The sequence below is a fragment of the Atractosteus spatula genome, chromosome 7 (genome assembly GCF_055471065.1).
Source record: "Atractosteus spatula isolate fAtrSpa1 chromosome 7, fAtrSpa1.hap1, whole genome shotgun sequence".
NCBI classification, from domain to species: Eukaryota; Metazoa; Chordata; class Actinopteri; order Semionotiformes; family Lepisosteidae; genus Atractosteus; species Atractosteus spatula.
The window spans coordinates 45820347-46388812 of record NC_142712.1 but is presented as its reverse complement, the minus strand read 5'-3'; the positions used below and the strand labels follow the sequence as shown (position 1 = coordinate 46388812).

The 568466-nt window shown below is 41.3% G+C and overlaps 28 protein-coding genes and 1 long non-coding RNA gene across 59 annotated transcripts; 18 read left to right on the top strand and 11 right to left on the bottom strand.

Annotated features, from left to right (window-relative positions):
- Window positions 1-11736: 11736 nt before the first annotated feature.
- On the top strand, window positions 11737-18896 carry afg2b (AAA ATPase AFG2B). 3 transcript variants are annotated; one of them, XM_088919865.1, is made up of 9 exons: window positions 11737-11806; window positions 12184-13277; window positions 13602-13787; window positions 14183-14341; window positions 14982-15191; window positions 16045-16278; window positions 16946-17080; window positions 17511-17636; window positions 18195-18896. In XM_088919865.1, exons 1-9 carry the CDS (start codon window positions 11737-11739, stop codon window positions 18333-18335), a joined length of 2355 nt encoding a protein of 784 aa, XP_088775991.1. In that variant the 3' UTR covers window positions 18336-18896. The 3 variants fall into 3 exon arrangements, with proteins under 3 accessions (XP_088775991.1, XP_088775990.1, XP_088775988.1); XM_088919864.1 differs by lacking the exon at window positions 11737-11806 and having other exon boundaries at window positions 11990-13277; XM_088919862.1 differs by lacking the exons at window positions 11737-11806; window positions 18195-18896 and having other exon boundaries at window positions 11990-13277; window positions 17511-17977.
- Window positions 18897-23491: 4595 nt separating this feature from the next.
- On the top strand, window positions 23492-26633 carry coxfa4l3 (cytochrome c oxidase associated subunit FA4L3). Its single transcript, XM_088921174.1, has 5 exons — window positions 23492-23576; window positions 23784-23841; window positions 24129-24217; window positions 25226-25286; window positions 26209-26633. The coding sequence occupies exons 2-5, from the start codon at window positions 23803-23805 to the stop codon at window positions 26275-26277; spliced, it is 258 nt and encodes an 85-aa protein (XP_088777300.1). The 5' UTR covers window positions 23492-23576; window positions 23784-23802; the 3' UTR covers window positions 26278-26633.
- Window positions 26634-40871: 14238 nt separating this feature from the next.
- Window positions 40872-50274, bottom strand: slc30a4 (solute carrier family 30 member 4). The gene is made up of 8 exons (XM_088921170.1): window positions 50184-50274; window positions 49181-49724; window positions 48009-48155; window positions 46738-46891; window positions 45527-45722; window positions 45190-45295; window positions 44867-45001; window positions 40872-43514 (listed from the first exon to the last, which is right to left on the bottom strand). The coding sequence occupies exons 2-8, from the start codon at window positions 49569-49571 to the stop codon at window positions 43360-43362; spliced, it is 1284 nt and encodes a 427-aa protein (XP_088777296.1). The 5' UTR covers window positions 49572-49724; window positions 50184-50274; the 3' UTR covers window positions 40872-43359.
- Window positions 50275-52008: 1734 nt separating this feature from the next.
- Window positions 52009-57129, top strand: bloc1s6 (biogenesis of lysosomal organelles complex 1 subunit 6). Of its 2 annotated transcripts, none has more exons than XM_088921171.1 (6): window positions 52009-52119; window positions 52895-53004; window positions 53491-53635; window positions 54158-54245; window positions 54792-54878; window positions 55881-57129. In XM_088921171.1, the coding sequence occupies exons 2-6, from the start codon at window positions 52947-52949 to the stop codon at window positions 55998-56000; spliced, it is 498 nt and encodes a 165-aa protein (XP_088777297.1). In that variant the 5' UTR covers window positions 52009-52119; window positions 52895-52946; the 3' UTR covers window positions 56001-57129. The 2 variants fall into 2 exon arrangements, with proteins under 2 accessions (XP_088777297.1, XP_088777298.1); XM_088921172.1 differs by having other exon boundaries at window positions 52031-52137.
- A 1987-nt stretch (window positions 57130-59116) lies between these two features.
- On the top strand, window positions 59117-77487 carry sqor (sulfide quinone oxidoreductase). 5 transcript variants are annotated; one of them, XR_016091329.1, is made up of 13 exons: window positions 59482-59612; window positions 60166-60288; window positions 61561-61658; window positions 62608-62845; window positions 63603-63773; window positions 64785-64838; window positions 68431-68625; window positions 70084-70293; window positions 72801-72984; window positions 74494-74561; window positions 74693-74808; window positions 74947-75125; window positions 75719-77487. XR_016091329.1 is itself a non-coding variant. In XM_088921167.1 (12 exons), the coding sequence occupies exons 3-12, from the start codon at window positions 61630-61632 to the stop codon at window positions 75774-75776; spliced, it is 1386 nt and encodes a 461-aa protein (XP_088777293.1). In that variant the 5' UTR covers window positions 59482-59612; window positions 60166-60288; window positions 61561-61629; the 3' UTR covers window positions 75777-77487. The 5 variants fall into 5 exon arrangements, 3 of the variants coding, with proteins under 3 accessions (XP_088777294.1, XP_088777293.1, XP_088777295.1); XR_016091328.1 differs by lacking the exon at window positions 74693-74808 and having other exon boundaries at window positions 75719-75863; window positions 76802-76853; XM_088921167.1 differs by lacking the exon at window positions 74693-74808.
- Window positions 77488-79566: 2079 nt separating this feature from the next.
- Window positions 79567-82891, bottom strand: mibp2 (muscle-specific beta 1 integrin binding protein 2). 2 transcript variants are annotated; one of them, XM_088921164.1, is made up of 8 exons: window positions 82599-82891; window positions 81836-81926; window positions 81338-81386; window positions 80948-81134; window positions 80769-80840; window positions 80502-80608; window positions 80297-80391; window positions 79567-79848 (listed from the first exon to the last, which is right to left on the bottom strand). In XM_088921164.1, the coding sequence occupies exons 1-7, from the start codon at window positions 82622-82624 to the stop codon at window positions 80306-80308; spliced, it is 618 nt and encodes a 205-aa protein (XP_088777290.1). In that variant the 5' UTR covers window positions 82625-82891; the 3' UTR covers window positions 79567-79848; window positions 80297-80305. The 2 variants fall into 2 exon arrangements, with proteins under 2 accessions (XP_088777290.1, XP_088777292.1); XM_088921166.1 differs by lacking the exon at window positions 81338-81386 and having other exon boundaries at window positions 82599-82890.
- Window positions 82892-89499: 6608 nt separating this feature from the next.
- On the top strand, window positions 89500-99905 carry LOC148831159 (CDC42 small effector protein 2). Of its 4 annotated transcripts, none has more exons than XM_088921586.1 (5): window positions 89500-89781; window positions 95370-95657; window positions 96679-96780; window positions 97501-97612; window positions 99240-99905. In XM_088921586.1, exons 2-4 carry the CDS (start codon window positions 95604-95606, stop codon window positions 97570-97572), a joined length of 228 nt encoding a protein of 75 aa, XP_088777712.1. In that variant the 5' UTR covers window positions 89500-89781; window positions 95370-95603; the 3' UTR covers window positions 97573-97612; window positions 99240-99905. The 4 variants fall into 4 exon arrangements, with proteins under 4 accessions (XP_088777712.1, XP_088777713.1, XP_088777711.1 ...); XM_088921587.1 differs by lacking the exon at window positions 89500-89781 and adding an exon at window positions 89901-90146; XM_088921585.1 differs by lacking the exon at window positions 89500-89781 and adding an exon at window positions 91564-92172.
- Window positions 99906-102511: 2606 nt separating this feature from the next.
- On the top strand, window positions 102512-120767 carry sppl2a (signal peptide peptidase like 2A). Of its 4 annotated transcripts, XM_088921160.1 has the most exons (17): window positions 102512-102732; window positions 103118-103237; window positions 106028-106210; window positions 107024-107113; window positions 107271-107404; window positions 108511-108662; window positions 109014-109110; window positions 109770-109871; window positions 110734-110815; window positions 111480-111554; window positions 112210-112266; window positions 112407-112460; window positions 113203-113302; window positions 113412-113492; window positions 114441-114601; window positions 115670-115703; window positions 117784-120767. In XM_088921160.1, exons 1-17 carry the CDS (start codon window positions 102679-102681, stop codon window positions 117822-117824), a joined length of 1617 nt encoding a protein of 538 aa, XP_088777286.1. In that variant the 5' UTR covers window positions 102512-102678; the 3' UTR covers window positions 117825-120767. The 4 variants fall into 4 exon arrangements, with proteins under 4 accessions (XP_088777286.1, XP_088777288.1, XP_088777287.1 ...); XM_088921162.1 differs by lacking the exon at window positions 112407-112460; XM_088921161.1 differs by lacking the exon at window positions 115670-115703.
- A 3977-nt stretch (window positions 120768-124744) lies between these two features.
- On the top strand, window positions 124745-176023 carry trpm7 (transient receptor potential cation channel, subfamily M, member 7). Of its 2 annotated transcripts, none has more exons than XM_088921158.1 (40): window positions 124745-124893; window positions 138968-139047; window positions 141421-141459; window positions 142579-142777; window positions 143071-143284; window positions 143755-143879; window positions 144038-144209; window positions 145591-145765; window positions 147563-147686; window positions 147955-148027; window positions 149308-149408; window positions 150561-150695; window positions 151051-151104; window positions 151500-151640; window positions 152071-152208; window positions 152557-152834; window positions 154385-154613; window positions 155621-155776; window positions 156430-156573; window positions 157572-157700; window positions 158248-158499; window positions 159051-159225; window positions 161082-161208; window positions 161819-162003; window positions 162216-162348; window positions 162536-163248; window positions 164522-164613; window positions 165058-165148; window positions 165546-165631; window positions 165977-166014; window positions 167106-167131; window positions 167785-167838; window positions 168231-168281; window positions 168395-168460; window positions 168555-168838; window positions 170926-171008; window positions 172401-172606; window positions 173020-173071; window positions 173449-173555; window positions 174075-176023. In XM_088921158.1, the coding sequence occupies exons 1-40, from the start codon at window positions 124891-124893 to the stop codon at window positions 174197-174199; spliced, it is 5655 nt and encodes a 1884-aa protein (XP_088777284.1). In that variant the 5' UTR covers window positions 124745-124890; the 3' UTR covers window positions 174200-176023. The 2 variants fall into 2 exon arrangements, with proteins under 2 accessions (XP_088777284.1, XP_088777283.1); XM_088921157.1 differs by having other exon boundaries at window positions 162536-163671.
- A 1452-nt stretch (window positions 176024-177475) lies between these two features.
- LOC148831156 (uncharacterized) lies at window positions 177476-179596 on the top strand. Its single transcript, XR_016091327.1, has 4 exons — window positions 177476-177606; window positions 178078-178175; window positions 178344-178420; window positions 178626-179596. It is a non-coding gene; the product is annotated as an uncharacterized LOC148831156 (long non-coding RNA).
- Window positions 179597-182766: 3170 nt separating this feature from the next.
- On the top strand, window positions 182767-192479 carry LOC148831155 (uncharacterized). The gene is made up of 9 exons (XM_088920012.1): window positions 182767-184046; window positions 184549-184755; window positions 185567-185762; window positions 186482-186700; window positions 188815-188957; window positions 189821-189953; window positions 190593-190773; window positions 191573-191697; window positions 192456-192479. Exons 1-9 carry the CDS (start codon window positions 182767-182769, stop codon window positions 192477-192479), a joined length of 2508 nt encoding a protein of 835 aa, XP_088776138.1.
- usp8 (ubiquitin specific peptidase 8) lies at window positions 192145-207922 on the bottom strand. 2 transcript variants are annotated; one of them, XM_088921087.1, is made up of 20 exons: window positions 207827-207922; window positions 206841-207028; window positions 206253-206397; window positions 205653-205738; window positions 205368-205509; window positions 204045-204087; window positions 203504-203675; window positions 202666-202828; window positions 201896-202040; window positions 200539-200786; window positions 199990-200433; window positions 199556-199648; window positions 199139-199213; window positions 198341-198603; window positions 197813-198034; window positions 197011-197221; window positions 195522-195758; window positions 194472-194614; window positions 194177-194309; window positions 192145-193597 (listed from the first exon to the last, which is right to left on the bottom strand). In XM_088921087.1, the coding sequence occupies exons 2-20, from the start codon at window positions 206942-206944 to the stop codon at window positions 193439-193441; spliced, it is 3228 nt and encodes a 1075-aa protein (XP_088777213.1). In that variant the 5' UTR covers window positions 206945-207028; window positions 207827-207922; the 3' UTR covers window positions 192145-193438. The 2 variants fall into 2 exon arrangements, with proteins under 2 accessions (XP_088777213.1, XP_088777214.1); XM_088921088.1 differs by lacking the exon at window positions 199556-199648.
- Window positions 207923-209815: 1893 nt separating this feature from the next.
- On the top strand, window positions 209816-223172 carry gabpb1 (GA binding protein transcription factor subunit beta 1). 5 transcript variants are annotated; one of them, XM_088921811.1, is made up of 9 exons: window positions 209816-209939; window positions 211367-211474; window positions 212209-212376; window positions 214191-214385; window positions 216383-216530; window positions 217037-217150; window positions 218852-219031; window positions 219517-219632; window positions 221840-223172. In XM_088921811.1, exons 2-9 carry the CDS (start codon window positions 211367-211369, stop codon window positions 221990-221992), a joined length of 1182 nt encoding a protein of 393 aa, XP_088777937.1. In that variant the 5' UTR covers window positions 209816-209939; the 3' UTR covers window positions 221993-223172. The 5 variants fall into 5 exon arrangements, with proteins under 5 accessions (XP_088777937.1, XP_088777940.1, XP_088777938.1 ...); XM_088921814.1 differs by lacking the exon at window positions 221840-223172 and adding an exon at window positions 219998-220315; XM_088921812.1 differs by having other exon boundaries at window positions 209822-209944.
- Window positions 223173-225742: 2570 nt separating this feature from the next.
- hdc (histidine decarboxylase) lies at window positions 225743-235694 on the top strand. The gene is made up of 13 exons (XM_088921545.1): window positions 225743-225770; window positions 226155-226327; window positions 228636-228749; window positions 229227-229349; window positions 229491-229625; window positions 230418-230561; window positions 231370-231436; window positions 232490-232652; window positions 232740-232830; window positions 233290-233388; window positions 233489-233590; window positions 233874-233915; window positions 234231-235694. Exons 1-13 carry the CDS (start codon window positions 225743-225745, stop codon window positions 235044-235046), a joined length of 2097 nt encoding a protein of 698 aa, XP_088777671.1. The 3' UTR covers window positions 235047-235694.
- Window positions 235695-240223: 4529 nt separating this feature from the next.
- Window positions 240224-253165, bottom strand: LOC148831151 (long-chain fatty acid transport protein 2-like). Its single transcript, XM_088922224.1, has 10 exons — window positions 252332-253165; window positions 250850-251059; window positions 249193-249351; window positions 246763-246887; window positions 245991-246185; window positions 244749-244839; window positions 244109-244307; window positions 242342-242439; window positions 241449-241579; window positions 240224-241041 (listed from the first exon to the last, which is right to left on the bottom strand). The coding sequence occupies exons 1-10, from the start codon at window positions 252804-252806 to the stop codon at window positions 240865-240867; spliced, it is 1860 nt and encodes a 619-aa protein (XP_088778350.1). The 5' UTR covers window positions 252807-253165; the 3' UTR covers window positions 240224-240864.
- A 1701-nt stretch (window positions 253166-254866) lies between these two features.
- LOC148831150 (long-chain fatty acid transport protein 2-like) lies at window positions 254867-267479 on the bottom strand. 2 transcript variants are annotated; one of them, XM_088922225.1, is made up of 10 exons: window positions 266872-267479; window positions 265210-265419; window positions 264411-264569; window positions 263535-263659; window positions 261326-261520; window positions 261125-261215; window positions 260069-260267; window positions 259347-259444; window positions 256866-256996; window positions 254885-256488 (listed from the first exon to the last, which is right to left on the bottom strand). In XM_088922225.1, exons 1-10 carry the CDS (start codon window positions 267344-267346, stop codon window positions 256312-256314), a joined length of 1860 nt encoding a protein of 619 aa, XP_088778351.1. In that variant the 5' UTR covers window positions 267347-267479; the 3' UTR covers window positions 254885-256311. The 2 variants fall into 2 exon arrangements, with proteins under 2 accessions (XP_088778352.1, XP_088778351.1); XM_088922226.1 differs by lacking the exon at window positions 256866-256996 and having other exon boundaries at window positions 254867-256488.
- Window positions 267480-272324: 4845 nt separating this feature from the next.
- Window positions 272325-283327, top strand: gatm (glycine amidinotransferase (L-arginine:glycine amidinotransferase)). Its single transcript, XM_088921230.1, has 9 exons — window positions 272325-272469; window positions 273275-273502; window positions 273927-274122; window positions 276711-276901; window positions 277216-277353; window positions 277941-278105; window positions 279635-279698; window positions 280382-280498; window positions 281922-283327. Exons 1-9 carry the CDS (start codon window positions 272401-272403, stop codon window positions 282032-282034), a joined length of 1281 nt encoding a protein of 426 aa, XP_088777356.1. The 5' UTR covers window positions 272325-272400; the 3' UTR covers window positions 282035-283327.
- A 1160-nt stretch (window positions 283328-284487) lies between these two features.
- Window positions 284488-360284, top strand: pde8a (phosphodiesterase 8A). Of its 2 annotated transcripts, none has more exons than XM_088921679.1 (22): window positions 284488-284983; window positions 329782-329838; window positions 335074-335264; window positions 338157-338213; window positions 338446-338500; window positions 340392-340480; window positions 341071-341149; window positions 341550-341690; window positions 343399-343487; window positions 343627-343678; window positions 343765-343807; window positions 344157-344234; window positions 344915-344985; window positions 345483-345647; window positions 350454-350502; window positions 351522-351657; window positions 352472-352670; window positions 353384-353601; window positions 354844-354976; window positions 355887-356051; window positions 356282-356411; window positions 358188-360284. In XM_088921679.1, the coding sequence occupies exons 1-22, from the start codon at window positions 284894-284896 to the stop codon at window positions 358292-358294; spliced, it is 2394 nt and encodes a 797-aa protein (XP_088777805.1). In that variant the 5' UTR covers window positions 284488-284893; the 3' UTR covers window positions 358295-360284. The 2 variants fall into 2 exon arrangements, with proteins under 2 accessions (XP_088777805.1, XP_088777804.1); XM_088921678.1 differs by lacking the exon at window positions 284488-284983 and adding an exon at window positions 297802-298143.
- Window positions 360285-370555: 10271 nt separating this feature from the next.
- LOC148831147 (KH homology domain-containing protein 4-like) lies at window positions 370556-379606 on the top strand. The gene is made up of 14 exons (XM_088920813.1): window positions 370556-370716; window positions 371405-371759; window positions 372158-372277; window positions 372381-372460; window positions 372551-372603; window positions 372704-372912; window positions 373560-373768; window positions 374006-374066; window positions 374516-374573; window positions 374786-375024; window positions 376422-376526; window positions 376616-376719; window positions 377562-377662; window positions 378036-379606. The coding sequence occupies exons 1-14, from the start codon at window positions 370688-370690 to the stop codon at window positions 378161-378163; spliced, it is 1851 nt and encodes a 616-aa protein (XP_088776939.1). The 5' UTR covers window positions 370556-370687; the 3' UTR covers window positions 378164-379606.
- A 99-nt stretch (window positions 379607-379705) lies between these two features.
- On the bottom strand, window positions 379706-393813 carry fsd2 (fibronectin type III and SPRY domain containing 2). 2 transcript variants are annotated; one of them, XM_088922319.1, is made up of 13 exons: window positions 393705-393813; window positions 391861-392825; window positions 390450-390545; window positions 389888-390121; window positions 389682-389704; window positions 388693-388814; window positions 386108-386272; window positions 384809-384943; window positions 384074-384227; window positions 383006-383139; window positions 381458-381590; window positions 380896-381072; window positions 379706-380421 (listed from the first exon to the last, which is right to left on the bottom strand). In XM_088922319.1, exons 2-13 carry the CDS (start codon window positions 392722-392724, stop codon window positions 380169-380171), a joined length of 2490 nt encoding a protein of 829 aa, XP_088778445.1. In that variant the 5' UTR covers window positions 392725-392825; window positions 393705-393813; the 3' UTR covers window positions 379706-380168. The 2 variants fall into 2 exon arrangements, with proteins under 2 accessions (XP_088778445.1, XP_088778446.1); XM_088922320.1 differs by lacking the exon at window positions 389888-390121.
- A 1025-nt stretch (window positions 393814-394838) lies between these two features.
- On the top strand, window positions 394839-409342 carry whamm (WASP homolog associated with actin, golgi membranes and microtubules). The gene is made up of 10 exons (XM_088921551.1): window positions 394839-395518; window positions 397750-397923; window positions 398794-398944; window positions 399792-399961; window positions 401437-401602; window positions 402185-402375; window positions 404624-404710; window positions 404796-404891; window positions 405201-405624; window positions 406970-409342. The coding sequence occupies exons 1-10, from the start codon at window positions 394940-394942 to the stop codon at window positions 407269-407271; spliced, it is 2340 nt and encodes a 779-aa protein (XP_088777677.1). The 5' UTR covers window positions 394839-394939; the 3' UTR covers window positions 407272-409342.
- Window positions 409343-411480: 2138 nt separating this feature from the next.
- On the bottom strand, window positions 411481-455970 carry homer2 (homer scaffold protein 2). Of its 5 annotated transcripts, XM_088922401.1 has the most exons (11): window positions 455454-455855; window positions 447352-447453; window positions 438322-438478; window positions 431005-431267; window positions 423736-423867; window positions 423083-423175; window positions 420894-421033; window positions 419609-419765; window positions 418875-418985; window positions 415768-415848; window positions 411481-413896 (listed from the first exon to the last, which is right to left on the bottom strand). In XM_088922401.1, the coding sequence occupies exons 5-11, from the start codon at window positions 423835-423837 to the stop codon at window positions 413708-413710; spliced, it is 873 nt and encodes a 290-aa protein (XP_088778527.1). In that variant the 5' UTR covers window positions 423838-423867; window positions 431005-431267; window positions 438322-438478; window positions 447352-447453; window positions 455454-455855; the 3' UTR covers window positions 411481-413707. The 5 variants fall into 5 exon arrangements, with proteins under 5 accessions (XP_088778527.1, XP_088778524.1, XP_088778525.1 ...); XM_088922398.1 differs by lacking the exon at window positions 431005-431267 and having other exon boundaries at window positions 455454-455917; XM_088922399.1 differs by lacking the exon at window positions 431005-431267 and having other exon boundaries at window positions 447352-447450; window positions 455454-455917.
- Window positions 455971-459097: 3127 nt separating this feature from the next.
- Window positions 459098-460778, top strand: LOC148831143 (RNA guanine-N7 methyltransferase-activating subunit-like protein). Its single transcript, XM_088920011.1, has 3 exons — window positions 459098-459198; window positions 459654-459824; window positions 460586-460778. The coding sequence occupies exons 1-3, from the start codon at window positions 459098-459100 to the stop codon at window positions 460776-460778; spliced, it is 465 nt and encodes a 154-aa protein (XP_088776137.1).
- Window positions 460779-477265: 16487 nt separating this feature from the next.
- On the bottom strand, window positions 477266-483015 carry c7h15orf40 (chromosome 7 C15orf40 homolog). The gene is made up of 4 exons (XM_088922477.1): window positions 482656-483015; window positions 482078-482195; window positions 481843-481970; window positions 477266-480090 (listed from the first exon to the last, which is right to left on the bottom strand). Exons 1-4 carry the CDS (start codon window positions 482875-482877, stop codon window positions 479995-479997), a joined length of 564 nt encoding a protein of 187 aa, XP_088778603.1. The 5' UTR covers window positions 482878-483015; the 3' UTR covers window positions 477266-479994.
- Window positions 483016-485034: 2019 nt separating this feature from the next.
- Window positions 485035-502052, top strand: glsl (glutaminase like). Its single transcript, XM_088922395.1, has 21 exons — window positions 485035-485193; window positions 486215-486315; window positions 487644-487711; window positions 489327-489420; window positions 491284-491416; window positions 492227-492293; window positions 492518-492630; window positions 494043-494172; window positions 494463-494533; window positions 495072-495235; window positions 495537-495595; window positions 495722-495766; window positions 496376-496434; window positions 496508-496574; window positions 496848-496898; window positions 497921-498097; window positions 498508-498639; window positions 499425-499517; window positions 500006-500067; window positions 500465-500605; window positions 501019-502052. Exons 1-21 carry the CDS (start codon window positions 485144-485146, stop codon window positions 501113-501115), a joined length of 1974 nt encoding a protein of 657 aa, XP_088778521.1. The 5' UTR covers window positions 485035-485143; the 3' UTR covers window positions 501116-502052.
- On the bottom strand, window positions 501475-507472 carry LOC148831140 (BTB/POZ domain-containing protein 1-like). 2 transcript variants are annotated; one of them, XM_088922393.1, is made up of 8 exons: window positions 506902-507461; window positions 505759-505915; window positions 505423-505528; window positions 505019-505216; window positions 504547-504676; window positions 503335-503422; window positions 503002-503148; window positions 501475-502582 (listed from the first exon to the last, which is right to left on the bottom strand). In XM_088922393.1, exons 1-8 carry the CDS (start codon window positions 507297-507299, stop codon window positions 502424-502426), a joined length of 1383 nt encoding a protein of 460 aa, XP_088778519.1. In that variant the 5' UTR covers window positions 507300-507461; the 3' UTR covers window positions 501475-502423. The 2 variants fall into 2 exon arrangements, with proteins under 2 accessions (XP_088778519.1, XP_088778518.1); XM_088922392.1 differs by having other exon boundaries at window positions 501776-502582; window positions 504547-504739; window positions 506902-507472.
- A 1771-nt stretch (window positions 507473-509243) lies between these two features.
- On the top strand, window positions 509244-521489 carry LOC148831139 (transmembrane 6 superfamily member 1-like). Its single transcript, XM_088922394.1, has 10 exons — window positions 509244-510247; window positions 510595-510698; window positions 511947-512044; window positions 513575-513678; window positions 514180-514262; window positions 515356-515474; window positions 517925-518029; window positions 518690-518782; window positions 519170-519289; window positions 520778-521489. The coding sequence occupies exons 1-10, from the start codon at window positions 510156-510158 to the stop codon at window positions 520967-520969; spliced, it is 1110 nt and encodes a 369-aa protein (XP_088778520.1). The 5' UTR covers window positions 509244-510155; the 3' UTR covers window positions 520970-521489.
- Window positions 521490-522036: 547 nt separating this feature from the next.
- hdgfl3 (HDGF like 3) lies at window positions 522037-541074 on the bottom strand. 3 transcript variants are annotated; one of them, XM_088920971.1, is made up of 6 exons: window positions 540597-541074; window positions 532618-532694; window positions 531224-531362; window positions 530708-530869; window positions 526131-526311; window positions 522037-523222 (listed from the first exon to the last, which is right to left on the bottom strand). In XM_088920971.1, the coding sequence occupies exons 1-5, from the start codon at window positions 540678-540680 to the stop codon at window positions 526144-526146; spliced, it is 630 nt and encodes a 209-aa protein (XP_088777097.1). In that variant the 5' UTR covers window positions 540681-541074; the 3' UTR covers window positions 522037-523222; window positions 526131-526143. The 3 variants fall into 3 exon arrangements, with proteins under 3 accessions (XP_088777097.1, XP_088777099.1, XP_088777098.1); XM_088920973.1 differs by having other exon boundaries at window positions 526165-526311; window positions 540597-541073; XM_088920972.1 differs by having other exon boundaries at window positions 526131-526308; window positions 540597-541073.
- An 8557-nt stretch (window positions 541075-549631) lies between these two features.
- Window positions 549632-566741, bottom strand: bnc1 (basonuclin zinc finger protein 1). The gene is made up of 5 exons (XM_088920010.1): window positions 566529-566741; window positions 556119-556221; window positions 555786-556021; window positions 552880-554834; window positions 549632-552692 (listed from the first exon to the last, which is right to left on the bottom strand). Exons 1-5 carry the CDS (start codon window positions 566739-566741, stop codon window positions 552008-552010), a joined length of 3192 nt encoding a protein of 1063 aa, XP_088776136.1. The 3' UTR covers window positions 549632-552007.
- Between the last annotated feature and the right edge of the window lie 1725 nt (window positions 566742-568466).

Sequence of the window (568466 nt, the reverse complement as noted above, 5' to 3'; positions counted from 1 at the left end):
AAATATAATTAAATTTTTCCCACCGACAAGTCTGTACTTTTGCCAACAGCAGTTGTGTGAGTGTGGTGTTCTATTTTGTTAAAAGCAATTGACTATTTTTATGAGTGAATGCATCATTCCTCACTATAATGCGTCTCCCATGCTGGTGATCCCTATTTATTAAATGGAAAAGGACACAACAAGTTGGAAAGAAACTAGGTTTTATGAATAACCCCCTAACTGAGATCTTACTAGTGCATTGTCAAATTCTGAAAAAAAAGTTGGAAACAATGTGTCGAAAACACCTAAGTCTTTGTGATAGCTTCTTTACGCTCAATGTTTTCCATCTTCCATCTGCGGTTTCAGTTTCTGGTACTTGCATGTAACACTGAGCCTTCCTGCATTAAATGTCATCTGTCAGGTGTTTGTCTAGTGTTGAATTTTGTCTAAATATATTTGAATGCAGGAGAAACTTGTTCTGCGGATGTTACAAGCTTTTCAAGCCCTTAAACATGCAATAAGGTTAAAAAACCAAGAACACTAAATTAAACTGGTGTCCTAAAACCTAAAAATCACCATGATGCTAGATATCTGTTAAATCATTCATTTAAGAAAAACTGTAGTCAATGGAATAAGAGCTCGGCTATGTCCTCCTCTCACCTATAAAGATCTTAAACCGTGTGTTTTATCTAACTGTTGTAAAATGACCTAAGCGAGGTGAGATGAAAGTTATTATCAGTCTTCAGCACTACAGACTGCTTCCAGCACAGCCACACTAATTAAAACCCCAAGGACCCTGGAGCACAGCTCCGCCACTGGGGAATTCTACCGGGCCGGCAGATGTCAGCAAGCAGTAAACATCCCCACAAAATGAAACCCTTGGCAGAAGGCATAGTCTTTGCCATGTTCGAAATAACACACTTTCTTTTCCTCTGTTTTTGCAATAGTAGTTGCTTTAAGTGTGGCTACCTTTATCACACACACTGAAGTGAAGTACTGCCACAATTCTAGACCTTATGCTGAAATCCAAACTACAAACAACACAGAAAATGATTGTGATGGCAAAATTAAATTCCAGCTTTTACAAAATCTTCCAATTCTGCTGTATCTTCTCTGTTTTGACAACTGTGCTCCTGCATTTCCTGCCTCTGTCATATATAAAAGCATCTGTTTCATAATCTTGTATATTAGACTAGACAAATCTACACTGGCTAAAGGAATGTGATATCAAGATGGTAAAAGATTAAACTTACCTAGTGAATACTTGACCACTGACCAATGAACCTGTAATTATAATAAACACACCTTGCACTCAAATCTTTCTTATGGTTCACTAATTCAGGAAACGGATGCAGTGCTCACCTTTAACAGATAACTGTGCAAAGCCTCAAACTCAATGTATCTCTGAACTATGCACTTTTGACTTGGACATATGTATTTTTCTCTATTATGTATTGTTCTGGCTGTTACTATTTATTAGGTGCCATTTGGTAACGTACTGTCTATATTATGTGGTGTTGTCTGTTGTACTGTGTCGTCAGCTGTGCTGTGCATGATCTGAGAGATCGGCACAAATAAGAGTTCCAAAGAACATGTACATATGGCAATAAACTCCTCTACTCTACTTTAATTACAGAAACATAAGAAATATTACAAACAAGAGGGAGCATTTTGGCCATTTACAGTTATTATTACAGTTAAGTAGGCTACCTATATTGCTATCCAAAATTGAAATTGCTAGAAGAGAGAGTGACAGTTATCATAGTTACATTTGGTAGTAACTAGTTGATCCAAAGAGTTCATCCAGATGTTTTGTGTAATTGTAGATCCCCTCACAGTTTTTTTTTTGTCCAAGTATATAAAAGGTTTGGTCCCTTCAGCCTATCATTCTCGAGACTTAAGTTCCATAATACTGTACATCTGGTTGCTCTTCTCTGGACTAATTACAGAGCTGCTTCTACATATCTCTTCTATGCTTTGGTGATCAAAAATTGTATAAAATATTCGAGATGAGGCCTTACTAGTGTGTTTTACAATTTTAAAACAATATCCCTTAATTTTTAATTCCTTGTTTATAACTATATATCCTTGCATTTGGTTGCCTTTTAAATTTCTTTACCAAAGAGTCTAGAACATGTACTGTAAATGATGTCAACACGAACTAAGTCAACTACATTTGTTTTCATTCATTCAGTTGTTTTTCTAGCTCAGCATTTCCAATTTAAAATGTATGTTTTTAGCCCCTATGTGCAAAACCCTGCACTTGTCTACATTATACATCATCTGCCAGGTGTTTGCTCACTTTAGAATTTTATCTAAATCTTTTCAAATTTAATTTTCTGCTTCTACAATGTTTGCTGATTTTCCTAATTTGATATTATCTGTAAACTTGACTAGTCTAGATTCCAGAATCTAGATCACTGATATAAATTAAGAAGAGGTCCTACTACAGATCCCCGTGGTACTCCACTAATTACATCACCCTAATTTGAGTGTGCATCCCTTATGTGTATATATGTCTATTTAATAACCAATTCTCAATCCAGACACTCATGTTCTCTGAATGCCTGCCGCAAACTGCAGTACACTTACTGTACATTCATGGACTACTACCTTACACAACAATTAAAAACAATATCAAGATGCAACAATTTCATAACTTCATCCCTAAATATACTTTTAGAATTTGTGTTTAACATTGTTTTTTATGAGAAAGCATTGTAACCAAGTTACTTAAATAAGTTACCTTATTACACGTCAAGTATTCCCCTTACATGATATGACAAGCTTAAGTTTTCACAGAGCCCAACAAAGACATCCTGAGAGCTGTCTGGATAAGAGAAGCAGTGACGATCATGATCCAGATTCCAGACGGCATGACAGACAACCCCCCTTCTGCTGCCCCCACTCCTTAAGACCGCTTTAGATCACCTGTTGCATCATACAGCAAGATGAAAAGATTGGATCTGGCCTAATTAGATTTTTCTCCTCTTTGTTATCCAGGTTAATACTGTCTTCAAGGGAAATTCTGTTCTCAAACTGAGTAGTGGAATGGAAATTAGCAAAGAAACAAGACCCTGCTATGTGCAGGGGGTAGGTACCCAATGTGACACATTTTTGTTTTCTGTTTCTGTAGAGAAATGATCTCATCAGAAGCATATGCTGAAGGGTGGAGATGGCACTGTGGGTCAAATTAAAGACAGAGGCACTGTTTTTCTTTCCTCTTCACTGACCATGTAGATCATTAAGAGAATTTTTTAAGCAGCATAATTGGCATTACTGTCAATTCCCTGCATTATAAATGCATTGAGCTACCAATATTTTAATGTAGTGTTGCATTTTCTCCTGTGAAAATGTAAAAATAATTATTGCTGCCTGTTGGTTTAAGATGTAAGATGTTCGATGTAACATGAAAATAAAAAGGTTTATGAACAAAACTGGTGGTGCATTCATTTTCTTCTATTCTAATTCCAGCTGCAGCTCAATTCAATCTGATCCCACCCATAAATATTCATTTCCAATGCCTGAATTGTATTGAAAGGAACCGAGCAATTCCAATTCCATTTGTAACTATTGATGAAACATTTCATAACATCTTGGAAAGAGTATGTAATATTATGGGAAAATATCACTCTAACAAAAAAAAACATTTGCTTTTAACTTGCTCAAAAATCTGAGGGTCAGTTTCAAAACTATAATAGCTTGTCATGTTAACTTAGAATTTTCTTTCATATAACTTGCATAAGTTCACTTAGGATTACAAAAGACTGATGTGCAAGCCAATTTACATTATGCACAGTTCTTAATAGTGTCTGTTGGTTTAAGATTTTCACTTTCAGCCCAACTATTTCACAATTTGGTTCCTAATTTTGCTCTGCTTTCCAAATCTATTGATTAATTCCCTGATGGAATAAGCAAAACCATTAAAAAACATGGAGGTAGTGAAATGTGGTGCTTCTGCACTTATTGTATGATAGAACAGAAAAAAAAGTATCCTAAATAGCAGGCATTTTTGAAGAATGGTTTTCTCCTCTCAAAATGCATACATTGAAATATTTTATTAATTTACTTCCACAGTGGTGCACTGATGCACAAGTTGGCATTGCTACTTCTCTAAGAAGCTGTTAGAAAATGGACAGATGGACTGTCACATTTTCAGATTCCCGCAAAATACAATTTCATAAATAATTAAACTGTTGAACAGTAAAATGTCATCGCCTTGGATGAACATTGTCACAACGCTGTTTCTTAGAGTTATTTACCAAACACATTTATAAGCATCTGCAAATAATGTTAAAAATGCATGTGCACTGACAAACATTGTCCAGTAGTTTCTGAAATTATTTTATAGAGGGTTTTCTAGCTGATGATGAGGATCTAACACTTGATTTCTAAGCATGTTTGTGCATAATCAAGATCACAAAAGGGCATCTATTGTGTGCCTTACATAACTTATCCATATCATATTTATAAACTCATGAAAGTGTTTCCCATGAAAGCGTGGTGGAATCAAAAGGAAGAACTTAAAATATTCATTCGCTGGACAAAAAGATGTGGAGCCAAAGTTGCAGGCTGGATACAAGCTATTGTTACCATATACCATGACATTTGTTTACCTTCTATTAAGCTAACAAAGGGAAAAAGAACCTGGCCCCAGCTCCCCCAGGGTACGTCACACTCTGCACTAACACGCTCTCCTTGTAAAGCTGCAAGAGCCCCAGCTGCTGAATCTAATGAATCTTTAAAGTACCTTTCAAAGAATTAAAAAAATAACAATTCTTAAAGAATTAGTTTTAAGGGGGCACAACTGCCACCTTCTCAGTTGGTTTTAAATCGCTGTAAACAAAAAAAAAACTGAGCATTGCATCAACACAAAGACCAGAATTCTAGAATATCAGACAAACTGCTGTCGTGCTGACATTTGGATGATGACCCTATCCCTTGTCAGTATATTGGTTATGTAACAGCAGCAAATGCAACTGTAATGTGATGTGTACAAGAAGCTGAGGGTGTTACAGAAGAGGAACTGTTGCAAATCAGCCTAGTCAAGGCAGGAGATCCAGATTAACTGGCAATGATGGAAAAAAAAACACAAAGGTAGTTTCACTTCAAGGAAATGTAGAACATTAAATACAAACTTTTCTATAGCACCCTTGAACGGGAGTCCTCCCAGAACACAAAACATACCAGCAAAGTACACTTAATGCATGTGACTGGTTACACACCTGCATGACTTATGAATTTAAATAAATATTTTCAGGATCCCTAATTCTGTCTGGAGTTTGAGAAGCAGGGAGGGCAAAGATTCAAGACCCAACTGAGCGAAGGCCGGGTCGTGGAACTGCCAATGTATCTGTGTTAGGTGACTGCGGGGAATGAATTTCCAGAATAAACAGCAGGTTCCACTAGAGTCCCACTGGAGAACTGAAATAAAGGAGCTGAGGATCCAAACTGTTGACTTGGAATTGGACTTGGACTGAAAACACCAACACACATCAGAGTAAAAAAAATACGGAGACACTCAGAATCCGCCTTAATGTTCTCTTTGGGGCCTATCCAAGACACGTTCATAAAACAGCTTCTCAAAACGACAAGAATGCAGCCGGTTTTTTCTTTCTACCGATGCTCTGTTGAATATCTAGCTCAGTGGTGAGAACGAAAGCAATATCCGCATTACTGTAGTTAAATCGAGCAAGTACAGTAGATTTCGCCAAACATCGTATGACGAAAAGTATAGAGAAGTCCGTTTTCTTACCTGAAATCTTGTGGTTTCTTTGGAAAGATGTCATGCCAGTTCCGTCATCTTTCACAGGCCGTGCTGAATAGATCCATGGAGGAATGAATCTTTAAAAGAAACATTTTTCTTACTTTTAAACAGCAGTAACAAACGTCAGCCGTTCACAAATTTGAACATGTCAATCGACAAATAACAATGAGTTTCTATAAAAAATGTGGTTGTGCTGATGTAAAAGTTTTTTGTTTGTTTGAAAACTTAAGAAAAACATTCAGCACAAGACGTATTCTTGTCACTTTATACACAAATATATTTGCGTGAAGAAGCTACACTCCTCACCCAGACGTTTAAAAGGCAGTTTCAAATAGTATACTTCCTACATATTGTATGTGCATATAACACTTTAATAAGCCAAAGAATGAATATTTCTGGAAAAGAAATATTGGACTGCTACATTAACAAAACAAGGATATAGTGTTATCGCCAAACAGTACCATCAAAAAGTTTTCTCGGAACTTGCGGTTGAACTTGGAAATCGTTAAAAAAAACACACACATCGCATTGGCAAGCGGCAGTGATTTGCTCATCAAAACACTCTCCAGTCTGAGAGCTGCCCTTTCCCTGGCAGACTTCGCCCGCGCTTAGGGTTGAACGGGCCGGTCAAAATTCCCAGTGACAGGCAATCTTCGGACAGCTACCGACGAGAACCACGCAGCTAGAAACGCCAGCTACTGTAAAGCATAAGCGCACGCTTAGCACCTTTCAGCGATAAAATACAAAAGCCACATGGAAAAAGCAACGTGAGACACCTTTATTTTTCAAATGCCCAGGATATTTTCTTTCAAACAGATTAAACCTTGTAAAAAAAAAGTTCAAAAGTCTCTTACCTGATCGCTTAGGTAAGTGATCTATGCATGTTTTTACGCATAATCAATGCAACTGAAGAAGGCACTTCTTCCACGTACTGTGTGTATTACAATGCTATGCCGCAAAGGCAAACTTACTCGCGTCTCCTATTTATCTTTTAGTAACCAGCATCCATTGGTATTTGATAATATGTAGCAGTTGGCAGCGTTCAACCACGCATCTTCTTAGGGAAGAATTGTCCACCAGCTACAGTAAAGGCTGGTTGCGATATGACCAAACCTACAATGCAGTATAAGAGGTACAGCTGCGAAAATTGCACGTTTCTGAGTAGCAAACACTGAACGTTGCTGCTAAACATATAAGATATGTTTACACAGTTACGTTTAATGAATTACATCACCCGTACACGAAAAAAGACTTCACGAACAACCAGCCCGTTATGCGAGGTACTCCAGCCTACAGCGCTCAATCTGGGTGGAGCTGTGAGCTTGTCACACAATGGGAAGTGCAATAACACACAATCTTCCCCAACGCTGGTCTCTCACAGGCGTCTCGATCCTCGATGGTGCAATTCGCTTCTCAACGTCCGTCGCCGTCATTAAAGAAAAATGAATTCCTAGGTGTAATCTGATGATTCTGTACAGTTGTGGAAAAATTGGAGGAAAGACGGTCCTCTTTCGTTTTTGTGCGCAGGTTGCTTACGAAAGAAGTATAAGGCTGGTTACAAAGTCATGCAATCTGGAGAGATCACCTCTGTAACCGTTCATATAACTCTGGATTGTGTTTCCAGCTATTCACATAGCAAGTACCAGTATGCCACTCGAGGGTTATTTTGAGGCTTTAAAATAATATAAAATCACTACTTATTCTCACAATAATTAACAACCTTTCGTTACAATTTATGCAATTACTGTATAGATAGATAATACTTTATTAATCCCGTAGGGAAATTGATGATATACCACAGTCTGTATAGAAAGTTGTGTTTCCAGTCAAAATTAAGAACAAGCAAATTATATGGGACATTATGGATTGGCTTTACAGACTGCTGCGTTATTAGCCGTGCAACTCTTCTGGAACCGTATGCATGTATGAATTAAACGATATTGTCTAACTGTTAGGTGGCGTTTCTACGTAACTGCATTCTGATCAATTCTACCTCGGCGATCTGCTTCAGCGCTATAAAATCAAATTAGTTTGAGTCATCCACGACACTGTTATCTCTTGGAAACCGACGAAGATAATGCACAGTTTTTAACAGCACACCGTTAAAATATATATTTTTTTTAACTTTGCGGGGAGAGCTACATAACTTAATGGAAACATTCAAACCCACTCAGCAGTTTGTAATCTCTCCTCAAAGAAAAAAATATCTTGCTCTCCTCCCAGGCTGCAGCCGACACGCTGTCACTTTGGAGTCGCTTCCAACATGAAAGATTTCCATGGATCTTCCCCCAGCTGCCTCACCTGCTCCAATACCTTCTGTTCTCTCACAGCTTCAGTTCTCCTGTCACTGGGCTCATAATTAAGTCTTCAAATCACCTGGCGCCTGTTTATTCTCCACTTCTTCCCTCTAATTAGCTTTAGTCTTGTGTGTTTCTCTGCTGCTTTCTAACCAAAACAAATTTGCAGGAAGACAGGCTTCTGAAGGTTTTTTTCCACACTGCACTGTCTTGGTCGAAAACCTTCAGACAGCTCTTTCAGCCGGTTCGCACCAGAACAATTATTGGCCCTGGCTGTGGACAGGTAACTGTCTGGAGCATGTGCAGAACACAATGTTTACAACAGTGCCACTCACCTGTAAGGTCAAGACACATAGCCTATCAATGCAAACATCCAGCCTGTTGTTTACAGAGCATTTTGCCTTGGAACACTGCACTGAACGCATGTAGCAATCGTGAGGTGGAAACGGCCGTGGTTTCCATGGTAACCACCGCCAGTACTTTTGGCCTTGTTTGATGAACCTTGAAACATATCAAAGGATTGAGTCTTAACCATGCATAGCCCCAGCATCAACAAGGCATTTCATTGTTAAATGCATATTACAATACAACTGCAATATGCCCCTTGTGAAGAAGGCTTCATTGATGGATACTGACCATCACAAGAATGCCCATTTTAGGTCCACATGTCCACAGGTCCACAGCTGTAGAGAGTTATCTCTGGTCTGCTTATTCAGAATGAAAACAAAAAACCTTTGCTGTGAGTCAAATGATCATCAAATTGTAAAAGCTTTAGTGTCAGGATCAAAGGAAAATACCTCTCAATTTATAGTATTACTTTCTGTGACACACTAAAATATTTAACCCAAAGGCAAATAACAGGATTAAAACAAAGGAGGACTTTAGGCAGTACATTTGTGGGGATGTAAGGATTTACCAGTCAACATGGAAATTAACTTTTCAATGGCTGTTGTTCTCAACCTACATTGCAATGTTTCAGTAGGTGTTTGATCACCAATCATTACTTGAGGAGGTTGATTTACCTGAAGTATACTGCAGTGAAAAAAATGTCTCTTTTACAAACAGAATGCAATCTGAATAAAATTAATCAAATGGCATGGAGCACAATTACAATCAAGAAAAGAATCATTCAAGCTGATGGAGCTCATCAGACAAGCTAAAACACAGCAACACAGTTCTTGAGAGTGTAAATATAGGCCTATTCATCAGCAGAAGAAACAGGGTCTTGGTAATCAAGGACCAAGCCTAATACATTGCTGCATAATGTTCGTGTTTGGCAGTAATGTAAGCCTGGCCTTAGCTTAAAATTTTGTCAGAAGCAAAGCAGACAAATCATCTTTACTGACTGCAAATTTAAACAAATGTTTTTTCTGTTTTTTTGCACGGTGGTTCTAAAACAGTCTGGAAAGCATGAACTGCTCTGTATCACAGCAGATACTTAGCAGCCTGTAATTAAAGACACTATAAGCTCTTTTGTTATTACACATCCATGCACACCATGGCATTGTAATGTCAACTAAGAAAGGCAGCTCCTAGAGTTTCAATCAGGCTTGCTGTCAGTTCTAATTAAAATAACCATGACAGATCCATTCTTAGCTGGACAGTTCCTCCATTAGAATCATATGTCATCTCATAAAAGAGCTGCAGTCTAGTATGACTGTTCTCTTCCTTTGCGACATTTAGTTTTCAGTCACCATGTAAGCTGACACAAATGTACATAATCACAGGCTTCTTCATATGTTGATGCCATTTATTTTAAATGTCTAAAAGAAACATTTTACTTTTTCTTTTGATTTCATTTTTCAGACACACTTTGTTATGAGTTTATGCAGCTCTTGAATTTGTAATTGTACCCTAGTAGGGTACAACGTTATTCCTCTGATAACATTTTCCAATGTGGCTGTAAAAGGGTTTTGACAGTATTGTATCATTTTGGTGGACATTTTTCTTAGTCCTAGTTTTCTCATTATCCTTCTCAGTAGCCTTTTGTACTGGCATAATTGCTCTAAATGGTCCAGATAAAGTCAGTGTAGGATTTCTCAGTGCCTTGGTTTTTCTTTGAACTAAAACCCAGTTCTTGGAGGGCCTCTTGGTTTTTGGTCTGGTTCTCAGTTACATAGCTGGTCTAATTATTTAATTAATGCATAATTGTTAATACTGATGATCAGGCATGAAGGCGGTTTATAGATAACTACTTTTACTGAAGTGCATTTTTCATTGTAAATTGTAAAAGACCTAAAGAGGAATGTTTTAGGCCTATATGTCTATTTAAGAAAATCTATTCAGCCATCTTATACTTGCTTTATCCTATCATGGCAAGCAATGGGCACAAGGCAGGGACATCCTGGACGGGATGACAGTCACTTACAGGGCACACACAGACACAAACATACACAAACTCAAATTTTTCCAGAAGCCAATTAACCCAGTAGCATGTGTTTGGACTGTGGGAGGAAACCACAGCACCCAGAGGAAACTTATGTGAATATGGGAGGAACATATATATACCACAAAGTCTAGAATTGAATCCAGGGCCCTAACACTACAAGCACTACAGCAATACTAAACACTACACCACTATGCTGTCCTAATTTAAAAAAAAAAAAGGTTAATTCGTGGCTATTCAGGTTGGACCAAAAAACATCGAGATACTAAGCTCCAGGAATACAAAAGCAAAGTGGATGTTACATAGCGAGAACTGAGAAGCAATGGATATATAGTGGAACCTCATACTCATTCTATTTTTCAGTTGTTTGTCCTATTGCTAGAATATGGTGAAAAGTGTTGATTCACTTCTGAATTTTGCTCACTCACTCGACTATTAAGAGCGAGATTTTTTGTGAATCTGTATTTATTAAATCTTTTTAAAATAGCGGGCAACAAGCTGTTACTGTATCAAAGAGATGCAGCAAACATTGAAGCTTGGAAACAAAAGGCATTTTTTTATAAACCACATAACACCTTTAAATTTAAAGGTGTTCCAGTTATCCAGGTATCAGAGTATGTTTTAACTGCTTGTGGAGTTCATTGTAAGCAGTAAAGTTTCGAAAAAGAGTATAAAACTTAAATATCAAAAGGGCCAGATAAGAAATAATTGTCCCATGAAGGAAAAGCGCATTGCAGGCACAAGATGGCGCCAGTGGTCTTTGAAATATATGGTCACAAATTATAATTTGAGAAACCCTGATAAAAATAGTATAAGTAAAATTTGTGTTGGAAATACGAGATGCTGCCTTTTATATTTTTTGTTAATTCTTCTAGTTTAAACCAAAAAAATACTTTTTAAATAAACAAAACTTACCTGAATTTCAACGCATCCAGCTTTAAGAGCACGCTGATTTATTGGAAATGGTGTCAAAAACAAATTGATTTTAGGAGGTATTTACATTTTCTTTTGTCATAAACTACAACTACTTTAAATATTAAACTGAAAACGTCGAATAAAGTTGGCTCTGGTTGTCATGACATTTCTGTTGGCCAACCATAAAAAACACGGAATTCGTGTATGAAATTGTGTCACCCACACACAAAACACTTTACGTATGAAAACGTTCATTTTTATTCAGAATCAGAAAATATGACCTTCAAAATAAGTATAATGTAGGTAAATGTGTGAAGTTGTACCGAGAATGGTTTTTAAATAAGAATTGCAATGTGTAAACCATGAGAAATCCCACAATTGGCCAATCTGTGATGCCGACCACATGCTTCTGTTTGTTTGGGTCATTGAGTAGTCGGGTATCATGTGCTGAGCTTCATTTGGGTAGGAAATGTGTACAAATTTAATTTTTAAGATACTTCTATGTATTTATATAGCATTTTATTTTCTGGTGTTCTAAAAGTAAAGAACGTAAATACGTTGTTAGTCCTTTTTGTGTAGAAAAGTTGCAAGTCTATTAGCAAGTCTGTGCTGTCAAAATGTTAACTGATGTTAACTAATTCGTTTCCTGTTAATAAAAACGTGTTTTTTTAGGTTATCCTTTCAAACTGCAAATTTATTCAACTCGTGGATACATTTATGTTTTAAACGGATTAGGAGTCACGTCGCAATAAAATAATTTATGGTAACTTCATTTGGCTTTAATAATTTAGGTCTAGGAAAAAATGGCAATGTTTCCACAAGTCTTTATGATCTCCCAGGTCTCCCGGTTGGTAAAGGCATGGAAAACATGAGTCTACAGGTGCTGCCTCTGGACCCTGTCGATCAAGGGACACAGAGGTGCAGACTTGGCCCCCGTTTAATGGAGTCTCTGGGACTGAACATCGGGACGCCAGTACACATTTCTGTCCTTGATGGTGGCTGCTTGTGCACAGCATGGCCTCGGAGCGACCTGGCTGAAGGGTTCTTGCAGTTTGATACCAAATGCACCACGGGGGATCTCATTGGTGGGATTCCCAGGCCCCTGGCTGTAAGTCCCAGCCAGATCAAGAAAATCGTTTGCCCCAAACTGAAGGGCATCAGAGTCGACGTCATTGTCCGTCACATGGAATTCAAGAAATGCTCGCCCCCTTCTCTGCTTCCTGAGCTGGTGAAAGACCTGCTCCGTGGCTTGTATGTTTCCCCCGATCATGTGGTTCCAGTAGCTTCCCTGGAAACTCCGGTTGAGCTCATTGAAGTTCGGCACATACACCCCTGCGGCAGTGAAGCGGGCCTCATCACCGCCAAAACCAGCATAGAGGTCAGCCAAGTCAAGACACTCAGCCAGCACAAGACCCAGCTGCAGCATTCCTCCAAGATCCCCTTGGGAGGGATGGACGCTGTCTGCGCTTCCCTGACAGAGATCCTGAAGTTGCCCCTTCTTTACCCAAGGTCACTGCAAAGACTTGGTCTTTCCTGCCCCAGAGGAGTGCTGCTCATCGGGCCCCCTGGGGTCGGGAAGACCTTGCTTGTGAGGAGCGTAGCCGCGGCAGTGGGAGCCTCTTTGGTTACCGTCAATGGCCCAGTGATACTCGGCTCAAGGCCAGGGGAGAGCGAGGAGAATTTACGGAAGATGTTCCGTCGGGCAAAGGACATGTCGGAGGAGGGGCCCTGCGTCCTGTTCGTCGACGAAATCGATTCCCTGTGTCCGAAGCGAGCCGGGTCCTCCAGCGCGCCGGAGAACCGCGTGGTCGCTCAGCTCCTAACGCTGATGGACGGCATCGGCAGCGAAGGACGCTTCGTCGTCGTGGGGGCAACTAACCAGCCGGACACCTTAGACCCTGCTCTGAGGAGACCGGGGCGATTTGACAGAGAGGTGGAGTAACCGGTCACAGTCAAGTATAATCAAGTCCCATTCCTTCTTCTGCTGCTACACCAGTGAAGGAGGTTTAAGCATCAGTAGGTTCTCAAATCGAGGTGTTTTTATTAGACAGTTTTAGCATTTATACATAATAATATTTGTTTGCTGCGTTGTAATAGATCTTCTTACATATTCTCTTTAATGATGACATATATTCTGATGTATTAATAGTGTATATTGTATCTATAAAAATAACAGTAACCCTGTAGTTTATTTCTTATATTTATTTTATTTCTCAGAATTATATGAGTAACTGAATCCCTTCTTTATTCCCCACAGATTGTGATTGGTGTTCCAACACTTCTTCAAAGAAAATCCATTTTAGACACGTTGAGTTCAAAAATGTCTCTGTCCAGTGACGTGGACATGAATGCTTTGGCAGAAATGACGACGGGCTGCGTGGGTGCTGACCTGACTGCACTCTGCAGGGAAGCTGCTTTACAAGCCATTCTCCACAGCTCCCAGGTACTGCTTCCCTGACTCCTGTGAATTGTAACGCAACGGGGGCTCCGGCGGGCGCCCTTGCCGCATTAGGTCGGCCCCACACTGTCCGGGGCTCGAACCCGGGACTTCCGCGTCTCTCTGCAGCGACCTAGCCCCGTGAGCTAAAGAGAGATCTCTCTTCAGCCCAGTAGCTGTAGTCCTGCTATCACAGGGAAGGGCGGTGACGTCACCTGCTCTGGTATGCCGGCTCTTACACAGTGCCTGTCGGCCGTAAGCGTTACAGAATAAAGCACACTGTTTTGCAAGGCTGGAGTCAGAATTACCTGGGATGTGCCAGAGTGTAGCCTGAGTTTAACTGTGTGTTTAAAGTGCAAACTCCGTTATGAGGGAGACTTAATTACTTCTGCTTTTGGAAGGACTCTGGGTGTCACGTGATTAGCATGGAGAACTTCCTGCAAGCCCTGAAGAAAATTCAGCCCTCGTGCCTCAGAAGCAGCATTGGACTAACTGACTTTAAACACATCACCTGGGACCAGATTGGAGGCCTAGAGGAAGTCAAACTGAAACTGAAACAGGTACAGGATTTTGTTTTTCGCTAACAACATAGTATGAACATCCTGACAAAAAGAAGCTGTTTACTGAAAGCATGTCTTTTAAAAAAAATCTGAATCATCAATTAATTTTTATAAGCACCCGATTTGCAGTAGCCAGTTGTGTGCGTTTCAGCTCTCGGCTCACAGCTACACACTCAGTGACGCCACCCTTGGGGGGAATGAGGAAGAGCAGGCAGAGTCCTTCAGCTTGCCTGCCTTCAAGTCATCTGACCTTTAACACGTCACAGCAGCACAGCCCCCTTCTGGAGGTGCCTTACCGATAGAAGGAGAGGCGTGCCCTTTACTGCCAGCCCACACTCGGAGCCCAGAGAGCCTCGTCTAATCCTTTCCCCCATGCAGGGTATCCTGGTCACAGCCGGCTAGTGACACCTGTGGTCATAGAGCACATCATAGTGCTCTGGCCTTTAGTGGACTACTCGGCATGTCTAATACTACAGGGACAAGGCGGGAAAAAACATAAATACCGCCTAGTGCACACTGTCGGATTGCAGTTCATTTTTTTAATCGAACCTGAAATAACATGTAAATACAAAGCAAGTTTAATAATATATCTTTATTTTTTATGAAAACAAGACATTCCTTTAGTAATTCATATTCACAGAGCATTGAGTGGCCTTTGAAGTTTCCGGAGGCATTCCTCAGGCTGGGACTGACTCGTCCGAAAGGGGTGCTGCTGTACGGACCGCCCGGCTGTGCCAAGACCTCTCTCGTGAGGGCAGCGGCTGCCAGCTCACACTGCTCCTTCCTGTCCGTCAGCGGCGCAGACCTCTTCTCGCCATACGTCGGGGACTCTGAGAAGGCCCTGGCCCAGGTCTGACCTGAGAGCAGCGCCATTGTCACCTCCTGGCACTTGGCGCTCTTTTACTCTTCACGACCTGACTAGATGTTGTTAAACAGTTGAACTTTCCTCTTGACCCATGTTCTAAGATGATTGAACCGTATTATTTGAATTTCTTTTCCTTCCTTGATCGACTTCTTTATGTAGTGCTCTGAGATCTATACAGATTCTATTATGATTACCACCACCGGCTTTGAAACCAAAAAAAAATCGTCACATGGTGTTGTGAAACAGTATTTCTTAATCCCACTTCTTTTAATTTTTTTTAGAAATGTAACAAAAAAATGCAGCTTTTAGTTTCTCCTGTGCTGTGCTTCAGTGCAGAAATGAGTAACTGAAGCTAGGAGCTGTCGGCTAAGGCTTTGCTGTGTGGGTGGCTCGGGAGAGATAAGAAACCAGGCCTTGTGTTCCCTTTTCTCTGTGTTAGATCACAGTGTGACCTAAATAAAAGACAGGAGACAGTCAGCACAGGGCGAGAGGCAGTAAACTGACCTTTGACGTGCATAAATCACTAGTTCATGCTGCACCCTGTGGGAGTGAGAAGAACGTGTTTCTTCTGACTAACAGTGGATATCTGTATGGGTCCAGGAAGAGTGTAGCATTGGTATCTGTCTTCTGTGTGTTATTTGAAAACCGTGTTGTGCTTTTCCATACTTTTGTCTGGTGTTTTTTACATTTATGTTTTTGTTCTTTTTCTGTTGACTTAGTCTACTGCCCACATGCTCCATACTCCCAGCCATGTCTTGGGAATGCTGCTTTTCCCTTTTCCAGACAAAAGTAGACAAAAGAAGTCAACAAGCCATGATTTTCCCATGTTTCCCTGCAGGTCTTCCGCCAGGCCAGGGCCTGTGCCCCCTCCATCCTGTTTCTGGATGAGATCGATTCAGTCCTGGGAACCCGGGCAGACGGCCGGGCCCCCCACAGTGTGCACTCCAGGGTGCTGTCCATAATTCTGAACGAGCTGGACGGCGTGGGCCTCCGGGTGGTGGAGAGGAGAGGGGTGGGGAGGAAGGTCTGCCAGCCTGAGGGCTTCCCGGAGGAGCACGAGGAAGACCGTCAGGTGAGAGACCCCGTGTGCTGGCCACTGCCTCTCCCTTCTGTTCTTCACTGGTCACATCCGTCCACTTACTGCAGAGCCGCCAGAGACTGCAAAGCTTGTCCTTTGCTTTTAATCGTGGGTGTGAGGGCTGCTCTGGAAGTTGCAATGTTCAAAACTGTACAGTTGGTTAAATACTGCAGTTTCACATATGGATTGATTTAGTCCCCGTATGTGCTGTACAATTGCCATGATCTTTTTGAAATACCTGACTTCACAGTTTGAGATATAAGTCATTGTGAGGATTATGTTCTCCTGCTGCCCTAATCATTGAGTCAGCAAATTTGATTACAGGCGTATGCAGGCATTTTTATTTTTAAATGACCACATGAAACTTCAGAGCAATAATGATGGATTTCAGACATTCTCAGAATGTTGTCCCTTTAATGCGATGAAGCCCTTAATCCTATACAGTTGTCACTGACTGTGAGTGATACTTGCACTGATGAGCACTGGGGAGTGCCGTGCTTCAGAGGTGGATGATGTGAGTCCCCTCCAATGTGGAAGGCGGCTGGCCATCCTGGCGCTGCCTGAATGCAGGGACTTACTATTAGTCACTACTTCACTGTTAGAAGTGGTCTTTGAAGTGAGATGGTTTGGGCCTCGAGCTGTGAACCGCTGTCTGCTCCAGCTGAAGTATCAGGAGGTGTGTAACAAGGACGTGATGGTGGTGGCTGCTACAAACAGACCTGACACTCTGGACGACGCGCTGCTCCGACCGGGCAGGCTGGATAAGATCATCTACGTTCCACCCCCGGACCTAGAGGTACACCGTCACAGTGATTCTGATGTGTCCATGTTGAAAGTTAGTCTGATCTAGGTGTGTGTCATCTATAGGTGCAGAGAACATGAAATCAAAGGTTTCACAAATCTTTAAATATTTCACATGAATTTCTGATTAAATATGTAGGTGGTTTCACATTCTTTTTGTAACAAATATATATCTCCACACAGTCTGATCAGCACGCAGTTGAGACTGTCTGACAGGTCTGCTGTTAGAACTGTTTCTCGTTGGTATCGAATTTAACCTAAGCCACTGTGGGATTTGCTAGATTGCAATTAAAATATTTCCACAAAAGCAAATTGTTTGTAAGGAATTCACTAGGTAATAGACAAATTGTTTGTAGTGTTAACACAAAAAGGTGTTGGAACATCCTCTGTTATTTTGTTCAAACCAGTTGTGTCCTTTCCATTAGGCAAGGCTCGCTATACTGAAGATCTGTACGGAGAAAATGCCTTTGGCAACAGATGTTTCATTGAATGAGCTGGCAGAAAGGACTCACTTATTTTCTGGAGCTGATCTGGAAAATCTTTGCAAAGAGGTAGGTGCTTTTAAAAATCATCTTACTTATGAAGAATTGTCTCGGAGGCCTATTCTTTTTTTAAGGTTGTGCTGCTCTAAAACTGATGTGCTTCTGCAAGCCAAATACCCCTCTGATTATTTTATGAGGGATTTGTTTTTACACATTTTTCTCACTGTGAAAAATGACCCAGGCATCATAACTGATATGTGTGGAAGTCTAATACTGTGGTTTCAAAAAGAGGGTTAATAGGCTGATAAGGCCAGTTATACTTCAAGCTACAACACAGCTGAACAAAAAAATAAAATTCCTTTCTCAAAGGTTTTGATAGGGTAATAATTTGGGTAAAAGGTAGAAACCAGGTGTGAAGGAAGACTAGATAATTATAATTAAAGATGAGGTGGCCGTCATTCAGGAAATGCATCTCATTTCAAAGTGATGTTGAGGGAGTTCACATTATATTCAGAATGCCAGGACCCATATGAATGCTTCTGTACAGAAACAGAGGAAGAATGTATGTAGAATTAATCTAAAAAAAATAAAGTTTGCCTGGTAATTTTTTTCTGTTGCAATTATTAGGCAGCCCTGCTCACACTGCAAGAGGAAAGTATGGATGCCTCCAGCATAAAGCGAGAATACTTTCTGAAATCACTGCAATCTGTAACACCCTCCCTTAGCCCCGAGCAGGTAGAGTTTTATGAAAATCTGTTAAAAAGGTAAAGACCTTCTTATTAATCGTCTGAGCTTTCTTGATGTTTGGAAACAGTATCTTTAGCAGTTACTCTCGAAATCCGGTTTCTTTGAAGTTCTGTTAAGGACTGTAACATCAGAATTAGAAGCCTTTAAATTATGTTGAAAGAACTGTATTGACTAGCACTCTTCTACCGAAACAATATTTTAATATGAGTTTTTAAATGTAAAAGGTACAGTAGATGTTTTTCTGTACCTATGAATACAGAGGGCAGAGAGAGTCAGTATGAACTGGCTACTGTTTCAGAATTGTAAAAATAATGAAAAGGCCTCCCTGAGACGATGTGGGCGATTTCGCCCCCAGAATTGCTCCCATGGATGATTGGTCCTGGCTTCCAGTATCTATACACAAACTCTGCGTTTGCAATTCCCATGTGTACTGTGGATGATCGCTTACAAACTCCTCAAGGGTGTGATTTTAGCTGAGTCACCCTGTATCTGCACATTTTCTATGAAGTATGTAAAGTGTACAGTATGTCCTATGTTCAATCATAAGCTGTTGTGAATAAAAGTACTTTTTTACTGTTGTCTGAACTTGTCTAGTTTTGGCTGAAGGATGCAGCTCAGACTACATCTATACATTAAAATGGAGTGTGAAAGGGTCACACGTTGACAGCACTATAACCTTAGTTCTGTCCAACACATTTCTCTTATCATCATTTCTTATACATATTCTACTCAGCTATCCAAATAAAATTAAAAATCATCTCATTATTTATTTTAATATCTTAATTATTTTTATAACTTACTTTGAATTATGGTAGATTTGGGTGTCACTTTGTTATCTGTGCTGCGAACAAGGAATAAGTATGGTTTAATTCTGTGCTGGAAAATGAAAATGCATAATATTTAAATTTTAGCATGTTTTTCCACACACTTAAAGGAGTTTCTCAAGCCAAAAGGTTCTTTGTAATTTTGCCTCTGCTTTTCTTTTCAGTGTGGAATTAACCTCTGCTTGTTCCACTAATACTCAGTTATAGCCAACTTCCCTGCTCCTGCTGGGTGTTCCCTTCTGAGCCCTTCCTTGTGTTTGTCCATTGATCCGTGGTGGAGAGGTGTGTGTGGGAGGACATCCTTTCACACCATCGGTGACACTGGGGAGGCAGTCACTTCTCAGCAGGAAATGCACCAACTCGTTCATGGCATGTTTTTCAAACCCATTGTGAGGAGCAGATATGTGTGCAGAGGAATGTGTGATCACAGTTGAAAAGGGAGTTTATTTTTATCTTAGACAATGTTACATATTAATAATTATTATACAGATCTATATATGCACAGTATACTGTATATTGAAATTTGGATAATTATTGATTTGGCTACACTTATATTTAAAAATTAAGTTAAGATCCAACATCGTCTATACATGGTGTTGCAGCACAGACATCTTTAAAAAAAATCTTTGTTTCTAATTTTACATTGCTGAATTCCACAGATACTTTTAAGTCATCACTGTCCTACAACTGGCTGCTCTTTTGAATCCTAAAGTCTGCAAGCGTGACCAGCTTTGTCTGTGAAGGAGTGACCTTAAGTCTGAAGATTTACCTCTATATCATATATCAAGTCCATGCTTGTAGTACTATAGCAATCTCCAGGTTACAAAATACTTCCTTTAGATAGGAATGAATCCTTAAGTTATGAATTCCATCATGTGATAAAAATGCACTGTGGCTTTACAAAAAGACACCTTCATGCCTGATCTTGTTGGATCTTAGGGCTGTGCCTGGTCAGTACTGAAGAAGATATCCAAGGAAATCCTGGTGTTGGTAAACCAGCAGGTGGCACTCTTCCGTCTGGACCAGAATTTCCAATCCCATACCCAGATATGGAGACAGGGGACATTGTTTTGTAAGAAGTGCCTCCCCTGAATGAGATATTAAACCATCATTAAAGATCCTGTGGCACTATGGCACTGCTTATAAGAGTAGAGGTAAATCCAGGCTAAATTCTGTTCTGGGGTTGAACGGCCACTCTACACTTGAATAAAGAGAGAAATTGGGTGGTACGGTGGTTGGCATTGCCACCTTGCAGAGCTGGGGCCCTGGAATTAATTCCTGAGGTACTGTTTATGTGGGTTTCCTTTCGGTACTCTGGTTTTCTCCCACTGTCCCCTGTTATACTGGTGAGTTCATTTTCTTCTGGGAAAATTTGTCCTGGTGTGGGTGTGCGCATATCTGTGTGTGCCCTGCAATGGACTGGCTTCCCATCCAGGGTGTATCCCTCCTTGCTCTTGTTGCTTGCTGGGGTTGGCTCCAGCTTGCGCATGACCCTATACTGGATAAAGTAGTTAGAAAATAGGTGGATAGATGGATGAAGGGACAAATGATTTCTCACTTCTATCTGCCTGGTAGTGAGGCTGCTGGCACATAATTACTGTCAGGCATCATCCAGTTTAGTGTAGCGTAGGGTGAAGTGGGTCCCCTACTATACTTGAAGAGCTTTAGGATCCTAATTCATCTGTTAAGTCCAATTTTAGGAAAATATGACCTAGATTGCCTGATGGAGAAATTAAGAAACAAAATAGAAACAGCATGTTCTACAGACACATTCTACTCGTAATAGAGCCCAAGATTTAAAGACAGTAAAAAGAGCTACAAGCAACATGTGTAAGACTGGTGTGTCAGACCTGCCAAGAGGAAGGATGAAAAGAATATTGCAGCAGTAAAACAACTTAATTAAATTAAAGTAAATAGTTTATGTAATAGAAGTACATTAATAATAGAAGATAAAGAATTCTTTTTTTAGCTAAATAGACAACACACACATCCTCTGCAAAAAAACATTGAATATAAAACATCTACTGCTGCTGGTTATTGTTTCAACACTGTGAGATTTGTCTGCTTCTTTGATTAAGAATACTCCATTAAAATGTCCCACATACCAATTTCAAAAAAGGCTTTTGCACTACAGACACCATAATACTTTAGCTTTAAATAAACTACTACAATTTGGGAATTCCAAATAGCAAAAAAAACATGGCAAGCAACGTTTTGTCTTCCTTGGATCTCATAAATCCCCCATGGCCCCAGTCAATCACAGTGTGCCTCAGGGTTCAGTCTTGGGCCCTTTACGTTTTATTTTTATGCTACCTCGTAGCTAAATCCAACACAAACATGGCCCTCTGTTTCACTGTCATGCAGATGATCCTCAGATTTATGTTAAAACTTCTCCCTCTGGTCTCCCTCCCTCTGTCACTTATCTCTTGTTTGTGACATCAAAATCCAGTTGACATCAAATCCCCTGAAGCTAAACAGTGACAAAACAGGAATTTTACTGGCAGGTAGGAAATATCAGCTGGATAAACCTGAGGGTTTCACAGTAATGGTGGATGGCTTCGACGTTCACGTGTCAGCCAGAATCTGGGAGTCACACTTGATCCTCTCCTGTCTTTTGAGCCACATGTGAGAAATTTGACTTCTATCATTGTCTGATGCTGAGAGTCTGATTCATGCATTGATCATATCAAAACTTGATTTCTCCAACTCTTTACGTTATGGGCTCCCTAACTCTCCTCTCAACAAGTTGCAGTATGTCCAAAACTGCAGCTAGACTACTTACTCACACCAGACCCTGGCAGCATATCACTCCTACACTTAAGTCTCTACACTGGTTGCCTATGAAGTCACATATTCAATACAAGATCTTGTTACTGACTTTTAAGGCTCTAAACAATCTGGCTCCATCATACATCTCTGAACTCCTCCATGTTTACACTCCCTCCCGTGGGCTCCGTTTAGTTGAGGCTGGTCCTCTGCTCACTGTCCCCAGGACTAAATCACAGACTTGTGGTGACTGTACCTTCTCTGTCTCTGATCCAGTGTTGTGTAATGACCTTCCTCAGACTTCAAAACTAAACTTAAAACTTACCTTTTTACAAAGGTCTATGTTTGATTGCCTACATCTGTAAAACCCTGTATGCTCTTGGTTTTTTTCTCCATTTACTTTTATTTTACCTTTTTGTCCCTTTCTTTATTCAGGATGTACAGTCCTTGGCTTTGGAAAGGCGCTTCGTAAATTCAAGTTGGTGTTGTTGTTGGCCATAAGCTATATCACCCTGCAGCTCCCAACTGGCTAAGCAGCATTGAGCCTGGTCATTACCTGGATGGGAGACCTCCTGGGAAGCTAAGGTTGCTGCTGGAAGTGGTGTTAGTGGGACCAGGCTTCGATATAGTGGCGGGACACTGAGACGTTAAAACGAGGTCCTGACTCTCAGTGGTCATTAACGGTCCCCGGGCATTTCTCGAGAAGAGTAGGGAGTTATCTGGTATTAAGCGATTTGGCAAATGACATTATTATTATTATTATTATTATTATTATTCAGAATAAGTTCGAGGGGGTCACTTTTTCATTCCTACATCCCCTGACGCTGTTGCTCCGTGTTTCTGGAGAGAGGCCAAGGCCAGCAGAAACGCCGCAGGCCTCGCTGTCTGGAGACGCGAGCGCGACACTCGAGTCGGGTTCATTTCCACCTTGGTTCCTGAGATCAATAACACGTCTGCTATCCACAGCATTTAAACAGATAGATCACAGGGCGGAACACAGAAAACGTGAATTCTGTAACAAAAACGACTCTGCGTATTTTTCCTTCATCCTTTATTACGTGCGTTTTGCATATCAGTATATGAAATTCACATTTCAATTTTCTAAAATACATAATTAAAAGTTTGTCTGAACATTAATAAGCTAAAAACATAAATCACTATTTTGCATATCAAGACATACCCCATTGTATATATAAGTCGTATTATACTGTACATTCCACTGTTGAAGATGGTATAGTTGAAACTGAATTGCTGGAAAGGCTCGTTTTGTTTGTAGCACTGTGAGATAAAACGTGCCTGAAGCTCTAGCTTTCGTTACTCTGGTGAAGGACGATGTTCCAGGAAACCGGCTTGTTTTCTCTTCAGCTGAAGCAACAGCCAACCCGAAGCTCGTCTGGGTGGCGGCGCACCTGCTGCGTCGAAGTGAAGGCAGCTCTTATTTTGTCCAGCAGGGGGCACGCTTACACCTTTCAAACGACACCAGTTAAACCATAAGTGTGTTGCACCAAGCCACTACCTTATATTAGTTGGCTTTGGTGGTTTGTCGATATATGTGTGCGTATGACTGTCTACGTGACTTGGACCTCGTCTCAATTTCCGAAAACGATATAAGGGGGGAGTGGCTGCGCAGGCAATCAGAGGTCTGCCAGACAACTTTCGCAGCGGGTTGAAGGTAAGCGCATCTCCGTACTGATGCACCGTGTCGGAATCCGCCTGAGAAAGCATCGGTCTCGAAGTTTCCATGTCGCGTTACTTGTATTTTTAATTACTGCTATCTGTGAAAATATTAAGTCATCTTAAGCACCAGAACATCGTTGAACAGGCAATGTATTATATAATGAAAAAGGATTGATTGGTTTTTATTCTTTATTATATTCAGGCACCAGCAGGAAATAAAAATGTCTGCGTTTTTCCAAATGTTGAGGAAAAAGAAAGAAGTAAGTTCTATCCACCATTTGCCCCGTTTTATCTTAAACGCCAGGAAACAGAGTGTGGAAAGCTCTTGAGGTGGAGCGGGTCTAACCTGTCATTTCCTCCGAACATTTTACGCACAGAAGCGCAACACATTTTTGTTTTGTTTTTTACAGCAGAGGATTTTTTTTAATGACAACCGCCGTCAAAACTCTTTTAATTGTTTATTACTCACAACAGGACTTTTAGTACATTAAGTGTGTGAACAACTGAAAACGAAGATTGTAATTTTTTTTTCATTTATTTTTTCCAGCTTATTCCGTTAATTGGTATTATGACCTTTGCAGCAACTGGTGCCACTACCGCCTGCCTTTACTTCTTGTTCACTAAATCAGACGTCATGTAAGGAACTTCATTCTTTCTCTCAGTCACTGTCGTGCGTTTTAAAATTAAATCGTCTGAAATACGACGATTTCAGGATAAAGTGTCTTTGGTTTAAAGGTTTTAAAGCTTTGGTTTAAAGCTCCCGGCGAGCTGTCATTTGTGTCATTGAAAGAAACCTACTTATATCTGAGCCTCGGCTCTTCCTGCACCGCGGATCAGCGAAGAGAATATTGATCGTGCAGGTGGGCAACAGGCGGAAAGAGCTGCGCGCGGAGGATGGCACACTGCCGCTCGCGCAGCGCACACAGGGCGATGACGCCTGCACACTGGCTCAATGGCTTCGCTCTCTAAAAAGTTTCGTGTATATGATATTTGACTTCTATCAAATACAGAGTAAATTCAAAATCTTTCAGAATATTTTATTTTTAGTTATATTTCATTTTTAACGGTCACAATTTGAAGTAGTTATGTAAGTAGCCGCGTCAGCTTGCGTAGGCTGCAAAGGAACACGTAAAGGTTTATTCCGTCCTTCTTCAGGTGTGAAGGAGAACGCTCCACAGCTGAAACGTTGTGTCTCTATTCTTTGCCTTTCAGCATGTAATAAATCATTTGAAGCAACCCGATTACTGAGCGTAAATTTTAAAAAAAACATTTGTATGTTCACCACATAAAAATCCGTGAAATATCTATGATATATTTTACTTTGTTTCATTGAGAACAAACTGTGTTGCTTCTTATTCGTTTAAAAGTGTTAGCTGTGAGGGGTTTCTATGGAGAGCTCTAAGCTCTCATCCAACATACAGTACAGTAGCAGTATGTTGAAGTTGAAGAGATATGTTCACTTCAGTATGTGTCTATTCTGCTTGGTATAGCACTAAGGGTTTACTTCTTTTCTTCTGTAGTGATGGCTTTATTTAGAACTGCTTGTAGAGTGAAGCTGTGTCAAAAATATTTTATGGTATTTTCGTGCATGTGGGTTTAATACCTGCAGGGTCAGTAAAAGTAATGGCAGCTGTTTTTTTGCAGCATTAACAAGACAGCGAATCCCGAACCGTGGGAGAACCTAGATCCAAGAAAACCCCAGAAGGTATTTTCTGCCTTTATATTCTTTGGTTCGTGGTCTCACTTCATTGAGCCATGTCTTTAGACCCCAGTCTATGTGTGAACATATCCAATTAAGGTCAGAAGAGAATACTCTTCTGCAGAAATTGACTCTAGTTAGAAGTACTCTTCCTTGCTGTCCTCCAAGCATATTGAGTTTCAGGTAACTTAAAGGACGAAAGAGGCTGATCCTTGAAGGATTGGTGTCAGGCTCTAGAATCTGGCCTGGCCTCAGTGGTAACAAAGTACTGGTTTCCTTCATGAAGTCTGCAGCTCGCTGCCATAGAAAATGCAAGCTCACAGAGCAGATCAGACCATGCTGTTACCAGCGGACCTGCTGTCTTTCAGGGTTAGGTCTGTAGGCCTTGGTCTACAAGTGAACATGAGGTTGTGTGATTAGCAATAATTACACTCTGCGAAAGTATTGCTCTCTGCCTGGGTCAGGGTATAATCCAGATCGCACAGGTCGCTCTGCATTAAAATCTCAGCCTCCAGCCCATGAATGAATTACAGCTCGGAGGCATACAGGAATAGGTTTCCGGTTCTCAATTCTTTCCACGCCTTCCACATTCTGTCCTACAGGCAACACACTGTATCTCTGACCCAGACTGTAGTTGTCCAATTCCAAGACCATTCTTGACTTTCTTTACATTACATTTACCTTAGCAGACACAGAAGTAACGGAACTATGTAAGTGCCAAGATCATAAAAAAGGACATTTTAAAGCAATATTGCCTGTGATATGTGAATGAAATGGCAGTTAATGTAGGCCTCACTGAACACTAGACATCCACGGGAACACGGGAGAAACATTGCTTCCCTTATCTTACAAGAGGTAACGTGAGACTTGATTTCTACAAGGGGATGCTGGGCACAATATAGTCTGTTTTTTTTTCTTTGTCTTGCAGCTCCTTACAATAAACCAGCAGTGGAAGCCCGTGGAGGAGCTGCAGATGGTGAAGAGCATAACCAAGTAGAGATGACCCTGCCTGCTCTAAAGTCTCTGTGTCCACCAGCCTGCCTGCACCCTATCAATCTAACGGAATCATTTCTGCACAGACTAGACTCTGAGAACCAGTGTGCGGAAATGCTTCTGCTACATTGGTAGGGTCTGACCACCAACAGGTCTGTGGGACTGTAGTAGGTCCTTCAGCTGGAATTCAATAAAGCAAGCGCCGCACAGCTAGGAAAACAGAGGACTGAACATTCTGGCAGCTCGTCCTCATTAAACCATGTGATTGTATTATAGCAAAATGTGACTGATTACCCTTATTCACTATACTGATGAACATAGTGTACATAACGGCCTATAAAATAAAGAATGTAGTTCAAAGATCATGGCTTTATTTTTGATTTTTCTGGAAAGCCAGTTCATCTAATACTGAAGGATGAACATTGGTATTTTGCATCGTAGTCAGGTTTATTTCAGAAAATTAATGAGTGATTCATTTTCTAGCATAGCTTTAAAGGTGAGGCCTTTCAAAATGAGGCCTTTTCTGAAGAAAAGTCTTTGATTGCTGAGGTGAGGCTGACAGTTTAAATTAGGGTCTGGTAACTTTCATTTGAGGGGAAACGTATTTTTTTAATCGGCCACCAAGTTAATTGTATGTTGGACAAATAGGGAAAGATAACAACCGTGAGCTTTGGGGTTGAAACTGGTACCCTTTAAAACTTTCTGTAATGAATTTCATTGAACTGTAAAACTACCCATAGGGTTTCCATGGAAACAACCTTGATTGTGTTCAATAACTAGATCAGCATGACGTGAATCTCCAGTCTACACACTGACACTATAGTGCCCTTCCCTCACAATTTAGGGTAAGTGTGAATCACAATGTTGTGAATGTTATGAGAGATTAATAAATATAGACATATACTACTGAATTTCCTAGCTACGTTTATAACAGTAAGATATGTACTATTTCTTTTTTAAATGAAAGGTGAATTGTAATGGTGGGAATGAGCAAAAAATTGAGGTTTAAGGACTATAGAATAATATTCAAGTGTTTTTTCATTTTTTCTCATGGATTTTTAGATTACATCTAATATAGCCTTCTTTGCATTTGTCTTCATGTGTTAAGCCAAAGGCTAATGCAATTCATACATGTAATGGGGAATAATAACTACAGAGACTGATACATACTGTATTAAACTATTACACAGTTTTTTTGTCTCACTGTGGTTCACCTAATTTATTTGAGCTTTTCCCTGATCTATCTAATTAGATTATGTAAACTGAAGACCTTGGAGCTGAGGTGAAGTAGGTTTATGAAGGATGTCCAGTAAAAGTGTAAACATGCAGGTTTCAAATGTGCCAAACACAGTGATAGCAGTGAGCACGGTTTGTGGATCTACTAAGGGGATTGGATGAGCTCAGTCCTGGTGCCAGAAGCCAACTCCATTCCGGGTCTTCACACTCACAGGCCGGACTCATGCTCATGCTGGGACGGCCTCAAGGTAAGATCAGAAGAAGCAGTTGGCTAAGATTCATGTTAACAACTCTGCTGAAAGTGTCTGCTTGAGTCTCAGAAATATTGTGCTGTGTTTCTCAAGTTTAGATAAATGCAGTGGTTCTCTTCGGCCTTCGATCACTATTTTTCTTTATTTACCTCACAGAGTCAAAGCGAACTCGCTATGTAAACTCTTCGACCTAGCAGAGGTAAGAGCTAGCCGGATGCCTTTGTGTATTTTAGGTCAAGTTCTTTAGATGCTGAGCAGCAACCACAGCTCTCAGGCTCCTCCCTTTAACAGCATTAATGCAGAGATGAGCCTGAGGCCAATTGGCTTCCTGGGCTCAGTCAGACAGAATGACCTGCCTGGCATTCCTGCGATGGGTTTTCAGATTAATGCAGGCTTCTTCTCAATTGCAGTTCTAATGGCTTTAATATGGAACAACAGTCTGGCAGCCGGGCTGCTCAATTTCAGCCTTAATAAATAAGCAGTGGGCAGCAATCGCATTACGAAAATTGCAGTGAAATGGTATTCTGTCAGACATTATATTTCTTTTGCTTCTGTTTTGAGGCTATATATATATATTTACATATTGTATGCAGTTTGGTATTATAAGATAGTTAACCAACTAATATGACCCCAAATAAAAAAACAAAAATCTTTAATGAAGGCAATTTTCATTCATTTTATTTTGAACATTGAACACAAAAATGACCAAACTTCATTAAGACACTGAAGAAGATTTTTTTTTGGGGGGGGGCTAGTCTTCAGGGCATCCTATGAAATTCCATGGATGGGTATTTGCAATTTATAACCTCTGTTTCCTTGATAGTTCACACACCCTCCCCCACATTCCCCGGTGGATTTCCCTGACAGACTCGGCGCTATGACACAGCTCACATAATGATAAGCAAGTCTCTGGTTCCAGCTTTGAAATCGCACCACTCCGGTGAGCACTCAGAAAGAATACTGCTTCTGCCGTATATCATGTAGATATGGGAATCTGACTTATGGGCGCAGAAAGAACAATGAAATATGGCCCTCGCTAGCTCAGTGAGGAGAATAAACATGAGCCATATACTGTACATTCTGTTATGGCTACAGTGCAGTGATGTGTCTGAGCCTTGTGTGCCTCTTGCTGGGCTTGCTGATTTATTCATACCGACCACAGAGATTTGGGGTCGTGCGTTATTGGTGCCAAATGAGCTCACTCTGGCACAATTCTGAAACTGTGTAAAGCTGCTGAAAGCACACAGTGGCTTCATAGCGCTCACTTCCTCCTGGGACGGAATCTGCTCTTTCGTGGTTCAGAGGAAGGGGGAGGGCTTTTCGAGTAAAAGAAGTCTATCTGTTAACCATTACCAGAAATCTTATTCCCAAAGCCTGATCTGACAATAATCTGGGAAATTATCTATAGCTGTTCTACAATTAATTTTGCCAATGTTGCAGCATTCACAGATTGTTTCAGCCTTATTACATCCACTGGTTTTATGATATTTAATATTTTAATGTTACAGAGGTAAGGACTGATACAACTCTGATACTTATTTTGATGATTGTTTTATTCTACAGACACTGGTATTTCATATTTTAATATTAATATACCATATTGCACGCATGTGCAGACATACTGTATAATTTGCAGCTCCATGGGGGAGACTGCAGTACAGTGTATAGGAATCATTATCTGATTCCAGACTGTTATCCTTCTGTGTAGAGTCTGCATGTTCTCCCCAGGTCTGTGTGAGTGGGAGTTCTCTGAGTGCTCTGGTTTCATGCTGCCACTAGGAGACACACTGGAAGGAATTAACTCTATAATGTCCCGGTTAGCTCGTCTGCATGCGATTATCTTGTGTTTCCAGAGTAACCTCCACAATCCTCACCAGGAATATGCAGCTTTCTAATAAAAGATGGATGGATCATCCCGTTTCAAAAGAAACACGTGAAATGCTGATGGTCTTGATATCTGTGTGTGAAGGCTGCAGAACCGCATGACTAAGTGAAAAATACCTTTGAGTATTCTGCTGAGGGTGAATTTTCGGTCTTCATTTTACAAAAAAGGGAATCCAAAAGATCCGACAAGAGTCCACTTCATTCAGAACACACTGTCCATGTGCATATTCTTCCCCCGAGTAAGACTCCAAAGGGAAGATTGGCGCTTTTGCTTCAGTGCCACAATAGTTCATACCTCCACGTTTCACTATGATATCTGCGTTCTGATCCAGCTCTTTCATTGAGGTTTGGGGGGGGGCTCAGTCCATGAACAACTCCACAGAAACCTGCTTCTTATTTTAAAAAACACAGATTAATTAAAGGAGTGTCTCCTTTTATCAGAAAAATAAACCTGCAGGACAGTAAACCTATCCTCATGCCAGGTTTCCAGGAGTTTTGAAGAAGCGAGTGTAGGTTGTTTTTTTTGCATTTTTAGTTCTGGACGTTCCCTCAGAAGCCTCAAAACTAGGTTGGAGATAAAGCTCAGCAAATATATAAATAAGATGAACAAGCTACCTGCAATTTCGACACTTAATATTGCGTCTTTGAAGAACTGTGGAAAACACTCCCGAACTTTAAAAGGTAATAGGAAAAAAACACGGTCCCGTATCCCTTGGTCTCTACAATTGCGGCAAGGAGAGTCCATACCTCCATATAGGCCAAAACGAAACGAATGATTATATCCGCAGAACTACAGAACAGTGCAACGAACAGGCTGCAGGCAATTAATGTTTTTTGCATGTAACATCGCCTGTCGCTTCTTCGCAAATTAAAGTGATGATTCTAAATACATCTAGCCGGGTAGATTTCAAAATAAATCCCACCAAAGGAAACGGATAAAACTGCCATCATAAAGAACATTCTCTTTAAGTTAATAAATCATCAATAGTTTTTTTGTAAATAGCGAATTCATATTTGCTGTCATATTTGCTGTTTTAAATATGAAGTATGGAACAAACTGCCCAGTCGTGTTGTTCAAGCCGATAACCTGGCTCTCTTCAAGAATCAGCTCGGTGGATCCTCAGATCATGTAACTACTAACCACCAAACGGGATACATGAGCCGAATGGCCTCCTTTTGGTGATGTTTTGCAACCTTTCTTGTGTTGTTAATACATCATGGCATTGGCTAAACTCCAGGTATTTCATTAACTACTTCATTCATAAAGGATAAACAGTAAGACCTGGAACTCTGTTAAAACTAACTGTATCCCACAAATACTACTTACATACGGGCACAACACCCAAAATTAAAGTCTGGTCATGTACAGAGGACTGACATTCACATTCCTTATTAATGTCAGGCACAGAGATCCGATGTGCAGTTTGTTGGCCTGCAGTCATTCATCAATTTACTTTACTTTTACTGTAATTCTAGGGAGAGGGATTCTGAACAGCTATAATTGTAAACCACATTTCTGTGCCGTAGTGCGATTACCAGCCTGGCTCACAAAACTGGAATGGCAGCTGTAGATCGGCTAGTCTGATCTCAAAGGGCCGTACCGATGGGATTTCTGATTATGCCTACTGACATTAAAATATATATATACTGCATTTCTTTTTTTTTCTTAGCGTTTGGGAGCAACATTTGTGCTACTGTATCTCCAGCTATAAAATATTTTAATTAGGCTCTTCTAAAAAGTATTTTCACTTAATACACAGGAAAAAAGCAACTTCGTATTTTGACGCAAGGCAACCACAAATTGCGACTGTTTATTCTTAATAAATCTTTAGAAATAGTCATTTCTCAAACCAAGAATAACTATTCTAGAATCGTTTACCTGAAATTACATTGCACCTGGTACAAGACTGATGCTAACGGTTAGTGTTTCATGTATATCTTTTATTTTCCCCTTTTTCAAAAGAATAAGTCTACCTTGGAGAAAGCGTTAGACCACTGTGATTTACTTGCAGTGTTCATCGCAAATACAAGCATCTGTTCATTTCCGTGGTTCTATTCACTATGAGTGTCTAGTGTCTGACCTTCAGAGGAGACCTAGTTATTGCCTCAGACAGTTCTCGGAAATAGCCGTCTGTAAATCCGTTGGCACAGATCCTTGGATATGCAAATATTAATTCTTGTCACAAACGCAGAAGCTGTAGTAGAGCTGTCACTAAGTCAGACAAAACAGGGCCCAATCAGAAAAAAATCTATATATACATGTTACATATATGCCAATCAGACCACATAATTGGAACTAATTATGAGGAGATTTAAATATATATTCCGAAGTCTTTTCTATTTCGCACAGTTGGCTCTGATGTATTAATTGTTGTTAAGAAAAGGAGGAAGCGTGTCTTTTCCTGACCCTCACCGCGGCTCTAGCTATCCGAGTTATTTGCGGAATGGCAGCTCGGTGAATCTCTGTCGGTCTGGAGTAATGCTATTTATGCTTGTGCAATACTGGAGTTTTTTTTTTAAACGAAGCCATGGGATACAGAAATTCTCCGTCTACGTGACCGACTCAAGAGAACAGGGGGAAATATTTTCAGTTTCACTCATCTTGTGATCAACAGCCACAGCCTCCCCATGTGACCAGGAAGCAAAGATCGGTGAAGTGCAATCCACCCACCTTCTGATTGCTGAAGCCAACTGAAAAAAAAAAACAGGTGTAGTCGAAAACAAAACTGCACTAGCACTGTGATTCAGCAATTCTCTGAGTTGGGGCTACGGCTATGCGTGATATCACCGCGCCCAATATCATGTTCCACGAGTGGGGAGCCCACTGAAGGGGCATTGCGGTGGTTATTGATGAGAGAGCACGCTTGCAGGTGTTAGCTACAGTACATGTCAACCCTCCTTAGACACTGTTTAAAACGATGCTTGATAATAGCTCTCCAGTTGCCGTATTACATTGTTTAGCTTTTGTTTCAGTATCATCCTGTGGTGTTTGGAGTCCCGATGAAAATTAAAAAAAACTTGCCATCATGCGCGGTCTGAGAAACGAGTAGACGTGGTAGTTCGATCTGATTGTCTGCTTTCGTTACCGGAGCATTCGGCACATTAAATTGCCCGTCACGTTATCGCCTTCAAGTTCGGTAATGAAAAGGAGGAAGGACAGAGGGCCAGCAGGATGTTTGTGTCCATGAAATACCGTGCCATTATTGCGAGGTCAGACCACCAGGTCGGTTTTTTTATCTCAGGCGCTAGAGCATGAAAATATATATTTTTTAAAACTTCACCGCAAAGGAAACTGAAACAGACCCCCTTTCGAAGTGCTGTCCTGGAGCTAGACTCAGTCCTTAAATGTAGTTGTTGGTAAGCTGGGTCCAAAAATGGTCTCGATGTTTCATTTTGCTTCAAAAATACTTTATATTAATAAATAAATTATCATCCAATGTAAACTTATTATCCAAGTGTAAAAGCTAAAAACAAACTGTGTACATCTATATATTTTTTAATCTATACGTGACACATTTGAAGAAGGCTCCACAGACCAAAGTTTGTCCTACTCCTTTTTACTTTCCAATGTGGAAGAATTCTATGTCATTTTGCAGATCACAATACACTTGCATGTTCTCAAGTCCATATTAAAGTGATTTTTATTGTTAATATAAAACGTTTCTGTTTATTTCTCTTCCTTCCGGAAAAAAACTGGCTTTAGAAAAGAAGGATGTTCTTTGTATTCAAGGAAAACTGGAACATGCTATGCTACCCTTTGTGGTATTTTGCCAGTGGTGAATGAAACAGAATAGGTGTGGCATTGTTTTTGCAAATAGAATGTTGTTGCAATGTGGAAAGAAGCTGCCAGGTGTTTTGCAATAAAAAGGAGGATCAAATGCGAAATGTGAATTATGTAGTGTCTGGAAAGTTACTGCAAGCCATTCATTGCTCAGAAGCTACAAACAAAAGTGCATAAGTTCATACACACATGTCCTGCATGGCTCAATCTTAGCTCCTGGTAGGCAAATAGGGAAAACATACAGTACATTAGAAACCGTATAGAATCTAATCAGGTAATACAAAGTACAGGACAGGTGAGAGGAATTACTTGTGTGTTGTAGAGTAAAGCAGTAAATGTTGTCGATTTACCCTCAAAAAGTACAAAACTGAAGCAGAACTGTTTTGTGATGTGGTGTATTTTGTGCACAAGTGAGAAAGCTTTCTGATTGTAAGTGATTAATTTGTATGTCAGAGAAGAATTGCCAGACATATTCTCAAGGAACGTCCTGTTGTGGCAGGCTAAAAGAATGGAATCTTTTTAGTAATGACCAGAAGACTCAGGTAACCTGTCTCAAGTATTCAGGATCCTCTTAGGCCTCAACAATGTCAAGCCAATATACTTTTTCAGGGCCAACAGTAAACTATGGACCAGAGATTGCAAATGGAAACAGTGGGGAAGTGTATTTGAAATTGAGAGACACCTCTTTACACAGAGGGTTGTAGGAGTGTGGAGCAAACTACTCAGCCATGCTTCTGTAGCCAGTACATTGGCTTCTTTACAGAAATGGCTGGATGAGATCCTTGGATCAAATAGCTACTAAATACTAAATCATTAATCTGGGACAAACAACGTCTTCTTGTTTGTCAGCTCTCTTATATTATTATTCACATACGAAAACTGACAAATATAACTCTGCTACTCCACTTTTTCAAGTATTGCAGCTTTTCAAACCCTCTTTGTGCCACAGATGTATGTCTAATGACAACAGTAACTGTTGCTTCCCTCGGGTGCGAAACCTTTCTGCTTTCTGTTTGTCAGCTGTTCATTGTTTACAGTGCCAAAAGTATTCAGGTCCTTCTTATAGTGTCCCTGAACACTGAAGACTTCTAAGATAAAGATGATTAAAATCTTTGATGAAAACATTACAAGGGTTAGAGTGCCTAAAGTACAGGGTACTTTATCTTGGACTCTTTGAGTATTTAAATTCATGGCTAAATCCTTTGTTCTGCATTATTAAAACCCATGGTCAGAGCTCGTTCCCTTGTCCAACATGAAGGATACCATGACGATGCCATACAGAGCACTGCTCCCCTGCTGAGAAGCCACATAGATGACAAGAACGGGATGCGTATCGTGATTCATCGCGCAGCTCAAGACTAATTGCATTTGTTAGTTTTTCACTGTTAGACCGTCTCTATCTAGAATCAGCAGTACATATAAATGGCAATTTGTTTATTTCTAAACTTCCACATTTTCTGCACTGGAAGTGACAAAAAAGAGGTAGAATTTCTACTTCTGTGGTAGACTGTTACATTGTTCCCTTATATAATGTGTTTTTATTCTTATTATACTTGATATTAGCCAAAAGGCCGAGAAGTGTTATTATATTTTTTAATAATAATAACATCACTTTATTAACCCTTTGCAATGTCTTGCATTACGAATTCTTTTTTTGCATACCCCAGCTTGCTCACCATGAGACACACAGATAGGGAGAGAGCCTAGGGTCAGAGCGCAGGGTCAAGCCATTGTACGGCGCCCCTGGAGCAGTTGGGGTTAAGGGCCTTATTATTATTACTACTACTACTACTAGTACCCTGGGTTAATTGACTTTTGGGAAAAAGTGCCCTGCTGGGATCTGTTTGTGCCTGTTTATCCGATCCAGGGTGTACCCTGATTCCGTTGGTTGCCGTGAGAGGCTCCTGCTCCCCTGAATTGGATAAAGTGGTAGAATATGGAAGGAGGGATTTTTAGTATTGCTGACGTTTTTTGCAAGTGCTGTGAAAATGAAGGTGTCAGAAAATTAGGTTTAGGTATCTCAGTTGGTCTTCTAAATTAAACAAACAGTTTTCTGTAACACAGAGCAATTAGCATCAGACAATCCCCTTACTGTAACTCAAACACCAGCCCATTTATCTTTGTTTCTGTTGGTAGGCAACAAGGTGAGTTATCAATGAAGCGGTTGTGCAGAAAACACATGGAGCTGAGTGTAACTGTCTCTGTGTTTATTTCATTCTCACCACACAGTAGTGCCGACCTGGGAGCTGCAGTGGCTTTTCAGCCTGGGATGACAAATTTTATTTCCAACACTTAAGCTTTTAGATGTAATTTATGACTTGTTTGTTTTTTAAAGTTATTACAGTTTCCAAGAAGTCACGATCTAAACTCTGTTCAGTATGGTGTGCCATAACCCGGTGTGTATATACACATAATATATTTTACACTTCAGTCCATTATCTCCTAGCAGTAAAAAAAACGACTTGAGTACTAAAGGTTGTATCTGCTTCGTGGTTACCTGTCCCAGCACACGGAGTTATGGTTTCAGGATTAGTGCTGTAGCTAAGTGAATGCTTTTATTGTTAGCTTTTAATGCCTCCGTGGTTGTAACTTTGAGTTTTTCTTTTTGCTGCCTGTGTCCTCACTCAGGTGGGTGGGACTTTTTATACTTGGTCAACACCCTTTACATTTTCCGCGCTTACTGGAAGTATTTTTAAGTCTACAGATCTGTACGACTCCTGTTTATGTAGATCTCAGAGCTGTTTCTATTTATACAGATCCCAGAGCCGCTGCCTCTTTCCTTAGTTCTCTCCACCCACTGAGTCTCACAATAAAGGTGTACACTACTGTAAAATAATAATAATAATATTGCTTACATTTATATAGCTTTTTTCTCCACTCAAAGCTCTTTACAGGTTATGGGGACTCCCCTCCACCACCACTGTGTAGCCCCACCTGGATGATGCACCAAAACCTCTCAGTGTAGAGAAGAGCAGAGTAATTAAGCCAATTCACAGATGGGAATTATTAGGAGGCCATGATTGGTAAAGGCCAATGGGAAATTTGGCCAGGATAACACCCCTATACTTTTTGAGAAACACCCTGGGATTTTTAATGACCACAGAGAGTCAGGACCTCGGTTTTACATCTCATATATTAGTATATTGTTCCTGTCACTAAACTGGGGCATTAGGACCCACACAGACTGCAGGGTGAGCGCCCCCTACTGGCCCCCACTAACAACTCTTCCCGCAGCAACCTTAGTTTTTCCCAGGAGGTCTCCCATCCAGGTACTGACCAGGCTCACACCTGCTTAGCTTCAGCAGGCTGCCAGTTGTGAGTTGCAGGGTGATGTGGCTGCATGCAAAGGATGCTAACAGATGATAAGAACGTCTGCATGGCCTGACTGTTTTAAGGTATCTCACATGCAAAGCTATCCCTGAATGTGTATGAGTAATATTTAAAAAGGCACCTAGCAAGGACTTCCACTGACACTTAACACTGGGGTCCCTCTTGACACAATTAGAATTTTAATCTGGCTTTTGGCAAGGGCCCTGATGATGGCCTGCTTTTCTGAGCTGATTTGTGACCAGCTGTTTCCAAGGTGCGAGGACTGAAAGGGTGTTGTTTTCGTCAGTTTTTGCTGGCTGCAATTATGTTTGATGCACACTTGCTATTCCTCAGTATAATGTTGACCCACTTTTTGTTTTGCGAGTTCAAAAGTGTGGCAATTATAGACACTGACACTTTTTTAAAATATACTGCTTTATAAAAGACAAAAACACATTCTGTACAGTATATCCAGTGTTATTCCTTGTCCAGGTCCTTGGTCCGGTTTTCATTCCCTCTCAGACCTTAATAACATAATTGAACCCGACGGTATGTTTTTCAGGTCTTAACCAGTCGCTTACAAAAACCCGTAAAAACCTGGTACTGGTTGATTATAGTCTAGCTCCGCAATAACACTATTTTATGACAAGGACTTTGGAAACATAAAGCCAATTACAGTGAACCAATCTGAATTATTTTACTATGCGACGCATTTAGAATCTGATTCACTTTATCTGCCAAGAACGTTACGTGTACAAAGAATTTGATCTGGTGTTTTGGGCAAAAACATAGAACAATCAATAATGCATAGACACATTCATATAAACAACATGCAATATACCCCGTTTCCACGTGTTCTGGTTGAGCAGGGCGACCGCGATGGGGTAGAAGCTGTTCAGATGCCGGGCATTCTTATTGAATGATAACATTGTTATTGGAAAAAAAACTATAGTGAGGGTTTTTGTTTTTTGTCTGTTGCTGCAACTACACCTCTTAAATATGAAGAAACTAAAACGACATTTTGCATAAACAGATCAGAATACATACATTACTATGACCCTGTCACGAGGTTAGAAAGAGTCTGCCGTTTTACTATATTTAATCAGGTAGCGTTGTTATTAGTGTGAGGGGAAAACCCATTCCATTTTTTTTCCTTGTAAATACTGCTGGAGATGGTGTTGCTGACACGTTTTTTTTTATTATTTATACTGCTCGCCAGCCGTTGAGGAAGTCGGACTAGTTCCTGAAACAAGAGACAGAGAGACGCGCGTCCCCGCGCTGAGACAGCGCCCTCCCCGACTGCTCGTCTCTTGCTCTGCCGCTGCGCAGTGATGTCGAGCTCAAATTAGAGTCCGTCACTCGGGACCAGTTGTTCAGATATTCGCTCGGCAACCGGTCTGCCTGCTGCCTGCCGTCCTTTGAGAGGCTGAGCAGACCTGAAACATGCCGCCAGAGAAGGTCATGATGTATTGATGAGGTTCCTGCCAGGTGAAAAAAGGGCAACGCTGTCGTGTCATGACCAGCAATTACAGCTGCAATAATGTAATGTGCAGTATTTGATTCAAGGTACAGAATTCTGTATAAAATACTAATGAATTTCGCCCATGCTGTGACCTGGACCCAGTCAAGCCAGTTCGAAATAAATGTCACTCAAAAAAAATCAGCGTTATTTTTTCAATATTTCCTTCACTCAGGACAACACCACCTATTTAACACAGAGATAAGAAGCAATAATGCTTACTGAAGTCTTAAGTTTTTCCTCCTTTGGGAGTAATGGTCTGTTTTCTCTGGCTTTCAAAAATCTTTTGATTTGAGATCAAGGTCAAAGATAAAAGAAGGATGAGAAGGATGAAGAAAACTCTTGTCTCGTGGCTGGAAGGCAGGCGCTGTTGTTGATCACATTACGAGCTGTGGGAATCTCAGGGCAAGCTGTTCCGTTATTGTCATAATGTACTTTTCAATCTAGTTAACGTATTGACTGATGCAGTTTGTGTGGAAAAACAATGTATCGTTCTGTTAAAATGCAAATATTTTTTACTATATGCCTCATTACGAGCACATCAGTTTACAATTGTTGTACAGGACTTGGATTGTTTATGCGGTGAGACTTTGGCGGCTGTTTCAGTTATCATTCTCTCTCTCTCATACACACACGCAGGTTTTTCCGTGAGAAACTCCCGAGCCTTCTTTTATAAACTTTGGACTCTGAAGTGAAAGTGAAACCATTTATTCTCATACATTGCCACATCTAAAAACGGCAAAAGTCACTTGTGCTCTGTCAGACTTTTTGTGTCCTTATTTCCTTATGAGAGGTATTCCTGTTTTTCGCCTTGTGCACATGGGTGGGTAGGAATGATTAACTATGAACCTTAACACACAAGGGTTAGAAGCTATCCAGCTTACAGGTCTTTGCCTTCTTACCGAAAGCCCAATCAGGGTCCATCACAGTGCACGCACACGCACACCAGGGCCCGCTTTGCTAGAAACCACTTAATCTACCTTTATGGCTTTAGAGAGTGGAAACCCAAACACACCCCATACAGATGGGACCCCAGGTCTGGAATTGAACCCAGTGCTGTAAGGCAGCGATGCTAAGCACTGAGCTACCATACCACCCCCTCTCTTTTAATATGTCAGCTCATTATCATTGCACTTCCTCTTGCAATACTCTTACAGATTAATTTGTTTCCGTCACCTCGTGTTACAGTACAGTGCATTCTACCCAGAAGTCTTTGTGAGTCTTGGGAATTTTACGTCACTCTCACGGTTGACAGGTCAGTTCTGGTAGCAAGCACGGACAGACGTCTGTCCTTTTGAGACAAACGGACAGACTTCCTTTATATAAATAGCTTTTTTGTTGTTGTTTTTCCCGTTTTACACTTCACTTCACACTGAAGAAATGTCGCAGTTGACGCGTGCCGGGTGTTATGTCGTCCTTCCGGGGAGAATGACGTCAAGAAGGTCTCAGCGGTCCGCTGTCCGTGTCCCCCACTCCTCTCTCACCAGCACTCGGGCCTCTTGTGCACCTGAGTCGCGGGGTTGAATGAGCTGGAAACCCCGTGGAGGAAACTGATCCCAGCTCTCAATTCACACTCTAGGGAGTAGAGCTCATGAAGCCATTTCCTGTTTGTGGAGTACAGAAGCCGAACGCCCCTTATTAGCTCTGCTTTTCCCGTCATGAGATATATAGGCAGTGTCCATCCAGTCAAATCACCTGACAGCGCTGCATTTCCACGGCAACGACAGGAAAGCGTATTTAATGGTTGTTCAAAGTAACATGCACCTTTCTCTCCATGTAAAACTCACAAATGTTAGTAAAAACTCAAAAACAAACACTGATGCTGTTTTTAAGTAGCTGAATTTTCTTTTGAAAAACAAATCATCATGGGAAATTCTTAATTAGGTTTCTTTTTTCTTAGCCTTCGTCATTTTTGTACGCTAGTGAATTACATCAATAAGCAAGGAAATTAAGGAAAATATTTTACCTAGCACGCTAAACAAGTCATCAATTGTAGTCATTCAGCGCCACCTAGCGTCCACTTTTTACTGCTGGGGAAATTACGGCTATTCCACGATTCTTGTTTTGAACCTGACTGTTGAAAAAAGCACAACCCTCTGGCACCAATATAGACAGTATTGCTCTCCATGTTCGGAAATTGCTCTGTTGACATGTAGCTCTATTATACAGTCATTCCTGGAATGACTGTCCTTTTTTAACCTGATGGACTATGAAGTACTGTATATAAACTATACTGTAAATAAAAATAAGACAGTCATATGGCAGGTCACATGGAGTTCGTGACAAAAGTTCAGAAGCAAGACATGGCACCTACTTGCAGTAATCACTCATCAACAGAGCAGTATAAATACAAGCCTGGCTTTCTTCCCCTGCAATCTTACTGAGGGCCCTTCCACACAGTCAGCATCACCTTCCAGACATAAGACACTACAGTATAAACACATTCATGGAGTTCAGCGCTCCCCTGGATCTACAAACAACAATCTGAGACCGTTTTCATGCTCTCACGGCGGATACGAAACCTCTCTGCGCACAGAACAGGAAGCCCGATACCCAGTACGGCCCTAGCTTACGCGTACACTCCAGGACAATAGAAACGGAAACAAGCACACCTAAAAGACGGTTTTCAAAAGCCGTTTATTTCTGCATGCAAGTCTCTCTTCACATTTTCAGTGACAAGGAAGAATGCAGTTGAACACCAGGCTACATACGAACTAATACTGGATTAGTCTTCTGCCTTTGACATGCCATGAGTTTATTACACAGTAATCAGAGGTTCTCCGCAAGGAAGGCTTTCACTCAAAACCACCGGTTTCCCGATCTAATGCTGTGAGCAGCTTTGGCAAATATCTGAGACGGCTTGCTGTCATTGTCAAACGTGCAATAAGTCTGCAAAAATTCAAGTGATTTGCTAAACAATGCAATACAATAAAGGTACCTTTCTTTCTCAGTAAAACTCAAACACACAAATGACACGCAAGGCATAAGTGAGAAACAAGGAATATGGTTCAAAGAAGACACCGATTCATAATCGGTTTATCTTCACCACCAGAGGGAGACATAGCCAGCAATTCACAAGATGAAGATTCTCCCCCACACACACAGCCACTTCGTTGCATAACAATTGGTGTGAATTTGCAAGTACTAATTAAAACACCATACCATAAAAGCCAGAGCCACCTGACATCTCCTTTCACTCGCACTGTGCCGGAATTCATGCTTTCTAAACACTGCTGTGGAGAGATGTAGCTGTGTTTTGGGAGTCTACTCTTCACCTTAAGAACTGATAAGTTAACTGTTCCTAAAGGCTACAGCAACCCCCCTTAATTGTTGTAACAGTTTTAATATTTGTCTTGCAAGCATGCCTCAGCCAAAATATATCTTAACTTGTAAAGAAGATATGTAAGGAAAATAAAGTATTGCAGTGTAGCATGCTTACATAATTCTAACCATGAAATAAAACAATGAATTAAACAAGTGCTTTTATCCAGTTGTTGACTAGATGGAAAGGTGCTATAGGATTACAAAAACACTTATGGATGTGTGGCTTCAAAGACTTCAGAGACAGAGGACATGCCGCAGTCCAAACATGTGATCAAGTGAATTTAGTCTACTGCCTCCACTGGATCTCCATGCCATCTACTGAGTAAACATATCAACTTAACCACCATGCAAACCCTGCTATCTGTGCTTATACCCCCATTTACATAGTACCTTTTATCAACTTGCAACACAGCCTCTGGAAGAGGTGAATAAAAACACAAATTCAAATCAAGATGTGTATTCAAATGAAACCGCACAACGAGAAAATGGACTGCAATTAAGAAATAAAGCAAATACGTTACAATGCATAAAATTAATACTGCAACTTACATACAATGTCAGAATGTCATCCATAAATTCAAAACTTGCACTATTAATTTTCCAACTATATAGATCAACATGCACTGCCATTAAACTGCAACACCAACCTGTTTTCACTGATATGTACTGCACATGGAGCTGGTAGACACCAGTGCTACGCTCAAGTTGTTACAGGTCTTTAAAATACTTGTTTCAGGGGAGCAGTATTAACAGAAGCACACTGGAATTGCGTATTATAGAAGCATGCTGAAGTCCGCTTCCAATTATTAATATTGTCAGTATTATTTTTTTTTAAATTAACAAAAAACGTAAACTTCTTAAAAATCAGACTTGTGTTGTACTATTCTGTCAGGATATGAATTCATTAGAGTACTACAGTACATTACAAAGACCACACAGCCATATTCAAGTGTTCTCTGAAGAGAATACCTGAAAACAAAGTCAGAAATTCTGAAAGAAAAAAACAATAGATGCTAGGATGTTGTCAGATCTGAAGTAAACACCACTAGTGTTAATTTTTAACTTGTGGGTTATAAAACAGAACACTAATATAGAGCCTGTTTCTTTTATCAAACCATAAAACTCCAGAAGCACAGTCCAGAGTCCTTCCAGAGTCTTTCAAAATATATAAAACATCTGAGCTCCTTCAGAGGCATAGCTAATCAACACTGCATTCTGTGCACTGAGGCAGATAAAGACACCCTGGATTGAAGGTGCTCGGAGAGAGGTGTACCAAGGAAAAACAACAGAGAAAACTCTGAAAGGATAAATCAGCTAACAACACCTAGCAAACGCACAATCCTCCGTTTCCTGGTTCCACAGTGATCACAGATCACTGATTTATTCTATTAGTGTGGAGCAAAATGGAATGAAAGTGAACTGACGTGCAAAACTTAAACGACAGGAGGAATGACACAGAGTCTTTAGCAGCATCCCAGTGCATGTCAGCAAAATGCTTTTGAAAAAGGTTTTTTTTTAAAAAGACAGCGATCAATCCAAAGGTTAAAATACCACAAGGAATGAAATGATGTCACTTTAGCATGTGCACTCCATGTGGAAATATCACTGAAAGGTGCTTCAATACACCTCTTATGGAGTTGCTGCTTGCTGTTGCAATTGTAGCTCTCTGCCATAGTAACCGTCTTAAAAAATGTGCTCCGGCTCTTCAGCTCCAGTGTTAACCAAAAAAATTGCTTTAGAGAAAGAAAAAAACACCCAAAAAGAAAGAAGAGGCTACAGTCTTCAGGAACGTGCAACCTGGCACTTTGTGCAACTTTTCAGAGGCCTCTGTCTGAAGGACTGCAGCTGGACAGTGCAGTGGTACACTCCATATGTGTTTAATAGTAAAAGTCTGGCCTTTGACTGGACTTCCTCCCACTTTGTTGCGCTGGACGGAACTGAAAAAAAAAACAGAATACAGAAATGAGCAAAGAATTGTAAACACTTTGTAAACTGAACAGGAACAAATACACAGTTTTCCCAGCATGCACTCAGAGCCAATAAACCATCCTAGGTAGCAGAGGAGGCCCTTGGCGTGACCTGTTGTAGCTTTTCACATTGTATAGAAAACCCCAGAAGAGTCTAGAGTTAGAGCAACCTCCATGAGACTGTCATTACATATACCGAGTATCAGAAGAAACCACCTAAAAATTCACAAAGTTTATATTAGGAATACTTTTTGTAGCAGATGCACAAACAATTTATTCAACCAAAATGATGTTTGTAAATTCATTATGCTGATTAATGCCTGTCATTAAGAAAGCTGGTGTAGAGGGGTTCTGCTGTGAAAGTCACAGGTTAGCAGCTCATGTAGTCAAGCGCTCATATGGTACATCTGCAAGGCCTGCTTTATATCAGGTTTCAGCCATGGGCTGTGGGATTCTGTCCCATTCCTCTCACAGAGCCTGGGCAAGCATGTGCCAGTTTGCTGGGCTCTGAGCTCTAGATGCCACACATTGTCCCAGCTCCTCACACAGACGTACACTGTTAGGAGAGCAGTAGAGGATGTGGATTTTGAAGCCCCAGGAAGGGCAGAAGATGAGCTCCCAGGCCTTGATCAGTGTAGCACTGTGGAATCAGAGTGTCAATCTGGCCCTCCCCACTGATTGGTCTGTTGTACAGTGTGTCATTCTGCAGCTGAGCGCCACACATCCTCCCAGGCGATCGACACAAAGCCTTGATTCATCGCTAAAGAGGACATGGCTCCACCTGATGTGACCTAGTCCAGCTTCCTGTATTCTGATGGCATGACAGCCTTCTTCTGCATTCGTGCAGAAACAGAGTGATACATTTCTTTCAATGGTCAAGATATGAAGCCTGTAGATTCAGGACAGCTGACCCTTAACAGAAACATAACAGCACAGACTTCAAACAGAACACCTCAATTCTAAAATGTATACTAGAGATGCACAGCTTTGCTCTTGTATCATTAACAAGACATGATAACAGACTCCACTGAGTTTAAGGATAAGCTAAAGGGTCCTTTAACAAAAACACTGTCACAAGCAGTTCATTCCGAAAAATATAGCTGAATTAGATATTTTATATATTGATGTATAAACACCTTAGAGTCCTACTACACTGCTTGCCTGTTAAAGCTTTTTAATCACACTTTTACTTTTCATGCAAAAAAACTCATGTTCAGGCATGCTGGTGACGTGGGTTAGCTGTGTTTCGGTTTTCACTTCTTGTTTTCTCTGTCAATGAGGCGAAAGAGACATTTCAAGAGAAAATGGGCTCTGTCACTCACGGAGCTGAAGATGCACCACTGCAGCAGTTTTGTCTGTAGTTAACGCCCAGACATTGAGATCCTCTACTGAGTGCACATCTTCAAGCTTCAGCAGGTCCTCTTTGATACGGGCCACATCCAGATGTCTGGGAACCCCTGCCGTGAAGAAAAAAATATTGCTTTCCATTGGTGTTTAAGCACAAGAAGAAAAAAACACAGGGTATGGTCCTTCTTTCTGAGTTTCTCACATGCTATGTAGACTTTAAAAGTATTTGAAAGTACACACACCAAGAGAATTATATGAACCGTGCATTTTGCAGCACGAATCCAGTGAGATGCCTTACCTTCAAGCACAATAATCCCCGCGTCCCATATAATTCGGACTGTTGTGAACAGGACAAGGACTGAGAATATATAGGTGCAGATCGGGTCGGCAATCTTGTATTCAGGCTGCAAAAGCAAGACGCAAAGAGATGAATTCACCTTTTTTCTCACTTTTTGGCGACTACCAATTCGTGAAGATTTTTGCTTAAAAGAAATTGCAACATGCAGAAGAAGAATGTTTTCAGACTGCTGTCAGTGACTCACAGAAGTTATGCTCCAACTTCTTAGCAAAGAATCTAAGTTATGGGTTAACGTCATTGCCTGAAGAAACAGTAAGGTGACAGAGGCGCAGAATACCTTGAAGCGGACGATATAAGCAGCCACCAGGACCCCGATGCTCTGCAGCAGGTCTCCCAGGGCGTGGATGAAGGCAGCCCTCACTGCCAGGCTGCTGTGGCTTTGCCCTGAGCTGTGGGCAGCCGGGGAGGGCCCGTGAGAGTGGGAGTGGGAGTGGGAGTGGAGGTGTCCTGACTGATTCAGAAGGAATCCCATTCTGTACAAGAAGGCAAGAGGTGGCAAGATCTTGTCAAAGGTTTCACAAACCAACAACAGGGCAGCACTAGAGCTCATGCAGAAGCAGGGTCGCCAACCCCTGGCCCTGGTGAGCCCCAATCCAGCAGGTCTGACTTGGAATGCATGCGAGTTTTAAACAACTTTGTACTGTAAATTATATGAACCAAAGTCAAAAATGGACAACTAAGGTCCTGGAAAGCTACATGATGTCATATATTTTCATATCAGATGACCTCTGGATGACATCATTGAACAAATCACCAACTGCAGTGGTCAAAATATAATTGTTCCAAGTCTTTAGGAATTGATGAAGGGTGACTTATAAGACCTGCTGGACTGTGGCTCTGCAGGATCAGGAATGGTTTTCCCTGGATTATACAGATGCGCTGCAGAACAGGAAATGAAAGAATGGTAAAATGATTGGTGAGAGAGTCAAGAACCACAAAAGACATGATTAACATTCTGGTGCTGGTAAAAGCCATTAGGAAGATTAGAGTCTGGATTACAGCAAATCCTTCAATCTGACTGCCAACATAAAATTCAGACCCAGCATTTAAGGGTATCTTTTTTAGAGACAAGGCAGCTTCCACCCAATAGAAAAAGTAATCATCAAATACTAATACAACTTTTCTGTTCTGATGTGATCCTGGTTGAGTGTATTAAAGATTTAATGTCTCTCTGTTTTACCCAAAACAAGGTTAAAACAGGAAGTACAAAAAAGCCAAAAATAAAACACTTTTGTGTCTTCATCTAAAACTGTATGCTTCTTAATAAACTATTAGCTCCTTATTTTTCTTTAATACTTTAATTGCGACGTTGGAGCTTTGAAAAGATTATAATCTTCAAGAAGACAAAGTCTCCTTCACAAGTAGGCCTTTTTATAGATCTCTTTAGTCAAACATTAGCGGGTCCGTGAGATACCCTGATGGTATTCAGAGAAACATCTATGTCTTCTGTGCCAAAACATTAAGATTTCAACAGAAACATGTGCTTACAGTACATTGACAGCCACTCCAACGGCAGCAGTGATGAGCATGACATCGCCGTTGATGTCGAAGTCCTGGTGGAGAGTTCGCTGCACAGCCTCGTACAGAAGAGCCCCAGTCAGAATGTATATCAGCAGAACGCTGATGGCAGCTGAGACGACCTCTGCAGCCGAGAGACAGAACAGTTACATGACGGATCCGCTCTCCACACAAACAAACTGTGATCTGTACCGCTAAGTCACAGTTTTTCCCTTTTCTAAAGGGGAAGTCTAGAGGAAAACTTCCCTCTTCTGTTGGGTAGGATAAAAGCTCAGAATTAAAGTTATTCTTTGTGCAAGAATGTAATACTAAGAACGTAGGATACATCAAAACTGATCTCTTGCCACAGGATTATAATACAGTTCAAGTTTACGGGAAATTAAACTCATGAAATGGTGGGCCATCAAGAGAGATTTCACAAATTTAGATAAGGCTTATAGAATCATATTTGTTCGAGATGTAACCAAATATACCATTTACGGCACAGAGAACGATAGAATGTTTATAGACAAACTTGAAATATATCAAACTAAGCAACTAAAACTGCTTCGATAATTTGACACACATCTCAAGAGTATGAAAGCCAGTTGCACCAATCACCATTTCACACTAAACAGCCCGACAACATGGATTTTAAAGGCAGAAAACATTTTTGGGTGCTTCAGACTTCTTTGAAAACTATGTAATCCATTTAATTGTATAAATCACATAAATCATTCCAGCAACAATTCTAGGCCTGACAGGTGAACAGTAGCCTGGAATTCAACCACAAGCTTATCCTGTCCTGCAGACCTGGACTGACTGCCTATCCATTGGACCTGAAAGGTTAAAATTGAGGAACTGCTACTTGTGAACACGCATGTTCTTAATCCAGTTTCACCATGTTCTGTTTTTGTAACAAAAAAACCCTGCATGACTCAGTTTGGAAATGAAATGAGGGCATTGTGTTTTGATTATTGCCCACATGGTGTAATGTCACTTCTGTGACAAAACACTAACATAATCAAAATCATTCATCTTCCTCACAGTCTTTAGCAGAAGTCAGCTGGGGTCTGGATTCATCTGCTTATAATGAGTAAGAGGGAACTACAGACAAAAGTCCCCTTATAAACCACCTGCATGAGATTTTTAATAATTTTCCCATCTTGTCCATCAAATAGTTTTATAAATCAAAGCAGGGATGACACCAAACAACAAAGACAAACAAGCAACTGACCGGGCCACAGATCCATATCACTTACCTAGACGATGAAGTCCGAAGGTGAATCTTTTTGTAGGAGGTTTTGCAGACAGCCACAGTGCAAGCAAGGACACAACAATACCGATGAGATCCGTTATCATGTGAAGCGCATCGGTCATAATCGCTAGGCTATTGGAGACATAACCACCTTACGGCGAATTTTTAAAATGAGTTAAAGTTGATTAGGTGCAGTTGAGAAAGAGCAAACAAGTGAGATTTGGGGAATGCAACAGATCTCAAACATTTGCAAAGTACTGTAAGAACCAATTAATCAAACAGAAAGATCAAATAACTCTAGTAGGCTTAATGGATACACAGCTGCCTCAGGTGCTTTCAGGAAACACCTGCTGCATCATGAGGACTCCACAGACTTCATAGCTGAAGTAAGATGATAATCTGGGTTGGGAACTGACAGGTCTGACTCGGTCTACTTCCTTCCCAAAGCAATGCGTACAACTTAGAGCTTTGGTGAGAAAGACCACTCTGCTGAGTACTACAGTAGTGCAGGACACTTTACTACTGACCACCAGCCCATCAAGAGCACATTCACGTCATTACGATCGAACAAAATGACAGTAGGGTATAGGCTGGTCATTGTAAAATCTTACATTTGTACTCACAAAGTAAAATATTTACCAATTTGTATGAACTTCACGTGTAAACAAGTTCCCACGTACAGGTTTACTGGTGGTTAAATTAAAAATCTTTTATCCAACAATGCACTCTTAGGGACACTGTTTTTGAAGCCCAGAAACTTCATCCACTCAGGAATGTTAAGCTATTAAGCAGGAGGTTTTAACAAAAAAGGCAAAACCAAAATAATCTTCCTGTGATTCAAGTCCTGAATGTTGTGAACTAGTGTTTCTTGGTGTTGCATATTACAAAAGCACACAGAACTAATACCTGGCATAAACGGGATTACTGATGGCCCAAGGTAAAGCTTTTCAGAGTCATTCATTATAAAAATATGGTAGGGTAGATATACTTTAATAGTGTTGATTATGTACCAAAGTGCACTGTGTGGCACGGATGTTTAAACCCCGCACTGCATCATCTCAACTTCATACAGGACCCCTAAAAACAGAGAGGTGTGCGATTTCTCATTCCCTGTGGACATGTTTATAATGCACTCCGGAACGCCGCTTCAGTGAATCATTCTGAACGTCTGCTCACCTACGAGTTCACCTATCATGAAGAGGAGATACAGCAGGGCAGCGAAACCTAACTTCTTCATCGCCCTGCTCTGCTTCAGCCGGTGGGTTTTTTTAGTGCAGCCCTCGCAGGGGTCCGGGGCAATGCCGGGGCTCTGTAGGCTCGACGAAGAGCCCAGCAGCGAGTCGTCATCGTCCGTCTCCGCGCTTACCGCCGTCCCGTTAGCGCTGGCGCCGGCCGGGAAGTCCCCCGGCTCGCCCGACACCACGACCCGCAGCTTGTTAAAGCCGGGGGTCTCCTCGTCCGCCAGGTCATCCGAGAAGTCAAAGGCAGCCGTGTCGCTGAGGTCCCACTCCGGCGGTTTGCCCTGGAAGACTCTCCGCAGCCTCTGAAGCACACCGGCCCCCGACATGGTGCCGACCGGCGACAGTGAACAGTCCCGAGTGCAACCCCACAGTCAATCTCCCAGGAACAGGCAGATGTCTCCCTGGGCTCGGTTTTAAATAACAGAAGTAGCAACCGATGCCTTCCGAATATCCCAAGGATGACTTACGGGTAGGAACATCTATGACAAAACAATAAAAGTTATGGTGTTAGCATCAGACACGGTACGCTCAGCGACCAGCCCCTGTCTTTACCGAAACTTGCCGGCGCTGACAGCCGCACATTTCTCGTTAAACTGATCGGCTCTCTCGTGTCGCCGAGTTCATGTTTGCAAGCGGCACTGGACATCAAATTACCTCCAGTAAACGCGTTTATGGCGATTTGAAATGGCTGTTCCGGCGTAGGGCTCTGTTGGGGGATGTGTTATCTTTAAAGGTAGATACGAGTTGACGTTTGAAAATATTTCTCACGAAATATTGACAATGACAAAACGCTTTTCTTTCTTTCAGAAAATAAGAACAAACCAGCGATAAACACGGCGTGCCCATTTAGTGAATTCAAGCAGAAATGTAGCTGTTGTATACCCAGAAAGACCTAACCGTGTTTTCTCTAAAAAGAGCAGAAAGTCAGTTTCACTTACGCTGTCATTTCGAGGCTGTTGTGGCTGGAAGGTATCGGCTGTTTTTCTCAACCGAACGGCTCCGACAGGAAGGGGTGGGCTGAGCCAGGCAGCTTGTCAGAGACCCGTCAGACACGGTCCCGCCCGGGACTCGCCCTCGCCGCCCCGCCGGGGTGACAGCACCGCTACCGGGCGAGGTGAGGGTGAGGGTGCCGCCGGCCCACTCTTCCTCCCATGGAAACTGGGAACTGGGAGCCAACGTCTCCTCGAAGGGCTCACCGCAACCGCCGCCACCCGCTGAGCAGAGCCTGCTGCGGTTATAATCGCCCCGGGAACTACTGCTTGTAAATCGCAGGAGGGACCAATATTTGAGTGCGTAGGATAGCGCTGCGGGTGTCAGTAAAGATTAACGAAGCAGCCCAGATCACCTTTGGACTGACTTCCCGATCGGAGCCGCGCTTACCTTTTGATTTTTACAGTTCATTGATTAAGCAATCATTTATATTTTTAACGCACATCCATTTCAGTTTGAGATGTAGTTGCTCCTCAACCCACATTGCCAGATAGTCTAATGCAGACTTGCAACCTGCATTAATTTTCTTTTGCACGGGAAATTTCTCTCTTTAATTTGCAGAGTTGTGCACATGAGAGACTGTGTATCTAATAATGTTACGCCACTCCCATTCCCCGTTATGGGATTTGGTGGACGAACGTCATTCAGCGCAAATATTTAGGGTAATATTTAAATCATTCACTAGCACCAATGTAAGTGGGATCGTTTGCAATCTCATAAAGAAAACCATGCCTTTTAAACAAGTGTACTGCCGGCGCCACGGCTGAATGCTCACGGCCTCCGTCCGCCAATCCGGAGAGCGCATCAAGTTAGGTTGCGCACACGAGTCACGTGCGACTACATCAAGTCACATGAGGATGATGTTTTCCAAGACACTGACAGCCTGCCTATATGGGACAAAACCGCACTGAATTGCGGCACAGCCTCCTTATTTCGGCAATCTTCGGCAAGTGTCGTTAACTTCCGTGGTAGCACTTCTATTAACAAATATTTATTTCGCAATGATGACATAAGTGCAATTAATTTTGTAAGAAGCAATCAGCATTCACTGGGTCTTCGCTTAATTCTAATATAGCAACCCGTATCATAATTAGGCATCATTATTTAAATAAACATCATAGTTGTGACTGTTGTACACTACAGACATCTACGTTCTGTTAAATAACTCTTCTTGAAGGATTGATATGATTTTGCAACTGTGATATAAAGTAAAGTTAAAAATAATATGGTACAGGAGAGGATGTGGAATACAAGAACATTAAAATATCCAAAAATAAAAAATGCAATTTAGTTGTAGTTGCATTATTGTCAGACGTACAGAATTAGGTAAGAATGTGAATTGTAGCTGACGGTTAAACAATGAGATGATAGGATATTACATTGTTAATTCTACTAACTACACTGATTATCAGTTTAAAGATTTATACAAATGAATGCCTGCATTGAAAGGTTGATAGTGATGGATTCATACCTCCTTCTTCGCAGTTTGGATAAAATGTTTCCTTCACAGAAGCAAAATAATATTTTAAATTCTACTTTTAAACACTAAATACATTTTAGTGCCGTTTAAATTATCTAAAGTAAGAAAGAGCAATTTTTAATATTAAAGTTGAAATTGACAAGAAAATCGTATACGTTAACAATTTGAAATTTTGAAAGGTCTCTGTCTAACGCCTTTCTTTGTCGAACATACACGACGGTTTCCGGGAACTGCCGAAACGAGAGTCGCGTTGGTTTCCTTTAAATGTGGCCTTGACCCATTAACCAAGGCTGCGCTGTGCGTCCTGGTATTTCCTGATTAGTGACAGATGATGGTAATGGTGGAGTCAGAAAGATTTGTTTGGGAACCAACTTGGAGAGTATTTGTTATGAATTGTTAAAAAGGTATTTGTGTTAAGCAATGTGAGTTTTCTGCGTGTTAAACCTATTGTTCAATTATAACGGTTTGTTGCACCTTTGAATTTAATTTCTTTCTTATTTCAAAATTAGCAACACAGTAGTAGTTTTTCTGTTCGTTTTACCTCTAAGAAGCATGTTAAATATTGCATAATGCAGCGTAAATGTTTCAGCGAAGGAGCATAGCTTTTACTGTATGATTACATGTTACCCGTTATTAATGTGTGAATAATATGAAGGCTGGATTTACTTGTCTCACTTCAAATGGTGTCGTCTTAGATTGCGTGTTAAAACCCTGACAATGCATGCACTTCGTAAGTTTACTGTACATTTTATCTGTTATGAAGTGCCTTTTTGGCTCTTTCGTAATGGAAATATCGGCAGTTATAATCTACAGCTGGAAAGAAGGTTTTTTACTTGGGTATAGAAGATGAACTTAGCAGTGTTTTATGAGAACGGCAGGGTTATGTTTTTGCACACCCCACTCATTATTTATCAAATCAATTGCATGTTTTTTTGTTCGATGTTGATTTGACATAATGCCCAAGGATTCCGTTCTAGAATCGATTTTTTTTTTATGAAGCATTGATTTAACCACATACATTAACGGAGAAAAAAAAAATCTGTTTTACATTGAAAACCTGGAAACCAATTCAGGCATCAGAGGTTTTAGTGGAGCCCTTGGAGTAAAGCCCCTCAGCCTCCCTCCTGGAACTGAGCCCTGCCTCTGACTCCACTCTGCTGCTTTGTGGTGTTTTGCTAGGTGAGTGGGAGGTCCCGCTGTCACTTTGCCAGGCTTTGTTCTGTGTGCAATCATGGAGCCATTAGAAGATGCGCAGACTACTGCTGTACCGCCCAATGGCATCTCCACAGGTGATATTTTTACTTCCCAACCAAATCAAACTGCAGAGCAGACTGAGCCCAGTATTAAAGTCCAGCCATCGTCATGGAGGTGAAAAGCAGATGATCTCGTGCAGATGACCTCACTCTTTTGAGACTGTTCATTTGAAAGGACTGATTCTAAGCTGTCCTGAAGGCTCGTGCTTTATCTGTTCTGTTCAGAAAATGGAGTTTTGAGTTATTAGTCAATGACGTGGAGGCCTCCAGTTACAAATTAAAAATCTCTGGCTCTACATTTAAAATAAGTGCATTAACTGAACCAAAGCTTATTTACTTATTGGAATTCAATAGGATACTGGAATCTTGTGGTTGAGACTGTTTGTGTTTTCACCACCGGAAAACTAGACTGAAGATAATTTCCCCCTTGAATGTTGCAATCGCTATTGTCTTCTGAATAGAAATGTGGTTTTGGGTCACCGGCTTGTGTCTGTTATTGTTGGATATCGTAACTTCCCACAGATTCTAGTACAGAGTCTCCGGAAGCAGGCGACCCCGGAGAGCTGATGTTTGTGGATGAGAAGGCTGTGGAGAAGCTGGCAGATGGACTTATCAGCCATTATTTACCGGAGCTACAGAATTCAAAGCTGGCCCTACAGGAACTGACGTAAGTGCCATTTTAAGGAAAATATCAGCTTGCCTGAAACCCACATAAAATAGTCATTAACTGGGTCATCTGCGCTTGTGTTTATGAATGTTGTGTTTCGAAACAGGCTAAAGAAAGCCTTTAAAAACAAGTTAATAACACCATAATACCACAGTAGAAGCCATGACTTATTTCTTATGCCTGTTTTCTAGCATTACTCTGCTCACTTCATTGTGAAAGTCTTATCCCAATCTGGATGTTTGTCATATGTCTATTTTGTGGGCCTGAACAGCACCTTTTTTAAAATACAGACTAAAAGAGCAGCAAACAGAGAATTCAGTTCTTGCACTTTCAGCACATACTGTAGTTCTGCTTAGTAAACAGTGGAGAGTTAAGGATGGAGAAAGTGTAACACTTAGAATCCCAAATTTGACGTTTTCATTACCAACTTTAATGGGTACTCAACTGTCTTGTTGAATGAATATGAAATGTATTTTATAACACCTGCTTTGTGTTCATTTACAATTTTATACTCCTTTTCAGACAAAATCAAGTGATATTACTAGACACGCTTGAACAAGAAATTGCAAAATTTCGAGAGTGCAGTTCACTTCTTGATATTAGTTCCCTGGTAAGTTTGTTCGGGCTCGTCACACGATAGCTTATATATTAACACATGCTTATTAGTGAGGATGGCAGGGTGGCACAGTGGTTACCAGTGCTCCCTCGCAGTGCTGGGGCCCTGGGTTCAATTCCAGACCTGGGGTGCTATCTGTGTGGAGTGTGAGGCATGTCCCTCACTGACAGAATCGCATGCCTGCAAGTGCCCAGGAGACCGCAGGGGTGGCTGACAGTGGAGAAAGTCCTGGCCGACTAGTCCCACCCTTTCCTCTGCAGCGCTCGGTCACTCTGGATGGATTATAGCATTATAAATTTGATAAACTGCCCAATACCCTCTCAGCAGTTTATAGTCTTAACTTCTAAATTATCTCCCAAATGCACGTCAGGGTGGGTCTGGGTGACTTTACTCCTGGATCTGATTGTAGCAGGGTCTCCCTCTATTTTCAGCATGGAAGTGTTCCATACATATTCTGCAACTTAACTTTGTTTAGTCTTTTACATTTAAGAAAAAAGACTTTGACCTGAAAGGCTTTTTATCTGACCATTTTGTTTTCAGTTTGCAGAAGCAAAACACTACCACACTAAATTAGTAAATATAAGAAAAGAAATGATGGCGCTTCATGAAAAAACGACCAAACTAAAGGTAAGCAAATGTTTTCCTGTCACGATTGTCAGATTTAAGCAAGGCTGTCTGGTCAGACCTCTAAGGAAAACGCACTTGTTGGTGTAAGTGGTACCAGTGGACCTGTAGGTGGCGCTCCTCTGTCTCGACCAATGCTTCAGTCTGGTGACCAGGGACAGTATGCTATAGCAGGTGCCATTTTGCAGATGAGATCTTAAACCAAGGTCCTGACTACTCGTTTATTAAAAATCCCATGACACTTCTGGTACGACTGGGGGCTAAATTCCATTCTGAATTTACACATCCCAACCTTCCTAAATGCCCTCCTAATTTCCATTAGCACAGTAATAGCCCCCTATCTGCAGTGTCACAGGACACAGGAGCAGTATGTCTGCCTCTCGTTACCTAGGCAAGCCAGTGCTGGATGAAGCCAGCCCCTTCTTGTTAACAGAAAATGCTTTGGATCAGTTAGAGATGAAAAGAGCTACTGTATGTGAGCAGCGTTATTTGTTTAAAAAAAGAATCTTTGAGCTGAGCTAGAATAGATACCAAGAAACTGCACAGATCATTGTGTATGTTAAAAGTGCTTCCAGGGAATAAAGTAGGACCTGAGCACTTGAGTGGAAGTGAATTTATATGTACAGTATGTGTGAAAACAAGTGGTAAAAGGACTTAAACATTTGTGGATTATGTGACCTGATTTAGTCTTTGTTTTTATTGCCAGTAAATGGCATTCCAAATACAAGGAAGAATAAATAAGATTGAAACTGAGAAATATAGTGGTGTAGTGACAGGCTCGAGAAACTACTTCATGCCTTTAGTCATAGTTATTGCAGATCAGGCTTTCTTCTTAATCGGTCTCTAAAATATCTACCAGGGTTCTTCCGGAACAGTGATTCATGTTTCTCTATATATGTATAATTTCTGTAAAGTGATTGCTCTGGATTAAAAGGTGCTCTATAAGAATAAAACTGATTGATCGGTGCTGTGGTCTGAGAGCAACGTTTCCCTGCCCCGTCACAGAAAAGAGCCCTGAAGCTGCAGCAGCAGAGACAGAAGGAGGCTCTGGAGAGGGAGCAGCAGAGGGAGAAGGAGCTGGAGAGGGAGAGGCAGCTCATCGCGAAGCCTGCGAAGCGCTCGTAGGCCGGGGAGGGGGGTCTGCAGCTGAGGCTGTGGCCAGCGACGGCGCCTGTCCTGCCGAACCCCAGATGTTCTGTATCTCAGCTCCTAACAGCCGGCTGTTACCGTTAACTGCTTCGGCACCGATGGACTCTAAACGGCATTAACAGGGGACTTTACTTGCACTGAGTAAATTGATAAGGAGTATTAATTAATGCATTGCCTACTCAATGCAATTTATTTTGTGAGCATTTGCTTTCTTTCCAGAGGAATCCGAATTCAGACTGCCTGCATGGCTAAGCAGACTGTACTCTGAAGATGTCGGTGAGGGAGAAGCAGCTCATCAGTGATGTCGGACTGTGACCTTTTATTCTCCGTGCTCCCCTCGCGACCAGGGCAGATGTCACATGTTCTCCCCCTGTGTTTGTTGTCTCGGTTCAGTATGACGCACAGCACAGTGAGCAGTGTGTATGAGTCAATGTGTGCCAGACCTGAATGATTCTGTCACTTATCTTCATTTTAATTCACAGCGGTTTACCTTGTACTTTTAAACTTAGGAAGAAACTCTTGCTTTGTTTACATTCTTGAATGTATCACTTGGTCAGGCTTTTAATATCCTAGTTGCCTTAATTTTAATTTCATTTATTAGCAAGAAATGTTGTGTTATTTCTATGGATTAAGATCTCTTTGAATTATTTTTTTTCTTTAAAAATGTTGCTAGGCTGTTATTTAATTTTAAATTAAGTGGAAAAAATAATGCTATTGGATATGAAAATATAACGCTACAGTTAATTTTGCAAAATTAGTTTAATTTGAAAAATTAAGTAGTCATTTTTATGTTACAAAATAAACTAACCTCAATGTTAAATATTTCAGGTACTTATCTACAAATTGTCTAGAAAAAAATAGCAGTACTGTTCAAATGACAGTGCCATTGCAGTGCTCTAGTAGTGGACAATTATAAATGAAAGTGTTTTAAAGTTTTCTAACTAGCTGCAAGAATGTTGCATTTGACTTTACGTGTAAGATTCCTTTAATATAACATGATTTATAGGCAGATACAGAGTAATTAAAGTTTATTGAGCCAAGTTTTGCTTTAGGATGCGTCTGCTTCGCATGTTATTGGAGAAAAGTAAAGATCTGTTGTATATTTCCTCCATGCCATTAAGAGTGATCTTTGCAGCATTGTTGAACCACAGGTATGTGTCTTGGCAGAGTGTTCATAGCTCACAGACTATGGCTGCTACCCTCTCCTGCTAAGCCCTGTCTTGCCAGGGCATTTGATTGTGTTTTAAGACACAAGGCCCTTCTGACTGAGCTGTGCTATGCAGACTTTTACTGCAGAAGGAAGAGTTGCAAAAAGTTTTCCCTTGATTGTAATAGCTGCTGAACTAGTGGTCATCTGCAAGGATTCTCAGTACCTTCCTGGCCTTTAAGGACAAACAGGTCAGAAGCAGGATGATACACCCTGTTGCTCCTTAAAAGGCTAGGAAGTTACTGAGAATCCTTGCAGATGACCATTCGTTCAGCAGCTATTACAATCAAGGGAAAACTCTTTGCACCCTGACAAAAAAAAAAATAGTTGAACAGCAGGACCTGCTTCGCCAGGCACTACAGTTGACCCACAGCCTCCCCTTGACCTGTGCCGCGTCCAGGATTTCGACAGTTTTATGATATTCCAAGTGGATACAATCCAATGCAAAAACAGTGCTCAGACATCGCAGGGTCAGGTCGTCATGTTTCTCACATAAGCCAAGACTGTTCCTCAAGTCCTTAGATTAGGGGTCCACAGGCGGGGTGCTGGAGGACTGAAGGATTTTTAGGTCTCTTTAAACCACCAGCAACTGAAAAGCTGGGAGAAGCCGTTAAAATGGTCCAATTAAGCCAAGCTGATGGATGTGTAGGATAAGATCACTTTATTGGCCATGCGCTCTGACTCCAAGCTTCTCTCCCTGTCTGTCTCTCTCATGGAGAGCAAGTTGGCATATGTGAAAAGACAAATTCCTAATACAATTGTATATGGCCAATAGTGATCTTATCTTATCTTATCTTAAAGTGGTTGTAAATCCAATACTGAATCTCAGCTGTAGCAAGACTTCAAGTTGACTAATTACCAGTGCAGTAATGCACAGGATTGCTGGTAACAGAGTGGTTGAAAAAATAAAGGAAGGTTTCACGTTAATATCAGAATCTGACTATTGAAATCTTTCTGTATGGTATGGATGCTAAAAGTTACTAGTTTTACGAAGTTGGAAGCTGTTTTGTGACACCATGTGGCAGATATCTGAAATTGCAACTTGTTGATTCAATTTAGGAATCAGGAGTATTGTGCTGAGTCATTTCTGCTACCATAACAGTCCTAATGTTGTGCTGATTTAATTACAGATATAGAAAATACTGTGAAGGACACGGAATTCTTATTTTTGTTCTCGCTTTTTATCATTTAACTTTGTTAGCTTTCACTTTTTTCTCAGCCGGTGCCCTTATTCTGCGGTTTTCAGAGATGTCTCTACATTACCGACAGCTACATGTATACAAAAAGGGGTTTAATTGTCTCATTTAGGAAAATATCACATGTTGCATAAAACTGAGATCTGTTTAAGGACCGGAGTCATATACTCAGTCCGCAGTGTAGGTCACTGAATCGGTTAAATGTGGAGTTCTTTGGATGAATGTAATTCTTGCCTGTTGGTATGCAAACATTTCAAAGTACTTTAGCGGGAAATGAAAAGGGTTCATTACCGCTTAATTAATGCCTTTACTGAATCATCAGTTGTTTAATTAGCAGGAGTAAACATGCCTTTCAGACCTTTGCTCACAGAAAATTAAAGGCTTATGCATAAAACCTGCTGGACTATGGCCCTCACAGTCCTGGGCGAACACCTTTGTTGTAAGTGATCAACTTGAAGTAAAAAAATGTGTATATGTTATACAAATAAACATTCGTAAGAAATCAAGCGGGCATGAAGGTACAAGGCAAGGTGTCTCCAAAGCCCTTCTGGGAAGTTTGAGACTCTTGACATAGAGGATCTCGGGGCCGATGTCCGGTCATCTTAATGGCTCAGCTCACACTGCTCTTGACAGGCGGTGCAGCAGTCCTGACTTTTCCGCGCACTTGAAACCACTCCCTGGGATTCTCTTGCAGTTCCTGTGGGGAGCAGGACCACTGATCTCCTGCACAAGTGTGTCCTAAGTGGGTTGCCGCCTTTCGTACACCTTGACCGTAGCACCAGTCGAGATCAGTCCCACAGCTGTTGTGCCGATGGCTGGGCAGGTAGCGGCTTGAGCATGTGTACTTCCGAGTTTCGTGGTGGCTCGTGTCGAATCTCTACATGACACATATGCACGGAATTTGCAACAATTCACTCTTTCCTTCGGTTATCTCTACGCTGCACTGCTTATTTGTGCTGTTGACCCGTGCCCAGGCTCTGAAGCCTCCTGTTTAAATGTCAGTGATTCTTTTTTCCTTTCATGTAAGAAACAAGAAGTGACTATAAATAGCACCCTCACTCATAACGAAGGGATGCCATTACATTCTCTGGTGTATGCTCTGTACGTCTCGTGGTTTCAGTACCAACTACTGTGGGAAAAGTTACAAAACTCCGCATTACACAACTGGACGCCCAGACATTGTGGGTTAGTGTTGAAAACGTTATCGTGTAATCTACAAAGGGACAAGCACGGGTTAACATTCCGCGCTGAAAATGAAGTAGAAACAATGTTTCGGTTGTCACGCCTGCTATCACACACCTAAAGAAGGATTCGTGAGCAGAAACGTTGTTTTCTTCTTTTTAATTGTCATCGTGAAACTTTTGATCATTACAGATACGTTGCTCAGTGTCTACCAGTAATATAGTATTCGACATACACTATAAAACAATGAGACACGCGAGATATTTTATTACTATGGCAATAAATTACACCATACAAATTCACAAAAGCTCTGCAGGGCTCTCCGCTCAACTCAGCAGTTCAGCATGTACCGTAGCCTTTGGGGGAGGGCGAACCAACGAGGACCTAACCAACTGTTGAAAGGGGGTGTTTTATGTATTTCTTTCCGTGAAAATAATTCACCCCTTGAGTGTTTTTGAAGTGAAAATGTCTTAGAAGAATAACACCAAAAAGCAAAAATATTTATAACTGTAAATATTTTGTCTCTACAATAAAGTCGGTTTAAATGTTCCCTCAGTTTTCCCTGCAGTGGGAGTGGAGCACCGCTTTGAACAAATTGTTCAGAAGTTGAGAGGTGAGGTCTGTCTGTTGAGCGAGCACAGCGGTTCATCCATTCAGACAGCACGGGCGACGTTTGATGGTGAGTTATTAGTAGGCTAATGGATTTATTATTCTAATCATTTGTTTAAGTGCGCTGCAGTGCAGATCTGATCGCTTCTAGCGCAGCGGCTACTCTGTGCGCCACGCAACCTGTGTCAAAATCACCTTGAGGAATTTATGTATCTGTGGCTACCGCTGGAAATGCTCGGTGCACCCGACTCTTATAACTGATTTTATGACAATTACGCGAAAAATGTGGTATGGTAAAACGTCTGTTTCCAGGTCTGTCCTAGTCTAGACTTCAGGATGTCGACGGGATTTTTAACAGAAGGGCTGTGTGAGTGTGAATGACAGGAGTGGCTTGTCTTTCGTTGTTGGGCTTGGTTTACGTAAAGACGAGCATGTTTCTTTTTAGGATCTTAGGTGTTTCTGCGATTACTGTTTTGCGCGGTAAGCGATTTGTACTTCTATTACAATTAGCTTTAGAGATTAAAGCAAATTTTCGGCAATAATGCTGGCTGTAAATTGTTATTTCTAGAGAAAAGTGAAATTCCTGGAGATTAGGCCTGCAGAATCACTTGAGCCCGAAGTCAGATTGTCATGAATGTAAACGAACTTGGTCCCCTGAGGTCGCGGGTTCGACGTTGAGTGGTAGCAGCGGGCATACCATCTGCGCGTTTGTTTATTTGTTATTTTAATAGTTTCTTTAATGTAGCAGGAGTATAATGAAGTACTAACTGTTGTTGGGCTACTTACAAAACGCTCGGTATCCGAAGTTGGTTCCTAATTTGTCGGTGATTGCTTGCGATTAAGATAGTGGATTCTACTAATTATGTGCTTCTATCCCAGAGATCGTCTGATACTTTTTATGGGGTATCTTCTATCTTCTAGTAGTGTCCCCTCAGACCTGCATAACGCTGATATAAGCAATAGTTACTTTTGTGTCGCTGATATAAAGCTCTGAAAAGTGATCTTGCTTTTTGTCCGAATCGTTAAAAAACAAAAGCACATACTGTAGCAGTCACCAAGGTCACATGAGAAGTAAGTGAAGTTCTATAAAACAAATATTTCTGCACCTTTAAATAGAACATTATTTGATTGCAACAGTAGATTGGCAAGCATTATCCAAATATACTTATATTATGCCAGTATCTGAAGCACTTTTTATAAGTTAAAGGATTTTAAAGCTTCTGAGTTTTTCCAGAGCTAACCCATATCTCACAGACTGTTAATTCTTTATTAAACTGTCAGTTTGTTTTATTTTCCTTAAAAACAGCATTGTTACAACTTCCATTGCACCGTTTCTTTCCAGCGGGTTCAAATGATCTGCAGAGTAAGGATGAGTCTGCAGTGAACTTTGTCCTAGAAACTCGAACAGTTAATGCAGACAAGGAAATGCTGGAACTGCAGGTGTGTTAAGATGGGAGCTGGGATTGGTACAGCCTGAAATAAACCTGGCTGCCAGAGAGTGATGTCATCCATAGTACTTGAAAGATCTGGGGTTCATATTTCTTATATCTCTTTTCTGTTCTAGATTAGCCTGGCTTGTGTGCAGGGATGCAGCCCTGACCCTGACTTAATATCTAATTTTTGTTCTAATAATAATAATAATAATAATGATTCCTTACATTTATAAAGCTCTTTTCTGGAAAATCCACTCAAGCCTAGACAGACAGATACCAATAATTCTAATAATAATAATAATTATTATTATTATAATAAATAATAATAATTGCTTACACTTATTTAGTGCTTTTCTGGACACTCCAATCAAAGCGCTTTACAGGTAATGGGGACTCCCCTCCACCACCACTAATGAGCAGCATGGATGTGACAGCAGCCATAGTGCGCCAGTACACTCCCCACACATCAGCTATCAGTGAGGAGGAGAACAGAGCGATGAAGCCAGTTCACAGATGGAGAAAATAAGGAGGCCATGGTTGGTAAAGCCCAATGGAAAAACATGGCCAGGATACCTCGGTTAACACCCATACTCTTTTCAAGAAACGCCCTGGGATTTTTAATGACCACATAAGAGTCAGGGCCTCAGTTTTATGTCTCATCTGAAGGATGGCGCCTGTTTACAGTATAGTGTCCCCGTCACTATACTAAGGCATTAGGACCCATATAGACCACAGGGTGAGCGCCCCCTACTGGCCCCACTAACACCTCTTCCAGGAACAATCTTAGTTTTTCCCAGGAGGTCTCCCATCCAGGTACTGGCCAGGCTCACGCCTGCTGAGCTCCAGTGGGCTGCCAGTTGTGAGTTGCAGGGTGATGTAGCTTCTAGATTTGCCTCCTGCCTTGAGTGCCAGGGACTGCGCCCTGATCCTGACTTGACATCTCGTTTCTGTTCTAGATCAGCCTCCTGGCTTGAGTGCAGGGGTTCAGCCATGGCCAGTTCAGTTCTGCGTGTGCCGCCCGGCCTGCGGAGGCACGGTGTGAATGTGCGCCAGCTGCGCGGGCTCAGCAGCTCCCCCGCCAGCGAGCACTACAAAGTGCTGGTGGTGGGAGGAGGGAGTGGAGGAATCACCATGAGCGCTCGCATGAAGAGGAAGGTCGGGGCTGAGAATGTGGCCGTCGTTGAGCCTAGTGAGGTAGGAGCATTGCTGCTCTGTCATTGGGACAGTGTGATACTGCTAGGGGGGATATCTCAGGGGAACTAATTCAGTGATCATCACAGCGGCAGTGTAGGAGACTAATAATGACAGCAGGGGCAGCTAATGAGCTTCATTTCAGTCACATGAGACAGGGAGTCTAGCTGTTAAGGATACTGGATCTCTCGCTAATCTGAAGATCTTCTCTATTTTTGGCCCCTCTCAAAACACAAGAAAAACATCTGCACGCTGTCCACAATGAAGCCATAATGAGCCAATTGCAAGCAAAATCGAGGTTTGTGGGAAGGCTTGAGCACCTCTGTGGGTCGCTCACTAGAGGGACAAGGACAGGGGTGCCCAGTTAGCTCTGTTCACGTGGTAGGACTCCTGGTGTAGGTTTGTGTGTTAACTTTCACACTTTCAGGAGATAAAATGTTTTGCAGTTATATATATATACAGCGTTTCCATGCATGACTTAGTAAAAAGTCAGATAGTACTTTTACAAATAGAACACAACATGAGTCCATCTGGGTCATAAGCTTCAATGTTGGTCCCGTTATCTCGAGAATTTTCAGCCCTGCCCCTTGCATCCTCTAGGATTGAAGACGAAGCTGATGTTTAGCCTCTGATGGGAGATAAATGACTCCCTGAAGCTGGTACCAGGGCTGGTGGTGGATTATTGTATGAAAGCCTTTTTGCCAGATGTGCGATTGTTTCCAGCTCTCTGCTTGTTCATGAACACCTCCTGTGCTTGTAGAATCATTACTACCAGCCGCTCTGGACTCTGGCTGGCGCTGGAGCGAAAAGCGTCGGGTCCTCGCGGCGGCCCACTGCCAGCGTGGTGCCCTCAGGGGTGAAGTGGATCAAGTCCCGAGTGCAGGAGTTCAGCCCCGACCAGAACCGCATCCGCACTGACGACGGCAAAGAGGTACCCCCTCCTTCCGAGACGGAAGCGTTTTCTTTTCCGCTCCTCGCAGTCCGCAGTCCCCTGAGGTTGCGGGTTCGAGTCTGGGTCACGTCACTAGCCGACTGGGACTGAGATTCCCCCAAGCAGTCGCCTGAGCGCTGTGTCCGGGGGAGGGTGGGATCAGTCGGCTGGGACTCTCTCGGCTGCCAGCGCCACAGCGCCCCCTTGTGACCTCCGGGGCTCTTGCAGGCTGGCGGTCTGGCCGCTGTGGAGTCCAGCCACACGTCCTTATTCTCCCATGACTTGTAATCATGAGCCAAAACATGAAAAACAAACACTGGCTATTGCAGAAATAGGGAGGGTATAATGAAAGAAAAGATTATTTTGTTTTTAAACAGGTCAGAATGATGAAGGTACAAGAGCAGTAGAAGGTTGACTTACCCTTGCCTGAATTTAGTGGTTTTAACCAGTACCACACTGCAGTAGTGTTTGAAATCTTGCCTAAATCAGGATTGTAACTCTTAATGACAGATGATAGTTAACATTTAAACTGTTAAGTAGAACCTACAAGGAACCAAATGACAGTCTTGGCTGCATGTTTGAATTGAACTAATCAGGCATACCTTAATTAAAAGGGGCAGTGTGAATGAACCTGTGAGAAACATGCCCAGGCATGTCCAGTAAGTGGGAACATGGAGCAGTGCTCTTGATGTTGTTCTGTTATTATTGCCCAGCTCAAGTGTTGTTCACAATATTTACAGTGCAGTAGCTCAGTCTGAAGGCAGCTCCAGGGCTGGCTGGACTGTGACCTTTCATTTCTGTTTTTCACCTTTAAGCTGATTATTTGTCTGTTTGCATCTGGAAGGGAGTCTTTCCACAGGCAACTGGAACAATGGAACAGCATGATTTAGACAGAGTGGTCTGTAGTGGGACGGCACGCTCCATTGTGGATGAATGGGGGAGGAGGGGTGTTTGTAATTTTTATTCCTTCTGTCACGAGTGGTTTAAATGTTTGCGTTTTCTCTCTTCCAGATATCGTATCAGTATATGATTGTGGCTCTTGGACTCCAGCTGCATTACGAAAAGGTACTGTCCATGTTGCTCTTGGTAGCAGCGGTACATCAAACCAGGAAGAATTAGTTAGAAAACACAATGTTGTATAATGTGCATTAATGGCAGCTCAGCATGAGTGTAGTGTGTACTTCAGGGTGGAGAAGGGTCCAGGTATGAATGGAATTTTAGTGATTACCTCTGTGTTGTTTGTTGACAGTGCTTGTTTGTCCAGTTAGTTGCATTTCAACTGACACCCCCCCCCCCCAAAGTAGGGAGTTCTCAAACGGCAGGTATTCGCACTGGGTTTCTGCTAATTAATTACTTATCCCAGAAAACTTTTTTTTAACTTTTAAGAGCTGAAAGGAAATAAAAAACACCTAAAATAGAAACTGATTTGCCTGTCATTAAGCACAAACCAGATGATACAGTAATCGGAGTCGGAACTGAAAACCTCAGCCTTTGGGGTCTCTCATCTGAGTTCTGAGCAGGCCCAAACATAATACAGTATGCTTCTGAGTTCTGATGAGATCAGGGCACTATTTGCTACATACGGGTCAGGGGCCAAAACAATTGGGTGAATGACGGACAGCAAGCATATCAAAGGCAAGGGCATCCACACAGTGTGGATAGTGTGCTTATTGAGCAAATAATTTCCAGGATGCTCAGATTCATGTGCAAAAACACCAGAGGGGCCTGGTTGCCTATAATAAGTATGGCTGCAGTGACTGTGAAAGAGGGATGATTGTTAGGGTGCTTTTCACAGGAGCTTCAGTGACCAAGACAGCCCAGCTTGCTGATGTTTCACAGGCAATGGTGTCTAAGATGATGTCAGCATGGAGGCAAACACATTAACAGCAAAGGGCAAGTGTGGGTGAATCATGATTTCTATGCATTAATTCAAATTGCAAGGACGGACTGCAGATTTCACCCTGGAGTGCAAGCAGCACCTTTCAAGAAAGGGAGCTCCGTGGAGCTGTTACAATAGTGTGGTTACATTGATCAAGCCTCTAACCTGTCACGGCAGTGCCTGATTGCATGTCCAGTGATGCAAAGAGCATGGACAGCAAACTAGAGAGCAGTAGAAAAACATGTGATGGACAGATGAATCAGCCTTCATCATGTTATAGTCAGAAGTTTGCACACAGAGCCAACCTAAAGAACTTGCTTGGTTCCAGCAGTGAAGGGTTCTGGTGGCTCTGTCATGTTGAGGGGAGCATTTTCCTGGCATGGTCTGGGTGCACTCAGTCACCCAGAAGGCAATCCCACAGGTCAATGCTACTTGTTGCATAGTGATACTGAGTGATCATCTTCACCCCATGTAGCAGAATTTCCTACCTGCTGGGAGGGGTGTCTTCCAAGATTGCCCACATCCACAGAACAGGTGTGGTCTCCCAATATTTTGAAGAGCTGACTGGCAGCCAGCAGCCATATCACTCCACCAAAACTGGCAGCCCACTGGAACTCAGCAGGCGTGAGCCTGGTCAGTACCTGGATGGGAGACCTCCTGGAAAGCTAAGGTTGCTGCTGGAAGAGGTGTTAGTGGGGCCAGTAGGGGACGCTCACCCTGCAGTCGATGTGGGTCCTAATGCCCCAGTATAGCGACGGGGACACTATATTGTAGAAAGGTACCGTCCTTCGGATGAAGCGTAAAACTGATTGAGGTCCTGACTCTCTGTGGTCATTAAAAATCCCTGCGCGTTTCTTGAAAAGAGTAGAGGTGTTACCCTGGCATCCTGGCCAGATTTCCCATTGGCCCTTACCAATCATGGCCTCCTAATAATCCCCATCTATGAATTGGCTTCATTACTCTGCTCTCCTCCCCACTGAGAGCTGATGTGTGGTGAGCGTTCTGGCGCACTATGGCTGCCGTCGCATCATCCAGGTGGATGCTGCACATTGGTGGTGGTGGAGGGGAGTCCCCATTACCTGTAAAGTGCTTTGAGTGGAGTGTCCAGAAAAAAGCTATATAAGTGTAAGCAATTATTATTATTACTGGTATCTGTCTGTCTAGGCCTTCTCAGTTACCAGATCTGAGCATTTGTGAGATATTCTAAGACTTTCAGGTGGAGGACCGGGTGCCACATCCGTTCTCAAATTCTCGATGCTGTTGGCCACAGTGCGTACAGGCTGATCTGACCACAAGTGGGAGCCCAACACCTTATTAAGTGACTTTACACAGGTTTCTGTGCTTCTTTGTCCACTATCTGCTGTGCTCTTATAGATGAATAGGCGAATGTTGGACGTGCGATAAGGAGGAACTCGGCAACCTTTACCCAGTAGTTTGAGATGTGCATTGGAAAGACATGATGTTTAATACAAGGCTGTGCTGGCCTAAATTATTCTTTTTTTGGTCTGTTGCTTTTTCAAACCAGCTCCCCCTTCATTCTAAAGGTCTGTTATTGTGAATCAGGTACAGATTAAAGGACCTCTGACATCTATTGTGTAAAGGAAAAGATAACATTAAGGTTCCATATGCCTCATCTCATGTCCTTTGTGATTTTCCACTATTTAATGTTACTGTCTGATGCAATACGGAATTGTTGCTTGGCATGTGTGTTTGGTGAAGATGTGACTTTTGAACCAGATTGTAATTATATTGCTGCAGGGGTTGTATTCCTGCAAATATATAAAAGAGCACATCTGCTAAGCAGGAAATTAAAGCTGTGTAAATACAATTTACTCGCAAGTGCTCTGAACTTTGCCAGTGTAAGATTGGTCCTCTGCAGTCTGCTCAAAGTGTAGTTTTGACATATGAAGGCTAGGTGGCAGCACAGTTCTAGTCTCAGACAAATTCTGGCAACTTCCTGAATGCGCTGAAAGACGCATCTTTCGTTGTTAGTATTTGTTTCTCTAACACGCGCTTGAGCATTTTCTAGCAAACTATTTTCATGCCACAGTATTAAATGTAAAGTCGACTGATGCAGAAACGATAACATCCTCCTTGTGTCAGTTGGCAAAGGAATTGCTCACTTCTCAACCCGATGACGCGTAGTGGGAACGGCGGCACGTGCGGATGTACACTGTACTGACGTTTTTTGACAAGTGCTTATGAATAAAAAGGTGATGGTATTACAAATATTATTACAATCATCCTGGTATCATTGGAATGACCTTTGTGTCACTTTACACTAGATTGCTGTTGTGAGTTCTTGGTATGTTTTTAACAGCTTATCTGGATCAGACTCAACCACTCAACCAGTAAACCCATCGTTTCAGGTTAATGTACGTCTGCTATGAGTAAACAAGCAATGATCTTTATTTGAGGATTTTTTTATTTGAAAGGGAAGCTTTTTTTTAAGGTAGTAGGTATCACATTACAGTATGCGAGAAACTCCGTTGATGCTAAATATATTACTAGCTCATTTATTCAGTCCATGGAGGAACAGCTTTTGGTTTGAATTTGCCTTGATAGTTGTTGCACAGTCCTTCATGAGCTCCAGCAGTGATAAGTAATCCTGTGCACAGCCCAGTTCTGTGGAAGTTCAGCCTCCCCCTCAGTGAGTATCTGGCGCTACTGATGAGTCTGATTTGCTTAGTTGACTTGACCGCCTGTAGGGCTCCAGCTGGCACTGGGTTCCTGGTCGATGACCACCGTGTGATTTTTGCTTTGCTCTGGTCAGAGCAGATCAAGGGCTTGCCCGAGGGGTTTGAGCACCCCAGGATTGGCTCCAACTACTCTGTGGACAAAGTGGAGAAGACCTGGAGGGCCCTGCAGGACTTCAGGGAGGGCAACGCCATCTTCACCTTCCCCAACAGCCCGGTCAAGTGTGCCGGGGCCCCGCAGAAGATCATGTACCTCTCCGACGCCTATTTCCGAAAGGTGAGTGAGGGTTCGAGAAGACGGGACTGAGCTTGACTGTTCTCAAAGTCCTGACTTGTGTTCTGGTCCAGCTGATGGGACATCAGGTCGCAGCCCTTGACTGCTCTCTGCTGCAGTCTCTCTGATGCTAGTAGCCCCAGTGTATTTCTTACAACAAACCTGGAATGTAATAGGTGCATATGTAGTTAATTCCACTCTTTTAGGCTGATGGTTGTGAACCTACAGGTCATAATGTGGGCATGTATTTTTTTTCTGCCTTTGTTTTAATTTATATGTGATGTACTTCAGTTTTCTTTGCATGCGCAAATTGGAAGAAATCTGTTTTCTTCAGTGGTATTCTGTAGGAGAGTTCTTCTGCTGGTTACCTGTAATATGTAACTGTTAAGGAACAAGTAATAGGTTTATTCCATGCTGAAAAAAAGAAGAAAGAGAACACAACGTTTCGGCCGTGGAGCCTTCTTCAGGTGACACCTGAAGAAGGCTCCACGGCCGAAACGTTGTGTTCTCTTTCTTCTTTTTTTCAGCATGGAATAAACCTATTACTTGTTCCTTTGCAGCCTACGCATGCTGACGCAGCTCCCAACCTGATATGTAACTGTTGCCAAGTATAGGCTCTGTAAGGGTCCTGGGAACACCCCTGTGTTTTGGACTGTGTCTTTAATGTACTTGAATGGCGGAGCGTTAGCACTGTGGCTAAGGATCTGCGCCTGTGGCTGGAAGGTTGCCGGTTCAAATCCCGCAGTCGGCAGAGGAATCCTCTGGGCCCCTGAGCAAGGCCCTTCACCCCAACTGCTCCAGGGGCGCCGTATAAATGGCTGACCCTGCGCTCTGACGCCAAGCTTCTCTCCCTGTCTGTGCAAGGTGGGGTATGCGAAAAGACAAATTCCTAATGCAAATTGTAAATGGCCAATAAAGTGATCTTATCTTATCTTAAATGGACCAAAAGGAAAACCAGGTCGCTGCTGTAGGTGGTGTTGTTGGACAGTAGGTGGCACTTTTCTCTCTGCAATAGGATTTCAAAACCGCTGTCCCAGTACGGTGATCAGGGACAACAGAAATATGGGAGTTAAACTTAAAGATCCCATGCTGCATAAGAGAACGGGTGTTAACTCTGGTGTCCAGGTTAAATTCCTCTATGGGCACGTGCAGTCAGAACTCTCTTTTTATATAATGGAATTAATTATACATTTTAATAAATGTTTACCAGCATGTTGTCCATGTTAACAAATAAAACAATCCCAGTGCGCGATGTCCAATATATTGTGTATATAATACCTAAAGATAATACTGTACTTAACGAGACCTTGCGTTACAGTAGCCTTTAAAATAGTCTGTCAGAGACTGCAGACAGCACCTGAAGCCACAGGTGGGTTTAGACTTACTGACTGTGCAGCTGCTTTGCAGCTGTTTCTTGCCCATGTGACCTGCCCAACATTTCTGTTTTTAACTTTACTACAGACAGGAAAAAGACACAAAGCCAACATCATTTACAATACTTCCCTGCCTGTGCTGTTTGGGGTAAAGAAATACGCTGATGCCTTGTGGGATATTGTGAAGACTCGGGATCTGAATGTGAACCTCAGACATAACCTCATTGAGGTCAGGGCGGACAAGAAGGAAGCGGTGTTTGAAAAACTAGACAACCCCGGAGAAACTGTGGTTTTAGAGGTCAGTGAAACCATGTTATCCCTTTGGCTTCGTGTAAACCTGTCTCTTCATTTAGATTCTGGCTGTAAATGGAAAGCATAACCATTCATTAAAGACGCTAACCCTTTCCACAGTTATTTAGCAACAAGCTGAGGAGGATGGAGCTGTCTTCCTGTCTAAGTAAATAATGAATCATCATGGCGAAGGAGAAACTGCACTGAGGCTCGAACTGGAACAGAAGAAGGTCTCTGGTCAAAATAATGTTTTAGCACATCAAAACAGGATATGATTTCTGTCCCCAGGTTACTATTTTAGTCCCTTCTTAGCTGTTTTCCCCTCTTACCCAAGTTACATGAACATGACTTGATAAGTTACTGTATATGCCGTTACACCACCACGAAACTAGAAAAGTAATGAAACAAAAGACAGGGTGTCGTTTTGTGCAATTTTCAAGTGCAACGTGGCTGTTTGACAAAAGGGACGAGAGATCTGCTGTTCGTAAACTGGAAGTTACAGTCATTTGCAATCTGAATGCCTAATCATGATGAGATATATTATGAGATAAAGGTATGATACAGTGGCATTAGCTTGCAGAAGAAATTTGGTACCTTGTACTGCAGTTCTTCCTTCTCCGATGTAGCAGAATATGTAGAGTATTATGCTGGTCTTTCATGACTTCCAACAGTGCAAATCTAAGTTGTATCATAACATACATACTGTACATGTAAGTGTAACACAACATGAAGTGTAATTTAATGTTTAAATGGACAAGTGATAAATTCTTTTTTAACTTGGTACGTTCTTTAACAAGCAAGAACAGTAAAGGATGCACACAGAGCATATGATATACTAGATTTGGATTTTCAGAAGGAACAGAAGATCCTCCTAAAAAGTAATTCTCAAATTATAGGTGGTGGGTTTCTGGGGAAATGTATGTGTTTAGATTTAGAACTGGTTAATGGATAGAAACCAGGGTACATTTAAGGGGTGAAAGCACCTGTTGGGGTGGTATACTTAGTGGATTGGCACTGGGGCCTGTAGCAGGATGACCGATCTTCCTAATTCATGTCAGAAAAGATCCTGGCATATTCAGACAAATAGTCACATTTACAGATGATACCAAAATAAGAGGATCAACAAGAAGTTGTAGATAGCATCAAGACAAGCCCAGCACCTGGCAGACAAATGAAAAAAACATACATGCAGGTATTGGAAACATGCACCATTGTCACAGAATAGAAAACTCTCAGTCCTGTAAAACGGAACATACAGATGTGTAGTTCAAATAATAACTTAAGGGGGGTCAAAATTGTACAAAGTAAGACCTTATTTAATATTATTATATGATTATTCCCTTTATTAATTTAATTTGGTCACCATATTACAAAAAAGGCTCATTTAGCCGAAAGACCCTTTCTCGTCTTGGAACAGAGAAGACTGCAAGGATTTGATACAAGTATTTTAAATACTTATATCAAACAAGCACTGACAAGAGTCATCCTGGTGGACTTGATCAAAATAAACACACAAACACGAATTAGAGGACACAAGTGGAAAGTCATTTGAAACTGAGAAGAGGAAACACTTCTTCACACAGAGGGTTGTGAGGTCAGCAATAAGCTGATGCCCCGGCTTTTGGGGAAAAAATGGTTGGGTGAGATCCTTTGATCAATGAGCTGCTTACTACCAAAAAGTTTAGATGGGCCAAATAGCCTCCTCTCCTTTGTAGTCATTCTGCATTCACCTGAGGTTACCATGCCTTAAGGATGTGGCCTATGCCCATGGAATTTACATTTTCCAGTAAAAGACAGATGAAAATAATAAAACCAGGATCTGCGGGCAACTCCCAGGGTATTCTAATATAGTAAAGAAGCTAAGCCCAGCCGAGAGCGATACCAGAGCTCCGCTGTTGTGCCAGGAAACTGTGGTTTCAAGAAGAAGAAAAATCTCAATCCCCGGTTAGCCCTGCCCTTGTTTTCTTAATATGTTACTGCATAACAAGAGAAAAAAACGTGCAGCTTGTTGTCTTTGCAAGAGAGTCTGCGCGGTGATTTTGTTTTCAGAAACAGATGTTTGCCTGCATGTCAACATCCATCCCAGTAGCCCGCGAGCTGGCGGTTTTCAGCTCGGGCAGCTGTTCTCTTCAGTGCCCTCCATGTGTGCCGAGCGCTACAAAACATCCGGCCTGAAATCTGAGGTCTTCTGTGAGAGAAGGGTGTGTTTACATGGGACACTGCGTAACTTTATTGAGGGCTACAGCAGCGAGAGTTAAGACTACAGGAAGGAAAGGGAAAATTACCTTTTTGTAACTTTACGTAAGGCTGATAGTTTGCTGGGTGGTGGCAGCAAAGTTCAGATCAAGTCTATGGAATCAAAAAAGTCAAGATTCCAGGAGATCAGTCACATACGCTGTTGAATTTAGAGAAATCTCTTTTCTCTCCTTGTCTGTGACCTCCTGTGTTTTAATTTTTCATGCAGAAAGTTTAACCCTTTTCCAAAAATGATGATAAACGTTTTGTTTTTTTCAGTATGAAATGCTCCATGTTACACCTCCAATGGGGCCCCCTGAAGTTCTGAAGGTCAGCCCCCTGGCAGACGAAGGGGGGTGGCTTGATGTCGACAAGGACATGCTGCAGCACAAGAAATATCCCAACGTGTTTGGGATTGGAGACTGTACTAATCTGCCGACATCTAAGACGGCAGCTGCAGTAGGTAAGCTTGGAAACGTCCTGCCGAATTCAGCGAAAGACCAGGCCGGGCTCTCGGCCAGCTTCCTGAGCCCAGAGATGGATGTTGACATCTGGATGGACCTAAAATTCTGGATGCAGAACCAGATAACGTCTAATCGTGAAACACTCTCATGCATCCATGAGTGCGTGACAGGAGTAAAAAAACAAAAGATTGCTTTTAAATATTGATGACAAGGTAAGTTTTGAAAAGGCTGACTTAAAAGAAACTGAGGATCACAGATAATATTTCAGGAATTCAGCCTTTTTGGTGGAGTGGTCTGTTTCATAGCTGAGATGCACAAAGGGTTTTGAACTGCAAGGTTGGGGGGTATGGACTTTATTGCCCACAATACTCTGGTCCAGATGACCCTGTGTTCCATCCCGGGCAGGTCCCTGAGCATGTAGTGCAGCATGGTTTCACTGTTAGGGTCTGAGGAAAGGAGTGCTGACAGCTCCCGTGTTCGCCTGCAGTGTAAATCATTTGTAGTGAGAGGCAGACATTCCTCCCACGTTCCCCCTCGGTCATTCCAAAACTGTGAGTCCTGTGTTCCAGACTGAGTCACAGACTCTCTGTGTGGCTTCCCAGTGCCCCACTCTTCCAGAACAGAACATTTCCTGGATTCTAAATTCAAAAGGAATGGCCAGTGGAAAAGATTATTCCCTCGTTGGTGTAAAGGCAAAAACAAAAAGACATCAGTATCCAGTGTGACAAGTTTTCAGTTTAATTTCGATTCTGTGTTCCAGGGAGCTCTTCGTGTCGCAATAATAAAATAGAAGGGTATAAAAAATATTTTTTTAATCAAAGCAGAAGTTGGAATGGTTGAGAAGGAAGTTGCGATCAAGTGCACCGACCTGCATAAGCAGACTGCATGGCTAAAAAGGGCTACAGGAATTTGCTCACACATGGATAGAATTGCAATAAGCTCAACCCAGCAGACATTAGAGCTCTCTCCAAATTCATAGTGTGCCCTGTCTGAGTCAGGAGTAATACTGTATTGTGAACTGGCAAACAACCCAGTAGACTGATGCAGTAACAGAAATGTAAAATAATCAGGAGCCTGGTGAAGCAATTTAATATCCACGATATGATGTTTAAAAATACATTTCATGTACTGAAATCTGCTTGATCATGACTGTAGGATTTTTATAGCCTTATTTATTATGTAGTTTATTAATAGTTAAAGTCTAGGGTGCTGGTAGCCGCAGGAAATGTGCTGTGCAGTTTCAAAGGATGACTCTTGTCATGGTGGGTCAGATTGTGGCCGGCCATCTGTCTGACTATGAGGGGGATATCTGGCTTGAGTTGGGTATGCCTTTTGTAACTTTAAATTTAATTCAAAACATGTCCCATGTAAGGAGCGTTAAGTAAGAACATGAGACCACAGTGTTGCCTTGTCTATCCCTGTTCAGGAAATAGGGCAAGACAAGTAAAAACATGAAAACGAAGCATAAAAAGAGGCAGGGAATGGAAAGAATTGTGCTTCTCTTCCAGCTGCCCAGTCTGCTGTTCTAGACAGAACGATCTCAAAGGTGATGAAGAATGAAAAACCTAACAAAAGGGTAAGGTGCTTCTGCTGTCTCCAGGAAAGGGAATTAACAATGAATTTGATTTGTCCACACAGTTCAGTTATTTCCTGTCTTTAATGCTCTGTGGCTTTTACCCCTTTTTGTGTTAATGTTCATGTCTACAGATGTCAAAATTCTGACTTTAAAAAAAATTGCTGGTCCTTTAAGAGGTTGGAAATATAAAATCTACATTCCTGCACTTTTAAGAAATTACACTTCTAACACTTCTTTCAGTGCTACGGTACGTGCATTTTTCCAGAGCCATGTTGTTTCAGGACTAATGACATTTTGAAGAACAATGTGTAATTTAAATGAATGTATATTGGCAATTTCCAATTTAACTTGCAGTATTTGTCATTGCTTCTTGTTTGGCACACAGTATGATGGCTATACATCATGTCCCCTGGTCACAAGCTACAACACTGTGATCCTGGCGGAGTTTGACTACAATGGGCAGCCACTGGAAACATTCCCCATCGACCAAGGCAAGGAGAGGAGAACCATGTACTACATGAAGGCAGATGTGATGCCACATCTGTACTGGCACGGCCTTCTGAAGTGAGTTCATTGACTAAGGATGTAGAAATTAAGAAAAAAAGGCTTTTGGGTTTATTTGGCCATATGATCTATAACAAAAGTAAATATATTATTAGAACTGCGTGCAATTTACCAGATTAAAATAAAGTTAAACCCATACTCGAGCCCAGAGACTTCAGAGGTAGGAGCTAAACCCAGCTTTTGTAGTGTCATGTGTACTGGGAGTTCAAGACGCCCCACTGGATGGGACACTAGTCCATTGTAAGGTGGTGCCAGCAGTGCGGATGCCTGTTTGTACAGTTGGCATGACTGAGGTAACTGAGACAGCTTGTCAAGTGTCCACAGCAGAGACTCAAAGACCCCAGCCTCAGTGTTGGGATCTCTTCATTTCTTTAGTCCTGTACACGACTCTTCACCAGGAAAATATCCAGCTGTACAAATGGGTAAAAATGTACATGACTTTGGATAAATGACTAAATATCTTGTTGAGTTATTAACCAGTAATTGTATTTCTGGTGTAAATGTGATGTGTTATCTTCTTATACCACGCTGTGCATTGCCCCAATCAAGACTGCGGGTGCCGCTGTCCTCATTCGTGTGTGTGCTTTTCCCAGGGGACTGTGGGGAGGACCAGGCCCGTACAGGAAGATAATGCACCTGGGTCTGAAATAGACGGGACACGCTCCTGACCTGAGCACTTCGTCTTCCTGTCTCTCTCCTGTGTGTCACGGTCACCTGACAAAGCCAACGTCCGCGCAGGTGACCTGTCCTGATTTCTTCAGCTTCTTCTCTTCTGTCTGGGTCGGGGATCATTTGAGTTTCTGTAACGTAACGTTTAAACCAGGTAGTAGTGTGAAGCAGTGTTCGGGTGTTTTAGAAGTGGAAGTTTGTGGGTCCATTTCCCAGATGGGTTACTGCTGATCTACCCCTGCGCTTAGATTCACTTAGATTGTGCTGTATGAGTGAGAACAAATGTAAATCAGTATGGACGAAAGCAAAATATATCACAAACAAAAAATAGAATGGCCTAGTTTCTAACTACAAACAGCAAAAATAATTTGTAGTTGACAAATGTGCCATGCACAAATTGAAAAACAAGGTTAAAGATGACACAATAAATGTGTGAGACTTATGACATTGCTAAACTGCAAAGCAACAGTGGGCATTCAAGTGATTTGGGGGGACAGAGTACTGCTGGCAGTCAGTATCAGATGTTACTGATGAGAGAAAAAGTACTTTTTTCTATTTTTATTTTTTAAAAATGTTTTATTGTTTGAAATGTATATCAAATATATATATATATAACGTTAAAGAACTGACCAGCTCTTCAGCACTCCAAACTCATGGCAGTAATCAGCCATCAGTACGCCCACATGCGTCGGCCTGTATGGGTCACACAGGGTCCAAGAACCAGGTAGTGCTGTGTTTGTCTGCTGATGTAAGCATGTGTATGTTAAGTGTTTATACACTGCATATGAGTTTGTGAATATCTAATAGAAGACTCATCTGTGTCTGTGCCTCAGTGATTTCTGTCAGCATAAAGAATGTGCAAGTATGAGAATGAATACTGACGTTCATTTCGTGGTAACAAAGACGATTAAGAGCCACATACCTACCTACCTTACTGAAATAATGCTTTCATGTTGAAATTGTAACACTGGTTGTGTGCTCTGATTTGTTTGGCTTTCTTTTCAAAGGTCATTTTGCTGTTTCGAATCTGCACACAAAATAGAAGCATTAATAAACAAAGAAGCCTGTCGAGTTCGTTTGTGGATCCACTTGGAGAACATTGCATAATAATTAGTTCTGGATACACTGAAATTGCCTGACAACACATTCAGGACTCTAAATGGGTCAAATGAGAATGATTTCAGGCCATTCAGAACTAGTCTGTGTCTTCCATGGGCTCAGTCTTTAAGCACCCTTCATGCGTGTTGCTCAGCTCCTTGTGGCAGACGCTTGTTAGGTTTGTTTTAGCAAAGAGCAGCGTTTCTCCTCTCCAGCCAAAATGGTCAAAAGCTTCTTCTGAAACCGGTGAATCATCAGGATGCAATACATCTGGATTCTACTGGAACCTTACTTCACCCTGCTAGAACCATTCGACAGCTGGAGGAGGGACGCTGCTCTAGACTTCCTGCCTGATTGAACTAGTACTGTGCCATAGCTCCGGGTGACCGCTTACAGGCCTCCAAAAAAATGCATTTTTTTAACGATTGCTCTGATTTTGTGATTATGGACCTTTATTTCTATGCAACATTAATTGGAAGTGCTTTGTGTCGTTTTAACAATATGAATGCATTTGACTGGTTAATGGGATGTGTTATATAAGTTTTTTTCTGTTTTTTATGCATTTATTAAAGACTTGATTACTTTGTGCCTGGAATTGTTACAATAGGCGTTTATGTTTATGTGTAACGTAGACAAACAATTAGACTAAATTAACTTTATCAACCAAATGAAAAGCGTAGTGTATGTTGGTAACTGGTATACCGTGCTTCTGCTAATACACAGTGTACAGTGGTCATCCTAAACTCATCAATTTCAAAAGTAGCAAACCCCTTTCAACCACTTCAGCAGTTTGTCCAATTAAGCAGTTTTGAGATCAGTGGAATTGGAAATGTTAACATCCTATAACATTCAAGGCCACAAGTTCCTGATTTATGTGTTAAATAATTAAAATGACTAAAACCCCCATGTTTCAAATTCTTAAAAATAGACGGGTTAAGGGTCGTGTGTAAGAGCTGCTGTGTTGGTGACCAGTACCGGTCACGTGTGTCACCCATTTCAAGTGCCCCAGGAGTGTGGACTGCACTGCTAGCCGGATGGGCAGGTGTTTTCATCTGCATGAGATTGTCACGAGGACACAGTAAAAACTGGTGCTGTCAGTTGATCATTCTTAAAAAAGACGGACGTGAAAAAACGACTGCAAGATACAGGCTGGGATTTGCGTGAACGTCAAGATTTGTTGGAGCTTAAAGATGCCAATCTGATCTTTCCACACGTAGGCAACATGTAAGATGGTTGCACCAAAGACTTCAAGGCTCTCAAAAGGAGTTAGCTCAAAAAGAAAATCCTCCCTACTCCCAAATAATTATTAAAATACGTCTAAAACATCACATCCAATAACTGCAAATCTAATTCAGGGTTATGGTGGCCCAGAGCCTGTTCTGGGAAGCATTGGGCGCAAGGCAGGATATATCTCGGACTGCAGGAGAAAGCAGAGCACCTGGAGGAAACCCACCTGAACACAGAGAACACACAGACTCCACACAGACGGCACTCCAGGTCTGGAATTGAACCTAGGCCCCCACAGTTGTGAGGCAGTAATGCTAACCACTCCACCACCATGCTGCCTGTGTCTAAAACAGAAAAATTTAAACTTTTTTTGTCTTGGCTTGAGAGCTGCTGTTGCTACCTCAAACAATATGAGTTCAAATTAAACGTGTTTAGTGGGAAGCTGCACATCACTCTGCCCAGAAAGTGAGACGTTTACCTGTATTCTGGCTTCAGTTTCTTGATTGAGAGGTGACTTTTGCAAGATTTAATCTAAGAATGTCAGTGATCCAAAGCAGTAAACAATTGGCATTTTCCAGCGGGTAAGTCTCTGAGGTTCCCTATTACTCCTCAACACCCATGTGTGTGTATTACTGTGCCAGGGCCCCAGGGCTTCCTAAAATTCAATAAATCACCAACACAGGCTTAAGATTTCCAGCACTCTTTATACAGAGCCAAGCTTGCTTTGGTTGGGCTTCTTTCCTAAAGATGATCTATCCAAACTGAAGGACCACACCCATCTCTGTTTATTCATGCGACTCCCAGAAAAATACAGCTTGTATCTGGGTATATTCCATGATATTAACATTTATAAGATGATTCAGAGTACACTGGATTTCAAAAACAAGCATACGTATTCACGCAGTAGTTAGCACTGCTGCCTCACAGCTGTTGGGTGCCTTGTGTATGGCATTTGCATGATCATATGGGATGCTATTTGGGAGCCTTCTATTTCCTCACATGTCACAAGTACACGTAGGCTGTCACTTTGCCTAGCCGTGTGTGTGCATGCGTGCGCACGTCCTGGTCTGCTGGCCGATTCAGAGAGGAAGTTCACTTTGCACCCTTGAGGTTGCAGGACAGGCCCCAGTGTGCTGTGATCCTCAGCACGGATTGACAGGTCCCTTGGAATGATGGGAAATAATTCATTGACCGTTCTTCTCCATTCTGATTGTCAGGACTGGAATGGACATGGGGGGGGCGCTTGTTTTGCACAACTTCCTTTCAGTAGAGATCCAGAGTTCGGAGGCAGTGTGCGTTTTTAGTTGCAGTGCTTCACACTCCCCTCTTAAATGTAGCAATTCTTTTTTTATGAATAAAAAGGCAAGACCTGAGTCAGACTTCCTTTTTTGAAATCTACAGTTTCAAAGCACTGTTCTCAGCTATGTAAATGAATATCCAAACAAGCTTTCTGGAGGAGTACTTTTATTGATAAGTACATCTTGTTGACACCAGTCAGAACTGCTGGTTCTACGTCATCCTGCAATGCAGGACACAGCCTTGGGCTATATGGTTAAAAGCCAGCGTGGAAGCTGCTGGATAAATAAAATTAATTTAAAATCTTAGCTGACCATTATATAGAAACACACACTCCTTAAATAAAATGAGCTGCCAGATCCACACGTATAGATGTAAAAGCCATGCGTCTTCCTGGATACAGTAGGCTTTCAGTCGCAGCAGAGCAGGTGACCTGAAAGCAAAAAGATTGATCTTAGAACCTTTCTAAAACAAAAGTAGCAACATTACTTTGCACAAATGTAATGTTTTCAGTCATAATTCCTTTCCATTGCTGCACACCCTCACCACCTTTACTGTGAGACCGGAGCCACGCAAAAGCCAATCCCTTCGTGTTCACCGAGGGGAATCTGGGCCAGATTCTGTTCAGACCAGTAAGTTACCAGTGAGCAATCCCACTAACTGGGCAGAGATTTGGTTCTTACTCATGTCCTGCGTCTCGTGGCAATTTCCTCACTCATGAAAATAAATTTGAAAGTCAAGCCTGAGCCAGCTGTTCCTTAAGGTATACCACCAGAACACCCAAGGCCTTCGTACCTATCTTCACCAGCACAGGACTCCCCTGGAAACCTACACTAATTAGGGGAATCTGCGCCGGCAGACGACTTCCACCACTAGCTTACCTTTTGTTATTACAGCAGTTTTTGGATTTGGTTCTGGATGTCTCCATAGACCAAGTTATAGATCTCCGCCTTTGACCGCAATCCATCAAGCAGCACTGTTGGCGCAGAAGAAAAAGTCTCAGTAGATTTCCCCCCCCCCCCTCTTTGTACAATACAAAACCAAAACACACACAAAAAAATAAAATAAATCAATGAATGATCTTACCTATATCAACTTTGTTTTCCTCCATCATGTTTTTATGTTTCATGTACATGGGCCAGACATGGCCGTCAAACAGGCCTGGTGGATCTGGCACTGCGTAGTTCCTTGAACTGTCGGGGGGGGGGGGGGGGAGGGAAGGGAGAAAAAAAAAAATTACTCTGTATAGCACAACACAAAGTGAAACCCAAAAAGGATGCACAGACAAAAACATTTTCATTCAAACAGCACACCCTCTAATCCCAACGGTGCCAAAACCCCTGTGTTACCTACCTCCTCCTCCTTTTGCATTCTTCATATGGAATGGAAAGAAAATAGCGTTGGTCAAACACTTCGATCAAAGGTCTGGGGGAGAAAAGGAAGGCGTTAGTCCTAGATGTCAACAGCAGAATATGTCCTGCCCAGAAGCTGGCAATAGCCAACAGTCACCGCATCCAACAGGCAGTACTGACCCGTAGGTGTACAACAGAAAGCCCTCGACGATAAGGATGTGAATTTCGTCATCCTGGCTTTCCGACTCCGGGACGATTTTAGCATCCAGAGAGTTGTTGACCCCGTGCGATCGCTCGAACTTCACTGGGTTCTCCACCCAGGCGTAGATCGTGCTCATCATCGCCTCCATGTCCAGTGCGCTGATCACTATAACGGTTTTAAAAACGAGAGAAGATTAAAGCAAGATCGGTTCAAGTCGGGGGGGGCATTTGCTTTTTAAAGATGACATTGAATCAAAGAATACCAGAGAAGCATGCAAGAGGTTGTTTTTTTTTTTTAAAAGATAAGCGCACATACGCCACTCTTTAAACCACCCTGGTGCCGAGTCACAAGAGATCTCAGGTGCTTACCATCGTACTGCTTAAATCCATCTTCACCAACTTCAATCTGATCTTGTGGCTGAAACATACATGGATCAGATGTACACTTGTGCACAGTCTACAAGAACACCTGTCCTCAAGGACTGACTGACTCGACCAGAAAACCGAAAGCGTGCAGCTCGCACACTCTCCATTTCAATACGATCTCTGCCCAACACTCTCGTCTAAGAGGCTCCTGTGAGGTGAGGGGGAGTCTCATACAGCTTAACCAGGCTCAATTCCCTATCGCCTGAAAATGGCTGCGGGTGATATTGACGCAAAACTCTCCTCGTCTGCAATATGTTTTCTGACGGTTCCTTGTTCCGTTTTGAAAGGCGGAACACTAACGCGTGAATTCAAGGGCGAGTCCTGGCTGAAGCACTAAGTTCTGCAAGTGAGACTCGGATACTTGACAGAAAAAACCGATTAAACGTGTTCTCTTGTTCCTCCTCTCTCTTTCCTTTTACACCAAATCCCGTGCAAACTGACCTTGAAAAAGTCATCCTGGTGAACAACACAGCAGTTGGGCAGATTCTTCATCAATCTGTCAGTCAGCGTGGTTTTACCACCGTTCGTCACCCTGGAACAAAGGGACGTAGGGAGATGATTAGGCTACATGCGGAATTCAAGTCACTTTTAACCGAAACCAACTCAACCCATATTTAATATTTGACCCCAATATGTTATATCAGACAGCAACACAGTGGGATGATAAAGCGTCAATAAGATCTATTGAAGACGTGCAAATTAATGCCATTTTATTCTTTTAAGTACTGTATATGCAGTGAGCCGGCCTAGGCGTCATCTCGGGGTATAAAGCAACGCCCAGAGTCAGTACTGTAGACAGAGCCTAACTGACAGCATACAGCTGCGTTGCATTCTGTACTTTTATGGCCTTTTGTTCTTACCCCACCAAAGCACGTTTCAGGCGAGAAACGGCAGACAGCCTGAAGCCAAGTACAACGAAAAAGAGAAACTGCGATTGTGAAGACATAAAACGTTACGCTATGTTTATATTTTCAATAAAGCTGATTTAAAAAAAAAAGTTACATCCCCGAAATGCACAGATAAAACACGTCAAAGCACGAGAAGCGCAACACACTTCGTGCGGCACAACTGTTATTCCGTCCAGCCTGCGACATGGAAAGTTTTAGGCGGCTGGGTGGCACCGCCAGCTTCCGCCCCCACTCCACGTGTGGACTTCCCGACGGGGCCTCCAGCACCCGGACACTCACGAACAGCACGGACTCACCCGCCAATGCCCACGATGTACTTCATCTCTGCACAGAAATCCTGGAAGTGCTAAAAACGAAAATAAAAAAAAGACTCCGGAGCGGACTGCTGCTCGCTTTTAAAAAAAAAAAGAGAGCGCAATGATCGGGATGAAGAAAGCTTAAAAAGAGAAGGTTAAAGGAAACGTCAACTACTTGATTGCTCCATGGCGCGGGTGGCGAGTTGAAGACTGAGGCTGTCGCTCCACCACAATGCTCAGCAGAAAGAGACAAGACTGCGGAACACGCGCTTCTCCACTACTGCCCTCTGCGCCCTGATTGGGTATATAAGGTGTAGGGGTGGGCGGAACCTCGTATCCTACTCCAATCAGAGCCCTCAGAGCCCGAGTTTGTGGCGCACGTCGCCCTCCCGCTACCACTCACTAGCGCCAGCCCGACACCGCAGAGGTGCTGAGCCAACTTCTGGATGTTGTCCTTTGAAAACCTTAAACCCCAGGTTTATTTTGTTTGTCTTAGTTTTCGTGAACACCAGCACCTCGTCCGTCTCACCCCCTCAAAACAAAGTAACCAGCTTTTAGACTTGCCCTTTGTACACGTATGTAATCATTTTGCATGAGAAAGTTGGTCGTATTGCTCAGAATAGTCGCCAGAAATGCGCCCACATGCTGAATTGTTTTTTTTATTTTGTTTATACTGGTTTGGCATACTTGACAGGGCTGGATCTCCGTGGACTCTGTATTATAATTTCTGCCCATTTCAGATTAGCGTGTGTTTTTTGTGCTTTCTTAAATTGCAGAAAACGACCATACCTTGTGCAAAACAAAAATGAGGAAAACAGAGTGCCAATAAGAGACCCAAGAACGGAAAACACGCAGCCCTCACTGATAAGGTCAGTAATCCGTTTTGGAACATTGCCGCTGGAGGTGATGTCTAGGTCACGGGTTCATGCCAGGATGAGTGACTGAGCACGAGATGTCCCCTTTGGTGAAGCTGCACAGTCTCAGATAAGTGCAGAGCGACTTCACTGGAACCATATGACAGCCCAGAATTGCAGAGTTCTTTAGCCTGCCGTGAGTTCTCGGGCCTAGTTACAGCCAAGGGGTAAATCTCTGCTTTTGTGGCAGCCAAGCAATTATTTCCTGAATACTGTATCTGTCATACTTATGCCTATTGTTAATGCACCCCAATGTTGTAATAATACAATTAAAAGTGAAGGCTTGTAAACTGCATGTTACCATAACTTTTTTTCACTCCAGGTATAGTATATACTGTATTCTGTATATACAGTAAATTGTATATACTGTAATTAACTGAATGCATGCTACACGACCAGTAGTAACCAGATCAGCTCAATTACAATTAGTTTGAGCAAAACAGAACAATCACCTCTCAGACAGAGAGATTATAGGTCACCCTGTGCCACATATCGGATGAGAGAAATGAAAGTCTCCTCACATCTTCCGGCAGGAATTCTTGTTCCAAGAAAAGCGACCGTTAGATTTGCAACAAACTTCAAAAAGACCATATTTTCTCAGACGATATAATTAGGACCGTGTGAGGTGGTGAGGTCATTGTGATGATGACGTCGACCTGAGAGCGCGGAGAGGGGGCACGAAACTGGTCTCATGCCCACGTCTGCAGCACGGCGGCTTCCGAGAGGAGAGACACGGGGGCGACAGACCGAAACCGTATTCTTCCGCACCCAGGAGCTGGTGAAGTGAATGGCGTTGTGCAAATTACATTCACTGAAGGTGTTGTTAAACTTTTTTTTTTCATTTGTGGAAACAAAAAATATATACTTATCGAAGAGCCAAAAATATTCTTGTTGACCCGTTTTTCTTTTTGTTTTGAAAAAAAAAAAGTCCCCAAGAAAGTTAACCCCAAATGACGCAATTTACATACCCCCCACACTCTCAGTTGTGAACGCAGAGATGTCCAGCAAAGACACTGAACAGCTCTTTGGTCTTGAAACCTCTGCCTTAATCCAAAGGGAGTAGCGTCTCACCTGACAATTGTCTTTTATACCCAGTGACATTAGAAACCCATCAAACATGATGGATTTCTATACACTTTTGTTACGTTTTGAATGCGTCTTAGTATGAATTCATTAAGTATCTCAATAGATAACATATTTTCTGGACTCTGCAGGTGTTGTTGCCTTCAGTAAAAGAAGCAATGTGTGGCTTATCCAGAGAAAAGCAGGTAATGGCGAAGACTACATTGTGTGTTGTTGTGCTCTAGACTGAAGGTGATGGCTTCTCCGGCAAAATCCATATTTTCAATTTCAATTCAATGTCAAAAGCAGCAACTATAACATATGAAGTCCTTTTTCAGCACGGACCTAGCTCACCTTTAAGAGCTGCTTATCTGACTGTACTGTAGTGTACCAGATCATTCTGAGAAGGAAGCTTTGCTCATGCACTGTGCACTGTGACAGGTTGGCTGGACACAAGCCTTCCAATTGCTGTTCTTTTAGGAACTCACTCCTAACTCACATGAGAAACTAGAGGACACTAAAAAGTAAACTGAAAACGGGAATTGTTTTACTTGTACCCTTTATACTTATGACTAAAATGTTTTTCTATGTCTTGTTTATTTCTGTAAATCCCCATGGGATGCCTTGACATGAGGAGATCTATGTAGGGAGAGAGTTATATTACACTACAAATAGAGTCAGTCAGGCTCCTGCCATCTTGTGAGGAATGGAAATGGAAATCTAGGGATCTGTATTTGCTACTCCTAGCTTCCAGGAGCTTTTAAAGTGAATTATATCTTGCTATAATTTTGAAATAATTGGAAAGGAAAATCCTGCATTTAAACCTTTCCACTGTAATTTTAAGGGTTTGTGTTGCTCAATCGCTGTACTTTACTTCTTTGGCAAGGCTGGCATGCAGCTGTGCTTCAACTGAACAAGAACTGTTCTGACACGTCTTCTGCCTGATGTCTTTACAAGACAATGATATGCAAGACCGTGACTTCAGATCTGTTAGAGGTGTTGCCATATCTTGGAGGCTGGGCTGAAGCTACAATCAGTGCACGCCTGGGACTGTAGGGAGATGCCAGTGCCACTTGACGAAGTTGATCTCGGCGAGTGCAGTGCATTAAGGGAATTTCCTGATAGCTAACTCTGAAATACTTTACACTCTAATGAGTTGCTGAAGTCTGTGTCTGCTGTGGTAACAGACAATTCTCACCAAGTGCTCTATATTTTTATTTATAAAATCCCTAAGGACATAAAGGGCAACTAGGAAGCTGTACATTAAGAATTTAAAAATGGCACGTATTCACTGAATGGCTGGCAGGGGTATGGAACAAGCTACCGAACATTTTTTATGAATCTTTCAGCCAAATGAGTGAGCTTCATGACCTCTTCTTGTTTTTAACCTTTCTTTAGTTCTTAATTCCTGGCAGTGATATAATATCGCAGATATCGGGATAATAATAATAATAAATAATTGCTTACACTTATATAGCGCTTTTCTGGACACTCCACTCAAAGCGCTTTACTGGTAATGGGGACTCCCCTCCACCACCACCAATGTGTAGCCCCACCTGGATGATGCGACGGCAGCCATAGTGCACCAGAACGCTCACCACACACCAGCTATCAGTGGGGAGGAGAGCAGAGTGATGAAGCCAATTCATAGAGGGGGATTATTAGGAGGCCATGAGATAAGACTAGACTATCCCCGTCACCAAAGGAAAAAACGTGTGCATAAAACTCACACCCTCTCTTTTGGTGTAAAAATACTTTTAATCATAATGGATACAGGCCGGTTTTCTTTAGCTATAAATGATACTCATCATAAAAGAGGACGACGATAGCCGAAATGTATCCATTCATTTTCCACCTGCTACTTCCGATTCAGGGTCACGGGCTGCCAGAGGCTATTCCGGCAAGCGACGAGATCCCTCGCACCCGTTGCTTGTCGGGTTAAACTCTGGATCCTCTGCAGCTCTGCACTGGATGAGGCGTTTAGAGAATGGATGGATATCATTTTTGGGGGGTGATTTTTCATACATTTCTTATTTAGTTATTGAAGACGCAATTTATATGCACAAAATATTTTGCCTCCCCATCTTTTGGTTTACGAATGCGCTTTTTTTTTTAGAAGTGTTTACTTGGTGCCAACAGAGATGGGGGGCGGTTATATAATAATAATAATAATAATAATAATAATAATATATAATACAGTACGAATTCAGATCTACATTAGTTTAGTCATTACAGAAAAACAACAAAAAGGTCTACATAGAAATTCAATACATGTTTAAAGATTTCTAGTTTACTGAAGAATGAACTCGTTTCCAGAAAAAGGATAGAGCTCTGTCGAGAGTTGTGCTAGTATATACTGGCACCTAGTGGCCTACATGAAAATTGCAGTCGCTTCGGCGGGATTATCGGGTGTGGAAGTTGCTCGGCGTGGACTCGACTCTTCATCAGCTTCAGAGGAACTTACTTCTCTGGGCACGTTTTCAGTTTCCTCGTTGTTTTTTCATAGATCCTCCTTCAGGTTTTTTTTATGTTACCCGAAGGAATCCCCAGAAATTCCCCCGCCCCCCCAAAAAATCACCGACTCGAGGCAACCGAACGCCGGTGCGCCTCAATAAACTGCAGTACCGAGTTTAAACTCTCACCCCTGGCCTTCGTCTTTATTGTGCAGCAGCTGTTAGAGATCCGAGAGGCACAACAACGCTGACATTAGCTGCTTCCAGCTGCTGTGGCTTATATAGTTGGGAGGGGACTTAGTTTCAATTTACTAACTCGTGGCCACGACTTAATTATCCCCTGAGCTCATGGGAGTTGACTTGTCGCATGGAGTCTCCTTTCCGAGTGGGAGGCTGAACATTTCGCGGTTTTAAAGCATCCTGGTTTTAACATCACTGTAATTTAGCCAGTTGTTACTTACTGTTTTTATAAATTATAATAAAATTATTAGATAATATAATTAATTAAAAGTAATCTCATGCAGAAAACCTACCAAGAAAACGAATACGTCGAGAAGAGAAGTTATCTTTTCGGCGTTTCTCATACTTTTTAACGCATCCTTTAGTTTCCAACAAACTTGTTTCCAGAAGATGAGTTAACATCTTTCCTTAGCTAACTTGTCATAAAACTGCCGCCCCCACCCCTCCACAGCGGATGCGTTCCGTATTTTCACGTCTCGGTCACCGTAGTTATACCCTACCGTTAATAAAAATCACAATGTATAAGAAATTTGAGGAGTTTTGCATACATTAAAAATTCAAAATGAAACACGGAACTTCCAAAACTCAGCGGCAACATTTGTGGAGCGAAAGCCTCCAAGACGCAGAGCAAAATACTGGTCTAATCATTACCGTTTAAAACAAGTGTCATTGTCCCCCCCACACACACAGTAATTTTTAAAATAATTGGCGAGTTTGCTTTTGTGCTGTTGAGGGTGCTCGATTTTTCTACCCCAATTTCTGAAGAAGCCCTCCCCGCTTAGCCCTGGGAGGACTCGGTGGGCGTGTTTTTAGGTAACGACCTTCTGTGATTGGGCACAATATGAGAGGCTGCGAAAGGCTCTTGATGTTGATTGGTCACTTCCAGGAGAGCGCTCTTTGCGACATCACCCCGCATGCTGCTTAGTGACTGTCGAGCCTTGTTAGATCAGCCTCTGTAATGCTGTGTCGAATCGAGCAGCTAGGGCGAATGGTAATCTTCACGAACACGAACGCACCCCCGACTCCGACGTAGCTGCGTTTTTAAGTTCATGAAGAAATTAAACTAGTAGCCATATCACCCTGCAACCCACGACTGGCAACCCACTGAAGCTAAGCAGGTGTGAGCCCGGCCAGTATCTGGATGGGAACTTTACAGCCTTTAGTGCTTGGTTCCAGCAGTGAAAGGGTTCTGGGGGTTCTGTCATGTTGAGGGGAGCATTTTCCTGGCATGGTCTGGGTGCACTCAGTCACCCAGAAGGCAATCCCACAGGTCAATGCTACTTGTTGCATAGTGATACTGAGTGATCATCTTCACCCCATGTAGCAGAATTTCCTACCTGCTGGGAGGGGTGTCTTCCAAGATTGCCCACATCCACAGAACAGGTGTGGTCTCCCAATATTTTGAAGAGCTGACTGGCAGCCAGCAGCCATATCACTCCACCAAAACTGGCAGCCCACTGGAACTCAGCAGGCGTGAGCCTGGTCAGTACCTGGATGGGAGACCTCCTGGAAAGCTAAGGTTGCTGCTGGCAGAGGTGTTAGTGGGGCCAGTAGGGGACGCTCACCCTGCAGTCTATGTGGGTCCTAATGCCCCAGTATAGTGACGGGGATGCTATACTGTAGAAAGGTACCCGTCCTTCGGATGAAGCGTAAAACTGACTGAGGTCCTGACTCTCCTTGGCCTTTGAAAATCGTGGCCTCCTAATAATCCCCATCTTCATCACTCTGCTCTCCTCTCCACTGGTAGCTGGTGTGTGGGGAGTGTACTGGTGCACTTTGGCAGCAGTCGCTTCATCCAGGTGGAGGGGCTACACATTGGTGGAGGGGCGTACCCATTTTCACTGCAACTAGAGAGCAATATAGACCATGTCAAGCGATGTTTTAAATCAAATAAATAAGGTAAGCTAGGATTTTCCACAAATTGGGATGTTTATACATTTATGCAGCCAGCATAAAATTTCTTTCCGGGTCTGATCACAAGATCCAAGACAAACTATGAGGAAAAAATAGAAACGGCTGGTAATCTGGAGGAATCTGCTTCCTCGTGATCTCACTGTCATTTGCATACGTGCTGGTAAACCTGTTGTTGAGCTTTATCTTCTGTTTCGGGTCATAACTGGCAACACCAGTGCAGTATTTACAGGAATATAAATATACTTCAGTGCACAACATGTCTTCTCCAAAGTGCTCGAATCTTGAAGTTACATCTTTTACAATTGTTAACAGTTCATTGAAAGACTCCAGCGTGTTGATTTCGACAGTGGAACTGAGTAGCGTATTCATGGAAATTAAAAAAGAAATAACGTTTCATTTCTCATAAAGGAGCACCTTAGCCCCGTACAAACCCACAAAGTGCCCCTACGAGCGAGGGACTGGGGGGGCTTGTCCCTTTCAGGAATTGGGGTGGTTAAGAAAGTGTCAAGCACGGGAGAGACCAGATCTTGAGCTCCGACTTGAGCAGTGTGTGACGTCACACCCCGGTTCTCGCAGCTTCAAACTTCAGGGAAGTTCCAGGTAGGTGAGGTACCTTCAATATTAAAACACGACTGTTTTAAAATTAAACTACTTGTGCTTGTATAACGGATTATTTAACTACCATCAAAAACCCAGAGGGTGTGAAAAAGTCGCTGTTGTCAGCAGTTGGGAACTTGGGTTCTTTAGTTCTGTTTTTTTGAAAGTTATTTGGTTAAATGCAGTCTTCCTGTTGTTCATGCTTCGTTTACCACCGACCTGCTGAGCTGCGGATTCCTGTTGCCAGTGTGACACTGACTGGGTTTTTAGCAAATCTGCTTGACATACATGTACGAATTTAGCGACGTCATTGAGTGTCTTTAGATTAGGAGCCATCAATACCTGCCGCCCCGAATAAGTAAATATAGGTGAGTAAAAGTATAACATTAAAGTAATCCCGTCTTTCTGTACCGCCCTGTACAGTTTAAAATGAAATACGCTGTTTAAAGTTTCGTTTTTTTTTTCGGTTGGTTCTGGCGGGTTGTTCATATTTCACCTCTTCACTAGACATTTTTTACGGTTTCGGACGTCACGCTGGGTATGCCTGAAGTTTAACAGGGGCTATATTCTCACTATTGTAGTTACTGTGTTTGTTTTATTCTGCTGTAATGGTGGTGGCGAGTTTGTTGATCGTTCGGAGGAGAAACCGCCGTTACTCCCCTTTCTCTCTCGCGTTTTGGTTTTCTCGGGAGGACGTGCGCTATATTTCAGATACACGAGATATTGACGAGGATGATGTACTTGTGTGTGAACAGCGAGTTCGCAACGTAATTGAAAGAAAAGAAACATCTTTTTCAAATCACGCTGGTCCACTGAGTTAAGATTTTGTTCCGATCAGTCAAACCTAAAAAAAAAATCTCCAGATTTAAGATTTTAGTTTATGCCACTGCAGAGATTTAATGTGTATTACAATCTGGGGATTATCTAGAAGCTCCTCTTCTTATATAATTTCTTACTAAATGAGGCTGTGTTTCTTCGGTGGTCTAATTTTTTTTGGGGGGGGCCTAACGGGGCAAAGTTTTGCATATTTTTCTCAAGAGGAGTGTTTGAATTGGAGGGGTATGTATAGGCTTTAACAAATGAATACACGTCGGTAGGAAGCAGGTGTTAATTTCAGCCTGATGTCTGAACTCGCACCCTGGCGCCCGGCCTGTCCGTTCAGGCTGTGACCGGTCAGACAGAAGCACACGAGTCCAGAGCCACGATCGCCTCTGGACAGGAATCTCCCTGCGGGTAACTGGTCAGCACGGAGCAGATACGTGTCCACTCCTGGGGCGGCCTCTCGATTTTACTAAACTTGCTTTACGGGGGAAAAGCTATCTGACAGCACATGAGGTCTAAATAAGGATATTTCTGAGGCCAATAAGTGTTCTCAGTTTTTGTTCTCACTTTTTGTCCTGGACGTTTACAACGTGCGCTTCTGGTTACAGGAACAAGCAGTGTTAAGTTCTGCCTTTGTAACCAGAGGGGAATACTTTTGAGACCACAGAGCTGCTGTGGTTCAGTGTGAGTGGAATATTCTAGACCAGGGCGTCCAGTCTTCGGGTGGGTAGGTGGGTGGGTGGAGGGGCAGGTTATCTGTAGGTTTTCATTCCAAATATGCTCTTAATGAGCTAAACCGTCTGGTTACTGGTTTAACTGGACCAGCTGAGCAGCTTCTTCCAGCTCTTCAGGTACTGCTGTCTTTGAAGTGACCAGGAAACCTGCAGACACAGTGGCTCTCCAGGACCAGGACTGGACAGCCCCGCAGTAGACTCTTCACCTGGACTGCTTTCAACACCAGGCCTTGTTTGCTTGCATGAAAACGGTCACTCCCTCTCAACAGAGGCATGTCAGACAGTGCTGTTCTTTTGAGCTTTGCTAGCATTTTGTTTTATGTTGTCAGTTCCTCAAATGCACAGAACACCATGTGATGGAGTCAGTCATCTGTGAGCAAAAGGCTCAGTTCCTCATTTTCACCTGCCAATCTAGGTAGCGTTATGATGTAAGGAACACTTTCGTCTTCCCCAGAGCCACGATGGAACTCTTACCTGACCGCTGCGTTTAAAACCTTGCATCGTTTTCAGCTTATTTATTCTTTATTTAAGGGTCAGATAGCTCTGTAGAAGATGTATTATTGCATTTCGCTTGATGGATCTCACATAGGTGCAGACCTGAGCTAAAATCACTCCTGGTTTATGTTGCTTGCCAGTTAACTTGCAGTGTGTTGAGAAGGCCGTGCTCCACCAGCTTGAAGCCTGTGTGTCCGGCAGTAGTGTTGCAGTGTGAAACAGGAAATAGGGAGGATCATTTCGACACTGATAACTTGTTTGTGCTGCCTCCGCCGTGCACGGCTTCACACAGTCACCTGTGTCTTTGCCTGACACTACTGCAGCATGGAGACTCTGATGCATGGTAAGTACTGCAGTATTTTCTGCAGTCAGTTGAGAGTTTTGTCCTACAGATGAAAGGATTGGCTTTAAATCTAAACGTGCAAAGGTTTTTGATGTTTAAGTCAAACTGAAAACACCTTATTTCCTCATTCTGGAGATGTTGACATATGATGTTTGCAGTGTGCGGTTTGAGCTTCTTGTTTATAAAGCACCATGCAGCTCCAGAAACTCCGTTTATATAGATTCTAGGTAGTGAAGCTACTGCATGTCTTTTTCACTGAGATTTTCTTTTCATACAAACTTAAAAACATAATTAAAAGAAGGATGTTTCCAGCCGTTTCATCAGACAGACGACGTTAAGCCATTCGGAGGTTTTTTTTCTGCGTCCTGCTAGCACGGGCAGGAGATCAGGCCCGGTCGATTCAAGGGTTTCCTAAAGCGCTGCCAACGGTGCCGATCGTGGAGCGGGGGGGGTCGAATAATTCTGCACTCCTCCTCTGCCCTGCTCAGAGAGACGGCTCGGGCAGGCAGGCAGGCATGTTGCGGGTCACCGATGTTCTGCTTTCACATTTCCTGTTTACAGGGGCCATCTTGCAGCTCCCTCTTGAAATGAAGGTGCCTGCCTTTTACTTCACTTGTACTTGGAGTGACTTTTACTTCATTGAACAATCAGGGTTTTAAAGCCTTTTATTTGTATTTCTTGTTGCAGAAAGGGAAAAGTATCGGTGATGTATTCGATGTGGCATATACAGTAGAATGAAGTTTAACTGTGTTAATTGACACACTGGCACTGGTTATCCAGCCGTCAGTTTAGAAGATGACCTCTCTGGTCTAAACAGAGGTCTAAACATAGTCTTATATGTCTTATTACGGACACAATTTTTGCCTTTGCTTTTTAATCCTAGCAGTTCAGCATGTTCTCTGCCTGCCTTTTGTACGTTTTCTGTTCCTTTAACCTACATGAGAGGGAGACAGCAGATAACCAGTGTGCTTAGTGGCTTAGCAAAAAAAAAAACTTCTGTTGTCCTCTAGGACAACATTCAAAATCCATCCATCCGTTTTGTAATCACTTCTTCCAGTTCCGGGTTGTGGGGAAGTCCGAGCCTATCCCGGGAAGCAGCGAGTGGATGGCAGGATACAGCCTGGATGGGACACCGGTCTATCACAGGGCATTCACAGATATCCACACACTCACACCAGGGCCACCATTCCCAGAAGGCAGTTAACCTACCAGTATGCCATTTGACTGTGGGGGGAAATGGAGCACACAGAGGAAGCTGAACACGGGGTGAACATACAGACTCCACACAGATAGCAGTCTTGTAAGGGACACTGTCAGTGAATCGTGGGAAGACACTGCTTAGAATTTTGCACCTGATTCTAAGTGCACAGCTTCTAGGAAATGGATTGATTTTGGACATCTTTTAGTTGAGTCTTGTCTTGTAGTGGTGATTTGATAAGTTTGTCGGTTTTGCAATCTTGTTGATTACTTAATCGTATTTTCTGCTTTGAAAAGAAGTGCAGAGTGTTTTCGAGGGGGCGCAAGACAATCCAGCTTGTTTGGTTTCTGGGAGCTGATTGATCAGAACCTCATCCAGCTGCATCTTGAGAGAAATGAGGCTTTAGCAACATTGCCAGATAGCTTGTTCCAGTCCCCCACCTCCCTCTGTGTAAAACCAAGTGCCTCCTGCTCTCGGTTTTAAAAGCACTTCCTTTTTAGTGTGCACCTGTGTCCTCTGTTGATTGTCAGACCACTGGGTTACCTTTGTCAGTGCTCTAGAGGATTGTGAGTACACCCTCATAGTCTTCTTTCGTCAATACTAAAATGATTCAGTTCTTTTAGCTAGCAGGGGTATGTAGCTTACCTCTACATTAAAGCGCCTTCAGATGTTGTTCATTATAAAAAAAAGTGATTTGATCGAGGAAGATGTTTCCCAACTGTGACTTTCCCGAGTGGCTATGTGAAACAGCTCCATACAGAAGTGTTTGTGTTTCAAGTTTTAATGTTCCCAGTTCACTTAAGTCATGTGTAAGTCAAGGCCTAACACAGTAATCAACAGGGGAAAATAGTTACTGTGACAATAAAGTTGACAGGATTTGTCACAAAGATGAGGGCTAACTGTTCTTTTCCAATTATACTTAACATGTAAAGCTTTGTTCTATAAAAGCCTTTGTAGAGTTCTGCTCTGAAATGTTCTGTGGTTAGGCATCTGACTTGATACTACCAGACATTTTGCCACTTCCTGTGTCTTTTAATTTTAACAGCTGTATGCACGTTATTTGCTTCTTTCCACTGTAAGACACTGATCAGTAATGTAATGCTACAATTATGCATTTTGTTCTACACAGAATTTTTTGTAAATGTGGGTTTTCATTAAAGATATGAAACCTATGTTTTATATTCAGTATCTTTCCTAATTGAAAATTCAAGCCACATGTTAAGTTACACAATATGTTCAACCTAAGGAGTTGAGATGTGATGCTCTGACGTTGTGGTTCTGGCATAAAAGGAGTGAATCATTCACCTTCTCTGTTCAGTCACATTCTCTACTGCGGTGTGAGACATTTTCTGAACATTTATGTGAACAGGAGAGTAGCTTTTCAGTACCTACAGTCAGGAACTGACTGCACAAAGCCTACAGATACTGCAAGTTCTTGTACTTTAATTACAGACGTTTTTTCCACTCAGAGGTTTTAAAGATGTTGATCTTGTATCATTATCAGTCAGAAACAGGAATTGTTTAATCAGCTGCATGACTGTCAAGAGGAGTATAATGTGCTTGATATCAGCTGATCTCGTATTTATAATGGTCCTGTTGTTCTTGTAAAAGGTGAGTATTGAAGGGGCTAGAGCCTGTTTCTTTTCCCAGCCATGCAGAATTCATTAGAACTGTCCCTGACAGCTCTGCAGTTTCTCTCTGCTCTACGGAAGAATGATTAATGAAGGCCTGGGCAGAGAAGATGCTTCACATCTTCTTATCGAGCTAACACCTCCTGCAGCCTTTCCCAGTGAAGGACTGATACTTGAAGATGTAATCCGACGTGTTTATTAGCAGACAACAGATTTGTAAACCGAGGTGGGGAATTTCATAACTGTGTGTTCTGGCTTTTGAATGGCACAGCAGGAAGTGTGAAATGAAATGAGAAAAGGCCTCACACACTGCTCTGTTACATGACAAGCTGTACTCACTCAAGCTCTGTATTCATTTCATGTTGCAGGTTTGCAGGGAGCCGTTCATTAGCCTTCCAGTGGCAAAACCCTTTGGATATTGTCACATAAAAAGGGGGCATCTGACAGAGGAGAAAACCGGAGATTTTTTTTTTCAGTCTCCTGCATGTGAAAAGCTTCCGGCATATGTTGGTGGCCACATCGCTGGAGAGAGGAACAGGAAAACAAGTGGCTATTTTCCACCGCAAGGAAGTTTCTACTTCACCAGACGCTGCAGATTCAGCATGACTGAGTTCTGGGTTTGCTTCAGCTGCTGCATTGCAGAGCAGCCACAGCCTGTGAGTACATGTGTGTGTGTGCAAAAATGCATGAACAATTCAAAAGCTTGTTTATAAATTCGTGATGGATGGTTCATCGTGGACCTTATTGACTGTTTTGCGGGAGATTAGAGATGTATTTATATTTCTGACAATATAAAATGTTTTCTTTTTAAGTGTTGTATTTATTAATTAAAATATTGCCATGCATAACCATATATTCCATGCTTCACTAGGATGGGTTTTAAAGGTCTTGAAAATAACGGACAGGATGCTCTGACATTTTCAGCTTGCTAAAACTGTGAAAGTCTTTTTCTGCTGTGGTGTGGGCGCATTGTCTACGCTAAATACTACTACTGATTACATAAGCCTGCTTGTTTTTCATGCCAGTTCTTACAATACGCTGCGCATAGTACATTTCAGTCCTTCCTTGTTTCTGAATTATTGAACGGAACATTTTGATTTTATTGGAATTCTAATATCCGAAGCTACAAAAGGTCAATATTTATTGATTTTTTTCAATATATAATTCTGTTGGAGGGGAATATCTAAGCATACAGTATCCAAGCCTGTTTAAAGCTATTTTTTACCTGTCCATATTTAAATATATATTTATAATAGTTTGTGTAGACACATTTGTGTCTGTGTATTAAGTGTAGTGATAAAACAGTATTCTGTGCTAGATTAAGTTATACTGTAGTATATAAATGTACAAGTGGTGTATGATCTCAGTTGAAAAATACTGTTTAAAGTAATATTGCTGCCAGGCTTTGTGTGCTTACAGTCATATTGCATACAGACAGCTTGGAATCCTCCCCTCAGAAAGGAGTTTAGGATGAGTTATTTTACTGACAGTTGACTGAGCACATTGCTGTGAATGGCAGTTTTTCATTTGTAACTTCCTGTAATGTTCAATTGCTTATTTAACTTCAACCCTCCAAATGCATTAGTCATTTTTTGCTTTTTCTAATGGTTTTTTAAGATATTTTAGGTATCGTCCCCATTCCTTGCTTGTAACAACTATCACTTGTCGTTCTTACAGAAGAGGCGAAGGCGAATAGACCGCTCCATGATTGGAGAACCGATGAACTTTGTTCACACCACGCATGTGGGATCAGGGGATATGAATTTAGGTCACTCGTCAGTAAGTCATTTTGATCACTTTGAGTCACAGATGAACTTAGGGTTAGCAGCTTCTGATTTTAATTCCTGTGTTCTGTACTTGGCCTTTAAGGTTTAGCACTTATTTATGATGTTTTAGCAAACAGAATTGCAGACATTTTTAGACCACCAATTGGGGGGATTAATTATACATACACTTTATAAAGATGCATACACTTTATAAAGGTGCCTACCTGAGGAGTAATAAACCAATGAGAATTGTCAGTTAGCACATTACTTTATTAGCTCATACTTTATTAACTCATTACTTTATTAGCATTTTTTATTCAGTATACATGCCACATAATAATGTTTAATATTGTAGGGGGAGAGCATCCAAGCAAACAGTTTGAGTGAGAATAAATGAGGATGGCAACTCTATAGATCCCATCATAGTGAAGCCTATAAGGAAAATGCAGATTGAATTTCTGTTGTTTTAAATGAATAATAATGAAACAGCCCTAATAATATGTGGCTTTCACTTTTAAACAAGTAGTCCTGCAAGGGCTACAGTAAAAAATAACTGCATTATAAATAAATGCAATCATATGTTTAATAGAATGATATTTATACAACTTGACCTTTTAGTACAACTGCAGCTTTCTTATGCTAGAGTTTAAATATGGCTGATCTTTTCAAAAAGAATTTGCACTATCTCCTGTGTTACTGTCATGGAAATGCCTCGCTTGCCCTGTGTTTGAAGGTGGACTCTATTCAGGAACAGATGAAGTCTAAAGGCGGCTATGGAAATGGAGTATCGGACAGCGTTCAGTAGTAATGTTTTAATCGAATGATTCTGAAGGGATACACCAACGGTAAGCTTGTTCAGCTGTTTCACTTGTGTTCCTTTAAAGTTTCTTCCAGCTTCCAATTAGAGGTATACAACAGTAAAGTGACTTAGTCAATTAAGGTAAGCAAATATAAAATTAATGAGATATATATATATACTGTGACAACCTGCTTGTATAAGTGGGGCTTATAATGTAGTCTGTTTTAATTAGCGGACCAGCATGAAGCTGTGTAATGGAATTTAATTATTTCTGTGGTTCCTTCTGCTCGGACAGAATGAAAACTTTGATCCCAGTTGCAGTCTCCTGAAACGCCTCACTTGCATGCAGCCTTGTATTCTCCAAGGGGTGCTTTCAACCACCAGAAAGAAAGCAAACATCAGGCCCTGGGTTTAATATTTGAGACAGTGGGTGGTTAGCATTTGAATTTCTTCAAGCTTTATTGTTCTAAAAATCAAGGATTGATTCAGTACAAGTATCAGGTGTTTAGGATGTTGCTGTATAGTTTCTGTAAGAGGGTAGAGGGTAGCAGTGGAGCCAGAGCCTGACAAGCCTCAGGCACAAGGCAGGATACACTCTGGACAGGACACCAGTCCATCACAGGGCAGACAGGAAGAGACAGACACGCACAGGAAACCCACGCGAACACGGGGAGAACATACAAACTCCACACAGACAGCACCCCAGGAACTGAAACCAGGGCCCTAGCGCTGTGAGTGAGCAATGCTAATCACTGCGCCACCGTGGTACCCACAAACTGAACATAGTACCCCAAAAGGTTTCTGCTTTGGAGACACACGGGACAACAGTGCCCGCTATTGCTATGATATTGTGATGTTGAGCGTGTTTGAGGCAGGCAGTGGAAGAAGGGAAACTGGGAGGCTGTGGTTCTGGCTCATAGAGAAGGTTTATTGTCCTTTTTATTACAGCGGACGAGCTGTTGGCGGAGGTAGAGAAGGCATGGAGGAGAGGAGAGACAGTTGCCGCTCCTGAATAATCCCCAGGAGACGGAGGGAGAGCAGGGGTCTCTCAGTCCTTTAATAGGGGGGTGAAAGGCAGGAAAAGGGGAGCCAGAGGGGAAGAGCAGGGGTCACAGAAATAGTCCGTTCTGAGGACGGGATCGCTCCAGTATTTTTAGTATTACATTATTGTGTCTGTCTAGATCAAAACTAAGCGCTCAGGACTCCACAAACCCTGTTCTTACATCGCAAACTGACATTTAAACAAATGTGTTTAGTAGCTTTGGTTGTTTTTTATTCACTTAATACTGATTATATTCAATGTGCTATCTGTTATACAAACTAAAGCTAAACCTACAGCATCTTATAGATAAAACTAATGAGTGTTCTCATTTGATAGCAAAATACTTTGTCTTTTTTACTGCACAGTGGTTAAGTGTTTCATTTTCCGCACAAGGTTTGTTCATTTAAGTGCCAGTCGCTGTCCAGATTTCACTGGCATGCCCATGATCCTGTTTGTGCATGCTGTGGGTTCAGGAAACTGAATGCGTTGTCCTACAGATATTCTTCAGAGGTGACTAGAAGACTTTACATGCACCCTGTGTGCCGTTTCCTTTAGACTAAATTACCATCCCTTGACATGTCATCATTAACAGTGTGACTGATGGGATTTTGCTTGTTCAATGTTCCTGCAGAGATGGGATCAACACTGCGCTTCTGGTACGACAGCTGTCTCCTATACCCATTTCCTTGCTGATCCTGGAAAAAAAAGAAAATGCAAAAGAATTAAATGAACAGACTGATAAACCTCCTGTAAATATTGGCTAATTAAGTTGTAAATAATCTCACTAAAAATGACATGGAGAACATGTGGAACACTGCTCATAGTATGAGGAAGTAAGTAACTGAAGAATGAGCTGGATGTCTGATGAGTGTATTGTAATCTGTCGTTTCTCTTGCATAGAAAACATTTTAAAGTTCAGGACTGTCTATTTATTTGCTGAGTTTTTATTCTGCATTTGACACAATGTGGCTGGCCACTCTCAAGACATGAGATAAAGCTACACTTTTTAAAATCATAAGATCAGTTGTCTATTTCAAGTGACACTTCATCATAAAATAACACAGACCTGGTATTTGAATAATTGTGTTGTAAAGCATCACATATCTGAGGACCAGATTGCCAGTCTGAACTATACTTGAGTTTTTTAAAAACCTGAAATTTGCAGAATGCACTGTTATATTACAATACTGCACAAATGTTCAACCACTGTATTTTTTATTGCATTTCTGTATTCTGTTTAAATGGAATATGCATTGTTGTCATGGATTACTTTAATAAAATCGAATGACATTTGGAACATGTGTCCTGACGTTTTGTGGTGAGCTGTCTTTTTATTTTTTTAAACTTCAGGGCAAAACAATGTAGATGAAAGATTTGATCCATGAAGATAGAAACATTTTGCACTACAAAGGGTGCAGTTGTCTTAATGATCTAAAGTTTATACATTGTTACATTGTGTTTCTTTTCAGAAATGCATGTGGTTCTTTTCTTGAGCTATACTTTCTGAAATTTATTTTTTTTTACAATACAAGTCTTTATGGACATTAAAAGACCAGAGAGATGAGTTTTAAACTGAGCTTTAAAAATCTGTGTGTATTCCTGCCTTTGGAACAGTTTCACGGCTGACCTGCCACTAGAGGGCGACAGCAGTACCTAGTTAATTAGATCATTATTTATCATAATTATTGAAATGCTCACGGGGGATTACTTACTGGAATATTTAGGATATGAAGGAACCCATGGTGGTATTGGATGTTAGGTTTGTTAAGATAAGATCACTATTGCCATATACAATTTTTTTGCATTAGAAATTCATCTTTTCACATACCCCAGCTTGCTCTCCATGAGACACAGACAGGGAGAGAAGTTTGGGGTTAGAGCACAGGGTCAGCCATTGTACAGCACTCCTGGAGGGGTTGGGGTTAAGAGCCTTGTTCAGGAGCCCAACAGAGTAGGATTTCTCTGCTGGCTGTGGGATTTGAACCCGCAACCTTCCAACCACAGGTGCAGATCCTTAGCCACAGTGCTACAGCAACCTGGAGTGGCCAAAAAATGCCTGCTCTGAGTAGTATTTGTTATTGTGGGTATTTATGTGCAGATCCCAGGAGTCACCATTTCTAAAGGTGGAGTCTCAAAACTGGGTTTCGAGTTCCAAACCAAAGGAACCCGATAACTGTAGGGTCTACCTTGCCTGTCTTCAGTTTCTAAAATCTTAGAAGTAGAGAACGGAACTGTTAATTGTATAAAGTGAAGATGCAGAATGCTCTGTTGCCTGCTATTTCTATTGCTGAGCAGTAGAATATCTGTCAGCGTCATCCTGTGCCACACCCTGGCTGCATAAAGCATACGCACAGTTTGATAAGGACAGTACTGAATGTCAGAAAGGAGCATGAACCACAGACATTCTGAGATAACCACTATCCACTCCTCATTTTTTCTCCTGAAAAAGCTCCTCTTTGTCAAACATTTAGAGGACGGCTGGGGTTTTCTGTGGTTTCGGGGACACAAGAGGATTGCTTCTATGGGGTGACCATGACAGGTCTAATAAAAATCCTAATTCTATGCAACATCTTTCCAGGTTTGTCAGAGATAGTATTTGGAGCCTTGTAATGGGCCAAAACCAAATCCTCATAAAAAAAGTAATTTAAGAAGTACAGTAATTATCTCACATCTCAACGACAACACCAGTGTCTTCTGCAGCCTCGTGGGCCGTTGCAGGTTATCAGTGAGGGACACACCTCTCATCCAATCAGCCCCTCCGGTAAGGCGCTGTGCTTCCTGTGATCTGTTAAAAGAAGACTGCTTGGAAGGTGGGCGGAGCACAGGTGTCTGTTGACACTTCCTCTTTCTTCCCTGTGTGCGACTGGGGGAGCTGTGGAAAATACCAATGCTGAGCTCTAGATCACTGGTTTCCCTTCCAGCTGAGCACTAGAACACTTGTTCCCAGCCCTGATCCTGCAGGGACACTGTGTCTGCTGGTTTCCCTTCCAGCTGAGCTCTAGATCACGAGGGCTAAACCTGTTTATTCAGTCAGTCCTGAGAATAAACCGAGTCACATGTAGGAACGGCACTGTATAAAACTCTCCCACACTGAGCGTTTTTCCCCTTCTACAGAAGTAAATTTGGTTACACTCCTGGCAGCAGATCTGAGTAAGGCCAGTTCTGAAACTCATGAATAGGTATAGGGTTGATACCAAGTACAAATCCTAGTCACAGCTGAAAGAGCTGATAGCACATTTAAAACTGTCCCAAACAGCAAACTGAAATCAATCAGCCTGAGAATAAGAACACAGCCAGAGCAAAAGCCAGGCATGACAGTGTACCTCCAGGATCAGGCATGGGCACCACTGCCGTCGAGAATTGCGCCCATTCCCAAAACCCGTCTGTCCTCAGAACATCATGAACAATTCACCCCGAGACGAGTACAACCAATCAACAGTCCGCTGACTGGGGCCACTCTCGCCGGAAATCTTATTGATGAACTTTACTGACCAACACAGCTGCTCTGAATGAGCATCGTTTATAGTATTTACAATATACTATGTATCCTAAGTATAAATCATTTCTTGTATGGATTATAGTAGATAATTATACTTTTAAGTTAACATTTTGGTTAAGAAAGAGGCGCACTCAGCCAGTTTTCTCTCTGTATATTATGTTCTGCAAAAGAACCAGTAGCTTCATAAACAAAAACGCTCGCTTTGCGACCTAGATCACATAGCTGATTTTACTCTCGTCACTTTGACAAGACGCCCACAATAACACCACCCGAACAGTCGGGCTGTTAGAGCTACAGACGACGAAGTTTAACATCTCGACGGGCGGACTTGGCTGCAGAGGGAGAGACCTGCCACGTGACGCGATGACTCGCGCCGCAGATCAGGGGAATTGCCGGACGGAACAGGAAGTGAAACTTTTTTTTTCTCCTACCCTCCGCTTGGAAACATTCTCTCACACACATACACACACTGGATGATTCTTGAAATAGAGATTTTCTGAGAGAAAAACAACAGCCACCTCAGACACTTCACGGCAGTAGGCACGGACGGAGTCTCCCCGGATGTTGAGCCATGTGGGGAATACGGACCGCGGTGATTCTCTGCGTGTGGTGCTGCAGTCTGCAGGTGCAGTAGAGTCGTTTCTGTCTTGTTTCGATTTGAAGTTCTCCAACACGACTGAAGTCCCTTCAGGGTTATTGGTAGCTTCAAAGTCAGTCCCCCCCCCCCAAAAAAAAAAAAAGAAATCTGATTATAAATACCCAAATGTCTAGATGTTGCGATAATGAGTTTTTAGTTAACAAAATAATAGTCATAGAAATAGTTTACGAAGTATCGAAGTACTGAGCTTTTCGTGTTTTTCGCCAATAAGCGAGCTTCCTGCCTGAGGCAGTATGTCTGGGTGCCTTGACCAAAGCCGTGAGTGCGGTCGGTGGAGGCGGGGGACGGAGCGGTGCTGCTGGCGGAGTCGGGGGCCTGAGATTTGAGACGGCTGTTCCCTGTCGCACTCCAGGTGAGCTGCCAGGTGGCAGTGCTCCGCGCGGCCGGCGGCGGCGCTGCAGGCGCCCAGAAGGACTACTGCCTGGTGTACAACTCCTCGTGGACGCCCCTTCCCGAGTCTCTCAGTGATGCTGTAAGTACTGACGTCCTGCATGGGTTCGGATGGCAATCGCGTTTTGACTCGCCCTTGTTGTTTTTTATTTTTATTTTTCTTACACACTGTAGTTGATATGTCCCAAGTATATTTTCTTACACTGTATACTGTATAAGCAGCCAGCAGCCATATCACTCTGCAACTCACAGCTGGCAGCCCACTGGAGCTCAGCAGGTGTGAGCCTGGGCAGTAGCTGGATGGGAGACCTCCTGGGAAAAACTAAGGTTGCTGCTGGAAGAGGTGTTAGTGGGGCCAGCAGGGGGCGCTCACCCTCCGGTCCGTGTGGGTCCTAATGCCCCAGTATAGTGACGGGGAGCCTATACTGTAAACAGGCGCCGTCCTTCGGATGAGCCGTAAAACTGAGGTCCTGTCATTAAAAATCCCAGGGCGTTTCTCGAAAAGAGTATTGGCTTCATTACTCTGCTCTCCTCCCCACGGATAGCTGATTTGTGGTGAGTGTTCTGGCGCAGGTGGATGCTGCACATTGGTGGTGGTGGAGGGGAGTCCCCATTACCTGTAAAGCGTTTTGAGTGGAGTGTCCAGAAAAGCGCTATATAAGTGTAAGCAATTATTAATAATTATTATTATTACTATAGTTCATATGTCCCAAGTTAAGAGTGTGTATTAAACTCACGATCAATGTGATCACACATGAGGAGAACATAGACATTCCATGCAGACGGCATCCCAGGAATTGAACCCAGGTCCCCAGTGTTAAACCAAGAGCTATGATTAAATTTTATTGCGCATTCAACATTTCCAAAAATGATATGTGCAGCTGTATAACTGGTACACTGTTTTATGTACAACTGGAACAGGAATTAGGTGAGTCAGAACTGAAGTATCAGAACATGTTCAAAATTTAGCTTCTTGTTTTTTATGTTAGAAATGTTTGTTGTAATAAAGGAACTGTACCTCTTGCTCAGTGCTGCTGTTAGTTTAAATGTCTAAGTGTTTCATGAAAAATGTCAAACCAAGCCTGTCTTGTAATTCTATATGCATGTATGAAGCCTTTGAAAGGAAGGAGTCTTTCTGATAAACTCCAGTGTAATGTTTAAACATCCCAAAGCTTTATAGAGCTGTAAAATCACCTGAGGAATGAAATCCAGCGCGTGATGTTCTTTCACCAGTTCAGAAAAGCTGAGGAACAGGTTCAGCTGAAAATGTGAAACAGAAATAAGATCAAAGCATCTCTGATGCTGCCAAAAAAAACTAATGATGACAGGAACAGCAGATGAGTTTCATTTCTTTTTCTTCTGCTGTCTGGCTAAGGTAAGGTTAAGCATTCAATGATTAACAGAAAGACAAAAGGAATGTCACGCAGATTAACTTCTTTTGGACATGCGGTTAAAATGTAAGAGCTACTGTTCAAGAAGTAGGACTGAAACGGTTATTCGACATTGTCGACAAATATTTCCGTTGTCGATCATTCATTTGCATTTTCAAACAGGCCTCGTCCAGCGAGTTAATGACTGAACCTGAAGGGGGCAGCCGTAACTATAGAACAGGTTGAAGAAAAAAAACGACAATAATGACGGAAAGTTCAAAAAGAAGCAAAGCGTGGGGGCATTTTCTTAAAACAAAAGATAAAACCGTATCGTTCAGAAAATGCAAGGTTGATTAAGCTTTCCATGGCAGTACAACAAATTTCTGGACATAAAACGTGCATGCTGGAGCAAATGCCTGGTGTTCGGTGGCGTGGGCGGTGTTCTGACAAACTGAGCCACCCGTAGTTCGAACGGTCAAATTGTTTTATCAGAATGAGCTACCCTTACCGAAACCACTGAAGCTCACCATATCCTATCAAATCATGCAAGTCGTTTGAATAGGTTTCTGAATATTAAGATGTTTTTAGCAATGGCGAAATACCACAAGCTCCCACTAATTTGTCTGTTAGCCTAAAGTTAGCAGAGTTGCAGTTCAAGTTAATATGCTATTGCAGCACATTTTCGGTCTGCTGAACCCTCTCCATATGGATAGTAGTCTTTTCAAAGTACTGTACAAGAAAAGGGATAAAGCTGGTCATCCTATCAGAAATAAATATGGGCGGCTTCGAAAAATTGTTTCTTTAACAATCAGCAGCTCACCCTGTAGTGTTCCATCGATTGGGTTGCATAAAATTGTATAGGTTAAAAACAAATTAGCTCTTCCTGTGATTTTAGTACTAAGTGACCTCTAAATTACTTAACAGGTCAGTGGTTTCATTGAATATGGAAGTGTTCCATGTCCAGAAATTGGTGTTGTAATGTTGACCTACACGCACTGCTGGACTGGGGCCCCCCGCGACCAGGTGTGGAGACTCCTGCTCTAATGCAAGGAGTCATCGTGCATGATGGTGAACCCATTTTCACATTTCTGATCTGACTGCGAGTGAAAATAGACACACAGGTTCATTGTATCTGGTATTCAGAATCCTTAAAGGCACTGACACAGTCAACCCAGTGGTATGTTTCAGAATGAACAGTGCAACATACCTGTAAACCAGAAGAGACAGCTGGAAACTGTGTGGAAGTGCATTTAAAACCAAGAACAGGAGACACTTTTTCCACAAAGGGTGGTGCCCAGCCATGTTGTTGAAGCTGTGAGAAACTGGATGAGCTGGATGAGGTCCTTGTATCATTTAGCTACCAAACAAGCTAGGTGGGCTGGTTGGCCTGTCCTTGCTTGTAACTGTTCTTGTGTTCAAACAGACCTTGTTAGTAGGGTGCTTCCGTCTTAATGGGACTCTCACGGCTGTTGCACTGGGCTGATACTTGTCCTCGCTCACAGGTGCCGTACGACTTGGTGAACCTGACCTCCAGTGACCTCTGCAGCGCCAGGGAACTGCCCCCACTGTACCTGAGGAACAAAGCCGTTGTGGTGATGAGAGGCAACTGCTCCTTCAGCGCCAAGGCCCTGATTGCCCAAAGCCTCGGTGCCAAGGCCATACTTATTGCCAGCACTAAAGACATAGTAAGTGTTGGCTTTGACTGGCCACCTAATTGACCGGGTGAGCCTCTTGATTCCAGTGTCCCTGGCCTTCTTTCCATTCCTTTCTGGCAAAACCCTCTGTCAATATTCTGTCAGTATCCCCCTTCTTACTTTCCGCAGGGTGCTTTCTTGAATATTACTGTAAATGGGTAAGTCGAGCATAAAATTAATGGCAATAGAGTCTTCTAAACATAGAACCAGTGAATTCCTTTTCTGTTTATGACTGTATTTGTACTTTGTCTAGCAGATTCTGAAAATGTGGGGTCTAGGTTTTTACTGCTTATGCAGCTACTTCACCAGTGTGTCTAGGAAACGTGCAACTTTTATTTGGGATCTCAGTGTTATTCTCTGAACTTGCATACAACATTTAGTCCATTGTTTTTTAGCTCAGCAATACTAAGAAAAAGAAGAAGAAGAAGACATATTCTTCTGTATGTTCTGTAACGGGGTGCAATCCTGCTGTATCTCACAGTCACTGCAAAGAGAAGTGAAAGAATCACATCTGGACCAAAGCACGTGTGTTGGTTTTCTTCGGAATGAACAGCGAAACTCGCACCAGAGAGCACATATTGGAAGTGCATTTAAAAATGAGGATAGGAGGCATGTCTTTACACAAATGGCAGTGGGAGTATGGAACGTGCTAGCCAGCTGTGTTGTTGAAGCTCATGTCCTGGCTGGAAAAAAAAAGCTGGATGAGGTCCTTGGATCAATTTACTACCAAAAGCTCAAATGGGCCAGAAATGGTCTTTTTTTGTTTGTGACCTGTCTTCTGTCTTCTGTCGTGTCCTTGTCTAGTCAACCCCATCGGCGAATAGCACTGAGTACGGGAAGGTCAACATCTCCCTGGCCCTCATCAGGTATAAGGATGTACTGGACGCACAAGAGGTAATCTCCAACGAAATCTGCCCCGATTTGTTTTCAGTTTGGTTCAGTTTGGCAAAGAAGGGATTGTGCCAAAGAGCCTTTGTGTTGAATGGTGTGTTTCATGCTGCTGTGCAGGTATTGCCAGTCGAGCCCTTGCTGACCGGTTTTTCTCTTTCAGACGCTGGGCGACAACATTTCGGTCAGGTTGTACGCTCCCCCTGAGCCCGTGTTTGACGCCAGCATTGTGGTCCTGCTGCTCATCGGCGTCCTGACCGTTGCCCTGGGAGGCTACTGGAGCGGCGCTGAAGAAAGGTGCTTTTAAAAATATGCATTTAACCATAGTGGGGTGTGGCAGGCCAGCAGTAATTATCCCGGCAGTTTCAGCTGACCTGCCACTAGAGGTCACTCAGGCCTCTACTATTTGTAAATAGGTTCACATGTGGTGAAGTATTATTATTAATAATAATAATAATAATAATAATTGCTTACACTTATATAGCGCTTTTCTGGACACTCCACTCAAAGCGCTTTACAGGTAATGGGGACTCCCCTCCAACACCACCAATGTGCAGCCCCACCTGGATTAATTAGGTAATTGGTGAAGAGCTAGAGCTCCGGTTTCCTCCCACAGTCCAACGATACGTTGGTAGGTTAATTGTCTTCTGGGAGAACTGGCCCTGGTGTGGTGTGAGTGAGTGTGGTGTTTCTGTTGCCCTGCAGTGGACTTGCCCTTGTGCCTGCTGCTTGCCAGTGTAGGCACTGGCTCCTCTGCAGCCCTGAATTTGAAGAAGTAGTTAGAAAATGGATGGATGAAGATCTGGGAGTCACATTCTCACCGAGTTTTGTATATATCAGGATTCATGGTGAGGGTAGATGTTGGGTTGGGTAGTGCAGTTTTTGTGTGTATAGTGCAGAACGTTATGAGAATAAAGTGTCCATGCATGTATTTGTCTTGCCCTCATGGTTTGTCCATGTGCTTAGGCTTCATGAGCCAACAGGTGAGAGGCAGGCCGATCAGCTGGGTCTTTTGTTTTCCAGCAAAGTCTTAATACTGATAGTTAATGGGAAAACTCCCAAAACCCTGATCTCTTTGTCAACAGAATTAAGTGTATGTGGTTTTGTGCTTCCCACACGTGGTCTGGGAGTGGTCAGTCCTCTGGATTTGATGATGGAAGGAAGCAGCTTAGTTCTGAAAATTAGGACATTGTGCAGAAAAACAGGCAAAGTAGTAGCAAGAGCTTCTTGCCTCTCCTTTCCTATTCCAGGGCTACTATATGGGAGCAGCAGGTCAGTGGTGGATAACATAGGTTCCCTCCTTTATGTAAAGGTACTTTGGGGTCCTACTGGATAAAAGATGCTACAGTATGTAAATGCAAAGGAAAAATGAAAATATGGTGCTGAGTGTGATTTCTCTGCAGGAACAAGATGTCTTCAGAGGCTCACCTGGGGGAAGGTGGGCAGAGGGCGGAGAGTGGTGATGTGTTCCTGTACTCCCCTGCGAAGGTGGTTGTATTCGTCATTCTGATGTGCTTGATGCTCGTTTTACTCTACTTCTTCTATGCCTACCTTGGTAAGCACTTGTTACTGCCCATGAATCTAATTTTTTATATTTGTCTCCATATCTTAATAGTAATGTAGATTAGTCAGACTCCCCCTTCACAGTTCACATGAAATGTATCTTAAAGCAACAACTGTTTCAATTCCACTTAAAGAGCATAAGCAAGGTACAAAAACGCAAGGAGGCATGGTTTTTCATGGATGCTCCGACCTGTCCTGCAACGGGGCTTGAGCCTTATGCTTGTGGCACAGGCGGCGGCGGCGGAGTTTTGTCGGTTCATGAAGCATTCTGTTTGTGGTGCGACACTGCCTCCTGCTAGCGTCCTGACTCCCTCGGCTGTGCTGTTCTTGGCTCTCATTGCAGTGTACCTCATTATCGCTATATTCTGCCTGGCGTCCGCAGTGGCCCTGTACAGCTGCCTGGACGTGCTGGTGCGGAAGTTACCCTGTGGCAGATGCAGGTCAGTCCTGCAGTGTGAAACGACAACCACTGCCCATCTGCCCTGGGAATATTCACAAGTCTGTTGGCTGCACTTATGTGTAACATCTTGCATTTCCATATACTGTAATAACACTTACTTTCAGTGCTTTGGTTTCATTTCATGTTGTTGCATTACAAGGTACAAATGTAAAACCATGAATAACAGTTCCCTTTTCTTTAAAAGTGCGTTTTACACCAAATATAGGATGCATAATATAAATAGTAAAGTAATGTTACAGACCATTCTTGGTATAGTATTCCATCTGAGAGTCATTATTGAAAAGGAAGATACAGAATTGCTTATCCCCTTCTCTCGTCCCTTCCAAATCTTCCCTCACTAAAAAGAGGAAAGGAAAGGGCGACAAGCACAAGAACAAGAGAGGCTCAAAGTCTCAACGTACTTCAGAAATATCTGCCAAGCTTTAAAACAGTTAACGGTCGACTTGCTAAGTGTGTATCTGAAATCTCCATTTTAAGAAACTGCATCATGTCTCTGATCCATTGAACAAATGTGGGTGGGGCTCCATGCCTTCCTTTGTAAAGTTCAGCTGTTTCCCAGGGGAAGCTGAGTTTGTTACTGGTTATCTTCAGTGGTGTTAACATTTAATATCAAGAAAAACCAAGTGTCATGTTTTTCAGTTTTACCTGTCGGGGCAAGGACTGTTCGGTGATCTCGCTCCTCCTGGCAGCGTTCTGTGTTGCAGTCGCTGTGATCTGGGTGGTCTACAGGAATGAAGACAGGTACTGTATGGAAGGCAGGAGCTAAACAGAAGCAGCGATGAGTTCCTCTCACACACCCAGGACATGGTGGTAGGGGGGTGGGCAGGACTGTAGGAAGATGTCTTGTAGAAGTTGTTTTGATGTCCCTGATTTGTCAAGAATAAAGTACTGTTTTGGGCTATAATAATAATGCTAATATGCAGTATTAAAGAGGAAGTGAAGTTTCAATTTCTAAGACCGGTTATTAAATCTTGATAAAATAAATTGAGGATATTGCAAAATTTGATAGATTCCAAGTTCAACACAAAATCGTGAACTTGGCAAAAGTACTGTATAGTTGCCATGTTGTCAAGAGTTCATGAGAATTGTGACATGATGCGGTCCTTCCTGCTCACTAGTCACTGTAATGACTACTGCCAATAAGTGAATAAGTACAGGTTGTGCAGCAGACATTTCACCGCAGAAATGTTTCGACATGATCTACATGCAGAGTTAACAAGTAAGTGGTGTTATCCGCAACACTGTCTCAAAGTCAAGAATAATATTTCTAATGGATTAAAAGAGCTGTATTTACAAGCCTGCTTGTTTACAATATAATAGGGCCACCGGTACAATATAATAGTCACCGGAGGTTTTGTTGCTCATTCTGAATCACAGACAATGACAGGAATATGGAGCTGCACATGCCTGGAAATTTCATCTATTTTGTAATGTAAATTGGAGGTTTTACATGTTACTGTGTACACTTTGCTCTCATTGTTGTGTGAAATGCGCTCATCAATGCTGATTTCTTTCTACTTCAAATTATAAAAATAGTACTGCAGTTCCCCCTTTAAAGTTACTTGGCTGAATAAAATGTTAAATTCCTTCATTTATTTTTTAGATGGATTTGGACTTTACAGGACCTGTTAGGAATTGCATTCTGTCTTAATTTTATGAAGACAATATCTGTTTCTAATTTCAAGGTATGTGTCATAATCCTTCACATCTGTTTCCTTGTTACTGTTGTTATGAAACAGTGAGCTTTCCCATTTGTTCCCATTTAACTCGGGTGTTGCCAGGGTGAAAGTGCCCTTGGGGGAAGCCTGTCTGTGTGGAGTTTGCTTGTACGCACCGGGGTTTTCTCAGGGCACTCCAGTTTCCTAGGATAATCCCTAAACTCCCATACAGTTTTGCACAGCCCTCAATAGGATAAGTTCCTTTCTGAAAATGAATGGATTTCAAACATCTTCCTGACCCAGCTGTACACATAAACATCTTAACACAGCTTAAATGTTTTTAACATTGAATTGCTGTCTACATTTATTCATCTGCTGCAAACCAAACCCTTTGTCAGTGCTTAATAATCTATTAATGTACTGAAAGAACAGATCTGATTTATGCAGTATGAGGAATCTGTTGCAAGGGCCCATTCATGGCAGTGGTTCGAGCCGCTCCAAAGGCAGCAGGTGAAGACCGGTGCCATCTGCGTGTGAGTGCAGGACATGGAGCCATGTGACCAGGGTGGAGATTAGAACCGGCTGCTGCTGGAGCTTCTTGGGGGGACTTGATATCCTTGCCTGGAGAACAGCTGAAAGACAAGGACACTCAAGACCGAGCACTGAGCTGTCTGCTTTCCCTCTCTTCCAGATTTGTGTCATACTTCTGAGTTTGCTGCTGCTCTATGATGTCTTCTTCGTCTTCATCACTCCCTTTTTTACACCAGTAAGTCTGCTTGATGTCCATATGTGCCTATTTACTGATTCAACTGTATAAGTTTACAGAAAAATGATAAAACACACCAGTTGTATTTTTTATTACAGAGAGCTGTAATATTCACTGAAAGTAGCACAGAGTGACTATAGTGTCAGTCTCTCCTTTCTTAAATTATTTTATCCTGGCTAACCCAGGATGGCGTTTTACTTCTGACTGCTCACTTCTTCAGATTTTTTTTTTTACAGAAAATCTAACCTGTGGCTGTGTTTTAATGTTATTTCTGTTTAGATTTTTAAAAAAGTGAGGTTTTCAGGAATAGGAAGATATACAGAAAGACCAAGGCTGTTTGTTGCTGTTTGAAAAATATTAGTGAATGCCAACGAGAGGAATCCATTTGGCTCAGGTAGCTCATTTAAATGCTAGTTAATTTGACGACCTCCAGTTAGGAGATAAAACGTGACAATTCTCGCAGTCATGTTTACCGGTACAGTTGATCTAGGAATCGAGATGATCCTGTGCAGCTGCCTCGTTTCAGCATATTCCTCAGCATGGAGGAATTTTCCCATTGCTTGCATGAAATGTAAAAAAGTCTTCTGAGCCACAGAGTAAACCCAGCAGGGCTCTGGGCTGCGGGTTGATGCGTGTGCCTTCCTGCCTTCCACAGAACGGAGAGAGCATCATGGTGCAGGTTGCACTGGGCCCCGAAACCACAGGTGAAAAGGTAAAGCCTGGAAGAGGGCAGGTCTTGCACGCTTCTCCCTTTTAACACAGCTGCACTAACCATGCTGACCAATCTGATGGGCTTTTCCCGATGTTCTAATTGAGCTTATTGGAAACCTTTCCGCTTGGGTTTGATCCTAGAGTGACGGAAACATGGTGGACATCCCCGTGGAGCCCACAGGTCATTCCGAGAAAGTAAGGCAAGGGTTTCTCTTCACCTGGGGAGGGACTGGAAGACGAGAGGGATCGTGATCTGTGTCAGGATTTGCCCAGACCCGGGGGGTGCTGCATGTTTCTGTTTGCACTCCATCACGGCTTATTCCCAAATTACTTACTATGGCCAGTTTAACCTCTCTGCCAGGCTGTAATGCAGATAAAACCTGCTGGTCTGTGGTCTTGCAGAACTACTCTTCACACCACTAATCAAGGCCGTGCTCTGTTTCAGCACAACTTTGTGATTCTGTCACTGAGTAGCACAGGCAGATTAAAATTTAGATTTTATGAAATGTAATGTTTTGATTTGCCTTACATCCACTCACGAAATTTTGATTTTTATTGATGTTTTTTGGCTTAAATTATATATCGTAAGGATGTATCGCAGTGAACCTAGCTCAGCATGTTAATATAGTGCATGTACATGCACTGCCGTATAAAGACTATGAAAATCATTCTGAAATCAGTTATGCAACATTTAATTCTTACAAATGGTAGCAGCTATGAGACAGCACCAGTATAACAGAATATACAACAACTTTAATGCACGTAAAATCTTTCAGCTTTTTCTAACAGCTTGATTGCCTTGATCTTTCCACATTGCCAAGCCTAATGCTGCAAATCTGATTAAAAGATTTCATGTTGCTGCTTTTATAGAAATCTAACTTCTCTGGCCCTTCTCCTTTCAAGTCATTGAGGTGCCTTTGTGCCCTGTGTCTTCCAGCTGCCTGTCGTAATGCGAGTTCCTAGATTCTTCTCCCCAACCCAGGGCCTCTGTGGAATGCAGTTTTCCATCCTGGGCTATGGCGACATCATCGTGCCAGGTGAATCTCTCACACACGAAAGACCACACATGTATATCCCGTGTCTTCTGGAAGTTCTTTGTGCCGCAGAGTTGTGGACTGATATGTCTGCTCTTGTGTGATGAAACAGGCTTGCTGGTGGCTTACTGCCACAAGTTTGATGTGTGGACCAACAGCCCCAAGAGGATTTATTTCTTGTCCTGCACAATAGGTAGAGTATGAGCAAGACTTACTATTGCCCTGTTTCATAATAGCCGTCTAGAGTAAGGATGGGGAAATCGTGTCATCCTGGGATCAGTTACCAGCAACCAAAAGGCCTCCTCCTCTTTTTGTTCCATGTCAGTCCTTGTAATAAAACTAATTATTGGGAGAAGATATCTGATCGTAAGTTTTTCCTTTTAGGCTTGGGTGAAAAGCAGCATCGCTCACGCCACTGTTGGCAGATAACTAAAATAGCAGTCAGTCTGAAAAGGCTACAAAACAATTAAATGGAAACTGGACGTTTCAGCCTTCAGCTGTTGATGGTTTAACGTGTTCAGTCTGAGAAAGATAGTGCTTATGGGCTGAACATGGAATATTTAGACATCAATGTTGAGCACTAACTGGGGGTTTCAGTGTTGAAATAAGAGAGTTCTTAAGATAACTATATGTAACATTTTATTGCACTTGCCATACTTTTTGTTTACATTTTATGTTCTCGAATTATTTTACTGGTACTGTAGGTGCATATTCTAGTAAAATAAATTACACACTAAGTTGATATTATAATTATGAGTAAGTACATGCCTGCACACTAAGACACTGTGTGCATAAAGTAAAGTATAACTTAGATTCTGGCCCTTGGGCCCAGCCCTTATCCTGTATTGTGCATCAAGGGTCTGTCATTCTGCTACTGAGGAACCACAATCCTGCTGATTTTCATTGCAGCTGAACTCTGTTATATAAGTGAACTGTTAACGGTTAACCCTTTTCTTCACTTGGTAAACATGTTGAGGGCTGGTTTTTAGTGTACGTGGAGCGTGGAAAGGTTCCAGTCAGACGACTTGTCAGTTCAGTTAAGGAACCGGTTGTGTAAAGATCTCAGCTGGGACAGATCCTGCTGTGGTCTGAGGGGGTCCTGTCCGGCAGGGGCTGTGCTCATGTCTCCCTCTCTCCGCAGCCTATCTCGTCGGCATGATCGTGACGTTCACGGTCATGATTGTGTCCAGGATGGGCCAGCCAGCGCTGCTGTATCTCGTGCCCTTTACCCTCCTCACCAGTGCTGTGGTGGCCTGGAGGAGGAAACAGATGAGACAGTTCTGGGCTGGAACCACATATGAAGTAAGCATACAGCACGAGCAACCTGCTGCTCCGCACTAAGATACGCTCTATTGCTTGTTTGGTTTACGTTTCTGCATGCTTGAATAAAGCTCCTTAATATTTTATGGAGTGAATTATTTAATATTGTGCTGCCTTTTATTAACACACATCAGTGTAGATTAGAGGTTCCCTGCCCTGCCCTGGTCACTGTCTGCTGGTTTCCCTTCCAGCTGAGCTCTAGATCTTCAGGGCTAATTGATAACATAATTGATCTGATTACTTGTTTAGGCTTTTACTAATTTGTTCCATTGATCAGTCCTGTTTGTCCATGTCTAGGATACTTTTTTTTTAACAACTCCAACACACACACCTTTACACAGCAGCTCCTCAACTTGCTTGTTGTTATTTTTGACTGAAGGCTTGTACTAGTTTGTCAGTTGATGATGCACAGGTTGGAATGACACTGTATTAGTGTCCACTGCATTGGGCCACAATGAGTGTTTTGTCCTTCTACGGTGGTCCAATCTCTTACATTTGAGGCTCATGCCTGAATGGCAACAGTTCTGAATCTCTGAAATTGGTGCCCATTTGAGATTTTAAGAGCTGAAAGCAGATGTATGAATATGTGCCATATAGATAATTGAAGTCAGTGAGCCTGTGATTAAGAAGTCCGCTGGGGCAGAACCCCAAAAAGACAGTGATGCCCCAGGACCGGAGTTGGGAACCACAGGTGTAGAGAGAGAACAGAGGCACATCCCACTGTTTTAAACTAGATCCCCTTGTACTTAGTTCAAAATAAGTTTATATTGCAAGTTTACAAGAGACATTTGAAATTTCTTTGTTGCAAATTTGTTCTGAGTCCATACGTGTAAAAAATTGGTTTTGTACCTAAAGACGAAGACTGCTTTTGTTAAGTGTCGATTGCGTTTGGATTCCACGTGCTGAGAAATCTTTCCTGTCAGTGTAATTTAATCTGCATAATCTCATTTAACAATGTACTTTGAAATCATACCTGTATAGTGTCATGTGGTCAGTTTGTCAGCCCTGTGTTTCCTAAACATTATCATGATATAACTTCATTTTCATCAGGTATTGGACTCCACAAGGGAACCTTTATTACCAGGTGTGCTATTGCCTTTGTTTCTGAATGCCATTTGCTTCTCTGGGCTTGTAAAATCATAGCTCTTGCAGTCTTCCTCCTCGGTTACAATCTGGTCTTTATTGACTAACACTCTCCTGTTTATCTAAAATAGTTGTATAATTGGTGTAAATAAAAACAGCCCATTTGCTTCTCACCCCGCCAGTCAGACATACAGTATCTATTCATTTTCAATTTATCTTAAGCCTTCATTTACAGAACTGTAACTCTGAAAATCCAGCAGGTGGCGCCCTACCCCTAGAATTTTTTGATTGCATTTCGTCCAGACAGTGCTCCCTTTTCTCATTCATATTTTAACAGAAATGAATGTAAATCTTTCAGCCCTTTAAATGGTCCATTACATGAGATTCTGGTCAACAGTTTTTTTTAAAGATGTAATTTCCGAACTGCTGTCATTCAAAGTTTGTTGATGTACAGTAGTTCTCTCTCAAAGCCAGAAGTTTTGAGGCTGAAAGTAAAAAAAATAAAATGTAGAATGAATCGACTGGGGAAAGAGAGAATTTAAATGTGAATTACTGGCAAGCAAATCATCTCATCACTTGAAATAACCTCTTGTCCAGTTTAGGGGCACAGTGGCCCAGAGCCTATCCAGGAAGCACTGAGCACAAAGCAGGACACACCCTGGACTAGATTCCAGTCCTTTGTAGGGCAGACGCAGTCACTCACACACTCGCGCCAGGGCCAATTTTCCCAGAAGCTCATGAACCTACCAGTATGTTTTTGCACAGTGGGGGGAAACCCACCTGGACATGGGGAGAACATACAAACTCCATGCAGATTGCAGCCCAGGAATTGAACCCAGGGCCCCAGCGCTGCGAGGCAGCAATGCTAACCACTGGCACTACCGTGCCACCTGCCAGCAACTCATATAGGGAGATATTTTCATTGTAATCACAGCTTCAACCTCTTCATTGGTGTTCTGGTTTGGTGTTTTCCGTGATTCTGCCCATCTTTCATGTCCATTCCAGGCCTGTGTGTAGTGTGTGCTGCTGCTTGTGCCGCTCTGATCTAAGCCACTAGTGTTCTGGTTTTGGCAGTGGAGATGAGCTTACTGTGTGGCATGCTGATGCTTTCTTGCAATGACCCGGTAGACCCGAACACTTGTTTGTTTAAAGGCACTGGGTCATGTGCTGTACTAGCATCATCTCTGTTTGTTTTCACCCCCTAAAACAGGGAGATCTGTTTAATTTTGTTTTCTGGAATTAGAAAACTAAAGTGATTGCATATTTTATGTTTATTTGTCTCTTATCTGGTCTAACCACATCAGGCTCTTTGATTTTGTTTTGTTTTTATCGTCCAACCGAGAAGCTGTAAAATAATACGAAAGCAGCTACAGCACAATTTTTAAAAAATGTTTATTACATTTACAGTTATGGCAGGGTTATTATTTTTTAAGATTTAATCTGCCAGAATCAACATGTTAGTCTCCAGATTGACCTTGAAGATCCTGGTTTTGATTGGGCAGATCACACCCATCCTGACAATCCTGGCATGTCAGGAATTTTGCCTTCATGCTTTGTCTCTGGCACCAACCTGAATACAGCGAAACATTAAAATATTTCTGTGTGCAATACTATGTGTCAAACACGTGACTCCAGGGAATATGTGCTTGTGTTTTAGTCCCTTATGATCACTCCTCGCTCCATGATAAGATTCCAAACATACAGTAGCCATTGTTTTAATTAATGCAGTGGATATTTTCTTTATTTGAGCATCGTATTTACCAATAGCTGAGAAAGCAAATTTTCCATCTGTGTGAGGATTCATGTAGCTAAAGCAGAGACTGCGCATCACCATTGTGTAGGAAGACCGGCCTGATGGTCACGCATTTTCATTGAGTTCCTCATAAATAGATGTGCAGTAAAAATATTACTTTGTCACACTAATCATTTAAGTTAATTCTTAAGAAGTCACGTTTTGATATTTTGTTTTGAACACAAAAATATATGCTAGTCATTTACAGTAAATAAAGTACTGTGAGTTGGACTTTTTCAGGATCAAGAACTGGTTAGTAATTAAATGTTGTTTTTTTTTGTTTTCAAAGATGGAGGACCAGAATACAGCAATGGAGGAAGAAAATGTTGACTTCCATTAAGATTGTAAAGGGGTTTAATTTTTTTACGTTTTTGTATTTAACTCAACGTGGTGATTCACGGTTATGCAGAGTTCCTTGATATTAATAACGATAACAAATGCTTAAATAGGTATTATGGCTTCTCCATTTTTAGGGAGAAAATTTGATCCAAGATTTAAATCTGTGGGCTTAAAAAAAGTATTTGTAAATTTGGTAAGTTTAAATTTTAAACTTTTGCCACATCAAATATTTTGTTCTGTTCAGATTATATTTTGCTTATTATACTTCAACTTGCTTCAATTTAAGCACAGATTGCTGTGGTTTTTTTTTTGTCTGACTGTACTATAAAAAAAGAAACTTGTACAGCCTATGTATATAAATACTGTATTGTGCCTGGGGTAGAAATGGGTAATGTATATAACGGAATAAGTAGGAGACTAATTTGAAGAACAAATTAATGCATTTTTTTTATTTCTGCTTCATTGAAATTACTAATAAGAATGCTCTCAGAATGGTTCTGTGGTGAAATACAATTTGTATTGTACTAGATTTCAATAATAAGCCTTTGCATTTTAAAGCTGTCAAAAAAGTAATAGAAATTGCCTGTTAATGTGGACTAGTGTCTTTGACCACATCTCAATGCAGATCTAAGCCCTTTTTCAATACCAGTGTGTAGAACTACTCTTTGACTGGTCCCTGGTGGCCCCACCAAAACTGTTTGGGTCTGTGGAGCTACAGCAGCATCTGGAGAATAGACCCTCAGGCGTTTGTAGTTAAAATAGGCAACACCTGGCTTTTGGGGGGACCCTGTGTTCTCCTGCAGGTCGTTTAGGTCAGTGTTGGGGTGCAGTGGCAAGGTGCACTGTAATCCCTTTGATAATTGATTACAGAATAATGGTTTTCTTAAATGCAGTTTGATTTTTAAAGAAGTGATTGCAGCTGACACATAGTTAACCCGGGTTTCACCTGCTGATGAACTGTTCTGTGATCAGACATGGATGGCTCTGTTACCTCGAGGAATGTTTTTATTAAATTCACGCTGTTACCAGGGGCTGGGTGTTTTCATTAGATATCTTCACGCTCAAATGCGTGCCTCTCGCAGAACATCCTTTTTCCAGTTTACAGCACAGATCTTTTTCAGATAATTCTATGTGGGAAAGAGGTGATCTCGTTGTAAACTGCTGACGAGGTGCGCCCGCACTTGATCAGCACTCCAGCTCAGGGCTGTGTGGACTGTCTGCTCTCTGTGGTTCTGCACAGCAGTCACACTGCAAACACGTGAGACAAGCCCCGCTGCCTTATAAGGAAAGTAAAAACCGCTTATAGTGCCTACAGCTTTTTCATCCTTTACCAAAAAACATGACCCTTGTGCCACATTCCTTTGTTTTACTTTCAAAGGTTGGCCTTGTGTGTGATGAAGTTGATTAAGTGCTGTGCATTTAATGTCATGACAGTGCAAGTTCTTCTGCATTACCTGGTTACTTGCAAAATGTTTCTTCTTTCCTATATTTCTGCTTCCCACAGTTTCTTATGGGAGTTTCTTCTTGCAAGAAAATAGTGAATATAAAGTGTTGTCTCCTTATTTTTCAACAATTCAAAGGTAATATCCTCCTGAGGTCCCATCTTTACTGACTCACAAGACGCTTTTGTCTTGGCACACGTCTGAGAAGCTATTGGAAAGGCCCTGTGGTGCTGTTTTCAGGAACTGGTCTCTTAAATCCTGTGGGTCTATGGAGCCAGCAGACTCGTCTCCTCAGCTGGCTGCCTGCTGCTCTCTGTGCTGAATCTTCTCAAGAGCCGGGTTCGGCCTGCATCCGGAGAAAGGATGTCTCTGCCCCAAGTCAGATCTTTTCACAGGATGTCCCATTGTTTGTTGTGCTTTAATCATCCATAGTGCACTGTACGTCCCCCAGTTTACCGCCTTGAGTCTAGTGGTCTGTGATCACTGGGGTTTCCTCAATAAGCTACTCACCCTCCCTCATCCGGAAAAATCAAGGAAATAATAAAAATACAGTGGATTATCAATTCAGGCGGCACCCTAGGAGGGAAAGGGATTTAAAAATACTGGAAAGTGGCATTTAAGTTTTTCTTGTTGTTTTTTGCACATTATTTTATGATATTGCGTTTTTGACTCTTGTTTATGTAGTTATTTAGCGTTTTGAATTTGATTACTTGTTTACAATGTTATATACATTTGGAGTGCTTAAAACACAAATATACTACATACACGTTAAAAGAATATTGTTGGAGAAATAATACTTTTGAGTACTCATTATTTAAGCTTGTTTCATACAAAGTGAAATAGATTTATATTTAGTACAGTACCTTTTCGATCAGGAATAAAAGTTTGTCAATACTGAAGCTGCCAAAAAATGTTAAAAGAAGGATGATCAGTCTCTGAATAATCGATAATCTACTGTAATTTCAAATATTATGTCCAGTTTCTTCCAGGTGTGGGTTTACTACTTATCTTTACAAATACACAGAAGTGTTTCTAAAGTTTGTGAGTATTCAAGCAGAACAGTAGGCTCAATCTGAGCCACCATGGAAATCTCCTTATGAATTGTTGGCTAGTTTATTGACGGGATTAAAGAAATTAAGACGCGAAACTGGTTTATCAAGACTATGATGTATTTTTAACTTTCTTTTAAATTTGCAAATAAATATAATTGATAGCACAAAACTTAACAATGGTGAGCACAGAAAATGGGGAAGAGGGATAATATAACAAGTTATGAAGAATAAATGCATGTGATTATGCTGTCAGAGTTTTTACGCTAGCAAGATGTTCGTATGGGAAAACGTACAATTTCTGGACATTTCCAAGATCAATTACAACAATATTTTTCTGCAAGTGATGTGTTTTTCTGTGAACTTGCTTCCACTGGATAATTGTTCTCCATTGTTCTGTACAAAATGACACCATTTTTATAATTAAACCTACAGGTGTACAATAAGTGTATGTTGTATTTTAAATAATGTTATGCAATGCATTTTAATGTGTAAGGGCGTGTGCTCGTGATAATTTTTTTTATTTATAAATTCTGATTTTACCAGGAAACAACGTTTATCAATTTTCATCACCTGTGTGGAGAGAGAATTGATAAACTGTTGCTGAGCTATGAAACTGATCACTCTTTACTTCCAGTAACAGGCTTCTTTCTGGTCACTGAGTTGCTTTGTGCTGAGAGACTAGAAAAGGGTGTATATGACAAAAACATCAGCATGACAGTGGTAATTACAATCAGGTTTCACTTTTTTAATTTGATGAATAATGCACTTAATGTATGCACAACAAACACTGATAGAACAATGTGGTTAATTTAGAAAAGGAATGACTAAGGAACAAATTTGCACCTGTGTGCACTTTAAAAACATTCAAATATTCGTTTTAAGTTTTTTAAAATTTTCCTTATTATACATTTTGCTTTTCTACTACCACTTAATCCTGTCAAACTCCCAAGTATTGTCACCTAGTGTATACAAATGATTTTTTCCTGGTTAAACTGTTTTTCTGTGTTTAGTGTTAACTGCTGGCTAATAAGGGGATGGTTTGCAACTGCTGCTATAGATGTCTTAATCATCTGAACACAGCTGCATCTCGGAGAACATTTTCCATTCCGTTCAGTCACTGCCAGCTGTGCCAGCTGTTTCATAGTGCCACCTTCCCGAAGGGCCACATTATGAAATGGAAACAATCCTGTGAAGCCCTTTCTTCACATACCACTTCTTTCTTTACTGAACAGCATTGTTTCCTTTTACTGCTGATCCTGGTTTTCACAACTCACTTTGACCATCTTGCCTAATCCCTGTACTCCTCCCTCTCCCATCCTGCTCTTTCCTTGTCTCATACGACTAACCTCGTCTCCTTACGTCTAACGCCACCATGACACTCTGTCTGGTATAGTCTGTACTTGACAGTCCGCAGTCTTCTCCTCTGTCTTTCACTCTCATTGAAATCTGTCTCTTACTGCTGACTGGTATCAAAATGTCTCTGTTTGCTGTAAGTCACAGTGGACTAGGGCTCTTGCAAAGCAAAATAAAAACAATGAGAGGAAGACATGGTCCTCACAACATGTTCAGCTAAAACCCAAAAATAAATGCATGCAAATCATCAGTGGCTTCAGTCCTTGCTCAATCCCAAGAAATCAACGGGAGGGAATTTATCCTGGTTTCCGTAATATTAAACGGTTTGAGAGCGTCCAGCTGAACATGACACAGCTACCCTTGCTTGACAGGACACCAGTAGTGTCCATAACAGACACTTGCAACCACAACTACATGTTAGGAGTCCAGCGATTCCAATACCGCATATAAAACTCAAGTTAAAAAGGCTCATCAAGCTGTTCATACCCAACTTTCCTTCATGAACCCAATATTCAGGTAGCACCAGACTCTGAAGTCCATTTGTTTCTGTTTCCAAATTTGATACTATAAAGAGACTGGGCTATTCTCTAGCTTTGAAGCTGGTAGATGTTCTCCTTGCCCTTTTGGGATAGGATACGTATTGTGTGCCAATTTCAAGACCAAAACAACGTGTGTTTTTTATATCGAAAGATGTTATTAGCGTTTTGCTGCGCCTTCAAATCCTTTTCCAGCTAAACATGTTGTAAAGTACAACAGCAGTGAACCTAAGTTTTATGCCAGCCTTTACATTGGTAACAAAGATTTAATACCTTTATATGCTGCTGTTAGCATTTACATTATTTGTTGAAAATACAAATAAACATTAATCTCATCTAACTAAATAATGATATTTAAATGCTCGTTTGAGTCTTGTTTGATTTTTGCTGATGGGCAAATTGAAGGTTGCTTAAATGACTGTTTTGTGCAGATGTAATGTCTGTAATCAACATGCAAATTATAGCCGCTATGTCGCATACTGAAATTCCTCAAACGATGACATGCAACCTGTTTTATAAAAGGTGATTACTGTCTTCCAGTGGTTACTCTCAGAAGGTCACTGATGTAAAGCAAAGAATGAATTCTCTCTTATTTTAAGAAGGAAAACTGGCAAATGATAAAGGTAAATTCTACCCATTTCTTTGACTTCTGTAATCTACATCTAGAAAAATACTTATATTTAAGTATATCTAAGTTCTTTTGACTTAACTACTGCATTTTGATTTCTAAGTCATATTAAATGCAAATGTTTATTAGTAGTTTGTCATCTCCATATAGAATCTAATCTTTTAATTTTTTCTGAAACGAGCGTTTTAAATTAAATTGACCTACATCTGAATTATCTTTTTTTTCAGAAATGTCATAATTTCTACCAGTTTTCCCAAAAACATTTTTGCCTTTTCTTTGCAGAATACCAAAACACCAATTTCGTATTCAACTTCTCTCGGTTTTTTATCATGTCCTTTGGAGATGTATAATTGTGATCGATTTTCATGCTAATTATTAATATTTTTAAATCTGATTGGCATAGAGAGAGAGAGGGAAAAAGGGATAACTCTTTTGTCTGTTGCAAATCTGGAAGCAAAGTTTTGTGTTAAGACACTGAGGTGTAACAAGGCATCACTTTAATAATGTAGAAATTAGACTCAGCCCTTTCTTTAGTTTTGAGATTGGATACGTCTGACATTTCGTCGGCTGAGCTAAAGTATCGTGAAAAAGCAAGACCTTATTGATATTCATTGCCATAATTCATAGTAACTGCGGGCTCTTGAGTAGATATCATATCCCTGAAAACTGTGAAGATATACGACATCAGCAGGTTTGTTTTTATGATGGTTTCGTAATGTGCAGGCTACTTGACAAACAGCTTTCGTTGTATTCCTTGTCTGCCACGCCTGACTAATAAAAAATGATTATGTGTGCATAAATGTATTCTGAAACCAAGATATCAAAGAGTAGAGAATTATATTACAGCAGCATTAGTTTTCTGTTTTTCGCGACCTGCCACAGTGTTTTACAGTAGCCAACAACTTAACAGCTTTTTTAGTTTTGTGATACTTGACTCCACCTTTATTTCGTAAAAAAGACTTGTAATAGTCTCATGTCAGGAGTGCAGAATACTGCTCTTCTGTTTAAGCACTGATATTTTTCTGACAATTTTGGTGGGCGCATTTAAAGTACGTACTGTCACGTTAAATAATTCACAAATATCTCGCTAGTTCAGTACACGGTTTTTAAATCGTTTTTCGGCATAAAAACTGGTTTATTGGTTGTTCTGACCAGTCGCGCCCGTAGGTGGTAGTATTTAACTCACTATGAAAAGGGCCGTCAAACCCTGAAAGCCAATCATTTAACGTATCAGTTTATCGTATAGCTCTGTATTCGAGTTATAAATTATATTCGATGTAATCGATGTAATAATTTTGGAGGAAACAAATATTGCTCGTATGTAGCTGGAAAAACGGTTTTAAAAAATCATTTATTACTTTACTGTCGTAAAGTATGCGCTTTTAGATAGTTGACTGGGGGAATATAAGTCATTATTTTTCTCAATACTCTATTACATGATTCGTGACCGTTTCATATGACACTGACCACTTTCACTATAAATCTAGTTTAGAACGATACTTTGTAGTAATATTCAGCACATCCTGCTTAAATCATTTGGAAACTTATTTTATAATTTGAGCACTGGGTGTTAGTATGAACCATAACTAGTATGGTGTTAAGATGAACCACTTTAACTCTCTCCTGCTGAAGTGAAATGCCTCCAACGCTTGAAACATATTTGTGAAAAGCGGCGGATACCATCACGCCACTGCCAGGCTCTCCCGGCTGGTAAGGAGACGCGCCGGCGGCCGCCCTTCGTACCGACCTGAGCCGCGGCACCCGCACACCCGGCCCACGCGCTGCCAGCGGGCCCGCCCCCCGCCTGCTCGCCCCGCCCCCCGCCCCGCGCCACGTGACCGGCGGCGGGGCTGACTCAGCTGACTCGTCACGCAGCGTCAGTTCGGAGTCGCACAATTATGAAAAAGCTACCTTCCGCTGGAGCTGGAGCGGTGGCACATTCCTCCAACGTCAACCGAGCTTTCCTGCCAGGGCTAACCGGGAGCACCGCCGATAGATGGCTAAAGGCCACGGAGCAGCTCTTCCTGAGTCTGAACGGTGAAGAGAATGGTACGGCCGCTGCGCGTTTCGCCGCGTTTGCGCTCGGACCCGGGGCTGCGTGTGTGGGGGGCCGGCGGCGTGTCTCCGTCTGTGTGAGAGGCAAGTCGCTGCCTGCTGTCAAGGCAGGGGAACAATGTACCCGAGATACGGTGCGCTTCGGGCAGGAGGGTAGACAGCCTCCGGGCAGAGTTCTAGTTGTCTTTTCCCAAGAAAAAAAAAATCATTTTTCATCTGCGTCGCCCTCTCCTTTTTCCTTGCAAGCGCCGCAAAGGGTTAAACAAGTGCAAAGTCGAGTCGACGAGAGGGGCTCGGTGCACCTTGCCTCCGTGTGTGTGTGCGTGCGCGGTGTGTAACTTCGCGGGAGCAGCCGGGGCTGGCTGCCGCGGTGAGGCAGGAGAATACGGCCGTGGCAAGAGCCCCGTCTCGCCTTCTCAAAGCTGGGAAGGGCTTGAGGTTGGTGCCGCTGTCGCAGGCGTCTGGTTCCTCCGGGCTTGGGCTTGGGCTGGGGTGTGCGGCGTGATGTCTTAAGTGCACAACAGAGGAAAATGAAAGTCTAGACAGTGCTGTTGGGTTTGTGTATCGCGAGTGTGTAGTGACTGCTGTCAGCGCTGTGGTTTAAACACGCTGACGTTTAGTACAGATGAAGGTCTCCTGTCCCTTTGTGGGCCTCGGGACAGAAAGGCATTTCTGTGTTGACCTTACTTCTCGGAATTCCCCAATTGGTTGTTGCCTAATTGTTTGGCATTCTAGATGTGCTGGGACATGCTGCTGGGTTAAGTGTCTCAGGATCATTCTGCCCCTCTCCGGCTCGGCGAGTATGGAGCTGGGGCGGGTGCCGTTTTTAACTGTCACGACCCTCTCGATGTCCCAACGCGAAAATTGAATCGATAGGTGTTGGCTCATTGATGAGCCACATTGTGGTGTCGGGGCCGGGGAAGCACACGTTACGGAGGCTTGCCGTTGTTATCAGTCACGTTTGTGCAGCATTCCTGAGCGCATCATCGATTTCATCAGTGCCTGTATCCTATAAGATTCGCTCTGGTTCACGTTTCAGGGACTCGACTACACCGTTGTTGACAGCGGCGAGATTGATCGCTGTGAAACGGACCTAACCTCTTAAGAGTTTCTTACGCGTTTTTCAGTCCGGAAAGCAGTGTCTACAAACTGCCAACAATTTAAGAAGAAGGTACCTTAAAAGTGATCAGAAAAGAATAGGATTCAGTTAAATCTAATTACCTGTAAGCACAGATAGAACTAGAGAGGAATATTGCAGTGGAGGTTAAAATGAGCAGTAACAAGGGAAAAAGAATACTACTTGACTAGGATTACCACAGTACCAAGGGATCTGTAGCAGATCCCTGTTCTCAATCTATGTCCTGGATCTAGATTCCGATATAGTTCGTAAACTAGTCAGGTTTGCACATGAGACCAAAACAGGCGGATTAGTTAACACTAAAGAGCAGCAAAGGAAATTAAGGAAGATTTAGTTGGAATTAAAGACTGTGGAAATACCTAGCAGAGGATGATTCATGTGGACAAATTTAGAGTATTGCACGCGGGTTGCGAAAACGTAAATCTATAGATCCAAAATGGGTAACTATTGCTAATGATGCTTAAAAAGCACTGCATTTGTTCATTCATCTGCAATTTCTAGAAAATGTGGACAAACAATATAAAAGGTGCACGGGATATCTGGTTCGAGGTATACATTTAAAATCAAGAGAATGTTCAAATGTAATGGTCAGATTGAATTTAAAATACAGTCCGGATTGTGGTCATCATATCATGATGAAAAAGATATTGTTGCTCAGGAATCAGTGCAGAGAAGAGCACATGGCTACATTCCAAAGCCTAAAGGAATGTAATGTGCTGTTGGGGTAAAAGAGCTTAACCTTTTTAGGTCTGAGCAGGGAAGACTGTGAAGGGACCGTATTGAAGTATTGTGAAATTTCAAAGGCACTGAAAAAATCAGCCCAGTGGGCTTCTTCAGAATCTACAGATGTAACAAATACACCCCTGCGTATAACAGGGATCTCAGCCGCCCGGGCTGAGGGAGGTCTCCTTTAGCTCAGCTGGGAAGGTCCCTCTTGCGTGACACCGGAGACCCAGGTTCGCACCCAGGCAGCGAGGGACGAACTGGCAGGGCAGGGGCGGAGACCCCAAGAACCGTTACACAGAGAAATGCAAACATCAGAGCGCCTTGCTGAAGTATTCACTTATTCCAGCGTTTTAGTCATTTTGTTCAATTACTAATGATTTACACCTGTTTTTTAAAGTGCATTATTTTATCAGTCAGTGTAAGTGCTCAAGCTGAACATGTTTATGAGTGAAAGATGTTTGTCAGCAAAATCGGCAAAAAAAAATTATAAAGACCCTGCTCTAAGAAACCTTAATTATGTGCACCTGGGCTAATTGCTTTGACAAGTCACACAGTTAGATTGATGTTTCACACCGGGGACGAGTGGTTGAAATGATTTTAGAATAAATTATCCTGTCTCTTTAAGGTCCCTCAGTCAGGTAGTGAATTTCACGCAAAGACTAAACCATGATAACTAAGGAGACTCAAAGCCATTCAGGCTAAGGTAGTATGAGGGTAACTTTAAAGACCGTGGAAGTTGTATCAGGGTATAACAATGTTCAGAGACCCTATCTGGTCCTTTTAGCTCGGTGAAGTTGATCGGGAAGAAGTGGCAGGCAGCCAGACACCGCCTTGATCAGGCTGTCCTTCTCAACTGAGCAGCCGGGCAAGAAGGAAACTGGTTAGGGATGCAACTGCGGTGGACACAGGAGAAAATCTCCACGAGTCAGGAATATCCTGGTCACCCCACAGTGCTGTATTGATTCAGGGAGGGTGAACACTTAGGCACTCAGGATATTTCAGTTTCTGTTTTTCTTCTCTGTTTTGTCTGTCATTTAACTTTTCACCCAGGAATACTTTTAGACAACGGGTAGTCAATTTTTCGATTTGTGACTTCTTCACTTAAAATGTGTATCCATCATTTGTGACTCAGCAAAGAAGGGTGTCACTGGAAGAGGGGTAAATACATTGGCAAAGCACCGTAAGTGGAATACAGTCGAGTTGTATTTAAAACTGAGAACACCTGGCATTTCTGCTGGGGGTATGGGGAAACAAACCTAGTCTTGTTGTTGAAGCTGATATCCTGGCTTCTTTCAGGGAACATTGGATAAAATCCTCAGATCAGTTAGCTACTAGAAACTACCACAAGGACTTAGGTGAGCTGAAAGCCCGCTGTTTGTCACCTTTGTTTTTCCAGTGGGGAAGAATATAGAGTGAAGACTGGAGAGACTTGATCGAGTACAGTGGTAAACGTTTGATACTATGTGCTTCTGTTGAAGGGCAGTAACACAGAAGGGAAGTGGTGTGTGGCAATTCTGACCTTCATACCCCATCATGAGCTTCCCTGACTGCCGTCCGAAGCAGGCAGAATAAAGCCTGCAAGACACTGCAGAAATTAAATATTAGATGTTACAGTGTTACTGCTGTTTTGAATTACATTTGTCTACTGTACTGACAGGTCACTGTATTATCACCATGGTATTTGTCATTAGTCTTCCTAGAAGCATTGTAGTGAAATGTCCTGATTGCACCAAAAACATGTATTTTATTTAAAAAGTTGAAATTGTGTGGAATATTGGAAGGGAACATGAAGACATCCCTAGTGTGGATTGTGCTTTTCAAAGTACAGATTTAACGTTTCATTTGTATTAATGTAATATCAGATTTCTTCTATACAGCATTTAAAAAGCATGTAAGTATTCAGCCTACCGCTGCTCTCCAGTTGGGTAATACCCAGCAGAGTTACCATTTAGTTCCTCAGAAAACTGCACTTCCCTCCCTTGAAGTTGCTCATGTAGTCTTATGCCTCAAGACCTGTAGTGTATTTGAGCTGTGGTGTAACATGTTTGTGATTTTCCCTTTCAAAACAGACCACATACAGACCATCTGAGCTAATGCTTTGACCATTCTTTGCTTAATCCATTTTCTGCACTAAAGAGATTTTTTTTTTTACCCATAGTATTCTAAATAGAAAATTAAAACGTTTCCTTAAATGAAGTCAATTTGAATTTAGCAGGATGTGAAAATTGTATTCCAGCTTTCTGGTAAATTGGAATGATTTGTGTGCGGGGAAGTAAGATTTAAGGGCCATGTGATGAAGTAATTAAAATCTAAGCTCAGCCAGTACCTGTGACCTTGGACAAATGCACTGTTTTGCAATCCAACATTGATTTAAGTATTTTAGATTGCGCAGAGCACACAGTTTGGTTTTGTAGTGTTCTCGAAAAATACAATGTGCTCTTGAGTTTTATTTGTTTTCCTAATATACGTTTATTCTTTGTATTGTTTTTGTTTTTAACTCATAAAAATTGCATGAATGTGTGACCACTCGGGATTTCCCTCGCGTAGTAGTGTTGGTTCCTTCCATTGTGTGTAGTGTGCGGTAGTGGTGCACTTACTTTCTGGAAGACCAACCTGTGTGCACAGATTTGTCCACAGTCATTTTTGACTGTGCTGCGACCTCCCCTTTTTAGTAGGTAGAATACATTGTTAGAGAGTGTTTGGATTCAGTAAGAGTGAAGTTAACAGCAGGGAACAAGACCCATGCTGAACACAATATGAAAAATGAAGTTTGATGACGGGGTTTGGGGCCTGGTTACCCCCCTGCAGACGTTCTGTGCTTGCACTCGAGAACAGTGCGACACGCTCGTGTGCTCTTGCAGATAATGTGCTCGATTGCTTTCTTCTAAAGCCCCATGTTCTCTCCCCGAGCCTCACTGTCATAAAGTGTGTCTGCTGTTGTAGACAAAGCTTCTCTGCCAATATGTGATTACATTTTAAATTACAGTGATAAAAAGCTTCCTGTCTTTTTACACATTTATAATCGGTGAAAAAAGGTCTGGGGATTTTACAGCTGCTGTAGCAACTGGTACCAGTCTAAAAGCCTGAAACCGACCAGGTAGGCCTCATCTTCACTGCCTGCTGTCTCGGGTATCTTGCCTTAATAACAGCGCGAGGGTGCAAGGGTGCTGCCTCTTGCGCATGTCGCACAAGACACTCCTCTATCGGTAGCATCTGCTGTACCTGCTTCTAAAAAAGCCACGGGCGGGCAGTGAGAAACCGTCGTTGTGGAAATTGCACCACGTTGGCGTTGAGATCAATTTCAGGAGTGCAAAAGCAAAATAATGTTATGGCCAGATTAAATAGGGTTTATGGGCTCTGAGCATATTTAGCCTCTGAAAGTGGAAATATGTTTGAGGCTAATTGCTTTTTGTGGGGTGTTGCGGTTGATAATCCGCTGTCATTTGTTAAAACCCAGGTGGAAATGTAGTTAACATTGCTGCTTGTCTGCATGTGCGAGATCTCGGGGCAGCACCGGTTCAGAAGATTGGCGTTTGTGTAGGTCAGCAAGGGCAAAGCCGACGTCTCTCGGAGCCACATCCTTCCAGTCCGTCTAGCGTGTGTGCGCACCGTTACCCGCGCTCTCTCACGCAAGAGCAGCGTCCTTTATGCTCAAGGTACAACAGCGGGACATTTTTTTTTCCAAAATGAAATTATATTTCCTAGCAGTTGATGAGCATTAGAATTCTGTTGCCTTTAAACACAACACGTGAATTTGTTTTTATTTCCCTGGTAAGTCTTTACAGTATCACTGTAGAATACGTATATTCTATAATCCAGTTAGGATTTGGATTTTATGTGATTGCTGATGGTTTGTGTTTTTTTTTTTATTATGCAGGTTGTAGCATTTTTCTAACACATTTACTTAAGTCATAGAATGAAGGAATGATCCAGACAAAGCAGTGATTCAGCATTCATTAAGAAGTCTGAGTAAATACTTCTTGTAAGATGACCAAATGCATAGCCACACCCATGGTAATTTACATCATAAATATACAGTAGTTACAGAAACGTCACCTTAATAACTCCGAACACTCAATTATATATGGCAATATGGGAATAAAAATTGCTAATATGTCTCTTCAGTTGTTTTGGGTGTCTGGCATGGTTCACAAAACCTCCACAACATAGATTGAATTAAGAATCCCCTAGCACAGTGTTTCAGCTTTTGTGAACTACCAAGAGTGGGGAACTATTAACTTGTTGCATTACTGAGGAAATTTGCATTTGCTGTTTGCTTTCTTGCAGCTCATAAAGCTTGGAACAGATCAGTCTTCTTCACAATGGGAAGCTGACACCTTTTATCATTTTTCTTTTTTTCCCCATCCTTTTAAACTAGTCAAATATACACATTGTAATGTAAGTGTGATCAAACGTTTATAGAATGTGCAGTGTGTTTTCTTGCTTTTGACATGAGTGGTTATGCTTTAAAGCCACAAATCTAGAAAAGAAAGTCCTAGCCACTATAATAATGCAGAAAATCAAGATTTAACTGCAATGTTTTTGGTTCGAGGTACTGTATTTTTCTGTATGTTTCATAGCTGGAAACCAAGATGTGTGTGTGAGATTTCAGGCCTAAATGTCTGTTTATTTTATTGCAGAAATGTCTAATTTACAGTGGGGGTTATTCTATGTTTTGAACATTTCCATTGTATTATTGGGACATTTTTAAAGGCCTTGGTTAACCATAAATAGGTTTATTTTGCAACTTGTGAAAAGTCGTCTCATAGAATGATAAAAAAGGGATACAAAAAGTTATTTAGATCCTCTTAACTGATACTTAGTTTTTCCACTTCAGGGAGGTTATATGCTTCTAAAACCAGGACAGAGCTGTGTTTGGATTGATCTTAATTGAGATCATTTTATTTTAGGCCAGACACTGGGGAGTGAATGATCACATTCTGTAGAAGCTTGCATTCCTTGCCAAACAAGTATTAAACATGCATTTACCATTTTCTACTCAAGTGGCATCTAAGTGTTTTACATTTTTGCAGAATGTTAAATAAAAAATACAGGCTACTTACCGTGCATTGCAGATTTTCAGTGCAAACGTGTATTAGATAGAGGCATTTAAATGTTAATTGCACCTGCCGAATTACCACTGCGCCTGTACAGTAGGTTCTGATCGTCCCTGGACATGAATTTCATGGCATTGCGCATCATTATTCAGATAATGGATGCATGTATTGTGTTCAATAAGTTAGGAAAGACAGGTTTTAAAAGGCCCTGTCATTTACTTTCTTTTCCTAGGGTTTGTACAGCCTTGATTTTTGTTAAAGAACCTTTACTACCATATTTCGCTTTGACAGAAGCAAATGCTACCTGTCAATGCAATGGCTTCAAATTGCATGTTTTTGAACAAGAACAGCGAAGATGCGAATGACTTGTGATGCTTCTCAGTGGTATCATTTTAAATCTAAATGACAGAGTATCTGATACCTAATTATACAGCTTTCAGTTTTCAGCAGGTTACAGCATCCTGTGTTTTCTATCTCTGTAGGGTTATTATCCTTGTGACTTTAAGAAGATCTAGTATTACCTTTCATTGTAATGTTTTTTTTCCCCCTGTCTGTCAGGGTCATCATATCCTTTTCATATCTGCAAAGAGGATCCACATAAAATGTTTGTGCCTTACCTGTACACTGTAGTGTTGTTCATACTTCGATGCTCACCTGTTCACAAAACATCTGCACATGTAAAAAAAAAAATGAAAATGCCAAACAGAAATCAAAGGAAATGTAATATCCTATGTGCAGTGGGAGATGGCAGATCGCGTGTAAGATTTCTATAAAAATGGGTAAAAGGGGGATGCCTGGGAATTTGAGTGACCGATGTCCTGGGATGTGGGAGCCTGATCCCAGCTGGGTTGGTACAGGAATCATGCGCTCTGTGTTGCCCGGTGTTCAGGACGTGCAGTCTTCTGTGCCACTCCTGGGCGGTGTGGTGTGCACTCTCATGTGTAGGTTGAGAAGAAACTTTTTAATGCTGTTTTCTCCTTTCCTCTGTTCAAACAGATGTTAAAATATCAAGAATATGGTAAGAATTCCCCTGTCTTATCAAAAGGGGATTGGAAAAGGGAGAGGAAGTGGTTGTCATTACGGCAGGTCTTATCTGATGAGCAGGCTCCTGTAAGAGGTCCACTTAATTCTTTTAACAGAGTGTTAAATGTTTAGAGTCAGTGTCATGTCTATAATGTATGCCTAAATGCCTTTTATGACTGTGATGAACGTGCATTGTTTTTAAGTGAAATCAGTCCCATTTTGCGGTGTATCTTCAAGACAGCTTTGTGAAAGTGCCTCTTGTTGCACATAGTACCCTTTGAAAGGCTGTCACATGCGTTAGCTTATTTCTTCAGGAAGCCTGCTAGTGAGGCCTAGGAAACGGGAGCAACCATTTTCACAAGTATCAGAGCAGATTCCGTAAAAACAAATCACTTGTCTGGAATAGAGGAACAGGGTTAAAAAGGAAAAGTGCTACAGTCTGAACATCTTCAAACGCAGGAGTCTTAAATATACAGAAAACAGATGAAAAAGAGGAAAGCTTAATTATAGTGTACTGTGCTGGACTCTAAAGTAAAAATAAAATAGAAATGCTGTTTAATTGGTCTGCTTTACTTCATTGCTGTAACAAAAGCTTGAACCCTGACTGGTGGTGGGATGCAGCTAACTCACAAGGTCTTGGGGAAGTTCTTGGATAGTCACGGTGAGCTTTTGAGATTGGTAAAGCTGTTGCAGGGCTCAAACCTAATATTAAATTGTTGGAAGTTTGCTATGAAGCTTGAAAGAGCAGTGTGGGAAAACAGGAAAAACTGTTCAAAACAGGCTTATCTTGCATGCATTACATCAGATGTGTACCAAATACACCTATGAGGTATAAGAAACTAAAGGTGGCTTCTCCCAGTGTCCCTCAATCCAAGATCAGGGATGTAAAAATATAAAGCTCTTTGGGCTTTCTTTTGACTTTAGAGAAACCTGCAGTGTCATTCGGAATATTGTCTTGGGCCCCAACGGTGCTGAGGCAACTTTGGCTTTTTAGTGGGATTTAAGTAGTCGTTACAGGTGTGTGTGGGTTTATATAATTTTTCAGTTTTACTGTGGGGCTGTAACTTTTCTGCTGTTCCACACGAAGATGAATACTGTATGTACAGCACTCAGAGGAGGCTGTCTTGCGTGAGAAGGCGTGATTGATAGCAGCAGGCTCTCTGGGTCTGGAGAGCTTGAGATGCTGATGCAGTCGCAGGTTTGGAGAGGACATGTGGATTGCCTGCTATACCAACTGGTCAGGTTGTTGGCTGTTTTCCAGAATGCCTTGGCATGCGATTACCTCTTTCAAGTGAGGCCCTTCCTCTGCCCCCTTTCTGATAGGCCACACTTCCTTGTGTGCTGACTGAAGGCTGATTCCTGGAGCCAGAGCTGTCATTTGCCTGGTCTTGCTCCTGCAGGAAGCCATGCAGTTAAAGTATTGAGTGCCGTTTCACGATCAGTATAGTCTCAAAGCACTTAACAGTGTGTCATGTTTCAATAGTGTGGAAACGACTGTAGTAGAGTTACTGTACACAGTGGAACTACAGTTGATTTTCAAAAATTACTGTATTCAAAGCTCAGGCAGTGTAAGTGGAGGACATGATTCAAAGTAATTTATTATTTAACAATTTACAGGATTCATGCTTAGTTCTGGACTTGTGTACTAGAGCAATGGGTACAGTGCTGCCTGTGGCTTGTCCCATGCTGTTTGTCATGTGCTGGAAGGTTAGCTGATCTGCAGGAGGACTTAGTTTGGACAGAAGTAAACATGACAAGGCACTCAAATGGTACTTCAGGTTTCTATTTCCCCTGAATAATTAGCATTGCAACTGACCTGATTCTATCATTATTACAAGAACAATTTACAAGAAAAAGTCAGCCTGCTACAGTATCAGTTTTGACTAGACAGATGCGAATTGAAAGTGTTGCTGCATATTGTTCCAGATACAAAGTGTGCAAGCTTCTCTCCCAGGGTCCTCCACTCACAGGCAGAGAGATAGGATCTTGTTACTTTAGCTCTTTAATTGTGTGATTTGTCCAGTGATTGGGCACTGGTTGAAAACACAAGAGGTTACAAATGAGAGGAGGCTGTTCTACTCATGTTTTTAGTTGCCAGTAATTCATAAGAAGTTCCCAGTTTTCCATAGCACATCATGACAACTTTCTACAGACACCCACCACTCTTTTTCAGTCCTAATAGCACTTACCTCTTACCACTTAACTGCAGTTCTCTCTTCAGACCTAGTTTAGTTGCCAAGCATGAAAATGCGTTGTGTTTGCTTTGTTAGCACCTCAAGGGATTTTGAGTACTGGTTGGAAACTCCCACTTGATCTCTTCTTGCCAAACCTGGAGAGATTCAGTTCCTGAGCACAGGAAGGCACTTGATGCAAAGGGTTACTGGTTTCCAGGGTCAAGATTGGAAAACGGTGCTCTGTGTGTTTGTCTTGCTCAGGAAATTTATTTCCACTGTAGCTTTACCAATAAAGATTTTGGTGGAATATTTCTATAAAGGGCTTATTTTCTAGAGATTTCAGAGATTCTGCTCTTGTGGTTCTGCGGTATTTTAGTTGGTGATTCTTTAGTTTTTCTTTTTGATTGCATTTTTATTGATTCATTTCTGTTTCAGTTTTGTTTGCAGTTTATTCCCAAATTCTATACAAACCCTTTAACTTTGGAAGCTCTCAAAAAAATGAATATATTGTTTAGTTATTTGTAGGATGGAAACTTTTTTTTCACGAAACATCATGAGAACTACTTCTTGGGAAGACAATAAATAGCTTAAATGATCCACCTCAAAATCACAGTGATTAAATGAATGATGTTTATGAAGTTTTGTTCTCTTTAAAGATGTGGTTTGTTTTGAAATAACATGTTTGCTGATGGTGAATGCTCAAAAGAATACTAAAGACTAAATAGGAATACTAAAATATTTAAAACCCATATTCTTGTAGTCAGTAACTATTTATGTGATTAAGTTAGAATGTCTTGTAGAAGTGCTTTAAGCTCAAATCCTATTAGGTACATTATAACAAGGTAATAAAGTCAATGCAAAGATTCCCAAGTGATAGATATCCCAGCGGTTTTCACTTACAATAGTCTTACTACATAATTAAATATCAAAATTCTGTTAAATTTCATTTTTCCTTTTCACTTACAATAGTCTTACTACATAATTAAATATCAAAACTCTGTTAAATTTTATTTTTCCTTCCTTAAATCGTAATGAGAGCTGATATTTCAGAAAAAAATTAAACCCGAAAGACATCGCTAGTGGGCTTCTCAGTCTGATGTTTGTCAGTAGTACTACAGTAAAAAGAAAACGGATGCTTGGACCTTTTTACTAATGTTTGCTTATCCAGAGAGGCCTCGAAAGATTTAGTAAGACCGTCCATCAGATAAGAGGTGTTAATGAACCATGTCTGAAGCACTGCTTCCAGTTTAATTAGCATGTAGATTAAAGAAGCTTTAATGAATTATGGAGCAGGTGTTGGTGATGGAATAAACAGAAGATGGGAAGAAAGGGTGAGGAGGGTTAATTATTGCTGCAGGGGGTTCGATTGGAACAAGCCCTGGCGTGGAAGTGGTGGGAAAGTGGAGAGTAAACCAGAGTGCCGCCGGGATGTGGCCTGTGCGCTCACCGTGATCTCTGCAGGTACGGTACCAACATACTGCGCTCCAGCCGCGCGCTGGCTTTCTTTGGGGGCCGAGTTTGGAGGATTGCAGGACCAAGAATACAGTCTCAGATAAACATTGTATTACAGGTTTTATGGTTTTATAGCATAGGTTTTTTGCTGTCTGGTTAAGTCTGCTTTTGATCTGCTGCTCTCTGATTCTTTGTGTGTGCTTTGGGTTTATCAGGTTTCATGCCTCTGCATGGGACTCTACGGTACTCTGCATGATTGTGCAGTCCTTCTGAGAACACGTTGTATCCCTTCAGTTTACAATGTAGTAGTCAAAAGCAAAGAGTTTCTAGAAAATATTGAGCGGTCAATTGCAAATGAATTCACTTGGTTTAACCTTGAATGCTTGGGCTTCACATCAGGCATTTTGAAAACGATGGAGTTCTTCCTGGAAATGGTTTGATCTTGGTAAACGGACATCAATTTATACAGTAGGTTGGAAATATTTTTCTTTTCTTTAAGGTGTGTATTTGTGAAGAGGGTTTTATCCTGCTGCCAAGAAATGCTAGATCACAGTTCCTAAAAACAAACTAATTGTATAAATAATTCTGGAAACGAATTGGATTTTTATGCCATTGAGACCATATTTCTAATACAAAAATTGCCTATATATGAATTTCAAAATCTGATAAAATAGTGTGGTGACCTTAAGTAATTGCTGTTGTACATGTGTACAGTAGCATTGAGCTAACTACTTTTGGTTAATGTAGTTATCTAAATGTAGACCTAGAAAGACCATTTTTGTTTTTTGGTCCTGGGAAAGTTAATTACTCTTTTGTGTTTGATGTCCCATCATCCTGTCTTTGTCTGTGTCGAGGAAAAGGAAAAAATGTTTCGCATTCGAAACCCTGTGGTTGTAGCCCCTGTTCTGCCCAGTGTGTATTCAGAGGAATGAAAGGCTCCGTTCTCCCTGTGCTCGCAGGACGCCGAGCACTGAGGGCGTTTTGGATTCAAGCCGGCCAGGGGGTGTGTCTGAAGTGCGGGGACAAACCGCTTGTTGAAAGCGGAATGTGTGTGATGGGCACATCGTCTCCTGCTGCACCCCTCCCCTGTCAGCTCACCCTGTCACACTTTCCTCAGCGCTCTGTACTCTCCACCCCTCCTGCACGTTAACCATCTGAATCTGTCACAGCCATTGTTCCAGTGTCTCACCGAACAGGAAGTTCTTGAAGCATTTAGACTTTGACTCTTTTAAGCAACCATGCACAAAAGAGAGGAATGACCAGCCCAAGCTTGGAGTGGTTTGACTTTGTAGGAGATGACTGAAGAACACATATGTTCCTCTATTCTTCGCTGTCATATGAAGGAGAGGATGCTGAGCTTCAGGTGCAGATAGATCTGCTTTTCTTAAACATATTATACAATGGGCCAGAACACGGTGTGATTGTTACTTCAGCTTTTTTTTTTTGCTTTGATTTGCCTTTGATGCTTGATTTGAAATTGTTTAACAGTAAGATAGGCAGTGTTAGCCTGGCTTGATTGCTTTTTTTGAGTGTAGTAACCAGTGGAAACATCATTCAGCTGAACAAGATATCTTGAGAGAGAGCATAATTAGGAAGGTTTGAGGATTCTTACGGGTTGTTGAAATTTCATTTTGTGTATTTGATACAGTAGTTTGGGCACAGGGAAGTGGGTATCATTGTAGCACTTGGAATGCAGACTGCAAATCCAAATAATGTCGGTGGGGCCCTATAGGATTTAGGTTTAGAACAAAAAAAGTATTGGGAGCACAAATTTAATTAAAAATTCTTTGGATTTAAAGCCCTTTCACTGGGCATGGGATCTTGCTTTAGCAAATCAGAGCTGATTGAATTTGTGCCTGCAAACCCTTTCCATTTGACTTGGTATTGCAAATACAAAGGATTTTCTCTGATTACATTTATTTGTGTATTAAGCTGCCCACTGATCCTGCAGGATTTCTAGATAAATCTGGGATTAGTAGGTTACTTGGACTCATCAGCATTTTGGTAAATTTAGGATGAGCAGGACGAGCTGTCAACCCATAGGAGAGCACAACGTGTACTTGCTTGCAATACATATCTTAGTTTGGGGTTTCCAGGGTGACGCGCAGGCTTGATTATAAAAGCGTACAGCCAAGTAAAGGATCTGACTTCTGTGTGCTTTTTTTTTTTTAAAGGGGAATGTCTTACCTCTTAGGGTATTCAAGTAAAAAATATCAAATTGAAGTTCTCTTGTTAATCTGCGCAAAATTCAAAACAAGGTCAGAAATTGTTTGGGAAGTCTCTAAATTTGTATAAAATTTGTAAAACTGTTGATGTCATTCATTACTTTTGATAGGACAATTTTTAAAAATATCTTTTATGCATTTTTGAAGCACACTTCTCTGAAAGTGAGTCCCCTTGGTATGTGTTTGCATGGAAGGTCCCTAATCTTTACAGTTTTATCAGGTGGGCTTTAGTCTTGTGCTTTAATCATGGACTTGCATCTGTTTGTTTTGCAGTCCCAGAAATCCTGGATAGAAAACACCTTCACCAAGAGGGAATGTGTGTATATACTTCCGGTTTCAAAAGACCCTCACAGGTACAGTATGTCCTTCTGCCCTTCAGGTCAGCTGTGAGGGACGTGCTGAAGCTCTGTCATCACCTGCTGACAGGGGCGCCTGTTTTTGTGCATTATTGTCGCCTTTTCTTAGCGGAGACCTCAGAACTCAATAAAAGGAATAGAAAAGTATACAACCTACACAATTGTTGCAGTAAAGAACTGTAGCCTTTATGGAATATGTACTGTAAAAATAGTCACAGTATCTTTTTTTATTTTGACAGTTATATGCAGTACAACAGAATACTAAATTATAACAACATTATACAGTACAGTGCAAGTGCTGTCATTATGACTGAAGATACTCCTAATTGTTTAAAAATGAAATCTTCAATTGTCAGAAAGTTTTTTTACACTTTTTAACCAGGGTTTTCTCTACTGAATGCAATGTGGATTTGAAAATGAATGTTATCAGCTGTGGAATAAGCAATGAAAATAGTTTACATTAGTTGCTTATCTCTAATTTTGTAACATCTCAGAACATGCTCCTCTTGTTTTGTATATACAGCTTTTTACATTTTAAAAGTCTGTTTTATTGAATGAGAAAAATGCAGAAGTACAGAGCTTCTGAAGAAATACAGAACCGAATTCCTCAGATGTATGGTGACGTGTGGAGCAGTGCTTGTATGAAAATGCAGTCTGGGGGTTTAAATGCCTCGATTTATAATCAAAGAATTATAAATAAGAGTATAAGAATACTCTTCAGTACCAACACATTTTTCTCTTTAGAACATTTTGTTAAATCAGAATAAGAATCCAGAAATGTATAGCTTGTTGATTCATTAACAGCCACAAAAATTGTATATTGTTTAGTCCAGAGAAAAACATTTTTTTTCCAATGAATCTATGGGTTAAGTTGATTAGTAAAATGAACAGGCTGCAATTTTGTGCACACTTGCACTGAAAATGACTTTCTCTAGCTTGATTAACGCAACATGAGCGCTGATATATTTAATATGTATAAGCTGTTCTGAGTAATCTGCTTATGTAATTTAGTCGGGACTCCAATTCTCTTTCTATATTGCCTTTTATGCCAAATCGCAAATGGTTTCTTCCTATTTACTATAAGGAATTTAATTTGCAAGTTTAAAGCTCTGCAAGACAAAAGACTGTTTTCACGTAAACATGCATTTACCTTTTTTACTGAGCAGGCTGCTTTTGATAAATATTTTAAATCTTCCTGCTTTGGTCTGCTAGCTGTTCTGAAGGCTGTGAGTTTCCATTGTCCTTTGACAGAAAAGATGATGTATTTGTGAAGTCTGTTAGACTTTGTTAAAAATTCAGTATTTTAACAGCAACTTTGTGGTTCACACTTGATTAATAATTTGCAACAGTTGAGGTTTTTAGTGCCACCGTCATTTCCTATGTGTGTAACCTTAGTCTGGCATTGGAGCCACATATTTCCAGTGATATAGACAGTAGTAAGCTCAAGCTTTTTGTCACTACAAATCCCAGTTCACCGGGGTGATTTTTGTGCTGAATTTCTTCTGCAGATTGTGTGATATCAGTTTGCAATGGAAGTGTTAACCGTATTTTTTCCTTTTCATAGATAATGTGATTATAGAACATTCTGACTTATAGGCAACTTTTTGTGCAGTGAAAAGCTCAGGCCTTGAGTAATGCAGCCTGAGATGAGCTGTCAAATGCTTTTGTTGGGAAAGAAACATTTGATCAAGTTGTCATTTCCCCAGCATGCTTACTGTACAAAACAAACCTAAAAGGCACAGAACAGCCCTAAAAATGATGCTTAATTGTATAATGTCTTTTCTAATCATATGGTTTGGAACTGAAGCAGCAAGTCGCATTACTTCACCCTCTTCCTAGTTAAACTACTGTTTAAGTGTGGTGATAAGTAAGCTTTTAACTTTTGCACTGTGCAATAGTGTAGGCACAATTACAGTCGCCAGTTATTATTGTTATACCCACTAGGTTTGGAATCGCTAGTTGTGTGTTTTTCCTGTCTCAGCTCGCAGCTATCAACCCCACAGCCGCACACAGGGGAGAATGAGGAGGTGTGGGCAGACTCTTCCAGCCTGCCTATCTTCGAGCCCCTCGTCTTTTAAGGTGTAATGGGCAACACAGCCCCTTGCTGGGGGTTCAGTGCCCGTTGGAGGAGAGGAATATCCGCATTCTCATTGACAGCAGTGCTAGCCTGCAGGCCACAGGGGGCGCCGTATAGCTGAGAGCCAAGAGAGCGACATGACCCAGGCTCAAACCTGCAGGAAAGAGCCTTTACCAGCCGGGCCACTCAGGATTCCCCAGTCACAACGTAATCACTGAATCACAGGGGGGATAATGGCGTTATTAAGGCCAAGCTACATGTTCCTAAATCTTTCTTGTGTTCCTCTTTACCAGATGCCTTCCAGGATGCCAGATTTGCCAGCAGCTCGTGCGGTGAGTCAAGCCTGCTTTGATTTTCTAACTTCAGGTGCCTGTTCAGCTCTCTGGTCTGTGGTTCAAGGGTAGCTCGGCAGAGTGAGATCAAACTAATGCACACTTTTCTGCAACTTGTTTTCATTGCACACTTATTGTATAACTTCTTATCATACAAGTAGGTGAAACCAATGGAGGCGTACAAGTGTTCCCATGCTTGTAGCCATCTCTTGCATACTGAGGTTAGAGGATGGTGAATAATGGTCTTCGTAGGGTGTAGCTTTTTGCTGGCCAAGGCTCATTGCTGTTTTATTTGGGGTGTCAGCTGAACTGGCTAAATGTGGATTTAAGCACTCAAAGACAAACCCTGTCTTACTGACCCAGCACCCCCCCTCTTCAGGAAACAAGGAGCTTTCCAGGCGTTGTGGGTCAGGATGCATGTCTTGGGGCGTGGGGGGCCCTGCTAGTGTGCAAGGCCTCGTGGTCTCGGTGTGTTGTGCTCACAGTTGGCGTGAGAATACTTTCCTCTTCAGGATCACTTAGAAACACCCAAAACAAAAGAGCAGAATGCATATAATTTTCAAATAAATTGACAAGCTAAACTAATGTGTGCAAAAGAGACTTCTGTAGAACTATAAACATTGCTTTAACATAAAATAAGGTTGCTTTCATGTTTTTCCACAAATATCTAAACTTGTTAAATAAAACTGTACTTTTACAGTTATTAAATAAGAACAATTTTGAACAGGACAATGGGAACAGAGAAATAACAAGGGCATTTAGTATGTTTCATTACGGAGTCTTAAAACATCCTGTTAGTGTTAAAAATCTTTTTCAGCAAAATTGCTTTGTTTTCAGTTTGTGAGTTATCATTTCTCAACCCAAGTGAGTTTCATGGGTGTTACAGAAGAAGCAGACATGCATAATGACATGTAACATGATGAAAGCAATGTAAATAAGACCGCAATGAAGATATATCTTCCCTTTAAGGTGCTGGCTTGGGAAAGCATCTGGATCTAGTGTCTTAAGATTCTTTCCTGTTTTGTGTTAAGACCTCCCTGAGACCGCCCAGACTGTGGCTCAGTGCTGAGGTTTTGCACTGAAGGGCACTAACCCTGGCTGGCACTTCTGGGTCCTCAGGTGCTGCTGTGGGCGGCTGGTCCGACAGCACGCAGGCTTCACGGCCAGCCTGGCCATGAAGTACTCCGATGTGAAACTGGGTGAGAACGAGATGCCAGAGCTGGAGGAGTGGTCGGTGGAGAAGCACACGGAAGAGAGCCCAACGGATGCTTACGGCATCATCAACTTCCAGGGCGGATCCCATTCTTACCGAGCCAAGGTGTGCTGAAGCCCTGCCCGGGCAGTGGGGCTCTCAGTTGTAGCAACACACACTGTGGCATCTTGAACCTTTTTCTGCATGGAAAAAAATCAGTCAGTGTATGTGCCTAAGGAAAGTAACGGTGGATAGCTTTTTGACCTTGGCAGTCTTGGGTGACCGTCTCTTACAGATTATGTGGACTGGTGAGAATAGAGAAGAAAAAGCCTGACAATTACCTTGAAAAAACATTGCTAACTGTTGACTCCATGCGGAATGCAGTGTATTGACGTTCCCCTTTTTTCTCTTGGACACAGTATGCGCGACTCTCCTACGACTCCAAACCAGAAATGGTTCTGCGCCTCTTGCTGAAAGAATGGCAGATGGAGCTTCCGAAAATTGTCATCTCCGTGCACGGTGGCATCCAGAACTTTGACCTGCACCCCCGCATCAAGCAGGTCATTGGGAAGGGTCTCATTAAAGCAGCACTAACGACTGGAGCCTGGATTTTAACTGGAGGAGTCAACACAGGCAAGCGCAGAAACTGAATTAAAAACTCAGAATGAATGCAAATCTGAAGAATTTAAAAAGAGGGAATAAATGTTTGACACCATAATGAGAGGTTATTTTATGGCCATGTCTGGCCACAGAAATTTAGGCACTGCAGCCCGTAATACAGAAGCACTTGGGACTTAATAACAGTCTGCGACTGCTCGTTATATGCCAATTAGTGTAATCGCTGTTCAGTTTTAATTAGAGTGGTGTACTCATTAATAACCACCTGTAATTGATATTCAGTGCTGATGCTTGTAATTTGCCTTTTGTTTTGTTTTTGTTAATGAAACCACAAAACGCTATGGGTTTAGAGCTTAGTACATGCCTTATTTGTATATTTTAAGAATTGTTTTAGAACAGTAAAAGCATTCATATTTAAACATTGAAGGAATGTGTCAGCAATATTGTGACCGATCTTTGGTCGAATTTATTTTTTTGACTCACAGGTGTGGCGAAACATGTCGGGGATGCTCTCAAAGAGCACAGTTCCAGATCCTCGCGGAAGATTTGCACTATTGGAATAGCTCCTTGGGGAGTGATTGAAAACAGAAATGATCTCATCGGAAGAGACGTAAGATCAGTATATAGTTTAATCTTTGGTTTCCAAGCTTGGCTTATGCAAACGTGTATATTTTCTCCCGTGTGCTCGCTTCGTTGTTTCTGTGTGCTGATTAATGACGAGAAGCAGTAGTTCAGAAACGGGCTTTTTTCTTTCTGTCTTGTGCTCAGGTGGTCGCCCCGTACCAGACACTGCTAAACCCCCTGAGCAAGCTGAACGTCTTGAATAACCTCCATTCACATTTCATCCTGGTGGATGATGGGACGGTGGGAAAATACGGAGCGGAGGTGAAGCTGCGCCGGGAACTGGAAAAACACATCAACCTCCAGAGGATCCATGCTAGTAAGTGAGCACCTGAACTTCATCTCGGCGTGAGCTAAGTGTTTGTGCGCCAACTTTGCCCTACAGCGAGGAGTTCGACCCGTGAGCAGGCTTTTGCTGGGCTGCATCCTCCTTTCTGGCACGCAGGCATTCATTCGGCTGACTCGCGTGCTTGAGCAGTTGAGCTACAGCACTTCGTCCTTCACCTCACTCTCCGGAGCAAGATGATTGAGTGTGGAGATCGGGTCGGCTCTTAGTGGTTTCAGGGTATTCTGTGCGTTTTTGAGGTTTGATGTTGAAGTTATTCATCCACACAAAACTTGTGTGCATGATTATTTGTGTATCATGAGTTCATGCATGAAACAGGCCCCAGACTGCTCGGGTTGATAGATGTTTTTGAATAGTAACATTCTGTTCATGCGACCAAGAAACTGATAGTAAAACAAAAATGTTCAGAGGCCTTCTATTTTTTCGTCTCTTTTTTTTGTTTTGCATGGAAAGCAAACGAAAGAAGCAGGGTTAATGAATAGTTTGTCTAAAAAGGAAGTACCTTGAGAAATACCCAGGTGTTTTTGTTAATGTTAAAAACCAGGTTCGACTGCAAGATCCCTGAATCTGACCTATACCATACAGCCATATTACACTTGGGATCTCAAGAGCTAGCCAGTGTGGTTTTATAAATTACCCATTACCGGGCTGGAGTCTTGTAGCTTCCAGTCTACTGCTTATTACGTGGTCTGCAAATATAGGGTAATTTGAGCATCTGTGGCAAGGCACCACAATAAATGCTAAAAAATGTGTTGACCTAAGCTAAACAAGGTGTTGCAGACATCAAAATAATAATTTCCATTAAATGCAGAGGTACGAGACATTTGTTGCATCATGCTTTTCTTTTACATGAGTTCCTGATCTTCTGTCCGTCAATGTGGCACCTCTATGGCATCTTCTAATGCCGAATGATGCTCCAGAATAAGCTTATTTTTTCATGATTATTCTTAATGACATCGTCTTCGTTGGAAACTGGGTTCATAAAATAGTATGAGTTATACAATACTTTTGCAATTCTCTTTAATACCGGCACAAAGTCTTGTGATTTGTCGAAAGTCAGCATTAATTGGATTATGTATAAAAATGTGAACCAGTTCACAGTAATAAAGTTTGTTTTGGTTTTTAGTCTTGCTGTTTGAACTGTGAATCTATTTAAACTTATTTGAAGTGAAAGGCTTTTCTCACCTGCGGTTTTCTTAATCCATTATGGGTTTTCACTGCCTCTGTGTGTTGTATGAATGTTTGGATTTGGTATCTTTTCAGTGCAAAGTGCAGTTCAGTTTCTGGAAACGGGCTGTCTTGAAGTTGTTGCAGCGCGAAAGCCTGATGACTGTTGTGTGTCTGTGCTCGCCAGGGATCGGGCAGGGGGTTCCGGTGGTGGCGCTGATCTTCGAAGGCGGGCCCAATGTGGTCCTCACGGTGCTGGAGTACCTGCAGGAGAGCCCACCTGTGCCCGTGGTCGTGTGTGAAGGAACGGGCCGGGCTGCGGACATCCTCGCCTATGTCCACAAGCAGACTGAGGATGGAGGGTAAGTGACCCCTCTGCTGGGCACTGCGGGTCTGTCCTATAGCCTTTCAGCTCTCGCAGTCAGAAAGCTCTCAAACTATTTGAATGTAAACAGTCATTAGGAGAAATGTTTTCATGGTGCTTTAAATTGGAAAGGATTTTATAGATAAAACATTGACTCCATTTCAGCAGTCTCTGCTGCAGGCAGTATGGGCCCTGTGTGTTATTTACAGAGGTAATATTACACTGTGGCTAACGAACCTCAATTGCTAAGGACCTGGTAATGAGCAATGTCAAGATCTCCCGAGAAACATAGTGGTAGGGGTCTCAAAGATTTAGAGGTGTGACGAGTAAATATTTAAACAATTAACAAAAATATGATTTCAGTTCAGCAAATAATACAACAATTTAATGCAAAAAAATCTGACCTAGAAACTCATTCTTCTGAGAAAGGATGTTGTTAATATCTTTATGTATGCCTTCATCATTAAAAAAGTTTTACACTCCAAAATCTGGCAACACGCATTTAATATGTAAAAACATAGAACTGCTAAAAGACAGGCCTATCACAGCTATAAATATAAATGTTTGTTTTGAATCAAGGTTACCAATAAAACCTTCATAACATGTTGTTAGTAAGGAGGTATGTATAGTTTTTACAACTTAATAGTTGTGTAAACACATGACCTGTGTTTAAATAAAGAGTATTTGTATCCCTGGAGACGCTATCTCCATTGTAACTGCTTGAGTCAGCATTTCATGCAAATTGAATGGCATGATGCTAATTAGCTGGAAGTAAATGACCAGATTTAAAAATTGGTGAATTTGAAAATAAATCCATAAATATGATCGTGGTGCATTCATTTTTAGTGTCATGGAGCGGAAACAGGAGGCGTGTGTGTGACTGGCATCTTGCAAGTCAGAGGGAATGTATTAGTACTCGAATACCAAAAAAAACTGCAGATGTGTTACAGTAATCTTGATGACTCAAATTACTCTGTTCATTACGCCAACTTGAGTAGGGTAGGGAAAATGAGTTTTTAATGAAAGCTCAGGAGGGATGACAGTAAGCTGCGTTGGCGGGGCGGAGCGGTGGCTCTGGGGCTCAGGATCTGCGCCTGTGGCTGGAAGGTTGCCGGTTCGTATCCTGTGGCCGGCAGAGGAGTCCTACTCCGTTGGGCCCCTGAGCAAGGCCCTTAACCCCAGCTGCTCCAGGGGCGCCGTATAAATGGCTGACCCTGCGCTCTGACCCCAAACGTCTGTGTGTGTGTCTCTCATGGAGACCAAGCTGGGGTATTCAAAAAGACAAATTCCTAATACAAGAAATTGTATATGGCCAATAAAGTTATCTTATCTTAACCAAATTCTGACTTGTAATTCTCCATGATGACACTTCCCCTGAAAGCCATCAATACTGCCGTGAGCCCCCGTCTCTTCCTCAAGTTTTTCTTCTTCACTCCTCCACCCTGTCTCCACCTGTGGAGCTCCTCTCTCTGCAGGAGCTGCCTGACTTCCTCGCCCACAGGCCAGGGGGCTTAAAACCAAAAAATCCTTACACCCAACCTTTTTAGAAACATTCATGATGCATTTTTCTGATTGGGTGTTATTATTCCATGTAAAACCAGCTTTAAATGAAACTTGATTAAATGGCGCTGTAGAAAAATATTCTGTTTTTAATTCTTTGGTTTTTGTATGTTCTAACTATAGCAGAGACATTATCAATAGTAAGTGTTACAGGGGTTTGTGTACCTGCCGGGTCTATAAAGTGCAGCAGAACTGTAAACAGTGTTAATCTGACATGAAGTGTCTTGTGATTTAGAGGGCTTCCTGATGGTATTGAAAGTGACATCATTTCAACCATCAAAAAAACCTTCAACTTCAGTCAGAGTGAAGCTGTGCACCTGTTCCAGGCACTGATGGAATGTATGAAGAGCAAAGAACTGGTATGAATATTTAAACACAGTTTTGTCTTCAATGAATTACTCAAAATTGCAGCTATGTCTAAGTATTTGTTTTAAAATGGAAGTTACTGAATCAGAAAATATCCACAATAAGGACAAATTCATCAGTGCTGAAATTACACACAACAAAAGTCACACAACAAATTTGTTTACAGATACATATTGAGTAACTTATAAGTCTTGATTGATGGTAAGAAATTAAGTAAATTGTGCAGTTGAATTTTATTCACTATTATTCTTTTCAAAAAAGATAACAGTCTTTCACATTGGGTCGGAGGACAGCCAGGACATTGATGTTGCAATATTAAAAGCACTGTTGAAAGGTAAGTTTTTTTTTCCCCCTTTACTCTGAAATAATTTTCATGTATTCATTCATGTAGTGAGAGATTTTCTTCAGGCATATTCCTAGATGTATTTGTTGAAATGTGAGAGCGTTAGAACAACGTAGGTCTTCCTGCGCTACTTTCTTTTCTCATTTTTCCTCTCCTGGGCCAGATTGGCTTCTTGTGTCTTTGGCTGGTCTCTGCTTTGCTGTGTCACATGTCCTTCCTCTGGGGATTCAGTTATGTTGCATGAGGGCATGTGGCCAAGCTTTTGAGTTTGATTCAAGTTTCCACTTCAGACTGGTAAACACAAGTTGTAGGCTGAATGACCGTGTTCAGGAATTTGGAATCTTGCCTTGGACATGTTCCCCCAAGATTCCATGGTGGCTTTGGAATGGCAGCATATTGTGATTTTTAAGTCTGATTATAACTTAATTCTCAATGTCATTCCCTTTTTGTTTTCCTGCAGCTTCCTTTGTGTCACTGGGCTTTAAAAGTGAAGGAATATAGGTATCCAGATTTTAGCCAAAAACAGACTTTTCCCTTCATTTTTATCCTGTAGAACTGTCTCTCATACTGTCTCTGTGCTGTAGGTGTTGCAGTGCAGAAGCTGTAATTGTTAACTGAGGGTTTGGCAGGTGACTTACTGGTTCTGGCAAAACACTTTTATTCAGTGGAATTTAATATCTTTTGTAAACACTATTCCCACAGTTTTGAGCACTGAAGCCAGTAAGATGTCTGCCTATCCCGGAATGTGCCAATCATATTATTTTTCATTATTGTTCAAGATTTTTTTTTTAATAAAGCAAAAGCACTGTTCCTTGCAATGTGTGCAATTGCAATATTTTTTCCCCATTGAAGAACCTAAAAATTCTCCAGATTTCCTCCCCATCAGCTGACTGCTCTTGGTTGTAAATATGAGGGATGTGACTTGTTCACGTTCTGTCCTCCCGTGATGCACTGGTGTGGACCTGTGTAGAGGTTCATGGGGATTTGGACAGTTCCATTTCCTAGGCAGCTTGTGCTGAATATAAAGTTATAAACTTTCCAAATTAACTGCATGCAACCCACTCACTAAATAACAAGTAGTAAATCCATATACCACCTTACCTCGTTTAAACGTCTTATTTTTTCCAGAATAGACTTATCCGCACGGGAGTTCTGAGTGTGAACTTTGTGCACCGTGCCTGATCCTCATTTTCTTGAGAGTGTTACCCTGGATTAGAATTTGTTCCTACATATTCATTGCCTTTCCTCTTTTTGCATTCCTCTGACTTCAGGCACCAATGCATCTGCGTTTGACCAGCTGGTCCTCACGCTGGCCTGGGATCGAGTGGACATCGCCAAGAACCACGTGTTTGTGTACGGGCAGCAGTGGCTGGTAAGTAGGAGGTGATACCAGAGAAAATGCATGTGTCGATGATTCTCTTCAAAGCTGCTGTAGAGCCTAAAAGTTTGGATTCATGTAGTTAGATTCCAGAAAAGACATGACCAAGCATTAGCTTTGGTACTGGTCAGAATCCTGGTGATAATAGGAAATTACATCAAATTGCACTGTCAGTAGAGTGTATTAGTACTTCACTGATCGGTCAGAACAGTGAAATGCTAAAATTAGTCTTCCTTTTTATAGCTTTGTTATCTTAACAGGGTTTCTACAATTTATAAAAGGAAAGATGGTATCTGTAAAGAATAGTGAGGACTTAACACTCCGTCTGCTCTAGCTATCATCTTACCTGATCTTCCTTCCTTTATCAGTGTTCATTGTGATTATTTAGCAAAACGTAAACTTCTATTGCATCTTTATGGAGCCTGCATGTCACTGACTAGGTTTACTTTATAAAATGTTTGGGATTAATCATTACACAAACAAAATCTGTGACCTTAGTTCTTAGACTTGCTCTTAAACACTTGACATTTCGGTGAAAAAAACAGATGCTTATTATCTCTGTGAAGGGATTTGTAAATTGTAAAAGCACATTACCACATAATCAGAGACTTGTCTTATTTCACTAAGTGTAATCAGATGTGAAATTGATGGAAACAAAATGCTCAAGGATACTAGTTTTTATTTTAACAAAAAACATTTTTTTCTTTCTCATGATGAATGTGAAGGGTTAATGTTGTCATGCTGCTGCTTGGACCCAGGTTGGAACCAGTCAGGTTTGGAGGGTCAGTGGCTTCAGACCCCAGTACAGTCCTATAACATACCCCTTTGTTTCTGCTATTTGGGATATAGAAATGGGTTATTGTAGTGTTCCAGTGCTGCGGTCAGTGACTGTGGCTTTTCCAGTCCATTGCAAGAGTCCTGAGGTACTGAAAAATGAAGTGATTCAGGTTTTGCAGCAGCTGTTTCCTTCCAAGAGGACAAATGTCCTGCTCTCTTAAGCTTCTCAACAGCACGGGACAACACAGGCAGGAGCAGAGCCCACTGAGGCTTGTGAAGGATTGAAACCGGCCCTCATCATACATAGGCCACAGGTCGTGGCAGCATGGTTTAGCTGTGTCCTCTTCAGTTTGCTGCGTACTGTCACAGGTGGGGTCGCTGGAGCAGGCCATGCTGGACGCCCTGGTGATGGACCGAGTGGATTTTGTCAAGCTCCTCATTGAGAACGGCGTCAGCATGCACAAGTTCCTCACCATCCCTCGTCTGGAAGAGCTCTACAACACGGTACGCGCTCACAATGATGTTCCGCAGCCGATCTGCTGTTTGAAACTGTCATCCTCACTTCCCTTTCGAAAGTGTCTCCCTCCACTTGTTCCAATTAGAGTGAAGGGTGAACAAAAGTGTTAGCACATTGTACTTTTTACTTTTATTATCCTACTCAATGATATTTTATTTCTGTTTTCCTCTAGTGGGTTGAGATTCTAATTGGGGAAAAAATATAAAAGTTATTTTCAAAGAGTATAAAAAGCTTCTGTTGCAGCTTAGTCTTGATGCAATGTAGTGATGTTCCTATTTTTTTTCTTCTTGACAGTTTAATCTTGCATTTTTGTTAATAATTGTTTATTTTTCCTCCCTGAAGAAACAACCTCCAACAAATCCCACTCTGTTTCACCTTGTGCGAGATGTAAAACAGGTATTTGTTAAATTTGTTCAATTTTTAATATGGCAGAGTGAACACATTGGAATGATAATATGTATAGTTTTCGTGCTGTTGGTAATCAAAAGTGGGTACATATTTACCAGTGTTTTATCTGCACCAAGAGCTTCTATCCTCCCTTCTGGCTTGCTGAATTCTTCCAGCCCGTTTTGTTTAGCGCACCAAAAGTGCACTACAGGTTAAGCCTGTACAGGTATGCTTACGGTCTTTTTTTTTAAGTGTAAATAAAGGATGTAGCCTCCTTTTTAAGAAATGTTATCTTTGTATTATCTAGTGTGTATCACATTTCTCACGTCCCACATGACTGGTGTAACGTGGTGTTATCTTGACATGGCTTTTGAGTGCAGGTGTCGTATTTTCTTCCTCTGCAGGGTAATCTCCCCCCAGATTACAAAGTCACGCTCATTGATGTGGGTCTGGTCATTGAGTACCTCATGGGTGGCACCTACAGATGCAACTACACTAGAAAGCGTTTTCGAATTGTTTACAACAACCTCCATGGAAACAACAGGGTGAGGACTTATGATCTTAAATTTCACATGCTTTGCATGATAACTGGGAAAGAATAACATCAGTGAAAAATCAATATTCCATTCATTCTGTGTACGGTTGACTTTTTATGGTGTCGCCTGCATCAGGCCTTGAGCAGAATCCAGGTTTTTAAGCATTTAATGATAGAAAAGGGACTAATGCCAGATTGGAAACAATATTGGCTAAGACAGTGGTGGTGTTTCAAAATGTAATTGTGGAAATCTGAATTCAGAATAAGTGTTAGGATGAACCATTTATTTTATCTTGAAATTTTTAATTAAAAAAACAGTCATATTACTGTCAAAGAAAGTCCCTTTTTGGAGTGTCTTCTGCACATGGCTATGCAGTGGAATTCCAGGTGAAGGCTAAATCATGTACCCTGCCTGAAGAAATAATGTGTATTACTTTTAGCGGTCTGGGCGGCATTCCACTTCAAGCAGCGGGTCTCAGCTGCGAAGGAATCACGAGCCGTTCACTATCAGAGCAGACAAGAAGGAGAAGACCAGGCACAATCACTTCATTAAGACTGCGCAGCCTTACAAGCCCAAGGTATCACAGACACCTGCATTTTATTAAATCAGGATTCCACAGTGCGGGTTCCAGTGTAACTAACCTCCCAGGTGGCTGGATGTACAAGATTCATACAGTTTTAGAAGCTGATAGAAATGTAACTAAGTAAAATTTCTTTGCAGCTTATGTATGCATTTTAGTAGAATGAAATATTTTATTGCAACTTCAAACTTCCTGACCCAGACGTAAATATTGTAGTCAGGACGTGTCTTTGTTCACTGGTTAATTGGAACCATTATGCTTCAATGTGGAAACCACATTCCTCGCCAAAAGTAAAAATAAAAAAAATAATATTTGGACTCTCCCTTCCCCCTCCCCTCTTTTTAGCCTGAATCGTCAACTGAGCAGTCGAAGAAGAAGAGCAAGGAGGAGATTGTCGACATCGATGACCCCGAGACCCGGCGCTTTCCCTACCCTTTCAACGAGCTGCTGGTGTGGGCCGTGCTCATGAAGAGGCAGAAGATGTCCCTCTTCTTCTGGCAGCACGGGGAGGAGTCCATGGCCAAGGCCTTGGTGGCCAGCAAGCTGTGCCGTTCGATGGCCTACGAAGCCAAGAAGAGCGACGTCGTGGATGACACATCCGAGGAGCTCAAGGAGTACTCAAAGTATGTGTGTAAGAATTTAGAACAAAAACACTTTTTTAACCCCTTTCGCCTTTCCCCATTTTGCAAATATGGCTGAAAGTAAATCAAATTTCATAAACTGAAAGCATAATTCCCATGTTAATTTTTCTGACTTGTATGTGATTCCCCCTCCAGAGCACGCCCAACACCACCCCTGCATTAGAATGAGACAGCTGCTGAAAATAGAAAGCATTATTTTAGCCTCAGATTAACTCATTAACATCGATAAACCAATACGGCATGTACAAAGCATTAAATAACTGATCAGGTCTTTGACACCAAGTGAACAACCCTCTCCTAATCACTATTTTTAATTGTATTGTAAAAGAAAGGAGAATTATATCCCCTTTCAATCATTAATTTAATCATTAAAACTATGAAATAAATTTCTTGCCCATGTATTGCTATACAGTTTACAGCACTAACACTTGTTTGTGCTATGCTCTTTATCTTGGCCTTTTATCTGAACATTATATGGACAGTTGAAGCAGCCACATTCATAGCGATAGAAATGTCTTTTGATTACTGACCCTTACTCCAATCTAAGCGATCCAATCATTTAATTTTTAAACAATTATTTAAGTAAAAATAGTATTTATTTCATGCTGTTTGCTTTCTCAGCACCACCCTGAGATTTTTTTCACACAATTTGGACCCATAATGGATATTGATTGCATAGACAATGCACAATAAAATAAAAGCACACACTACAACTCAAGTCTAAGACCGTTTGCAAGAGGTTTACGAAGCTGGCCAGGTCTTCCAAGAATCACAGCCTCAGCATGTATTCCTCAGCGTACTAAAGTTTGTTGCCTACGAAGAGGTTTCATTTGTTATAGAGAAACTATAGTTTTGTCATTGGGTGAAAAATGGGTATATACTGTCTTTGCTGTCTTCATTGTAGCAAAAATTGGTAAACTGCAGGATGACTGTAAATTAGCTCTGAAACGTAGACTTCAGTCATTATTTTCCTGAAGTCACCTGGGAGCAGTCAGGAGTGTGAGGTTTGGGTTTTCAGGGTGCAGTGTCAGTCAGGGTTCAGAACCTGTGTTAAACAGTATTTGTGATCGTTAACTTTTTTCAGTGATGGTGTGTGAAATTGCCCGGCTCTAGTGTCGTCGTCTCCAGTGACAGTGTGCCAAATTGCCCTGTTCGATGAAGAATGCTGCAGGAGCCCAGGGTGGAGACATAGGCATGTCAAACAGCGTGAATGCAGCCGCTGGCACTCATGCGCAATACCTGTATAGTCTGTCCAAGTGCCTGTACATTCTTGAAAAATGTGCTTCTAGAAGTGCTTTTTTTTAAGTAGCCCAAGGCCAGTAGCTGCTTTTGTAATGTACTGACATTTTAATTCATGTTAGGTCACATACAGAATGAGTTTAACAGGTCTGCATTTCATAATCCAGATTGTTTGAGGATGAAAATGAAACATACATTATCTTTTAACAATACTATGCAGTTTGCATAGGTACCCAGCTTTTGGTTTCTCATTTTATTTTTTAAAATAACTTGGTCACTGTTTTGTGCTTCAGTGAGTTTGGCACACTGGCCGTGGACCTGCTGGAGCAGTCCTTCAGACAGGATGAGACGATGGCGATGAAGCTGCTAACGTACGAGCTGAAGAACTGGAGTAACTCGACGTGCCTTAAGCTGGCTGTGTCCTCCAGGCTGCGGCCTTTCGTGGCTCACACCTGTACCCAGTTGCTGCTGTCAGATATGTGGATGGGCAGGCTGAACATGAGAAAGAATTCCTGGTATAAGGTAACTTGCACCTTTTAAATGAAATTGTTTTTACATGACCCTACAAAACATTCCTTACTATGGACCCACCCTGTCCAAAATAGTGGGAATGTTTCACCACCTGCTATGTCCATTGACTCTCTGATTGTAAAGTAGTAGCAAACCATTTTTCTCCATCTCCTGAGGCTGTTCATGCACAGCCTCTGAAATATCACTGATGTGTAACAGCTAATGCAGTCTGCTGAAGGGAAGAGGGGAGTGGGGAGGGTGACACTAACGGATTGCAGCTCAGGAAGCTGTGGGACCATAAGGACAGGTTGTGGGAAGCCAGCTGAGTGGTCCTATACCTCCATAGGCATGTGAATGTCTGGTGGAATGGATGTGGCAACGTTGCAGCAGTAGTCAGTTGTGTGCTGGAGGTGAACTGACCTGCTGTTAGCATGTTTTCAAATATTTGAGCAGGGAGGAAAATTGTGCCAGCTAGCAAAAGGGACAGTTTTCAGGTTTCTTCTTTTCCAAGCCAAGCTGTCTTCGAGTTCGGTTCTCTTGGGATTTCTAAAATCTTATCTGAGAAGCTTAAAGGAGTATTTTTGGAGAGAAGCAGTAGCCAACATTATCATATACATATTTAATCGTTTTTACAGCTGTGGCCTTATAATAAGATTAAGCAAGAACAAACATTTTTTCCAGAAATGAAAAACATAAGCTTGAGAACTAGTCTCAAAGAACAGGGTCATGAAAGGGCAGCTGAGATTTTATTTTTATTTGATTTGCCTTGATATTTTTTGCATTGTTATTGCCTTGGTAGTTTTGCTATGAGGTGCTGAACAGGTACCAGCACCTCTGCCTCAGGGGGTCGTGGAAGGGTGTGTATCAGAAATGAGTGAAAAGTGATCTATATGAGCGTTTTCTCTATTTCTAAAAATATTTTCAATTTTTATCAATGTTAAAATTCACTGGAGATGTTCTCAACCTATGAATCGTGTTACACTGGAAGAACAGCCGCATTTTCTATTTTTTTTTCCCAGGTCATTTTAAGTATTTTAGTCCCACCTGCCATTCTTCTGCTGGAGTACAAGACAAAAGCAGAGATGTCTCACATCCCTCAGTCACAGGATGCTCATCAAATGACCATGGAGGACAGTGAGCACAACCTTCAGAACCCCTCTGAGGACATTCAGATGGTCAGAATTTTTTTTAAAAGTTCTTCATGTAAATGTTTGGGCAGTTCAGTTCTCTATTAAAAAGCCATACGCAGAAGCATTTCTGTTGGGATATTTAAAGTCAAGCATGAGCCATCTCTGGGCTATAGACGATGCAGGATACGTTTAAGTTCTGGGATAAATCAAATTTTCTGCCCACACACCAGCCCAGACAACAAACTGAGTATGTGGTGCCATTTGTTTTCCAGAGGCCTTGTTTCCTCAAAAAGGAATTGAAGACTGGATTTGTTGCACTGTTTTGAAAAAGATAAGCAGAGTGAATTCCCAGGATGGCAGCATTACAGTTTACTTAGCCCACAAGGTTTCTAACTCCTGTTCTTCTTCAGATGTTTCTAAAAATGTGTTGGTGTTTTTACCCACCGTTGGAACATCATTTTCTGAGCCTTGAATGAAGCTGTGGAGTATTTTAAATCAATCTTTTAAGTGCAGTTTTTCGTGCTTCTGACTTTCTTTTAGGATTTAGTCACTGTTGCAGTTAGAATAAGGTTGGTCTCCAAATAGATCTCACTGCTGACCATTCCTGTGAATTGTCCCCATTTCAAGCGTGAAAACAGTGAGGAAAACGGCTAGTATGCTTGTCTTTCAGTGTGCGTTTTTGCTTCACTCTTTTCCAGGACGTGTTCAGGGAAGTAAGGATCAATGACAACATCGAGGTGAAGAAAGAAACAGAAGTTCATGTGAGGCCGAGGAGGCTGCCGATCACCAGGAAATTCTACGCTTTCTATCACGCTCCCATTGTGAAGTTCTGGTTCAACACGGTGTGTGCTGTAGTTCACACAGGCGCTAAACATTTACTGCGCCAGCATTTCGTTACGCAGCCTCACCCTTGGGTGTGCAGCTAACGTGGAAACTAGAGGTGCAGGGCATGAGCCCTGGGTTCATCACGAGCTCGCTCAAGCTTTTCCAATGGCCAAAATTTGCTGCAGGCTGGTTTCCAGACGCCCCGTTCATCTCCACCATCATTTCATTTGCATATCTGACCCTGCAAGGCATTATCCCAGGCAGGTCAGAGCACTTGAAGAGCTGATAACATCAAGCACTTAATCACAGTGGGTACAAACATGGAGTTAGACTCTCCTAAATGCCCCTCCGGGCTGTTGGCCCTGAATGCTTTTCACTCACACCACTATCGGTTACACACACGAATGGTAACAATGCCAAAGGACAAATTACTGCTCAGTTTTCTGTTGCTTGTGGTCCAGTGTAGGCACTCTGGAAGTGCCCTTACTTTAAATGTTGCAAGTGCAGCAACGGAGGAGCTAAAATCCCTTTTCCCGTTGTGAACGGATTACTGTTTTGTGTGGTTGAGGCAAAAATAGGGAATTGTGCACATTAAAAACGTAAAAATCATCGCTGTTTGTTGCCTGCTAAAATAATCCAGTTAGCCTTTGGCACATGTAATACAGGGATGAAGGATAAAACTGGCTCATTTTTTATAAAAGCAAGGGAACTTGATTGCCCTCACCTTCACGGGAGATGATCCTATCTGTCGTCATCCTTATTAAGTATCACCTTACCACTGCATGGCCATCTACGTGGTGAACAAATAGTCGTAAGTAAAGTGAAGTTAAACCATAACTGTGAGTTTTAACATCTGCTCTATTTACTGAGGTGTACAGACACAGCTGGTTCTTTACTGACCTGTTCCTCACCTCCATCCCGCTGTGGCTGTGCATTGCAGTGTTTGCTTTTCGGATGTGTCTTTGTGCTTCCAGGACTGTGTTGTTAACCACGCTGTTGCATGCTTGTCCCATAGCTGGCCTATCTGGGATTCCTGATGCTGTACACATATGTGGTTCTGGTGAAAATGCCAGAGTGGCCTTCTCCACAAGAGTGGATCGTCATCTGTTACATATTTACATCTGCCATTGAGAAGATACGTGAGGTACAGTACCCCCTTTCCTTTCAATAAACATTTTGTTGTTGTGTAATTTGAATGTGTTTGACTCCAGATGCATTCTCAGGTTTCCTTCCTGATTTACACTGGGAAACTGAATTTTGTTCTGAAATCCACAGGGAGCCAGAGTGCTGCTGCTCACCTTTAAAAGACCTGGTTGGTTTGGCTCTTGACAACCTCAGTGAACTGTTAATCCCTTTATACACCCACTCATTCTCTGGACTCTGGCCTTTTTCCTGCTCCCAGTACGAGGCTCCAACACTGGGAGTTGTACTTTCTGTCCTCTTCTCCCAGGCAATGGAATGACCTCCAACCTCATCAGCCAGTGGTTTCAAATCCTGTCTCAAAACTCACTTTTACACACTACACTAGCTTTTAATTCTGTGCACATTACTGTATTGTGGGCCTTTCTCAATTGTTTTTGCCTTTGCCTTTATATAATGTATCTAAGAAGTTGATGTATAAAATACTTATTGTTGTTTTATTGATAGGTCGGTCTGTGTCTTGGCACTGATTGTATCAGTTTCTCTTGCAGATATTTATGTCTGAAGCTGGGAAGATAGGGCAGAAGATAAAAGTTTGGTTCACTGACTATTTCAACATCTCAGACACTCTTGCAATCGTCACCTTCTTTGTTGGATTTGGACTGAGGTTTGGAAGTGGCAATGTCTTAATTGCTGGAAGAATAGTGTATTGCCTTAATATAATATTCTGGTATGTGCGGCTTCTAGACATCCTGGCTGTAAATCAGCAAGCTGGACCCTACGTGATGATGATTGGCAAAATGGTAAGCATTATTACTGATTACCTAGAAGATTTTCCTTAAACATTAATGTAGTAAAAGTTATTTTTGTATTGTGGTGGCCAAAAATAAATACTATTCTATATAAGGTCATACTAATACATTGTATAATTTTAATATCCCTTGATTTTAGCACTAGCTACATTTGGGAGCATTTAGAAACACTTGGAAACGGATATGATTTTTGTATACTTGGAAGCTTTTGGGACAATTTCAGAATATTTGGGAGCATTTGTGTACAACAAGTATATATCCTAAGTTTGCCTTTTTATTCCTTCCCCTACACTGTCTAGATGATGAAAACAACGTTAACATTTTGGCATATCATTTTTAGATTTGCATCTAATAAATTTTATTATACCTGTGTTCCAAGTTATTAATTGAGAGCACAGTAGGTGTATTGGACAGAGACTTCCTTCTTTCTACTGGTGTTCCACAACCTTTTTATTTGTAATGGGACATGGGCAAAAGGTGCAAGGTCTGATTTAATGCTTGTTGCTTTGATTTGATTAGGTATTGTTTGTTTTCAATTTGAGGTGGCCAACATGTTTTACATCGTTGTGATCATGGCAGTAGTGTTGCTGAGTTTTGGCGTTCCCAGGAAGGCTATCCTGTACCCTGAAGAGGAGCCATCTTGGACCTTGGCGAAAGATATCGTCTTTCAGCCCTATTGGATGATGTACGGTGAAGTGTATGCTTATGAGATCGATGGTAAGCTTTCTGAGAATTACAGAGGATTGTTACACTGCCGTAGCAACCTCAGATACAACTAAGTAGTGCAGGGAGCTCGTCTAATAATTATTATATACTTTATTTATAAAGCACCTTTCCAAAATCCAAGGATTCTGTACTTAGTGATAAAAAAGTACACTAGAAAGTAAAAGAAAAAATAAACGAGCATTAAAATTTCTATAGACAGAATATAGGGCAATCAGACATCGTCCCTGATGAAAAGGGGAATTTTGAGTTTGTGCTAGACAAAGAATTTCCACGTAACTTCTGAGATCTACATTTTTGGGATTTGCTCTTTTAACTCCATAGTGAATCCTGTATTCTCAAGTGGTCTGTGCCATGGGGAAAGTATTTATAAAGGGGTTTTAATACTGAGTTATCCTATAATCGCAAACTTCAGGCAAATCTAATTATTGGAGAATGGTTGTTCATGGTATTTAGTTCACCAGGCTCCCAGATAACTTGACAGTATTTAATCTCACAGAGGTGTTACAGAGCTGCTGGATCATGTGACTGTGTGGCAAATCAGAAGCACTAACGCAATAAGGAAACCAAAGTGGTCGTAACCTGAAGCAATGGCTTCAGCACACAGATTAATGTGGGGGCATTAACCAATCACACATTTGATCTTAATATTGCACAAGACACTTGTGCCTTTTTAGTGTTTCATGATCTCAACATGTACAGTAAAACCTTGGTATTTGCGAAGGTTATGTACAGTACCTTGAGGTCTCCACACATGGTGAATTTGTGAAAACCAAACTTAATATTTTAGGGTATGGTTCCATGATTTGCAAAGAAAGCTTTTCCATAGTAACATTTTTCTTGTAGCTTAACTGTTTCAGACAAAGTGTTTGCAATTTTTGGGAGCAAGTTTTTTAACTAATAAGAGTACTGAAAATTCAGCATAATTATATAATTTGAGATCATGCATGTGCAAACAACTTACATCACTCTTATGATATAGCTAACCTTGTATGAGTTTTTTTTAATTCTAAGGAGAGTGCAGTTCTTTATTTTTAGCATTTTGTTTTTATTACCATTATAAAAGTGCAGGGCTACTGTACAGTAATAAAATGTATTATGGTGCAATAATAACTGACAAGAATGTAAGTTGTGTACTAACTCCCTTCCCTCTCAAAGGAAGATTGCATAGTATTTGCAATTTGTCTAATTCTCTCTTATTTCTTTACTTATCCTTGTCTTCAAGAAGGATCAGAACTGAGACTGATTAACTCTCTGGTCCCCTAACCTTAGTTATTTAATGTTTCTTTTATTTCTTTTATTTATTTAGAAACTGTATGAAGTATAACCCAGGATGCATTGCTACAGTACAGAAACTTGTTAACACTTGTTAACCAGGCTGTGCCTTTTGCTCCGGTGAAGGCTAAAGTAGATGAAAATGCGAAAGTGGGAGTCCATATTAACTTTCCCACTGCACAGCCAGTGGGAAATGTTTACCAACATTTGTAAACGATGGTCTGCAAATGTTGATAAAGTTGTCACTAAAAATTTGTGTGCATTGGCAAAATCACAAACATTAAATGCCTGGATGTTTTAATGTGCTGAATTGTTAGATATCTCATGGCGTGTGCTCAAAAAGATTAAAAACAAAAATGAAACCACACAAAGATGTGTAATCTTACACAGGGGCAAAACTTTCAAAACTTTTACATCACAACCTTCCGACTTTCCTGCCAAAAGGAAGCTTCTCATGGTTACTTTGTCACTGTAAAAATCTTTACAATACTACCAATATAGTATTTTTTTACTTCATCCTATGAACTGTGTGCACCTGACTCTTCTTTCATTTTTCTTGATTTGTTTTACAATAGCTTGTGCAAACAATAGTGAAGTAAAGCACCTTTGTCATGCTGGAGTATGGATTACGCCGTTCCTACAAGCAGTCTACCTCTTTGTTCAATACATTCTCATGGTCAATCTGCTCATTGCCTTCTTCAAGTAAGTATTCACAAAGGATCTGTTTTAATAGTGAATTTTGTAAGTTGTTTTTAACTTAGATCATAACCTGTGTGTGCAATTGTGTACATAGGCACATTTTCTTTGCTAAAATGTCAGATGATGCCACTGTAACTGTAATATACTTAGTATATACAGTACCTAGGAACAAGTAATAGGTTTATTCCATGCTGAAAAGAGAAGAAAGAAAACGCAACGTTTCGGCTGTGGTGCCTTCTTTGTGTGCGTGTACCCACCTGAACTACACAGTGCCTATACTGAATTGTAATATATTGTATTGTTAGGGTCTTGTTTATAGTCGCTGCTGCTGTACAGCTTCTGTGCATTGTGAAGAACTAGTATCCTTTTCTTCATGAGTGTGATGCCTGAGGCACATCACTTAAATGTTAAATCTCAAAAACAGTAAAACCATTGCATCTTTTATAATACATACAATATCTTTGTTTCCACCAACAGCTTTTTACATTTTTTAATTGATATTGAGCAGTGTTAAATTAGATAATTAGTAATCTGGTTTATATTTTTCTACATGGGTGTAATGGAAAGGAGATGGGAGTTGTCTCTAATCAGCACAGTATTTTGTTTTCTACAGCAATGTTTATTTGCAAGTGAAGGCCATTTCCAATCTGGTTTGGAAGTACCAGCGGTACCACTTCATCATGGCATATCACGAGAAACCTGTTCTTCCTCCTCCTCTGATCTTCTTCAGTCACCTGGTCTCCTTGTTCTCGGGTATTTGTAGGAAGAGGAAAAAGGGCCGTGGGACATATGGACCAAGTATGTATAGTCACAGGCCTCCATTTCTATGTGGAAAAGCCATCTAACCATGAGAACTGGTTTATTTAAAGAAATGCTAAGCATTTTACGCAGCCCATCATCTAAACCCAGTCATTTCTGTTGCCTGAACATTTGCATTTGGGCAACACTCTCTCTAAAATAAATGAGGAAGGCAGACCTGCACAGATAGCTGTCACTCCTCTGTCTTTCAGAACTCTTTCTGACAGAAGAAGACCAAAAGAAACTCCATGACTTTGAAGAGCAATGTGTAGAATCATACTTTCATGAAAAAGATGACCAGTTTCACTCGGGAAGTGAAGAAAGAATTAGGGTCACCTCAGACAGGTACATTGATGGCTCTTTTTCTGTAAGTTTGTTCATTTTTAGAAAAATATCATAGCTTAGCTATGATTTGGTTATTTGATTTTTGTGATTCAGCTTTATTGCATCCAAGTAGGTAAATTCTTAACCCAATTTGTCTTTAAAACCGTCAACAAAAAGGATCAACATGTATTGCTTCCTTTCTGCCTAGGGTTGAAAACATGTCTATCCAGCTGAAGGAAGTCGGCAACAGGGTGAACTTTATCAAGCGGTCCCTGAACTCCCTGGACTCTCAGATCGGACACCTCCAGGACCTGTCGGCTCTCACCGTGGACACTCTGAAAGCCCTCACCGCGCAGAGAGCCTCCGAGGCCAGCAAAGTCCACAACGAGATCACCAGGGAGCTCAGCGTTTCGAAGAACCTGGGACCAAACCTTATGGACATCAGTTCGCAGAAATCCTCTGTGTTCGTGAAGCGCAGCATAGGGGCATACTTTGGGTCATCCTTTGCGCAAGGTCCAGGGACTATCGCAGACTCCCTGTTTGGTGTGGGGGCACAGGCCGAGCGGCAGCCGGACACAGGCGGCCAGGGGCACGGCAAGGACCTCATCCCGAGTCCGGACAGGAAAACTGCAAACATTCCAGAGGCGGGCGCCTCAGGCAGTGCCTTACTCCGAAGTGCCACACCCCCTCCCGAACTGCGGCTCAGGGGCCCTCCCGTCGCCGAGAGGCAGCTATCCCACCCGGACAACGCAAAGCGAGCCGATTCCCCAAACACTTCGCCCAAAGTTTCCTCCCCAACTGCAAAGTTTTTTGTAAGCACCCCGTCCCAACCCGGTGGCTGTAGCCCCCAAGAGCCTTCTGCTGAAGGGCAACAAGCTTCCCCGCCCGAGAGCTCTGGTGTTGAATTTGGGGCGTTCGTTGGTAAGTATGGTGGTGCAAAGAGCATTTATCCTAGAGTTATTGTGTCCAGCTCTTCTCGCGCCGTCAGCTTGGCATGCCCTACCTCTACGCCTGCTTGCGTTGAAAGTGCAGGACACGTCAATCTTGCTTTTCGCGACGACGAGGCTAGTGAGGAAACCGGCTGCGATGGGAGGGGCAGAGCTTGCACATCCAAGTCTGAGCGTGCGGAGGTGGTGGCAGGCAATGGCTTCCGAAGGAGCAGCCCCTTGCACGGGTGCGAGCTCGCAGGGGCTGTCCAGCTCTTCGGAAACAGGGGGCCCGAGCGCAGAGCTGAAGCCGCAGAGGACGTCCAGTTGCGCGCTCTGGGAAAGCATAAGCAGACTGATAATGCTGACGGACCCAAAGGACTGCTGCAGAGGCTGTGGAGCTTGGCCAAACCTCAAGGTTTGAGCTCACACACTAGGGGGTCTGGGCTCTGTGTCTGGTTGCAGGTGACTCTCTTTCACTGGTGCACAGGTCCTTCTCCTCTCCATTCCAATCTTTAGCTGCCTGATCTCTGCCATTTGAGTCATCCGTCTCCTAATCTTAAGATCCGACACTGGTCGGGGTCTGTAGCTGCAGCTTCACTATTATGTCATGAAGCAACTTTTAACACGGTAATGTGCCACATGTTTGTCAGGTAAAACTGAGCGTTATGTTAAAACCACAAAAGAGGAGGTATTCCATGTGCACTACATATCCTTGATAAAAGCTTAAAAGTTTTTTTTTTTCCTGTCCCAAAGGTAAATACCTTACAAATGGTGCCAGTAATGCAAAGCTATCTACGGAAAACAGCTCTTAGAAAAACCCAAGTTGTTACAAATAAATTGTATTTTAAAATTAAACACAGTCCAAACATAATCTAAATTAACATATGACAGGCTGTTTCTGAAGATACTTCAATGGCATCCTTTGTAATGCAGCTGCTCGATACTGTTGCTTTTACTAACATCCATGGTTTCAAAAGGCTGCATTGGCCAGTGCATGGACTGAAATTGGGTGACCTTTGAATCAATCAGAAACATTGTGGTAGAACGTCTAAGTATCGCTGAGGATGTTGTCTTATCAAAGGTGAGGGTGATGTGATTCATCACACTTTTCTTTCCAGGAAAACCTTGTCTTGCGTCACTTAAAATATCTGTATTTTTTAGGAAACTTGTACTTATGTTGTCTAACACAAAATCGAAACTTTTAACTATGCTTTAACATTAAAAATACACACTTTTTTTTGCATTTTCAATTCCTCTTGGACAAGGACACAAAGATAGCCCTGACCTACAGAAACCTACAAAAGACGAAGCTACCAAAGTCAGTCATATGTCACCATCCAAGGGGACGAGAGACGTGGTAAGTGTTCCTCTACATCAAGAATGGAGAATCTCTTGATGTTCCGTGGCTTTGTTGGGTCTGCAAACACTATTTCCAGCGAGAAGGATTACTGTTCATTTGCCTTATCTTACAGCTTCAGCTTCTGTAGCAGTCATCCTCATTTTTTATTTTTTTATCTCTTAAGATTCTACTGGAATAGGAAACTAATACATACTAAGAAAGCTTTAGTTTTTACTGTCTTTCCTCTTATGTGATAATCTCTCTCAGTTCTTTTTGAAACTTTAAAGCTTTATTAAACTTAGATTTCTGATTTACATATGGTCATCACTTGTCTCTGTGCTTTTTAAAATAATTAGTTGTTAAACAGATGCACTTGTGGACCTTTGAAAGAACTGGGTGGCTCTGGCTGTCGTATTTATTTTTTATTTTTCAGGCTGTTATTTCTTCAATTTTTTGTCATAGAGTCATCCTGAGGGCCACATGAGAGCAGTCAATTCTTATGCAGGATTCACGGAGTTTGCCAGAAACCTTTCAGTACTCCACCCTGAATCATGTAAGGCTCTTCGAGTGTCTGTGCCCACCTTTCTGGACAGAAGAGTGTCCATTCTTAGCAAGTGTCCATCAACGCCATATAGTGTCATGGTGTTTTTGTCTTGATTTATTGAGGTATGGATGGGGTCAGAAAGCCTTTTGAGCCTTGCTGGCTTTTCACAGTAGCTGTTTTTTTAACTACCAGTGTACAGAGAGAATTGGAAAATGAATTTTGCTGCATCGAGGAAGGGTATTTTATTTTTGCATCTTTCTTTGAGGATATGAAATGACGTGCATGTAAGAACTTGGATGTAGCGAAGCTGTGAAATTCCCTTTTCCATATGTGCACTTTGCTTTTTTTATTCAGTCTGCTTTTGTTTGACTTGTACAACATGCTGTTTGCTTTTCCACTTGATCAGCGCTGAGCAGGAGTGGCAGAGATCACAGCAGAGTATCAGCTGAAGACATTTGCTGCCACGAGGACCTGAAGGCTCCGGGGCTGCTGGTGGGTCCATATAGTTACAGCACTCTGCTCTGATGAAGACATTTCGCTGCGTTCGCAGTGATGCACAGAGTGGCGAGAAAGCCTTGCATGCACTTCTGAGAACAGTCAAGTCGTCAGATTAAAAAAAAAATGTACAGTGAATGCACGTCGTTTGGTCAGTTCTGTGGAAGCAGAAAACCTTAAATCACCTAATGTAATGTACTTAGAATATTTTATCTCCTGTTTCTAGAACTGTGTGATCAATAAACTTTGATCATAAAGTAAGCATAGTTTAATAAGCAGTTTTGCACTTCTCAAGTTCGTGCTTGACACCGGATACTTAGTTTTTCTTTATTTGCTTTACAGGACAGAGTACAAGGAAAGTCAGCACAAGCCAGCAGTCTGTACGTATGGTTCTTTTAACCCATTCTTAAATATTGTCCTGTGATTTTGCCGTTGTTTGAGCCTGATAATGAAGTACCTGACTAATTACTGTATCTGGGTGTGCTGCTTTCTCTTGCCATAGGCAGCACTCTGCTGACATCAGGCCAGAACTCACAGATTTACCATCTTCTCTTTTCATAAAACACATTTCACACTGGGTGGTTCTGGCTTGCTGCCAGTCTAATATTAGGGTTTCCATGGCAAAAGAAAATAAGCAGGCCATTCTGCAGAAGCCGCTAAGGCTTTTGGCGCGGTCTGCTATGCTTTTTATATTGTAGAAAAAAACAATGTTCACAGTTACTTCGTTACAGAAAAAGTATTCTTGCTTTTGATGAATGTTGTGGAGTAAATTGCATGTCACACATTCGGGTGCGGATATTCCATTTTGAAACTTAATTTATAATTTCTTAGCTGTCAGATGCGCATGCACCATTATCAAATTCCATGCAGAATGGCCACCCAGCCATATGCTTCAATGGAAATAATTCTAGAAATATTGTGAAAAGTGGGTAGATGATGCACGTTACACATAGTTTTAGTTTGTTTAAAAATTCAAAATGTTATCTAACATAGTATCCAATATAAAGTGCCATCCTGCAGTGTCATTGCTTGACAGACAACCTACCAGAAAGTCACATCGCCTCAAGAACTACCTCAGAATAAACAGTTATGGTACTGTAAAGTTTTATACAAGTTGTCAACGCTCTGGCTCCTGGGAAAGAAAGCTCACGTGACAAGAGGCCAGAATTCAAAGCTGCAGCTAATGCAGTCTCATGACCTCTTGAGGTCATGGGAATAACCTTGGTGTAGGTGTTGGTTTCTTTTATTTGTCCTCTGAACTTGAAAATGTACGTACAGTGGAAGACAACATTGAACCGTAAAGGTAAAATAGCTGACTTCAACATCTGTTTACCTAAATATGTTGTCATCAGCATTTTCACCACAATCTATTTACAAGATCTTAAGTACCACCTTTGTTTTTAAAAGACTAGAAGTAAATTGTATTGTTTACTGATGTGCCCGTTTTATATCTTTACATCTCATTCTGCAGAATTCCTGGGGAAGAAGCCTTAAATGGTAAGTTTCGGCTCTATAAATATTTTTGAAATCGGAGCTCTGTGAATGACCTGACTGACTCATTCATAGATAGGCAACAGCTGGGACGCTATCGTTTGTGGTTACCTTTGAAATTGTTGTAAGGAAAAAGTCTTTGGAGTGAGTGATCAATGCATGCCGGTTGTTCATTCATTTAGTATTTGCTGAAATATCGTAGTTACTGTAATTCTTTTTCTTTCACTGTTATTCCATTACTGGGGAAAATGTAAGAATTATTGTAAGTAGTTGTTGAAAGGGTTTTCATTCTTTCTGGAGGACAGCAGGTTAATGAGAACATCCTGTGTAACCTGTTGGGGTTCTTAAAATGATCACAGGTGATTTGAACCTGTTGTTCAAGTCACACTTAACTAACTTGTTCATATCTGGTGTGTGCTGGATCATAGAGGAAGCCCTGTTTTCCCAGATCTAGGCTCATTTACCACTTCACAAGCACGGGACAATGACCTTATTTCCCCTTGGTCTAGGACTGCAAAGGATATCTTGAGCAATATTGATATTATTGTTGTTGTTATCATCATGGACTTGGAGCTTTCATTATTTATGATCCTGCTTTATAGGAATAGGGTGTAAACAAGTGTATCCTTATAATTGAAATGTATTTTTTTTATTTCCAGCTGCATCATGTCTCTACTCCTCTAGACATGCACACCTCAGTGCCAGAAAAGACTGTGAGCAATTGTATTTTTCAGACTTTCTGATTTTTACTGTTGAATGTTCAAAGCCCTGCCCGCACTACATGGCAGAGTGTTGTTACAAAGCTGTCACACAGCGCCACCTTGTGGCTAAACACCATTGTCCTGATGGCAGCATCTTTCTTTTAAGCTTCACAGCATCCTGTCTTTAATGGCTGCTAGCTTCTTTTACACAGCCACAATGAAAGTCACAGAGCTTAACATGTTAAATGCTTAGCAGATAGATTTCTGCTGTTCTAGGAATACAGGTCTTGATAACAGCAGTGTTCATGTACATGTTAAAGTATGTCATGTAAAGCACTTATATGCGTTCGTAAGGATCTGCTTTATTTCGGCAAAAATGAAATTGTTCTGTTTTTTCTGTTTAGCTGTTGGATCTCCTTTCAAGCCAACGTTGGATATAAGTTATCAATATTCAGGTGAGACATACAGAATTATAAATTTTACAGATATGTCTGTTGCTAGAAAGTTATTTCTGAATGGAGATTTGTTTTTCTCAAGGCTCATGGTTTTTTTTTTTTTGTCAACCTAGCTGTGGAGCGAAATAATTTGATGCGGCTATCACAAAGCATTCCATTTACCCCAGTGCCGCCAAAAGGTAAGGAGATATAAAAGTAGAATAATCTTTTCCAGTCTTGTGTTGCTTTTCCCACATGCCAATTTCAATACCATCGTACCCCGCCGCCCCGCAGGTGAGCCAGTCACTGTGTACCGTCTGGAGGAGAGCTCCCCCAACACCATCAACAACAGCATGTCGTCCTGGTCCCAGCGGGGGCTGTGCGCCAAGATCGAGTTCCTCAGCAAGGAAGAGATGGGAGGGGGCCTGCGGCGCGCCCTCAAGGTCATGTGCACCTGGTCGGAGTACGACATCCTGAAACCAGGACACCTGTACATAGTCAAGTCCTTCCTGCCAGAGGTCGTGAACACCTGGCAAAGTATCTACAAGGAAGATACTGTCCTGCATCTCTGTCTCAGGGTAAGAGCCCGAAGATCTTAGCTGCTTATTGGGTTGTTTTAAATTGTTGTTTGCCCTGCTTAAGCTGCAGAACCGCAAAAGCCATGGCAGTTCATTCTTGCTTAATTTTAAGGATATTCGATAGATTTTTGTTTTATTTCCAAAACGGAAACCGTGCTTCATCAGCACTATACAGTATGTGAACCAGCAGATTATCTGTTTACTGCTCAAGGTAATGTTTATTTTTCTTATGAGAAATCAAAATGGAGCAGCTGTTTAAGCCAAAGAAAGTAATAACACCTCTTACAGACTGAACAGAACACATCTGCTGTTCTGCAGATTTTAGAATACTTCTCCTTTGGCTTATTGTTTTTAAAGTTGCTGTTTTTTTTAAGATGAGTCCCTCAGCTTCTGTGGGAGAGGTAGTGGAAATACTCATGAGTGCACTAGAGGCAATGGTTTCCTTTTCCTTTTGTCACATAGTGTCCAGAATAGTCCGGCACCTCCTCCAGTGCCCTTTGTCTGACCGGAATTAATCCTTACCATTTGGCAGAAGCTGATAATTCATTTTCCGTGTCACATGCTTGAAGCAGGTTATTTCTTTGGGTGGCAGCGTTGGAAACACTGAATGCTGACAGTCAGTGAAGATCCTCCAGTCATTGCAGCCAGATGAAGGTGGTCTTTTGCTTCCCACTAGAACACGGGTGTACACATGCATTCTGTGGTGTAAGGATTCTTCTGAGGATGTGGTGATGTTGAAAGAGATTTCTTTAACAAGTAGGAAAGTATACCTGGACTCGGCAAGAGCTCCCAGGGTGGAAATGGAAGAGGGGAGAGGGTATAAATTTCCCATTTCCTTTATGCAAAATTTCGCAATCCCCAGGCCGTCCTGTGGCGCTAGAGGGAGAAACCCCACCAGACATCTGCTCTTCACTGTGGTACTGAAGGGCAGCGGCTGGCAGCTCAGTAGCTTTAATGACATGTTTTTCTGACTGCAACAAGTATCAGCCTGAACAGACAAATCAAGTCCATGAGACAGCAGATTGGTTTCCTTCCACAGTGCAGTATATTCAGAGTTAATGTGCAGTTGTATTGTTAATTCACTTCCGAATTTAGAACCATATCTAAACTACCGGTCATGCTTAAAGAAGACATTGTGTGGTCAGAGCTTGATGCATTCTGTCTTAAGTTTAGCTGTAGGATTTTTTTTTATTTATTGTAGTTGTGTTGAGGCTCACAACATTCCCTTTTTCACATACATACAAAAGACACAAAGACAAAATACAAACAGACTAAAAGGGGCGTGCAAAAAATTCTAATAAACTACTGTATTTTGGTTACTGCCACATTACTGTGAGTCTCTACATATCTTTACCATTTTGGCCATCTTGTTACAAATATATGGTTTTGATTTAGAATGCTGCAGGTATTTTTCTCTGAGATATTTCATTCATAGAGACCTTCCAAGATTGAGCCCTAGTTCTGTCCGATTCAACATGTGTCTGGTGACTTGTTTCGTGGCTGCGAGTCTGATTAGCTGGGTCTTCCCCGCAGTTCCCCCTGCAGTTTGTACTGAGAGATATAGTGGGGGTTCTAAAATAACAAATAACATAAAATAACATGCAGGCAAGTTGGAGGTTTTATGCAGATTTAAACGTCTTTCCATTGCTTGATTGTGATGCTATTGCCGACCCCCATTTCCCATTTGGGAATTTAGAAGGTCTGTATATTTCATTGTTATACTCTGGCTCAAATTGTCATTAAGAAGCTTCTAGCCTGTAAATACCTATGGAAATGAGAGTTGGAAAGGCTACTTTTCTCCACCAAGTGTTCAGATGCAACAGTTCCATCTTTGTCAATTAGCTGACGGTATAAACAATCCTAATCTTTTTTTTAACATGATTTAACTCTTTGGTCTTCAGGATGAACAGTGTGTTTTGTGCTGAGCTCTTGTTCAAAGTCATTGAATACAAGCCTGAGCTCCAAACCGAGTTGTTCTGTAAAGTATTTCTGACTGCCAGCCTGAGTGCAGGGCACCTCCAGCTGGTTTTGGAGTGTGAGTGCTGTAACAGGAGCACACGTTAACTTAACAAATGCTTTCATTACAGGAAATTCAGCAGCAAAGGGCAGCTCAGAAACTGACCTTTGCTTTTAACCAAATGAAGCCGAAGACCATTCCATATTCTCCCAGGTAATTTCAGCCACCTGTCTCTCTTGCATGCATACATGCTGTTTTTTGTATTTCCACACATAATTTACATTGTAGAGCAATATTAGGCCTGTAAGGTTGAAAGCCTCCCTCTGCAGGCCCTGTAGCAGGGCCCCCAGCTCTGGTTCCCAGGATCCACATACTGTAGCTGCTGTAGTTCATCCCATCTCAGCTCTGTTACATCATTTTTCTTAATGACAGGATTAAATTGAACACTTTGTTTCCATTTTCTACACATTGTGGAAATTGCCTTTTAACTATTGTGTTTTATAAATGACTTCCATCCATCGGTTTTCAAACCTCTTCATCTCAGTGGAGCCAGATCATATCCTGGCAAGCAGTGGGCAAAAGGCAGGTTACGTCTTGGATGGTATGCCTGTCCATTGCCACTGGGACAGTTTTCCGAGAAGCCAATTAACCGGCAGGAATTTTCTGGGGCTAAGGGAGGAAACCCACACAAACACAGGGAGAACACACAAGCTCCATGCAGACAGCACCTCAGGTCCAGAGCTGAACCCAGGATGCAGAGCTGTCAGGCTGACTTGCTGCCCCTAAATGAGTTTTGAATAGAAATAAAAGTTCCAATCAGTTTGTTAGTTTAATTGAATTCTCAATTAAGGAAAGAGATCTGCTTGAGTGATTTCTCAAGTTCAAGGCTGGGAGCTTCTGTCCTATAACAAGCTAGCAAAAGATCATAAGATTTCCTAGTATACAGTCCTAGATATGTAATTTGCAGTTCATATTTTGCTTAAAAGTGACTGATGATTATTTTCACAACTTTGCTTAAGAGCTTGATGATTTGTGAACCCTGCTGTAAACTAGTAAGCTAAGTGGTGTTTTTAAAAGGACTTTCAGCACTCTGTAAATGTGTTCCGTGATTGTGGCAGGGATATGGCCTGCCCCACCCTGAAACGGAGTAGAGGGAGGGAGAAAGACACACAGAGACTTTGACTTTGAACCTGTCCCCCAGATAAAGTCCTTACTTTGAATAGGGTTGCCAGCTGGCTCTGTTACCATCAACCAGATCATCTGTTGCATCTAAGTTCAAACAAATTAAATTGTGTAAACTAAGCAGATGTGTATCACTGGTTTGTTCTCTTTGTGTCAGCCAAAACTTCCAGTGAAGTGTTGGAAGAGTTAAGTGGTGGTGTAGAAAAACTCATCCTGCCTGATCATGTCCAGGGGATGTGTGGCCAGGTGGCTGCCCTGATTCTGAGCAGCATAAGACTCCAGATCTTTCCACACACCTCCTTGGCTAGACGTATTCACACTTATATTCCATAGACACCTACATTAACATCCCAGATGCCTTCTAATTTGTCTTTGGGTTCTTTTCATGTAGGTATAATTTATCACCATGTCTGTTTCTTAAAGGTTTCTGGAGGTTTTCTTGCTATACTGCCACTCTGCTGGCCAGTGGTTTGCTATTGAGGAATGCATCACCGGGGAATTCAGGAAGTTCAACAACAACAATGGGGATGAGATAATTCCAACCAACCTGCTGGAAGAAACGATGCTTGCCTTCAGCCACTGGACTTATGAATACACAAGAGGGGAGCTTCTGGTACTGGACTTGCAAGGTGTGGTAGACTTGTGTGACCTTTGAACTAAAGGAGATACTGCACTACCACAGTTCTCCACTAGTGGTCAAAGGACCTATCAGATTCCACAGACACTGGATAGGTGTGAGAGGGTCTTGGAGGGTATTGCTGATAATCAGACATCAGTGAAATACTTAGGAAAGTGGGGGTTTCTGTTAAGATTACATTAAACTACAGATAAGAGCAGTACTGTTTCTGCTTCAAAACTTAGTGGAAGTTCTTAATAAAACCACTAAGGTAACTGATTCACATAAAAAATGTTCAGTTGTTTTATTATAATTTCTTAGTTCTTTATATGCTCCACTTGTTGTGTTAGTCACATGAGCGTTTGAAAGACGTGTGTAAGGCAAGTGTGTGCTTAGACTATCTCTAAGCTCTGGCCTTCTTCTCAGGTGTCGGGGAGATCCTGACTGATCCCTCTGTGATAAAAAGTGGAGAGAAGGGGTGAGTATTAGGATTCCCTGAAACAGCTTGTGTAGCTGAAGATTAAAGTGTAAATAGTGTTAAAAATGACTTCTCTCTCTGAGCCCTGGACATCTGAACTGATGTACATCTGTATATGGTTCATAATTACTCAAGCAGCTGTGGGTTTGAGTGCTGTTTACAAAATCAAGTTCTAAAAAATTAGTGTAATACAGTTTTCTTGCTCTAGTTTGTTGCTTTCCTGGATTAGTCAGTGCATGTATTGATCACAAACATTTTTTTTTAAAGTTGTGATATCAAATATGTATAAACTATTCATAAAACATTTGTCAGGAACAAATCTCTTTACAGCCTTCACTAGAAACGTACTTGTTTTTTAACCAAAATCTTTTTTGCAGATCTTACGACATGATTTTTGGTCCAGCAAACCTGGGGGATGATGCAATAAGAAACTTCCGAGCTAAACACCACTGTAATTCCTGCTGCAGGAAACTCAAACTGCCAGGTAGGGGTATTCCTTTCTTTAATTACACTTCTGCTGGATTGGGAATTGCTGGGAGTATAGCCAGGGTGGTGCGGTGGCTCTGTGGCTAAGGATCTGTGCCTGTGGCTGGAAGGTTGCCGTTCGTATCCAGCAGCCAGCAGAGGAATCCTACTCCCTTGGGCCCCTGAGCAAGGCCCTTAACCCCAACTGCTCCAGGAGTGCTGTATAAATGGCTGACCCTGCGCTCTGACCCCAAGCTTCTCTCCCCGTCTGTGTGTCTCATGGAGAGCAAGCTGGGGTATGCGAAAAGAAGTTGTATATGGCCAATAAAGTGATCTTATCTTATCTCTTAGAATCGAAGAGTTTTCATAACTGCAAATGATTGTTCCAGTGTATTCACTTTATTTGTTACTGTAACAATAGTTATTAATTGTAGAAATCATCCTTTCTACAATACTGTCATTGCCATGTTCTGCTGCTTTCATTTTCTTTATTAAAGATTTTTTTTTATTTTTCCTGTTTCCCTCTGGGGGAGCTCAGATCTAAAGAGGGATGATTATACACCTGACAAGGTTACTTTACCCCAAGATGACACACCTGAGATTTCGATTCAGCCTGGGAGCAGTACCAAAGAACAAAAGCACTCTATTCGCCTGATGCTGTGAGAGGAGTCGCCAGCTTTAGGAAGGAGGAGGAAGAAGTACCATGCTTGTGTGCTTAGGGGTGGTGTGTATCTGTACCTGGAGAAGGAAGGTGCATGTGGATAGTATATTTTTCCTAACATTTAAAGTCTTGTTCATGCACTGCATGATTTGAGCACAGTAATCCCAGTCTCTAGAGCTGCAAGGTGGATGAGATAAATAACGTGCGACTTTCTGCACTGTGGTCACAGACCCAAATGTGACCGATCACAGTCTGATACTGCAAGCCTATAACAGGCATGATATCAGGAAATTGTTAGCTTCCTCATGTAGTATCACCAGATTTCCAAACGTGTATTAACTAAAAGGTCTTCAGTAATTTGTATGGTATGTATGTGTGCACACCCAGGGCTGGTATGCTCATGAGTCTCTAAGATCTTCAGAACAGGACTGGAGACCAAGAATTCCTGTTGTTAGAGAAGATTTAACTATGTGATCAGCTAGTTAAAGTGTGGTTTATTACAGTAAAACACGGGGAGAAAACTAAACTGAGGAATTGTGAAGAGGCTCAGTCCTTGTGACCATGAGTCCCTCTGCTCAGATCCGGAAGGCCAGCAGTGTCTGTTCCTCCAATTTATGTCCTTGATCATCAAAGCAGTGGTAATTACTGACGGTTACATTCATTTGACACAGATACAACTAGGTAAAACAGTAAAGGACTCCCTTTAGTACAACATTTACACACCTGGACACAGAGTGCAAAACTACAGTACTGTATTTTACTCAAGAAGTGCATGTGTTAAACTGGTACAGGATTCCTGTAGCTTGAGCCAAACAGTGCTCATCTAAATTGTGCACATCTATATGATATTCAGATATTATATTATATATAATTTTTTAATTATTATAATTAATATTTATTGTAATTATTATCAATTTAAAACCTTTCAGTTAATATGCACATCATTTAGTCAAACTACTAAAGCCTAACAGATGATATTTTGTGCTGGCAGCCCATGCACATCTTATCAGTTTTACTTGGACACCTGTAGCCACATCTGGGTCTGAGACTGCTGTTCTCTGAAATAGTCCAGCTCCTGGCCACAGAGAGATTTGGAGAGAAGGTGCAATTACAAAGAACCGTAATGATTTCAAGTTATGTAAATGAGAAAAAGATGGCTTTTAAGATTTTTGATAAGTTTTTGTTAAATAAAGTGACTATCAACTGGTACAATCTCATTGTATAGATGGTTATGGTATTTATTATCAATTATGAGAAGTTGCCTTGTACAAAAAACACATTTTAAAAGCAGTCTTTATTTTTGTTTGTTTTTTTGGTTGTGGCAGGTTTGTAAAAGAGCCTATTCAGATTCAAACTCTGCAAGAATTTATCTAAAGCAGAATGTGTAATCAAGATTTTTTTATAAGTGTAAAATCATGTAGAAAAACCTGTATTATGTTATTTGTGGTACATACTTTATAAATACACATGGATTGAAATCTTGTACAAATGGGCAGATTGCAATGCAACTTTTTCAGTACAGTGTATGTAATTTAATAGTCCTACAATTTGTTGAACTCTCAATAATGAACTTTGTCCACCAAAAATTGTTTTAAGGTGAGAGTTTTATGTTACAAAAGCGGTACTATTGTTGTTTTTAAAGTATTGTAAGAGCATATTTTAATCTAGTGTATCTTATAGATACAGTTATCTGGCACGAACAAAATAGATAATGAAATAGTAGGTTATTTTATGAAGGGGAATTGTTGAACATATTATGGGTACAGTACTGTATACATTTTGTATATCAGTTAATCTAATAAAATATAAAATGTTGGAGTACCATTCTCTTCACTTTTTGGACAGTTTTGTGCTGGCTGTAGCTTCCTTTACTTGCCTGTCCCCTGTCTTTCCACCATGTTCAGGACTGATCTCCATCAGCAGGAGGGAGATTGGATAATCACACAGATATTGTTTTTTCTTCTTCTTTTAAAGAAGGCAGACGTCCAGCACGCTGCCCTCCCTGCCCCAACAGGCCCAGAGGTCTGATTCTGGTCTGACATCTCTGGGGCTCTGATGCTTGTTCCAGTTCCTCTCGCAGGATACCCATTGTTGGCTCCACTCTTCAAACACATCTCAAAATTCCCCAGTACAATCATTTTCTTGTTTAAAAAAAAAATCCTGTTCCATATTGTAGGTGTTGTACAAATGTATCATTTCACAACTGCCTCTCAACAGATGTAGGTAGTTAAAAGTTCTCTTATTTGAAGGTGAGAAGTACAGTATGTTTCTCTGTGGTTTTCACTAGGTGTCTGAGCACGATATAACGAAAGCATCACAAGTTTCAGCAGTGCTTGATCCTGTGACTCTACAAGACCAACCATCAAAGTACAGTTTTGATGCAGCAAATAATTGGGACACCACACATCGTTGGTTTTACTTTGAGATGAGATGCAGAAAGAGAACTAGGACACCATCTTGTCCAAGATGTTTGGTTTTTTGTTTCCAGACTGATTGGGGAAACTACTAGTAACCATGTGATAACTTTTATGCACTGATAAATTGACAAGAGGGGTATATATTCTACTCTCAGAGATGCCAGAGGAGCGAACCGCAGTGGTGCTGGAAAAACGCAAAAAGAGTTCTTGTTCGGAGCAATTCTCCAATACTGTGCCCGTATACTAGTGCCTGAACCACATTCTATACCTTTACCCCGAAAAAAAGTGCTGTGCATATTGAAAAAGAGAGGGGGGAAATGTGATGGTTTCAATGCAGAACCTTATCATACATAAAGCTCCGATGACAGGATCTTATGTAACCAAACTGTTGAACATATTGCTTTTTATGTTAATAAAAGCACTGCCGTCAACCAAGTTCAGAAATGGGACATTACAGTGCCGGACTCGAAAGGCATGGGAAGAAGTAGGTATAAAACAAAATTCTTATTGCTCGTATATTTAAGTTAAAAATACAAGCTTCCGAGATTTGCTTAGGTTATATTTTCCAACCCGTTGATTTCCACACACCTTTGCTCCAGTTGAGCAGTAACAATTGTTCAGCGATAAAAAAAAAAATCCGGCGCCAACTTTTCCTCTCGTCAGGCCGTGTTCTGCGTTATTCTGCTCTTAAAACTGGTTTATCTCTTTGAACGTACAATTCGCAGGGAATTGGGATTCGTACTTGAAGATTACAGTACTGTCGGTGGTCTTATTCTCTTTCGGGAATGTGTGCGGGAGCTCTCCTCCCCCAGGAGGGTGCAGTGCGCGTTTCTACCTGTGGGTTTCCGGGTGTGGCCCTTTAAATACTAACCAGCAGCGCCCGGCGCTTGATAGGAAACTGTGCAGCAGAGCTCTGTCCTCTTTTCTGAAGAAAACACGAACGAGGGCCGGTCTTTGACAGAAATGGCAGTGAGGGTATACGTGGAATATTGGTAAACTTTAGAATGTATTCTTGATATGTTCAGATTATTTTTTTAATCTATTACCTGTTGTAGCCCAGATGAAAATGTAGTGTTGTTGTCAATAGGAACGAAAGTGTTTATTCGCCATTTGTAAAAATAAAATGTTATTAGAGCCAGGTAAGACAAGTACTTTTTAGGAACGAAAACTTCCTTTTTAATCACCACGTAGTTAAGTCCAGTAAAACTATCCTTAATTTAGTTAAGAACCAGAACACGCTGTGCTATTGGAAATCTCCGGTGGTGACCGCAATGTGACTCGCTCTCTTTAGGGATTATTCGTGAAATACGAGTCTTTGTGTTATGCCAAGACTTTTTCTCAAGAGTTCCTGAGCGCACACCAACTGAAGGGTGCCTTTTGCGCAGGCTGAAATTAACAGTGAAAGAGCGACTGTGGGAAAAATAAGTAAATCATCCCTTAATTCTAGTTGTGTTTGTCGATAGTGGTGCATGAGGCTACGCATCGCGCTATCAGAGCCTTGCCAGTCAGGTAAAGAAGCATGTTCCTGAAGCCGAAGTCTCTGGAAGCACAGGACGGAGGAGTAAGTATCGGAACAGATGGTGATGTCATTGTCTTACCTAAAATACAATTTTTTTAAGTTAGGAACTCTTTTCTGTGCTTGAAAACGGTATGTTGACAATGGATCTAATCGATTTGTCTGAAGGCAAGTGAAACAAGCTTTTCAAAAATGTGTTTTTCTTCCACACAGCAAGCTTTGAAATCACTGTCAATGACCAACTTATCTTCTCCAAACTGGAATGCAAAGGCTTTCCTGACACCAAAGAGGTGAGCTGAGTGATTTGAATGAAAGTTGTGAAGTTTCATTTCAATCGATTATTTCCTGCAAAAGCTTCCCTTGTTTAGCAGGAAATAGTTTCTGCACAGTACTGTGAACCATGACCAAGCAGTTCACAAGAGCAGCCAGCTCCTGACGTGTCTGGTATGTTTTTTTTTTGTTTTGAACATTGAAGTCGCTTTGCTTGTGTTGTAGGTGATCGAGGCGGTCAGACAAGCCAGCCGCGGAGAGAAAATGCAGGTGGTGAAAAAGAAGGACAGCTGTGTGGTCATGTAGCCAGGTCATGAGAGAGGGAACCAATTCTTAACCTGTAGACAGAGAACCGATTCTGTTAATGACTGTCTCCATTGAAAACCACAGGTGGGCACACGACTAACTGAGACTCTCTTCTCTTGATATCCACATTTTAAGAATTGATTCCCATCCTTGTTTTCCTGAATATATTGCTTTTATCTATATTATTTTATGAATGTATTTCTTTTTCTCTGCGCCCTGAGATGTTTCCGTTTTAGATTTCCGTGGAAGAAGAACACCCACAAAAGTCTTTTAATTTACAAATTCGGTTTACAAAACCTTGCCTTTTCTTTTTCGTTTTTAATGTGATGAGAAATAAAAGGCCAGAGTGCATTTTTGATGCATTAAGAGCAAAATGCCCTTTAAATGTGTTAGCTGGGATGTTTGCTCCTTTAAGGGGGCGCAGCAGGGTATGTCTTCAAGTTGGGGCGCCTGAGCAGATTGGCACCCACACCATTTCCAAGACGGGAAGCTGCATCTCAGTCCTCTTTCCTCACTCTCTTCCCTGCAAGCGGGTTCACCTGCAGCCAATGGTCTTGACACTGAGGTGTTGGGACTGGCTGTGTTCAGCAAGGAAGGGGGCTGCAGGAATGACCAAACCCATCTGAAAAGCCCTGAGAGTTGAAAGTGGGGGTTTTGTCTGAGGAGCGCTCTATAAAAAGGATACATTTGCTGGAAGGAAATAGTATTCCTGTGTACATGCATTCATTTTTGTAGAGCTATTGGGGAAACAAACCATGAATGTTTTTAAAGCAGAACATCCTTCTGATTTGTTTTATTGATAAGTAGATGTCATTACCACTTCCTTAATACTTGCTTAATGCGCTGTACTGTATCCCCTTTGTGTATAATAAAAGATGTTTTGCATCTCATTTGGCTGCTTTCTTCAGAAGTTGATAATAGTTGTAAAGTGGTTGCTCTGTATCTGTGGGGAAACTGGCAGTGACATTGGGTGGTTTAACACACAAGAACCATAGATAGTTAAAAAATAACCTTGTTCAAAGAGGTTTACCAGGTCTATCTGGGCAGATCATACCTTAGGATCAAGTGTTTTTTTTATTGTGAATCAGTTGAAAATATTAATGCAGTACAATTTTAAGAAGCTAGATAACAATTCCACAACTCATTTTGCCTGCAATTCAGTTTAGAATTCAAACCACATATCTTGTGTCTTGTACAGAAATGCTTTTAAAAGCAACTTTCAGATAAGCCTGTCCTCGCTGTCGTTTAGGGGTTTGTCAAGCTCTGTGAGAAACTGTAAGGAAAGGGGAGTCTTGTTTGACAAACAGTTGAACGATTGAATGACGAATAAGATCTGACCATTTCTCTTATGGTTATGATTCCCGTGTGCAGAGTGATTTCAAAATGGTTAAAATAAAAACTAGAAGATCTGGGACTAGTAAAAGAATATGAACAAAAATAGTGTGAGAGTTGCCATAAAAATCATGTGTGTTCACACAAAGGATCATAACATAACAGAATAATACTGACTAAATATACAGTATATGGTAGCTCCTGAGTGCTGTGCAGTTCTAGCTCCTCTATGTCACACTAAGCTGGGAGGAAAACAAGCTTATTTAAATTGTTAAACCTGGATGTACACCAGCAATCTATGATGTCACAAAGCTCCAAGGTCAGAGACTTGTATGATGAGATCATTACCTCACACCTACATCTACAAAGAAATCACTGAATACATCATGATGGAAATAAAAAGATGAAACTACATGGAGGATAACAGGACGATGTGAGTCATTTTCTGTAACTGGGTGTGTGTCCACACATATAGAAATGAAATACTTCATAAACTGGATTTTAATGCAGAATTTAAGATAAAAGTATTGCTGAATCTTTTTTAACAGATTGTCAATTAATAACTATCAACACACAGTTTGTTCTAAAGGATTGTTAAGCAATCTATAATCCCGACTTGTGTGGTTTCCTGTATTCATTGAATAATTGGGGGATAGGGATGGGATATGTGCCGTCAAGTCGGTGTGAATTCATGGCTACCCTATCGATAGTTCCCCCTGTCACTATTCGTGGAGTTTTCATGGCACGATACGGAAGTAGATTGCCAGTCCTTTCTTCCATGCAGATAGTGCGAGTGTTGTTGCTGTTGTCACGGAAACTTGATCCTCCACTGCCAACACCTCCCCATACTGCTGCTGCCCAGTCTGGGTTATTAGAGAACTTTGCACCTGACTTGGGACACGAACTCACTGCCCTGAGATTATGAGTCTCATGCTCTACCAACAGAGCTAGTCAGAGCTCCTTGAATATCTGATCTTTATTCAAATTAAGGTACTAAAATACACCATAGACACATACCTGTTTTCCATATGCCTCTCAGCTTATATTGTAACTAATCTCTGTTTTAGTGTATAATAATAATAATAATTCCTTACACTTATATAGCACTTTTCTGGACACTCCACTCAAAGCGTTTTACAGGTAATTGGACTCCCCTCCACCACCATGTACAGCAGCCATAGTGCACCAGTACACTCCCCACACATCAGCTCTCAGTGGGGAGCAGAACAGAGTGATGAAGCCAATTCATAGATGGCGATTATTAGGGGGCCATGATTGGTAAAAACCAGGGGGAAATCTGGTCAGGACACTGGGGTAACACCATTACTCTTTTCGAGAAACAGCCTGGGATTTTTAATGACCACAGAGAGTCAGGACCTTGGTTTTATGTCTCTTCTGAAGGACGGCGCCTTTTAACCGTATAGTGTCCCCATCATTATACTGGGGCATTAGGACCCACACAGATGACTGGGATTGGGAACGCCCCCTACTGGCCGCACTAACACCTCTTCCAGCAGCAACCTTAGTTTTTCCCAGGAGGTCTCTCATTCAGGTACTGACCAGGCTCACACCTGCTGAGCTCCAGTGGGCTGCCAGTTGTGAGTTTCAGGGTGATACAGCTGCTGGGTAGCTGACGATAGTAATTGGTTTGAAATTAATCACACACTACAGGAATAACATTCTTGTTTCGTATGAAAACTGAAGTGTTTATGATTAGTTCTGCTTTGTCTACACTTGAGTACGCTTCTAAAACTGCATGGATGGCTACAGCAGAGCTTTTCAGCTATTCTTTTCACTCACAACTATGTGTTTTTGCCTGGTGTGGTGACTGCCTGCCTCTTGAAACAACCTGTTTGGCAGGTCCTGATTTATTTTTACCTAGCAGGGTTGTAAGTTGCCAGGTTGCCAGGGGACAGTTGTCAAGGTGCTCCGGCTCTCACACGGGCTGACTCCCCTAACTGCTAACAGGAGTCTCCAAGGAGCCTGGGAACAAATGAAAACTAAACACCTGTACCCACAGGAGCGTCTTCACTGTCACACATGAATAATGAACTGTCTGAAAGACAGTTCTGGAAAATGAATATGCAATAATCAACCCCTGTTTCAATTTATTCTATAAATATGTCACATTGCCTCCCTTATTTCCAAGGACAGTTGTTTCCAGTTCAAAGCGAGAGTGGCTGTTGTTTGGCCCGGTTTTTAACAACTATTTTATAGGTTGTGAATTTGCTGTGAATGGACTGGCATCTCTTACAATGGATTTCTAATACTCTTAGCTAGACAGTCCACAGTGTCTTAAATTGTTTGTCGTCTCTGTATCTTGATTTTTTAAAAGAGTTTTTTAGTTTCACAGCCCTGTATCTCAGAGATCGGGTGGAATCACATCGAGAAAGGAGATTGTAACTGTGTGGTATGACCTCTGTGCTCCCACACAGCTCTCGTTTACAGGCGTGCTGCCTGGAGTCGCACCCACTGAAGGAAATGGACCTATGGCTGTTAACCCCTCCTTCCCTGCCGTTGAAAGGTGCTAGGGGACATGTCTCAACAGGCCATGTCTGAAAGCGATAACATCTCGGTCAAGTCAAAAGCTTACTTGATGGTGCCTGCTGCACTATTCTGAAGTGCAGAGCTGTGTGTTAGAGCGCGTTGGGGATTAGCTGCTATCTGCACCAGGGGATCCCCGAGTCTCCAGTCCTGGGATGGGAATGCAGCATTGAGCCAGTATGACATGGCTATGGATACCAGCATCGCTGTTGTCTCAGAGGTTCAGTGGGTGCCAGAGGAGTGCCCCCTAGTGGAGCTGGTGACTGTGGCTTCCGAGCAGGACAGCCTGTGCAGCCAGATCCTGTTCAGAACTCGCAAAGTGAGACCCGCGCCGGAGGGGTATAAAGTCAAAGCCTGTCCCACAGGAGTGCAGGGTGGCCAGCCAGCCAGGGAGGTGCTGCTGCAGCTGCTGGGCAAGAGTGAGATCCAGACGCTGTGTAAAAGGATTAACTCGCAAGCTGCGGAGGACAGCCCTGGGCCCACCGCGGACCAGGGCGGCTGGAAAGCTGTCCAGCCGGCGGACTTCCTGGCCTGGCTGGCCGTCGCCCTGCAGGGCGGTCTTTCTGCGGACCTCCGTGACAGCAGAGTTCACCACTCCGTTCCTGTCATAGAGAAATGGCAAGAAAAATTCCAGAGAGGCCGATTCCGGGACATACTGCAGCATTTAGGTGGAAAGAAGGAAAACGAAGAAGAAGCGTGGGAAACCTTTTACAGCTTGCAGGGAAAGATCTCTAAAAACTTCCAGTCCCTGTACTCACCTGGACAGAAGCTTTGCATTAAAAAATATGCATTATCGTGCAGAGGACAGGCAACTGGGACAAACAGTCTCAGACTGGCCCTTCTGTGTGATCTGGAAAGTGGGTATATTTGTAATTTCTACCTGTACTCTCCTGCTAGGCTTAGTAAACACTCCAAGTGTTCTGTTGTGGAGCAGGTGCTTCACCATCTCCTCCGGCTCTATTACAACAAGGGGTACCAGGTGCACATGGATGGCTCGGCCAGCACAGAGGGCATCTTGGCCAAGCACTTCTCCAGCCTGGGCATACAGCTGCGCTTTGTGAGTTTCTGGGCAGGCAAAGAAACGCCAGTCAGGCCCATCTGTCTCTCTGCCTCTCAGCAGTGGAGCGCCCCCGCTGGCCCTGAGGAGTTTGCAGCTTCGCTCAGCTCTCACCTGAGAGGCTGGACTGGGCCTGTCATCTTCCCACGCCCCCCTGGCAGCGCGGAGTCGTCGTCAGCGGTGTTCTTGACAGGGTTCTGGCTGGCGGCACACCTGGGGTGCATCAATGCCTTTGTCCTCAGTACCCTCCTGTCCCAGGACCACAGCAGTGAAGCCTGCCTGTATGATTTTTCTAAACGCCTGGCAGCTCAGCTGGCTTGTGAGCACTTTGTGTCCAGTCCACTGTCACCGGCTTCCCTCTCAAGTTCTTCCTGCAAACCACATTTCACAGAGATGCCTGCCTTGAGGTTCGTCTGCACGCCGTTACCTTCTTGGCTCTTGAGAAGCAGGAAGTGCTAATGCTCTCCTTTCACCAGTGAATCTGCAGTACTGGCTGTGTGTTTCTTGTTTTCAGGGTCGAGGCAATGCGTTTAAAATGCTGAAGTTGTAGTGTGATCAAAATAGCAGGAACCCATTGCAGAGGTGCTGTTCTTTCAGCAGTTCGGTCTCTATTAAGGGAGAGGGCGTGTGCACCTGTGTTTGGTTTCTTGTTGAGTCATGTCAGACTCTGAGATGTGTGACATTTTAATTGCTGGCAAACAGTACGGTTCTGGTGCCTTGCAAAGCCACAGTGATGACGGCGCTCTTTTACAATTACATGCTGCTGGGCTAGACGTCAATTTCAAACTCAGACGCTTTGTGTTGGTAAAAAAGACGCATCACACAGGGATCTGCTGCACCAGCAGAGGTTTCATTTTCTATGACCCCAGCCAGCGGGTGTTGTCATTTTTCCTCTCTGTGTTTGCGCAGTGGAGAATGTAACTCTATGAATAACAAGAGCGGTCCTGTGACGTGGCCCGAAGAGGCGCACTCCAGCACGCGGCCATGTCTGGGTCTCTGCGGCCTGGTCAACTCCGGGAACTCCTGCTACCTGAACGCTGTTCTGCAGTGCCTCTCCAACACCTCCCCCCTGGTGGAGTACCTCCTGTCTGACAGGAACAGCAGCGATATACTCAAGTAAGCCTTCCTGGCTCGAACTGTACCACTGGGTTGGGTTGTTGTTGTTTTCTGAATTGAAAACTGAAAGATCTAGGCTTCAAGCGATAGGGACTATAACAGGTTCATTCTAAAACCCTGCAGCTCAAGCTCACTAAAAGAGCATTGTACCTCCACACAATTCAAGCAGCGATTTCTGCTCAGACAAGCTTGGTGATCATTATGTTTGAACTCATCACGATTTACCTACCTAGGCTGGGGTTCTCTTTCGTTCTGTTTAAAGCAGTCTTTGACAGAGGGCAGAAAATGTCATCTTCGTAATCGGAATGGCAAATGCTTTTTAAAGAATGATGCCAGGGTGGTCTTGGAAGCGAGAGCTCAAACGTGGGAAATGACAGTCCCCTGTCAGCAGCGCTTTGCAGTTTTACCTGCCGTTTTGAAATTCCCAGGTGGACCACAAAAGTCCACAAAAGTCCATCCTCCATAGGAAGAGCCCAGCTGTAGTGGCTGAGGTCACTAACGGGTTTCCAAAGACCATCATCCTGCACTGCACTGGACCTGGTCCAACAGTGTGGAAACCCATTAATGCCAACATCCTCTGGCTGCCCCAGCTACTGCCCCTGTCTCCTCTGGGAAACACCTCCTCTCTCTGGGAATTAGTGCACAGCAAAGCTTCCGATCAGCTGGAGCTCTGGCACTTCCTCCAAAGATTCCTCTGGCAGCTACTCAAGGTCTTTCCATAATGAGTGTCAGGTTATTATTATTATAAATATGCTTTGCAATTAGTTTTTTTTTTACCAAATCCCGCTAAAGCATGTTATTTTACCTTCAGACTCCAGGGCGAAGTGGCCTGTGCTCTGGTCCGGTTCCTCTCAGACGTGTGGTCATCTCGCCATGAGAGCTTGACCCCTGTGGAGATGAGAGCTGTGGTCAGTAACCTTCATCCCCAGTTCAACAGCCTGACTCAGCAGGACGCACAGGAGCTCCTGCTCTACCTGCTGAACGGGCTGCACGAGGAACTCAAAAACGTACGTCCGTTTCTCCTCCTGAGCTAGGGAGGACATTACAGAACGCACTGCTGGGTCTGACTCTGACTTGCACAATGGGGCGCCTATTTTAAAATCACTCGCAATGGAAATATAGATTGATTTACCCCAGAGAGCTCCGTATCAGCTAGGAACCATTCCACTAATTAAAAAGTGCAAAATAAGAATGTGCCCATCCTGATTTCATCTAAGCGAGACAGAGCTCTACACAGCAATGGCGTGACTTCCTTGCCCAAACAAAAGGATGGGCTGAAACAATCCGAACATTCTGTCAGGCAGTCCCTCCTAACCTGCTGGATTTTAACAACTTAATTTCCCAAAGAGCTGTCAGCTGCTGTGCTACTTCTTGTAAAATTAACACGGTGAGGACATAGACAGGGGGCTACCCAGGATTCCGCCATTGTTTGGGATCCAATACCAAAAACTGCCTGAGTAAAAGTTGGATAAAACTTTGAAGTACACGTGCTCTTCGGTAGGCTAATAGCAGGAGCATTGTGTGTCTACCAAAGAAGAAGTTCAAATCACAGCAAAGAAAAGGTCGCAAATAGTACCAGGTCATTCTGAATCCCCCAGTAAATGTATTACACTGTTTACAACCAATTGTATCCCCTCAATAGTATGTCAGTTCCTCTTCGCCATACCGAAAGCTGGGAGCTCTAACCTCCTGCTGTGGGCTCTGCTGCCCTGTTCTTTGGCTGCAGAGAGGGGACAGGAGGCCCGTGAGAGGGGGAGGCAGGCGGAGAGACAGTGGAACAGCCACCCCTGTGAGGGGCGAGTCCTCCATCATCACGCTGCTCTTCGAGGGCCAGCTGCACTACGTGACTCTCTGCATGTACTGCGACCATCAGACCCAGACCAGCCAGGTCTTCACCGTGCTGTCCCTGCCGATCCCTGCACACACGTACAAGTGCTCCCTGCAGGTCAGTACATGGGAAGCAGCAGCTTCTTAACCAGTGTGCAGTAACATATGCAGGAAAATGGAATCTGCTTCTGTACAAGCATTGATCAACAGTAACAGAGCTCTATGCATGATACTGATATGTGCTTCAGCAAAATATAGTGTGAGTATTATGTGAGAGTAATTTAAAAGTGTGCTGTGAAGTTGTCTAGTAATCCTAATTTGGGATGGTAAAGTGGGTGACACCATGGTAAAGTAGTTAGCATTGCTGCCTCACTCTGGAGCCCTGGGTTCAATTCCTGGGGTTCTATCTGCGTTTGTGTGTTCTCTTGTGTTTGCATGGGTTTCCTCCCACAGTCCACTGGTGTCCAATTAACTGGTGGGTTAATTGGCTTCTGGGAAAATTAGCCCTGGTGTGAGTGTCTGTCCTGTGATGGACTGGCCTCCTGTCCAAGGTGTAACCTGCCTTGCGCCTGTTTCTCCGACTCCCCCACATCCCTGAATCGGATGAAGCAGTGAGAAGATGGATGGAGAGACAAACCTTGAAAAGCAGAACTGTTTTATATTGAGCACACTTCCTTGTTTAATTACTAACCTGACATGATTTAATCACAATCCTGACATCTGGTGATAGCAAAGTCTAAAGTTGCTGAGCCGAACATCAAAGCCCTTATCATTAAAATGCCTGTGTCTTCTGCAAGATCAAGCTGATATTTGACTCCTTCTTAAATTCTGATACTGTGATTATCCAGCCTTTAGACATTAGCAAATCACACCTGAACAGTTTCAGGTGCAACTGATGTATTCAGAGGTGGTAGCCTCTAGTAAGTGCAACCTTACTTACATAACTTACATAAACCATACCAGACAAAGGCTTTTGAATTGTTCAATATGATTGAAGTGAAGGTCCCATTCCAAGAATACATCTAGTCTATAATTATCACACTCTTTGTGCATAATGTCTCTTACTCACATGTAGTGAAAGTCCACGCAATCAAAAACAACATATCAGATTCTCCCACCATCTTTCATTCACATCCAAAACAGCTGTTTTTCCCCAATGCCAGCTGCAACAGAGACATTAGCCACAGCTGGTGAGTGTACTAGAGCTTGATTTCACAGTATTGGAAACACCCAGCGCAATTAAGCTGGACTGTTGTTCTGCTGCCTTCTAGCCACAATGTCCTTGCTAGCAGGGCGTTAGGACAAAATCTCCACCAATTTGAATTATAAGCTTAAGAATTCAAAACACGCGTTGCACACAAGTAGCCATTTAACATTTTCTCCCATCACAGGGCAAAATAAAAAGCAAATTAAAAGAGAATTTTTAGATTTGTATCAGGTCATGAGGAACAGCTTTATTAGCACACAAGAATTGAAATATTGATGTAAAAAAATGCAAAACATATTCCACTGGTGTGCCATAGATAAAACAATAGAACAATAAAAATAAATATTTATTCTTCTGTCATTATCAATAGCTTGTGCCCCCTCATTGGATAAAGCTGAAAATGAATGAATTATCAGTAGACTATAGTGACTCTGCATTACAAATGCCCCCTTAATGTTTGTATTAGAAAACTAGTGGGCAAGACATTTATAGTGCTATTTACTGAACAAAAGGAACTTATCACTCTGCTTGAGCTTGTATGTTTTTAGAATAATACAGTATATACTGTAGATGTTGGATATTGACTAAATTCAGTTACTGTCATTTTGATCAATTGATCACTCAGGTCTGAGAGAGACACATTCGAGTGACTTTGAGTATTGCATAAACAGTACCTCCCATCACAGGGAATACACAGACATAAACACACACACAAAGCAGGGCCAATTTTCCCAGAAGAAAATTAACCTACCAGTACGTCTTTGGACTGTAGGAGGAAACCCACACAAACTCAGGGAGAACATACAAACTCCACACATACGGCACCCCAGGAATTGGACCCAGGGCCGCAGCACTGTGACACCAACGCTTACCACTGCGCCACTGTGCCAACCATTTCCTGCTATTTGTCATTTCATACTTTTTCATTTATAAGTGGAACATTTTTGTTGATGGCTTACATTTGAGCTCCTGGCAGGAAGCTCAATATTTCATCCTGCTGGTGAACACTTCCTTGTGTTTTTCAGGACTGCCTCGAGCTGTTCTTCCAGCAGAACACCCTGACTTGTAACAACCGGATGTTTTGCTCTCAGTGTGGAGTAAAACAAGACACTGCTGTGCTGACCACTCTGGCCAGACCCCCTGAAATTCTCATTCTGCACCTCAAGCGGTGATTAGCTCTCTTCCCATCTCTCAGTACTCCTGCAGCCTAGCTGTTCACTGGCACTGGCTCCTCCGTCTTGCATAGAGAGTGGACGGCCATTCATGAATTGGTCTGTCAGGAACACTCACAGTCACCATCCTAGGAAATGCTTACCTGCTGGAATTTACATTTCTCTACAACGGAAACATTTCCTGTTTTAGAATATGTTAATATTTATAATATTTCATCCTGCGCACGTTGCTATCCGGGATAGAATCTGACTGTCCCTCATGACCCATCCATCTTACAACTGTTTCCTCCAATTCAGGGTCGCTGAGGAGCTGGGGCCTAGGTGGGATACACACTGGACAGGATAGCCAAAACAGCTCAGTGAGCTCAAATATTCACTTACTTGTCTTCATGCTCTTCATCCCACCTCCATCTTCAAACATCACACCCTGGATAGGATGCCAGTCCATCGCAGAGCAAAAAGAGCAGACACACTCACACCAGGGACATTTTTCCAAGAGCCTATTAACCTGCCAGTATGCTTTGGCACTGTGGGAGGAAACCCACACAAAATACAGAGAGAACATACAAACTTTGAAGATAGAACCCCAGGCCGCAGCATTGTGATACAGCAATGCTAACCACTGCACTACCATACCGCCCTATCATACTTTATGTCTTAACACATACTGTTGTACACATCTTGCCTAATACTGTAATATTAAGGGATTCACATAATTAAACCTTTACACTGTTGATCTTCCAAAACCTCCATGGTTCTCTTTAATAACCAGCGCTTTGCTGAATATTATTTCCGAATTCAAGACAAAAGCACTTTTGATGAAGTTGAGTATATTCAATATGGTATCTGTTTATTGCAGTTTTGACTGCCAAGGACCTAAGAAAAAGAAACTGAGGACCAACGTCTGCTTCTCTCTGGAAAACCTGGACTTGTCTCCGTATTTGTCTGCATCCTCGGGGAAGCGCGCACGGTATTCCCTGTACGGAGTGGTGGTGAGTCGGCTCGGTTACTCCACGCTTTCATCCTGCAGACACCGAACTCCTGCGCAAGAGCATCCTTTAACCACACCCGAGCACTCTGCCTGCCCAGTCACAAGCTCCATAAACCAGTTCTGCATTTCAGCCCTGCAGGTCACGTTTTATCCCTCCATCCATCTTCTCACTGCTTCGTCCAATTCAGGGTCATAGGGGAGCCGGAGTCTATCAAGGCAAGGAATGAGAGCGAGGCAGGAGACACCCTGGACAGCACTCCCGTCTGTCATAGTGCACACACACTCACACCAGGGCCAATTTCCCCAGAAGCCAATGGTTAATTCAGCATGTCTCTGGACTGTGGGGGGGAAAGCCACAGCACCCAGAGGAAAGTTACACAAACATGGGGAGAACATAGAAACTCCACACAGATAGCACCCCAGGTCTGGAATTGAACCCAGAACTCTGAGGCAGCAATACCAACCACTGTGACACCAAACCGCCCCTTGTTTCGTCAATGAGCCACACTGTTTGTTTTAAACCATGTGAGGACCGGCAAGAAAAGAAAAGGCATAGCCTCCAAATGTTGTCTCATCACTTTGTTTCAGTGGTCCAGTGACTGCAGCTCTAACACTCTTGAAAAATGTGTGATGTGTGCAGAACCACAGCGGGGATCTGGATGTTGGGCACTACACAGCGTGCTGCAGGAACCCTGTCACTCAGAGCTGGCACAAGTACGACGACGCAGTGGTGTCCGAGATTCCTGACTACTTCATACAGTCCCCCAATGCCTATATCCTCCTCTACAGCTGCCAGCAATTCCAGCCACCCAATATTCCAGGTCTGTGATTCTGTTTTCCAGACACGTACTGTCTTACTCCTCCCCATAAAATCCAAATGGCAAGGAAGCTTTGTATTGTGCATTTTTTCATTCATCATTCAGAATACAGAAAGTGCCACACCTCACCAGTGAATGTGTCTTCACGTGATGTACTGTACATACATACACGGGTATGCTAAACTGTCATATGCAAATACCTGTGCTTTCATCTGTATGACATGATTTCTTAAACCCAGGATGTGCAACGTTAATGCTCTGTTTAGAGATAACATCAAGGAAGTAGGATCTGTTTCTGTAACTTTGCCTATAGAATTGTAGCTTTAGGGTGGCATGGTGGCGTGCAGTGCTGGGGCCCTGGGTTCAGTTCTGGATCTGGAGGGGTTACATTAGGGTGCTCCAGTTTCCTCTCACACTCCAGAAACATACCATTGGGTTAATTGGCTTCTGGGAAAACTGGCCCTGGTATGAGTGTGCCTGGGTGTGTGAGCCCCGAGACAGACTGGTATCCCATCCAGGGTGTATCCCACTTGTGCCCATTGCTTGCTGGGATAGGCTCCAGCTCCCATGCAACCCTAAACTAGGCCGAAACAGAAAATGTTAGATGGATGGAATGGCTTTTATACAGTTAGGGTATGAAAACAAAATCTTCCTGAATCATAACTGTAAACCGAATAAAAGAGGTTTTGGGAGAATAGGTCATGTGCCTCTTATTATTTATTTTCTTATGTCGGTGCAAAATAAAAAGCTTTTTCATTCAAGAGAATCTGAACGTTCATCTCGGTGCTTTTTTGTCAAGTAGCCATTTCCTCTCAGCGGGCAGCTCTCAGCAGCGTGAGGCGGAGGAAGGCCCTGCCTGCGGGATTGATCCTCTTCCTCCACTATCGCTTCCTGACCTCTGACCTCAGGGGAACACACTGCGGGGAGGTCAGGAAGCCAGAGGGAGGATCTGGCCAGGGGTCTGGCTTCCCTCTCCCACTCAGGAAAGGGAAAGTTGCTATATTTATAATCCCAAACTACCGCTATGAACAAGTTCAACGTGCCATATTAAATGGTAGATTCCCTAAATAAATACAAAAGGATGCTCCAACACAAGTACTAAATACCATCAACACTAAGGAATAATGAATATAGTATAGGACAGAAATAGTATAGTATAGGAGAAATGAAAGACACTGCAGCACCACCTAGTGCTGCAACTGAAAAATAACCACCACAGTACCACTACAAAACTTGCAGTACAACTCTGGAGTATTGAGTATTGTTTCTGGGCACATTTGGAAACCAGAATCTAGAGACCTGCTGAGGTATAAGTCAACAACTCTATCTTGTGATGAGGTGATGGAACCCCAAAAAAACAACAGCAGCATTTCATTTTAGATTTAAGCGTTTAATTAGTTGGTATATATATAATTCTATAAAGATTTAAAAAATCTTCACAGAATACAAAGAAACGATTTTAACAAAAAAATAGAAACTCAAATGTTGGACACTGTTTATAACCTCCGAGAAAACATGAACATTCCAAAATGAGCAATTTTGCATTTTGATTTTCCTTCCCTGCAAGGCTTAAGGTTTGTCATGGGTGCGTTCTCTTCTCATAACGAGCTCCCAGGCACCCCCCCCCAGCAGCCGAGCTCAATCAGCAGCCTTGCTGTTCAAATTCCTGTGCCCCTCCACCACAGAAGGAGACTGCGCTGGGAAGATAATGGTTTACACTGGAGAAATTCAGCGCTCCCGAATGAAACCAGATGATCAATTTAAAAACTAACCAAAAATATATATCTGTGAGGTGTGATCCAATGTACTCCTGTGACTGCACCCCAACACTACTGTGAGACAGTACAAAAAATGAACATAGGAAAATAACCTCTAAGCTGAGCAGATTTAAGATTTTTTTTCCATTAGTGCTGGGGTAATTCTATCATATTATATACTCGGATAAGTACTACAACACAAGTGGTCCCGTATTCAAACTCATTCTCACAAATATTGCAAAAAGCCATTTGAATAACAAAAGTCTGCATTAGGTATAGTGAAGAGTAAGCCAAGCAGTATACTTTACAATACCTGCGATATCAAGCATGCAACTCCTTTCATATTCGGAGACTGGCGAATAAAGGAACGTCTCTCATTTTAACAATATGTACACAGGTTTAATGTGCAAGATTTGCAATCACTATGTACATTTGCATTCCTATCTGTTCATTCTATTATATTCACAGTACAGGAAAGCTTAAGGTCAGTAATGTGAAAAAGGCCATCACATTGAAACCAAGAAAGAACAGAATCGGAACGTTTAGGGATTCTAGTCAAACTAGTGTACAACAAAGTGTTAAAGACCAGGTTTTAACAGTTTTCGTTGGTGTAATAAAGTGTTTTCGATTGTTCTTACACTGGTCATGAGGCAGAATACGCTCTTCTTACTACAGTCACTAATATCGATAAAGGAAGCATGAAAACTCCTTAGTGATCTTTCAACTCCATGGCAGCCATAGGAGACAGATTCCTCCTGCAGCTGTAGTCCTCCGATTTGGATGAAAAAACAAGTAGCCCTGCCTACTGCGATCTGGATCGCCAGCAAGAGGCTGCTGACCTCTCAGGTCTTCTGTAGAAGCAGCTTGGAAACATGCAGTAATTAATACACAGGCGCCTTAGACTCCTGCAGTTACAGAGATGAGTAGAATAAGATGTAGGCAGCCGAGGACTTGACAGAAGAAGCAGAAAGCTCTGATATATCGTGGTCATCAAACTTGTACCAGCGTTGTTTTAAGCCATTCTTACAATAGGCAGTATAGTGGCCTCCATCCATACCTCCATAGTGGTTCTGTTTGAAAATACAAGCAAGCACATTAATGGCATTTCTTCTGAGTCACCACTGTATATTCAACACAGACAGATATCACGTAAACTGGCTTGCCTCTCCTGCACAAAAAAATGAATGGTATAATAAACTCTCATACATTACATGACAAAATTAACCACCAAGACATTTCAACCGACAAGGGATTACAAATCTCCTCCCAAAAAATGTCTCATCATGTCCTTACCTGACCTTTAATCTGGCAAGATTGTTCAGAACACACAATACATGATTTGCGAGTTCCAATGTCCCATTTTTTTTATCACAGTAGCACAGTATGTTAAGACATCTCTGCCAACACAAATACTGAAGAATAACACAGACTTCCATTCACCAATTTTAACACCCACCCACACATGCAGTCAGGGTACAGTCAACTCACTTTACAATGAAGTTATATAGCTCATGTTGCCTTCAAAGTGTTTTCCGACATTTTTAAACATTTTAAAAATGGAAATCCAATATTATGAGATTATGAGATTTTTTAATATAATAATCTTTATTTTATAAAAAAAACAGAAAAGACAGCTTAAGTGTACTTACAGACACTCCATAGAGATTGTATCTTTTTAAACTGTGCTTGGGACCAATGACATACTGGGACAGGTCCAGATTTTCTGGGGGGAAATCCACATATGTCTGCAGTTTCTGCCTCCACCTCCCTTCGTAGGAAAACCTGCAACAGGTAGAACACTAAACATGAAAAACAAATTACATACATAAATTGCCTGCCTTGATGTGCCTTCAAGTTTCTACAACACTATGCACAGGCATCAGCAGATCATACAGCTCTTATTATGGCTGGTACAGTAGGTCTCCAGACTTAAGGCCCTCTTACCGTTTCAAATGCACTAATAGAATAGGAGGCAGTTTCCAGATTTCTAACTTCTTGGTTGCATCCCTACGAGTTTTGCAGTTGTTACACTCAACTTTGTTGCTGTCTGTCAACTTTTCCTCTTTAGAAAATGCCTTCAGGCAGTCCTGTTAAGAAATATTCATAATAAAAACAATCAGAATAAAACTTCAGAAGAGATGCTGAGAGACGTACACATGGAATACATAGCATACACTCTGTAATGAACAAATGCAGTTGGATCCCATTACAATGAAAAATAATTTTAGAATTAATTATTATCTAGAAAATAAGTAACATGCCATACTGAATATGTCAACGAAAAGGCTAAGAAATAACATCAAATTAGAAAATTTCATTTAAGGGTAGTTTACTGAAAGGTTGGGTGTAAGGGGTTTTTGGTTTTAAGCCCCCTGGCCTGTGAGTGAGGAAGTCAGGCAGCCCCTGCAGAGAGAGGAGCTCCACAGGTGGAGACAGGGTGGAGGAGTAAAACTAACGTGAGGAAGAGATGGGGGCTCATGGTAGTATTTATGGTTTTTTGGGGAAGCACCATCATGGAAGATTACAAGTTAGAGAAGCAAAAGTCAATAAGAATTTACCGTTATCCTTCCCAAACTTCCAGTAAAACCTTTATTCAAAAAACACTTCTTTCGCTTCTTATTACTTAATTTTAAAGAAAATGGACCTTAATGTTTTGCTTCGGAGTACAACAGAAATAAAACATAATATCCACAGTAACCTTTTGTAGCTTTGGAGCCTATAGTCTTTAATGCTTAATGCAGAATCACAAATACTGCTTTACCTACTCATGACCCTACTGCCTGGAATCTATCCCATCTTATCAGGTTTAGTATTTCTGGCTCTATTTAAATTCTGTACATCCCACACACCCATCCCACCTATGAATGTAGATTTCCAGCAAATTGTTCTGGGCATTCTCTTATGGCCATCTAGCGCAGTTCTTAAAGCCACCACTACCTCCTTCTTCTTGTGCTCTTTGGTTTTTAAAAACCGTTATAGCGGCAGGATTTTTACCTGGAGGGTGCACTTGTTTGAGGATGTTAGTTGCAAAGAAAGGTACATGAAAGTTTCAAAGGTGCGGGATTTTTTGTGGCAAGTCAGACACTGCACGGTAGATTTGAACTGGCCCTGGAACAACGCCACAATGATGGACTCATTGAGCAGCTTGTGTTTGCTCCAGGCCAGCTCTGCTGCTTTGAAGTCATCCAGGTGGTCATTGGTTTCTTCTTTGTACCTCTTTCGGTTGTCAGCCTGGAGGAGGTAAAAGGAAACTGGTAGTAACCTGGACAATGCCAGTATCAACTTCACGAGCTATCGCAAGTAGAGAACCCTCTGTGATCTCTTGTCCCTAAAGAAAACTGCACGAATGCCTCTAATGAAAAACACTAAAATCCTCCTTCAGCACCTTGCATCACATCATTCAAATACATATTGGGCACAGATCTGTTTTTTTTTCCTACTTCAGATATTTTAGAAAAGCATCATTGCCAAAAAGTATGCTGAGTGAAACCACAAAAAGAAACTCAGAATTAAAAAAATATCAGGACAAGTTTTGCAAGTGGAAGCTGAACTTCAAAAGGAATCCACAACTTTTAAATACATATGTAACAGTAACATACAGACTTGTGAATTCAAGGTATTCTAAACTTACTCTACCTATATACTAAAACAAAAGGTTTATTTCTTGAGAAAAAAACGTTAATGAACAAGTCTATTATTTTCTACAGGAGCTAAACAATGTATTTCTGCCTCTCCATACTCCTGTACAGAGAATTAAGTGTCTGATGAACACAAAGGAGATTTCAAATGGAACAGACAATGTCTGTGATGGAGAGCAGACTGCCACAATGCATCAAAAACACCACACAGGGCAGGTCTGTACCTGAAACAGCACAAATCAGATGTTAAAACACTTTTGCATGTTTTTAGACGATGAATGGTGGGGCCCAGGCTTTAACACAATACAGTGCTTCTGGCTGCAACAATGAGGCATGTTTTAGAGTACACATGCAGTATTTCTTGATACCATAAAACAGGACACACATTAAACACATTAAACACACAACAGAACGTCAGAACCAAACAAAGGGCATCTTACATTACTTACTCTCTAATTTGCCATCAAAATGAAAACCAAAAAAAGAAAAAGGGAGAAATTGATACCCTATGAAGACAAGAAATTAATCAGTATTTATGGTAAAGGAATTCCCTACCTAATTTTTTAATTACATTAGAGTGCTATATATTAATGTCTGAAAATTGTATTTCCATTTATTTTCTGCATTTAAGTAACTGAAATTGAAAGCAATTTAATGTCTATAAACTGACTCAAAATTAGTTTTATCAGCCAAAATTATTAAAAGTATAAAATGTGCTGCCACTTCACATTTTCTATGATCCAGCATCTGGAAAACTTTTAAAAAGCTACAATTCAACACATTCCCAGAAAACAAATAATTCTAAGAGACAATCCACACAATCATGTGAAAAAGACAAGTCTTACTTTATTCAGGTCTTCGTGCAGCCCATCCATAAGGAAAAGCAGAAGCTCCTGAGAATCCTGATGATCACAGCTTGTGAACCGGTCATTGATCTTCCCGATGGTGATTTTAAAATCTCGAGGACTTATGCACTTATACAGTCCTGACCACAGAGCCTTCATTATCACTGCAAACTCCTCTGCAACTTCACCTTTGTGCCCCAGAATATTAGACCTGTTAGACAGACAGAACATACTGCTCGTTAAACCACACACTTTAAAGGGGGTCTTAGAGAGCCACTCCCCGGATTTATAGGTCACCCTTATATCATCCATTTCTGAATACCTGAAAACTTAATTTCACCACTTTATCAGGGGATTAGTTCAGCTGAGCTCTCAAGGACCACAGCTGACCATTCTTGACTTGACAAAATTGATCAAATCTCATGTGTTCCAACTCTTTACAAATTGACTCCACACCTGTGAAAAAGGCTCTGCATACAAAACACTGCATTTGAAAACTATTTTTTGTTGTTGAACAGTATTAGCACATACTCTTCTTAGTTTACTTGACCCTTTCCTTCACTTAAGGAAGAATTTTTTCAAAACGTTCTGGGGAATTAACCAATAAAAGATAAAGAAGGCCAGTATTTATGTCGGCAACATTGTGCTCTAAAACAATGTCAGATCAAGTCCTTCATTGATCAGGTTTAACATGTCGTGGGAAAACCAACGTGGTGTTGTATCAGCCAGCGCGTTCCTCACAGAGCAGCAACACCAATTCACTTCTGGAAAAAGAGGAGACCAAGAGGGATTCTCATTTCACCTGTTAATATCTTCCAAATAGTAGTTCTTGTTGAAGTAGTCAGTCATGCCGGGAGTGTTGCACAGACACTGCAGGATGGAGTTCATGTAGCAGGTGTTCCCCAGGTTGCGCAGTCCAGTGAGACACATCCCCGGAGCCCCGAACACAGGGTTCATGTTCCGGATCTTGGCCGCAGACGGGCGTGCGATTTCAGCTTTGGTATAAGGGGTGAGACTGAGTGGCCTGAAGGGAAACACAAAACTTGTTACTTCCCAGGACCATCACCATAATTTAAGCAGGAGTTTGTTACATTTGTCTCGGCAGGTTTTCTGAATGTGAAGTTCCGGAAACCCCAAGGGTGCCTTTAAGTGCACAAATTTCAATTTTAAATTTAGAGGTCATAAAAGAGAAACACAGTAGCAGCACTCAGGCACAAAAATAGCCTTGAAGTGTACAAAAAAGGTAACTGCTTGTTTTGATGAGCAAGTGACTGGCAGTTACGCATGCCCGTCAGCTCACAGCACCACAAAGCAGGGCCCCACCACGTACTTGGTCTCTCTGTTGATGGCGGGAGTCACAGTCACTTTCTTCTTGCCCTCGTCCTGGATGTCCTGGGTTATGTCAGGTGAGGAATAGGAGCGTTTCAGTTTGGAGTGCTCTCGGTCTGCCTCTGGCAACCGCACCTGCTTCTGCTTGAGGGTGGGGGGCGTGGCAGGAGGTGTCTGTGTCACACTCATCTCAGGGGGGTACAGGTGCACCCTGTTGGTAGGGGAGTGGTAGTAACGGTAGGTACCGGTCACAATGTCCAGGAACTGGAAAATAAGTAAACAATGTCAGAGAAGTGCTAAAGAAAGAAGCATCTTACAACTGTTGCAACCTTTGCTTCATATTACTAATGACTGTCTTAATAATTGGATTTAGAAACCTAGTACAAAGCCAAGACACCAGGGTTCACACCCTTAAGAACAGTATCCTGGAACTGACCGCTTGAGCATAACAGCTCCTACAGCGTCCCTGGTCACCATGCTGGAGCAGTAGTCCAGAAGGAAAAGAGATGCCTACTGGGCCACCAACACCACTTGCAATAACAACCTGGATTTCCTTGGAGGTCTCCCATCCCAGTACCGACCAGGCTCAGGCTTGCTTATCATTTGCATTTTATAGAATTTCTACAATGTTGTATGCATAACTCCAAACTTATTTAAATTGTTTTTTTAACAATAAGATTCAAAATGTTGATGTATTCAGATTTCAGTGTACGTCAAAATCAAAGATTCTCAAATCCACTACATTCTTGAGGGCAAACATTTAGCGTAATTGGTCCGTTTTCTGAGTTTTGGTCATCACCTTCATCCAGCCGTCTGGCAGCCCGGGCACTGTCCTTCCCATCTCCTCGCTTCGAGCTCGGGTCAGAGGCTCACGCTGCAATAGCAAAGCACAATATCAGAGCTGGCTGGAAAGAGGCTTCAGTCAAGCTGACTGTAATGGGCATGGAAACCTTCACAAATGAGGCATATAGCAAATACATGCACAAATAATAACAGTAATTTACATCACTTTTACAGTCCAGCAATGAGTGATGGAAGCAAAAAAATTATCCAAAATATTGAAACCTTCCTAAGATGCGCCTGTATTTTTCACTCCCCATTATTCTACAACACCTTCTAGAAGATGACATTTCAAACCGAATGGAACATCTTCTTCAGAAACTAAAACAACTGTGAAAAACGTTATGCTCAGCACAGCTTAGAACCTTTGTTATACCTTCGGTTTTTCAATGTCTTCTTCTGTGTTATCTTTTACAATCCTTGCTTTTTGGATTCCATTCTCTAGTTGATTATTAGGCTGTATAGGAACCTGAATTGAGACAAGAAAAGGCTAACATCACATCTTTTTTTAATTAAATGAAAATCTTCATCTAACCTGCCATCGGTATGAAGGGGGTCAATTAAGTTTAAAGTGTGTAAAGTATCCCAATTACACTGATGTTAAAAAATGTCATCCCTGTCAATTAATGCTCTCCCAGCTGCGAAAGAATTGCACCAGTCTTCTTCTAAGCAGCAGATGGTGATGAAGCCTGTTGAAGACATTTTAGTCTTTGATAATTTAATTAGAAAGGCCACACAGAAGCAGATCTTTATTCTTCAGTAAGGAGTATAAAGAGCTATTGAAGGTGCTGGCAGCACAGAAACACCCACCTTGGTGTCACCGACAGGGCGGTGATCTGGAGAAGACTCACGAGACACTGTCTTCGCCTTTGCATCAGGGGCGTGATCGCTCTTCTTCTCCTGCTCCTCCTTCGGTTTCTTGTCCCGCTCCTCCTGTTTGGCCTCGTCTCGTCTCCTTTCCAGCTCCTCCTTGAGTCGGCGCTCCTTCTCTTCCTTCTCCCTCCTCTCTCTCTCCTCCCGCTCGCGCCGCTCTCTCTCCTCCTTCAGCCTCTCCTCTTCCTCCTCGGCCAGCCTCTCTCGTGCGTGCTGCTCCTTCTCTCTCTTGGCTTTGTCGCCGAGATCGAGCGCCGGCTTTATCGAGCGGTCAGGAATGAAGGGCCCATTCTGGACTGGCTGCTGGTCCTTCGCTGGGGCGTCATTGTTTGCTTGGGCACCATCAAGCACTTTGGCGGAAGGTTTTTTAGTGCGGTCAAACTGGAAAGAGGAGATGATAAAGGTTTAGTTTTGCAGGATTGGTTCAGACGCACAAAAGCAAATTCAAAACCCATTTCCAATGGATGGGGAAAGGAGTGGGCGAACCTGCGGAATGGGTTTTGCTGGAGCTGCAGGATGGCTCCCAGACACCTGTCCTAGTCCGGCCGCAGAGACAGGAGAGGCCGCAGGCTCTGGCACCAACTGCACTGCGGGAGCCTCCTGCTCTTCAGCCCCCTCCTTTTGAAGCTCCTCATCAGCAGAGCTCTTCCCGTTCACCTCGACAGGAGGCTCCGGTTCTGGCTCTGGGGGGGCAGGGGGCTTGGGCTCTTCTAAAGATGGGTAGCTGAAGGTCACTGTTATCAAAACAGAAAGGTCCACCTTTTAATTTAATTTCCTTCAAATATAATTTTAAATAAATTGACCAAGGTCTTCTCAGTTCTTCCCTTCTGCTGCACTCAATTTCAGTCTATATGACGCACTAAAGTAAATCAGGCAGGGAACATGCTGGGTCTCAGCTATTTAAGAGAAATTGTGACTAATGTTTTACCAGCTGCTCCCTACTGTACTTAGAAAATCCTCATAATGAGCACCATCAATGTTAGTGCTCATTATGAACACTATTAATGGGACTGCAGTGGAGAGGGTCAGCAATTTTAAGTTCCTGGAAGTTAACATAACAGAGGATTTAACTTAACTTAAAGTAACATATCCAGGCCAGCTTCTACAGGGGCACTATTGAGGGTATCCTGACTGGTTGCATCACTGCCTGGTATGGGAACTGCTCCACCCGGGATCGCAAAGAACTGCAGAGGGTGGTGAAGTCAGCGCAGCTCATTACCAGCTGTGAGCTACCAAACATCCAGGTTATCTACTCAGCTAGATGTCTTAAGAAGGCCAGGTCCACTCTCAAGGACCCAGTCATAAACTGCATTCGGTCAAAGTCCAACAGATTATGAACAGCTTCTACCTCCAGGCAATAAGACTGCTAAATAGCCAAGCTGCAGTTCCTTCAGCAAATCAATTGTAATGGGTACATGGACAGTTTTCATTGTATTCGGCATACTGCACTACTTGGACATAATGTATTGCATACACCCTGTACACATAGCAGCTCTATTTATTTATTTTTTTAGTTTTGTCTTTATTTTATTCAATTTCTATTGCACTATTATCTATCATTATGTAACCTTATTTTGTAACTTTAATTTTGTGACTTTTATCCCCCACCCCCCCTGGTGTGCTCGTAGAAAAGACATTTCATTGCCAGCAACTACTGCTGCACGCTGTACTGTTGTGCATTTGATAAATAAACTTTGACTGATTGATTGATTCCAAGCAAGTGGAACCCTTTTTCATCATGAGGTGACAGTAGACATCTAAACTTAGTGTAAGCTTCACTGAGGTCCAGCACAAAAAGTGCAGTTATATCAAAAACATTGAGGCTGCCAGTACATGTACATACATAAATTCGGGAGCGTTTCGGTCCTCTCCTGCCTTGGTACTTTGACTTTGGCATTGGATGTGTACATCGGGTAGAACAGCAGCCAGTTTTCGTAGCCTCCCTCTAACACCAAAGGCTCACTCCGGAGGATAGTTGTGCTGTCCCACTGAGGAGCAAAACACTTTTTTTAACCTGCAAGTCAAAGGAGCTCACAGTCCTGAAACACTATAATAGCAGCCACACACAAATGTAACAAACTCAGATGACTTGTAAAAAGTAAAAAACATGTTTACTTGTTTAGGTATAGTTACAGGTACACAGAAACAGGTAAAGGTTTATTTCATGCTGAAAGGAAAAGAAAAGAGACATGATGTTTTGACTTTTGGTGTCACCTGAAGAAGGCTCCAAAACTGAAATGTTGTGTCTGTTTTCTTTTCAGCATGGAATAAACCTTTACTTGTTCCTTTGCAGCTTACGTATGCTGATGCAGCCCACTTCTTGAACTTACAGCTACACATGCACTTTTTTGTCCTTAATTTACAACATATTCCTTTTTTCAGTCAGAATGAAAATAACCATCATCCCAGTGATGTAAGAGCTATGCAGTCACTACAAAGAAGCCCAACAGGCAGTACTGTCTTTCAGCTCATCGAGTGACACGGATAAGCACTGGTCTAAACATTTACAGTAGGTGGATAGAGCAAAACCCAGCACTGAGCAGGAAGGACAGCGATAGCGACAGCCACAAGCACCGCTGAACCCAGAAGAATGTCACGCAGCCAAGACCTCACCTTGAACAGTGCATCTTTGAGGCTCTGCAGTGTTGTTCCCAGCTTCAGGTCCTTCACAGAGCTGAACCAGTCCAACAGGACAATGTAGTCCACAAAACCTCTCTTCTTCCACTTTGCTTTGGACTCCTCAGGCAACTTCACCTCAATCTGACTGGCAGTTATTCTGAGCAAACAAAAATGCCGACTAAGAGACCAGCTTTGGGGTGCATATACTTTTTTACTGAATATCTTAAGGGTGCGCATTTTAAACATGCATGACACCCTGTGAGTTAACAGTAAAGTCCAAACTCAAGCCTACAGGCTCATCAGAGTTTATCCCAGTTATAAAGAGTATGCGACTCCCCACCAGAAGACATGCTAGTCCCACGCAGAGCAATTGAGATTAAAGTACTTGGCTCAGGCTGTAGCAGGGACTTGAACCTACAACTATAACCACTAATGTACACACTGCCCACACCCATAAACAAGTACAAAACAGGAAATAAAACTACAAAGCATTAGAATAGCACTTAAAATTATTTTTATAATAAATGTTTGCTCCTAGCAATATACAATACATATCACTATTTTAAAGAGAGGATTAATGTGATGTGTGATCCAGTGATAAACGTAAAAACCCTGTTTTCAGGAAAACAGCTCCCCTTCCAAATCTGAAACTGATGCACTCATAAAGTCTTTATTTTATGTCATTGAAAGTGCACAAAGGGTAAACTAAAGCCAAAAGTAGCTAGGTATTTTACAAAACTGGCTGCTGGTCTTTAACCTACAGCCCATCACAATTATGCAAGATCTTTAATTCAAAAGCAATTATCAGGACCCGGGGTTCATATCGTCTTACCCTGGTTTGATTGCCTCTTCAGGAACACTGATGCAGCCCTGTTCAGGCACTTGAATCCGTGACTCCTGGTAATCCTGAAGGCTCCTGGCATCCATGATAATGACACTCATGCTCTGATCCTTCAACATTTGGAAGAGCTTCTCAGCTGTGATGCCCCCAGGGGGTGCAGCAGCTACGGTGTGAGAAAACCTCGTTTAGGAAGACATCTGACTTTTCGACCCCATAGGGGGCGACACCATAATTGCAGTCTACCTCTGAAGCACACTAAGTACACAAAGTACTGGCACACTGAAAAGGGAACTGGCTTTTTTTCTAGAACACTCAGAGTTGCATAGAAATAAAAGTAAAAGTATCAAAAAAAACTTTTATTAGTACAAACTCCTGGACAATAAAAGACAATGAGAAATTCAATAAATATTTTACGTCTTACAAATAAATATTGATTTATTTTAACTTCTGTTTTCAAACATGAATCAGTCAAAGCTAACTTATGTTATAAAGGACTTTTTTCTGCTGTATAAACTGAAGCCATAGTTCTCACCTTTTGAAGTCTCACTTTGCCCATCCTTCTGATTCCCTTTAACCTAGAATAATTACAGCAGAAAGCGCTTTAAATGAATGTGAAACTTGAGATCAGTGCATTATTTTTTCACATTAGGGTTGGATGATATGACAATACATTAGATACAGTTATGATATTTTTCTTCATAAACTTAAAAGTGGAGGGGAAAACTATCATAAAATGATGGTGACATATGTTTCCTCATAAAAACTCTGCTTCATATATTAGTCTTATGTTGCTCTAGCTCTGTAGAGCTGGAATACTGAAAGACACTGTCACATTAATGCACATTTCATTAGAATATTTTTTATATATTGCCCTCCCCTGAATAAATGTCTTAAAAAAAGACACGTCACAAGCTCTGGTCACACTCTGCACCACACACCCAGTGAAAATGTCACAAGTACAAATCAAATAAACCAGGATTGGAATGAAATGATAATGATACAAAATAATACCATGCTTCCTCATGAATCAGAATTTCTCAAATATCAGGATATTTATAAATGTATTAATCACCCCATTTCAGACAAAAAGATACAAAATAAATACAAAACATAGCGCAACAGATCAAGTAAAATACATGAAACATGAATGCATTACATTACTAATAATATGCCAAACCTGAAAAAAGCAGTTTTGACCTCAGAATTCCCTTTGTTCAAATACAACATGATCATGCAAGACAATTGTTTTACAAGTCTAGTATACCTTTGCTTTGTCTTGACAGATTATTTCTAGTATTGAAGACCATGTGTGTATGACACGTTCTGGAGCAGATAGCAGGTACTTAAGTTTGTAACAAAGCAACAACTTTGTTCCTAAATACCAACTCACTGCTTTTTTCTTTTCAATTGATGTAACTTTTCCCACTTGCTCAAAATGTAATCTATAACATTCTGATGGCCTAACTCCTTAAATGAAAATCAAGAGGCTGACAATTACTCTTTCATCTTATGTAACTGGGAGAAACTGTCCTAGGGGCTGATGTGTATGAACAATGTTATACAAACAGTCCGCTTTCACATTACTGTGAAATATTTTACTTGCAAAAAAACGAGAAGAATATTTAGCATCAGGAAAAAGTGACAAACACAGATTGCTTCGGGGGAAAGGCTGCTACTTTGTTACTGTAATCAAACAGCTCCTTGTTCCTGATGGATGGATGAATGAATGAATGAAAAAAACAGTTTTGTTTTTATGCAGTTTCTCTAATGAACCCATTCTTCCACCTTGCATAAAACTCTAGTATTTTAAAGGGATAGCAATCTAATTTAAATTTCAAGAGATTACACACATCACCTTAGATTTTTCTTTCTTGGATTCTGCCGTCTCTTTCAAAGAGCTCTTCCTGGATTCCTTTTCAGATTTCTCCTCCCTCCTTTTCTTTTCCTCCTGCCTTTCCCTTTCTTCGAGTCTTTTGCGCACCTCAGCCTCTTCATACCTGTTCCCGGATATGAAGTCTCAAATGAACACTCTGATCTCTTAGCAGAACTAATGTGATGTTTATCAGTGTTAAGATCCACTACACACAGAAAATGCAGTAAAAAAGCAGCAAACTTTTCAGGGTCCCCTTCAAAGACTGACCTGAGCTTAAGGCTGTCCGATAGCTTCTCAGCTTCTTCTATGGCTTTTTTAAAGTTTGATGGCCCAAGTATAGACAGAAAAAACTCCTTGATAAATAAAGAAATAAACCACACAAGATTCATTGACAAATTCAAGGGCATAGCAAAAAGAAATCATTACCGTTATACGGCAGCAGTATTGTAAAATAGCTTATTCTAGTAAATTTAACATGCTAAAGCATGTCTATCACTTCACTTCAACAGTTAAAACTATAATATATCTGGCCTCATGCATAAGAAAACAAACATTAAAAATGCTTAATTACTACCTAGAGCATTTATCCTTGGACAAAAACCACAGTTTGAGGCAGCTAGGAATTAAAAAGCTGTTACCAACTGACAAGATGACTTGCTGTGAAAAATCATTCCAAAACTACACACTGTAATGCTACACTAATGCATGAGCACTATTTTTAACAAAACTGTTTTATAGGAGCTAACTCAAATAAGCAGTGAAAAGGATTCTTTGGCTAATGAAATAGTTAATCATGACATAAGCTTTCAACCTATTGTTTTGCTAGTGTTTATGGGGCTATGGTGTTGAAACAAAACCCCCTTGTACCTGTTGTTGCTTGAAATCAGGCCTTTTTTTAATGAGATCATACACAGTCAGGTACTTCATGTACAGTACGTATGCCCTCTCCTCATCTCTGTCCAAGCGACACTCTTCTGCAGCTTTAAAGATCTTACAGGCACTCTGAACATAACTGAAGAGCAAAAAAAAAAAGAGATTCAAATAGAGTTGAGTTTTAGAACAGCCTAGAATCGAACATTTTTTCTGTAACTTTCAAACACACGCATTTAATGCAAAAAAACAATGTTAATATATTAAAAGAAGAGGCATATATTAGCAATAGTGCTTATTAGAATTAGTTTCTTCTATGGTACTGGATACCTTTAAATACTATCGAACCAAGGTGTTCATTGACACACGAAAACCCTGACGTAACAGTGAAATTTGACACTTGATTACTTCGTTTTTCTCATGATCTGCTCAAAGCAAAACGTTTTAGAAACCTCTAAGATATAAGACAGGAACAGCAAAAGCAAAACATCTCACAGCTGGGAGAGAACTGTCAGGTATGGCACTGACTGGCACAGGTTTTGCACAGGTTGCTGTGTGACAGGTCGTAGCACGCTAATCAAATACCTTCTGGTGCTGCATTTGTCTGGCTTGACCTCCGCCTTCTTGTTCAGTTCACCTAAAGACGTGGACAGGTACAGCTCTTTCGCCCCTGTGGACACAGTCGGCATCTTCGCGAGCAGGGTATGGCGGATACAAGCTCGTATACAACGCACTGCCCAGACACTGCGTGTACTAGTTCATGGCTGGTTTCTCTGTTAAAAGGAATACCAAAATAAAGATATCTGCAATTATCACACAGATCCGTAAATATGTCATTTCCCCTAACTTCCTTGTAAGTCGGCTAGTATTTCTAAGCACTTATCTATCATCGCTTTCACAGGATGCCCTTAAAGAAACATAAGCGATATAAATGCATGACATGAATAATATCCCCATATTATGATGTACATTTTGGGTTTACATGAATATGAATTGATGCAGCACTTGGCAGCGGCGCAAAGTTACTTTGCGGCGTTCGTGCATTTTGTTAATAAATGGCTGTTAAATGGGAATAAATACAGCGAAGAAAAAACAAATAACTTGTGCTATCTAGGCCTATCTCGGATAAAGGATTTTAGAGACCGGACAGTCCCCAGCGTTTGTACTGGGAAGTCCCTGACTAAGGACGATCTCACTTCCTCTATAATCCTGCTGCCTGCAGCCAAAGTAGGCAGTCCTCAACTACAGCAGACTAAACCAGGAAAAATCAGCTGAGAACGAAACAGAAAACAACCAATTTACGTTTTGTAGTAACAAAAGAACTATTGTTAAATGCCATAAACATTCAACACTGACAATACCCAGCTAACCTACAGAACAGACGATACTGGGCCTTGAACCTTCACGGCTGTGCTAGGTACTATTATTATCTTCATCACCGACAGCTAGAAAACATTCCCGTCGGCCACACGGCGCTTTATAGTTATAGAAAACCCAACAGCACACGCTTCTGGCAACCGTTGCTTTGAAGCCCGAGTTCGTAACAATAGGAAAAAAAACGTGTTTCTCACCACTTCCGAAGTTGGTAGTCTGTTTTTTTTTCTTCGGAGCAGCTGATTCCCGGAACAAACTCCTGACAGTCGCTGTCACTCACTCCGCAACCTGATGACGTCACGACAGCAGGCGGGATTTCAAAACGCACAAGCTTTATTAACACTCGTAAGTGCAGCGCGCCGGGAGTCCGGGAGTGGTTGTCTTGGTGTGATCGTTTTTTCCCCACCCTATATTTCCAAGTTCTCACTATATACTTTTACGGGTGTTTAACAGCATACGGTTTAAAGACACCCCATACAATCTGTATTAGAAAATTTCCATAGTACTTTTATTAATCACAGTGATAACAGTTGTATTGAATTAAAAAAAATTTAGGACGTCATTCTAATAAATGTAACATTCTAGCAAGCGGGGTTTTATAAACGGTTAATTTGGTATGTTCAGATTTGTAATGTTCTCTGCCAACATATCATTTGGAGTCTTTTCTGTTCACATTTCTGTTTTGGATGCTGTATCTTCTTTGTATTATTTGATAATAAAACTAGGGAAAAAAAGACCGCTTTTTATAATTCAACATTCAAGAATTACAAATTTATTTTCAATTTAAGATCTTTACAACGTAGAAAAAACATTAATCAAATTAAAATCTCCACCTAGTGTTCTCTCAGCTTTTTATCATCGGATAATTTTATAGTAATACTGTAATATTTCTGCAAGGAGCTTATGTTTTGGTGAAAAATGTAAATGTGACACCATGATTCGAGTAAGAAAATTGTTTACTCGAAATTAATGAACTGCTTATTCTTGAAATTGAAATAAAATTATATAACTATTGGCACCTATTATATTATTAACAAATTTATTAAGGGATAGAGATTGATTGCATTTATTTTGAAATTATTCTAGCAAAAGGTAATAAGGATTTACAGAGAATTAAAATACGAGACTGTGAATTTTTTTTTTATTTAAGATTACAAAATCTCCCCCTCCAAAAACAATAAAATATCAAGTGTTTTATATAGCCATGTACTGTACCACATTAAAACATTAAAAAACACTGAAGAATTTGGATTTCATCATTGATAAAAGCCGACTTAAACGCACTGGAAAGGATGAGTTGTTTTAAAATAAGTCAACTGAGGCCACTGAACATCTTAAATTCACCGTTTACTTTACCATATCTCCGATACAAATCGGATGGCTAAAATCATGAATCTAATTCTCAACAGCTACATAATTTCCTAATCAGGCTGTGTGTACGTGTTTCTGAATTACAATCATATATGGAAAAGCATCACACCCACGAAAAGGGCTGAAGTAAAACAGCACTTAACAGATGTGTTCACCCTGCAGACCCGCTTCCAATATTTTTATCATCGGTGAATATAAAAATGTAGCTTGATTTTGTTTAAATGGGGTTCGGTCCTTAAGCATAAACTACCGCACAACCCTATATTCACCCCGAGGCGGAAAAACTACCGTGTAACTTTTCCTGACCATAAGACTCTTTTCAGAGAATTCCTCCCAGTAAAGACATTTAACAAAATATTACAAGCAAGGGGGGCCAGAAGATCCTGACAAAGTGACGATGTTACACACTGCTGTGCAGGGCTCGGATATTTTAACGGTCTCTCTGCGTGGCGACGAAACCCGGCAGAAATCCAGGTTCAAAACGCAAAGCGCAGCTCGAGCGCCCAGCGGTTCGTCTGCACAGCAGCTGCGCCACACCGACTTCTCGGCCACAGCGCACTACTAAGTATCACTCCGCACGCACATGTACGTTCCTCTCACTTTGTTTATTCAACAACAACACACATAAAACTACTACACATGGCCGATAACCACTACTAAGGTGCACCGGGGTTGCTTCAGATTTTAACACTGGCAGGAAAATGAGGGCAATGCCCCATGAGAGGGTGGTTTACAAGTCGCTACCTCGATAATAACTGCCAACAGTAATTGAAGAAGAAGCTGATCACTCAGCTCCGGATTGTGCACATCCGCGCAAAATACGGGGACTTGTGAGTAAGAAAACTGGGCGCCTAGGCGAGACAGCATCGTAACAAAACCCCCTCGGTACCCTCGCAGGCTCCGTCGGCCCGAAGTACCGCGGTCCGGCAGATCCAAACGGTAAGGTAAGGCTCGGGCGGGCATGCTTATCAATGTGGCAGGCAATAAGGAATCTTTTCCAGGTCAGTGTCGGGGTGTTTTGTGCGGCCCTACCGGATGTGGAAGTTGATCTCTTTGCTGGTGAAAAATAATTCAACTTCCCCCGGAACCCCGAGCATCCGACCGGTTTCCTGTTTATTGCATTAAACTTGCCAGGTTTCCGGGGTTACTGGCGTTTAGAGCTTTATGTTTTTTGGGGAGCAATAAGTGCCCCGCCGTGTTTACTTTGGGCTGGGGTCCCGGTGTTTTCTGGCGGCAGTGGGGGTGTTATCGGAGAAAATGGTGGCCTGGTGTTGTGCGCCTTGCATGGCTTGGGTAGCGGGCTGTAGGGCCCGAGGGAAGCACGGTGTTGAAGAAGTAGATACGTGCAGACCGAATATGGGTAAGCGAATGGGTGTCGTGTTATCATGCAGGACCCCAGTTTGACTTTAAATACTGAACGTCAAAGCCTCGTCTGGTTTCGATCACGATTAATATGGGAACGGAACTAGGCAGAATTTTACATTTGTTATTGGCGTGCTTGGTGTTTTCTCATCTCATCAAGCACTCCAAAGACCGTAAACGTTTGTTATACAGATCCTTTATCATTGATTTTTCCGGTTTTAGCCTGAAAAGAGCGACTTTTTTGCCTGGATCTTCCGAGAGAGCTGTTTTCGTTTTGATATGTACCACGGAATCCACGTCGCCATTTTGATTGTGTATAATAAAGTGTGGTACTTGAAAGGTCCAGAATCCCCACATAAAGTTATCTGCTTGTGGAGGGAGTAAAAAAAAGACAAACGAGAGTCTAAAACACACGAGCGCAAATACACGAAATACTGTTTTTATACGCGGAAAGGTGTCTTTGGGATTCGATTGACTGCAAATAGAAATGAGTGTTTTCATTCGGCTATAACTTGAACCTTCTGCTTTTACGATAATGAAAGATTGTATGTTTAGTGAATATCCAAATTTATAAGTTAAAGTAATGCAATCGATGGTATAACGGATCATTATATATAATGAAATATATATTATACGTCATATTATAATATCATTTCCAGGTATGAGCCTTGTTTTACAGCTGTACTGTAAGACTGTACATTACTATACCACTGAAGTTATAGTATATCCTCTGTGTACAACAACTGTAATGTAGGTTGTAGTGCTTTGTTGAATTAACACTGTTCTACTGCACTATAGCCCTATTCTAACAGAGCAACCTATTGTACTGTAATTGTTATTGCTACATACTGTAACTATACAGTTCTGCTTAACTATTTGAGTGTGTGTTTACATGCACACTGCCTGTTTTGATCTATCGCTTGGTGTGAATAAGGTGTGAGGACAAAAAAAAAGCCATTTTCGCTTGGCTTTAAAAGTGATGAACCGTTACTTCTTGATGCTAGATGTCCCTGGTGGATCTGGGCAAGAAGCTGCTTGAGGCAGCCCGGGCAGGACAGGATGACGAAGTCCGTATTCTGATGGCTAATGGAGCACCGTTCACTACAGACTGGGTAAGGACTGCAGCAGGGGTGTGCTGAAATGACATGGCTGCACAATGGTTTTTTCATTTAATGCCAAAAGCACCATGACAGCAACTGCTTTACCTCTGATAATTGGCATTCATATACAGAGCAATTTGTATGCATGCTAGGGATATTAAGCTTATCATAATAATAAAGAAGGTTCACTACTGATTAAACTCTTCTTTGAACATCTTTATGATATGATGGATCCCATTTGTACACTTGATCAGATCACTTTTGCATAGGTATTGAACTGTTAACTGTTAACTGTCAGCTTTTGACTATCCTAGCAAGTGCTTGAGAGTTTTAATTTTTTGCTAAAACTCGCTGTGCAAGAATGCCCTTTCTTCTATCTAGCTGCGAGAGATTTTTCTTCTAATGAAATTATTTTTCTTAAGGCATACTGAATTTCGTCATACCACCAGCCTGCATGAGTGTTTTTTACTTCTGTTTTGACCAAGGAGAATTTGATAAGGAGTGATCCAGTCTCTCTTCCCTTGGTTCACAGCTAATTTATCATTTTAAATGTTATATTTATTAAAAGGCACAATTAAACTCATCTCATTCATATTAGGATTGAAAGCATTAGTGCCATTTTTGTTTGAATAACTTGAAAGCAGGTGCTTCCTTACAGGGGTTAATGTGACAGTTAAAGAAGTGAACACAGTCCAGTTAAACACATTCATTTCAGAACCTGATCCTTTCTGCTTTTTTTCTGTTAGCTTGGAACGTCACCCCTGCACCTCTCGGCCCAGTATGGGCATTATTCCACCACAGAAGTCCTGCTCAGGGCAGGGGTGAGTCGGGATGCCAGGACCAAGGTGGACCGAACCCCCTTACACATGGCGGCTTCAGAGGGCCACGCTCGTATTGTGGAGGTGCTGCTGAAGGTAATGACTCCAGTCCATCTGACCTGTGGGAAGGATTCCAAATGCTCACAGACATCTGTGGGATGTAATGGTGACCCAAATGTCTTGGCAGGTTGCTGACATTTTTCAAGGTCCTGTGATTCTGGCTGCATGTAAAATATTTTCAAAACATACTAAATTTGTATAACAATATAGAGTGCCCTTCAAATTTATTCATCCACCTGAATGAAATGGGAACAGAAATGTTTCTAACAGAAAGATTTACAGATTGGATAATGTCTTGCTTAGCATTGCAAAGAGATCAATCATATTTGTCAGAAATAATCTTATTCACACACCTAGTAGTTGGTATTTTATAAATCCTGCTCTGGCAGAGATCTCAGTGACTAGAAGCCTTATGATGTGTGCTGATAGATTCTTGCTCTTCAGAGGGAGAGGTTTGACCATTCCTCCCGGCAGAATAGCCCTTGGTTCTTCAGACCCACTGGTTTCTGTTTTGTGAGCTCCTGAGGTTGAACCACAAATGTTTTTAATTGGTTTGAGGTTCGAAGATAGAGTCAAGAACATTTGTGTGCAGTTATCCACTTCTTTGCTGATTTGGGTATATTCTTTGGATAATTGTCACACTGGAAAATCTGTTTTTGTCCATTCTCTAACTTCTTGGCAGAGGGATCAAGATTCTGGCCAAAATGTTCTGGTACGTAGGGAAAATCATGAATACCAACATTTTAAAAAGGACTCCTGAGTCTGTAGATGTAATATAACCCAAAACATAATATAGGTCTCCCTCTCCATCATCTTTCATAGTGAATGTGAGAGTTTTCTCAGTATTTGCTCTACCTTGGTATGGCCCACGCAGCACTGATGTGGATGTCAAAGAGCTCAATTTTAATTTTATCTGACCACAATACATAGTTCAAATTGTAATTTTCTTGTAGTTCCGCAAATGCGAGTTTTGTGTCTTGTTCAAGAAAAGGCTTCTTTCCTTGCAACCTCTCGATTTATACCACATTCCCATATAATGTCAAGTGATGTTGATGCTTTGTATCCTGAAAACATCAGTTTGTGTTGAAAATGGGACTGTTTCCTACGATTTATGGTTGCTTCCTGAGCTACTTGTCTTACAGCTCTTGGTGTAAGACAAGATACTCTTGCATCTTCTTCTTGGCAGGATGATTTTTAGCATAATGTTTTTATAGGTTGCTGGATTTTATTTCATGGAATACTTAGAGGTGTGACTAAATCTGGTCTTCGGGTTTTCCAGAATTCAATATTTTTTAGACTTGTGAAATCTGAAGTCAGAATTTGTGTTCTTGTTTCAAGGGTATTAATAAATCTGAAGAGCACAGTATATACTTACAATCTTTAAAACTACTCAGAAAAATTAAATCCTTCCCCTAGATGAGTTCTTGTTAATTTCAACACTGTAATAAAATGGCTTCTCACTTTTTAGGGATGCTTTTGGAAGTTACCTTGACATTATATTTTTCAATATTACATTTCTTGTTTCTTGATCATTTCTAAGTCAGATCTTTTAGTATGTTGGAAGTGTGAAACTTTAGGTACAGTTATGGTGTATCGAAATCTATTATTAAACCCATGAAGCACTACAGACTATACACCAAAAGGCTGCACAAGTATGGCTTTGATGTAGTAATTCTGTTTGCTAGTTGTCTTTAGAGTGCACTAAATTGAACAGTGATTGCAAAACAATAGTAGTTTCATAGCAAAAAAATCAGACCTGTTAGATACTTTCATCATCCCTTTCCATTTGTAAATGTGGAAAGTTCACCAGCAACAGTACATGCATTGATTTAGGATTTGTTTGTTTCTAGCATGGAGCTGACGTGAATGCCAAAGACATGCTGAAAATGACAGCCCTTCACTGGGCCACAGAGCATGGCCATCGAGACGTCGTGGAGCTTTTAATAAAATATGGTGCTGATGTTCATGCACAGAGTAAATTCTGCAAGAACGCACTGGACATTGCAGTTGACAATGCAAACGAAGAACTGGCAGAAATTCTTCAGGTAATTCCCCAGTTATTTTCCCTTTGTATTGCATCTAAAAAAGATGGGTATAATGAATACAGTCTAACAACATTCTGTGATGTACAGTGGGTATAGAAAGTCACCACCTCCTTTCAAAATGTTCACCTTTTGTTGCTCTAAAGCCCAAAAAGAAGACAAAATCAGACTTTTTCAACTTTTATTTACAAATAATACCTTGCAACATGAAATAAAAAAGAAAAGCAAAACTTCCGGAAAAAAATAAAAATGAAAAAGTAGAATAACTGGGTTGGATAAGAGAACAGCCCCCCATGAGTTAATACTTGGTGGAAGCACCTTTTGCTTGAATAACAGCCTTGAGTCTGTTTGGATACTACCTCTACTACCTTTGCACACCTAGAGGGAGGGATATTTGCCCATTCCTCCTTACAGAATTGTTCAAGCTCATTCAAACTGCGTGGTGACCGTTGATGGACTGTCCTCTTCATGTCATTCCAAAAGTTTTCAGTGGGATTTAGGTGAGGGCTCTGACTAGGCCACTCAAGGACATTCACCGTCCTGTCCTTCAGTCACTGTACGCTTGCTTTGGCGGTGTGCTTTGGGTCATTGTCATTTTGAAAGGTGAACCATCTTCCTATTTTCAACTTCCTGGCTGAGGGCTGCAGGTTTTCTTCAAGAATTTGCCTGTATTTTGCACCATCCATCTTCCCTTTTATCCTGGCAAATGCCCCAGTCCCAGCTGAAGAGAAACACTCCCACAACAGGATGCTGCCACCACCATGCTTTACTTTGGGAATGGTATTGGGTTCTCGCCAGACGTATCGTTTTGCATTCCGGCCAAAAGGTTCGATTTTGGTCTCATCTGACCACAGCACTTTTTGCCCCTTGGCCACAGAATTTTTAAGGTGCTTTTTAGCAAAACATAAACGAGACTTGACGTAGCTTTTTTCTTGCCGCCCTCCCATACAGGCCAGATTTGTGGAGCGCTTGTGATATTGTTGTCACATGCACACAATGACCAGTCTTTGTAATAAAGGCCTGTAGCTTGTTCAAAGTTTCTGTCGGCCTGGTCTAGGCAAGGTCTGGGTGGTGCCATACGCCTTCCACTTCTTAATGATGGTCTTGACTGTGCTCCATGGGATACTTACAACCTTTTTATACCAATCTCCTGACTTGTGTCATTTTGTGCAAGTTTACAAATGCAATTGTAAGGGGGGTGAGCACTTATCCAAATAAGGTATTGTACTGTTGTAATATTATATGATTATATTTGACTCTTCTAAAAATGTAAGTATTTCTGTGTTGGCAGAAGTTAGATAGAAGTTTTATTCTTAGTGATTTTGATTCTGAAATTTGATTAACTTTGTGGTTCCTTGACTGTAAATACTGTATTTATATTACAATTTAACAGTTGTATCTATAATTGAAGCTAATGAGAACCAGTGTAAAAAATTTCCATTTTGCTGGTGGCTTCCTATTTGACTGTCAAATGCAATGCAATGTGTTCTTCCCATTCTTACTAGGTCTGGGTCAAATACCAACCCTGATGCACCTGCCAGTTACAAAATACAAATAATTTTTTTGACCAGAAGAAAGAGGCATTTTGCAAAGAACAGGCTGGCATCAAGTAAATGGGTTCACAGCTTATGTGTGGAGAATGGATATATGTTTTGATTTAGCCCAGGGTCTAGTTTACTGTAAAAGATGACACTAAATTAGAAGAAGCAGTGCTCTCTGATCAGTATAAAAACAAGATCTATTCTTTTAAATGATGCAGTGAAAAATGATACAATGAAGGCATGTACGCTGCCGGGTTAGGTGTAAGGGGAGTTGTTTCTTGACCTGTAGCATGTCTGTCTAGGATCAAAGGCTGCAGCTCCAAAGGGCTTTATCCCAGAGCACAGCATGGCTTCATACGAAGTCCTCAAATAAAGAGTGTACTAGCGATGGGCATGAACTTCGTCAGTTCTTTAATGATTAACAGCAGACCCTACACTGACTGTTTGCCTTCTCCACAGGTGTCCATGCAAAACCAGATCAACACAAACCCAGAAAGTCCCGACACAGTCACGATACACACAGCTACGCCTCAGTTTATAATTGGTCCTGGAGGAGTGGTGAATCTCGCAGGCCTGGTTTCAGCTGCCAATTCCTCAAAATCAACAGGTATGCTGTCTGGGAACATGAAGTGCTTTGCCGAGCTGTTGCAGTGTGTACAGGCCTGGTGGCTGAAGTAATGAAAACTTTGTGTTGCAAGTGGTGGACATTAGCCTTTACTGTAACATGGCAGTCAGCTCTAATGCACAAGCTAATCAATAGCAGGTATATGTTTAATTTGCAGTCTGTCACTTGTCATTTTTTTGCAGTGTAGAATAGTGACAGGTCTGGGTATTGTTGGCACATCCAAGTTTTTTTAAACAAAATTTGGCTTTCCTAGCAACATTTAATATCCCGATATACAAGATGCTGGAATCTGCTATAGGCTGAGTAAACAGAGTTGTTCTAATACTGATGGAGCATAGATGTACATCATATCTTAGGACTTTTAGGTTTAGGATTGCGGATTGTGTTTTATATTCTTCAGTTCTAATTAAGTTAAAAAGAGATTTAATGTATTGTTAGTAAATGGAAAACCAGGGTTGTATACTAATTTGTGTTAAATCTCTTCTTAGATGAAGCGGGTGTGTCAACAGTACAGTTTGGCAACTCATCAACATCAGTATTAGCTACATTAGCAGCTTTAGCAGAAGCATCTGCTCCCTTATCCAATTCATCTGAAACTCCAGGTACTATGTGTTAAGTTGTTAAAAATATAACTGAGATTTTTTTAGGCAAAAAGCTCAGTGCTGCTACACCCCCTATAAACCCTCTAACTTGAAGAATTATCATTGCCAGACAAAAGGAGGTGTTAGGAGGGGGGGAAAAGTCCCGCTTATTTTTCCAGGCTGCCCGAGGAGTAAGTTGTACTGTACTTTCCTGGGACACGGTGTACTTTCCTGGGACACGGTGATACACGGTTGAATTTATTTACCCAAATATATTACACTAGCTGTGTCACCATTAAACCAAGGGTGTGGTAGTGGTATACAAATGATTGGTCTGGTTAATAGTGTAGTACTCCAGTTTTTTAAATGGTTTTATGATGTAAATTAGCAGATGTGGTCATGTTACCCTTACCAAAACAAAGATATCTACATATGTAGACTTTGAAATAAGTGTCTGAAGAGTCTTTCACAGTACATAATTTGACTTTAAATAGGAGAGTGTTGTTATTTTTTACTTTACCATTTTATTCTGGATAAATACAATACCCAAATGCTTTGAACAGATGCAGCCAGCAGTACAGGGGGTTGGTCTGGATAATGGAACTAACCCAGTGCTTGGAGTGGGGAGCTGAGTCAGTGTAGGGTGAAAAGGAGCAAGCAGGGGTTAATTCCACACTAGAAAGTGGAAATAAAAAGCAGCTTGTCAGCATGACACACCACCTTACGCCCGAAGAACGCCTTTTGGTAAAAAACACTACCTTTTCTTGTCTCCTCCAATTCACCTGTAGATGAACCTCTTTATCCTGACGCTTTTCCTGGCTCACTGTGACGTGGATGCCTGTGATCAGACTGAGTCTTGATGTGGGTTTGAATAACTGAGGCAGGGTATTAGAAAAGAGGAACGTACAGGGAGTGTCTATTGAGTTTATCAGAACTTTTGACATGAATGAAGATGCTGCCCCGAAGATGGTGTTTTGAAATTGCATTATGAGATACTTGACCTTTTAGAATTCTAGTCCAAGCAAAACAAAGGGTAATGACAGCATCCAGTCTGCAGAGTAGAGTGCACATTAAAACACAAATTAAAGGAAGGTTTTACATCAGATGAAAGCATTAGCTTTTGTCTCCTTATGTCAAGTGTGATCTTTGAGTGGACAGAATTCAAATACTCTTCTTTCCAAGAGGCCTTATCAAAGCCAACATCTCCAATTGTATAGGCTATATCACAGCAAATGTTTTTTTTAGATGACTGCACAAGTCATCACATCCCAGAAGTGTTTGCTTTTCTTTTGTATTTCCTCACAGTCAATGATATACAGTATAATTTAACATTGACTCATGGAGATTAAACCCCTGTGTTTGTGGTGGCGCAAAAGTCACAGAAGACTTTAACTCTTCGAGGCAATTTCAATGTACAAAAAAATAAAAAGGTAGATCAACTTATAGCTGTGATGTGAACTGCTTGACAGCTTTATTATTTGTAAAGACATCTATTTTCGTTGTGCTTGGTGTTTCCTTCACCATGTTCTTTAGGCCATTTCCATCAATTAGAGAGAAATTACCACTTAATCTTCAAAGTTGACACCTCTGTGTAACAAGTTCTTTAAAACACATGCTCCTGTTGTTGTGATACATGCAAACTTTGCTTGATTTGCACATGGTAAAGTTTATACCCTGTAGTTTTATATCTTACATACTGTGATACTTTTTCTCATTGTTCAGTAGTTGCAACAGAAGAAGTGGTAACAGCAGACTCAGTGGATGGGGCCATTCAGCAGGTCGTCAGCTCTGGGGGGCAGCAAGTCATCACTATTGTTACAGATGGCATCCAGCTTGGCAACTTACAGACAGCAAGTGGCATAGGCCAGCCCATCATCGTGACAATGCCAGACGGCCAGCAAGGTAAATTTCGAACCATATTGTAAAGATATTTAATGATGGAAATTTTTTTATATGTAACACATGCAGAAGAAGGAAGCAAGTTCAGATATTGCATTTGTATTTCACAATCTGTTTCACAGTTTAGATTATGATTTGTTTGTCCCCTCTGGAATTAAAATTTACAAAAGCCAATACACTGCTATGGTGGACGTGGGCAGATGAGACGGTAGTAGAAAGGTGTGTTGCCCCGGCGTCCTGTCTAAAGTCCTCTTTGGGATGAATTTCTCACATCCCCCTGATCTGCTGTGTAGAGGGGCTGCACTTCAGAGATAGATGAAGCAGGTCTGTTCTAATTTATAATGCTTTGGGATGAAACACTATATGAACGCATGTAATTAATAAAGTCGTTAAGAACACTTGCATTTTAAATATCCAGGAAGCATTTTTATTCTCTGACCGGTGTTGTCATAGAAAGTTTTAGCTTAGAAAGTTTTTCTATGTTTAAGTTTTAACAGTGCCGGCCACAGACATTGCAGAAGAGACTGTAATCAGCGAAGAGCCATCTGTCAAAAGACAACGTATAGAGATAATTGAAAATCATGTGGAAAACACAGGAATTGAAGTAAGTCTGTCTATAAGTGGCTTTTTTCTGAGATTTTAAAAAAATACACAAGCTTTTTTTAGAACTTCTGCCTTTGGTTATTTTTGCTACTATTTGTCTATCTTCTCTGCATTGTCACCGGACTTAATTTATGTTTGGTCTTCTGTGCTTGAGCATAAATATGAAAAATGATAATTCCCCACAGTTTTTCCACTTGAAAACAGTTTAGAATCCATACATGCAGAAGAGGAATGAATTGATAATGAAACTGAAATTGTGAATCCATTGTGAGTAGGGACATGTTTCTTGACAGTTGTTAATATCAAAGTGGAAGCATTGGTTTGCTTATGAGATTGCAAAAGTAATTCGTGATCTTGTCATTTTAGGTACAGTATGAACAGCCAAGGTAATCTAGTGGATAAAGGGATTGAATTAGAGGAGAAAAGAGAGAAGTAGAAGAATGGAGATAATAAAGGACTATACGGCAGAATGCATGGCAGAAGAGAGTGCCAGGCACACATCACATTAATGACACACAACATGGCTGAATATATTTGAATATATATTTTTTTACTTAAAAAGGCATTTTTACAGCATAAACGTGTAGCTGCAAAGCTACTTTAACGTTGACACATCAAAAAGATAAATGTTTTTTTGTTTTTCAATAAAAAATCTGTAATGTTTGCCAATAAAATAAGTTTCCTCAATTTATTATCTCATTTGGTTATTTGTGGTTAAATATTAGGAAGTATGACTGTGAATTAATGTCCCCTTGCATTTTTATATATATACATGCCATCAAGCAATATAAAGGATGTGACCGGTTCACAGCAAGAAGTTTTTATATCAAAGATTGAAAAAAAGATGAGAAGATATTGCAAGATGAAGTTAAGTTGTCCTTATTAAGATTTTAAGTCAAGTATTATGAAACACTGAACACGAGCAAAATCAACTTTTAAATCCTGTACTGGAATTTGGCTTTTTGTGCAGCATGGAAATATTTAGGAGCAGAGCTTTATCTGAAAGTGCTGTAATACCAGTTAACTGGTAATACTGCTGTGTATCTAATATACGATCCTTGGAGATCAAAATGGTTAGTATTTTATAGCATTTGATTTTTTCCCCAATTAAAATGCCAAATGTTTCATGTGTTTTAAAAAGTTTTAGATCAGGGTTTTATTTTGAGGTTGTTGGAATTTATAGTACAGTATTTGACTTCAGTAACAGAAATGGGAATAGGCAGACAGAGACAAAGAATCTGAAGTATGTGCACATTAATAATACAGAACGTTTTAATGGTGATGGGGAGCTGTCTGTAAAACAATGCTCATTTTACTAGTCATGCAGTCATTAAAATTTGTAATCCAAAGCAAGTGATTGGCATCTGCTTTGGGAAGACAGTTGAGTTGCATGTGTTCTTAGAAAATCCCAACACCTACAGCTGCTTCTTTTAATTGGAGAGTCTCTGTTCATAATTGTGATTATTTATGTGGCATGGTATGGTTTCATTTGACAGTCATTTTAATGAGTTTTACAATGTGAATTGATATATTTGTCTCCAGGGACATTATTTTTCATTGCTGATAAAATCTGCTGCACGGAGAATGTGTTGATGCAGAATGACCTTCATCTCATAAGTGATATGTAGCCAGTTTGTCTTGAATACATTTTCAGATATAAAATTATTTAATGCAATAGATTTTTTTCATTTATAAAGATTGTCTGATTGCCTATATCTTGTTCACTTTATTTTGGAAGGCAGCTCATAAAGAATTGATCTACATACAAGAAATGACTTATGGGAGTTTAACAAAAGTTACAAAATGCCAACTTAAAGAAATTAGTATTGATTTGGGGATTTAAAATAATGTTGCTGTGACTTGGAGCCATGAAATCCAAGAGCTCAATGAAATGAAACTGCAGCCGTGTAGTTTAACGTGGTGTTTGTCTCATGGGCTGAAACTCATGCAGTTGTATTTATCTGCAAGGAGAGCAGGGCACTCACAATGGTAGGACTCGGTGCTGTCAGTGTTTTTCATTTCCAGTCGTTTTTGAATAAAGAGAAGGCACAAGAAACGGGTGACGAACGCCAGTTCACACAGCAGACACTGCTGTCCAGGGAGCAGCAGCGAGACTAGACCTCCATGGAAATGAACTCCTTTCAGTGACTCCTTAAGACGTGTTCTGCTCATCTCAAACCAGCTTTCTGCTTTCCTATGCACCCACAGGAGAAAGAAGCTCTACAGAAACAGTTAGAGGAGGCTAATCGGGAAGCCCAGAAGTACCGGCAGCAGCTTTTGAAGAAGGAGAAGGAGGCCGAGGCATACAGGCAGAAGCTAGAGGCGATCACTCGACACCAGTCTCATAAAAAAGCCGTGTGAGCAGACTGGAGGGGGGTGGACTCAGGAAAGGCTGCTCTCAGCCGAGCGGTTGAAACAGTGTAACAGGCAGTGGGGAGGGTTCTGGTCGCTCTTCGTCATTTTACCCACAGATGGAGGCGTGTGGAAGGAAGATCCCCCACATGCTTCTCCAGGTAGAAGAACTGACCGGGCCCATGGCAGGGTCCTGGATTGTCCATTCTTCATTATGGAAAGCTTTCTGCTATGAAAAGACATTTTCTTCACTATAAAAGCACTTCTTGTACCAATATCGGTGTGTAAATAATCCTGAGTATGGGCTGAGTTTAATGCCGGTGTTTTATTCTTCATTTGTGTTTTTTTTTAATAAAAGGAAGGTGGTGCTATAGAAGTTTTGCCTTTGCACTGCAGTGACACCCAGATAAAACAGAACCTTCTTACCTTTTCAAGGAGAACCAAGAAATCAGGCTGACAGGGATGAATTTGTGTATTTTGTGTTTTGGCAGGTCGGTGTAGCAATGTGGGTTTTACTATACAGAAATGAAGACGTGAGCTTAGCCTGATAGTGGTGTCCATAAAAAAAAAACCTTGCAAAAATCAAATTCAGTTTGATTTGGTCACAGGATGAATTTGGTGAATCTTCACAACTTGTGTATTTCAGCACATGCTGGAAATCCTACATTGTTTGCCAAAGTTAGACACTACATAACATGGGATACTCAAACTGTTTTTTTTAGCAGACGGCTCTCTTTGCTGCTTTGTGCGTTGAGCTGTGTGATTCCAGTACAGATACCTGAGCCTTGTGTTATGCTCTTGGCTCCTTAAGCCTCCCTAAGGGCATTAAGGCCAAAATCCCTACAAATTCACTTTGAATGTTCTAGTTACAATGGAAGGAGTCTTTTCAGTGTCATGTTTTACTGTATCTGTGCCTCATGGCTCTGTAACTGAGGTTTGATAAGAACCAAGTTCTGATTTGTCAGGAATGAAATGAAAAGGTGAGCTGCCATTCTCTGCTTATACACATCTCGGACACTCTTCCCGTTACTAAGAGCACTACCAGACTGAAATGAGAACTGGCTTTTAAATGTCATGTATTTAATACATTTTATGTAGTTGATTGAGCCTTCTCGCATAAATTTGTAAAGGAGTAGTTTTTTTCTTTTTATATTTCTCTTTTAAAATAAATGAAATCATGTTTGAAGGATGAATGGACTTCTGAATGTTTTATCGCCCATTCCGGGAAGCTATTTCTTATGTTGTGTAGGCTCAGAAATGACCAAATGTAAGAATTTGAGGAAGCTCACTTACATTTTTAACAAACATACATACTGAAATGTCTTTTTGGTCTTGCAATTTCACTACAGTGGCAGCAGCCCCTCAGAAATTTCCTGTCCTTTTATTCTCCTTTGTAATTAAGAGTTTTGTTAATGAAAAGGTTTTACCTTACAACCATGTAATTTTAAAAACTGTTAACATGTAAATTGGTTAATTCAATACAGCATCATATCTATTTCTTTATATGGCAGATACAGTGATACTCCAGAATTATTGGCACCCCTTGATTAAACATGAAGAAAAGTCCTAATAAAATAAACCACATAGATAATATGCAAGAGGAATACTTGTCCTTTTTTTCTAAAACATTTTTTCATTTCAAGGTTCAATTGGAAACAAATAATGCTGTTACTTCAAGGTCACTTAAAATACAATGAAACACATCTGAAAAATAATATATTTATACTTATAGAAGTTCAGTTTTATCTTAATGATCTAATGTGTGTACTTTAGTGACTTCCTGTTTCCCTAGGGTATAAAAATGATTAAATGCACACACAAAAACCTTTTGTCATCCATCAGCATGGGGAAGGTCAAAGAACTTACAACAGGAATGAGGCTAAGCATTGTTGATCTTCACAAAGCACATAATGGGTATAAAAATAAGTAAAATCTTAAAAATATCAATATTGACTGTCAGGGAGATAATTAAAAACTTCAACACCACTGGAATGGTGGTTAATTTGCCAGGAAGAGGATGCAAGCCCATCTTGTCCTTTGCCAAATGCTATTGGCCCTTTGACTGGGAGTGGGTGCTGTGGGCAGATAAGACCAAAATTGAACTTTATGGCCACAGTCATCATGGGTATGTTTGGCGTAAGAAGAGGAACGTAGATTCCAAATAGAGCCTCATACCTACTGTTCAATATGGTGGGCTGGAGGATCTTTGATACGCTGGGGCTGCTTTGCTGCCAGTGGTCCTGGGGCCCTCATTAAGATCGGTGGCATCATGAGTTCTCAAAAGAACCAGGACGGTTTGGCCAGAAACCTGGTTGCCTCTGCCAGGAGGCTGCGTCTTGGCCGAAGATGGATCTTTCAATGTGACAAGGATCCAAAACACACTTTTTGGCCATGGCCATCTCAGTCCCCTGACGTGAACCCTATTGAAAACCTGTGGTCTGAGCTGACGAGGGCTGTCCATTAGCGCACACCTACAAACCTCAAGGATCTGGAAAGGTTCTGCATGGAGGAATGGGCTTGGATCCCTGCCAATGAGTACTCAAAAAAGGGGTGCCAATAATTGTTTATTTGGGGGGAAATAATAGTTTTTTTTATCTTGGTTGATTCTATTGAATCATTAATTCAGGATAATAAATTCCTTATGTTGGCAATATATATCTTAACGAACTTATTGTTTTATACTTCTTTTTTTCTTTATATTTATCAAGTGGTGCCAATAATCCAGCTGGAGTCCACTGTAGCATTCAATAAACCTACGATAGGAATCTTTTCGCGTTTTTTTGTGATTGTGAATTTCATTTGCTTTTGCAAAGGAAACACGGTAACAAACAAAGAACACCTGTTGCAGAAAAGCCATAATGCCTTGCTCGCAGTAATGCACGAAAATATTGCATAAAAAGCCTTCGTCACGCCTGTGGAAGATACTGCCATGTGCGGGTTTTCCCATGCTCGGCTTCGATCAGGCGGCCGAGTAAATATCACTCATTCATACGCTGTTCAGCGCCGGTCAAAGTAAACCTCCGTTCCGTGGTTTCTAAAAAAGCAATTGGGGCTGCTAAAACCCTATCTTTTAATGAGATGTTCAGGATCTCTTCCTTGTTTGTTTTTGCCACAAACCAGGGTATAATGAAACGATGGGCGTTTCGTTATCTGGTTTCAGGTAACTATGGTTATGGTTTATGTCTCTTTATCTGTTCATGGTAATGAATTGCCATGATTTGTATCAACTTTATCCCATAACATGTTATCCAGTGCCGTACAAAATGTATAATCAGCACTGGTATAGTAATGATTTTTCTTGATTGAACGTCAAAACTTTAAGTGTAAATTTACATTCTTAGTTGATCCATGCTGTAAATCCCCATTCTCATTTTAAAGGTTAAATACAATCTTTTTGCTACTTCCAAAGAGCTGGAATATTATTGCCATGAAACGTTCTAGGACGTAATCTGTGAAGAAATATGCGCAGTTTCAAAATAAGAGTGTTTATACTTTTCAGTTTTTCCATTGAGGTGAGCCTAGTTTAATGTCTTCCATTAGTTGTGTGTGCTCGTATTTTATTGACGGCCTGAATATGGCGGGGGGTCATTTTTTGTCTGTTGTGTACTCTTTTGAGATCAGACGTCATAATTACAAAAGAGGACGTCTTCCGCCGCTGATTGCGAGTATAAAAACTCCTCGCTGCCCACAAAACAGCAGAACAGACGTGTTACATCGAGAGCTCACTTGCGTCTGTGGCTTCTTACTTGAGCGCCGAGGATGCAGTCCGAAGAGTACAACAGGAGAGGTCAGTGCTGGGCACGTCTAGTTTCTGATCTGAACGTCTTTTCATTCGGTTTTATGCCAGAACCTTGCCTTGTTTAACTGCAGTTAACTGCACTGTTCACAAAGTTGGTATATATAAATTAAAATAAGTATCATTACTCTGAATCCAGTTTTTTCACAGGTGTCCACTTTGAAATATGTGGCAGGCTAGACACATTTATTGATACATTGAATGTCGATGTTCGTTTTTCTAATTATTTTAATTTATTTTAAAAAGATAACGACACTCATGAAAAATGTTTTCTTTTTAGCAGTAAACGTGTGATACTTTGCTTAAGCATTACACTGCATTTTTTTTTCTAAAACAACTGTCGGCTGATCACCTCCAATGTCCCCCGCGCGGCAGGTAAAGAGCTGATTGATTACATCTCTGTCTACCTGACCAACATCAGAGACAGGCGGGTGAATCCGGACGTGCAGCCTGGGTATATGCGCCGGCTCCTACCCGACACCGCCCCGACGGAACCAGAAACCTGGGAAAACATTTTCAGCGACGTCGAGAAAATAATCATGCCAGGGGTATGTTTCCCTGCTTACTTCTTCTTGAGGACTTAGGTAACCTTAAGAAGGCCTACTACTATAGCATCCGGTTTGATAGGCTTCTACACCTGCGGTGTCTGTGGTGCAAGTCAGTAACTGATAAGACGAAATGTTGAACGTTAAAATGTGATGTACTAATTCACTCTTACAGGAATTTTTGAACAAGGTATTATTAACCCTGGTCACACTACGCATAAGTAACTTTATGGACATAACCCATCGATTTTCTAACCGCTTTATCCAGTGTGGGGTCGCGGGGGGGCCGGAGACCATCCCGGTCTCGCTTGCTATGTCTTCAGCGGTGATCAGGATGTTTTTGCACAGGGGCAAAATTAAGTTATACCAACTTCTGTGGGTGTCGTAGGAGTATGTAGGCATGCGGAGTTCGATGTTAACGGTGCTTTACTCGTCACTATTCCTTTCAACCTTTCAGTTACTGTTACTTTCAAGTTTACCGGTGGTTTGACGCCGACAGGTATACCTTGGGTGGAAAAGTCTGTTGATTTCTCGAGAAGGTATCCAGTCCTCATCCCAGAGTGACAGTGTGTCTGAGGCGGATGAACGGGACAGAAGTTGTGAACCTGAGCCGGCTAAGTCAGTCACCTGCTGGTTTAACCCTTCAAGAGCTGCGTTAGAATTACACCCGCAGACACACTGCCCACCGGGACCAGGAAGGGAAACCATGTTCGCAGTTCAGCATATTACACCGACAGCCAACCTGAATTAACTCACTTTTCTGCTCATTTTACATACTATCTCCGCATTGTGCGTCACACCTAGCTTTAAGCGCTTTGCGATATTAAGCGGATTGAGAAGCCACCTTTAAAGGCGCTATATAAAATAAAGTTTAGACTTATTAATTACAGTCGTTACACCTTAAATAACAGGTCTAATTGTATTTAGAGTTGCCTACGAATTTATGTTAGCTTTATCATATCTTTTCATGTGATAAAGCTGTCCACAGCCTAGGTATAAATCCATTAAAATGCACAAATATTTGTCCGGTGAAGTTGTGGCAGCTGGCATTGATGTAAAAGAGACCTCTTTGTAAGCTCTGTCCAGTCAGTTCTAAAAAATAAAAATGTGTAACCTTTTGCTTTTGCATGTGTTTGCTAGTTTATAAAGAACGAATCAAATACGTTCGATGTAGTTGAAAAAGCAACTTATTCTCATTTTGTAATGAATACCTTTTAATAATAACACAACATTTTAAGTGATACGTTGTTTTAAGGGCATGTTTCGATAAAATAATATTGAGTGAAAGGAAAATGCGGCATTCTCACCAGTGTTCGAGGTGTACAGTATATAGTAAGTATTATCAATAGTGATGACTCCGTTGCTAATTAAAATGATAATTATGTTTTAACATTTTATTCACTAACCAGTTTTGTACTTCCACGTAGTTGCTGTCGGTAGTATTGTAGTAGTATTTAAAGAATATATTATACATTATTTACAGAATGCATTTTTTCCCTCAAAACGATGTTGAATCTACAGTATCTCGCTCCTAATTTATGACAAAACTGTTCATTTCCGAGAAGGGCAGCAGTGCCGATATGGGTCTTGCCTACAGTACCTGCGATAGCAGACGTTCTGTATAGTAAGAGCGCCGTCTTCCGCAGAACTAGCTCAGATCCAGGTGACTGTAACGGTCTGAACAACGGGAGAGAGTAAGGGCGGCCTTGTATTAAAATGTGTGATCAGAATAATTTACTATTTATTATTCTGCAGCTAGGATCACACATTCTCCCTTCCCTTAACGACAGACTACTGTTCTGTTAAATTTTCTCCATTCATTGGAAGTTTCATTTCACACCTCTCTACACCCATTCTGACTTCACACCTCTTGATTGGCCTCTCTTTCTGTCCCCTACTCCCGCCTCTCACTCCTCCTCCCTCCCAACCTTTGTTCTCCCGCTACTTTACCTTTGCCTACTGCCCTGTCTCTCTCACACCTGAAGAAGGCTCCACTGCCGAAACGTTGTGTTCTCTTTCTTCTTTTTTTCAGCATGGAATAAACCTATTACTTGTTCCTTTGCAGCCTACGCATGCTGGCGCAGCTACCCACCTGAACTTGTACTAAAATAACTGTCCTATGCAGTCAGTCATTCAGACAGTGATAAAAACACTAATTCTGCATCCTATCTGTGTCTCAGGGCCTTATAGAAAAGGAAAAGCGACGCGCTGCATGGCGGCTTTATACAAATCGGGAAAACTCGTGAAGAAGCTGTGCGGGGTGGAAAGGACTGACGTGCGCCCCCCGGCGCTGTGCTTTGCTGTGTTGTAGGTGGTCCACTGGCAGAGCCCCCACATGCACGCGTACTTTCCCGCTCTCACCTCCTGGCCCTCCCTTCTCGGCGACATGCTGGCGGACGCCATCAACTGCCTGGGCTTCACCTGGGTGAGCGGCTGCTCGGCTTCTCGGGTTCGGTTCTTGACCTGCTCAGTACCGGAGCCCATGTGTGTGGAGGTGTTCGTGCGCTGCGGACCGTTATAAATGAAAAATAACATTGAATTCTGTCTCATGCACGAACGGAGCGACCAGATATGTTTTATGTAGTATAATAAATGTACGTAGAAACGTCAGGAGTTAGACTATAGAGTATGCTAATTATTATACGCGGCAACCACCAAACAGGCCGGGTCAATGACCACACACTACCATTACCAGTGATATCAGTGCGGCTTTTTATACACTTCAACAGAATTCAAGAGAGTTAAAGTCACAGTTCTGATAGAATCTCGCATCCGAAAGTACGATTTCTAAGTAATTGAAACAGTAAATTCAAAAGTCAAGCGCTGTGGTCGCCAGCGTGAGCTCAGGGCGTTGAGGATCCGTAGGCAGCGGGAGTGACCGCGCTGTGCTGTCGTTGCGCAGGCCTCCAGTCCAGCGTGCACCGAGCTGGAGATGAACGTGCTGGACTGGCTCGCCAAGGCCCTCGGCCTGCCCGACCACTTCCTCCACCACCACCCGGACAGCAGAGGCGGGGGGGTCCTGCAGGTACGAGGCTCTCGCACGCCGGAGGACTGTAACTCCTGGATAAGACCTCGTTAGTCACATTTCCTAAGTGCATGAGAGCGAGTCTTCTCCGGGTACGAGCCGTAAGGAAGCATCGCACTTTTAATCGCGCGTCTTTTTCAGAGCACGGTCAGCGAGTCTACACTGATCTCCCTGCTGGCGGCCAGGAAGGCTAAAATCCTGGAGATGAAGGAGGCCGAGCCAGCGGCAGACGAGTCCGTTTTGAATTCGCGGCTCATTGCCTACGCGTCAGACCAAGCAAGTGTCGTTTCTGCTGGCGCTGATTATTACTTTTATCAATTTCATTTTGTGCTTCGGTTTCCTCTCAGAGTCCAAAGTTTCACTGGTAGGTTGGCTTCTGGTAAAACTTTAAAATTGTTGGAAGCAGTTAGAAACTGGATGGATTTTCGTTTTGGCAAAACTCCATCACACAACAATCTAGAAAATCGTATATTGAATGTTTGAAATCTTTTGTTTAAAAATGTGTATTATTTGGTATAAAGGCAAAGCTCATTCCAGATTAGAGTGAATGTAGAGAGGTAGCGGAGTTTCTTGCCGTATGTACATGCACATTGAAATTCGTATTTGCGCTGATCTCTGGGGACATACAGTACACAGTATAGCAGACAACACCACACAATGTAAACAGTACATTACCAAACGAAACCTAATAGATAGATAGATACTTTATTGATCCCGTGAGGGAAATTGCAGAATATTCCTTAAATTTCTTGAATAGTAACACCCAGAACAATAAATACGTTGTAGCGCACAATAAATATGTGGAAGTCCAAGTTAGAAGTGCACAGTGCAGAGGTGCATTGAGTTCTGAGGCATTGCACAGCTAACTTGAGGCATATGGTTTGTGTTCCTGCCAGAGTAAGGGTTGCAGGACACTGAGGTTGCACTATTGCTTAGAGGCGGGTTAGGAAGCGCTGCATCACTGAAAGGCGAGCACCGCAGTCTGTCTGTGAAGGGTTTTCGGCGCGGAGCTGCTGTTTGGTCGACGTGCTGCCTGTGAGATAACGTCGGCGTGTTTCCTGTCGGAAGGCGCACTCGTCAGTGGAGAAGGCCGGCCTGATCTCCCTGGTGAAGATCCGCTTCCTGCCCGCGGACGAGCAGTTCTCTCTCCGAGGGGAGACCCTGCGAGCGGCGATCGAAGAGGACAGGAAGAGAGGCCTCGTGCCGGTGCTGGTGGGGTGCTCCGTCCTCTTACGCCAGCGCCTCGCGGTCCCGGTGCAGGTCACCCCCACACCTGCTGGTGTTCACTCCATCCCGCCTTCATTACTTCATGACGGAACTGAAGCCATCCTTGATCTGCGAAGGCACTTCATTGGACCATTGGACCTGCATTTTGTTTCTAGTCCCAAGTGTGAGATACAGAATACAGCAAAGCTACAACAAGTTTAAAAGCTGGGAACAAACAATTCACATCACTATTATTATTATTCAGTGGAGGGTTTGATTGTGTCAGTGAGGGCTCGACTGGAACAAAAACCAGCAGGTGTGTGGGTCACCAGGACCAGGACTGGAAATCACATCACTTAAAAACTGTACACAAAATAATAATAATCATTAGCAAAATCAGCAATAATTTCAGTCATTTGTATTGTTGAACATAAGAAAGATTACAAGCAAGAGGAGGCAATTCGGCCTATCTAGTAGTTACTTGATTCAAGGATCTCTTTCACTTTCTTGAAATAACCCAGGACATCAGCTTCAACATCATTGCTGGCCAGGTTGTTCCATACTCCCACCACCCTTTGTGTAAAGAAGTGCCTCCAGTCATCAGTTTCAGACACACTTCCATGTAGTTACCACTTGTGTCCTGTGGTTCGTGTTTCACTGTTCACTCTCAAGAAATTAAGAAGATTTTGAATACTTGTAAATTGTTTTCTAATTGTTATTTTTCCTCACCTGGTAACGCATTTAGTATGTGTTTGAAGGAAAAAATCTTGAGAATTAATGTACCTGAAATAGTTATCTTCATGTTGCTTTTCAGGTCTGTGCAACTTTGGGCACGACTGGAGTGTGCTCATTCGACCGCTTGTCTGAGCTGGGACCAGTTTGTAAGTCAATTCCGCTAAATTTATCTTTATAATTACTGTGAGCCTGTCAAAACCACTGGTGCCTGAGATTAAACTTATTACTGAAGTGTTTCCCTTCTGTTTAATTTAACTTAAAAAAAATACACCTGGAGCAACATCTTTTTCCATCTCTAGAAACTGAAACACAAACCTGCCTGTGCTGACTCTCCCAGCTGTCTCTGATCCAGCTCTGGAGCTTCAATGGGACTAACAGTGTGCACAGCAGAAGCAGTCTGATTTGGCTACAGGGAACTATTCAGGAGGGTTTATCCTGGAAAGAGCCTTGAATCAAAAGTGCCCCTTTCGGTCGTCTTTAGAGCCCCCTAGGGAAATAGTAAAAATTCTTGGACAGGGTCCACCTAGGATTGATTTATGAATGTTTATTAATGTAATTATCCCAATTTTATCAGTAATGTACACAGTCTAAGCCACACAAGGCTGTACTAGACTGGAGCAATGATGTATTTTACTGTGCTCCTCAGAGCTCTGTGCTGATGAGAGCCACTCAGCCAGTGCAAGGTCTCATTTGCCCAGTGCTGGGCAAGTTCCCTACAGAGACGGTGGGGATAAGGAGGTAGTACACTACTTTTTGTAAACTGGTTCCACGCTTGATAAATGCATATACCTCATAGGCATAGAATAGACATAAAGAGTGGAGTATTTTGTTGGTAAGGAATGCACTGTACACTTTTTGATGCAATGAAAAAAGCAGGAATGGCGTGCTGGCACACTGGTTAGCATTGCTGCCTTGCAGCGCTGAAGCCCTGGGTTGCTAGCTGCATGGAGTTTGTGTGTTCTCCCCATGTTCTTGTGGGTTTCATCCAGGTGCTCTGGTTTTCTCCCACAGTCCAAAGACATACTGGTGGGTTAATTGGCTTCTGGGAAAGTTGGCCCTGGTGTGAGGGTGTGCGTGTCTGTGTGCGTGTGTGCCCTGTGATGGGCTGGCTTTCATCCAGTGTGATCCTGATTTGGATAAAGTGGTTAGAAAATGGGCGGATGGATGAAAAAGGACCGGCTGTCTCATTCCTCATTCAGGTGCCAGTGAAGGCCTCTGGCTGCACATAGACGCCGCTTACGCTGGGACGTCCTTCTTCTGTCCAGAGTTCAGGGACTTCCTCAAAGGCGTCGAGTTTGCCGACTCGTTCGTCTTCAACCCCTCCAAGTGGATGATGGTGCATTTCGACTGCACTGCTTTTTGGTAAGGGGCTTCCTCCTGTTAAAGACACATTTCACTGAACTTCCCCGCAGAAAGACGCTAACTGGGCCTCTTTGTTTGTCGTTACAGGGTGAAGGATAAGTACAAGTTGCAGCAGACCTTCAGTGTCAACCCAGTCTACCTCAGGCATGAAAACTCTGGTGCTGCCACTGACTTTATGGTACTTCTGAGTTTTTGTACTCTTATCAATTGGACTCCTTGTCGTACTCATTATTTATATTATTTACCTGATCTCTCTGTTTAAATGGAAAAATGGCACAATAAAGCATTAACATAATGTGAATGTTGCATACTGTATGGTGCTACAACAAAAACCAGCCATGTTACCACCTTGTAGCCCAATTCTGTTGGATCTCATCAGCCAAGGAAGGCCTGGTCATTAGTGGGTGGGGGACCTCTATGGAAAACCAGGTTGCTGCTGTAAGCCTCCAACCCACGACCCACGATCCCAGAGATGTACCCATGACTCTACGCTGTTCCCCTTTTCGTACTGTTCTCGATCTTCACGAAGGGAGAGAATGCTCATCTGCGGGGCCAAGTGGGTTGCCTAGAGGAAGGGGCTCAGGCTCAGTACTGTATGTCACCCACACCAGAGTTATTCTCCTGTATCATTTTCCAGCACTGGCAGATCCCACTCAGCCGAAGATTTCGCTCCCTTAAACTGTGGTTTGTGATGCGCTCGTTCGGAGTAAAAAACCTTCAGGCACACGTCCGTCACGTAAGTGCTACTTCGTCTGAAGCACATGGGTGTTACACACTTAACGGTTTCCTGTCTTTGTCAGCTGTATACTTCCCTTGTGCATTTCCTTTATTCTCAGGGTGTGGAGATGGCAAAGCTCTTCGAGTCTCTCGTTCGGAGTGATCCTAATTTTGAAATTCCAGCGCAGAGACACCTTGGACTGGTGGTGTTTTGCTTGAAGGTGTGTATGAGTGAAGCACAGAAACTTGTACGGTATGCATGGTACGGCTTCTCATCTTACCTATTAATTACATTGGGCTGACAAAAATCTACAAAGGAGAGATGTGCAAAAAAACTGGAAAGTGAGACATGCAACTAAGAATTAAAGGATAAAGAAATAAAATGTTTCCTGTGGAGAATATATTATCCCAAATTAGGAACATATATATATATGCTTTTAATGTAGGATAATATTAAAAGTAGATATGGAAAATTTAATTCTTAATTCTGTTCTTAATTTTCAGTTTCAGAAAGATAGTTCCTCCAAGGTGGGCTATTCAGGAAAAGTAGATGCTGTTTGGATTAGTAATTTATTTGCTGTTACCATGTTTTACCAGCAGGGGGAAGTGTTGCTGTAGCAGTTGCTTGACAAAGGTTAAGACATTCTGGTTATGCTGAAGTAGCAATAAACTGGGATTTAGACTTTAATACTTTGCAGGTCAATGACACTGTTTTCCTGCAGCGGATTGCAAAAGATCTGTGAATTGTTGGTAAGACAAATAAACTAGGAAAACCTGTTTTTGCAGGCTTTGTAGGCTTTTCTCCACTTGTCAAGCCTTCTGTTTTTCTTAAGTGGAGTATTTTCTTTTTTTGTTGTGCAGGGAGGAAATGCTCTGACCGAAGAGCTCTTGAAGTCGTTGACAAAATCAGGCACCATGTTCCTCATTCCAGCAGCCATCCGTAAGACCCTGGTGATACGCTTCACAGTGACTTCCCAGTTCACTACCAAAGAGGACATCCTGAGAGACTGGGGCATCATCCAGCAGACCGCTGCCCAAATACTCCTCAGGGATTCAGAGAACCATTCCTCTGGCACTGTAGAGCAGCTGTCTCACACCAGCAGTAACGCCGGGGAAAATGTCTTAGCTAAAGTGTTGTCCGGGCCCGAGCCCCAGAAACCTAGAGCAACAAGGAGACATCCTGTGAGCGAATCAGATGGGGATAAACACTCTGGCTGTCTACAGACTGAGCCACTGGGAGACCCTTTCGATGACACCTTCCCTGTGGAGGTTCAGAAAGTCAATAAGTTCAAGCAGGCCTCCCAGGTCTACAGCCACCTTGCGGGACGAGGGCAGAAAAAAAACACCCGTTCCCTGAGCTGTAACAGCGAACCGCTGAGCGTCCTGAAAGACCTCAACATCCTCCAGCACCTCTCCCAAGAGGGGTCTGTCAGAAACGGGCCGTGCGCGAAAGGGGGCCTCCTCTCCAGTCTCCCCAAAAATGTTATCCTGCTGGAAAAAAGTGCCTTGAAAAAGCTGACCAAGTTTTACAGCGTGCCCAGCTTTCCCCAGTGTGGCATTCAGTGTGGCATACAGCAGCCCTGCTGCTCCTTGAAAAGCTTGCAGATATTCCACAAGCCATGGTTCTCATGCAACAGAGTGAATTCTGCCTTAACCTGCCTCAAACACCAGAGTTAACTAACCCCTCGTGGGGAAACCTGTAGGCCAGAGATGATTTATCATGAGTACACCGAAGAGGAATTTTAGACTCTTTGGAAAAGGTAAAACACATTGACGGAAACATAATTATCTGTTTTAATGAAAGAAAACACTTATTTTACTTCTTAACAGAACCGTTCAGGCAAAGGTTTATATGCTACACTTTTTGCTGGACAGTTAAAGCTACGTACAGATCATGCCTTTCTCTTTCACTTTGGAGGTGTCTGGAGGTCAATTACTTTTTAATTTCAGACGGAGATTTTGCTTTAAACACAGGCTTACTGATGATGTTTTTTTAGCAATAGTAAATTTAGACTTTCGTGCCTGTAAATGTCCACTGTATTCCGATACATACCTGTATGTAAACCAGCAGCAGTGAAAAAGTGCTCTCAGGTCTAGTTAATAACAGCCTTCATCTTGCACTGTGTGATCACATGAGGAGTGTGGACCTGTCATGAGATGAATCTGTATCCTTGCACAGATGTACTAAAATTGCACATTTGTGGTGGATTATGGACGGACTGATGTATTGAAGTGAACCCACCCTAAGGACATTTTTTTCTCTCTCCTGTGCCTAACTTTTCTGCTACAATTGATTATATTATTATTTTAAATTCTGTATGTGTAGAATTAGCTACTACAACTACTTTTGACAAGCAATTGCAATCATGCTCTAATTTCACTAGTTATTTTTGCAAAAGACAAGTTTACCTTTGTTTATAGATTGAGAATAAATCCTTATCTTTTGAATAATTCAGACTTCTGTGACTTTATCTTTCCCCAAATGCTCTATAATCACGGATTCAAGCATGGTAGATGTCACTAGCTGACTGTGACTCGGATTCCCCAGGAGAGTAGGGTGATAGTTGCCCAGGACTCTCCATTCTGAGATGCAGGTATCCCTGAAAGGTATACGGGAGCGTGGAGGTGATGTCCTCCAGTCAGCCTCTAACTTCTGGTGCAGGGTGCTGCTGACTGTGATGTGTTAAAAGGCGATTGGCTCAAAGGTGGGCGGGAGGCGGGGTCTGCTTTCGGTCACTCCTTTTCCCGTGTGCAGCCGCAGGATTCGTAGCCGTGAGCCAAGCTGTGAAAACTACACAGCAGGCTTTTTCAGATTCGGTAGGTATAGCAAAAATCATAATCAATTCTAAATTAACAAAAAAAAGAGGGAAGATAATCTTGCATTCCAATAAGATAAAAAAAAGAAAAGCTGAAGGGAAGCTGGAATTCAACTGAAACAAAAATTTGAAAAAGTTTAAATAAGGTATGCCACTAGGGCTGGGCGATGCGGCCAAAAACATTATCAGGATAAAAAAAATTAATATCAGTCGATATCGATAATTATCACGATAAATGTCAAATCATTATTTCTTTCAAGTTTAAGGGCAGATTTTTTTCTCCTGAGTGAAAGTTGAGAAACAGTTGACAGTTAATTGGTAAATTAAACAACTCTTTATTTTAAGAACACAACAGACACTTGCCAAACAGCAGAAACATTAAACAAATCTGAGGTAGAGAGTATTCAAGTCTTTTTTACGTCAAAATATGCATGAGTAAAATTTACAAAATAAATATCTTAATAGAAAAATTAAATACTGCAGTGTGATAAAACACACATAGAAGATGGCTCAGACTGCAAAGTTTAAAGTACTCTGTTTTTTGTCTGATCGTAAAAAGCCAAAATATCTCCAAATTACCGAAGTTGAATGACCTTTTCTATAGACGATGTCATCGTCCTTCGAGCTGGTCGTTGGCAGCACTACATTCGCTTCAGTGTCGCTCTTTTCTCCACTCTAACTACAATCCTGTCAGCCACCACCGTGTGGGTCAACAACACCACGTTAGCTGCCCGGTCTGCAACACGCACGCGCACTCGCGCAGTATTTTGTGCGCATGCAGCATAAACGTATATATCGAACATTTATCGAACTTTTGTTAAAATTATATCGCGATAATTATCGTTATCGAATTATCGCCCAGCACTACATGCCACTATTCAATGTACTATTCCATGTAAAACATAAGTAGGAAAAGGAATCAGTATAATCTATGAAATACACACAAAAGTGAGGAAACAATACTGAGAACTATTCAACATTATTATATTTGGAGATAATGCACATGTACCTCTGTCTTATCAGCCAAAAATAAAAATGACAAAAGCAAACATACAGCAAGCTAAAAAATAGAATTCTCCTCGGTTTGTAATTCACAGGAAATCATTGTGTTCAGAATTGCTGTCAGAATTTATACTGTACTGAAAGGGGAGACTTATTTCTCATGACAAAATGGAGCACTTCCTTCTGGCTCAGCCTTCAGACATGGATAGAGGGGCTTTGGAGAGAAACCTTTGACGAATAAAGAATGAAGTACTGAATGAGGACACTCCAGTTTGGCAAAGTATTTGTCTTCAACAATTTTACAAGTGACTTTTTAATTCAAAACAATTTGGAGATTTATTATTTAGGATGTATGAATGCATATTAAAATATATATTAAAATGTTTCTTAAATGGTTAAGTTCAAGACTTTAGTAAGTATTGGTAAAACAGATAAATATCGCTCTATGTGAATTGTATCACCCTAATTCATTAATAAATATACAGTAGATCTGAAGATTGTAACTAAAGTACTTGCTTATTATTTGATCTGACTGGTTGAAATTAAGTGGGTGGCTCAGTGGTGCAGTGGCTAGCTGCACCCTGCAGTGCTGGGGCCCGGGGTTCAATTCCAGACCTGTGGTGCCATTTGTTTTTGTTTGTATGCTCTGCCCATGCTTGCAGGGGGTTCTTTAGGATACTCCTGTTTTCTCTCACAGTCCAAAGACATACTGGTAAGTTAATTGGTCCTGGTGTGAGGGTGTGCATGTCTGTGTCTGTGTCTGTGTGTGCCCTGTGATGGTCTGGTGTCCCACTCAGGGTCTGTTACCCAGGGTCACCCTACCTTATGCCTGTTACTTGCTGGGATAGGCTCCTGCTCCCCTGCAGCCCTGAATTGTGGCTAGAAGTGGCTAGAAAATGGATGGATGGCAAAAATAAGCCACACACTTTTTTTTGTGGATATTTACAGCTCTGACAATATGTTCCATCATTGCAGGATGAGTCTCTGTTAAAGCCTCCCTATTCATGCTTGAATCCCTATCGCGAAAGCTCAGTCTGGTCAGATTAATCTCTCAGATGTTCCGGATTTTATTGCAGTGAATCATTTTAGAGGTTTTATATCAATACAAGATTTAAGTTCATTCAATATTACAGTAAGTTATTTATATAACTTAATATATAATGTATAGAAGTTCAGGTGGGTAGACTCTATAATTTATAGAGTATGTTTAACACCTAATAAACTTTCTTCTCCTCTATGGATGTAAAAGTCTGGAGGGTTTATTTCTGACTAGAATTGTCAAAAACTGCAGCCTCAGCGACTAGCACTAGAAAGAATTCTCATGGAGCTTTTACGGGAAAAACACATTTAAGTCCATTATCTGCTATCCCAGGAGATACTACAGAACGTAATCAATCTACATGTAAACTTGGACTGCTGCCAGGCAACTAATAACATTTAAATGTAATCAGGAATGGATACATGAATTAAATGTCTGTATGTCTCTTGAGATGATACTTCTTAAACTGGGAAGCCGTTCACATGTGGTTGATTAATCACGTTTACTATTGTGATGATGTCAGTGTAATATGAACATAGAACCCTGAGCTTATTACTAAATTACATGATATAATATTTTTGTACGTCATGTCACTTTCTTCCTGGATTTTTTCATTGAGATGAGTACAATATCAATATATGGGTATTTTTCGCTTTATATATGGATTTAAAAACTTCTGAAAATAACTTAGAAACTAATTCCCCATAAGAAAACATTACCACTACCAGAGTGTTGATCTCCCCAGTACAACCAATTACATACATTTACTCATGGAAGATGATTATATATTTATACTAAAAGTAATTTTCAAACTAACGTATGTTAATTTCTGGCAATTTTCATGTAAAAATGTGGGTGGTGAATGGTGTGGGAAATGTACAATTCTTTTAATCCCTGTGAGCCTCTTAACTTGCATTTATTTAACATTTTCTTTACTAATATTACCAATAATCCCCTTTTAAGAGTTTTAGTTATTATTAATGGTAGGCTTTTTTAAAAACATTTCATATTTAATATTAAGGTTGACGATTCTGTTTTTCATTTTTTTAAAATGAATTCAAATGAGCAAATCGTCATTTCCAAATTATTCGCATTGAATCTCATTTTTATTTTTTTCACACATATTATTTAAGATTTTATATGATAAAAACAGGGGCAAAGGGGCTGTGAAAGAGCTCTGTAAAGAGCATTCGACAACCTCAAAGCCCTACCAGAAATCTGAAGAGAGAATTGTTCTCCAGGAACCCCCATAAGAGGAATTATAAATAAGAGGTGGGAGTTCCACTAAAACAGGTGTTATGGTTGTAGTACACCAGTATAAATGTATAGCTCTTGGGAGGGAGAGTTTGTCTGTGTTCAGACTCAAAAGTGAGGAATTCTTGGTGACATAGCTTTCCCATCATGCAGGAGAATTGATGGTGGTTTATAAAAATAGCGCCATTAAATTTTTGTACTGTCTACTTGTACTGTTTTTCTTTGGTCAGGAAGAGATCTAAGCCTCAAAGGTAGGCCTGTGAATTACATTCTGGCTTCTCCTCCCCTGGAAATAGTTGTCTTGAAAATTTGCTCTAAAGAGAAAAGAGCACATTTCATTCTCTCAGAGGAAGGCCTTCAAACTGCCTCCATCTGGCCAGGCCGGTGACTAAAGACCAGCAAGACAAGACGGCATGCGGTTGGGCACAGCTCCCAGGGCAAGCTGTCGCAACATTATGTCTGGTTGGTTAAAAGAGTGTAACAGTGAGAAATAATTTACCCTAGATTAAGAAGTGGTATATAATATTGAGGTGTGCTAATCCACAATCATCCAATTTGTGATTGCACAATTTGAGAACTACTTGTACTGTACATGGTATACTTGAAAAAGTATTAGGTGGGAGGCTCTAGGTCAATGATCAATGAGATTTCAGAGATGTGAAACTTCTGCTAGAGTACAGCGAAAGCTGAGCTGCAGACATTTATCTGGGCACCTCTGAGACACATTAGGCCAGCAGTTAAAAAGGCACAGTTCATTTATTAAGCTGAAAAATGTTTACAAGTGAATAAACATGGGTAACAAGTCTGGGTCCAAGACCAGGCACCAGTGGGTCATTTTGTCCAGGCATTTGTTAAATCCACTGAATTTAACCCATTACTCCACTCTGCCAACTCCTCCACGACACCCCAGACACTGGTGTTTCATGCATGATGAACATTTTTAAATCTGGAAAAAACAATGTTAAACTTTGATACTGGAATTACACCAACAGTGTGATCCAACGTGACATTGTATTGATTATATTATGTGAGCAGTAAAATGCTAAATTTTATGGCACATTCTCTATGCTTAACAAAAGCAAACAAGTACTGGTTAATTTCATACTGAAAAACAGACAGAAGAAACAGAACAATTTCGCTGGAGTAAATGTGGGATTAACTTTTACTACATAGCCAACTCATACTGACACAGGTCCCCACTCGAACTTAAGCAGACAAGTTCTGGTCCTCCTTCATCCTAGACAAATCATAAAAAATATACATTGGATCACATCCTTACTCAGTGTCTGCTGTTACACAATTAGGTTTGAACAATTTAAGGCAGCAAGGTTTTACTGTCACTATGGCAGTGTATGGCAGTAAAAGTTACCATTTAACCTTAACTTCACAGTCTAATGTTCCCTGAAATTATGGACTCGTAAATCTCCTGAGTCATCGGTATGTAGTTCTTGCACTTCTCGTCCAGAAAGTAAAGGGCATCTTGGATCAGCCCTGGATTGAAGCCCTCTTCTGCTAACTTCACCTTCATCTGCTTGAACGTCCCAGTGACCTCCAGGTTTTTCTGAAAAGGAAAATGTGTGGAATAATAAAAGTGAAAATATAACAGAGTAACACGCTGCCAGGACACTCCCTCAGTGAAAACAAGTGGTTCGCTAGGAATAACAACACCCAGGAAGAGAGTGTATTAAGAATGTTCACTGACTGCTTCAGTCCTAGTAAATTTTTTGGCTAAACCCCCAGATGGAGAGTGGAGTGACTAAGGAGCAGCTACAGAGATGGAGATGGGGTAGACGCAGGGGTGCAGGAGGCGAAATGTAAAGGAGTAAAGGGGCTGATGTCAAGAATGATGACAATTTTAGGGCTCGAACAGAATTAATCTGGCTGGCAAGGTACTGTTACTGTATAACTGGTCTGAATTATTATACCCGTTTTAATATTGCTGGTGAGTGAAGTTTTAGAAAGTCTTACCTGAATCCTAACAAAGTGAGGTCTCGCGTAACTTGGGAGGTAGCTGGCAACGTGCTTGTAGGTGGAGACGCAGTCAAACTGTTCATCATTTCTTAATTTCAGCGCTGCCATCCCTATTCTTCCTTCGTGCCCTGGGAGCGAAACATTAACCGAGACAAATATATTTCCAGTGAAAATTAATAAGCAACAAATCTGTTAATCTGTTCAAATAGATAATGGGGCAGAGCAGCAGAAAAACTTTTAAGTGTTTCCAGGAAGAGTTTGTTCTTTCGAGAGATTTTCTGTCAAGGTACCCATTCAACCATTCACCCATTTTCTAACCGCTTCATGCAATACAGGGTCACAGGGAGCTGGAACCCATCCCCAGTCCATCACGGGGCACACACAGACACCAAGGTGCCCATCATGATCAAAACAGGTCCAAAAGCCAACTTTGGAAATAATACATTTCCCTATTTTGTCAGCTGTTTCTTACTGATAAACCAGTCGTCCAAACACGATTTGAACTAAAGTGAGCAGTGGAAATGGACAGCAGGTTAAACACAATCAATACACAAGACCTTCCACATTCGGTCAGTTACTCATTGACAGCAGAGTAAATGGTGCTTCACTGAGGGGCACAGAGAGTTCACTATACAGTAGGTCAGAACTGGACCCCTCAATGAGGGTGTAAAGATCTAGGGTTCGAATCCTGGCTGTAGAGCCCGCCAGCCTGAACCTGCCTCACAGAGCTGGCAGTATTTCTCTTTGGTTCTGCCCACGTCATTACGCCAGCTACATGTATATCAGAAACCTGGGTCCATATTATTACATTAAAAGCTGTCCTGTAAAAACGTATTGAAATGTCAGGATTTTTAAAAAGGACGAATTGGTAAAAAGGCGGATGTTGTTACCTGGCACTGTCACACCATATACACTGGCTTCTTCAATGAAATCCAACATGACCAATGTGTCCGAAACTTCTGTGGTCGCCACATTTTCCCCTTTCCACCTGTTAGAAAGCAACAGAGCTTCAGTTTTTTACTAACAGTGTGTGCTAGGACTTCAGTCTAACACTGATCTGCACTTGTGGGGTCCGCTGATACTTAATTCTTAAAAACGGTCCCTTTTGAATTCTCTTGCTCTTGTACACAACTGTGGAAAAAAGTATTCACTTTAGTCTGTGCCATTAATCAGCCCTAGCTGACAGAAAGCCACATGACCCCTTGCTGATAGGTGATATCTATTACCCTTTACAGCAGCACCCAGCCAGAGACTATTATTTCACGCAGCTGCACCGGCGACTTCCAGTAAAAATAACTTTCACTTTTAATGACTCCTATTCAAAGTGCAATTGCAGGTAAGTTTCCAGGGTGTCTTGAGGTGCATTTCAATTAAGAAGTGAATAAAGATCAGTTTTTGTTGACTCCCCTTTTCAGCCAGAGAATGAAAACTGAGTCCTTTTCGGCTTCAACAGAGAAGGGAGACTGATTCAAGTATCCAAGGTCCTGCAAAGCATTGATAACGGCTCACTAAGGAAGAGGTCAACAACATGCCTCAGGCAGAAGAGGGACGACGGACAAAGTCCTTTATTAAACTTGAAGAAGCATAGAGGAGGCAGGAGTGTTTTACAGTAGGTACTCAAAATACGCGATATTAATAAATCCCCAGGAACCAATGGCACCTTGCCTGTATGCAGAGATATGAGAGATGTTATTTGGAAGCCGTGGATGTAACTCTTCCAACAGAAACTCAAGACAGGGATAGTGCCCATGGACTGGGAAACAGCTGATTTAGAGCCCACTCATAAGAAGGGTGACAAAACCAACCTAAGCAATTATAGCCCGATACGTATAACATCTATTACATGTAAGGTAATGGAAATTAGTAGAAGAACTAGAGTATCACCTGTATGGAAAGAACTCAAGATTAATTCTCTAATAATAGCTGATAGGCAGTGAGGGAAATGCATGTGTTTGGATTGAAAATGAGTAAATTGGAAAAAGAGAGTAGAGGGGTGGATGCTCAAACTGGGATGATGTAATTAATGGAGATAATTAGTGGGGTGGACATTTAGTGGAACACCAGAGAGATCTGTACTGGGACCACTGCTCTTGCACATTTATATCAATGATCACATTCCTGTTCAAGTTAGAAAACTAGTCAAGTTTGCACATGATACCAAAAGTGGGGGATTAGCAAACTAAAGAGCAGCAAAGGAAATTCAGAAAGATTTCAATAAAATTCTACGGGTAAATGGTAGAAAAGCTCAGGGTATTACACGTAGATAGCAGAGCTATATACTCTAGATACAAATTAGGAAGCACTGTGCTTAAAGAGTTTTGTTGGCACATATTTTAGATCTTTTCTAGACAGATACGTCAGTAAATATAAATGTCAGTCCAAAGAAGATACATTCCAGGGCTGAAAGGAATGTCCCAAAAAAACTGAACCTTTTTAGTCTTGAGCAGAGAAGACTACTAGGGGACCTTATTTAAATATGAAAAATTCTCAATGGCACAGACAAAAGCAACCCAGTAGACTACAGTGAGACTACAGAATTGACAGTGATACAAGAACCAGAGAACACAAGTGGGAACGAACTTGAAGTGGATTAAAACTGGGAAAAGGAGGAATGAACAGTCCCAAAAGGGATAAATGAATTCCTGTGGTCATCTGACCTGAATGTGTCTCCAATTCGATCCTGAAAGTAGATGAAATTGTCCTTGTCGATCTTCAGAAGGTCTCCACTGTTGAAGTAGATGTCTCCTTTCTCAAAGACATCCCTCAGCTTCTTCTTCTCTGTTTGTTGCTGGTTTTTTGCGTAGCCAGTGAATGGGGCAACTTTGGTGATCTTTGTCACTAAAAGACCCGTCTCTCCTGTGTTAATAAGACACAAGATCACACTAAGGCTTAACCCTAAACCACTGTTGTAAATTCAAATCCTTTAATCCATCCAATTTCTAACGCTTTATCCAATACAGGGTCGCGGGGGAGCTGGTGCCTGCCCTGGCAAGCAACAGGCGCAAGCCGGGTACACCCTGGACACCAGTCCAAAGCAGGGCATGCACAGACACACTCACACCAGATCCAATTTTTCCAGAAGCCAATTAACCTACCACACGTCTCTGGACTGTAGGAGGAAACAGGAGCACCCGGAGGAAACACAGAGAGAACATACAAACCCCATGCAGCTAGCACCCACTGAACCCAGGGCCCCAGCACTGCAAAGCAGCAATGCTCTAAATTCAAATCTGAAACATTACATTTTAAATTATTTTGCATGCGTGATGAAAGGTTTTTGTGATGAAAGGTTCTTACCTTTGGGAACTTCCACACAGAAACCTCGAGAGTCTCTCACTGGCTCCTCTTTCTCTGTGTCGTACTTTATCAATGCATAAGGGAAGAGTTTCTATGATAAAACAAAACACAATTTAGCCGACCAATCACCACAGTATTCAGGGGTAACGTGTGGGGTTACAACCAGGTTTGACTGGTTCTGCAATGGAGAGGGGACCCTAAGGAACGACAGGGTGCAATGGATCAATGCATCATCACACCTGGCCATCTGTGTACAGCCATATCCTGAAAGAGCCCTTGGCAGCTACCACAGGCACACCTCCAGCCCGCTCCAGACCGCTGGGGATCAGTCAAGAGAACAAGAGCAAGAAGGCTTCCAAAGCCCCAGTCAAGGGAGGACACAGGACTATTAGAAGAAGGAAGGTTTGTGGGATAGATGACAGCACTGGACCCAGGAGAGGACCCAGACACCCGGAACTCTGCAGGGGAGCAGCTGAGGAAGGCTCTGGCATCATCTTCATCCCCCAGTACCTGACATTAGACTCAGGAAAGGAGGCATGAGAGAACCACCTTGTTTGGGACAGTCAGGATGCGGAGAACATGCCTAAGAACCACCAAAACAGCTACCTGGGGGACAGAACTGCTGGACTGCATTATTATGGGACAAGTCGTTGGTAACTGGAGTCCAGTGGGGCTCTTGTGTCTGGTCTGGAATGTGTGTCCTTTGGAGCTGGTTTTGTATAATGTGCACTGGGTGCAGTTGTGATCACTAGAAAATTAAAAGGGCACTTAAACAATACTAGTGACTGTTGCTGGTCTGTGCGTGCACTGGTGACTCTGGGAGATTAGGAGAACTGTGGCGAGGGAAGAAGGGTCCTAGCACCCTTTAGAATTGCTAGGTGGCGCAGTCTTCTACAGAGTAAAAGTAATTCCTGAATTTAGGGTGCTTGAATAAGGGGTCACACTATCTGCGACCTTAGCTTTCCCAGAATCACTGCTTTTTTAAGTGAACCTACTTGACTGGTGAATGGATTATCAGGTGTTCATCAAGTATTCTTTTCAGGGATGTTACATGATAAGATCTGAGAGCATCAATGGTAAATTACACCTGTTATTGTCCTTCCAGTTCTGTTTCTGTCTCCAACTGCACTTTGGACATAACAGCTCTGAAGCTTTCTTTGAACTTTCTGTTCCGTCTAACAGACTAGCCACTGTAACTGTTGATTCTGAATGTAAACATCTGATGTTTAAGGTGGTGTGTACCTTGTGTATATAATTTGTCCGTCCGATTGCACCAACTTTTCCCACATAATTCACAAAGCCAACATTGCCTTCTGTAGCTCCATAGCACTCACAGAACCGGATATCTCCAAATCGCTGGAGAAACTCCGACCAGGTGTCTGATCTGACACCGTTGCCAAAAGCCAGCCTGACCTTATGATCCTGATCATGGTCTTTCTGAGGAGAGGAAGCAAAAGATGAATACACAGTAGCTGGGCACGTAATGCACTGTGACACTGGGCTGTATCCTCAGTCATCCTTTTCGGAAAAAGGAACAGCATGAACAAAGCAGAATACATGAGTAATATAGTTTCATATTTCTTCCCGAACTAGATCTGGTGTTACACTCTGAGAACGAATATAGTGGCAAACAGCTGGGACATATTCAAAGTCACTGATGCAGTAAACAGGCAATTCAAGATCAACATTTGGAAAATGATGTACTGTATGAATTGTACTGTGAGTACGCAGTACAGCAACAGGACACAAAATCTTTTACATAGTCTGCTATTCCTTAACCGTCTTTTAACAGACTTGCTTTAAAAATGTACCATACCTGCAATATTGTCTTTCTCAGCCACATAACTAATAATAATCATTTTACAAATTGAAGCAAGAGCATTCTGTTACACCTTAGAAATGTCAGTTTAAGTTTTAGCTTGGCAGAATCTCTTCCAGTGTCGCCTCTTTCTTCTGAGGCCTTTCTGTGCTGGGATGCACACCTCTAGAGGCTTAAACGACTGAGGGGAGTTACCTTCGGCGTGTTGCACAGGTAGCGCAGGACTTCCCCAATGTACTGGATCACTGTCACATTGTGCTTCCTACAGTCGTCCCAGAACTGGGAGACTGAAAACTTGCGCCGCAAAATAACTGTTATCCCTAGGAGGGAAGATGTAGAAAAAGTGGTGAATGATACAAAAAGTGGCATTTCCAAGTAGAAGCATGCCTTACACCTGGAGCACATTCATGCTCATGCAAGTTGCTGGTGACAAGCCTAGGACTTGATGGTGGGGTTCCACTGGGAGAAGCAACAAGCAACAAGCCTCTGGCAAACACGAATGTCAGAATTATACTGTCAGCTAAGCCCCAATATCACATAGACAAGCACAGTGGTAGGATAGAGGTAAGATTCGTTCGAGGATAGATTAAAGGTGTTAAATCACGGGATTTTTGATTCTTCAGATCCTCACATTACAAATAAGATGTTGCCTTTTTGAGGATGTTAAAGATCAAACAGATACCTTCCTTGCATTAAAGGACTGCTATGTTTAACACAACAGTGAAACACAAATCAGAGGACACAAGTACTAACTACTAGGAAGTGCATTTTGAACTGTGACCAGAAGACATTTTTACACAAAGGGTGCTGGGAGCATGGAACAATCTGCCCAGCCATGTTGTCTATGCTCATACCCTGACTTCTCTCAAGAAACAGCTGGAATGTTTGCATCCAGTTTTTAAACAATTTCCAGTTTTCATTAATATGAATAATTCCTTACACTTATATAGCGCTTTTCTGGACACTCCACTTAAAAGCGCTTTACAGGTAATGGGGACTCCCCTCCACCACCACCAATGTGTAGCCCCACCTGGATGATGCAAAGGCAGCCATAGTGCGCCAGAACGCTCACCACATGTCAGCTATCAGTGGGGAGGAGAGCAGAGTAATAAGGCCAATTCATAGATGGGGATTATTAGGAGGCCACGATTGGTATAGCCCAGGGGGAAATTTGGCCAAGACGCTCCTTTCGAGTAGCACCATGGGATTTTTAATGACCACAGCTATGACCCCAGTTTTATATCTCATCCAAAGGATGGTGCCTTTTTAAAGTATAGTGTCCCCATCATTATACTGGGGCATTAAGACTACAAGGTGAGCACTCCTTGCTGGTCCATCTAATACCAGCAGCAACCTTAGTTTTGCCTAGGTACTGATGAGGCTCTCACCTGTTGAGCTCCAGTGGGCTGCCAGTTGTGAGCTGCAGGGTGATATGGCTGCTGGTGTTAGTGGAAAAACTTTAAAAAGAAGCAATCCACCTTCCAAATACTGGGATTTAGCTCTGCTCTGATTTAGATGACATGCACAAAGACCACTAAGTAGTAGCCTGGTCTTGTCAGATCTCAGTAACTAAGCAAGGCAGTCCTGCTCAGTGCTGGGCTGGGAGAGCTCTTAAGAAAATCACATTGCTACTATAAGCGGTATTCCTATGATGCTGGAAAAGCCATCTTTCTGATGAGACATTAAGCTGAGAACCTGACTATTGGATCATTAAAGATTCCAATGGCTGTGTTGGAAAGAGAAGAAGTGTCAACCCTAATGTCCTGACTAAAATCCCATTTTCTATGGACACAACCTGGCCTCCCTAAAGCTTCCCATTCTGGTAAAGCTACAGTACATCTCACTTGTCCAGCTCATTTAGCGTTAGCTGGGGTGGATGAATGGTGTCCTCTCCTATATGTAAAGAGCTCTGAGATACTTTGAAATGAAAATAAGTACATACTGTAAATGCAAAGAATTAGTATTAGTATTAGGTCTCATTGCAAGAAACCATAAACCATAAAAGTTACTTATTTTGTTGAAATGGGAGTTCAATAAGACCAACCGATTAAGAGCAGAGACAGCATGAAAAACAGAAGAACAGGACACTGCAGAACCTGGATTGGCAGACAGAATTAGAAGCAATCAAAAGAGCTGTAAATAGGCTGAACTGCATTCTATTTGGAACCCTTCTTGTCTCCTTATCTCTTCTGGATGCTTTATACAGCTTCTGCATTGTACAATTTTCTGCATAGCATTTTTAAAATTGTGCAAATTGTTTCGTGAACTTTACACTTTGAATCAATTTAACCTCATCAAATGCTTCTTTTGATGTTTATGACTTGTCTCCTAAAATCTAAACAAGAAAATAGAGGCAATACTTGTGTTAATAATTAACTAAAACACTAAAACCCACCATTTGAGTTCTAAAGAGAAAAAAAGAACAACCACAATTCTTTGCTTGGAGACCTGAAGACTATTTTTTAATTGCTCTCCTTCTCAAAATTGGAAATTTGACAAGAAGGCGTTTTACAAAGCCTATAAAATTAGTGACCAAAAATAGTGAAGAACAGCTTGTGGCTGATTCAGTTTCAGACCTTTGTGCACCAGAATATTTAACTAACTTTACATAAATTGAAAGTTTACCCCTTTCTATAGCGCCACAAAGGCCCATTAAGAGCCCAGCGCTGTGATAGAGAGGCAGATTAATGTAGATGATATCCTCAGAGGTCACTCCTACAATTCCTTGAAGGAACGATGCTGCCCAGATCCGCTCCTGGTTTATCCTTGCAGCTTTTGGAAGGCCTGTTGACAGGATACAAAGGGTTATGAATCCCTGCACCACAGAAAATAAGTTGTGTGTTTAATAAATTAATGATACTGTAACGCATACGGCCGCCTTTGCAGGTTGTTTGAGCCGGCTTACCAGCGCGGTGACATCACCGCCCTTCCCTGTGAATAGCAGGGACCGCAGCCGTTGGGCTGATGGGAGATTTCCCTTTGGCTCAACTGGCTGGGTTCCTGTTGAGTGATGCCGGAGGCCTGGGTTTGAGTCCCCAGTGGTGGGGGGCCGACCTGAAGTGGCAGGGGTGAGGGCGCATACCCACATGAACCTGAGAGTGCTACAATACTATACCTATCCCTTCACATTGTGCTGTCTTATACCTGCCCCTACTGTACATTGTACTGGAATATACCTCTGCCACCCATCCATTTTCTAATTACTAAGGGTCGGAGGGAAGCCAGAGCCTATCCTAGCAAGGCAGGATAAACCCAGGAGAGGCCGCCAATCCAGACACACAGACACAGGTGTGCACACACTCACACCGCAGCCAGTTAACCAACCAGTTTGTCTTCGGACTGTGGGAGGAGACCCACTCAAACACAGGGGGACCATACAAACTCCACACAGATAGCACTCGGGGTCGGAGTCGAACCCAGGCCCCCAGGGCAATGCTGACCACTGCCCCACTGTTCTATATGTATGCCTTAATATCATAAACTATACCTGTCTCTCTGGAGTGTACAACAGCAGTGTTTCCAGCTGATATCTGATCTCATCACATCATAAAGGCTTGACCTGCTCAGTTCTGCATGAGAGACAAACCAGGATGTTGCTAGAGTTCCCAATCCTGGTCCTGAATGACCGGTGTGTCTGCAGGTTTCAGGGCTCTTAACAAGCTCGGTTAGCTCACTAATGGCTTAATTGAACCAGTTTAACAGCTTCACCCAGCTCTTGAGGTGCTGCTGCTTTAAAGAGGCTTGGAAAAGCTGCAGACACACTGCAGGATCCATGGGGAAGGGCGGTGACGTCACTGTGCTGATAAACCGGCTCGCACAACCTCTAATGTCGGTCCTATGGGTTACAATATGTTTGTATTTTGTATTTTTTGCCAAGATGTGTAAAAAAATCTGTTTTTCACGGATCTGGTGAAAACATGCATTTAACCCAGTAATACTCAATTACATGGTGTTGTACTTCATATATACAAAAGACAGTATAAGTGTTACTTTAGATTAATTCATTTGCACAAAGTGGCAGATAATGAAATTCTTCTATTGTTAATGACAACGGTACTTTGCATGGGACTATATTATTGCATATACAGTATACTACAATTATATGCAGTGTTATTAAAATATGATGCAATATTGGTTACTGATTATTGCATTTAAATGGAATGTTATCTCATTTAAAAGCAATAATCTTTTTCTCAGTGGCGCTAATAGGCTTTTGTACTATGAAAGCGTTTGTTAATTTATTTTTTTCAAAGTAGTATTTAAACCTGGGCAGTGTACCTACCTGTGGTCCCCGAGGTGTAAATGTACAGAGCGGTGCTTTTCGCAGTGACGTGTGACCTCAGAGCCGGAGAGAGGGGGTAATCTGGGGCCTGCTCGATCTTGTCCGCAAGGCTCTCGACGCCTTCCGTGTCGGCCTCCCCACTGAGGATAAACACGGTGACGCGTTGCTCTCTCAGGGCAGGCAGCACCTCTTCCACTGCGCCCTTCAGCTCTACAACAAAGTTGTAAGCGAACCATGTGATGAGCAACACTCGATAATACTCGATAATAGCCTGCAGGCAATTGTTTTGCATAAAGGGATGTGGGAGCATGGAACAAGCTACCCAGTCATGTTGATCATCGCTTTCAAGGAACAACTGAGATAATGATGTTACCATTAATACACTTTATTTTATATAGCGCCCTTAAAGTAGCATCTGTAGCACGTAGAAAGTGCTTTTCGGTAGGTGTACTCTCATCTAGCGTTAATCCCGCATCAGCAGGGTCCCCTTGTCGACAAGCCCGTCTCCATTTGGTGGTTTTGAACCAAACCTTTAAGTTTGAGAAATACTCCAACCGTCAGAGGGGGGAGGGTAAGGAGAACAAACCTTTAAGTTTGAGAAATACTCCAACCGTCAGAGGGGGGAGGGTAAGGAGAACAAAGTAACATAGCCAACTCATAGAAGGGGATTATTAGGAGGCATGGGAAATTTGGCCAGGACGCTGGCGTTACACCCCTACTCTTTTCGATTTTCTCCTGGGATTTTTAATGACCACAGAGCGTCAGGACCTCGGTTTTTACATCTCCTCCGAAAGATGGCGCTTGTTTACAGTATAGTGTCCCCATCACCATACTGGGGCATTAGGATCCACACAGATGACCGGGTGAGCGCCCCCTGCTGGCCTCACTAACACCTCTTCCAGCAGCAACCTTAGCTTTCCCCAGGAGGTCTCCCATCCAGGTACTGACCAGGCTCACACCTGCTTAGCTTCAGTGGGTTGCCAGTTGTAAGTTGCAGGGTGACATGGCTGCTAGCACGATAGGTGTACAAAAACAGTTATAAGGTTAGCAATTTACAAAATAAATATAAGAAAGAAAATCGGTTAGAAGCGTAGCATAAGTTAGGAAAATGGAGCAGACACGGGCACTTATTAAAATAAAATCTTTTCTGAAGAGAAATGTTTGGAGACTAGAAAAATAAAAACTGGAAAGGGCTAATTATGCTGGATGCCTGCTACCGTTTGTAATCGCCTTTTCTAATGTAAAGGGAGGAATATACCGTTAATTCAAGTGAAGTGGAAATAAATCGTTCATAAACAATGTTATTATAATTCAATAAATGCTTGTTGCATTAACGGTTCTGACATGTTCTGAACAACATTTTTTTACTTCGAACTTACCGAGTAAGCGGATGAAAGAGTCTGAATTCTGCTAGAGCATTTTAACACCAGTAAAGTCGAGATGTGGCATTAACTGCAGCCACGAAAACAGAGAGCAACGCACCTGGAGCTGCTATCAGCACAGTAGCCCCGCAGCACGAAAAGCAATGCAGAAGAGACTTGGACCTGATGTTATAATTCAGAAGTGCCGCTGTACATCCTAATTTAGCGAGTCCCAGCCAGGTCCACACAAACCAGGGGTCGTTTCCTAAATACAACGCCACCGTATCCCCTTCCTTCAAGCCGGCATGTTTCTGGAGAGCCCTGGCCACTCTACTGCTGAGTTTATCCGCTTCCGAGTAAGAATAAGCCTTGTTCTCGAACACGATAAACGTCTTGTCTGGCTGCTTTTTCACCCACTCCAAAAAACAGTCCAAAATGGTGAAAAGGGGCTTTTTCTTCTTATACTTGATCATCCGAGCGGCACATCTGACAAAACCCAAGAAGTACAGAAAGTCGTAGCCAAGGTAAGGGAAGCAGGAGTATAACAACAACGGCAAAAAGGCCAAGCCCGCTAAAATAGTAAATAGTATGATCATGATTGAGAGCTGCTGTAGACTCGCACCCGGTGGCGTAAAGACCCCTTTCTGACTCTTGCCTTCTTCTGTCAAACGAATACTAAAGTCCCTTGGTTGTATAAATTCCAAGCATCCATTCGGATTTTTTGCTTGTGGCTCAACTTTGTCCTTAGGCGCGATCTTTGAGGCGGAGCTCTAAACCAAGATTTCTAAAGTTCAAGGCTAGGTTTGGTGCCGTTCTAATATATTTATAACCGATTGTGGTTTTACAATGTCATAATCATGCACTCCTACAATTAGCTCTAAACTTCTGTGATCTTCGATGAGAAAATTATTGTCTTTACCTTTCTTTGACAAGAAATTAGCAACTATCTGGTCTGAGTAGTTCAGGTGGGTTTCTGCGTCAGCATGCGAAGTCTGCAAAAGAAACTACCTGGTCTGTAAATGAGTAAGTAAAGGTTTATTCCAGGCTGAAAATAGAAGGAAAGAAACACATTTTGGCTGTGGAGCCTTCTTCGTGTGTATATGTTCTGTGTCACAGCTGTGCTGAAAATTGAATGCAGAATGTACCATATAAGCTCAGTAGGCATATTCGGAGAGGAAAGATGTAATATTCTCTACAGCGAACTGAAATATTCAGTGCTGAATGTTTAGGCGAGGAAACCAACGTAACACTACTTTTATGAAGAAAACAATGAAGAAAATGACTTTTTTTAGATTTTAAGATTTTAATTCCTGATATTCTAGTAACTCGATGGAAATTAATTGCTTTCAAACTGGTTTGGGCATTTTGTAAATAAAAGGTCACCCGCTTAGTCCCGTGAAGACAAAACACAATGGGACTTTCCGTGTTGCTTTTTTCCTAAATGGATTTTTTAGAGCACCGCCTAACAATATAACCATTGTAAAATGAGTTGCCTTCCACTCCACGGTTTGAAGTTCACACTCAACATCCCAACAAGTTTTAAGATCAAACAAGACAACGAAACAATAAAAGAAACGAGGAGCAAGCTCATTTCATCTAATTTAATCGAGATAATAAACCACGTGACGCATTTATTCACTGATGTACTTGAGCAGAATGCAAATTGGACTACTTGGGCTACTTAATAAATGAGTTATTAATTCGTGTTATGTCAAAATATAGAAATGGGACGGTTTTTATGAAATAGAAAATAATTTACATTTTTATAAAGTTCAAAACAAATTTGACTGGGATTTAAATGATTTAAAAGTTCCACTGGAGCCGTTTCATAAAATGTCACTGGTACACCAGCAAGTCAGCAAGAACATTGGAAATCTATTTAAATTCTTCGGAAATCACTCCCATATCCTCCGTTAACCGAATGAATGTATCGGTTATTTGAATTTCAAACTGGCATGCTGTTTCACTGCGGTGGCGCGGTGGTCAGCATTAACCAGCCTCGCCAGTGCTGATGCCCTGGGTTCAGTCCCTGGATACTCTGAGTGGTGTTTGTATGTTGTCCCTGCGTTCGTGCTTCCCCACACGGTCCAAAAACACGGTGGTAGGTTAATTGGCTTCTGGGAAAGCTGGTCGTGGGGTGCCTGTTTCTGTCCGTGTGTGCCCTACGATGGACTGTCCAACTTGTCTTGTACCGTTGCTCCCTGGGATAGGCTTTGGTTCTCCCGTGACCCTGAATTTGATAAAGCTGTTAGAGAGTAGACGCACGGATTTTGTTTCAATTAGAATACTTTCCTGAACGTAGTGTAACACAAACATGTCGCGTTAAGGGCGCATCACTGTCTCTGAAAGTCCCGTCTTTCGGATGAGACGTAAAACCGAGGTCCTGACTCTCTGTGGTCATTAAAAATCCCAGGGTGTTTCTCGAAAAGAGTAGGGGTGTAACCCCGGCGTCCTGGCCAAATTTCCTATGCTTCCTAATAATCCCTCTCTATGAATTGGCTACATTACTTCCCCTCCGACGGCAGGCGGAGCGACGCGCCGGTTGGAGTATTCTCGGTCGCATTTAATGGCAACGTCAGCTCAAAGATTTGGTTCAAAACCACCAAATGGAGACGGGCGTGCCGACAAGCGGACCCTGTTGATGCGGGATTAACGCTAGGATGAGAGACTCTCTGAAAGTCGGACGTACATAATTCAACGTTGCCTTCAAAATGTAACAGAAGAATAAAAAACGCATTGGACAGATGATTATGGTTACAGTGCTTTGGAAAATGCATTTAAAAACGCATTCTGGTTACTAGTACAATAAAATAACCAGAACTGTAACAAAGTAGCCACGACTGCAGGGAGAGACACCAGCTAAAACAGAATAAAAACCCCTGTGACAAAGTGAGCTGTGTATGAATGATGGCAAAGTTGACTCTAGAGGAGATTTCCCCAGAGGAAAAAAAAATGTTCTCACACGATAAGAGATTGTGCAATTATAAGTGTGTGGCTCCTTTATAAAAATAGACTCGTGGAGTAATTGACATGAAAATACAAACATAATTGAAAATAACTGATTCAAGTAAAGACCAATATTCTCCCCAGTGAAAAAAACAACATTTATTCTAAATCGTTTTAAAAATAAAAACAAATTCCTGACACAACCATCACTGATGCATTGAAATATATGTTTTTGGGTAACTCTTTTGAAAATGTCTTCGGCATGAATATATTTTGTTTGAACTAATCTGTTAGTTCAGCGTGCTGAAAAACATTTCCATGCCGAGCTCTCTGGGTGCTAGCCCATGTCGTGTGTCTTTTAACCCTTGAACTACCAGTTTTCAAGGCTGTTATTTCAGTTTTATGGATAAATGCTTTAAATAAAAGCAGCAGGGACACATGGTGCTGTTGTCTTTTCCTGCCTTTGCACCCGTAGAAACGGGCATGTTTGTTCATATGACATATTGTGAGATATAGTTTTGTATCAGTCAATAAAACAAAATCTCATTTTAGCATTAAAGCATAGTAAAACTGGAATTCATTCACTACAGAGTTTACTTTAATGTACTTTATATCCTTTGTGCCAGGTTGGGAGATATAGTGCTTTAGCTCAGACACTGTCCACCTGGTAGGAGCACTAAAATCATTAATCTAAAACTGCCTCTGGCTTGTTGGAGCCGGCTGTCAGTACCATTAGATGGAGAATTTGTACTACTGTTTATTAAAGTCCCTGGGTATATTTTTATTTTAAAAAAAACGTATCCTAATTAACAGAAAGATTTAAGTGTGTGCAATGAGGATTTACATTAATGAGTTCTGGAGCAGCAATATTCTGATATTTAAATCTACATAATGTCAGTGCATGCTACTGTACAGTATTTCTCTTGGTTCTGCACTATATTGTAATTCAGTACAATGTGTGTTTTTTATCCCTGAGGAATGCTTTCTTCAGTTACTCTCACTTGAGAGAATGGAATCTGGGAACAGTAATGAGAGAATCAGTAACCCTGCCTGCCTGTGCTATTTACCCTGTTCTTACTACCACACATTCCTGGATTGCATATTCTAGCAGACATTTTTGTGCAGTGCCTAAACTGGAGAATATGTGCAGCACGTTCACAGCTTCGTGTCCATTGACAGGATGGAATCATAGATCTCCTGAGTCATTGGTACATATCTCTTCTCCTTTTCGTCTAGAAAGTACAGTGGATCCTGAAGCACGGCTGGATTGAATCCCTCTGCCACCAGCTTCACCTTCTTCTGCTTGAACGTCACTGTCACCTCTAAGGAATTCTGCAGTTAAAAGAAGACACGATTGGAGAACTGTTGGGAATCTAAAAGGCGTTTCCAAACTGTTCTGATCATCTTTGTCCTCTGTTTTAAAGTCCCTGTACTTAGTTCCCACGTGGAGGAAATGATCACAACGATTTCACATTAAAACCATGTGTCTTCTGAGACACAGGCCGGGCTGAAGGGAAGCAGCAGCAGTCATGTCTTGGTGTGTGAGCACTGGTTGGTGTCACTTGCTTGGGGGTTTCATGGCAGTGGAATTCACAAATAGATACTTTGAAAAAAAAATAACTGGCATCTCTACAAAGTGTGGGTGGTGCCCCCGACAATGAGGTCACATGTATGTTATTTAGATTGTATTCCAATACATTTGTCCTCACCTGAACGCGCACAAAACGTGGTCTTGCGTAACTGGGCAGGTAGCTGACAACATGGTTGAACATCCCGCAACAGTCAAACTGTCTTCCTTGCTTTAAGGTCACAGCTGCCATTCCTATTCTGCCTTCGTGCCCTAGGAATGACACAGTACCACAATAACGGCTGAAATAGGAAGGTTCTGCGATTATGGCCATACTTTCAATTTTACAGGGGAGGAACAAAATGAAAATGTGAAGCAAAAATAATTTAAAACCACCTGGATGAGCTCATCTCTAGCGGTTTTGTGCCTGCCTTATCTAAGCGGATTTCATTTTATTTTTATTAAGTGCAATAGTACCCAAGTGTAACATTGGGTAGAACAGGACCCTATGCAGACGGTATAATCTGGAGGTGAGTGGAGTAGGACAACAGGGAAGAGACGATGATCAGGGCAGGTTGACAAACAGGGGGGCGTGGCCATGGCAAACAAGTCCAAGGGAGTCCAGGGGGGAAATCCAGGGCGAAGTCCAAAAGTCCAAAACCAGGAAATCCAAACGAGATGAAAACAAGACAGAGTTAAAAACCGGGATGGGATCCGGTGCAGAGACGGGGAATAAAAGCAGGATCACGAGGCCAGGCGCTCTGAGCCCTGGACTCAGCAGGTTCAGGACAGCGATAGGAGGCCTATGCCCTCAAGCCGCGGGCATAGGGCGACTTGGTGGCAGGCGGGCCTCCGGGCTTCCATCTTCCAATGCAGAGCCCAGAGTAGTGAGAGCGCCCGGCTTAAATAAGAAGGGGCAGGACTGAGGGCAGGTGCACGGAATCAGCAAAAATCTGAAAGAGCCGGAGCGCCCTTAAGAGGAGGGATTACAATCATGACACTAAAAAAGGTTACAAACAAGACGGGGCTATTCCAACTCGTTGGGTAGTGGGTAGATCATTCTTCAAGGATCTCAGTCATTCCGTGTAAGAAGGCGGGGTTTCTGCTACAAAAACATGGCTGGTAACCTGTTACAAACTCCCACAGCCCTCTGAGTGAAGAAGAGCCTCCTGTTCTCAGTTTTTAATACACCTCCCTGTAGGTTCACCTTGTGTCCTCTCCTTTGGGGTGCACTGTTAATACGGACGAACTTCGCTGTGTTGACAGTGTCAGTGTCTCTGAGGGTTTGGAATACTATCATACATTACACTGTCAGAGACGCTAGTATAATGGCCATACAATTCAAAACAAGATGAAAAACTTCAAGTCAAATAAGCAAACATTATTATTTCAGACAAAGCAGCAAGAACTAGCACATCCGTCCAACTTCTCACTGCTTTATTCAATTCAGGATCAGGAGGGAGACAGAGCCAATCCCAGCAAGCAGCAAGAGCAAGGCAGGGTACACCCTGGACAGGAGGCCAGTCCATTGCAGAGCACACACAGACACACAGACACACACGCACTCACACCAGGGCCAATTTTCCCAGAAGCCAACAATTAACAGTTGAGTTTGCTACATATTAACACAATTTTAAAAAGAGTACAGCACATTAAGTGTCATATGTGTAACATCTGTTGTCATGCAGTGTTCAGAAAATTAAAATTTCTTTCAGATTTCACCTAAAGTTGATGTGAAATAATATTCAACTTTCTCTATTTTTGCTTATTTGTAAAAAAAACATTTTGAATATTAATGGGTATTAACCTATTTGCTATTATTCCTACAGAAGGAGGCTGTAAGAAGTCTGCATGCATGAGAACTCTGATCTGAAAATCCTTAGGGAATGTAGAGTATATACTAGTCACAGGCTAAGCCGCGCTATCAGAAACAATAACCCGATAATGTCTGTCTTGCTATGCATGGCACAAGCTAACACTTTCAAAACAATACAGTATTTCCAGCTGTATTCCATATAAATGCATATGCATGCAGACCTGTATATCAACTAATAGAACGCCTGCAACCTCCTTCTGCAACTCAGTCAGAAATTGTATTGACATGCATTCTGGATTTACCTGCCTACAGCATGCTGGTTTCAATAACTGCCCTAAGGACTTATTAAGGTTTTTTAAAATTTAGTTTGAAAAAAGACCGGCTGGCATGGAGGCACGGTGGTTAGTACTGCTGCTTCGCAGGCCTTAGCTTTAAGTCCAGATCTGGGGTGCTATCTGAGTGGAGTTTGTATGTTTTGCCCATGGTGGTGTGGGTTTCCTCTGGGCGCTCTGGTTTCTCCCACAGTCCAGGGGCATGCTGGTAGGTTAACTGGCTTCTGGGAAAACTGGCTCTGGTGTGGTGGGGGTATGTGCGTCTGTGTCTGCCCTGCAATGGACTGGCATCCAGTCCAGGGTGTATTCTGCCTTCAGCCCATTGCTTGCCGGTATAGGCTGTGGCTCCCCCGCAACTCTGAATTGGATAAAGCAGTTAGAAAATGGATGCATGCAAAACAACACAGGGAACCACTGAAATCAGAAAGGCAATAAATCACAAAGTGCAATAGAGCATCTAACAATAACTTTGTACCTGGCACTTGAACACCGTAAACATTGGCCTCTTCAACACAGTCCACCATCGCAAAGATGTCAGCAACCTCTGTCGTGGACACATTCTCTCCTTTCCATCTGCAAGAAAGCCACAGAAAAGCTGAAGACAGAAGCTGGATGGCATGTTCTATTGCAATGAGTTCTCTGGCCGCAGTGCTGCAGAACCTGCATAACAGAGCAAGAGAAGAGCTACACTTGATCGGTTCTTCTGAGCAGTGGTTAAAATGATGGCATGGTGTTTTTAATACTACTGTAACGTTATAGAGGAAGGTAGTCTTGTCTACAATTAAACCCAAAAGGTAGTTTGCAGAATGCAGAATGCAGTTTGTTACTGCATTGCCAAGTGCAACAAGAAGCATTGATAGGCGAGACCACTACAGTGGCATAACGCCCTGAGGCACCAAATGGCATTGGGTTTTCCCATGGTGCAGGGCTGGGCCTGTGGCATAGCAGAATTCACCCCTATGTGGCAAAGGTGCTGTCAGGCATGGGAATGGGAGTGTGCTTGAGACATGGCCGTTGAATTCTGGCTGGGCACAAGATGGGCATGGCACACAAGATAGGAATCAGCTGCCCAGGCCCCTTTGGAACTCCACCAGAGGGCAATACAGCACTTTCGTCACCTACAGCACCTACATCAACAAAGCACAAGCTGTACAGCTGTGGCCTTGGGTTTTTACCCTCACAGGTGTGACTCCCTACCTGAATGTGTCTCCCACACGATCCTGAAAATAGATGAAGTTATCCTGATCAATCCTTAACAAATCTCCACTGTTGAAATAGAGGTCTCCTTTCTGAAATACATCCCCCAGCTTCTTCCTATCTGTTTGCTGGTGATTCTTTGCATATCCAGAAAAGGGAGCAATTTGGGTTATCTTTGCCACTAAAAGTCCCGTCTCACCTAGAAAAGAATGGCAAAAAAAGTTTTTCTAATTTTTAGGTTAAGGAATCTACTTCAGAATTCATGCATTTAAGACACCAGATGTGAAATTGACGTAAAACTGGCAATCCCTTAACAATTTTTTACATTTAAAATTTAGAGTCATCAAGTATGTTTGTTATACCCACACAATTTGGAATCACCAATTGTATGTTTTTCACACCTTGGCTCACAGCTTCAAATCCCACAACTGCACATGGGAAGAGACCAAAGAGGTGTGGTCAGACTCCTCTGACCCGCCCACCTTTGAACCAATCGTCTTTTAGCACGTCACAGATAGCCCCCCCTCCTACAGGAAGTTTTGCTCCCATAAAAGGAAAGGTGTGCACGCGGGAGGCCACAGAGGGTGCTGTGACGCTGAGAGCGGAGAGAGTCCTGGCCAACGTGCCCTTCCTACCCTCACTGGTGCCAAGACGATTGTTGTGCCACCACTGGGGGAATCCCAGTCACAGTTGGCTAGTGACCTGAGCTAGGCTCGAGCCCGCGATCACAGAGCTCAACCTGTGCTTGAGAAATCGTCTGTTCTGTCTGAGCCCCGAGTCAGGAGACCCCGAGTTTTGTCACTGTACTGTATATACATCCAATAATAGTGCAATAGGGCCCATCATCCACTTGCGCTGATTGATAATGGACGACCACCTGATTTAGAAAGTTCTTATTTGATGTAAGTTTGATAATTTGATAGAGAGTGTACGTATTGTGAAATAAAGTTTATTTTGATAAAAAAATACACATCCAATAAAAAGCAGCCCTAGACCTTTATGAATATCTCATGACAAGAAAAATGTCTGGTGTGAAAAAGAACAGTAATTAATCACCTTTGGAAGCTTCCAGACAGAGACCCTGGGAGTCTCTCACCGGCTCGTCTTTCTCAATGTCATACTTAATCAGTGCATAGGGGAAGAGTTTCTACAGCAGAATTTTAAAACAGCATTAAGTGTCAATTGAACAAAGTCTACGTAAAAACCAAACAACATGTTTCCTATTTCCTAATCCCATCGTTGTACTGGAGGGCTCACCCTGTGCAAATAGTTCACTCGACCAACGGCTCCAATCTTTCCCACATAGTTTATAAATCCAATATTTCCTTCTGTGGCTCCGTAGAACTCCATGATGTGAACGCTTCCAAATCGAGTCAAGAACTCTCTCCAGACATCAGCCCTGAGGCCATTACCAATCGCTATTCTGACTTTATGATCTCTGTCATTCTCTTTCTAGTGGGAATACAAAAATGAGAGTAAAAGTCATCGGATTAGTTCTGATCTGATTGCAGAATTTATTGTAGATTTATTTATTCTAGAGGGCAAAAGTATGTCATTAGCACTATAAAAGGATAGAAAAAGCTCCCAAATAATTAACGTTACAGTAAATTTTATTATGATGTCATTTCAACAGAGTATATGGTTAGAAGTACTTTAGAACATCAAAATAAAACTTTCATGAAAGGAATATTTTGTATTATAGTTTATACATCAGTATCCTGTACATTTTCTACATGTTTTAGTAGATATTTACTCATAGTGCTAATCCAACAATTTTCTTTGTGTTCTTTCTAGTGAGACATCCCTGCTTTAAATTATATAAAAACTCTGTCCCTGTCTCTGATCATGTTTGTGGTGTCTGAGTCTGAGCCTGGCGAAGATTAATTTTCAAGTAGTTCATTTATAATTCAATCAAATATTCCCAAAAATTTAAAATGATTTGTTCCAGGAAACCATTTTGCCTTATCAAAAAATACAAGTCTTTGTGCTTCCCTAAATACTATAATTGCTACATCTATAAAATAATAATAATTAGATTAGAATTATAAATATAAAAATATAAAAATACACTCACTCTTCTTGCAGTGTTCTTTTGTAAAAATATTAACTTTATTAGTTTTCACAATTTTTTAAATAATCAAACTAGAACATGAAACATTCAAGTCATGTTCATAGCATAAAATGTCTGAAAGTAATCCTTAATAAAATCATACCCTGAGTGTCAGTGGGAGCCCCACGATTCTGTGATATTTGGTTTCCTGGTTTCTATCCATGGAATCTCAAACTAAAAGCCATTGGCTGTTCCAAAAAGAGAACAGGCCTGAGACACTAAACTGTACTTTCCTTGGCCCTGAGACATATGTATCACATGAGGTACACTATGAGACTTGATCCCTCATGATGATACAAGCAGATACAGTTTCAATGGCTAAAGAAAGTGTTTAACATGCATAGAACCATCTCCCCAAATGTGACAGCCATAAAAAAGTGGAGTGGCAGTAGATCTAATTCATGAATGCATGTACTGTGTATATAAATAGAAATGCCATGTTCGACAGGAAAGGGTGCACAAGAATTTTCACACAGACATCTCAATTGTGCCCATATACACATACTAAGGTTTTTGAAGACAGTAAACATAAAGAAATGTGATGCAGAAAAGTAATCTTGAATTCTAACTTCATAAAGAAGTTGAAAATATGCTTATTTCATTGGATTGAAATGCCCTTGCCAAAAGGAAAAGTAAATCTGATTCAGTCTTGGTTCATGCACACATTCTAGGCTGTATTTCACGTGGAGGTACACATGCTTTTTGAGCTCAGACTGCACTGAAGTGCCAGGAACAGATTTGGTCTCCTCGAGAATTAGTGAGAGGAACGCAGAGCAGAAAGCTGTGGCAAAGACGCTGTATCAGATGTTGCCTTTTAACTACTGTTGCAAAACCATTTGGGCAAATAGGGTGTGTGGACAAGTTCGGGATAACTGGGGTCAAAGGGTGACCCAGAGAGAAAGCAGCTGTCCTGAGTCCGTTGGCTTCGTTGAATTACAGTGACACAGTGACGAACGTCTGTAGATGAGAGTCTCTCTTGCTGCAAGGATTTACATTTTTTACTGAAATATTAAACTGCTGGAAAAAACTGCAAACTTTTTATCTGCAGTAAAATGTGAAAATGAACAAAATGAGACGGATATCTAGGTGACTTGATGTGCCGTGTAACCTCCTCAAACGCTATTTTTGGAAAAATTGTAGCCAATGGCACACACAGACGTAAGTGGCTGCCCATTTGTGCAAACTTGCAATCAGCTTGCAAAGAGAACACAGCCTGCACTCTCTTATAAAGACTGTTTAAAAACACAGAAAGTCATTCTGAAAGGGGAAATAAAACTGCATTTGCATAGGCACAGGCATGCACGTTTTTTCCAAAGTAATAAATGTTTTGACTTTATAGTACATTCAAAGTGTTACCTTTGGCGTGTTGCACAGGTAGCGCATGGTCTCCCCAATGTACTGCATCACCGTCACATTGTACTTCCTACAGTCGTCCCAGAACTGGGAGACTGAAAACTTGTGGCGCAAAACAATGGTGGAGCCTTAGGTTTAAAAAACAATGACATAGGTGGCATCAAGTTTATGCTGAACACAATCTGCATTTACTCTATAGGAAATCTGACCTACCAAGTTAGTAAATGTGAGTCATTAGTGGGTAGCAGTGCTGAAAGTTAACTGAAAATTAACAAAAGAACAATGAAGGATGCACAAAGCATGAACACAGCGGATGGCATGGGGACAGTGTTACTCAATGAAAACAGTGGGGGAAAATGCATGAAATGTTCAGTTGTCGTGGCTCAATGTCTAACAGGCAGCAATCTAACTAAGTAAATAATAAACTGGTCTTCTCATGCAAAAGCTCTGAAAATCCTATAGCAGGGCATGTGGGAATATCAGAGGAGCAGTCCTGTGCTGAAACAGTGATCAAGTTGCAAGCCTGGCAAAGACAAGGATCCAACAAAGTGCGAGACACTTTCAAAGCCCCATTTCCATTTAATTCTTTAATAATAAATAAAATAAACCAACAACACTGTAATAAACCATTACAGATTATTGGTTCTTGTTATATTTTGTGTCTTTTTGTTCCCATTAAAGGTATGGGTGTGTTTTTCTTCCCGAAGAAGTTTGTAGGATAAAAGGAGATAACCGGGATCATAAACTCAAAGATGCGGGAGTCTACAACAGGAAACCCTATCCCATTTCCCCGAATCTGGCAGGAGCTGTGCTGCTTTCAGGGTGATGGAGCTGGCACTCCCTGCCGCTGCTGTGTGGGAATAGAGGAAGCCTGTGCACCTGCTTCAATGGAGCCGATGAAACCAATGAGGAAGGCCGCGCTGTGGTAGAGAGGCAGGTTCACATAGACAACATCGTCAGAGTGCACGCCCACTGATGACAACACCACCAACGCCGAGAGCAGTCGCTTCTGATTGATCATGGCAGCCTTAGGTAACCCTGTTCTCAACCATACAGAGAAAACATACAGTAAACTGCTGTTTCTGCTAACCAGAACATGGCCACTCCACAGGCAGCTTGATGCTGATGCATAACATTGCTTCTGGCTAAAACAATTATAACTGCAAAATAATCTAGCAGATCTGTGGACAATAGCCTAATACTGTGTATTGGTTGTTTTTCCTAAGGGCTCACACCAGCTCGCTTGCAGACGAGACTAAAACGTTTAGTGGTATCCCACATACTGGACGGGGATAAAAAAAAAACAAACTTTGTTTAGAAAAGTCCCCAAGGCCATTTTCAAGAAACGCAAACTAAAATCTACTAATGTAGCTGTGAATACGCCAAAAAAAGTAATTCACAGCCAATTCACAGCACTTAGACTGCGAGGGTATCTTCTCCTGGCTGCCAGCTTCCTATGGTGTTAACATACAGTACCTGCCTCAGAGGGAGCAGTGGGGAGCAGTGGTCAGGGCTTGTCAAGGGAAGATCTGAGGGTAGAAAACATGGGGCTGGCACTGCCCTACCTTTGGGTAGATTGCTCCAGGAGCAGGAACATATCTAACTGTACAATAGGTCCACGTGTAAGCCGCTTAAAAAGGTACAAGTGTCAGCCAAAGAAAACAAACGTAATGTTAACCTGTAGTTCCAGATGTATAGATATACACAGCAGGGCTTTGCATTGTAATGCTTGAGCGTTCAGACTGAGGTATTGGCTGGTCAGACGCTTGATCAATCTTGTCAATAAGGGTTTCAGTGCCTGGTATTGTAGACTCTGCACTCAAGATAAACACAGACGCTTTCTGTTCTCTCAGAAACGGTAGCACTTCTACCACTGCGTCTGTCAGCTCTAGGGAAAACAAAGAAAAAAAACAGTTCAATCTGTTCCCCCAAACATACAGTAGGTTGACATGTCATTGGATTCTGTGTCATTGGCCTTAGTTCATGTCAGTTGGTTCGAAATCAGACTATCAAGAATTGTTACAAAACAAGTGAAGACCAACCCATCTAGCCTGTTGGGCAGTTAATATTCAATTTATACAAGTTTCTCATCAAGCAGCTTACTGAAACAAATCAGGGTATCAGTTTCCCCAACATAGCTGGATAGCTTGTTACACACTCCCACCAACCTTAAGGTAACAAAAGGCCAGGGCATTAACACCTAAAGATTTGATTTCTCGTTTGCCTGGCTAATTTATTCTTTCTAGATTGACTTGTTCTTATCCAAAACTTATTGCGTTGCAACACACGTTTATGATGTTGAGTGCAGTTTGGCTAATTACTGAGTTGGCCAAGAAATCCGCTATACTTTTACAACGGTTAACAATGAAAATGAACAGGGTCATTTTATTTTTCATTAATTAGAAATGCTTGACTATTTGCTGTCACTGAAAACCCAACTTGAATTGTACTTTTAAAAAATCTTTTTGACCAGAGGAAAGCAGGACTGAAGTATCCCGCTCAAGGCAATCAGAGCTGAAAAACAGGTTGGTTGGTGATTAAAACAGAAAGGCAGTCCCCGAGTAGTTGAAAATTAGATCTACACTGTGAGATTAAGGTTTATTAAATTTACCATCATTATTACTTTTGAAAGCCGCTTGTTCTACGCAGCGCGGGAATGTCCTAATTTAAACTCTTAAATATAGTTTCAGGCTTTAGAACAGACAAGACACAACACGTTTTCACTGTAGTGTGTAATCATCAGTACAATAGAGTGAACTGTAAATAACCTTAGGGCTGTTGATTGTTATTGTACCGAGAAAATCCCTATTGAAGAAGGCGTTCCCAAACTCATAGTTGTAGCATCTTTCCATCATTTTCAACAGGGACTTCCTAATTAAAGTAATGGGCCAAACTGACATATGACAACAATAACTAGAAAAAAAATCAGTAATATTAGTTGAGAAAATGTAAAAAAAAAGTATATGTACATGGAGACACATCATACCCAGGCAAGGCAGCTAAGTAAACGCGAGACGTGACCTTCCGTGTGATTCAAATGTAACCCTGATTATGTAATTTGTAGTGTTTGCTGTGATTTTATTTCGACCGTGTCCATTATAAACTGATTAAGTTTATACTCTCACGAACAGTTAACGCTAACAGTTTGCCTGATTTAACAAAAGGCGACAATGCCTTATTTGGCGAATAATCTGATTAGAGTATTTCAGATTAGAGATATTCAGGTTTTATATGATCTCAGCATTCACAGTCCTCCAGTACAACACGAATACGGTAAAAAGTGACTGTTCACGAAGATTCTGGGTAATTTGTAATCAGAGAAACTAGTACAATCACTTACCTGACGCTGCTATTAGGGTCTTCGCATCGCAACAACTGAAGCAGTGAAGCAAAGATTTGGATCTGATATTGCAATTCAGTAGTGCCACCGGACATCCTATTTTAGCCAAAGCTAACCAGATGAAAATAAAGGCGGGTTCATTTCCTATGTACAGAGCGACCGTATCCCCCTCTTTCAGGTCAGCGTGGATCCGGAAAACCCTGGCGAATTTGTTACTGAATCTATCGGTTTCCCGGAACGAATACGTGTGATCCCGAGACACGATGAACGGTTTGTCAGGATGTTTCTGTACCTGTTCAAAGAATCTATCCAAAACCAAATATGGAGGATTTCTTCTACTGCGTTTCGCAAACTTTACAATACTTCCCATCACGTTCGCCATGTGTGCCCAATCTTGGATGATGTAAGGGAAGAATGAACGGAAGAGCAATGGCAGTATTGCCAAACCAGCTAAAATTGCGAATATAATGTGCATTTTACAGCAATGCAATCTTTAATAGTTCGTCACAGTATCGCGGATAAAAGCTGCAATTCTAAAAAGGTGCAACACTTCGCAATGCGACAGACAGAAGAAAGGTCTCGTTAACAGTGTTTCCCACCAGGCGTTATGGAACAACTCCCTAGTTTATCAGTCAGTCACTTTTTGCGTGAAGGCGGAGCGCTGTGTGGCGTGCAGAGAGTGATTGTATCCAGTGGAGTTTTGTGCTGCCCAGCAGCGATGGTAACCTGTTCCCTGTTGTCTTCGTCACTGCATCTGAAACACGAAGAAGCCAGAATTCAGGCTTCAGAGGGATTACACTCCTTTAAAAACTTGAAAAACAAAACACCTAAAAGGTTCAAATTGGATTTGCGCTGAAAAGAAGCTGTAATCTCCTGACGACCGGATTAAATCAAATACTTGTACGAAACATGTTCAGTACACCGCATATACAATGTTGCTATTGTGAACATAAATCCAGAATGAGTCTCCCGATCAGATTCAAGTCTTTCCCTTTTGAGCTGAAGGTTTTAAAAAAACACTAATACCGGTATTAAGAAAAAACGATTTTCCTCTACAAAAGTTAAAATACCCGCATTAACAGTTTGGATGCACAGTACTGTACTTCTCTTCACTTTTATGTTGATTATTTCATATGAATCTGTCAAGACCATTCGTCAGAAACGAATATCTCCTTTAAATATATATATAATAAATGCTATTTTTTCTTTTGCGCAAGGATATGCATTTGTAACATTTTCTGTTATTGTTTAAACAAATAAAATACATTAACATGTTAATTACTCACACTGTACTTGATTTTAATTATGTTTTTTTTCAATCAATACGTCATATTACCCTATTACCCTCCCATATGGATCTTACAGTTTTATATTAATAAGAAGCACTCTATAGATATAAAATCAATCTGCTCTCTTTTATCTCGAATTTTATCGGTTTTTCACGAATGAAGAACAAGAAGATTCGGTGCAACTCTTTTAGAAAACCATGCTGAAGAAAAACCATCCCTTCCCTGTTTCTGAGAGTCCGGCTCTGGTTGTCTTATAAAACCTCCAGGGTTGTTGTCCATTTTTAAAATAGGAAAAGGCCCAGATTAACTCACAACTTTAATCAGCAGCTTTAATCTTTAATCAGTTCTAACCTGCCGATCAGATTCTTGAAGGCAGTGCTTAATTAGTTGAACCCAAGAAGCCCCCAGCAAGCTGTCAAACAAAAAGCTAGCATCAATTTAAGAGTTAGGAATCTGCTGTTGGAGGATGGCCTGAAATTGGGATTTGATAACTGCCAAAGTTTTTAAGTATTTTTTTTTCTGACCCACAGCACTGCAATCCTTTGCAAATCCAACCGTTTTGTCACTATGTTAGAGATGGTACACTGAGTATTCTGTTCTATTAGAATAGGTAAGGCTTGCTTCTATGACAGCACATGTCCCTTTTGTAATTTTTCCAAAGGCACCCTTACTGAGGAGAGACTGTCAGGCATTTTTTTTTCTTCTGAAGGCAGGATCCCCAGATTTTGTATTTGGAGAGGGTAGCTCTTTGTACCTCAATTTACCCTGCTGTCTTATGTCCACGAGCTTGTTAGTGAAAATAAAATGTCATGTTTGTCCTGTCTCCGTTTTCAGTTTCCTGAAAGCTGTCCTGTACTTTTCAGTTTCTGTGCATTAGTCCAGCCTGCACTAACTTTTATCTGCTCTTAAAAATATCTCCAGTAAATGTTCCACTATTCACACCAGATCATGAGAGATATGGATGTTTGTGGGATTCTTAAGGGAATAAAACAGGTAGCATACATTCATCCATTTTCTAAACTCTTTATCCAATACAGGGTTGTTGGGGAGCCTATCCCAGCAAGCAATGGAAGCAAGGCAGGATACTCCCTGGACAGGACACCAGTCCTTCATAGGGCACTCACAGACACACACTCACACAAGGGCCATTTTCCCAGAAGCCAGTTAACCTACCTGTGTGTGTTTGGATTGTGGGAGATAACCGGACCACCCAGAGGAAACCCACATGAACACAGGGAGAACATGTAAGCTCTATATAGACAGTACCCCAGCAATTGAATTCAGGGCCCCAGGGCTGTGAGATAACATTGCTAACCCATGTGCCTCCAAAAACAGGAAACATCCATCTATCCATTTTCTAATGATGCCTTCCAATTCAGGGTTACAGGGGAGCTGGAGTCTACTCCAGAAAACAACGGGCACAAGGCAGGGTACACCCCGGACGAGACAGACACAAACCAGACAGGCACACACTCACTGTCACGCCCTCTGCAGCCAGAGGGCGCTCCTTCTCTGTCCTGTCCCTAGTTTCCGGTCTGCTGTCCTTCCTGTCCCTCTCTTTCCCTTGGGCTATATATTTCCGGGTCTTGCACTCTGTCCTCGCTCAGCATTGACGTTCGGATGTCCTGAGACCCGCCTAGCACCAGGGCGCCCCACGTCCGCTCCCTGAGGGCACAGGTTTCTATACGGCATTCCTGAACTCTTTGCACTATGAGCCCGGGCCTTTTTCCCGTCTCGCCGCTACGCATATGGGTCTTTTTCCGCTCTCCTGCTCCCCACGGTTAGTCCCTTTTGGACGTCCGTAACACTCACACTTAGGACCAGTTTTCCCAGAGGGTAAAACACACCGGTGTGTTTTTGAACTGTGGGAGGTAACCGGAGGACCTAGAGGAAACCCATGTGAACGCGGGGAAAACATACAAAACTCCATGCAGGTAGCACCCCAGGTCTGGAATTGAACCCAACACTGCAAGGCAGCAATAATAACATGCTGTGCCAACAGGTAACATGATCAAACTAAATTCGATTTTTATGAAGTGCCTTTGAAGTTACAGCTCTGCTTTACAAGGTGAAAGGTGAAAGGCGTTATAGAAATCAGTACCCCCAAGTTCCAATCAAAAATGGTTCTGTCCCATTTAGGATTGAGCTTCAATAAAATAGTCTTTTATAGCCCTGAATACAGTATACTGAAACAGCCAGTTTCATTTTGCTTGCTTACTCAGCAACGGATAAATAAAGGATAAAGGTTTCTTCCAAAACAAAGGAGCCAATTGTCACTAAAGCTCTGTTTTTCTTATGGATATGAAGGCTCCAATATCTTTATGAATATTCAGAAATTGTTCTTGGTAATGTTTGACTACTTTTTTCTTTTTCATACGAACTATTGAATCTTTGTGAGTGAACTTTGACTACACTCAAAGTGAGTGTTGCAATTGTGTGCATTTCTTGTCCTTTCATTCAACATATATTCAGCCTCATTTTCAAAGAGGACAAAACACAAAAGAAAATTTAGATATGAATGAAGTCATATGCTTAATTGTTTTTGCTTTCACACTTGATAAAATTGGACACATGCATTGTATAAACATAATTTTAAATATTTGAAAATCAAGACCAAATCAAATTTTAGAAATCAATTTTCTACTTACTTTTTACTTCACTCTATTGCATCTTATGAAACTTGGGCTGCAACTGTTAGAAAGCAAATGTGAATTCTGTTTTCTGCAAGCCACTCATTATGCTTATAACTTTCTTCTGTATTTGTTAAAGGCCTGTCAATGTTCTCACACTAACCTTGAGATCTGGCATTGCGCCAGAGTGTTAATATGTGAATTTGAAAGAGATTTTAAATATCAGTTTTAGACTACAGCACATAAGGTGCATATGTGAAATAACTCACTTACTGCTTTATATCATATCGAGCACACAATCAGCTAGTGATATGAGATAGTGTCCTGTAACCTTTCACTTAGACAGATAGTGAAGGCCTTTATCAGAGCTTTCTGCCCTGTTTTTGCTCTATGACCTGGATTAAATCAAAACTTCAGCCCAGCTGCTGGTTCCAAATTCCAGGAATATCTTCAGCTGTCCTTTCAGCTAGGACCCCAAGTGCCAAGTTTGTAATTTCAGATGGGTATGTGGTTTGAAGCTTTGATTTTTGAGAGATTCAGACTGAAAGATACTGTACATCTGGGATGCCAACTATGCAAAACAGCATCACAAAATCCACAACCAGATTGTGACTGCAAGCTTCATGTCAGCAGAAATCTGTATTGATTATTTTTTATTGATTCTGTGGCCTTGGGTTTTGGAGCACAGAATAAAATGTTAAACCAATGGTAGAGGGAAAACAAATGTTTTTCTTTGAGAGATATATTTGAAACCAGCTCTAGTTCTTCGAATGTACTATACATTAGGTCTGCAGCTACTGTATTTTCTTGTCTCCATTTTGAAAGCTGGCTCTCGTAGAATAGAGAAATGCTGTAAAAATGTTCCATACAGAATTTAGGAGACATTCAATTGGGTCTTCGAGGGTTACGATGTATGTTCTGAGAAGTAGCTCACTGGGTCAAATAGCAAATTGACCTAGTGGCCCAAGTCTTCAACAACAGCATTAAAAATAGTCCTGTTCAGTTTTTCATCAGTTTTCGAAACTTTTGATTCGTTATTAGAAAAGTACGATTTTTCTTTAATCGAATCTTGAAATGCATGAATAATATGTGTGCAGCGTAAGATTGCACTCCCTTGCCTACTCTACAAGTCTGCCTTCTTGGGTTTTTCTTATTTATCAAGAAACTCAAATATTAGCGGATACAAACTCCCTGACAACCGAACCATTAGCATGAGGGCTAAATTGCCACTCCACTTGTGAGGAGCTGTTCTTGTTGAAATTTAATCATTGTCAAGGAAAATATTAATAAAACGGGTGCAAATTCTTAGACTCCAGTCAATCTGGAAATATTTAAGAGGTTTTCCATTACAAGCACAGACTGACCCTTTTCCATTTCTTTAGTCTGAGGGTGTGACTGATAAGAATGTTCTGCTGATAGCCAAGGTATCGTCTTTCACGATGCATTTTAACCGGGTCACGTAACTGCAGACTGTTTATAGCAGCCAATACAAAGTGTCGTGAGGGTATAAATTGCTGTAAGCCCCCAGTTCTGTGCTATAATTTCTCTAGTAAGAGGCTGCGTCCGCTCCGAGAGTTTCGTCATTCCTGTCACCATCAGGCCTGCTGAAAATGCTGCGAGTCAGGTGTCTGAGAGGAGGTAGCAGGGGCGCTGAGGCCGCTCACTTTATCGGAGCTATGGTTAGTATTTATTTAATAATTAATTCCCAGTCATGAAGAAAATGGAAAAGAAAAAGGGATTTTTTTATGATCAAGCGACTTATTCTAAAGTTCACGACACAATTAGAGACAGTGAAATGGGGGGGGGGAGTATTTTTGCATTGTGCAAATGTGTAGATTTGTTGCTCTTAGCAACGTATATTTCATTCTCCTCCGAAAAGACAAAAGAGGCGGCCTTTTTTTTCCAGTTTACTCGCTGTCGGAAACGCTGCAGCAGCAGCCAGCTGTCAGCAGCAGCTGAACTCGGTGAACTCAGCTGCTTAGGGAGCCCGTCCGCGCCTCTGAAATTCAGTCCAGTGCTGCAGGTGGTCTTATCGCGAGTGGACCTTGACACGGAGTCTGTGCACTTATCAAGCTAGGCCTTCACTCATGTTTTTACACGTAGACATTGGTACTTGTACAAAACTCAACAATTTAGAACACCAAAGAGTTCAAGATCCTGCAAATTCTCTACTTTGGTGAGGGATTGATACTGGATGCAAAAAAAAAACAAACAAAACTGAAGTTCAGGACAGAAATCGGATTGTGCATGGAAAACTACTTTAACATTATCCATGTGTGGTCAAGCAGTCAGATGTTTATAAGCATCTTTGAAAATAGTAACAATAAAGAATAAGGAAATAAAAAAAACGGGAGTTTGTGTACTTTTATTTTTCATTTTATTTTTAAAGACCGTGTGTGTGAAGGTGGACGAGAAAACGACACGGCAGCACAATGCGCCGCCTGACAGTTTTCTTAATCCATTCTTAATACAACTGTGCACCAGTTTGGCAGAGCGGTAACGGGCTGGGTGCAGCGCGCATTCCAGGGCACCTCCGCCTCAACTGCAGCCGTCCAGCGAGGTGTGGTGGAGGAGGACACGGTCCCCAGGTCTGCCGACCCCGTTACTCAGGAGTGTCCCGTCTGTTCCTACAATGAGTGGGACCCGCTGGAAGAAGTCATTGTTGGAAGAGCCGAGAACGCCCGAGTGCCCCCTTTTACAGTGGAAGTCAAGGTATGCCGATGCGAGTAACTGCGGTGGCAAGCCTCCATTGGTCTTCTTTACAAGCGGTGTTTAAAACTCCTTCAAAAAAAAAAATCCACACCTTCCCGAACCATCTGATGATTGAAATAAATGAGACGAGATGTGAATTTCCGTGTTGAAGTGTTTTGGGTGCTGCTAAGGTGATTGGTTCGAGTCGGATTCACAGAATTTAACCTTTGACACGTACCGTTAGTTAACTTTTGGTATTTCTGATATCCACAGACTACATATTAACGAGGATACGATAAGGCCACCCCCTCATTACTGCACTCACATAAAAAGATACAATGAACGCCCCTGAAGAGGCACAGCAGAGAAGAGGTTTGCAATAATTAAAGCCCTCTGTGTGTGGTTTGTGCGCCTACTGATGCCCAGGGTGTGTGCTGTGTTGTAGGCCAACACGTACGAGAAGTACTGGCCTTTCTACCAGAAGCATGGCGGTCACAGTTTTCCGGCCGATCACCTGAAGAAGGCCGTCGTTGAGATAGAGGAAATGTGCAATATTCTGCGTCTGGAGGGCGTCGCCGTCAGAAGACCAGAGCCCATTGACTGGTCTGTCGAATATAAAACCCCTGATTTTGTATGTACAGGTAGGCCGATCGTCCAACCCATTTATTTACAGGACAGGGAGCTGTGTTCCCTATAGCCTGAATCGGAGATTTCTGCAGAAATATACCGAATTGTGATACCATTCTGGGAGGCAATGGCAGTGCCGGTCAAGCTGTATATCTGGGGACAGTGGGTAAAAGTCACCACACAGTCACGCCTACATCACTCATTAAGCACTGTAATTAAAAACTCTCATTCTCCTGCCTTGGGCTGGACTTTCCCATTAGGTTCTGCTGTTCCGTCTTACAGTGATGCGTGTAGGAGGATTTTAACAGGGAGTTCATTTGCTGCTGTGTAAGTTTATATGTGGAGTATTAGGTGGTGGGAACTTTCTGCGGTCCTAGTCCTGGAAATCCACACAGCTCTAGTTGAGCTCTCAGTTTCATAACCAAGCCCGTAAATGTAATAGGATTAATATCTTCAATTGTTTTCAGTTCTTCAACATGTTGGAGGTGTGCCTTTTAACTATCACGTTTCATACGGAACATGAAATCCAGCAGGCAAATTGTGGGTTTGCTCAAGTCGGAGCCTGGCTGGAATGAAGACTAGCTGGTGTGGGGGACACAACCCCTGTTGTGCAGTACTAAATACTGCACCATAATGCTGTCTGAAACTGGCTGGGGTTTGTTAATCGCAGCTGACAATGGTCACCAGAGCCTTCGTGAAGCTTAAGGAGGCCCATAGGCAAGATATTAGTAGGGCCAATATGAAACTTTAAGGCTGTGTGCTCAATACAGGATCTACTGTATGGAGTCCCATTCAAAAATGGTGCCACAGATTGGGGGTAACCACAACGCTCAGCATCTCTTCAGGAAACTCCTCCATATAAGCAACTTCCTTCTACGGGTTACAGGGGCTCATCGCTTCATAGCTTATATTGGTTTCTGTGGAGTTAAACACATGAAAAAGAGCTCATGACTCTCCCATCCCCACGATAGGAGGCCAGTTCAGAACTCCTTATTCCTTCTTTATACAGCTGGGTGGACTGGAGGGATTGGGGTGTGGTAGCTCAAGCTACAACAGCAGTGTCTTCAGCAGGCACCTGAACCCTGAACCCACAATTCAGCAGTGAATCCTGACTACACCCCCCCAAGGCCACTGTATACAGTACAGAAACTGCTTTCCTGTTTAATAGAAGAGAATAACGTTTCCAGACGTCAGTAGGGAAAGCACTTAAGGTGCACAATGCTGAAACTTATTAAGGATTATTAAAAAGCTTTGCTAGTTTGAACTCTTAATACAGTCCTATAGAAAACCTGTACAGAAAATCTTCTTTTAAAGCCACGCTTCTGGTGGGTGTGACACAGCTGAGCTATTTTGTCTTATCTTTCTTAGATGTCTATAATGTTATAATGTTTTAGTTTGCTTCCTAAAGATCTTGGCCAAGGGTGCAGTGCCTGTTGACAGATTGGTGCCAAGTGTTTGTAGCATGAGACGCATCCAGCTGCCCTTTCCTGAACTGTGACACCTGAACCCTGAGCCTGCAGCAGAATGATCACCAGCATGCTGCTACAGTATATGTCTTTACTTGTCTCCATCCCCTGAAAGCACATTTGCAGCAGAGTACCTCTAGGTTCAGATGTTCAGATTGTTATCATCTTAATTTAGCTCTTCATCTTTTTTCAAGGCTGGTGCCTTCATTTGACAGCAGTGTTGCCATTCTGGAATCAGATAAGTGGTGCTAATGGGCCAGCAGCAGGCACTCTGTCCTCTGGACAAGAGATTCAAGACCAATGTTCCTTTTGTAAAAGTCACCCTGCAGTGGGGCAGCTGGTACTGTGGGTGCTACACTTCAGTGGTGGATGAAGTGGGTACATAAATGCAAAGAATTATTATATTTTACAGTAGGAGCGTTATATAACAATAATAATTTAGACTGCACGGTGGCACAGTCTCACAGCACTGGGGCCCGGGGTTCAGTTCTGGATCTGGGCTGTTCTCTGCATGGGGTTTGTGGAGTCCAGCTTTGGTGTGAGTGTGTGTCTGTGTGTATCTGTGTGTGTCTGTGGGTGCCCTACAAAGAACTGATGTCCCGTCCAGGGTGTATTCTGCCTTGCGCCTGTTGCTTGCCTGATAGGCACTGACTCCCCTGCAGCCCTGAATTAGAGGCAGTAGGTGGAAAATGGAATAATAATTGCAGGCTGATAGTGAAATGCGTTCTTCAATAGGGTGACTTGCTTCAGGATACTCTGAAGATTCCTCATCGAAAAGTTGGAAATCCATTTGCCTTCATGGGCGCCAGCTATTGAAACATTAAATCAGGTGTAGATCAGGCAAATCTATATTTTATGTTTGGTGTACACAATTCTAGAATGTAAATAGGAAATAAGAAAGGGTCAAAACTAAGAGGAGGTTCCTCTTGCTCGACTGCATACCAGAAGCTAACTGATCTGCTTGAGCTTGTCCAGCTATTCGCTGCAATATCTGACAGAGTCGGCTTCAGCACAGTGGCGGGTCAGCGTCTTCAGTGTCTCATCTGGACGAACCGGTTTTGTCTTTCATCTAGTATTATCTCAGTGATGTGTCAGTGTCCGACAGCTGTGTTTTGCTTTTCTTTCTATTCTCCCAGGAATGTATGCTGCTATGCCGAGAGACATCCTTCTCGTTGTTGGGAATGAGATCATCGAAGCCCCGATGGCTTGGCGAGCTCGCTTCTTTGAGTACAGAGCTTACCGGCCTCTCATTAAAGAGTATTTCAGACGAGGCGCAAAGTGGACAACAGCTCCGAAACCTACCATGGCTGACAAATTATACGACCAGGTAACTACCTTTGAAAGCCTTCATTTATCGATGAGAACATGTGGAAGTAAGGCGTTGTGTGTCTCACGGTAGCCATTCAGCAGCCTCAGATCAGGCAGAGATCAGGTCCTTCGTGACCGAAGAAAGGTCAGTACTTTCTTCTGTTTTGTGCAAGGAAGTCTGATTAACGCCGCAATTGAAGTTCTTAACAGTTGGGAAGACGAAGGACTAAATCGTGTAGCAACAGATCCCCAAATCGCTCAAGAAACACCACAAACAGAGGGTCCAATTCACCCAAGAAAAAAAAACTGTTTCTGTCCGTTCCTGTTTGGCAGGACTACCCTATCCGCACAGTAGAAGACAGACACAAACTGGCAGCAGAAGGCAAGTTTGTCACCACTGAGTTTGAACCGTGCTTTGATGCTGCTGACTTCATTCGAGCTGGGAGAGATATTTTTGTCCAAAGGAGTCAGGTAAGAAATATGAGAACCATTATTTTATTAATCTCATGTTCTGCACTTAATGCTGTAGGACTTCCACTAATGGCTGGGCTTTGAGAGATTTCTTTTAAGACTCTTAGGAGGCCTTTTCTGTGCATTTCAAATTTCGCTGTTTCAAAAATGGGGCTTATTGCAAGAAAATAGGGAAGATGCAAAATTGCTTCAGCATAGAGCACAGAGCAGAGAGAATGCAGCTTTCATTCCTAGACGTACAGTACGAAATTAAAGGAGGGGATTGGGAGTCCCTATGCCCACTTGGCAAGGAATTAACTCAGGGCACAAGCACAATCAGATCAATTGTTAATGACAAGGAAGGACACAAGCAGAGGCTGACGGGAGCTTTTAATTTCTCTTGGTTCACTGACTCCTTTATTAATAAGGGGGAAGTACACAGCTCTTTCTGGCCTGATTTCTTTCAGAACCCTTAGCTGCTATTGTGACGATGAGTTTTTTTAAGGTGGTCTCGGTAACCAAATGCCTTAAAATGGGAAGTATGTTTTGGAAAATTACAAATATAAATGATACGGTGTGTAGCACTTAAAAATGATGAATTATTTCAGGTGACAAACTACATGGGAATTGAATGGATGCGCAGACACCTCGCGCCGGACTACAGAATCCATGTCATTTCCTTTAGGGATCCTAATCCCATGCATATTGACGCCACTTTCAACATCATTGGACCGGGCCTGGTGCTGTCCAACCCAGATCGCCCGTGTCGTCAGGTGGGTAGTTTTGAAACTCAGGACTGAGTGAAGAATAATAATAATAATAATAAACTTTATTTTATATAGCGCCTTTAAAGGTGGCTTCTTAAAGCGCTTTACAGAATGACAACAACAATAAATGAAAAGAATACACAAGATAAAACACAATTACAATATACAGAGGAGACCGTGGATGGTGGTACTAAGAAAAGCAGAGGGGTGAAGAATTGAACCAGTTAAGTAAAGGCTTTTCTAAAGAAGAAGGTTTTGAGTCTGGGTTTGAAGGAGTTTAGAGAAGGTGACAGGAGAAGGCCCTGTCACCCATACAATGTAGACAGGCTTGAGGGACAGTTAGGAGACAAGAATTAGAAGAGCGAAGGTTGCGAGGTGGGGAGTAGGGCGATAATAGTTCAGACAGGTACTGAGGCGCCAAGCCATGCAGAGCCTTATAGGTGAGCATGAGGATTTTAAAGTCTACACGGAATTTGACCGGAAGCCAGTGCAAGGACTCCAGGATAGGAGTAATGTGAACACTTGCACTAGACCTGGTCAGGATTCTGGCTGCTGAATTTTGGACATACTGCAGTTTGTTCAAAGTAGATTTAGATACCCCAGCGAGTAGAGCATTACAGTAGTCAATTCGAGAGAACACAAATGTGTTGATCAGCTTTTCAGCCACAGTTAGTGATAGCATAGGGCGTAGTCTAGCGATATTTCTGAGGTGAAAAAAAGATGTTTTGACAATATGCTGCACATGTGGGTCGAATGTTAAGCCAGAATCGAATATAACCTCAAGGTTTTTCAATTTAGACTGAAGCTCAAGTACAGAACCATCTACAGATAGGTTTGAAGGACGGGCTTTATGAAGTTGATGGGGGGTGCCAATAAGCATGACTTTAGTCTTGTTGCAGTTAAGATGAAGGAAATTTTGAGTCATCCAAATTTTTATGTCAGAGATGCAATTAGATAGAATAGAGACAGCCACGTCAGTGTCAGGTTTGGTATGGATGTATATTTGAGTATTGTCAGTGTAGAAATTATACTGTAGCTGAGGCCATGTGATCTTAAAAGCTGACCAAGTGGAAACATGTAAATGCTGAAGAGCAAGGGGCCCAGTATTGAGCCCTGAGGAACACCAGACTTAACAAGACCAATTTCAGACATATACCCATTAAGAGAGACAAAGTGATAGTGATCAGTGAGGTAAGATTTGAACCATTTGAGAGCAGTGTCAGAAACTCCAAACACAGTCTCAAGACGAGCAAGCAAGTTAACTGAAAGGGTCTGAACAAGAAAGCACATCACTTAACAGTACCACTGGAGATTTAGATCTGAGCTAGGAAGGGAACCAGCACACACCGTGGCTCCTGAGGACCATGGTTTCGATAACCACTTTTTTCTGAAAAGACACGTAAGGGCACGGCATGTTCGAGACCTTTTCATCTTCTGTGTTCTGGCTCCCTCTAGCGGAGACACAGCACTTTTATTTTATTATTTTTCTGAACCTCCGTCGACCCTTGATTCACTCCTGTGTTCATGACCGGCAGATCGAGATATTCAAGAGAGCAGGATGGACCGTCGTTCACCCTCCCACCCCTTTAATCCCAGACGGTAAGTCTGTATACCGGGAATTAAGAAATAAAGATGGAAAAAGTAAAAGCAGTCCACAGACTTGTCTCACGGCATGTTTTTCTTTTATCTGGTATATAGTTATGCTGTGAAACGAACTCGAAATTAAACATGCCATTGAACAAATGTTTTGAAACAAAATTCCATTCTTCAGAATATGTTAACTTGTCAAAAATCAAGTCAGGTCAGTTACTATTTCACTCACTTTGTGATAAACACAATAAAGCTCTAAATTGATATTATTTTGATACTAGTATACTAAGTGATACAGATGTCTTATTTGGGGCGGCATGGTGGTACAGTAGTTAGCATTGCTACCTTGGAGCTCTGGACCCTGGGCTGAATTCCAGACCTGGGGTGCTGTCTGTGTGGAGTTTGTATGTTCTTCCCTTGTTCGTGTGGGTTTCCTCCCACAGTCCAAACACATACTGTACTGGTAGGTTAATATGCTTATGGAAAAGCTGGCCCTGGTGTGAGTGTGTGCATGTCTGTTTGTCTGCCCTGCCATGGATTGGCGTCAAGTCCAGGGTGTACCCTGCCTTGCGCCTGTTGCTTGCTGGGATAGGCTCCAGCCCCCCCGCGACCCTGAATTGGAAGAAGGGGTTAGAAAATGGCTGGATGGCATCTCTTAAACCTGACTCCTCCATGGTGTCCTGTGCGAGCAGACCACCCATTGTGGATGTCCTCCAAGTGGCTGTCCATGAATGTCTTAATGCTGGACGAGAAACGGGTGATGGTTGACGCCAATGAGACCAGCATCCAAAAGATGTTTGAAGGGCTTGGTAAGTTTGTTTTATTTTGTATTTATTTGTTTTTAATACATTAATTATGGTTACCAGTGTAATATACACTGTGTATTGATTTTTTCAGTTTTACCAGTGCTGCATTGCAAAGTATCGGTATACAGCAGAATCTAAGAGTAGTGGTGTCATCACCTTGGGACTGTTGTTAAAACACTCCTCCTCCTGCACCTACAAACACACATGTCCTCCATGTTACACTGAGCAGGACAGCTTCCCATCCTCTGTCCTGGATTAACACTCACGTCTGCTTTGTCCTCCAGCTGAGTTGCTAATCACAGGCTAATTTATTTCAATTTTCTATGTGGCATATGTGAGTAAATTTGCTTTTGGCATAGTCCCATTTCATATTGTAATGCACATTAAGCCTGTACCAACTTCATATTTTCTGAATGCGCCTCATTCGGGCATTCAGGTGTTTCTCAATATGATCACCTGGAACCCTGGAATTCTGGGCGGGACTAATACAGGTCCCTCCCACCATGGGCGGGTCTGATAGAGTGCCACTCCCACCTACGACTGTCAGAGGTGTCTGAGGCTGTTTCCCAACCCTGGTGACTTCTGGTTTTCTTACCAAATGAACTTTCTTAATTAAGGTGATTGGACCTTTAATTAAACTCCAGCTCGTTAATAGCAAGCCAGAGTTTGATATTAGCATGATCCTGTGCCAGATGCTGGTGTTCAGAGCTCCTCTCGTTCTGGACTGTTTTGAATGACTAGGTTAAATTCAAGCAATGGTTCCGGCCATCACTAAGAGTGCCCATCACAGGAGTGTGGTAGGCACAGGGTCATTCCCACCTTCCTCTCTATGTCATTAGGTGATAACCAATTAGGAGTTGTTTCAAAAGCTGTGGGAGAGCAAAAATCTCAAATTGTGTTAATACGGAGTTGAGCTGGGGCAAAATCCAGGAGGCACCGAGCTACTCCAGGAACAGGATTGTGAAACACTAGCTTAGGTACAGGGCAAGAGTGTCCAAACCTGGACCTGGAGGGATGGAGTCTCCAGGTTTTCCAGGTGTCTTTATAGCAGCTGCACCTGAAGAGCTGGGAGAGGTTGTCAGTAACCAGCTGGGAGTTCACTTGTTAAGAGCTCAGTTGGAATGAAAACCCACAGACACACCAGCCCTCCAGGATCAGGTTTGGGCAGCTGTGAGATAGATATATATATACACACACAGTATTTTGTGTTAGGTATACAAAATGTACGTCATGACTAGTTAATGTCCCTGCGTCACACTGTGTTCCACTGGCATTGAAAATGACTGGTGAATGTTATTTTTATTGTGTCCGTGTCATAGAGATGCTGTCTGTTTTTATCTTAAACGTGATCTGAAGTGTATCGAGACGAGCTGTCCAAGCCCAATTGCAGGCGGAGAGTGGTTGACTCATGTGTCCGCCCCGACAGGAATAAAGACCATCAAGGTAAACATCCGCCATGCCAACTCCCTGGGCGGGGGCTTTCACTGCTGGACCTGTGATGTCCGACGTCGGGGGACCCTGCAGTCGTACTTCAACTAGCCCTGCCAGACTGGACCGGACCGGACCTCTGCACACGAGTTCACAAATGCCTATTGATTCTCCCTTTGCCGATTCTAACAGTGCATGGCCTGTGGTGTTCAACAGTGCTGTACTTCACGGTGTTTGTTTCCAAAAGCTTTGCTCTTTGCTCGTTCTGATCAGCAGACTATCTCAGTTTTACCCCGGTCATCATGGTACCATCTTCTGGGCTGACTGCAGTGAAACAGGGGAAACCAGGAAGTAGGTTGGGTCTCTTTCAGGGTTGCTATTGGCCAAGAACCAAGACTTTCTTTTATATTTCAGTGCAATATTACCTCTATTTGGAAGAAAAAAATGAACACAAATTGTATATCCTAGGTATTGATGCCTTTTAGTTTCCTTTAAGTAATTCATATTTACTTAAAGACAGGTTAATCTAACACAGTTTATGTTTTAATAGTATAACAGATCAAACATGGTCATTATTCATTATTGACTCGTTTACTCAGGTATTTTTTAAAACTATTTATTTGGGCGTTACTCATTTTTACCCTTTAACATTTTTAAAATTTCTGTTTCCCCTTTTGCTGCTGTATATCTGCATATTGTTGCACTTCTTGTTCTAGGAAAGTACCTCAAAAATATTTTGTATTATGCTGAAACTAATGTATGTATTTTAGACCTCACTCCTCATGTGCAGTTCCATCTTATGCCAAGTCTGCTTTTACTCTTTATTTAAGATTTGTATTATAGCCATTATTTTTCCAGATAAATTAACGGAGAATGAATTCTCATTTTCACATAACACGAGTCTGCTGGAAATCCAATGTTATGAATGGAGTGGGCTCTACAGTTTGAGAAATACTTCCCAGCAAGGTGCAGCTGAAAGAAGCTTGCCCTAATCCCATCTCGATAACAAAGAAAAATGTTATAAGAACTCCTCTACACAGCATGTTTAAATTTTTGATCCAAGCCCACTGTAAATCGCTGCTTTAAAGTCTTAATATTAAGAGGAATGGTTTATATACCATGTTGATAAACTCAAATGCCTTTCCTACTCAGTAATCCAGGAAGAAAGCTCAACCAATATAGCAGTTGCCATGATAAATCACATAGTGTAATTCTCTATTATAAGTAAATTCAGAGTTTCTAATATATCACATGGCAAAGTAAGTATCTGCAACATACCAGTGTTTTATAGCTTCCACATGAATTTTAAAACAGGTTTGATTATAGTGGCTTAACCTTCCCTTTTTGCTGTCAGTCTGCATGTAACTCTGTTTTTTAATGCTAATAAAAGATCAATATAAAATATTTTGTAAATGCTTTAAAAACTTTTCTTTTTATTCACTTAAATTGTGCAATGTATATAGGTCATTGTATAGGTCAATCTTATTACTGTTACTTCTGTTTCTTGCTTCAGAATTCTGCTGTAATGTGGCGACACGTGATGCTTCAGTTATTTTAAGCCCCTGGGTTCAAGTCCTGCAGTTCTGTCTGTGTGGAGTTTGCACGTTCTCCCCGTGTTTGCCTGGGTTTCCTCCAGTTTCCTCCCACAGTTCTTAGACATATTGGTGGGTTAATTTGCTTCTGGTTCTAACGTGAGTTTCCCCCGAAACCCAGGACAGGATGAAACCGTCTTGTTCACGAGAGGCATTTGGCCAGTGCAATGCTCGCAGTGCGATACCAAAATTCAACAGATGAGGGCGCACGTGGTTTGCACCCACATTTAATCATCCGCAATGGCGCAAAGATGCGTTGAATATTTTAAAAAATATATCTATTTTCAATTTCAGAACGATGGTTTTCCATGTCTTTAAAATATCTTAAATTAATTTCTTATAGATTTAAGCTTCGCCTTTCATAAAACTATTGCCAGAAAAATGTTGTCGAAGCGGTACAAAAAAATCATAAATGGTTTATAGAAAAATTAGATTGTTGACACTTAAATAGTTCTTTAACTGGGTTACGTAACTCAAAAAGTTTAATTTGTAAAATATTGCGGTACGCTGTATAATTCAGTGCTGCTCCAAGTGCTGAAGTCATTAAGTTCTTATGCTGTTTCACTTCATTTTAAAGTACAGTATGTGACATGTACAGTATTAAAAAAAACGTTAATTACTATCTGAACTTTAGACTTAAGAAGGAATCAACCAGAAACTCCTTACAGTTGACAGTGACGTGCAAACCCAGATAAAAAGGCGATTTCACCCACGCGAATTAATTCACAATCGAGAAGGATGGTATCAATACTTATTTTGGAACTACACAACCACGCTTTCTTCTTCTCTCATGTCGAACAAAATGAACCTCATCTAATTTGCTTAATTCATAATTCAACCGATGAGGTAAAAGAGGTAGTTTAACCTAGTTTTATGAACCGCAATGACGTTAAACTAGCGCTGGTTGCCGAGTGACCTTAGTGCTTCATTTATAGCCCCGGTCCAGCGCTGCGCGCAGGGGAGGAGGGGTTTACAATCGCTCGTGCTGGCACTGAGCTCCAGGGACCGGACTCCGCGGAGGTGTGGAGGTGCCGAGGACCCCAGCACTCACACAGGACCTCACATCACATCTCTTGCAGAATGCGGTTTCCTCCAAACCCGTTCGCCGAGGTTCGATAGATATCTGTTCAAAAAGGGAAAAAGCGCTACACCATAGGCTGACAACTTTTTTTTTAATTCTCTTTGGGGAACATGCAGTAAAACTTTTCAGATCGGTCGGAACTGAGCGCATCACAAGATCAAAATGAAGCGATGGGCTTCACGGCATCTTTCGCAGAAAAGCTGCTTTTGATATTTGTAATCTGGAAATCTTCAGTTGTATTTGCACGTCAAGAAGGAGCCCAATACTGCTACGCGGGAGCGTTTGGCGAAAGGAATTATGTATCAAGCTGACTTAAAAATTATGGAAGAACAGAACATTGCACATTCTCTGGAGGCAGATATGGTTCAAAATGGACCACGGCATGAGGTATGAAGCGCAAAATACTGTACTTTTCTTTCCTAAACTCTGTTGCGCCTGAGTGTGAAAGTTGACAGATGGCAGTAGGCAGCTCTACTCCTTTCAGGGTAAATAGACTAACAAGATTAAAAAGACTTGGCCGTATTATTTAAAGGGGAAATATCTCTTTCTGTTTGTAAAAGATTGGAAAGGACTTACTTGATTTTGTGCATATTTACGCAGGGGATCACAGCACGTCTCAATCGAGATTTCTACACGCGCGATAGTCGCAAACCGACATCGATGAGCTGTGATTGAAAAACAGGTAGACTGGGGTAGGTTGGTAGAGAAGTTCAGGTCCCGCCACTAACTTTCCCCCGCACCTCAACGGTGATGGGAAAATGTCATAATTTTAGTACAGAATGACAGAGGGCAATTCAGGCTCTTCTGAAACGAAAGCAATGATTTAACCTGTTAATTATTTGCTAAATCGATCACGTCCATATAGCCTCCCGTGAGACGTCATTATAATTCAGTTCAATTCAGTATAATGCTGACATAAAAAAACGACCTCTCGCTTTGTATTAATTTTAACCTTTAACTTTTTCATTTTCAGATTTTCTATTAATCTCGGTAATTAATATTCCTGAAATGCACAGGCACTGCTTAACCAGGAGAGTGATTCTAGCTACTGTTCATTGAGACTGATTTTTTGCTGAAATTTACTACATTGTGTATGGAGGAGACAAGAGTGGGGCTGGAAGACATACAATTCAAATCAGTACAGGATCGGTTTAATAAAACCTGAGAACAATTAAAGTAATTTCAGCTTTAATGTTTTTTTTCGTATCATTTTTTGCTGTTTTGTTGAAACATAAGAAACTCTCCCTTGTCTTCCTGTTTGTGAACAAGTAGAAACTCCATCCTTACATTCTGGAGAGCAAGCAGATATCTGTTCAACCAGATAGCCCAGCCTAGTCATCTAGTGCCCTGCATGTCAACAAGCCAATCTTTAAATCAATAAGGAAATAGATTAGGAGTCAATCCAGGCTGGTGTTGTTCTCTAGCCCTTCCTAGATGAAGCAATAGAGAACAAGCATGAGATTAAGATTAGACCATCCAAGCAGATAAACGATCAATAAATTACAGAAGGCCACTCTAAATTACCTGAAAGACACAAGGCAACACTTATCTGATTTGTCAGCAAGTTGCACTCAGACTATTTTCCAAAGATTAAAATTGGACAGCCCTAGTATGTGGGTCAAATTTTAACTTGTGACCCATCAAAAAAAAAGAAAAGAAAATGGGATTTCTAGCAATGGCTTTGACAGGGAGCTGAAACTGACTTTAAATGATCCTGATAATTAAAATGCCATGAATTAAATAACATCATCTTTGTTTTGCAAGAATACAGAAATATTGTAATGTCTTTAAGATAGATTGTAGATTGTCAGTGTGTAGACAGAGATAGATTCTGCTAGATGGTTTTTAATTGGTCATTAGCACAGAATGGAGAATTAAAGCTACACTCATGAATAAAATCACTTGGGGGCAATAGAAATATCCACAAAGCTGATCCCTTTGGTACATCAGATGTATTATATATATATTCGTATGAGCTTAACATGCAGAAGTTACATAGTTATATTGTCACAGTCAGGTGCCTCAGCCAGTCGCGGTTGGCATCATCCAAATCGATAAAGCTGCCAGGGCATCTGAAGCGAGGGCAGGAGCATAGGATGTGGTCGGCTGTCTGCTCCTTGCTGTCTCCGCATTCGCAGATTGGGTCATCAGTGAGACCCCACTTGTGTAGGGTGGCCCGGAAACGGCCATGTCCGGTTCTTAGTCGGTTCAGCTTGACCCAGGCTTGTCTGGGTAGGTCATTTCCAGCGGGTTTGTTGGATACTTTGTCAATAAATTGTTTCAGTCTGTGGTTGTTATTATTCCACGCGTCTTGCCACTTTTTGTTAGCCCAATTAGTGCCATTGTCGTTGTTTGCTTCTTTCATAAGGTGCCTCATTGTGTTAGAAGGTGAGTGCCGGTTTTCTAATCGGAGGATTGTGGTGTTCTGGTTGCAGATGGCATCGTGCAGCAGGTGGTTGGAGTCATCGGAGGCTTTCAGTGCAAGGTTGATGCAACTTGCTTCTCTGCGAAGGTTAGGTGGAGAGATGCCGCTGAGAATTGGTAGCAATTCAGTAGGCGTAGATCTAGAGGTTATTCCTTGCTTGGATTTTTGCTGCTGTTTGTTCGAGATGTTGTTTGAAGGTCAGTGAGCGGTCAAGGACAACTCCTAGATATTTTGGGCTTTTCTCAAATGGAATAGTTTCGTCTTCGCACTTGACGTTGATTGTTATGTTAGCAAGGCGATTGGCGAGGTGGAAAATGCTGCTCACTGTCTTGGTGATGCTAAGTTTTAACCTCCAGTCTTTGAAGTAGCAGTTCAGCTTGTTCAGGTCATTCGATAGTGTAGTTTCTATTGCTTTGATGTCTGTGGAGCAATGTATAATAGCAATGTCGTCTGCGTATATGTACTTTTTGGCAGTTGTACATGGCAGGCCAGCTGTGTAGATGTTAAACAGTATTGGCGCCAGCACTGAGCCTTGTGGGACGCCATTCTTAAGGTAAAATTTCCTGGATTAGTCGTTGCCCAGTGTTAAGGTAAATGATCTGTTAGAGTTAGTTCTTGGATAAAGAGGACCATTTTCTTGTTTGGGATGGTACGAAGCAGTTTGAGTATGAGTCCTTTATGCCAGACTGTGTCATAAGCTGCTGTTAAGTCCACAAGAACAGCACCTGCTTTTTTTTTTTCTTGGAAGCATTGTTCGATATCATCAACCATACAGCAGACCTGGTCGGTTGTTGATCTATTTGTCCTGAAACCTGCTTGTTCATTTGGGAGCTGTGGGTCTACGATAGAGCCTATTCTGTTGTATATTAGCCTTTCCATAAGCTTGAAGGTGATGCAGAGGAGGCTGATTGGCCGGTAGCTTTTTGGGTCCTCAGGTGGTTTGTTTGGTTTAAGAATAGCGATGACTTTTGCTGTTCTCCAGATCTTAGGCATTTTGTTTAGTAATAGGCAATTGTTGAAAAATGCTAGTAGCCATTCTAAGGCAGGTGCAGAGAGGTGGGTAAGCTGTTCAGGATGCAGGTGGTCAGGTGCTGGAGCTTTCCCTGCCTTGAGGGTGGAAATCGCTGCAATCAGTTCAGAATAGGTGAAGCTGCTGTGACTGTTATCATCTGCTGAGCTGATGTAGTGATTTTCATAATCAACGTACAGTACTTCTATAGCCAAAAGAGTGGATGTCCAATTTTCAGAAGGAAGGACAAGATCAGCACTGTGTCACACAGGCCACTCACAATGTTTGAACAGCATTCCTGCAACATTGAGATGTAGTCATTAGTGATGCTGTCTCTCAGGTCTGGGTTTGATTGACAGGGGACCATCTGTGTGGAGTCTGCAAGTTCCTCTCTATTCATGTGGCTGTTCACCAGGTGCTCCAGTATAATTCAGCCTTCTCAAAACACGATGGCAAGGCTCACTGGCATTTCTAAATTGTCCCTTTGTGTGTGCGCACCCTGTCCCATCCGGGATGTGGGCACCATTTTAAGTACTGTTCTCACCAGTGCGTACACATGTGAAAGACTTCGGCGTAGTACATGCACTACAGATATAGAGCCAATTGAAAAAAGAGCTCTCTTCTCAGAACTGCAAGTTTGTATTTGTTGGAAGAGCCTGGATTTGTAACCAGATGGCACAACTGTCAGTTGCAATATGGAGAAAATGAAGAGCTTTGCAGCTCAAACAAAGAAGTCTCATTCACGGTTCTTCCTTCAGCAATGGATCTGTGTTCATTTATTTGATTTGGTGTTCATAGTCCAAAACAGTGCTTGTCAATCCCTGGTCCTGGGAGACTCCTGTGTCTGCTGGCTTTGACTGGGCACTTCATCATGTGTGCTAACTGGTGCCAGAAACTGATCTGCTTGCTGGTTTAGACTTTTTTCTGCACTCAATCCTTGGTTTAAATGCATTCTAATTACAGTGCATTATTTCTAATAACTTCAACACACTGAACTTCATGCAGTATCTCACCTAATGAAGATTTCAGGTGGGAATGTCACTGTGTGAGACACTCCCACAATGAGTCAGTGTCTTTCATCCACCCAGGCATTTTCTAACCACGTCATCCAAATCAAGGTCACGGGGGAGCTGGAGCCTATCCCAGCAAGCAACATGTGCAAGGCAGGGTACACCCTGGATGGGATACCAGTCCATTGCAGGGAACACACAGACACACCAGGGCCAGTTTTCCCAGAAGCCATTTAACCCACCAGCATGTCTTTGGGCTGTGTGAAGAAGCCGGAGCACCTGGAGGAAACCCACACGAACACATTGAGAACATACAAACTCCTCACAGATAGCACCCCAGGTCCGGAATTGAACCCGGCGCTATGAGGCAGCAATGCTAACCACTGTGCCGCCGGTTATTAATTATTTATCCATAAATCCATTTTCACTCCGCTTTCCCTGGTAAGGGTCGCGGTTGCAGCAAGCCGAGTAGATCAGCCCAGCCTTCCCTGTCTCCAGCAACATTCCAGCTCCTCCTGGGGGATCCCCAGGCGCTCCCAAGCCAGCCGAGAGATATAATCCCTCCAGCGTGTCCTGCTGGGTCTGCCACGGGGTCTTCGCCCAGTGGGACGTGCCCGGAACAGCTCCAGCGGAAGCCGACCGGGGGGCATCCTAATGAGATGCCCAGACCACCTCAGCTGGCTCCTCTCGATCTGGAGGAGCAGCGACTCTGCCCTGAGGCTCTCCCGGATCGCTGAGCTTCTCACTCTGACTGGCATTAAGTGTTTATCTGCTAGTACTTGTTCCCAGCTGGGCATTTTTACTGCAGCAATCTGAGTGAAGTACCTGGCGCACAGGTGACACCTGCAGAATCCCCACCTGATGATTTGAATCCCAAGACCCTCAAGTTACAAGTCCAGAGCCACAGCAACGACTCCACACCCCTGCCTCCGGTCTGTGCCTGTGGCTACAGGCTTTCCTTGACCTGTAGTTCCGTGTTTCTCAGTCTGGAGAGCTCATTGTTTATCCCTGGCCAAGGGGGGTGGGCTGTACACTCTGCGCTTTCCACTTTACACTGTGCGCTATGCATTCTGCACTGTACACTCTATACTGCACAATCTGCATTGTACACTCAACACTACACTTCCTTGGCAAGGTGCTGGGTCAAGGCTTTGTGGAATCAGAGGTTCTTTAGGTAGACCAATGTATTGCTGCAACCTATACCCAAGGATGCCTCTTCTGTTCAAATCCTTGCAAAGCACTACTGTATTTTCAGAGCCCACATGTATAGTACATCATCCCCATGGGCTCCATGGCTGTAACATATACTAGTGGTGTGGTCAGGATTAGCTCGGATGGAGCTGATGTGGCTGACTTTGTGCTGTTTTCATGTGTGCCTGTGGAGAATTCTCACTACAAAGATCCTGCGTCTTCTGTGAGTTCATGCACTGGCTACATTCTACCCAGCGGCAGCAAAGGGTTTATGATTAGCAGCCTTTGTGAGAGAATTAGCGGTCTATTGTCATGTCGCCATGGGAATCCTTAAGTTTTATTGTTTCGGGGAAGAAAATGTAGGCCGGAAATATCTCTGCTTTGTTTTTTGTTGAGATGATGTAATAGGGTCAAATAGGTGGAGCCTAACTCTATTGGTACAAAACAAAATGATGATACTTTTTTAGGCTGAGAAAATGGCTGTTCTGTTTGAAATGGTAGTTTGCTGTTTTAAACACACCATAACATAATGAGGTGGTTTTGATGCTTAACTAGGACTGTTGTCAGAGGACCTGTAAACAATAAATCCATCTGCAAAAATGTTCATTTTCCAAGGTTGAAGACACACATTTATGACAGTTGTTAATGTTCCTGGGAGTCTATGGCATTGGAATGTGTCTGTTATTTTCCAACATCTGTTTATTGTGTGTTTTATATTTTTTTCACAGTTTTCATAATCATTAGACATCATTCTAGTTGACAAAACTCCTACTCCTTTTTGTTTTGAAGTTTGAAAATGTAATACTACACATTTAAAACCTGCTGGCTCTAAATAATAGATTGCAATTATATTTCAACATGACATATTAAGTAACATTAAAAAGAGATTTGGATGTTCTTTCTCTAATCAACTCACCTAGATGTTTCACCGTTTCTCTAATAAATGCTAGATTTTGCACCAGAATACTGACAGGAAAGTTTGACTGTTTTCACAACTTCCAATCCCTGACATTAAACCATCCAAATATGTCACTTTCTGATATTAAGTGGCATCTTTTTTTGACAGCATAGAAGATTAATTTTAGTAGAGGACCAATTTTTATTTACTTTAATTTTTTCAAAAACGGATCAAGACAACACATTGCCTGCCTTGTTCAGTGGCTGAGGGGCCCGCACACCACACCCAAGACAGACATAACTTTTCTTAACACTGTAGATGCCAGAGCCTGAACATTCATTTTCTTCCACATCTGTCAAGTATGTGATTTGTGACAGCATCCGTATCTGCAGAGAGAATCACACCAATGTCAGAAGTTTTTAACACGGACTTGGCCCAGAGATTTACAACATTTGCTTTAAATGTCATAGAGGCATAGACTGGAATAAAAGCATTTATTACTTTAAATATTAATTTGCCGGACACAAGTTCATCACCCAATATAGAAATCTGAATATTCCTTTGTAATACAGTTAAAGCACCTTTTATTTTGCTCTATGCAGAAGACGAGGCTGCCATATAAGAATACTTATTAGCCAATCTGGTATAGTGGCACAGTTTTTAGCATTGCTGCCTTACAGCACTGGGGTACTGTCTGCGTGAAGTTTGTATGTTCGTACTTTGCTTGTGTGGGTTTCATCTGGGTGATCCAGTTTCCTCCCACAGTCCTGTAGTTACTGTCTAACAGTAGACAGTTAGGTAGCTTAATTGGCATCTGGGAAAATTGGCCCTGGTGTGAGTGTGTATGTCTGTGTGTGTGCCCTGCCATGGACTGTGATGGACATAAACACAGGGAGAACATACAAACTCCACACAGATAGTACCCAGGGCCACAGTGCTGCGAGGCAGCAATGGTCAACATTGAGGCACCGTGCCGCCCTAATCAAAAGCCTGTCCTGTAAAAATTACACATCTAACCAGCAACCACAAAAGGGCATCAAACTCTCTCTTTGGGTGAAATAATAATGGAAACAAAACTTTACATCACCCCATGCAATTAAAAGTCACAGTCACCGTGAGGGAGTGTGGCATGGAATGTAGAAAGCTCAGACTCCAAACCGTCTTCCAGGTATGTGGGTATAAATTCTGAATAGGAGGAAAATGTGCTCTCTGTAGAGTGCCTGGAACCGGTGTTGCTCAGAAAGCTTGTGCCGTCGATGCCATGTGATTTTAAATATACATTAAAACTATAGTGTAACTACAGTTTTACACATACTGCCAAAATATCAACACAAATAAATCCTGTGGTTTGATGGTGAGAGGCCATCTTAACCTTTTCTCTTCTAAACATATTTCAATTTTTCTGCTGTTTTTTTCCTTTTTGGCAAGCATGCTGACCTTCTAACTTATTTGAAAAGGTCGCTTGAAGACATGAGTTGATGCTATATTTATTTTTGTTGGTAGCCACAGAAACAGAACTTGTGAAAACGTGACCTTGTGTGCAACAATGATCTGAAAATGTACACAACAGCTTTGTCCTAGATGACAGCTCAGTATAAATACCTCGACAAAATGTAACTCAGGAAGTCCTCTCTTTCATGTTGTGCTACACCCTTCATCCGTACAAAAACTGCACAAAGTAATTACTGGAGAACCTGACAGTGATTTGCTGTTTTAGTTTAAAAGGTGTAGGTCAGTGCTTGGCTGGGTGTAAGGGACAACTCTAGCTGTCAAGCCAACGTATCACAATGTATTGCACCTATGACAATTACAGTATCAGCAGTCATGTAAGTGTTGGGCTTCAGTATTTACAAGGGGTAGCAGCGTTTCTCTCTGTGGCAAGAATGCTAATACCTTATGTGATATGGTGGGTTTTACTGATAGTTTGAAACAAATTCTTTCAGGCATGATAGGCAAACTGTGTTTTTGCAAAGGATCAAGTAAAGGTTTATTCCATCCTGAAAAGAGAGTTCTTCTCTTTTCAGCATGGAATAAACCTTTACTTGTTCCTTTGCAGCCTACACATGCTGACGCAACTACCTACTTAAACTGTATTTTTTAAAAAATATCAGTTAGGCTTTATTTGAATATTGATGCATAATGGCTTCATAATCCCTTCATGACTGCTACACAAGATGTTATGATCACATGAATAATACTGTACATTGGAAATGACATAACGTGTGGATAAGAGGTCATGACATTTGTTTTAGCGTAATGTATAGTGCTCAGTACGCTGCTATGCTAGAATTAATGTCATGACTTTTATACACATTAGGTAATTTGTGCATGTCCCTTTAAAGCATTATGCTTGTGATCACAATGTCTTGTGTAGCAGTATGAAGGGATTATGAAGGCATCATGCAGCAACTTTCAAATGAAGGAAATATCTTGGGCGCCTCCGAACAAAAAGGGGGTAGCAAAGGATTTGCCGTTATCTTCCATCCTTCACCCTCACTTTCAGTCCACACAGAAAAGAAATTCTAGTGCATAGATTCTTTAGACTTTTGCTATATAGTTCTCTGTTGTGGAGCACGTGCACAGATCTGTCTAGATCTGCATTCAACAAACGTCGCTGAAGACAACCTCCTAGACATCCCATCAGCCTTGAGTGAGAGCAGAAAAGACAACTCTGACAACTGGGAATGGAACAAAGGTTTAAGGTCAAGGACATAGCTATGTGCAAGGAAATATCTTCCACTTCCTCTGCCTTGATTTGTGTGTGGCATGATTTTTTCAGAAGATGTCCCAAAAAAAGCTTTTTGCTTTAGTTCTCTCCGGTTTTCGACCAGTCTCAGGGGTGGGCAGACGCCATGATTAACCTGTTGCGCAACGTCCCTGGGATCAGCCGACCCAGCTCCCGGCTGAGAGAGATAGGTCATATCTCATTGACTTTGCCGCAGGAATGGATTGCTAAATTGGATTACTCAGACGTTTCTTGGCAAACACGGGTTGACTAGCATTCTGATTTTGAAAGTCACTTAGCTGGTGCTTTTATCCCAGGTGGCTTACTGTACAGTGAGTAGGAGGTGATCTGTTACTCAACTGAGACACTAAACCAAGGTCCTCCTTATCATTAATTCGATTATTAATATTAACATTAGGGCAGCACTGCGGAGCAGTGGTTAGCCTTGCTGCCTCACAGCGCTGAGGCCCTGGGTTCAATTCCTGGGGTGCTGTCTGTGTGGAGTTTGTATGTTCTCCCTGTGTTCGTGTGGGATTCCTCTGGGCGCTCCACAGTTCAGACCAATGCTGCTAGGGGAATTGGCTTAGAAGAAAATTGGCCCTGGTGGGAGTGGGAGTGGGAGTGTGTCTGTGTCTGTGTCTGTGTGGAATTGTCTTGTCCAGGATTTACCCTGGTTTGCACCTGTTGCTTGCTGAGATGTGACCTTAAATTGGATGAAGAGGTTGAAAAATGGATGGAGAGATAGAATATTAATATTAATTATTCAGATCCCGTGTCTTCTTCATACGTTGAAGGGTGTGAACCCAGGAGTGCTGCCTATATTCCGCTATGAAGTTGCACAATCTGACCGTCCACAAGTCTCTCCTTAACTCACCGGGTGAAGCAGTTTCTCATTCCACTCCTCCCCCTGATCTGCTGTGCGGGGGGGCAGCGCTTCAGTGGGGTCCCCTGCTATACCAGGAGCGCTTTGTGATCTTTAGGGTAGAAAAGTGCAGCATCAATCCGAACGGGCAGTTAACTGCGTCGCAGTGACGCGGTTTTACAGGGGGATTCGGGGTGCTGCTAAGGGAGGCACAGGCAGTCAGTGGCAGAGCCAGAGCCAGAGCCAGGGCCAGTCCAGAGAAACAAATCTTTCCTTTCACCCCTGGGCCCCGAAATCAGACAACAGACCGCAAGCAGGGTTCTTAGGAAACAAAGGGCCCTGGTGCTACCTAAATATCAGCACGTACAGTATGTAAATATATACGTAGTTATATACAATTTATTGTAAGGTACATTGCTAAAAAAACATATATTGGAATAGGGTTAAGCTGGATTTTTGAAAGCGCATTGTAACATTAAAAACTGTCTTGCATTAGCGAACTAAAACTCAGTGAGAGCGATATGGAAAACCCCTGGACCAACACAGTCATTCATTCCCAGTAAACCCAGTGCAGACAGGAATGTGTGAGCAGATTCGGGAGCCCATTTTACAACGTGCCGGCTTCTCAGGGCCTGCACTGATGTACAGTCTTTGGTCTGGACAATATGACTTGCAGGGAATTGTTTTCACAAAATCAAACCAACCTTTGCACTGAAGCTACATTTTCTGTGCGCAAGTGTGCTGAACACATTCATGTTAAGAGCTCCAGAACCACGCGACCTAAGAGCGCTCTTGCAGGTAATCTAAGCAGTAGATACACCCTCAGCTAGTTTGATTGAAAACATACATGATGTGTGGTTTGTTGTTAGTGTACGCAGGGTTTGTAATTTCATCATCTGGCCTTCTCTCCCAACACTCTGTTTACCAAAGATGCGGAAAGATGCGGACTTGTCTTGATTTGAAGTGTGTCATCCATTCATGTAACAATGCTTGTGTAATTAGTGCAGGGACTTGAGTTGGCACAACCTGTTTGCAGTTTATTCTATCAAAAGCTAACATTCTGACAGAGGAAAAAACATGGGCTTTTAATCTTTTGGTATACATATGCTATCAGCATAGTTTATTTTTCGCATGAAAATAAGCCCAGTTTGTCCTGGACTTAATTTGATTTTATTGTCACTCTCAAGGTGAAACTTTTAAAAGATTTTAATCTAAAAAACTACAGTGTTGAGAAAGTGTTTTTCGAGAGACTAATTAACATTTAGCACTACTTAGGCTAGACAAACTTATAATGAGAAGAATTCCTTGCATTTGGTTAACTTTTCATCCTGAAGTTCTTTATATATACTGGGGGACCAAGTTCGTTCAGCACTGAAGGGCAGCAGGTCAGGTGGAGGAGAGTGAGACAATGTCTCCAGTAGTGTCAAGAGAGGCCAGATTGTACAAGCCCAGAGTGGAGTTCATCTAGGACACCTGGGTTAACAACGTCAGTCTCAAGAAACGTTGTGCGATAAAGCTCGTGTTTTACCAGCCAGAAAGGATGATGTTTAGTAACTTGCATGAAGAAACGAATGAAAACAAACGCGCATAGTTGGTAATTCCCTGGACCCACTAGAACCCTACAAAACGACAGGACAGCTGTGTCTTTCACGCAGTTCTGTTTTTTTTGGGGGGGAGGGTGGTTTCAGTTATTGGTTCTGTGTGGGCCTTTTCCAGTTCTATTATACCAGCTGACTGATACGCAAGACACACGGGGAATTCGCAAATGGTTAGAAGTTCTTGAATTCCAGTCTCTGTTCGTGGCAGTGAAACAGGGCGGCGCGTAGCCCACGAAAGCAGGGGAGTCACCTCGCCGATTCGGTCGGAAAAGGAGCAGTATTTTTCTCCCCGGTCGGCGCGTGAAATGAGTCACTCCTCTCGTGCTGCCTTGGGCTCGCGCAGCGCGTGTTTAAAGTTCCCTCGGAAAGCCGGGTCCACCCCGCCGCGCGCAAGCTGCCGCTGATTAGCCCGGCTCGGCTCATTTGCATTAACGTCAGTAAAGGCTGGAGGTCAGGCCTTGCGGGTGCTTTTATTGGATCTGCTGCTGTCAAGCAGTGCTGAAGAATTGGAAGGGCAAACGCTAGAAAGGCAGAGAAAGACTAACAGAAAAAAACCCAGCATTATGTGGCTGTTTCGTTCCTTCTTCTTAAATTTATGAATATAATTTACACCGGCCTGCCTTTTCCCCTCCTGCAATTTGCAACTTTAAAAGAATTCCGAGCACTCCGGCTTTTATTTTGCGTGCGATTGTATTTATTCAGAGGAGGTACCACAGGATAATTTGACAGCCTTTGCATCTTTTTTTAAAAAAAAAAACATGGTGGGCCTTTGATATACTGTAATCCTTTTAGTCCTTTTTTTGTTTCGGGAAAATGTGTTGAAAAATCACGGGAGTTTGGATACGGAAGACCTGCAAGCAAGAAGCTATCTTGTGTAATTGGTATTTTGTGGCATTTGAATGGAATGTTTGGTAGGGACTAAAAACGTTTTTTTTTATCTTCAAATCAGAACGGCAGCCAAACGTAACGCCGTGAATCTCTGAAAGCGTTAGAATGGGACCGAAGCGGACCAAAGTGTGCTAAGAGCAGGTCTGTGCCTTGTGCCTTGAACCGAGGGGACAACCAGATCGTTAGTGGGAAAATAACAAGGCAAAACGATTAGTTTTTGTTTATTTTTTAATAGTTTTTCGTCTGTTTTGGGGTGTGGAGGAGCTCAACAGCAACAGGCTTGGACCAGTAATGGATAGATAAATCTCCTGGATTGGGGGACTCCTTGTTTTATTGTGGAAGACTGGAAAACTTTTTTTTTTTTTAAAGAGGGAGTAAACGGCGATGTGGTAGGAAGACGGAGGGGAGAGTGCAGAAATGAAATGCGTGTTGAATTGAACTGCCGACTCCGAAAAACTTGAGCGCTTCTGGGATGCGTGCATTTTCAAAAGAAACCCGTCTTTGCGAGAAAAAATATTATTTACTTCATGTAAAAGGCAAAAGGGAAACCTATTTCCTGGTTGGGGGGTGGGAGGGTGGGGGGAGGAAGATATATAATTATTCATGGTGTAGGTGAGGGAAGTGGGAGAAAGCGTTTTGCCTTGGAAGATTTAAGAGAGAGGAATAAGACAGCTCCGAGGTATCCAAGGCAAAAAAAGAGAGAAAGAGAGGGGCAAACACACAGCCTTGTGAATCACAAGAAGAAACAAAGTCTTTGGTAAGAGTGGCGTCGAAGCATGGGCTGTGCTTCAAGCATCCATATCGCGGATAGCAGGGTGGTCTATCACAGTGGAAAAGAGTCTGAGGATTCTCACTCGCCGCTCCAGACCAACGCCGCTCAGCTGCAAGGAAACCCTGCCCCGGGCTTGCCCCCCAAACCTACCGACACATCTAGCTACAAGGTGAGGACCGCTGCCCCCGAGAGCGAGCACTCTGAGCACGGACTCAGTTCGGGGTCCACGGATCAACGGCGCAATTGCGCTGAAAGGAAAAGCAGTTCAATAACAGATCAATAATCTATGTATCGCAGCTGATCAGAATCACATCCCGTGGATGCGCGTTTTGGCAGCATCGTTCCCGTTCCAGACTTTTAAGTATTGGGAAAATAAGAGCGCCCCCACCACAACCGTTATGCATAGGTAGTCTGGTTGAATTGCTTCCCTTGAGATGACATGGTAACAATACGTCTTTAAAGTGCGAAGCAATATTTTACATCCTTTGTGTGACACCTCTTGTGCGCCGAATTGCATGCCTGTTTTAAAGTGTTAGCTGCTTGGATGTTTTGAAATGATTTTTTTTTTAATGTGTGTGCATCTTAGGTTTTGCAATAACGGTTTATTAGCCGAGTCCAGCTTAAACCTCCTCGTCTCTACCCCCTGTAGTAAAAGTGGCCTTAGGTAGTCTGAAAGGTGACTTTTGCGTAGTCATGGAAACCTTACTACGTTAGGATCCAGTGTAGGAAGTGAAAAGGAGTCAGTGTCTTATGAAATAGGAGAGACTCTTGTCTCCCGCCGCTGTGTTGCTCTCGGGAATGCTTTAAGGTTACAGAACATTTTTTATCTTAACATATGAGTTGTTGTTTTTTTCACGTTGCGGAATAGTCGTCCTTTTTATGTTGGCGAACGGGCTGAGACGCTGCTGTTGGAAACGAGAGTCTATGCGCGACTGAATCTCACCGTAGGGTTTTATGACTTTCGGATGCACATCGTTTTGATCTCCATTTTCAACTCGCTCCGTTTTATTCATAAAATGTCAAAGTAATAAATGCGCCTAATAAGTTGTGTGTTGAAAGCTCTATAGGGTGACCAATATCTCCTTTTTATTTATTTTTTTAAATTATGTCTCGTCCCTGAAATCAGAGGCCCCCGAAGAGTCAAAATATTGTCACGTCTGTATCATAATGTACTGATGATATCCACTAAGGATGGGGAAATAAGGCGGGAATCACAGTCTTAAAGAAACCAAACTAAACTACCATACAGCTGCTGTAAACGTGCCTGATACTTGACATTTGGGTTTGGGAGAGGAGTTAAGTTACTCCCAATAAAATACCTGTTTGCGATGGGAACGCTCAGTAATCTATGACGGGGACATTTGTCACTGAAGACAAAATGGCCACTTCGTTAAAGAATAAATGATCAGTTCCCATGAATCTGTCAGTCCCACAAGACATGTTTCACTATACTCGCATTTTAAAAAAGAGATATGTCTAAGTGAACATGTGTTGTCTATCTGGATAGTTAATGTAGATTACATAAATATATTAAGTCATTTATCTGATGATAATCTCAAAATATGTCAACTGAACTATTCACTCCAAAAAAACTGACTACTCCTGTATTTCAGAAGTAAAGTCAAAATCAGACCAGCTCCTTCTGAAACGTGAGCAGAAGTGCAATACACTACAGTATATACAATATACAGTACAAATTCATAAACTATTTAGGCGTGGTTTGGAACCGAGCATATGATTTTTACTGTGTGGTCAGCACTTCCCATCCGTGAATGGAGTAGATTCAACCATCAGCGTTAAGCACATTTATATATGTGAGACATGAAGGGTTGTTATTATTGTGTTGCTTGATTTTTGTGTGAAGCCAACTCTTACCGTATTGTGCTGGGCAGGGTAGAGTACAGCTCACGTCACTCCTTGTCCTTTTGTCCTGTTGACGTCACGGTGGTGCCTTTGTGACTTAAGTGACTCGCGCGGAGAAAGGATGATGGCGTTATGCGATTTGTCGATTAATTGTGGGGCTGTTTTGCTCCGGCGTAATTATGACCAATAGAAACTGAACACCTTCTGAACAGTTGAAAAAGACTTGCTTTGAATTCTGTTCCGTGTGATTTGTTTTCCATAATTTAAATTTCAATCCACACCGTTGTCTCAAGCATGAGCAATGATCAGGAAATGCAATTACAAAAAGTAGTAATTTTACTTTCCACCCGGTACTTCTTTAACAATCGAACTATTAGTATGTATTGATCTTTGAAACTGGTCTAGTATCCGGTTCACCGGTTCCGCCTCCCCCTTCAAACGACGAGTGCGAGTACTTGAATAGTTGGGGATGTTTCTAAGTCAGTAGAAAACAGGAAAATCGCCTTTCCTTTTTAAAATAATAGCAGCTCTCTAGACCGTGTGTATAAGAGAAATGTTATAAGAGAATTACCTTAGTTTTTTTAACCCAAAACAAAGCCCAGGGGTGAGATTTCACATGTTGGAAAGACACCCGGTTTTTACTGTGTGGGCAGCTTTGCGCGTATAGTGTTTTAGGCTTACCAAACTGAGCCTTGGTGCTTTTGAGCGTTATCCAAAATTATTTCATTTCAAAGGTGAGCTGTTTTCTTGTCGTGGGGACAGGTACTGGGTGATTTTAAACATTTCCAGTCAAGATGTCTTCAAACATGCCGGAGGGTGAAGAGATTGTTACAAATGTGATACGGCCAGTGTTGAGTTACCTCACAAACCTCTTCAGACGTTTTCAGAATGAGCAGCGTCGTTATCATTACGTTCTACATATAAATCAGTTATTTTCATGTAATCATCTTGTTATTTTCTTTCGGGATCTAGGTTTTCACTGTGCGCCTGTGTGTGAAATCAATCGTGCTTCCACAAGCGTTCACAAGCACCGTGATCTTTCTGTCATTGCTCGGAAAACAGAGAGGGTAATTGGAAATCGGTTTTGTTTTATGTTCTAGATGGAAGTAAACGCATTCCAAAGTGGTCAAGGCCCCATTCGTCGTCATAAGTGTACTGGATTGGGTTTAACTGGTGTGATTGCAGTGCTATCTCAGATTTTGCGTTCCTCGCTGATAAAGGGCTCCAGAAGTCAGCAATTTGTATGTTACGTTTGACTTGCAGCGCATGTTCATCAAATCTACGTCAGGCTCCGTCAGAGATAATCTGTAGCAGTTTTAACTCACATTTTGCAACACCCTGTATATATTTACACATACGCAAATATATTCCTTTTCTGCATACATTTGTTAAAAACCATAGTGTGGTAAAGAGTGGCGCGTTTAATCGGCATAAAGGTGTATGATGGTCGGTGGAAGGTATTTTTGAAATTTTCTTTTGCATAGGGACAATTTCATTTCCTTAATCCATCCACACGTTAGCAGAAAGCCCCCCTTTCCCGATGAAGGCTGGGATTGTGCGGAGTTTTAGTTTTAACTCAATTTTGAGACACGGTTTCGTTTGTTTTTTCATAAACGTACTTTGATGTCAAAGTTCTTTTACAACCAGACAATAAGCGATTGTGTTCTCGCCTGTTGCTGATAGCTTTATCTTGCGATTGTCATGAAGCGATGTCTGGGAGTAGTGTATCCTTGGTGTGATCATGCAAGTAAATGTCAGAAATATATATGAGCAGTGGAAGAACGTTTCTGTTCGTGTCACTCAACATGTGAGGGAGAACCCCAGTACCTTTAAGGTTTAGATCTCATGAAACAACATAAAGCTTCAAATATCTTATAGAGTGTCTATGGTAAATATGACATTTTACAACACGTTATACACTCCCAGTACTAAATAGTATAGCATGAGAAAAGATTAAGTATCCCACTCGTCGCACTATGCCTGATTAAGACGATCACATCAAGCTCTTTTCGCGCATAAGAAATCAATTGTTTTTTTAAAGACAACTTTAAACAGTTGTCTGTTCATTTTCAATTCTGATGTAGAAGCAGCTGGCCAATTGGTGTTAATGAAGTTCAGTAAGCACAAAAGATAAAAGTTGAAAGAAATGGACAGGCCAGTTCTCTGTAAAAAGTGATTATCAGCTACGAGGCTTGTATCAGTGGAGAAAACAGAATTTAATGTTATTTGTCTAGCCATGATTGATCTTTAATACTTTTTGACAGAACCGGAATACAAGCCTATAATGTGCTTTGGAATCATTGGAGTTGGTCTGTCCCCATTGTGAAAGAATCTAAAAACCACCCAGATTATGGTGCTCCAGATCATGTAGTTTAAATTTGATCTCAGAGTGCATCAGAAGAATTTGTTACTTGGTGTCACTAGCCAGATGTTTATTGCTGCACTGCAAACCAAATTCTAGTCAGAAAAGTTCAAACACAGGCTGTTACAAAGTAAGGATCTGTGTATGTTGTATTTGTACTTTTAGAGACCTAATCATGGTCAATTCAAAAGACATGTCTGCCGTGAAACAGTTCCAGAATTTGGCTCTTTTTTTGGACTTTCTGTGCCGTAAATTATTTTTAGAACTCAGAATTGGAGTGTTAGAAAACTCATATTATAGCTCATATTAGCCTCCACTGGGCCCCTGTAGTCCAAGCCTTTATTCCTCCAGGGCCTGTGCTTGTATTATGATTTTTGCCCTCTTTCTGAAAAAAGGACCATTTTGTAAGTCCCTGTCCTTAAACCTAAACCTACTGTACAAGAACGGTGTAGCTCTATTCTGTGTTGCAGTGTGATTTGTGTTTCCTTAGCAATCCCAAATAGAATGAGCACGGAAAGACACTGGAATTGTATCTCCTAGACCACATTGCTTTGTTTTAGCTAAAAGCCTTTTGCTGCATCCTGGTAAATGGGTACAGATCGAGTCTTTATTTTCGTGACACAGCACCCGCCAAAGTGCTTTTGCAGTATAAGGAATGAATGCCAAAGCTTTTATACAAGCTCCGTTATACAATAGTTTTAAACTTTCAAGTTTAAATGTGGAGATTTAATGGGGTTTTTTCTCTGTCAAGGTCGGTAGTCATTTGCATTTCAGACGTATGGTTTTCACATCCACAAACGAGAAGACGCCTGGGGTAGAGATGCTTTTACAGGACAACTGCAAAAAGCTGAAGTAGTTTGGTTTTATGTGACTGTGTTGCAACACGGTTGTGGTTTGGTCAATATTATTTAGACATATCGATTTGAAGTGGAAAAAATGCTGTAGACATTTATGCTGAATGGAACTGGTGTGCCTTGCGTGTGGTGCGAGCATTAACTGTTCTGAGGCTGCTGAAATGTGGCCATTTAGAAATCCAGAGTGTTTTTTAATGATGTTTCCTTTCACTGTAATTAAAAGGGACAGCATATATTTAAGCCCCCTTTCCTCATCATTTTCACTCCAGCATCTCTAGCAGGGATTTTGGAGTTTACTTCCATTACAGTTTCATGAATTGCATTTTTGCTTCTGTTCATGTCTGGCTACATGCTGAGGTGAGAAGTCGGATCTGTTGTTTTTTCCTATTTAGTTGTTACCATGCAGATTAAATAGGAATAAATGTACGACTTTGCATTTCTGTTTAGATGATACAGTAATAAAGTTACAAATCAGGTAAATGTGCATGAAAGTGGTTTTACATTTGTGAAACTAATGTATCTAAATTTTGCACACCTAGATAGACCATACTTACAGTAAAAAGATAGGTGCAGAAATCTATATTTTTTAAGTAGGATTTGTAGTTAAATTATCGCTGTTGTTTGGCCTTTCAGTCTGCTTGGACTAAAACTGATATCCAAAGCTTTTGCACACTTTATAGAGAAAGAGGAAATTGCATTATTTTGATCAAAAGCCCTTTTTAGTAGTTTAATTTCTGCTTTTCTAATGAAGTGGGAACACAAAGCAAGACACAAGAGCCCAGGCGGCTCTCAGAACTTGTGCAGATTCTGCATGGAGCACCAGTAAAATGCACCAGTAAAATCTTTCTATTATCTGATGTGGTCGTACCATATGTGTAAAATAACGTTTTTTTTTCCGTCTTTGCGGGGATGAAAGGGAGGTTGATTATAACATGCCCCGTGTATGTACAGTATGCGTGTGATACGCTGCAGGCTACATGGGCCATTCTGTCAAGCTGAATGTTCTGGCGAAATGTCAACAACAAGATTAGCAAAAAGTCACTCTGACATATCCAGCTCCTCACTGAGGCAGTCAGCCTTACATTGACTGTGTTACTGTAGGGGTGCTATTTTGGTAATTACAGAGCTGGCTGCTGGGATGCAGAAATGGTGGCACACTCTTCTGCGGTGTTGCTGGTGTCGGGTATGCAGAGACTTCGGGTTTGTTGCCTACAGGGAGTTTCTCCAGCCACAGTGCCCCTGTGCAACTAGTTGAGATCTTGTGCATGGGAAACAACCCTGTCAGGCAAGGAGTGGGAGCTGTCTCTCCTCCCGGCTTGTTTCTGCCATGTGCCGTTCTGTGTGAAGCTCCCCTGCGCAAAACGAAAAGAATTAAAAACGGATCTCCTTCTTGTAGTAGCACGCACTTAGTAGCAGCCTCTCGTTAAGGTTTGTCGTTCTCCATTTTGAGCAGCTCTGGGAGCTCAGCTTCATCCACATTCAGACATGATAAAGGCCGCTTGATCCCAGAACTGCACAGCAACCTAAACCACAGCTGATCTTTTTCTGGTACCAAATGCTTACGGTTTGACACTTTCTGGGAAGTGTTATATGATGACGATAATAAAACATTTGAAAACCCAATGAATGGCTGAAAGTACAGTATACACCCTACTGCTGTTGCATAATGCTTTTGTGGGTGCTGCATTGTTGAATTTCAAAGAGGACTTTTTGAAAACGATGTTTGGGCAGCTCAAAGAAAATTGGCCTAATTTTATTTGGCTACAGATTTGTGGTTCATGGTGTTTTGACAAATTTTAAGAATGAGTGTTTATTGTTCCTTAAAAGTGGTAGTATTATTTATCACGCATTCCACCAGTCTCATGCATTTGTATAGCATTTCCGTTCCACTGGATCCCCAAATGCTTCACAAATATGGGACCCCCTTCATCCACCACTAAAGTCGAGCATCCAGCTGGGAGACATCATTGTGAGCCAGCAGCCCCACTACACAGCAGATCAAGAGGGCAAGTAAGAAATACATGCAACAATTGAATTCAGAGAGAATATTTCAGTAGGACAAGTTGTACAAGCCCATAGTGATGTCTAGCTGGAACAATGGGGGTCACACTCTTGCAAGCAGTGCCATGGGGCCTTTCATGAACAAGCAGTTCATTCATAAACCTTGGTTTCATGTCTTTTCCTCATACAGTACAGCATCCTGTATTACCATACTGTGCTGGTGGTATTTGAATGTCTCATCTGTAGGGAAGAGTGGCATCTACTGGTCCACCATTGCTACCTTAAGCGACTTAGAGCTCTCATTTCCCAGTACGGATCACTTAACCCCTGAGATCTAACACAATCCGACTACCAGGTGGTAAAGCTGCTGTTACTTCCATTTTTGTCTTGTGTGTTTTGTGATACTTTAGATATTTTTTCAATTTTTGTTGAATTGTTTTCAGCAGTAGATTCTGATAGTATTTTAATTTTCCTGTTAATAAGAGAAGGTCCTTGAAATCGGCGATGATGTCATCCTCAACAGTATGGCTGGGTACTTTGTTCCAGACTCTCAGAACCTTGTGTGAAGAAGTGCCTCCTGTTTTTGGTTCTAAATGTGTGTCCCTGTAGTTTCCATCTGTGTCCACTGGATCATGTTTCACTGCTGATTCTCAAAAAGCCCATTGGGTTGACAGTGCCTTTAAGGATTTTGAGTACTTGAACTAGATCCCCTGATAGTCTTCTCTGTTTGAGACTAAAAGACTTTTTAGCCTGTCATTGTAGGACATTCCTCTGAGCCTGGGAATGTGGCTGCTCTTCTTTGGACTAATTCCAGTAGAGCATTCTTTTTTAACATGTTGACCAAAATCGCACACATTACTGTGCCTCAGAGGTACTGTTAGCTACATCAAAGCAGGTAGCGTTCCTCTTGTTACGTCTGTCTTATTCCGGGTCATAGGTGATGTGGAGTGTACAGAGTTAGTATATGAGGTGATTCCCAGTCCAGGGGGGTGGACTGACCAGTTGTTTCTTTGCACGCGTTAAAATGTTAACATTAAGCTTGGATTTGTTACAGTTCAGACAACATAAGAAGGCTGAAGAAGTTTCTTCTTAGAATCTGTTTGCTTGCTGAATACTAGACTACTGGCTTTCACTGGGGCCGTTGCATGTAAGTGTGACTTTCCAAGCAGTCCAGTTCTTGTTCAGTGTAAAGCAAGTGTCCCAGGCCAGCCACTGCCCTTCTCTCTCGGAAGCAGTCACATGCTTACCGACCTACTATCAGCCCCGATGGGTTGTAGAGGCTGGAGTTACAAGCGCCAGTGTAACAGTAAGGCACAGTTCAGGCCTGCCCTCGGTTTGCAGTAGTAAACAGCAGTGTATCAGCTTCTGATTGTAATGGGGTGGAGGTTTTCACTTTGAGGAGCAAATAGCGTACATAAAATATACCCTGCATTTTCTCTGTACAAAACAGAATCTGTGATTGAATTTTTTTTTGTTTGATCCCTACCGTTTATAATGTTTTGAATCTCGGGTGGCTTTCATAGTGTATTCTGTAGCCTTTATTTATTTTATGCAAAATACTTTTTTCAAAATGAGGTGCCAAATGAAATTTTTGTTCTTTTTCGAAGGAGCTTTTAAATTTTGGATTTTTGTTGGATTGTGTCTGCTCTTGGTTTACGTACCTGGTACGTCTGTAGTATTTGAAACATTAGTTGCTCACAGAAAGCTGTTCTAGCTGAATGTTTCTGTTTTCTGCTCTTGCAATAAGGGTGGCAATGGACAGAAGAGACTGAAATGGTGTCAAGGGCATGTAAGCATCTGGGCCGCTCAGACTGTGATAAGAGAGGAGGACAAGGACAGTTGATGGAGCTGTTAGTGTGCAAAGATGCATTCTTGTCTGTGGAGTGCACAGTGTAGCCATATACAGACGAAGGAGGACATGAATTTAGATGAACTGATCTTCTTTTCATGTAAAAAAAATTGGCCATTTTACAAGGAGCAAAATATGAAAAGCATAAAATAATCTTAAACTTTTTTTTGATTATTTGTTTAATTGGTTCTTTTAATTTTAACCAAAAGCCATTTTCATGCAGTTACAGTACTTATTCCTGAATTTAGCAAAAAGAATAGTTGATTTAAAAGTGTGTGTACTGTTTCAGAATTCTTCCTGAAATTCTAATGAATGCATGTAAGCCTGCACGTTGTTTTTCCAGAGTTACAGAGGTCCAGTGAAGTTTGATTTACCTACTCTAATGTTCTGCTTTTAGCGCAACCCTGCGCGTTTCTGAGAGGTGCTGAGCGCTGCTCGTTCTCGCACGTCTCTGTCTGAGTGAGTCGGCTCCTTCCGTCGTCAGGAGAGGGCCACTCCAGGCAGGTTATGGGTTCGAGTCCCCACTACAGATACTGCTGTGGTACTTTTCAGTGAGGTCCTCCACCCCAGTGTCTCCAGTTTTCCCAGCTGTACAAATGGAATCCCGCTCTCAGGTCACTCAGCGCTACAGTAACCGGGATGAGCGCTGGCCATGCTCTGGTGAGGACTTGACCTTTACTTTACCTGTTTATCTACTGACGGGCACTAAAAATGCAACAGACACTTCCATTTTTCTTGAATATTTAACGCCTCTTTGGTGTTTGTATATAGATCATTTTCATTGTTTTGCTAAACAATTTGAAGTAAAAAAAACATAATTGTATAAAAATGCAGTGCTCAGGCCAAATAAAAAGCTACAAATGCCCCCCCATACCTACTGCACACTCTGATCCATTCAGCACTGAAGCTGTCAGAGTGTCGCTTGCTGTTGCCATGACGAACCCCACTAATAAATATTGCTACGTCCTTAGCAATTAATTCGCAGCCCGCTGGCTGTGTGTACCGTAAGGCTGAACAGAGCACACTAGATGGAGAGTAAAGTGAGACAGAAGTTTTGAGAAGTCGGTTGGAGTTGTTTGACAGCAAAACACGACACTGCTTTTTTCTTATGTAAAAAACATTTTGATTCTTGTAACCTTTGGTTTTTGCCTTTCATTCTTTTTTAGATGCGAAAAAGAGACGATTAAACGGAACTCAGTAACTCAGTAATGCTCAGAGGGTCTCATTTGGCACACTTGTTTTCAGTTTTTGTTTTCGACACTGATGTATGCATGCTATTGTTTTTAGTGCTGTTGATGATGAGCAGCAAAGAAAAAAAATATATATTTCTGCCTAGGATGGTGCACACTGTTCTGTATCTTAATTTTGCACTTAAATGATGCATTGGTACTTTGATCTAGCATATGACAGAAAGCTTACCTGTCATGTCTGCTCTCTATAGTAGAGTAGATGGAATTTCAACACCTTAAATAAAGGAAAATAAAATAAAGCTTTTAGGGGTTTGTCTTACTAATACGACACACTTGGGTTGCTAGTTTGAGCCTATCACCAAACTACAGGCCAACACACTGCGTGTGTTTTCTCCTTCAAAGACAAATGTCATATTTCAGCTTCATTATGCTGATTTGTTAAAGAAACAACAAAAACAAAAAAGAAAAGAAGCAGGACATTTGGTAAAGGGGTTTGATTGACAGCAAATCATTCTGAAGGTTCCATAGATAGTCAGTCATAGTCAGTTTTCAAGAGTCATAAATGGTAGCTTGAGATTGTTCAAAGAGACATACTCAACATTGTCTGCAGGGCTCAGTTCTGATTTCAGGGAGCTATAGCTATAGCTCTATGTTCCAAAAGAGGAATAAAAGGAATTGGTCTATTTCATTGCATTTGAGCTAGGAAGAGGTCATTTTGTCTTTCAGTAAGATAAAGAATTGCTGACAGGCTTTTATTTTGCAGGCAATTATGTGTTTTGTTCTTTTGTAGACTTATAGGACCTAATGTTTCCAGACACAGCAATTGGTGAAGATCGTTGTGGTTGTTGTGTGTGATGTTTCCATCGTAATTTACAACTTCTGGGTGCAGAGGAAAGGCTGTGGATTCAGTTTAGTGCAATTAATCTAATGCTTTCGACGGTTCACTTAGAGTGCACCGCTCTTAAGACTGCAGAAACCCGGAAAAGGAGCTATCAAAGGTGCCGTGTACTGTGATGAATTGGGATTCCTCAGCTGGTTCATAATCCCACACCCCCCTTCCACATGAAACCAGCCCTTCAGAGCTCCGGAGCCCCTCCCCGTGTGAGGATGCTCTGGGGCGTGTGGTACGGCGAGCGGCCAGGTGCACGCCTTCTGACATGTGGCAGGGGATCCACTGGATCTCTTTTGGCTTCTTAACTGCAGAAAGAGGAGGAAAAGGGGGGGGGGAGGCAGTGGACAGACGTTCTGCCAGAAGCGATACCATCCTAATTAAAACCCGCGGCAGCTGTCCACATTATCTTTTACATTCTTCTTTTCTCCCGGCTGTGGTCTGCACTGCCCAGAACTCCCCGGGCTCGGATTGTGTTTGTGGAGGAGGGGAGCTCCCTGCTCTTGGCAAAACGGAGTGAAGGGAAAGGCTTTCCCTGCGCAGGCCGCCCGGTCAGCCGGACGAGGCAGTGTTCTGGTGCCTGGCTCGGCAGGGTTAATCATTAGCTGGAAACGGCCCGTTCTGCTTTCCGTGTGGCTGCGCAGCCCCTGGCAGGGCCTGGGCTGTGTTCAGGGTTTGTGGCCCAGACCTGAGAGCAGACACAGTTACAGTTACTAGGGGTTTCGCTGGCACGGGTACAAAAAGTACTACCTCTCGCGGGCCAATAAAGTGCTTTATTGAAGACATGGCTGAGTAACATAGCTGAAGAATGAACAATAAACCCCCATATTAGGGTTATATTTCATTGACCCACTGGCCTAATAAATCACTGTCGCTGAAGCAGTTCTATTTTATGAGCGGCGTTCTAGTGGTATTATGGGTTTGGATCAAGTAGCCTGCTTTTAGGAGACTTGAAACAATTCAGGGAACAAGATGGAAACTGGAGTGGTCTGAGGCTACTTTTCCCCCTCTTCCATTCCTAAATTTTAATTTCTGTCTGTATTTACCAAAATTACATTTTATTTAATATCTTTTGAAAAATGCTGTTTGGCCTGTGGCTTTACAGGAAGTCTTTTGTTCGGTGTTACTTGGTGGACTGTGAATCTAGACGGCAGAAACCATTTCCTTGAAAAGCAGATGTGCATTAGTTTAGCTCCAGGCCAGGGTTGGTGGATCTTGGTTCTGTGTTCTCTCATTGCATTGCTTTCTAAATCTAAATAAGTCAATGGCTGGATATAGAGAGACGTATTTTGTAATTGCATCTGTAGCTACACAAGCATTTTGCACTTAGTGCTGTCCTGGAACCGTTTTCTCACATTAAGTGTTAGGAAGCTTTCCCCCACCTTTTAAAATAATAATCCTGGCAACTCCGTAACTGAATTAGCTGAACGGTATCAGAAACGCTCTTTTAGTATGTTATTGAAAGTTGTCTCTTATGTCTTTGATATCAGCGTGTTTTAGCACAGTGTGTTTGCTAAATGTAAGGGTCTGGACCTATGTCAATAATCAGTATAATAGAAATAGGGTCCTACATTATACAGAACACAAAAATTGTAATTGTAAAGATTGTACAGAACAGTCCACATTCCCATATCGCCCTTGGTTTCGATAAGTTGTTTTCTATATGATCTTAAAAAGCAGTTATAATTATTGCTATTCCTTTTATCGTTTGTTCACAGAGCGAATTTTCTGAATTCATTTTTTAAATATTGAAAGCAGTTTGTTTTTGTTCTCTGCCCACCCAATATGGGGTCGGCAACAGCGTTGTTTCTCGGCTCAGTGCAGATCTACAAATCCTGCTACCGTGTGCAGAGACGGTGAGGGGGTACGGGCTGTGTCCTGTGACCTGCCCGCACTGCACCCCTGACTTCCTGCCAGTCCTGGGCTGGAGTCGGTGATGAGCAGGTAGCTGTTCTCTTCTGAGCGGCGCTGGCTGGCTGCACGCTCTGTGGCTCCCAACAGCAAATTCCATCTGCAACTTATTTCAAAGGGCCTGTAAATTGTGATGCATTATAACAATAAATCTATCCTTGCAGCAATGTCAGGTTCACTTATCAATCCACCTTTTTTGTACTGTTTCCATGTTATTCCTGTGTTTTTGTCTAAGACCTGCTGGGACAGGTTATGTTTTCTACAGCTGGTGTTGCAGGTGTACAATTGTAGTTGTACTGCCACTGTCGGTGCTCTCTTGGTATGGGCGTGTGAAGTTTATTCTTAAATAACAATTTCGTGCATGTTAAAAAATGACGTTTGGCTTCCAAACCTGAATGACTTAGGGTTATTATGTGGATAAAAAACAGCGTTACAGAACAAGGGTAGCTCCCCTGATACAAGGTGCATGTTGAATGAGTGTGGCCTGAAATGCTGACACTGTGGATTGGCGTTTCATATGGCGCCAGTAGGCTATAATCCCTAACCTGTTTTACAGCGCGAGGATCATTATGGAAAACATTGTGTATCAGATAGAGACAGTTTGTCCAGCCTGGAGACTGATCCTCAGTGCTCTGTGCGATATAAAAACGTCATCGGTGCTGAGGAATTTACGCTCTTTGTATTTCAGATAAAGGCATCATAACTGAAAACAAAACTACCGTGCCCACAAGTTGCGTTTCCTTTATTAAATATATTACTGAAGGTGAGCGGGAAAACTCCTGTGCAGTATGTTTGATGTGGTCTTTCATTTTGCCTGTTGACTCCCAGAATGCCAGCCAAGGTGTGAGGGCTTGTTCAAATGGGCCCTCCCCACAGTTTCAAACAGCCACCTGAATTACAGCCCTCTCAGACACAGAGGATCGGAAGACGCGTGTGCTTTTCCCTCAAGGTTGAACAGCCTGAATCATATGATGGCATGTGATTGCTTTATCGAGGTTGTTGAAAATGCTTAAATCATGGACGGATTCTTTCTCAGACTTTTGTGTTGCGTATTTAATTATTCATGTTTACACCACATTGTTGACGTTGAACTAGTCTGCTGAATTACTCATTTTGTTTATCCTGAAAAAAAAAATAGAAATCAAAATGCACAAAATCTGCCTGAGTTGGAAAAAATGTCGACATTAAGTGTGAGTGCACAATGAAAAGCATGTACTGTATGCTGGGATGAACACCATCATCTGACTTGAGTTCAGTCAAGAAAAAACATGTCTATGCAGATGGGCTAGTAAAAGGTCCACATCAACCACCATATCTTTATCAAAGTTGGGTTAATTATTTACAGACTTAGTCTGAAGTATGCCCCCCCCCTCTTTCAGGCTGTTTGGCTCGTTTTTCATTCCACAACTGATATGCTTGTTTTTGTAATCTGGAAAAAATATAATGCATTTTTCATTTTTATTTGTCATAGCTGTCAGCATGTGTTGAACGCTAATAAAAAATGAGCTAGCCTGTGGAAAGTTAAACCCTTGCTTAAAGAGCCTCACAAACAGATTTCCCGGTAAATAAGAAAACTCTCCTGCTTTAAAACAAAACTCAGAAACAGTGGGACCAAAGCTAATGTTATTCTTTTGTATCCTGATTTGTAGCTTCCCACCATTTTTATTTTTATTTATTTATTATTTTATTTTTATTTATATTTCCTTGTAAGATCTTGAAACGTACTGTAAAATCTAAAAGAAGGATATTTTAGAGCATAGTTCCAGGAGAGATTGGCATTAAATTTTGCTTGAAACAAAGCGGAAATTGGATGTTATTACAAGTTCGAGTAGTTGTAATTAGGTATAGGTTAAGCTTTACTAATGCATCGGAAGGTAACATGGGGACTCTGATATAGGCCTAAATATTTGTATTCAGGCATTAGTAATCTCTGTGGTCTTAAATTGGGGTGAATAAAGAAAGAATGTGCTGACCTGTTAATGTAATTTCTTGCTGCCCAGGAGGGACATTTTTATTTTAATGATATAAAAAATAGGCTTGAGATCTGCACATGTACATAAGTATCATGTTTTTTTTTCCAAATTTTGCAAATTATTTTTTCATGCTTTTAAAATCCATAAAAGAAAAAAGCCTCTTCACTCACAGGAGGCTCACATTCTTCTCCTTCGTCTATTTATATATTTATATATTCCTGGCGCACCATTGGAAATGCTGAAATTTACAGTCCTGCCATGAGGCCTTTGGATTTTTCTGATTTTATTTTTGACTACTTTTGCAACTTCTCTCAACACACACAAAATGATTGATGAGATATTTGCTAAAATACGTGCATTAACAAAACAGCAACTGGTTTTCAAAGGCTTATTGCATGCATTCTTTGTAATGTCTGTACCCAGACTGCAGGCATCTGCGCTCCAGTGTCACTTAAAAAAAACTACTTAGATTTACAGATTACAGTTTGTTATAGATTTACAGACTACTGTATATTTGGGAATATGCACTTTTGACGTTTTCTTCAGTTTTTGTCTCTCTAGGATGTTCGACTTGCTTGTGTTTAGAAATGCCAGTGTTTTCAGGCAACATAACGGATAAATCAAGCCCACCGCCAACAGGCCTTCAGTATCTGTGCCCTGTATGTGAACTACAGATGTTCATTAATTAAGTGTCCAGGCTTTGTGGCAGAATCACCCCTGCCGTGGTGCGGCAGTGAAGCTGTTCTGGTGAATTCGTGCCAGAGACAGGGGGCCAGGGTTTGCCTGTGGCTCCTGGTTTTGTGTTGCCCGGGGGGGGGGCTGTGGGAGCTGGAGCATCTCGGGCGCGGGGGGTCCTCTGTGGCTTGTGCAGCTGTGGAAGACCCTGCCTCCGCCGGCCGAGGTCTCTGCAGCAGGTGCCTGTCGGGCCGCCCGCGAACTCGGGCCCCGTTTCTTTGCCTCGCCGCTCGCAGTTCGCTGCCCAGTCAGGAACACGGGAGAGGAAAACCACAAAGCAAATGAGCTAGGGCCAAAAATATGAGGAGAGCAGCCAAGTCAGGAATGCGAGGTTGAAAGGAACATTGAAGCCGGCAGACTTCTAGAATATAAATTTAGCCTCCGCGAGAGCGCCGTGAAGGGAAGGCGTTGTGCAGCAGTTAAGGTGGGCAAGAACGCACACAGGCTCTGGCAGACAGGGCCAGATCCTCAGAAAGGAAGGGTATCCAGAAGTCAGGCTATGTGTATTTCACAGCTCGCTTGGAGAAACTTTCATCTTCTCCTGTTTTATACCTGCTCGTGGACGCTTAACCTTAGTGATTTTGTTTTTCCCCATGTGTGTTCTGAAAGCAGCTGAGCTTCTTTCGTACAAGGTGTCTGTACCCACTTACGTCTGTGAGTGTCCGTAGGGTTTCCTGTGTGACCTGACCGTTTAACAGGCGAGCTAACGTGTGCAGAGAACGGGTTCGGTAACTCTGATTTCTAGTTATGGCTTTGGGAAGTCCCGGGCACAAGATCGTAGCTATTGAAAGCTATCCTAAAGATTCAGGCGGAACCTCATCTCCATCTGCATCTCTACCTACCGTGGAAACTTGTTAACTGTTGACGGAGAGTAATAGATGGTGTAAACATATCTCGCAAGGGGAGGAATGAGGTGTAAAATGAAGGTGCAGAGTTTGTCTGTCAGTGGAGGGACCTTTCGGTTTGCTTTGTGGTGGCTAATGTGTTCCCGGAGAAAGGTCAGCGCCGATCAGACATCGCTTGCAGGAATGATCTGCATGTGGGCGACGGCATTTCCAGGGCTGCAGTTGTTCCAGCTCGACCTCCGGGACGGGCGACGGAGCTAAAACGTTGCTCCCAAGCCCTGGCACTGCCGGGTACCTCTTTCGCACTGGGGCTCGTGGTCTTGCGTCAGCCGGGGCAGCAGTGGCTCTGTCAGGCTGGGGTGACATCATGGTTCTGCTTATAGTCCACCTCATGATGTATTTCACACAGCTGGTGCTTGCGCTAAATCCCCTGCAGGAGCAATGTCTATATGCATGACAGCGCCATGGTTTAACGGCTAGAAGTCATTTAAACCTCTTGAGCTGCTTTAGCTTTATGTGCTGACCTTTTTCTTGATTGTCCTTTGCTCAGTTTATCATTAATTTATCATTTGCTTTTAGCAGATGAGATCCTTTTGCAGGCTTCAGTCCAGTGTACTGTCTGATTAAAGGGGATCAATTCTCCTCTGACATCTTGCTGAAGCATGCCGAGTGAGAATCCCGTGCAGCTCTGACGTTACTCAGCTGGATGGAGCTTAAGATTGTGATGGTATTAGTGCAGATTGTGGTGTAATCGGGATAAGGACAGAAGTACCTTGAAGGTGACTAGAGATGGAGGCTGCGGTATGACCGCACAGGCCTTAAGCTTGTTTGCTTTTAATTAACTCGGCCTTCCTTCTTATTTCCAAGTATGCGCTGAACAAAAATGTATCCATTTTTCTTTTCTTTTGTGTTGGCAGTCCCATTGCTCCAGTTCTTTAGAAATACGTTTTGGAGCTTGTAGCTCTTGATTGGCCGTGCAAGAAGGAAATGTGTGTGCGAGTAATTTCTCACAGTTCTCCCACTCGTCAGCTGTGCAGGGGGGCTGCTGGTGGAGACGGCAGGCCAGTGGTGGATAAGGAGGATGAAACAGGATTTGGAATGATAAAACGCAATTATATAGTAGAAAATTGATGAACTGTATAAGCGCACTAATTGATTATTTCTAATACTATATCATGAACAACAATTGTTTAAAAATACTTGACAGTACTTTAAAAAGCTATTATTCCATTAGCTACAACTACCAAAAGTGAATGTAAGTATATCTGTTTGTATCTGTTAGTCAGTGGATGGACCAATCAGTCTCTTCATTCACGGAGAACACTCTTCATAATGCAACAGTGCTTTATGGGGCATCACGCTACTTCATTCCCATAAAAGTGATAAATGCATTAGAATCCAAATGTTTTGAAAATGTATAAATACCAATAACTGTGGAAGAATTGCACTGAAGAAATCGGCAGTAGCTGGAGAGAAGAGATCATAAAGGCTCATATGCTTCTCACAGTAGAAATTGGCCTCTCTGGGACTGTTGTGTAACTCTGATCACCTGACAACTGCGTCTCAGGGTAGTCTGGCTCTCTCACTGTTATGTTAGATCAGAATGTACAAGTGCGATACATCTCTCTTTTATTGAGCTCCACTTGCTGTGGGTATTTAATTATGAATTCCATTACAAATCCTATAAGTACTTGGATTCGTCTTATTTATTTCAAACTCCATGAAATTTGGATTTGCGTGTTTTCGGGTTGTGATCCTCTGCATGAAAAGATCATGCTGGTTGTTGTCCATGTGCTTTGCCTTTTAAATGCCTTTGACTTTGTTGTAAAGTAATAATCATAAAATGATTTTAACAGCTGGCATTGCACTCCAGCAGCCCCAGGAGGGAAATGAAACATAACTTCACCAGTTGAATCAAGAGGGATACTACAGTAGGTAGACCAGATTGTATAAAATCAGAGTGGAATTTAACACCAGGAATGACTGCCCTAGTTTTATGAACAGTGCCATGAGATCTTTAGTGGCTACGTAGTCAAGACTTAGTTTTAATGTCTCGTGAAAGAGCACACCTCCCACAGACTCGGGGCCCATTACCCTGCTGTGGCATTGTCTTTTATGTTCCGGTACAGGAGAAGAGTGCCACCTACTGGTCCACCAACACCACATGTGACAGCAACCTGGTTTTCCTTGGAGCTCTCCCATCCTGGTACTGACCAGGACCAGCCTTGGTTTACTTCTGATATCGGACAATGGTGGTAACCCAGTTGCATAAAATGAAAAATAAGAAATGTAAAACAAATCTGCAAGGTGACCCCACAGAAGTTTGAGTGTGATGGGTTCTCCAGAAAAAGGCCTCACGATTTAAAATGAGGCTGTTTTGTTGCTGTCAGTCCTCAAGGCTCTCAAGAGTATCAAAGTCTCCCAAGGCTATGGGCTGGCCGTTTGCTGTAGTGGGTGTAGCATCTATTTGAACTGTGTGCATCAGACGCTGAGTTGTGCCTGAAATGGTGGATTGAACCCCATTCATTGAAACCCATTTTTTATATACTGTCCATAACAGCCTTTTATCCCATGCCCAGCAGAGATTACAGCAACAGCACAGCAACACATTTACACAGATTAGGGTATACTGTAAGATATGCCCTGACAAAAGCACCTGATGCAGGTAGGTCTGCATTAATTATAGGTAGAAGTTCAGGAGTTTCTTGTAGCCTGATCTGCACTGTTTTTTATTTGAGGTTCGAGTAGGGAACTGCATCAGAATGCATAGGCTGCAAAGGAACAGGTTAAATTTTATTCTGTGTTGATAGGAAAAGAAAAGAGACAGAACGTTTGGGCTGTGAACAGATATTAATGTACAGTAGTAATAATTTGACAATCTGGAATTTCTGATTATCTTTTATGAAACATTATGGCAAGACCCAGGTGTTCAAAAATGGGATTAGGCTAACACATCCTAACTGGAATTAAGGAACAAGTAATAGGTTTATTCCATGCTGAAAAGAGAGGAAAGAAAACGCAACGTTTCGGCCGTGGAGCCTTCTTCAGGTGGAATTAGGCACAGCTGAAACATTGTGACTCCTTTCTTTTCCTTTCAGCGTGGAATAAGCCTTCACCTATTCCTGTTTTTATATCTGCCAGTCATTGTTTAGAAAACCCGTCAGAACTGACAAATTAGCCAGGTCTGCTGTTTGCTTCTGTGATGCACAGTTGTGTGATCACTTACATTAGCCTTCTTTACAGTTACTCTGCACATGAAGATAAACGTATTTTCTTCTAAAGCTTTATAATCCTTAGGAATCATAGGATATACCAGAAATCAAGACAAGTTTCCCAATGGTCTTGGTGACCCAGACACCAGCTGTCTGTTACACTTAATTGACTACTTAATTGATTTAGTAACTGGTTTAATTTGAACTGTTGGATTGTTTTCAGCTCCTAAACACATTAGACTTTTTTTAGTTGCTGTGTTTCATAAGTAACATAAAATTCCAAAGTTTCAAGCAGAACAAAAACTTGCAAGTGTTCCAATCAAGCAATGTATTAGTTAATGAAGACTTCAGTTAAGTAATTAACCTGGAATGAAAGCCAGCAGGTGTGTGGACCCCTAGTACCAATATTGGGAACCTCTGAATTATGCCATTCTGATTGAACAGGATGGAACACAATTTTCTAATATTTCAGTATTTAGCATTTTCTCTGAAGGGTTTCAATTCTAAAAGCAAGCAATGGAATAATAGCGATTCTTGTAGCATGGTTCCCAGATTGTCTTTAAACTGTTATTGTAAATGTTTAACCTCACCATGGCTTGCCTAATCCCAGCTTTTAACAGCTGGGTCTTGCCATGTGTATAACTTTTCATAAAGGGTAATCAGAAATTCCAGCTTCTCGAATTATAACTGTAGTTTCTAAAATCTGTAACTCATTTGTTCAGTATAGAGTGGAATTCGTCAATGTTGAATGACAGGAGCTGAGCCTGACAAATAAAACAAGCTCGTTGGAGCATGCCGCATTGATTGTTGAAGGAGCATTCCATTCTACTGAACTCTGCAATCTTTGTGTGCCGTTAAAGTATGTTCCATCAAATCAAGGTTTTTGTGGCTCAGTGCTAGTAGATTACACAGGCATAGTTCTCTTCCAATGCATTTGTTGGCTGGTAAAACTGGATTTTGTAATGTCTCATGTTGACTTTTTGTTTCAAGACCATCTCCATAATTTAGTCCTTTCGCTACTTTTGTAGAAGTTATCCCTAAAAATCAAGACATCCGTGCTATCTTCAAAATGCATTTGTCAAAGACATATACTTCTGTAACCTGAAACCTCTAGTGACGGAGCTAAAACTACACTAAAGCAGAAATTCTACTTGATTGTGCACAGTAAAACTCCTTTCCCTTTATTGATCTACGCCATATTTTTCGACCTTTTGTTGCTATTATCATACATCGTGTTATCATAGTAACGCTCACGTGATGCGTGACTGTAATATTAGCAATCTGCGCGCAAAAAATTAATAGGCTGGCCACTACGTTTGCTGGAGGTAGTGTGCAAAATGATGAACTCCACATTAGAAAATATCTGAAATGTTATGCCCTCTCACTGCTCTATCTGTGCTGTTTCTCTTCAGTGGTGAGTGCTGGGCTCCCCTGGCGCTGGCCTGTTGCAGTCACTAAGTTACATGCCAGCTCCTCGTGCTCCTCAAGCCTTTTTTGAGCTGTGGGCTTTGTGTGGAGGTTTGGTGCTCTTACAAAAACTGAAAGAAATACGTTCTCTTCAGTACACATAACATAGGTAAATGTGCTGATACACACAGTTCCTTCATCTTCTGTTGTCACAATTTACCCAATGAAATACATGGTAAACAACCTACAACAGTCAGCAACAAATGCAGAATATGTGCTGTGCTTGGGCTCCATACATTTCCCATCATCTATGCCCTAGTCTAATAATTATGTGAATTTCATAATTAAAGCTTCCTCCTGAAAAGAGCTAGCCTGCTGCTATAGTATAAGAATGTTAGTTAGAGGTTCTGCATTCACATACCAAGGAAGAAATTGTCCTTTCCATGTTTTTACACCTGCATTTCTTGGGCAAATGTGTTTTTTTTTTAATGCTGGTCTTCTTATTTCTAAACATTATTTTTGCTCTCGTGCCTGTTTGACAACATCCAGCAAATGAGCATAAAATGTGCTGACTGAAGTAGAGTCCTTCATCGGCTCTGAAGAGTAGGAGTGGCGAGTGTGTTTCCAGACCAAGTCCGGTTGTGTTGGCAGGGTTAGAGTTAACAGTAGTGGCTGCAGTCAGGCACAGCGCCAGTGGCTGCCATTACAGTCTATTCTTAGTCCCAGAAGCCAGCCATGGTCCCGACTTGCACACCCTGGGTTTCAGCAGGCAACACAGCTGTGACAGATGTTGTGATCTTGTTTTTATTTTAATGAATGAAGTTCTATTTGCTGTGAGATGATAAAAGCTGAGACGGCCCAATTCCTTTCTCTCCTAGGGCTCCAGCCAATTTCTAGCTGGAGATTTTGAAGTTTGAGGTCTTAGGCAATGAGTCCAGGGCTTCATCTTTAGATATTCAGTATGAACTGGTGTTTTAGCATGGAACCAAGTATAAATGTTATGAAAATTAGTTTTAAGCATGATACTTTAGCATGATGCACCAAATAAAGCCAACCTAGTGTTCCCGTTGACACACCTGAGAGGAAATCTAAAATAATAAAAAGGATTTTGTAATGTTGATATTTAATTCCATAAATGGTTACCCACTACATGTTAACATAAATTATTAAAAGTGGAATTCATGGCTTCCCATGAAAATCCTGTTTAATGTAATTTATATTACACCTCCTAACCATTGTACTCAAAACAGATTGATGTAGACCCTTATCGAGCTTAAATGGTCAACAGTGTTTCACAGATGTTTTAAAATTATACTAAACAAAGCTAAGCTCAAATATGAAGAGCATGTTTTAAAGAAGCAGTTGCTTTTATGGAGAAAACAATGTTTGCATATATTTTTTATCTTGTGGAGGTAGAAGATAAAGCTGAAATGAGGGAGGTCAGATTGTTCCTGCGCAGGGCTGGGCACACTGTAACAGGGCACACGATAATACTAAGGCATTTGCTTCCTTGTGCAAACTTCAGAACACATGACAGTGGGAACTTTACTGGTTAGCTTGTGGAGGGATTGCTGCAATTGATAACAGCCTATAAAAAGCCCCAGTGCACACGAGCCCTAGTATCACTGTATGTTAACTATATCCTAGAATGTTATAAAATGCAGACAGGGCCTTTAGTACAGTGGCTATTCCTACCTATGAGTAGCAACGTTTGCTTTATTTTACAAACCAGAAACCCAGAAAAAATAATGAATGAAAAGCAGAGCATGGATTTCTGCTGAAAACTGAATTTCTGTTGAATTCCGAGAGCCATATTTCTCCCAGGACTGGGGATGAAGAAAAGCCAGCCAGACTGTGCTACAGTTGGAGTTCTGTAATGAATATGGGGAACACATACTGTATGGATGAATCTTGAATGTCTCCAGTCAGATGTTCTTTTTCAGCACTGACGTAAACATTAAGCTTGTAACTCAAACATAAGTAACCTTCAAAACAAAGTATAAAAATAAGACGCCATCATCAGTGTGTTCGACTTGGCTCTTTCTATTATTGTGTCCTCTAAAAAGTTAAGGTTGGCGTATTTTTGCCTGAAACATAACCTTAGACTTTTAGGTTTGCCCAAACTCCCAGCATACAGTGAGCTGTGGGTAATGTGTGACTTCTGTTTGTTTTCACACAACACTCCATGTTGTATCTACAGCTCCACTGGGGAGCAGGCTTGTCTGTGCACCTCAGGGAAGTGATTCCTCTCTTTAAAGAAAACTAGTCGAGCTCTTTCTCTCAAGGCTGCCAGGATTGATTGCAAAGCTCTGCCTAGCAGAGAGATATGATGCCTATTTTTTGAGAGTATACTACTGCTTTTAATTGTTTAATTGTTCCAATGTGCAAAATTATGTGGGCAGTTTTTTCTCCTGATTTAAAATAGGTTTGAAGGATGAATAGCTGCTCACAAACAGTTGGAATCCAGCAGACACTGCTCCAGGCCAGTGAAAGATCCCCATACCTATTGTCTGATGGAACAAACAGTGGAAGAGCTGTTGTGTTGGAAAATCTTTAAAAAAGTAACTTCCAGCACTCTTTTCACTATAAATAAGCCACATCCCATCCTCCTTTTTGTGCTTTTCATTTGAGAATTTAAGTATTGTTCTTGTCTTGAATAAATTATTATGGTATTGGGATCAGTTTACTGGTGTGTTTTAGAACACATTTAAGAGGATAGGTCAAAATTCAATGATGTAGTGAAGAAATATAGTCTGTATTTACTTTGAGGGTTTCTTGGTGCAGTAAGCACCACCTTTTCTGAATGCTGGTGGATGTTTTGTTAAACACCAGAGCTTAATTATCTCTTTTTTTCCCAAAAGTCATACTTGATATATTGCACAAGTTTCACAAACATCGATGGTCAATTTCAGAGCAAGAGTGCATAGAAAAAACTATATCTGAGAGGAAATTATGGATGCTTAGTGCTGATGAACTACCTCTTTTAAATTGTGAAAGGCTCTCTCTCAGATGGCTTTTTCTCTTAACTAGCTTTCCCTGAAGTGCACAGATGCCATCATGCTTCTGGGACTGCGGTGGGACGGTAATTAATACACAGTAAAACCGAGACGGCACCAAGAAATTTCTCAGAGCGCCGAGCCCAGGCTGTACGCGTTCTAGATCATTCTGCCCCAGGAATGTCTGGTCAGCATTGATCTTGTCGAGAGTGCTGCAGAAATTTTAAGAAAGTGTTCTTGAGTGTTTTTTACTTTTTCGCCCCTGTTTCGTAATTTCCCAGGATAAGTTATGGGACTGCAAATCAGAATTTAGCTGCCAAAGCATCTTGTGCAAAAGACTCCAAAGGGATTAATGACAAGTATGTGACATGAAAGAGCTTCTTTTTAGGATCCAAGGCCTCAATGTATAAAAGCAGTGAATACGGGTTTCAGAGGCCTATTAAGATGGTATAAAACTAATTCAGAGAATTCTGGAGTCAATAGTTTTGCATATCTTCTACCCATGCAATATTGTAATAATATTAATAATTAATATTAATAATAATGTGATAATAATATAATTATAATATTGTATTTTATCATTGTGTGAATAATCCATTTCTTAAAACCCATGACACCGCACAGTGTCACTTTGAAACTGCAGATCTACTTACTGAATTTTTTAGTTTGTGAAACTGATATTTCTTATAAAAGCAGCATGTGAGTCGCGCCACATTTTCATTATCTTAAACCTTTTAGGACCTTTTTGAAATGAGGTTTTGCAAATGTTTAAATAAATGAAAGTATTTGAAATGAGAAATGTTGTAATTCCTTTTGGCCCGTGGTAATCACAAACACACAGAAGTTTGTGTTCAGAAGCTTGTGTGCAGGACGTAGGGCACTAAAATACCATGGCCTTCATTGTGATAGCTGGTGGGCCAGAGTTCTTATGAAGAGTTAAAAATGAGAACAGGCCATTCCACGCATTGAGTAGTTAGCAGGTAATTAATCCAAGGATCTCATCCAGCCATTTCTTAAAATAAACCACAGTATTAGCTTCAATAACATGGCTGGACAGTTGGTTCTATGCTCCCGCAAACCTTTCTGTAAAGAAGTGCCTCCCATTCACAGTTTTAAATGCACTTCTAGGTAGTTTCCTCACATGTCCTCAGTGTCCAGTTTAGGGCATTATTCTTTAGAGTAGATAAGTAGTTTACCAGGGTAAACTACTCCGTCTGTGTTCTCAAAGATGGTTTTCCTAATTCCCACATCAGAAAGACTACAGAAGCTCAAATTATCCTGCAGCTAGGATCACACCTTTCCCCTTCTCTCAACGACAGACTCATTTTCTTCTAAATTCTCTCTATTCATTGTAGATTTCATTTCACACCTCTCTTCACCTATTCTGATTTCACACTACCTGATTGGCCACTCTGTCTGTTCCCTGCTCCTGCCTTCTCCTCTCCCAGCTTTTGTTCTCCCGCTACATTACCTTTGCTTACTACCCTGTCTTTCTCACACCTGAAGAAGGCTCCGCGTCCGAAACGTTGTGTTTTCTTTCTTCTTTTTTCAGCGTGGAATAAACCTATTAACTTTTTACCAGGGTACTGAACTGTCGAACATATGGGTGAAGGCATGAGCTCAGACATGTCTTTACCTGACTCTCCATATTTCTTACATAAGTTAGAAAAAGTTTGGTTGCAGAAATGTTTTTAAACAGCCTTAAGCCTCTGTCTAAACTCTTCTTTGAAATTTGTTTTTGACCAGTTTAAAGCGATGAAACTAAAAAAAAAAACACAGGAAGCGTATGATCTGGAGACGCAGTAAATGTGTTAATTCCTGGGAATCTGAGAGATGCTGTGGAGAGAGAGAGTCCTGTCGGCCCATTGCAGATGGACAGAAACAAAAAGTTCATCCTTTCTGGCCACAAGCTATCCCCCTGGGCTTGTAGTGCAAAACATGTACCACTCGTTAAACCTTGTTATCCTCACCACATGAGGTTGAGCTCTTTGTTTTGCCTTAAATGTGCAACATGCTGGGAAATAGCCAAGATAGATCTTCAGAGCCATTGGACATAGAGGGCTATATTGATCAGGTTAAGCTTCAGAGGTCTTATTTACTGAAGGTTTTTGTTGGCACGCAGTCTTCTAGTCATCAAGACAGAGATCCCCTTGTCTTAGAACTGGATCTTCAGAACCCACCTTCCTCTTGTATAATGATGATCTCTCCTATATTTATTTTTACCATTTCTGCCCGTACATGTATAGGTTGCAGATCTTAGGTGACTGACTCATCTAAGATACAGAGTACGTACAGTGTGTACGTTACTAAAAACATTAACTTTCTAGTTGCTTGCCATTTTATTATTGAGCCACTTAAAGCACACTGAGTAGTGATTCATCCCTGCAGCTGCTTTCTGTAAGGCCTCGATCATACATATATGGATATGAATGTGTCTTCTGTGACTTCACAATGAGGGGAAAGGACAGTAATGTCTGTCTTGTGGCATGTGAAATTCTGAAAAACTGAAATATTTTGTGACCGGGAAGAATAAATTAGAGCTTCACCCCCCAAGAAACACCAACAAAACGTGCTGTATGTTTCGCGTCCCCGGTGTTTTTATTTGTCACTTTCTGTGAACGAGTCGAGTTTGAGCTGCTGGCCCAGCGTCCACACAGACTCTCATTATGGCCCTGTCTGGCTTCCTCTCAAGACAGTGTGTAAACAGCTCTGCAGTTGAGGCCTGTGCATGAAATTAGACATCATCAGCTCCAATATAGTCATCTTTCTGTTGATTTTTTTTTCATTAATGTTACCATTTAAAATTCATCCTCAGTGATGCAGTATCTGTATGAATTAGAGAAATGTTAGGGTGCTTGTTAAAAGAACTTATTTGTAGTGTCAAAAATTACAGGCTGTGGGAAGGAAGCAATCCTATTTATAAACATTTTTTTTGTCGGCTTTGCCAGCTCGATGTTTACTCATGAGGAAGGGGTTTCCCTCAAACTGCCTGTGACAAGGAGAGTATTGGAGAGTTGCTCACACAACCTTCATTGCCAGCCTGGGACTGTGTTGCTTTCTGCACCTACCTGTCCACATTCCTAAAAAAAAAAAAAAAAGCAAAGTGTTCAAATGCATTGAACTATCTTCTCTTTTTCAAAAATGCAAGTTTGACGTGGAAGTGTGAGACACATTCGTTTTTCTCTTGCAATGTGCAGAAAACTCAAATTGGTTTCTGGGATTTACATGGCAGTGGTATTGTCATGTGCGCACTGAGACCTTCTATGCGACAGCCCCTGTGTTTCCCGTTGGTGATGTGGGCTGTACAAAAATCGTGACATTCTGACACTGTGGGAGCGATTTCCATGCGAAACACAACAGCCATCCCAGGATTCCAGCAGTTCCGGTCCGTTTGTCTGCTGCTGCTAGGAAGCTGTTTACTCTTTATATCTGTCTCTGCTGACGTCTGCTCACTGAACAATGTCATCAAATTTCCTGTTTTTCAGTCTGGTGGAAAGCCACTCTTCCACCTCATGTGCAGGGCTTTGTAGCAGAGATCCATAGGGCTGGATGTGTCTAGTGGGAAGGAAGCAGGCTTAAACGCAGCATTGCTAAGTAAATACAGAAGGTGTATAGAACTAAACTTCTGCTGTTTTCCTTGGGCCTGCGAATATGAAACACACACGCTGTACTATTATATTATGGAAATGAGCGCGAACTCCATGCAAGGGAGAAGGGGGACTACAGTGTATGACTTGGAGGGACAAACTACTGGATGTAACATGAAGGTTAAATAACGCACCTCATTTTTCTCTGAAACGGGCAATGCAACAGGAGATAGTTCCTAGGAAAAGTTCTAAAATTACTCTGTATGTCCTTTCGTAAAAGAATCACGCGTATTAGCGTGCTTGTCTATAACCTTTATTATCTGGTATGGTAGCATCGTATTAATAATAATAATAATAATCACATTCCTTTGCATCTGAATGGGAGTTTCAGAGATTAACACAATAAACAGAGATCCAGCACAGGAGAACATTTTTTTATCTTAAAAAGTAGAAAAAATCTTTAAAACTGTTTTTATTTATTTTGTCCAACTTGACTTCATCCACAATAAGGAGTATTATTTTTACTGTGCTGCAAGGCAAACAGAGTTTTAGGTCTGCTGTTCCTTTGATGTTATTTTTAAACAATAAAATCTTTATGCTGGAATTCGTGGTGCTGAGATGAAGTGACCTTACCATACCTTGACTAATATGTACTTGGCGTTCTGTTCGTGAAACAATGCCGCATCACAAGGAATTGCGAAATCATCAAAGCCAATTTGCACAACACATATCTAGTAGAAAAAGGGCGATACATACAGTATTGATGAACTGGTGAAGTGCAGCAAGAAGCACAATGATTTGGATCATCTTGGTACCTGTAAGAGCAGGAGTAGAATAAATATTGGTGTTATTGTTGGTAGTACAGTACTTAAAATGTTGTTGATTTTAGTGGTGGAAATGTGATTTTGGTAGCAGTGATTATTAATGGCAGTGATAAATGTATTCAGTTCCATAGGTCTGAACCACTCACTTTGTATTAAGGGTGTTTGTGCTCCACAATTTTCTCTCACAAGAATCTTTTTTTATTTTGTGCAAATAATAAAAAAAAGGCTGATATTTCATTTGCATAGTTTGTGTTTTTCATTCGTTAAATCATCCATCAAACCAATCGCAAATCTGTTGTTGTTTTGCTTGGGGTGGTGATGCCTTTCGCCCATCTCGCCGGCCGGTTCGTGCACTTGCAGCTCGTCTAATTTATGTTGTTTAAACTGAAACAGCTGTGCCGGAGTCACACTCGTGCAAACAGGCTTGCTGCTCCTTGCTGATGGCAGGACCTGCGGTAATGAGACCAAGATGTAACCTCCAGTCAGTGAAATATTCTGCCTGATCTGGAAATGTACAGTCATCGTGAGAGGAAGAGCGCCTGTAATTTGGACATGCGGATAAGTGACTCTAGGCTGACATTTCCTGAGCTTTTACGATGTTTTTTTTTTATTCTGTAACTTTTTTGGTTTTAGGCTGTTCGGGTTTTGACAGTTCTGTGTTAGATAAATGTGTTAAGACGTAAAGCTGTAGTGTATAGATATTGGCTTAGTGCACATGTAACTCATTTAGTTTGCATCCAGACAGTCAAAAGCAAGGTGGTGCCCTCCTGTTTACCACTCCATGGCATTTGTTTCAGCCCTTTAAACGAGACAAAGCATAATGTAATGTGCTCTAGTATTCTGTGCATAATTAACATTATCAGACATGAAGACCAAACAACTATTATTGGTGTATTAAATAGCAATGGGTATTTTTTTGTGTTTTTTAGGGTTAGTCATTCCATTATTAATTCACATTTGTCACAATTGTTTTTTTAGTTAGGGTTTTTTTTAGTTGGATTTCACTATACATCGGAATCTAAGTGGCAAATAAAATACAGTCCTTCATTACTTACTGTAAGAAGAACATGTGCCCCTGTAGTGTGTGACATAGTCAAGAGGTTGAGTATAGTGCTGTTGTTGTTTAGCATGCCAGTGTCTGTGTAGAGACTGGAACAATAACGAGGAAATTCTGTTCCAGAGGGAAGATCGCCTCCCCCTGGTTCACAACACCACTTACAGCAGCAACTTCCTTTAACGGTCTCCAATAGTATGTTTCATTATTTTTCTACAACTCAGGTTTAAAGCTGGGCAGTGTGGTGGCATGGTGGGTTAGGTCTTCTGTCTCACAGCCCTTGAGTTCAATTCCAAACTGGGACACCTTGTATTAGGAGTTTGCATGTTCTCCCAGCATCAGCATTGTGGTTGTAGGCCTGGCAGCCTATCCAAGGTATAGTCCCATCTTGCATCCTGTGCTTCCTGGGTGTGTCCGGGATGTTCTGACTCTGGTCAGGAGTGAGTGACTTTCTGGTGATGAAAGGACAGATACATGGACGTCTAAAATTTGAGGCTGATCGCTCACTGAAAGTCTGACCAAACAGTGTGTGCGTCCTTCCAGTTACAGACTGTGAAAGGAGGTGTACAGCACCAGAACACAGGGCACTGGTGTCAGTGAGCTAAGAGCTTTGGATCATGTTTTACAGTCAGAGGTGGAAAATATGCCAAATAGAAAAGCCACGGATGAAGGATCAAACTGGATATAGGCTATATAGCAGGAATTTTAACTTGCTTACTGGAGGGACTTCTGTTTTGTTGTTCGAGTCTAAACTGTCCATTAAATGATTATTTCACGTATTTTCTCAAGTTAACATGATATGTTTTTGAAGATTTTGTACCACTGTTTATTCAAAGAATTTGCTTTTTAAAAGTACTGAAAACTTATAAACACCCCAGAGCCTAGTTAGAAGTATTACACTTAAGCACATAATTAAATAATCAGATCTGCTATGTAAGAGAGCTTGGATGGAACAAAAACCAGAAGACATTGGGCCCTCCAGGAATTGAGTTTGAGTCTCCTGATCTTTCCCATGTCATTCTGTCTGTAGAATGCTTTTAATATTCAGCAAAATGGGAAATGCATATCTATTTTTTGAATTATGAGAATGAGATTTAATCAATTTAAGACCCATAGGAAATACAGAACATAAAACATCTTGGTATGGATCCTCAAAGCAATTGAACTTTCATTAATTTTAATATAGCCAGATTTTTTAAAAGGACTTATTTTTATTGAGTGAGTTAAGGTTATACGTTTTAAATTCCACTGTGAATGTTTCTCACGTGCTCAGTTTGTTTACTGAAAAGGAGAATTCTAGAGGGATAGACATCCACAGTAGGCCTCGTTGCCATGGATACTGTTCCCTGTGTGGTGCTCCATTAGAAGGAAGGAAGCTGGATTATTAGCAGAGTAGATTTTCTTTTTAAAGAAAAGTTTAATAAATTGTAGAAGAAATGGAGTACATTTTTGTTCATCACTCTCCCATCACTGAATTTTCATTTCCTTGTATACGTTATCTTAATTTAAAATAATTGACAACTTCCAGATCAAATAGTCTATAGTTATGAAAATATTAGCTTGCCAGTGTTTTTGATTCTGAAAACTGGACAGTGGATTTCTGTGTCTTTAGCTCAACAGACAGATGTAGCAGGTCTCTCGACTCTGACTCTCAATTATGTGGACTTCTGCTGATGTTAATGCCTCAATAATATTTTGTGGACTAATTCTGCAGTACAGAAATGAAAAAAAAAAAACAACAAAAAAAGTTGGTTGACTCTATAGAATTGGTGGGTGTGATATGAGCTATCTGTTGAGGTCAGATGATAACCGCACTTTTCTGTCCGGGGCTGAGCAGTCAGTTCCTGCAGATTTGGGTGAATGAAGTACTGTACTGTCTGCCTTAAAATGGAATATGGAGTTTTTAAGGATTAGAATTTTTTTTCCCTTTTACAAACTTCAACCTCTACTCTAATTTTGGAAAAAAACAATGTTTAGAACATGTTAAAAAGGGAGATTGGGGTTGATAGAAGAAATGGCTTAATGTTGGTTGTGCTTTTAGTTTTAAGTGAACAATTTAAAACAATTTAGAAAGGACAGGGGTTAGAGCACTGAGCTCAAGTCGAGGATGTTGCGGGTACAAAGTTATGGTTGTACCCTTAGCAAAGCACTTCACTCACATTGATATGGTAAAATAAAGGAAAAGCTGAAAAAATGTAAATGGAATTATTTCATTGCTCGTAACATGTATTTTTTTTCTTTGTCTTTTTCTACAGACACAATTTACAGAAGTGCAGTTTGGACCAATGAAGCTATACAAAGATCAGCTTCAGGTACTGGCCACAGTTACTTCAGAAGAGAAGTATTTGGAGAAATAAAAGGGGCTTTGCGGGGAGATTATGAATGCAATATGGTCTTCAAAATGCAGAACAGATTTTGAATTGCTGTGTTCAACAGGCCAACTGAACTACAGAAAACCCAAGTTCCCAAGAAGTTTCATCATACTTTCTAAAGAGAGAGACTTTCCCAAACATGTACAGTAAGAATGAGTGACTTTATGTGAGAGCAGCATGCTTAAAAGGTTTCCTCCTTACTGGAAGTGTGTGACAAGACCATTAGTACACATACAAAGCAACAATAGAACATCCCGACGGATTTTAAGGCTTCCTGTGGAATTCTTACAGGGTGATCCTGATATACTGTTTGGAAGGCTCCTACAGAGTGGTGGTTTATAATGGGCTTCTGTTTCTGAGAGTGCTCTAATATACGATATTAAATGGCATTATTTTGTCTTGCGTAATAAGATTATATATGTTCTGTGGTCTTATTTTATTATTCTATTTTATTCATGGGTGTAGCTTTACTCGATTTTTGTCATTTACAGATTAAAATATGACACCTCAAGCACCAGATTTCTAGCCTATTTACAGTTTTAAACCAACACATTTTAAAATAATGCAGATTCTAATGGCACTCTTCTGAAGGCCAAGAAAAAAACAGTTTGGAATACAAAAACCAAGGCGAGGTCTCATGATCATGGGATTTCTTGCATATTACTGATAATATTTTGTCTTCAGGAGCCTAATCCACCATTACACCCATGTCACTCTCTTAGCTTTGAGACACCAGCAAACAAACATCCATTTTTTAAACTTTATAAATGGGTTCATTGTAAGTCACACTCCAGTGTTGCCGTAGCAACCAAACCAAACACCAGTCTTTATCAACAGACCAGGAGGCGCAGTGCGTCGGAATTGAAAGGAACAGAAACCCAGGACATGCTCCATCACCCCATGTCTGACCCCTGCCGACGTTTAAAAAGTTCATTATATCATGTTTCTGAATTGGCTCCTTTCTTCCTCTTCCACTCTGCGCCCTTTCGGCTTACCGTACGAGTGCGGAGAGGAGGAACATGCTTCTCTCAGGTCCCGCTAAAGTCGAAAAACAGCTGTGCTTATGCTGAGACTTGCGAGAGAGGGTGGAGTCCATGTTATCATTTCTTTTACTATCTAATGGAAAGAGGTGAAAGAGGTCAGATGTTGGTTGTGTGTGCAAATCATTTCAGGAGGCCTGATGAAATAATGGCCTTTTAATGGCCTGTCTCTTAAATGAAAACAACCTTTACTGCAGTATAAGTCAGTATTTTATTTAGCTGAAGCCTTTATTCATAGTACCTATGATTTGCACCTATTTATATACAGTATAGAGATATACCTCAAGTGTAGTACTTTGCTTAAAGTGTCTTACCTGACATTTGAACCCACAGCCTTCCAGTTACAAGTCCTGAACACTGCTGCACCAAGTATTGCTTGATTTGTCATTTTAGGGTTTTTTTTCTCTTGTGGTTGCTGAACAGGCCTGTATGAAAGCAGTCTATCTACAAACAGTTAACAGCTGGCTCAGCTGCTGTGCAGTTTTAGATATAATCAGTCTTCCAGCTTGTGCCACAAACGCCATGTCATGTTTTATGACTCAGCACAATAAATGTGCCTTTAAGAGAACATGATATCCGGGGAAAGTAAATAAATGTGCACCAAAAGGAATAAACAACAGGCAATTCATTAAGTCTATGACCTCAAGATCTAACAAAATGTTGTATCTCTTTTCTCCCCAATGCATTTGTCTTAAACACAAAAAATAATGGAGAGAACATTTTGCAAGAGGGACTGTTGTAGCACTTTGCCCCTGACTGGAATAATTAACAAGTATGAAGTAGTATAATAATAAGTCAGAGGGTGACTCTGGTTGAAGAGCTTCCTCGTAACTCTTCACTTGAATATACTTATGCTGCTTTTTGCACTAAGCAAAAAATAAGACCATAATTAGTTGGGTGTAATGGACTGGTGTCTCATGCAGGGGTACCCCACCTTGTGCCCATTGCTTGCCAGGCTAGGGTTCAGCTCCACCGTGACCCCGAATTGGGTAAAACAGTGAGAAAATGGGCAGATTGGTAGTTAAGTACAGTTTAAAGACATCGCACATGTTTATCCCCCCCACCTACAAGTCATTAAAAAATGTGCAAAGCCAGTCTTGTCCAGATATGTCCTAAAAACGTATTCTTTCTTTTTTTCCCCAAAGAAGCACTGACTGTCTTGTTTCTTTTACCTGAGAGATGTGTACCGATGCTTTAAAGTTAAAGTTTAATTACAGGAGGAAAATGAAACTAAGAGATTTCCTTTTCCTGTTTTTGTCATTCTGGCTTTTACAGCTGATCACATTATTCTTTCCTTGCACACAGGATCTGCTTTGAAAGCGTTTTTCAATTATTTCTTTTGCAGATTAGTGTCCATGAAAAAGAAGGAACTGACTCCTTGTTCACTTTGCAATAATACAAAACAAATGTTATGCTTCCATTTCTTTTATGATTTCCTTTATTTCATGCACAGTATACTATTTTCTTTGTAAAACTAGAACGGCTGATTCCTTATTAAATTGTACTAATCCCTCATTGATTCTTCATGTCAAGAAAAGGACTTGCTTCTCTAATGAGAACTATTGATGCATTAACACAAACATCCATAAGTGTACTGTGGAAAAAAAAATCCCTGTGGCTTAAAGTTGAGGTACTTTCTGTTTCTCATTATCATGTGCTGACTGTTTCTGACCTGCACTGCGCTGGATTTAATTTTGTCATTTTAAATACAGGGCAGAGGCAGAGTGCATGTTTCCAGACAAGATCCTCCTGAAAGTTATTTTGGACCAATTAGATAAATTGCTACTCTGGTTGCGTAGCATCAACTACATTTAAGTTGCTTACTGGACAGAATCTGATTTTTTTCTTGCATGTTTTTTTTAGCTCACAGTGGTGTGTTAGACTCATACCTACAGATCAGCTTCATGGGAAGATCAAACCCTGTTTTTAAAGTTTAATGAAGAATGTTCGGTAAACTGCAAGCTAAACAGATTGTAATTATTCTGGGTGTGCCGGATATTAATTCCCCTTAGAGCAACTGTAGAAAGTATCAATTTTGGTAAAAACTTCACCAGCAAGTTTATGTTCTGTCACTGATACTGCATTTTCATTGGCTCAACTTACCACATGGAGCAGGCTGTATTGGCAGGGAATGTAATGGATTTTTTTTTTTACTAGAAGGAATTCTGGCAAAATGTGATGCAATTCTAGCATAGCTTTTTGAGTGCTGATGTATTTACAGTGTAGGCAGTTCTTATTATGTGATAGATCAAGTTGCTACAAGGTATGTTTCACATTAGCTTCATAATTGTAAGTGCTTCTTTGGCTGTTGACCACACTGTACAGTGGGCTCAGATCATAATAAAAAGCCATCAGAACTGTTTGTCTGATGTAATCTGTTATTAAATTAAAAGATTGAAGTATTTTTGCATCGCCATTAGCTTATGTGAATTCTAAAGCATAAGGAAGAGCGAGTTCATCTGATTTGTAAAGTTTGAATGGTGATTGAGAAGGATTGAACTTTTTAATTGTGAGTTAGTTTTGACTTTTCTTCTACTTTAACTAAATGAGAGCAGTAAATTACAACGCAAGACCACACAATTTATCTGGTGAAGCTTCATCTGCACTTTCATTCATCCCCATGTCTTTCACCGAGCCAAAGATCAGAGAAATACTGTTAACTGCTCGTCCCTCCCACCCCACCCCTCCTCCATCATGCTTCGTCTACTGATTCATTCCTGCAGCTGCTCCATTCAGCCTAGAATCTAGCAAGGGACGGTTCATCACTGTGCTTTTTTATTAAAAAAAAGTTTTTCTATATTGCTTTAAATAGTGATACCCAGACATAAAATATCAGTTTTAGTTGTGTGAAAAGATACTTTGCTGAATTTCCATTGACAGTTTAATGCACATTATGATGCATTTTTGCATGGTGGTGCAGTGGTCGGCATTACTGCCTTGAAGTGCTGGTCCCTGGGTTCAATTCTGGACCTGGGGCGCTATCTGTGTGGAGTTTGTGTGTTCTCCCCATGTTTGCATGGGTTTCCTCCGACAGTCCAAAGACATACTAGTGGGTTAATTGGCTTCTGGGAAAATTGTTCCTGATGTGAGTGTGTGCGTGTCTGCGTCTGTGTGTGCCCTGCGGTGGATTGGTGTCCTGTCCAGGGTGTAACCTGCCTTACGCCCAGCTGTCCCACAACCTTGTCTTGGATGAAGCTGTTAGATAATGAATGGATGAGTAATATACATTTAACAATAATACAGCATAGCCTCTGTTTAAATGGGTCCTCTATCTTCCAGTAATGACACTGTATCTTTACTGATACATATATACTGTTTAACAGCAGTGTGTGTTCAGAACTGATGGCTCCATGTAGCTCTGCCTCTAAAACAGGACACCTTTCTCATAATACTTTGTCTTGGTAACCAGCTTGCTCAGGATTCAACTGTTTATTGCACAATGACTCATGAAACTGTTCTTAGCGCTGCTAATTCTGGAACTGTTCCTAAATATTCGGAATTTATCTACGTAGGTAAGGGGTTATATTAAAAATATTTTGGCAGGATTAGTGGTAGAAACTGCTTGACTGCAGCCATGCCACCTTGTTTTGTAACCCTGCTGTCAGCTCCAGAAACTAATCAATGCTGTTTGTGGCCAATGTCACTGGCAGCATGAACAGAGGCAACAGATCAGCCATGATGCCATAATGTCTTCTGGCTCCCAGCTCTTCCTGTAGGAACCTATGGCCATGTGCGTGAAACCCAGATATACTGCATCCCAACTTGTGGTAGTGTATGTAATGGAAGGAATGAAAAATATTCATTCTATCCACTCTTGTAGTACTCTAAAGGATACACCTTAGTCGGAATCTGGGCAGCAGTATGTTATTGTAGTGTGCTCAATTAATTTATACATTAGTGTGTGGAATGATCACGTCACCTGCTGACCACCACCTCCTTAAAGGTTTGTCATCTTATTATAAGACTTATAACTGTGATAGGGTTAAAATGTTTGTCAATTAGGTGCAACAATAGTGACAAATAATGGGACACTTTCTCACGTGTTGGTCCTGACTGTGTAGACTTTGCTTTTACCGTCACATGTGCTTGCAATGTGCTTGCACTGATTTCATGTTATTTGTGTTTTAACGGCTAGGTGCTGTTAGTATTTGCCAAAGATGACAGCCAGAGCAGTGGCTTTTGCTGGGCGTGTGAGAAGGCTAATTTCAGGTGTAGCATTGCCAGAACACCAGAGTTGGCACTGGAGTGCTTCCTGGAGAAACACCATGACATCATCATCATCGATCACAGACATTCCAGATACTTCGATGCTGAAGCGCTGTGTCGGTAAGATGTGCTGCTTTTCAGATCTCCTTGCGGGATCGCCTGTCTCTCCCAGCTTCATTGTCAAAGTTCTTCACGTGACTGCGTGTGCAGAAATAAAACTGGTCATAATCTCGTCCGTTACTTTAAGCTGTTTTGATTGGAGAAGTCTGGGTTTGTGAGAGGAAGTCATACAGTTGACTTTGCAGTGCCTTGCAAAATTATTCATCCCCCTTCCAGTCGTGTCCAACTTAGTCAGAATACAAATGATATATAGAAATTTTTAAATGGAACACTCAAACCGAACACTTTTAATGGTTAAAAAAGATTTGAGCAAAAATTGCAAAGAAAAATTAAAAACTGAAATATGTCGATTTTATAAGTATTTAGCTTCCTAAGTGAATATTTGGTGCAAACCACTTTGGAAGCAATTACAGCTGCAAGTCTTTCCATAGGTATCTACTGTACTATTTTGCATGCCAAGGTGGTTCAATTTCTGATCATTGATGGGCCACAAGCCTCAAATCGATAGATTTTCTCCTGGATTGAAGTCTGGGCATGACCAGGCACACAAGGATATGCACTTTCCACTGGTTAAGGAATTCCAGTGTAGCTCGTGCTTAAATGTGCTCTGGGTCATTGTCTGGCTGAAAATGAATTTTGGTCCCAGTTTTAGGTGTTTTGCAGATTTAAGCAAGTTTTCCTCTAAGACTTGCCTGTACTTTGCTCCATCCATCATCTCCTCAATCCTGACGAGCTCCCCAGTCCTTGTTGCTAAGAAGCAGACCCATAACACAAAGCTGCCACCTCTGTGCTTGACAGTAGAGATGGTGCCAGACTGAATACTTTACATTAAGACCAGTAAGTTCCAATTTTATCTCGTCTAACCACAGAAGCCCTTGCCACATGTCTGCAGTATCACTTAAATGATTTGTAGAAAACTGCATGAACGATGTGAGGTGGGTTTACCACTCAGCCACGCATACCAGCTTTGCGGTGTGAGCAGGCTATTGTTGACTCCCAGACATTTTCTTCATCTCAGCCACTCAACTTTTTTTTAATCTTTCAAAGTCTCCATTGGCCTCACAGTGGCACCTATTACCAGTTTCCTCCTTGCCCAGCAGTTTAGTTTGGAGGGACAGCCTTACCTAAGGAGTGTCTGGGTGATATTATCCATCTTCAATTTCTTAATGATCAGCTTCGCGGTGCTCCAAGAGATATTAGTTGTCTTTGAATTTTAATACAGCTTAATCTCCGAGTTGTTTTGAGAACTCCTTACTCTTCACGGTGGAACTCTTACTTGAAATGCATTGACTGAGGGAACTTACAGAGATAGGTGTGTGTGTTCTAAAATAAAGCGAAGCACTATTAAAGCACAGACAGAAGTCATGCAACCAATTGTGTGACTTATCAAAGGAATTCTGTGCGACTAATCTACTTTGTCAGAGCAAAGGGAGTGGATACTTATCAACATTTTGGTTTTAGATATTTCTTTGAAGTTTTGCATTCAAGTTTTGGTAATTAAATGTACATACATTTCTAATTCAACAAAATGACACATTATTGGAAGGGGGTGAATTCTTCTCCAGTTTTTCAAGTCAGTTTTCTATATGTGGGAACACATGTATGTGTACTGTATATCACTTAATCGTAGATGTTAGGTGTTGATTTGTAAAGGTTAGGTGGCACACTGACATGTCCTTTCTACCCAAGAAGCATTGACTGACCTAAAGTTAGCAGCTTTGTGTGTTGTGTGTTTTAAGGTGAGAAAAGGAGAGGGCCCAGAGAGCACATGTAATATGAGTGTGAACAGTTCTCTCTCAGAGGAGTCACTTCTGCTTTTCTCCACTTAATTTTGTCACTACATGTCAAATTAGTGTGCTGAATGAGTGAACAAGTGTGAGTTCTGCGGTCTTTAATGTTTCAGAGCTCCAAAACAATTGGGAACTTTAGTAATGTGAAACTAGACTCGTATTTGTACGTCTAGTAGATCTGTCATGCAGATGTATTTTTAAATGCTTAATTGGCTTTTTTAGCACTACATATTTGTTGAACAAGATCAGAAATCTAAAACAACATAAAAAGCTGAATTTGCAAAGATCGTTCGTTAGTTATCTGGGAACAATCTTTTTTGTTTTTCCTTTAATTAGCATCATAATTAATGATTACATAAACTATTATAAATTACATAAAAAACAGAACATTTTCTTAAACAACTTTAATGTTTTCTCTGTTATCATCAATTTAAACTGAAACCCACAGGCTAAACAAATGGGTTTATTAGATTGTTTCTGTACAAGACTTTATGTGACTGCAGGAGACTCCTCTCTTCCAGTTTCCATATCTATTTTTGGATTTAGTGTGCTGCCATAACCACATTTGACAGACATCAGTAGTACAACACAACATGGAGCTCTGCCTATGGATTTAGAATATGAGTCCAGGAGTCCCTTTGCTAAGCTTCAACTGTGTGTTATTAAAGTAAAATGCCACCCACTGAAAGTGCAAACCTATGTTTTAACTCTATTTTTAGCTTAAAATAATTCATTTTTTTATGAGTGCTTTTCAAGAAAAACGTTTTCAAAGCACTATCATCAACAAAGTCAGGTTATAAAGAATATTTTAATTTGCATTACATACCACTGCCAAACCATATGAAATCTTGAGTAAGATCATGACAATAGACAGACATTTTAGGAATTTTCTGACGTTCCTGTTTATATTATGCAGTACATTATTTCTGAACAGGACTAAAGAGAGATGTCCCAAAGACTTGAAAAGCAAGACCTGTAAATTTCAAGTGAGCTATGTTTCTTAAAACACACAATTGTGTTGTCTCTTAGAATCTGGACAGAGGTGACTCCGGCAGTGCTCATTTTGATGGCATCACTCATGGCTTCTTCTGTTTCCATTTAGGTCACTCAGAGCAGCAAAGTGTTCAGAAAACACAGTGATTGTTGCAGTTGTGAGAAGGTAGGCGTGTACTATTTCATCAGATGCTCTTTTTTTGTTTTTGGTAGTGCATAAGTAGTATTTGACATACGTGTGTGGAGAAAAGAACTAACAAAATACATTTAGCTCTTCAAAACAGGCTTTTACGTTTTCTTGTTGTTTGAAATATCACTCGGTATTGTTGCAGAATAATGTTGAGATGATGAGACTTACCGTACTCTATTTTTAAAGCTGAGCGTTATGTTTCTCAAAGGCAGGACCGCGAGGAAGCGTCAGTGATGCCTCTGGTTTCGGCTGGCTTCAACAGGGTACGTGACGAGCTTAAGAGCTGGGGAGTTCCTGCAGACAGCCATGTGCACAGAGCCAACAAGAGCCTTCAGCTGGCAGTGCTTCGCGCTTGTAGCACGTGGACTAAGTGAGGAAACAGGCCAGTGCTGTGTTCAAACATGCACTTATTTCAGGCCAGATAGTTGTTCTTCACCAGTGTGGGCAGGGAGGGCACTTTTACTTGGCTCCTAACGAATTTCAAATTGATTTAAAAGCAGAGGAAAGCCAGGTGAAGTGTGGGAAGATGCAAATATGTCTAATAGGTATGTATTTTCCTCTTTATCAATAGTGTAAAATTTCAACACCATGGTTACTTGTTTACAAATGATAGAAAGCAGTCTGTTGTCTCACAATATTTAATAAGTGATCATTTAAATAGCACCGAAAACAAGTTAAAATATATAAGTTGGTCTGCTGGCAGAATGGACATTTTTGGAACTTTGTTCTAAAGTGGACTGGCGTCTCTTCCAATGTGTACCCTGCCTTGTGCCCGTGGCTCCCCCTGCAGCCCTGCACTGGATAAAGCTGTCAGAAAATGGATGGATGGATGTTCTAACAGGGTGAAGAGGTATCAGGGTCCTAGCAGCTGTTCCATCTTAGAGGTGTCCAGTTGCAGAACAGGGGTGCTTTAGACATCATATTCAGCAGGTCCTAAAGATAAAGACATTATCTCAAAAGACCCAGTAAATTAAATGTTTCTGAAATCTTTCGAATGAAAACATTGTTAAGCACTCCTCATTTTGCTAGAGTAACCTACATTTGTCTGCTTTGATGCCCAGAGATGAACTGGCATCCCATCCAAGGTGTACCCTGTCTTGCGCCCATTGCTTGCTGGGAAAGGCTCCGGCTGCCCCCACGACCCTGAATTGGAAGAAGTGGTTAGAAAATAGATGGATGGATGATTGACAATTAATGATGGTCAATCGCATCTGCAGTTGTGAGGGTCTCTCTAGGACCAAAGCAGGTCGACCCTGTTTTTAATGCAAGTGAAAGATCGTTGGCACTTCCTCATCCTTTTATCCTTGTCTGAATGCACCCTGGGGTGTTCTTTATCCTCTAACATGGATTTTTGCTCTTGCTGGAGACTGTGTCAACCTTATCTATAGCAATTCCAGCAGACGGCACACCTGAGCTCTCCGTGGTGAGGCGCACAATTTCTTTCCACCATTTCTTTCACAGATCTCTCACAGATTCAGAGGAAATCTTTTAGAAATATTGAGGTTTTTCATGTTTACATAGAGCAAACCCAGATGTTTTCAGAATGAACTTTCAGCATGTTAAATATTGATATTAAATGCAAAACTAGTCAGAACTTTTAATGTGCATTCAATTCATTGGTGATATGTGCTGATTAAGCAGAATGTTTTTGGTAAAAGAGCCCCCGGGTTCCCTAAGGAGTAAGTGTATAGAACGTGTTTTGTAAAAAAAAAGGTTATTTTTGTTGTTTAATGATTTAGTCAAATATCCTGCATACATTGCAATTTTAGAAATGTTTTTTTAGATTTATTGGGATAGTTGGCGTTGATTTTGAACTTGACTGACTGTTGTGCAATGCATAGAATGCAATACAAAGAATTTCATTTCGAGATAAAAATAATGTACCCGACCTCTCGCTTTTCCAATAAACTGTGTTTAAGATTTCATTGTATAGCTCAAATAACTCCTTTGTTCCTGACCAACCATCTTGTGAGGTTAAGCAGAGCTGATAGAATGTTGTTCACCTGGGAAGCCAACAAGATGAAAGGCATGCTCTCAGCTTCTACACTTTCCCCTTGAACATACGTACGTGCTGTTTATTTAGATTCCGGGAGCAAATTCAAGATCTTAGTAATGTGTGCTGAATACTTTGTGACTGACCTTTATTTTCAACAGAGATATGTTGAAAATCCCAACGTGATGTCCTGTTACAATGAGCTTATCCAGCTGGAGTACGGAGAAGTCCGGGCACAGTTCAAACTAAGGTGAGCAAATAACACCTGTGTCCCACCATGGTGCTTTGTAATGAAGTCTGTAGCAATAATAGTAATAATATGATTACACTTATATAGCGCTTTTCTGGACACTCCAATCGAAACGCTTTACAGGTAATGGGGACTCCCCTCCACCACTGCTAATCCCCCACCTGGATGATGCACACCTTCCGGAGTAAAGAGACTGGCAGCAACATGAACTACTTTCAGTTCCTTTCATAGCAGCATGAATTAGATATTTGATTGATTTTTTACTTACTGTACATGTAACATTCTTGTACTCTGCATCTTAAATGATTCACTAAAGCACCACCACTAGAAGGAGCTTTAGTGAGAAGTGTATTTTATTTTCATACAGACATTTTCATGACAACACTTATGTGAGTTACTGCATAAATCATACTTTGGTAAATCCCTCTTTTCAAAAAAGGGAGAAATGCTGCAGCACTGCACCTTGGCATACATACAGAACATAATGACGACCGATATGGCTGACGGCGGATTTTACACTGTTTGCCCTATCTTATCTCAGAGTTCATACTTTTTCAGTAACTTTTGTCTGTTTCCTCTTCCTCTTGAAGGGCATGCAATGCTATTTTCACTGCACTAGAGCAAAGCCAAGAAGCCATTGAAATCACAAGTGAAGATCAAGTGATCCAGGTTGGTTGTCAGTGGGTTTTGTTTCTATGCAAAATGAGTCCCTGACCACACTAAAAAGCTCACAATTTTCCCAAAGTGCAGAGATTCCCGTTTTTCCAAACAGACTGGGGTCCTCCGTGTACTCCCCATGTAATTATCAGAAATTTTCTGATTTAAGATGGGATCACGTGACTCATACAATTGATGTTCTCCCTTGATGAAAAGCTCTTTTTGTCAGTGAGCATCATGCTGCTTCTTAAATATTTGAAGGCATTTATTTGAATGCAATAGCATTGTTTGCCTGCAAGCACTATGAACAGTGATGTAAATGAAATCTGGTTTTACAGATGGCGGTGTTTTACATTGAATGCTTTGCATCTGAATGCTCTGATGTGTGTATTTAACCTTTGATTCTGCGCAGTATGTGAACCCTGCCTACGAGTCCATAATGGGATACCAGCAAGGAGAGCTGATAGGGAAGGAGATTACAGAAGTGCCTAAAAGCGAGAAAAATAAACCTGATCTCCTTGATACAATAAATTCCTGTATACGAAAAGGAAAGGTGAGTGAGAGTTCACTCTCATTGACGTTCAGAAGACTGCTTTGACAGTTTTTTTGGGCAAACTTTACATTTATTATGTATATGGAATGTAAATCGATTATTTAGTTTTATTTAAATAATCCAATGAAGGTACACCTTTTTTGTGTGTCATGTTACATTAATATTTTCCAGCTAATGTGTGTTCGTTCTCCATCTTTGTCCTTTGCTAAATTTTGTATACAGTGAGCTCTGACTTATGCAACTCTATTTACTTCGGCTATTTTACAACTTTGGCAAAGCTCAAGAGCTTAGTCCGCAGCATCTGAAATTACACAGTCTGTCAGAGACAGCTGGTTGTATAATAATTTAAACTGCTGTTGGCACAACATCACCTTTTAGTAATGTAATAATGATAGCAGCACTGCCACCTTCAAGCCTGGTTTTTGTCTCCTGGGACAATACACCATGGTACTGACTGTTTGGTCGTTATAGGTCCCATGGTACAGTTCTTAAGAGTAGGGACATAACCCATCTACTTGGGTGAACGTTAGGCTTGTAAAATGTAACCTACCCAATTCCACCTTAATACCATTGATGAAGTAATTTCTCACGTCTTCACGTGATGTACTGTGTAACGGTTGTTGCATGTCACCCATCACCCAGGTAGATGAAGTAAATTTCCTCCTATGTGTAAAGCACTTTGGGATCATTTAGGATGTAAAACTCTAAGCAAATATTTTTTTTTTATCTTTTGTGGCCTTTTCCTGTTGCATTAGAAAACAGCTAAAAGTCTCCTCTTGAAAGAGAGTGCCAGCAGCATCCAGTGTATTTTGACCAGGTGGCTGAATATAGAGGCTCTCTGTCTGTTTCAAGTGTGGGCTCTGTAGGAGCTGGCAGCACAGCATGTATTCACTTCACAGAGCAGGAAGGTCACCAATAGGCAGAGGAACAGTAGGCAGTGACTTTTGAACTAGGTGTACAGCACAGGGAGCTTCAGACTTGAAAAAAGACCAGCCTGGTGCAAATTCACAATAAAGCCCTTTGGAGGTCTTTGATATTTTCTGTGGTCATATCTTGCTGCATATGTTAGGGTGTGCCATTAATATTTTTCTTTAAATTACACCAGTAACGTATGGGAACTATGAGTGACGTCTCAGATGCGGTCCACTTTTTAAGTTGATCTTGCATACCATATCCATCTATTTTCCAACCATTTTATCCAATTCAGGGTCTCGGTGGAGCCAGAACCTAGTGTATATCAGCAAGCAATGGGCGAAAGGCAGGATACACCCTGGACAGGACACCATCACAGGGCAGACACTCACGACAGGAACAATTTTTACTGAAGCCAATTAACCTGCCACTGGAGCCCATACAAAATGTGAAAAACATGCAGATAACACCCCAGGAATTGAACCCAGAGCTCTAGTGTGGCAAGGCAACAATGATAGCCATTGGGCCATCATGCAGCCCTGGTCTTGCATTCATTCCTGCAAAATAAGATACAGTAATTGCTAAACACATGGATTTATTTGACTTTTTAAAGGAACATTCTATTTAAAAAAAACTATTCATGTTCTTTTTTTTTACCATCAAAATACTTGAAGCTCAAAAACAAGTGTTTATTCGTTGATTTCTTTTATTAAATGTTTTGGTCTTTTTTGTTGCCTTCCGTTTTCATTTTACATGCTCAAATAATAACTTTTATGTGTTCATGTTGTTGTTCCAGGAGTGGCAAGGGATTTATTATGCCAAAAAGAAAAATGGAGATAGTGTTCAGCAAAATGTGAAGATCACACCTGTGATTGGACAGGGGGGGTGAGTAGTAAGCATCTTAAGTCAACTTACAGAAAGCTTTTGTATGTGTCATATTGTGATTGAATTTGACATCTACAGCATCTGTATCTGAAAGCAAAAGACGGCTTCATTTTACAGTATCCCTGTTTTTTTTTTGCAGAAAAATCAGACACTATGTGTCTATTAACAGGCCTTTAAATGACAATAATAAGGTAAGAAAAAGGACTTTATTTATACAGAACTGGTGGTTTAGGTATAACTAAATAGTGAGAAGTTGCCTTTTCTTTTCCTTTCATAGAGTGACAAGTCCAGCGACCGGGTGCAGGCAGAATCTCAGACAGGTAAAGGAGTGTGGGAAGCAGGCCATGACTAGGCACATTTACACCCAGGCTCCGGCAGCACTGCTCCATTCCAGCTTCAAGCACAATGTCGGGCTTCTGTTCAGTAACAGGAATATAGGGAGCTTCAGTCCTTATTTTGCCTCTTGCCTAAGATTCCCCTTCAGAGCCTGATTAAAATGCCACTGTTTCTCCTTCGGAATTGCTTTGGTTATATGCGTATAACATGGGGATTAATTAGAGCTTTGTTGCACCAAAGAGAATGGTTGTCTTCCATTCGTGTGAGAGGGTGCATTAGAGGCTTCCTGAGCTACAGCAGCCACACGACTCCTCGATGTGCGTCTTTCCCCAGATATCCAGTCGTGCAAGCACAAGGACCGGAGGAAAGGCTCTCTGGATGTCAGGTCGACCACTTCCCGAGGGAGTGACGGTGAGCCAGAGTTTTTAAAAAGTCCACTTGTTTTAGTTGATTCAATTGATGCCATATGTGTGGACAACCTGTTATTTGGGTTTCTTTGCTGCATAATACTGAAATGCTCTTATTAATCTTTGTAAAACCTCTTTTGCTTATAGTGCAGCTTCATTATTAATTGTACCAAGGGATCCTGATAAATGACTACAAAACCAGCTGACATTCTGAAACATTTTGTAATTGTGAGCATAAAAAAAATTAGATTGCGATGCACAGTGTCCTTAATCCTGCATGTGAACATACTTTAATCATAGCTATAATTTCCAATCATCTGTGAAGAACATGACTTTGATGTGGTATGAATTCTTTAAATAGCTTTTTTTATTACCCAGAAAAAAAAAACAGAACTGAGCAGTTGTGGTTGATGCGTGGAGTATGATTGCTGCAATGAAATCATCTAGCTCAGATTAAACAAAAATGTTTTAACTGGGAAAAAAAAGACTGAGTGTTACTGTAGATGAGGGTTTGCATGCCGTGGAAAGTTGTGTATCTATTTGTGGATGGGGGCTTTTTTAAACATAAAGTTTGTGTTTTTCTTTTCTTAGTGGTTTTCTTGTTGCCTAGCACTGATTTATGACAGTATCACTTGCGGTGATATTTTAAGGTCATGCTTACTGTTGCTGTCCTTTTGGCTGTAGGCAGTTCACAGCGAAGGCATTCTTCCATGGCCAGGATCCACTCTATGACCATTGAGGCGCCCATCACGAAGGTGAGTCCCCGATGAGCCATACTGGACCCCGCCCACTGGCTCTCTCTGTTAAGGAGTGAAAGACGTTTGTGTTTAGCATATCTCCTCCTGTCAGCTCTGCTGCTTTGTCATAAGACTGTGGGAACACCAATTCTGAAACATTGGTTGCTTAGTGTTTTTTTACTTTCCTGTTGGGTTTTACAGGAAAGTACCTGAGCCTGTGCAAAATAAAATTGGCAGACAGTTTATTAACAGAAGTGAAGAAGAGCAAGTGACTGATAATTGCTAGCAGAGAAATTGCATTTTTCTTGTTATGTCTTGGACCTGCCTCTACTCCTTTGACATATCATGGGTTCCTTTTACTTCCGAGACATTAAGTGTTCAATTAGTGTTTGAATTTAGTTTTGATAATTTAGTGGTGTCGCGGCTGCAGGTTCCTTAAGGGAAATAGAGCCGCTCTGCGAGTCCAGACGAGCAGTGACCTCTTGTGCTGATCTCGCCTCTTCCTGCTGAACTAGGTGATTAATATAATCAACGCAGCGCAGGAGAGCAGCCCCATGCCAGTAGCAGAGGCTCTGGACCGGGTTCTGGAGATTCTCCGGACCACCGAACTCTACTCTCCGCAGCTGGGGACTAAAGACGAAGACCCGCACACCAGCGATCTTGTTGGCGGTCTTATGACGGTAAGAAGCTCTGTGAAGAATAAGGCTTTTCTTTTGCCTTCACACATTCTCCTTGAAACACTTCCTAGGAAATGAGCTAAGGCTTCAAGAGTGCGTCTCCATGATCTGTTTGTGTGTGACAGCACTCCTTTAACGTTTACACCATGCTGTGTGAAGAATGACCTCCTCCTCCCCCCACTGACAGTGCACAGTGAATCAGCTCTTGATGGAGCTTGCACTTACTAGTAGAGGGTACTTCGCAACGATCACTTGCGTGGGAGTCTTCCCTTATAAGGGGTCCTTGATCACGTTTCTCTCCTGTGTCCTGTAGAAAATGAATTATATTCCTCCTCTCTTGTGCCAGGAATATCAACATTTACATTCGGTGATCATTTTGGAGATGAGCAGAACAGATTTGCCTGGATGACGTGCACCAGTTGAGGTGGTCATAAAAATTTCATAGCACTTTAAAAACAAAAAAACTTGATGTACTTAGGAACATAATCCACTGAGCCATATTGATGTCTTTTAAAGTGTCATGTGAGGACAGACTCTCAGAAAGATCCTTAATTCAGGGCCTGAAAGAGGTGACAAGACAAGCTCTAATATGATGGCACGTTTATGCTTCTGGAATCCCAGAGAAATGAGTAGAAAAAGCACTTTTGCTTTTAGAGTGTAATTATCAAATGTTCATCACAAAAGGTGACCTTTTAGCTGAATATGTCCTACTAATATTGAAAGAATCAGGTTTTTTATTATGGAAAGAGGAGCTAGGAGACATGTTTCTAGTGCCATGGCTGACCTTTAAACTTGTGCCAGAGTGCTCTGTTTGGTTGCATGTATTTCCCGATATCCATTTTGTATGTTTTTTTGTCTTTGTAAACATGTTCTTCTGGCAGTGATACAGATTTTATATTATGTAGGGTTAGAAACTGGCTATATTGTGAATGTCAGAGCATGTGACAGTGGAAGACAACACAGAGATTATGTTCCATTTTTTTTTACACTTTAACCAGTTACTCCTCACTGGTTAACTTTGCTGATCAATCATATGGACTTAATGCAAAGCGGCAGGAATGTTCTCATTCACTGTTTAATAAAAATTAAATTTGCCTTTCAGGCATCTTGTTTTTGTATGCACAAGTCACACATCACAAAGCTAACCTAGGCCCAGGTGAAATCCTGTTATTCCTCAGCAGTGTATTCCTGATTTAATTAAATGGTTCTCAGAAATTTAATTATAATATGATCGGAACATCACAGGCATCTTTTAATTATTCATGAACTGCAGCAGCTGGCTGGCTGCCAAAAATGGTCTTACTCACATAATGATTAAAGCCAGTTAAACTATGGATATGCTGACGTGAATCCTATCATCTTTTGTGTTGTGTGCTACATTTTTGGAACACTTAAATGGGTATATCTACAGACACATGGACATTTGTTGAACATGCAAACCAGGCTTCTTCATAAAAACAACAATGCTTCGTTAAATGTGAATTCTGTTCATTTCCAGAGGGGCCCGGGTGGTTAAAAGATGTTTAGTAGTTTTTTAAGAGGCATCTGTTGTAGAGGTGTGTGCAGAAATGAATGCGATCCGAGGAGCTGTGTAGTGAAACTGAGCACTTCTACAACAGCTCGTCCATTCAGGCAGACCCTGGTTCAAACCTGGATTGTGCCAGTTTAGCAGATCCAGCTGGAGAGATGGTAGATAGATCAGACAGACAAGCCTTTATCCTCTGTGAGACTGGGAGGAGATGGTTGGTTCTTCACTACACCACTCCAGAGCACACATGGGGGGTGGATGCTTGAACTTTCAGTGCCCGGAAACGTCGTGGCTTGAGGGGATCAGATGGATAAGGATGACTGTCTGCCCAGGAGGTCATTGAGACAAGGGAAAACATGAAATCTTACATTCCCAAATGTAGCCAGGGGTCAGTCTGGGGAAGAATACCCTGCTCTAAAGGTTACAGATGTTGTCTTGCCCTGTGCACTTTCTTGAACCCATTAATGTGCCATGAGACATTGATTTATACTCTTAACAGTCATATATGAATGCCTAATGGTCATGTAACTCACTGATTAGTGAAAATGCTGTTTGTTTGTAATTTCATGTAATGTCACTTGTCATAGTGTGTATTATCAGCCCCTGTCACTGCTCTAAGATCAATCAATGGAACAACAAAGTGTGTGGCCTCCATTACCAGCCATGACAGCATCACACTAACGAGCCATGGGGAGAGTCTGCTGATAACGTGTCTGAACTGCTGTAGCTGTTCAGCATCGCTTAATGTAGCTGGTGGTTAGATGGCCATGCTAGACCCTATCAACCATAGGGCATACTGTAATTTTATCCTTCAATTGAACCTTTGAATTGAAGTGAGCCTGAAGATTTATACTGGGGTAAAAGTGTCTAGTCCACTGTTTCACTGTGGCAGGAATGTTGCAAGAAAACAGTTGACCCCTGAAACACATAACAGATACAGATTACAGAAATTCTTCGTTATACAGCTCTGCTGCAACCTTGTTTTTTCATTTGAAGATAAAGTCTTCACTTAGTGTCATTGAAGATGGCATTCCACTGCATAACCGAAGGACCTCCCAAAGGTTTCTTACTAAAACACGGGTGTCCTTAAACTTCTGTCATCTCCATAATCTCCAGTGGCCACCCAACCTATTCGTAAGAGAAAAGCATTGTTCTGCTGTTGTTTCTTAGGTGAAAATGCTGCCTGCTGTAGTAGAACCAGTCAGTGATGCTGGGTTAACAAACGTAGGGCCAACAGCATTACAGGTGAGCTGAAGAAGTTGGCACCACGCCGAATAAACAGGACACTGGCCTCTGCTGTGTTTCAGTGCCTGGTTCAGCTGTAGTGGAGGCTGAGGTAATCATGTAAGAGAGCAGGCAGTGGTATGATCCTGCTGCTGTGAAGTACACGTGGCCCAGACTCTGAGACAGAGTGTAACTGATGGTTGATGTGATGGGACAGATGATATACTGTGCAGTAATGAATTCCAAACATTTTACTACCCAAAGTGTGCTCATACTGCTCTTTTGTGGTTATTGGACCTGGAGTTAAGGCATGGCGTTTTCACTTTAAAATAGTTGTTTTGTCAATATTAATCTGCACAGCTGCTTAAATATTCTCTGCTTGCCACATGTGAAGCCCATTTGGGTGTAACATTCTCAGGTTTTGGATATGCAAGCAAAGTGTTTGAGCTTAGTGAGGTACATTTATTCATGTCTAACTTGAAAAACAAAAAAATGGATGAAGATTTTTAATGATTGTGCCCAATGTTGACAGACAATTGAGGTTTGAAATGTTATGTTTCTTTAAAAATTGAGTGCAAATATGAACAAATATGAATGCTTAGAACTGTCTTTATTGCAAGAATCTCCGAACTCCAGACTGAATCTTAAAATAGATGTTGTGTGTAGAAACTTACACATCTAGACAATACAGGGGGTCAAAGATGAACCTAGTTTTACTTCCTTCCCTCCTGTACAAGTAAACAGTGCTTTCAATAACATACACATTAGGAAAGTCAATACGTTCCTTGTTAAGCAACAGTAAAATACTGTTTGAGCAAATGTTCTAGGGATGTGAAGTAAGGTAGCAGACTGGATACCAGGTGATATTTCTGTTTGAAATGTGCATGATGTACTGTTTAAATAAGGAATTTGAGTGAGTAACAAGGGTGCAGCTGGTAGTGTTTTTATCGGCATTAAGGATGCATGTTAAAATGGCTACTGTCTGGAGCCTAGAGGCCTTTTTCAAGAAGTGGTATGATGTGCACGTCATTTGTTGCTGTTAGAGGCTGGGCAATGAAGGGGTCGAGAGCTGACTGCAGGCCTAGTAACAGTGTCGCAGCGCTCTCTATTCTCATAACCAAAATAATTTGGTTTCCCCAAAAGAGGTTCAAAGTGTGAGACCAGAAAAAAATGCCAAGAAACACAATGAAAATCTTGAGTGGCTCAGAAGCTTGCCTAGCTGTCTCCTAGCGGCCCTTTGGCTTGTTGTCCAGTCTCTCTCAAAGCTTCCGTGTTAGATCCTCGGCTCCCAGGTTCAGTGGCTTTGACCCTCGTCTTGTTCGAACGCTTTCTCTAGAGCTCCCTGGTGCTCTGTAACCTGCCTCACACACCTGCACCAGGGAACAGGTTTAAAGAGGGAAGAGCCCAGCTGCCAGGTGTCATGATTATAAGGACCTTTGGCAGGCTTCCCTCAGGCTGCGATTTCAGCGGACTGCCTGTCACAGTAGTATTATTAAATACATTTAAATAAGATTGAAATTTTGACATCAACTGGGTTTTCAAACATTATAACTTTAGAAGAGTTCCTAATTTAATATTTGCTGTGCTGGGTCTTTGAACCCAACACAGCCCCATGTAACAGATAATACAAGATGCCCTTGTAAACCTTTTCTGTAAATCCGTGATAAATGGAGAGTAAAATTTATTTAGATCTGCGAGATCATGGAAAAAGCATGAGGTCTATTGTTAGTCTGCAGCAGCTGCTGTTTATTTATAATAGCAATGTTTTATATAGTGGCTAATGGTACATTGTTTTAAGGTGTTCATTCTTTCTTTATGATGATGATGGTGGCTGGATAGCCCTATATGAATTCTATAAATTATAGGACTGTGACTCTCAAGAGACATTGCTGGGCCTGTCTGTACCGTATCGAGATATTGAGGCCCAGGAGAGATGGTAAAGGGTAATATGGTACTTTGAATTGAATATTTTATTATTGCTATCTCGCCTTCATGGGCACTGCTTGACCTAGTTATATGATTTTCCAAAAGTTAATGCATTGTCTTTTTTTTCCCAGGATGGGCTGCGGAGGTTATCTGGGAATGAGTACATCTTTGCCACAAAACGTAAGGATCTAGACATGGCAGTTCTTTTGCTAATTTACTGTTTAAATGGAACAGCCCATTTGTGATGCTCAAGGGGAGTAGAATACGGTTTGTGAATGGGAGTGCTGGCTGAATTGCCTGTTACACAAACCCTGTGATGCTGTAAAGGGTGAATGTTGAAATTCAATATTCTTTAGACCAGCGGAACAGCAACAGCCCAGCAAGTTTTACAGATCCCCCTTACAGTCTTCATTTTTAAAACCCACTTTTAACAAACGGCGGAGCAAATGTATTTTTGGGATGTCAGCAGGTGACTTGTTCAACTAGGCAGTTTAGAGATTATATAAATGCAAATCGAAATGCCCAGCGTAGCTCTTGGGGTCCCCAGCTGGACATTCCTAATTTAATTGAACCAGTTAACATACTAATTTGATCAAATCTCACCTGTGCTCTGAGCCTTGACCAATGGCTCATTTCCGAGGCTCTCCAGGAACAGGGATGTGAAATCTGCGCTAACGGGTTGCTTCGGCTGCTTGCAGCTCCTCTTTGGGAGGTGAAGAGGAGCCGCTGTCCAGAGTACACAAGGGTTGCCAATCCTGTTTTTATGGATATATCAACTGGGGCCTCTCAGTTCTGCACTGGTGTTATTGCATTTTGCTTGTCTGCTGCATTTTTGCTCTATTTTTGCTTTCCTTCATGCAACAGCACTGCCTTCTTTCCATGCTTTTTTGGTTTTACAGAATTTCAGAGAGTTATAAAATTAGACCCTTTTTTTTTACAAACTGTAAATGCTTGTAAATTACAGTGAGTTGGCACCCCTGGTGTACACACACAGGTAGGAGGCTATATCCTTCAACCTGGAAGAGATTTATAGCTGCAGTATACTGAGAAACCAGTGTTTGCAGTCTTGCTAAAGAATACCGTGGCCTTTCAGGGAAATAAGTTTTGATTAAATCACGGACGTGGGGTAATCTTTCATCTGACAATCTCAGCGTTTTTTGTAGAGAACACGGGGAATCAAATTATTTTTCTTTACACAGATCCCCATCATATTCCGAGTCATTTGATCACCCCGCTGTCGCTCAATGACATTCCGCCACGGGTCGCTCAGACTATGGAAAATGAGGACTCCTGGGACTTTGATATCTTCAGTTTAGAGGCTGCCACAATAAAAAGGTAAGTTGCACAATACCTCTGCTGTCGTCTCAGAGAGAGTTTAAGATTGCAGTTATCTGACCGTATCAAAATACCTTTCTTTCACAAGCTGGGGGTCCATCACCAAGTTGACTGGTCTGGTGATGTGGTACTGCAGAAAATCTACTGCAAGTGATCTTGTTCGCCTCTTAAAAATAATGATCTTAAGACACTAAGAATCAGGACAGACATAATAAGAATCAGACATAAACTGTGTTTTATCCCCGTAAACAACAAAACGGGAACTTCTTTTAAACTAATTTTAAATTAAAGCAACTGGGAGTGGCTTCTTTCATTTAATACAGAGGTGGCGAGTCTCTTCTGTTCTTCTCACTTGTTCTTGCCCTCACTTCACTTTGATGGTTTTCATCAGCTTGCTTGCACCTCCCAGTCCTCTTATTTGCCAGGGGTGTTCAAGTTGACACAGCTGTGCAGAGTAAAAGACATTGTTCTGAGTCCCGACAGCCAGGAACACCTGCACAGGTTGTCTGCTGTTTGAACCAGAATGCTAAGATGTGAACTGATACAGGAAGGTGCAGAAGCAAAACAACTGCAGAGCTTTTGTCCTTGTGCTATGAACAGGAAGAATTTTTGAAATTTTGTTTTTGCAGACTTTCCTTTAAAATGTTTTTAATGCGGTTTACATATTGCAGCTGAAATCTCTTTTATTTGAGGCTTCTGAGGTGTTCAAAGATATCTGTAGGTGACGTTGAGATGCATGCAACTTTTGTTCAGCAATAAAGAAAGGGGGAAGTGTGGAATTAAGCAGCTTTTTTTTTCATTTGTAATCTCTTAGGCCTTTGGTTTATCTGGGCCTGAAAGTATTTTCGCGGTTTGGGGTTTGTGAATTCTTAAACTGCCCTGAGGCGACCTTGAGATCCTGGCTCCAGGTGATTGAAGCAAACTATCATTCAAGCAACTCGTACCACAACTCCACACACGCCGCTGACGTGCTGCACGCCACAGCCTATTTCCTCTGTAAGGAGAGAGTGAAGGTCAGTGACTGCTCCTGTCTCTCGGGATGGAAAAAACATTCAGACATAGACTGTTTTGTCTTTTTAAATAGCAGACAAGACGCTTGCACACAGCTTGCTTTCAGGACTTATATAAAAAGTGTCATTTAATTTTTCATGACTGGGGAATCGCAGTACATTAAGCAGGGGATATTTCTACGCATGTGGTGGTGAAAGTAGTGTTGGAGGCCAAGGAAGGCAAGCACAAGGCCCTGGAGCCTCAATGAGACTGACCGGAGGGTAGAGGGGTTGATCTATCTCCCTGGACCACAGTGCCACCTACTGAGAAGGTAGCTAGTGAGGGCTTGCGACACAGGGGAGATTGTGAAATTGTGAAATATACACTGCAGCGCAGAGGTCTTAAATGTTGCAGTATGCTGCTGTTTTCAAACAATGGTTTTTCCTTATTTATGCAGATACAGTTTTCTGCTGAGATTCTAGCCATTTTTTAAGTGGGCTGTTAAGCCTCCTAGACTTGTAGTGTGTAGTACAAAAAGTAGCCTTATAGTTTTATAAACGTGGTAAGAAGAAGAAGTAATGTCAGTGACAATGAACACTTGCTGATTGCATTTGCTTAAGAGTGTAACACTTTGCAAGGCGTCTGGTGCAGGTTTCACAAAGACAGATAAAGACAGAACTGGACGGACAGTAGGGTTTCTTTTGGAATCTGAGGTGTGTTTTCGTCTCCCCTGCAGCAAAGCCTGGATCAGATCGATGAAGTCGCGGCGCTCATCGCTGCCACCGTCCACGACGTCGACCATCCCGGGAGGACGAACTCCTTCCTGTGCAACGCCGGGAGCGAGCTGGCTGTCCTGTACAATGACACGGCCGTGTTGGAGAGCCACCATGCGGCCCTGGCCTTCCAGCTCACCACCCGCGACGACAAGTGCAACATCTTCAAAAACATGGAGAGGTGAGGCCTCCTTGCTCGCAGAGTCAGAGCAGAGTCAGTCTTAGCTCTGTGTTAAGAACACCAAGACACCCTCCTGTCAGTGCATCCTCATCCTCATTTCATGGAACAGCATCTTTCTCTGAGGTAGTGTCTCTGATATGCAATGTGCATCTCCTATATACCTTTGCACTGAACGGGAAAATGAAAAGAATGGTCTCATCTCTGATTCCTTCTTACAGAGCACATCTGAACATGTAACACTTAAATGACATGTCTAGATTTATTAGAAATGATGACTATTCACGTTTATTTTAAATATACTGCAGGAAAAAATGAAGACTTCTTGGGCACAATCATAAGTTAAAATATGTGTCAAGAATATGAATAATTTATCCAAACCCTCCTCGAGTGTTTTCTTTACTACTATAACAGCTGTCGTGAGAAGAAACAGCTTGTTAGTTAAGAATCTTTCACAACACAATTCTTTCACAAAGAATTTGATCACAACAGTTCAGGGTAAACCGTACATTAAAAACCAATATGAAGCAAATCCAATAGCACATTGTAAAGCGTTCTTTGTCATTAACATTACTTATTCTTTAGACATTTATAAAACTATAAAACTACTGTTTGTACTACACACTACAATTCTAGCAGGATTAATTGTCCGCTTACAAATTGGTTAAGTAGACAATTGTCTCTGCATAAGCAAGGACATTTATTGTTTGTAAACAGTATGATACTACAACATTTAAGACTTGTGCAGCAGTATATATTTCACAGTTTCATACAGTCTGCTTTTATGTAGACCAACCAACTGTATGGCGACATGAATATATTCTTTAGAAATGAATAGATTTTTATAAAAACAAATTTGTGGTGTTAATTTTGCTTTCAAATTCATTGCAACTCAAAAACCTAGAGCTTTAAATATGCTCTGACACAATATTTCTAAAGCGGACCTTACTAAACACTAGTTTAATCAAATGCATTTGACACAATTGTAGTGTGAACACTGGCACACAGAAAGCAGTCAGCTGACAGTACGTTTGTGTACTGTTTGTGACAGTACAGTACTGATGGCAGTGTTTTCAGGAACAGTGCATCCTTTTTTCCAGTGATCATGTGAAAATCGGCTGCTATGTGCTTTTAGCATTTAATCTCGGACTGCTCTCTTTAACACGCGCGGACTCTTTGATGACGAGTTTGTATGATAACAGCAAAAGAAGTCTCTGTGCCTTTGCTTTGTTCACTGTTGAAAAGAAACGAGTATCGGACACTCCGACAAGCAATCATTGACATGGTTCTGGCCACGGAGATGACGAAGCACTTTGAGCACGTCAACAAATTTGTGAATAGCATCAACAAACCCCTGGCAGCACAGGAAGAGAACGAGGTAAGAGGGGTCGAAGGTCAGCTCCGCTGGGGTGCTCTGAGCACATGGTTTTCTTCTGTTAGAACAGATATATTTCAGTGAATTAATTCAAAGAAATTAGCAGAACTCATTCACATACTGCTTATCTCACATTTTAAATGTAATCATCTAAATATTTTGTATATGCAGATCAAATGACATTTTCCTTTTGTGACCAGATCACCTGCTGCAAACAAAGGATTCATTGATTTGTAAAATTCTGCGTGTTTGAATCTACACTATGTCATATATAGCAATGTCATCCACAGCAGAATTAATTGAGTTTGCATGTGGTGGGTAGGTAGGAGAAAAGTTTGCTTTCCAAGTTAATCAAGGTCCCAATGGAGTTAAATCACTAAACAAAACAAAACCAAGTTTCACATTCATGAGTTTCACACTGTGCTTCAGTTTTCACACTTGCGCTTGTGAATGTGTTCATGCAGTTTGTATGGTATTGCAACAAATAAATTGTCACATGCAGATAAGTACAAAAAGGTGAGTTTATTCAGGTAAAAGATTTCCTGATTTAAAATCACTCTGCCTTTCCTCTCAATGGGCTCTGGTAGCTGCCTAGTGCTAGAATTTTACAGGCAGGTACCAGGATTCACACCTGAGTGTGGAATGCAAGGCAAGAGGATTTTAAAGGATCTGAGATCTTTTTAATGAAAATGGAAAACCATGAAATCTCAAGAGAAAATAATATTTTGCAAAACAACTTACTGTAATACTATGACTTGATCAAATAGGTAATGTTTCGTGTTATTGATTATATACAGTTTATTGCATTTTTTTTCTTAAAAAATTATTGGATTGGATTAACTGTGCACACATGCTTGAATCGGGTCTCGTTATCATTTTTTGCCCTGATTTCCCCCACCCCTTCTTTTGGTAGGGAAATGGAGATGGCGATTCAGTCAAAAGTATTTTAACGTCTCCGGAGAATCGGATTCTGGTCAAACGGATGCTGATAAAGTGTGCAGACATCTCCAATCCTTGCAGACCACTAGAACTGTGTATTGAGTGGGCGGGTCGCATTTCAGAGGAATACTTTGCACAGGTAAGCAAGGGTAGGATCTGGTATACTGCTGAAAGAGGGAAGAAAAAAGGACAGGATCTGTCAGATATTACCATCGTGTCACCTTGATGAGAAAGAAATGAATGCTTCAGTTTAAGACATTAATAATTCAAGCTGCAACATATGTTCATACTAGTAGCGTTTGTGGGTTTGTGTTGGAAATAAGCCGGAGTCATGTGGAGACGCTTCTGTTGGTCCTGTTTCCTGTGCAGACGGATGAAGAGAAACGACAGGGCTTACCTGTGGTGATGCCCGTGTTTGACAGAAACACCTGCAGCATCCCCAAGTCCCAGATATCTTTCATCGACTACTTCATCACTGACATGTTCGATGCCTGGGATGGTAAGCATCTGTCATCTGCTTGTCTAATGTTTTAACCCATCTCCCACTGCTTTTATTAAAAAAAACCGGGATGTTCCAAATCTATTTTTAATGCGATGTAATTAACAATTTTTGATGAGTCTTGCTGATTGGAGCTTCTCTCTGATGTGTGCAGAGACAGAGCAGTGGAGGGGTGTGTTGAAAAGATGATAGGGGCATGGAGCTGTAGGTGTAGAGCTGCACACTGAGGCCAGTCTGGACACCAGGACACCGGACCTCATGGTATCCAAGAGGCTCAGAGCCTAGAATGTGTGATGCCGCAATTCAGGGCTGTCAAAAAAACCATTAGAAAATACTTGAGTGAAAGAAATGTGATCATGAGCTTGTAATCACAGATCAGAGCATTTTTTAACAAAAAAGACTTTTACCATTGATGTTTGCTTGTTGATGTATGACAAATGATGTTTGTATAATATATAATATAATAATATAAGTGAAGATTATTTTTGTATTTTTTGTGCTTTTTTTCCAGTCAATGGTTATTTCAGTTTCTGGAGGGTCCCGTGGGAAATCATTTAAAAAAATATTTCAGTCCTGAACTATCGTACAGCTGTCCTGTAGGGCTGGAGTGTCTGCAAAGTTTCTTCTCGGCTAAGTTCTTTGAGACCTAAGCCAGCACAGTATTGGCTTAACTGAGCCAATCTGACACTATCTAGCAGCTCTCCAGGTGCTCCTGTGTCATAGAGACCTAGAAAGACCTACGTAGACATTGACTTCCAGCACTGGATTTGGATAAACCTTATTTGATGAAAGATGCTGATTAAAAACAACTAAGTTTGAAAAATGGAAAATAAAATCACAGGAATCACAAATATTTCAATGTGAAATGCGATAGTGTGTGTTATGGCTGATCAGCTTCTGGACACCCAGCTGTGAGAGGTCCAGCAGCCCTCCTGTGTAGCTGCAGCCAGCTGCTGAAGGCTGGCGGGTCAGAGATGTGTTCCGATGAGCATATTGGCAAGCAGGTCGCACAGACGCTCTGCTGGATTCAGATCAGGAGAAAAAGCTGTCCGCAGCAAGACCGACAGCAACATGTTTTCTTGAAGTGGTGCCATTGTAATTCTAGCCCTGTGTGGTCTTGCATTGTTATGTCGGGAAGGATCAACATTTCTGGACTGGCTTGAACGAATGGGAAAACGGTCGGTTTTCCAAGCCGCACTAGCACTTGTAACAGGAATTCTTCCCCATATCAACACGCTTCTTACCGTCAGCATGGTGCCCCCCCACATGTTGTCGTCTTCCATCAGGTCTCTCAAGGGCACTGTGGCTGTCGTTAGTTGGATAAAACCCTCCGCCACTCTCTCTGCCATCACCTCACATATTGTCTAAGCTGTTCTTGAAACTTGAGCCATTTTTTCCTGGAAATCTACATGCTGTAGTGCCACTGCAGTCTGCATATGACCACACAGATAGATTAGACTGATGAACACTTCCAGAACTTGGCCTGCCTCCTGTCGTCTCCGCACTGCTCTGCTGATTATGTTCTCAATATTTTCCAATGAGCAATACGAGTCAAAGAATTTAACATCTACCTTTATCTATCTACTTTTCATTATTTAAACAGTAGAAGGAATTATAGATGTGCTGTTGATGTAAAACTTCAGACAGTAGCATTTACATTGTGTATCAAGCTGTGCTCCTGCTGTATTATCGAAATGCGAAAGACATTTACTCTACAGAATGCTTCCTGGCTCTTACTTATTAGCGTTTCCCATTTTTTTTTGCTTTTCTTTCTAGCATTTGCAGATCTACCGAACCTAATGCAGCACCTGGATAACAACTTTAAGTATTGGAAAAGTCTGGATGAACGGAAGCTGCGCAGTCTCCGGCCTCCTCCGGAATAGTGTCCCGGGCATGCGGGTCTGTCCTCTCTCCGAATCGGACTGGGTGCCCTCGCTGGGCGGCCGTCTTCACCAATGCCGGCCCACCGTTCCCTCGTCCCTGCGAGGCCGCAGTGTTGCCAGGCAACGTGTCCTTCAAACCCTTGACTGGTGTCCTCTACACGAATGCACAGAGAATCGCCAGACGAACACAAGCGTAAACAAAAAATAACCACGACAACAGATACGATTGAAACTGGTTCCTGATTGCTGTGACAATCCAAAACATTCAGGTTCTGAGGGGTGGTTCTGACTGTCCTTTGAAGCAGTGTCTCATGGCAGGGTGATCCCGAGCAGAAGTTGTTGCCCTGGCCATACCAGTAACAACTGCAAAGCAAAGGAGAAGACTGGCTTGCTGGCCCGGCCATGTTTGCTTCACACTTACACCAAGAGATGGCTCTTGTTCCAGGACAAGTGGAAAGATTTCACAAAGCAAAAAAAAAATCCTTTAAGCCTTTGTTTGTTGCCGAGATGCTGGCTGGATGAAAGTTTCACTTTCTTAAACCTATAAATGCTACAAAACTGCTTCTACACTCCAGAGTCGTTTAAGCTTTTCTTTATTTTTAAGAAAAACCCTACACGTCTACCAATCCCTGGACTTGAAGCCTGCTTCTCTCCTCTGACATGGGGCAGATTCGTAGCCCGACAAGGCGGTCCCAGGGTAGGGTAGAGGGGGCATTTCCTGGGTGGGTGGAGTGTGTGGGGCCGCTGTTTGGAAGATAAAAACCTTTCCCGTCTCGGATCATTAGCGTTTTGTGATTTAGACATTAGGGTTTATTTATTTTGTTTTGGTTGTTCGATATTTTCTATAAATTTATGAGTACTTAAAAAGAAAAGAAAAGCCAAAGCTGACTTACAGAAGGATTACAGATTTATGAGAGTCATATCCATGAGTATAGATTTTACTAATGTATAGACCTTTTATTTTCTTAATGCAAAACATGAATTAGAACGACACCTTTCTATTGCACTGTAATGGATAGAAATGTACGTTGTAGTGTTTTGTCCATGAGAGGGATGATGTAACTGGGAACTTGCTGTATGGTGATTGATCTCTTCTGAGTGAGCGTGCCTGCTCACCAGTGACAGAGTTGGCCCAGACATACACCTGTTGGGTGATGATGTAAACTTCTCTGCTGTGGACAATAGAGGAGCTCTATAAACCATGTGCGGACTTGGAAAAAAAAATCTTTCTCCCAGAACATTTTGTATCCAATATCCTACTGAAAGACTGCCTTATTTTATACAATATTTATACAATACATCCTGAAGTGTAAATGAAACAAAAAAAAACATTTGGATTTTTTAAAAATCATTTAGACAAAAGTAATATTTAATGAATCTCAAATATTTTTATAGACTCTGTGTTTTCCACAAAACTGAAAACATAAATATTAAGGGTTTTGCGAGGGCAGTTGACTAAAAATCATTAGAAGGGGGTTCACAAAGAAACAAAAGTAACAAAGAAAAAAATCAAATAACAAATTCTAATATTTATATATTTTTTCAGAGGTTACAAAATGAAAAATAGTTCTTTGCTGCCTTGTAGCATAGTGCTTATTTTGGTTTTGACAATGTGGTGTTGTATAGACTATTTCTTTGAGAGTCTTACTGTATGTACAAGGGATATCCTAGAAAAAAAATATCACCCTTCAACAGTTTTTAAAATACTAATCATGTATTTATGAATATCCCTTATCATATTTAATATTGCCTTTTTCATATTCAACATGTATAATTATGCCATAGAATTTAAAAGCAGATAATATAGGTTTTAAAAATGAGCCTCAAGGCAATGGGTTGACCTCAGATTATCATTTCATTATCTTTGATCTCTAAAGGACTGTCAACAACAACAGAAGAAATTGTCTTCTCATTGAGATTCATGATCTCTTCCAGTCTCAGGACACCAGAAATTATTCTTAGAAGAATAAAAAATTAATTTGAATGCCCACTGTTTCTGTAATGCTCACATTACCTGTTGGCAGAAACCTGCTCAAAGCCCTTTGATCACTGTGGATAAGGAAACCGGGTTTAATGGTGTAGTAGGAGAATGTCCATGCAGACATTAATTTCTCAGAATAAATGATGGGCTGTTTTCACTGACATTCACCTTTAAAATCTGTCATGTGTTGCTCTAGTAGGTGTGTTGCTATTGTTCTATTTGATTTCACGGTGTTAGTTTAAAAGATGATAACAGAAAATTACCTCTAGAACCGAAGAGGTTTGATTGGAGAGCTTCACCAGTGTGTGTGGGCTGTTCAAGAATGAGCCGAGGTTAATTCCACCCTGAACAGCAGAAAGGAAAAACACAATGATTTGGTTGTCACGCCTTCTTCAGATGTCTGAAGAAGGCTCAATGGACGAGACACCGTGCATTTTCTCTTTCTGCTTCTCGGTGTGGAATTAATGTGTGTTTGCTCCTTCCTTGAAAGGAAGACAGGAGGGATTAAAGAGAGCTTGGAGCTGAGCTTTTCTTTAGGAGGAGAACCAGCGTCAAAGCTGTCAAGAAACTGAGAGTCTGCAGCACAATGGAAAAAGAAACTTTGAATTTGAATCTTGTTTGTTTAGTCTGTTTATGGCCCACCTGTACAAGTAGAGCATGCTAGAGAAAGACACCTGCACTGATACACAGCAGGTACGTGGTGATGTGTCTTCACCTTAGTTTCCCATAGTCCAAGTAAAGAAGACGTTTTGTTTTCAGATGTACAGTATTGTGCAGGGAATAAATACTGGGAACTAAAAAGGCTTACTAAGATGAGACCTGTTTGTCTGCAGCATAGTGCTGAAACTGATAGTGGAGTTTCTCAGCTCCTTTCTTTGACTTTGAACTTAACTGTGAAACAGATATTTAAATTATGGTACATACTTGAATACCACGATTCTCAGTTAGCTCTTAGGTATTATTGATGTTGGGTCCATAGTAAAGCTTGTCAGCAATGGCTTTTTCTTAGACACCATGTAATACAATCTGCTCTTGGAAATAGGTTTTTCTTTGTTACAAAAGTGAAATTATGCATTCTCCACAAAACCTATAATAATTGGTTTTTCAAGCTTTGTGCAAGTATTTTTCAAACATCGGTCCTGCTGATGATAAGCTTTGGCACGCTGGAGATAACATCGGGCATTTCTGTATTAGAAGCCATGAAGATCAGTAGAGCTGCACTGCAGGAGGGCTATGACTTATGTTTTATCAATTTAAGATGTTATAATGAGGATTGTTTCTAACAGTTTCCAGATGCTGAATCACACAGCCAGTGAAACATCACGTTCTAAGATGTAAATCAGGCTGATTGTGCTCAGTTTTTTTTTTCTTTGTAAAGTATACAGCTCTCTCCAAAAAGACTTGAAAATCTGTTCAGGGGAATCATAATATTTGTTATAGTTTACTCACTGGAATTTCAAATTTCTACTTATTTCACTCAGGGAAGTAAACTTCTACAGATATAAAAAACAGAATATTGCTCATGTTTAATTCTGTGTAGTTAACCATTCCTTTTTAGTTTAACTGTATGATGATCAGGTAACGTAAAGGAATTTACAGGTGTGTAAATTCACTTCCAAGTGATCCTATTGGAAAACATGACTTTAACTGAAACAGGAAATCCCATTACTTTTTTTTTTAACAAATACTGTTTTTATTTTAGATTATATTTCCGTTCTTAAAACATGTATTCAGTATCAGCAGTGATCAGATATACTTCCCCTCCTGCCAAATTACATGTCAAATCAAAAAGGTAAAACTGGCTGCATGGAAAATTGGCAAATCAAAGCAGTTAACCAGTATCAGCCAGACACTGACATTGCCAGCTTTTATCCCAAACCCAGTTTGCTTTGTGAAGGATTTTACAGCTGAGATTAATTGGCTTATTAGTCCAAATTTATACATAATTCAACTTTTTAAAGTCCCCAAATCCTTAAGATAGACTGCACTACTTGTTCAAAAGGCCATCAGTACTGTCAAGTCTTGGGATTATTTTACAGCTTCAATGGGTGTCCTTGTCAGAGTTAAGTACCCCTTTCCTCTCCCTTAGCCTTCAGAAAGCCTGTGCAGCCTGTTCCTGGCCCTACTGTGTAATTAAAGTGTGATAGAGAAGAGCCTCAAAACAGATAAATCTGTTTGACTAATGGAATGTCTTCTCACAGATTTGCAAGACCGTCTCAGGCTAAGGGCAGGGTGAAGACTGTTCCAGCTGTCTGGATATTGCGACTTGGGTGCACTTCTCTGGTGAAGCTGGAGCGATCCAGTTCCCTTTGTAAATAACCATAATCTGTGCCCAAGAATGTGTTGTCTGCTGCTTCCAAATAACAGAGCTACCGCCATGATGTACATGAGAAAACCTTGACTGCAAGGAGGAATTGCCGTGTTATCATTGGACAGCTATCAGTGTAATCAAAGACCTTTGACTTTCAGAGAACTTTAGTTCTGGATACAATCAAAGCCCCAGGGCAATATTCCTCTCAATGACATGAAATTTCACACACGTTTGCCTAGCACTTGTTTTGAACTATGTTCCTTTTTTTCACCTGGTACAGTAGGTTGATGGTTCCTTATTTATGCAAACAGGCTGCCACTCCGTCAACCAGGAACATTCTGTTTTGCAAACAGCGAGGGACGGTCTGTGTGGTTTTTTTTTGGGGGGGGGGGGGTTTGATCATCTGAAGCCTCCTTTAGTATTTGCTGCAGGAAATATTTGACCGAATGCTGGTGTTTCTTGTTTTAAAAACCAAAATGCAATTTAAACAAGATTCCAAGATTCCAACAGGCTGTTAAGCAGGAGCTTCCTAGTCAGAATGGCAGGCTTTAATATTGGTTTGCAAAGGAGGAATCAGGCAGGCAAACTGCACAAAGTTTTGTATTTTTTTGTCAATTGACATTAAAAAAACCTAATAAAGCTCTGTTCTTTGTTAGTAGAATCTTCTTAGCAGGATGACCAAACCTACTTAAAATGTACACATTGCTCCTGTAGGGTTTAATGAATTAAACAGGGTTTATTATTTGATGTCCGTAAATAAGGATAAAACTGCCTTTCACAAAAACATCTTGATACACCTACTCGATCTAGCCGTTATCTTGATGAGTAAAAACAATTGGCCACAGAGCACAGCAATTCAGAATTACAATGAGGGGACTACAAGTACAGGTTTGTCTCCTTGGATTTACTTTTTGAAATAATACATTCCTTCATGTCTTGTATAGGTAATTTAGAAATTCAGATGTTAAAAACGTGTTCCTCACTTGAGTGGACATTGCCAATATGTGGGTAAATGGCTGCTGTAACAAGTTCCTTTTCAGGGAGTTTCAAGTGGAATTCATACTCAAGGAGCTTGCCAGCAGCCATATCACCCTGAAACTCACAACTGGCAGCCCACTGGAGTTCAGCAGCTACCTGGATGGGAGACCTCCCGGGAAAAACTAAGGCTGCTGCTGGCAGAGGTGTTAGTGGGGCCAGCAGGGGGCACTCACCCTGCGGTCTGTGTGGGTCCTAATGCCCCAGTATAGTGACGGGACACTATACTGTAAGAAGACACCATCCTTCAGATGAGCCATAAAACTGAGGTCCTGACTCTCTGTGGTCATTAAAAATCCCAGGGCGTTTCTCGAAAAGAGTAGGGGTGTAACCCTGGCGTCCTGGCCAAATTTCCCATTGGCCCTTACAAATCATGGCCTCCTTATAATCCCCATCTATGAATTGGCTTCATTACTTTGTTCTCTTCCCTCTCTTGTGTGGTGGGTGATCTGGCACGCTATGGCTGCCGTCGCATCATCCAGGTGGGGCTGCACATTGGTGGTGGTGGAGGGGAGTCCCCATTACCTGTAAAGCGCTTTGAGTGTGGTGTCCAGAAAAGTGCTATATAAGTGTAAGCAATTATTATTATTATTATTATTATTATTATTGAGATGGTTCCCATTATTACTGACTTGTGTGGCAAGTACTGTACTAGGTAGCTGTGGCTGTGTGATTATACAGAAATGGAAATAACTGAGTCCAGTGGACCAAATGGCCCCTTCTCATTTGTAGTTTTTCTGATGTGCTGAATTGCAATGATATTTCTAGTTAGGTAGTTGGCAAACGCTTGGATGTTCCCACAAGAGGAAGAGCAGTCCCTATTTAGTGATGGTCAATCAAATCACAGTCGTTCATACGCAAATAAAACCGTCGCCATCTGTCGCCACAACTGATAAGGGGAGTCTGAGAAAGAACGCTGAATGCTGTTTTATTACTGGCAGAGGTTAATTACTTGTCACTTTGATTGAGAATTTGGCTGCCGTTCTTTTCCTCTTCTGTCTGAAAGAATTCTGGATTCTACCAATGTGCCTCTGAGCCTTTGTCAGCAGTGGCACGCCCTGGGGACTGAAGAGAAGGGGTTCCCCAGATCGCAGCGAGAACAATGCAGTCACGCGAGGAAGAAGCTGAACATTCACAGACATGCCTTTTCCGTTGGCTCGTGGCTCTTATTCTTCACCTTCTTCAAAAAAAGCCACAGAGCAGACGCAGTGGCTGCAGTGTGCTATAAGGACACTGGGGTTACATGGAGCTCTCATGGCAACACACAACAAACTTCACAAACATCCCCTGCCCCCACCTTAAAGAGCTAGTCCAGAAACCGTCACAATCCTAAAAATGATCTGCAATTATTGTACTCTGTCGGTAAATGGTCTCATCCAAAACTAAACACAATTAAAGTTTTTCAGTTTATAATACGCAGCAGATATGGCTTGGGGTCAACGTGTCTTTCTAAAAGTATCAGGATTGCATAAATAACACAAAGCATGAATGCAGAAATAGTAAAGCATCACATGCTGTAACTCACAATGGTTTCTAATCGGATTGAGGCCCAGGCAGTCATTGCATTATGTAGGTGCAATACCTTAACTGTGTTTTTAGGGTTTCTTGCTTTGGATTAAAACGTATTCCCATATTATGTGACTAAAATGTGTTGTTGTTGTTCATAATATTAAAAAAAATCTCCCAGCAGTCATTTAAGACTGAGGAAAAACACAGAGTGCAAAGTTGCTAATAGGTCCTAACTATAAGAGGAGGCCGATCCCTGTTAACCAATTACAGAGCTGTAAGTACTATATTACATGCAAGGTTGCAGAGGAAATAATTAGAATTGAATTAAAGAATCTTTGAGCAAGCTGCAACACGGATGGATACAAACCGAGCATATGATATTGTATATTTAGATCAGAAGGCGTTAGAAGGCTTAATTGGAGACTCTAGGCATTTAGGTAATATCCTTTTTTTGGGATTGAGAAGTGGTTAATGGATAAAAAGAGTGCAGATAAGCAGAGAATCCTGAAATGGAGTAGATATATTTAGTGGAGTACCACGGGGATCTGTATCAAGACATTTTCTCTTTCTAATTTATATCAATATTCTAGTTTCTACTATATATACAGTAAGTCAAAATAGGAGGTCTGCTACCAAGGAAAAACTAAGTCAAATTCAAGAGTGGGCAAGCACCTGGCAAATGACATTTAATATACAGTAGAGTGCAGCACTCTATATGGATATAGCAGAAAAATAAACTATAGCTGTAAAACAACTTGCAACATAGCCTAAAAATGCTACTTATGAAAAAGACTTAGATGTCTAGGTTGATACTGTACATCTTTTAATCTTCGTGAGAATGTGGAGGAACAATACAAAAGGCAAACAATGTTAGAAAATATAGTGACAGGTGAATAATTTAAATGAAATGTATTTTTAATTGGACAGTTAATGTAATGAGATTTAACATATTGTGTACAATTGTGGTCAGTCTGAAAGAAAAGATATTGTGGCTCTGGAATCAGTCCAGAGCAGAGCATTGGAGATTATGAACTGCCCTGATCAAGCATCTGAAATCTTCAAAAGCACTGCCAGGTTTCAGCAGAATCAACGGGGAAGCACAAACCAGAGGACACAGGTGAAAACTATAAAGAGGTCCATTTGAAACTTAAAACAGGAGGCACTTCTCTCCACAAAGGTTGTTGGGCCAAGTGCAACAAACTGCACAGCCAGACAGACGTCAGGAAACAGCTCGATGAAGCCCTTGGAATAAAGGCTCATCCAAAGGCTGAATTATCTTCTTCTATTTGCAGCTTATGTTTCTTCTTCTTTTCGGGACCTCACGTTATAAACTCAAGCACATGAACACTTTACTTATCATGGCTGTGTTGGATTCCGCACAGCGCTGGGAATTAACTGCTCTACAGCTGGACATGAATGAAGTAATTTAATAACGGGCGACTGGTTTGTTTAGTAGGCTGCATCTAAAAGGGTAGATGAGAATTACTCACTTTGTCATGCCGGTCTTTTATCTTGCTAAGATTTATGGCAAGTTAATTGCGCAATCCTGGAGCCAGCTGGCAGCAGAGGTGTCAGTCTGTTACCCTGTTAATGAGGAGCAGCCCAGAGAATCAGTGCACATCTGTCCCGGCTGCTGTTCTCCCTGCAGACGAGCTCCGGGAAGTGAAAGCAAGGGCCTGCCTGCTGTGCTGTCTTAGGGACAAGACCAAACGTTTGTTTAAAATGTGTGGCTCTGCAGTGTGCGCTCCCTTTCTTCCTCCGTGTTTTAAGGCCATCCTTGCACTGCACGTGTGCCAGTTTTAATAAATCTCCTTCATTTTTCGTACTCTCAATATTGTCTTACTTGTAAACGGAAAATGCTAAACCGCGTTCTTTCCCTCTGAATGCTGTTGAGAGAGACGAAAAGAAGAAGCTGTACATGACATCTGTCTGTACAGGGGAAACGGCCCTGCTTGGTCACGCTCAAAGAGCTTGCACACTGAGAGCCAGCAGCCAGGATAAAGTCCACGTCACTGAACCCCTCTCACACTTCACTGATGATCTGCAAGTGGCTGTGGGTGGAATAATGAGGACAGGCTTTGCACTCAGCACTCATGCAATGAATATTGCATGCTTTCCGCCTGTTTTTCCTTCTTTAGGTGAGGTCTGCAGACTCTGCCAATCCTGGAATGACTCCACATAGAGGGTTCGCGAGTGTAGGTAAACGCACAGGGTGCAGTTTATGTCATCTTCTTGACCTTGTCGAAATCTTGGCAGCAGGCCGGGGAACTGGAAATGGAGGGAGGGGAGACCTCTCACCTTTTGATGTCTAAGTTCAAAATGAACATAATTTGGATTTGAGAAAGGTTTGTTCACAACCTAATGCCCCTGCTTCATCTTTATGCCACTGTGGTACTCTGGTACACTGCACCAGGACGGTGGGGGCAGTTCCAGTGCTGCAGGACGCAGCTGTGAGGGTCCTCTGCTCTTATTCCAGGGCACCACAGCTCTGCCACCACCACTGATGTCCAATTCAATCATTTGAGCAAAGCAGTTGTGAGGAATAGAGGGTTGTTGGACCTGTAGATCCAGTGTAGCTCAGCATGCATCTGCTCCATAAAAGGAAAGCAGAAATCCATCTGCTTAAATATAGACCTGCTGCTGTGCAGGTATGATTAGTGTACTGCTGAAGAAGGCTTCACCGTAGAAATGTTCTTTATCTACTTTTTAGCCTGTAATTACCCTCTACCTATACCTGTTTCTTCTATTACTTTTTTTGTTGGCTTTTCACTCCTGGCGTTTAACATGAGCGTGACAAATTAATAGCAATTTAAAAAACAATGCGGCTCAGAAATGAATGTCTTCAGAGTGAATGAACTACAGATGATATGTAAAGATGCGTCAAAATTAGCTGATATTGAGGTGTATTCTACATACAACAGAAGAACTGGGATTTTCTTGAGTTTTAGGCAAAAAATAAACAATCTGGAAGATGGGCAGTTTACTTTCAGGAAAATATTTGTTACAACAGAAATGAATTCCCTCATTAATGCTCAGGTTACTTGAAGTACAGTACTTCAACAACATAAAAATGTCTCAGACTGAATCTGCTTTGCACATAAAGAAAAAATGACAAGAATCTATAAGAATTATTATTCAATGCATTGCAGTTGCATAGTGCTTTCCATCCCTAAGGATACTAGAGTGCTCTACATACTGATACTACGTACAGTATCAGCTCACCTGTGATTCTTACACCAGTGTCCATGTTCAGTTGTCTGGGTCAGTGTGATACCTGCAGAACCCTGACATTCTTGTGTTTGCAGTAGTTTAGTGTATTTCCTACAGGGCCCTCAAGCATTTTAGCATGCATGTATAATTTTTTATTTATTTTTCATCATTAAAAATTTGCTGTCTGGATATTTTGGCCAGTAAACATGAAACCAAGGAAGAAAGACCGATCCGTCATTGATATTGCTTGCTTTCTCTCCCTAACAAGACCAAGATGACAGAAATCTGCAGTAAACCCATCCATTCTGTAACCGCTTTACACAATGCGGGGCGCAGGGAAGCTGTAGCTTATCCAAACAAGCAACAGCTACAAGGCGGGACACAAGTGGAAGACTGGTCCATCACACAGCAGACAAGCACAAATGCAAACACTCACACCCCCACATCTGGCCGGTTTTTCCCAGAAGCTAATTAGCCTAATTAACCAAACACGGGAAGACCTCCACACAGGTAGCACCCCTGGTCTGGAATTGAACCCAGGGCCTCAGCGCTGCTAACCACTGTGCTACTGTGCCACCCAGGAACCTAAATGCATTCTAAAATTATGTGTAAGTGTGAGGAAGGAATGCCCTTTCTGTTTGCATAGGCTATTGCTCTGTGCCACATTTGCATTAAGAAAATAGCCCAGTTTGAGCAGTTCTCCATAGGAAAGCAAACCATAGATGTCAGTGACCACAAAACAATATCAGTCCTCTACAGTCGACTGGAGAAGAGAAGTACTGACTACCAACAAAGTCAGTCTGTTAAAGTTAGATCTGCAACTGCAGCAACCTCCTCCTACAGCCTCCCACAAACAAGAAATGCTTTCAACACGGAGCTTTCTGAGCGATTTCTCCTCCTGATCGCCCCTTGATCTTTCTGCCTGGGCTCTATCTTCTGAGAGAGGGTGGAAACAAACATTTTTTTTGTTGTTGTTGCTGTTTTTGTCACGTTTAATTTTAACCTTCCTTGACTTCTCTTCAGATAACAGGGGGACATCTGAGAACAGTTATGTAAGACATAAAAGTCTGTTCCCGACATTAGCTGCTTGTTCCCTCATATATCCCCTGGCGATGTTTTCACAGCTGAAAATGGAAACTCAGACCAAGGTTCTGTTTGCTTTGCCTGTAAATGGTACACAGTGTATCCTTAAGATCTGGCTTTAATCACTGTTAGTTTTCAAAATATGATGCCTCAGTTACTTATTTAACTTATTTTAAAAAATACGATTATAAAGCTTGACAGGTATTTCTGAAGTACTCCGAGACAGCCTCCCGTCTCCACCCCAGACCTCCGTGTTACAAGCTGGCTATCAGATGAAACCTGAGAAACCTCCTTTCTTTGCTTTCTAGCGACTGTTCAGTGTAATTAGTATTTTGTCTGTTTGCTTCTTGTGTTTGTCTCCCTTTCCTTCAGTTTTATTCTTTTTGTGAGGGACAAGGGAAGAGATTTGAAAATTGTGTGTTTTCATAAATTACTCTGAGCTAGAACACTGTGCCAGCAACTTACTGTACATGTTCTGTAACATTAGTTTAAGATGTATATTATGCATTATGCATTTTGTTGCTGTAAGAAAAATACGCGTCAAAGAAATACAATTATGTAATGCCACTTTAAAATGCTTTATTGATGCATTTGTCGGCAATGTTTTGTCATAAAGGGCATTTGTCAAAGACATTAGAAAAGACATTACTTTTGAGTCTTTTCCTGTCATGAATTTCACAGAAATAACAATAGCTTTAAACTGGGGACACTTCATTGACTTTATAAATCAGAGAAAGAAAACAGCTGTAGGTCAGGGAGTCTGGACGGGATCGCATTAAAGCTTTGACCCACCTGCTAATCGCAAATTATAACCCAGGAGTTTGTTCTCACGTTTTTCTTCACCGGGGGCTTTGTGACTGTAGGTTACAATACAGTGAATCAAAGGGTCACCTTTTCTGCTTATAAACACTGCCATTCAGGTACGACACAATGGGTGCGATAATAGTTTTCAATATTGAAAAATAAAGACTAAAATCCTGGTTTTCTCGGAAATACTAATGTTTAATAAAGTCATTCGCAGCCAATCCACATTCCTTTCACTTTGGAGCTACTCGGCAACACCGGAACCAAACTACAGGGGGCGCGCCTATGTGGCTTGTCACCTCTTTATTACGTAACACAATACGTATTTCCGTCTCTGGGTGCTATATCTTCGGTAGGCGGTGGTGTGGGTTGTGTTGGTTTTTGATTCTTCTGAAATATTGTATTACTGCGGTTAGGGAATATTGGTTGGGATACACGAGGACTATTATCTTTTCGTAAGATGGCATCTAGGTTGGCCCAGCAGAACTCGTAAGTCCACAGGTTTCAGGTTCCAGGTTCCAATGCGCTTATTTTTGATAATATTGAGGTGATGGAGTTGGGCCTTGTCTGTCGATGTTTCCAGAAACCGACCAGGCTGAATCCGTGTGTTTCCTGTGGACTTTTGTTTAAGTCATTGAAATACTTATTTTGGGTTACTTATAAAATAGAATTTATATATTTAATTTGTCTGGAGGTACAGATGCACAAAGCCGAAGTCTAAGGAGCACATTTAGTCTTTTATTATCGGTATTAATCACGTTTTCACGGGATGCGTTTTTATTTAATTTTAGAAATTACTATTTCGCCAGAATGCGGACTGTTGCATTAAACCGAGCGCTGCCTCACTAGCGTTTTATAATAGTACACGTTTCCTATAGGCATTTCAGCCCGTTTGCTTATAAAAACGTCGTATTGTTTCAAAGGAAATGCATGTTTTGTCTTCTACCTGGAGGGATAAGAAAGCGGTTTTCTATGTCGTCACTGGATCCGGTTGATACTCCCCTCCTATATTAAAAATGCAGTTTGAGAACAGGTCTTCAACTTAAGTTTTGTTTTTGCGACCTACTTGCTCTGCATACAAAAGCTCTTAACATGCTAACGCTGAAACCTGATTGTGAACTGTATTGTGATTGATTTTGCCACGTGGTTTGAAATTACAAACATCTTCTGTTTGTAGGTGTCTCGGTATTAGATGGGGTCAAACGACCCCGACTGCCGCCATGCTGCACAGTTTAACGGGGAATCTAACTCGTTCCCTTTCAACGACATTGGGCACCTTTCCGGGTTACGCGGGGGATCTGGGCGCCAGCACGTCCCCGCCTGGTAGCAGAGGTCCAGCGGTCGCCATGAGCTCCAACACCGCGACCCCGTCCCCCCACGTCACCGGTCTTCCAGCTCTTTCCACTTCTGGGTCGGAACACCGTCCTCCTCCAGGGGGCGCAGTGGAGCTCGCCGCTGCTATGGCTGCAAAACTCAACGCCATGCTGATGGCAAAGGGGAAACTGAAGACAGCCCAGCCCCCGCCAGAGAGGGTAACTTGATAACTTGTTGTACAAGTGTATTTTCTCCACCTGATCAGTGACATCGCGACTGTAGCTAAAATGATGCATTAAAAGAAATGTCATTGTAGTAGTGGTTTGTTGAATGTTCTGGTTCCTCGCAAAGCCGTTAACTTATCTCTCACTTGTTTTTAATTGTTTGCTGTAACTGTAAGTTGTGATGGGGATTCTCATATCACACAAGTTAAAAAAATCAGTTTATATTGTTTTAACAGATTTTTCTTGTAATATCAAGTTTTTTTTTTATTGTAGGACAGACTAAAAGGTTAAAAGTGCTTGTATGTGAGTGGTAGCTTTAAGAGTGTCCGGCATACAGCTCTAGAGAGAAAGGTCTGATGTTCCTTTTTGACTTTGCATTTTTGCTCTTCCAGCCTGCACCCACTGTCGCTGTTTCGTCTCAAAATAGTGACTTGGTGGTTACAGAGGTGGACATTAATGATGTTCCTCTACACTGCAGGAACTTACTCACAAAGGGACAAACTCAGGAAGAAGTAAGCATGTTTCCAGTTATCAGTAAAGGATCAGGAATTTTCTTTGACAACTTACCCTTTTTAACTTGACATATCCTAGCACACTTCTCTTTTGCAATTGTAGATTCGCCAGTTTAGCGGAGCAACAATATCAACAAAGGGTTCCTACATGACTGCAGCTGCAAAGGCACAAGCTAAAGGACTGTATGTACAGCTCTTTCTATAATTAGAGATGTCATGTCAAATGTGTCTATTCAGATTGTCCTATTGATTCTTTTTTTCCAACCCATTTAGGAACCGGCCACTATATTTACACGTTCAAGGAAAGACCCAGGAGGAAGTTAACAGTAAGCTGTAATTTCCAGTTATTGTCCAGTTTGCTTGCTATTTTTTGTCTGATTTGTTTGCAGTGACTGGTTACATTGGATTGTGGTTTTGTGCTTGCAGAGGCTATGATGCGCATCAAGGAGATCATTTCAGAGGAGGTTTTGAGGACCGCGTCTGGACAGCCACCCTCTGCTATTCCACCTATTCCTGTCTGTACTCCCAGCCTTCAGGCACCCCGGCCTCATGTTGTACCTCCTGCCCTGCAGCAAAGACCACCCATCAATCAGAATCACAGGTCTTCTGTGCCACCAAACCAAGTTCATTCAGGAGTAAGTGTCGTTTTTCTTTGTCTGTTTTTCTGTTTGGTAAGAGGCCCTATCAACCGAGACTGTTGTCGAGACTGTTCATAATTTACTAAATATCAAACTATGCACAGGAATTAAAAAGTAGGGAAAGTGTTGAGGTTAGTGTAGCAGACTATTTTGTGTAGTTGTGAGCTTATTTGAATTTCCTCTTCTCTGCATTTTTCAAGTCCAAGCTGGACTTGGAGCATATTGAAACTTGAAAGCCTATTGCTTTCCTTTTTTCAAGTAGTCTTTTTGACCTTTTAAACAAATGGCTTTGTTTGATGGTGTCTGTCACTAATTCCCTAACGTGTGGAGGCTTAAGAAGGTGAAGCCAGTGAAGAATGTGGCTCTCGCTGATACACGCCTCCTAGAGAAAACAAGCAGTGAGAACAACTTTATCTTCCAGAGAGAGGCTGGAGTGCACTGCTCCTGCTGACATTCAGGCTTACATCAGTGCAAGTCAAGTCTGCTTGGAGACTTGCTAGTAGATAGCTGTTAGGACTTTCAAAATGTGGAAAGTGTATGAGCTGCCCTTTAAGGTATTCATAAGGATTTATTCCTTTGTACTTCCTTTGTTGGAAACAACGCAAAATGTTAATGAGGCATTCTTATGGATTTGTGTTTTACAGAATTTTGTCCACACCAAGTTATTTGTAGGCTTGGATCAGACACTGCCTTCTTTCAATGTGAAAGAGAAAGTTGAGGGTCCTGGGGGATCATACTTGCAGCATATCCAGAATGAGACTGGTGCTCGTGTCTTCCTAAGAGGAAAAGGGTCTGGCTATATTGAGCAGGCCTCTCGGCGAGAATCCTTTGAACCTTTGTATCTCTACATCAGGTATTGTTTTCTTGTATTACCCCCCGTGTTAAAGCATCCAAAATGATTTTGTTGCAGACGGCTTTAAAGGTATTGGGGTGGGGGGGGAGAGAGTAATGACTGTATAGTTAAAAGCCTTTTGAAAGTTTATTTAACAGGTAAGCATGATGGGAGGAGTTGGTATTGGTTCTTTAAAAGCACTTAGGCTTACATGTAATTGACTTCCTTATAGATGAATTGCACCTTGTCTCTTTATAGCCATCCAAATTCAGTCAGCTTGGAAGCAGCGAAGAAACTCTGTGAGAATCTGTTGGAAACGGTAAGGCTTTTTTTCCTGCACAGTGTATTCCTCAGGAGTAAATGGCTTTCTCCACCTCAGTACTGCAACACGGAGGTTTTAAGAAAGTGAAGCTGGTAAAGTGTATAGCTCTCACTGATACTCGCCTCCTAGAGAAACAGTAGTGTGAACAGCTTGGCCTCCAGTTAAAGGTTACAGTGTACTGCACCTGCTGACATCTGATTTTTCAACCTGCCCTTTGGGGATAGATGACTTGTAAATGCTCCTTAACATGTGCCTCCATTATTGGATGCAGTGTTTGAAAGCTGCCTTCTTGTCTTGATACCTGTAATGTTCTTGACATCAACATTTCTGCTCCTATGCAACCAGTTTTGGCTTGGCTTTCTTCTCATTATCTTTCTGCAGTGAATCATTGGGTTTGTAAGTTATCCTTGTATTTTATGCAAGACTTCCTGTCTCCTTCCATATAGGTTCGTGTGGAGCACTCCCGCATGATGTCTGTTTACGCAGCACCTGGGGTTCCTCAAGGTAAATATTTGCTTGTTGTGTGAACTGGAGATTGAGAAGAGTGTGGTGAAAAGGGAGCTCATTTTTTTTTCTTTTTATCATGAGATGTGCTACTTGTTTTTTTTTCTTACATCGCCACATAGTCAGATCTGGTCCGGTGTCGTAACTGGATGCAGTGAAGGGGTTAAAACTGTTTGTGGTATTAACGGTACATTTCTATACTTTTATTTCAGCTTACCCACCTTCCCATGGCTACCCACCTAATAGCAATCACTGTAGCCAGGTATCCTGGTATAACTACCCAACAAATGGTTACACGGGCGGCTATTCTTCATATCCCGGATCCAGTGGTTATTGGAGTAGTTCAAATGGTCATCACAGTTATTCTAACATTTCAACAACCCCTCAATCTTCTCAGGCAATGGTTCAGTATCCAGTGTGTCCCAGAATGCCACCACCTTATTTAGAGCAGGTAGGTTTTTTTCTTGTATAGGTCAAATTCCAGTCATGTATTGACACAAACCAGGAATTGTTGGCTAAAGGTTATAGCAGCCTGGAGGATACCTTGGATGAACCAGGATGATGGAATTCCCGAAAACTAGAATGAGTTTATTCTGAGTAATGCTTTGTTAGAAATATTAGGTGTGCCTTACCCCAGGGACACTGACACTGAAGGTTAGTGGTAAATGGGATCCTTTAGCTACTTCTGAATTGGTTTTTACAGCTGTCTTGAAGTATCAGGGTAAACAGTGCTTCCCTAGCCTGGTCCTGGAGGGCCACTGTTTATTTTTCATGCCAGTTGAACATTAACTCTCCAGTGCTAATTAATGGCTTAAATCTAAAAAGATCAATTATTTGGTTATGAGTGTCAAAAATATCATGCTTAATGGGTGTGGTGTTTCAGCCTCTCCATGCCTGCTTGCCATTATTTCCCATCTCAAGAGTTCAGTGTAGTTGATTGGACAGCTAGGTGTGTGTGTGGCACTGTTGGACAACTTCCACAGTTTTCTTCTACAGTTGATTTACATTCCAGGAAACACTAGAATGAGGGCAGATCTTAAACTCAGAAATTAAGATAGGGTTGATACTACTTGAAAGGTCAGATAGTATTTATAAGCTGAAAGCACACTTGCAAATATGCCCTATGTTGAAAACTGAAATCAGTTTGACTGAGTAAGGACTTGGCTAGAGCAGCAACCAGATGACTCTTCCTCCAGGAACACTTTTTTTTTTTAAACCAAGTTAATATAGAAGGTGTTCCTCTAGGGTTTAGGCAAATGTTTCTATGCATCTTTTATAGTGAATTTGTACACTTCCCAAACTGGTGAGCACTTGATCAGGAAAACATCTGGGTCCTATACAGAACACAAGGAGTCAGACAGGAGCAGATGTATTCATTCAGCAGCTGTTTTGTTGGCATGTTGTTCAGGCAGGATTAGCCTGTCAGTGCAGGAGTTCTTTTGCTACATGTACACAATGGAGGTCTACTTGTTTTGAGTTTTGAAAGATAAGATCTGTAGTACCTGGGCTGTTGAAACATTTTACACTTGTTTGCCTTTAATTTCATTTGACAAGTATCTGCCCTGTTTGATTTTGTAAGTCCCTTGCAGCTGTTTGTCACTCCCTCCATTTGCATCATCTGCATATGGAACTATTGTGCCTTATTATACCAACATGTAAACCCTTTTGCTTAAGTATAAGAATAAAAGGAAATGCTAAAGCTGTCTTGCTAGTTTTGTTGAACACCTTCAGTTTTTCTGCCTTTTATTTCAAACATTGTACAATGCTGTAATTGACTTATTTTTCTACTCCTAGTAGTTCAGTATGAAATCGGAGCTCATCAGTGTATTGTAATCTGTTTTGGTCAAGGACACTGGGACCAGTTACGGTGCAACAATTGATAAGGCCACATCCAGTCCTCCCCATAACCGAAGTGCAAAGAGACCTGCAAAGGAAAACGATTTGGAGTATCAGGTTGAATATGCATTTACATGCTTTTTTTTTACAGATTTATTTTTGTTTCTTGGTATTTTTTGGAAAACCATTTTTTTTCCTCTTTTCAGCATGGCCAGACAGATCCATGTTCAGGAGCTGGCCCCACTGTTTCTAAAACTGAACTGGCTACTTCACCGGCGACCAAGAACAATGATGGAAAAGAACTAGAAAGGTTGACCTTAAATTTTCAGCCTCTTTTCCTGTCCAATTTAAATTTCATTTTGAGTACTCTAAATTACAGGGCAGTCTGAATACTGCCGCCCTTTTCTATCTGAATAACCATCTGTGTGCTCTTGTAACTGATTCTGTCCAGGGCTTTCAGACTTTAAAATGAGATGTTAATATTCAACCTGTCTAGCGTGTTTGGTAGATTAATAACTTGAGTAGGGGCCTCAAACATGTGGTAGGTAAGAAGCACCAAAAGGTATGATTAAGGAAGTATTTCCTTTTCTCCATCCTAAATAAATTCCTGTTTAGTTTCTAAATCTGAAGTCCTTTGCATTGACCCCGTCTGGGTTTTAAAGATTGCGTTCTTTAGTGATTCTCCACATTATTTTGATAAGGACATTGAAGAATCTGTATTCACCCAGATCCCTTTGGATAATAGCTTCCTGCAGGCCAAAATCATCTGTGTGATCTTTCATATTTCTAAATATGATCACACCTCTGTGGAAGCCCTTACTTTCAGTATACCTGGTCATATTTGCCCAGGTGTCCCCATTTTATGTTGCTACCTGTATTTTTTACATTGTTTCTTTACCAGACTATTAGTGATTGAACCCTGGTAAGGGGTCAGTATTTCATGTTTGATAACCTGTTTTCAATCTGTGTGTGTACATTATCCTCGGATTTCTACAGCTTGTTCTAGAGCTGTCCTTGTTGCTTGTTTGAGAAATTCTAGTAAGTTGTCTAAAACCTTATGATAAGAGGCCATTCAAAGGAGACCAGTCCTCAAATGGCAATTCGTATAGTTTATGGTGAACAAATCCATCTTAGTTTACTTCTATCTGGCAGGATGCTGATGCCTCCACCCCCCCCTCCTCCTCCAATTGGAGCTGCACGGAAGAGGCGAAGGACAGAGGACGGCCGCTGTGGTGCACAACAGGCTGCCACGGGTATGCATTGCTGTTCACAGCGCAAGAGCCAGGCGAAGATCATCGCACTTTCTGTACAGCTATGCTGTTGATCGTAAACATTCAATATGTAGCACTAAATATCACAGCCTTTTTCTTTCCAGATTGTTGGAGACCTGCTAAAACTAATTCCTGGCAAATGAACTAACTTTTTGTTTTTGTATATGTTCTTTTTCTTCCCCCTTGTCTTCTCTTCACATGTTCCTCTGGACGTGGCTGTTATGGATGTGTGGTGCCATTTCATTTTCCATGAATGACCTTTCCCTGGCTGTGGATTGAAAAATTTCTACGACTTAAATGGGGCTTCCGCGTGGTCTTTCCCCTTTCTTTGTCTTTTCTTTTTTTGCCTTCGCAGGTGATGCGTGTTCTTTAACCAAGAAGTCAAAAACGAGTGAGGGGACATTGGGGTTAGTTCCCTATGGAGGCGATTCCTCTGATGAAGAGGATGACCGGACCCGTGGCAGTAAGACGTCTTTCCAGTAAACTTGTTCAGGGTCTTGATACTGTTGAGGTTTGTTTAGCTGTTGCACAGCAGCTCTGGGGTATGTTTTTGTGATGTAATTAAAGGCCTCACTTGTAGCCATGGTAGCCTTTTATTCCCCTCCATCACCGAGGAACGTTTCCAACATGTATGCTAGTCTTACTGGTCCTGAAGTACACCTGTTTTTCTGGTTTTCAATCTTCCCGTGCTCGGTCTTAGTTAAGCCTCTTAAACCTTTAATTTTCAAACACTTCTATTTTAAGAGATTAGAACAATTTAGTTTTGAACGCTGATATTCACTCCTGGTCCTGGAGAGCAGCTGAGCTTTCTGATTTTGCAGTCTGCCCTGAACTTTAGTTTTATTTGAAGCACTCATTTTATATTTCCAGGTCTCTACTTATTGAAAGTGTTTTGCAATTGTGGTGTTTAACAACCACATACCTTTGTTTGAAATTGCAGTTAACAGATTTCATTGGATCTTATTTCAGTAAAACACTGTGCCTTCTGAATGCAAGTTCAGAATAAAGCTAATGAATACACACTTCTATCAAAGAATATTGTCAAGATGCCCTGTGCTGATGGGACAAAATGTGTGCAACCTGTAGCCAGTGGTAAACAACAGGAGTCAAATTAAAATTAAACAGGCTCTGGAAGTGTTCATCAGGTTCTAAACTCTTCCCACAGAAAAGTGGGACAAAACTCAGCAGCTGAGGAATGTTTCATAGCTTTTTTTTTTACAAGTCCTGAGCTGTTTTAATGTTATTACTCAGGAAACCGTTAAAGGTGTTTTGCATTAGAGTCAAACAATGTTTGATCCTACTTAAGAACAACATGTATCTTGCAATATGTCGTGGTGCCCTAGGACTGGGACTGAGTGTCATCTGTTCAGAGATCAGCATGAACCCTGTGCAAGGTACTGGCTTTCATAACTCATTTCATTTAGGACTGTTTAAGGTTGAAATACATGAGTCTGCACATCACTAATGGTGCTTATTATGGGAACTATTTGACAGTCATTCCCACCTATTTCTATACATTAATAAATACCTTTAGGAAACTGGGAGACCAACACTTTGAAATTGTAGTTTAATTTCATTTAAGATTTTAAGAGTTTATTTGCATATGTAAAACAATTGTTGGAAATGCATGTAAAAGTTTCAGAAAAAATTGTGTAGAAAGTTTAAAAGCAGTTGGTTAAATTAAGAGATGAGGTGATTTTTGAATAAATCAGGGCTCAGCTTGAATGAAAATCAGAAGATGGGTAATGCAGGGAAACACTATGTAAGAATTGCACTGTTAACTTCGTGTGAAGATGGCTCTTATTGCCCACCCTTAATACAGATAGTTGAATTGTCACTTTTACATTGTACTTTCTGCAGATTTTCATATGTGAAAAATGAGTTCACCTGTTCCCATGGAATACTGTAATAAAGTGTCTTGAATGATGTTGCCTTGTTTGGACTTCTTATAATGAACATAGATGACAAACTACGGCAAAAGGTCTTTTCAGCTTTCTTTGTAAAAAAGTAACGCTACAAACTGCATGGATGAGGAGACATTTATTTGGGTACAAAATTGCATTATTAGTAATCTGCTTTCTGGGTGTCTTACAATATTGCTCTTCAAAAGACATTAAGCAGTCAGTCTCTTCACTAGGTCCTGATATAGTAAAGCAGTCATTTCTCAAATTGTAGGCTATTTATCACTATTGGTAATCATAATTAAGAAAATTGTTCTGACTATTGTAAGCTACCCCTTTGTTGAAAAGGATAGTCAGAATGGCTCCTTCAATAACTGGGCACACATGTTCAACTCTTGAGGTTAATTGGTAAACTACAGGAAGGAAATGCACATTTCAGGGGCTGCAGAGTTGGGGTTTAGTGTAACCAAATCAGCAGCTGCCCTATGTGTAGTCTATTTATGGACAATAACTAATTGAAATAAAATACATGTGCAGGTGAGATTAAAAAGATAAACACCAGTATTACACTGGTGCAGCAGGAGCACTCAGGAGAATTGGACATATGTGGGTGCTTCAATGCCATTGTGAACAGTGAGTGCTCCTGGGTTATCTAAAGCAAAACAAGGGTGTACAAAGTGCAGGAACTGACACTCGTACGTGTAAAGGTGCTGAGACTGATTGGTGTTGAAAAAGGAGAGTTTTCCTGTTTCGTAGTCTAGTGCCACTCCTATCCTCTTCGGGTGAGTTGTTACACGTATATCAGGAGTCCATCCATTGTGCAGAAATTCGTATTTGTGTCTGAAAAACAAAGTCAAATGTAAAATCCAGGATATTAATATTCTCCTGATGTGTGAAGACAAGTGGGCATTGTGAAGAAATTGTAGGATTGACTTCAGGTAGTAACCATTTTTCCACTGCTGGGAACATTAGAATATTATTGCTCTGGTTGTTTGTGATGAGTCCCGGCAAATGATCTGCTTAAGTGACGTTTTTCTATTGTGCTGAAAATAGAGTTGCTATGGCAACGGCTATACAGTGATTCTATGGGTATTTTAAACAAAACCCCTTTCTGTGTGTCAGAGGCTTCTGCATGTAATTAAGTGCAGAATTATCAGAATGCACACAAGCAGTACTTCCAGAAATCTGTCTCCTAGATACCATATTTTGCCTTACAACGGTATCTTTTGTTTTTCATTCCACATGTATCAAATGTGCAGCGTCTTGAGCAGCTGAATGGTAATTTTAACACGACCTGCACTGTTACGGTCTCACCTGGAGGGGGTTATCACATGTCTCATGCACCAGGATGTGTTGTTTCCTCCCAGGTATCCGTTCCTCTGAGTGTCCTGGTAAGCCACACCAATTCGGTACTCTGTGTTCTCTTCCACTTCCACTTCCCAGTAGTGCTTTCCTCTGACTGGGATCAATTCTCCCAAGATTGCCACACACCTGAGGAGACGGCAATTGAGAAGCCAAACGATGTTCATGTACACGGCAGAAGTATGAACGTCTGTAAACTATGCATTATTATTATTCCATATTGCAGTGAAGTCTTCTGTCTCTTGCTTCTGCAGTTTAGGAATCCTGACAAAGCTTACATATTGCAAGTATCACATTGTTCTGTCTCTGCATCTCTTTGCATTAAGGTTACCATTTCGCCGGCTGCTCTTACTGTTGAACTTTTAAATTTGTACTAACCAGATTTTGGCCAGATCTCTCACAGACTTCATTCTTATAGAGACTACTCGCTGTATCTCTATACTTGCTATTTGTGTAGCTGATTATTCTTCTCTCATCATAGATTTACTGGCACTGTTTACGACACTTCACCTACCTTGCAAAGGTGTTGTCACTGAAGGTCATATCGCTTACTTCCAGCTCTTCGTCACCGTAGAACATGGTGAATCCATCCTCAGAAATAGACAGGCAGGGATGAGCTGTTTCCTCATTGAGGTGAAAGAAGGTACCTGCTCAGGCATGGAAAGGAAGTCTGTTAGGCTATTTTTGGACAAATGAGTTAAACTCCCGGTGTTGTGAATGCGGGGAGTTATGGTTTGGGCTTGCAAGGAGAATGTATGCTAGAAATCATTCATCCATGGCAGAGATTTTTTTTTTCTTGTAGAAGATTCTGTGTCCTGGAGGTAAAACGTGATTTCAGTGATAGTGCAGTACAAGAGAGATTGAAAGGAGATATTCAAGAACAAGGAAAAATAATATTCCTGATCAGATTTGTATTACACAATGGCAAGAGGGGATGTTCTTTATTCTGGCACATGAATTGTTGACAGGAACTGGTTTTTGTGGATATTTTTCAGGTGTTATTTCATACATGTATTCATCCATTTTCTAACTGCTTCATCCAGTTTAGGAATGTGACGGAGTCAGAGCCTATCCCAGTAAGCAAAGGGTGCAAGGTGGTACACACCCTGGATGGGATGGATGGGATTCGAGTCCTTTTGCAAGGCATTCTTAGACACACACACACACTCACACCAGGGCCAGTTTTCCCAGAAGACAATTACCCTACCAGTAGCCATATCACCCTGCAACTCACAACTGGCAACCCACTGAAGCTAAGCAGGTGTGAGCCTGGTCAGTACCTAGAGGGGAGACCTGGGAAAAACTAAGGTTGCTGCTGGAAGAGGTGTTAGTGGGGCCAGCAGGGGGCGCTCACCTTGCGGCCCATGTGGGTCCTAATGCCCCAGTATAGTGACAGGGACACTATACTGTAAACAGGCGCCGTCCTTCAGATGAGACGTAAAACCGAGGTCCTGACTCTTTGTGGTCATTAAAAATCCCAGGGCGTTTCTCAGAAAGAGTAGGGGTGTAACCCCGCCGTCCTGGCCAAATTTCCTATTGGCCCTTACCCATCATGGCCTCCTTATAATCCTCATCTATGAATTGGCTTCATTACTCTCCTCCCCACTGATAGCTGATGTGTGGTGAGCGTTCTGGCGCACTGGGGCTGCCGTCACATCATCCAGGTGGGGCTGCACATTGGTGGTGGTGGAGGGGAGTCCCCATTACCTGTAAAGTGCTTTGAGTGGGGTGTCCAGAAAAGTGCTATATAAGTGTAAGCAATTATTAATTATTATTATTATTATTATAAGTCTTTATAAGACTTTATAACTTTATAAGTCTTCTGAGGCAGGAAACCCATGCAAACACAGGAAGAATCCCAGCACCCAAAGGCAGCAAGGCCAACCACTGCACTGAATAATGTGCTCCAGAGTGTGTGTTTGTTGTGGGCAACTAAAATCAACTCGGGTGGTGTCAAACGCAAATCAACCTGTGGCCCTATGCTAGCCAGCTGTCACACATCCAAGCCTTAATAACAGTGAGACGCACAGCACATGAGCATGTGTTGAAGGGAAATCCTCACCTGTCGTCTGGATTATGATAGAGTCACTTCTTTCACTGAGACCACCTATATTCACTGCCCGGACGTAAATGAGATAGCGCTTTCCAGACTCGAGCTGGATCAGAGATTCACAGGTAGGAATGCCCACGATGGATCTGGAATCAAATGAAATAAATCCCATACAGATGTAATGAGCAAATTCAGGAGAGTCACCCTGCGAAACTAAAATCACATGATAGGATAGCTCCTAAAAATAGCATTTCTAGGCCATGGTGCCATCCGATACGCCAGTTAGGATCATGGGGCAGGGCCACGCCCACCTTCCTTCCTTTCTCAGCTCCCCAGTAAAGCTCACATTAAAATGACCTCTACGTGCTGCTTTGAAAACTAGGTTTGCATTTCATGAGGGGTGTACTCAAACTAAAACTATCCTGATCAAGTCATTCCCTAAGTAATTGCATTACTAAGTAAATCATTGTAGTTTGAAATGCTTTTTTTCTGTTTTAGCAGGGTGTAATACCATGTGGCTAATCCCTGGACTTCATGAGTTGATTTAGATCATACAAAACAACCTCAGATCTCCTGTGATTAGAAAAGGCTTAAATGTTAATAATGCTACTGATGTTTCTCTACTTTCAGCGTTCAAAAACCAAGTGCTATTTATGTGTAGTATGATTAAAATGTAGATTGTGTTTTCATTTGTTATTTGATGGTCAGTAAGTCACTTTTTTGTGGTTTCTAGGTCTAGCAACCAAAAACACAGGGCACCAGTCCGTCACAGAGAGTACATACTGTACATTTCATCTATGCAGCATGTCTGAAGCCAGAACACCTATGAAAACTCCATTCATATTGCGGAGACCATTCAAACTCCACATGGAAAGCAGGAAAACTCGGGACCATCTGACTCAGGACCTGTGGCAGCAGCTCTGACCTCCATGCCACAGTGCCTCCCCCCTCCCCTTCCTGTCTTGAGTGAGAAAAATGCATCACAAAGCTTCTGCAGTATTAGAATGTTAACAAATATTGACAGTCAGGCAATCCTGACTATCACAATAGTCAATAGAGTGCTTGTTCAACAGTACGTACTCGGTGACAGCGCTGTTGGTTCTCTCCCTGCTTATCTCACAGAGCTCCACAGTGTAGGAATCCACCGGGTTGGTGTTGCCCGACTCCCAGCGGATCAGAGCCGCCGTGGGACAGCTTCTGCTTTCTTTGTGTTTGATGAAGGGGGGTGATGGGACTGCAAAATGCACAGACAGAAGGTTGGAGCAGAGGGTCGTCCAATAAGAGCCACATGTAACGTTGTCTGACTTTTATTATCGAAGATTGAGGGAAAGCAACTAGTTTTGGACTTGGACACAAGGACAATTCTGTTGCTGTGGAAAAGCCAAAAGGTCAGCGTTTTACAGTACTAGAGATATTCTGCAGGATTTGATAATTGTGCGGTGTTAAAAAAAAACTTGGGCTGCTTAAAGAACTCATCTTTTTCCACAGTATTTTGTATTCCTTTGGACTTCCAGCCCACTATTGTTCCACTTTACACAGAAAACACAAATGTGACACAAGTGCATCTATGTGGGAGTGCATTTTAAACCAAGAACAGGTGGCATTTCTTTACCCAAAGGGTGGTGGGAGTGTGGAACAAGCTACACAGCCATTTTGCTGAAGCCAATACCCTGTCTTTTTTCAGGAAATGGCTGGATGAGATCCTTGGATCAATTAACTACTAACTCCCAATGAGCTAATGGCCTCTTCTTGTTTGTTATCATTCTTACTGTATGTTAAAATCGCGGCACACCATTTTAGTTGTAGAAGACTCACCTGTCACATACACAGCTCTTTCACTGGCTGGGCTGATGCCAGTGGTGTTCAGAGCTGTCACCCAGAACTCATACTGTGTATTTGGCACTAAATCAGTCACAGTGCAGTATGTTTCCTTCACCTTTATCATAGAAGCTGTGCATAAAATAGAAAAATGAGACAGTTACCAGACAGTTATACCATGATATGTAAGCAGAGACACTTGTGGAAAAGATTTTCTTTCATTTGTTTGATCCCTCCTGGGGAATGTGGCTGCCTCTAATCTTTCCTCTCAGACTCACCATTGTACACATGGGTGCTAAGTGGTGTGGATCTGGCCTCAGGTTCATTTACAACGGATGTGGTTGGCACCAAAAATCAGCTCTTTACGTTTTGTTGCCAAATTTGCTGAGAACCACGCAGTCGCTGCTCTTGATAGACAATGGAGTTAATTAGCTGTCCTCACCATGGGCACTGACTGCACCTCTCCATCCTGAAGCCTGTGTTCACGTCTAGCCAATTCAGACCATTGGATGTAAACAGTTTTTGGCCCAAATTCTGAACATTTCCAGGCCTCCTTGAGACTGGAGGCCACAGGGTTTAATTGCCGAGTGAAAGAAAATGCCAGGCACACAGGTGCACTCAATGAGAAATCTCCGCTTGTTGTTTCCAGCTCTGCACAGAGCCTGTTTGTTGCAAAACAGGCCTGTTTGGAAGTACAGCGCAGTTGAAAAATAACAGGGATTTTAATTCTTCATGATGCTTCTTGAATCAAATCCCGAGTCTGCAAGGGTGCAGTTCTCCCACTAGTGAGTCAATATTCTGAATATTATAAATGTTTGTAGGATGAGTATTATTAATAATATAAACAATATAAAACATAAGAATAATTATCCTCTTTTTTCATTATTAATAATTGTTCATTAATGCCCATTTTGAATATTATAGAATAGCTTTGCAGCTTTGTGGAAACTCTTCTCATCGGTGAATGTATGGGAGGAATTTTGCACTTTTACTATCATTTTCGCTCTAGTTTTGCAGTGGTTTCCACAGTGTCAACGTGTCTTTGTAGTACACTCCTGGAATGTACCATGGCAATTCAATACCATGGGGGTAACTGAGTAATTATGATTTAGAAACTTTTATCATAATGTGGTGGGTTCTCATGGTTTGGAGATCTGAAGCACAACACAGCTGTTGCAAAACCACTCTTAGTACAACCTATATAAGGACTTAAGCTGTTGTCTCCAGTGCTAGTGGCGCACCAGGCCTGACAGGAGGTGAGGTGATTGGGCAGTATGAGGGAGTCAGCGGAGTTACCCTCATGTTCCTTGCTCTCTCCCACAGTGGAGTCCTCCAGGACAGGGGTGTAGTAGAGCTCGTAGTATTCCACAGTGTCATCCGAGAACAGGCTCCAGCACACCCTCACCGAGGTGCTGGTGGCAGAGTTTGGGGCCTGGGGGTTGATGACTGGGGCAGAGGGGGCTGAAACAGGACAGAAAACTTCATTTGAAAACAACACTCTAAAGAGGGATTGGCTGCTGTTTTAAAGCAAGAGTAGGGAGGAAGCATTTCAATCTCTTTACAAATAACAAAAGAAAAGGAACTTTTGGGGAATTACTCCGGTAAATCATAATGAGTAAATCCTCAACACCCAGAAAGACAGGAGAGACCATCAGGGATAGAGAAGAAGAATGGAAAAGGGATGGGAACAGAGGAAGAGAGAGAGAAAGAAGAAGCGTGCCAGACTTTCAGTCTTTCTGTTATTTCAGGAAACTCTGATTTCCTTTATGAGGAATCCCTAGGCTAAAGACGTTTTCTCCAGGTTAGTGATACATTATTAGAATAGGGAGATAGATTGCCATTCACTTCGGAGCATTCAGATTAATAGGCAGGGTGATTTTGCTCTGAGTCGTATTCTGCTTAAGGACTAGGGTTTATCTTGTTAGCTAGTTTAGGCATTATACAGCATTTCTTACTACTGGGTTAGCAGTGGGGGATTACAGTGATGTCAGGATGCAGGAATCTAAGATACCTTGTTTTGTAAATAGACTACTTGTTTTTGCATGCTTAGTTTGTGTTATTCTCATTGTTAATAGATGCTTGCCTCTGATTTACCTCTCGGGTATATTCTTGGCATATCTTTAACAATTAGGGGTTATAATCCATCCATTGTCTATTTTCTTACCACTTTATCCAACACGGTGTCGTGGGGGAGCTGGAACCTATCGCTGCAAGGATATACCCTGGACGGGACACTGGTCCATTGCAGGGTACACACAAACACTAACACACACTCTCACACTAGGGACCAGATTTCCCAAAAGCCAATTGACCTACCAGTATTTTTGACTGTAGGAAGTAACAGGAGAACCTGGTGGAAATTCACATGAACACAGGGAAAACATACTGTATGCTCTCCACACAAAAAGTGCCCCAGGTCCAGAATTGAACCCAGGGTCCCAGTGCTGTGAAGGAGCAATGCTAACCATTGTGCCACTGTACTGCCCTGGGTTATAATTATTTATTCTTAATTATTGATTATCCCACTGTTTTCTGTTTTCTTAACCCTTTATTAAAACACATACATACCCACAATGACAATGAAAACTCAAGACATTGTATTAAAACATTTAATAAAAACATGATTAAAAAATGTATGAATTTCTGTGTGGGCTGGAATTACATCTTGCTTTTGACAAGTTTTTATGTTTTTATGGTATGAAAGTTGGTGACATGAACGCTGAGCTACAGATGAATTGGACCATCTTTTCTATTCTGCTGCAGTAGTTCTGCACTGAGTTAGCAAAATTAAATATGCAGACAAAAGATGAAATTCATTTAGAACAGTGCCTGATAATATCTCCTCATATAAAGACCACCTTTTATTTATCCAAGAAAGGAGTGCTTCCGATTGTTATTTTTTACTTTTTATATAATAAAAGTGATATGATCTTCTAACAGTGTACATTTTTCTGAAATAGCCTCATACCGGGATATTTACATTGGAAATGAAAAGAATCCTGAATCTAAAGAACTCAGGCTATACTTATCCCACTTAATTGTTCTTGAAAATGCTCTAATAGGTCAAATGAATACCATCTGATTATGTCCAGATGTTTTCAAACATGACTCATTTTTTTATACGGTCTCCAATTAAAAAAAGCTTAAGGTTTTATCTTAGATCAGTTTATAGATCAGTGTATCATTGTTTCAACACCAGCTGAATCTTACACTGCCTGGTGACATCAAAGGGAACATCAGCTTCATATCCCAGCAATTACAAGGACAGTAAGAAGGAATTAAGTGAATTTAAATGTTAACCTGCTGTTAAAAGTTCTATGAGTCATCCATATCCTTGTAATTAAACATTTGGTATTTAACTTTTAGAGAAAGAACCACAAAAAGGCTAGAATTAATCCCTTATCCAGCTGTCACTGTTCATGGCATTCTTATCTTTTTGTCACTATTACTGTTTAATGTAATTTGCATTTGTGAGTTTAATGCAGTTGAATAATATGCCCTCTTTTGGTGAGAGAGCTCAGCTCATGACACAATCAACCATTTTCACACAGACACGGCGGTTCTGTTACTCCACGACTTGTCACACAGAACTGCTCTACTTGGGTGATGTTTCTAATCTGCACTCAGAGCACAGCAAAGAGCATTATACTGTAAGTGCGTCCTCAGCCTAAGTGCAACATCAGTTGGTTCAACAAGGCTCCTAGCTAACAGATTTTTTATTGGGAAAAACTGAAAATACTTCTACGGAAGCAGCTAGAGTTTATCCAAAGAAATTACACAAACATATGATCATACGAATCAGGAAACAGAATTGGCACTGTTGTCACAGGGGCATGTGATACATCAGTAAAGTCTAGTAAATTCATGGAAAAGAGCCAAACCTGGAACAATGTTGATCGAATCCATCATCTGTCTGACATCGGAAAAATCTATAGCAGCATTCTCAAAGTCCATGGATGCAGACAGCTTGAGTTCTGGATCACATTTAATGAATTCTTCTATTCTGTGCATTTTATTTTAAGATAAAGCAAATTACACAGGTTTAAATTAAAATGTAAGCAGTCAGCGGCATAGAAAGTCATTTGTTCTAGTTGATGAAATTTCTAATCGCTCACAGAAGAAGATATCAGAAGGAATAAGAAAGATGCTACATAGATTAGAATGCTATTATAAAATCTGAGTGAAATTTTATTCAAGGCAACAGTCTCAACCAGTCTTGTAAAGAGACAGGTAAAGGAGTAATGTGTAAACATCCTTTACTCATAGCTTGACATGTAATTATACACCTTCTGTAGCCAAGCCACGACACCAGGATAGAATTCCTTCAATATCTCCTTTCTCCTGTAGTTCAAGACCCCAGGGTCCCTCCTGAACTCTGATTTCAAACAGGAAACACATTTTATGGAAACTACTTTTTGTAGTTTGTAGCATTGTAGCATCAGTGGAATTACACATTGTGAAATACAATTTTGCATTGGTTTGATTTGGGAATTATTTAATGCACATTGTCTCTTGAACAATCAAATATGGTTTTCACTCAGAACACCTGACACAAATCATGCGAGACACAATGTCTGCAAATAAAAATGCATGCTTTCATTTGTTGCACACTGGTTAAACAATGTTAGAACACATTCATGTTAATGAAGTCATGCTAAGATGTATAACTTACACTAATACAACTATATTAGATTGAAATGCAAAACCTTTTGTTTTTCTGAAGATCTGTAGGAGTTCATCAAACTTTGCAATCCCTTTAATTCAAACCGACAAAATGTTGACGTCATTAGTGTTCAAACTCATGTCTTCATCATAAAAGCATGTTAATAAGACACCGCAGTACATCAGAAAAAACATTTGTTTACATTACCTGTCAACTGTTGGCACAAAAGTCTGTCAACAAAAATGTACAACCTTTTACTTAAATATCTTACTGATCAGAGTTTAAAAATAAATGAATATACTGTATACAGTAAATGCAAGTGCACACATTTTGAAAGCACACAGTCTGTTAACTGGGGTCTTTTGAAGAAATCTTTTAGTTTTGTACAGTACGTTTTACTTCTGCACACAAACCTGAAGGAAACTTAGTTTGTCTTCATTTCTGTAAAGTTCCTGAGCCGCCTCTATCAGCTCCTTCGAAACATCAAGAGTTTTTCCACAGCGGATGAGCTGGCTGTACAAGGCCTCCAGCTTCTGCTTCTTCTCATCCTCCAGGCCGGACGTCCTCTCCTCATATCTCTGAGTCAGAGTCTGCATCACCTCGTTATAGTGCTGCTCTAAGTTCTGTTCCTGCCTCCCAAAGTTTTCCTACAGAAGAAAATTACTCTTAAAGGTCTAGTTGTTCTTTTCTCTTAAACATGATTGGACTTGTATGTGACCAATTCGAATCTCTACTGCAGCTGTAATTGGCTGTCAGTTGCTATCAGCTAATTGATACACTAAAGTACAAACAGCCTTGTGAAAATGCCACTCCCAGCTTCTTGCCATTAAGTGTATGGGACAGCACTGTCTTTGCACTTATTGGCATGAAGTTACTCCTTTCAAAGGCTTTTTACTGAAGACTGTGATGTGCTCCATGTTTTCTCAGCCTTTAGAGTATAATATTCAAAACCAATAACAACCTTTGCTGTCTTACTTCAACTGTGATGAATATCTCCTCCAAATGGCTGGCAAAATTCTCCATTTGTGCGATCTGTTCTTCCAGTTTGCACATAGTTTTATGGATTTCATCCTAAAAAAAAGAATGGAAAGACATCTCATGTATTGTATGAGAGCTTCACGATGCGCATATATAAAAAGGCATTTTCTTCTAAATTGTTCATGGTGCAGTTTGAGTCTACATATTACATTACCTAAAGTGTACAGGTTTCCACATACAGAAATATTCATACAGTATCAAAAAAATGATCACTCTGTATATGCATGTATATTTTCAGAAAACCAAAATATATAGATTTTGGATCAACCTATCGAATACCACACCTAGTGAAAATCAAGACAGAGAAATACAGGAATTAACACGACTTGCTTGTCAAGAGAACAACACTGTCTTGCAATCAGTAGGCTAGAGGCTGGATGAAGCCACTTCAGTTGTACTTGCCAATAAAGTCCTCTCTAGAGATAAGTCAAGATTTCATGTCGACCACCCTGACTGATGTCAGGTAGTCTGGCTTAGACATGCAGTATGACCCTCTAACTGTTCAGTGCTCAGACCAAGCAAAGAGGAGGCCCAAGTGTGATGTTCTGAGTTGGTGTGCATAGTTGCTGCAGAACTTCTCTCGCAGTGATTGCTGCTAGTCTGGCTGCACGGCGCCACATTGATTGACTTGAGACCTGAGAGTCACTCACTTCCATTCCTGCGAGTTCACCCTGAAGTGACAACATTCCAGCAGGACAGCACCTGCCCCTCATGCTGCCCTTGTAACAGTGCCCTTTTGTGATTAGAGAATGTTACAGTTACATCGTGGAAGCCAGACATGAGCCCCTTTGACCATTTGTGGGATGAGTTGGGATGACATGTGGCGTTTTAGCACTCATAAACCAATGGACAAGTCTGTGCTTGTCCAGGCTCCATGTGGGGAATGGGACAGAAATCTTTAACCTAGTGCAAAGCTTTGATCACAAATGCACATTGCTTCCAATTGTGGCACCAGTCTACTACCCTGTAACTTTCGCAGCAGACAAACTGTTGATCAGCCCTAATGGTGACAAAGATTAATCAGCACAATGAATCTACAGTACATACTCTATATCATGTCCATACAGCAAAATGTCAAACCACCTGCTACAAAAAATGTTGTTTGTTTAATACGAATCTAGTGCATTTGCTGCATTTATAAATGAAAATGCTGTTTTGATACTCAGTACATATGGATGTGTAACTTTTTTCTGGAAAAACTCTTATAGTTTTCCCAAATTTAAATTTAAAGTGACATCCATTGCACTGCTTAATCTCAATCATTTCAGTGCTTCACATGTGCAACAGATAGCCCCTGGAGACTCCATACTGTGTCCTGGGGATCCAACTTTGTGAAAGAGCCCCTCACCTTCACCTCCTCGGCAGCGTTCGCTATCTGAATGACTCGGTGGTCCTTATGTGGTCCGAACAGCTTGTAGAAAGCTCGGATGGGGGTCTGGCAGTCAGTACAGAAGACATCAGGAGGCTCGTTCTCACTGCTCTCAGCCGACACCTGCTCCTCCTCCACGGCCCTGTCGACAGGCGGGTCTTCTTGGCTGTCCTCAGAGCACTTCCACTCCCTCAGTCTGGCTCCCGCCGACTGCTCGGGACCACCCCGATGCGTCCCTGCCTCCTCGGCCTCCTCGTCTTTCCACTGCTGCTGTTCACCGGCCCGTGTGAGTGGTGGGCTCTTGGCTTCGTCTGACGCAGGAACGCAGGTGTCGAAGCGCAACGAGTCGTTTGTCTCCACTGAGAAACGCTGGTCAGCTGTCCGAAAACGTCCCGTTTTCTCTTGCAAATCTGGCCTTTTGGAATCAGTGCTGCCGGACTCTGCCGCCTCCTTCTTGGTGGGTGCCGGTGGCTTTTCAGTGATGAAGACGTATGGCTCTTGGGTAGGGAGTCCCATGTCCCCCTCTTCCTTGTCATCCCACACCCCGTACTGCCTGGCCATCTCGGTCACCTCTGCAGTGTACAGGTCATACTCTTCTTCTTCTGTTCTCTGCGGGCTCTCCAGGGGCTCCTGCACAGACCAGCTGTCAGCCGTCGTGCTCACAGGCACTTCCTCTACGAAGATGTCCAGCCTTTCTCTAGACTCGTAGAGGTCCATGTTATAAAAACTTATGCCTTCAGGTTCGTCACTTGGGGTATCCTTGAGCACTGGGGTATCCACACAGGCCTTGCTCAGAGTCCCCTCTCCCCCACTGAAAATGTACTGCTTAGTGGCCTCGTCCATTGCTCCAGATGAGAGTCACAGAGGACCAGCTATTGTGTCTTTGGCTTTGCTCGGAAGATGATAGGTTAAGAGCTGTAGTACTCAAAATCCTGAAGAGTATCCTAAATGGAAAATGAGAATAAATAGATGTGTGATATTCGTCTTCCCTGAAGAATGAGGAACGAGGAATACAGACAACTAACTTACACATTAACATTCAGGAACTCACAGTAAATGCCCTATGGTGGTCAGTGTCAAATAAAACTCTTTTTAAATATTATCATACTGTATATTCCAAATGACTTTTGAAAACATAGATAAGACAGTGGAAATACATAAGTTGAAACTGACGATCACATGAATGTCAGCACATACTGTAGGAAAGGCTGTTGCTAATTTCTAATATAGTTTCTTTGCCTTTGTAGTGAAACACTGATGAAATTTTAGTCTTTGATTGATGAGGGAGGCAATGCACGAACATGATAGATGTGTACCAATGGGAACAGGAGTATGAGAGTCATACGAGATTTTAACCGCGGATGAATCACCGGATTGCCAGAGAAAACCCACGTCATTCGACAGTTTAGCGTAATTCTTTGTGTTTGACGACAGTTATGTCTTCACGCAGAGATGTGTATTGATCAACTGAAGGACTTTTCTCAGTCAGTTTAGCTGAACATCTGATACCGAGTCTGTGATTTCAGGGACCTTGTGCAGGAACGTTAAAGCAACAGGCACCAAAAAGAATACTGCGTAGCAGCTTCGTGTATGTTGATAGCAGTATTTTTAGCAGTCAAAGTACGATGCACTATGGCTTATGTAAATTGATCACAAATAACAGATCACAGAATATTGCATACCCTTTCAATGTGAAAACGGCATTGCTTCTGTATTCTCGAAATAACATTTAAATTGATTTCAACTTGTGCAAGCAACGCATGTTAATTTTAAGATATAAAAATGAAGGAAGAATAGTTCCCGGGCATGCAAGGTCATTTTACCTGTTCAAGTATTTTTCACGGTTTTCCCAGATTGGCCGCAATAGTTTCAGCAAGCGCTCTTGGACGTGGTTATGCAGTAAATTCAGTCGGGATTTCAGCAGTAAATAGCCCCTGGTACAGAAATAGAAGGGAACTGCTCGGTGTCACAGCCCAACCTACCCCTGTGTAAGAGCCCGCTTCTCACATGTCACTGGGGATCGGGTCACCTCTTCACAGATCCGCCGGACACCCGTGGAAACAGTCTGAATGTTTCCTCTGAAACTGTGATTGGGCAGTAAAGCTTATGTTTCCTCTAAAATACTTCGATCTAACGAGTGTGGTTGATGTGAACTCTGATTCTAGAGCTCATTCGTTTTAAAACAGAAGCCAGATATTCTAATGCATTTTCATTGAGACTTATATTTATGGTTATTTAAAGGCATTCGCCTTGTCCATACGGGGACATGGGTGTGCAGTAGTTAGGAATCCCTGCTGTATCTCAAACCGGGGCAAAACACTTCTTTACAGAGTGAAACATCATTAACATAAATCACGTTATTCAAGTGCATATGAATGTATAAAATTAGATTCAAACCAAACATTTTTTTCTCTCAAATCACTTCATTAAAACACGTTAAATGTTTTTTCAGCTATAGTTTAACGAATAGACGCCTACAGTATAGACTAACTGTATAGATGTTGTAACGTGGGGAAAACGTGCGGTTGCACAGATATACTGTAAAAAGCAATTTTTCAACCCAGCTCTTGCATGGGTTTGTGTATAAAATTGACAGTCTCGTTGTATCTGCTCCGACAGCGGTTACCAGGAATACACTGACATGCAGTTATGGTTTTAATATTTCATAATTAATTGTTACCTTTTTTGTTTAGAATGGTGAGGTTTTATTAAGAATAATTAAAAAAATGATATTATAACCACTGCTTTGAAAACTCCGGTATTTGGTATCAAAAAGATAAGGGAAGATATAAAAATAAAAGTACTTGTGTTTAGACTAAAGGCATTTCTGGTAAGTGTATCCAATGCTACGTCGAAAACGCATAAAGCTGAACTTTAAATGAAGCCCTCTCAGGCGAAGCGCAAGCTTTTATCCATGCGCCATCCCTGAACACGTGACCTCCGAGTCAGGCGTTCAAAGATGACAACTGGGCAATGACGTAGTACAAATGGCGGAACGCGTAAACAACAGCGCTAGGTCTCCGGAAAAATACTTCTCTGGGCCAAATGCAGCGTCCCGATGAGCTGGAAGATCATGGACTACGAACGTTTGGACAGCCTGGACGGCTGGGTAGCCATCAAGAGCAACGTCTTTGAAGAAAACGAGACTTTTAAGCTGGGCTTCATCGTCCAGTGGAATGTAATCGAGTGCAAGTTCGCCGTCACCTGTCACAACCGGACCCTGCAGAGGCAGAGGCGCAGGGAAGAGCAGGCTCCGGCCGACACGCAGACCAGCTGGGCCGGCCTCTTTTCGGTCAGCGATCTTAGAAATGTCCATCGGCAGCTGACGGGGGTCAGCGACGTGCTGGGGGCCTTTTTCCCCGACTTGTCGGCCTTTGAGGTGGGGAATCTATGGGACCTTCTGTTCCTGGGCAGGCCGTCTGGCTTGGAGGAGCCGGACATGGACCTGGACTGGCCCTGCCGCCAGCTGGAGAGATACTTCAGCACCGCCGTCGACATCTGCGGCCGCAAGATCGTCCTGGACTGCCTGTTCGCGCAGGACTGCCGGGACGTTGAGGAGTACTTCGAAAACCTCCACGAGTTTAAAAAGAAGAGCATGGAGGACCAGGTGGTCAGGGCGCGAGAGCAGCTCAGAAAGGTGAGTCGTGTCGACGCTTTGTCAGCCTGCTGTGTGTCCCACCTCTGTCTTCCGTCCCGGGTTCCTCGAGCTGTCCGTCCCAAAGCAACATCTCTTTTAGCGTTTTGTCTACTGCTGCTGGAATTTGACATCTCAAATTGATAATAGAACTAAAAAAACTAATATCTAGTGAGGTATGGGTACAAATACTGACAGTGTGAAGAAGATGACAGTCAACAGTCAGTTGGATGTGGAGCGGTACAGATTTCCCTCCTGTCTTTCAGAACCTCCAACACAAAACCAGGCTACAGTTTTTGAAAGCCTTTAAGTGTTTGTGCTTGTCTTGTGATATACAGTACAGTTTGGACCTTTTGACGAAGTTAGCACTGCAGTGACAGAAGCTGGTGCGCTGGTTCATTTAGAAACTGAAAGGGAAAACGTGTTGTGCCTGAAGTGATACAAGAAGCAAACTTTCCCTTTGCACAGTCCTTAAGAGTGAATCACATTCCTGCTGCAGTAGGCCTTTGACATTTTCCATCACAAAGGAAGACAACCATCCTCCAAATGTTTTCCTATATGGCACCGCTTTTCATGTCTGGAACAAAGTTGATGTAGTCAGTCTCTCAGATTAGGAAAGACCCTCTGGCTTTTTCATTTTCAGTGCTGCTCCAGGGGCGCCGTATAAATGGCTGACCCTGCGCTCTGACCCCCAGCTTCTCTCCCTGCCTGTGTGTCTCATGGAGAGCAAGATGGGGAATGCGAAAAGGCAAATTCCTAAAGCAAGAAATTGTATATGGAAATAAAGGGATCTTATCTTATCAATAATCATTTGAAGATTAGATACTGAAGCTTTGGTCTCAGGAAGTCAATATATCCTAGTGACCACTCTCACTACCTCACCTGTTCCTGGTGCAACTTCATTAAAGCTCATTATTTGACCCATGCAAGATTGCAGGGTGCTAACTTACTTTTGGAAATGTGGTGCTGATTAAGACTGTGAAAGTGGTGTACATACCTGTACTGTATATCAAGAGCAGAGAGGAACCATGGGCCTGAAATTGGTTTCAGGGCAGTCTTGTGCCATTCCAGGTGGTAATGTAGCCTGTAAGCCTGCAGTTATCCACTCTGCATGTGCCGTGTTTCCATCTGCTCTGTTTGTCTTACATTAGTCAAGCAGGGGAGATTGGGTTTGCTCTTTCTTGAAAAGTTGAATTCTGGGATCTGTATGATAGAAGGCAAGGATCACCAGCCTTTGTTCTGAAGAGCCTCAATCCAGTTAGTTTTACTTGGAAAGACCAGAAAGTTTGATCAGATAAATGATCTGTTCAATTAAAAGAATGTAGAACTTTGTGGGGCTGATGTGTACGAAGACCATGGGCCCATGTGATCTCTAAATGACCATTTATAAAAATGGCTTCTTAATTGATCACAGCAAAATTATTCCAAGCCTTTTAAATTGGGAAATACTAATTTAAAAAATCTCTATGTACTGGGGTTGGAGACTTGGTATTAGGAATATAATATTGTAAATAACATTTGCAGTGTTTCACAAAGACTGCATAGCATTATATAATTGAATAAGACTTCTCTCTTGATGCAGTGTTGGATATATAAGGAACCTAAACTTGTTTGTGTGACTTGAACAAGAACAGGAATTACTGTCTAAGGCTGGAACTCAGCGTAGCAGTAGGACAGTATTCCTTAATTGCACTGTTCTTGCACAAATCTGTAGTTACTTCTTTGGTTCCTTGTTATTGCTTTAATTTCATTTAGCAATGTTTGTTTATTTATCTGTTTTTACAAATAATAGCCCTTCATAAATGCTCACATGGGCATAAATGAACATTAGTTATGTAGACCAGGGGTCTCCAACCTTTTTACTGGAGAGCCCCATTCCAGTTAATCTTATAGGCCTCAATAATCACCCTTTTTAACAAAACAATGAACACACTTTATTTCAGTTGCTTAAGTTACTGTTTAGTTAAGCATATATCATTTGTTCAAATAAGGGGACTGTGGTCCTTTATAGCTCAATGTGGATTTTTGTTCCAAATGATCTCTGAAGTAGAGTACTTAATCTAACAAATCACTTGATTAATTGACCCAGGGCTTGAGATACTGGATCCCCAGGGCCAGAGTTGGTGAAGCCTGATGTAGACTGGCAGATATTCAAGCATCCAGTACTGTAATTGTAAGAAATCAAGTAGCAGTTAAATGAATCCAGTTATCAAAAAATAAATATTTTCTTTCAGATACTCCAACAACATAAAGCTGCGGACAAGATGGTTCTCCTGTTAAAGATTTATGAAGAAGAGGATGAGGCTTACAAGGAATTAGTTACCGTGGCAACACAGTTGTACCAGTACCTGCTCCAGCCCTTCCGTGACATGAGGGAGCTGGCTGTGTTGTGTAAAATGGAGATCATGGTACGGTCATGCTTAAATCTCGTTAAAGACCAGCAGAATTGTATTAGTGCAGCAGAATTTAAAACCTCGGTGGAGGTTTATGTGCTTAATTATCTGATGTATGTGCTACATAATGTCTCTTTTACCTTAAAAACTGATCTTAACTGTAGCTGCTCCACTAGGTGTCAATGTAAAATAGGATGAATGATAGATTAGAAGAAACCTGTCTTTTCTGAATTATGTATTTATGTGATTGGTATTTACATTATTTGTACTGTAGATCTCAGACCAAAAAAGCTGAATTTAGTAATGGGTTCAAATATCCACGCTTATCTTCAAGGCCTTGAGATATTAAATTTGTATGTTGATTCATAATCCAACAGAAAAAGATGTGTATTACAAGTGCTTTAAATATTAAAACAGTGGTAGTCCTCTATGTGGAAAGAATGTGAATTTATTAAAGAGAATAAGGCTACTGTAATCTCTTGATGCAATCATGTGCTTCAATGAATACCAGGTCATCCTGACAGAGAAGACATATCGAGCACACAAGAGAGACTGACATCGCTGTCAGCCTCCAGTTAATGGCTTGTTTCTGTGCCACATAAACACATCGGTGAAAAGAATTAAATCTAAATATTTTACTTAACAAATGTTTTCTGACAGTCCAGTGGATTTTGAGCTTTGCTTAACTTGAGTTCATTATAAATGCTGTCACATACAGTACTTACGCGGAGCAGAGCAGATACTTCATAGTTACTTCTCAGTGTGAGCACTGATTTCACCCAGCACTGTGCTTTTTTGGACAACAGCGTGCAATGGATTTTTGGAAGAATTGTTACAAAGTAAAAGAATGGTTTGGATGTCTTACTTTGGGCTCTTCGTTTTCAGAAATCCCTGGAATTAGAGGATTTGGGTCCTAAAAGAATAGAGGCTCTGGAGAAGGAGGCGGAAGAGTGGAGGAAGAGAGCTCAAGATGCTGTGTCCTCCATTCAGGACATCACTGTGAACTACTTTGTAGAAACATCAAAAGCTCTGGCAGGTAGTTCAGTGGGGTTTGTGTCCCTCAGTAGAGCTCTGTGTATATCAGCTTTGTAAAACGTCGATATTGTTCTTATTGCCAAAAGCAATGGAGAGAGTGTAGAAAATCAAATTTTGTCAGATTCCATTTTTTAGCCCGGGGACCTGACAACAGAACTTCTGCGTGGCTAATCTGTTTTAGCTTATGCTGTAAATGTGTGCAGGAGTCACAGATTGTTGGTCCTTTTATGACAGTTAAAGTCAAAGCTTTTGTTTCTCGGGTGCACATTCTACAGGCGACCCACAGACCTTGATGCAGAACGCAGGGCAGTCTGTGACATCGGGTTTTAGAATTCAGAACAAATGAAATCAGGGATGCATTCCCTTCTGCCCCCTGGAATGCAGAGCTGGCTGTCTGAAAATAAGCTGCTGGTTGATCGCATCTGCTGATCAGTGCAATCAAACTGATTTTCAATAGTATTCCACGCTCTTGACTGGCAGGAATCAGCCTCTGTTAATCAGCCACAGAAGTGGGCGCTAGGAGCTCTAAAAATAAAATAAAAGTATCAAAGGAGGATGTATTCAGAATTATATACAGTATAAGATACAACTTAAATGCATATTCATAGAGTATCAGAAGAAGAGGACATCTTTATTTATGACTTATACCTCTTGCAGAGATCAAAATCATCAATCTGTCCCTCCAGTGGGGTGATGTAAAATTTATTCTAAGTCTTAAAGTCTTATCAGAGCTTCCTTCTTGTGATGTGCATTAGGTCTGGCAGAAGTGGATTCCTTGTAGAGAAGTTTGATTTTACAGTGGTTTTCTCTGTGCTAACCTGCAGGAGCATCTTTCTCTCTGTTTGCAGGGATGCTGAAGCAGATGGAAGAGGACAGACAGAGGTTTGGCCCTGCTGCGTGGGCCTCGGCTTCTCCCAGGCTGGAGAAGCTCAAGTTCATGCAGGCCAAAGAGATGCTGCAGCGAATGAGAGCAAAGGAAATGTGCTTGAACCGCAAGAAGGAGGACATCAGGAGAAGTGTAAGGGGTTCCATACAGCCAGTGTGCAGATTTTTCCAGAACCGTGTGCTTGAATCGGAAGGACGGGGCTGGATGGCTGATGGAGGTGGCTTGCGCAGTCTGAGGCACTGCAGAATGAGTCAGACGTTCAAAGGGTTTTTGGTTCAAGTCCCCCTGGTAATGAATTGCCAGGCTTTTTTGAGATGCCCACAAAAAAATGTGTTCCTGGCAAAAAAATTGCCTGCTGTGATGTGTGTCATGTGTTCCAGAATGACTCAGCTGATGCCTGCTAGGGTCAAGCTCAGCTCCTGGGCTGTGTAGCCTGACAGCGGGCATTACAGGGCTGATATCACATTGTAGGAGCTGGCTATCTCTATCTCCAGATATAATCGGGAGCAGTTTAATAAAAACCCTTTGATTTTTAAAATTTCGGGTAGCTACCACATCCACCCCTCTACTCGAATGCATTTATATATTTCTTATTTTTAAGATTTCATACTTCTTATTAAATAAGATTGTGTTCATCTGAAATGCTCAGTGGATTTGGGGTGACTGGCAAAAAATGATTTGCATCATATTAACAATCTTAGTATCTCTGTATCTTCTTAGTATTTCACTTTGATGCTTGATGGAGCTATTGTGTCGCTTCCAGTCAAACCAATTTTCTGTTTTTCAGTGTGCCCTTCCCATTTCTTCTTGTTTAATGCCCTAATTTTAGCAAGAACACTATTGACCACTTTGCACCCACCCACACGCCCACACATTCTGGGAAACCGCTTGATTTCGTAGGTAGAGCTGACGTAATGCTTCCATTTTTCTCTGTCATTGGAGTTTATTGTTCTTAAGCTGGCGTGCCTGTTTCAATCTGCTGAAAACAGGATTCCAGGTTATATAAACACTTCAGTTGCGTGTTAGGCTGGATTTTGATTCATACAGAAATATTGAAGTTAATTAATTCCCAGAATTATTGGAAGAAATATTGGCCGTGGTCATTACTAAGCCACTTTTATATGATAAAACAGTTGGTGTGAATGCTTTTTTTTGTGAGGTAGACTTTTTCCTTTGCTAACAATTTAAGAAAAGAGGCCACTTTTGCCTATATTTCCTGTTGTAGAAAATATCTAGTTTTGTGTTGCATACTCTTAAGCTGTTGGCTGTTGTTCTTTATGGTGAATTACCAGAAATGTCTAGAATCTTAAAACTGTATGTCAGAAAATCATTCAGAGGGGTGTGAATAGATTAGACTGTTTAGGCAAACAGATTCTAGGAGATTGATCTGTATCAGCATCACAGTGATTGGGCAAGTCATCTCATTGCTCTTGCTCTTGTTCAGAATAAGCAGAGGCCAGCTGTAAAAATAAATACCATTAACTGACCAATTTCTAATTACAATGAGCTGCACAAAGGATGTAGGAAAGAAATCTCCCGGTTGCACTTTTCGAGAGCGGGTTTCCAGACAGCGGCTGTGTTTCTCTGAGAGGTGTTTGCTCTTGCAGGTGGAAAGCCTTGCTGATCAAAGGGACAGCGTGGAATCCGTTGATGAATTAGAGATGCAGTATTATGAAGCTCAGCTGGAATTGTACGACGTGAAGTTTGAAATTCTGAAGAACGAGGAGCTGCTGTTGCTAGCTCAGATAGACACAGTACGAAGACAGATTAAAGGTATTAACACTGCAGTGTGTATTAAACGGTGTTTATACTGCAGCATCTTATGTAAAGAACTGCAATTGCTGGCTGCAGCCATGCTTTAAGATAAGCTTTTCTACCCACTTAAATTCATTCCTTAATATAGTTCTGTGCATGCGGAATATCCAGAGTTGGTTGTATTTAATCGGACTAGAGATGCTGTGGCTTTACTGTCCTGAGATAAGAAGGTTGTGTGTGTGCACATTTAAGAAATGTGTTCATTTTAAGCAGTGCATTGTGGTCATGGGCTCTGTCAGAAAAGCAAAATGTAATGTTTTTTTTATCCAAAAACACAGATGTCAGTCTAATGCAATTTACAAACCTGCACACTTTTAAAAACTGTGTAACGCCTTTATGTCTTCTTTGGGTGCTGTGTATTTTTCTGTTGAGTTTTCTATATTTGCAATCTTATCTTATTCACACGATACTCCTAATTGCAGTTTCTGAGACCGCACCATGTACTGTATTTGGGGCTTGTGCTGGAACAATGCATTGGCAGTTTGAAATATGAAGCATGTGTGCTGTCTGTCTGGGCTCTCTGTGCTGTCCTGGGCGCAGAGCTGAAGGAGGAGGTGGTGTACTACGACACCTGTGAGAACGAGGAGGAGCTGCACCAGGCAGAGCAGGCTGGGAGGAGCCCACGGGACGCCAGCTCTCCGGACCTGAGGGACCTGCAGCGCCGGCTGCAGCGCCTGGAGAGCAAGAGAGGCGCCATCTGCTCCAGGAGGGCCTATCTGCGCAACAAGAAGGTACCGAGTGGCGTGGCCGTGCCTAAAACAGGCAGTACACTAGCCGCACCTTCGCAGATCACCACTGTACAGCACTTAGCAAGCAGGGCCACGGGTCCCCAGGTCGGGCTCACGAAAGGGCTCATTGTCCTCACCGCAGAAGTGGTGTTGTGTCTTTTTGCTCCTTTTCAGCTCCCAGTGCTCTTTAATCTGTAAAAACAGCAAAGGCTGAACACCCACACCAGCCAGTCAAATCTCATCCTTACCTGGATATTACCAGTGTGCCTTTAATTTAGAAGATCTTTATTTTTATTTTGTTGCTGAACGTGTCATAGTCTTCTGGGCTAGCCCTGTCTGTAGTCCTTAGTATCTTATATACTTAAATCAACTCAAGAACATTGTTTCGATTTTTATGAATTGGTATTGCAATTGCAATGCTATGATCTCTATGTACCATTCAGATTCTGAGGTGAGGTAGTCCTAGTTATGGGGATATGAATAATATCACTCATTGTCTTAAGTAGGACTGGAAAAATACAGTCTGGCCCTATCAATTTATTAGTTTTTAACCATCCTAGGCCCTTTAGAATGAAAGTTTCAGTTAACAATGACCCAATACTGCTGGAGCTCATACCCTGTTATCTTCTACTTCCATCATCTTATACTTCATGGTCATAATATACATCAAGACCAAGTAGGCTACTGTATATGGGCCAAATGGTCTTCTCTCAAATCGAACCATTTGATTTTATATCGTAAAAATCTACTTGGAATGTTCATACTATATATTTTATAATCTTTTATTATTAATTCCCTATTATATAGCAGATTCTTGCTTCATACTTGTTTTTAGTATATTTCAGTTGTGCCAAAAAAAGCTTTGTATTGTTTTTTTGCATCTGTTGGAATATTCTTTACTGTCTTGCCTTTTTGGAATTCTTAAATTGGTCTTTAGCTGTGCCTGTAGCTCAGTCTGCTCTTTATCAGTTTTGGGACCTTTTACATGGTTTATGGAGTCCTCTCGAAATCTTTAGTTTTTTCCTTAATTTCATCTGTATGTTAACAATTTGCATGCCATTGTTTAAAGGATACATTTTTAAAAAATATTTAACATTGTTTATGGAGTCTGTCTTCTGTTGAATCCATCTGTTTCCAGTTCAATGTTAGCTTTGGATTATTATGGTTTGCTTTTTTAATGTTTTAAACTCTCATTTTAAGGACCTAATATATACATCGCAATATATCATATTATGGTCTCAATCGACTGTGCTCCTTTTACAGCTACTCCCTTAATTATATCCTGGTATTAGAACATTTCCCTCACTGGTGTCTTTAGAATGGTAGACAAGCAATGCTTAACCATTTCAACCTCATACATTTTAGCTACTGTTTCCTTATCACAGTATCCCAATTTATGTGTGGAAAGCTGAAGCCACCCATTAATATAACATCACCTTTTCTGTATGTTTCCCAGTCTCATCTTCTGGTGAGCTGTTTTCACCCATGCCTGCATCAGGTGATCTATAGCGTACATTTTGAGACCTTTAGAATTTCTATTTTCCAGTTTAATCCACATGGATTCTAACCTACTTGTACCCTCTTGTTTCAGTTTCATATCTTTCAGATTGTTTTTGCTGCATAGTCCCCAGCTTCAACTGTTCTTTTCCACCTGTCTCACTGAAGAAATCTGGACACATTCATTTTAGATTTACCCTCATTATCCTCACTTAGCCATGTTTCTTTTACTCTTCCATGTTACGATGTTTGGTATTAATGAAGTCACCTCAGGTTGTTGCATGAAATTCCTTATTCTACCATTGCAATATACAGTAAGCATTTAAAAGTGGATGATTTATGCATTAATTGTTATCCACAATTTGATTTTAAATACTGGTGATGAAACATCTCTGTACACTAAATCTTTGTATTGCTGTAGCAGAGTCAGACTTTACACTGGGCTCTTTACAAAACTACAAAGGTCTGGAATTTAAGAACAGGGGTATTATCTTCATCTCCAGATCAGTATAGACTCAGCGCTCTGATTCTGCACTACAGGTGAAAAGGAGTTATTGATGCAGTGTTTACTGGAATTGTGATGCTATCATAAAGACGTTTTGCGTCTTTGCAATATTGCTGTATTTTTAGAGTTATCATCGTCTTGTAAAGTGTGTGATCTGCTGTTTTCCTCGTAGAAAACAGGTGCTTGGAAAGAGGCGATTAGCTGTAACTCCAGGGCTCACTTTCATTGTCAGCTGGTTCTCGTTTGCAGGACCAGTGCATGGAGGCACATGAGCTGAAGCACAAGCAGGCACAGGAGAATGAAACACGCTTCCTGCAGCACCACAGCATTCACTTGGTGAGCAGAGTGATAGCCATCCCCAGATACTGCACTGAAGCCCTGGAACAAAGCCCCAATGAAGTGATGGTCCTTTGTATTGCAGAAAAGAGAGAAGAAGAGGGAAGAGGATCAGAAGAAGAAGGAATGGGTGGATAAGGAGCGAGAGAGGACACTGACAAGGCTGAAGACCTTCCGAGACGTGAGCTCTGCTGACCCTAGCCACCGAGCACCTTCTCTGGCTTCCTTAGGCTATTTTTCCAACGTTTTAGATTTTCATGATAAAGGCTTATGTGGACCTGAACATTTCAGATTTTTAATGCTATATGAAAAGTGTTCAACCAAAGCATTTTACTGCTAGTACAAACAACTGATCAGTGCTATGTTATTAAGATAAGAACCATATTTTTTTAATGTTCCCAGTACGCCAGCATTAGCATTCCAATTAATCAGGAGATATAATTCAAATATGTTGGTTAAAAATAGCTTAAACTCTCCTTTTTTTTTCCAGAAAAGACAGGGGCAGTTTGTGTTAAAAACACATTATCCCCAGGCTGCTGTTCGAAACGCACCTCCGTCAGACCTTTCTCAGCCAATGTCCATCCTCAGCCTAACGCCACTTGCTGAAGATAATAAAGCTGTGTCCACAAGGAAGTCTGCCCAGCCGTCGAAGAAAAAGAACCCGAGGAAACAGAACGACATCGCAGTTCACATCTTCCTTCCACAGCGATCTGGAGGAGTGTCTCCAGATGAGGCTGCTCCCGTGGCCCCACCCCCAGCCCCACCTCCTCCACCCCCTCCAGCCCCTCCCCCTCCCCCTCCCCTGCCTGCCCCGCCCTCCACTGACCCGGAACTGCTTGACCAGCCCATGCCACTCCGCTGCCAGAAAGAGGGCACAGCATTTGGCATGAAAAACACCCTGAAGCAAAATATAGGTAACCATTTATTTTTCTTAATGCACAGAATACTGCTACTTTATTTTAATACAGCTGCTCCCTTCCAGTTCAACCTCACCATTTTAAAGGGGAAGAAAGACTGTTTAAGGCACAGAAAGTAAATGATAAATATGGACACATGGGGGGTAAATGTAGTAACTGTTCAATGAAATGAATCAATTTAAAAAACTCAGTTATTGGTGGGCAATGTTCGGGCAGCATATCCAGAATTAGTCTGTAAGAAAATTCTTCAGCTATTCAGAATTAGATAGGCTTTTCACATGGCACCATGACCTCACAGTAGGGTTACTCTCTTGGACCAAAAGCTTATAAACCATGAGGGATTAAAAGGGTAAATTTTTACACATTGTAGTTTCCACCTGTGTTCTTGGCCCTGGGAAGATGTCTAGCTTAAGAAATATCTAATGGGCTGTCTGAGTCTAGTTGAAATGTTAATCCATAATTAACTGTTCTTCATAATACATCTGCTGTTTTAATATTTGTGGTTGCCAGTTAAGATCATGTGAATGGAAACAATTTCCTACTCGTATAACATACATTTTATTTAATTTCTTCACATTGCCTATGTGTGGTTGAACCCATTGGGAATACCTTTGCATTAAAATAGCTGTGCTTAGATTCCCCCAGTTAATTCATTTAATTACACTGTAGCATTTGCATTGAACTTATCTTGCCAAAGGATTTCAAAGGACTACCTACAGGAAGAGACAAACTGCTTCCACCACTGAAGTGCCACGCAATAGCCATTCAGTGCCAGCAGCCCCACTGCGCAGTAGATCAGGAGGAGGGAGAATCAGTTTCATCAGGGGAATTAAGGGGGAAATTTAGGAAGATCAGACTGGAATTCAGTCTGGACACAGGGGTTCACACCCTGGCTTTTCCAAACAGGAGACTTTAGAATAAACCAGGAAAATAATGTATCTTTATATATCCTCCTATTTTTATTGGTATCCAAACATTTTAGAGCTTGTTTTAAATGATTTTCTACTGGAGACACAGCTGGAGACAGCAATGACGTCCTTGTATTCCATTGTGCTCCCTCTGCTTCAGTAGTGCTGGAACAGTGGAAGGTTCCCATCGCTCTCGGCAGTCTTGGGGTTTAACGATCTCTTCCATGCAGTACAGTGAAGGATCGCTCGCAGAAGAATGAGGTCGCTGCTTCAGTGGGCAATGTGAAAGCGTGTGGCGTGATGGCCACGGGTCTCCTGCGATAGCGGAGTCTGTCAACCAGTTTGAAATTCTTCCTCTAAGGGACACTTGGCTTCTTTTAAAAAAAGCTCTTTAACCTGCACGCTTTTATTCCCCCCCCCCCCCCCCGCTGCAGGGTCCATGGACGAAGTGCTGGCCTCCTTGCAGAGAGGGCAAAGCCTGCTGCGGAAGGTGGAGGCGTCTGCCCGCCCCCAGACTAAAGGAGCAGACAACGTCAGAGACAGCATCCTGTCGGCCATCAGGCAGGGGGTGAAGCTGAAGAAAGTGCAGCAGGGGCCCGAGCCCGAGGGCAGCAGGGACACGGCTTCCGACCTGGAGCGTAGTATCAAGGCTGCTATGCAGAGAATGAAGAAAGTGTCCTCTGAGTCTGACAATGAGGAGCAAGGGGATGGACAGTCAGGAGACTGGGACTGCTAGGCCCTTTGCTGCCTCCTCGATGTCATTTCAGGGGGCTCCCAGTATAGGTTTTTTTTGTCTTGAAAGTACTGAAAGGCATTCATCCTTAATTGGCTTTTTAAAGGGTGTGTTTGCTATCGATATCTTTTTAAGATTGATACTGAATGGGAGGTCTTTTCCTTTCTGATGTCCTGCCTGGTAGCCTTGCTGCCTTCCCACCTCATAGATCCTAGGTTTAGATTTCAGACTGGAGCACCTTCTGTGAGGAATTTGCACGTTCTCCCAGCGTTTGCTTGGGTTTCCTCCATTTGCTCCACTTTCCTCCCACCTTCCCAAGTCAAGCCTTTTAGTCATTGATGTAATTAAATTGCCCCTGCTTGGCTGTGTCTTCCAGTGAATTAATGTCCCATTCAGGACACTATCCTGCTTTGCCCTTCTGTTTCTGGGATGGATGTCCTGACAGTACGATGCAGAAAATAGAGTAGGTCATACTGCACACCCTGATTGCACTTTACTCTTCTTCATGTGGATGCAGTTAACAAAAGCGGAACGGATCTGCAGGAGTAAAAACAAAGATACAGGGGCTGAAGCATGTTAGATTTTCTGCGACTCGCTCCAGACTTTCTTTCGCTGCTGTTCCCATTGGGGCACAGAATCTCTCTTGCAGTTTCCTGTGCGGAACCACATCACATAGTTTGGACTTTATACAAAGGTGTTTACTGTATCCTCGCACGTCAGTCTCTGAAAATATCAGCACATCCAATGAAATGTGGCAGCCAAGTGGTCTTTGGAATGGTGTCCTTGGTCTCAGTTCATTGAGCTTAATGAGGAAGAGGAGTGACAGCAGTTTTATCAAGGTTGAAGAGTCGTTTGGATTAATCATCAATCCTGCCTTTTAATTAGTCATCATTTTGTCTTGTGTTATTTGCAGGAAGGACTCTTTACTCAGACACTTTCATGCTGCATCTAATGATTTAAACAGAATTGTAAAAAAGGTTTGTTGATTAACAATATCATTTTCTGAAACTTCACTATGAAGCAAAAAAAAGCTTTGCACTGATTATTCATTTTTCTTGTATTAAAATAAGTGGAGTTTCCAGCCTTTTCAGGTTCAGTTCCTTTAGCAGTGTGGTTTTTCAGTACTAACCCGCAAAGTGCCTTTAGGATTGTGTTTTTGAATCATTCTCGTCAAGTTTATTTCTGTGGATATGTTGGTATTTGTTTTGAATGTGTGCAAATGTAATATTAGTCTCTAGGATGACTACAGCTGTAGGGCAGACACTCTAAGCCCTGTCATCTGTTCCTGCCGTTCATTGGAAAGGAAGATGAAATCCATATGTCTTTCTAGTTATGTCGCTGAACTGTCTCTGCACCCTGAGCAGGTGTTCTCAAGAGCACTGCCATCTAGTGGTCACAGAAATTACAGAGACGCTTTTCTCTTTTAGAGATATGACCTCAGAAGGGGAGCACATGCTCTTCAAGGATTATAGCCTTCATTTTGTTCATCTGTGTTTTCAGTTTCACCAAGGCTGTGCTGTAAACCTATGTGACAATACCAGTTTGTTCAGTTCAGTTATATTCTTTCCTTTATTTTTAGAATTTCAGTATGTTAAGTGATTCATCACTCCAAATATGTAAGGAGTGGATTGTTTCACTTAAAAGGTGTTTCTAAAAGTTTTTTGTATAGAAAAAAGTGGACCTTCTTAATTAAAACATTTAATAGGATTAAGGAAAACAGTATAACGGTGCAGGCTAGTTCTTGGGCCATTTGAACCCGGTTCTGTATAATGACGATCTTCTCAGGCAGACAAAGGAAACAGTTGTTAATGTTCAAAGATATTAAATATATTTTTAATTTTTGTAGCACCTATTGTAAAAAGACTTGTTTGGTATTGGAAGTTAATTTAGTGAGTATTGTAGATGCTGCCAAGACAGTTGCCAAGGGAAGTGGATTTAAAAAAATGAGCTGAAGAATTCATAGCATAATGTATAAGTTGTCATGAGGATGAGTAAAACGGTCTTTGCCAAATCAAAAGCTGGTGAGATACTGGCAATGCTTGTACAGCACAATAAACATATAACTGTGCCCTGATTTTGTGTTTTCAGCACCTTTTCTGCCACCACTATCTAGATGCTGAACATGAACAAGAAATCATGATGGACATATCTGGGGAATATTTAGATCTTAAGTTTTCCTCTTCCTTCCCTGACCTCTGAACGTGCTGGGGAGTTCTGGAATGTGAGATTCAAGTAGGAGCAAGGCTATTATCTTGTACATCATAGTTGTAGAACAAGAGAATATAATTTCCTGAACGCAAGATAAAATTGACCCAAGAATTGCGATAGGCTGGTGTTGCACGTTCGTTTAGTCTTTCGGACCCGACAGTCCAGACAGACCCAGAGGGTCAACAGCAGAATTTTGTATTTGTGCATCAGACATCGCTTCAGCAAAGGCTCACGAGCCGCAGCGCAGTGTGGAACATGGTAAACGTGGCAACATGGACAAGATGCATTGTATCACCTACATCAACATTCATTCAGCTGACAGAATGAATGTTATTCATGACACAAGTGCATCAGGTCATGATGTAAAGGTTGCCAGTAACAGTCTCCTTCCTTGGATGTATCCTAGTAAACCTGCAGAACAGGCAACAACACACTTGTCCTGCAGCCCCTGGAGATCTGTTTTGGCTGCCTCTTGTTCACTCTTTAGAAATGGTCACTGATGTAGAATTGGTCCCCTTTGTTAAAGCAGGAAGGGCTGAATTCCTACAATTTGCTGAGGGTTCCTCAAGGCTTTTAACAGCTTCGGTTCTCCGACTGCGTGCATCAGGAGCAGCTCAGAGCCTTTTTGGGGAACAGAAGGGCCAACCTCGGGAAGAAAGCACCCCAAGCACAGATCAACCCATCAGAGCAAATACAAATCCCAGCAACCAGGGTTGCCATGGAAACAGGATTGCTCAGCGGTGGTAGCCTACAGTAACATCTCTGCAACACATTCTTAATTATATTTTACCAACTCACCCACTCATCGCACTGACAGATTGAGAATGTTTGACAGAGATCTGAACCACCCTACTAGAAAGGCATGCAAAAGAAATATTTTTTTCTGCTTCTCCCAACTGCGAGAAACCTTTTTCTACACACAGGAAAATAGATTTTTAACTTTTTATTTCTCCCAGTTCATCACTGTATATTTTGCTGCTAACCAGTGTTAGGTTTGGAACAGATCTTACCCGTTTGAAGACAAACCTTGTACATAGAGTGGCAGAGGAAAGATGTGCCTTGAATACAAGTCTTGGTCATTCAAACTATAGGGGGAGGGTTACTGTACTAAAATGTTGGGGTTGTGTGCCATTACAAATCTTGTTTTAATTGCAGGGCATCATTTCTCTTTTGACAAGGAGACCGGACCACAAGATATCTTTCCTCATCTATGCAAAAGGACTTCAATAGCCATATACAGTAGATGCTATTTCTTTGATGACATTGTTTGAGCACTGCAGTAATGTTGGGTTAAAGCAGCTCTGTCTTAAAAAAATAATGCATCACCCTGTAATTCCCTGCTTTTAAAATTCATAATTCCATTGCTGCAGGTATTTGCTTGATCCTTTTTTTAGACACAACAATCTCTGCCCAATGCAAACGCTTTCTGCAGCAGGGACACCATGTACAGTAAGTGCCAAAACACACACATGCATTTTTACATGATCCCATAAAGCCTTAACATTGCTATTTGCAACAAGAATGAAATCAATAGTTGGACTAAGTGCAGATCAAGTTTCCAAGGCAACATGCCTTTCCTTCATTATAGGCGTTGACATCGGAGCATAGCAGAAATCTGGGAACTATTATTTTTCTCTTTAAAAGAAGAAAAACAATTGAGTGCCTGCACACACAAAATGTCAGCTTTTCATTCATATTTAAAGCAGGGGGAATCAAAGATGATGCCTGTCCCCCTTCCTTCTGAGTCTTTTTTTGTGCATCGAATCAAGCTTAACAAGGTTATTTTGAATACCCTCAGCAAATACACAATAGTATTAAAAAGCCTAAGTTCATTATACACAGCTGTTAAATTACAGATGTCCAGAGGTCAGGTCATGTTCCTTAAGAGTAACACTACTGAGCACATTGGCATACTCCCCATTACCGCCAAGAAGCTTCAACAGAGATCAACAGAACCGACATTCAGCCATAACAATTAGGAAAGGAAAACAAAGAGGCAGCATCTTTTAATTAAACTATATTTTAACAATAAACAACTCTATATGATACAATAAATTGAATATAAACCACAAAAGGCAAATAGAAGTCCTTTTTACAGGGATGGAAAGAACCCAATTGTACTCACATTGTAGTACTATTAGAGACGACTTGGATAGAACAGTTAACACACACTGATTCCAGCACTTGGAGATGAGGAACTATGTATAATTGGAGAAGGGAGAGAAGTAGTACCTCTGTAGCAAACACTAGCTTGATTGTGTCATAAACTGCTAAATGTGATAAAAATGTACATTTCTAAAAACAAGTGAGTGTTTCCCATACATATTCTTCTATAACACGATGTCCAGTTGATGTTCTCTGACTGGTATATTCAAACACAGCATTGCACTGCATCAGATGGGTAAACACAAGGCTTTAGATTTTCAGAAATACAGAGCTACTTAAGCACCGTGAGTGAGAAACACCCAACGAATGAACTGAGCTGGAGAATTTAGATTAGCACAGCTGTGGCATGAGCCTTTCATTTGAAAAATGATTTTAGCAAATAAACTGTTTTCCTGACCCAAGTATCTCAATGTTCAAGCATGAAACTGAAAGCACTGTACTCTCAGAGAACATTAAGAAATGCAGTCAATTCTCTGGGTCTGGGGGTCTAACCAGTTCTACAGCACACCTAAAGGCACCAGGCACAATGAAAAGTTCAGAAAACAACTTCATCCGCGGGACTTTTCCAAAGGCTCGTGGGTTTTGTTTCTCAGATGTGGTAGCACTTACAATTCCACAGTCTAGCAGCAGGAAATACCCTTCTTCTATCATCACCATTAAAACAAATTCATGTGGGAAGCACATTCTTCACAGGTGTCAATACTTATTCAAAGACATGTTTTTCTTCTACGCTCCAAGCAAAAAAACAAAATTCCATCAGACACTATACATGCAAAATCCTCCAAACATATTACTTGCTCATTAAGTGACTGTCCTAGTTGTGGGTGTTTAATTCCAGTAGTCATCTCAATATAGTTTAAAAATACTTCATTAAACCATGGCCTGCTTCAAAACTGCTCATTGATCAAGTAAGGTCTTTTTACAACAAAGGCCTTTCCTTCCTGTCTTATGCACATACAATCCTGCAAACTGTTTTCAAAGCACCGGTGAATTATTACCAAAGCTTCCAAACTACATTCTATTGCTTCCTTTTATGAGACGTAAGAAGAAAGTAGCTTTGGAAAATTCCATTCATAATGGTCCTAAATCTTTGATCTAAAACATTAGAATGTGTGACGGTTTCACTGGTTCATATCTGTACTAAGACCTCAATGAAGATGTGATTTATTCTGACTATTAAAAAATTATGGAACTTTCACTAATGCTGCCGTATTAGTAGTACTAGTCTTTGTTACCTGACACTAAAACCACTATCATAAAAAAGAAAGTAACTGATGATTCACATTAGTTCCACTCATTCTATGCACATCTGTTTACCCAACACCTGCTTCATTTGTTTAAAATGTTCCAGATGAAACCAGACACTTTCAAATTTAATGGAAAATATTCTGTGTCTGTCAGGTAGCAAAATAAATAATAGCAATAATAAAGATCCTTGAGTCTCGAGTTAGTATTAGAAAAGTGACTTCTTGCCAGCTGAAAGGTTTTTACTTTCAGTCAAGAGAGACTCAACGGAGGCACTTTGTGACACTGTGCAGTTAAAGTATGTGCATATCAGAGAGTGAAAACTGCCTGAGAGCTCACCTGAGTTCACTGCCCATAAATTGCTGACAAGATCTTTTGTTTCTGAGGTTGCCAGTATATTTCAGATCTCACTGTGAATAACATTAAATTGATTATTACTTGTGTGAAACTGTACATTTTGCCCCATGATTCCCTCAGCCCTTAAGAAAAACATTTTTTTACCCTGCAAAAATTCTAACTGCATATTCCTCAGATATAGGTTTTTTACCAGAAATCCAAGACTAAATCCTCCACCTATCCAGCAAACAAACCCCCTTTTCTCCTTGGCAGGGTGCTTCTCAGCAAGAACCAACTCAGACTCAAACAGTGAATTCAGAACCTCTACCCAAGAAGATGCAAACGAGTGGAACACTGCAGTCATTCAGTTGCTTTTTCTTGTTAAGCTTTTTCTGTCGTGAAACACGCTTGAGGACTGGTGTCACATGAATCTGAGGCCCTAATTAATTATCTCCGTCGCCTACAGCTCTTGAAATCCACTCGCTCAGTTATCGATCCCTAATTTAGACAGTCCTTGTCGGAACTCGTGCAGCTCGTCGATCTTCCCATCAAGAACATCCAGGAACTTCTTCAGTTCCACCTTGAGGTGGCCCTGCTTGTGGTGGCTCTCGTCGATGTCTGCCCGTAGTGTCTGCATCCTGTCTTCCAAATCTTTGTTTTTCCTTTCGGCAGCCTGCAAGGACAAACAACAGGAGCAAAGGTTTACACACAATGCAGAATTGCCAACATTAGTTTTGGGTTCAGAACTGACAGGGGTGCAAGCAGATGGTACAGGAATGATTTATTTTCTACCTTCATCGTTAACCAAAGCTTGCTTAAGCTTATAGGTCGGACACAGGAAATCCAGATTTTCTGTGGCTGTGAAGCCCTGTCATTGTGCAGCTCAGTAACACAGCCATAACAGGCAATAACGGGGCTTCAGAAGATTGCTGTGGGACATTTCCAGCTGACACTTGTAACCCGATCCAAAGTAAGGCTCCTCCTTTAAATAGTTGGATCAGGAGTGGCTGGTTCGCTAGTGGAGTGTTCGCATTGTTCCTGAAACTATTTCAGGCATGCCATTGTTGTTTTCACATCCTCATTCAGCCCTCCTAGAAGCCAGGCACATGGGCTTTAACAAAATAGCTCTGCCACTCAGCTGCAGTCCTGAAAAGGGTGGAGTGGAAAAAAACAGCTTTATAGTGGTTTTAGTCCTTTTGCCCAGGTCTTGTTTTCTACATGGGGCACTGAACTCAGACTTTCAAATACAGTGAATTTGCAGTGAATTTCCACCTGTTGTAGCAGGCAAGCTGGGAATGGGAGCGTTGTGGTAGGTACTGTATGTCACCTTCTGCGTGCTCCCTTGAATGTGCCCCTCTGGTGTAAAAGCTATCCGAAATCTGACCCCTTGTGCCACAAATAGCTAAAAGAGGGTAAAAAAAATTAGCCTTGTCAGGAATAATAAAACATAAAGAGCCGTGCCCAACCACTGGGACGTAGCCAACTCAAAGATTTCACAGAAATCTGAATTTACAGCACCCATTATTATTACAAGCAGCGTGTTCAATGCTGCCTTCTGCAGTGTCACCAGCCAGTCCATGTCTTACATGCCGTGACTAATAGGTGTCACCACGGCAGTCACAGATTTCAGTCTGCTATTTAAAGTGGCGAGGTGCCAGATCCTGATAACTCCCATCAGAGCAGAAAAAAGGGCCTTTAGAAAGGGCCTGTTCCCTGTTGCCTTTCCACGGCTATTTAGAGAACATCAGAGCTGGCAGGCGCTGTGAAGAGAAAAACTACAGCGTGGTTGCTGAGAGGGCACAGGGGCCTCCTGACCCACAGCACACAGACTGAAGCATTAGCCCCACAGCTGGAAACCCACAAGTGAAACTTGATTACTTCACAGGAACATGGCACAATTGTTCTGTCCCAACCTTAAAACGTACTTAAAGAACAAAGTCCCAGCCACCAGATCACCTTACCATGCAACAGAGAAACATCCTATAAAGACGGTCATCTTTAGCACCACCTCACTTTCTGTCTGTTGTGTATCGAGTTGAACGTTCAGACAGCTGTAATTTGGAATCATTCTTAATCAATCATTCTTTTGTAAATTCGGACACAAAAATGTTTTTAATCACTTTTCTGAAACAGTAGAATTGGAGTTCACTCATTACTAAGCTTGTGAAATGCAGCTGTTCGTGTAAACCTGACTTCATGCAGGTCTCTCAGTAAGGTATTATTTAACAGCAAGAGCAACACTTTCAGCACAGTGAAAAGACAGAACTCCACTTCCAATGACTGGATTGGAGAAGAAACCAAACAATTGTATAAACAGTGTTTCTTTTGTTTCGTAGCTCTGGAATGAGAAAGCAGTGTGAATCTCAGCCCAGCACATTCCACACTTCTGAACAGTGTACAGCCTTCTTATCCACTCATGAAAAACTGAACCATAGGACTTCACACAAGCTTGTGATTTCTGTGGGACTGCACATCATCGAATTCATTCCTGAATTTGCCAACAGTTTATCCTTCGTCTGGGCCGTGTGAGATTGGACTGTGTACCTGAAGTTTCTGAGAGACAGATTCACATTCCTCCATGAGCTGTGGGATGATTTCTGCCTGCTTCCTCAGGCTTTCCAGCTCCTGCAAGACACCAGACAGCCAAATAAGCACAGACCACGCAAAGTCTCTCTTTACCTTTGCTTCTGTTCAGAGATCACGGTGACATCAAGAACAGCAAACAGTAGATCAGGCACTTTCATAATAAATAATTAGTAGTAAATAATGAGTCAGTCCGGCAGTTCTTTTCCAGAAACATAAGGGGAAAGGTGAGTAAATTACAACCATAGTTCTCTTTTTCTTATTAGTTTATCCCATCCACCCATTTTCTAAACACTTTTAAACAAACTGAGGGAGGAAATCTGAGCACCTGGAGGAAATCCAAGCAAACACAGGGAGAACATACAAACTCCACACGTATTGCACCTCAGGTCCAGAACTGAACCCAGCGCCCTGGCACTGCGACACACCAATGCTGACCACTGTACCACCCTGCCGCCCCTTGTCGCAGTTAGACCCAATTGAAGTTACCTTGGGAGGGCCTTGCTACAACAGCTCCTACATCAGAGAGCTTAGGGTTGTTGCTCAGATGAAGGCATGTTCCATTTTCATCTAAAACACAATTGCAATTTGCAAATTGCAATTCTTCATTTTGGTTTCTTTCCAATTTAGAGTCACCAGCTGTCAGTCAACTCACAGTTGTGTCACTCACACCAGCAGGGAAAAATGCAAACTTGTCAGAGTGCTTTGCCATTTTTATTGCAGAGACTGCAATGACAGGAGGAGTCCTGTTGCTCCTGCTCAAGTCACTGGAATATCACAGGCACACAAGGGCAGCTGCTGTGCAAGAGGTGAGCAGTGTGGTCTGTTCAGTTCCACCACACAAGGCAGGGTCTGGTCAGCAGTGGGATGGGAGACCTCTAAGGAAAACTAGGTTGCTGTGGAAGTGGCGCTCGTGGACCAGTATGTGGCGCCTTTCCCTTTGGAGCAGAAATACCAAACAAGTGTCCCAATATGACATGATTGTGCACTGGTTAGCATTGCTGCCCCGCAGTGCTGGGGCCCTGGGTTCAATTCTGCACCTGGAGGTCTATCTGTGTGGTATTTGTACTGTATGTTCTTAGGGAATCCCAGACACAATCAGCTCATGGCCAGGCTGGGACCAGAAAAGCTCATGGGCTCTGACACCAGGATGATGCCACAGAAACCAGAACTAAGCTCAAAGGCAGCTTAAGGACACTGCAGCAGACAACAGAAAAGGCTATGGCCTAGCACATTACAAACAATTTGATGTATTACATTTAAAGAAACAAATACCAGAACACAGATTTGGTTGAGGTTATTTTCTAATAACTTCACTGTAAAAATAAATTGAAGTTCCTTGCTATTTTGTTCTATTTCAATCTTCTCTTTCACTGAGCCTATTAAATTGTTCCCTTTTGCCTCATTAAAGAACTATTTTGGTAGTGATTTGATAATAACAAATCACTGCGGAATTCACAACAATGTAAGAACAGCTGAGCTAACGCAAATTCTATGTTTTAAAAGCAAGAAATTCTACTCAGGGATGAGGCTGATAACATCCACCAGGCAGGGAGCAAGACAGCAGCTGCTACAATTGAACGCTAGAACACAGAACTAAATGCACCCACTGTCAGCAGTATAATAGGGGCTTTTTGTGACATTTGCAAAAATCTGCCAGCATCAAAAAAAAAAATCAAGGGTTAAGCAAAAAAGTCAATGCTAATGAAAAAATCGTCTCCAGGCAGGGTTGCATTTAGACGGTAACAAGAATAGGTCAAAATAAAATTCACCAATAATGGAGAAAATTCTAATTAAGGAGCAAAAAAGCTGCAGAGATGCAGAAAAAAGATGAAGTATTTTCTCTTCTGTGACTGTTAAACGTGAAGTGAAAAGGGGGCAATGCTGAGACGCACTGAGCAGTTCATAGATGATACTCCCACTACGGCAACTGGAAATTCTTCATAAGCTTCAGGGTGAGTCAGGAAATGGATGGCATACGACTTTTATTTTTTTGTACATTAAATGCTGAAAAGACTTGGAAATAATAAGGAGGACAAAATGATGAGCAGAAGATAGTTGTTGGGAAAATCTAGTGTCTTAAATGTAGCAACTTAAACAAGGGATTTACAAATTGCATCTTTTGAGCACTTGAACATTGCGCAAGGATATTAAATTCCCTACTCAGATTTTTAATTTGGCCATGCAATTACTGTAAGTTTAACCCTGAACTCTGCAGTTAGAGGGTTCACACATTCACTCAATAAATCTTTTACCTTCTATGTAATTTTCACCCTGCAAAAATATTGCATCCAACGGATTTCCTGTTCAACATACAAGGTTATTTATTGTCTGTTATGGTAGTACCTTGTCAGCTGTGTCCTACTGGGAAATACCGAAAGCAGCAGAAGCAAGAGAAAAAAAGAAGAAAATCCACACACATACCAAAAATCTGCTGAGTGTGAGATATCGGCGCAGAAGCTAGAAACGATGGCACGTTTCTAGGCGATGAAACAAATCAATATTTTTTCATTCTTATTTCTAATGTAATCACTTCCCAAGGGAGAAGGAGAGACGCACAACATGTATAGAGACATCCAATGCGTTGATGCTGGGCTGCTAAGCAAATATGCCACTGACACCCAAACAAGCATTGTGATACTAATTGACTCCTCTTACGGTGAGCCAGACTTCAGAGGCAGGGCACATCTGGGAGAGCTGTGAAAATGTGCTGCCAATTACCGCCGTGTGTTTTTAATGCTTACTACACAATTCCCGGGAAAGAGGAGGAAAGGCACTTGCCTTAAAAGCTACCATCCTCAAGAATAACCGTGGAAACAAAGGGAAGGTTGACATCGCGTTTCAGTTCATATTTACTGCATGTCCTGGCGTTCCAGGAGAGTAAAAAGATCTAGAGGAGCACCACCAGAAGCCTGTGTGAGCTGCGGAGGGGAGGAGAGAGCAGTAGCATCGTGAGGCGGTGTGTGTTAGTGTGTGTGTGTGTGTGTGTGTGTGTGTGTGTGTGTGTTGTGTGTTTGTGTGTGTGCGTCTGTGGGCTGCGCCTGCTTGCCAGCCAGATTTCCTCCTACCTGCTCCTTCTCCTGGAGCTCCGACTCCAGTTCTCGCACTCGCACGCCCAGCTGCACGTTGCGCTCTTTCTCCAGGTTCGCCTCGGCGCACTGGGCCTCCAGCTCCGAGATCTGCAGAGGACAGCGCCAGGTCAGCAGGCCAGGGCTGGGGAGTCTGCCCCCGTAGAGCAAACAGCCCAGAGGCAGCAGGAGACCACAGCTACCCAGTTTCTATTCAAGTGCAATTCAAGTGATGGGAGGCCAGCACCTCTAAGCCCCTGTTTAGACATGTTGTGCAGCACAACCGAGGCTTAAATACAGAATGACACGTTCCAGTTCACGTTTAAGCTGAGGATTAAATTCCTATTTAGCTGAAGCTTGAAAGTCTTTCCCTGACCCTTCAGGGTGGAAAGAGCGTAGGCAGAAGAAAAGATACACTGGTTTATTGGCTGGGTTGTTGTTTTCCAGTTTACTGTACCAGCTGATTTCTATTGGTGCTCAAACTCTATTCTTAGCAAAGCTGGCAGGAAACCCACTTCTCTCTCCAGACCGGGAAAAATGAGCATCAGCTGATGCAACAGCCACTGCCACTGTGATACCTTGGTCTTGCGAAAAGCTTCAGCACGCTTAACGGAGAACTACTGTGATTCACTAAGGGAGTGTGAAGAGTGAGAGTCTGAAACACACACTCAGGTGTGCACAAGCGCACCAGCGTGTGCCATGGTACTGTGACATCTCTTCTTCCCCGTGCTGACCTTGTTTCTGAGCTGATCACTCTCCTCTTTGCACACCGCCAGCTGCTTCTTCCACTGCTCCACGTTGCTCGCGGACTCCTGCAGCGCGTCTATCAGCCGGGCATTGCTGTCCCTCAGCGTCTGCAGCTCCGTCTCCCACTTCTTCGCATTGGTAGAGCTGGAAAACCCGAAGGAAGAAGCTGTGAGGATGACAAAGGTAAACAGCCCAGTGTGGCAGGGCTCTTGATACCACCGCTGAGGAGCGGGCATCGGCTCAGAAACCACAGCATCATTAAAAACTGACACTTCAGACCCTGCAGCAATCACCAAGAAGTATCAGTGCAACAGGAGAGTTTTGAACCTCACAGTGAAGTGTGACAAAAAATACAGAAAGCTGGTGAGCCTGCGTCCACTTTAATAAAAGAGCAAGACCGCTCTTGTAAATGGAAAAAACACAAAGTACAAAATATTTCTGAAACCAAGGAATGCAATAAATGCGATCTGTATATCGCAAGATCTCTGGATTCTCTGGACAGAAATATTTTGACTGCCACCCGAGAGTATAGAACAGTACAGAGTACTACATAAACATAGCAAAAAACTATTGATACAGCAAATGCAAAAAGTTACACAGTAAACTTGAAGTGGCTACCAAAAACTGACTTAAGTATTAATGTTGACAAGTCATTTAGATCTTCCAGACAAAATGGCCAATAGATTTGTAGGATAAAAGTGTGGTTAAAAGTGTGTAATTAAAATCAAGGTTTATGTTCATTTGTACAAAACACTAGGAATTTGCAATACTCTGCACATTTTTGTCACCATCTTACAAAAAAAGATTCCACTGCTGTGGAATTTGTCCAGAGAAGAGCAACCAGATGCAGTGTGGGATCTGAAAGAATGTCTTATATTGACAAGATGAAAGAACTGGAACTGAACATTTTTAATTTTAAACAGAGAAGAGTACCAGGGCATCTATCTATCTATTTACTCAACAGAGTGGATATCTTCCAAATAAACAGCAAAACATGAACCAGAGTGCACGAGTGGAAACTATGTGGAAGTGCTTTTAAACCCAAGTTCGGGAGGAACTTCTTTACACAAAGGGTGGTGGGAGTGTGGAACAATAAACTTTTTGCACAGCAATGCCATGCACAGATGCGCTGCCCTGGAGGAAAGGAGAAGGTCGCCCGCCCAGCTCCTCATGCCCTGGTGAGGACGCAGAAATGACCGATAGTCTTTCAGGCCACCGACCGCAGAGGAAGAGCGACGCCCGAGCCGCACGGAGAGCCCGCCGTGGCCTCACCCCTGTGCCAGTGCCGTCTTCAGCCGGTCGTTCTCGCTCTTCAGCTGTGCGTCCACGGGCCCGCCGTGCGAGATCTTCTCGTCGTCTGTGCCGTTGATGCTGGAGGCCTGTGTGGAGGAGGGGGTCTCGCGCCCAGATTCCTGACGGTGGAAAAGCAACAGGGCTATCAGACCGCAGGCATTGCTGAAACAATGCCAAGCACCCACTCGGAGATAATGGGCTCTATTTTTAAATGCAAACATCATTGATTCTCTGTCGCCAGAGAGTCACCACTCTGCGACTTCAAACCCCGCCAAACAAACCTAACTAGCTTTCGTCTTTCTTCCTCCTCTTCATTTGCAGGTCAACAAAATTCGTGAGTGAGCATATCGATTTTTCTTATACAGCGCCTATGGAAAGTCTGAACACCCTTTCCATAAGTAACATGTTTTGTTGCCTGAAATCAAACACATTAGATATTAATTGATTTTACCTTTGTTTACACACTGTAACACAAGTGAAAAACGAATGCTCAAACATTCTGAAAGGTAATTACTAAGAAAACCTTGAAAAAATGGCCTGGGTAAGTGTGCAGCTTATGTAAGCTAGTTAATGTACTGTACGTAACAGCTACTTGGGTTATAGAAATCCAAAACCGGACTGTGCTAATTTTGATTGAATGTGTTTTTTTATGCAAATGTACTTTTATTGGCCAGTGACATCCATGAAGTTGATAAAAACAAGGTCACGCTCACATTTAAAAAACTCCTTTAATTCTCCTATCTGCTATATACATATACAGGTAGATATAATGAAAAGTTATTCATCTCATTGCAGGCAAAGAGGCTACACTGTAACACACCTTTGTTAAGCAGAGCCATCTTGGAGACATTAATGAGCTCCATGCTCATGACTTTCATCTGTACCACAAATAGGCAGCAAACCCCAGAGGTCTAGCTCTGAAGAAAATGATCTTTTTCTCATATTTTCTCGTCTCCACTCGGGGGACATCAGGCCTGGCTATCTTACCCTGTGACAGGACAAAATGTATGCAAAGTGGGCTCAAATTTTCTCTGAGGGACCAAACACATGAGCAACAGTCGGAGGACATTAACATATTAAAGAAGGTTTGGCAGCAGCGAGTGTTTATCTGGACAGCGTCTTACTGTCAGCTCCTTCCACCTGCCAGGCTGAGGAGAGCAAACCTATGGCATATTTATGTACTGCGAACAGATTAAATGAAAAAAGAAATTAAAGCTGTTGAAACTAACAGAAAATGAATATTGAGGGCCTAAAAATTAAATGTCATTGTTGTTTTTTGTCTCTGGATACTAGAGGCAAAACGTTGATATCAATCCATCCATTTTCTAACTGCTTCTTTCAATTTAGGATTCAGGCGAGAGAACCATAACCTATTCCAGGAAGGAATGAGTGCAAGGCAGGGCACACCCTGGACGGGACACAAGTTCATCACAGGGTACCCCCAGAAACACTCACAACAGGGCCAATTTTCCCAGCAGCAGCCAATTAACCAACCAGACTGTCTTTGGACTGTGGGAGGAAACTCACATGAACACAAGTCATACAAACCGCACACAGATAGCACCCCAAGTCCAGAACGGAGCTCAGGGCACTGGAACGCCCATTCAGTATTACAGTATATTAAAACAGAACTGCAGCCCTGCAGTCAGTGTCCTTGAGAAGCACATGAACCATACTGATGACATGATGGATCATACAGGAGTGGCCCTTATGTCAGTCCCGGAGCAACCTCTAATTTCCCCATTAATAGAATTGCCTGTCACACGAACACAAAGCTGCAAATGGAAAATGACGAAGATGGTTTTCTGGAACCCTGTCCCTTGTGCCGTTGGTGTTTGAGCCATATGGAGGAATTTAATTCCCAGAAGCTCTTCCTCCTTCCCTCTGGAAACTCGACCTCTGCGGCTCTGACGTCATTCTATTTCTGGCTCCTGCCAGAAGGCGGAATTCCACACTGGCCCCTGATAAGCGACACCCAATCTCATGACCTTTCACCCTACTTTACCCTATCACCAGGCGTCCACTACTGCCTGCGAGCAATATCTATTTCAGGGTGACCTCGTGTACGATACAGCTCTGCTGAAGATTCGACAGCCACGGGATTAGAATGTCCATGTCTGGGCAACTGGAGGCATGGAAGGGAAAAGACCAGTAATAGCGAGGATTACCTGGGAATGATTGCTTGAGGTTTCTATTTTTTCTTGAGATTTGTCTCTTGCTAGTTTTGCTGCTTCTTTGACTTCCTGGAATTTTTCAGCAAACTGTATTAAGAAATGAGAAAGATTTGCTTCAGAAGGTGTTTCTTCAATATTCTTTTTGTAGAATCATGAAACAAATCAATTATCCTGTGGAAGATTTTCCAGAAGTACTGTATATGCTTTTCAGAAAATGCATTGTATTATTATTTCATGGTATGGATGAAGTTCTTATGTACATTTGATTGACAGCATGTTGGACACCACCCTACGCAAAATTGATTAGTATCTCAGAACCTTTTTATATATATTTTAATATACAGTATACACATACCTTAGAGGGCCAGCAAGTTATGTTGATTAAGGTTCTGGACTCATGATAGACAGGTTGTGGGTTTGGGGTCCTGCTGCAGACACTGCTTTTGTACCAGCGAGTTGCTGTGCCCCAATTCACCAGTCCAGTCCACCCAGCTGTATAACTGGGGACCAGCATTCCAGAGGTGTAATCCCTGTTATGGACTGGTGTTCATTCCAAGAGGGAGTCACGTGCTCTCTAGTCCACTAAAAGCCATGGAATCCAGGATGAGCTCTGGCCCAATGGGCCCATGGGGCTCTGTCACACATACCTTGGCTAGCTGCTGCTCTGAGGCAAAGCCAAGACCGAAGACCGTGTTCGCCCTGCTGTCCGCCCACTGGCCGAACTTCTGCGATGTCTTGGTGAAGGTCATATTTGGGGTGATTGTGCTGTTGATGATCACCTGAGGGAGGAAAGAATGAAAGAATGCTAAGGATTGCTGAAGCACAAATAGTATATTGGCCTCTGCCTCTGCTTCAGTAAACGGAAGATAGTTCAGAGCATTTTACCAAATGTTTAACTTGCAACAGACGCAAGGTAAGGTACACCCTGGGCAGGACACCAGTCCATCACAGGGCAGACACAAACACAAACACACAAACACTCACATTAGGGCCAATTTTCCCAGAAGCCAACTGACATACCAGTATGTCTTTGGACTGCGGGAGGAACCCAGTGCACCCCGCAAAAACCCATTGAACACGGGGAGAGCATACAAACTCCACATAGATAACATTCCAGGGGCGGAATCCAGCCCCACTGCATCATCATGCCTCTCCTCTTCACACTAGGATTACCCACATTTACAATTCCATTTTCACCTTTGCATTTCTTTATCCAGTCCTGAAAAGGCTGAATGAGGTGAAGGATTTGATGGGAAACCTGCTCTCCTCCAGAGAGTCAGAATGTGATAAAACTCTACCTGCAGGATTATGACAGCACAGCGATCGTGCCCGAGACAGATAGCAAGAGACTTTAGAACCCAGGTGACAATGGAAAAGATCACCTTTTCTCTTAGGTTACAAGCAGAAAGGTTTAGCAAATACTGGGAAGCCTGGATTGAATTTGTGGCCTCAGTGAGACCTGATTTTGTTCTGTGAAAGAGGATGAAACAGCATTTTGTCTAGATTGTTGGTTCTTTGTTGTGTTTTTGCTGACTATATTTCTAGTTTTAACCTCCCATCCATGCTGGCATAATGTAGATAGTTTATTATATAAAAAATTATACAGTCAAAAGAAAGATGAAAGCTGTAAATGATTTTACTGTGTATTGTACATGTATATGTTGTATTTGTTCATTCTTTCATCGTTAAATAAAAAGTTTAAAAAAAAGAACCCATGTCACGCACATGAAGCCCTAATGGTCAGACTGGGTTGCAACTGTTGTGAAAAATCCACCATAAAAAACAAACAAACACTACTGTTCTCGAGCCAGGACATTTCATGTTATGAATCACAGTCAGCTCTAGTGAAAATGAGGAGTGAAATTCCGCTCTGGGTCAGCACTAGTCCCTGACTCCGACTGCCACTCCTCGCTCACACATGGCTCTGGCATCACAGCCGAGATCCGGAGATTAGGTGGGATAAGTGCGCAGCTGTGGGACCAGGGACAAGCGCCACAGCAGGAAGAGCAGCTGCATCTCTGCCCTGCAAGGATCCTTGAAGAGCACCGTTCTGCTGAACTCCACAGCTGCCTGCTGCAGGTCTTCCAGCTGGGTATTCATGTCCTGAATAAGAGTAACTGTGTTAACCTTCCCACCCTGGGCTGGCACAATTAGGCCGACCTAAAGTTTCCCGTCAATCCGATTGGCAATTAATTGAATTTCTCTCGCCTCCTGATCTACTGTGGTGCAGTGCTGCTGGAGCCGAAGAGCTGCTGTGTATCACCCTTCACGAGGGGAACAAAAGAGTCTCCTCTATATGTCAAGTCCTTTTGGATTGTTTGGGATGAAAAACTCAAAATAATGTTAATTAATTGACTGCTTGATTCATTAATTAGACAGACTGATGTTCCCTTTGAAGTGAGAAAGAGTCCCTGTAACTCAGGGGTTGGAGGACTTGAGTGCTGCCTAATTCGTGATCTCTTGTCTCATTTTAAATGAGTGAATCCCCCAAGGAGATAAACCATTGCTTAAACCTGTACAACCTTGTAATTTCATTTCAGACGGAATGAGAAAACCAGCGGTAAGGTACAAGGACAGCTGGAGTTCTGGAACACGAGTCGGAGCACATCTTTTCCAGCTGTTTTAAGGCGTTTGTTTTCTGTTGCTATGTTGCCACGCAAGACAAACAATCTCACCAAGGTTCCAAAACGAGGTTCCAAAACTTTAAAACCTGAAGAATACATTACAAACATGCCTAATTTCCATTTAGCTTGAAAAACGACATGCCATTGTCCTTGACTAACTAAGCCCAAGGGAGTTCCACAAGATTCTTAAAGGCTGCTGACCCCTTTACTACACTAGAGGTGTTTCTCTGTGGTTACCGATTGCTTCAGTTTCAAATACTGTAGCACTGATGGCTAAAATTCAAATTACAAATATATCATTTTAAAGGAGAACCAAAGTCTGTAACTTTAAATCTCAGTCCCTTGTTTTCTAGGCTCCCGTTAAAAGCTGAACACCTCCAATCATCTTAATGTGAATGTCTGTGGCAGTTTGTTTTCCCCCCAAATGCAAGGAACAGCAGGATATTAAAATACATACAGTATGTGAACTTTAGTGACATCATTAGCACACATAAAAAGAAGCACAGTAAAATAACTTTATTGCGCACCCTGTATGGCATTAATGGCTGAGTCTAGAGGCAGCTCATATCCCTACTGCAGAACACTTTTCCTGCTACCTTTACACATCTGTAATAATGAGATCCAAGACATTCTCTTCCACTTCACTGAACATCACCCCTGGAAACAAACTAGTACTGCACTTTCACACCAAACAAAAAGGCTTTGTTCAAATAAGAAACAGCCTCTGCTTCTGGGTACTAACCTTTTCCAGAGATGAGAGACCTCACATTAGACATCCTGGGCTTAGAGCAAACAGCACAAACTAACATTTATATGCATTCAGGTTTTTTTTTACTATTCCACGCTTCACCTCAAATGAAACTGCACATGGGGTGAAAACAGACCCCAAACAGGTTTTAGATGGCTCCCTGTTTGTCACAATTTGCTATCTTATAGTTAATATTAAAAGCCCTCTGGTTCAGTTCTCTGTTCTGAAGACATTATAATCACATCATACCTGAGCCATCCATTCATTTTCTAACCGCTTATCCAATTCAGGGTAACAGCAGCCTGGAGCCTGGTTTGGATGCCAGTCCATTGCAGGGCACAAACAGACACACACACACACACACACACACACACACACACACACACACACACACACACACTCACACAAGGGCCAGCTTCACAAAAGCTACCTAACCTACCAACATATGTTTGGACTATGGGAGGAACTGGAGCACCCAGAGGAAACCCATGAGAACAAGGAGAACATGCAAACTCCACATAAATAGCACCGCAGGTCCGGAATGGAACTCCTGACCCCAGTGCTGGGAGGCACTGTTCCACCATAATGCCATATTTGAAGACATTTCATCCAATTCTTCTCCAGATTGATATGCAAACATGCATAGATACGGAGCTCCATGTATTGCATTTCATGGATTATAGAGGGAATCTTTAAAGCCTCGTTTTATTACTTTTGATGAGCAATTTACATAACCTCAAATTTCTTATGCAATTAAAAATTTGCTTCTGTCAGTTTACTGGAAGCTCAGTAAGTACTCAAAAATATATTTTTTTTTGCCAGGGAGATCTAAAGAGAAAAAAGTTCTAAATTATTTTGTCATTTTTAGTGGGCCAATATTTTGTAGGACAGACTTACCTCTTTCATCTGATCTTTGAGAAGCATTTGCAGCTCCTGCTGGACTTGTGAGCAACACTCCTGCACAGGAACTGTTACTAAGAAACAGCAGATAATGTAAAAATTGTCTTTGATGGCCCTGCTATCCAGCCAGTGGCTGACTTTCAGCTGGTCTTCCAGGACCCACCCATCAATGACTGAGGTCTTAACCACACAATGCTAATAATTCTGCCCTAGCAATCTCCGGAAGGCTTTTCCTTCACATCAGTACCTTTGTTTTTCAAAAATGGAACGTTTTTTTCACTCTCGACTTGAGAGACGCGAGTTTGTTCCGTTGCATTAAACCATAGGGACTAAAAATGTACATTCGGTCACAAAGCCATTGTCACGTGCATGAAGAATCGGGATTTCTGGACATTATAGACATGTCTGTCCATCCACCCATTTTCCACCCGCTCCATCCAATTTATATCAAATGCCTGTGTTAAATTGCATGCCCTGAACCATCCATTCACTTCTTCATTTTCTAACCTCTTTACCCAGTAGAGGGTCACTGGGGGAGCTGGAGTCTTACTTGGCAAACAACGGGCACAAGGCAGGATACAACCTGGACAGGACACCAGTCCATCGCAGGGCACACACAGACACAGACACGCACACACTCACACCAGGGCCAGTTTTCCCAGAAACTCATTAAGCTACCAGTATGTCTTCGGGCTGTGGGAGGAAATCCACAGGAACACAGGAAGAACACATAAACTCCATGCAGATGGCACCCCAGGTTTGGAACTGGATCCAGGCCCCAGTGCTGCGAAGCTGCAATGCTAACCATAGCGCCACCATTCTTCATTATACACAGAAACACTGAAATTGAATTCATGCTGCATTCTGATTGGGAAAGTTTTATCAGAACAAACATTTGCTCTGCAAAATGGGAGAGCAGAACATGCAGACCGGCCGAATCACAGCCAGCAGCTCCCACAGTGCGGCTGCCCATTGATGCGCCATATTCCGCTTGCTCTGGCCAGGCTGCTGCTGAGCACATCTTTCAATGTTTTAAAAACCCTGTTACTGCTGCAAAGGATGTGGCATGGGGATGCATAGCAGTGATAATAGTTGAAAACTCAAATGACAAGAGGCCCTGAGGGGGCTTGATTACAAAGAGCTAATTTTGTTGCCTCGTCTACCGGGCTCACTGGACTACCTCCTGTCCCCCTCCTTCCCCCCGCTCCGGAGGCAGGGGCAGGAGATCGGGGTGGTCGGCGTGTGCCCGTCGGAATGGAAAGACCCTGGGCTGAACGGGAGGGGGGTATGCAAATCACCCCACAATTAAGCTAAAATAGAAGACAGATTAATTAAAATGCATCCCTTGTATCATGGCAACCTGGCAGGCTTGTGTCTGAAGCAGAGGCCTGAAAAGAATGAATTACAGTGAAGAGCATGTTGGCGAAACACGTCGTTTGTCTGGCATCTCCTAGTTTCAGAGCCCTTCAGGACAGGCAGAGAGTCTCCGGAATGCATCAGCACAGCATTAAATAGTCTCAGATTTGATGTCTGACTGGATTCAGAAGCTACTGCTAATGCGTATTATTTTAATATAATCAGAAGCAATAGCAAGATAATCTTGGGGCATGTGCCTGAAGCACACGAATCAAGCTTATTTGACCATTTGCTGCACAAAGTATTGGAAATCCAGCTGTTTCAGGACAAAACACCATTATCCTTCCAGCATCACTATGAATGAAGTTTAACGGTAACTTGTTTTTTTAATCATTATTAATCTTACATTGGTAACTATTTATACAGCTGCAGGGATCTGTGGGAAGCCCTTTGCACACGAATACAGCCTCACCCAGGATTTGAACCAACAGCCTTGCAGTTCTGAATTCCAGTCTTGCCTACTCCGCAACATAAGATTTTTTCCCCAATAATATAAAATATAAAATCAAATTTTAGCAATGGTAAAAATAAAGTTTATTTTTCCTCCACACTTCAACCCTTTGAGAGTAATCCACTCTTTGGTTTATCTGAGGTCTTTTCTTTCTCTATACATAATACAGTTATATGCATCCTTAAAATTATTACAGTCTCCATAGGATGCATTTCAGAACACTTTTTAATACCCAAGCCTTAATGTCAATGGACCTGAAATGTATTTTGCCAACGCAATTTACAATGTTAGTGGTTTTTGTGGTAATTTTAGGTTACGTTATCAAATGTAAAATAGCTCTTTCTGTCTTGGGGGAAGTGCCTTAATGAAAAACAATGAAGGTTAAGTAAAACGGCTCTTCTGCAGACAGCTGTATGGCCTGTCAAGCTCACTCTAGCTGAAAACTGAAAACGGAACCAGTTCTGCGAACAGAAATGTCTAGCATTCAAGGTCAGAGGTAACAGTAAGTTTAGTGATGGCTTTATACTAAAAAACAAAACAAAATGTTTTAATAAAAATTATAATGATTGCTTACACTTATATAGCGCTTTTCTGGACACTCCACTCAAAGCGCTTTACAGAAACGCCCTGGGATTTTTAATGACCACAGAGAGTCAGGACCTTGGTTTTACGTCTCATCCGAAGGACGGCACCTGTTTTTTCTATTTACGGCGTTTTTTCTATTTACATCCCAAAATGGATTTGGCATTTAGTTTCACTGTGGCACTGATGTCTACAGACTTTCTTCCCATCATATACTGTTTCATTGTGAACATCTGGAATGTATTCCTCAGAAATATTAAAGATATCATGATATGTATATTAAATATTCACATTTTGTGATGGGTTATCATTCCATAAAGACGAACAAATAGGTTCTAATATGGATAGAATTTTTATTTTTTAATATTGATAGAGTTTTAGATACCTTTTCATTGCCTGAAAAGGCGATGAAAAATATTGCAAATCTATGGATGGAGCTGTAAACAGAAAAATCTACAAGAACTTCCATATTGTCAGTGTAAGGCCAAGAGACAGATTCCTGAGCTGCTCCTTATAAAAAAAAAGGAAAATCGATACTCAGCTCAAGGGCAAAAAGTGATATTCACTTCCCCATTTAAGCAGAAACTACATTTTCGAAAATAAATTCTGTCTTGAAAAATATATTTAAAAATCTAATTAAAACTAAGAAAAACACTAAATAAATCTGCAAATGTAATACGTCGACTGCTAAAACGGCCATTAAATTTCCTGAAATGTAAATAATCATTAAATTAATATTTAAAAAAAATAAAATGGTCAGTAACGTTTTTTTTAGTGTAGTAAAATGACAGCGAATGTGACTCCATAGAAGACATCACCTCTTAAGTCAAGCGCTGAGCGGAACAGACTGATGGAGGAGATGCGTCTGAACACAAACTTAAGGAAGAGGACTTCCGTGCGATATGTCCCCAGCTGGACTGTACATGACGAGATCCCAGACTCTTGACCCGTCTGCTCAGCAGAGATGATGAGCAATGATTTCATCAAGCCTTGAACAGCTGATCCCGTAAGATTATAATGTTAAGCAGGATATTGATCAAATATAAGAAGCTGAGGCATTAAGATTCGCAGAAACCTCTCGTTTGTATACTGTCATTATGCTTGCTTGAGTACACATTTTGATTTTACCAACTGTAGCTGCAAAACGTTCTATGTATATTCAGCAACCCAAATCACAAATTAGAAACTAACTTACTTCTTAATATAGCTGAAGGAGTAAACGACTATTTGCAGAGGTAAGGGCTTCAGTGTGGACTGTGGGTGACTCTTTCTAGGCCTGTCCCATCCCTCGGTCATGTGATGCATAATAGGATAATCAGCAGAGGGAATCTTAAGAATAATCCGTGGCAAAAACCTCTCTTCCTTATACGCTCCTGACTGGTCGGCTTTCCCTTTCCGTTTCCACGCTGAGCCAGTCTGTCTCTCAGGTTCGTTGATCCAGGTGACTTACAGTGCATCCTAGCAATTCAAAATGAAATTTGTTTCCAGTCAATAGAATGCTTTCCCCTGAGAAACCACACAATTAAACGATAAAATAAAGGTTGGGCACCACTAACTGCCAAGTCACCAGGCTACTCAAACCCTCACTGTGTTCTTTTGAATGAAAGCCCTAGATGAAGACTGCCCTCGCTGTCCAGAACAAGACAGGTAATAAAGGTACTCGATTCAATAAAGAGTAATGTTCAGTTTACTAAGGCAGTAAGCCAAAAGGGTATTTGGTATGTAGGAAATCCATTCAAAGCCTCCATTTATCTCAAACACCTGGGCTAATTTGCATGGCCTGAACCATCCATCCATTTTCTAATTGCTCTGTCCATTACTGGGTCATGGGGAAGCCTATCCCAAGCAAGCAACAGGTGCAAGACAGGATACACCCTGGATGGGACGCTAGTCCATCTCAGGGCAGACACAAACACACTCACGCCAGGGCCGACTTTCCCAGAGGCCAATTAACCTGCCTTTGGACTGTGGGAGGATACCCACGCTAACATGTGGAGAGCATGTATCCCGTGGAACTAAACCCAAGACTCCAGTGCTGTGAGGCAGCAATGCTAACCACTGCCTTACCTTACCACCCCACGGCCTGAATCAACTTTCATAATTCCAGATTTATGACAGCAGAGTAAATAACACTGTTAACACCATCTAACGGCAATGCACCAAAAATATGTGATACTGAAATTTCCTAAATCTGAAAGGTATAATCTTCATAGTTTCCAAAGCTTCAGATTTGGAGTCTGTGAATTTAAACATCCTGGAAATTCAATGGATTCTAGTTTTGAAAACCAGCTCTGTTCCTGTGTACCAGTCAACAGTGAAGAAGGAAAATGTTGTTTACTGTCACTGTTCACTCTGCAGGTTTGCAGGAATGTCTCGACCTTGATCACATGCAAGGGCAGCTGTGACAGACGCTACACTTAAAGAGGGTAGTCTCAGGTAGTCTCAGTCTCTGCATGCATAAAACCTCTTGGTGGGCACATTGGCATTAAAAAAAGCAATCCCCCATTAGTCCCACTCATGCTTTTTAGATACAAAACAAAAAGAAAAAGTGAAAAAGTGAATTCCTAAATCCTTTACCAACTAACCAATAACTACGTCCGTCACCCCTGGTGTGGCTATTTACAATGTATGAGGGGCTGTAAAGCAGCACCTCGTAGCAGGTCAACTGTAACTGCAGCTCCTTCTTAAGCCAGCCTGGCACAGCATGTCTCCCGTGCTCTGGACATGAATCGAGCAATCACGCATGATAACTCACTTTTTCGCTGCCTGCATCCTGAGAGCACTTTGCCTGGCACAGGAAGAAAGAACCAGGCTTTTGCCAATTTTGATTAATATTATTGAAACAGCAGCACTGAGACTGCTAATAACTGCCCTGGGACTCTACATATGGAAATAACTTTAGCAAGACAGCAAAAAAACAAAACTGAAATGAAACTTTATTAGGAATTGAGAATTGTCTCACAGCAAGAAAAAAAAACTCCTCAGAGCATAGATTCGTGGCTGATGCTGACGTCAATGGCTCTATTTTCTCCAGCAGGTGAACTAATGGGGAAAGCGATGGGGACTCTGGGAAAAAAAAAATCAAATAATGGCTTTACTATCCTTCTTAAACTGCAAACCACAGCAACTTCCACCTTTTATGGACTTAACCATTTCTATTTCTTTCACAAGCAGTGCAGGATGCGTATTGGCTTGGAGGGCCGATGACTCACAGGTGGATCATCCTAAACATGGCAAGAGATGAAATACTGGATGAAGAATCAAAAGTGATTTCTATTTTATAGGACCGTAACTGCACAATAAATTACCATCAGCAGATTCCTCCTTCCGAATTTAATCCCATTTAAATTTAAATGGGATGAGTAGAGGCTGCATAAATACTTGTCTGTGCCTTTTGAACTGAAAAATGTTCAGATTAATGTCAGATAAAGTAATGTCACTATTAGGCTTTAACTGTGCACTATGTGAAGTGTGGCCTAATTAGACCCCTTCATTAGGGGCTGAATTATAATAATTGGTGATGTTATAATAATATAAAATGATTAAAATCCTGTTACAAAACTGTGACTTGTGGATGTGGCCCTAACAGGCCTGCTTCACTTGTGTGGCTGGCCATACACAGACAGCCAAGCTGCTCCTACAGCCAGACAGACCAATGGGATAAAAGGGGAAAAGAGCCAGTGGAGACATGAGATGAACCGGAACCTTCCAGAACCTGCTGGCACCAGCTGCCAGTGACTCAAAACTCGTTCTGTGCCAATGTGTCTGAGAAGCACCAGGAGTCACTGTCACCCAGCCACTTCAACTGAGTGCCTTTCCTCTCGTCTCTCCCACTTTCTCTCTCCTCTCTTACCCCTACAGAGGCGAGACCAGTGAGATGTACATTCAAGCCGAGTCACAACAGGTGACCCAGGCTTCGCTGAAGCTCCAGCTCAAATTACTGCAGTTACAACTGCTGCAGCCTAAAACAAGTTCAACGAAGTGAATTAAAACAAAGCATCCGCAAAAGTATAGTAATTACTATAAAGTAAAAAACATTACAAAAAAGAGCATGCACAAAAGAATAAAGTGGTTTCTATGGTAAAAATCATCAGTAAAGCAATTAGAAATGTTTCTGAATGTGTTTTAGCACAGAAAGTGGGGAAAACTTATCCACTGGCATGATGTCCTATAAACATTGATTTTTTGCAGTTCATGCTGTCATTTAGCCCTCATATATGAACAGATTTGTGTAGGCTGTGCTAAATGGTTTGATTTGCTAGCAGGAACTAGGTAGATGTTGGTGGATCCACTCAGTGAACTTCTCACACGTTTTTGGTGACATTTAACTTCTGCATTCATCAAGCATTGATATTCACTTTAGAAATATGTATACATCATTTGTAATTCAACATAATGGGACATTTTTGTCAGGAGGTGAACACTTTCGCAAGGCACTGTATATTTTCTCCTTCAAAACAAAAATGCTTATGTGAATTATTCATTACCTTTAGAATTTGTCTGTCACTTAAGGTAATTCAGTCATATTAATGAGGAGAAAATGTGAAGACAAATGTCTAATTACTATAAAGCAACCTACATCCCAGTAATACAAGTGATGGAGACACCTGCTAGCATTTTTACTAATGACACAAGACACTTTGAAGGGATTGACTGTGGTTTCTAACAGATTTCCTGGTCATTCAAATGACAGGACATATTAAATTACCTCTGGGGATTCTGGCAAGGAATGCTTGTGAGGGGTTTTCAGGCTGGCTTCCTGATGGGTTTAGGAAAGCATGATAAACCCAATTTTTTCAGCTTCTCCAATTTGATGGCAGTGAGATATAGGAAAAGCAACTGAAGGACAAGCAGGTGTTTCTCTGCAGTCGCTGTAGATGAACAGCCAGGATTACAAACCTAGCAGCAGAGCTATATACCTAATTCAGGGTCTAACTTGCCAAGTTATGGCTCCCTCCCCCACTCTGCTCCTGTCCCAGAGTAAGACCTTGCCAATGCCGGAGCCTGCCAGCTGGGATGGTCCCTGTCCAGGTGGGTCTGTCTCCGTTTCAGTGGGATATGAGGCTGAGATTCTCAGTGCCTCCTGATATTGTGGGGTTTTTCAGCCCAAGATTTTTTTTTTAATGTTCCAGCTCCTTTTTGTCAGCCTCTTTCATTTGTGGTCTAATATGGACTGAACATGACATTAAACACTTGAGTCAGGATATTTAATGTGTCACACATGCTGTAAAGGACTTTTAGGTGACACACATTATGTAACTATTCATAAGACAGGTGAGCGTTACTACAGCATTTAAAAACATAGCAAGAAAAGTACTGCTAAAAGTACTTAATGATGCTGTGGAGGGTGAAAGAGAATAAAATAAACATTCATATAAATGGATCCAGTACTGTTTTAGTTACAAATGAACATTAAATTGATTTTTAGATGAGTACTAATTTACCATGTAGATTCTTGGTCAGGCTCGTTAAAATTCACACAGTCCACATACATAAATGTCGTGTTGATTTAGAATTGAGCTATTTCTCGTGCATTAATAAACGACTGCGCCCCTCAAAGAGCTTTTGCTTGCTTTAACTATCCAGTAATTCACTGTTTGAGGCATGCTAAAGGAAAAGACCAGCCCCTGATTCTAACTGCAGGCAGGAGTGGTAAGGAAGAAGCGGAGCACAGTGTGCATGTTTTAAAAAGAATAACGACAAGTCGACAAGGAAAGCTTAGAATGGATAGTAGCTTGCAGCGGCACTGGGACCCCTAGTAGATGATGAAATGATGGCTAATCATCTCTACATGGAAGCTGTGCTGTTTCTTCTACTACCTATCTCAAAATCCCCATTAACTACAATGAAGGAAATGTTACAATTGCAGGGGGTGAGCAGGTTCTGAGCAAACACACTCATCATGGCTACATTTTAAATGTATCTTTTATGTCTAAAATAAAGACGAATTTCTCAGCAATGCCTTCCCCACACGTCAACACGCCGTTCATCACACTGTGTTTCTTACTGTTTGGTAGCTTTTTAAAATGTTTTTTACAGTATGTCAATGGTCAAGGATTAATGCAGCAAGAGGAATAGTGGCACAAATTATTAATTCCTTTACAATGACTCACTGCATTCTGTGGCTGCTGATAGATTTCTTTGCACATTCAGTGAGATAGGCTGACAGATGTAGCATAGGAATTGTCACTGAGCTCACAGAGGGCAGGTACTATGACCTGTGTCTGTTGTGCGACAGACATTTTTACAAAGACTTCATGCTCTGACTACATAGAGATTACAGTATTAATGAAAACATTATATGGAATACCAGTGACTCAGTAAAACCTATTTAAATATCTCTCATTCATTTTTCCTGAAATCAAGAAACAAAAAGTAGTCGTTTTCGTAGCTTAGACGAGATGATTAGAATACACACGCATGCAAAAAAAAGATCAGAGGCACAGAAATGTACTACTTTCCTGTGATCTCAGGAGTGATTCTAGGCAAAATGCATATTAAAGATCTATCAAATTCAAGAGGGACAGAGTTCTGGGGTTAACAGAGTTTCTATGTCTCTATGCAACTCAGTCTGGGGTTTTACAAAAGCTAATGAGATGTTTGGATGTGACTTAAACACTGAATATCAAGTTACTGCATAGAATTATATCAGAAACCTTAGGCTCCTGACTGTGTATTCTAGATCTGTCTCTATTAATGATGCGTTTCTATCAGGGCAGTAAACCAGACCGTAGACTTCTGAGGTCCCAGCTTTTACATCCTGTTCAGTTTTAAAAGGACATGATGCTTTTACTGAAACAAGATGATAATTTTGCATCTAAGATATTTTGCCAGACACCGCAACAATTATAGAGGAAATACTTACTTTGGCATTCTGTTTCAACCAAAAAATAGAAAACGAGTAAAGGATACTGAAAAATGAATGGCTAACCACCTTGAAAATGCACAGCTTTTCAGATGCAACCAAGGAAGAGTCCTAGAGTTAATATAACTGAATAGCCTTGTTGGAGCTTACAATTGCTTTTGTTACTTTTTTATAGTTTAGATGGTGATGTGAAAAGTATAAGACATTGAATGTTTACATGGCACAGTGCCCAGACATTTACAGGCATTTTTCACCCAGAGGTGAAAGGTTCCTGTTGAGGAATGACAATCCCTGTGGGGTACACGTGATTGTCACGTTGGTGGATTTTTGGGACACTGTAAAACCCCTCAGCACCTTGAAGTATCTACATCTCGCCCATGTGGTGTCCCAGACTTGATAGTCAAGCTACTGCAGAGACTAGACGCCCCAATAAAGTCATTATCATGTACCCACATATCCAAAACTTGTGTCTGGCCATATAACAGAACAAAGGCTAAAAAAACCATTTATAAATAAAATACTGTTTCCCTTTTTAAGCCACAGGACAATGTGTCGCCTGTCTCTGCTTCTGTGTTCATAGAAGATGTGAGAGAGCAACCCCCCCACCAAGACCAAACAAGACCAACATTTCATAAAGAGTAAACACAGGAATAGAGGACACATTCACTAACATAAAACCAAGAAAATATTTCCATTTTAAATCGGGGGGTTCCAAAAAGTTACTTTTCTTTGTGTAATTCAAAGTTATATTTTCCAATTTGACTTGTGAACTTTCATAAACCCAAATACAAGGCCAGGCAGTGCTGACAGAGGGGCTGGGCGTGTTGAACACTATCTCTGCAGACAGCATTTCCAAACAAGAGTGAAGCGTTTCCATAGAAACATGCCATGTAAATACACAGTATAAAGACAGGCAGGAAAATAGGAAACATTTTGAAATGGGCATTTCATTTTTCTTTTAATGCCAAATCTGTAGTATTATTAAAAGAACATGTTAAAGTGGCAATTAAGTATTTATGCTGCAGAAAGGGTTTAATTTTCATTCATAGCCACAGAGATTAAGTTCAACTCGTTAAGTTATCAAATATTAAGAGCTGCAGTGATGTCAATGCTATGAATCACACTGATATCAAATGCAAAGTGTTTTCATTTGGAGACAAAAGTACATCCAGGCTGCGTTAATGGAGTTTTATCCTATTGGCTTGTGATCGACTGATGGTTTCCACTGCTTTAGACCAGAGACAAACTGCTCTCTTTTTTGCTGAAAAGGGAATACAGACACCTTGAAAACTTTGCCTTCAAGCTCCAAGTCCATGATAATAAAACTGACAAAAAACCATCAATTTATATTCAGAGAGAACTACTTCAGACAATGTGTTGTGGGAGCCTGAATGAGCGACGCAGCCATATTGTTGAAGCAGATGGCCTGGGAACTCTCAAAAAAGGCTGGAAGACGTCCTTGGATCAATAAGATACTAGCCCACAAACAAATAAAAGGGATTGAATAGACCCTCTCATCTGTGACCTTTCTTAAATGGGTAAACACTTTTTGAGGTCATGATTTCTTCTTCTCTGAGGAAGAGATGTGCCTGTTTTGCCTGAGATCTCAGCGAAGTTTAACAGACCCATCTCCAGCAGTACACTCACCTTGGTTCCATCGACGCTGATGATCCGGTAGCTGTTGCGTGTGCTGTCGTAGAAGTAAGAGACGGTGACTGCCTGCTTGCTGGCAGGCACCCAATTCTTCTTGGTCGTGGGGTCAATCTGGAAGACATGAGCTCTGGTGGTGAAGATCGGCTGTTCCCTGGAGAAAATGGGGAAAAGGAAAGACAAAGGGTTGAGCTTGCATGAGAGGACAAAGGCTGAAATGTCTTGTCTGGCAATGCTGAAGAGAAATAACCCAATGAGATTTGTATGTTCTTGCTAAGTTGTTTAAGTTTTAAAATAACCACAACAACGACAATATACCTGCACTAAATATACTTTGTAAGGCAGCTCTCCATCATTCAGCCAGCAGTTTCCTATCTATTGTTGGGGAGACCATGTGACATGATGCTGCCGTGGGCTACTTGACACAGTCTGAGACGTGCTAATGTAACATTACCCACAATCCCACACTGCCCCAGAGCTATTAGCACACCAACACCTATTTTCAATCTCAAAGTGGCATATCTAAGAGCAGCCACAGCAAAGATAACAGTCCTAATAATATTATAACCACGGGGAGGTGCGTTTAAAACTGAGAAGAGCGCACTGCTTTACAAAAGGGCCTTGAGAATGTGGAACAAGCTACCTAGCCAAGATACTGAAGCCGATATCCCAGTTTCTTTCGAAAAAGCTGTGTGGGTTCATTAACTACTACCAATCACTCGTTTTTTTTTTCTTTTTGTAGTTAATGTGCATCATAAGAAGAACAGACTTCAGCTTTTGCTGGAGATGAAGAGCTAATTTCCACTAATATCTGAACAACAGAGAGCAGAGAATAAGTTCTTCTTGTTCCTAAAGTCCTCATGTACTCTATTTACGTTGCTTAGACAGTTTTAAGGCAGACAGTGACAGTATTTAAACCACCCTCATCTATAAGGATAATCTGGTGTAAACAATTGCACTTGTAAGAAGAGGGCTCTCATTGAGGGTCTTTGACAAGGACAGTTGTATTTTAAGAGCTGAAGGTACAGTACATGCTCTTTTCCTGCTGCTTCAAACAAGAGAAAGAACATCCATGTCACCTGTGCTGTTAGTATTAACTAGAAGCAATTATGCTACTACAGAATCTAACTTTTCATGTTGACTTAAAATGAATTAGTTCATAAGAAAATCATGTACTTTGTAAAAAGGAGACTACTGTATGTGTGTTTTAAATATGGTTTTAGGAAACACAAATCATTGAAACTACTGTATTTTATTAATCATTCTCTGAGCATATAAGAGCAGATTTGTGTAGGCTGTCTTGAATGATTTGATTTGCAAGCATGAATTAAGTAGATTGTTGGATACACCAAGTGAATGTCTTTGCAGTTTTTGTTGAACGTTAACGCCTTTCACAGAAAAAAGTAGTTTAGATTGAGTATTTTAGCTGTGATTAAAATATTAAATTTTATCAAATGTGTTTACATCATTTGAAATTTTAACAAAATAGCACATCATTGGAAGGGAGTGAATGCTTTCTAACATCTTACTGCATATCTAAAGTAAGACATTTTCTCCCTAATGACTCATAGTCAAAATGACCCCTGGTAATGATGATATTGAGATATGAGATAGGTTCCTTGCCTGATTAAATCAATCTAGAAGTATGTTTTTGATGTTTTTCTGACATCAAATCAAATGTTCTTTTTCAGGATTTCATAGGAAGCTGGTCTGCTACATGATCACTTGTCAGCTGTATGCTGGACGGACATGGCAGTGCAGTGCAGTGCACCCTTATCACAGGGGTCATAGAGGCTCAGTGTGTAGTTACTCCATTATGATTATGGAAACCTGTTGTGGCTGAAATAGAGTGTTTCTCTCAACTAAGCCCCTCTGACCAGCTCCAATTCCCTGTTTAAATACAATAACACAAATATTTATTCAATAAAATTATGCGACATGTTTTCCAATTTAAACAAAATCTGCATGCACAATCGCTCATCCTTAAAAAGCTGAATCAGGAAGTGCTGCTGGGCAGTGCTGAGACAGCCTCTCTGGCCACACGGATTATCCACCACAAAGGAATCAAAGCCTGCCTAATAATTTCACCCGCTAGATTGATCCTAATCGTAATCCTAATCTGCTTTTGAAAATAATGCCCTTTATACTGATCATTGTTGAAGTTTACTCCAAATCCACAACAATATGTCCAATAAAATTAAAAGAATGTGCCGCTGTGACAGCACCTCCTGGAGAGGCACAGATGGGCAGCTGAAGAGCAGGTGGTCAGTGAAAATGTCACCTGCATTATACCGAAAGACATGATGGAGAGAGGTGATTAAATTTCAATGCATTCAGCTTCTACTAAAACTTTAAAAAGTCTTTCATGCAGAACTTTCCTATTAGTATGGCACAGTATTTGCCTTCTCATGGCAACAATGATAAGGAACATTGAGAAAGTCACAGACGACAGGAAGCCATTCAGTTCATCCAGCCCTTATGGTTGTTAATAATTAATTGATCTGAGAACTTCATCCAGTCATTTCCTGAAATAAATCAGTTTATCGGCTTTAACAACATGGCTGGGCAACTTGTTCCACACTCCCACCACCCTTAGTGTAAAGCCTGGTTTTAAGTGCACATCCACATTGAGATGTATCACCGGGAGGCTCAAATTCATCTCTCACATTCAAAGAAGGAAGTGCCCAACAGTGCTAGAAGGCCAAAGCATTTACAGACAAGAGGACTGAAGTGTTCTCAGAGCACTGTTAAAATGTCATGTTATGACAAGATTAAGATTTCAAAGGCAGCAGCCAAGATACAGAAGATTAGCTGTGGGAGTGCATGAGTCCAGCTAGTCTCTCACGCTGTCATAAGAAAGAAATGCAGAACCACTCCTCAGTGAAAGACCTCTACATGGATAGAACTTTAAAAAGCAAAGACATTTTAGAATATTTTATATATTGTTACAGCTTTAGGTGACTGAGAAGTGTCTCAGATTTCACAAAAAGTTTTTGACACTTGGAAGGTTAAACACTTCAAACTTCAAAAGGAGAGAGGATGTTTGCTGAGGTCTGGGGGGTCTCTTGAGTAGAAACAACTGTATAGTATAGTTTACCTTAGTATACCTACATGTAGGTAAGTTGTGGATTAATGATTTGTCAAGAAGCAGCACAGACACACACAATATGAGATCACATCATCTAAATCAAACCTGTCTGGAGCTAAGTATTTGAACCTTGTTAGAGAGAATGTGCTTTTCTGTGTTTTTAGGGAACTTGGGTTTCCTGATTAAAAGATACCTCAGTTAGAAACATCTTTACTGCTTAAGGTGCGTTTCTATGGATAGGAATATAGGTCCCATTTATTTTGTGGTATCAAGGGTGCAGAGAGGGAGATTTAACTGCAGGTTCTTTTGTATTTAGTTAGAAGGCAGCCTATCTATTATGTGGCCTCTGTAGGCATTAAGAGTTTGATGCTTAGTAGCTGTCTGGGGTTTTCTGGGTGACCAGAAGGTTAGGCCTCTGAAATGTCTTGTTTGTAAATACTGTACATAAAGTAATTTGTGTGTTTTATGTTGTGTAGTTTGTGTCCCGTCATTGTTATAAATATTTGTTAACCAAGTGTCTGGATTATTATTCCTCTCAACAAAGCTGTGCCGCTCGGGTATATTGCTAGAAATCACTTTCAAGTTGGGGGTTATGAATAATTATTTCACTTATTGACTAAACCGCTAGGTCAAATCCTGATTTTCACCAGTTTTGTGACACCCCATTTGTAATAATATTATTTATATACATACAGGTAGGTGTGATTAAGGAATATTAATTGTTCCAAGCTTCTGCTACATCAAAACCAGATTACCATTTGCTTACTGTATTAATATAAGAGTCTCACTTAGTCTTTAAGAGGGTTCAAAAACATAAATCAACAGGGATCAGGTGTGAGTCTACAATTGCCATTGCCCAACAACAGCAGCAAAATAATTTTTTAGAGAGCCATTCTCTACTGTGAGAACATCTGGCCATGGAGGTGGTGCACCACAGCTTCCCTTTTTCCAAGCTGGGCCAGCGAGCGGCAGGGGTGCTATAGAGTTACACAGCTTGGGTGACCTTTCAGAGAAAAGCCCTGTAAACAGGATTAAAAGCCAGGCGCTCAGCTGTCTGTTTCTCTTGAGACAGGGCGTTTTCGAGAGCCCTGAGAAGAAACGGAAAGGACTGGTGTAACAAAATCATGTAACTAAGTGCAACACAGATGGGCAGACCTGGTGGGATTTAATCTCTTCTCTGGCCACAGGGTCAAACAAATCCTCAACATTTGCTGCACAGCTTAAGAAAAAAATGAAAAAGAGCTTTTGAGCCAGTATATGCTGAAAACCACAAACCATTGATTCAATGCACATTTGAACCCGAAAACTATTTTAGTATGTGAACAGCCCATGGCAGTATTTTTTGTATTTGACTATGATTAAGATACAATTTCTGTAAAGTTACCGAATCTTTACAGTCTGAACCTGCTCTGAAAATGGTACAGGAGACTAACATCTAAGATCCTTAAACTTGCAGAAACTGTGAGGATGGATGTTCAAGTTTAAACAAAAGTCACCATGATTGGCACCAGGGACGACTAAACAAAAGAAATATAAGCGTAGTGTACAGTATGTGTGGTCTTTAATAATTAGACAATTACCGGCTGGGAGTCACAGTCACTCCCAGTCTATACAGTATGTTGTACAGATTTATTGTAAAGTTTGCGAATAGTTATAATTATTGGCACTTCATGTTCAGATAATGAAAGGAAGATGGCACATGCCTGAATTTAAATTGAAACTTTCAAAAGATACAAGCTTAGTTTGTTTTTGTAAGCTGTCACTTAACAGATCCAATGCCTTGAGTTCGAATCTGACTGTCTGTATGGAGCCTGCATATCCTCTTAGGTTATCTCCTGGTACCCTGATTTCTCTCCATAGTTTAAAGGCAGACTATCTAGGGTAACTGGTATCTTTGATTTGCTCTCGTATGTTTATGTGAGCCTGTGATGGACTGGTGCCCTACCAGTAACCTCAGCTCCTCACAGGGCCTGCTGGGATAGGCAACAACTCAGAGCAACCCACTAAGGAAAAAGCTGTCACAGAAAACGAACAGGCATTATTTTGCAGTAACATTAAAATGTTAACATTGTTTCAAAAAATTAATATCTACAGCAGATGAAGATCTTGCATGTTATAAAAACCTGTTGCCACGGCCAACAGATACTCCAAGAAATAATAAAAGGGTTAATGATGTGGCAGAACAGCACAGTGGAATGGAAACAAAGACAAACTAGCAATAGCTTGTGTTAAACATTTCCCCCTGCCTCACAGCCCCTTCAGTTGTAGTTCAATAATTCAGTAGTGAGTGGGTGTGCTCAGCCTCACACTGCAGGACTGCCTCCCCAGCTCTGCACCCTGGAGTCCAGGAGGGCAGGTGGGTGGACAAATAGTCTCCGTTTACAACCTGGCTCTGTTTTGTTCCTGTTAGGTGAGGAACGCAGTTCAGGAACCGACCTTCCAAAAATATCAAGAGCACGAAGAAAGAAAGATTCACTGATTTGCTGATGAGAAAACAAACAACAGCTTTAGAGCCAAAACACACCGCAGGTGGCAGCTACCCCCAGTGAGAGTGAAGTTTGGGGAATAATGAAGCACGCGGCCAAGCTTGAAAATATCTTATTCCCAACACTCCGCTTCCTCGTCCTTTCAAACGCAGCCTCCTGCTTGCAGATGCCGAACAGCCCTGCTGGATGCTGCTGCCACACAGTGCTCAGAAGGGTTGGAAGGCAGTAGGGGGTTCCAGGTGAAGCAGCAGAATGCGTACCAGAGCACTGGTCTCACATGGGCAGTAGAGTAGGTACTGATCGCAGCTCCTCTGTGATCTAAGTGGCTGATGTGCTCCCTGCTTCAGTGATGGTGATGACAGGATTGCGGACCCATCCATCCTTTTTCAAACTGCTTCTTCCAATACAGGGTCAAGGAGGAGCCAGAGTCAAACCCCGCAAGCAACGAGTGCAAGGCAGGGTACACCCTGGACAGGACGCCAGTCCATTGCAGGGCAGACAAAGATACAAACACAGACACGTACGCACTCACAGCGGGGGAAATTATCCCAGAAGCCAATTAACCTATCTACACTAGTATGCTCTTGATCTGTGGGAGGAAACTAGAGGACCCAGAGGAAACCCACACAAACACTGGGATAACATACTGTACAAACTCACCCCAGGAACTGAACCCAGGGTCCCAGCGCTGTGAGGTGACAATGTAAACCACTGCTCCACCTTTGTGTGCAATCACAGGCGTTAAACTGCATTTTTCAGAACATGAAAAAAATGCACAGGTCACTTTGTTTGTACTGCTGATGCGGTGATTTTAAAGCTGTTGCTGCCCTAGATTTAGAAATCTATACCTGTCCTATGGAAGCAATATAATACTGTAAATAGGCCACTTTTTACACACAGGATATGACAGACATGAATGCAAGCACAGGTAGAATAAACAAAACAAAGTGGGTTATGTGAAATGTATAAATATTTGCTTGTGCTGCACCTTTATTTACATCAAGCGTTTTGAAATTAGGGTGTTGCTTCATTGTCAAGAATTGTAAAGCAAATTGAATGTTTCTCTAGGAATACTGGAGTTCTACAGTTTCCACATGGAGCAGCTGTAGTCTGACAGCACTGACACTGAACTTTAATTAAATAAGGGATGTGATTTGAAAAAATAAACTGGCAAAGTAACCAAAAGTATGAATAAAAAAAGATCTGGCATGCAATTAGAATAATTATCCAATTAACAGACACTGTTTCATTTTTAATAGATCCCAGTTCTGTTGTCCTTAAAAAGGAACTGCACTTCTGGGCCAAGAAACCTTAATTGATGGGACAATGATATATAAGCAGAACCATTAAACAAATCTAAAGGATGTACATTATACAGAAATTAATTGTCATGGTTTGCCTAAGACAAATCTTTTTTATACATTAATGCTTCTTGCCATAAGTGTTGGTTAACCAAGTGTTGGTTATGGTGCCTGCAGCAAGAGGCAGTTCACATGCATGGCTCTTAGGAGGGCTGTCTGTAGCAGCCAAGAATGACTGGAGTCGGCAGATGTATTCCAGCTCGGAGCCTGATGATGAGCTGTGCCTCATGACCCTGCGCACATGATAGTGCCGCCACACATGTTTGCGCTTCCCTGCGCACACGACAGTGCCTCCATACGTGTGTGTGTGTCCCTGCGCACATGGCAGTGCCGCCACATGTGTGTGTGTGTCCCTGCGCACACGACATGCGTGTGTGTGTGATCCTTTGCCCTCTCTCCAACGCCAGCCTTTAGATACTCCTCACACCTCTGGCTAAATGTGTCTGAAGAATTACATTCATTGCTCAGCCACTCACCTGCTCTTCCTATCGACACTCAACCTCTTTAGCAGTTTATGAATGGTTAGGAATTAGCTGAGGCTTATGTTATTTAGGCAGTTCATTATAAAGCTCAACAGAGTGGTATCCAGTTCTGACATCACAGGCCTTAAAAATAACTGATTCCCTCTGACTGAACAGACTCTCTACCCCCTCTCAAAAGGCTGTGTTGTATATGGGTTAAATCTTTATACTAATGTAATGTTTAAGTAATAACAGAGCACAGGTTACTCTGTAGATCCTGCTGCAGTGGATATACAGTAGCAGAAAAAGTGAAAAATACCAACACATTTTATATAATAATATACGGTTGAAAATGTGCAGGACATCATCCAGGTGGATGCTGCACATTGTTGGTGATGGAGGGGAGTCCCCATTACCTGTAAAGCGCTTTGAGTGGAGTGCCCAGAAAAACGCTATATAAGTGTAACCAATTATAATTATTATAATTAATCAATCCAAGTATTTTCTACAGTGTTCTCTTGAGAACAGGAACCCTTTAACCTGCACTCCAATCTACCGATCTACATACTCCAGATGTAGCATTTTCTAAATCAAGCTATATTGGAAATCGGCGATAGAGGTTTATTCCTTTACAGCCTAGGGGCTTTTTATTACTTGAGTCAAGGAAAGAGCAAACCTTCCATGATTTGAACTGAAACTAAATTCAGGAGCATAACTATTTTAACTTATAGATGTTACAGTATGTGAATCTCTGGGGAGGCGCAGAGACCCATGCAGACCTCCCTCTGATGGGAGACAGTGGCAGAGAAAAAGAAATAGAAGTGACTAGATCCCTGTATGTGATGCAACACTTCCCAGAACAAAGAGTTCGCTGAAATTGTATAAACTTTAACATACAGAGCAATCCATCATCTACAACAGGCAACACCAGACCACAAGTGAGCAAAAAGAATACATTCTATTATCTATCCTGGCACTGGCTGTCCACTTAATTAGCATTTGTTAGCTTTGCGAACTGTAGATTCAATGACAAAGCATGAATTAAATTACTTCAGATAGCTATGTGGTGCAAAAGTGTGTGTGCTGTGTTTCCACTGATATTTACCACCCTCTGGGAAACATATACAGTAGTACTAAATATCCAGGACAGGCCCTTCCAGATCAAAAGGTAAACTAAATCATTTGGGTTCATTCTTCACCACTAGCACCAAATACAATGGCAAGTGATTTTAATTGGTGGAAAAAAACATATTCTGCGTATATAACATGGGCAAAAATGCCAGGTAAGCTTGTCTTACATTATAGCAGCTCTGGTGACTGAGAGCCAAAATTCTCTAGCTTTCAAGACCTCTTTAAATCATTGGCAGCATAAAGACTGAGAAACATGAAAATGGTTCTTATAATTCTTAATTGAACAAATGCGAACCTTCTCTATAGGTAGAAATTATAAGAGACCTTGAAAATGTGCTGGCTGTGGTCTTTATGAATGAAGATTGGAGATTCGTGAATTATAGAATAGAAAAATGCATTTAGCATTCCTCTTTCCAAGTGTGAAGAGATAAGCAATGCCCTGCCTAACCTGTTTTACAACACGCAAGTTCTGTACTTCTTATGTTGTCACCTAGCAGTACCTGTTCCATCGTGGTTAGCAGCTTGGATACTGTTCCTGCACAGTGTAACTGTGCTTCCTTGACAGCAATCATCCATCTGTTTCTGTGTCACATTCTGACCTTCTGGATGCAAATTCAGAAAAAAGAACATGATCAATGTTGCATTCCTCGCAGTACTAGTGCTGTATGATCGGTTCCTGAATAGTTACTAAGGCTACTTAATGACATGGGCCAAAATATCAGGACCCTCTGTCAAACAGACTCACACCAGCAGCAGGCCATATATGGGGGCTTGAGGAACATGAGACAGACCCCCAGGACCTTCCCTGGCCAGAACAAGCCTCAGATCTCAATCCTACTGAAAGCTACATGATCCATCTGTTCCGCCAGTTCAATCCAACTTACTATTCCCCTTGACACAACCATACAAGGAAGTGGCACTGCCAGAATGGGATGGAATAGGGCTCCACATACTGAAATCTAGATAGCAAAGGTGGAGATTCCTAATGTTCCAGCCAGGGAGTGAAGTACAGTGATGAAACTTCAGCACCTAGAAACATTTCTCAAATCTGCCAGAACGGGCACAGCAGCTGGCTGACATGCAGTCTAAACTAGGTGTGTAACCGGATACCTACAGTAAATGGCTGGAAGTAAGCTGAGAATTGTATCACAGAAAATGATTATCAAATAGTGCATCTATTAACTCAAAGCACCTGTGTCCGAGATTTCAGAAAGGATTTCATAATGCCATTAGGACAAATAGTTTAAGGAAGACAGATGTTCCAAATAGAACCTGATCAGTGTAATTTACTGGAAGTAAGGGTAGGATGCTACTTTCCCAACCTAAAGGAAAATAAAACAATCGATATACAGTATGAACTCACTCTAATCCAAGCAGTAGATTTCACATAGAGGCAGAAGTTCAAACCTACTTCCCTGCATTTCTTCAACCAGGTCTTTAACCTTTTTAAAGCTCCTTTGACTATAAAGGAATAGACGAATGCAACAATAAAATCTGAGCATGGTACTGACAAGACTCCCACACTCGTATTTTGGTTTAAACCTGGTCAATGATGCACATCCATTAAGAACAGAAAGAGGGAGAATGAGGCCATGCCTATAAAACCTCTCAAGAGCAGTGAGCCCATAAGTATAGATATGAAGGTCTTGCAAGGAAAACATTCATAGACAATAACACAGCTGCTGAGCGGTTGCGCCATGAACCAGGTGCAGGCAGAGGCCCAGTACCCGTGACCTGCAGTGTGTTAAGCAAGATACCGGAGAGTTCCTGTGCCCTTTCTGGCCCATACAGGAAAGGCACAGCACATTCATCTCTGTCTGTGGCAGACTTAGCTAGCGATCTTCCAGCAACATTAGTCCGGGACAAAGAGAAAGCAAATAACTTTGGAAATGGGGGAAAAAAACAACAAATGAAACCAGCTATAGAAATTTATACAAAATCCATAAATGAAAATCATACACAGGCTCAGAAAGAGAGAAATGGACAGGAAATGATCTCGCATGTGGCAAGTTCACAATCTCAGGGCTCTACAGTGTTGCTCAGAGTTGTGCTTCATTGCACACCTGAATAACTATGCGGCCATTTGAGCAGACCCCCTATATGAATGAACAAAGTACATTGCATTTGACTTTCCTGAAGGAAGAATATAACTGTAAGCTACTCAGAAATCTAGGGCACAAAATGCATACATTAGCAACTATTTATGAAGGTGAATTACAACAGTGCTATTGTGTTGAGATTCATATACAGTTAAAGCACCCTCAGCTTCACTTTAGTGAACTAGATATCATCATCCAAGTCACCGAGTGCTTATCAGCAGCCAATATGCTGTAACTTTTTCACACAAACAAATATATATATATAGGCCTTTGCCATCAAATCAAATAGCATTAATGTTTATTCTTACAATATAAACCTTATCAAGAACATAAACACCACAACTCCGAATCCTTCATATTCATATATTATAAGGACGTTTCTAGGGTTTTTTGTTATGTCACCAGGAGATTCTCTCCTCCATAATATATTAAAACTTTGTAAGAATTCCATTGACCACATACAACATTTTATTGCAGCACAATTCATTTTAAAAAGCAAACCTTCAATCCTTATTTTTGGGGGGTTTTAGCATGAACAATGACAATTTAAACTCTCTCTGTGACTCCTCACAGAATAACTTGTTCCAGACTCAAGAATGATTGTCCATCAGAGATGCCCCCAGGAGCACAAAACGTTGTTCACCACTGGGGTGACATTGAAAACTGAAGGAGGAAAAGGGAAGGATCCACAATCATGTTTTCATCTTCCCGATTGACACACGATTGTTTCTTACTGTTTGTAAGGTACCAAATGTTGACGTTTTCCTGATTCTGGCTTCTAGACTCTGCTTATACATATCAGGATTGAAAGCGCTTGTCCCCAGTTTTTGAAAGTAATCACAAAATCAAAATGGTTAAAGCTTCAAACTGGGGGAAAATTATCTGCCCTGGTCAGTCTCCTGTTTAATTTACACTCTCAGTGAAGGTGTCTGTTGCAGAGGAGAAACGGACAGCAGACAACAGTAAGGGCCCAGGCCCTTACCATCTGCTCCTTAGATTTCAAAACCATATCTGCCTACCTCTTCCATTTCTCAGTCTGTAAGTAATATTATTATTTGGTTACAAAAACTGTAATTGACCTTTTAATAGATACGCAAGAGATGTGAGAACAGAATCTTCTATTCTTTATGTGCATCTTCTGTCTACAAAACAGATTAAGTCCTTCAGGAATGGAGCACAGGCACCAAGTGGAAAGCCCTCGGTAGTAATAGACACTTATCTCTTTAAAGAATTTAACCTGCTTAAGATTAGTATCTAGCTACCTCTGTTGTCTTGGCAGTCTTCAGCAGCACTCACTGTAGTTCAACAATAGCAACGAAAACGAGTACTCATAAAGTCAGCTGAAAAGAGTGTGGAGTCCTAGCTCTTTGGTTCCATGCAGATGAGTGATAGGGACATACTGTGTAGAAATTAAATGTGAAAGAGACAGTTTAAAAAAAAAACTAATTCAATAACAATGTATGAAGGTCACTGTACATCACTATCTGTTCACATTAGGAAACCGCAGCTGGCAGCTCTAATCCAGGCAGTAATCATTTACTGTACCTTCCCAAAGAAGGAAACTCATAAAGTCCCAAAGCTGTAACCATTGGGAAAGGTGTGTGGCACTTGATAACATCACTGTTTGCTTAACAGGAACTAAACAGGTTGAAATCTAGGCTGGAAAAGTCATTTATGAAATGCCTCATTGATTTCTTAAAAAATAATAATTTCTGTTCCTATTAGTCTGTCTGCAGAACTGTCCTTTTACTCCTGACTCTTGACCTCATGTGTGCTCCTTCTTGCTTACCCCTAGAATAATTAGCAAGAACTTGCTCTTAGTGTGAAAAAGGACTTGGCACAAAGACACTTCCATACTCAGGGTCAGAAGTAATAAAAAAACAATGGACAACTTGTGAATCATTTACTACATCATCTAGAGTTCAGTTTGTTGTATGTTAATGATTAGCTGGTCTGATTTCTCTGAACTTTGACTGGATTAATGAATTGCCTAGGCTGTAAGAAGTCTTCTCTTCAAACAGATTTAGGGTTGTAAGTGGGAAAGTGATATTACTTTCAGCACAGAGCAATGTGGCACAATTAATTAATAATTTGTGATATCACTGCTAATCGGTCAGCATTGAGAAATCTTGTATCTAATCAGAACCTTCACCAATCTTTTTTATGACAGGTGATCAGAGCTGCCAGAGTAATTCAACAGCATGGTGAGTGAAAGATTGCTGAAAGACAATCCATAATCTCGCACACAGAACAAACACAGCTCTGGAGGGCAATTACTGGCTAAAAACATGACAAATCAATACTATAGTACCATCAAGCTCCATCGCTATTCATTTGCATGAGAATAAAATGCTGAGTAAAATGGAAGACCCATGGATATAACCCACTGTACTTCTCAGTAGCGTCTGCATAACATTCACAGTCTACAACCTTCAGTTTCATTCTAAACCACTAGTTATTAACGACACATTTACAGAAGCAGATACAGGACAACCTTTTTGTAAAATGGAAAATGTTTTTAAAAGTAAAGAACACTGTAAGAGTTATTTTGTTGTGAATTGTCCCCAGAAAAGTACAGCTTTCCACTGACTGGAGAGACATTGTGCTTTTCTTATCTAAATATTTTTCTAGAATAAAAAAGATCCCTGTGGGCACATAAACAGAGATCTGGGTGAGTGCAGTAAGTACAGAAGCTGTCCCATAGTGTCTGGGAGAAAGAGGTGTGCTTGAAGAATTAAGAATTTTGTGTTCTGAAGCCGGCGTGCTGCAGTATACAGTACATGTCTCTTTAACTTTCCTTGCTTTTAAATTTTTATGTAACACAGTCTATTCCCAGACTGAAAACTTCAATCAAGTCATTAACATGGAGTTATTAGAAAGGAGTCACTGAGCTACTGTTCTGCTTGACGACCAAAATGAATTAACGGGGCAAGAGGTGCTGTTTGCACCGCAGTGATTGATTGGATCAATCACCATTGGCAAGATAACACTATTGATCGTAACTGTCACTGTAAAGTGGGGGTCGGCCACAGGGAAAGTATGTGGAGAGGAGGCTTCAACTCGACAATCCCTTTTTCAAGTCTTTTGAGAAAATTTTACTGAAAACTGATGGAAAAAAAGACAGGCGGGATTAAAATGATTTAAAAGACAAGCCAGTCAAAAAACATGGTATGCCCTCCCTTTTTACTGCGAGATTCCTAATTGCACACTGGCCTTTTTAAACCCGGAAATATGATTTATGACACAGCAAAATACACACAACGCCACCCAAGTCTTCTGCTGGGAAGATGTAATTCATCAGATTCTGCTCTAACATTATTTGAAGATGTAAAGCAATAATAACTGTCTGCTAGGATAGCTTCTGCAGAGGTTTATTTATAGTGAGGTGTGCATTGAGAACCTAAAGGATAAAATTAGACATCGATAGCTTTCTATGACATGAAGCACTCAGACATCTTAAGACATCTTGGTTTGTGCAACCCGATTGGTTAAACCCCTTACCTGCTGTTTATATAACAGGTTACAGGATTAAGCATGAGCTGTAGATTTTTGCTGATACCCCGAATAAAAAAAAAAAGAGCAAAACCCCAAAATAACCCTCTAGAACAATGAAAATCCAAGTCTCCTCTGACCAAATCATGAACAGAATAGAGGTGAGCAGCCCAGCAAGATGTTGTGCGATTAAATGATTTAATGCAGTAAACGTGTGTGTAAGACAGGGGTTAGGAGTCAAACCAGTGCTACAGTGCTGTACAGATGGTATGTAACAGAGAAGAAACACGTAGACCTACAGGCTATTATAGCGAGTGTGAATCCATAGATCGATTGTGGTTTACACGTGTTGAAGACAGATTTCAACAATTAAATTAATCAACTACTCTTTTTAATTCCAAATGCTTTATAGTCATGTGTTTGCATTCTTGCAGAACTATTTCATTTTTCCATCCTCCCAACTCCCCTCCTCCTCCCAAACATAAGCTTTGACAAATTCAGACATTCAGCATAGAACATTCTGGCATCCAAAAAGACTTTAATGTTACCGCATAACACGTTACATTAAATGCGTCTCTCAGAGGCTGGTGAGAAGTCACAACATGTCTCTACAGAGAATACACTTATTTTTATATTGCTTTCCAAGGCCCATATATTACAAACACGTTTCAGTGATGTTTAAAAGGATTATGATATTTAGTGTCCTCACTGGTAGAAGTTTCACTGCGTAAATGTAGATGCCTGAAGGAATGCAGGGAGAAAAACAAAACACAAAAGGCTGAATTATTATGATAAATATAGAACACATAAGTGCTGCTTCATTTTGAAAAAAGCCATAACCACATGAACATTTAGAATAAACCACAAATGCAAACTGGCTAGTTCTGTGATTTGTCCTGTAATCTAACAGAGCTGTAGGAGATGTATATAAATATTCAGCAACAATACTAAGAAAAGCCAAAAATAATTCCTCAGTTCACTACAGCCATGATAGCTGACACATTGTCAAAACAATACCTCCAGTCTCCAGAGAATTACACCATTTGCAGAAAAACACCAACGACTTTCATATGCCAACAAAACACAAAAGATATGTCCTGAGGACGTCCCGAAGAGCTGTAACTTGACCAGAGGCAGAACTGTATAAATCACCCACAGTTAATAACACATGGCTATGTGGACTAAAAAGATCGATTCTGAGTCTTAGAATAACCTGTTCCAATTCTAAACCGCAGTGCGTTTTTACACCAGTATAACAAATGTATTCCAGCTATCAGACTTCAGAAACACTCACACAATTACTCTGTAAAGCTGAACAGAATTTGACATTTGTAAACAATGCTCTGTGTGTAACAGCTATCTCCATTCAGAGGATTTCAACAGGTGAGATATGCGAGATGTCCTCAAAGGCTGCTGTTGCCTTGGTAAAGATGGCAGCCAGTGAAACTAGAGGGGGAAAGCACGGTAGGGCTCCAGGGACAATTACTGTACTTTGATTACAACATTTAAAGTAGACTGCAGCTAAGGACAGGCTCCCCTTGCACAGCCACCTGTAGCTGTGTTGCTGCAGGCTGGACATTTCCCTTATGTCATCAAAACCTCTAAATGTTCCAAATGCAGACCACTCTAGGAAAGATATGGAAATCCACTTGGCTAGGATGGTTTTAACCATGTCTTACAGTAAGATAGTTTTAATAAATTAAAACTAAGGAAATGGAATGGCATTTTGTTCCATCAGCTAGGACCCTAAAAGTAAAATAATGAATCTTGCCGTCCGCACATCTGACCAGACATGGACTTGTATCGCATAAACTTGGTATCTCATTGTATCTCCCCAGTCGCAGGACATTCGTTTCGACTCATTTTGACAACAGGGCGTAACAAGAAGTGATGCACCCACCTACTGTAAGTGATTCTGAGTGGCAGAATGACAGTTCAGTATTTATTACCCTCATAATCCCCTTACCTTTCCTGTGCTTGCTTTTTAATGAATCGTCCCTGAGCTCGAACTTATTGTTTTAAGAGGCACCTTAAACGGTAACGTTTAAAAAGTCGGCTGTGACACGTTTATATGTCAACGACACATCACGCCAATGTGTTTAGTCTTTGACAGCCGGACATAGCCGTATGATACCAGACCAAATCTACATACTGTACGACTGACGTTATTTTTTTCTGGAAAGGTCATTCTACCAACGTTTTTTATAGCTAGATAAAAACAATCAAATCATCGACAACTATTACAGTAATCAGATTAAGATTTATAAGAAAAACTGCAGTGAAGAGGTGAGTGTTTACCAGGTTTCTATATTGCATCGATACTTTCCGAGTGATCTGAAAAGACAACGCAAACGCTTAGTGCTATATGTTAAAACGTACTGTATCTGTAAACCCTGAGGACTATAAACCTGTTTAAAATTTTATATAAATGTTTGTTTGTAACATCAGAATGTAATTTACGAAATGAAATAAGTCTCTTTAAAGATGCCTTCCCAATAATCTCAACTCAAAAGCACTCTCACAGCGCACGCAGGACCGACATGTACATGAATCAAAATACCTAGATTTTTAATACATGTTTTTTTTTTATTAAGTGTCTTAATTAAAATTTAATAATCACAGTTTTTATCTCAACTTTTAATGTATATTACAAATTACCTATATGTACACGTGTGTTTAAGAGTGAGAAAACGCTCCTTGATCTGAAAGACTAAAAATAGACTGGTTACAAAAACTAGTTACTTTATTAAATAAATCTTTCTGTGGCTAGATCGATACTGATCATATATATTTCAAACTTATCAAATTACCGGATTTCGAAAATCGAGTGCGAGGCGCTCGTCTATTTGCTCACGAGGAAAGAAAACTGATTTCCTTATGACATAGATGTTTAAATATAGAAGTAAAAACGCGTGAGGGCATTTTAAAAATGAAAAAAAAGGCAGCTGTCAAAACAACACGCGTTCGACATAATGGACACTGACAGCGAGCCTCTGTCAAGTTCTACTCACCCCATTTCCTTGGACTTTCCGAACAAACGTCCAAGCTTCCAAAAATAAAGCCTTTGAAGCGAACTTCACCAGCTGCAGTAACAGCAATCTTCAAAAACTTATGCAAAATATCCCCTCTCTCGGTATTAACTGTTCGATGAGTGCATATCGGGACCCTAGCTTGGAGCAGCAAGGACTGAAATATGAGAGTCTGACTCACTCGCACACGGGCACGGAGAAGCTTAATTTTCGTCCTTATATCAAGCCTTTCCTCTTCTTTCTGCGAGAGCGCTTTTCCAAGCCATTTAGGAATCTGTCCAATGCAGAAAACACGGGGAGGGGGAAGGGGGGAGGAATCCACAAACGATCACAGCAATGTTGAAATGTATTTTCTTGTTTTTCTAATTTTCTCCCCCAGTAGAAGTGTGTACAGTATCTCCGTTCCCTGATGCGCTTGTGTTGGAAGTGAAGCTCGGAACGGCAGCAGCGACACTGAGAGGATTCCACCTGCTCTCGGCAGCAGCCTCCCACACTCTTCAGAGTGACATGGGGCTGGTGCTTAGTTACTACATCTCCAGGGGGCGAGATCCGAGACTCACAACTACAGCATGCCGGTGAACGATCTGCCCCGAGATGCACCTACAGTAGAAATAACGACCTTGCGCAAAACATAACGGGCGTTTAGCAATCAGCTGAATAAAAAGAGCCCACAGAAGAGCACATATAGCTGTAGGTTTCAATAAAACTTTTGTGAGTTAGGAAAATATAGCTCACAGGGCACTGCAAATAAGTTACAGTACATCATTTCTGATAGACCTGTATGAGCGGAGAGTCTGAAAAAAGAGGTGTGTGGGGGTAAATCTGTAATTCTGTCTTTTTAATGATGTTGTATACAGTCAAGACCGCGGTGCTATATAATATGTCGCTTCTTTATAAAATTAAAAATAAGCCACCTGCCACTTCAATGGGATTGTATATAGCGACAGACTTCACCTGTCCTGAAAAGCGCCGCAAAACGACTGCTTTGTTTTCCAGCATGAGCCAGGCAAGGCCTTTCAGTTGTGTGCAGCACTTTCTGAAAACCCATCTAGCCGTCAAAACGTTTCAACACAAAACAGAATTTTGAGACACCCCAGATCGTGCTTTTCAGTTTTATAACCATAGAAACTTGTGTTGCCTTTTTTTTTTATTTTACACAATTAGGTCACCGAGCACTGAGGTATGAGTGAATACAGAAAGCGCCTACAGTGTTTGTATGTCATTGTTGCATTTCTAAAATGGAACTAGTGGCATTGTTCCAAGTGAAACTCTGTATCAGTCTACCATTGCTTCGTAGTGCAGTATTTATTTCAGGGAACCCACAGCAAAGCCAGTGGTTATTCAATAAATAATAGCATTATTCCGGTTCCTGCTGCATTCCTTGCGACCGGGTTACTTGGTTACTTAGCTGCTTTTACTCTGGATTAATGATGAGTCACTGAGCAATATCGTGTTTCCAAGTACACTTGAAAGAAGGTTGTGTGGCGCCATACAGGTCCTACATCTGCAGAAACTCAACATTTTTAATGTTTCCCCCTCTGAAGTGAAGTACCGTATATTACGATCTAATTATCCAGATCGTTTAATGTGCCGTTCCCTATAAAGAGTTTGCTCCTGTTAATTCAGTTTTTGTCATTGTTTATAAATAATATTTCTACAACCATATAATACATAGTTTTAATACCCTGAGAGCAAAACAGTTACACAGACCAATAAGAAAATATTCAAATTGATTAGAAGGTTTACTTACCTGTACGTCTCTTTATCTATAATTATTTTGCCCAACCACCCAGGGGTTGCTGACCCAGGCTGAAGAGAGGCAGTCCAGCATTCTGTCGCTTTTTGGGTAATCCTTAAATCATCAATTACTTTACACGTCGAACAAATTTGTTTTGAATCAATGAAGCTTCTTAGAGATGGTCTCAAATCTAAATACCCACCCCTTGTAGTTTTTAAAACCCAAAGGTTGCTATTTCTGATTTAATTGAACCGATTAGCTGACTAAACTAATCAGAAGTCATTGAGAATGACCTACTGGATTGTGGCTTTCCATGACCAGAAACAGCCACCCAAGTGCCGGTTATAGTTATGTATCACTAGATATACTGTACATCGGCCCTCATACACATAAAACTAGCTAAAACTTCAGGCTGCACATGACCTTTTATTTTTATACACAAATTGGTCCTTTCTCTTTCCCTCCACCAAAGCATTTAGGCTGAACATTTTATACTAAGCAAAAACACATGCAAATAAATGTAAACAGAATTAAGGTTTTACAAAACTGTATGAAAAGCAAATTAATCCCAAGCAAAATAATTATTTTCGTTCATTGTCACTGAGGTTTTTTCCAAATATTTTTTAGTTCTAAGCCTCTTCTAAGTCCTTCGTTCCCGTTAGTTTGTTTGGACATTTAATTTACATGCTTCTGAACTCTGTTCGAGTTTCTAAAATATCTTTGTACAAGCATATTGTTTCTAATGACGTCAGAAAACAGAGTGAAGCAGGCTTTCTGAAACTCGGAACTTAGATCATTACAAATCATATTCAACATTTTAAGAGCCGAAATAAATCGTAATTATGTTGAAGTTCAGGTGGGTAGCTGCGTTAGCATGCGTAGGCTGAGAAGGAACAAGTAATAGGTTTATTCCATGCTGAAAAAAAAGAAGAAAGAAAACACAACGTTTCGGCCGTGGAGCCTTCTTCAGGTGTGTGGACCCTTCAGGTGTCTGTACCCACCTGAATTATAACTTTTAAAAACATTCACGACCGAAATTAAGATAAACGGTGACGATACGAGTATCGTATGTAACTAAGCAATCCACATTACAGGAAATAAGACCAGATACTGACTAAAAAGAATAACACGGTTTTGTAAGGGATCTTCTAGACCCACTTGAAATTTTAAGCGAACTTTCTTAAGTTAGAAAAAATACAAACTATTGGACTGCAATGAACGAAGGAATGGAGAGTAAACCAAAGATATTTTGTCACAAATGATTTAAAATATGTAAGGTAATTATTTTTATCTAATTAACTTCAAAATATACCCCCTGTTAAAGTTGGTAGCTATTTAATTGAGAAAGAAGCGCACAGCTCTTTTAGGAACTAACGTACCCGGAACTATTTTTCAGAGAGTCTTGCGGAGTCAGTACGCTACTGCACAACAGAAACAAGAGTATTGGAGCTCATTTTCATAACGAAAACATTTGGATTTTAAATCCTGGGTTTCGGGACCGATTTTAATGTAAGTAACCTTTGTGTTATCAAGAGTTTCGAAAGTGTCTAATAGACTGTTAAAACGATTAAAATTAGACTTTTTTGTCGTCCTCCACAGAACAGGAGTAATAAAGTTCGCCAGGCTCCAGTTTGTGGGTGTGCTCTGCATTTTATTTCAGTACTTGCGTCGCCAGTACGTGTTATATGAATAATACCAACTGAAAATGTCTAATGCAAACAAATTAACAAGGGGAAATGATGATGAGCAGGAGGTGGATCCAGCGTTTTACACTGTAAATAGCATGGAGCTGACGAATTAATTACTTTTTAAATATAAATATACAAATTAGTCAGTTAATAAGTGGGTTCGGTGATCTTCTGAACTCGCTTAAGCAGTCCTGTACCCTATGGGTTGCGTTATTGCTATACGCTCGGATTCGAGGCGGACGGAATTCAGCCCGGGCGGGCGCGTGGCGCCGGCTCAGCCGGTTTCGCAGGCGAAGCTCAGGTTCTCGTCAGCTGACTCTTCTGCACCCATTAAGAACATCATAGATAATTGTTTGATCAGGAGTCAAACAAGTCTTCAGGTATATATATATCGTTTGTATCTGAAGTAATTTTTTTCGTGCTTAATTTTTTTGTGCTTAACAAAAAAAATAAAATCGCAGCATTTTTTATGATTAAGCATGTACTGTCTGGGATTTCGTCCACGTTGATCCCCGTAAAAGGTGAACTAGTGTCACATTTACTTATAAACGCCGTGCTTATTCAACTGACACTTTTGTCATTTGTGCTTTTTGGGCAACTGGATGTTTTTTTTGGAGTGGTTTGTGTGTGTGAAGCACAGATCTGCTCAAACTCAAAGAGTTGAACCCCACAGTCTTTCAGTTACAGGTACAGAGGCCAAACCAGAGCTCCACGCGAATTGCTATACGTTTGACCCTGTCTTGTGTTACCTTGCAGAATGTCCGGCGCTTCTGAGTCAGTACCTAACTATGAAGAGCAGTTTGCCCACCGATTCACAATAGAAGACAAGGAATATCAGGAATGCCTGCAGCGCGGTCCCGACCCGCCTCCTATTGTGGAGGGCTGGAGGGGGAGAGGCGGAGGCCCGCCGCGGGGCAGGGACAGACGGTATGGTCGCATTTCTCTGCTGCATTCTCGGCCGGGCAGGCTGAACCTGCCCGGCTCCGGGTCCAGCCTTTCATTCGCTGGCGTTGTTTTCTGCTGCCCTGCTGGAATGTTGGGAATCCGGACAGGAATGTCGTTTTTAGTTTCTTTAGGGATTTATTTGTTGTTCAAGGAAAGCGTCAGAAAGCCTGTGACATTCACTAGGAGCATTTCTGCTGGCCTTCAATATGATGTGACATTCTAGGTTCACCACATATTTACTCTTATTTGAAGACGGTCTTTTCCAAAATATTTTAACATGCAGCAGAATATGATATGGAAGTTATTAACTGAAGTTCAGGAGGGATAACAATGACAAGTCAGTCTCACTCAGTGCTCCTAATTGCCATCATCACAATACTGACTGCATACAGTACTGTAGACTGGAATCAAATGCCTCCCTTCACAACTGTCTCAAGCATCCCTCCTCCACCCCAGCTCCCCCTGCAGCTGGCCCTTGTTTAACTCAGTCTAAAAGGGGTTCGAGCCTCCGTGTCCTATAGCCAGGAGGGTGCCCAGTAACCTAGAAGTTTAAGCCAAACGTTTCTCACTAAGTATTCCAGACAGTCACAAAGCATTCCAGCCTTGCATGTTGTTGTCTCTAGTGAACTGTAATAACAAAATGCTGACTCTTCTGTTTTGGTATATCAAGAGTTACTGTCAGCCTTGTTTGTAGATCAGGCAAGTTGAAGTAAGGCTGTTTCTTTTGATTCCCTCTCTCCCAGTCCACACGATTATCGATCCTACAGAGGAAGAGAACGAGGCAGGAGCTGGACAGGCGATAACCGCGACGGACAGGCATGGCAGAACAGAGGCTGGGGGCACAGTCACCAGCACTACCAGCAGCAAGAACAGTATAGTTCCTATGGACACCAGGGGTACAATTCATACAATCAAAGGCCACATAACCGTTACTGAAGGAGGTGTGCAGTAATCACAGAGCAATGCTTGGTGTAAAACCTGCTGCTCGTACAGCTGTGGTCAGGAATGGTGCATCACTTGTTTTTGTTAAAGGTAGGGTGATCAAAAATCTTTGGCCGTTGCTAGCTCTCTCTCTCTCTCTATTTGTTTTATGCAATTAAAACCCATCTACAAAGACAATTTGGCCAGAGTGCTGTTGCATTTGCTAAATTTCAGATTTTTGAAATCAAAAGTTAGTATTTTTTTTTAGTAGAAAGGGTCGTCTTAGATGATGTTTCTGTGTCTGTAGTGCTGCTATAGATTGTGAAAATGTGTGCATTTCTTTGAATCAACAGTGATGGTCAGTGGATATTTCTCAATGGTACCTTCCCACTTGCCAGAGCAGAATCTTTCATGTTGTGGACTGGCAATGGGATCTAAAGACCAAAGTTTTGTAGGACAGAAATATCAGAAGTTTTCTTGCTTTCTAGGTCTCATCAGATGTGCTCTTCTGTGTGTCTCCGTAGACTGTCTTCATTTCTGAAATGTAACTAGCTCGGATTAATTAAGTCTGAGAACGTGCTGTGGAAATAGAATTCTCCATTTAAAGACTTTTCCCCATAAAATTGTTTATGGTTTAAAAACTAGTCTTTGCATTATACTGTAGTGCTGTTCACTGTATTCCTAATAGGTATGATTATGCATTGTTTAGAAATGTTTTGTGATAGATTGAGATTTTCAAGCATGAAAACGTTCAGCAGGGCTGAATTCTTCTTTCACAAATGTTTAATATTACAGTGTATATTTGATAAATTCAGGGTTGTTTTTTGTGTGCTTTTTTACAGTAAAATCTTTGTACCTCAGTTGCTGTTGTGTAGTGATGGATAACTACGAGACACACAGGTTACATTATTCTCGAATAAAATTAATTTTTCACGTTTAATGTTCTTATTTTTCTTCCAACCAGAAAAGTCCGTTGCTGTATTTGTAATGGATTAAATTAATAACTGTCTTGTCAGCGAGTGCCTGGATGAATTAAGTGTTTTAAATAGGTGTCTGTTTACTGAGTTTAGCTCTCATTATACAGCCTACTGTACCAATCTGCAGTGTCTATGTTGAATCTGTGGCAGGTGTTAGATATGAAGATAATGGTCTAATGAACCGAGGGGCCCAGAGTTGCAGGATTACTTCGTAGCAGTTTAGGTCTGCATTTGTTACCCCTGATGTTTCTCTCCTGCATACAATTAGCATCTCTTTTAGCAGCCTTGGAGATAGCTTTGCATGTTCAGGTCTTCACTTACACAAAATAATTCCTCTCCCTGCTGCATAGAGAATAAGCCAAAAGAAGCAGGTCCAGCATCATAAGTAAGACAAGGAAGCAAAGCACAGGCGGAGAGCGAGGCTGCTGACGGTCGTCATTACCATTCAAAGTCTATGAAAAAGAACCTGGTTAAAATGGAAAACTGAGGTGAAAATAGTGCTGATCATCTTATCTCTTCAGCCCTGGCATCATCAGCTCTGGTGGGTGAGCACTAGTCATAAGAAAATGAGAGAAGGCCAGTTTGGTAGCCTGTAGCTCATTGATCTAAGGATTATATCCAGCCACTTTTCGAAGGATGCCAGGGTATCGGCTTCAACAGAATGGCTGGGTAGCTTGTTCCAGACTTCAAAGGTTTTAAGTCTTTACATCATCAACAGCTTATTTGAAGGGGAAAGCTTGAATGGGTCTGTCCAGTTAAGGCTTAACCATCTCTGTTGTGTTGTTGGTGCAGCCAAGCACTCAGGTTGGCATGTTATTATTAATTGCTGAGTTTTGTGTTAAAAGTAGCAGAATAGATGCGTGTCAGTTCAGGTGGTGTCTAGGTTCTGCGCGTACACAGGTGGGCTGTATATAAATGCAGAGTTAAAGATCAAAGGGTGAGCCAGGAGCAGAGTCTTGTTCACTCCTCCTGCTTCTTCTGTGCTTGTGACCTCACCGCAGAGGGCTCTGTGCGTGAGAGAACTGCTGTCTTCAGTCGTCAGAGGCCGACGGCACTCTTGAAGTCATATCGCCGAGCTCCCTGGGAGTTTTATTAAACAGATCCTCGCTGGAGCATGAGTCAGGCCAGGCAAAGTTTGCCATCACACTCTGCAGACGAGAACGAACGATTATTTTCTTCACTTCATTTGGCAGCCCCCCGCTGGAGCAGAGGGTGCTGGAGTGGCCTACTGTAATTAATGTGTCACAGAGGACAAATTGGAATGCACGTGCCTCTGAACCCTAAGGGGCTGCTTGATCAGGCTGCAGAGCCACCCTTCCCTTTCCCTGCCAGCTCTGCATCCTGGGAGGAAAAGGAACAGAACTGGAAGATTCAGGCTGCACCATGAATGTAACCATTACAGCAAAACAAAAGCATTTTCTGAATGATCCTGGTTCTCCAAAAGAAATGTAGGTAGAGCTTCTTAAGATGTATAATTAAGCAAGCTTGATTTGGAGCATATTTTATTATTAACTGTGAATAGCTTTCCAGTCCTGAAGATAGACTTATTCCCATTTCGTATTTAATCCTGTATTCATGTTTTATCACTTCTTTTTCTTCATCATGCCATCATGCAACAGCCTATTGAGTTTTTTTTTTTAAATAAGTTGGGAGGATCCTCTAATCCATAAATCCCCGTAATTTAGATCTTATACCAAATTTATTTGGATCTTTTACCAAATTTCTGAAACATTTCTCATGTTAAAGTTTTGTATATTGACATGTATTTATTACCATGTAAAGTATGGAGGCTGGGAGAATGTCAAAGCAGGCTGGTTTACGGATCTGAACTGAATCACTGGCAAATTTCTGAGATGAGAAATATCTGTGTACATCGTTTCTCACCAGTGAAATATACACAACATGACCCTGGTATAATGTCATTTGTGACAAAAACCTATTTTGTTGCAACCTGATCTGAATATTACCTTCAGAAAGCCACTCTGTCCTTATGTTTGATGTGTGGAAAGATGAGAATGTGGAACAGAAACCTCCAGTGCATGTTTGACAGTGTTAGTAATGCAGAGGTGGCAGCTAACCACATACAGTATATCCAGAGCAACTGACTGCAGAACTTTGGGTTTTTAAATAGTTACCACAGTCCATTCCACAGATGACAAAGCTGCAGTTCTGGGTTTACAGGAATGTGACCGATAGTACTTGAATGAAGAGTTCAAAGTCTCTATATAACCTTTCCAGTTTTACTTTTAGCTTCTTATGTGGAAAGTTGCTTCTCTGCAGCTGTGAATCTGTATATACAGAATGAGTACTGAACTAAGACTTGATGAGCTTGGACAGCACTATTCTCAGCACTGTGCACCAGGGCCTGAGAAGGAGAAAGCTGTATACCTGATGCTAAAATGTGAAGGGCATGGTATTGACCCCTCAGAGTGAGGGAGTGCCACATTTCTCGTTTACAGTGGCCTTTCCACAAAAGCAAACAAACCCCCAATCCTGAAAAAATCGATCCTGAGGTTTTCTCTTATTTACCCAATTAATGCTCTGATGGAGGCAGTTAAATCCTTAAGGACCACTGTCATGAATGGGAGACCTTTGAGAAGCACAAGCATGCCGCATTCCTGATAATGTACACTGATTGCTCTGCACACATGCTCTCTCGCCATCAAGCGGGAAGCTAGTTTTGACACTTGCCCAGTGATTGACATTTGAAGTGAAAGCCTGGGGTGTTTGATTAGAGATACGATGAGCCACACTGCTTCCCAGCAGCAGCCAGCTTTTGAATCCTGTCCTTGCTCAAGGGAACAAGACACAGACGAGGGCTCATCATAAAAAAAATCTTCATGAAATGGTTTCCTGTGGCTCTCCAGTCCTAGGAAGGCTCTGATTGCATTGCCAACGAGGATGCTAGACGGTAGCAGTAGGTCAGAGGAAATGACTCAGTGAAACGTTTTTTGTTGAGAAAAGATTTTAAAGGGAAAAAATGCATGTAGCTTATCTAATGAACAAAACTTTGCACAAGCCAGATATTTACCTCTTCTAGCTTAGACCTAATGCGATTTCTGTTTGCATGGTTACGGTAGTCACTCTACATTGAGTGAGCAACATTGCTAACTACACCTTCACAACAAGTCCAGCAGGTTTGCTGACGCCATTTTATCTCTACATCTGTACACTGACAGAACTTTATAGAGATCTATAGTGTTGCACAAAAAATCAATTTATTTTCCTACCTGTCAGGTCATTTCCACAAGGTCTGTGCCATTTCTTGTACAGTATGTGCAGTATATGTATTTGGAAATTCTGTACCAGCACAATATATGATGATATGAATAGCAATATGACAGATGGATAAATGGAATTAAAAGAAAGAACATGACATTTGAAAAAGAGAGTAAGTATAATATAAAAACATTGAAGACAACACCCTACGCAAGAGGAAATCATCCATCTTTAATATCTAAAATATTTAATACGGAGGAGGTTTTCTCAACAGGGCCCTGTATCCATTTCAGCATGGAAGCAGTTAACCACACAGAGAGGAGCAGTGCTCCCAGCAGCTCCTTCCTGAGTAATCAGCTGTGAGAGCAGGGAGGCAGGGCAGGGCTGTGACGCTGGAGCCCAGCATGCCTGCTGCAGTCATCGCAATTATCAATTTGCATGAAATGAACTTTCTTTCTGATAACAGCCTTCCCAAGGAAACCGAAAGGCCCATTTATACAGGGACTGATATATCTGATAAGGCAGCGATCACCACTTCACAGTTCAAAATGTTATCCTTTCGACACATTTCGGCACCATAGAGCAAAAGCAAGGCCAAAGCATGACGTTAACTGGTTGTCAGCAGACAACTACTATGCTCTGTTTCATCTGGACGTCTTCACAGCTTCTGGCTGCTGTGAAGATTGGGATTTTTTTTCTATCTGGTACGGATGTATCTTGAAATGGAATTAAAACTCGGGGAATATCACTGTAATAAATATAAGAGTTGCATCCAGGATGGCACAGTGGTTAACATTGCTTTCTCGCTGTGCTGTGGCCCTGGGTTCAGTTGCGGACATGGGATGCTATCTGTGTGGAGTTTGCATGTTCTCTTTGTGTTTGCATAGGTTTCCTCCAGGTGCTCTGGTTTCCTCTCACAGCCCAAAGACAACCAGGCTGGCAGGTGATTCTAGGAAAACTGGCCCTGGCGTGAGTGTGGGCATGTCTGTGTCTGTATGTGCCCTGAGATGGAGTGGCGTCATATCCAGGGCGTAAAGAGTCTTGCGCCCCCTGCTTGCCAGCATAGGCTCCAGCTCCTCTGTGACCCTGAATCGGATGAAGTGGATTAGGAAATGGAGGGAAGGATGGAATGTCACTTTAAAAAATATTCCAGCTTCATCCTTCTGCAAGGCAGGCTGACGTAAGGGTAAAGAGAGAGGCAGAAGGATGGAGAAGGAGAGCACAAAAGAGACCCCTGCGTGACTTTGACCTGAAGTAGCCAAAGTCAGGAGTGGGCCGCTTGTCTGTCACAGTTCAGATTGCGTTTGGTTTTGAATGCGATCTGACGGGGCTGCATGCTGCTGCCTGGAGCCCCGTCTCTCACACTCCGCTTCAGCAGGAGAACCTAAAGCTCATGTCTCTTCCAGCGGGCCCTGACAGCCCTGCGGCACAGAGCGACCTACATGCGCTGGCATGGCAAGAGGGACGCTCTGAGGATGCTGCTGCAGCGTGCTGGAATGTGTATCGAGTGTGTAAAAAATACTTCACACGGGGAAAGAACGTTGCTGCACCTTTAAGCACAGATGCCCTTGCAGTAACCCATATGGGAGCATGGAGACTTTAGAAAACCTGAGAAGGAAGGTTACCTGCACTGGCTGTCTAGAGAAGCCCTTCAAAGATGAATGAACATTTTTAGAAAAGTTAGAAACCCCTTCTCTCCTCCTTAGTTAGAAAATTTTAAAAACATGTTTACTTGTACATTGTCTACTGTTTGTTTGTATATTGTCTTGATGCACTGTTTGCACTTTGTTTTGTTTTTTACACTTGTTTTACAATCGAGAGACTTTCTGTAAGTAAGAATTCCATTGTACCAGTACCGGTTACATATGGCAATAAAGTTCAAGTTCAAGTTCATAGGTAATTTCCACTAAAAGGCTGGGCAGCAAAAATACAATCCTAAATTGCATATTAAGGAGGTGTGTGTGCATGCCTGATAGTGTTTTTTTTTCTTGTTTTTGGGATTCTTCAGTTTAGACTCCCCAGCTTGACTCACATCATGGAGAAGAATGTGCTTCTCTTGAGCAAATGGCTTATTTTAGCAACTAGCACTAATGCCTCAGAGCTGTCCTGGGTTTTATTGTGGTCTGGTGGTCTTCTGTTTTCTCCAGTTTGCCTGAGGTTTTTCTGCCTACTCTGGTTTCTTCCCACCTCGCAGTGACATGCTGGTGATGTTAACTAGTGTTTCTGAGTCATCCATGTGCACTGTGTGTATCTCCTGCACCGGACAGATGTCCCGTCCATGGTATAGTCCTGCTTCGTGCTTCATTACCTGGAATAGGTTACATAATGGATGAATTAAAAAGCAAACTAAAACCTGATTAGCCCAAAACCTGGACTGTTTAAGATTATGTAGATTTTGACTGTCCCAAAACTGAAGCCCATCTATGTCTGTGAAGCCAACAATTTGTTACTGCAAAGTAAGGTCACCCAATTTCCTCACAGTCCTGTACTGTGGTGTTCCAATTGACAGGGTACTGAAGAGGGAGGTGTCATGTTATTGCACATCGATAATTACTATGCATTTGTCAAACTCTAGCATGCAGCTTCAGTGTATTAAGGGCTATGGATGTTAATAAACCATCTCATTGCAATTGCATTTGTGCATCTGTTGTGTGGTTTTATTGCTGTCTGTAGGGTTATAATTCACTTCCTGTACATACTTATCTAGCTGGCATTACCGGAGAATGTTTAATGACATGCTTGTCATATTATCAGTGTACATCTGTGAAAATGTAGGGTCTTTATCATGGGAGGAGAGATACATTACGTTCTGATTAAATCAAATATTTTGCTCCCTATCACCTATAAGTATGAAAATAGGTTTAAATGTCAGCACAAGCTCTTGAAAACAGTACTGTACATCACACATTGTGGTTAAAGCCAAGCAATTTGCTAAATGGGACATTGTAGCTGAGTCCAATGGTCACTTCGTCTTCATTGGAGTCTGAAACATTTCTTATTTTCTGTACCTTGACTGTGATTCTCAATGACAGGAGCATGAATAATGAAGATAGATAAATAATAGATAAAAAGATAAATAGTATTGCAGGGGATAACATTGTTAAATTTACAATAATAAAACAAAATCTAACCAGGCTTTGAGACCAAACCACATGTCATTCTCTTACTCCTCATTCTTTCCAGTTTGAACTTTAAAAATCTCAACCATTGTGAGTGATATGTCACTAGCTGACTGTGACTGGAAATCCTCAAAAGGCAGCATTTATGTTTAATACATGGTAAAAGCACATAGTAGAAATCAAACACCTAATCAAATTAAATCATGCAGAAATGTTGTTTACTTATCCATTAGGTGTTTGTCAAGAATGTTTTGCAGAACTCACAAAAACCTTGTGCTACTATAAAATATATACAAGTGCAATTCTTTAGACAAGCCTTACTGTATATGTCAAGATTATGCCACAATACACTGCTTCGCTGATAGTTAACTTAGAGATATCAGTCTGATATATTATTTTCTGTTCAGCAAGTGTATGACCAGTGATGTTGGTCAATTGCACAGAATCACTGCAGTGCAGGTAGAGAGAAACTATAAAACACTACATAACATTTAACAACATTGCCCCTGAAGTCTCTCTACAGTTGCACAATAAAATACTCATTAAAATTTGCAAAGTTCAGGAACAGGTGGAAACTAATCTTCATCAAGGGATTTCACACATCTAACATGTCCTGGACTTTAAAATTACTGAAGTACCACATATCATTGTATAACAAAGGACAGCTGGTCAGTGCTGGATTCTAATGTGTCCAGTGAGAGGTCTGAAGGAAGGTTTTTGGGATAACTAGAAGACTAAGACTTGATTAAAAATCAAGTAACCTCACATCATGACTTTGATGAACTCGTAGCAAGCAGCACACAGATCACACACCACACAGGCAATTGCATATGAATTCCATGTGGAAAAATCCATATGTATGTGCCTTGGCTGTATTTGTTTCCTTGGGAAAAGCTCAGACTCTTTGCTTTAGCACTTCCTGTCTTTGGCACTTTTTAAAGCGATTCTACTAAGAAATAGGCCTTTCAATCAGGGGTTTTGCGCTGTTGAGGATTACTGAATTATCTTCATACAAGGGTAAATCTGCATCAGCTTAAAATTTGCATATTAACAGACTGTCAGGAAAGCACATTTTCCCTTCTTTATTTTCTCCTTGGCTTGGAGGGACTCCAGCATTAAAGCTTACAGTGAGGTACAAAACCTGACCCCCAAAACGAAGCAGAAACCTTCGTTTCTGACTAATAAAAGGCTTTTTTGCTTGTTGTTGTCAGTCATCTTCTCACCAAGGTGTTCAATTTGTGCCGGGAAGTAATCTCTAGAGGTCTCATGTTAGACCGAAGTGTGACAGAGAGGCTTACTGAGGAAAAATGCATGCTATGCCATTCTGTAGGATTTAGTAAGGCATCTGCAATTTTATTCAGAGAGGACTTCTGGATTCTCCTGTGCTGAAAATGTTTCACTCTCCCAAAAAGAGAAAACTATCATCATGTTCCTCTATGAAGATTTAACTGTGCATTACTTCTGGATATTCTGGACAGAATCAAAAACTGAAAACTCTACATTCCAAAAGTACAACAAGAATCCAGAGAATGCAGTGGAGCAAAACAGTATAACTTGATACAACTGGATACAACAGAGGAAGTCATTCTGCTCGTTTTGTTCATTTGGCTGATACTAGCTAATTAATCCCAAAATCTCATCCAGATGCTTCTTGGAAGATCCTAGAGTGACAAAAGCATAATTAGCTGCTTTAAAACAAAAAATTAGAAGCTGATTTAGTTAACGAAGGACTCCTTGTCTGATTTGAGTACTGGTGTAAAGAGCAAGGCTCTCTTTACTTTGTATAGATATTAATCGCCTGTCAGGAGAATGTCTTCGTAACTGGATATCTTACCTGTCAGCTGTGAAAATGATCTAAGAGCCATTACATTTCTGATGACTTTCGACAGTCCCTGATGGATTATGCTGGTGTTTAAAGCCTTGCGTTCTTTATATGGCATGCAAGTGCCCTCAATTTTAATATTTCTTTTCACCTTAAAGTGTGAGACTGTTCTTTTTCCCATTCAGAACAGAACATCAGAAAAGGCACAGCCCATCACACTCATGTAGTTCTGTTTTTTTCTGGTCCTATAACAGTACTGGCTGTACTGAGAATAGCCCTCCCACAAGTATGAAATCCACTTGACCAACTAACCCCAACCCATCACCTCTTCAATGGGACAATTTAAAGTAACCAACCAACCCTAAACTGTACTTCAAGGGACGCTGGAGAAACTGAAAGACCCAGAAACAACCCAGATGATCAGGGGAGAACATGCAGACTCCACACAGACAGACATTCAGCTCAGAATCTAACCCAGGACCCTTGAGCTGTGAGACAGCAGTGCTAATGGTCATGCCAATCACCTTCACCTTCATGTCTTTTCCTCCTCTCTCCTCTTTCACCAACAATACCCATTCCCCTCTGCAGTTCAACTTCTATTCCCCCTCCCTGCTTTGCCCCTCCTTCTCCCCTCTCCTCTCCTCTCACTCTTCTTGCAGACTGAATTCTGGAGGACAAGGCTCAATAGCCCAGTGATTTAAGTGACCTCTCCAGTTTGGGTAACACAATATGTTAAAAGCAAAGCAGCAGCAGTTTTTCTCTGTCTTTTGTAAAAGGGGTACAGACCTTGGTTTTATAGCTGGGTTTGGTTTATAGCTTGGTTTTTATATTTTATAGCTCATAGAATACACTGTATGAAGTATAAAAGCAGTGCGAGCTGGGATTTCTTATTTTAAAATCTTCTCTTTAAAAACTTTTGCTGTTTGTCTTCTGTTTTGATTTTTTTAAGACAGGAAGCATTGCTTTAAGGATGACCAAATGCAAAGTCATTAAAAAAACATTTAATTTCAGATCTGTTTTTAAGTGCATGTCTTATGTATATAGTAAGGGAAATACTATATATACACCTGAAGATTTACTGTATATAAAGTTCACTAATTTAGTGAACTACACTCACACTACACAAAGGCCTTAAATATAAAAAGAAATTTGGGCCTAGGCAGTGCTCCTGTTTAGACAAAAAGTTAGAGGGACCTTTTTCAGATTTACTTGATCTTATTGCTATTAAAAGACAAGCATCAGTTCATACAACTATATACCACCATATTGGGAATGTTAAACAATAGTTCAGGAGAAAGTCACATCCTAATCTCACTCACTTCTGCTCTCCTGCTGTATCTATAAATATCTTGCTTCTTGCCGATTTGTTTGCATGTTTCGTTTTCACATCCCGGTCTCCTGCACTGCTGCAGTGCCCTGGCGCATCCCTCACCAGAGGAGGGGGTTAGAGAGCGATGCCTACCGCCTGGGCACTTCACATACTGCACATCTAAACATGTGTCTATGAAGGGCACAGTGGGGCAATGCTTAGCATTTCTGCCTCGCAGTGCCAGGACCCTGGGTTCAATTTTGGCGGTTCCTTGAATGTTCTCCCTGTGTTCGTGTGGGTTTCCTCCGGGTGCTCCAGTTTCCTCCCACAGTCCGAAGAAATGCTGGTAGGTTAATTGGCGTCTGTAAAATTTGGCCCTGTTGTGAGTGTGAGCTTGTTTCTGTCTGTGGGTCTGTACCCTGCGTTGCTCCCGTTGCTGGCCGAGATAGGCTCTGGCTCCCTCGCAACCCTGAACCGGATGAAGCAGACAGAAAACGGATGGATATGCAATGAGCACATGCCTAAAAAGTACACAACAAACTGAATTATGTGCTGTCCTCTTTGTGGAACTTGTGGATCTGTGTACAGTATGTGTGCTGGAGTCAGAAAGGTGTCTGCATTGCTCCTGGGCAGCTCACCTGCAGAGTGCCTGTGTCCTTGACTGCAGCTGTCCTACAGCAGAATGCTTTCCTTTGCCAGGGCCATGTTTCTGCTTTTAATATTAGCTCAATTCTTCCAGTTTGAGCTATTTCGTTTCATAAAAACTAAAATGAATAAAATTTAAAAAAACGTTGTTTTGACACATTCCCCATGGAAGGCAAGGGTGACAACTGGGTTTATATTTGTACATAAAGTATTAAGAATGTTATGATATTTAAAACTGATGACAATTTAGTTTTATTGTTTCTTTTTAAATGACAACGTGCAATCATGAAAACCCTGCTGTTCTGTCTGTTCGTTTACCAAGTGTTTAAAAAGGACCCAGGAAAAAAAGCACACATCCCCTTGGGAATATTCATGAGATATTTCCTGGTTCCTCTTTGTTCCAATGACTTTGATACTAAAATGTTAGTATAAAATTAGGTCATTTTAAAAGCATGGTGTGTGCGATTAGAGAAGACAAGAGTGCATAGTAAATTTCTTGTGTACAGCACTTAGAGAGGGCTTAACAAAAAATTATAGTTAGAAAAGAGAAAAGCTGAGAATCTTTTCTTTTCCATTACAGTTATTTAAAAAAATCAGTGTGCTCAGTACCTGAAAAGAAATCATTGAATGAGTGAATTATTGCAGACTTATTTTTAGTTGTGCCAGTAATTTTAACCTAAGTATGAGTATAGCACTTTTCATGACAAATGACCTCACATGTAGGAGGCCACCCTCTTCATCTGTCACCTGACTGACATGAGACAGTTGTCATGAATCAGCAACCCCACTGCACAACAGATCAGATGGAGAAGAGAGAAATTACTGAATTCAGGTGGAACTTAAATTGTGTAAACCCCACAGTGTCATTTAGTCAGGATACCAAGGTTAACACCCTCATTGTTACAAGCAGTGCTCTGGAATCTTTAACGAGCCTGTAGGCTGGACCTTGATTTAGCATCTCATCAAAAGAATGGCACATCCTGCAGCACAGGACTCCTGGAAAACACAATGAGGTGCTGTTGAAACAGTCTGGGCCAGAGGGAACAGTGCCACCTGCTGGTCTATCAACACCACTGACAGCAGCAACCTTTAGAGACCTCTCATTCCAGCGCTGAGGAGAACCAGCCATGCCTAACTTCTAAGATCTGACAAGATCAGACCGCAAGGCGACAGTGCTGCTGTGTCTTTGTCTTGGTTTTTGATGACGCACTTGACTGAAACAGCCACACAAACATTCCTCTGTTCAAAAAAGGAACAGTGAAAAGGTCCTTGCCATGGTTCTAGAATGTTGTTCTTCCAGTTGATTGTGAAAATAAAGACATTTCTGTTGTATTCCTTTGTTCCAGTTCAACAACAAACAAAAGAGGATGGTAAGAATTCCTTGAGTGAAGGAGACTATGTTGTGCAACTTGCATTGCAGACATGCCATCGCACACAAACACTCACAGAACCAGGAGGTTGGCCATATCGATCAATCCTCAACTGCAGTCAAGGAGAAAGCAGCTGTCCTGACCCTATCCTCAACACACCAGCTCTGTATTAATACTTCTACACTATTCAAACAAAAACAAGGTACTGTAAGTGTCTGAATCTTGTTGTAAAACATAAACTGTTGCTTGGCCATGAACATTTATACTGAGAGGGTTGGCCGAATCATATGTTCTCCTACAGTCACAGACTGAAAAAATGTTGTCACTGCCTTGTTGAGATCAATCTGGCCTTCAACGTCCACAGTTCTGCTCCTTACAAAGACTGCTTCACAAGATGCAGTGAATTATCAATCCGGAAACTGGAAAACAGAAGCACAACAAAGCCCTCTCCTGAATACCTGTCATCATGGGCTTCTGACAGAGAGAAGACTATTTCAGAACGGAAAGCTCTGCTGCATGATGACTCACTTTGCTGACTCATGCACTATTGCAGATCGAATCTAGCCATTCAACTTTTATATAAACTGTAAAAATATTTAAAATGCTACCTTGTAAATCATTTTATCGTTTTACTTTTTGATAAAGGGCTCTCAATAAAATGACACTTACGTAGAGCACAAAGACAAATGATGCTGTACTTTAAAGTGTGTATGTCGCTTGACTGACAGACTTATAGCTGCACAGATGCACCAACTGATGGCACTATGTGACATCATGAACACTGGAAAATCCACTCTGGATAATTGTCCAATCCCATGTATCCCAGAATGCCCCTGAAGCTGCATTACTATCACTAACACGTTACAAACACATTACTATCCACCTAAATATAACACATGACTCGTGCTCAAGTGACTATTATATCCCCGAATAACACCAAAGCATAATTACAAAACCATATGGCACACAATTAACTTCATAAGAATTGTTTGGGGGGGGGGAGGTCTTACAGCACCTCTGACCATGTGTTATGTAAATCCGTAAATAATCTGCTCTGTTCACAACTCTTGTTGCACAGCTAGTTGAGAGAAGGACATGTCGAAGGTGAATGAAGGATTGAGTCCAGGGTGTCTGCGCCGCAGGACCCTCAATCCCAGACCAGCCACGCAGACTGTCGAACCTGCCAGGCGGCGCTCAGCGACCGTGTGCTCGCTTGCAGCTGACCCAGAGGGCACGCCGGCCGCAAGCGCGGAGGGAATTTGCCTATCACAGGGAAGTTTCAGCTTCCAAATGCCCCCTTTCATTCTGTTCGTGCGGAATCTGCCTTTGCTCGTCAGACAAGGTGAGGTTCGGCACCAAGAGCTGCACGTTGTCAGTTAGGAAATCTGTTTGACGCGATTTACATTTTCCTCTTTTCCAAACCTGCTTGGCAAGCAGAACTCTTTATAGTTCTGACAGGTCGTTTCATGTTGCCTTTGTTTTCAGTGAAACCCGCCTCCCGATTTCTATTTTGTCTTAGAAAGGACCTTTTTTTTTTAAAAAAAAGAAAAATAATTCATAAATGTCAGTATTTTTGCTGGCGTATGTGGATTTAAAGGGCCTATTATAACCAATAAAAATTGTCAAATACATTTGAAAAAATCTCCTTTGCTTCTTCAAAAGCTTTGATATGAATTAAGTCACCTTCATTGGTATGTAGAAAGGAGTATATTTTTTCACAAACTAAAAACAATGTGGGAATGGTATGCTGCTCTGCTGTAGCAGCATGATGGTGTGGCAGCACTATTGTCTCAGAACTCCAGGGTTCAATGCCAGCTTGGGATTTATGTCTGTGCGGAGTCTGCATGCTCTCCTGGGGAGGGGGGGAACGTGGGTTTTTTGCCGGGTACTCCACTCCCAAAGACATACAGGTTAGATTTGATTCTCTGCTCTGCTGCAGGTTTGTGGAGAGAGGTTTCAAGGGCGTTTGATTCTTCGACAGGGGGTTGATCACAGTACTAGCTCTGTGACTAGCGAGAATTAGATCCGAATGAGGATGAAAAATAAAAGAACAAAGTTGGTCATGTCCGCGTTTCAGGCGTCTTGAAGCCTTTACTCCCGACCCTATAGCATCTGTCCTCTCTCTCGCTCCCTCTAGTGCGACCCTACAGCATCTGTCCTCTCTCTCGCTCCCCCTAGTGCAGAATTTAGGAACTGCAGGACAGCTCGTGATCTAGAACGGCCATTACAATCGCTATGGCAGCAACGACCCGTCAACTGAGAGGGGACGCAGGCATGCACACACCTCAACCTTTCCACACGGTTTTTGAGGGCCAAGGGTTAAAGGCCTTTCAGGTTGCCAGTTTCACAGGAAATTAATATCCAGCCTTAAAGCTTATTTGCAGATTATAAAAATAAAAGCCCAGTTTTAGAATCCGAAACACACGTCACTTCCAGTGTTTGGCAGTTTTATTTATATGCCCCATTCCCGGTTTTAAATTAAAGTCAACAGGAAAACAATACCACAAAGATGCACATTCATTAGGCCATATAAAATAAATTACTACAGTATTAAAAATTACCATATTGGACAGGCTTGAGATTTGAAGAGGGCATTCTTCCACCCTTAACACTCGCCTTCTCAACATCTTGAAGAAGTATGGTTGAGAGGAAATACACACAAAGGTGAACACAGCCCCTCTCCTAACAAGAAAGACTGATAAAGTAAAAAGAATTTACTATTTAAAGACATCTGAAACTGGCAGCCCACTGAAGCTCAGCAGGTGTGAGCCTGGTCAGTACCTGGATGGGAGACCTCCTGGGAAAAACTAAGGTTGCTGCTGGAAGTGTTGTTAGTGGGGCCAGCAGGGGGCACTCACCCTGCAGTCTGTGTGGGTCCTCATCACCATAAAAAGATGGGGACACTATACTGTAAAAAGGCACCGTCCTTCAGATGAGACATAAAACCGAGGTCCTGACTCTCTGTGGTCATTAAAAATCCCAGGGTGTTTCTCAAAAAGAGTAGGAGTTTAACCCCGGCATCCTGGACAAATTTCCCATTGGAAATCATGGCCTTCTAATAATCCCCATCTATAAATTGGCTACATCACTCTGCTCTCCTCCCCACTGATAGCTGATGTGCGGTGAGCATTCTGGCTCTTCAGGTGGAGCTACACATTGGTGGTGGTGGAGGGGAGTCCCCATTACCTGTAAAGCGCTTTAAGTGGAGTGTCCAGAAAAGCGCTATATAAGTGTCTGAGCTGAGCAGAAATGTCATGGGGCTGATCTGAACATTAAAAATTTCATTACCAGGTCTGTTGCTTTGACCAGTGTGACTGAGCTGAGTACTGTGTTTGGTCCTATTTTCCTTACAAAGCATGATTGAGCAGCTGAACTGAAACAACCTTCAATTAGAGGTGCTTGCTACTTTAATTATGTTTCTACTTCTGCACAGGCACAGCTCTCATGATTAAAAGACACAGATCAATCCATCCATTTTCTAACCGCTTTATCAAGGTCAGGGTTGTGGGGGAGCCAGAGCCCATCCCAGCAAGTAATGGGACGCCAGTCCATTACAGGACAGGCATAGGCACTCACACCAGACCCAGTTTTCTTAGAAGCAGTTAAACTACTAGTAGGTCTTTGGACTGTGGGAGGAAACTGGAGCAGCCAGAGGAAACCCACGCAAACAGAGGGAGAACATACAAACTCCTCACACATAGCACCCCAGGAATTGAGGTTATTGCACTGTGAGTTCACAATGTCAACCACTGAGCCACCATGCTGCTCATAGGCACAGATATCCCTGAAAAAGATTCAAGTGACGTGCCCAGGGGGTAGGCATCATCTTTTTTGTTAGTGCCACTTTTCACAGCCAGCACAGGGGGAAGAACTGAGACCCAAAGAAACCAGAATTTTGCTATGGAGAATATTATACAAATATGAGAGCAAACTTTCCTCCTCTTACGACAGGAATAAAATATATGTCATTAGAGGAATTGCAGTTGCTATTTGTACCAATATTTCAATACAAAAACAGATGAAAACTGAAGAAAACCACACTCCATATGATAGCTTTAATTGCAATAATAATGCAGGCAATTAAAAACTACTTTGCACACTACAGCTCAAAGTGGAATGATGCAGATTGATTGTAAGAGCTACAGGGGTGGTGAGTGATGTCTTGGCTGTGGAGCAGGAACAATAGGCAGGCTCTGCAGCATCACCTGTGTTTCTTACTTTGCACACTGAAGTGAGCCCTCACAGCCTGTCATAACCTGACACAAGTTTGACTATGCAAGATGTGGAGTAATGCTGAGCAGTTGCCCCTGCACTGCTCTATGGCATGAATAACTGGGTGGGAAAATCATACTAGTGTCATATAGACTTTCAGTTAATAAATTAGCCTTCAGTAGGTGAGATATTCAGTCTCCTGCCCATTTCCAGCGAAAAGCTTTCAGACACTTTCATCTAAACATGTGCTCTCCTTCTATTTTTAAAAAATCAGGCTGTGATTTCAGCCTCTCCTTCCAATGTGGTTACTTCGTGTTCCCTTCCAAATCTCCAGATGACACATCTAAATTGAAGCTATGGAAAATCCAAAGACTGCTGTGTGTTGATCTGTTTGAGGGACTTCAAGGTGGGCATGCAGAGGAATCTTCCAACAGATGATTCCAGATCAGGTTGGGTATAACAACAAAATAAATGGAAACTCTAATTTTTAAAAAAGAGCATTATTCACAGCTTAACCTCAATAGCCCTCAATAATTTGATTGCACCTTTGGAACATCAACTGATGCAAAGCCCTTTTACAATAAAGCAGAAATATCTTAGTCTGTAGCCTGTCTATCCCCCCCCAAACAAACTATACACAATGAGCTTCTGCCTTTTGGGATGGCTAGAATTAATATCTCAAACCAATTCTAAAAAACTGCAACTGATGACAATGTACTGCAGCTCTGTACTCTGCACTCAGCTGGTGGTCTGTGGCTCTGTAACTTTAACAACTGACAGGAGAGGAGTTAAATCATAACTTTGCAAATATATTATGTTTTGATTTTTATTCTCCCTGGAGACATACTTTTTATTTATGTTGGAGCCAGCATGTTCCGGCTAATAAAACGATGAAAGGGATTCTCTGACATTAAGTTTAATGATTTCTGACTGGCATCATCACAGTGCCAGTGGCAGCAATGAATTTTAAAACGGATTCAGAGGTTTTTCTTTTTTCAACTATCTGAATGATTGATCCATTTTCCTTGAAAGGTCTGGCTTCTGGTTTATTGGGACCAATATTTATTACAGATACTGACTGTAAATAAATACTATGAATGATTTTTGTTCTGGTAATAATGCAACTGTATTGAAGTGGTTAGAATTACACTGTATTAAGAAAGATGTCAATTTCTTTTGAGTTTTTGTATTTCAAGGAATAGCCGTAATATTAACCTCCTCAATTATAACCGTCAATGTGACCTGAAGGTTTCACCCTTAGCAAAAGCAGTAATTAAGCTGATCAATGTGGTATTAAAAATGCAGATACCTTTGAACTTTGCTATGTTAATATATTTCATTTATCTAGGACCTCACACTAAGACTAGTTTATTTAGCACCAGATATACTTCAATTTAAGGAAGTCACTTACAGTATGAAAGCCAACACACAGAACAATGCAGTTCGCAAACACTGAAGCTGAACAATATGTTGAACTCATACACAGTACAGAATAGTCAATTAAAATCTGATAAAACAATGCTACAGCTGTGACAATGCAATTTTGATTTTTTAAAAAACCTCAAAGAAAAGTCTGCTGTTGATTTTTTTTAGCCATGTAATAAAATGATTTCAAGAAAAGCTGGTCAAGTCTGTACTGTCTACTAGCCTTTCTCAGCTACTCTGAGCAAGACATGTACTGTATATAAGACAACTAAGCCCCGCCGCACAAAGAACTGCCATAGCAGGTAGCAGTGTAGCAAGCTGCATGAACCTGAAAGCCACAGTTTTAAGAAAACATCTAAAGGAACTTTGATGTTGTCTCATTTAGCTGAGATATATATGATTTTTTTTCAGATGTGCTTTGATGTTATCCATGTTTCATTTCATTTCTTGCTACAAAGGACAGAGATGGAGAACAAGAACTTTAAGCCTGAAATACTGAAGCAGGTATGAATAGTGATCTCAGGTACCCTGAAACAAAACAAAACTAACTGTGAAAGACAGAATAACATACAATAACATATGTTCAAGAAGACACTAACATTTTTTTTGGAAATCCTTGCTGTTTGGTTGTGATCTTTATAATTCCTTTAAAGCAGCAGCATTTTTTTTTCCCTAGTTTGTCCGTGTAAGTGCTGAGGACACTCACAGCTGTCTCATTTTATTTTATAACACGTGAAAAATAGCCTGGAGTGATCATGTTTATTTTCTGGGATTCATTTCATTGAACAACATAAAACCTGCCACACTCTGAAATTAAAAATAAAAATCCAAGCATACCGATTATCCGTGCACAGCGGAGAATCTTAAAAAGAAAACACAATTAGCATTAACTATTATTAGAGCAAGCAAAGAGACTGTCAATGAACATGTGTCTACAAGATTCCTGCTGCTTTCTTCTCCATGTTGCTCCTTGAATGTCAAACGAGAGAATATCTCTTCAGAATTTCTGGTTTACCAAATGAGTTCAATCAATCACCAGCCAGTGCTGAGCTTCCAGGCACACAGCTTGTCTAGTCTCCCATGCTGGCAGACCAAGCAATGCGAAGTGTCCCCTGTTAATCTCTTTACTCCTCTCAGCTGCCCGCCACCTCTCGTTTCAGTCTCTCAAGAACGTCTTCCGGGCTTATAGAACCTGAAATCTTGACTATCTTTTCTCTTGACTTGCACCCCTGTCCAGAAAAATAGGAAAAACTTTAAAAACCACATCAGGTGGGGGGGGGAAAAGAAGAAAATGTTCTGAAGCCTTAATTTAAATGTCTGAACACAAAACAAGCAGCAGGATACTTGGGAGTATAAACCGCAAAGGATTATTAGTAAAATCTGCACTGTTCCTCTAACATAAGTCTATGGCTACGGCCAGCATGTTGAGTTTTTGACATCCTGTTTTTTTTTTGGCAGTGATTCATTCTGCCATTTTCAAGACATCACAGCCTTCCACCAAAACATGTAATGAGCCAACATTTAAATTATTCTCCCACAAAGTATGTAATTAGCTGAATAATAAACACTGCTGCAGACAGCTACAGACACTTACGTAACCTTTATGTCCTTGTGAATAAGCGCAATATAACCGGATTTTAAACACATTTCTGTACATATGTTTTGTTTTAGCTACCAGTATCCCTGATAGATTATTTTGACATGCATGATTATAATTGTTACTGTAACAAGTATCTATTGTTATCCATTGTTACTTCAACCACTTGTAAAATAAAATTAATTTCCTTCATAACTAAGTCTCAGCAATTCCAAATCTATAACTACACAAAAAAGGAGATGGTTATTATTATTGTTTCAATACCACTATTGTGTACACCATTTCTGGCTAGGATCCCTGAACATAATAGTTAACAAAATGTTAGTTAAATGTTAACTAAGTGCAGTCCATACATTCTTAATAAAAGATGAGCTTTTATATTTATAGGCTTATGAACATGATGGAAACATAAAACATTGATAAAAAAGAGTTCATATTATTTCTGTTTGAATAAAATACATGTTCTTGCAGATAATAATTGGCAAAGGTTACAACTAAGGTTACAAAAAAGGCAATTCTGCTCTTCAAGCCTGTTATAACAAGCAAGATAATAGACAACTGATTGGAGGCCTTCAGTCAACAGTGGGGAAAAAAGTCAGGGTATCAGCTTCCACAACATGGCTAGAGCTCGTTTCTGAGTTTCATAACCCTCCTGACTTTGGTTCTTGGTTTTAAATGCTTTTCAGTGAAGTTTCTCTACTTCTGTCCTCTGTGTTTCTCTGTTGGTTTTGAGGACTTCCATTGGGATGACTTTGATCTATGTCATGGAAGATTTCAAATGCTTATTTGAACAACTTTGAACAACCCTAATTGCTCATAGTTTTTACTACCAAGTACAAGTCAAATCACCTGTTTTTTCTGTAACTGAAGCAACTGTAAGACCCACAGGTTCCAAGCTCTGAGGAGCTAACCTGTCCTTTCTTGTCACAGAGAAAGAAGTACAAAAAAACCTCACCACCTCACAAACGTCAGAATCCATGTGTCTAGTATTAAAAGTATTGCAAGAATGCAATGTCATTTGAATAGTGCTCTTATTTAGTAACAATTTCCCAGAAGAGCCCAGATCAGACAGTCAGACTCGGCACTTGCCTGGCCTGTGCTAGATTTCTTAGTGCAGAGCTCAACGAGGGTAAGGCTGAAAAAATTACTCTGGCTCTGAAATGTAAGTACAACAGATTGCAACTCTGACTTGAACAAGCTGTCTCTCATTATTCATCATTATTTAGCTGTATAACCACTATTCCAGTTTGAAAACCCGTTTTGTGCAGGCAATTAAAAGCACCAAAAACTGTTTAAGTACATAATACGTAAGAATAAGTAGTAATATCTAAAGGAATTATTATTTTTAAAGAATTAAATTTTGTGTCTCGTTGTTTTTACCTACCCTGTCCAAAACCACCTCGCTTCTCTTCAGTTCCAGCACCTTGGATAGATACCGAACCAGCTCTGCGTTGGCTTCCCCGTCTGATGGTGGTGCAGCTATAGCGACCCCTACTGCCTCTGTGGAGACATCTTGGACAAACAGAAACCGAGAATTGGTTTAATAAAACCCTTTTCATTGACATATGTAGAAATCGCTTTGTAGCAGTATTAACGATTTACGATTACGAAGGCCGTACCGGTGATGGCATTTTGTTTAGCACCAGGCTTCGCATGTACAGCTATAGAAATCAAGCCAATTTTATCCCGGGTTACAGGACCCGGGGGTGATTCAGCTGCTTTTGGGGTATTTTTGACCTGAAAAAAGAAAATACACCAAATTAACTGTTTAAAAGAAAACGAAGTATGTTTAAATGATAGTCAAAGGATAATTTTATTTTTAAAACCTTGCTGTTTGGTGGTGGTGTTATTATTTCCCTTTTAAAGCATAATACTTTGTAAGTCTATTACAAAGTAAAATTAGGTAAGGAAAGTTGAACGACAGTCTATGTGTCGCTACTGTGAGTGCTGCTCAATTTCAGTATTTTATCAAATGTTTTAAGTACCCTACAGTTTTCGTATTTCATTTTGTTGAAATAACTTGGGACGAAGATTAGTTGGGTTCCAGCTCGTTGAAGAAATAGCTGCGGTTCACAAATAATAGATACAGGCGAAATCGATGGAAGTGAAGTCTAACTAGTTGTGTTTTAACCTGTTTAACTCTACTACTTATAATTCATCTGTAAATCAGATAAATTCGCGGTATACGTCGCCCTACCGTTTTATCTTTCTTCGGCATTTCGCTACTGCCAGGCGAGCGTCTTGCCCGTATGTCTTTGGGAGGAAAGATCGTTCTCTTCCCGACGTTACTGAACTTGCAAGGCCGGGCAAGTAATAAGAAAATCCGGGGATGTTGCAGGCCTCCCCTTTTTGTGGTAAAAGAATGATAAAGTAAACGGTTACGAAAAAAGTAAAATGAAACGGGTATCAGTGTATTCATCTAATCATTAATGGCCTATCACTAAGATTAACATTAATGTCAAATTTTAACATATTACTTAAAAATCCACACAAAGAAAACACAAAGTTACCAACGCGAACACAAACAGTACGTATCGCACATGCGCAAAAACTGTTAGATTTCAGGTTGACGTCGTTCTATAAATAATCTCTTTGATGTTGTCCATAACAGCAAATTAATTCTAATAAAAGTATGGGATTTTTTTTGTTTCAGCAAGGAGGTAGTAATGTGTTTTTTTAATTGACGATTGCAGTTCTGTAAGAACATATCCTTTTCAAGATTGCATTCACCCTCTAGTCGGGGTCTGTTCAAATTAATCTTTTAACGATTTCTTCAATGTCATTAATTTAACAGTAATCATAAATCATAAAGGCAAAAAAAAACATTATAGTATCCCATTTATTTCAGAGTCAGTGAATTCAATTTGAATTCTGTGATTGTTCAAAAATATATAGTAGAATAATAATATAATGTTTGTAACGTCTTGTTCCTGCAACTTACAACCACCCACTGAAGCTAAGAGGGTGTGAGCCTGGCCAGTACCTGCATGGGAGACCTGGGAAAGCTGAGGTTACTGCTGGAAGAGCTTTTAGTGGGGCCAGTAGGGGGCACTCACCCAGTTATCTGTGTGGGTCCTAATGCCCCACTATAGTAATGGGGACTCTATACTGAAAAAAAGGTGCTGTCCTGTGGATGACAAGTAAAACTGAGGTCCTGACTCTCTGTGGTCATTAAAAATCCCAGTGACTTTCTTGAAAACAGTAGAGGTGTTTACCCTGGTGTTGTGGCCACATTTCCCCCTGTCCTTTAACAATCATGGCCTCCTAATAATCCCCATCTTTGATTTGGCTTCATCACTCTGTTCTCCTCCCCACTGCTAGCTGACGTGTGTTGAGTGTATTGGTGCACTTTGGCTGCCATCACATCGTCCAGGTGGGGCTACACATGGGGACCATTGCTTTTAAAGCCCTTTGAAGGGAGTATCCAGAAAAGTGCCATGTAAGTGTAAGGAATTATTATTATAATTCATGTGGATACAGACACCTGAAGGGTCCACACACCTGAAGAAGGCTCCACAGCTGAAACATGGTGGTGTGTTTTCTTTCTTCTCTTTTCAGCATGGAATAAACCTATTACTAGTTCCATTATTATAATTCTTCAGTTAGCGAATAAGTAGACTTTGCTTTTCACCCATTCTCTCAATGAGAAGAAAAGGAGTCCTTTTGTTTAATTTCCAAACGTTCAGTCAACCAGTCCGATTTCCATCTGACAACGTTTTCACACTCTCAGTCTGATCTTCGAATGCTCAGCAGGGCTCGGTTTGGTCAGTACTGGGATGGGACACCAGTGTGGAAAATCAGGTTGCTGGAAGTGGTGTTGGTGGGCCAGTAGATGGTGCCTTTCTCTCTCTAATTCTGCTCTCTATAAAAATCCATTCTGGGCCTGGACCATCTGGCCTCTCATATGGTCCCATTTAGTTCATTAAGGTGAAGTAATTTCTCTAGCTTTTCAACCTGATGTACTATGCAGGGGAGCTGTTGATATACACCCGGCTGCAGCAAATCACCCTACTGAGTGCTGGATGAAATGGGTACAGTCCTATACAGCTGGGACTTGCTTCAGGGTTAATAATAATAATAATGTGACTATTCCAGTATTGTACAGGGTTGTCTTACAGGGCAAATCTTTACAAACTGCCAATTTAAATGTGACATATGGCACTGGTCGGTTTCCACAGGCGGTGTTGTCTGGCCCTGCTATATGATATTAAAGAGAGATCAAAGTGACTTTTTAACTGGATGAAAACAGTTTAAATAAACTGCACTCCTCCCCACAAAAGGCAGGATCTAACATGGGGATTTAGAACTTTTTTTTCGTTCAAAAGGTTTGTGTTTAACGCTGCAGACTTTGTCAGAGCAGGGCAGCATTCCAGGCATGTGTTAAAAGACACCGCCCCCTGCTCAGCCTTCACTCACTCGGTCTCATTCATTCAGAGAACCGAGGAGAGTGGTCTGGACATCTTAGGAAGTAGACGCTGGTTTGAATTGTAAGAGAAATATAAAACCTGCGAGTTTATTTCCTCGATAGGTCCATCCTGGGAATGATACACCGACTACAACAGAAGACTCCCTGGGCTGTTGAAGCTGCTTGTTAAAGATTAAAAAAAGCTTGTGGAAGATCATTCAGCACATCATTCAGACTGAAACAGCACAGACTGACAATTCTGAACTTGCCACTTCACCAGATGGAGAACAGCCAATGTCAGGATCCTAAAGAAGACAATGCTTTTCTCTGGTAAGATCTTTTAGTTTCTTCAAACTAAGTTAAAAAGATTTTAGAAATGACTATAAAAATTAAAGAAAAGGTAGTTAATCCATAGCCAAAACAACAGCAGGCAATGAAAATCGCACAGAGTTCAATCCTGATTATATACACATTTTCTTCTTATTCTCCTTTCAGCTGTTCTTTGGTAACCACTTTTATGAGCTAAAATGTTTTTGGATTTCTGCTGTAAGTTCATGAATACCTTCCAAGTGTGTTGACATCAGTATTCATGTAGCTTTTCTCCAAATGTTACAATATAAAATATCAAAATGAGTTCAGACTTTAACAGCACAGAGTCAAGTATGTTTTCTGAAGCCCAGAAAGTGGAGGAAGTGCATCGGACCATCAGGAAGTAGGGGATAAAGTAAAACAGGAGGTTTAAAGTGAAGTGTGGCTGTGTTTGAGTTTAAATTGTTCTTGTGTTAAAGTGGAGTATGTTCTGTGTGGAGAATCTAGCAATGTACTGAAATGTTGTGTGACCAACCCTCAAAACCCTCAAGATTTACTGCTACTGCACATAAAAGTCACATCAAGCTAAAAGCCCTTGTAAAGCACAATCTCTCAAATGAATTATTATTCCATTACATTTGTGACTGTCCATCCATTTTCTAACCGCTTCATCCAGTACAAGGTTGTGGGGGAGCTGGAGCCTATCCCAGCAAACAAGGGGCACCAGGCAGGATACATGCTGAGCAGGATGCCAGTCCATCACAGGGCAGGGATACAGACACAAACACTCAAACTAGGGTCAGTTTACTTACCAGCATATCTTCTGACTGTGGGAGGAAGCCAGAGCATCTGGAGAAAAGCCATGCAAAAGAGGGGGAGAACATACAAACTCCACACAGACAGCACCCCAGGAATTGAACCCAAGGCCCAGGTGTTGTGAGGCAGCAACACTAACCACTGCACCACTGTGCCACCCACATTTATGGCGATTTTAGCATCAATATCCATTCCTGCTCTCAGTCCATCTTGTGTCTTTTCTTAGCTTTCAGAGAACACCTTCCCTTCGCCGGAAATGGAGGAAGAGATATGGAGGCTTAGATGGCAATAAATTATTGGAGCCAAATGAGGAAGACGACATCCAAGGCACGTTTCACATATTTCTGTGTTGTGTTTTAAGAATTTAGGAACAAGTAAATGTTTATTCCACCCTGAAAAGAGAAGAAAAGAAACACAACGTTTTGGCTTTGAAGCCTTCCTCGGGTGTGAGAAAGAGAGGAAAGCTGGTCTTTGTTCCTTTGCCGCAGCTACCCACTTGAGCTACTTTTAATAATTTAGTTGCTACTGTTTAGGGTTATGCTATACACGTTGTTCCACCCCAATCTCTAATCAATGACAGTTAATAATATGACCAAAAGTGCTATTTTTTTTTAATTCTAAAATGAACCATCATTAATATTTTAATATGAATTATTCTAGATGATGTACTGTATCTTTAAAGCATTCATATTTTCTAAGAAATGCTAGTTTGTAAAGTAGACAGTAACTTGACATTCACTTTTAGCTGAGTACTTTTAACCTGACCCTGACTGATGTCACCAGTCGAGTGGGAGCTACTGTACAAGTGTGCATACTTAACATGTCCGTGCGGTGAAGTCCTCTCTTGTGTATAGTTGTGCAGAACTGTGTCTCATGTCCTCCCAGTAAAAGTGCCAATATTTAGACATCGTTTCTCAGGAGTGCTTTATCTTCTCAAAGCATCAACGTTACAAGTTTGCACATGTTAAACACTGCTGGTTACTCAGAGCTTTGTAGCACTTTTCACCATAGTTTCAAAGGAAGTGACTTCTGCGTTCTCCCCTGTGCGCTGCTGAGCTGCAGGTCAAACCAAGTTATTTGAGAGACTGACTTCAGACTCCCAGATGCACGGAGCATGTTAACCACATGCCTGTGTTTCTCACCCCAATGGACTACTCCGAAAAAATCTATTTTTCTAAATTCTAACTGGCAATGAAATATTACAGCACTGAATTTTCAAATTCATGTTTACCATCTGCAGAGCCATGTAAAAATGTAGCTGCGACATATTTCTGATAACCATTGAGTTGAGTCCCTTTCAGTCACTGCTGCACAGCTAAACTGGCCTTTTAGTATTGTTTTTGTTCATGTGGTACAGTAAATTAGTACTTTCAAAGTGTGTAGTGCTCAATTTTGGACAACTTAAAAGTTAAAAATAAAACCATTTAATGTCTGAAAATGTAGTTCGCGGACAGCCTGTGCAAGACTTGTGTGCCTTTGTACAGGGAGTGTCATTTGGTGGGGTTTTTCGACAAATAGTTTTTTTATGATCTTAAAAATGGCAGCTGGATAATGCAGCTAGCTGTAGGGAAATCAGCTTCTTCCACTCTCTTTTTTTGTGTTGTTTTGATTTTTTTTTCAGTTTTGTGTATAAAAGTCTCTTTGTTATGTTTCAGAAAACGGCCTAATGAAAGAGCCCTATCAGGAAAGGAATTCTCCTCTGACAAGGAGCGCGGAGAATCAGGTACAAGCTCAGTCCTGTCAGGAGCCCACAACACTGTGAAGAGCAGATGTTAAAATTCTTTAGACAGATAAAATTGTCACTCTCCCGTGCACACACACAAACACATTGTAGAGGACTGCTAAACTAAGCACCTCTAAAAGTGAACAAATAAGCTTTTACACCTACACACATTCATACACTGGAGAATAATTTCATACTGAACCTTACTGGAGACTGGCCAGTGCATAACCTGCCTGAGGAAATGTCGAATAAAATCTTTGAACTTTTAACAGGAGACACAGGGCTTTGGAACCAGGAGATCAAGTTACAGTCCTGATGAGGTGCAGTAAACAAGGCTTAATGGTTTCAGAAGCAAAGAAAAAGCGTGCTTTAAGACTACGTCTGCAACAAGATGCAGGAGAGTTAGTCAAGACTTTGGAAAGCGCAGACTCACAGGATCCTGCAACAAGGGTGCAGAGAGTCAGGCTGTGGATAGCATCTCTGTGCAGAAAAGCAGCATGTTGAGGGATCAGACAAAATTCCACAAGTATTAACAGTGCATTCCCCTGTGGCTTTGTGGCTTATGTCAGCTTTACTTTGTGCATGGGTTTTCTTGTTCAGTGCCATGTAAATTTAACTACATAAGTTGCCAGCTGTATTTCTAAGTGGTTACATAGCATAGTGGGTAAGCCTTTGTGGTTATAACAGGTAGGTTGTGGGTCTCAGTCCTCACTCCAGATACTGCTGTTGTATCTTGAGTGAGATTTTGTGTCCCAGACCACTCAGCTGTATAAGTGGGTTAATCCCTGTGATGGACCAGCGTCCCTTCTAGGGAGGTATTATGTGCCTTCCAGCCTCCTTAACACCACAGAAGCCAGGACGAGCTATGGCCTGATGAGCCCCTGTGGCTGGGGCAGGGACATGATATTTTACTTTATCCTCAGCTCACAGTTAATTCACAACAGAAAGTTTACACTGGCCTGTAAACTCGGACATACTGTACAGATCATTTATGCCAGTGGCTTTTGTAGTCGTAAGATTTCTATTTTTTTAAATGCTAAAGAATGTCTACCTTAGAAACTTACAACTTTTTTACAAAAGAAATTGTAATGTATTTTCAAACATTTGATAGCCAAATCTTTTAATGTTTTACACTGTTTTACCTGTGTTCATTTTTCAGCTAAACACAGCTTTTGTAAATTATAATAATTCATAATTCTTTTGGACCACTTTTTATCCCAGAGATTCTGGCCCTGATTGCGTGACTCAGCAGCCTAAGCAACTCCATCACACAGAAGTGAGAGATTATGTTATCAGCTGAATTATGGAGGAACTGAAGAGAGGCTAGTTTATTCAAGCCTGGAATGCCATTTAGACAGGTCACCAGGGCTTAACAGCCCTACAATTATGGACAGTGTCCCGGGTCTGTAAAGTATTTAGAACTCAATTTTAGTGTCTCGTAAGACAGCAGCGCCCCCCCAGTACAGGCTCCCTGGGCACCACACTGAGGCACTGGCTTGCTGTTGGGTGGAACGCAGGTCTCCCTCTCTCCACACGCATAGATTCGGAGAGTATTTTCTAAACAACTCCCGAAAATGTTTTATTATTGCCATTCTGACACCTCTTATTTCCATAGGAGACTCCCACTATGATGAACCTAGGATGTCCTGTGCCAAGAACCACTTTCCAGTCCCAGAAACCAGCCAGCTTTGTGACTGCTGGACCAGCAGGTGAATGTGTGCAGGCAGCGATGAGGGAATTCTGCGGCCTGGCTGCTGTAAAAACTTTACACATTTCCTTACACACCTCTGAGGGCATGAAAAACAGACGCTCACTTTGAACACACAGTAGCACATCCTTTGCATCCTATTATTTAAGATTTGTGACAGATCCTATTCTGATGCTTATAAAAATGTCGGTGAATGGATTAGTATAAAACACTTTCTTAGAAATATAAATTAGATTTCACAATGGTGGCACTGTGTTAGGTACATCGAAATAATCCCATCTTAATGCAAACAGAAGGCAGGCATCTGTTCACAACTGGTTTATCTTTTTGTGAGAATTTAGTGAAGTATATATTACTGCTAAACTGCCTTCTTTCATATACAGTATAACCTCTGCTTATGCTGTTATATTGTATTTTCAGATTTTCTGTGGTTTTTCACTATACTTCGCCATGAATTGTTTAAGGCTTTACTTTTGCTATTTCAATGTTTTTACTGTGTCTTAGTGCATCTTAGTCTGCTTTTACTACAATGTACCATAGTAATCCTTAGTGAGGGCAGTATGATTGGGAAATTGCAGAATTCTTGAGAACTTAATGTAGGAGGATATAGAAGGGCAGATGAGCACCGAGTTTAGATACATTTCCTAAAACTGCAGCACCATTTAACTGTAGACTGAACAACACTGCCAGTTAAATTACATGTATTCACATACATAGTGAAATACTGGCAAGGACCCACCGATACACATTGTTTGGAGGCAGTAGCTATTTTTTTTTCCAGGGCTGTTATTAAATGGTCACTATGGGAACAGCAGCTGGAATGTCTTATTACTGAACCCTTCCTTCGCTTCCTGTAGCGCTTCTTAGGCTTAGGAGGGTTAGCAATCCCTTCGCACTTATCAGGAGTTTGTAATGTTCCTTTAAAAATTACAGCTAAATATATGTATTTTATTCACACATTGTCACTACAGCAAAAAAGAAAACTGCAGCTCATAATAACCTCGTCAAAAATTTGATTGACTTCCTGCCTCTCATTTCCATATGTGCGTGTGTATGCACGTGTGATTGAGGTGAAAGCATGCAGCTTGCAGGGGTTGCACAATTATCGCTGTGGGAGAACCCCTTTCAATTTAAAAAGTTAGTTTTATTTCCTGCCACGGGGGCAGACGTGCAGCACAAGTCTGTCTTTGATCTGCTTTGACAAGCTGCTTTCTCAGAGGAGAGGCCAGGCTTTTAGAAACTGTAGGCGAGACCCTCCAACACTAAGTACATGGATATAATAACTTCTAATGTAATAATGCATATAATAATGTATAATACATGCATATGCAATAATTTATACATATAATAATACCCCAAAAGTTATTTTAAGTTTTCTTCAAAGGAATTTAATAACGTGCATATCGGTTGAGGGATGTGCGGGATTTTAGGCTGTAGTCTTTCTGGGGGCTGGGCTTGAGTCCCACCACTGCCATTTACGCCAAGACTAATTCAAGACTATTTTCAGTTATACATCTAAAATCATTTTATACATCCAAAATCTATCTCTTTTAGACAATTGGCCTAGATGAGCTGAACGGCCTCCTCCTGGTTGTGACTGTTCTTATGTGGTTACGGAGTGAAAATGTATTTAAATCTGCTTTATGCTGCTGTACGCTGCTTGCAATCAACAGTGGGTGAGGTACTGAACTTCTATTACAAAACCTTTTTTCCCTCTGAAAGTCACATCTGTAACCTATCAGTGGCCAAACGTCGGTAATGGTGCTTACTGGTTTCCGTTTAACTCCGTATGAAAGGTTTCATGCTATTAAAAAATGGGACAAATGAGTCAAAGGCACTGACTCCTGCTGCGGTTGTTGTGCAGGAGCCTCGGCCTACATCAGCAATGAGAGCCAGAAGTCTTTAGCTCCCCAGGGAGAGCAGGCGCGCAGCTGCAGTCCTCTGAGGCAGAGCGTCAGGAGGCTCGACTGTCAGCAGGCACACACCAGAAAGAAAGTGTAAGTCCTCTAATGACACCACCGGGTGAGGACAGGATGAATCTAGGAGGGAGAAAACGCTACATAAGCGCTTCAGCTCCCATGTTAGGAATCAGGCAAACCAGGAACACTTATAATTACTTCAGAATTCACTGGGCTCAAACTCAGTAAACCACATAATCATGCTAAAAATGCAACTTGTTTTTTTAATGAGCAATTAAGCTGGAAAGCACTTAGTGAAATGATAATTTATCTGTTTCACTTGTACTCAAGGAATCGTGGAAAATGCCCTTGCTGAGCTATGAAATGATGGTTTTAAGATATTTTCAGAATGTTTCATGAAAGGCAGAGGTACGTTCGGGCATGACTTCTCCTTTTGTATTTGCTGTATATAAATTAAGGCAATGTAATGCATGCTCTGCATTAGTAGTGATAATCCAAATTCAGAGGTTTGCCTGAAAATACATTCCTTATCTGAAAGTCACTTTTTTTCTGGAAAGAATCACAGCAACCCGTAAGCACAAGCTCAGTTCACTGCAAGGAGTGCATCAATTTACAGAAAATGATGAACCTATTTAGCATGTGTGGAATATGTAAGAACAGCCTCAATTGAAGGGAGAACATGCAAACTCCACACAGAAGCACCCCTATCTGGAAACAAATGCAGGACACAAGAGCTGGGACGCTTCACTAATTACCAGGCCCCCACACCTCCTAGAAAGTTCATCAGCTTAATTTCAATTTAATTTCTTCCTGGTCTAGCTCCCCTAAAAAAAGAAGCTCCCCAATTTTGTAATTACAAAACATAAGTATGTTTTTTTTTTCCACCAGGGCAGCAGATGTCTTATTTGAAAGTTTTGCCTCAGAAGGAAGAGTGAACATGACTCAGTTTTTTGAGGTACAATCTTTCTTTTGTTTTTAACATCCATCCATCTTCTCAACGTTTTAGCACCCCAGTACAGGGCTGTGGAGGCATCCAAGCAATGGGCCCCAGTGTTGCAAGGCAGCAATGCTAACCAATGTGCCACCATGCCATATATCCCATTGTCTGCTTTTTCTTCCTGAAAATGAAATAATCCATTTATACAAATCATATTGTGCTCATTCTCCGCACCTCTGCAGACAGTGTGGAGCTCTGGAATTCGGAAAACGGACCCCCGGATTAAGGACTGTTACTTACTAATGCGGAAGCTTCAGGAGGCAGATGGCACCGTGGACAGAAACACCTTCCACAGGTTAGTGAGCCGGGCTGGAAAATTCTAGAAGAAAAGGGGGGGTTGGCATAATCCAAACGGGCAAAAATTAACGTTGCTGTTTATCTTTTCCAATGTTTTGCCTTCACAAGGAAGAGGAGCAGCTTTTGAAAGTCTCCAGGTAAATGTGTTGCTTCAGTTTAGTGCCATCTGACTGTGGCACCCATTTGTGTGGGTAGACTGGTACAGTTATCTCAAGCCAGCCATTATCACAACAAGCAACAATTTAAACCTGACAGCACCTTAATAAAAACTACTTGTCCAGGCTCACTGGGATGTAAATGCAGGTTGCATAGTCTTAGAATTGAGAAACATTTATTGCACATTATACTAATGCAATGCTGTTATTATTCTTTTGACAAGTACGTACATAAATGGAGAGATACGCACTGTACATGCTGTAGATGAACAGATGCACTAACAGATAGAGATAAAGATTCACCCAGAGTTTGTTTCATAATATGGCCCTTAATATGTTCACATAGCTGACAGTTAGGAATTCTTTAAACTTGAATAAACAAATTATAAAAGCAGACAGGGAATGCAATGCATTTGTTAAGAGTCTGGAGCTGTTTTCGCTTGGCTGGAAAAAAGTGTTTGTGCTTATTTATAAATTGCAGAGTTTGTAGTTTTGCACAATTAAAGGATTCAAATGTTTCTGCTAATGGTAAACAAATCAAAGTATATATGCAAGTTCATGCAATACCTCTATAAAACAAGTGTAGGCGTAAGCTTGTAAGCTTATTTATTTTGATGACTCCATTTTTTTAAGGGTTCAGTAGTCATGTTGGGAGAGTAGAGACTGTACACTGAAAATACAGACTGCAACCCAGGATCTCAGCTCTGCCCTTTGTGCGTGATTTTCGTAATATTCCATCTTCTGCTATGAACAAGCAGTTTGCTCATTATATCCCCCATATGCAAAACGAGGTATACGCTCTTTTGAAGGGGTTGGAGAGTGTTTCAATATGTGTGATTTTTAATTAAAATCAAGAACCTCTCGGATTGTGGAATAGCTAATTTTCACATCTTGGCTCGAAGCGAAGAAACCCATAATTGCGCGCTGGAGAGAGAGTGATGAACTGAGTGCGACTCTTCTGGCCTGCCCTTTCAGTCTGATACAGGCACTCCGCTGGGAGTTCAGCACCGTTTGGAGGAGTCCTCCAGCAACCGCACTGCACGCACCCAGGAGGTCGCAGGGGGGCGCTGTGAGAGAGTCCTGGCCGATTGATTGCACCCTACCCTGGACGCAGAGCTCAGACGACTGTCACTGCCTGAGCAATCCTGGTCATAGTCAGCTAGTGACATGACCAAGATTCGCATCCCTGATCCTAGGCCATAGACTGCGTTCACAAAAACAAAATGACTGACAGATGTGTTGTTTGTGTTTGCAGGTGTGTAACCGGCTTTGTGTCTTTCATTCTGAAAGCTCTGCAGGGAAGGTTTATCATTCCTGATTTTGGCACATTCACTGAAGAAACCCAGAAGATTTTCCTGAAGTGCAAACAGCTGGATTCTATCAAGGTGCACTTTCAGACAGAAAAAAGTACTTCTGTCAGGTCCAAAAATAATATTGTATTTGGACGTCCCCAAAAACTGTCCTACTTAGGAACAAAAACAGCTGCTTTACTGACGCCTAAAATTTTACTATGGTTTTTTAGAATGGAAAAAGTGAGTGAACCATAGGAATATCCCTATTTCCTAAATGGAAAATAATTTAAAAGGACCCTGTTTCTGTGTTAATTTATTATAGCTTGTCATCAGTGAGATGGAAAATCACAGTCTGAAAGTGCTTCCTTTGTGCTTACTTGTAGCTGGAGCAGAATGCTGTAACCGAAGATAGAGGGAAATGGGGAGTCTCTATTTGTACAGTAGATGGACAAAGGTAGTATTATTGTACGGTACAAAAAGAGCCATTTAAGAAGTTTAAATGTGTTCTATGAAAGTAAGATTCTGTAGTGGCTTATTATTTTATAAATAATGATTTAAAAATGGTGCAGCTCGGTGGCACATTGGTTAACATGGTTGCCGTGCAGTGATGGGTTCCCTGGGTCCAGATCTGCATCTGGGATGTTCTCTGCATTGGGTACATATGTTCTCCCTGCGCGCGTGCGTACGTGCGTGTGTGTGTCATGCTGCTTGCCACGATAGGCTCTGGCTCCCCCGTGACCCTGAAATGGAAGAAGTGGTTAGAAAATGGATGGGTGGACGCATTTAAAAATAAAAAGTGGAACAGGATGTTTCATCTGAAACACTAAGAGTTCTCGGGTACTTAAAACCCTAAAAACAAATAAAGAAACATGCACATTGTTGTGGTTTCTGTGGGTGACACAAACCACCCCCATGTTTAGGGTTAACGATAGGATGTTGATAGGAATGTGGCTTGGTAAGTGCTCTCTGTGTGATTCTGGAACCTTCTGCAGGCTGTCTCTGGGGGACTGTGTGGAGCCCTGCGTGCTTGGAGAGGCATCCTGGCCATTGATATATGGCATTACCGTGGACCAGTTCAGCGCTGACTACGTACACAGATTTGTGGGAATGGAGGAGTTTTCAAAATACGAATCACCTTTCACGCTCACCAAAGAAGGTACAGAAACTGTGAGCCAGAAACACAGTAATCTTCAGACCCAGCACTCCGGCGTGTGCATGTGGACCTCGAGACAAGCAACACGTGATTTCTTTGTGTGCTTTGGCGTGCTTTTGTTTAACCTCCAATATCTTAAAGCAGCAAAGTGAACCAAAATACAGAAATGACTTCTCGGTTATCTAACCAGGGTTGCGTGAGTTGTAGTATTTTTGCCATCTGTTTGAGTTCTAAACCAAAAGTTGGACACAAATAAACACAAATCTCACTGTTTACATTGAGTCCAGTTTCTGTTTTGTTTTAGGAATTCCCCACAGTCCGCTTGTTGAGACAGGAGCCATTGTTGCTACGTCCTTATTGCAGGTTTGAAATATCTCTTTTATTTCTAGAGTGCTCTTTTCTGAAAAGCACCAACTTTTAAGTTGGAAACATGATTAAGAATCTGAGGCAGTGAAGCTCCAATCAGTCCTTCTCCTGTTTCTTTAACAGTTAGCAGCAGGCCTTGGTGCAGAAGAAGAGGAGAAGTATGAATCTGTAAGTCATTTTTGACAACGGCAATAATGCCAGCTTTTTTTGTAATGAGGAACAGACGGCATTTTAAAAAAAAGTATAAGAACATAAGTGTTTTTGGTAACAATTGGGCCTGGTTTCATCAGATACCAAAAAATTCAACATCTTTTTTAAGAATTGAAATAACTTTGACCTTCACGGGTTGAACCAGGAAGATGAGCGCTGATATTGTCCTTTGTGGCCATGAGTATTTTGCACAGAGACATTGAAGTGCAAATCTGTTTCCAGGCTTGCATTCCTGTTGGAGTACTAAACCAACAAAAGCATTTCATTTCATGTTCATAGATGAATGAAGATATTCGAAGGACTACTTTAGTATTGAGAGGAACTATATCTAGGTATTTCCCAACACTGAAAAAACAGGATGCTTTTGAGAGAAATTGTATGCTGTTGAGTATTTGTACTCATTTGTACTATTTACTGTATTATTGAGTTTATCACAACTCATAGGATATTTAAAAGGGAGACAAAATACATGGATTACCAGCTCTGTGATGACTATAGGAGAGCCATAGGAGAAAACAAATGTCAATGTCTGCTTTGCACAACTGACCTCCTTTGTCTTCCAAACAGGTTCTGAATCTAATCAGAAGACTCTGCAATAAAGAAAATGCCAGTCTGAATTGCACCAGGTAAAATCACAACCGCAATTTTAATCAACTGTTTAATTGAACAAACAGTTTCCACAATCTTCTCTTTTTCCAGTTATCACAGTCTGAGAAAAGACAGCATCCGCCTTCATGCCCTCTCTTTCTTTCTCCAGGAAAAGAAAGTAAGTTTTCGGCGTAATTCATCTGCAATGACCACCAACATGTACATGGCTACTGGCCACTGAAGGAAAGATGAAAACACACTAGAAATATCCAATTATAGTAATACACTGCTACACTGAAGCCTCCAACTGGTCGTGTATAAATGTGACTCAGTGCTGAAATGTGTTATGCATAATAGGGATATGTTGAATTGGTAAATAATACATCGTTGATTGTTATCTGGACTGAAACTTTTCATTTGCAACTAAAATCAATCATGTGTTACATTACAGTGTTTTCCAGAGTCTGTTGATATTGGCACCACTTTGGATCTGATGCTACAGGTAAATCAGATCAGATGTACAGATATAAGCTATTAAGCAGGTTTGCACACTTGTTTGTAGGCCTGTGCCAAGTTTTATTTTTAAACTGCTGCACAATGAAAGTTTTATATCAACACCTCTTTGGATGCATCCTCAATTCTTTTTATATTTTAAATAGCAAGGCGTTAGGTTTGTTGATGGCTTATCATATTATTCCATGGGATAAACTGCTCTGCTCAAGTTATGTGATTTTCTAAAAACACCAGATGCCCAATGTTGGGTAATTGATTTGAGCTACTTTTGCCAGAGAGTGGATTAAAAATCTTAATTAATAGCCATTAAGAAAGGTGTTATTCAAAGTGATTGGAGGTGAGCTGCCAATGCGAGACGTTGCAGAGAGATGTTTTGCTTCAACAGTCTGTAGATGTGTCTAGTGGAAGCTGGAAACCAGCTTTGTGAGGCACTGGCCTCATCCTGGAAGGCAAAGGGTCATTATACCAACGCAGGGTCTTAACTTCTAACTACAGGAGGAGAAAAAAATCAAAATCACGTTCTTCTGAGGACCAGAAAACACGGGGGTAATGGAACTAGGAAGATATAGGGAGGAAGCACTTCTACCCCAAGAACACATCTTGTGCAGCTTGAGGACAGTCTTACAACTGGTGTTGCAAGACTAGGAAGTACATTGACAAAGTTTTGCTCCAATGGGTGTTCAGTCCCTGCAAGGCAGCCTGTTAACAGGACTACAAGAGCAAAAAGAGCAGAGCGTCACGAAAACAGCAGTATATCCAGAGGGTGATCAGGTCTATATGTCATTGTTGTCAGGACTGTTAGCATAGGATACCAATTTTAGATTATTTTCATATCAGGAATGGTTCTGAGCCCCACTTCATATTGAGAACTCCACATGATTTTGTTATCTCAAACATTAAACACATCTTTGATCTGTATTTTTGTTAATGTTTTCAGGGGCTTTGATATGATGTTTTCCGTTGCAGCAATATTCAATGACAGATATGAGATGACTCTTACTGTCTTGACAGTGCTTATCTACAGAAGTCACATGCGAGTCTGGGGCAGCCATGGCCGCCACCCTAGCCAATGGCGGGCTCTGCCCCTTGTCAGGTGACCAGGTCTTGAGTCCCTCCTCTGTCCGAAGCATGCTGTCCATCATGCAGGTGGCGGGAATGAACAACTACTCAAGGACATTCCACTTTAAGGTATGAAAATTAGACATCAATACTTCCATTTATGATATATTTATCTATATACCACTTATATATATTTTTACATGGAATTGTGATGTGATTTTGTATTCTAGAGTACAAACAGAACATATATTTTGATTCTGGCTTTCCCCAACACAGTATCGATACATTCCACTCCACCTGCTGGAAAGATGCTGTAATTTGCTTTCATTAACTTACCTGTAGTTATTGTTCAACACCTAAAATTGTGTTGAGCTTTGATTCTCTCTCCATTGAAAACAGTAGGTTTCTCTGTTAAACACAGCATTTGATCATATTCCACACTGTAGGAAACAAAGGATAATGATACCATGTCTGTAGAAAAAGTCTCTGATTAACTGTGCACTTTTAATCGATCGTATTTGATTCAACATGCTTTCCAGACATCTGTTCCAGCCAAGTCCAGCAAATCAGGGACCTTATTAGTTGTGGTGCCAGGAGTCATGGGAGTAATGTGCTTGTCCCCAGAGCTGGACAGCTTTGACAACTCTTGGAAGTCGGTCCACTTTTGTCAGGTACCAATACAAGTTATAATCTTTCTTTTATACCACCTCCTTTTCGGTTCCAGCTAAGCAATAAGAGCATGCAGAACACTGCAAACCCAGCAATGTTATGCAAGAAAAAAGACTCTTCTTTAAAACTTTCCATCTGCATTATAGCATATAATTGTGTATCCTCATTAGGACATAGTTTCAGCAGGTATTGGTATATTTTATCAAGAGGACGTCGGACATTAAAAGGGAACCAAAATGCTTACTGGGAATTACAATTATCATAAATGTATTATGATACATACAATTATCATTAGAAACCCTGGAATTGAGAAGAGGTCATTTGACCCATCTTTTTTGTGTGGTAGTTTACATGGGTATTACTCATTTATTCTGGTTGATGCCTTTATCCTACCCATTCGCACTGCTGAGTATTATCCTGCAACAATGCAGGTGAAATACTTTACACGTGTTTACAACAGTGTCTCACCTGGGATTCATTGAGTCCATTACCCTAACCACTGCTGCCCAATTTTAGACTCATAGCTACTTTCTAGTAGTTACTGTACATGAATATTAAATGACATATCTTGAAAGAGCCCAGAATGTCAGGGCCTACACAAATCTCTATGTGTAAAGAAACATTTCCTATTTTTCATCCTGTACAAAATCTATTTTAGATTTCAACTTTGACCCCATGTCCTTGTTTCACAACTGAGATGAGTTGGACCCATCTGATACCCATTAGGCTTTTCCTAAATCTCCTTTGTTAAATGCAGATAAAAAATAAACCACATTACCTCCCCTAGGAACTGGTGTCAGCATTCCAGCTACACAGCTTTGATATAAGAACTCCATTTCGTCAGGTGGTCACATACAGACAGTGGAAAGCGGAGTCTGAGGTAGGTCACAAGTCAAGATTTAAAATTCACAAATAAAAGCCTGGTGTCTGTAACAAGCCTGTTGAAATTTCTCATCCACCTCTTTGGCAAAGGTCAGTTTTGCAGTTAATCTGAAAAGCTCTGAACTTAAAATGGGCAAGTACTGAAACTTGTATACGACAAGAATTGCTGCCTGCCACAAACCAAGACCCAAATAAAGCAAAATATTATAATAATCACATTATTTTCTTCTGCATCTTAATTACCAAACACATCCTGAAAAAAAACATTTTTATTATTATTAAAACTGCTTTGTAAATTTTTTGAAATTATGCTTCAAAATATCCAAGCCAGCCTTCCATTTTCTCATTCTCTTCATCTGCTAATGAAAGCACTTAAGGCAATGCACAATTTGAAAATTAGAACATTCTATACGATGCACAATCAGCCTGATGGAATATATTCTGTTTTGTTACTTCTGCTTTGTAAAACGCACTTCTCCGTTACAGGGGTATCAGATAATGAATGTATTGCTAGCTGCCTACAGAGGAGACGTCCGGTCACTAAGGAGGTAATAAGAGTCCAAAGCCCAACAAGCTCATGTTTAATCAAACGTTGAATAACATTCAATGTTAATTGTATACAGGATATACAGTACATTCCCTCATTCTGAAACTGTTCTATGCACTAACCCGTCTAATCGCAAGACAATTAACAAACCTCGATACTGAATATGTCAAATTCTAAGAATGCACAGAATCCATGTGAATTGTAGCTCTTCTGCACTAGCAGTATAACTACCAATACTGCACCATTTCACTTAAAACTAGATGTGAGTATCCAAGGATAGCTTTGCTACTGTGCCCAATTTACTTCTGAAGGATTGGTGTAAGCGTATATTCTGCGAGGTTGTGTCTTTCTTCTTTCCACGTGAGGAATTACAATAAAAACTCAAGCAAATTCCACAGGTACTTTCTGTCAGGAGCGGACATCAATTGCATTGACTACGACGGAAGGTCAGCTCTGCACGTCGCCGCCTCGGAGGGGCACACTGAGGTGATAAAATTCCTTGTCGAGAATGCTGGGGCAGACTTCGCTGCTCACGACAGGTACAGCCAGAAATGATTAATATTCAAGAGGAAAAGCAGAGTGCATTTGGCTTAGTGCTTTATAGACACTTAAATATCCCACAATAGCAGTGGAATTGCTACTCAGCGAGGTGGCTTGTGCTGTAAATGTTAAGACGTTTTTAATTGTACTTTACTCTCCCTGCAGACCGCTTTATTTAGAATGAATTGAATCTAAGTTAAAAGATCCTAAAGAGCTTTGTGCAAGGGAATGTGCAGGAATCGGCAGGAATCCCCAATTTTTTATCTGAAAAAAAAAATTGGAAGATGCCCAAGATATATCCCAAGATAAGATATGGAGCTACAAAAAATGGTTTTGTAAAGCTTTAGCTAATTTTCATTATATTCACGTCCCACTGTCTCAAATTAATAGCTATTCCTGAATTTAATTCCAGGTGGGGAAACACACCTCTTCAGGAAGCAGTGAGATACAATCATGTTCATACTGTGCAGCTACTCAAAAGGTACAAAGAACACCAAGAATCATCATGAGTGATCTACTGAGCACAAGAAAAGGAATCCACAGCACTGTGCGTCTGCAGGAAGCAGACAGTCCCCTATCATTTTCTTGCCATACTTAAGACAATAAAATTGTGAATATACTTCTTCAAAGTATAGATCTATTATTACAGTGGCCAGTGAAGAGTCATCTTTTTAATCCTAAAATTAGTACTCTTCCCAATATACAGAAAAAACACTGCCTTGTTTTCACACATCTGGAAAGAGCCCAAGTATCTGGTATTTTTTACCTTGGCTTTAAACTAATGCTCTGTATTAGGAAGTAAAAGTTCATAATGTTTTGTGAATGATAAAGTAAGAATGCATTCACTGTGTTGCAAATGCAAGACTGGCCAGTTTCTAGCAGCTTTAATATTATTTTTATTTTCACAACTACATTTTCCCTGTGAGCATTAACATTAGCATTAGCATTAGCATTCTGAAAGCACTGACTGCACAGCAGCACTATGTACTTCTAGTTCTTATAATGTAGTGCCAGTACTTAAATACCATGTTTTTGCAAATTCCCCACACAACAGCCAGTTTCTAATATTTCCAAGACACACCGCTGCCATTTTGAAAACAACACACATTGGATCAGCCAAAATATTTACCCTGTAAACACAAAATGTTTCAAGATTGACTTCCATGTCAATGACATTAGTACATATTTTATTTTACAGAAGACAAGACTGTACAAATTCTTGATGCACTCCTAGGATGGTTTTCAATTACGACCATGTTTGACATTTACATGAAAACGCTGAAGTCTGGGAATTTGTTTTTTCTTGGTTTCTGTGTGTAGTTGTGGTGGCTGTGGCTATCAATATTAGCCTGCTGATGTCAGCAATTGCTGTGGTCATGTACATGCTAGATACAGCTCCTTGAGAAGTACCTGATAAAAGTGAAGGACGCACATTTCAAACATACAGTTAGCAGATGAGCTATTTTAAAATGTATGAAAAGTATGAAGCCATGTGCTGTAGCTTACTTTTTGCTATAAAAAGCCATGACACAGCATACCCCAGGCCTGAGCGGAGTCCAGACAATCCGAGACTAAACCAGTCTTTAACAGTCCTCGGGTCTTCTTCGGCTCAGTTTCTCAAAGCAGTCCACGTGACCAGTAGCACCTTTTCTACAGTACAGTACTAACAGGTAAAACTAGACAAACAATGGCCAGCATGTGCATGAGTCTCCAACTCCCTTTTTGCATGCTCAAGTCTTCTCTGCAATCCCTGACGACGGCGCATGCTGCTGTACAACTGAAAAGTAAAATTGATAAAGATAATCCAATTCCATGTTTTATGTATAAAAAATTATTTCTGGTATCTGTCCATCTTCCACTGAAGTGCCGTTGTTATTCCCAGGTGAGCTAAGGAAGAAAAAAGTTGTTTTGGTCCCTGTTGTAGATTCGTGAACCACTTTCTTCAGTCCTTTTGTGCCATAGTGCGAATCTGGGCCCTACACAGAGAAAACAGTCTTTATTTTCTGAAACCTCCACAGAGCCCTTATCAACAACAAAATGGTAACAATCTTAATCAATATCAATGTTATCTCTTAGCTATTAAATATTAGATCTTGCAATACTACTGATACATGAGGCAATTTATGCACTGTACCTTACCTAAGTTTCCAAGAACAAATGCTAAAATATTTTCCAGTCTGTTAAGAATATAAAGGGATCAAAGTTTCCATATGAAATGACTTATGTTTTTAGCAGAAATGTGACATATGAAATTCTGCAATACATTTTGATGTAACTAACCACACAGCTCTGTGAAGTATAAGACCATACACTTCAAAACCTTTGGTGAAGTAAAACAATCTTATAAAAAAAGTGTATTTTAAGAATGATTTGTAAATAACAGACAGATACACACCTTAAGAGTTGCACAGGCAGTATAGCTGACATTCGGTATGATTTCTATGGGTTCCTTAAACATGACCCTGAAAGTATTAGCAGTTCCGTCGCAGCTAAATCCTGTATCATTCTGTCCAAGTGTCAGACTTTTGTCACTTTCAATAATCTAGAAAAAATACAATTTGATTATAATAGTATAACATCTGTTCTGAAAATATTTAATTCGACACTTGATTAAAATTTAAGAATTCACTCAAAACTTACAGTACCTACATCATTATCTTATTAAATTATTAATTTAACAAATATTTTAAATTTCTGATTATGTCACACTTGGGAAAAGCAACTGTACCTGTATGTTGACTTGATAATCTGTAGGACCGTGTATAGATCCATAGAGCCCAAAACCTACTACAGATATTCTTCTATTAACACTGAACCTGTAATAGAAAATGAGGAAAAACTATGGTGAGGAAAAATATCACAGTAATAAAACTAAATATCATGGGCATTTCTTTAGACCCCTATGTAAAATTCCTGCGTCCGTCAGGACAAAAGGTAAGGCCTTAACTCTATCAAGTAATATTTCAAACTTTTTAAAATATTTTAAAACAGGAGATGGCAACTCCAGTCCTCCAGGAGCACAGGATCCTTTGATTTTCATTCCACCTCTGTTCCTAGTTACTTGTCTAAATAATTAAAATAAAACAGTATTTTTTTTTTACTTTCGTGAGAACTTATGAAGAACAGCTGTAAGCCCTTCAGGACTCCATGCCCTTTCAAACTGGAGTGGCCCATCATAAGCATATAGAGCCATTTCATGTGGTATGTGATTAATACACACTGTACACTAAGATATGCCATGTTCGTACATTGTAGAATATCAACAGCACCTTGCCTGCAGTCTGAAACCTGAATTCAGATATTTAAAGACATGAAATGATAGACTCAGGGGAATAACAAAAACATTGCAGCACAATTTTAACTATCCATCTTAAGAAAATGTGCATGTGTCAGCTAGTAGTAGCTTTTGTTTTACCACAGACTTCTCATCAGTCATTTCTCTGACACTTTGTGTAGCACTTTTATTTGAACTTGTGTCTTCGCGAAGGCCCATTCCATTGGAAATTCCATTGGTCTTTCCGACACATTCCTAATACCATGGGGCGCTCCTGAGCGGCTCAGCTGGCCAAGCAGCTACTTGAGCTCAGCTCTTTGATGCAGATGTTACGGGTTTGGGTTTGGGTCATGTCACTATGAGATGTGATGGAAATACTGCAGCTAGCAGCGCACGACTGGCTCAGTGCCACTGAGAGGTCCCAGCCCAAGAGGAACGGTCCCTCTGGAAACCTCTTCCGTTGAACCTCTTTTATGCTGCCACAGTGTATAAAAAACCGAATGGCTCCCTCAGCTGGCACTACTGTGAGCCACAACAGTCAACTGGCTGTACTAAACTGGCTGAGTACATTTCATCGTTGGTAACTGGTAACTCAGTTTTCAAAACAAGAAGAAAAATAATTTTATTAAAAGACAGTTAAAATGTATTTTTACAACAAAGGCTTACCTTATTCTGTCACTGGTACCACTATATCCCCAGCGACTCTCTACCTGTTGGAACCTATTAATGCTGCATTCCTTTCCCCTGAGACAACACCTTGGTCTGTCAATGTAGTCAACCCGGGGTTTGGGGTTTACTGTAAAGTGTAAAAACAGATTTACCACCTCCCGATCGAACAAAATTCCAGACTGGGCAGGCCCTGTGGCACAAGAAAGAATATTAAACTTGCTTCTACAGCACTTCCTTTTGGACACAAAACAAAAAGAGTTAGCAGAAAACTTACAATTTCATCAGCAGTTTGGGGAGACAAAAAAGTCAAAGGAGATGCATAAAACAAATATGATCAATCTATTTAATTATGACAGCATCTTTATCTTGTATTAGAAATGTACAGAAAATCATTTGTACACACACTATAGGGTAATTGGAAATTTGTAACAAGACGGGCTCAACTGCTCTTCCGTAACAAGGTGTTTACCTGCAGCAAATTCTTCCACAGTCATCAGAGGGAAGCGAATAAGCGAGAGAGCTTTTCCCAGAACTTTCTGTTTGTTTTCAGAAGTAAGTGGAAGCTGCTGCCTGTAGCACTCGGCTTCAGCCCAGCGTACAACTGCTGCAAAAAGCCTGCTCTCTCGAATACCCAGAGTGTCTCTCTCCAGCACAGCACAGAGTGTATCTAAACAGAATGCAACATTAAAAGTCAAGATCACCACAAAGGTCAGCTTGGAAATCTGGATTTATGTGAAGCCACAGATCTAGGTTCAATTAGTTGTTCTTTAGATCAGCATGCTTGGATTTAATGGATACCTGCATTACATTTCCTGGTCTACATTCACTGTGGAAAACATAGTAAGTTAAAACAGAGACAAAAGGTTTTCTTACCTAAATCAATGTCTGTGAAGCCCTCTGCACTTATTGCATCAGCAGTGCTTTTATCTATTGTATCTAAGCATAGGCTGGCAAGCTGAGGCTCATCAAACAATCGAGCCTAGAAACAAATTATATCAAGTTAACTTCTCTCTTTATTCGCATTTATACATTTTCATGCACTACATAGAAGCCATTATAATCTTGATACATTATTACACCTAAAATATTATTTTAAAAATGCATTAACATTTTCTGTGCATGGTGAAGGTTTTATTTTTATTAAAAAAGAAGTCATGTGTTCTTTAATAAAGGCATTTCTTTCAAGACTTTCATGTTCCAGTTGTTTACCTGGGTAAGGAGCATAAAGGCATTGTCAGCTCGGAGATGTTTGGTAAGAAATTCTACACAGTGCGCCTCCAGTGCGGGAACTGCATATTTTTTGGCAGTGTACAGAGTGGTCATGACGGTCTCTGGACCTATGTGAACTTCATCTGAATACAGAAACCTCGAGGCAAGTACATGACAGGTTAGCATGGCCCACTACGCTCAACACGTTACAAATCAGTTCATTCTAGAAGCGTGCATTTCTTCCCATGAATAAATTCATTCTAAAAGCCCATCAGCAGGTAAGCTCTGCTAGAGGAGAGCAGACTCATCCACCTCACAGCACCAGGGCGAGATGAGAACAAAGCGCTGAAAGACTACTTTGATCACAGTGCACACACACATCTTGCAGCCACTATTACAAGGTAACGCGAGGTCAACGCAAAGCATAACGAAACACCACTATGGTGTCCGTGGCTGGATCTTCAATGATAAACCCAATGTAACCTAGAGTGCATGCTGACTTGTTCCTCTGGTTATCTCCAGTCTGTAAGAGCCATGTGCCACAACACAAACAAACAGACAGCATTGTATCTGTGTGTGTAGAAACCTACAGTACCACTTTTACAGCAGCACTTAAAAAATTATCTACAGCCCATCAGTAAATAACATATTTCATACAAACGCTCCCGTTCAGCTTCTGATGGACATCCATATGAAAACCTGGGCAATTAAGACGTAATATGCTCAAAGTCTGCCTGCCAACACCAATAAACTTCTAATAGGATTTTACAGGCACTTCTGTTCTTAGTTCTTGAGAGGTGATGCTCATACAGAGTATTCGTTCCTAACCTGAAAGTGGTCGTAATATTTGGTAAGAATTCAAAACAGGAGAAGCGTGAGCTAGTGGATTTCCAAAGTTATTTCTACCGTTTACACATATTAAACTATAATGATTCTTCGCGGCTGCTGCAGAATATTTTGCATAAGAGGGGTAAGGATGCCACGACAACGTAGAAGGAATCACTGTACTAAAAAAACATGACCAACCGTTCTACAGTTTCTGACTTCATTGTGTTCTCTAGCATAAACAACGATCGACACACACCCATTTCATGATGGACAGAAAAGTAGAACCACCCAGGTAATTTCAGGATTCACTCCTACCTGAGCAAGGCTAAGAATGCAGCCGGCTCCACATCAGGCAGCTCAATCTCTGCAGAGGTAGTCGCCATGCCCCCGTTAAACATGGCGTCAAAGACGGCACTGCCAGCCGCCAGCACGAATTTGTGAGCCGGGATCCTCTGAGCTTGCCTGCCCTTGCCCACCACGAACTTCACGTCGCTAAGCAACTCGTTGTTGAAGAGAAAGGCAAAGCGCTCCTTCACGCTGCTCTTGGTCGCCTGCCAGTTGTACATGGGCTCCCGGTGCAGGCCCAGGGCCGAGGAGGGGTCCGGACCCGCCACTACTGCGGACACGGCCGCTCCGCTCCTCCCAGCTCCGGAGTGGGCGAAGTTCGAGGCTTGCCCTTCAAGGTTGGGCATCGTCCCACCTCCCGTCGCCATGGTCGGAAACGGTTTTCCAATTTTTTTATTTGTGCGTCGTGTACGGGTCGGCGGCCGAGAGGTGTGTGAACCTGGTCGCTGCTGTAAAGGGCAGCAAGCCCAAGACCATGTTTCAGCACGAGACCAGCCTTCCCTGTCCAGCTTCTGTTTACTGCTCGCACTAATGACGTCACCCTGCGCACACTTCCGGTGCCTAGGCTGCGCTTGAGTTTATTATGGTGTCCTTGAGCTTCAGTTTCTATTTATGCCGTGCGTGACGACGCAGATGTAACACACACGGATATAGCTATCTATAATATAACAAATGAACAGAGACGCATTTTAAAGGGATATAAAGATTTACTTATGAGATGTGCATTTTAACTGCAGAACCTGAGCCAACTGTTTTAAGTGCTGGTTAAAACAATGTGCTGTTGTGCAATGTTTATTTTCTTTAAATTGTGTAATATGTAATGACACAAAATGAAGTAAAGATGATTAGAATTGTAATAATACACAAGTCATAAAGCTTTAACTCATACTATGACCAGTTTGCTTCTGTAAATAAAGAACATGGTTTTATTCGATACCTTCCATGCTCGCTCATGTTTTTAATAGAATGGTTTAAATTATTTTAACCTGTCGGAGTAGACATTCCTTTAAGACTGTGTCTGTTCGCTATTCTCTGGACTGATTTCGGATAAAATCATGACCAAATTGTAAAAAAATGCTTTTAAATGAGATCTTACTAGTGCATTGTACAATGTTCACATGGTATCCCCTGATATAAATACTGCACTATAACATCCAAACATTGTGTTCCCCCTTTTCATCATATTGTGTAAAATAATGTGTCTGCATAAACACCTGAACCATTGTCGTAAATAATTTCTTAAAGCTGTTTCCCATCTTACAGCTATAGTTTGTTTCATCCGTGTAATACAGTACTATCATAAATGTCAGCCCAGTTTTTAATTGTTTACATCTTGGGAAAAATCTTTCTTTTACATTTTTTCAATCCCCCTGTCTTGGTATAATCTATTAACACAACTCATTTGAATTAATGTTTTATGATTAAATTGATCAAAAACCGGTTTAGAACATGAAATATACTGTTTGTTGTTTGTTCAAAGAACCCTTAACAAGTTAGTTAAATAAGACCTACCATTTCTAAATCCATATTGACTATTAGACCTATTACCATGCAGACGAAGCTCTTCTTAAATAATATTCATAACCCACGCCATAGTCGTGCAGATCTATAATTACGTGTCACCCGTTTAATGAATGAGTGCTGCATTCCCAATGTTTGCAATAAGTGGATATTAGACGTTTTAAGACTTTTGTTAAAAGACTATGAATAACAACTCTTGTTCCCTTGATTCCTTAATTACAATTAGTAGCGTAACCTGAAGTTGTGTTTAACTTAAGTGTTCCTTGTAGCTGGAACAGGTCGTCTTCTCCTAGATTAATATTGAATTCGACAGTCTTTGCACAGCCCCTGTCTTGGTATCATTTTCTTCTTTGCTGAGGACGAAATACTTGTTTGATATATTGGACATTGGACATCTTCAAAGAGTTTCCTATTTATAACTATGAGTCACCTATTTGCTGTTGTAACTTGGTAACAGGTATGTTTGTGTTAGGTTTATGGTGTATGATTTTGAAAGTACGTTCTAAATTTAAAAAAAATGTTTTTCCTTAACGTATTTGTTTAGCTATAAGTTGTCAATCAAGAAATCAAAGTACCTGCTGTCGACTGTTTATTCAGTTTTTGCCCCGATTTAGAGCTGATCTAAACATCACGTTTGCTCCTTATTTGAGTCGGATTGAAAATGCAGAATTCAGGAATGAGCGCGTTAGGTGTACAATACTGCCTGTGGCCAGCAGAGGGCTGCTTGTCCTTGAAAGTTCCTTTGGAATTGAGAAATGTGCATTATGTCAGAACAAACTCGTTTCAGTTTCACACGTTAAACCTAAAAAGTCATTAGATTCCTCGTGGCCACATAATTAGGTGTTTAAAGATAACGGACAGGGATATTTTTAGGTATCACGGCTGCTATTGCAAAACGGTTTCTCATCAGTTTCGCTACAGAAATAAAAGTCATAACCTTTTTTGCATTTTTTATTGTAGCTAAATTAAATCATTGCAGTTATAGTGAAGTACGAATATACAACATCGGGAGTGAACGAGTTTTTGCTGCCTAATACTCTCCCGCCTTTTCTAACTCCTAAATCTTAATAAATTAAAATACGTTTAGATTACGTAATATATATGTACTTTATATAGACGTTGTTATTTTACTTTTACTATTTACCCCTGGATTCGAAGAGCGAGGAGCAAAGTTTGTCCTGAAGAAGAGAGGTTTGGAAATTGCCCTACTGTTGAAGACAGAAGTGTGTTACGTGCATGCGTGCGTGCACAGCTCCGCCTCGCTGGTTTCTACACTGCACCGCAGCCTTCTGAAACCATTGGTTGATAAAAAAAGTTGAATCAGCTGTGGAGACATCAGCGTGTCCTATTTTTTTTTTTTGCAATTTCGACCTGGAAGAGCAAATTTGGAACTGCAGTCAAGCCATCGCCTTGTGTCTGAGCGAGTACTTCGTGCGTCATTGGCCAACCGTGCCCTGGAGGGGCGCGCCGGAGCCCGCAGTCCCCTCTCCTGAGCGCACGGCCGCCAGCTCTCTCCCGGGAGACTCTGGACCAGTGCGCGCATTCCCTGATTGGTAATCCGTGCTCGGCGAAACTGCGCCCCGGCTTGCTCCGTGAGGGACCAGCGTATTTCAAAAACGACTCCTGTTTTTCACTTTTTTTTTCTTAGCAAAAATGCATTTTTAGAAAGTTGACCGTAGCGACAACACGGAAGTTTTTCTGCAATGAGTGCTTCAGCTGGAACTGGAGTTTTTGTGCTGTCTTTTCTGTCAATACCAATCACATACATTTTTAACTTTCTGTTTTATACAAACAGGTGAGTCTATGTTGGCCCGCCTATTATGTATGCGTTTTCTAAAGCTGTTGATGTATATATTTCGAATGATTGCCGAATGAAGTAAAAAAGGAAGCAACTCGGTAACATTCAAAATAAAATTTAGCTAATGTACATTTGCTTTGCAGGTTAAGATAATCTCTCAGTCGTTAGTGCGCACCGCTGACCGCAGGCCACTAGAATACATGTAAATTGTGAACCTAACCGCCTGACCACTCTCGTGTTTTATTTTGGGCACCAACTTTTATCATTAATCTAATTTTTAAGAGGCTGTGAACTACTGAGGAGAAATATTTTATGCGTGTGCTGAATACACTGTCTTTTCCCAGTACTGGAGCGGTTCTGGTCGCAGGAGCTTTAGTTTTGCTCATCATAGCCATACTGGCACGAGTGTTGCTTAAGCGAAGTCCGCCGAAGGACCCTCTTTTCTATGGTAAGAAAAAGATCTCCCATCTGTAATGCTGTATAATGTTTTTTTTCGGTCAAGTGCTTGACCGTACTGCTGCCCTGAATTAAGTGTGCAAATATTTGATAAAAATGATAGAATACCGCGTACAAATCTTAATGTAAGTAAACAACAGTAACTGCAGTGATTCTCTATCAGCATGGGGAATTTTAACCATTCATGACTACAGTCTTTCTTTACATGGAAGTGTTGAGACCTTTTAAATTGCCTTCCTGCATAGAGGGAAGAAACGCGAACCTCGCTGTGCCATGTTTGTCTGTCACAGTGAGCATCTGTGCCAGAACTCTTTTGAACGTCGACCTCCTTTCTAATCTGAAGTCACTTTGGATACCTCTGTCTTTTCTTGGGCGACCGCTTTCATCATTTTCACTCAGTTCAGCTTGTCTGCGGCAGTCAACACTCAGAGCTGACTGGCTTTCATTGAAAAGCAGGTGTACCGTTTCTAACGGCCCAATTCATCATACATTTAAACTCATACTAATAAAAAGTTTTTCGTTATATAGTTCAGATAAACCAGCTAAGATCAAATTCACTTTTGCAGTGATGACCTGAAGAATACCCATTTATACAGCAAGACATTCACTGGAGCATTCTGAGTGCTGTGCCTCACCTGGGATTTTAATGCACAACATTTTAGTTGCAAGTTTGGAGCCCTATCCATTCCCTTTAAATTTTGCTTTTGTCCTAAAAAGGCCAGCCCCCAATCTCTGTGGCGCTCGACAGCTGCCTGCCCCCAGCGGCATTGTTCAGTCAGTGCTAAAACGGGCTCAGCTCGTGGAAAACATGTTGCTTGTGAAAACATGAGTGGGACACAGGCTAGCAGTTCAGCTATACAAGCTTCTAGTGAAGATTCAGACAGGGATAAAACCCATAGCTGCACAAATCCAGAGGAAATAGCTCAGAAGCGTCAAGGGAGATCAGTGTAATGATGTCTGTCAGAAATTCCATGCAAATCAATTAAAATAACTGCTTACATACAGTACAGCGGTCATTTTGATTGGAACAGCAGATATTGGTAATTAACTGCATAACTGTTTTCTTGTTGTGAAACAGCAGAGGTCAAAATGAAATGGTTTCACATCGCGTCGAACGAAAAGCAGTTTCTAGAATTCAGTGCCTTATGCGGGAGATGTCCAGGGAACAAGGGGCAGCAGTTCAAAGTTGTGATTCGTGTCCACGTTAAGTGGTGTCTTCCTTTTTATTTTTTCTCCCCAGTCTACGCCATATTTGCCTTCTTGAGTGTTGTGAACCTCATTATAGGACTTGAACAAGATGGCATCATAGATGGTTTCATGACCTTTTATTTGAAAGAGGTAAGTGAAGTAAACGTCTTGTTTTACTTATGAACATCCCAGTCTTATTGACAGTGCCCTGCAAGAACCAGAAACATGCCATTGATCATGTTAAAAAGGGAACTCAGCACATATCTAGTGTAACTTTTTTATTTTCCAGCAGGAGTCTTAGGAATTTCTTCATAATTTCAACTGGGGTTTCCTGTTGAGACACTTGTGGTTTTTAAAGTCAATTTGAGAAATGTCAGCAAGTCATGTGTACGTACAGTATGTGGAGTAATATTAACCCTTGACAAAGTAAATGATTTGTTACCTTTGAAAAACCACCAGAAATGTGAGCTTTTTAATATATTTCCCTTCTAAAAATGCATACAATCAAATAAAATACAATTACAAATGATCAAACAATTAATAATTATCATTCAAGCATTTCTTTTTTTGTGACAAGTGCATTTCAATACCTTGACCATGCTGAGATTTACTTAAGCAGTAAGGCTGAAAGTCATTCAATGAAAACGTGTTAGTTTATCAGAGTAAATAGCTTTGCTCTGATAAAATAAAATAACTCAGAAGAGTAGTGTGATAAAGAGTAGGTGCTAAGATGACATCATATGTCCATTGCAAACTGGCCAATCATAGAGCAGCATTCTCCTTGGCTGTAGTTTGTAATAAGCTGTCTCTTGAATGATGTCAGGGTATCACCATCAACATCATGGCTGGCTAACTTGTTCCATACACCCACAACCCTTTGTGTAACGAAGTTCATTCTGTTCACAGTTTAAAACACACTTCCAAATAGTTTGATCTTGTATCCTCTAGTTTGTGTTTCACTGTTGATCTAAATTCTGTCCACTGGGTTGACTTTGTCAGTGCCCTGAAGATTCTAAACTCTTGGATTAGGTCCCCTAGTAGTCTTCTTTATTCAAGACTATAAAAGTTCAGCTCTTTAACCTGTCAGTGTAGGACATTCCATTCAGCCTGAGAATAATGTGATTAATAATATATAATGTGATGCCCACAACCGTATAGAGTATTCAAAACAAGGCCTCCCTATACTGCAATGTACTGTACAATATTATAACATCCCTTTATTTAAACTCTAACCTTTTAAGTATACATCCTACAATTCTGTTTGCATCTTTATTGATTTCCCACACTGGCTAGAAGATGGAAAGTATCAACCTAAAATACCAAACTCTTAAGAACTTCTGAATGCCCTGAGTTTCTTCTATCTGTACATTATATCTCTGCTACCAGCATGTAAGACTCTGATCTTGCCTAAACTGGATGAAACCAGCTCTGTGTTAGCCCATTTTGAATTTTGGCTCAATCTCTTTTGAATCTTCTTTGCAGTTTTTTTTCAAATCCGATCTAATCTAGTCAGACCAGATTCTAGATAAATGTTATGAGTTAGGAAGAGAAGAAGAAGAGAATAAGGTCCTACAGTATTACAGACCCCTGTGGTACTCCATATCAGTTTGAGCCTTCATCCCTTGCAGGACCCTCTGTTTTCTCTCCACTGATCTTCATGGCTGTGCTTTTGTTTTCCAGGGAGAGCCCTACATGAACACAGCTCACGGACACATGATCTGTTACTGGGATGGCTGTGTGCACTATCTCATGTATTTGCTCATGGTAGCAGCAATAACCTGGGGGTAAGAATGAAGTAATGAGGTGCTGTCATTACTCCTTTAAATATATTAATGAGCAAGTAGAATCCATGCAATTGACACATCCATCCAACCTAGACTTTTATTTAATTGTTCATATATGCTAATGTACTATAATGAAAGGATAATTAAAATATTTTTTTATCACTTATACCTATTTTGCCTAACTAGGCTGCTGAACTGCATTTGACCCTGCAATTCTTAGTATGTTCCTAACAATGAGATACCATCATGAACAGACGTTTCACTTTTTCCACTGGAAATCCAGTCTGTGCCAAATAATCTCCAGAATGTGAAACCCATTCAACCACAAGCTGTTTGGACAAATGCAAAACTGATGTTTCATCTTTAAAATTGCTTTTTTACAGATGTTTTCTGAATGTCTGAATTCTTCTCCTAATATAGATATGCGTTATTGAACTTGCAAGACTGTGATTTGCAAAGGCTTCTGTCGGTCTGAACAGAACTTTTTTTTTTCACTGGTAGGGAGAGTTACAGAGCAATTGGCCTGTACTGGGTGGGGTCTTTCCTAATGCGTCTCATAGTCTACATTCCCGGAAACATTGTTGGTAAGACGAATTTGTCCTTCTAAACCCTTCATGTCTCAGGAAAGTGTTTAGTTTATGTTTCTTAACACTGTTAACTGTCTCACACATCAAAGAAGAATGTTACTGGGCAAAGCAGTTACAGTTTCTAGCGGATGACTCTTCACTGAGCGAAACAGTGATGATGTCATCATTACGAGACCCTGCTGCCAGAGAGTCTCAGTTGTCTGGCTAGACAGAATGCTGTGAAGCCTGAGACTGGATTTTTTTTTCTGTATTTTACTTAATTGAAGCATCAAATTCTTAAAAAGATTTAATGGTATATAAGAACACGAGAGATTACAAATGAGAGGAGGCCATTCGCCCCCCTGCCCTATTTGGTACTTAGAGGTTAATTGATTCCAGGGCCTCATCCTGCCCTTTTTTGAAAGAAGCCAGGATGTCCGCTTCCACAACATGACTGGATAGCTTGTTCCATACTCCTACAACCCTTTGTGTAAAGATCTGCCCTCTGTTCACCGTTTTAAGTGCAGTTCCATGTAGTTTCTATGTGTCCCCTCTGGTTCATGCCTCACTGTCCATTCTGAAGAAATTGGTCAGATCCCGAAAGGTTTTTGAAAACTTGTAGTCTTTTGTTCAGGACTAAAAAGGTTCATTTCCTTCAACCTGTCAGAATGTATTTAGTCATTCCTCTCTGGACAGATTCCAGAGCAACAGTATCTTTTCTATAAATTGCTGACCAGTATTGTACGTGGTATTCTTAATGAGACCATACTGTATACAGTATGTGTGTTAGACAATTGTAACATACCATTCCTAGATTTAAATTCTATTTTTATCTATTCTAGCATGTTGTTTGCTTTAATTTCTTCCCCACGTTATCTAGAAGATGTAAATGATGTGTCAACATAAATGCTTAGGTCATTTTTCTATGTAGCTTCTTCTCAGTGCTTTTACCTGTGTGCTGAACCCTATCTTGTCTTTCTTCGGGCCTAGACCAAGAGCAAGTCTTTAATGAGGGACTTCAGCTTTGCCTTTAGTCCAATGGTGTCTGCTCTCTGTGCACTCATGATGCTTGCAGGGAAAGAGGTGTCATTTTCTGTAATTTTCTTTCTAGGGAAGTATGGGACTCAGCTGAGCCCGTCCTTCCTCATCACTGCTCCATATGTCCTGGTGTCGGTGTGGGCTTGCTTCCGGATCTTCAGTCAGCCCTGCACAAGACAAGCACCGCCTCTGGTAAAATAACTAAAAAATAAACCTAGAAGCTTAGTGTGCTGAAGTACACTGTGTATATAAAGATCACAGCTTGACCAGCACTTGCATAGAAATCCCCTGATTTCATTGACACTTCAGGTTTTTAATGTAATCTGTTTAATTTAAACAACTAACTTTTACCTAGATGTGCTGAAATCAACTAAATGTTTGGAAGGTAGGCAGATGAAGAATGCTTGTAAAGAAGTACAAACAAATCTTTGTTCAGTACTGCAAAGCTCTTAAGTATATGTTTTTTTAAAAGCAAGGCAGTCCTCCCTTGAGTAGGATTCAAATGTGATAATTCTGTGATAAATCTGGGTTATTTTATTTTGTGGGGCTGCTTTTTACATTTAACATGAAGTGAACCTTTAAGTTACTTTTGTGAAACACAGGGTCTGGGAAGAGTTCCCCATGAATTGTTCCAGATGTACATCTAGGTGATTAAAACTCTGGTGAAATAATGCCGACTTGGAAATCCATTAGGGGAGACCTCCAGAATAGCTGCCTTTTTATTATAACAAAAGTTCATAAGTTTCTGATGGAAAAAATGTGGATAGACAACACAGGATTGTTTTTGTCAAATATCATAGTGCAGTGGTTCTCAAACTTTTTGGACCAAGTACCACCCCTAATTGAACCAAAGCATCCAAGTACCACCTACAAGTCATCATCTCATAGGAACCCCAGAAATTCTCAATGACCAACATGAGCGCGCGTGCACACACACATGCATATAATAAATATTATAATAATAAACTTTATTTGATATAGCGCCTTTAAAGGTGGCTTCTCAAAGTGTTTTACAGAAAAAAACAGTAACAACAACTAATAAAAAAGCACCATTTCAGTGAGAGGGGTGAGCCTGTTTAGTCGAGCAAAGCAGATGTGAATTCATTTTTCGAGCCTTGATACAATTCACAACAGAGTCTAACAGATTTTAAATCGTCAGGCATTTTCTTGACGGCAAAGGTCTGGCGGTGGATGTTGCAATGCGTCCATTCATTTCTGGAGCAACCTCTCTAATTCGTGCAATTACACCGTTATGTCGGCTTGTCATTGCTCTAGCACCGCCTGTACAAACTCCGACACATTTTATCCAGTCGATCCCATTCTCTTCGATAAATTCATTCAGAAGCTGAAATATGTGCTCTCTTGTAGTTCCTGTTGGTTGCGGTTTACAGAACAGAAAGTCCTCATGGGACGTACCCTCAAACTCGTATCTAACGTAAACGAGCAAATTGGCCAAATCGACTACAGACTCATCTAATTGCAGTGAAAAGCATCTGCTCATCTTAATATGTTCTACCAGCGTACTTTTGATATTATCCGCTATTTCAATAATTCTGTGAGTGACCGTGTCTTTCGGAGGGGGCAGCAGGTCGAGCTGTTCAGCAGCTTTTTCTCCACACACAATACGTGTCAGCTCTTTTGCCAACGGTAAATAAGGTTCTTCAAAAATAGTGTGGGACTTACCTGCTTTAGCAATCCGCAAGCTTGCATTTTTCCGCGTTTTCGTTTTTATTTCCGTATTTATTTAAAGTTTTTATTTCATGCGCATGGGAGTGAAACACAGAGACGCTCGGTGTATTTTTCTCAAATTAACTTAGAACAGTTCTTAAATATTTTTCTGTTATTTTTCACGCTTTCCTGTGCTCACAAGATTACCAGCGTTCGTAGCACGCATTTCTATGCATTCCTGTGTTTACAACATTGGCATTGTTCCAAAATCACGCACATTCTCCTATTTGCTGGAGATACAGTAGCTTTTTTAAAATACAATTGGTCACTTGCGTCCTTAGCACGCATTCCTATAGAGTGGTATAGAATTACAGAGTATCTCTTGTGTCCACTGAAGTATTAGTGCGCACTGTATCGTAGCACTTAGGCTGTGTATTCGACACGTATTAAAATACAAAATACGAAAACCCGTCCCGATTTTTCAGCGCACAGGACACAGTTCCAGGATCATTTGGCGTACCACCTGGCTGCACTCCACGTACCACTGCCGGTACGCGTACCACAGTTTGAGAACCACTGTCATAGTGGAAGAGTTACCCAGTGGCGCAGTGGCTAGCATTGCTGCCTTGCAGCACTGGGGCCCTGGGTTCAGTTCTGGACCTGGAGTGCTATCTGTGTGGAGTCTGTATATTCTCCCTGTGTTAGTGTAGGTTTCCTCCAGGAGCTCTTGTTTTCTCCCACAGTCCAAAGACACTCTAGTAGGCAAATTGGCTCCTGAAAAAAGTGGCCCTGGTATGAGTGTGTCTGTGATTGTGTCTGTCTGCCCCATGAAGGACTGTCATACTGACCATGGTGTACCATATCGAGCCCATTGCTTGCTGGGATAGGCCCTGGCTCTTCCATAACCCTGTGTTGGGTAAAGTGGCTAGAAGATGGATGGATGGATTGTGATATGGGCTTTATTTTGTGTTCAGAGTATTGAGGAAGCCCAGAGGAAGGGCCTGGTGCAGAGGCCCCTAGACCTGCTCTTCGTTCTCTACTGCCTTCCTGCTGCACTCTTCTGTATCCTGAGAGGCCTGGTAGGAACACAGAGGGCACAGGCTGACTGTCTGATGCCTGGGGCACTGACGTGTGTGACCACCGAGATCAACTCATTTTTCTGTATTCACAATAGTGCACCCACTGGCCAAAATATTAGGACCCCACACAGAGTAGTGTGTGGGGCCGGTATGGGCACCAAGAACATCTTAAAACAGAGCTTGGTTCATATTCCACAAGCTCCTGAAATATTTGCAGCCCAATCCAATAATAGCTCCTCTAGCAAGGGCAGATTCTATCTTTTGTGTCATAAGAGGTGTAGTGTTTCCATTACTGTTCTTAAGAGTCTTATTTACCATGTGTTATTTGCAAGTCTAGGATGGCCAGTGTCAGAAAATAAGTAACAGTAATCACAGAGGAAGTACTCCAGTGATGTACTTAATGTTAGAAAAAGGCAAAACAGAGAGTGCTGCTGACTTCCCCTGCACTCTTTCTGCCAGATGGAGGAAATAATTCTTTTCAGAAACAGAAACAAAATATATTTACAAATGAGTAAATTACAGATTGACCAATATCGTAGAGATAGGCAGGTAAGAGTGCTGCATTACTTTGAAATTTTGGAAGCCCGAGTTTTGTGCCTGCTCAGGTTTCCACTGAAGGAGGTTCACTGTGTGAAGCCAGCTAACAGCAGCTCTTCGCAGGTAGTTCTGGATTGCCCTTCAACACCTTGTCAAATGTACCTCCAGCACCGCGAGCCTTACCTCAAGGATCCAGCAGCCTATCCCAAAATCCAGGTGAGAAGAAAAAACCTGTTTCTCTTGTACATTCCAAAAAGAAATCGGAAACGTGTAAACCTTTGTCAAGCAATGAGTAGTGGCGCAGCTAAAGCTATACTGACAGAGCTTCTACCCACTAACTGTATTCCCAGGGATTTTCAACAAGTCTTCCTGGGAATTGCACATTTAAAGTTGTCCTTGGTAAACACACCCCCAGAAAACCTTTTATTGTTACATGAGATAGCTACTGTATAACTTTTTCCAACGAGACTTTGTCGAAATTTTCATTTAACAAGCAAAGACTAATTCTGCATAATTAAAACAAACTGAGAGAAAACAACTGGTCATTTCTGTGCCCCCAGAAGCTCACATAAACAACAAACAGCTGTTCTCATCCCCTGACAGATGCTGGTGAACCTGTTTTACTCAGTGCCGTGTTACACTGTCACCCTCTACGGTCTGCTGGTTCCTGGGTGCAGCTGGATACCGGACCTCGCTCTGGTGCACGCTGGAGCTGTGGCGCAGGTGAGGGGAGCAGCACTCTCGTGTGTCTGTGGAAATGTCTTTTGCAAGAGACACATTCTTGGGAAGGAGCGAGGAAAAAAGTAGCTTTCTTTCCAGACAAACACCAAACCCCCCCTCCCCCCTGAAAAAGCATAACAGAAGAGTTTTCAACAACAGAAATAACAGATAAGCTGAATAGCACGAGGACTAGTTTTGTGTGTTCCACAGGAGGGAAGGCAGCTTAATCATCAAAGATAGAAACCTGAACAGTAGGTTCCTGTGGGATACGATACAAGCAGGGTGGTTTGGACAACAAGCTCGGGAGAAAACGAATGCATCATTATTCTGTGGCAGTCAGCAGCGTGCTGTGAAGGGCTTTTTTTAAAACAAGTGTTCTGGATGTCGCTATTTTTAACCACCGATTGTGGGATGTGACAGCCGTTCAAGGAGGCCTGTATCTGATTTGCAGCTTATTATCTCTCAGGACCTGCACAGTGGAAGAGTGCTGTAATTAACTGAATCCTGATTTTTATGGCTCCGCTCTAGAGCTGCTAGGGCACCTTCAAAGATCTTTTGGATTTGGAAAAATTGGAAAACTATCTGTAACTCATATTTAATCTTCTTTGCTAATAGTATATACAGTCAAAAGTCATGGCTAATGTTACTATTTTCAAAAATCAGGTTGAGCAATGAATTGCTTATTGTGTATTCTGCACTCTTTGCCCTGAATGCATTGCAGATACTAGTATTTCTTGGCACAGAAGAGGATTATTTATAAATTAACAATGAAATGGGTATCTTGAAAGATCTACTTAAGACAGGCTCTGAAAATGGGATTTTGCTTTATGCATAGAAACCATTCTACATTTTTTTAAATGTTTCTTAGTAATCTTTCACAGAAAAAAACAATGGGAGACAAAAGCCAGGCACCTCTCTGCTTGTACAGGAATGATGTGATCTTTAAATGGCAGCTGCGCGAGTTATAAATAATTGCACAGCTCAGTGCAGCCCCTTGCAGGCTGAAAGCAGTACAGCAGCTTCAAAATTCTCACTCCACTAGGAAACTTGATAACAGCAACAAAGGCCAGATTCCCAGCTGTGATGTAAACTAAACTTCAGCTTTGTCAAGATAAAGGTTTTTGTGCCATTATTAATCCCAGCACAGTCTTAACTTTGCTCCTAAAGCTCTAAACTGATATCAGCCACTCTGCAGCGCCATGTGCTTTTAACAGGAGGGTTTGCGGTGGTATTTCTGAAAAGATCTTTCTGACCTCGGTAAAAAAAAAAATGCAGTATTTGGGCTCTAAATGAGGCTAAAGGAAGCAGTCAGCAACAGTGACGTGCACAGAACTGCCCCAAATCAAAGGCAATAATGCAGTCATTTGGAATTGTTGTCTACACCAGATACAGCAGGTTTTAAAAAGCTCCACCAGTCAGATAAGGGCCCTTCGTCTGGCAGCCGATTCCTCAAGAATGTTACATGGTTTTAATCTTTGGTTCCTCTCTCAGGCTCAGTTTTCTCACATCGGTGCCTCCCTCCATACCAGAACTCCCTTTACCTACAGAGTCCCAGAAGAAGCGAAGAATCTCTTTCTTATCATCAACATCCTGTACGGAGTAGTACCTCAGCTCTTCTGTTACCGCTGCGTCAGCAGGCCAGAGTTCTTCCTCAGACGTAAAGAAGATAAAAAGACTGAATGAAGGAAGAGAGTTCAGTACAGGTGGATGGATTTTGTTGGAGGTGGTCAGTATTTCAAGGCTGCACAGAAAAAGCCTGAAGCAACAAAATAAAATCCATATCTGAAACATTCCTTTGACCCAAAAGGAAACTTGACATTGTGAATAAAGTCTATCGCTTTGGCCTTATTTTTACTCAAAGAAAGTATTTTTGTGTTGCTGTAACTTATTTTTTTATTGTTTAATTCTTAATTTTATTTGGTGTTTGTGATTTTATTGAAAATATTACATTTTCATGAAGATTTTCAAGTATTCCTTAAGAAAATCATTTGTTTGGTTAGTACACTGGGAACAGTGGTATAAGCGTTGTCACTCCACACTATTAAAAAAATTAGGTTGCTTTGTCTAGCCACTCTGGTATTCAGCCTGTACATGCTAAGCTGTGCACAACTGTGGTTAGGTTAGAAACCTTAAAAAGACCTTATAAAGAATGCAGAAGTGATACCTTGACAAAAATGTAAATAAAATCAATGTTATTATTTGATCCTTCTCTGTCTGTTCTAAATATAAACTGTTTTTGAAAATATATGGACTCAAGTATAAAACATTGTAATTTCTTGTTCATAAAGAACGCCAATCTAGTAACTGTGGATCAACATAGCAAGTAAATCCATTTTTTTTTAATCTGATGTACAGAAAATGCAAATTTACCTTTTAAATAATGTCTTTTTGAAATTATAATGCAAAATTAAGTGATGCCAGTGTGAATCAGTTTTTGGCAGATTTCGACATAAATTTCTGCATTTCTCCAGAAGCTTTCAGAGGCCAGAGTAGTGAGATTCCTTTTGTAGGCAGGCTACAGTACGTATTGGTGAGTAACGTCTTTTTACGAAAAACACAAGGAAGTTCAGATTTCATTTATAGTTTAAAAAGGAAAACATCTTGAGGAAATAAGGTAGCATGTGAGTAATGCACTTACTGTACAATACACTCCAGCTCCTAACAATTAGTATTTACAGATGCTTGATGAAATAAAGTCAGAGGTGGGAAATGATACTATTGCTGTGTAAAACATGGATATCATAACGCGCTTTGCATTCCAATTATTTTATTCTGTAAAATTCTTTTCCATAAACAGCAAAAACCATTTTTACACTTAACTACAAACCTTGAATATGTAAAACAATCTCCAATTACAAGCATAACAAAGATTAAAACAAAAAAATCGTAAAGAGTGAGATAGCTTCTCCCCACATCTTAATAGCATCAAAAAATAAATAGAATATATCCTTTCTATTGACAAAAATAGCAAAGCAAAAGTAACTTAGAAAATGTTAATGGAATGCTTCTGGATACGGAAATGCTGTAAATGTGTTGAGGGAAATGCAGAATTTCTGCTTGTTGTCCAGATGCCCATTGTGAGCTTGTTCTCCAAGTGTAGGGTATAAAGAAAAAATAATGAAATAATGGAAATAACTAATTTTCAGACAGACTTGTGTGCCTAAAAACAGCAGACAATGAATAATGGACCTGAAACAAATATGAGATCGCTTTAAGTAGACCAAGAGTTTGTCTCAAAAATTGTACATTTCTCAAAGTTGAAAAAACAACCTTCCACAGATGTACAGAAAATTCAGATTTAACTTTTCCTTATAAAAGCAAGAGAACTGCTGTTTACATAGAACAGAAGCTCCTATATTCTAAGCAATCAACAACAATCATAATATTGAAATGGTTATCTGAATTTTGTGCACAATGCTTTCTATACTGATCCTACAATTTACTTCATTCTGTTTTACAAATGAATGTATAATGCAGTGAAAGAGTTTTACAGACAATGTTCTTGAGGATAGTCCATTTTCTATTTTGTCTCAGAATGCAGTTTTTTTTAATACTATACAAGTAAATGATCTGAACATAGCAATACAGACTATACGGATTGTGTGTGTTTCTGAAAGTCTTTTACAAATTTTCTTTTTAGAAGAAAACAACATCCTTGTTAGCTGTGATCACATGCTAACACAGTCTAAGGAACTGTAATGGTACAGATGAGTGAACTTGGAAGAGGTTGTAGTTTGAATGTGAAAAAGACCATTCGATCCTTTTGACATATTGCAATGAAAGTAGGTAGCTTTTACTAATGGGCGAGCCGGTTCTATTGTTGACAATGGAAAAGCAATGATAATTTCACAACTCCAATAACACTTGACAGCCACAATTAACGACTCCCTTAAGGGGTTTCCTCAACATTTAGCGTTCTTCGCTGAGTTATTAGGTCTGGAAAAAATAAAAATAAATATTGACATTACAGAAAGAAAACCAAACTGTTGTCTTAAATATAAGCTAGGAGAAAGACACAGAACAGGCACAAAGCTTTTTTGGTAACTACATGCAGTTTTTTAAAACAAAACTCTAGCAGTATCAACAAAAAAACAATAGAACATCTGTATACTTTGAAATTTAAATGAGACTTATTCTCATCAGCACTGTTGTTTATGACCTTATGATCAGATCTGTCTCTTGTAGTTTCACGGAAACAAAGTGCACGTTCAAACAACATAGGACATGAGCCTGAATCTTAATCCATGTCTGAGAGGACTAAGAAATACTTAAGACTCCATATTCACTCTTCACCTGATGGAAATAATGTAGGTTTCTTAGATTGGCTCCCCTGTCAAGCTGTAATTCAGAAGGGCTGTGAAGCAGTAAATTATATACTGTACATGTCTCTGCAGCAGTGTTTATCAATGTGTTTCTGCTTCATGGAAAAAAAGTGGTGTTTCTGTATCAGCAGTGTGCAGTGATGGTGCTGTATCAGCAGTGTGCAGTGGTGATGCTGTATCAGCAGTGTGCAGTGATGGTGCTGTATCAGCAGTGTGCAGTGATGGTGCTGTATCAGCTGTGCGCTGTGGTGGTGCTGTATCAGCAGTGTGCAGTGGTGGTGCTGTATCAGCTGTGCGCTGTGGTGGTGCTGTATCAGCTGTGCGCTGTGGTGGTGCTGTATCAGCTGTGCACAGTGATAGTGCTGTATCAGCAGTGTGCAGTGGTGATGCTGTATCAGCAGTGTGCAGTGATGGTGCTGTATCAGCAGTGTGCAGTGATGATGCTGTATCAGCAGTGTGCAGTGATGATGCTGTATCAGCAGTGTGCAGTGGTGGTGCTGTATCAGCAGTGTGCAGTGGTGGTGCTGTATCAGCTGTGCGCTGTGGTGGTGCTGTATCATCAGTGTGCTGTGGTGGTGCTGTATCAGCAGTGTGCTGTGGTGGTGCTGTATCAGCAGTGTGCAGTGATGGTGCTGTATCAGCAGTGTGCAGTGATGGTGCTGTATCAGCTGTGCGCTGTGGTGGTGCTGTATCAGCTGTGCGCTGTGGTGGTGCTGTATCAGCAGTGTGCAGTGGTGATGCTGTATCAGCTGTGCGCTGTGGTGGTGCTGTATCAGCAGTGTGCAGTGATGGTGCTGTATCAGCAGTGTGCAGTGATGGTGCTGTATCAGCAGTGTGCAGTGATGGTGCTGTATCAGCTGTGCGCTGTGGTGGTGCTGTATCAGCAGTGTGCAGTGGTGATGCTGTATCAGCTGTGCGCTGTGGTGGTGCTGTATCAGCAGTGTGCAGTGATGGTGCTGTATCAGCAGTGTGCAGTGATGGTGCTGTATCAGCAGTGTGCAGTGGTGATGCTGTATCAGCAGTGTGCTGTGGTGGTGCTGTATCAGCAGTGTGCTGTGGTGGTGCTGTATCAGCAGTGTGCTGTGGTGGTGCTGTATCAGCAGTGTGCAGTGATGGTGCTGTATCAGCAGTGTGCAGTGATGGTGCTGTATCAGCTGTGCGCTGTGGTGGTGCTGTATCAGCTGTGCGCTGTGGTGGTGCTGTATCAGCAGTGTGCAGTGGTGATGCTGTATCAGCTGTGCGCTGTGGTGGTGCTGTATCAGCTGTGCGCTGTGGTGGTGCTGTATCAGCAGTGTGCAGTGATGGTGCTGTATCAGCAGTGTGCAGTGATGGTGCTGTATCAGCTGTGCGCTGTGGTGGTGCTGTATCAGCAGTGTGCAGTGGTGATGCTGTATCAGCTGTGCGCTGTGGTGGTGCTGTATCAGCTGTGCGCTGTGGTGGTGCTGTATCAGCAGTGTGCAGTGATGGTGCTGTATCAGCAGTGTGCAGTGATGGTGCTGTATCAGCAGTGTGCAGTGATGGTGCTGTATCAGCAGTGTGCAGTGATGGTGCTGTATCAGCTGTGCGCTGTGGTGGTGCTGTATCAGCTGTGCGCTGTAGTGGTGCTGTATCAGCTGTGCGCTGTGGTGATGCTGTATCAGCAGCGTGCTGTGTTGGGGCTGTATCAACAGTGTGCAGTGACGGGGCTGTATCAACAGTGTGCAGTGGTGATGCTGTATCAGCAGTGTGCAGTGATGGGGCTGTATCAGTAGTGTGCAGTGGCGTTCAGAATTCTGAAATTGTACTGGAAGGGTGTACATTCAGATCCCAGGTAGGACATTGCACCCTTTAGCAAGGTACTTCAGTCACATTGGTCCAGTAAAATACATTTATATATTATAAATGGTCTACAGGTAATCACTGTAAACTAGAAAATGTTCTCAGTTGATTTACATTTAATTATTTTTTAATACAATCGGTTACACCTTGCATAGGTGCATAGGTCACCAGGACACACTGTCCAGATTTGAAGACGTTATTCTCTTTTAAAACACTAATAGTGTAAGAACCCAAGATATTAAACGTGTAGCAGTAACGCATGACAGGTGTAACACATTGCAAATAATCTTTGTCGAAACAAGCAAATTTCCTTAATTTCTATTTTATCAGGATGCTAACAGCTCGAAACAGACACCATACAGCAAACAGTGACAGCATTTCATTGGTATCATTTAATAGATCAGTGTTTTTTAACGTTTAATGCGCAAAAAATATAACTACATACAGTGCATTACTTTAACTTTTTGAACACATGAAAGCAGTGTCCCAAGGCTAAAGAAGATACTAATAAGATATCTACGGAAAGCAATAAGCCCTCGGTGAAGCTGAAATGTTGAACAGGGAGCATTGGTCCAGCCAGACAGCTTGAAAACACTTTTTAATGCAAGTTTAAAATGGTCAGTCTTGTCAATACTGCTACTTTACTTAATGCTACAAATGCAGGACATTTTAATGTATAGCAGATAAGTAGAATTGAGACGTACTTCAAAACCAAACTTAAATGTGCCGAGAATTTACCCCTTCGCCGGCTTTCTTGCTTTCCGAAGCATTTCGTGTGTCATTGTCGGGGTCTCCAGCCTCTGAACTGCTCTTGTGTTCATCCTCCTTACTGTCTTTATCCACATCCTCTTCCCCCGAAGACTTCCTCGACAGCTTAGAAGACTTCTGGGGAAACACAGCACAGCTTAACCGCACACCCTACAAGTGTCTCTCTAACAGCAAAATGGTGGAGCTCTAGTCCTGTATCATCGCCCTACCCACCCTACAAGTGGGCGTCGGGTATTTGATATGAGAATACTGTACTTGATTGCAAAAAAGACCTTGATTCCTTTAGAGAGAGTCTACCAGCAGTACTCTTCTTTCAGGGACAGTTACACAGTTATTTAAAGTATTTTCATTAATAACAAATAAATGTTAATATCCTTAAAGACATACAGTATACAGTAAAGCAGGCTTATCAATTTCCAGAAACCAATGTCACATATTAAAATACAAGGCTCTGTTTTTGAAGCTTATTGAGTTTCCTGGGGATCCAAACTTACAGTACATCCCATAGAGGACTGGGTCTTGGGCAGTTCCTCTAAGGGACTGGTCTCCACTAAATATTCTCACCTGCTTAAAGCTTCATTCACACCACTGAATTTACTAAAACTGCAGGGAAAAGATCTGAATTTAGTAAAAGGGTTAGATTGTAATTTGGGACAAACTATTTAATACTTCTAAAAATCCTAACCACCACAACCCATTCATTTTCAATTATGTCATAGACCCTACTGGACATCTTGCAAAAGATATGGGATGGGAGTTGCCCCAGACCCTCTATGCAAGCTCTTTACTCTCAGCACAGATGGTACATTCAAGCACACGTTTTAGGAATGCACATAGGTCAGTTGTTTTTAGGGTCACCTGATATATCATGCTGTTGGGAACAGTTGAAAGAATCATACCAGCGGAACCAGCTGTGCTACTGTTTAATGTTTACTCACAACTTCAGTTAAAGCAGCGTCAACTGCTCTCTGGTTTGACTGCGGCAAAGAAACTGATAACACAGCATTGGCTCTCTCCTCATGGCCTTCCGATACGGAAATGATACTTCAGGGACATAACGATGCTAGAGCTCTCCAGTGTCAGAATATATAAACCCAGCGATGCCACTTTGGATATCTGGACAGAATACATGAAAGTCTGGCAGGGGTCCGATTATAGCCCAGTCTGGGGAGGGAGGGGAAAACTTCTTATAATGATCTAAATTTGATCTAAATAAAAGCATAAATGTTGGATGCGTAAAAGTTTGATATGGTGCTCAGTGTTCATCTTTTTGGAGAAGTTTAGGAACAAAATGAAAATCAAAATAAAAAAGGTTACATGTTTTTTTGTGTGTCTGTATTTCTACTGGCATTTTCATAATCCTAACACTTTGTTTACTCGATAAATAATATGGAAGTAACCCTGTCACATTCACAGCTTGCCAGTCATAGCAGTTCTGCATTCCATGAGCACTCCCACCTGCTCCCCACTGTCAACAAGACAACAGAAACACATCCTGAATTCAAACCCGACCGGCATAAAAAGGAGGAAGTGACTTATTTCTTTAATAAAAAGGCGTGTCTCAAAGCTATCTGCAAATCAAGCATTATATAGTAAATTTCAAATCAAGCCCAGATTACAGAAATGAATTACATCTGGAAGTCCCTTCTATAGGAAACTGCAGGGGGAAGTCGGTTCCTATGCAAAACACAAAAAAGACATCTGAACTACACCAAAGAAGAGGATGCTACTGTAAACTATCCCGCTTTTAAGACAGAAGTGTCTACTTCTACCAAGTCCCTGGAAAATGCGAGAATTTAACACAGCACAGTTGCTAAGCAACAGTGGTTGCTAAGCAAGTGCTCAGGAGAGAAAAAGGTCTGAGAACCCCCCCCACTCCCCGTTCAGTTTGTTTCATTTTGGAGCTGGGGTGTCGCCTCATTCAAATCATTTCACCTACCTGCAGTACTACCTGCAGTACTCCTTTCTCTTCTCCTTGTTATTCCACTGGAGACAAACACAGCGGCTTACATGGAAACTCTTTCATCTTTCATTTAAAGGGTGCTGTTGGCATATAGAATTTCAGCCTTCATAATAACAGGCACACCTGTATAATCGAAGCCTAAGTAAACTACCCTTTGGCTTTTTTAAAAATCTTATCATGGCTTGCTTTCTGTTAACTTACTTTGAACTGAAACACAAATAACAGGTACTGTACTGTAGTTCAATATGATTTATTACTGCCAGCAAGTGGAGCAATTAGCAGTAATACACTAAAAGTTACAGTAGTAACATCATTATTAGTCCTATAATTATATATTGTGTGGCTCAGCACAGGGGTTTGAAAAACACTGAGCACAAAACTCATTTTCCTTAGCTCTACAGAAATATTAAAGGCTAAAGCAAATCATTTCCTGCAATTGCTTCATAATGTCTGCCTATCTGTATGCCAAATTTAATCAGCAGTACCAGATGTGACAACGAACTGCCTCAACTTTCAATTCAATACACATGCTTCCACTGCGGTTTTAATGATTTATGTTTGTGTATGAACTTGGCAAGACAAATTCTTTTAAGATGAAAGCCTTGGTCCTGTTAGTAAAACCAAAAATATCACAGACAACAAGGAAAAAGAAAAACTTGCATTTTTGATTAATGCACAGGACTCAGTGGAATATCAAAGTTGAAACTGCATCTTTGATACTTGGTTCCAAGTTAATTAGTACAGGAATTGACCTATTTCAGGACAACATTTACTACGGCAGTTAACTTTCAGGACATAATTACATCACCTTTATGTCACAAACTAGTTTATATTTGAACATTTGCCCCACAGAAAGATATTTACAGTCAATTTTTGTAATTTGTATGGCAGAACATTCTAATAAAGATGTTAAAAACACAGGGGTAATAAGTCAAATGAACAAGAGGTAAAATTCCTCCCTATTAAAACTTTTTCTTACAAACTTAATTTAATTTAATGCCATTTCGTACAGTATGTACAACACTTCTACAAAATTCATGTTCTGTGATTTTCCAGTACATACAAAAGTGTTTTTACTATAGTGACCATATTAAAATGGACAGCTTCCACAAAAACATACAGATTTAAAGTTCCAAAGCCAATTACCTGGGTAACAAAAACAAAACAGAGCCCCTTAAACTTGTCTTTAATCGCTTTGCTTGTTAGTATGCCCAATTTCGGTCCACCTGTCCTGTTGAAGGTAGCTTTTGGTGGCCATTCAAAATATGGACAAACCAGAGATGCTGAGCAGCAAAGCTGCAACCAACACAACACAAAGAGCCACACACACGACTGCCCATAATTACTGATGAGGTGTTTGAAACAAGGAACTGTCCATGGGAACAACGAGGAAGACTTTGCTGGGTTAAAAGGTGTTGCCTCAGCTCTGTGTTTTTATGTGTGAATGTTGTGTGTTTTTTTCTACTGCTGTGGAACTTCTCTAATCACAAAGGGGTTTTGGAGGTTTGAACTGGAATAAGTGTACTTTGCCTTATGGACTGGGACCGTTCCTTTTCTCTCCTCTCTTTGGTATTGCACCCATAAAAAGGAATTTGTGTGTGTGCCATGGGAATCGCATGAGAATGCAAAAAAAAAAAGAATTTGCATTGTGATCCATCGTGTGGGAGTGTTTTAAGATTATCAGTACTTTAAGACTGTCGCTGTCTGAAAGCCAGCTGGACTCTAACACACTTGAAAAGGATTTCCTGGGAAGACATCGTCTGCTGGAATGGTCTGATTACTTTCCAGTGCTCTCCGCTGACAATACAAGTCGGGCATAAGTGCTGTGACAGTGTGAGATGAGCTGCTGTGTGACAAACCGCATGACAGGTGACCTGGAACAGTGACAGCAGCCCTCTGGCTACCAGAGGCCCTCAGCTGTTCTGTTAGCTGACTGTCCTGTGCACAGCCATGTTTTGATCTCGATGCTGCAAACGTTCTTTGGTTTCTCTGCTGACCCCAGAGGGGTTTATTATTCTCTTCAGTAGGGAAAGTCATTCCCTCCTGTTCTTCATGTGACATCACTGTCTATTTGGGCCCGTATTCTATATTTATTTGTGGGCTCCTGCATTACCCACCCTGTACCTCAGCAGGAATCCCTGGATTTTACTGTGCGCCCTCTCAAGCTGGCATATAGCATGCATTTCAGTAGTTGGGATAGAGCCTAATGAACGTGACAGAGAGATGAATGTAGCAGACGTTATTTGGAGTAACTAGCTCCAGCTGAGAGAATGGCAGCCTGACTGTAAGGACAAGGCGGACTGAAACCCTCTGGACTTTCAGATGGAATGAGCTGGTTAGCTGCTGCAAGGCTGCTGTTGGTACCGGCAGGAGAGGTATGAGACAGATAAACAAAGGGAAGCCCTGGGTGCAAGACATAAATAAGTAGGAGAGAGGAAGTAGGTGTGATTGGGATTAACCTTCCTTTCAAACATGTGATAAACTCCACAGAATATTTCCAAAGACATGCAGCGACACATCTGTAAAGCACGCCTCTGCCTCTGGTTTTACCTTGGAAGATGCTGTCTTTTTCCGTTTGGAGCCAGCCTTGTCGCCCTTCCTCTTGCCCTTCCCATCCTCCTCTATCGAGTCGCCCTCCTCCCCCTCGCTGCTGGCGTCAGCGGTGTTCCCACCTTCCCCTTCAGTCTCCGAGGAGCTCTGTTGCTGTATAGCCTGCAAGAGGGAAGGGATGCACAACGCCATGTGCGTGTTTACAAACAGGGAGCACTATACATCTGAAAATCAGTGACGCTGATCCCAGCATCACAGCCAGTCAGAGACATAAGACATGGAAGAACACAGAGAACAAAATACAAAAAAACCCAACAAACTCATCTTTTTGGATTGCTCTCAAAAGCTATCTAGAGTAAGAATAATATTAGAAGAGAAAAAAAGTAAGATTAATATTAGAAAATCATTTTAATAACTTCAAATAAAAGAAGCAGGAGACCTTTTTCCCTTCATCAGAGGACTTCCATCCCGCATCATAAAGAAGAGCTGAAATTTCTTTGAGAAATGTGGCCCCACCTGATAACCAGTAAACTTGACCCCAGGATTGTTCTCGATTTCCCACAGGCCTTCATTAAATCCTTTCCTCTTATTTGACTTTCCGAACTTGTCTTTGTACTCCTTGTACGGAAAAAGATCCTTTGGACTGAGAAATGCACTGTAATAGGAGAATAATGCACAAGTAGAGCCCAGACACTACTGTGTGTTAAGCACAAAACAACACAGACAATTTGGTAAACACATATTTTAAAAGTGTTTTAAATATTCTGCTACTTTTAATACAAATCTTCTACTTTAATTTACTATTGTTCCAAAGCTAATCCGAGTTCACCAATGCAGTTTGTTAGGGGAAGGCAACTTCAGTCAAAATGGAAGTTTTTGATTGAACTACATTCCCCAGAAAGCTGTTCGGGGAATGTCCTGCCACCCTCAAGTCACCTGACCATTTGGAAGATGACAATTGGCTGATGATTTAAAAACCAGGAAGAGGAGGCTTCTTTATTTACTGCACAACTGCTGCCTGGTGATAGAGGACAGATTTACTGTTCTATATGGCACCAGGGGGAGAACAATGTGAGCGACGAATGATGCTCAGACATAGGGATGTGAGTTTTGCAAGAAACTTTAGAAGCTGTTTTATATTTCAGAGAGAGATGTTATTGTGAACTCCAGTAAGCAGGTTAGCTGCCAAGCTATTATTAAAAAGGTATGTTGCAAGTGTCTGAGTAGATGAAAGAGGAGCTTAGGTTTTGTTTTTGATTTGTTCTCCCACACTGGTTTTGTATCTTTGTATCTTGGCTGTGTCTGTGTGTTTTTTTTAACTAGAAGCCTCTATTTTAAAGATCCTGTTATATCACCTTGTCCTTGGGTGTATCACAAGTGTTATTTGTAACAACCAAATAAAACAATCCATAGACTTTCAGTTATGCATTTTGTATGACAAGTATTTGTAAGACTTATGCAAATTAACTGGATGGTCCAAGCAGTCTATATGAAAAACGAATAAAAAAGATCATACTGGAACTAGTATAGATGTGTACATTTTAGACTGCATCATATGAAATACATTTATTAGCAATAACAAGACATAATTATGCTATACAACCCGAACATCTGTAGTCAGCTTCAGTGTAAAACTAATACAAATTCCAGCATGAAAAACAAGAACACGTCAATCCTAGGAATTATCAGTTTCTCTATTGAAACTTGCCTTTTCATATGCCAACAGCAAACTTCATACTTTACAGGCACCAAAACTAATCAACACTCAATCATCATTTTCAAAACCTAGAAAAACTGCAATAGACACAGGAACACTCTATCTGTGCCACTGAAGTATGACTGTGGAGCAACAATTTTTTTTTAGGTCTAGTTTAGATCCCATGTGAAAAGTATCAGGTGTGTATACATACGTTTCATGAGTCCCAAAGAAGAAAATGGGATATTTATTTGCAGGTGGCTTTACAGCACCTTCCGGTAGTTCATCGATCTGTTGAACAAATCAGAGAGAGTTAAAAGCCTGCAATATTTCATCTGTACAGTCAAAATGGGAAAAAAAGTCTCTGCAGCTAAGGGATGAAATATATTCTGATTCTGTTTAACCCTTTGCCTTCCAGTTGCGTCCAAAAGAGATGTCAGTTTTTTTCCACTTGTGGTATTGTAGCATTCTTGGTTCGACTACAGAATTATTCACCTGACTTTCAGAAACACACATAAGGGATCCCTGGACAAAGTGCATTGTGGAGGGCATGGCTTTTAAGCAAGACTGCACCATTTTTAATCACCGTATTGCCTGCAAAACATTTATCAAAAACTGCAAGCAATTAAGTGCCAGCCATTTTTCTATTCTGTCCTTGTCAGTTTATTGCTGACCATGCTCTAGCTGTATGGCAGTTATAGACTTTCCAACTAGAAAAAAATCTTCCATCTGTTCTTCAGTGATTTTGAATTTACTTCCTTCGGTGTGGTGAGGGTTTGAAGTAAGGGTTAAAGAAAGTGATGTCTCACAGATGTCTCTCCAGCCACATTGCTCATTGTGTTACGTGAGGTAAACTGCTACACAACTTTCCAATATGGACACATTCTGCCTTATATCTGTTTTTTTTTAAATAAAATGACAATGTATACATATTAAGAAAGAAGAAAATGAAAAAAATCTCAAGTGGTATGATTAGCTCATCTGGAATGCATCTAAAATCACATCAAAATGGAAATTTCTCCTCTGTAAGAAAGGTACTGTACTTATCCTGTTGTGCAGTTAATATGATAATTCACAGCATAAGCATCAATTCAAATGTATTCAACAAATATTAAATTCTAATTAAAATGGACCTGAATATATCTGCCTGTACTTAACAGCAAAGTACATAGTTCCACTATAATTAAAATCAATACTAATTTACAGTATACAGGTATGTACAGTATGCAATATACAGCTGATAATGTATCTGCAGAAAACGGTGTTCTGTGTTTAATAATAGCTGGGAATCCCCTGGTCTAGTCTAATGCTGGCAGCAATAAAACACTAGCAGAACTATTGCACATAGGGATAACAGAGAAAACACATGACAGCAAACGCACTTAACAGGGCACTGGACCACCATGTGCGGTCAGTACAGCCTGCGTGGGTTGTGACATGGAGTCTACCAGTGTCTGAAATTTGGAGATGGTGAAGCTGAAACTGATACCTGAAGTTATCATTCCAGACTATCGCATGCTCAAATGCTCAATTGGGATTGAACCTGCTGATTGAGAAGACCCTGACATGTGGCTATCACCAGTGTCAGGCTTGGTGACCACATGTGCTCTGTGGATGGGAGCAATGCCATTCTGGAAGACACCCCTCCCAGCAGGAAAGAAATGCTCCAAGATGGGGTGAAGATGATCACTCAGCACCATCAAGTAGTGTTAAGCCTCGCTCTTGCCTTCAATGGGCTCATCTAAAGCATGGCAGGAGAATGCTCCCCACAACAAGCAATTAAGTGCCAGTGGCACCAAGAGAACCCTTCTCTATTGGTATCACACACTCAGGGTTGTTGAGGTTTTTAGGCTGGCATTACATGTGTACTTCTCTGTTTGTCAAGAACACGGAGAAGGATGATTCATCTGACCTTATCACATTACTCCACTGCTTTTAGTATACAGCCCGTGCTATTCCACCACTGGACTCGCAGACATGCATGGCCAGGTGTGATGAGCTGTTTGGACAGTGCAACCCAACTATAGTACCCCACACTGTGGAGAACTTGGTGAACTGTCTTTGATGGTAGCTCCAGTTCCAGGTTGAAAATTGCAGCTGCTTCCCTGTTTTGCCTCACAGTTCAAATCAATGCACAGATTTCGTCAACGTGGAATATGTGCTTTCTTCCAACATGCCCCTTTGCGGAGGATACCTGTCCCCCAGAGTTCCATGCTGACGTCAGAATCCGCTGCTCATGAAACCAGCAAGCTGGGCTATCTAAATCACTAAAGCTCCTACCAAATGCTCCTCAACTATCACCCCTCTTTCAACATTTCTGGGGGTCTCCTCTTACAGCCGTGCTATCCAAAATTATATGGAACCCAGCCTGCCCAGGATTTCATAGTAGTATAAGTAGGTAGCTGCGTCAGCATATGTAGGCTGCAAAGCTGAAAAGAGAAGAAAAGAAACAGCAATTCGGCTGTGAAGCCCAAAGAACATTGTTTCTTTTCTTCGCTTTTCAGCATGGAAAGCTTTACTTCTTCCTTTGCAGAGCTTTCATTCATGACCCTACACATGCTGGGATCCATTTTGCTCAATTCATGAATGAGCCACATCTGTGTGGAAGCCCTTAATTTCAATATGCTTGGTGTTCCTCCTGAATTGAAACCCAAATGCTTCACTTTTTTGTCCACTACCTGTAGCTCAGGTAGCCGATCCTTCACAGACTGAGTACAATCTTAGTTTTCTGTGTGAACGTTAATTAGGAAGTCATAAAAATTAATTAGAAAATTGCAAAAGTTAATTAGGAAGGCCTGCTTAGTCCCTGACCACTTTTTTTGTGTCTCTTCTAGACTCTTCGGTTAAGACAGCACCAGTGATCTCTCAGCTCTCAACTACATCCCTCAGTACCTTTGACACTGCCTCTCACTGGATTTCACTCTCAGCTTGTCATGTTATTGAACTATTGCACTTATTCTTTGCAAGCATGGAATTTGCACCAACAGGGTGTCTACATTATTGCTCTGCATGTACACTACCTGTATATGCCTGCAATTAAAATACTGCTTCAATCACACATTTATTTTTTTATTTTTTCACTGTGCAGAACTGCAATGCACTTTCTGTATTACCATTACTGTACTTCACTGTAATGTACTTTTTTGTACACGCTCTGACTTGTGATTATATTTGTTTCCTGGTGTTCCTGTACTTTGGTATTGGTGCAGTATATACTGTATGCAACACTATTATGCCATGCTGTAGAAGGGCTTCTAAATAAAACAGAACCAGGAGTTATTAAGTAGGAATTCTACAGCTTAAGCTTAACCGAATGCACATCTTAAAAATAAGAAATTAAGTTTTTGCTCATTTAATTTCATCTGCGAGGTTTTCATGAGGTCAGTGTAAAGTGTGCTGTATATACTGAACTGTAGCACAGATGTGCGCTCTTTTCTAGTAATTTAATAATTAGTCTTTACAATGAGTCATTCCTGTCTCTTCCACACAAAAACTTTTCTTGTATTCTAAAATGCTCTAATTCTTGGCAGACCTAAAAGACAAGCAGGAAATGCACGTACATTTCCATGTATTTTAATGGGAATTCAAATTTTGAACCCAATTGTGCTCGTAGAGTGAGAGATATGTGCATTGTGGTTTTGATGACATACTGTATGGATAAGAAAAGGACACTGGATTAATGATGTGCTCACATAAGACTATAAGTTATAACCAGTAATGCTAAACATTACATATGGGTGAATATTCTCTGAATTTGCCATGAACTCAAATGGTTCCGATGTTTTCCAGCAGAAATGCACTTTTGGATATGGATAAACTATTGACTGTCTGCTGTAGCAATAAATAAAGGGATATCTCCACACCAGAAACTTAAGATGCTCAGGACATAGCACATTATGGTGAATCTTTCTGTGGATCAGAGCTGCAGGACATCTTAAAACACCTCATGCAGTGAACTGCCTATAATGAGCGACTAAATGGATTGTCCATCCATACAGTCTGTTGAACAATCCAGACTCTTTTTTTGCATGGTAACCAAACAAAGTGACAGTGCACTAGAAACATTACCCAATAATGTGGATCAATAGAGATCCAGTGTGACTTCTTTCTTTGCCTTGGCTCATGTTGAACATCAAAGTGACAGTCAGTACACACGTGTTGAAAAAGGGGGAGTATATGTTAATCACTAACAATTTGATAATCACAGTGTTTTATAAGGCCATTTACTGATGGCTTCTGGCTGCTGCCTTTTGGATGGCTGATGCACAATGCTCAGTCCTGACCAACAGTAAAACGGCAAAAAAAAAACATTAAAATAATAAGAAAATACTGAATATCCATGATTAATCTGGAAATCAGGACTTATATTTTTCAGAAATTGCCTCAAGAACGTGTTTGGTTTAAAACTTCCTTGTATTTTATTGAGCTATATACAGTACCTAGAATAATGCAGTATAATGAAAGCAACTGTTACTAGAGTAGCTATGGAAATGCAATATAAACTGCAAACCTTTCCCAAACCTGATGCTAAACATATATATTCACCCTTGAGAAAATGTTTTCTTTATACCAGTTAATCACTTACAGTCTAAGAGTGCCATAGAGAAGTAGGGAGTAGGCACATTGAGCAATGAGAAACTGCCTCTCAACAGGCAATTTATACAGAGGTCAACAGTAATAACACCAGTCACCTCTTTATGATGAGCTGTGGGAAAGAATATAATGAGGGTAATGTAATGAGTATGGACTGATTAAGTCAACAGCAATTGAACACATCCTGATCCCTGATTCTCTGTTACAAAACCTTATGTACACAACACATTCAATTCTGATGAGACTCAGGATGGTCTGAAAAGAACAAGATACCCGTTTATTAACATGATTCATTAATACTATTCTTTAAAGAAGTTGCAAAGCACTAATTGCCATGCTTCTGTGAAAGTGTATTTAAGAGATCTTCTTCAATTGAAATTGAACAACTGTACAACAAAACTTCTGGTTTGTTATTTAATAAGGATACATTTTTCCAGATACATTTCTATATTGACATAATTGTAATTTTTTTCTCTTGGATTAAAGTTGAAGAAATTGACAACTCATCTGCTAAAAAACACTGATTGCAAAGTGTAACCATTCCTGAAGACTGCTACAGTCTAGACAGTATAGTCTGTATACAGTATACAGTATACAGTATACAGTATAGTCTATATACAAGACTGCTAGAGGGTGCCTCACAGTGCTGGGTCCCTGGATTCAATTCCAGACCTGCTGTTGCTATCAGCTTGGAGTTTGTATGTTCTCCCTTGTGTTCACATGGGTTTCCTCCCACAGTCCAAAAACATACTGGTCAGTTAATTGGCTTCTCGGAAAACTGGCCCTGGTGTGAGACTGTGCGTGTCTATGTTTGTGATGGACTGGTGACGCATTCAGGGTGTACTCTCTCTTGTGCCAGCTGCTTGCTGGGTTAGGCACCAGCTCAAGCACCAGCTCCCCTGTGACCCTGTATTGGATAAAGAGATTGGAAAATAGATGAATGGCTATGTCTGCTAGATACAATCTCAGTTGTGCCACAAGCTCGTCGGGGGCTACAGCTGCCAGATCACCAGCAATTCTATGATGTCCTTACAGACAGTTGTATTTTCTTTGTTGGAATTGGCAGCTCTGCTGTTCTCAGTGTAAGGCAGAGGAAGGGTTAATGAAGCAGGTTTCAGAGGAAGCCGGTCCACTGTATTAGACCATCCCAGACTGGTGCAGAAAAAGGAATCATAAAGGTGAGCAGACCTAAACATTTCTCAGCTTTTCCAGGTAGAAAGGCTGCTTTTGTAACTTTTCTTACAGGAGAAAAAAGATTTCAAAGAAATGATGCAACCTTGATTCCAGGGGCCTGTGCTACCCACCAGTCTGGCGAGACCGCTGAAGAAACAAACTAATTTTGAAAAAGAAAATAAGAACGGCTTCAAAAGAGACAAGATCACTAATTCTGAAGAAGTCCACTGGGTTAGCGCTGTCAGTGCCTTTGAGGATATGGAATACTAGGATCTGATTCCATCATAGTCTTCTCTGGTCAAGACCAGGAAGGTTCAGTTCCTTCAGCCTGTCAGTGTAGGACATTCCCTTAAAACCAAAAATCTATTTGGTTACTCTTCTCTTAGCTGATTCCAGAACAGCAATATGTTCTTTGTTACTTCTATAATGTGGTGACCACATTGGATGCACATGTTCACGAACAATTGGTGAAGTAATACTGTTTTAATGCAACTGCTTCAAAACCCATGTTACTCTTCCTTTGGTCACAGCTTTGCAAAGACCTCGGCGCTAGTTATTACTGCTATCTAAAAAGGGACTGTTATTGTGATAGCCATAGATAATGGGAAGAATGCTGTAACTTGTGATTGTCCTGTCACAGAAAAAAAACAACAATTCTATGTCCATACTGTACATGATATACTCCAACCAACAATGGGATCACAGAAACTATATGATTCCCTTATTGCTGTAACAGAGACAGGTAATACACCAGTGTTAACAGTGATCTTAGTGTAGAAACCTTTTGTTTCTATAAAGTGCACAGTGTTCAGTGATTAAAAACTACGCTTCATAAATGACTCACTAAGTTTTAAATCTTTTTTTTTCCCATTTTGCTTGATGATTCATCACAATAAACAGATGAAGGTTCTCTTTCAGGTAGAGTAAAGGCTGACAACAAATAACTACAATGAGAAATCAACTTCAAATTCAATCTGTACAAAGTTTAGATAAGCCATATTAAAAATGAAAACATCATTATTTAAGAAATTTATCAGTGGTGAACTCCACCACAACTGGAAAAGGGTAAAACAGATTCTAATACCCGTCTGTCGCTTTCTGAGCTCAGTGCTAATGAAATATCAGCCCCCAAAGACACTTAGGTTAGTGTGAACCTTTAACAACTCAGAAAAGGCAAAGGCAAAGGACAGAGAGCTATTTTACAATCACACAGATCTACTTCACCAACATCATCAACAAAATCCATCTTGGTATGATTCCAGTGCCACCTTCCTCAACCAAGACTTCCAAGTGCATAAACAGACCTATGTGTAAAAAGACACATCTTGACCAGCTCACTGTCACACCTGCTGTATGTTGCACATATTCTGAAGCACAGTCTGAGTCACTGGCTCAATATCCTTTTAATTAATAATTAAATAGTACTTAAACATCCTGCTGCATATTTGTCAAATTTTTACTTAAAAAAATTCCATATTTGCTCTAGAAAACTGCTCCAGTGTAGTCTGTGACAGTAGCACTAAGTTAGAAAGTAATCAACCACTTGCCTTTTAATAAGCAAACACAATCACGATTGTTCTACACATGAATCTAAAGCTGTGGAAAAGCCCCCTAATGTTTACAGCACTCGGGAAGTCCTGTTCAGTGCGTGAATTATTTTGTATTTATAAGATTATGGGGCTGTACAGATTGCCAACTCTTAAGAACGATGTTCTATTGTCAAAAATGGTCAACTTTTTTTTTTGGAGGGGGTCTTTACTTGCACTCTATATGTTGTCATATTTTACGTCCTAATATAAAGGCCTTGGACTGAGGTTTGACTGCTGCCCTGTGCCAAAACAACCATTGCCAGGTCAATTCTCGCCTAAGGAAGGAGCCCCACCATCCCGGTGTGCAGTTACAGTCCTTGTCAATAACTCTCGGGATCAAGATGTTTTGTCACTTAATTCGCCGTTTGCTTTAAAACACATTTAAAAGCAGTGTCAGGTTTTGATTAACCTCCTCTACTACAGACCTTAAACATCCCCGTGGTTCTAAAATGGTTTCCCTTTTTAACCTAAGAAAGTTAGCAGAAGCGTGCTTTCCAGCAACTAAGGTAAGATGGAGAAGAGCTCAATGATGCCTTTGGCGCAGCTGAAATGTTCACTGCATATACACCATCAGCACAGAAAAAAAAAGGCGAAAAACAACAACACCGGGTTACCTTTTCATACACACGCTGTGGTTTTTACACACTACAGCAATAAAATGAATAAACTTCGAAATGAACGGTAGAATAACCAAGCGCATTTTTTGTTCGGAGAAGCAGAAGCAGGGGAGAAAACGCGATGCGAGCACAACAGCAGCATCCCGCTGCCTCCACCGGCTGTATTGTCCCAAGCAACCCCGCCTCCCTGCTTCTCAGCCCCGGCTATATCACATACTCACCCTCGCTGGCCAGTGTGGGTATCCTTTCATTTTAGCAAAAACCAGATCTCCGGCTTTGTACTCCCGAGGCCGGGGACGAGCCATGTTTTAAAATATATTTATATACAGTATCTGTATATATTTTTAAAATTTATTTTTAACAGTCACCAAAAAATTAGATGAAAATGATCGCGTACCAGTGTTTTGATAGCTTGACTGCAGCCTTTTTTTTAAAAATGGAAATAAATAAATAAAAGAACGAAAGGGCCCGAGAAATTTCCCTTTCTTCTTATTTTACCAACACTAAAATGAACAGATAGAACTATATAAATACGCAACGAGAATACAATCGCCGTCTAAAGCAGTGAACGTTGTCCTCATAGGCTTTGATGTTTTGCCACAGTGTGAACGAGAAAGCTAAAGCGGTCCTCTCATTCTTTCCAGATTCATTTGAAACGCAGAACGTCTGCCGAACACAGAAAATATGGATTCTTTTTCAGAATTATTCTTCGGGCAGGGACCTTAAACATTTGACTTTTACTTTCACTATCCTTTATTTTGTAGTTGCTCGGATTATTTTTTATGTCGAAAAAGACCAATTTTAAAAAACCAAATATTTCATGGTTATATTTAAGAGAAGGCTGTTCAACATTTAAAGAAAAGCAAATCACGTGTTACAAAATTTTATTTTAAAATGAGAGGTGTAAAACAGCAGCACAATAAGCAAAAAGCAATAAATGCCATTTTGCAAACATCTGGTTTTAACAATCAATTTAAGTAAGGAACTTTAAAAAGTGTTATTATATAATTTATGCATGAATTAAAATAAAGATTTGTTTATTGATATATTTTATCTGCAAGTATTTGCAGCTCACATTTCTTCTGCGGTTGCACGGTAGGTATAAGGGGATAAAGATTAGAGCCTGAAATTGCAAAAATGTTAAACAATAGTCTAAGTTGTCATTTCCTGTGAGTTAAGATGAGAAGAAAATGGAAACTGAATGTTGGGTATTCTGATTACTGTTCCAGCATGAAAAAATGACACATACAAGTGGAAGCTGTAGGGTATATAAATGTATAAATAAAAAAATAAAATGTTACAGGATGCATGCATTAGAGTTTAAAAGTTAGGCTTCTGTATCAAAAACATGTCAGGAATAGGAAAAAAACATGTTTCCGTGAAAGTCTTTGCTCTGGTCACTGTGCCCAGGAAACAGTTCAGGTCTCAAACACCTAATACTTCGAATATCTGAGAAGTTTGTGTGACACATGAAGTGAAGAACCTTCAGGAATGTGGAGCCAAAGTGGATTTTAGTTTCAAGCTAGGATATTGATCAAATTACCATGGGACAGGCTCAGCACATTATAAAGTTCTCCACTGTGAAGTGTCAGTGAGTATGTAAGGCTGGACTCTAGTGATAGAAAGCTGGCACTAAAGAGTAGAAAGAGGCCTTTTTCTAAAACTTTCTCCCTTCAACACAGACCTGTAGAGGTCCATATTTGTTGACATCTTCTGAGTAACAGGCATACTCCAGTTCATCTCAAGGTCCACTTCCGTGTCTTCCAGCTAACCAATCTCAATTACTATGGGTTAACCAAGCCAGTAATTTTATCAAACCACCTTAGTTTCAGGCTTTGACCTGGGCAGCATCAGGAATGCAGAGCTGAAGTCAGCCATGGTCCCAAAATAAAGTTTTTAAAGGACATCAGCAGAAAATAACAGCTGCGCACAGCTCTGGCTCAAAATGAAAGCGTACAGCATAGCATTCTTCCCCATGAAGTGTCAGGGGGTTTCTGAAAGGTTGGTTTATACTCTTCCTCTTGACTGTTTCAGAAGAGCATAGCGATGGGTGGTCAGTACAGTTTTTAGTTTCTGCCTGGAATCAGTTTCAGCAAAATAGTACGAAAGTGCATGACATCACATGCATGTAATTTCAAATAACATAATCAAGCAGGAGATGACATAGAATTTTACTTATGTTTATTGATACAGTAATAACCCACCTACTACACAGAGTAAATGTATTTAAGGATGAAGAAAAATGCTACAGCATTGCTGCCAGATTGTGGTGTGTTTTTATTGATTTGATCATTTAAAAACCAAGTTGGCAGCAGCGCTTCTTAAGCATACCTGCAATTGGAAGGGGAACAATCAAGTGTTTATAATCTGACAATTGGCAATAGTGATAAGTTCATTGGGCAATAATCAAGCTGCCTGTTGCTGCTGGGTCTTCAGCCCAGTGAAGAATGGAATAATTAAGGTTATCGCTGCCTGTGTGTGCCTCTCTCAGTCACCCTCCTCTGCAGCCTCACATTGTGCCTGGCCTACCACAAGCATGTTCTATTAGATTGTGTAAAATATAGTTACTTTGTATGTATTATAGGGATTCCCTGCCTCATAAAAATAATAAAGGCACAGACCCATCATTCCATCTTAGGGGATACACAGATATGCCAGTTAACCTAACAGGTTAGGCCTAACTGTTTGTTTTTGGACTGTGGGAAGAAACCAGAGCACCCAGAGGAAACCCATACGAACAGAGGGAGAAAATATAAACTCCACGTACTGTAGATAGCACCCCAGGTCTGGAAATGAACCCTGGGCCCCCCCAAATGCAAATTAGCAATGCTAACCACCACACCACCATGCTGTCCCCACTTATAAATATAAATGGCTAATGGGTTTCTCTAACTCTGTGCTTCGACTTTAGCCAATTTCCCTGACCCTAAGGGGCAGAGCAGTGGGAGGGGCACTGTGGCTAAGGATCTGTGCCTGTGGCTGGAAGGTTGCCGGTTCAAATCCCATGGCCAGCAGGGGAATCCTACTCCGTTGGGCCCCTGAGCAAGGCCCTTCACCCCCACTGCTCCAGGGGTGCTGTACAATGGTTGACCCCGCACTCTGACCACAAGCTTCTCTCCCTGTGTGTCTGTGTCTCATGGAGAGCAAGCTGGGGTATGTGAAAAGACAAAATCCTAATGCAAGAAATTGTATATGGCCAATAAAGTGATCTCTTATAATGTGAAACCTTGTCACTCAGCCTTCAACACTAACCCTAATTATATTTTCAAGTCAGTTAGCAAGTACAGGGCATAGTATAACAGACCTTCCTCTAATATTATATTTAAAATATTACACCATATCTGTAAATGTAATGTGCCACTACAGTGTTGTCTATTCAAATTACAGATACAAAGTAGTATCTAATTACAAAGTAGATACTTTCCATTGTTCCATTCTTTTCACTTACAAAAATTCCAGTAATTTTATTTCTCTGTTGTTAGATTTTCTTAATTTTATGAAAGTTTACATAGATAAAAGTTAGTTAAATTTTCAATATGTATTGTTTATCTCAATTTGCAGTATTTATTGCAGAAGCTTGATCATTTCTAAACATTTGTTTGAGATTTGGCATAAATGTAATTAACATTTTAACGATTTTTTTCTGTATTGCCCAATATTTGATCATCTTCCCTTAGATATTCTATAAAAGCGCCACAAAAAGAAGGTGGGTTTCACTTATTTTATAGCTAGTCAACACTTGATTCCAAGATGCAGTCCACAAATTTTCAGATTGATCCCAAAGAAATCTGCACAGGAACACAGGAAAATGGAATACCAGGAAAACAGGAAAAATAAACTATTCATTGTCCCCCATGCTTGTCAGTTTCCAGTACTGTCCCTGTCACAGTATCATGGCCTGCATGACAGGCCCCAGTCATCAACAACAGCATGGTTAATGTGTAAAACAGTGTTTTCTTGTATTGCTGTGAAAATGGCTTTTAACACATTTTCCATCTCATGTCCCTGTGTTGTGTTAACTAGAGCTTAATTAAAAAACTGCTGGGGTCAACATTATTGATTCCCTTTTTCCTACGACTGAAGTGACTCCATTCCTGAGTCTGTTCTCATTACTCATTCCCTTAAGCCCAGGAATGAATCCTTTCTCTTCTTTGGGCTATCTCTGGTTCTCCTTAATCCACCTTGTAAAGTTTAGACCAGACGTATTTACAGCCCTCCGACTGTGTTCTGTCCAGACCCAGGACAACCTCCCTTAAACCATAACCTTGGTCATGTTACAACCTTCTAGCCAAATTTTGGGATAGCTGGGAAGCTGAGCAAGGCTGGGCCTGGTCAATACTGAGATGGGACACCTGAGGAAAACAAGGTTGTTGGTGGACCAGTAGATGGCGTTCTTTCTCCTGATCCAGAATTTCCTAACCAGTGCTTCTGTATGGTGACCAGGAACCTGTAGGCAGTGCTGTCCCTCATATAGAAAACTGAGGTCCTGACTACTTGGTCATTGAAGACCCCATGATTAGGGTCATAATGGGCTACTGGTTCATAATGGGCTGTACAGCACTTCAGTGTATTTCTGTATATTAACTATAAGAACAACTTTTCATGATGTGTAAGTTAGCTGATTGAGCTATACTTCCTGCCAACTTCTTATGATGTGCTAAAAAAGATTTTAATAGCTGAAAAAAGTGAATATTTCTAAATAGAGGGTAGCATGGTGGTGCAGTGTTGTTGCCATGCAGCATTTGGGCTGCTGGGTTCACTTCCTAGGGTGGAGTCTACATTTTCTCCTCACTTTCACATGGGTTTCTCCCACATGCTCTGGTCTCCTCCTACAGGCCAAAGACTGATACTACACTTGATCTTAGCCAAAAGGCTGAGAAGACGCACTAATTGGTTAATTGGCCCTGGTGTGTGTGTGTCTGTGTTGTGTATGCCCTGGCAGTATCCTGCATTGCTTGATGGGATAAACTCCAGCTACTCGATCCTGAATTAGAAGAAGCAGCTAGAAAATGGATCTTTTTTAAATAAGAGAAGTACCAAGATGATATAACTATCTTTTGAACTATAGCACTAACCCAGACTTTAGCATTTTCTTTAAAATCTAAATAGAGGCATTTTCTCTGACCGTGTGATAAGGACTGGCACCTTGTTCTTGGTGAGAGCACACTTATGCTCTCAGTATTACCCAACAACGTTTACGTATTAGAGACATTGATGGAGAGTACTGTAACAAAACTACATACCAGCAGATGGCACTGCTGTTCCAAAACAAGCAATATCAACAGAAAATCTAACTACCTCTGCTACTGCTCACACATAATAAATGGACTTTTTGTACCAGCAATAATGCAATATACTAAACGACACACACATTATTATTAACAGTAGTAGCACCACCAGCAGTAATGCTACAGCCTTCCCCCTGTATCCTGACCTCTTGAAGTCTCTAAGGTTAAGTAGTGCCTAGCCTGATTGGTCCTGGGATGGAAGACCTCTAAGGTAGACAAGGTTGCTGCTGGCAAACCAGCAGGTGGCGCTCTTCCTTGTGGACCACAATTTAATGTGCTTTGCAATCTTTTGTAATGAAGATCTGTGTAATGAAAATGCACTTATTAGTATTGGAGTTTTTCACATACAGTTTAATTAAGGCATTCTACAATCATTCAACAAAAGTAACAATAGGAATATACAATAACAACAGTTTTCACAACTGCCTGTCATAATGTTTTGTGGAAATCTTATAACTTTGTAATGGTTTAGGCAAATATTCTTCAGAGATACCCTCAGTTAAACTAAACTTTATATTAACTCTTTGCACCCGTTTCCACTCATGGGACTCTGTGTGTTCTGCTCAAAACTAAAGAGATTTAGTTCTTAGAGTCTTCCAGTACCTTTTGACAGGCTGGGTCAATGCAAAAAGCAAAGACAATTTAGCAAATGAAAGGTGTGCTAGTGCTCTTTTATTGTTAGCAAAGAAGAAAAAATAAAAGAAAAACTCTTCTCTCAGTTCAGCAGTTTTCACACGCTAAGCTGCTTTCCTGGTGGTCATCAGTATTCTTCAGTCTGCTTCGCCTTTTGCTGCCATCAGCACCTAAGCAGCTTCCTGAGGCCGTTTTCCCTGTCTCTTCCCCATTGTCAGTCTTCTTCTGTCAGTTTTGTGCTTTGCATCCATCAGTATCTCTGCTTCTCTGCAAGGCTACAGTTGTCTGGCTCTTCCACAGAGCCCAGGTGGGGCAGCTATCGTCCAGCTCAACCTCCACTCCACTTGTTTGTGGATATAGTTTATATGTTTATATAGAGAGAATCACAGCTGTTGTACTGTATGTCGAAGCAGTAACTAGCAGCAGCTGTGGTCTCCCATGCAAGCAATAGCTGACACACTTTCACAAACCTGTAATGGCTTTCCTCTATGCTAATATTACTTCACACGAATGTTTGCTGTTTCTCAGTCTAGGGTATCTTGTCACTTTCTTCCCGGGTAAATTGGTAAACACCCCAGTGAAATATTTTGTTTTCATACATCAGCTCTTTTCCTTTCATCATTTAAAGCTTTTCTCACTGCTATGCTTTAGACACTTCACTATTTCACATTAGACACCTGACTGTAATACTAAAACAATCATATTCTTTAATTGGATACCATTCTTTTTAGCCATTTTATAAAGTGCATTCTTTTCCTCATTTTTCTCTAATTTTAAACTTTTCCATTTTTGAAAACTTTGAGGCATTGCTTTCTAGATTTAGATTTGCTTGTTCTAAGAATGAATCAGTTATGTTCTTCTATCTGAATATCTTTAATATGTTCACATCCTTTCAAAACTGATTCCATACGCACATTATATCTCATTCTACATCTCTTAATCTCTATCTCAGTCCTTCAGTCTGTTTTCTAGAAATTGTGAACTGTAGTGTTACACATTTCCCTGGTGGATCTCTCACCTCTGTTTTCCTCACACTATTGATTATTGGAGAATATGATTTAAATACAAGCAATCCCTCTAGGAAGTGCTCTGACAACCTGACATACTGAGAAAGAAAGCAGCTGTTAACCATGTCAACCGTGTTCACATCACTTGTGGTTTCCCCTAGTCGTTGTGAAGGAAATTAAAATATTTCCCAATAGTTACACTTTGCATTCATTGTATAAGGCTGCATTACAGCATACTTAATATCTGTAGGTGGCGGTCTGTAGCATATTCCTAACACGCAAGAGACTCTTGAATCTTATAGGTTGGGTTCGTGTGCATGAACACTCTTTGAACCATCTTTCAGTGCACATTAAAGGTGTATTCACCATCACTCTCTGTTGGCCAGATTCCATATTTCAGTGATTTCCATTCCATGATGCAGATGCAGAGGCTTTTATTTCTTAATACTTCTTAATACTTCTGGCATTCAGGCACAAGCACCTAATTACCTGGTCCTTTGATGTTTGGTTTGCCCTGGGGCTTTGTTTTTGTCTCTGCTCCCTGGGTGTATGCTTTGCAGATTTTGTTGGCTTCCGCCCCCTGTCATGCTAGTTCAAACGTTTATGAATTTTTCTGTAGCTCTTGCACCAAGACACCTGGAGGCCATCTTGTTCAGATGTCACCCACCATATCCTAATAGACAGCCTTTTCCTTGGAAAGGACATTTTCCTTCATGTTAACTTTTAGGTTTGAAAATCCAAAAGTGAAGCAAGCCACAGGCCGTCAGTGTTGCTCAGCAGTTACTGCTCTGTAGTCCATTGTTTTAACTGGACACAGTGAAGCCTGAAGAGGAAAAGGGCTTACATGGTTATCTTTTGCTCTAAAAAATGTGAATTCTTAAATGCATATAAACACTAAATAAACATAAAATATATCATGCAAATACTACAACAGTTGGTAAGATAAAGGTCAAGTCAGATGTAATTGAAGGCTAACACTGGACATGATAAATCTACATGATAAATCTTTTTTAAATAAATAAGCATACAAACATCTAGGATGGAGTCATTAATCCAGACTGCTCTGTTTCTGAATGTGACTGACTTGGTGCTCATGCATGCTTGTTTTCTTCTAAGCACTCCTAGAAAATATGCATTGAAATTTCTTACCTTTGCTGAAGAAAGAAACTTATAGGAGATGACAGGTTGAAGGGAGTTGAATTTACCTTTGAAGTCTTTGGGGAAGATGTGAGTTGAGGTCTTCAAGAGGCCAGGACCAGTGTACACACTTCACTTCACACTTCAAATTCTGTGCTCAGGTTGCTGGTTAAACAACTTGACGTGGTACTAGGAGCTGCTTTGAGGCAGAAGGATAAAATGATGAAAAATATTTGTAGGTGTCCTTAGAATGTAGCATATCACAAGGCATTTTACAGCCTCTGTTGTTTGCAGTTCCACTGTGTTTACTCAAATCTGTTTTGACAATCACTTTTATGTCAGATGGTTACATATAAGGTGACTGAGCTCATGTGAAAAGATATGGAACAAAACCTGTTGTGCGTTTAACAGGCAATGAAATGAAATGTGCAATGAACGCACTGTGAGAAATAACCACCAGGTGGAGATGTTCTCCAGCTTTTGTGCAGCACTGCTTTACAGCTTTCAAATCTAGTCAGAATAAAAGTTGCAAAATCATAATCATCAAAACATCAAAAAAAGTATTTTACTGTTTATTTGTCAGTATCTCATATTATTTACAAAAAGCCAAGCTCTGTTTAGTATCTCTTTCAGTATATTTCAGATATTTAGTGTGCAAAATCACCACACTGTATGCAATTAAAAAATGGGCTGGTAGAGATTTAGAGTACAGAACACAGAACAGGCCTGTGGGGACGTTTTCTCTGGTCCTAAAAATGTTTGAGATAAAAATTTTCCTAAATATAATAATTCTTAAGAAAACTGTTGTAGTATTTGGTGTTGGTTTTCTGATTGTTTGACTGTCTTCAGTTTGTAATTCAGGAAGGACTATCTTTGCAAGAAGCGTTTTAATCAATTTTAAATACATGCAATGGGATTTAATGGCACTGTATCTATTGTTGTTATTTAAGCTGTGAAGTATCAGCAGTTATTTCATGCAAGTTTAAAGACTACTGAACCAGTGGTGAGCTTTCATTCACTCCCTTCTTCTCCCCAGAGTATGAATAGACTTGTTCCACTGTAACAGAACTGTCTTTTCCTTAGCAAGTTGCACACATCAATACCCATGATGTTCCCTGCCCTACAGCTGCTCCTTCATGTCTGTGAGCGACAGGTCAAGGCTAAAAACTAATCTGAAAACACGGCCCAGTTGCAAGATCATTTTTTTTTTATTAAACACTTTAATTACAGCCATTTCTTTAGTTGTTTGATTTTTCTGGTATAAATCAATTTACCTCTGCACATTGTATAAAACAACTTTTTTTGTAATAAAGAGGAATAACAAATATTTAAACAAAACAAAAGCATGCAAACAAATATGGCTTTTAACTTAGCAGGAATGAATACTGTTACAACAATTAGGAAAGAATGTGTGACAATGGATTGACCAAACTTCACAATTTGACCAAGTATTGGAGATCTGTTCCAGTCCATCTTGATAAAATGTGGAATAACACAGTGCTCTTTTAACATACTGCAAAACATAGATAACCGAGGCACGATAAACAATTGATGTGAGAAATATTTGGCCATCTTTAACACCATAAATTCTTTACCATGACAGAAGTAGACAATAATACATCCAATATAAAGTACTTTTGATACAGTATAAGATTGTTTTTGGTTTCTTTGAGAGATGTATGCATGTTTCCCTATTCACAAAATATACAATTCGACAGATTTCAGTTCCAGTTCTCGACTGGGAGACGAGTCCTTTGTAACCACATTTTGACTTTGAGCTATGTTCACAAAGCTTTAGTGTTAAAAGTTACTTAAGGAATGTTTTCTCAGTGTAAGACAGCGATCATCACAGTTTCATGTCTTCAAAACATTTACAGTACAATGCTTAAAGCACAATCAGAAAGATTCTCACTCCAGATGCATTTACAGTGTTACATAACTCACTCTTTAATGTGTTTACAACTTACACTAAAACGATTAATATCTCTGCAACAATCATGAGAAAGGGGATCCATTTACATTATGCTCTAGTCCTTGAAAGAATCAGTGCCAGTGTACAGTTGTCTAAATAATTTCAAACTCTGCTTTACTTATATAACAGGATCTGAAGAAATCTACATCATTCTTTAAATAACTTACAGATTATATCTTCCTGAATAGAGCCCAAACAATTAATTTTTAATATCTCCTTTGATGCATTTTTAAACAGACTGAAAACATTTTAAATTGTCTAAACGGGCTGCTTAATACTGCTCACTTCATGTTAAGAGCTTTTTACATATCTCATGAGAGATAAATCTTTGGTCAACCTTAGCCTTCCAAACAAAAACATAAAACAAAACATGAATACAGACAATACCAAACAATAATTTACTCAGCAAGTTCACTACATTTTTACAATTATCTACTAACATTTCTAGAATCGGAATGCCACAAAACCTAAAATTCACAGCTGTTTCTGCTGCACATATTAAAAATGAAAAACAAAACCTAGGTCACAAAATGGACATTAGATACAGTCAGCACTAACAAAAACACAAACTATTCTGCTTGGCACAACTTATAATTGAAATGTAATACAGATAGGACGAAAATATTTCACACCTTCTATGTCCAAAAAAAGACATACCATTTTGACTGGAATTTGTTCTTTATGAGGAATAAGGCAAGTGATGTCTTAATATTTAAATAAGTGCATAGAAAGCAACAATGGAGACAGACTAGGAGTGTCAAGCTGTTTGATTGGATTCTGAAATAAGTTGTATTTCAATTTGGAAAAATAAAATCACACACTGATGTTGATTACTGTAATAACAACATATATCATAAAAGAAATGTCATGTTTTGGGCAATACCCAATTGATCAGATTTGAGGTATTTCTATAATATATTCATCATCTACTCATCTTTAGCTCTGTATGAATTTTAAATCATTTTACCATCGGAATATCTAAATTACAGCATGTGGCATGTGATTTATGACTTCTACCATTTATGTATTTACAGTGTAATTGGTTCATACAACACATTTTAAACATATGCTTCTCATTTACTTAAAATGGGTAGAATCTTACATATATCATGTTTAACAAAGTGCATTTTCAATTATAAAGATTTTATATCTAAGCATTTTCCACCCATTTCCGACTCATTATATTTCATTGTAATACATCAAAACTATTGCCGTTTGATTTCTTGAATTGTATTCTGAGTGTTTATCTGAAAGTCCAGCCAAACCAGAGAACATTTTCATGGTGAAAATGTAGAAGTGATTGTAGTAAACGTAGCTGCTAACATCAATTAAGAATATAGTCACCTTGGACTGAGGGCAATTCATAATCAAACATTTTTGCCACAGACAAGCGCATCATTGTTTCAGGAATATAGACTTTTTACTCACAATCAATGCATGCAATAACCCTCTCATCAAATTAACATTTCTCTAGATGTAGAATTTAAAAAGAGTATAAAGCTAGAACTGAGTACTGTATATCAAGCCGTTTGGGTGAAAACTCAGAGAAACAATCCTCATGAATAGCAATGAATGGACAAGACAATTCTCTGTGCCTACTCCTGCTCATTCAACGTATTTGTGCTCAGGTTCCTGTGTAAATTCGGGTTCTGGCTGTGTCTGTTTCGACTTCGCACAGATGAGAACATTGTGTTGCACCCTGGCACCTTGCATTTGTGCAGCAGGCGGAGGTGCACGGTTTTGTAATGAGCCCTGAACGTCCCTTTGTTGCTGTACACCTTCTGACATAAGTGGCAAGTTATGGGCGAGCCTCCTGGCAGGTGCTGTGTCAGGCAGTCGCTGGATTTGTCAGTCAAAGGCCACCTCTGCTGGAGGCCCTCGCTGGCTACCAGACTCGTGCCGTCACAGCTCTCGTCGCTGTCGTCCATGGGAATGCCTTCCTCGCTCCCCCCGTCAGAATCCCACGAGGGGTGCGTGTTGCTTCCCGCCTTGATGACCGACGCGGTGCTCAGATCCAGGACAGCCTCCTCTTCTGCGCCACTCTCTTTGGGGGGGTCCAGATTGGTCTCTAGCATCTTACTCATGGGGAAAACTAGACCCATTCGGTTGTTTCCTTTGAAGATCACAGAGGTCTGCCCCATGTGCTCCTTTAAGGGGAAATCCTGGCGGAAATCTTTAGTTATGTCTCGGCAGAGAGAGGAGGGGGAGAAGATTGTGCTTGAACTTCCATAGTGATCTTTGGTCAACAGCTTGTGGTGCAGATTCAGGTTTGCGCTGTGCCTAAAGGTTACAAAATGGGACAGTTACAAAAATGGCCTCACATACAAAAGAACACAACTACGATAACTTCAGTACATGTATAGTTTTTAAAGCTTTGGAAAAAAAAGTTTTACTTTCAATAATTGGCTTTAGCCCTGCTTTTAAAAACTCATGCTTCAAATTACGTTTTTTTGGGGTTGTGCCTCACCTGTCTCTGCTTCTTCTAGACGGAAAGGCTGCATTGCAGCCATCAACTGTGCACATGTGCATTTCTTTCAGGTGCACATTTCGATAATGCATTTTGACACTGTACGGGTTTTTGAACGTTTTATTGCAGATCTCACAGTGATGGGGCATGTCTTTGTCTAGGCAAACCACATGAGGGTTCATGGTAGGGATGGCACTGCTGGAGTCATCAGTGCCTGAAGCTGGTGCGTCCTTACTGTTCGTTAAAATCTGAAACAACCCCCCGTTTTGCGTCCTGTGTTCGCTGACAAATTCACCATCGCAAAGCATGTTTCCTGACTGCTTGTCGGAGCAGTTTTCTAATTCAGGTACGGGCAATGTTCTGATGAGATTGTAATGCTCTCTTTGCTTACTGTCAAAGGGGGATGCGCATGCAATCACAGGTCCTTCCTGTGTGCCCCTAGCTCCCTTTTCCAAGCTCTTTAATCCACCTTCTAGCTCTTCACCTGTGGGCTCGACTACATTCGAATTTGTGTCTAGCTGCCTGTGCACGGAGGCTGCGGAATTCTCTCTGTCAGCGGCCTGAATGACTCCACTGTCCTCTCTATTAACAGGTGCTTGTTTTTCACATGTGGTGCTGCCACTCTCAGATTCATCTTTGTCTCTCATCTGCAGGGGAATCTCATCATCAGAGCCACTGCCCTCGCTGAGCTCGCCCACAGTCTCGATGGCTTCTTTCTCTATTTTAATAGGCATGCTAGACTTGCGGGATTTCTTCTTTGGTATTGGCTCAGAGGAAGGCTCTGTTGCTGGGGGCTGCACAGGAACAGATGAAGAAATCAGAGGCAAGGAAGGCAAAGTACCTGGGGTGTTAGCAAGCTCTGCGGGTGTGACTAGACTACGATAAAAGGGGAGAACCGGCTGCACAGTCTTCAGGTTGGGAAACAGTATGCCACTTTGCCCAATATTCGGGAAGTTGTTCTGCAGCTTTGAGTCTGTGCTGGGGATAATATAGCTGGAAACAGACCGATTGTCATTGGTTGTGATGGCACCGAATTCAGATCGTTTTTCGGTTTCCGGCGTTTCAGCGGCTGTTAGGTTGTTTCTTAAGTCCTTGTCTCTGTTATTTCTGTTCATGGGCATATGCAGCCTGGGGTTGGGGTTGGCACTGTGGCGGTTGCGGCTCCTTAAGGAGCTGAAGACCATGTTGCAGCCCTCTATGGTGCACCTGTGCTTGATCTTCAGGTGAACGGCGTTGTAGTGGATCTTGAGCGTGCCTTTGTCGTAGAAGGTCTTTTCACAGGCGCTGCAGAACACGCGGCCCTTCTTCGAGCTACTGGCGGCCTTCTCCAGCGACCGCAGCTTGTTCTCCGGCGACAGCTGGGACACGTCGGAGCTCAGGGAGGCGTTGCAGGGAGTCGAAGGGGTGTCGGAGAAACTGTCGCTGGCGGGGAAGTCCTCGCCAGCCTCAACTTTCGCGGAAACTTCCTGGGGGTTGCCGTGCCTTTCGTAGTCTGAGGCGAAGGAGGCGGAGCCGGAGCCGAGGAAGCTGCTCTCGGTGGTGGGATCCAGGTCTTCCGGTCGGCCTTTCGGCTCTTTCCCCTGGCTGTGCTCGAGCTGAAAGGTAGCTGGGGACGAGCCGATGAGAGGAGCTGGGACTGAGCTGAGGAACTGGAATGGCAGCATGAAGGCCATGTTATTGATGAAGCTTTCGAAGTGGTGAATGTTGCTAGCACTGGCTTTTTCCACTTTAGGGGGAAGGCCAGGGCTTCGCTGCGTGCTGTTCTCTATGAATGTCCGAATGTCAGAATTAGTTCTGGTGCTGGGCACAATGACTGCCTGTCCTTCCTTATCCTGGATGGCCATAAGCTCCACTATGGACTTGGTCTCGCCAAAGCGCAGGAACTGCTGTAGAGTCGCTACCTCTTCTTCATAGGTCATGATGGCCCAGCGGTCCAGCACTTTTCCAGTTGCATCCTTAAAAAAATACAGACAATTTTAGAATTACGTGCAGTGTAACTCTGAATAAGAAGCTGTGAGCATTTTACATTGGAGTATACCCTGTTACCCGAAGCTGACTGAATTTGTTTTTTTAAATACAGTGAGATGTATAGACATAAAAGGAAAAGGGAAACCTAATTAATGTACCCTAGTGTTTCATCTTTATCTTAATTTTTCCTCATTTAAATCATGTGGATTTTCTCACTCAAAATCCAGTTATCTGTGAAGTACGGTAACAAAGATCAGAGAGCAGATGATCTTAGATTCATCCTCTGACTGTCTTGCTCACCCTAGCTGTAATTACATATGAGTGGTACCCTTCTTTGAAAGTGTAGCGGCAGCGAACTTTGTGCTATAACTGTAATAAATATTTTATCATACAGCATGTGTTTGATGGCCTGCCGAGATTTCCCATTTTGCATTCAGTATAAGAGGGGCTAACGTGAATTAAATGTAATGTCTTGAATATTTCATGCTTTACTAATAGCTACAGCCAGTGTGGTGGCTCAACGTCGCCATCTTGTAAAACTCTTATCATTTCCATCCTGGCCTGTTCAGGGTTGATCATATGGAAAGACTCCACAACTGAAACAAAAATGATCTCCGTCTTACTATTGTAATATTATGGGTGTGTTATAATATTGTTCATGATCTAAAACATCTAAAACCCCAGTTTAACATCTACTCAGTGCAGAAATCCAAGAACAGATACATGTTGCTTTGTACACCACCAATTTGCATAGGAAACAGTTGGCTTAAACTGGGAGCTAGCATGTGACGTCACCATGAAATTGAATCCAGTATATTATCTTTCTCGGTCCTTATCATTATTATTTGCTTCATTTTGATCACAACTGGAAGATAACCCATGTTAATGGTCCTGACAGTATACAGCACCTACTGTATGTTTGAATGTACAGAAGGTACCTGAAGAACATATCCTCGGATGTAGTCCTGTAACGTCCAGTCCAGTGCATTTAAGATCTGGATGACCTCTTCCTGCTTGAGAACACTGAAGAGGCGGTCCAGCAGGATCTTCAGCCGGACTGGAATTGCCTGGGTCCCGTACAGCATTAGGCTGCAGATATCGAAGACCACATTGGAGTGAACGATCTCCACCTGGCTGCCTTGGTATATGTGATGGACCTTCAGCTTGCTTAAGGCTAGAAGACGTGAACAAAGAAGAAAAGTTCATGTGTTTACACGCAGAATAAGAAAATCATAGATATTGGCTCGAAATTGCCATCGCACTCCACGTACCGTGCGCTACCCATCCGTGTCTGCACTGTTCACATTGCCTCCGTTTTAGTTTTCCTGGCTTGAAACACTCACAGTTGCAGTTTACCAAGGTGCAGCAGATTACCTGTTAAAGAGAGAGAGGGAAAAACATTAATGGCCAGGGTATTAATAACAAAGGGTACTTTGAATCATAAACAAAAATGCTATATAATCCTATTTTCTGCTACTGCACCTTGTACTCAGAAGCTGTAGAATGCAATACATTATCTCATAATTGCTGGTACCTCTGGCATTATAGATCAAAGGTTTTGATTTAAGGCTTGGAGCAATATTTACACTGCAAACTTTGGCGGCAATTTCCAGAATAGATCAATTTACAGTCTGCTTGCAACTTGAATATTTTTCTCTTCCCAAAATGGCAGTAATGAACTGAAATATGATAGCATACATGTACGGCAGAATTATGGCAGGAGAGTCCACATCCTTAATACATGAAAGAGAATGGAAAGTCCTTAGCAAACCCAGACTGTTAAATTCTTCTCTTTCAAACAATCAAACAGGCACTATTCAGAGATACTACCTTTGTGTACAGGCGGAACTTATCTAGTAGCATACATCTTTTGAACAGACATATAAAAAAGAGCACAGGAAATGGAGATACTGTAATAGTACCATTTTCTCAGTCATTAGCACCACTGTCTGGTTGTCTGAATGGTTGTTACTAATTGATTTGAAAATTCTGTTCTGTATAATAAGAATCCTGACTGCCACCCTAGTAACACCTAGTTGGTCTTATAGGGAGAAAAAGGAATTTATTTAAAAATACATTTGAAGAATTCCCCTTCTCGCTTAAATGGGAAAAAAATACAAACATTGCAGAGAACGTCTCTTGCAACTTTGCAATAGAAAAATTATTATTTGCTGAATTTTGAGATCAGGAATGAGGAAGGACTCCATTGGTCTTGGGTATGTTCAGAGCACGTCAAAGCAGACACAGCAGGTATTTCTGGCGAGTCCTGGTGGCATTACTGTACACAGCTGCAAGGAGCCAGGCTCCAGGAGCACACCTGTCCCAGAAGAGCTTTCTGAAGGCACCAAAGCTTCACACGCTTATGGGACAAAAGTAATTTTATTGTACGCAGGGAGGAGAATCTGCTGGGCTAACGAGGCTTCTCTCTGCTGGGTGACAGGCCTTCCAAGTGGCAGGAGAGTGCCTCATAAGGGCTTGAAGAGATGTTCTTCTTTTCTTTGTTCCCTCACAAGAGCTTGTCAGGTCTATCTCCATCTTGTAAGAAATGCTCAGCCCTTAATGCCATACCTCATAGCAGACTGTATGCTGTTATCACAAGGGCTGCTTTTCATCTTTTTTTCAAGACCATTAATTAAAGGCATACACAGAATTCTGGTAGCGGCTCCAAACTCATTATTGTTACTTTCGCAAATGGTATTGTTATTGGAATGTCAGTTATGGATGGTATCTATTTACTGTAACATGAAATTACACACACATTAGTAATGGACTGCGAAACTGCAGCTGTCCTAAGTTTTTAAATAAGCCACTATTTACTTTTAAATATGTGTAACTCAATGGAGCAGCTCTCCGAAGCAGGAATGTAAAGAAAAGAGAGATTTCCACCAGGGACCTGCTGTGCAGCTGTTATGCCAGCTAAGAAATGTGCCTTTCCAGGGTGTGTTTTTGGCACCAGTGACAAAGATACGTGCCACAAGCACAGAGGTGCCAGTGAAACAGATCCAGAGTGCTCTGCAAGTTTGCCCGCTTTCTGGATAGTTATGTTATGCAGAGGAGCCCACAGTATGGAGGATTAACGTCACTGCCATTTTCTTATCAATATATTATAATCTTGAAGCTTCTCTCTGGGTATACAGTACATCAAGGGATCCCTTGCCAGAGCACCCTATTATTTTAGGGAACTTGTCATGGAAAACAAAATCCTAACTGTAACCCATGACAAGTTGCAATGTGCAGCTCAGAGCTGCAGGAATGTACTAAACCCACCAACAGCTTAATAAAATATGATACGGCACTCAGTGCTGGATTATATGGAAGTCAAAAGACATTAATGCGCACATTCAGCGTGATCAGTGCCATATGCACTGTTTTATTGCTGTACTTCTGTCACATCAGATTGACTCAAAACACTTTAATCTGATACACCCCAAACAAAGTCTTCTCATTTCACATAATGTGTCATACCAAACATTAAAATATATACTGTACATCTATCAACTGCTACTGTAGATTCTGTTCCACTGAAAGGAGTGAGTTTGATATTAATCTTCCTTTTATTTTCCTAACTAGCACAGCTTTTCTTGAGGATGGAGAACGCAGTGCCAGGAAAAATTTCCTGTTTCTCATGAAATGATTTAATGTACAGTAAGTCAGTAATTTCTGTTACTTTGTTTCCAAAAGTCAGTTCTTGTTACATATTCTTGTTGCTGCTTTCGTAATTAAAACCCACTATGTTATCTTGCGGTTTAGAAAAGGCACGAAGCACAAAATAGAAGGAAGTTCTCAAAGAGACTTATTCAATTAATTTTTGCTTTGCTTACTCGCTTCAAAAGGCATGGAGATAGGGCTGCTTTAAACAAAGGCATTAGACCGCTTGTCTTAAACAGAATTACAAGGCATGTTAAACTTGAAAAAATGTTATGCTACTGTAGTAATCTTCAGATTTTTTTGTTTAATCCTACAAGCAAACTAGCCCTGTATTAGGTAAATCAATAATGTACAGTATGCTCCACATGCTTCAGAATGCTTACATATATGAATAACCCTCAAGCAGACAAACTCAACAGCAAAGTGGACCCTCCTAGTTTATTAATCAAATATGACTCCTGCTGGAGTTTAATTGCCAGAAATACTTTAATACTGACTTTCCTGTAACAGCAAGGCACCTGATTTTGAGTCTAAAAAAAGAAGAAAGTGATGTGTAAAACCTTGAGTCTTAAAGCAGCTAAATCCCCATCATTATCAGGCACAAAACGAGCATGGTCCAATTAATGTAATCCCATTACACACACACAGTTCCTTTGCTGTTACATTCAATATACATCTCAATCAGTTCTGCAGGATAGAGAGATGTGGAAATGCCACCGTTCTGTGTTTCTGCAATTTTTCTTAATTAACTATTCATTTCATGTTCTTGAACAAAAAGATTTCTTCTTCTTACTCGTCCCTTGTGAGGCCGTTTGGCATGTGATTTCAAGGGACTAGAACTCCTTATGACTGCCAAATGTAACCTTTGCAGTCAGGAAAGTAGTCCATATCACTGTGTATTTAATTCAAAGCAAAGCTCAAAATGAAGCACCGAAGAACTATTCTCAACCAACAAACCCAATATTTTGTCAACAGCTGAAGTATTGTTTTAGCTTTGAGAGATTTTATATTTAAGTGTTTGTTAAAAAAGTTCTCACATAAAATATGGAAATACACTGCATTTATGTATTTAATATGACCGTAGCATTTGCTGAGCAAAGCAGACTGGAGGTCTAAATGTATATAATAATAATCCCTCCTTAATCTTTTGTAATTGACAAAATAAGATTAATTGAAACAACAGCGACAAAGGTCATGTCTACCTTGTCTACCTCCGACAGCTTCTGTCAAGGAAGCAAAAGCAGCCCTCTCTGATCCAGGGACAAGACTATAACATTGCAGAAAAAAAGACATTCACATGTGCCTTCCTCCGATGGCCCATAATGAGCTGGTTTAAAAAGTGTGGCTGGAAACATACTTTGTCATAGAAAGTACTGTGAAGCACACACCAGCCATTTGTCTTTACGCTAATTCTTAAAGGAAGTGATATTTTAATGGAATCCACTGGCAACAGGCAGATCATGCAAGTATGCATAAGAATAACCTACTCTAAAGCCTGCTTCAGTGTCTGAAAGTACAATATTTTAACAGCGAAGGTACACCAACAATTAATGCACTCTGCGTGACCTGGAGCAAGCGTCCCCTTCTTTTTTGAGGGAGAGAAAGAGGCATAAAAAAATGGCATTCCTTGGCTCTTCTAAAAGAAGTATTTTTAAGACGGCCACTGACAAAAAAAGATAATGTATTTTACAGTTATTTAGCCTCGGTTTGAAATCCCATAATGTTACAGCTAAATGTATCACCGAGAAAAAAATCAATGGAAAATCTGGCTGCATTTTTTATTGTTAATGCTGTCACTCAGCTCCCAGAAACTGTGTTCCATGGCCTGAACAATCTAAGGCAGATGTGTGAAGAGGTGCTCGTCTGCTGAAGGATTCTCTGTGGCCTCACTTTCACATGATTTTTATTCCTGCAGAAAAGATTCTCTGGCTTCTCAAAAGAAGACCCAAATGGATAAACTTCTCACTAAAGCTAAACGCTTTAGAAATTTCGTATAGGCCCAGTTGATGTGGTTTAATAGTTATTAATAATTATTAATAGCTGGAATAAAGACCTCTTTTCGAAAAGATCCTGTAATTAAGACTTTTTTTTCCACTTGTGAAGCAAACCTCAGTGTAAGCCCAATACAAAATATTACACAAATATGGCAATAAAAAAAACACAATATACAGTATTTAAAAAAATAGAAAAATTAAACCTAATTTATTATCTAAGTTTTTGGCATGTAAATTTAGCTTTCAGAAGAAAAGAAAATTTTCAATAGACAATGTCAGAAGATTAAAGATGTCTATAATTTCATACAGTACATAAACATAAGTCTCATACAATACTAGGAAGAACGGTTAGTTGTCAAAAACAGCACTTTAAATTAAAAGTATTTTCCAGTATTTTTTAAAACTTATGCAATTCCATTGGAAAAAAAATTGAACAAATTCTCTGTACATTCCACTTTTCATCTTGCTGCTAGAATCCACACAACACAGTATGATGTCAGATATTTCATTTAAATAAAGAAATGTGGTTGATTTGTTAAAATGGGAGGATATGCTGTTCGCAACACACTATGCTTCTTATCTGCCATAGCAGGGTACAATCACATCTGGTCAAACAACTTAACCTCATTCAACCACACTGTGAAAAAACACGCCAAAAGGTTTTTACATACAAACAATAAACCCAACCTGGCAGCTGTAAAGCGGATGTTGAGAATACTGCTTAAATCAGATTAATTCCTGCAGATATTTCTCATGGCACATCATACTGTACATCCATAGACAGATATGTACTAAGGGTTTAAAATGCTGTACGGAAAAATGATTTTTCCTTGAAGGCAGTGTAAAAACTAGTGTTTATGCATTTGTAATTATACTGCATTTATATTGCATTGAAGTGATACTAGTTCTCTGGTGCTTGGAACCCCCTCTAAATGCAGTGTAACATCACTGTAACTGCTCTGTAATTGTAGTCTCAATGTGTCTAATGTGCACTTACAATGCAGTAAATCTGCAGTCTCACTACAGTTTACAGTCATTTGTCCCAATTAAATGCTCCTTAGCTATAGTTAAAATGAAAGCCCTGTTCCTGTAGGAGAGCTGGCCGATCTGTCTGAGTAAGCAGGCTGGAGGAGTTTGTGAAAGCAGCAGCAGCATACCAGGACAACCAGACCTAAGTGATAACATGCATCTGTAGGAGGGGAGGCTTCTTGTGCAAGCCATTGCCCAGACACATGTCTCAGCCCCTGCTCATACAGCAAAACATCCGTGGTTCCAATAAGTAGGAAAAACAGAAACAGGCAGAACCAAACACGATCGCCAGGAAACACAGACCTCACCTTTTTAGGACCAAAGTGTTCTCTGGGAGGGAATAAAAACCCTGTGCTCCTTAATTTCGCCATTTACTTCTCACTCTGTGCTTTGCCTCCTAATCAATAAATTAGTCCTGAATTAGAATAAAGCAAGGAATGTCTGGAAACATTTGTACACGCTCATTATTTTTTAATTCCTCACATTGTGGATGTGCTATGTATTAAACAGTACTGTTGACCGCCCTCACTTACAGCTGACTCCTGAGACGCTATATTAGTGTAAAAATGCCATAATACCAGGGACAGGATGTAGCCCAAACTCATGAGGAGAATCTGTCATTCACATCCATGTCTACCACCAAAAGAACATTTCAACACGTCTCCACTTCCAGAACAGGAGTTCTGTTTCAGCTTAATTCTTCCAGTTGTGTCAAACCGTCCAGACCCATTTTATTTTGCGGGATTGTGGAACCCAGTCTCATGTCACTTGGGGTCAAAACTATAACATACCGGGGAAGGTAAAAGAAAATTAATTGGGGATTTGTTCAATGAATTCTGTTTCATAGACTAAACAGATGTGCTTGAATAATACACAAGACTGAACAGCTGTTAATTGACACAGAGAATGGACTAGATAAAAAATTTACTGTTAAGTAAATCAGCTCCCAAAATGCCTGGTACAGCCTGCCACACAAAACAGGACTTTCATTACTGACCTTAACTGTGAAGGAAATAAAAAGGACAGTAAGATATACATCATTCTGTACTCTCCCTTTACTGCGACAGACTGTGTAGGAGTGGCAAACAGCGTTTATTCCAGCAGTGACTAATTGATAAAAATCACACACAGGTCAAACGATACACTCTTGCAAAGAAGCCAAGGAATAAGGAATGAAGTAATAAAAAAATATAACATTTTAATACCACTTTCTCCTTCCTTATACCATAAAAAGAACACTTCATCTTGCTCGATTCAGCGTGGCTCATTTCTACAGTAAATCTTTCAGACTGTCACTAATTAGCAGCAACTGTTATTAATTAGATTCTGTGCTAGTCCTTCTGCTGCTTAAGTGATACAATGTGTATAGGATCAGAAGAGATAATGAACCAGGACTGAGATAACGGATCAATAGCAACTGTTTTCACCTTCGTTCTTAAAACCCCTTTCAGCGCTGGCATCTCTGCCTTAAAAATCACTGTCCCTCTGAGCATTCAGAGCTTCACACACACCTTCTTCTAATTAAGCAACATTTCCCTGTAGTAGCATGAGCTACAGGAATACAGGCACTACGCAGAGTACAAAAATCATCATTCTGCGCCAAATCTAGTACAATTTATGGATTAGGGATTATAGATCTCCTGGTGCAAGATACTTTCTCATGCTTACAAAGCCACATGTACATAAAACAGAAAGATAAACATAAATGTAATCATACCCATGAACCCAGGCATACAGTACCATCACATGACAACTGGAAATACGAATGTCGCTTGTGTGAAATCCTCTTCAAAGGTGAAGAATTTAATACTTGATTCCACATATTACAAGGTCTTTAAAGGCAAGGTTCAATTGTTTAATTGTGGTTCGTGAAATAATCCTGACAAATTAACGTAGCAACTGAAATCCTGAAACTCAATTTAAATTGTACACTTTTTGATTGAGGAAAAACTAAATATATTTGAGTAAACCGATAGTATGAAAAAATAATTCAAAGTCTAAATTAAAGCAACCAAAAGGCTTAAAAAGTGACGAACAAAAGCACCATTTTATTCTAAACGGTAATATCTTGATACATGTCCTTTTCGCTTCTTTTGGAAATATTGTTCCTTTCCATACAAGAGTATTGGGAGTGTTTCCTCAGTGAAGGCAGCGTCTCATTAAGGTTGGACATGAAAAAAATAGAACTAAACCCATAACTACAACAATGTTTAAACTTTATCCTAAATGCCCCAATTGTACTATATCTGTACAAAAACAGTTTCTTGACCACATGTAGTTCATTCAATACGATTCAGACATTAAAGACAGACTGATTCGGGTGTGATAAAGGATTATCACAGTAAAACACAAGGCATTTCTTTGCAATTAACTACTCTAATTAACATTTTATAGTTTTAATCTAGTTTTGAAAAACACCTTTGTGTTTTTTCCAAAAACTACATAAACTGTGAAAAAATGATAACAGGACAAGTACTGTACTTCACTTTTGATTGTGGACATTACTAGTGCTTAGAAAACAGTCTTAGCTCCTAAATGTGTTAAACATACTGATTCAATGAAACAGAACACTCTGCCAGTTGCTATTACAGGGACACAAGTAAAGATATGAAAATGACTTTTTGAGTTGAAAATTTTAACGATGCTCAAAATCAGTGTAGAAAAGAAAATTCCAAAAAGTGAACAGACAACTCACCACTTCCGAATGCCTTTGTTTATAGTGACTCTTTTACCGAAAAAGCTGACATTTCACTGAGCTGCTTCAATGTAACAAAAAATCCTGAACTACCCTACAAGACTTCACAAGAATATGATCATGAGGCAACTTAAACAGAAACAAAAGTATTTCAGCTTTACCTGTTTCTCCATGAGAGGGTCTGCTCTGGACATGTAAAGAGCTGTTTTACCGGCTTCCAGTCTAACAGTCTAAAAATGAGACAGTGGCAGCTCTGAGACCACAAAGAAAAGCAGTAAATGAGAAGAACATGTTAGTACACTGCGTTTTGAGAAAGTTTGGCTCCGAGCTATGCGCTGATTAATATCAGATCTCCCTCTTTGCTTGCCTCTTGACAATCTTGTCACATCTGGCTGACAAATCCTTGCAAGCTTATCCAAACCAAAGCAGTGCGAATCCTGCTCTGAGAGTAGCTGGAAGGGGCCTGCAGCACCAGCCACGCACTGGTGTACCATCATGAAACTAATGAAGCTGACTACACTCACAGGCTGCAGGAGCACAAAGCTACACAACACGCCTCAGGGCCTGTGCTACATAACACTGAGTTAGCACACAGAAAGACAAGCCAAACTGTCGGCCCACACGCTTTAAGGGGGCTAGGTACTGTAGTTAACCAGAAGAACAGGGAGAAACCAAAAAAACCTAGCTGAAAACAACAAAAAAGTGACTTGTCAACAAAAAAAAAGACAAAATCGCCACACGTGTGTGGCAATCTGTGGAGCTTCCCCCTCTGTGTTAATAATCCAGTAAACTGAGACATTTAGCAGTGTGTTTGTTCCTTGCCTATCTCTGTCTACTGTACAAATGGTATCACTCCTGCTTTTAAAAACACACTACTATAAACTCAATTTCTTGACCTCAATTTTCCAGTTTGGGAGCTATCAACTAAGAACACAGCTCTGAACAGTCTTTTTTTCAGTGCAAACTATAGACGAAAATCTTTTTTTGGTAAAAGTGCACAATATTTGTGGAGTATTCTTCTGGGTACCATTTATTACCTACTTACAAAATCATTTTTTTCCTTTTTATTCATTCTCCTCTAATCAGCTAAAAATATAAAAATTAAAATTATTTCATGTGTATCTTTACATGTTACTTAATTCAAAAATATTTTCTAACCTACAATTCTATGCACTATTGCAAAATAAACTTACTCTGGACAGAAATATACAGCTATGCCACGTTGAGAGGCCACTGTGGCCGAGATTAACGAGCTCCTAATTGTTTCATTAAGGCTTCACAAAACATTACATCAGTGTAAAATTACCCTCCAACAGACACCGGGCAGTAAGGAGCTGAAAGAGCCACAAGCCACTGTACCATAAGCTTCTTATATGATGTGCTAGCCAGTAGCAACAATGAAAAGGAATTAAAGAATTATTAAGAAAAACTGCTGCAGAAGTTTATTGATAGCTTCCAGTGACACATTTGCTGAAAATAAAGATATATGCTTCAGGTTTTCTAAAACAGCAAAAGAATGTGTTACAAAACTGCTCACAGCAGTTGTCTCCTGCATATTTTTTCTTTTTTTAAAGTTATCGGTATATTAGTTGGGAGTTGCCTCTTCTGCATACATGACATGTAGGGACAATCACACCGATCCTGGCTGAGTACACCTAAGGCTGAAATCACATCTAGTGTCAAAAGTTGATGTTTTTTTTGGAGATGCTGTTTTTTTTAAAGAAAAAAATTCCAACACCCATCACGGTTCATGTGCACAACAAACTCTGACACCAGAAGTTCCAATGAAGTTAGAAAAAAAAAACAATTAAATCCTGAGTCCAACAGAATCTCTAAACCTTCTGAAGCCCGCAGCTGGTTTTAAAAGGTAAAAGATGTTTAACTAGTTAAAATGATGTATCAATTATTTAAAAACGCACACAAATTACATGGAGCACCTTGATGTGACGCGAAACAACAGCGACATGTAAACAAAGTGCCTTTCTTACCTCAGACATTCTCATTAAATTGATGTTTCCAGAGTAACCATACAGTCTGCCATTCCCTACGAGTCCTACAAAAGAAATGCTTCAAACTCTCTTGTCTGTACAAGTATTACGGCAAGAAGAACCATCACACCGTCTCACAGTCTGTCACACACACACACGCGCACTGCGAGCACACACACACACACCTTTTTTTGTCTTTTTTTTTCTCTCTCGTCTGGATCTAAACTACTCAAGATGTGCTGTGTGTTCAAGCTGTGCACAGGGGAGGGGAACGGGATCCTCCCACTCGGAGTCCTCCGGTGCTGGGAGGCTGAGCCTGGATCTCACCTCTGGAGCTGCCTCTCCCCTCGGAGCCCCAGCGTGCCGTGCTTGAGCTCGCCCCCCCGAGTCACAGGGCAGTCCCCTCACAGCTGGCTGGAAGAGGGCATGACACTCATCTTTCACAGAGATTTGATCAAAAGGAATCACAAAGGCTCGAGGCACTCCTAATGCAGTCTGGAGAGATTCTACCTCTCCTCTCGAGCTGCTGGAGTAATGCATTAAATCAATGCGGCTCAGCTCAGTGCTCGCCCCAGCGCAGGGCTGCTGTTGTGAGTGTGTGTGTGTGTGTGTGTGTGTGTGTGTGTGTGTGTGTGTGTCTGAGCAGGCATGTTTACCTGACAAAATCTGACAATATCCCCACTAAGGCAGTACATCCTGACAAACAGACAATGAGGACCCCATACTGCAATTGCAAATGACTTTTTCCCCTCCAAACCAAACAGCATTTGCTTGTCAATTTAAAAATACCAGAATTATTTGTTTTGGGTTGACTGTCACTGTGTCGAGTTTCGTTTCAGTGGAGTATACAACTGTAAATGAAAATAAAATGGGAGTCAATGGGAAGTCCCCATAAATACAGGAATACAAGTGTGTGTGTGTCTGTTTTCCTCAATACCAATCTGTGCAAAGCCTCAATAACAAGTTGTACCTTGTGCTGCCAGGAATGTAGTCTGCTTTTTTTAAGGAACAGGGACTTCTGAACAGGGCTCTTTTAAGGCCACATGTGTTTAGGAAAACTATCCACCACACACTGTACTTCCCAGCCTTTCTTACTGATGTTGCTTTTGGGTCAATAAATACACATTTTTAACATTTTTATATAAACCTGTTAAAGAAAAAATATATAACAATACAGTTTTAGGCAAAAAATAATTCTGGGTACTATTCATAAAATATTATATTAGTCCAGTGAGACCACAAGAATGTCAATCTATTAAGTAAGTGAACATTTCTTTAACACAGAGGGGAAAAAGCCCTTTAATTTTATAAGAGTACCCAAATGGACCTCAGGATGGTAGTTATCTATGTGCTGGGAGATGCTAGATCCTTTTTATAACCATTAGAATCTAGAGTGAGATGCACCCCAGGCAGTGCTTTGTGTGATAATCACACCTTTATAGGACAGAACTCAGAGAGATAACAGCTTTAACAACAGAGGGACAGGAGAAAAACCTTTTACTTCTAAATATGTTTGGTTCAGATAAATACTTCTGATTTGCCCTAAAGGTTTTAGGAATTTAATTACAAAAATCATATACTGTAGAGTTGGAGGGTCCCATTCCCATTTCTCTACCATGAAAGGATTGACACAATTACTTACTTTACTGTCCCAGATGAGAAATTTGCTTTGCAAGCAAGTAAAAGACATAACACAATACTGTACATAATAAAATGAAGGCAACCCATTAACAAATAAAAGACGTACATGGATGATAAGAAAGAAAAACATATCTAAATAAAGTAAAATATACACTCAGTAAGGATGTTAATAGCTGTGGGAATAAAAGATCTGCTGTTTCTGAATCTAGGTAGTCTAAATCATCATCCTGATGGGAGGAGCTCAAATTCAATGTCCAAAGGGATAGTCATGACAGTCAATGATTATATTGGCCTTCACAGTATTTGTTTGATGTAGATGTCTGTAGAAGAAGTGGAAGATATCCCTAAAACTGGAAGATGTCCCAGCACCACGTCAGTCAAAATCTCCAATCCAATGACTAGATGCAAGCTTGCGAGTTGCAAACCCCAGAAATGCAGAGTTGCCTCCTGGTCTAGCAAAACCATCAAAAATGCTCTTTTTTCTTGCCCGCTTGCTGAAGTCACCAACTGCATTGCTAGACGCTGTGCTGACTGAGCGGAACTAATGAGGACACAGGTGTTACAGGTGTAAAAGAGGCCATTTTATAAGCTACAGGAGGTGAAATGTGTTCAAGCAGTTGGAGA

What these genes read in the sequence shown, in the direction of transcription:
- afg2b (XM_088919862.1), top strand. Translation starts at nt 12,105, where the DNA reads ATGGTAACTTCATTTGGCTTTAATAATTTAGGTCTAGGAAAAAATGGC. An exon ending in CTGAGAAGGCCCTGGCCCAG is followed by an intron (nt 15,192 to 16,044) that starts GTCTGACCTGAG and finishes GTTTCCCTGCAG; the next exon opens with GTCTTCCGCCAGGCCAGGGC. An exon ending in TTCCACCCCCGGACCTAGAG is followed by an intron (nt 17,081 to 17,510) that starts GTACACCGTCAC and finishes CCTTTCCATTAG; the next exon opens with GCAAGGCTCGCTATACTGAA.
- coxfa4l3 (XM_088921174.1), top strand. Translation starts at nt 23,803, where the DNA reads ATGTCTGCGTTTTTCCAAATGTTGAGGAAAAAGAAAGAA. An exon ending in TGTTGAGGAAAAAGAAAGAA is followed by an intron (nt 23,842 to 24,128) that starts GTAAGTTCTATC and finishes TATTTTTTCCAG; the next exon opens with CTTATTCCGTTAATTGGTAT. An exon ending in ATCCAAGAAAACCCCAGAAG is followed by an intron (nt 25,287 to 26,208) that starts GTATTTTCTGCC and finishes TTTGTCTTGCAG; the next exon opens with CTCCTTACAATAAACCAGCA.
- slc30a4 (XM_088921170.1), bottom strand. Translation starts at nt 49,571, where the DNA reads ATGTCGGGGGCCGGTGTGCTTCAGAGGCTGCGGAGAGTCTTCCAGGGC. An exon ending in CTTCGGACTTCATCGTCTAG is followed by an intron (nt 46,892 to 48,008) that starts GTAAGTGATATG and finishes TCTCGGCTGCAG; the next exon opens with AGGTCGTCTCAGCTGCCATC. An exon ending in AGTGGTGCATCTTCAGCTCC is followed by an intron (nt 43,515 to 44,866) that starts GTGAGTGACAGA and finishes TTTTTTTTTCAG; the next exon opens with TTCCGTCCAGCGCAACAAAG.
- bloc1s6 (XM_088921171.1), top strand. Translation starts at nt 52,947, where the DNA reads ATGGAGCCATTAGAAGATGCGCAGACTACTGCTGTACCGCCCAATGGC. An exon ending in GCCCAATGGCATCTCCACAG is followed by an intron (nt 53,005 to 53,490) that starts GTGATATTTTTA and finishes AACTTCCCACAG; the next exon opens with ATTCTAGTACAGAGTCTCCG. An exon ending in AAAAAACGACCAAACTAAAG is followed by an intron (nt 54,879 to 55,880) that starts GTAAGCAAATGT and finishes GCCCCGTCACAG; the next exon opens with AAAAGAGCCCTGAAGCTGCA.
- sqor (XM_088921167.1), top strand. Translation starts at nt 61,630, where the DNA reads ATGCAGACAAGGAAATGCTGGAACTGCAG. An exon ending in AGGAAATGCTGGAACTGCAG is followed by an intron (nt 61,659 to 62,607) that starts GTGTGTTAAGAT and finishes TTTCTGTTCTAG; the next exon opens with ATCAGCCTCCTGGCTTGAGT. An exon ending in ATGAAAAACCTAACAAAAGG is followed by an intron (nt 74,562 to 74,946) that starts GTAAGGTGCTTC and finishes TTTGGCACACAG; the next exon opens with TATGATGGCTATACATCATG.
- mibp2 (XM_088921164.1), bottom strand. Translation starts at nt 82,624, where the DNA reads ATGAAGTACATCGTGGGCATTGGCGG. An exon ending in TACATCGTGGGCATTGGCGG is followed by an intron (nt 81,927 to 82,598) that starts GTGAGTCCGTGC and finishes CCTTTGTTCCAG; the next exon opens with GGTGACGAACGGTGGTAAAA. An exon ending in GAATGCAAAAGGAGGAGGAG is followed by an intron (nt 80,609 to 80,768) that starts GTAGGTAACACA and finishes CCCCCCCGACAG; the next exon opens with TTCAAGGAACTACGCAGTGC.
- LOC148831159 (XM_088921585.1), top strand. An exon ending in TTGCAGAGCAGCCACAGCCT is followed by an intron (nt 95,658 to 96,678) that starts GTGAGTACATGT and finishes TCGTTCTTACAG; the next exon opens with AAGAGGCGAAGGCGAATAGA. An exon ending in TGAATTTAGGTCACTCGTCA is followed by an intron (nt 96,781 to 97,500) that starts GTAAGTCATTTT and finishes CTGTGTTTGAAG; the next exon opens with GTGGACTCTATTCAGGAACA.
- sppl2a (XM_088921160.1), top strand. Translation starts at nt 102,679, where the DNA reads ATGTGGGGAATACGGACCGCGGTGATTCTCTGCGTGTGGTGCTGCAGT. An exon ending in TTGCCAGCACTAAAGACATA is followed by an intron (nt 106,211 to 107,023) that starts GTAAGTGTTGGC and finishes GTCCTTGTCTAG; the next exon opens with TCAACCCCATCGGCGAATAG. An exon ending in TTTCTTGTCCTGCACAATAG is followed by an intron (nt 113,493 to 114,440) that starts GTAGAGTATGAG and finishes CTCTCTCCGCAG; the next exon opens with CCTATCTCGTCGGCATGATC.
- trpm7 (XM_088921157.1), top strand. An exon ending in GTTTCAAAAGACCCTCACAG is followed by an intron (nt 139,048 to 141,420) that starts GTACAGTATGTC and finishes CCTCTTTACCAG; the next exon opens with ATGCCTTCCAGGATGCCAGA. An exon ending in TGATGATGATTGGCAAAATG is followed by an intron (nt 158,500 to 159,050) that starts GTAAGCATTATT and finishes TTTCAATTTGAG; the next exon opens with GTGGCCAACATGTTTTACAT.
- LOC148831155 (XM_088920012.1), top strand. Translation starts at nt 182,767, where the DNA reads ATGGCTATGGATACCAGCATCGCTGTTGTCTCAGAGGTTCAGTGGGTG. An exon ending in AACAGCAGCGATATACTCAA is followed by an intron (nt 184,756 to 185,566) that starts GTAAGCCTTCCT and finishes TTTTACCTTCAG; the next exon opens with ACTCCAGGGCGAAGTGGCCT. An exon ending in CGTACAAGTGCTCCCTGCAG is followed by an intron (nt 186,701 to 188,814) that starts GTCAGTACATGG and finishes TGTGTTTTTCAG; the next exon opens with GACTGCCTCGAGCTGTTCTT.
- usp8 (XM_088921087.1), bottom strand. Translation starts at nt 206,944, where the DNA reads ATGCCGACTGTGTCCACAGGGGCGAAAGAGCTGTACCTGTCCACGTCT. An exon ending in CCAAGAAAGAAAAATCTAAG is followed by an intron (nt 204,088 to 205,367) that starts GTGATGTGTGTA and finishes TAATTATTCTAG; the next exon opens with GTTAAAGGGAATCAGAAGGA. An exon ending in GCCCTGTCGGTGACACCAAG is followed by an intron (nt 199,649 to 199,989) that starts GTGGGTGTTTCT and finishes GTCTCAATTCAG; the next exon opens with GTTCCTATACAGCCTAATAA.
- gabpb1 (XM_088921811.1), top strand. Translation starts at nt 211,367, where the DNA reads ATGTCCCTGGTGGATCTGGGCAAGAAGCTGCTTGAGGCAGCCCGGGCA. An exon ending in CAATTCATCTGAAACTCCAG is followed by an intron (nt 217,151 to 218,851) that starts GTACTATGTGTT and finishes CTCATTGTTCAG; the next exon opens with TAGTTGCAACAGAAGAAGTG. An exon ending in TGGAAAACACAGGAATTGAA is followed by an intron (nt 219,633 to 221,839) that starts GTAAGTCTGTCT and finishes ATGCACCCACAG; the next exon opens with GAGAAAGAAGCTCTACAGAA.
- hdc (XM_088921545.1), top strand. Translation starts at nt 225,743, where the DNA reads ATGCAGTCCGAAGAGTACAACAGGAGAG. An exon ending in GAGGCGGGGGGGTCCTGCAG is followed by an intron (nt 229,350 to 229,490) that starts GTACGAGGCTCT and finishes CGTCTTTTTCAG; the next exon opens with AGCACGGTCAGCGAGTCTAC. An exon ending in TTCAGGCACACGTCCGTCAC is followed by an intron (nt 233,389 to 233,488) that starts GTAAGTGCTACT and finishes CTTTATTCTCAG; the next exon opens with GGTGTGGAGATGGCAAAGCT.
- LOC148831151 (XM_088922224.1), bottom strand. Translation starts at nt 252,806, where the DNA reads ATGATCATACTATTTACTATTTTAGCGGGCTTGGCCTTTTTGCCGTTG. An exon ending in TTACACCTCGGGGACCACAG is followed by an intron (nt 249,352 to 250,849) that starts GTAGGTACACTG and finishes TCCTGTCAACAG; the next exon opens with GCCTTCCAAAAGCTGCAAGG. An exon ending in CTCACTTTGTTAGGATTCAG is followed by an intron (nt 241,042 to 241,448) that starts GTAAGACTTTCT and finishes TTTCCTTTTCAG; the next exon opens with AAAAACCTGGAGGTCACTGG.
- LOC148831150 (XM_088922225.1), bottom strand. Translation starts at nt 267,346, where the DNA reads ATGCACATTATATTCGCAATTTTAGCTGGTTTGGCAATACTGCCATTG. An exon ending in GACCCTAATAGCAGCGTCAG is followed by an intron (nt 265,420 to 266,871) that starts GTAAGTGATTGT and finishes TGTTTTCCCTAG; the next exon opens with AGCTGACAGACGCAGTGGTA. An exon ending in GAGTGAACTATTTGCACAGG is followed by an intron (nt 261,216 to 261,325) that starts GTGAGCCCTCCA and finishes ATTCTGCTGTAG; the next exon opens with AAACTCTTCCCCTATGCACT.
- gatm (XM_088921230.1), top strand. Translation starts at nt 272,401, where the DNA reads ATGCTGCGAGTCAGGTGTCTGAGAGGAGGTAGCAGGGGCGCTGAGGCC. An exon ending in CTCACTTTATCGGAGCTATG is followed by an intron (nt 272,470 to 273,274) that starts GTTAGTATTTAT and finishes ACTGTGCACCAG; the next exon opens with TTTGGCAGAGCGGTAACGGG. An exon ending in CAGATCGCCCGTGTCGTCAG is followed by an intron (nt 278,106 to 279,634) that starts GTGGGTAGTTTT and finishes CATGACCGGCAG; the next exon opens with ATCGAGATATTCAAGAGAGC.
- pde8a (XM_088921678.1), top strand. Translation starts at nt 297,979, where the DNA reads ATGGGCTGTGCTTCAAGCATCCATATCGCGGATAGCAGGGTGGTCTAT. An exon ending in TTGAGGCGCCCATCACGAAG is followed by an intron (nt 344,986 to 345,482) that starts GTGAGTCCCCGA and finishes CTGCTGAACTAG; the next exon opens with GTGATTAATATAATCAACGC. An exon ending in TTGTTGGCGGTCTTATGACG is followed by an intron (nt 345,648 to 350,453) that starts GTAAGAAGCTCT and finishes TTTTTTTCCCAG; the next exon opens with GATGGGCTGCGGAGGTTATC.
- LOC148831147 (XM_088920813.1), top strand. Translation starts at nt 370,688, where the DNA reads ATGGCATCTAGGTTGGCCCAGCAGAACTC. An exon ending in AGGGACAAACTCAGGAAGAA is followed by an intron (nt 372,278 to 372,380) that starts GTAAGCATGTTT and finishes TTGCAATTGTAG; the next exon opens with ATTCGCCAGTTTAGCGGAGC. An exon ending in CAAACCAAGTTCATTCAGGA is followed by an intron (nt 372,913 to 373,559) that starts GTAAGTGTCGTT and finishes TGTGTTTTACAG; the next exon opens with AATTTTGTCCACACCAAGTT.
- fsd2 (XM_088922319.1), bottom strand. Translation starts at nt 392,724, where the DNA reads ATGGACGAGGCCACTAAGCAGTACATTTTCAGTGGGGGAGAGGGGACT. An exon ending in ACAAACTAAGTTTCCTTCAG is followed by an intron (nt 389,705 to 389,887) that starts GTTTGTGTGCAG and finishes TTTTGTTGACAG; the next exon opens with ACTTTTGTGCCAACAGTTGA. An exon ending in TTCGATCAACATTGTTCCAG is followed by an intron (nt 386,273 to 388,692) that starts GTTTGGCTCTTT and finishes GTCCTGTTTCAG; the next exon opens with CCCCCTCTGCCCCAGTCATC.
- whamm (XM_088921551.1), top strand. Translation starts at nt 394,940, where the DNA reads ATGAGCTGGAAGATCATGGACTACGAACGTTTGGACAGCCTGGACGGC. An exon ending in GGCTGAAGACCTTCCGAGAC is followed by an intron (nt 404,892 to 405,200) that starts GTGAGCTCTGCT and finishes TTTTTTTTCCAG; the next exon opens with AAAAGACAGGGGCAGTTTGT. An exon ending in CACCCTGAAGCAAAATATAG is followed by an intron (nt 405,625 to 406,969) that starts GTAACCATTTAT and finishes CCCCCGCTGCAG; the next exon opens with GGTCCATGGACGAAGTGCTG.
- homer2 (XM_088922397.1), bottom strand. An exon ending in GTGATCAGCTCAGAAACAAG is followed by an intron (nt 418,986 to 419,608) that starts GTCAGCACGGGG and finishes TGTCCTCTGCAG; the next exon opens with ATCTCGGAGCTGGAGGCCCA. An exon ending in AGCTCCAGGAGAAGGAGCAG is followed by an intron (nt 415,849 to 418,874) that starts GTAGGAGGAAAT and finishes GGTGTCTTGCAG; the next exon opens with GAGCTGGAAAGCCTGAGGAA.
- LOC148831143 (XM_088920011.1), top strand. Translation starts at nt 459,098, where the DNA reads ATGGGTTGCGTTATTGCTATACGCTCGGATTCGAGGCGGACGGAATTC. An exon ending in GTTTCGCAGGCGAAGCTCAG is followed by an intron (nt 459,199 to 459,653) that starts GTTCTCGTCAGC and finishes GTTACCTTGCAG; the next exon opens with AATGTCCGGCGCTTCTGAGT. An exon ending in CCGCGGGGCAGGGACAGACG is followed by an intron (nt 459,825 to 460,585) that starts GTATGGTCGCAT and finishes CCTCTCTCCCAG; the next exon opens with TCCACACGATTATCGATCCT.
- c7h15orf40 (XM_088922477.1), bottom strand. Translation starts at nt 482,877, where the DNA reads ATGAATACACTGATACCCGTTTCATTTTACTTTTTTCGTAACCGTTTA. An exon ending in TGCCGAAGAAAGATAAAACG is followed by an intron (nt 482,196 to 482,655) that starts GTAGGGCGACGT and finishes TTCTTTTTTCAG; the next exon opens with GTCAAAAATACCCCAAAAGC. An exon ending in TAAACAAAATGCCATCACCG is followed by an intron (nt 481,971 to 482,077) that starts GTACGGCCTTCG and finishes TGTTTGTCCAAG; the next exon opens with ATGTCTCCACAGAGGCAGTA.
- glsl (XM_088922395.1), top strand. Translation starts at nt 485,144, where the DNA reads ATGGAGAACAGCCAATGTCAGGATCCTAAAGAAGACAATGCTTTTCTC. An exon ending in CAAGGAGCGCGGAGAATCAG is followed by an intron (nt 487,712 to 489,326) that starts GTACAAGCTCAG and finishes TTATTTCCATAG; the next exon opens with GAGACTCCCACTATGATGAA. An exon ending in GACAGAAACACCTTCCACAG is followed by an intron (nt 492,631 to 494,042) that starts GTTAGTGAGCCG and finishes TTGTGTTTGCAG; the next exon opens with GTGTGTAACCGGCTTTGTGT.
- LOC148831140 (XM_088922392.1), bottom strand. Translation starts at nt 507,299, where the DNA reads ATGGCGACGGGAGGTGGGACGATGCCCAACCTTGAAGGGCAAGCCTCG. An exon ending in TGTGGAAGAATTTGCTGCAG is followed by an intron (nt 504,740 to 505,018) that starts GTAAACACCTTG and finishes CTTGTGCCACAG; the next exon opens with GGCCTGCCCAGTCTGGAATT. An exon ending in ATTATCAAGTCAACATACAG is followed by an intron (nt 503,149 to 503,334) that starts GTACAGTTGCTT and finishes TATTTTTTCTAG; the next exon opens with ATTATTGAAAGTGACAAAAG.
- LOC148831139 (XM_088922394.1), top strand. Translation starts at nt 510,156, where the DNA reads ATGAGTGCTTCAGCTGGAACTGGAGTTTTTGTGCTGTCTTTTCTGTCA. An exon ending in TGACCTTTTATTTGAAAGAG is followed by an intron (nt 512,045 to 513,574) that starts GTAAGTGAAGTA and finishes TTTGTTTTCCAG; the next exon opens with GGAGAGCCCTACATGAACAC. An exon ending in CAAGACAAGCACCGCCTCTG is followed by an intron (nt 515,475 to 517,924) that starts GTAAAATAACTA and finishes TTTTGTGTTCAG; the next exon opens with AGTATTGAGGAAGCCCAGAG.
- hdgfl3 (XM_088920971.1), bottom strand. Translation starts at nt 540,680, where the DNA reads ATGGCTCGTCCCCGGCCTCGGGAGTACAAAGCCGGAGATCTGGTTTTT. An exon ending in ACCCACACTGGCCAGCGAGG is followed by an intron (nt 532,695 to 540,596) that starts GTGAGTATGTGA and finishes TTTGTTCAACAG; the next exon opens with ATCGATGAACTACCGGAAGG. An exon ending in TCAAGTTTACTGGTTATCAG is followed by an intron (nt 530,870 to 531,223) that starts GTGGGGCCACAT and finishes TCCCTCTTGCAG; the next exon opens with GCTATACAGCAACAGAGCTC.
- bnc1 (XM_088920010.1), bottom strand. Translation starts at nt 566,741, where the DNA reads ATGCATTACTCCAGCAGCTCGAGAGGAGAGGTAGAATCTCTCCAGACT. An exon ending in GGGGAGAGGCAGCTCCAGAG is followed by an intron (nt 556,222 to 566,528) that starts GTGAGATCCAGG and finishes TCTCTTTAACAG; the next exon opens with GTAATCTGCTGCACCTTGGT. An exon ending in TCTAGAAGAAGCAGAGACAG is followed by an intron (nt 552,693 to 552,879) that starts GTGAGGCACAAC and finishes TGTAACCTTTAG; the next exon opens with GCACAGCGCAAACCTGAATC.